The sequence below is a fragment of the Malaya genurostris genome, chromosome 2, assembly GCF_030247185.1.
Source record: "Malaya genurostris strain Urasoe2022 chromosome 2, Malgen_1.1, whole genome shotgun sequence".
Taxonomy (NCBI): Eukaryota; Metazoa; Arthropoda; class Insecta; order Diptera; family Culicidae; genus Malaya; species Malaya genurostris.
Genome location: NC_080571.1, coordinates 347,975,525 through 348,526,214, shown reverse-complemented (window position 1 = coordinate 348,526,214; position 550,690 = coordinate 347,975,525). Strand labels below are relative to the sequence as shown.

The 550,690-nt window shown below is 37.0% G+C and overlaps 7 protein-coding genes across 13 annotated transcripts; 4 read left to right on the top strand and 3 right to left on the bottom strand.

The window, feature by feature from the left end:
* Positions 1 to 10,195: 10,195 nt before the first annotated feature.
* LOC131428101 (DNA-binding protein D-ETS-6-like) lies at positions 10,196 to 35,411 on the bottom strand. Its single transcript, XM_058591762.1, has 4 exons — positions 34,949 to 35,411; positions 19,082 to 19,129; positions 18,615 to 18,801; positions 10,196 to 10,907 (listed from the first exon to the last, which is right to left on the bottom strand). The coding sequence occupies exons 1-4, from the start codon at positions 35,310 to 35,312 to the stop codon at positions 10,424 to 10,426; spliced, it is 1,083 nt and encodes a 360-aa protein (XP_058447745.1). The 5' UTR covers positions 35,313 to 35,411; the 3' UTR covers positions 10,196 to 10,423.
* A 6,933-nt stretch (positions 35,412 to 42,344) lies between these two features.
* LOC131432055 (kelch domain-containing protein 3) lies at positions 42,345 to 44,606 on the top strand. Its single transcript, XM_058598101.1, has 5 exons — positions 42,345 to 43,262; positions 43,330 to 43,629; positions 43,692 to 43,887; positions 44,013 to 44,153; positions 44,274 to 44,606. The coding sequence occupies exons 1-5, from the start codon at positions 42,830 to 42,832 to the stop codon at positions 44,332 to 44,334; spliced, it is 1,131 nt and encodes a 376-aa protein (XP_058454084.1). The 5' UTR covers positions 42,345 to 42,829; the 3' UTR covers positions 44,335 to 44,606.
* Positions 44,607 to 51,227: 6,621 nt separating this feature from the next.
* LOC131432053 (eukaryotic translation initiation factor 4E-binding protein Mextli) lies at positions 51,228 to 63,991 on the top strand. Of its 3 annotated transcripts, XM_058598100.1 has the most exons (10): positions 51,229 to 51,341; positions 52,106 to 52,598; positions 52,664 to 52,962; positions 53,021 to 53,213; positions 53,343 to 53,414; positions 54,126 to 54,186; positions 54,269 to 54,767; positions 54,826 to 55,258; positions 61,262 to 61,380; positions 62,504 to 63,991. In XM_058598100.1, the coding sequence occupies exons 2-10, from the start codon at positions 52,493 to 52,495 to the stop codon at positions 62,819 to 62,821; spliced, it is 2,100 nt and encodes a 699-aa protein (XP_058454083.1). In that variant the 5' UTR covers positions 51,229 to 51,341; positions 52,106 to 52,492; the 3' UTR covers positions 62,822 to 63,991. The 3 variants fall into 3 exon arrangements, with proteins under 3 accessions (XP_058454082.1, XP_058454083.1, XP_058454081.1); XM_058598098.1 differs by lacking the exon at positions 62,504 to 63,991 and having other exon boundaries at positions 61,262 to 62,230; XM_058598099.1 differs by lacking the exons at positions 53,343 to 53,414; positions 62,504 to 63,991 and having other exon boundaries at positions 51,228 to 51,341; positions 61,262 to 62,230.
* A 4,197-nt stretch (positions 63,992 to 68,188) lies between these two features.
* Positions 68,189 to 70,855, bottom strand: LOC131432052 (mitochondrial import receptor subunit TOM70). 2 transcript variants are annotated; one of them, XM_058598097.1, is made up of 4 exons: positions 70,761 to 70,855; positions 70,555 to 70,658; positions 70,048 to 70,372; positions 68,189 to 69,992 (listed from the first exon to the last, which is right to left on the bottom strand). In XM_058598097.1, the coding sequence occupies exons 3-4, from the start codon at positions 70,323 to 70,325 to the stop codon at positions 68,552 to 68,554; spliced, it is 1,719 nt and encodes a 572-aa protein (XP_058454080.1). In that variant the 5' UTR covers positions 70,326 to 70,372; positions 70,555 to 70,658; positions 70,761 to 70,855; the 3' UTR covers positions 68,189 to 68,551. The 2 variants fall into 2 exon arrangements, with proteins under 2 accessions (XP_058454080.1, XP_058454079.1); XM_058598096.1 differs by having other exon boundaries at positions 70,555 to 70,832.
* A 15,751-nt stretch (positions 70,856 to 86,606) lies between these two features.
* LOC131432050 (sialin) lies at positions 86,607 to 143,109 on the top strand. The gene is made up of 6 exons (XM_058598093.1): positions 86,607 to 87,077; positions 104,897 to 104,994; positions 136,645 to 137,537; positions 137,603 to 137,735; positions 141,563 to 141,804; positions 141,871 to 143,109. The coding sequence occupies exons 2-6, from the start codon at positions 104,976 to 104,978 to the stop codon at positions 142,063 to 142,065; spliced, it is 1,482 nt and encodes a 493-aa protein (XP_058454076.1). The 5' UTR covers positions 86,607 to 87,077; positions 104,897 to 104,975; the 3' UTR covers positions 142,066 to 143,109.
* Positions 143,110 to 147,556: 4,447 nt separating this feature from the next.
* On the top strand, positions 147,557 to 171,867 carry LOC131432049 (adapter molecule Crk). 2 transcript variants are annotated; one of them, XM_058598091.1, is made up of 3 exons: positions 147,557 to 147,894; positions 158,472 to 158,546; positions 158,612 to 171,867. In XM_058598091.1, exon 3 carries the CDS (start codon positions 158,673 to 158,675, stop codon positions 159,510 to 159,512), a length of 840 nt encoding a protein of 279 aa, XP_058454074.1. In that variant the 5' UTR covers positions 147,557 to 147,894; positions 158,472 to 158,546; positions 158,612 to 158,672; the 3' UTR covers positions 159,513 to 171,867. The 2 variants fall into 2 exon arrangements, with proteins under 2 accessions (XP_058454074.1, XP_058454075.1); XM_058598092.1 differs by lacking the exon at positions 147,557 to 147,894 and adding an exon at positions 158,273 to 158,375.
* A 12,126-nt stretch (positions 171,868 to 183,993) lies between these two features.
* LOC131432048 (protein nubbin-like) lies at positions 183,994 to 514,143 on the bottom strand. Of its 3 annotated transcripts, XM_058598087.1 has the most exons (11): positions 513,212 to 514,143; positions 512,714 to 513,150; positions 483,680 to 484,254; positions 455,063 to 455,098; positions 313,040 to 314,317; positions 223,113 to 223,157; positions 191,549 to 191,646; positions 191,147 to 191,485; positions 190,896 to 191,045; positions 190,223 to 190,797; positions 183,994 to 186,680 (listed from the first exon to the last, which is right to left on the bottom strand). In XM_058598087.1, exons 3-11 carry the CDS (start codon positions 484,089 to 484,091, stop codon positions 186,245 to 186,247), a joined length of 3,369 nt encoding a protein of 1,122 aa, XP_058454070.1. In that variant the 5' UTR covers positions 484,092 to 484,254; positions 512,714 to 513,150; positions 513,212 to 514,143; the 3' UTR covers positions 183,994 to 186,244. The 3 variants fall into 3 exon arrangements, with proteins under 3 accessions (XP_058454070.1, XP_058454071.1, XP_058454072.1); XM_058598088.1 differs by lacking the exon at positions 190,896 to 191,045 and having other exon boundaries at positions 512,714 to 514,143; XM_058598089.1 differs by lacking the exon at positions 483,680 to 484,254 and having other exon boundaries at positions 512,714 to 514,143.
* Between the last annotated feature and the right edge of the window lie 36,547 nt (positions 514,144 to 550,690).

Here is a 550,690-nt window from a genome sequence, read left to right as displayed (position 1 = left end):
TGGCAACGCTGGCCACAGGGTCGTGTCATAGGTTGTGACTAGAGTGACTATAATCAGAGTGGCGACAGCTGTTCATTTGGAATGACAGCTCCCAGTTCCAAACGAGCAAACGACCTGTCAATTCAATGTAAAGCTAATGGAATGTTTGGAATTGTTGCCAAAATTACGGATGAGATGTCGTCACTCTGGTTATAGGCACTCTAGTTGTGACTAGCCGTGACAGACAATTGAGACGTGCGAAGCACAGTAGAGTAGGCTGCGACTACGGTTGCGAACACGCTCTTCGAACATAACTCATGGTTTGAGTTGCGATTACTCAAATTCATAAACTGGAACAATATGTCAAAATTTGAGTATGGATTTGAGTAAAATAAACTCGTTGCCATGAGTTCTCTCGCATTTATTCATACATTATAGAGTAAGCGTTGAGTTTTTAAACATTTGAGTGAAAAAATTACTTCTTGCAGTTCAGTGCGTTTTCATTCTCGGAATTTTCTTATCGAAATAAAGAATGCAAGAATACGTCGTTTTCCATTGCCGTTTCTAGATCCGGTTTTAAAAACATGAATGAACGTCAATCATAGATGTTTTTTGGTTTCAATTATGCTTAGTGAAAAGCGCAACATAAGGATATCAAAACAATTCAATTTGTACTCCAAACCGTTCAAAAGGAAACGGTTTTGAATCACTACTTTGCGCATTCAAAAGCAAGAAGAATAACTTTGTATTTGAAAATTAACGAAGAACAGTTTCTTCATTTTGAGAGCAAGGAACTCAAATTTTGAACAAAATATTATTTTCTTATTTTGAGTAAAAATTACTCAAGTTTTGACAATTTCGTCCCTTAACGCAAAAATGAGTAGATATGTGGTAACTCAAGTTTAGAGTACGTGCACTTATTATGAATTTGAGTGATGCGGCCTCCTGTCACGACGCCATCTTGATGAGATAAAAATCGGAACTTCAAAATCAGCTGATTGCGACGCAAATAAACAAACAGTAATACATTTGTTTTACGCGTTTACCTTGTTTAGTGCATGAAAATTAGTGAATTTTGGGTCGACTCTCTCACAATAACTTGTCGGTTTACCTAAAATACAGCAGCCAGTGTTTTGGGACATCAAGTGGAGATAATTTTTACAATTTGAGAGTCGCGATGAGTATCAAAACATCGCAGTGTTTGGGGCTCGAAACGCGAGGGGCTCAACGTAATCGGTATACTTTCAAATGGCTGGTGCTCACATACCGGTGTCAGATGGGTGGCTTCTCCCGCCAGTTGATGGTGCCACCATCGAGGAGTAGTCGAAAAGTCCCTGCGCCAATGGAACGAAGAGCAAGCACACTCAGACAAAAAATATATGGAATTTCATGATGATCTCGTTTGGTTTGTAGCGACAAGAATTTCGTATACGAATCAAAAGACCGCCTTATGAAGTCGCGAAAATTGGAATTCCAACTAAACACCTTTGGTGTTCATACAGAATTTTCGAGAACATTGTGCGAAACTTCTATGACAAACATAACTTCTCTCATATACTGTGGAATTCATAAAATGTTCGTATGAAAACTATAATAGTGATAGATGAGATGTATATTGCAGAGGTATACTTTTCATATTAATCTTATGAAATGCTGATTTTGATGATTTTGTATGTATCATAAGATTTGCCTTATGGTTTTCACTACTCAATTTGCCTGATTGCAGGAACGACTGTCAAACTCTGTAAGTTGAACGCAGAGATTTGTCTGTAAATCTGCATATTTCTAAAATAAGCTAAAGACATGTTTTAGTTGCAGACGTTTGTCGAAATTTGCAGGCTTTTGAATTCACCTCAGTTTTGCCTTTCTCATATAGAAAGGTTATGCAATCACTGTGAAAACCGACTTTTGAACCTCGGCCCGGAGGGCCGAGTGTCATATACCATTCGACTCAGTTCGTCGAGTACGCAAAATGTTTGTGTGTGTATGTGTGTGTGTATGTGTGTGTATGTGTGTGTATGTGCGTATGTGTGTATGTAACGTTTTTTTGCACTAACTTTTCTCGGAGATGGCTGAACCGATTTTCACAAACTTAGACTCAAATGAAAGGTCTTGTGGTCCCATACAAAATTCCTGAATATTATTTGGATCCGACTTCCGGTTCCGGAATTATGGGGTAAAATGTGCAAAAAATTGTGAAAATAAGTGCACTAACTTTTCTCAGAGATGGCTGAATCGATTTTCACAAACTTAGATTCAAATGAAAGGTCTTGAGGTCCCATACAAAATTCCTGAATATTATTTGGATCCGACTTCCGGTTCGAGAGTTATGGGGTAAAATGTGCAAAAAAAAGAAAATTGTGTTTTAACTTTTCTCAAAGATGGCGCGACCGATTTTTACAAACTTAGGTTCAAATGAAAGGTCCTGTAGTCCCATACGTTATTCCTGAATTTCATGCGGATCCGACTTCCGGATCCGGAAATATAGGGTAAAGTGTGTTGAAAATTGTACACCATCACTGAAAATGGGGAAAAACTTTGAAAAATTTTCTAAATCGACCTCAAATCTTTTCCAATTTGATGGTTTTTATCAGTAGACGGTCAAACAAACCGATTTCGATTATTCTTTTAAGAATCGAAGAAAATTTTTTTTTTGCCTTTCTCATATAGAAAGGTTATGCAATCACTGTGAAAACCGACGTTTGAACCTCGGCCCGGAGGGCCGAGTGTCATATACCATTCGACTCAGTTCGTCGAGTACGCAAAATGTATGTGTGTGTATGTGTGTGTGTTTGTGTGTGTGCGTATGTGTATATGTAACGGTTTTTGCACTAACTTTAAAAAAAAATGGTAAAATGTGCAAAAAAATGAAAATATGTGTTCTAACTTTTCTCATAGATGGCGCGACCGATTTTCACAAACTTAGGTTCAAATGAAAGGTCCTATGGTCCCATACTTAATTCCTGGATTTCATCAGGATCCGACTTCCGGATCCGGAAATATAGGGTAAAGTGTGTTAAAAATTTTATACCATCACTGAAAAGAGCGACAAACCGTAAAAAGTTTTCTAAATCGACCTCAAATCTTTTCCAATTGACATATTTTATCAGTTGACGGTCAAACAAATCTATTTCGATTATTCTTTTAAGAATCGAAGAAAAATATTTTCAAGAATACCACAGTATTATATATGATAGTCTGATTGATATGAGAAAGGCATCATTACACCACTAGGTGGATTAAAACAGGTTTTTTTTTCTAATCGCTAGACCAATTGCGTGAAGTTTGCCTTTTTAAGCTTTTTAACGATTAAAGACCTTTTCAACCCTGCCTGAAGATATTTGACATTTTCACCTGGGATCTCTGATTAAAAGTCAGGGAGTGTAGTAATTATTAGTACAGTGCAGTGAAGTATTCAAGACGCTTTTCTTTATTACTAGTGATTATATTATATTAAAAGTGAGCTCTAGAACTAAGGTACGGAATTTGAATTCTTATTCTAACTTACAATCTGAATACCTGCAAACAAGGGTTGAATGAACCTGTGTAAGTGAGCTAAAACGTATCCAAAAATTCTGTTATAAACATATTTTTCTGATCATTGCAATTTTGCTGGAAATTAAAATCTAAATAACTGACAAAAAACATTTTTTTGGCATATTTCGGAAACAGTTGTGTTGTCAGTAGGAACAATAAAGTTTCTTTTAAAACATCCAAAATACTCGAAGAATTAGTCTCGAAAGTATATTTCGCATAGAAACAAAATAAAGATTGAAGATTGAAACAAGGCTCCTTAAATACAAAAAAAACATCGTCACATTTCTTTTCTGATTTTTTGTTTTGTGCTGATGTCTTTCCCATTTAACTCATTTTTCATAAATATTACTAAGGGATATCTCATGCAAGATTTAAATAAAAGTTTTCTGAAGAATCCCTCAGTGATATTTATGAAAACATGAGTTACATGAAAAAGACATCATTTCACCACTAGGTGGATTAAAAAAGGTTTTTTTAAATTAATTTTGTAATCCATGATTTGAGTATTTTCGTAAGAATTTCGGTTCGAGATAGTATATTTATGGCTGTTTATGAATGTGTTCTAACGTCACAACAATGCAAGACTTTACATAATTTTCAAATAGATTGGTCTCTTGAATTATAGATCATTCGGTAAGCATAAGAAATTTCATTCGGTTTGATTGGTCTGGATTTAAATGCTGAGGAAAACAAAAAAAATATATGAAACAAAACTCAAAAGAGGTAGGGTAATATGAGTAAAACTATCGTTCAAAGATCAACACTGTCGTTTCCTAAATACTATCAACTAGAAATATCACCAATTGTCAAGATGCGATCGATTCGAATGAAGAAAGCTAGCTGCGGGACAAAGGATGGGCTTACACACGGATGCCGGCATTAACCTAATTGATTTACGGCACTGATACTTTGTCCACTTAGCGGACCGACCATAATCTAATAGAGCCAGTATCGCTGTGTATCCCCTGCTCCACCCGAGATTTATATTGCATAATCATCCGCCGCTGCCGACTGACTGCGAGAACATTAAATTCATATGAGCAATTGACCACCGTCACCGCCGGGTGCGCAATATACTTGTCGATTACATTGTCACAACGGTTTTTTTTTCTCTAAACTGCACGCTTTAGCACCTACAGGTCTTTTGAATATAGGAACAGTTTGGTTTCATAATTTGTTTTGCTGGCACTCCAACGGGACACTGATGGGTCTATTTGTTTGCAGCATGAAAACAGCAACATGGTAATCCGTATTAACTCTTAATTGATGTGATCTTGATCTGAAATTGACGGCATGCTAGCGAAAAACTGTTGGAGGGTAACGGATTCCAGTGGCCTTGTACTTTCAGTCGCCACGTGTTGGCACATAGGAATCACGATATGCGGTATTAGACAACTACTTGACGAAACCCAGGATTGAATCGAGCTCGATCTATGATTATAAGATATCTGTTACACTAGCAGTTTCTCTTGAACCACTTGTAAATGTGAAGTTCAACTCTACCTGAACGACATCCTTGGTTAGCAGCGCTATGTCTTCCCTAATGAAGCCGAGGAACAACTATTTTTGCTTCAGAAGGCAGAAAAACAGTTACCTTGAATAAAAAAAAGTATCTAGAACAATAAGACTATTGTTCTAGAAGAAATGAAAGTTTCATTTGAACGGACGATCGAACCTCATTGTATGGAAAGTGAAAGTAATTCAATTAAACACAACTAGTAGTTTGTAATTTATGCAATGCAATTGTGAACACAATTTAGTAAGTTTCGTTGCAGACCAATTTCAAAAATGTGACGAACCATTTTTTTTTCACATATAGAGAGGCCAATCCTACACAAGATTAACTTATTGAATTGATAAATGAATTTTTGAATGCACTTTTTGTCATTCTCACAAAGAAAGCCTATGTAATCACTGTGAAAATTGTCCTTTGAACCGACGTCCGGAAGGCCAAGTTTCATATTCAAGTTTCATAACACTTGAATCAGATCGTCGGAATCGCAAAATGTCTGTGTGTGTATGGAGCTCTACCTGTATTGTAGTCATGAAACTCATTCATGATTAGTATCAAATTATTCAAAGAATCTGATCAGATCCCATACCCTAAGAACCCGTGCTTCTCAAGTGTCTCAGGTTCATCAAATTTTCATCCGTTTTGCGAAGTAATGGAATTTTTCGAATGTCCAAAATATGAAAGCGTATTGCTTTACATGTACGTTGATTAGCAATTGAGGTCGAATGATTTGGAAGAAAATCAGCAGTGGCGAATATACATATAAATTTGACGAATATTTAGAAAGTCATTATAAAAGAATAAATTTTAGTTCTGCTTATAAGTCTATTCGTACCTGCATAAGATGTGTGATTCTGGAATGGATTTAAAAATAAAGCTCAAATATTTAAGTATTTTTGATTGGCTGCAAACGAATTACTTGCATCTCGTAGAATAGTACTTGTGTGGGTACAAACGAATTCATAATAATCAATGCATAGCATGCCATGACCAATTGAGGTGGGTATGACTGCAACAGGTCAATCGAATTATAAAAGAACAGCTTCTCACATTTTATCACGAACAACCATACAGGTAAGAAGTGCACCGTTCTGGGTGATTCCGTTTTCGATTAATAGTTGTAAAATTCACAGTACTGGTATACCAGATCGACTCAGCTTTATCATTCGTATTACGATACTAAATTTCGATGGTCAGATTGATGAAAGAATTCGCACTAACGCGTTATAACGGTCCAATGACTTTTGCAGTTTTGAAACTCGTTTACATAGCAGACAGTCGTCATAGATTTGATCTGAAGTCTGATTATGATAAATTATTTAACAAACATCGACGAATGTTGGAACGCTATGTGATACCGACAAAAGTATCCAGTACACCGCTGCTTGACCTTTGTTTTGCCAGCCAGGAATTTTCCGATTCTCTTACTCTAATCAGCGCTCCAACTAAACTGGTCAAAGTTTGTAACCATCATCCTCCTCTTCTAATCAATATTCGTGACCAACCAACTGTTACTTTTAAAAACATCGTTGAATCAATCTACTATGATTTCAAAAAAGGAGATTACATTGCAATGGACACTTTTCTCTCATCATTGGACTGGATGTCTCTACTATCAAACAGCGACTGTAATTCTGCAGTATCGACTTGGACACACATTATTTTATACGCCATTGACCAGTACATACCGAAAAAGACACAACGTGAAGCACTACATCCACCTTGGTCGAATTCCACCCTGAAAGGCTTTAAATGTGCTAAGCGATCCGCTTTGAAAAAGTGGACCAAAAATCCTTCACTCCATCTCAGATTGCAATATTCGTACCTAAATCATCGCTATAAACGGTTGAATAAGACTCTCTACCAAGCATATCAACATCGGATACAGAGTAGTCTTAGGCAAGGATGGCTTTTATCGTATCAATGAACGTTCGCTGGCAACTCTTCAACGATTGAATCAGTGCCATCAAAAAGAGTTGAAAATCATCGCAACAACAAAAACCCGGCATGGCTCATTTAACATAGAATCGACACCAGTGCGAGAGCGAATTTCTCTCGATGATATTTCTGAGAATCAAAGGTTGGCACGCCGCTGTGGGGATCTTCTCTGAAGCAACAAACGGTCGCTTATTCTCGTTTCGCGATCCGATTCTATACAGGCAGTTGATAATTGCGATAGAATCATTTTACTATTGCCGCTTATTCTAACTATGTGCATATAATCTTTGTATTAGTTGTGTCTATGAAAATGTATGTGAATGCTCCACACAAGGGTTTTGAAATATTGCAACCTAGTATGAGAATCATCAAGTCGAATCATCGATTCGATTTTCTGCGATAATTGTCAACTTGCGATTCTCTCTTGGTAAGTTCCACACAGCGGCGATCATTATCAGACTGCAATTTTTTTTAAGGGCCGAGAAATACTCAGAGTATGAAGTGGAGCGAAGGAATGTAGAAAAATTCTCTCCCGGTTCATGCATTGAGAGACTCGAGTTCTTGTAGCATCTTCTACCGGATTGAAAATGTTGTATACAATATAGATAGCAATATAGCAGCTTCTGTGAAATTTTCGGCAATCACCAACACTGGTCTTAGGACAAACCCAAAAAACTTTTGGCACTACGTTAATGAACAGCGTAAAGAAACGGGATTCCCAACTCACATGTCACTCGATGGTGTTCAAGGAACATCATCACCTGCTATTTGTGATCTCTTCCGCAAGCACTTCAGCAGTGTTTTCTCTGTCTCGTAACGTTCCTCTTTCCTTCCTGTGTTTTTCTGTCCCGTAACGTTCATCTGCTTACTCCCATAGGTCCTCATCCCAACATTACGACGGCTGTAGTGCGCAAAACATGTTCTAAGCTGAAATCATCTTTCAGTGTGGGTCCAGACTGCATTTCATCTGTTTTACTGAAAAAATTTTCTAGCAGTCTGCTAGTTCCATTATCGATATTATTCAACAACTCCTTAAGAGAAGGAATTTTCTCCGACTTATGGAAAGAATCATACATCTTCCCAGTTTTTAAAAAAGGACGCAGAAACGAAATTTCCAATTACCGAGGAATAGCGGCGTTATGTGCAGTATCGAAATTATTCGAACGGATTGTCTTGGACTTTATTACGCATAACTGCTCAAATTATATATCCAAGAGCAGGCGCGTATACAGGGGGGTGTTTTAGGGGTTCAAACCCCCTCCGAAACTCAAAAAAGTATGATATTATGTAAACTCTTTTTTTCAAATAAGTAAAAAATAAAATGAATAATTTTCAACAAACGACTCCACAATAAAAAAATTTCGAATAATTATATAAAAAGTTCCATTTGTATGGAAATTGATCAACATGTTCTGAAACACCCCCCGAAATTTTTTTCTGGGTACGCGCCTACCAAGAGCCAACACGGTTTTATGCCGAGACGATCTACAAATCTTGTATCATATACTTCGTTTATCATTCAATCCTTACAAGCACGACTACAAGTAGATGCCATATACACCGATTTTTCTGCGGCTTTTGATGAGATTAATCATCAGATTACCATTTCCAAACTAAGTAGACTTGGTTTTAATGGTTCTTTTCTTCTTTGTCAGTGAAAATTGGTGACTGCTTTACATCACCGTTTGCAGTCAGCTCCGGAATTCCACAGGGTAGTCATCTAGGACCATTCATATTTTTGCTCTACTTAAATGACTTAAATACTTTGCTGAAATGCAGGAAATTATCCTTTGCTGACGATTTCAAACTCTTCCATCTAATCAAAACTACCAATGATGCTATATTTCTGCAGTCACAATTAGACATCTTTACAAATTGGTGCAGAGTAAATAGAATGACTATAAACGACTCGAAATGTTCAATTATGTCGTTCACACGAAAACACTCAGTGGTAAAATTCGACTACTCTATTTCACAAACCGTTCTTAAAAGAGAATCGTTCGTTAAAAACTTAGGAGTTATCCTGGATTCAAAAATGAACTTCAAGCAGCATGTGGATTACACAATCAACAAAGCTTCTAAGTTACTCGGATTTATTTTTCGTGTTAAGAGATGCTTCGAGAATATACATTGCCTAAAAGCGCTATATTGTGCTCTGGTTCGTTCTACACTCGAATACGCAGCTGTTGTTTGGTCACCTTATTATCAAAATGATATTCAGCGTATAGAAGCCATCCAACATAAGATCTGCTTCAATCTCGAATCGATTGTTCTGAACTCTTACGCTCACTAGACTTCAATATTCGCCGTCGTGTTCTTCGAACTCATACTTTTCTCCGTCTTCCTTCCGCTAGAACCAATTACGGTCACAACGAGCCTTTCGTTAGTATGTGCCGTCTATTTAATCGTTGCTCAAATGCTTTCGATTTTCACTTAACTCATAACAGCATAAAGAATTTGTTTCTAAGATTTTTGTCTCACTAGCTATTAGTATTGTATTAGTATTAGTATTAGTATTAGAGATAAGAATGGTGCTGTGTGTAGTAGTAACCAATGTAATTTAAGGGAATGTATCATTTGGATAATTATAATCTGTTGGTACAAAAGATGAGAGGTTTTATGCCTGCTGGAGAGAGAGCTAAAATTTGGTGATGCTCAGCTCCAGTGGGCTTTTCCCTGCTCCAAATAAACAAATAAAATAAACAAAATAAAATAAACAAATAAACAAAAGATTTTGGTCACCTACGACAACCTGATAGCGCCGGTCTTACAAGACATTTTTCGTATGTTCAAGTCCCAGCTGAACTAATCGATCCACTGCTCTTACGCGTGACGATGCTGCAGAACTTGTAATTTGCCGCGATATAAGATCTTCAACTTGAAGTAGTTTATTTTGTTTACATTCTTCAAGTCTTCAATATGCAGTAACCAAGGTTTTGGTAACTGTTATTTAAAATCAATAATTGGCCAACCTGTGTTGCCAGTTTCAATAAAATTTCGAGAGATTTCATTTTGACATTACCAGTTACTGAGAGGTAGTTAAATTTGCGATACAGTTTCAAAAAACGAGTGGCAGGTCGTGTCGTCGATGATGCTGTGCGTGAAAACATACTTTACATTATCACAGCACACGTAGATGTCATATTGTCGCATTGTCATCAACTAAGCATGACGCACTTTCGTTTAAGAACGACAATTGTGTTGAAAAATTTTACATTTATTTCCAGGAGTAGAATTGTCATGTTGATTTTTTTATCATTATTATTGTACGTCTTTATTTACTTGTTGCCTACAATCACTAAACACTTAACCGAATTAATGCGCATTAAAGGACCAACAAACGTTCAAATATTTTATACACCGCATTAGCATCTTAGGGGCCCCGTTTTTTTTTGTTTGTAAATTCTAGCATCATGAGCCTTTATTCAATAGTAGCGGAAGTCCAACAGACTAGTCCTATTGGTCAAGTGAGTCATATGATGCCGTAACATCATCCGGTGTTGTAGCAGTCGTCGTTGCTGATGATGCTGACGACGTAACAGGAACAATGTCTGCAATAGAATTTGCAGTAGTTGTTTGAGGTACCGACGGCATGGAGTAGGCAGCGTATGGTGGCCAATAGGGAACCATCGTTGTTTTTCCGCTACAGCCAGGAGTTACGGAGGTAGGCGATGAAGATGATGCGTTGGAGATCGATTCCGGGCTGGTTGCCGTTCCATAGCTTATCGGGCTGCTGTCGTTTGGGTTATTTGAAAAATTTGTGCTGTAGGGATCCACGTGCGATGAGTATTTATTGTAACTTGGTGAGATCATACAGCTGGCGCCAGGTTCGGTGAGCTGCGCTTGTGCCTGGCAAGCAGCCATCAGTCCGTGAAAGTCGAATTTGTACGCGTAACGTTTGCCGTGAACTTTGGTCATAATGTTTTTGTCGTAATAATATCTGAAAGGAGAAAGAAGATAATTCAGAACAGCATAAAACAAAAACACAAAACCGCAACAGATTTCCCATGGCATAGCAACGGAGAGTGAACGGGTTAGTAGCATAACATTCGGATGATTCACCTTTCGCATTCTTCACATATTTTTACAGCCTCCTCTTTGGGCGCGAGTAAATTTCTCGTGGTCAGTTACTACGGAAGCGCGTGGCTGTTATGAGTTTGTGCGTTTCGTAGGCACACAAGCCATAAAAGTCAGGTGGTCGACTTTTCAGTAACATAATGATTCCCAGGTAAGGAATGTTGGTCTAGTAACGGAAAAATGATGAATCAATTCGAATGCCGTTGGAATGCATGCTGTTCGGTGAGATGATTCGCGATTGTGTAAACACTGCATCATTTTTTCGCCAAGTTATTCTCAATAGTAAAGCAATTTCATACGAAAAAGATATACCATCTCTCAGAAATTCGTAATATTTGGTAGGGGAAGATGTTCGGTTGCCGGCATCTCACCGCAGAGATGCCAGATATTTTCATAGAAAATCTGTATTGATTCGTATAAAATATCTGTATTTATCTGTATTCGCTAATAAAATGAAATTTCTACAATACAATTATGTTAAAAGGTGTTATTCCAATAGATTATGGTTATAGAGTGGTAGATTAAATTTCATATCTTATATTATATTCATCGACGAAATTTTATAGTTTTTTCCTATCAACAACAATTGAATTATGGTGCCATATACTTGTCTAATTTGAAAATGTTCACTTCATAAGTTGAGATGGATTTCCAAAACCCAATATGCAACGTCGAGTCAGGTAATACAACTGTCAGTCTGGCAATAATGTTTCATGATGCCAAGACTTGTCTACCTTTTAAGTTCAATTTAGTTACAAATTTTAATATAAATGGATTTCAGTGTTCTTCATTAAATATCTGCACAAAAAATATATATTTTGAAAAGTGATTTGTACGTTGATTCCTAAACGTTTATCTCGTCATTGCAATCAAATACTAATAGATAGCTCAAATACTAATAGATAGTTTAATGTTTTCCTTAATACTTTTGGTGAAATCTGTATAAATCTGTATTAAATTTAAGAAATCTGTAAGAAATTTGTACTCTGTATTAAATCTGTATGCGCATGTAAAAATCTGTATAATACAGATAAATCTGTATAAATGGCATCTCTGTCTCACCGTAACTTTTGACAGAGAACAGATAGCGTCATTCCGACAAATGTCATGTGTGTGTAATAGCATCACGTTCTTTTTGTACCGAATACCAAAGCAAACAAACGCTTGTACTTTCTACTGCGCTTAAAACAAATTTTTTACTTGCGTGAAAATCAACACAAAAGTTTTTTATGACTTTTTGCCTTTCTCTAGAGAAAGGTATTAGAATTGCTGGAAAACCGACTTTCGAACGGAGCTTCGGAGACCATTCGACTCAGTTCGACGAGATTGGAAAATGTCTGTGTGTGTATGTGTGTGTGTATGTGAGTGCACTTTTCGAAGATAATTTTACCGCTCAATTTTCTCAGAGATGGCTGAACAGATTTTAACAAACTTAGGCTCGTTTGAAAGCTACTGTCGGGTCATTGATCAAGTTCGAAGATCAAATGGCTGTGACTTTTGGTTCCGGAGATATGATGGTATAAGTGACGTAACTGACAAAACGCGTTGTTTTTTTACCGCGCAATTTTCTCAGATATGGCTAAACCGATTTAAACAAGCTTAGGCTCGTTTAAAAACTATTGTTAGGCCATAGATCAAGTTCGAAGATCAAATGGCTGTGACTTTTGGTTCCGGTGATATGATGGTATATATGACGTAACCGACAAAACGTCACAGTCACAGGCCACAGTTTTAGATAAATTTAACTACTCGATAAAAAATAACTGCCCGACTGTCAAATTTTAACTAAAAGTTCAAATAATTCGCAGGATGATCCATACTCTTAGAATGGAGGAAGAAAATAAATTGTAATCGTAAAAATGCTAACAATCTCACGAGTAACCAGTTTGACGTATATTGAAAATACGAGTCACGAAGCTAACAACAAATAATCATTTTATTAAACGCTGAACTGAACTGTTTTTCTCGAAAATGACTTAGTCGATGTTGACCAACTTAGATTCAAATGAAAGGTCTCATGGTTCTACACGGAATTCTTATATTTCATCCGGATCCGACTTTCGGTTCCGGAATGATAGGGCAAAGTGTGTTAAAAATTGTGTACCGTCACTTGATGAGTCGAAACGAAAAAAGTAAATAGTTTTCTAAATTGGTCTCGAAAGTATTCCCGGTTTTCGAATAACGACGGCAGATAATAGTCATACACTCAAACAAGGGTCTCACTTACTTTTACACTTAGTCCGGTATTCCTAATCTTAGGTTCAAATGAATGATCTTATGCTCCTACCGAAAATTAAGCATATTGTTCGGTTGCAATTAAAATCATGTTAGTTGATGGCCATGGGTTCTAGTGCCCGAAATACCTACAATAGTGGAACTCACTTCGTTTTCTCATCGATGTCAGAGAACTGTTTCATTCTGTAGGTTATATCAGTTAATGCACAAACAATCTCTTTGGTTTATTTTAAGAATCGAAATATTTTTAATAGTATACCACAGTATTATATATGAGAATATGATTGATATGAGAAAAGGTTTTTGACTATTTTATTCAGCGTGAACATATGGTGACAGTGTAAAGCTATGGTAGAGTTTTTTCGCCAATTCGCCACTAATGGCGAATTTAGATTTTAGATTATAGTGGTTTTCAGCTGGACATAGAATGCGACGGAATCGTCTCAGAATAGCGAAATAATGAGCGTCAGAACCACAGATGCCAGGTTTACAGATTGGTATGTAAATTTGCTATTTCGTTTGTTAGCAGGCTTTGCAATTAAGAATACTTTTTTTCAGTTTTTATAAAAACTGTCCAGTTTAATAGCTTTTGCTACTACTGTAGGGTTTTTGTTTTGTTTTTCTCGGCATACTTTTAAATATTGAGCGCGCATAGGAGCATTTCTAGTACACAGACGCCCAAAATTTCATCTGGCATATCTGCCAGAATATTGGACAGTTGTTTTAACCGCTTTGCTGTCTGCTGTATTGAAATTAACTAGCATTAGAGCCACACATGATCGGCTGGTGGGTTGAGGTCAGTTTCAACTTATAAAATTCCTTATCGACAAGAGTTATTTCATTGTTCATTGAAAGCATCAACAAATGTATATCTGCCCCAAAGACGACCAACTTTTTATAGTGGATTTTTTGTAATAGTTAACCTTAAGGGCTGAGGACAGTACCGTAAAGTGGTAGTTTTTTTGCTATTGCTATTTATTTTATTGCTATTCCCGTTTCAAATTAAATTTTCTTGGAAACCGTGCAGGATATAGAAAAACCCACCTGACAATGTCTTCGAAATTTAATTGAGAATATTCTGTGAAATTTTCAGAATGATTCATTGAGTTTAGCGGTCGTGTTGTATTTTTTCTGACCGAAGAACTGCTGAAAATTGGAACGCTCGGAAATGCATTCCTCTACTTGTCCATCGAATATCTCGACTTTGAAGGCTTGTATTATAAATCTACCGTGACAAAGTCTAGATAATTTAGTTTAGATGCGAAGTCTTGTATTTTTCTGTGTAACAAAGTCAGTTTCAATGAATCCGCCATTTTTTTCGCTTTGGTTTCCTGATAGCATTCTAAAAAAGGAGAGAGAAATAAAATTGGCTCGACAAGGCTGCCAAACAAACAGACATTCAATCTTTGTGAAAGTTGAATATTTTTTCATTGTTCATTGGAATCCACGACGCCATAGGACGCTGGTCTTACAAGCCAGTTGTCGTATGTTCGAGCCCCGACCTGGAAGGATTCTTAGTGTCAGTAGGATCCATAGTACAAGCCATGCAATGATTCTGTACACTAAGAATCGGCTGCGAAGTCTGTTGAAACAGAAAGGCCAAATTTAACAAAAGGAATGTAATGCCAGGACTTTCCTTTTTTTCATTGGAATTCATGTAATGTCCAACCCATACGATAGATTAATGTGATAAAACTTCTCATCAAAATAATAAAATGTATGCTGGCAACTCGGTAGGAGCGCACAATTTTTTTTAAACTTTCGAGTCGAAGGCGAAACGCAAGGAAAACTAAATAAGTTATGTATGTTTTACATAGGCATGTTTTTACATTTCTCTTATAGAAAGGCTGTGCAATCACTGTGAAAACCGATTTTTGAACTGAGGCCCGGAGGACCGAGTGTTATATACCATTCGACTCAGTTCGTCGAGATCACAAAATGTCTGCGTGTATGTGATAAATAATGCTCAATTTTCTCAGAGATGGCTGAACCGATTTTCACAAACACAGATTCAAATGAAGGTTCTTATGGTCCCTTACACTGCTTCGAAAACGGAGCTCACTTCGATTTCTCAGTAGCGGTTAAACCGATTTTCACAAACCATGATTTAAATTAGAGCTATCATCCAGATTCGACTTGCGGTTCCTTAATTATATGACGATGAGTGTCAAAATTTTCTAACCGTCATACAAAATGACGGTGAAAACCTGTTTTATTCCACTTAGTGGTGTAATTATGCCTTTTTCATATATAATACTGTGGTATTCTATTCAAAATGTTTCTTTTCGATTTTTGAAAGAAACCAATGGGTTGTTTGTGCATTAACTAGTATAATATAGAGAACGAGGTGGGTTCACTATTATCTGTACTTCCAGCACCAACTACGGTCACTAACTAACATGACGTACAAACTCTACTAGTTTTTAATCAAATTTTGAAGTTTTTATACGATTTTGCTATCGTACTCTAAACGACGATTTAAATTTTTGTTATATCCGAAAATATGCAGTAATTTTTGGTAGGACCATAAGACCTTCCATTTGACCCTAAGATTGGGAATATCGGTTTTGAGTCCAGTTTAGAAAATTTTTTACGGTTTTTGTTTCGCAGGTTTAAGTGACGGTGTACAATATTTAACACACTTCACCATACAACTTCGGATCAGGAAATCGGATCCGGATGAAATTAAGAATGAGAGCGTAATACCTTTCATTTGAATCTAAATTTGTCAAAATAGGTTCAGCCATCTCCGAGAAAACCTAGTGAAATTATTTGGCACATACATGTACACACATACATACACACTCAGCCATTGCTCAGCTCGATGATCTGAGTCGAATGGTATATGACACTATGAATTTTTACTAGTCAGTTTTTCAAATGATTCCATAACCTTTTTATATGAGAAAGGAAAAACCGGTGCACATCGGTATGTGCTGGTAAGGAAGAAGAAAAGACCTTCCCCTTTGCTTCGTTCGCAGCGTGTTTTTTTCGATTTCGTATAGCGTGCAGGATCGGCACAGACGGGAGAGAAAAATTATGTATTGAAAATCTGTATATGAAAATGATAAGAAATTAAAGCGCAGCGAAAAGAAAAAGTCATTGAATCGATTGTGAAAATGACAGAGAGGTTTCATTTAGAGGTTTTCATTATGAGGTTTTCATTATGACCAAGGCCACCATCTTTCTGTCTTGTCAGAAGAAAGTTTAGAAAACATAAAGGATTACGCTGAAATAATTTCGTTAATATAGATAAATCGTCAGATGGGAGCATTTCAAGCGTTTACCATCCTTGATATTCTCTTTTATTTAATTTGTACCCACTTGTTAGTATTATTACAAAATCACGATAACAATTCTACTCCATAAAACTATACTTTTTGATTTTCTAGTAGTTATAGTTATAAAATCACTTGAAAAATTGAGTAGTAAAAAGGCCGGAGGCCAAAGTGTCCTATACCATTCGACACAGTTCATCGAGCTATCTGTGTGTGTGAATGTATGTGAGTATGTGTCAAATAATTCAAACTCATTTTTCTCAAAGATGGCTTGACCGAGTTTCACATATGTTGCTGTTGAATTTCATCATCCTTTCATAGGGTAAAGTGTGTTTAAAATTGCACATTGTCATTTAGAGCGACGATGCAAAAAAGGGTAAAATTCTGCTAGATTTGGCTCAAAACAGCTTTAATTTGTAGACTATATTAGTTACTTACTAAACGAATCAACTTCGGCTATATCGATTTCCAGTTCCCGGTTCAGGAAGTACGGTAAATAGTGGTTAAAAACTCTAAAACAAAACACTCAATTTTCGCAGAGATGATTTGATCGATTTTCACAAACTTAGGCTCAAAAGAAAGGGTCTATGGTATCATAGAAACAGAAACAACAACAAAAAACAGTGCGAACTGTGTCAAAAATAAATAAAATGGAAATTATATACGGGGCAAAATAAACGACAATAATAATAAGACACTTAATTGTTCTGGATGACTGGAAAGAAAATGTGTGCGAGCTTACCATAGCTGAGCAAATTAGAGAGATATCCTGCCGCTGGATCTCGCACATACTTGTTTAGGACTAAAAATACGAGCGCAAGTGCACTTCGAGTACATGTTTGGCTGGATCCATTATCATACGCCAGAGAAATAAATGATTACCCGACAATGGACTGAAGTCGTCGTGACACGAGTGCCTGGAAGTCATAGTATGCCTTTGGAGTACTAAATTGATTAAAGACCGACATCGCTGTGAAAGGACCTTACATGAAGCACAGGAGCATCGCTACCATAGCTAAAATCAACGGTTTAGTGCTCCCATCCACCTTGTTCGCCTGATTTGGCCTCCTCGAACTGTTATCTATTCCCAAACCTAAAGTCATCTCTGAGAAATCGATGAGAGTTTCGTTTTGGAATTTTAGACCGCTACTTCCGGAACCTGATACCGAAACCTGTATAGCTAAAGTAAGTTTGTATGGCCATCAACTAATATGACCTACAAAGATGCTTTTCGTTCTCCACGAATCGAATTAAGAGATATATCTCGGACCACTTCTCAAAATCCATCACAAGTCTTGTTGATTTTATGCTCTAGAAAGGACATTCAGAAGGTCTTAAACATGTGGGACTGAAATGGCATGACAGTAAACGTTAAGAAATGTAATACAACGACATTCTCTCGGTCATAGTCTCAAAATTTTATTTAAATATCTAATAATGATAGTTCTAGTGTAAAAGTTTAAGGTGTCTGTTAAAAACGCCGGTAAATGGGGCACCGGAAATTGTCTACTTGAGCAATGTTCAGTAAGATTATTTTTTCATTCTGGGCCCCTCCCGAAACCAAATCCTGGGTACGCGCCTGATCATAGCTGCTGTTGAGTTTCATCAGGATCCGATTTCTGGTTTCGAAACTATAGGGTAAAGAGTGTCTGACATTTCAAACCATCATTTAGTGCGACGATGCAAAATAAGGAAACATTCTTATTAACTTGTCACAACTGTTTACAAATTGAAATGGTTTATAGTTTTTATCCAAGCTTGAAAAAAAATTTCTTGACAGAATCTTGTAGGTGATATTTTTGAAAATATAAGTAATATGAGACAGGCATCATTACACAATTCAGTGGATTGAAAAAAGGGTTTTAATTAATTTAATACTGCAATCGAAGAATTCAATACAAAAATGTCTTTGTTCTGAATTCTGTATGTTAAACATAATAAATCTCTTTCAGTATCTGTATATTTTCTCTACTATTCGATGCTAGAAATAAATTATACAATCAAAATAAAATCAACGCACCATTTCCCACCAAAAATGATTCGAATGATTCTCTTACCTTAGCGCCCGACTCAGCTTGTCGTAGTTCATGTTTGGTTTCGCCTTCCGCTCTCCCCATCGGCGTGCCACCTCGTCTGGATCGATGAGCTTGAACTCCCCATTTGTTCCCTCCCAGTGAATGAAGCGTTCGTTCGACGAATCAGCGAGCAGTTCGAGAAGAAACTGCCACAGTTGGATCTGCCCACCTATAATAATAAGAGGAAGAAGAATGAGCAAGTATAAAGAGCAGTCATGGTCGGAAAAGGGAAGATAACACGCTGAGAGATTATATACTCGCTCTGTGTGTTCGTGGAAGTTGCTATGATGAGTAGGGTAAGTTAAGAAAAGGTTGCCATCAAATGACGAAGAAACACACTGAATATTTTGCCCTCGCACATCAGATCCGCTACCTTGACTTACGAGGACCAAAACATGCAGTGATGATGAGAGAGCGGATCACGGAAATTATCTAAATCCAATACAAACCTTGCGCCACCAGTCGATGTGATGCTGCATTCAACAGTTGGTATGGCTCTGCAAAGAATACAAAAACAAAGAAAATATTAAAGATGGCTATCCCCTGACGAAAAGATTATATTGTGATTCAAAAGAATTCATGTATTTATTGATAATTTGTCAAATTTTTGTTTTGTTCTGAAAATAAAAACCGAACGCTCTGCACATTCAAATATAGGTAGAAATCGATGAACGCATGAAGCTCATGGCTATTTTTGTTTTAAGCGCTGCATCTGTTTAATGTAGCACTCACTCCAATTTAATTGTAAAACAAGTCATCCTTTTCTGCCCTACACCGGCGTTGCCACTGTCGAAAACGAAAACGCTATTTGGGCTGTGAACCATTTCGCGGTTAATTTTAACTTTTGGTTAAAATCTGACACTCGAGGGGTTAATTTGATTTTGTCAAAAATAACCCTGATAGTTATTTTTGACACTGAAAAAAATCTTGCAATGAAAATTCTAATATTAATTTTTTAGATGAAATTATTTCCATTGGAAAATAAACCCAAATAACTTTCCGTTCGTCAAATTTTGAAATGGGCCGCTGTTTTAGTTAAATTTAGCTACTCCACACCAAATAACCACTCAAGTGTCAGATTTCAAACAAAAGTTAAAGTTACTCACGAAATGGTTCACAGCCTTAAGAGGTATATCAGGATTATTTATTTTCTCAGAGATATAACCATAACAATATACGTAGCGGTATTTTCAAATTTATTTTCACTTGTTGATAAGGGACCGTTCATAAACCAAGTAGACTTTCGTAGACTTTTGTAGACTTTTCAAATATCCCCCCCCCCCCCCCTCCAGTAAAAGTCTACGTAGACTTTTCGTTTTTACAAAACATTTTTTTAAATTTTTCAGTGAGAGTTAGTATTACTTTATCCGATCACTGATAGCTCATACTGATTTTTAGAGCTATACAATTCTATAACAAGGTTTAACAAAATTACAAAAAGGTTGAACAAAGTAAAGTTTTAACCGAGTATTGACAAAGACTCCGAGAACCCTACGAAATAGTGTCGATTTATATTAAATATAATCGGTCAATTGTGTTGATGTGATAGGTTCAAATTCAACAGGCGCCTTTGAACAAATATTACAAAATAGTATATTTCAAGGCGAAACATCAGAATGTGGTCTAAATATCTAGATGATAATTTTAAATCATTGTTACAAATTTTCAAATAGATTTCCATCAAACTGCTATTTAGAAGAGTTTAAAAATTTTGGAAAAAGATTGTTTTCGAACTTTCCAATGTGGCATTGAGATTAACAGTTTGTTGAATAAGAATGGTTTTGAAATAACGTTTTTTTTTTGGCCTGAAAGATAAACCCTTCCAGTATATATGGTATTTATTGTATAGAATTCACCTAGTGGTGTAATGCTTCCTTTCTCATATTAATTATATTTTCAAAAATATCACCAGAAGATTTTGTGAAGAAATCTTTTTTTCAATCTTGAATAAAATAAGCAACTTTCTCTGAGTATAAACTAACATAACCTTTCCACATTGTAAACACTCATGTCAAGTTGATGAGAATTTTTCTTTATTTTGCATCGTCGCACTATATGATTAAACACTTTTTACCCTATAGTTCTGGAACCGGAAATCGGATTCGGATGAAATTAAACAGTAACCTATGAGATTATAGGAATTTTTATTTGAGTCTGTTTGTGGAATTCGATCAAATCATCTCTGAGAAAATTGAGTGAGCCTCGTTTTAAACATTTTGAACACTACTTCCGTTACCTCTAGAACCGGGAACTTGGAACTAGTATTACGAAAGTCAGCTCGATGAACTGTGTCGAATTCTGTAGAACACTTAGCCTTTTGGGTCAATTTCCACTAGTCAATTTTTCAAGTGATTGTATGAACTTTCTATATGAGAAGAGCAATAAGTACACTTTCATTGAAAGGCATCGTTATCATGATCTTGTAATAACAATATCAAGTAGGTACAAATTGAATAAAAAGATTAGAAATTTACATGTTTCTCACCTCAAAAATATTAATTTAAATGTGGCAACCCTGCACGCTATACGAAATTGAACAAAGCACGCTGTGAATGGAGCAAAGTCGCACGTACCCTCGCGTACCAGTTTTGCATCGTCATTTTGAATTTGAGTGTTTTGGCACGCTTCGCCCTATAATTTCGGAACCGTAAGTTGAATCAAGATGAAATTGCACAGTATATTTAAAGGAATGGGAGCTTTAATTTGAATCATAACCGTTGCTGAGGATTCGACGGGAGTTCAGTTTTTGGAGATGTTCTTCACTATTACCGGTGCTTTCGGAAGCGAAAACCGGGGACTAGTAGTCCCAAAGTAGTTTTATATACTTACTAACTAACAAGATCTGCCAACTAGATCAATTTAGCAGTAAGTTTTTTAAAAATGTGCACCTCGTTTCGCCATCGCTTGTGAAAAAAAATTAATGAAATTGAAAATTTTTATTAATCGCACTGTAATACCGGAACCGGAAGTCGGATCTGGATCGTCTTCTCGGGGACTTTTTAAAGACCTTTTATTTGCTTCGTAGATTGTGGAAATCGGTTGATGAATTTCAGAGAAAATTGATTGCATACTTTTTCACAAATTTGCACATATTTCCTTGTAATTCCGGAACCGGAAGTCGGATCCAAATAAAACTCAGGAAAATTGTATAATGTCATAAGGCCTTTCATTTGAATCTAAGTTTGTGCAAATCGGTTCAGCCATTTCTGGAAAAATCGAGTGACATTATTTGTCACATACAAACATACATACATACATACATACACGCACACACATACACACAGACAGACATTTTGTGATCTCGACGAACTGAGTCGAATGGTATATGACACTCGGTTCTCTGGGCCTCGGTTGTAAAGTCGGTTTCCACAGCGATTGCATAGCCTTTCTATATGAGAAAGGCAAAAATACGTAAATTTACGTCTTCTGAGACTGACATTTATGAACTAAAAATGCCACTTTTTATCGTTAGGTTAGGTTAGGTACACAGTTAGAAAACATAGAGTAAATTTACGTCTTTATGGACGTTCATGAAATTAGCGTCGTAATTCTTTTAAATTTACAATTGAAAATATTAAATCATATCATTAACTTCACAGTTAGTTTACCTGAAGTTTACATCGATACAGACACAAAAATTCTTTTTATATGTTGATAGACGTAATATTGTGTCATCACCAAAGAAATTACGACACACTTGAATTTACGTTAAGCGTAAATTTCATTTTTACTATGAGTTTTTCGAGAATTGAGACATACCTAAAACAGGTTGTTATAATTTGCACAACTTATTATTACAGTTACTTCCTTTCAACCATATGACGTAAATATAATTGCAAAACTTCTGTAACTGCCAGTACAATACAGTAAAGTTGATAATTTGCTGCACAATTGTTACAGATGTTTCAAAAGTAGCTAAATAATGATTTTTTGCACTGCTGTGTATCTTAACAGTGATAAGTTGTACACAGAAAGAAATAATGAAATTTACACGACATGTAAATCAATAGGAACATGTAATAGAAATGAGTTGAATCGAGATTTTGATTGAAAACCATCATCGATGCAAAACTGAATTGGATTGCATTGAATTTTTAATGAATATAACTGTATCTTTCAATTAACGCTTAGTTTGCAATTAAATTCTATTGAAACCTACAGAATTGTAAAGTAACTTTATGATTAATTACCTGCTCTAAATATGTGCATGAAAATAGATGTAAATTCACAAAATATTTTTATCTGTGTACTATCGATTTTAATATATTTGAAAAATCTTTCTTCGCATATCCACGCAGCTTAAAATTATGAAATTTACGGGTGAGGCAAATCCCCATACGAAAAATTTGGGAGCGGATCATTTCGCCGAAAGCCGTTTCGCAGAAAGTCGTTTCGCCAAAAGTCGTTTCGCCGAAAGGGTCATTTCACCGTAAGTATAATTGTATAATTGATGGCTCGGCACAAAGCCGCCGAGGCGACGTCAGCTGAGATTAACTAGCATTAGAGCCAAAAGAAAAATTAATCGGCTGTTGGATTGAGGTCAATTGCATTTTCAACTGGTAAAATTCCTTAGCGACAATTGTTATTTCATTGTTCATCGAAAGCATCAACAAATGTATATCTGTCAAAGACGACCAACTTTTTAGAGTAGACAAATAGCACAATCGATTAAAGCACGATGTTTTGAAAACCAAGGCGTTGACGGAAGCTGACGTTCCGGTGACGGTGGCGGAAGGAGGCGGATCGTCTGAATCGTACATTATGTCAAATAAATAACACACGCTTTAAAAATCCGTGCAAGTTGTAGCCGTAATCTGCTACATACGCATTATCAATATGAATTCAATATGACTGAAGTTTTCTTAATAATAAATAAAAAAATAGTTATTGTAACGGTCAATTGAAAAAATATTTTTTTCTGGCTTGTGGTCTCAAAGGGGTTGAATCGATGCGAATGACAGTTTCGCTATCTTTGCGGCATTTTGTCGCTATCTTATCGCATCGCCATCTTTTCTAGTCGACAGTGAAAATCACTATATTAAGACAATTGCAGGATTCAGTGAAAAGATCCTTTCGGCGAAATGGCTTTCAGCGAAATGGCATTTGGCGAAGTGGCGATTCGGTGAAATGACACTTTCGGCGAAATGGCAATTGGCGAAATGACCCTGATCCACACAATTCACAACAACGTAATTCGTATTGTGACTTAATTTTACAGGAATGATTCAAATATGTGTCAAACATACCTCACCTTTCAAGCAGACGTGTGAATTTACATGTTTCAGCGCTTAAGAATATGCCAGAATACCTCAAATTTTTGTTCGGCCTCTTGCAGAACTGAATTATTCATGACGCTCGTATATGTCGCACTCAGAAGACGGAAATGTGATTTTTTTTCTAGGTGTGCAACAGGAATATCAATTATGCAAGAATTGAGTAATATGTTCAAATTTCAATAACTATATTTGCTATTTGGGATGAGAACCATCTTTTCAACTCGGTGCAAGCGATGGTATTTTAAGTGAGTTTGTTTGTAACGAATACCGACGAGTTTTATCTTCACAAGAATTTCATGGATTGCATCTTCAATCGATAGAAGAAAATAAGTCTCACGAGTTCGTTTTCACCACCCTTGGTTGAGTATAACACTTACAGATTTTTGACTGTTGAACTCCGACTTTTGATCCCTTGCCGGGAGAAATAATTGCTTCATACATTTATCTTTACAATAAATTTCAATTGTTGAAACTATCTCGAATAGGTATGTCGTAATATCGATCGATTAATCGAGTAATCGATTAATAACCCAGATAATCGGGTAATATTTCATCGATTTACTTAAAACTAATAATCGATTATTGAGCTAATCGAATAATTAAAAAAATCCCATAGTAATAATCGAATGAATAATCGAGTAATCGAATATAACCCAGATAATCGAATAAATTTCAATCGATTAGTTTCAAAATTATACTCAATTACTAAATAATCGAGTAATTCGAAATTTCCGACATCCCATTCTCGAATTGCTTCCCTGAGAAACTCCACAGCTCATAATAAATTTTAAAAAGTAACACTGCTACTATTTGGCGACCAGTCAGATATGGTTTAAGCCAATCAAGAAAAAACTACTGAAAGTCTATCGATCTAGGAAACTGTCGTGTTGTTGTAGTCTTGGTCATATGAGATCAACTTCTTTTTGAAAACGGTATTGCTACATCAACAAACCATTTTTGGCCATCCAAAAATTTTCTATCAGTTTCAGTTTATTTGTGTTTTGAAACAAATCAACATGCGTCTACACACGTAGTAACTATGGCAATGTTTCCAAACTTCAATTGTTGCCATGGTATTTTACCGTCGTTTTCAAATGTTTATCGGCGCTTTTTACGAAGGGTCAACAAAATTACACTATTGCTAAGTTCACTGGTTCACGATTACTTATCCGAAATTTTGCGATGGATCGTATGGGACATTGTATGACCTTGAAAAGAAATTCAACGTAAAACAATCCGTCGGAATGTCACAGATATAACTTCACTATGAGTACAATTCAAATTTTATAGTCCATAAACGATCAAATAAACTTGGGTATGAGTCAGTTTGAGTTCCTGAATTATGATGCGTTTTAAATGAACAGCAATGAGTATTAGTTGAATATCATTTTTTAAGAATTACTAAAATCACACCAATATGTCATATATTCCCACGATTCACTTCTATGTAGTAGAGTCCTGTACCATACAGTCGGTAATGATTCAATTTGAATTCACTCAAAGTAAACCACAAACGAAGGATGAGCGATTTCAGCCCGTCACCGTAAAAGGCCAATCCAGCTGCTGTTGGTTTTACATAACAACATGTCAATGTGAGACAGGCGAAGAGGCGGCAACGGAATTTCTTAGAAACCACATCATATAACACTTTAATTTATACACGATCCAATCCAAACGTTCTCGGAATATCTCGCATTGTGAGAAACGTTTGCCGCCGCTGTGAAGCTGTTCTGAAACTTGCGTAAAATTTGGCCATTACCACCCCGACGACGCCAAAATCTTAAACCGTCTGCTAGTCGGCTTAGATAATCGTAGACAATAATAATTTACAGACGACCACAAGAACCGTTTTTTATTCGGTTGGCATTCGTCATTACGGTGCGTGAGTCACTTAGGTTTGGGGGGGTACGTTTTCATTTAAATAAATTCCGTTCAATGTGTACCTCCATACAGTAATGGCAGTGCCGTACGATGCGGATGCGAATGCGGATGATGATTGTAGTGATTGCCAGGGTAAACCCGCACGGATGTGAAGCGACGTGACGCGACGTGTAGATCCTCGGAAAATCTCCACATGGCAGTCGTGCCGAACCCGAGACTCATCGAATCAACACTCGCACTCATTCTGTTGCACGGATGATTTCCAGTTCCACTACCGCCGCCGACAGGTGCCGGGACCTAGTTGCAACAGAAGGAAGTTGTTTCGTCAACTGCCGACGCGTGACTAGTTGACCACTTCGTGTTGGGGAATCTTGAACTGTTTGAGAGGATTTTCCACCCTCCACGCCATCCTTATCAGATCTGCAGGTGCCCTGTTTCTTTTCGGTTTGTTTGTTTGTTACGGAAGCGCATGAGCCACACTTAATTCCTGTGTCAACAGTTCCGGAAAGCACAATGAAATAGGGAAGATTTAGCGCAAGGAGAAAAGTTTTCCGGATTTTCGCATTCACGCTGAGGTTTGCCTTGTCGAGAGAGGGGGGTAAATTTCTTTGTTGCTTTTATAAATGATATCCCAGTGGGTTCCAAAGATTACTAGTTGAATTGACCGTTTAATTTTATTTCCCCTCTAGAGCACTGATAGTACCGTGGCTTCGTTTAGGGATGTTCCTTGGATACAAATTTATAAATTTTCAATAACTGTGCACTCCTGTGGTTTTCCATTCTGGGTAATTTATTCAAAGGGATTTGCAGCTAATACCGTACATCCAGGATCGCGTGTTCTCCTTGAACCCAAAGGCATCCTTGTATAGCTCGAGAGAGCGCAATATAAAAATGTCAACCATGGTTTATTCACTATATTAATGTCCAGAAGTATGATAGAGTGTTTAATTTTTTTCCAAACATGAAGATATTTTTAGAGTTAACAAATGAAAAATGTGCTTCGTAGCAGTAAACCACCACTAATCTCGAACATACCATAGACAACCATACAGACTACTACTAAATTTCTAGTTTTAGTTTTGTATGCAATACTGCTTTCAGTCTGAGCTTTGTTATACTATGTTCACGTCTGTTGGTTTGTGAACCTTTCCCCAACGAAGAAACAGCAGTAGGAAATCTCATCCTGGTTAGTTTTTAAACGCTTCCTTCCTGCTTCCGTTTCCGTCGGGACTGGCTGAGAAAGTTGGTGGGAGGGCTCGTGTCGAACAACGCCAAAGATGCTGGCATGCTGTATCTTTTCGATGATATCGGTTGGCTTTGTGCTGCCGCCGCCGCTGGTGACCCCATGCGGTGAAATGGCGGTTTCAGTTCCAAGTGATGCAGGGTCGGATAGAAATTGATATAAATGTCAACTGACGGGGCTTAGGTGTACTGACTTTATTGTTTAAATTAGCATAATTTCTTGTAAAAATCTGCTTGAAGGCTGTCAAGAGGGTTGCTGCTGTGAGTGATTCAGGAAATCGATGAGAACGAGTGAATGTTATTGTTTGCTTTCAAGAAGTAGACAGACAAAGGTTCATAGTTCAAGGATCATTTATACATTTATTATTACTGCGGTGATCCTTCAAACTGAAGAGTGTTAATAAGCATGGATAAAAAATAATTTGTTTTGACGCTTGAATGAAAACTTCATTATTTCAGTGAATCCCAATGAATAAAATTTTAGTTAAAATTTGAATTGATCAGATTTTGTTAGGGGTATAAATAAGTTTGTTCCTTTTTTTACCATATTGAAAGTGTTGTTAAACACTAGCCACTACTTTTATCCCATCTTTCTGACAATTAATTCTGCAAAATTCGACCGATTTGGTCACAAACTACGAATCGACTCATTTTTTGACTTCATCATAATTGAAGAAGTCCTGGTTAGCCAGGCCATTCTGCATCGACCGGAACAAATAGTAATGCCCGTACCCAGGATTTCGTATCGGGAGGGGCCCAGATCAAAAACAAAACATCAAACTTCTTCATGTATACAATTCTTGGTGCGCCTTTAGTACCTCTTGTTTCTAAGAAGCGAATTTCCGAATTCGCATAGAAAATAATTAGCCACTTGAGTAAATAATCCTATATTTTATGTGTTAAAAGGGAAAAAAACATTTGATTTCCTCATATCATAGGACGGATTCGTCTTCCGGTTTCGGAATTACAGAGTTTTGAGAACCTTCAAGAGGGTGTTTTCATAAGTTAACATAAGCTAATCTTCTTAGTAACGGTAAAAAACTCCAAAACAGAGCTCACGAAGATCTCTCAGAGATTACTAGAACGACTGTCACAAGAATGGTAGAATCATAGATTTCTATTAAATGTTCGCCATATCCGACTTTTAGTTCCGAAAAAGCAGGGCAATGAGTGGTTTCTTAGAGGTAAACAAATTTTTGTACAAAAGCGCACATAAGCGTTTATAGTTCGAAAAAATCTTGTCATTTTACATTTTATAAGATGCACATAAATGGAGCGTCATATTTCACACAAATTCATATTCAAGAACATGTAAAATTGTGTGATTTGAAAAGTACATGGCTTGAAATCGAATGAAAAGAAAACCAAAATATCGATAGCAACAGCGCGACTTGAACCGAGAAACATTAGATCACAAAACACTCCAATTAATCGACTGAGCCACAGAAGCACATATCTGTTTAATGAATAATTAATACATATAAATCCAAACAGTGGCACTTGGTAGCCGAGTGCAAATTACACTCGGGGCCTGTAAAATTCTGATCGAATGAAATGTTGCATCATTTGACAAGTTAAATAGTTATGAATTGTATAGTTTGTAGAATTGAGCAATTCCAGGAATGAGTAGACGAAAAAGTGACAAAATCAGAATCGACCTTCTCCGATTTGGATGAAACTTTGCACACGGCTTCAGTATGGCAAACCATAAGTTTTGAACCGATGGAGAGGTCAATCCGACTCACGACTGAAATTTAAAACCGAGGCTTTAAATTTTTTTGATAATTTTTATTTTAAAGCTGTTATTAAAATTAAAGGTTTAAGGCTATCCCATCCGTGCCTTTTGAAAAATGAAGAAGTTACAGGTAAAACAGTGTACGGGTGCATGCAAATGATCAAGTTCTTCTCGTTGTAATTCGGAAACCGTTAATCGTACAAAAATGAAGTCCAGGAAGAAGTTGTAGGGAATCAATAGGGCACTCCAAAACAAATATAAACTGAAAAAAAATTTTGATTTTTTCTCGATAATTTCAAAATGAACCAAAAAAATTAAATTAAAATAAATCAGGGTTTCGATTTTTTTTTTGATAATTTTTATTTTAAAGCTCTTATTAAAGGCAATAAATTTGTTCATGATATCCTTTCTTCTAATAGTAGCTGTTCTTGAGATATTTGGATATTTAATTATAACACAATTTTTTATATTTCCATGAATTGTTTATTTGCTTGCTATATCTACAATTATTACATGTACATGAATAATTCTAAAATTTGAAAATTGTATGAGTACTACGTGCATCGTCATTCGAATACAGTCTTGTGACGGTTTCTGGTTTCTGAAATCGGAACGAAAGAATGGTATTTCTGTGTGCCTGGAATCATTTTGGTATCCTTATAAACACTACTCCACTCGGTCACACCCCGTTCATATTCTTCTTGTGACACGTAACAAAAATACATGGTCGTGAATGCATCTCGACGTCTCTGCTCTGCCCATTCATACAGTTGCAGTTGTGATTGGGTGTTCATGTAGTTTAGCCAAGCTTTCGCGTCGTGCCATTCGTTTTAAATTACTCCCGGGTGCATCACATGGTCCTTTGCCATGAGAAGTAGAATATACGTACGTTGGTTGTAAACAGTAGGTAGTCAACTGGCACACCTCTTTGATTCTTCATGTGTTTATTCGTTTTGACGTAGTTACGTTAGTTCTACTGTTTAAATGATTATCTTTCAACGAGAACTTGAAATTTCGAATATATCTGTAAATTGATTAAGCTGTAACTTCTTCATTTTTCAAAACGCACGGATGGGATAGCCATCAATCTGTAGGTTTCAATAAGAGCTTTAAAATAAAAATTATCAAAAAAATTAAAACCCTGATTTTTTTTATTTAACTTTTTCGGATTATTTTGTAATTATTGAAAACAAAAAATCCACAATTTTTTCAGTGCTTGTTTTTTTAGAGTGCCCAATCGATTCCCTACAACTTCTTCCTGAACGCCATTTTTGTAAAATTAACGGTTTCCGAGTTACTACGATTTGAAAAAGGCAATTTTTGTGGAATGCAAAAATACATACGCCCTTCTTAAAAATCAGTCGTGAGTCAGATTGACCTCTCCATCGGTTCAAAACTTATAGTTTGCCATACTGAAGCCATGTGCAAAGTTTCATCCAAATCGGAGAAGGTCGAGTCTGATGATCTACTAAGCATTTCTGGAATTGCTCAATTATGTCACCTGTAAAATTCATATTTTTTTCTACTGTACTCTACACTAATACGATGCAATTCATAAAGACTTAATTTGCCAAACGACAGAAAATTTAATTTCTAATGACTTAATGTTGGATTAGCATGAATTTCACTGGCTTCAACTGTAATTTACATTCTGCTAACAAGCAGAGATGGCATTTCACCAGAGTTATACACGCTAGAGTCAGATTTTTGCCACACCGAGGATGCAAAAAACGAAGCACCGCACAAAGAGGAAAGCGCACTTCTTCTCAGTGTCGAATAGACAGCATTTGAGTGTGTGCTTGTGGTTAAAGCAGCTGGCGCGAGTGAAACACATTCTCTTCGCTTGAATCGCTCACACGCGCTCTCGTCTAAATACACCCAAGTGACCACTGGCGCGTGATGGTGAGCGAACACTTCTGTGAACTTCAATTAATAGAGAGTAGATCTGGCCTTGCCATGAAAAATTTGCAAGGAAAACCGAAAATTTTACGATAAATTGTTTTATTTTGCTGGTTTTGCGTTACCACGCTTCATCTACGAAAACCATACAGCAGAGTGCTCACCGGCGTGTACACCTCTGTGAAAGTATCTGCATCCACATCAGAGAATTTATTAGCTAATGCTCTAGCACTTTGGTGCGATTCAGTGGAAGAGGTAAAAGGAAATAAACAAACGCACTCATGATGCGTGCACACTTTACACAACAGTGGTGTATAAATGTGACAGAGAAGAGCTCTCGTTGAAGTTGTCAGTGCGAGGGGAGAAATTTTGCTTGCTCTTCGTCACACAGAGGAGATAGACATCTCTGCTAACAAGTGCAGCTTATATGCACCTTTTACCAGCCTAGCAGATGTGTGCTTCTGTAGCTCAGTCGATTATCGGACGTACTTCGGGATCCAATGATTCTCGGTTCAAGCCGCGGGAGCCGCTAGTATTTTGCTTATTTCAACGAATTTCATTTGAATTTTCCAATCACACGCAATATTACATGTTCTTGCACGTAAATTTGTGCGAACCACGACGCTCCAGTTATGTGCATCTTATAAGATGTAAAATCACAGGGTTTTTTCGAAGTGTAATGAATCGAAAACAAATAGCCGCTAAAGAATTATTCATCTACTTTACAGAGTGTGTTGGTTGATGAGAGTACAGCAATTCTCGTAACGTAGTTATTGAAGACGATTAAGCTAAGGTAGTCTTCGGAAAGAACGAAACACTTGATTTTCGTACCCTTTCGATCCGATCGATGTGAATATTGTCGTACAAGGCCTAAATTGTAATTCCGTATTCCATAATACTGCGTATTAATACAATGGAGACTTTCTAGAAAAATACACATAATTAAAGTCTTAAGTCTTGCGGTTGGTAAGTACCAAAACTGCATAAGCTTTCGCAGCAACAAAAACAAGCTAGATGCCCTTTCGGTTATACATGTATAAAACCCTCTCAATGTCCATTTGTAGACTACTGCAAAGACCATCCATGAATAGCATGAAAATGGTCCAAAATAAAAGGAACAGAAAAAGTTCACCTAAAAAAATCCTCACAACTACTTCAATTTGTAAGTCATATTAGTTGATTGACATACAAACTTACTTTGGCAGCTTCCGATTTCAGGTTACGAAGGTAGTGGTCGAAAGCTTCAAAATGAAACTCACACTGATTTCTTGATGTTTTGGAACGAAGTATACCAGAAATCCGACCCATTGAGCCCTCACTACATCGGTTCGGAACACTTGTTCCGGTTTCAGTACATTGTCGGATAATCATTTTGATCTATGGCGTGTAATAATGGGTCCAGGTTTCGTCTACAGTTATCAATTTACATCAAATCGTATCTCTATCTAATCGTATCTCTATCAATATAGTCAAACAGGCTTTCGAAGTGCGCTCGCGCTCGACTTTTTATTTCTGAGTATGCACCCGCGGCTTCCAGAGGATATGTATTTCTCCTGCAGAATCTATCTCAATGGTAAATGCGTTCAGTAAGGGAGAGTGTTCGGTTACCGGCACCCTTTTCTTTTTGACTCATAACTTCTAACTTAGTGCACATTATGCGGACATCTATACATCAATGGAAAGCTAAAGTCCCTGACTAACAACTGATTAAGAAACTAAGATGATTCAATTGTTATCAATTTAGTAAAGCGATAAATTGTGGCCATTTTAAAAAGGTGTTCGGTTACCGGTACCCGAAGAAATTTCACTAAAAATGGAAAAATATAAGTAAAGACTGCAGCTATTCAAAGAAACAACAGAATTTATTCTTTTTGGAAGCGTTTTTGTCAAAAGTCTGTGTCATTGTCTGATCGTGACTTCACCTTGGCTCTCTTGGTCGAATATTTGGATGGTGGCGCCTTTGGTATTAATTTGGCCGGTCTTCAACGTTTTTTCTTAGCCGGAGTATCTGCTGTATGAGCTAGATGTTTGTCTCGACAGCAGCCTGCATATCACTAACAATTATTCACGATTTGTCGAAAAAATGGGGTGGCGGTAACCGAAATCGGTAGACATTTTGAAAATGACAAAAAAAATCTTTGGTCGCGAAAATTTTGATAGCATCCGGTATTAAATCACGAAATAGATCATAAATATTCAATCCACTCACCTTTCCGATTGATGCTCTTCAATTCATGATACTCTAAAAAAAGTCAGAAAAAAACTTTTGTGTTGATTTTCACGCAATTAAAATTTGTTTTAAGCGCAGCAAAAAGTACAAGCGTATGTTTGATTTGGTATTCGGCACAAAAAGAACGTGCTGCTATTACACACACACATGACATTTGTCGGATTGACGCTATCTGCTTTCTGTCAAAAGTTACGGTGGGGTGCCGGCAACCGAACACTGCCGGTAACCGAACACCTTCCCCTACTAATTCTTGTGGCATCTGTTAGCTGCGCGTATCTTCTCTTCCTGGTCATCTAGTACCATTTGACATGTGACACTAGACTCATAATATATTATACCTTCTGTTTGGTTTTCTTTCTCCGTGTTTTTTTTTTCAACCAATTTCTTCTAAGTTTTATAATATGTATAAAAAATAAATGTGTAATTATTATCCAAAAGCAATCTATAAAGGTGTCCGATTTAAATTTTATTCATTATTCCAAATTACAAAAAAATATTCTTACTGTTATAAATAATACTAATATTACAACTGTTTTCGCTGGTTTTCGACTCGAAAAACCTTTGGAATTTTCGGGTGAGTAGTACCACCTCTTTCACCTGCCCTGCGCCGCACTAGTGGACGAGGACATGAATAGTGAACCACTTTTGCACTTTCTCATTCTGAATCGCTGAAGAGAGAGAGAGCCTCTCATCCAAGGATACGGATTACAAAGGGATACAGTATTTAAAACATTATAATTGTAGATGTAAAATCGGCTACGTTACCTGCAAATGAGTCGTAATAAAATTTAATCTGATAATTAAAAAAACCTGTTTTAATCCACCTAGTGGTGTAATGATGTCTGTCTCATTTATTACTGTGGTATTCTATTCTATTTGTGTATCAACTAGTATAACATATAGTGGGTTGTCCCGGGTTTGCGGTTCAATGCATAGGGTCTTACAAACCAGTTGTCGTATGTTCGAGCCCCGACCTGGAAGGATTCGTAGTGTCAGTAGAATCGTAGCACCAGCCATGTAATGCTTCTGTACACGCTGAATCGGCTGCGAAGTCTGTTGAAACAGAAGGTCAAATTCCACTACAGGAATGTAATACCAAGGCTTTGCTTTTGAGTCCACTGTCGCATGCTCGAACACTGACTTGGAAGGAATTTAAAAAAATAATCCATAAAATCGTAGCTCTGGCCGAACAATCGCCCTGTACAATTTTCTAATGAATTACGTTTCGTAAAAAAAGCGTCAAGTTTCGCATCGGAGTGTAACACCCTGATGTTGCTTTGCTTTACTTAGAAGCATACGCCTGGCAAAGACTTATTATCCATCAAATCCAGGTTGGTCATTCATGACACCAAATAAATCTAAAGTTGTGATCAAATCACATTACATTCAGTTCAATTACAAATTTTGCATTGAACATGATGATAAACTAGTGGAGTGTTGGAACTCAAATGAACATCTTAAATTAAATTTTTTATCACCTTTAGGTCCTATTTTTTTCTACAAAAAACATACCAAACTGAAGCACGAAAAATAAAAAATCGATAATATTTATCGTGTATTATTTTCCCCGTTCAATTCACGATTGGAAAACAAAAGTAGTGACAAGTAAACAATTGATGAGAATTCTTGAATAAAAATTAAGTTTCTCTCGTGCTATCACCCATCTTATGAAGTTGAAATGAACATACTCGAGTAAGGAATCACAGCGGAAGCCATTATTATCCTTAATTGAATCCATTTTCCGATTGCAATCAGAAAACGTTTATATTACTACATCCCCTCGATAGGTACTCTATAGGTTAGCCGTTGGTGTGTGGGTGACGGAGTTGAAAGGATTATCGCTAAAGATGCTGAAACTGTACCATAATCACTTCTCTTCCTATCCTAATTTCCGCTCTGCATCATGAACAACTTACTTGGTCCACTTCGTGCCCACCATACCGGTAGACCAATGTGTGAAAGGACACAAAGAGTGCCTACCAGGAAGACCATTTATCAAGATTTCTGCTGAAAGATTTGCTACACTTGCAAGAAGGGAAGGCAATCTGATTACCTGGATCAATATTGTTTCCTAGCAGCCTGTCTTCAATTCCGGTTCCGATCTGCAGGAAATGAGCAAAGTGTTTCGACAGCGTATCACCGCCGGCTTTGCTACCGGCGCAAACCCAGAAATCCGCCTTGGTAAATTTGGCCAAATCGACTCCATTGCACGGGAATCTCGCCGGCTCAAGGCTAGGAAATATGTTGAACTTTTTCGTAACCCACTGTACCCAGGAACTGATGTGTTCACCGGTCCACTCCAGGGGGTTCGTAGGTACAAAGATGAGGGGGTTATCATTTTCTTCTTGTGTGTCCGAGACTGACTCACTATTATCACTGGCTTCGATTGTTTCACGTGTAAACTGAGCATCGTGCATTTTTCCGTTTCACTCGGTGATATTTCCATTTGCTATGTTTTTCGTTTATTTGCCTAGCACTCCTAAAGCATTCTGCAAAATAACACTTCAACCGGAATGTTATCACTATACTCATCGAACACAATTGTTTCTCATTTTCACAGATAACCCGTTCGGTTAGACCGCTTACACCTTAGCGGTACGATCGATCTGAACGTGTCGACAGTTGGAACTAAACTGAGTCAGTAGTCGAATCCCGCGAATTTCATCGATGATTAATGCAGATGAGAGTGCAAAAGATGGTACGACTTAAGAAAAAATCGAAGAGTGCGCTTAATAAGCATCACTTAAAGCTGTGTTGTAAACGAATGGGAGAGAGAGAGAGCCAAGACAGGCCCACCGAAACGTTTTCCTCGCGATACCTGCCTCGATCAACCAGCCTATCAGCTCTGATCGCGTTGGAGCTCGTGGTTTCATTCATAAACCAGTGTCTGTGATTCATTCATAAAAGCTGCTCCATCAGCGGCCACACTACGTGAGTCGAAGCGCGCGAAACCACTGTACTATGAGAGCAATTATTAACATCGGGTGAAACAACATCCAAATCTCGCTGCGAGCGCAAATTCGTGGAAAATAGATGACTCCTCCACTTTGGCGATCAAGGTTCAAATTCGATTCATTATTCATCGCACCAGTTCTAATGAATCTCTTAGACTTTACTCGGAAGTGCGTGTTTGGGTTGAGTTATCAAGGTCGTTGGTATTTAATAGGTAAACTGAGTAACTTATTTATGGACCAGGACAACTAGCTAAGGCGATGGGAACCATAAACGTGCTACCGAAGTCCGTGTGGCATTATTACTCATTCGCTGGGAAATCCCAAACGGCCAGATCCGAGCCTCTCGCAGTTACTCCGCTCGAAAGAGTATGATCGAGGAAAGAGAATACAACTAAATTGCATATGAATCAGGAGTAAACTATATTGATATGCAGAGTCTGTAGTGTTATTCCGGCACTGGGGGATTTTCGGGACGATTTTATTTCGTTTCACATAGTAATAGCGTTATTACCTTAATGATCACAAAATAAATATTTAGATTATTATTCCGAACTTTTGTTTTCTGTTGAGCCAAATGGACATTTGTGTGCTCTACTGAAACTATGAGCTCTGGTCAAGAGTGGGTCGTATTAAGCTTTATAAGAAACACATTTCCAACACTTAAACATCCATCATCTTGTTTCTTTTTTATGTTTTTGAAAATTTAGGTATGATATCACCTAAGTTCCTTCAAAACATAGAAATTGTTAATTTTATTCCTTTTAATAGTTTCTCTCACAAAGCTTCTGGTAAGAGATTCAATTTCAAGATGCTATACGTTGAAGTCGATCCTATCCTCAAAATTTAATTTCAATAATTAATAGCGTAGCAGTATAATATGGCGTATATTTAAATAAATAATATTACACTAAAATAAAAATCTTATTTATACTCATTAGGTTTGTCATATGAATCATGTGCAGAATAGAATTTATAGAGATTGTATGGAAACTTTTAATCTTTATTTAAAGTGTACGTTAAATATAAATAGACGTTACCTTAATGAAAATTATAAGAATATAATAATAATTTATTTGAAAATCCGATGAAACCTAACTCGTTACATAATATATATTCATTGGATGTGTTTTATGAATCGTACGCAGATGGTATTCAACAAAAGACATATGGCAACTAATGACATTCAATGGAGCTCTACATAAAATCTAAATGATGTTCAATAAATTTTTTATCTTCATAATCTTTATGATATTGATTAGAATACCATATACAAGTTATGCGATGAGTCGATAAAACTTAAGCCAATATAATTTTAATATTCATGCATGCTGATTATATTTAATAAAAGTCATGTGAAAACTTATAATTTTTATTGGAAGCGTACATAAAATCTGCAACAAGGAAGAAAACGTGATACTGATTTCTTAAGTTGAAGAAAATAGCAAGAAATAATATTTTTAGACATATAATGAAATTCGTTTTTATGAAAGAATAGTCGTGAATCGTACTGCTTAAAACCGAAGAAAGAGTTTGGTCTTCTACATTCATTAACTGCTCTTGACAGTGTTTTAGGAAGCTCCGTTATTTTAAATCGCTAACAAGACAGCTCATTCAACTTTGTTCAAGAATATGCCGTAACGGACCATGAAATAAATATCCGGTACGTTTCATTACTCTGTCTGTCTAGTAAGAGGATTTAAATTTTTTATTTATAATTTCGGGATCCCACTTCTCCTCCGCAATTATCAGGAGGTGCTCCCTTATGGAACTGACGACTAGTATATATCAAAGCCTCGAAAAAAGGAGTAGGTTCCGATTATCAGCTATTCTTAGTGCATCTGATTGGCCTGGTAAAAGTAAATATACGATGGAATCAACCAGTCCCAAAGAAGTAGGTGTTATTGAAATATTAAAATAAATTTATATTATGAAACAATAGGTTTTTGATAAGACAATTATTTTTGTTGTAGTTTTTGATTCCCTTAAGCACGATAATCCAAGTATTTTCATTTAATTTGAATCATATACGTATCACTTGTTCAATCAAATAGCAATCATTTGATCTATATATAACTGCTATATAGAACTGGGATGACCTCTATCAAAAGTTATATATAAATTTTATAAAACTAGTCATATGGTATAGATGAACCTATCTATATATATTCGAAGTGAATATAATATGCGTTTCATAAATTGTCCCAACGTATGCTTTGTGGATATCTAGTAATGGTTATAGGGCGTGCCAATAAATTTGACTCAGACTGGAAATTTCTTTCGTTATATGAAAATCTTGTAAAAATAACGTCAAGAAGAGTTTCATATTTCATAAGATTATTTTATATATTTGACATGATGTTGAATACACTTTGTAGCAATCATTGGAAATGCCAATAGTGCAAAATCATTAGAATATCATATAATGTGAAAAAGAAAATTAAGCTCAGTGTAGGGGAAGATGTTCGGTTGCCGGCACCCCACCGTTACTATTGACAGAAAGCAGATAGCGTCATTTCGACAAATGTCATGTGTGTATAATAGCAGCATGTTCTTTTTGTGCCGAACACCAAAGCAAATATGCGCTTGTATTTTTTGCTGCGCTTAAAACAAATTTTAATTGCGTGAAAATCAACACAAAAGTTTTTTATGACTTTTCTATAGTATCATAAATTGAAAAGCATCAATCGAAAAGGTGAGTGGATTGAATATTTATAAGGTGAAATCGATCTATTTCGTGATTTAATACTATCAAAATACTATCATACTATCAAAATTTTCGCAATCAAAGTTTTTTTCGACATTTTCAAAATGTCTACCGATTTCGGTTACCGGCAACCCATTTTTTCTAAAAGTGGCGAAAGATGGTCAATGATATGCAGAGATTCTGCAGATTTGTCTGTAAATTATCAAATTTCTTAGTTAACTTGTAAATTTTTTTTTTTAAATAGTGACAAAAGAAAATCAGGTTTGATATAGCAAGTATTGCTTGAAACTACAAAACATAATAATAAATTTTTCTTATTGATTCAATCCATTTTTTGATAAAAATTACAAATATTTTACTTGTGCGTTCCTGTCAATTTCTGGACAAACAATTTCGTAGTGATTCCAATTTCAAAAATTAATTCGAAATGAACGAACTCTAGTTAAAGTTAATAATTGTAGCGCTTTGATTTTACTAACTTTTTAGTTGGAATTAGTGAACTTAAGTTTAGTTATTTCATCAAATACTTTTGTATGTTGTAATCATACTTTTTTTTGTTTTACGAATAAAATGATTTCTTTCAAACTAATTTATAAGGTAATTTATAATACCACTTTTATTTCGTTATCTATTCGCTTTCAAATTCATAAAAATCAAGTTTTTGATTGACCAAATTTCTAGACATGTAGCCCTTTTGTCGCAAGACGGTCGAATCATTCACATACCACGAGCCCTGGTATTTAAATTAGTATCCAAAATTATTTTGTGCTTCATCAATCCGGTCAAGATCTCTGCATCAAATATTTGTTGTTCGCGCGGGAAAAAATTGTCATGGTTTGTAAGGAATGAAACTAGTATGTTTCATTCAAACAGTACAGTTAGTTTTATCATTACACAAATTAGATAATAGATAAATTGATCCAAATTGTTTCTTGATATAAAGGTATAGCTGGATTGAATCAACGAAGACATGGTCGATAATATCAACTCAACTTTGGTTGACATGTAATAAATAGTTAGCTTATTTCATCAATAAAATCATCCGGAACAAATACTTTGTTCGTTTGACTAGACCAAAATTTTGGTTCAAATCAAACAGAGGAAATTGTGGATGTTGAAGGAAAAAATTAGTTCAAAACACTCATATTCTAGGTAAAAACCATCATAAATCAAATTTACAAATCTACTAACAGTTTTATAATTTTAAACAAACTCAATTTCTCTGTTTGTAGGGTAAGCTAAAAATAGAAGCATTAGCTTTGAGTTTTCACGATGCTATAACAATAGTATAAAGTGATGAAGCCTTGAAGGTTCATTGATTCAGGTTAAGAATTCAAGAGTTCAAGAAAAGGGTTCAGTTTTGTTAAGTTGCTGTTTATATGTGTAGTTTCGACATTGTTTATAGGAGCAATTAGAAAAAATAATCAGGAAAATAACCGTCGTTTCATATCCCGAAATGCTACCAAAGTCCGGAACGCACTCGACTAACAACACTGATCACCATGCGGATCGGATCATCCGTCGAAATTGGTAGCAACGAGATAATGGTAAGGGTTCAGATCGGACCAAAAACTAGAACTCTATCTAACGATAAAAGAAGTTAGAGTACCACATGGTGATACAACAGAGGGTGACCAAATTGTCCGTTATGGTCAGAATAACGTATAGTACTGGTCCCGGAAGCACCGATTCAATTCTGGAAGCGAAGCAATAAAAATAGAAAAATTCACACTATCGACTAATACTAACGATTATCTATATTCAGAAGTGTGAAAGCAGCATGTCAGTTTTTGCTTGGTATTTACGTTCTTCGGTTATGTCTGTGGCATTATCCACCCGCCTTTTTTCAATACCTGAATTTTGTTTGAAACCCATTATTCTGCATAAGGTATATAGAGCAAAGTGAAGAATCAGCATAGAACTGCGTTAAATCTTTTTCGAAATGATTCTAAATACAAGAAAATTTTAAAACGATCAACATAAAATTCATTCGGATGGAATTAATAAACTGTCATTTTGATAATATTTTTCTTGAACAAATATGTGCCATGTCGGCTTTTAATACAACCGGTATGAATATCTTAGTTTACGAGTTTGAGACCTTTTCTGAAAATACACAGACACAAAACTACTTTTATGAAAGAATTGAATTGACAATAATGTTTTAAAGAGAATATTTGAATGCAATATTAAGGGTGTATGACTGATTTTATTATATTACAAGTTGTTTTATTTTTAGTTCAGTAGTTAGTCCGGATAGAAGGTTTTATAGAAGCCTAAAAAACTATTATATTACTTGTCAAAAGAGGCTCTAATTATAATTGTCATAAAACTGGTAGTGATTGCAAAATCAATTACATACATCATATAAACTATAATCAGAACCATAAGGCATTTGAATTGTTACTTGGGTAACGTTCGTGTGTGGTTCTTCGGCACGGCTTAAGATTCCTTTGGATCAATTTTAAACTTATCGATAAAGGACTCTCAAACGTGAACGGTATTTGCACTAATATTATGTCGTTTTCACTTGAGAAACCTGACACCCCTATTCTGTATTTCGATCGAATCGGATTTTTTCGAACGAACATAAAAATTTGCATTCTGTAATTCGATCGAGTGATGCTTTTGTATGGAAAACTCGAACTCGATCGAGACACAGAATGCAAAATTTCGTATTCGATCGAAATAATCCGATCCGAACGCAATACAGAATCGGGATGTGAAACTAAACTCAGGGTATAGTTTATCAAGCAAATACTTTTCACAAACTGAGTTAGGTAAGCACTTAGCAACGGGGGTGTGAGCAAACCCGTTATACTGACTAAATATTCGAACTGACTCGATTTTAAGTTCAATGACGTTGAAACTAGGTTCGAAACTAGTTTCAAACAAACAATTCGACAGTAGTTAGGGTGGAAGCTGGGTTAGGTTTGACATCAAGCGAAAACGACATTAATGTGTGAGCAAAAAGTTCATGTCAATTTTTTTTTAGCGCTAGAGTGTTAAAATTCATAACATTCGCAAAACCTTTGCGTACAAGAGTTAGACGAATAGCAACTTGACGATCAAAACATCAGCTAAATTTCGTACACACACTGAAAAATTTACATTGATAATTGTTCTCTGTGAGAGCTCTGCGATCTAATCAATTTTGCTTCATTTGAACGAACATAGTCTGCTTTAAATCACATCGAAAGGTTCGGGCAACTATAAACTAATGGTATAAAACAACCAACTCTACCTTTTTCTGTCGAGCTCACATCAACAAAATAAATGGCCAATTAAAAATGACTATATCATTGCTGATATCGAAAAATGTTTCTGAAAAGCACTGAATCGCAATACGAAACCATAACTAAAAGATGCGTGAAATGTTCAGTGAAAGGCGAAAACAGCATAATCTAACAAATCATTTCACTTTGTTGATATATTAAGTTGCTGTAGTCAGGAAAACCCACCGGCGAGCTTGCAAAGTGTTGCACACGTTCATTCCTGAATTTATCAATGTCGATGCGATAACATCTCCGAGGAACTTTATATGTGAACAATTACTGTATTTAACGTTTTCACAGAGAAATTATGCCATTTTTCCAGTTCTCCAAAAATAAACAAGAAAAGCATTCATGTACAGAAAAAGTTTCTACCAGTAGTATTACACCGTTGACGAGTATATGTGCTGCGATGCTTTTATGCACGTTACGTTAGCGTTAGCAACTATGTTTTGTTTCCATTTCTTGTTACATGTGCAACATTAACCAACATTTCTAAGCTGTCAAATTTATTGACTTTTGCTTTTGTGTTGCTTCAGGTTCATATCGAGTCTTCTTTCATTCGTCTTAATTAGGTAGATTTCAAAACAAGTGTTGAAACTTAATCTGTTCGGAAGGCTAGTCCGTCGATGAAATGGCACTGTGCAATACCAAGGACGTATGAAACATTCAAATATCGTTCGATTGATCAAGGACATGATCAAAGTAGTTTTGTGGTCGCTGTGCAGTGATGTGAATCAACAAAAAAATTGTTTACAGTAGAAATCTACGTCTTGCATTTCCATACATAGCCTGATGTTGCCGTCAGTCAACAAAGATTCCAATAAGAGCATATTTATTATTCCCAGTTCTTGAACTGAAGGTGCTTCTTATCAGTGAGGTGGTGCGCAGTAGTGCAATTAATTGAGATATACTATGAAGTTCGGCAATCACTGACTGGTCGAGAGATATCAGTGCGAATAACAGGGATTCAGGATTTCATAACACGCAAAAAGGTGTTAACTATGCGTTGGATTGTAAACCTAGAGGGTGGTCCAAGGCGAGTTAATCATGCGTCCGTCGCTGTGGGAGACTATATATACTCGTTCGGAGGTTATTGCACAGGCGAGGATTACCGATCGACTAGTACCATTGATGTTCATATATTGAACTCGAACAACCTACGATGGACTCTAGCCCCGACGATGAAGGACGAACATGGAGTACCGTTGAAATATCCAGACGTTCCTTTTCAACGATACGGTCACATTGCTGTAGCCTACGAGCAGAAGGTGTACATATGGGGCGGAAGAAACGACGAAATCGTTTGTGATATTCTTTTCTGCTATGATACGAAAACGTTGAAGTGGAGTAAACCTACTGTGACAGGTACCGTTCCTGGTGCAAGGGATGGACACTCCGCCTGTATGTATGGCCATCGAATGTATATTTTTGGAGGTTTGTGTTAAGTCTCGATATTATGTCTAGATTATTTTTAAACATCAGCATTTTTATTTCGTGACAGGTTTTGAGGAAAACATAGATAAGTTTTCGTGTGACGTGCACTATTTGGACCTTGAGAAGATGCATTGGACTTATGTTGACACTCAAGGAGATCCTCCTTCGTACCGCGATTTTCATTCCGCCACAATAGTCAACCATAAGATGTTCGTGTTTGGCGGACGAGGGGATGCTTGGGGCCCATACCATTCGCAGGAGGAAATATACTGTCCCAAAATTGTTTGCTTAGATCTCAGAACGAACCGCTGGGAAATGCCCAACACTACTGGGGAGGAGCCGCTAGGGAGGAGAAGTCATTCTGCATGTAAGCGTCAATGATTTAAAACGATTGACTGACGTAATCATAAAGACACTTTTGTTTTGTAGTTGTGTTCAAAAATCGAATTTACATCTTCGGTGGTTACAATGGCAATTTGGATATACACTTCAACGATCTCTATTGTTTCGAACCGGACCGGTACGTGTGGCGACTAGTACGACCATGGGGACAATCGCCAAGGGCGAGGCGGAGACAATCTTGTTTGGTTATCGGACAGCGAATGTATTTGTTTGGAGGAACTTGGTAAGGATAAATTACTGGTACTATTACAAAACGCAAATAACTAGCTTGGATTGCGTTGCTTTCAATTTAGTTTGAAAATTGCCGATTATAAGTTATCTATGAAATGTTACGTTAATTTATTGCAGTCCATCGCACTTATCGGATCCTGCCTCATACGACTACAGTGACACGCACGTGCTTGATTTCAATCCAACATTACGCACACTCGCCATGCTCAAAGTACTAGAGTTCAAATTAGACCACTCTTGTCTGCCAAGAATTATCAAGTAAGTATTTGATAGAAGATTCATGCACTCAAATAAATTGTATAGATCAAATTTTATTTTATTTTAAACATTTTAAAATAGCCACATGTTATCTAATCTAATATATTTTCTACGTTTTAGGATCGAAATTCGAAACATGACTACGCCCAACAAAATCAGCCGATCGTTGGTTAGTGGATAGATTCCTGTTGCCTTCGGTAGCTGGCGTTTTGTCGTACTATGTAATTTTTGTAGAAGAGCTAAACAATGGGACGTGTTCGATTCAGTCGGTAGATTCATATTATCGAGCAATTTTGAGTTAAGTGTGATTATCTATAACGATAAGGAACCAAACCGACAAGCCCAATCAGCTGTTAAACGGAGTATTTGTATGGTTTTAAAATTTTTATTTAGTTTGTACATACGAGCTGTGTATTTTCATCAAGTAAATTAAATGGCTGTTCGAAATGGAAACATTCTTATTTATCGAATGAAAAATCCGAGCTCCGGGCTTTGCAACGCTCGCACTGTTCGTGCACTGGGTGTGAGTGTCTCTGCTTACGGATGCGTCTAACCGCTTTTTGTTCTCTTGTCAGTAACAGATAAATGGATTAATCATATCGATGCTACTGTAGGTGTAGGTATACCAATCCATATGGAAATTTTCGCTTTCTTGTCACATCACATCACTAACTACTCGCTTTGTCAATGATGTTGTCATCCTCTTGTCTTCGCGTTTTGCATGAAAAAATTCTCCACCGTTTTGCACAGTATGAACTTTCTTCCAAAAAAGAATCTATAAATATAGGCTCTGTCACCTTTTTTGCTCAGTTTACGCCTGCCTTCATGCAAAGTGGTTAGGTGAAATTTTCGTTTTGTTATCCGCTCGGCTCGGTTTGCGGTGTTCGGTATCGAGCCACAGTAAGTGGAAATTCTACGGTTTTATTTTATGTACCTTTTGTTTCGCACGAGCGGCATTGATTTTCAATGTGTAGGGTAACAGAGGTATTTTGGCCCACTTTAGGATTGATTTTATTTTGGCCCACTTTGTAAAAATATCCACCAAATATTGTAATATCTTTGAGAACCCCTTCCGCAATAGGTAATTTGATGTGATTAGCTTCAAATTGATGCAACATGGGTTACTTAACATCGATTAAATCCATAAAGTTTGTAAGATGGGCCAAAATACCTCTGTTACCCTATATGTTCGCGTATAAAAAAATTGCTCCTACAGAATGGGCGATCTAACGTCGTGTTTCACAACTAGAGGCGTACGTCTGCGAGGACGATGATTGCAAGTTTATCTGTTAAAATTCAAGGTTAAACGAATTCCCACTTGTAAAATCATTTATAATTTTCTCAAGCGAAAAGATTTTCGTGTGAGAAAAATCATATTCCACCTTAAGGGGAAGACGCTTGGAACAATGTGCCAATCACACATTAATACATTGCGTTGGTGCATTTATCAATATTGGGATATTGTTCCACTTCAGTTATTTTTTCAACACTCAAGATTTTGTTTCGAAAAAAGAAAATTTTCTGTTTCGATTTCAACATGTGAGAAAATGTTATTTATCGTCTTTTCATCTGTTTCTCTAGCGTTCAAAGTAACCTTAACCGAAACGAAACCAATTCCGATATTTGTTTTATAAAATCTAAAATTATTATACGGTAGAAAGAAAATAGAAAGAATGAATTTTCTAACATTTTCAAATGGTAGTTCTTGTAAAAATTCTACAAAATAATTAAAATATATGAGTTCCCCATTGAAATGAAATGCAGTAAGAGCTATCAAATCGGTTTTAAGTTAGTTCATGTTTTTAACGATTTACGGGAAAATTCATTTGAAAAATCAACTGAATTGGAAGAAAAAAAATGTACCATGAGGTAGTAATGTCGATCTTAATTCATTGGGCAAAAACTAAAGTTTATCTAGAATGGAGTGTTATGCCTAGTCCAACAACATTTTTAAAATGCTCAAGTAATACTTGACAAGTATCCAAAATAAATGGTACTCAATCGCTAAACATAGTAGTACTCAAGATGATAACATTACATTGGTTTCTGTTTAAAAAATGTTCGTCAGTAAAATAATAGCCTAACCTATATTAATACACATCTGAAGATTAATAAACTTTATCACCAGACGAAAGAAAACCTTTTCTTTGTCGTTTACTTAGTTTTGATCTCGGCGAAAAAAGATGTTGAAAACGAACGGCAGAGCGGTATTTTACTGAAATTTCGGCTAAGATAGCTTTTTCCAAAATTCTCGGTTTATTATTTCCTATTTCTCGGCAATTAAAAATGTTATACTGATATTCGGTTTTGTAAATTACCGTGTTTACCAGCAATTGGTCGTTTTGCCGAAATCAGAAAATAATTATATAAACTTACCGAAATCTCGGTAAACAAGTTTTAGACAACCGACATTCGGTGATTTATCAAAATAGCCATTTTTCTTCAGTGCAAAACTGAGTGATGTAAATAAGTGCATGTGTTCATATGTGCAAATAAAAATTGAATCCGAATATAGCGATATGTTTCGTGATATTAAGAACAATTTTTTTCAATGCTCGACGATTATTCGTGACAAGAAATCCCCCATAGCATTCTTACGGAATAAAGATCCTCGCAACGCTAATCTACTGCATGAAATTGGTTGGACTCCGGTATGATATATTTCTTTAAATATACAATGTATTATTGAGCCATTACATTTGTTCAGTGGCGTACCGAGGAAATTTGGCGCCCCCTCCCCCTAGATACGCCGCTGCCTTCGTTGTAGCCGGAATCTGATTTTCTATTAGTTCAACATCCAACATAATGTTGAAATAAATAAATCAATGATAATGAGTTTTAACTAGAATGTTTGTTTTATATCTCAAATCTCGGCATTAGCTTACATGCTTGAACACCGATAATTTCGGTAATTTGTTTCCAAAAGCGTCGAAGATCTCGGTAATTTATAGTTTTCTCGAAACCGAAAATCTCGGTAAAATCAAATTATCTGTGAAATAAAAATACCGAGAATTTCAGTTGTTTTAATAGCGGCCTTTACACGAGTCATTAAAAATGTCATTACTAAAAAATAATACCATTTTAATGAACGTGGTTGGTGTAGTAATGACGAGTTTTCTATCAAATTTGAAATACATCATTACTTAGTCATTGAAAAACTTATTTCTTTCAAGAAATAAAACTGATGAACCGTCCAATTTGATGTCTAAAATACTACTGATTCATTTACAAATTTTTAAGGTTAGTTTACACTTTTCTTATATCTATGTTAGTTCCACTACATTTTATATATACATTTTCCCCTTATTGGAGAATCTTCAGATAGAAAAAGGTATCGAGAATTTACCAAGGTGGACCAAGAGAGATGGAGATAAAGCGAGAGTAAAGAAGAAAGCAAAGGGGAGTGATGTGCAATTCTCTTCTCACCACTCGATTGAGAACCAAGGCTGGTTAATATAATTCGGCTTAGATCCTTTATTGCACCAAAGCGGACAGACATAACAAGCCTGTGCGGTAGAGATGGTCGGGTCTCGGGTATTTTACACGAAACCCGACCCGTACCCGTACCCGACGGGTTTTTGGTCGGGTACGGGGAAAAATTTTTATTTTCAATCGGGTACGGGTCGGGTAAAAAATTTACGGCTCACTCGGGTACGGGTCGGGTCGAGTAAAAAAAAATACTGCTCACTTACGGGTAAATTTTTTTTTTGATCGATTACCCGACATAAATATGTTACTTTACATAAATATGTTAACACGTTGACGAGAATTTTTTATTGCAAAACAGTTCTTCCGAAAAATAAACTTAGCCTAATACCGTTTTCGTTTACTTTAGCTCTACCGTTTTCGTTTTTAAACCTAGACGCGGGCGAGTCTGACTCCGAGTAAAACGAACACGTGGTATGCGCCCTAAACAACAACTCATGAAAAAAAGTAAAAATAAACAAACTTGCATGGATGCGTGGTGCGACCCGAGAAAATTTTCGAGCGAAACTACGCGATTGGAGTGCGATCTAGAGCGACCTCAGGTTGCTAAAATAAACATATCAAACGTTGTTTGGGCGACTCTGGGTCAGCTTTCGGGCTGCTCTGATCAATAAACGAAAACGGTATAAGATGTTACGGTCAGACCCTACTTTTCACGTAGGTTTTAATGGACTGCTATTTTAAAGCTGTTTAATGCACAATCCAGTAAAAATTATTTCATTCATATATAAAATGTAGTGTAGTACTCATATCACATTCAGATACCAGAAAACTGTTATTTTAAATATTGGTTGAAGATTTTCAAAATTTTCATATAAATCATTAGGATTCTAACCATAAAACCTGTTTTAATCCACCTAGTGGTGTAATGATGCCTTTCTCATATCAATCAAAATATCATATATAATACTGTGGTATTCTTCAAAATTATTTTTCTTTGATTCTTAAAAGAATAATCGAAATAGATTTGTTTGACCGTCTACTGATAAAAACTATCAAATTGGAAAAGATTTGAGGTCGATTTAGAAATTTTTTTAAGGTTTTTCCTCATTTTCAGTGATGGTGTACAATTTTTAACACACTTTACCCTATATTTCCGGATTCGGAAGTCGGATCCGCATGAAATTCAGGAATAACGCATGGGACCACAGGACCTTTCATTTGAACCTAAATTTGTGAAAATCGGTCGCGCCATCTATGAGAAAAGTTAAAACACATATTTTCTTTTTTTTGCACATTTTACCCCATAACTCTCGAACCGGAAGTCGGATCGAAATAATATTCAGGAATTTTTTATGGGACCTCAAGACCTTTCATTTGAATCTAAGTTTGTGAAAATCGGTTCAGCCATCTCTGAGAAAAGTTAGTGCACTTATTTTCACAATTTTTTGCACATTTTACCCCATAATTCCGGAACCGGAAGTCGGATCCAAATAATATTCAGGAATTTTGTATGGGACCACAAGACCTTTCATTTGAATCTTAGTTTGTGCAAATCGGTTTAGCCATCTCCGAGAAAAGTTAGTGCAAAAAAAAAACGTTACATACACACATACGCACATACACACACACACACAGACATTTTGCGTACTCGACGAACTGAGTCGAATGGTATATGACACTCGGCCCTCCGGGCCTCGGTTCAAAAGTCGGTTTTCACAGTGATTGCATAACCTTTCTATATTAGAAAGGCAAAACATGAACATTTATTTCAGAAAATCTGCCTAGAAGTTCTTCTTATTCTTCACTTCTGGATGGTGTCACCTCACTTGAAATAACACCGATTGATGGCACAGCAAGTTGGGCTATATTGCCAGTTAATTTTCGTTTTTTTTTCACTGGACTACAAGTGAAAATCTCAATGCGTGACAACGTGGAGTCGCAAAAGTACGGGTGAAAATCTTTTCTCACGAAATATTCAAATTTTCACCGGGTTCACTCGTTGAGGGTTCCACCGGAGGTGGCACAGAGGTTCAATGGCTGTAAAAACCACTGTTTCGTAAAAACCATACCTACCCAAAATTGAATACAACGGGTATTACGACACTATGGGTGAATATGTTTCTCGAAAAATTTGAGTAGATATTACTCGCTTTTGTTGATATTTGTAAATGAGTATAAAAAGTACCAAAGACATTGGAAATCTATTCATGCTTCACAGTGTAATTATATGTTTAAATATAAACAAGCATTTTCATGTATTTTACTCACTAACTAGAGCCTGATACGGCTCGCTATCTAAAACACTTTATTATTTCTAGAGTGACTATAATCCACCCATCTGACACCGGTATGTGAGCACCAGCCATTTGAAAGTATACCGATTACGTCGAGCCCCTTGCGTTTCGAGCCCCAAACATTGCGATGTTTTGATATTCATCGCGACTCTCAAATTGTGAAAATTATCTCCACTTGATGTCCCAAAACACTGTCTGCTGTATTTTAGGTAAACCGACCAGTTATTGTGAGAGAGTCGACCCAAAATGTACTAATTTTCGTGCACTAAACAAGGTAAACGCGTAAAACAAAAGTATTACTGTTTGTTTGTTTACGTTGCTATCAGCTGATTTTGAAGTTCCGATTTTGATCTCATCAAGATGGCGTCGTGACAAGGGGCCGCTATAATCAGAGTGGCGACAGCTGTTCGTTTGGAATGACAGCTCCCTGTTACAAACGAGCAAACGACCTGTCAATTCAATGTAAAGCTAATGGTATGTTTTGAATTGTTGCCAAAATTACGGATGAGATGTCGTCACTCTGGTCACTCTAATTTTTTCCATCCTGAATTTGGGTAAAATTTTCACTACTCATTCGGGTCGGGTACGGGTACAGGTAATTTTTAATCGGGTACGGGTAAATTTTTTTATTTTTTATCGGGTACGGGTCGGGTACGGGTAATTTTTTTTATTATTGATCGGGTACGGGTAATTTTTTTAATTTTTCATCGGGTGCGGGTAATTTTTTTTGCTGATCACTCGGGTACAGGTCGGGTTCGGGTATAAGAATTTCTATACCCGACCATCTCTACTGCGCGGTAAAGAGGATAAACACTGAAACATATATCTCGGTTGATTTTTCATTAAGTCGTATAAGATAGTGACACTTTCTCTTCAATCACTTTCTCTTTCGATTATTGTGATGTGATTAAAAAGATTTGCTTTGATATCACTATTCTGTTTGAAAGTCGAAATGACAAAAATAATTCTCGTGTAAGGAACGCTAATGTTTGAGAGTACACGGCTGTTCAAATCTCGGCAAATTTTTGCCGAGATTCGGGAAAAACTCTAATGTATTATGACTCTCAGTCTCAGCAAATTCAAACTGAATGATTATAGAAAAAAAATCATTAAAAAAGGAAAATGGTCCGTTTGCAATTTTAAACTTATTGTATTTAAAATCCACCCCTGAGGCCAACTGAATGAGAATGATATCACTGAACAATCACAGCGATCTCGCAGTCACTCATCTGCGCGCACCTAAGCGAATTCATTCGACTTGGCCAAGTAACGCAATCAAAACAAGCATACACATTCACTTGAGCGCATTTGCCATGCACATGGGCAAGAGAAAGATGACATCAACTATCTATAGTGGGCTCTTTTCTTATAGTGCCACACATTTTCCCGTCACTCACCACATTCATTTCATTCGACAAATTGTTCGCGTTGAGGAAAGTTGGAGCTGTTGAAGCAGCAGAAAAAGGTGAGCCATGCATCGAAGGGAAATGCGTATTTTCTCGTAATTTTCACAATCAGAATCCCGTTAGAATTGGCAAGTTGGTTTTCTAGAATCCGCAATATGTGCGGAAATGTGATTCTGTTATTCGATTAGTGCTGGAAAAAATGAAAGCGAACTATTTTCTTTTCTTCGGATAAAAGAAAAAGAAACTTGCGCACCGTCATTAGCGCGTTTGACAGCAGCTGTGCTGGTGCAAAAAAAAAATGCTAGAAGCAGCAACCTAGTGGGCGGCGTTTGGCAGTATTTATTTACTGTTGTGTGTGGCGTTGAAGTTGGATTCTGAACATTGATTATGAATGAAATCTAGTAAATGAAGGTTGATCGAAAAACTACGATTATTTTAAATCATTGTCATAATTGAATCGGAATAGGTGTTTGAAGTGTATCTGTTTTCGATTCTGTTTCGGGAGATGATGATTTAATCGCAAATTCCTTCACTTCCAAGTTTTCCACGCAATCGATGAAATGATCGTGTTCACTGTATGGGGGGTGATAGGAGGTGATCGCATATCGCTTCCGCTTTCTCTTAATTTTCTCGGACGCAGAGTTTATATTGCAGCAAATTTCTCTCGCTTAGGACAGCAAAACAAGCCTTTGAAAGTTGTACAACTTCGTTCGATGGAGAATTGTTTTTCAAGGGTTTCTACCTATGTTTATTCGATATATTGAAGCAAGAGAACTTTTTATTTACCATATAGTTAATGACGTTCTGTTCTTTGCATTCACAGGGGAGGTGCACAAACATCGGCAAATCCGTTTATTTTCTTTTCGTTCTGTTCCTGTATCGTTTTATATGTCTTTCATTGTTTGACTTGCCACCACGTGACGAAGTGCGTGTCTGTTTTACTTGTATTGAACAAGAAAGGATAGGAAACGGAAAAACTAACGGTAAAGGAAAAAGCCAACACACCACATTGACAAATCGCCATTCATTGGAAATTACTTTACCCGAGCAAAACACCGGATTTTTTTCTGTTCGTGTTGAGGTAGAAATCAATAACGTCTGCTACTGCAAAGTACATTGAATCAGTCACAAATCGATAGTTGCTGGGGCGAGGACGATCTGGATTTGATCCGCGTCAGCAAACGAACGACCAACGAATTCGCTGATAGTCATGTCGCAGATAAGTCGGACGGTGAAAAATCTGGAACCGCCTCGTCCGCTCAAGGCTACACTGAAACAATCTCACGGTCATGTACCCGTCTACGAAGTTCAATCAAGTAAGTTTAGCTGGACGATCAATTCTTAAAATCCGAATCATATTGAATGTCACTTTCATTTTCAGTTGAAGAACTTATCACATTGACGGAAAATGTTGCAGCCAGTTTGAACAGTGGATGTAACAGTGCGGACGGTATGAACGCGCTACTGGCAAATCTGCGATTGTACGGACCGCAACTGGAGAACGTTTCCAAAGATACCCTAGATCGAGCGTTCGTAATTTTTCGAAATGCTTCGCAGGACGAACGGTTAAACATAATGACGCGACTTAACTTGTTGGAACTGATTGAGTTGCGAGCCAAGTCGTGGCAAGTGTCGGACGGTATAAACACCTACTACAAGCACAAGGCTACGAATGTAGAGGTAGGCTTGACTCATTTGGCGGAACATATTTCATTCCAACGTTCGATTCGTTTTTCAGCCGGATGTCATCGGCGATTCTTCGTTGTTGAGCACCTCCCCTCCTGGATTGTCTCTAGGACAGCAGATGATCCCGTCGTTGTCTCCCGGTGAATTAATTCGTACCTCGGGCAAGTTTCCGAAGCCGACGAAAATTCCCGGCAAAACTTACTGCAAGGACGAGATTGTTATCCGCAACGCTGATTCTGGAAAAGGTACAATGTTTGATTTTTACTCCCTGACGGGAAAATATCTTCGAAACCAATACTCCACCCCGGATGTATACTTATATTTGTTATTATTTGATTTATTTTCACTACCGGACTGTGTACAACAATCCTAAGTAATGGGAATCAAGGGACGTAGAGTTCACATGATAGAGGAATTAAGCGAAACCGTTATATCGTTCCAAAGAGGTAACACCCAGTTCGGTTTGCTTGTGTGTGTGAATCTGACAAGAATAACAACCTATTGCACCGTTTGGCACTAACGTTTGAACAATGTTTTTAATAAGCACGTAAACCTCGCACAAATCATCTGTTCTATTCTGGCCGTACCATCAATCAATGTTAAATTAACAGCTTGATAACGCATTTTCTTTCGACCATTACAACATTTATGCACAACACTAATGCACGTTCTGTAGCTCGTGCAACGTCATGAGACAAAACTGCTCACCATCAAACCTCCTAATCGAGTTAGCAACGGCCCCGGAAATAAGCCTTACGTATGCACGTGCTTCAACGACACGATTTGCTGTCTGCTGTCCAGCATTCCAATGTGCATTATACGTACTTCTTCGCTATCGTTCGCTGCTTTCTCACATTTTACCTTTATCCATAGTATATTGATTAGAGATGAATCAACACTGAAAGGCTTACGACTGGATTAAATAATATCAACTCGAGTTAGAGCCAAGTTATTCCTGTTCAAATTTTTCATCTTCACATACTTTCTATTCATTAGGCGAAGTATGTAGAATTTTATTTCTAAATGCAATAACTAACCTTATTCACCAACCCGTTCGTTACATCTCAAATTACATTTGAGTGAAAGATTGCACTTTTTCTGTGTTTTGACTGTTATCTATTGGAGGAAAATTTTCTAATCCCGACTTATATTGTCAGTTAATCCAGGTGCGAAGGAACGTCTCGTTCAAATTACCGGTCCCAATGAGGAGAAAATCAAGTAAGACTCCTTGCAGCCGCTCTCCAAATGGCTGTTTAGCTTCCAGTGAGTGAGTGACATTGTTTTTTTCTTTCTCTATCAGCTACGCGAAACAGTTGATCGAAGACACAATCCGTCGTAATGCATCTCCGGTGCGTCTGGAAACTTCACAGGATGGCTCGTGCAGCTCGTTGGCATCGTCTGCGTCGGACGAAATGCTCCCACGACGACCACTCTCCGATGGGCCAAACTCTTTGCCAAATAATCCCACTGGGCAGCGAGGTTCCACATTGATGGGCAATCCAAACGGATTCCAGCAAGCGGGCTCGCAATCCGGAGCTGGTTTGAATTTGAATTTAGCTAATTCAAATAACGGTAACCTGTACCAGCAACAGCAGCAGCAGCAACAACAACAACATCAGTCGGCACAATATACTCATCCAAAATTGGCCCGAAACGGATCCCAGAATCTTGGACAGCAGTCGGGATTGTTACTGCACAGTTTATCCTCAAATGATGCTTCTCTGGGTGAATACAAGTATACGGTTAGTGTTGGCAGACACAACGTCAAAATCACCGGAGAATGCTTCGACTTAGTACGGGTGAGTGTTGATCGGATTATTATTATATTGTACGTTCTACATACAAAACATTTACCAGGTTGCAAAGCTGGTGCTTGACGACTACTTCAGCAGCAATGAATTTTTGGCTGCTGTGGAGATGGGATTTGACCTACCGAATTCACTGGCTTCTCCGGTAACACCGATGCCGGGTCAGCATCAGCTAATAACTGGATCACCGTTTGTCGACAGTGGCGTAGGGCTCGATGCTATGGCGATGGGAGCCAACTGCATCGAAGTGGATGACGATGTGTTCATCGTAGAACCACCGACTCTACCTGGCGCCAGCAGCGGGTGTAAATCGGGCGACAGTTCCAGCTCGTCCAGCTCGACGCTAGTAAACACGTCCACACCCATCAATAACGGGCTGAGTCGATCCCGAAGGAGTCATTTCTCGCGCAAGGACAGCGCACCGGACGGCATCAAGGATGGCAGCACAGCTGCACCAGCTTCGAATGACGATTCTACTTCAGGTAGGTAGATCATGTTAGCTTATATGCAGGCCAACCGTGATGACAAACGATACACGTTATTTCTATGATTGTTTGTAATATTACTTCCGAGGGCAAGAATTATAAATTGATTTTAGAAAGAGTTATCAGCAAAATAATGTGATAGCTCTCCTCCATGATTACCCTTATGACAACCTCTAAGTATTGTAGAAAGTATCCGTTCTCGTTAAAAAGCATCGATTCACAGCTTTGGTACATTCGCCAAATTTGGTGACGATTCGTTTAGTTGCAGGGTTGTTACGGTCGCGCGGATTTCGTGATTTTCGCGGATTTGGCGCGGTTTCTGCTAAGATTTTTTAATGCTATGGCGCGAATTTCAAAAAATATCATTCCACAAAATTCTTCGCAAATTTTTTAAGCTTGTGAGTTTTATGAAACCCTAAAAAATTAAAGATGGGCGAACGTTTCAGCAATTGGTCGAGATGGCCGATTTTTCACCTTGACAAAACTAAAACTTACTAGAAGGCGGTTCTAGCCAATGTTTTCTTCAGTGGACAAAATTTCGATTTTATGCTTTTCGGTCTCGAGTGATACAAGTTGCTATTTCAACATTTTACACTCAAGGATATTGATGTCAGATGGAAGATATCGTCTCTGTGAAAATACATTCAATAATGCAAAGAACATAATAAATGGAATGCGATTCTACAATAATATGGTAACAAAATTTGTGTATGATAAAAATCGCATTCTTAAAGCAAAATTTACACATGTTTACGAAGCGAAGTATGACAATAAAAGAAACGAAGTGTGCTAATAATTTGTTGGTTCCATTATCCAACATTTTCAATTGTTCTTTGCGTTCTGGAATTTTTCCTGAAATATGGAAGAAATCCTATGTGAACATCATCTGATCTGTCGAAGATAAGTGAGGAGATCGGCAAATTGAGGAACAACAAAGCCGCGGGCAATGACCAGTTACCAGGCGAGCTGCTCAAACATGGAGGAGAGGCACTGGTTAGAGCGCTGCACTGGATGATTTCTAGGATTTGGGAGGAGGAGATTCTACCGCAGGAATGGATGGATGGAGTGGTATGTCCCGTCTACAAAAAGGGCGATAAGCTAGACTGTTGCAATTACCACTCAATCACATTGCTGAACGCCGCCTACAAGGTACTCTCCCAAATCCTTTGCCGTCGTCTATCACCAATAGCTAAGGAATTCATAGGGCCGTACCAAGCGGGATTTACTGGAGCCTGCGCCACTACGGATCACATATTCGCGATAAGACAAGTACTCCAGAAGTGTCGTGAATACAACGTACCCACGCATCACCTATTCATTGACTTCAAAGCGGCATACGACACAATCGATCGAGAACAGCTTTGGCAGATTATGCACGAATACGGTTTCCCGGATAAACTGACGCGATTGGTCAAAGCAACGATGGATAGAGTGATGTGCTACGTCCGAGTATCTGGACGCTCTCGAGTCCCTTCGAGTCTCGGAGAGGGCTACGTCAAGGTGATGGACTTTCTTGTATCTTGTTCAATATTGCCCTGGAAGGTGTGATTCGAAGAGCGAGAATCGACACGAGTGGCACGATCTTCCGAAAGTCCGTACAACTTTTTGGCTTCGCTGACGATATTGATATTGTGACACGTAACCTTAAGAAGATGACGGAAACCTACATCGGACTGAAAGCTGAAGCTAGGAGTATCGGACTGGCCATAAATGCGTCGAAAACAAAATACATGAGAGGAAGAGGCTTTAGAGAAGAAACACTACGCATATCGAGGTGGTTGACGTTTTTGTGTATTTTAGCTCACTGGTGATCGCCGATAATGACACCAGCAGAGAAATTCATAGACGTATTTTGGCAGGGAATCGTGCGTACTTTGGACTCAGAAAAACCGTCCGATCGAGAAAAGTACGCAACTGCACGAAATTGACCATCTACAAAACGCTCATTAGACCGGTTGTTCTCTTTGTGGCCAAAGACTATGCTGGCAGAGCACCAACGCGCCCTCAGTGTTTTCGAAAGAAAGGTACTGAGGACCATCTATGACGAAGTGCAGATGGAAGACGAAACGTAGAGACGGCGTATGAATCACGAATTGTAACAGCTGCTAGGAGAACCACTTATCGTACGGACAGCTAAAATAGGACGTCTACGATGGGCTGGGCATGTCATAAGAATGTCGGACGACAGCCCAGTGAAATGGTTCTTGAATCTAATCCGAAGAACAAGAGGAGCGCAGCGAGAAAGGTGGATCGATCAAGTGGAGGGTGATCTCAGAAGCATCCGTGCCTTGAGTGGCTGGCGACGAGCAGCCATGGGCCGAGTTATGTGGAGACGTATGCTTGATACAGCAAAGGACACCCCAGGCCTATAGCTGTTAGGTAAGGTAAGGTAAGTCCCCTGCTGCGTTCGACGAAATCATTCATCACATAACGATCTCCAAGTTAAGTAGACTGGGATTAAACGTATCATTTTTTAATTGGCTTCGATCATATCTAACTGGTAATGAAATGATAGTGAAAATAGGAGCCTGTACAACCTCACCATGTGCTGTTACATCTGGAGTTCCTCAAGGAAGTCACCTTGGACCGATCATAATTTTATTGTATCTCAACGATCTAAATTTTTCGATCAAGTGTATGAAACTATCGTTCGTCGACTATAATATGCCACAAACTGTTCGCGAACGCGCATCGTCTGTTAAGGACCTGGGTGTTCCGGAAACCAAGTTAAATTTTAAAGAGCACATAGAACTTTCAATTGATACAATTCGACATTCGACGTCGTAGTTTTCCTATTTATTTCTTCGGATTCCCTATGTTAGAACTAATTATGGATATAACGAGCTCATTGCTAGCATGTGTCACATATTTAACAAATGGTTCAGTTCTTTCGACTTTCATTTATCACGTAATGTTATCAAGAAATCGTTTCTTATGCTACTGTCTCATTAGATTTAGTTTAGATTTAGCACTAGATTTAAGGAAATGTATCATTTGGATGATTTTGATCTATTGATGCGAAAAATGAGGAGGTTTTATGTCTGCTGGAGAACAAGTTTGACAGAAACTAATTCCAGTGGGCTCCAAATAAAAGAATAAAAAATGAGGAGGAAAAGAAAGACATTCAGAGTAAAATCTGACAACAGAAGAAGGCGCTATTATAATTGAAAAAGAAATTAAAAAGAGTGAATCAGATCATCCTGATGTGGTCTACCTTAAAATTCTTCTTACCAAGAAGGAAATGTTTGCCGAACAAAAAGAGTTCGAAGCAAAAAAATATCTTCGATGAAACCTGTTTCACTTCTTTCAAAATTACAATTGTAAGCATTTTTATTTTTACTGTAACATTTTCCGTACATCAGAGAGTATTAATCAGTGCGGTAAAATTTCATTTTCGATCGAATAATATAGGATGAAAATGAAATTTATGGCCGCCGACCGTCAGCATGTCCCTACTAATTCATTTGACTTTTGCTGCCATTTTTAAGTGAAGCTCCCAGGATGCATCCTCAGTTGAATAATTGTACCTAGTCATTTGAAGTTTTGTTTGCTCAGTTTCAAGTGCCAAGTAGTTTACCTGCTTCATTGCCTTCGCTCTTGGTAATAAGCAAGTTCGAACGAATAGAATTATGAATGGAGTAAAGTATTAAAAATGAAAACTGAAGGAGGAAACAATTAATTTATGTGTATTCTGTGATTTATATTTCAGCTATCTGGTTTGGCTTTCATCTATTTTCTTGAACCAATTAGAATCTCTCACACTATTGAAAGAGATATTTTGTTACTTCAAGAGATCAACTGACGGTAATTAAACTGAGCCTCGATTGAAGAGAAACGAGTGATAAACTGAATGCTGCCCATTCGGGCCGTCAGCAAACATTGTGTGTGTCAGAGAGTGAAGTTTACTGCAATAGAGAGATCGTCAATGTGTTCCACATTCAGTTTCAATTGAATTGAATGAAGTTTTACTGCACTGGTATTAATTAAGCATCAAGAGTAAACCAAGTTAACTTGTGTTGGTAATTTGTGTATTACGTACATTTTATTCAGTACGTATGTCATAGATTGGTATATGCAGTGCAATGAGTTTATTAAAGTGACTTGCAGGATTGAGTTTCAAACAATCTTTTTTAACAATAATTTATTCTCAAATAAATGTTAAGCCTGACATTTTGTATGAAATATCAGTTTTGAACAATTTTTCACCAACGTTTGATGGAAAATTGCTTACATTTTATGAATGTAGATTTTAATTTTTTTTCCGGCTCTGAAAGTATAATGACGAAAAACTCTAAAGTGGAACTTACTTCGACATTCAATGGTCACGTTAAGGTTGAAATTCGATACGATTTGCAGTTTCGACATTATAGGGTAATGAGTGATTAAAATCTCAACTTGCCGTTTAAAACGACGATAATTGAAATAATGTCATGAGAACTAAAACATCGAAGAATATCCATGCAAAAAACACATGCGAATTGATAAAAAAAAAAAGGTATCATCTCACTGCTAGGTGGATTAATCACGTTTTTATAATTGTAACGGCATAACTCTAGAACTGCTGAACGAATTGCCACAAAACTTGGCACAGGTACTTCAGGTCTTCAGAGATAATTATAGAGGTATGTTCAAAGGAAAGAGAGCGTAGCAAGTGTATTTAACAAGAGGGGGTCATTAAAAAAGTCATATAATTTGACAGGAATCGATACTTTTTGAAGACTATGGAAACATTTTGCACACCCTAAATGTGACTATATGGGACGTGGATGTAACAAGTATAGGACCAGGTATAAGTACGATCGCAGCAGGCGTGCGCGTCGGACGTGAAGAAATTTTGCTTCCGTCACAAATTTTAGAAAATTCATTTGTTCTCATATTAATAGATAATGTGCTAAATGTAATTTTTGTGATTGTGATGCAATGCTAAGTTAATTTTCGATAATTTTAGTTTATTTTTCGTGTGCGTGATGTGTGATGCGAAACAGGAAATTTATGTTGTATTCATATTGACTAGATCATGAAGTCTTTTCATCATTGCCGATCTTCTGTGTGTTGAATTGGTAATTACATGGAACTAGTGACATTGGAGATGGAACAGGGATGTGTTTAAAGTTTATATGGAATCTGGAAATCACCCTATCGACTCTAAAAATCAGTGCATGTTTTATTTTCGCAGGAGTTTTCTTTTGAAGACTGCAAAACGATCTGACGTTCGTGGAATAAGTTATGAAAGGAAAACCGATACAAAGCCCAAACAATGGGGCGCTAGAATATAATATCACCGATCGTGGTAAACTTTGCATTGTTTTTATGGGACTCAAAAGAAACACGAAAAGTTTGGTGGAGCAAGAAAATAAATCTTTTTATATTTTTCCATACCACTTCGTTCCAGTCTAATGAGCAAATTTTATTCGCTTATCTTCCAAGTACAGAATTGATTTGTCCCTGGTTGGCGGTTCAATGCATAGAGCACTGGTCTTACAAACCAGTTATCGTATGTTCGAGCCCCGACCTGGAAGGATTCGTAGTGTCAGCAGAATCGTAGCACCAGCCATGCAATGGTTCTGTACACTTTGAATCGACTGCGAAGTCTGTTGAAACAGAAGGTCTTTCTCCACTACTGGAATGTAATACCAAGGCTTTGCTTTCCAAGTACAGAGTACAATTCTTTTATATGTATGCTACTTTCCGAATCCAACGCTTTTTGGGGTGGTAGCATTGTTGTCAACGGGAAAGCTCAGCGGTTTATGTTGAACCGCAAGGTGGTATTGATAGTTCAACATTAAGTACTGATGCTCTGATGAGTGGAAGACGAAACGTAAAAATAGGAACTCTTATTATTATTCAATCAACTGTAAACATGATCACATCAACCTTTGACGTTCAGTAAATATTGCAAAAAGATGGGGAATATGTTATTTACAATATTTTAGTAAACAGAAAACATACTTACAATTATTGCCAACCTATCGTTCTAACCATCGTTTCCTTTACTTTCAGCGAGAATTGTGCATGAATACGAACGCTTGATCTACTACTCCAAGTCTCCCCACTCATGGGCTTTGCCACGTGACTGGTTGAAGATCTGCGATAAACTGCCGTACCTAGTACGGAACAAGGTAAACACCGATCGTGAAGTAAGAAAAGATGGTAGTCCAACGTCATCCGATGATCGAGACTACTCCCAATCGTGCACCACCGGGTCTGACTGTAACAGTTGCAATAATTCTACTCTCATCAACATTCCTACTAACATCAATACTAATAACAAGTACGGCTGGTCCCGTAGTGATACTAACAATAATAACACTAGCACTAGTGAGCATAACGACACTAACAATGATTACCACCACCACCACCAACAGAGAAGAGCTCAGTACATTGCGAGAGGTTTCCTCAGCCGGCATGCTACCGTAGGTTCCAATAGTTTTGACATGGCCACGGAAACAAAATACCCACCAAAACACGGCAGTTGCTACAATCTTAATAGTAATACCAACAACAGTTATCAATCGTCATATCATCAGCACCAGCAAATGTCGCTACAGAATGGTGGTGGCGTGTTTAAGCGATCAGAAACAGCTCCGTTTCGATTGGTTCGTTACAAATCAATCGACTAGCGTTTTGACATGACTCAGTTGTCAACAGCTTTCGAAGTTCGCAAAATTATTATCATTATAATTATATCGTTTTATTCAACCTGATGTTCTCGATAAATACTCAGATTTTATTTAATTTCCAATCGATGTCATGTGGTAGCGAAACTAACTATTGTGTGAATTCGATAATAGCAAAATGCTTTCGAATTGGGCATGCAATCTGCAATCTAGCTTGTAATAATCAAAACGAATGATCCATGCATAAAAAATGGAAATCGAAAATAAGAAACGATGCCTTCCACAATTGTATATGTGATGTTCGAAATATGAATCAATCAAATAAACTAAAGACTTCTTCAAAATGTACAAATATGTGCCTATACTAATGTGTGCTATTTAGATTAGATTAACGTTTTTCCTCATTAGAGTGGTGGGCTATTTCATAAATCGAAGCACCATACTGTCTAACCAATTCACCTGTGAATGTCGCACTCATAGTAAGTCATTAACTAATACGTAAGTACATAGAAACTGCTGTTTATTAATCGATTGTAAGATGATTTTGCCAAAATGATCCCAATTCAGAAAAGGCGATTGTTTCATAGTAGCAAAATAAAACTCATTCTAATTTTTTCACGTCAAGGACATCGATGATGACAAGAGCCGCTTTAATGGCGATTTGTTTTTGGAACAGAAAAAGCAAACAGCTCAGGAAAGTGGTGTCACTTCGATCGAACCAGGATCCAACGAAACCGAACGAAGAGGATTGGGTGATTCTGCGTTCAATCAAGTAGATGCAACCTCTGCTACCACAAGGACCATGGCGATTACGACGACGACGACGGCGGCGATGACGGCAACGACTGCGACAACAAATTCTACAACACAACCAGCGGAGGCCGAAACGGCTGCTGCAACAACGACGACAACCGAAGCTTCGAAGCAGCAAGATGTGAACTGATAAAACAGAATTTTTTCTCGCTTTGGCACTGTCCTGATTTTTCATAACCGATATTTGTGGTAGTTTTTTAGTAACATATAAAAACACAGGCAATTCTTAATTATTATCCTTATAGCCATAACCTGTCAGCCTTACAGGCTATAAAACAAAATCAATTCACAAAGAAATTAGGCAATAATACCGATGTTTCCTTACTTTCATCTAAAAAATCGTTCTATACATTTCACTCTGCAGCTTGAGATTACTTCAACTCAAACGTTATTCAAATAACAACAAAAAACAACCAGAAGCAACACACAGCTTCAACGAATGATGATCCATTTGATGAACAAAAAAATCTCTTAGATATAATTACCCTTTTATATAGTCGTGCATGTTCCCTGATAACCCATCCTAGCATCCGAAAATCATCTAGTAACTTGAAAAGTAAACCGAGACGTAAACATGCTGTGTATTAGTCATCTAGTCTTGCGCAAAACAAATCCATCGCTTTTTTTTAATTCTCCGAGGCAGCACACTACTCTTTTCTCGAAGAACAGATTTCAGATAACTTCACACTTCGACCCATGAAGCAAAGCTATCAAACCTCAAATAGAACTTGGTGTTACTCTGCCGATGGTTTTTTGTTTGTTTAATCACTGTTGAAACGTTTTTTTTTTTGTTCCTATTTATTTGTTTTTCCCGTTTTTTTTATTAATTAGTATATTGAAATCATATTTATGTTATTTAATTATTTTTTCTTAGTCACCAGCGTCGTAGCTGTGCTTTGATGTTTTTTTTTTCGTTATGCTGAAAACAGAAAGGAAACCTCAACAGTGAACATAAAAGTCTCTACACCTTAGCTCGACTGAATAATTTGACGATAAAAATATAATCCTGCTATTCTAAGAGCTTTTGTTTTGCAGGGTATGGCACAGTTCATAGAAATATGCATGTTAGTTATTTATTTGTTTAATATATTTAATATATATTAGATGTTGTCAGTAATGCTAACAGTAATCATTATCCAATCAGTCTTCATATTTATTCCCTTAACGAATCACGAATATTGCAAAAAAAAAAAAATAATAAAAATAAATCAAAACAACTGAGTCTAACATGGTGTGCCTCCGATCGCCGACTGCGTTTTTGATAAGAGGAAATAAAAAAAACTATTTTTTTTGTAGAAAATGTGTCTTTTATTGATGACCCATCTTATCTGAGTCCGATTATCGCTCATAAAATGAACCATTTTCCTGCAATACACAGGGACGGGTCTCACCCGGCAGTGTCGAGCCTGGAAGTAGTTGTCGGGCTGTCGGACTTACAACAATTCTGCCGGGCCGCATTATGAACTATCAATCTTGAAGATTCAAATGATTCAATTCGTAATCATTTGAATCTTCAAGATTGACGTAAAGTAATCCTTAACTTAGCTTAATCCAACGATAGACATATTGAGAATTGCTAGGTAAAAAGATAATAAATATTACAATCGATAACGCAAAATGAAATTCTTCCAATCACTGGAACTGTTATACCGTTTTAACTATCCTGAGATTTGATATCACTTCTAAGAAGAGAATTTTATTGAACAGAACGTCGTACATTTACACTTCTCATGGCCCATATAGATTTATTTTGAATCTTACTAGTATGTCCTTATATCGCGAGCAAGCCTTTTCATGCGAACACGCAATATTAGATATTTTTTCGCTCCTTTCGTTCACCCGATAAAGATATACGACGTAATGAAACCTTTAGTTATTTCTATGCGATTTCCTTCTCATATGAAATAATCATACGAATTTCAAGGTTTGATGAATCCAACAGAATTTCGTTTACTATAACCCGAGCGCCTGCTCGGCGAACGGCCATAGGCCGGGTAAAGCGGGGTATAAATAAACGATATACGATACACCGAGCACCTCCTACCTTTGCCTAGAACTGGCCAACTGGTGCTTTGCTACTACACAATTCATTCAGCAAGCAATTATATTTTGTTGGTCGTTGAGCATTTGTTGAACGACATACTGCACGAAGAAATCGTTCAGTTTGTAGGAACGATTTGTTGTTGTTTTTACTCCTACAAAAATAGTTGGACATTTGGTGTTATCTTTATATAGAAAGAAAGTTTGTTGTTATTCTACATAAAGTAGAAGTATGTTGAGTTAATTTAAAGAAAAAAGGGAATAAAAACTTCCAAAATTCTCCAGTAAAACTAGTCCAACGGGGCTCTAACTCTTTATATTGGCTCAACAATGAACCTCTGTCTGCTAGATTTGCTGAATGAAAAAAAAAATGGCGCTCGGTTCAATCGTCTGTTTCAAAATCGACAATCGAAGGTCGGGATGTTGTCCTCCCGTTGAACGATTAATTGGACCAACGAAAGGCCACTATTGAACTTTCTTTTTCTGAGAAGGAACTGACAATTCGAAAACTTCTTTGCCCTTAACTAGCTAGCAGATTACCCACAAAATTAAAAAAAAATCTACGACCCGAACTTAGACAAAACCATGTTCATTTCCTTCGCATAGTAGATCTTGCGGTAACTCGATTTCTGGATAAATAACCTTTAACAAAAGACGAATAATATTGTGCAACCAAGACCCAAGTATGTCTTCAACATAAGGTATTACATCGCAACGATTTTAGGATATTTACAATAGAATAAAAATGCAATCGCATCACGTAAGAACGGATGGACGGATTTACATGATTCTTTTTTTGTTTGATCGGGTTTCACCTCACCGGGTTCGTACATAAAAAAAATACGAAAACCTGCCGGAAAAGTGGGAAGAATCCATATTGTTGATTTGTATGGACAATGGAATTTTCTGTTGAAAAAGTCGTCAATGATTACAAGATCAACGATTGATGTTCGGCGCACAACGAGATGCTCAGTATTTTGCCGTTGTAGAAAAGAAAACTAGATCGTTGGAAAATCGTTTGGCGCGCAACTAGTAATTTTGGGTAGAGACTTTACATACCATTCGACTCAGTTCGTCGAGTACGAAAAATGTCTGTGTGTGTATGTACGTATGTGTGTATGTAACGATTTTGTTGTTGTTGTTTGGATCCGACTTCCGGTTCCGGAATTATGGGGTAAAATGTGCAAAAAATTGTGAAAATTAGTGCACTAACTTTTCTCAGAGATGGCAGAATAGATTTTTACAAACTAAGATTTAAATGAAAGGTCTTGAGGTCCCATACAAAATTCCTGAATATTATTTGGATCCGACTTCCGGTTCGGTAGTTATGGGGTAAAATGTGCAAAAATAAGAAAATATATGTTCTAACTTGTCTCATAGATGGCGCGACCGATTTTCACAAACTTAGGTTCAAATGAAAGGTCCTGTGGTACCTATATGTACATGCCGATCCTTCTTTTGCACTGGAATCGCGTTCGTACACATTCGAGTGAAAACAAGAATGGCTTGTTCGCATTCGTTCGAAAGCATGTGTTCGTCGTATGGTCGATACGGACGTAAGCAAGCATGATGATACAAAGTCAGCGAAAAAAACAAGTCAAATAGCAAATGATAGCAAAGATTTTTAATTACAACTAAAATCTGTACCAGAACTGATAGTTTAAAGTTGGATGGGCGTTGTTTTTATGCATGTGCGATGTTTAAAATAGTGATTGATTCGAACGTAAACCGGAATACGAATTTGATATACTTTCGAACGTATCGCATACGGCCGTAAACAAGAATGAGGGTGATAACATATATCAGTATATTGAATAAATAGTAAAAAAATACTTGTTTGTTTGATAAATTAATATTTTTTCTCGGTAGCCGGCTGCCCAGATCAATCAATATAACCAATTAATAATAATAATAAATAATTAAAATAATAAAGCAGAAATAATAAACAATCAAGTCGCGCGTGAAATCTGTTTGGCCTTTGTTTGGCGATTTAAAATCTATATATATAAAAATGCAGAGATCATTCTTTGTAATCGCATCACGTAAGAATGGATGTACGGTTTTACATGATTAATTTTTTGCGAATATATGAATCGGTGACGCTTGAGGGAAGATCATGCAGACGCACTTCTATAGCACTTTCTTCCATATCTACTGGAATGTTCTCCTGCTCCACATAGGGCACATTGTTATTATCTTTTGCGAATTGAATTGCATCCAACTCTTTATAAAATGGATGTAAACGGATCTTTACTTTAGGATGTAAACAACATTATTCGTCTTATTACATGGAAGTAAATGCACACGTTTAATGTCAAGGTTCATTTGCTCCTTAAGCAAACCTTCAAGTTCTCGTATCGAAGGTCGAATTTTGCACTGCCTGAAGTCAACAACAATTGTATTCTTTCGTGTCGGCGGTAGCTTTTGTTCGTTTGGTTCACTCATTTCGAGGTCGTTCTATTGTTCACTACACAATACTGTACTTGGTTTCTTCTGTCCCGAACGTAAGCGGTTTTGTTATATCGACTGACTTGGATGAGATGTGAAAGCGAACTGCTTTTTAGTTTTACTTACGGTCCTTTCCAGAGCGTCATAAATTCCTAAAGAATTCTTTTCTCAAATGTATTCTAAGTGGAACACAAAAGAAATACTGCTTGAATACAAAAAAAAAAACAAAATTTATTGTTTACGTCATCGTCAACAGCACGAACAACCCGGTACAGTTTTTGTATGTATGGAACACTCGAATTCGGTCAATAAACAAAATTGAGGTAACAACATCCGTCGTTTTTATATAAATTACCTCAATAGCGGACCTTACACGATCATTAAAAGTGTCATTACTAAAAAATATCATTTTAATGAACGTGTATGGTGCAGTAATGACGAAGTTTTCTATGCAAATTTAAATAAAATTACTTGGCCATCATTAAAAATGACAAAAATAATTCTCGTGTAAGGGCCGCTAGTGTGTTCGATCTGAAATATTTCAAGAGATGATCTCCTGAACATCGGTTCAGACATTTCCTAGATAAGTGAATGACATTATTTTCACATATTTGGTGCATATAACCCTGTAATTCTGGAACCGGAAGTCGGATCCAAATGAAATTCAGGAACTTTGCATGGCACCATAAGACCTTTCATTTGAATCTAAGTTTGTGGAAATCGGCTTTGCCATCTCCGAGAACACACAAAGACATTTGCTCAGTTCATCGAGCTGATTTGAATGGTATAGGACATTCAGCCCTCCGAGCCTCGGTTTTAAAGTCGGAACAATCGAAATACGAAATGAAAATTTTACATTTGGTCGAAATATTTCGATTCAAATGAAATGCAGAATTGTAGTGAGAATCGAGCACGTGGCACGTTTGTCGCATACTTAATAGAAAGGTCGAGTCCACAAAAAATAGTTAACATAATTATCTATATTTAAACACGCTTCAAAGATCAAAAATTTAATTTAATTGTACTGAATCCCGTCAGATTCGTTTGGAATTTTGTGTACGTTTTATTTTCTTGTTTTTCTTCGAATTATGTTACAATGCAATTTTCAAAATAAATGGTTTTATAAGCGAAGCTTATTTTACACTAAGGTGTCCGAGGTACGATAAATGCCGGATTTAGAGCACGTCAAATCGTTCACGGTCAATTTGTTGCATTTGTTTGGAACGAACTAGCGGTAGGCAAACTCAAACTAAACTACTGAACGAGGTAAAAGCTTGCACTGGTGAATTTAAGTTTTTCGATGGAATTCAGCTTCCACCGTAACGCGTAAGGACCATTGGCCTGGCTGATTATGTATTCTCCAAAGCTACATTTAAAATGATGCCTGTGACAGTTGCGCCAGCGAGGCGATGTCCAATCCTAGATTTTTAGTGACATTGACCTGTGCGATGGCGGCATCCTTGAGCGAGTACAAATGAACCAGCTCCATTTCCGTTTTGGCCAGCTTGATAGCACATTCAAACAATTTAATCGCTTCCGTTAGTTTTCCCAGCTGAACCTGAATTGTTCCGAGCGTTTCGTAGGCAAATTCGCATTTATCGTCGATTTCGATAGCCTTCTCAATCAACTGCACTGCCTTTTCCGGATTTGACATCCACTGGAGCTGCAGTAATGCTTTGTGAACCAAAATTTGTGCATTTTCTGGTTCGATTTTAGTAGCCTTTTCGAAAAAGTTGTCCGCTTCCTGAAATTCTTGCTGATCGGAAAGTACCTGTGCCATCAAGCTGTAACATTCCACACAGTCGGGAAAACGATCGATTGCATCGCGGAATCCTTCCATCACCTTTCGAAGTGCGAATTCATCTTTGTTTATCAGCGCTTGCCGGTAGCTGGCATAGCACTTGTGAATTGCAATGATTCCAGAGTTAGGACAAAGTGAACAAGCTTTCTCGAAATCTTGGATTGCTTCCGTGAGCCTTTCTATCAGAATAAACACTTGACCTCGATGATGGTAAACATCGCTATTCGTTGGATCCAACGCCTCAGCTCGGCCGAAATATTTGAAGCAATCTTCCGGTGAGTCAGGCTGTGTTTGCATAGCAAGTGAGGCTCTCTTGATAAGAGCATTAGCTCGTAATTTCTTATCTGCCAACTCCATACCGATTACCGTATCCAGGTCCGAGGCTGCCTCTTCGTATCGTGCTGTTAATAGATAAAACGTTGCCCGTAGCAGAATCGCTTCTACTTTGTATTCGGCATCCGCTTCACTGGATTCGATTTCCTCGGTACAAGCTGCCACAATACCGTCATACTCTCCCTGGTCCAGTAGCGCTTTAGCCTTTACAAATCCTTTTGGCTCGCTGCTAGCAATCACCATCTTTCTGACTGGATCGTCCGAAAAAGAGGCAAAATAATTTTTCACGAAAAATTTGGACGGTTGCACATCATGCTTCTCTTTAAGTGCTTCCTTGGCGTGCTGTTGTCCCAGTTCTTTTAGAACACGATCTGCCGAAATAAGTGTGGCTTTGTTTTGAAAACCTTCCAATATGCAGGCGGCTGTAATATCCTCCAAAGATTTGGCAAGTTCTTTAAGCTGTTCGTAGGCCTTAGCTCTTCGTTTTAGAGCTTTAAGATATTTTTGATTGCATTCAAGTGCTTTGGTGCAATCGTCTATTACAGAGTTCCATTTCTGTAGATGCTCATACGCTGCTGCTCTGTTCTGGTAGAAAGTAGATAGATCATTGTTTTGTGTCGCTGGACACTTCTCGATCGCCAAATCGTACTCCTGTATTGCTAGGTCGTATTTTGCTTCCCTAAAGATAAATTTATCAATTTGCTATCCAAAACCATTTACTTACTGCAGAGTACCTAAAATATACGTTTCCCTCATTTTTGTGTTTCTGGGCTTCCTCCAGTGGGGTCAAAACCTTCCGCTTGGCTGGTGCATCATGAGTACTTTCACCGTCTAGCGATATCGTCTTGTCCTTAATTTCACCGAGCTTTTTCTTCGTCAGATTGTCGTCCGATTCTTCCGCTTCGGTGGACTTTTTCCAATACAAATAACCGATTCCAAGCGCAACGGGAGCTCCTATCAGTATAGCCAGTTGCCATTTGGGAAATGTAGATCCCGTGCTTCCTGCACTCATCCTTCCTACGTCGTTATTGTACTATCTCTCTCACTGACAGGTTTTATCTAGCAAAAAAAAGCACCAGATTACCATCGACTAGAAATGTCACACACTGGTGATAAAAAAAAAACATTGATTACGAAACATTAGCGTGACATGTGTTTGCTTGGATGGATCGTTATGTTATCGGCCAATGTTTCAAATTAATTACTTTGAACCCGAAAAACACTATAGTTACTTGAATTACCTGATAATTATTAATACATTACTCGTTTTTCACGGTGTTTGCCTCGGTAGAATCTTCAATCCAAAAACCGCTTATCGGAAAAAGGGATCACGTTGCGGCAAGATCTTCACCAGAGACAGTTCAACAGATTTAGTTGTTGTTATGTAACAGATTTTACGGCAAGCTATGTTTTTTGATACTTCTAACGGTGAGATATCGTTCCTTACCACGAATTCTCCGGTTTTCTTGCAGTACTCGAAACGCGACAAAACACACGACCGCTGTTCTGAATTGGATGACAGTTCTATACGAGAGATTAGCTGGTGCAGCTCTTCTTGCACGTATTCAAACGTTATCTCTTTCGCACACATTTGAAGGAATGCACTAGGGCAGACAGAAAGTGAAGTTCGAAAATTTTCGAAATTGAAAAAGAGGATTATGAAAAAATGACGTACCCGCCCAGTAATTTCGCTCGCCGGTCGAATTGTGTGAGAAATTTATGATTGTGATTTGCTCGATGGTGATTTGATATTAGAATAAATCTTGAATGGACTTATCGAAATACTATTAGAATATTTGGGATCTGATTGGAATGGCTGTTATATGTTGAATGGTACAGAACAATGAAGAATAAGTGCGATTGAAAAGTTACAACTACTTGAAATTCACAATTTAAAAGATTTGCTGTCATAATTTCACACGCAGAAAAATCTCGATTGTTCAAAGTAACAAAACGATTAGTTGACAATTGAACCAAAAAAAGATATAGAATCAAACAAAATGTGCTCGCTTTAAACTAGAATATGTTGACTGTTAAAAAAAAACATTGGTTGAGTCAAACCAGAATTGTTGTCGATGTATCCACAAAAACAATCGTTAAATTTACTTGGAATTTATATATTTTTACTATACTTTTTTCTGTGGGTACGTGAGAGATCCAAGGAATTAAAAAATATTTGATATTGTTGCCAAATAAAATTAAAAAAAAAATGATATGTGATTAGTTGCTAGGCTGCTCGAAATAATTTTGATCTGATTGATTTTTCTGGATTATTCAAAAATTTTTACAAGCTTGCAAAAATCTACATTTTAATGTAAAAATAACTGCAATTCGGGAGTGTCATTTCCTTCGAATTGAACTAAGCTTGACGAATGAATTCATTAGCGTTAGAGCCAAATTGTGAAGGAGATAGTAAATCAAGGAGAATGATGATTACTCGATGGTCTAAAATGGTCATTACCAGAGATTCCAGGTATGCAAATTTGTCTGCAAATGTTGCAGGTTTAAAAAAATAATCTACAGATATGTTTTTGTTGCAAACTTTTTTGCAGACTTTTGAAAGTTATTGATTTTTTCATACATTCATCAAATTTTATAGACTTTGAAAATCACCGAGGTCATTTTTTTGGTTTTACTCGCTAAATCAATTTGTTGCTTACAAACTTGAGCCCGCAGACTGTTTTCCAGTTTGCAGACTTTTTCAACCCTACTTGAAGATATTTGAAATTTTTACTTGGCATCTCTGGTCATTATGTTTTTGTCAATATTCGAGATTTTGACAGTACTATGAATATTGTGATGGAAACTGACCGTGTGTTTTCTAATGTGTTTGACGCATTGATAAAGGATTGACAGTACTACATATTGTTGATGAGAATGGGGCCAAGTTGCTCGATTGAGGCCCGTTCACAGCGCTACCACAGAAAACAGATATAGGTGATCGCATATGAACTGTGTGTAAAATTTGCTCAAGCATCGTGACGAATACTTGCAGATGTCACCACGATCGACACTATTTCAGGTGCTGCATTCACATTCACGCTAAATTTTTGTTTTACTGTTGGGAATAATGACAAGTTTATTTTTATTTTACTCCGATCGAATTCGCATGTGATTTATACGACATGGACGATTTCAAATTTCACATAAATTACACGTGAGTTCAATCGGAATCAAACAAAAATAAAAAGCAAAACAAAAATTGTGCATTAAGCGAATGTAGCATCAAAATAATGATGCGATTAGAATGCTGCACCCAAAATAGTATCGATCGCGGTGACATCTGCAAGTGTTTGCCACGCTAAATTAGCAAATTTTACACACAGTTAATATGTTAGCCTGTATATCTGTTTTCTGTGGTGGACTGTTATGAAAGCTCGCGGCAAACAGTCGAGTAGGTGGCAGTAACGACTGTCCCAGAAAGTATGGACGCACTTTGATTTCGCTGTAAATATTTCACAAGTGTTAGATTTAGATATTCAAATTTTATTCGATATACTGATAATATTAGAATACAACAACAGAATATTATTCTCAACATTTGCTACTTAGCCATTGTAGACTAGCTGGCGCACCTTCTTGCGAACGTTCCTCATTAAATTCCGTACAGACTTCTTGGCGACAAGTTTTGACACTTTTTTCCAATCTTTTTCGAACTGTTGAATGGTTTCGGCTGTCGAGACATGTTTCCTAAGATGCGCCCTCGTTAATGCCCAAAATTCCTCAATTGGTCGAAGTTGTTGGCAATTTGGTGGATTCATGTCTTTTGGGACGAAAGTAACATTTTTGGTAGTATACCAAAGAAGCAAGATCTGGCCAGAAGACAACAGGATCCTTGTGGCTTCGAATCATTCGGTAGAAATCGTTTTTGTAAACATTACTTGATGTATATTTCGCTGTTTATTGAAGCAGTGGTGATGAAGGGTTTCGAAATCTTACCGCAGCTACAAATTGCTTGCCAGGCCATAGCGTTTTTACCTAATTTTTCGACTTCAATCGATGTCTCGGACTGGTTTAACACTTGCCCTTCTCGCACCGTATAATATTGTGGTCCCGGCAAGGATTTGTAATCGAGTTTCACGTAGGTTTTGTCGTCCATGATTATGCAGTTCAATTTTCCAGTAAGAATCGTATTGTACAGCTTTCGAACCTGATCGATGCTTCTTGTTTCGGACTACGTTTTGGTTGTTCCTGCTTCTTATAGGTTCGAAGATTCAAACGTTCTTTAGCACAAAGAACATTTGACTTCGAAGTGCCCACTGTTTTGGCAACATTCCGAACTGAAACCTCCTTCTTTTGCACGAACGCCTTCAGTATACGTTTATCCAACTCAGGGTTAACAGGACCTTTTTTTCGACCTGTTTTCCTCACCGAACTTCCTGATCGCTTTCCGGGAAAGTCTTTAGTGTTTCCAACGTTTAACAAATTTAAAACATACATAAGATTTAGAAAAAAATTGTTCGAGCCTGTTTACCAGTTATCTGCGGCGCTATCTACATTATCAGTTAGAAATGAATCCCGAATCAAATCCGAGTGGGAGAAAAAATTTCATTGAGAATGTGGAATTCAGTATGGAACCTGGATCAATGGGGAATCCAGTGCAAACACTGAACTGATTGTAAATTCGTCTTTTCTCCTTCGAATGTACATGTTTTCGTTCCAGTTTTTAGATAAATTTGAAATAAATATTTTATATTACTAAATATATAAATTATCAGTAAGTGACCAGTTCTTCATAAAATTCCCGCATAAACTGTGTGGGAAATTGTTGTGCCGCAAAATGACTCTATCATGTCTCGGTGAGCATTCGGGTTGACGCAATAGTTTCGACAGTGAAGTAAGGTCTATTTGAAAGTCAATTAAAAAACAATTTTTTGCAAGAGATGTCTCTTGAAAAAAAATCGCATTTATAACTGACGTACCTGATAGATTCAAATGAAAAATCTTACGGTCCCATATTTCGCAATTGATCAAAATTTGGCCTCCAATCGTGAACAATCTTTTTTATTCGCACTCAAACTGGTTCCTATTTGTAGGAAATGCTAGTGACTACAGCTACACAGGTCCCTGAATTTCGGCTCCGGGAGTACTGAAAATAGTGGCCAAATATTTCAAAATGGAATTCACTTTGCTTTCTCATAGATGACTGAACTGAATTTCACAAGCTTAGATTTCAAACACAAAACCCATTGATTCCTAAACATAAATTATCAACTTGAAATGCCTGCAGAAAGAGATATTTCTTTGTTACGAGATCCGATAGTGAAAGCAAGACAATTTATTCATTTCTAGAAAAAAAAAAAAAACACGTGGTTCATAATCAAGACAACAAAATATGTACGATGTTACATAGTTCTATCTGTTGATGAATTGAGGTTTCTATGCCCGGTGAAAAATGAACGGCGGCTCTACTGAAAAATGGGTGCCCTACACGTTTCCTGATGAAAACAAAACAATATGTAAAAGCGATTCACACGCAGCATCAAGCGACTATCGCCTGCATGGAACGATTACGGAACAACAACATTAATTGTAAGCAATTCATATGAAACGTTGTGGTAAGAAAGTTTCTGCAAGTGACAAGAAAACTTTTATTTGTAAATAACTTATTGACCTGGCAGCACTAACCTACAACTCACTGGACAGTCCAACAAAACGAAGATACCGAGCGACGCCAGTTGAACTGTCATTTCCTATTAGGCTCTCTGACAGCACACTTGCAACCACAAATGCAAATGAGATTGGTTTGTTTTCATCAGGAAACGCATGCATTAAACACATTTCAGACGATCAATCAACTTCCGTCGACGTCCAGATTATTTTTATTATTTTTTTTAGCCGAATATTGCTCACATATCCGACGTTAAAATTTTCTGTGAACTTGACGTAGTATCAAGTTCACAGAAAATTTTAACGTCGGATATGTGAGCAATATTCGGCTAAAAAAAATAATAAAAATAATCTGGACGTCGACGGAAGTTGATTGATCGTCTGAATTGTGTTTAATGCATGCGTTTCCTGATGAAAACAAACCAATCTCATTTGCATTTGTGGTTGCAAGTGTGCTGTCAGAGAGCCTAATAGGAAATGACAGTTCAACTGGCGTCGCTCGGTATCTTCGTTTTGTTGGACTGTCCAGTGAGTTGTAGGTTAGTGCAGCCAGGTCAATAAGTTATTTACAAATAAAAGTTTTCTTGTCACTTGCAGAAACTTTCTTACCACAACGATTGAAACACTTTTGTCACGATTTCCACAAGTGTAAAATACGTATTTTATTTTCCTTATGAAGTTTCCAAATCTTATGTGAATTAAATCGGAATAAAACAAATATAAACTTATTATTTTAACCTAAAGCTTGCTTCAGATAGAACTGGAACAAAGATAATTGCCTGTATTTCAGTTATTTATTATTGAATTCAAGATCATTTTTTATACAAATGTACCGTTTTTTTCATACTTTTAAGAAAAAATACAGATAAAATTATTCGGTTTCGAAGGAGTTCTCGAATTTTTCCTGTAACACGGCTCATTAGGCGGCGCACACCTTCGTCCATCGTTTTAGCTATCTTATTCCACCAGGTCGTCATCTGATTGATGTCTTTGACAACCTTTCCCTTTGCCTTGAGTCTCCTCTTCATGATGCCCAGTATTTCTCAATAGGGCGGAACTGGGGGCAATTGGGTGGGTTAAGGTTTTTCAGAACAAACTGGACCCCTTTCTCTGCAAACCATTCTTTAACGACTTTGCTGTAATGACAGCTTGCCAAATCTGGCCAAAACATTACAGGATGGTCTTGGGATCGAATGAACGACAAAATTCGTTTTTGGAGACACTCTTTTTGGTATAGTTCCGATGTTATTGTCTTATTTGTAACGAAAACTTTCGTTTTTTTTGTCACAGCCCTGCCAAATCATAAATTTTCTTGAAAATTTGTCGGCAAAAACTAATTTAAAATTGGCTGGAACACCCCCCCGGGCCGTTGCCAAGTAAAATTTTTGACCTGGGATTTGCCCGAAGTCAGCCTTAACATAGGTTTCATCGTCCATCAGAAGACACCCGTCGAACTTGGTCAGCACCTGGTCACAGATAACAGATATACAGGCTCACATATGAACTGTGTGTAAAATTTGCTCAATCAGCATGGCGAACACTTGCAGATGTCACCACGATCGACACGAGGTGCCACCACTATTTGGGTGCCACTTTCACTTGAGACACAACTTTGGGTGCAACATTCACTTCTCGCTAGATTTTTGTTTTGCTGTTGGTTAAAATGACAAGTTTATTTTTGTTTTATTCCGATCGAATTCTCGTGTGATTTATGCGACATGGAAATAAAATTGTCTTTAACACTTAGGGAAATCGTGTGATAAGTGTTAAAATTGTTATAGTTGGAATTTTTCTACAACATGCAGGAGGATTTTGTTTTCGTTCCGGAACGTAGTGGAACGTATTGAAAGATCGCGGCGAACAGTCGAGTAGGTAGTTTCCGAGCACGAATTTTGACCACACTATTCTGTTTTATGGTCCGATTTGACTGTTTGCTAGCTCGATACGACTTGATTCCTTCCCGGAGTCGAGTTCTCCTCACGGTACTATGGGCTGCACCGAATTTTCTGGCCAAATCACGGTCCGACAGATTAGGATTCCTCTAATCATCTTCGAAATCTTACCACGCAGTTTCCGGTCGACAGTTCCACTTCGACGATTGGCTTGAGGCTTCCGAATCGTCGTCAATGTATTTCTGGGCGATTTCAGCCGTTTAGCTAGCCTAGATGCAGACCACAATGGTTTTTCCAAATAACTGTGCACAATTTTTTCCCTTCTTTCGGCTTCCATGTTGATTGTTTACAAAGTACAGTCGATTTGAGGAATGTCAAAAATCGTACGTGACTCTGACAAAATTCCCGACACGTGGGCGCCAAGAACTTCCAAAACCGTCCACCAGGAGTGCCACAATATGAGCAAAAGTTTGATCCAATTCTAAATGAAGCAAGCTTTATAGCAAATTGAGAATCTGGCGAGATGGTGAACCAAAATAGTGTCGATCGCGGCGACATCTGTTCTCCAGGTTAATGACTCAAAACTGTACACAGAATTCATATACGGACCTGTACATCTGTTAGCTTTGATGACATTTTCTATACGCAAACAGAAGAAAGGTCAAACGAGCAACTTTCGATACTGAAAACATAAACCAAACTGTGCAGGTGCTAGAGAATTAATCGAAAATAGAATTCGTTGAAAAGGGGCTTGGCTCACAGGGTCATATAAAGCTTAGTTGATTGTCTGTCGAGTACCATTTGGTGTTATTATGATTTGAAAAATATCGTAAACTCTGACTGACTTACCTAATATTAAATATCATATTTTTCACTGAAAGGATTGTGTAAAAACGATTAAGTGTGCAGTTAGAATGAAGCCTGTAAAATTCCATTGAATCAGCTGTAACAAAAGGCATCCATCAGAAATAACAGAACTTCACATGCAATTTAGGAATTACATGGCTAGAAAATCAATGGAATAAAAATCTTAAAAGATTGATAACAACTGGGAACCAAGAAACATTTGATCACAAAGAAGCACATATCTGCTCGTCAGGTAAAAATTCATACAGTCGTACTAGTTAGCCGTGTGAAAGTGGTGTGAACTAAAATTACGTGCTAAACATGTAACTCTCAATCAGTCTTAACGAAAAATACAGTGGATAGACAGAAACATGAGGATATTTCAAAGTTTAGGCTGCATAGAAAAGTGATAGGAAACAAACACAATATTAATTGGTGATTCAGACAGATTCCCATCTTCACTGTTAGAGTCTGTAATAAGATTCCGTAACATTTAATTTTTATATATGTTTACTGTTACTTAAAGGTTAAGTTTCTTTTATCCAATAACCGGTGAATGTGGTTTACCTAAAACTACATTTTCTTGAAAAAAATTTCAGTTGAATTTTGAGATTTTTACTGTAGTTTTCTCTCAAATGATGAAATTTCGATCGAATTTCAACTCTTTAAACAAAAAAGCATAAGAAAAAGGGGTTCGGTTCGTTTTTCATCATGGACAAAATGGAATTCCGGAAAGGCCATCGAATCGAAACTACTAAGCTGTCAAATATCAAAAATCTAGTTAAATCTTCCTATTCTGGTGTAATGATGTTTGTCTCAAAAACGCGGGATTCACCGAAATCTGTATCTTAAGCAGTACCAAAATACTAAATAACCAACCATATAGGATATTAAATACCAAATCATCAAATTGTAAGAGTTTTGAGCACAATTTTGAATTATACCTTTCCTTGTAGATTTTCGATTGAACTTCGAAAAACCCCAATTTTATCTATCCGTTTCTCTTTCTCGAAGATGACTCAATCAGTTTTGACATAAAGAGTGTATCGATAAGTAGTTAGCAACATTCAAACAGCTATTACTCTGAAATGGCTTAATTTTTTGCAGCGTGTTTTGCGGTGACATGTTTGTTTACATGTCAATAACAGCTGCGCAATCGATTGGTTTCGGTACGGTTTATCGTTTCAATGATGAGTCGAATTGATCCGGAAACGCGAAAGAAAATTCTGCACACTTGGTGCTCAGAAAGTAGTGTCACGTACAACAAAATTGCACAACGGGTGAAAGTGCACCACTCCAGTGTCAAAAATATTATCGAGAAGTTCAGTAAGACCTTTTCCATAAATGATTAGCCCGATCCGGTAGGAAAACAGGTCCCAGCCAGCCCGGCCGGGACTTAAAAGTGGTTGAGTACATCAGGAAAAACCCCCATCGGCGTCGACGCGGGATTTGGCCAAGCAGTTCAACACCAGCATCGGGATGATTCAAAGGATCAAAGTTCGGAACTCCAACTCCGTTCTACAGTGGTTGTCAAAAAATGTTGTACAATTCGTGGAAAAGGACATCAACCCACCGAACTGCCCGGATCTTCGGCCAATTGAAATGTATCGGGCAATTGTCAAGCGGCACTTTCGGAAGGAAGGTACAGTGTCCCAAAACATGCAGGAGTTCGAAAAAACTGGACAGCTGCCACCAGGAAAGTCACAAAAGTAACTGTGCAGAATTTAATGAAGAATGTCATGTCCAAATTGCGAGCGTTTCACAGAAACTAGGATTTTCTTCAATATAATCAGTGAAATGCATAAAAATGTAATTTTTCTACAATATATCGAAAACTGATGTCAAAATATGTTTTTTTCGCTTTTTTATTCAATAATCAATGTTGCTAACTACTTTTCGATACACTCCTTACTTGAGCTCGTTCGAAAACTGCAAAGTGTCTATTCTCTGATATTTTTGGTTCCGGAATTGGCAGAGTAGTCTGTTGAAACAGAAGGTCAAATTCCACGAACAATACCAGGACTTCGCTTTCCACTTAAATTTGTGTCAAAAACTAGCTTGTGATTGTTGTAATGAGATTTTAAAGTTAAAATCATTCTTCATTATCGATTCCGGAAGGAGAAGTCAGATCCGGATAAAATTCGATAACAAATTGTGGGACGAAGCGAGTTTTATTCGAGTGTTTTCGACTTCCTTTTCTGATACTTCCGGAACCTCAAGCAGGGGACTGGTTTAACAAAAGATGGTTCAGACAAACGAAAAAAGGGTATATCCCGCTCGACTCTTCTTTTACAAATCGAAATTTCAAGTGATTGTGATTCTTTTTATATAAAATAGATAAAAACTTTCGAATTTTTCAGCACTTTTCTGGTTCAGTGTTTGATTGTATGCCACAGGAATAGAACCAAAAATTTACTGATGAGTAGTTATCTTCAGCTAGCCAACGACAAATTTTTCCTACTAATCATATATTTGGTAGGTGTGCCAAGAGCGATGGGTTTTGTTTATCACGTTTTCTGATATCCCATTCAAGAAAGTCGGCAATCACAAGTCCAAGAGTGTCAGGAAGTCATACGGCACACTGATAAGATAAAACACTTTTATTTTTTGTAAATTTTCGCTCGTGGACTTAATGCGTAGGTAGGTAGGTTAGTTATTGTAATTTCAGATATTATGAGACACGCAAACGGATCAAATGAAGCATCACGTGTATCAGACCATCGAGTCACTATGTAAATGGATTTGGCTGTTCGTTCATTAACATCAATTATCATGGTGTGCTACATTGCGTTTAGAGGTATTTTAATTGATAAAACAATCACATTCCCCAGCTTGCTGAGTTTGTGTATTTGACTGTGAGTGTCATTGTGGGTGTCGATCGAAAAACGTTATACATATTCATTTATACTCAATACAGGGTAATAATTCATGCCAGCTTAGTTCGTTACCGCACAGCATACCATTAAACACGTTCCAACGAATGAATGGGAAGATCAAACACTCGCACAAAGTTCGGTATAAACCAGTTAAATCTGCGGGATATCGTCATTTATTGCGCCAACCAACAGTGCTGCTAACCATACTGATTTGACTTTATTGTACAGTTGTTAACATCTACAACTTCTATCTCACCCTAAAAATACATATCGATGAAAGACACACATTAAGTTCTGAAATTTACAGTTGGACCAAAATGGTCGGAAATTTATGGCGTTTTCGTTTTTAATTTGCACTACACCGGTGCAGTGCTACACTGAGGCATGAATAAACGAACAAAAAAGACGAAAACATAAACAGTAACCATTGACTACAATTAACGATTCCATTGCACAGAGCTACACCAAACTTTTGATGAGTGCTACACCAGTGGTGTCGGTGCAGAAAAAGTGTAGCACTGGTGTTGTGCAATTGGTAAAAACGAACGGTTTAGGTGCAGCTTTCACTACACCGGTGTAGTGCAATTTAAAAACGAAAACGACATTAGTCAGCTTTCGTGGCAGTCATGCGTACTGTTTTCAAATAATGGGGCGCTTGCAGCCAGAGTGAACGAGAAACGTGGAGCAAAACCAGGCGATTCAATGCGTTGCGCTTTTAGCGCATCGCAATCACTCAGTCTGGTTTGCTTTGATTAAATTTGACTAACTTGTATGTGCGTCTTGACACTTTACGTGACGCATGTACTCTGGTAACAGCCGTACTTACCGCTACTCAGTGCAACAAAATAATGTTTTACCAATAACTCGGTTGGACTGTATCAAATTGATTGATACGATGTCCAGGCTCGTACCCAGAAGGGGGCCCAAGGAGCTCTGGTCCTCCCTGCAAATTACACCCTGTGATAATGGTTTGAAGAGTTTCGTGACGGTCGAAACTCCACTGACAATATCAATGCCACATAAAATGAAGGTTAAAACCGGATCCAAATAAACATAACAATTCAAACAAATTTAATAGATGACTGGAAAGAAAAAGTGCGCAAGCATTCTAAAGTTGGGCAAGATTCTACAGATGAGAAACATATCCTGCCGCTGTATCCCGCACATACTTATTTAGGACTAAAAAGACGAACGCAAGCGCACTTTGAATACATGTTTGGCTGAACCCATTATCATAAGCCAGAGAACAGAATGATTATTTGACAATGGACTGAAGTCGGCACGGGTGTTTCCAAGTTGCGCGAGTGCCTCAAAGGAGGTTCAATGGTTTGGAAGGATCATGATGACAATCCATGGTATATTTTACAGAAATGCAAGTATTAGCGTGCATTAATAGAGTGATCGAGGAACGAAATCGCTGTGAAATGGCGTTACCTGAACCATATAAGCATCGCTAACAAGGTTAAAATCAAAATTCGACGTTGACCGAATCGTCTTAAATTGCCACGTTACGAGAATCGCTGTACCCTCATCAACCTACCGACTCTGCAAAAAGGTGAGTTTTTCTTCAACTCTAAGAGGAGTTGATGAAGAAACATAACGCGTGTATAACTGTTCAAGATTTTGAGCACTCAAAATTCAGTATTTCCAGAACCAGAAGTCGGATTCGGATCGAACCTTTCATTTGAATTCATTCTATCATTTGTGGAAATCGGCCTAATCGTCTCAGATAAATCTATGTATGTTCTGTTTTGGAATTTTATGGTGGCTACTTTCGGAACGAACATTCGGAAACCGGTAAAGCCTAGTTTGTATAGAAAAATTGAAATTGTAACAGTTGTGAATTGAGGACAAGATTTTTTCTGTTTTTGTGAATCATTATTTCTAATGACGATTTGAAATTTTTAACACTTATCATGCTGTATTTCAAGAACCACACACCAAATCATATTTACGGATGTCGGTGACGTTTCTCTGAACATCCTCCTGTCAAAATTATACTGACTTGTTCGTCATTCATTACCGACGTTCGATGAAAATCCGTAAATAAACCAATTTTGTAGACTGTTACTGTTTCTTGGTAACTTTCACTGAGACTCGTTAAATTAAAGGACACATCAATTAAAATTAAATAACTCATGTAAAATTTTCGTCCAACATCGTGCATTAAATTTGCATCCAAAATATAATGAAGCATTATCTTACAGCAGCTTTTTGGCATGCTATACATTGGCATTTGATGCTATATTTAATGCAATCAAACATTATTGATAACAGTGAATAGAAATTGAAATTGCTACATTAAATCAATGCATTAGGGTTGAAAAAAAATTAGGAAATTCCTTCGATTGAAAAGCTAGTCCAAATTTAACCTCATTTACTATTATAATTTTTGTCGGTAATATAAGGAGTGTATCAAAAATAAGCTATCCACATACATTTGTGTTGTACGCATGTATTTGTGATGTTTTTTTATGCTCAGATCACAGCATGCTGTGCGTTTGGCTGTCAGCTTTCGTTTGTTTACTTGTTTGTGAGGTTGAAATTCTGCGCTTTCAAAATATCGCATATTGAAAGGGAAGTGAAAATTAAGGCTCTGGACACATGGATAAGTGAGAAGGGTATTACTATGCGAAAATTGGCGAAGCGGTTTGGAATTCATCATGCCAGTGATGACCATCATTCATAAGTTTGGGGAACACTATTCTTTGGATGAGCTACCAGGAAGAGGCAGAAAACCCGGTTCTTCCAACCCGAAACTGGACCAGAAAGTGGTATCTCTAATCACGAAGAACAAATCAGTGTCAATACGTGATTTGGCCAAAATAGTTGGAACGAGTGTTGGAATGATCCAGCGTATCAAGACGCGAAATCACCTGAAGACCTACAATAAGCAGAAAATCTCGAAACAAAGTGTAGAACAGAAAAAGCGAGCAGCAGCAAGGGTCCGAAATTCGTATTCGCGTCTTTTGCAGTGTCCGGATGTATGCGTTTTGATGGACGATGAGACTTATGTAAAGGAGGACTCAAAAACTCTTCCAGGTCCACAATACAATACTGTCGTCGTTGGGGAGGATGTGAGCGATGCGGACAGGTCGATTAAAGTGGAGAAATTCGGTCGAAAGGTACTGGTATGGCAAGCAATATGTTCCTGTGGTTTAAAGTGAACCATTTTTAACACTACCGGAACTATAAATGCAGAAATCTATCGATCTGAGTGTCTCCAGAAGAGATTGCTGCCTTCATATAAGAAGCATAGCACACATCCACTGTTTTGGTCGGATTTAGCGTCGGCTCACTATGCCAAAACCACTTTCAATTGGCATGCGGAAAAGGGTATAAATTTCGTTGAGAAAAATATCAATCCTCCAAATTGCCCTCAGCTTCGACCCATCGAATGTTACTGGGGAATCGTGAAAAGGGTCTTCAAGTAGACTTATAAGACAACTGGGAACATGCAGGAGTACAAAAAACATTGGGCTCAAACGTCCAAAAAAGCGCTGCAACACTTGTATGGAACTTGATTAAGAGCGTTCGATCAAAAGTTCGAAAATTCGTGAAGGAATAACTCAAATTTCATCCAGTTTCCATTATGCTCAAGTTTAACCTCGTACAATAAAGGATCAATTTTTAGTTTGAATAATACATCGTTTTTTATCATAATTTGAAAGAAAAATTTGTCGATAGCTTATTTTCGACTCACTCCTTAGCAGTAAAATGGGTTACCGGCATTCACTAACATAGCGCAAACAGCAGAATATGTTAAGATTTATTTACAGAGCAGAATGTATAGGCTACCGGACAACAAATGCATTTTACCGTCATCCAAGGATCAACTCCAGCAAATGAGTATGTACTGAGAAAAAAATGTACAAAGTTCAATGTTCGATCTGAAAAAATGCTTCACATTTATTTAAAATTTGTATCACACTTTTATTCACAAATTCCAAACTATTGATGTGGAACACATCTTTATTTTCTATATAGTGAAACTTAAAGAAAAATACGCGTAGAAATGTGGTCAAGTTTCAAACACTTACAGCTCAGTCAATTTTGTATCCATTATTAATATTATTTCATCATTTGATCGGAAATATTTCTAAGTTTCGATTTGATTGTATCAAGCCACGTATTTTCAATTGTATATCAATGAAATGTTGATTAATAGCTAGCAGTGTCTTATTTTGTCTGCAAAAAATCTCCGGCATACCGGATTTCCCTGCCATAGTCGACGGTTTTGAAGGAGTAAGCGATATATCAAAGGGAAAGCATTGCTCTGATTGGTCAATCGATGCAAAAGCGAAGCTGTTGGAAGCACGCGAATCTACAAATAGATCAAAATTATAGCTAACGTTTCAGTCGCAATGATGTCAGATCTACGAAAATCTCCGTCGATCTACGGATTCGTAGACAAAATTTACGGAAATTGGATTTTTTCAACGGAAATTAAAATTTATCAACGAACGGAAACTAGTTTTGTTTGGCGAGCAAATAAAAAAAATGTAGTTAGATGTAAGTCCATATTAAAACATATAATAACAATAATATATATGATTTAATCCACCTAGTGGTGTAATGATGCCTTTCTCATATCTCTCATATTCTCATACATACATGTGTGGTTTTTCACAGAATTCTTGAAAGAACTACAAAGTGAAACAGTTCTCAGATCGGTATGACCATCTTTGAGAAAACGAAGTTAGTTCCACTATTGTAGGTACTTTCGAAACCGGAATCTGGGAACCGGTACCATTTTTGAATCTATAGTGACAATCCTCGGTCGCTAATCGAAACCCGGGAATCAGAAATGCCGATATTAGTTTGTTTGCACGTCTACTGACAATGATTGGAATAGTTTTGAGGCAAACTTATAAATTACGTGTTTTACTCACCGCTCTAAGTGACGGTATACATAGTTCAACAATCTTCATCCTGTAATCCCGCAACCAGATGAAATTCATGAATTCAATATGAGACAAGACCTGAGTGTGGCAAAATCAGTCACACCATCTCTGAGAAAAGTGAGGAAATAATTTGAAACTGTAATTTTAGACGAGAAAAACTATTATAGAAGTTTAGATATGGTTACAAATTGAACGACTAAATTGACCGTCTTAAACAACATTGTACAAATGTGTTTCTGTCATATTAGTCAATTAAAAATACTCATGGTTTATAACCATACGTAGTTAGTGCCTGTTTTACTAGCGAACAAAACGTGTCAAAAACCCACTGCACTCAATCATCGAAAATATTCCGTTATTCTGTGTGTCTGTTCTGCATGTTATGCTTTGTGTGATGATTCTTTCAATTCTTGCATGCGATTGAAATTTTGGTCCGAATGCCTACGGAGATTTCCGTTGATCTGACATCACTGACCCCAGCCATTTTCGTTTCGTTATTTTTTTATCGTGAAAAAAAAACAGTTACTCTAACTTATCTTTCTTCATATTAATGAGATGTCGGATTGTGATCAATTATACTGTCATCCGTTTATCTGTTTGTTTACTTCCAAATCGCAGCAATATGTATATTTGTCCTTTTCGCATTGCAAATACGGATACTGTAAGAATAACACGTGCCTACTGGAGTATGTGAAGCGCATAACAGTTTCATTTTTACACTGGTACCACATTGGCATAGCAACGGCAATACATCCCTCTACTTCTCTCTCTCTCTCTCTTTCGTTTTTGCATTGTGACCCGTGTAAGAAGAGAAAACGTTGCTATATACACATTAACAATTCACCGTGCGTTTCCTTCCGTGCCGAACTACTGCACACTGTTATGGACCGCAATGCTCAGAAGAATCGAAGTAGGTTATTGCGATTCACTTTTGGTGTGGAAAAAATAACCGAAAATACAAGAGTTGCGCACGTGAAACGACGCAAAAGTAATACATGGTAAACCTAGAGTTCAGTTAAAATGGGTAAGCGGTCTATTTTTATATCGATGGAATCGATTATCAAAATTGTTAAAAAATGTTACATAAAATTACATTCACTGGGTAACGTTCGAATACGTACTGTTCGCGAGTGTTCATGTAAGAAAAACGCATTCATAAGAAGAAATGAATAATGTAGTGAGAGCCCCCGAGAGAACGAAACGGTATAGACATAAAGAATACAGACGAAGGCGGTAAAGAATGAAAAGAAAAAAAAATAACTAAACGTGTATAAATACCAGTTGTTCATTCGGTTTACATGTGCGATGCGAACGCGGGACGTATAGAGTAGAGACACGGTTTGCCAGGGTTGCTTTGCTTCAGAATTCTGGTTTGAGTAGGGTGGTTCGGCGCGTACTGCTTGCGTATTGCGATTGATCGCCGACAACCACGGAGACGGTAGTTTAGTTTGTTGTTCGCTGCCAAACCGTGTGGACGTGAATTTGTGGAAGTCAAAGCGGTGCCTGGACGGAATACAAAAGTGTACCGATTGTGAAAAGTGTTGTTCTTCTGCTGAGGCCGTGTGCTAATACTGCTCCGTGTGTACTACGTCCAAGTACCCGGAACGCTGGGACCGGATTACTAATCGACAAAAAAGTGGGTTTCGCTTATTTCACAACCTTAAATTTTTTTCAGTTTTTTTTATTCAAACTCATGTGAGCTGTTGAAATTTTTTTACGTAGTTAAAGAGAGCAGTAACTATTAACCGCACAAGTATAGTGTTTGAATATTTATAGAAAAGTTGATATATATATATATAGGTTTCATAGCATTTACTTACGCAGTAAACAATCGCGGCGATTTCGTGGGCAGAGGATTTTAAGTGGGAAGTTAATAGTTTATTGTGTATGTGTGTATTTAGTGTCAATGGTTATCAGTAGGAAAGCGTGAAACATTTTATCGCAACATTTGTGTCACACCTTCTAACTGATAGTATGTTAACGGAAGAAAACCAAGGAAACGAATTCAGTGATAGTTGAGAACCTTTAACCACTAAAGTGTGAATTCGTTTTTCAATGTCACGAGACAAAAAGCCGGTATTTATTTTAAAAGAAAGCACGTGTAGATCGTCTACAAAGCTGTACGGCTATACTGGCAGCTGCCCTAAAAGAAAAAGGAGAGTGAAAACGCGCCGAATACCTTATGCAATAGAATACGAAGGATGTAGATTGAGTAATTACAAGTTCGCTATCCAGTTACTTGTTCTCTATGTGGTGGTAGAGATGGATGAACAGCTTGCCAGTGCTCCATTCATATTGCACCGGTTTCTCGACCTTTCCCTACTTTAGAATTACGCGTCTCGGTTCCTACTGCTGTTTTAGTACTGCACCAGTTCAATGGCAGCATTACTGAGATGCCGACTGCCGAGCCTCCATTCTGTTCCGTTGTGCCGTTGTATTTATTTTACATAAAAATACTGAAACGTGTGCAACACTGACCTTACTCACGGTCCAACATTGGCCGCCTCGCACGCATGGCGCATACGATGTCAATGACTGCAAACGTGTTACCGAGTAGTGCCGATGGCTCCGTGATTGCAATATTCGTATATTTGTGATTCAGGTTACAGAGAAATGCATTGTGGTGTCTGAAAAATTTTATGAAATAATGAATTTCTTACAAAGACTGATTCAACTGATGTCCATAATTTTTTATTCTAGTCAAACTAAAGATATTAATAACGATTAATGAGCTATAGGGAATCTTATAGTATGTGCAGGTAAAGGAGAAAAATGCTAAATTAACGTTTTATAAGTACAGCACAGTAGACACAGCCTGACGTGATTGTTTGACAATATGTACAAAACATACTGTCTTTATCAGTTCAATTACAAACAGTAGATTTTTACACTACTTCCTAACACAACGTGATTTGCTTCTCAACGGGACGTTTGTTTTGGAGACATTTTAACGTTGACCTAAATTCGACGAAATGTGGCAAATTGTCGCGGGATAACCAGTCTCTCTGCTTCTTCAAAACTTTTTGAAATTATCATCAGCGAGGCTATCAAGGATCGTGCAAAGAACTACATCTCATTCGACCAACATGGGTTTATGCCAGGACGATCAGTAACAACTAATTTAATGGCGTTTACGTCAAAGTACATCGCTTGCATGGAGACTAAGGCACAGATGGATGTTATCTATACGGATCTAAAAGCTGCTTTTGACAAAATTGACCATAAAATACTGTTGTGCGAATTGTCTCATCTCGGGTTTTCTGCTCAGCTTGTGTCGTGGTTAAACTCGTATCTTTCTGGTAGGATTTTACGAGTAAAATTGGATAATTGTACGTCATCGCAAATTTCGAATAGTTCTGGAGTTCCACAAGGCAGTAATTTATGACCATTGCTATTCACACTGTTCTTCAATGATGTTTCATTGGCTCTGGGAGATGGTTTCAAACTGATATATGCAGACGACTTAAAATTGTATGTCGTAGTAAGAACTGTGGAGGATTGTCGGCGACTACAGCATCAACTACAACTCTTCGTCAATTGGTGCTGCGTGAATAAACTTTTTCTCAACGTTTCAAAGTGTCAGGTGATGACGTTTCATCGTAATATGCATCCTGTTAAATTCGACTACTGTATTGGTGGTTCAGTCCTGACTAGAGTGAACCTGGTGAATGATTTGGGAATACAAATGGATGAAAAATTGACATTCGATTCACATCAATCATTAATAATCACGAAAGCGTTACGTCAATTGGGATTCATTTCTAAAATCGCTAAGGAATTCAAAGATCCACATTGTTTGAAGGCTTTGTACTGTTCACTGGTTCGGCCAATCCTTGAGACCGCGTCAGTTGTATGGTTTCCTCATCAAATTTCGTGGTCCATGCGAATTGAACGTGTTCAAAAACGCTTCGTTCGTTTGGCACTGCGACACCTGCCGTGGCGAGATCCAGCAAATCTGACACCCTATCCTGATAGATGTAAACTAATTGGTATCCATACTTTGCAACGTCGCCGAAAAATTCAGCAAGCATTTTTCGTCGCAAAATTGATTAACGGAGAGATTGATGCACCTGAGTTACGTAGTGAAATGAATTTTCGGACACCGAGTAGAACACTGCGAAATGCAACTCTGCTTCAGCACAGATTCCACAGGACTCTTTTCGGATATAATGAACCGATAGCCGCTTGTATTCGAACGTTCACTGCAGTCGAAGATCACTTCGAGTTTGGTGAATCATCTAGTCGCTTTGCTAGTAAAATTAAACGATGTGCCATTATGTTTTGACAATGTTTTACAGTATTTATTTTTTATGTTATTTATTTAGTATGTAGTTAGCCGTTTTAAGATTATTGTAGTTGTTTTGTTCTTGTTTTTGTTCCTGTAACTGTTTTAAAAGATGGTGGTTTTTACGCCCGTATGAGAATGACAAACAAGACTCAACTCAAATGGGCTTTTTCCCACCCAATCTGTCCATTTAGATTCGTTTATCCGATGGACATAAACAGAAATAAATAAATAAATAAATGTTGTTGTTGTAAAATGGTCTGCAATTTCACGTTTTAAGACGAAACTATTGGAACTCTATAATTTAAGATTTTCTACTCAACATAAATTAATTTTGGTCAGCCACAATTAGCCACTTTTCGGGGGGGCGCCTAAAAGTTTAACTAAAGATACGAATAAAAAAAGGAATTGGGGTGAAACAGTATAGCACGGTTGCATCCGTCATTGAAACTATCTGTAATTTATTATCCGAAAACCTATCAGTAGAATTTTTGTCTGCAGAATTTTGGGGTAAAACAGGATAGAATTATTTGCGGTTATTTTCATTGACAGCACTCCATTTATTGGAGTTATTTGCATGTCTGGTATACCTTTAACTTTTTTCCGAGTTTTACAATTAGTCTTCAAGCTAACGCTAGAAAAAGAGCGAAGTTAAGGCACACGAAACCACCCGCGATCGCAACACAACTAGAATATTAGTTATTTTTCGATTGGTTAAAATTTAGTACAACTAAATGATGTCCCGGGTTGGCGGTTCAGGGCATAGGGGGCTGGTCTTACAAGCCAGTTGTCGTACGTTCGAGTCCCAACCTGCGAAGTCTGTTGAAACAGAAAGGCCAAATTTCACAAAAGGAATGCAATGCCAAGACTTTGCTAACTAATCGATTGTTGTTTTATTCTAAACTGTCATTATTGTTTTCAAAGAAACATAACTGATGGTTAAAACAACAAAACATCTTAGTCAAATTTTCTATGCTTGTAGATAGATATTAAACGTTTTTGTTCTTTCATCTAGTCATTTTTTTTACTAAACTCAAACGCTAAGATGGACTTTAGTGGAATTTAGAATAAATTATTATTTACTGGATTTACCTTGTGTGTGAAATTGCATTTTTAAAAACAAAATATTATTATTTCAGTTCAACAGAAATCGAATACCGTGTTGTTTCAGTCATAAATAGTTTTGAAACATAGTACATTTTAAACTGTATAAAACAAAATAATTAGTCAGTATAATTGATAATAATTTCATGTACCTACCAAAAGGTAGCTGTTAACAGTTTTTTAATAATTTAGACTTGGTACAGTGTTTATTCGACTAAAGAGATTTGTATTTTACTATCTTCAATCTGAGATAATTCAAGACAAACATTTCAAAAGGTGTAATCTGGTATTAGAAGTGCAACGAGAAATTTTGAATCGGGCTACGATAAAAAAATTAAAAAAACAATGACTTAATTAACTCAAGTGCAACATTCGAAATTCACTTCACTGTTCCGCGTTAAAACATTATTACGCACAATCGCTTCAAATGTGCACAAATTCTGAATAAATACACTTTACACTAAAAGTTTACATCATTTTTACATATCGGTTTAGAAATTTATATATGTATATATCGTAAGACATGCGAAAAACATCAAAACAATTTGCAAGCAGTTTCAACCAGACTGTCCTTTTTAGATTTTTAGTGGATTGTTAATAAAACCAATTTCATATTTGTTTTCTTTGTGCTGTCATTCAACAATGATGGTGATAGATAAATAGTAACAAATTTTCTAATTTTAATAGTTGTCAATGAGAATTTCGTGTTGAATTGAAATATTGATGGTTTGTGTCCAGGATATTCGCCAACTAAACACATTCTCTAAAAATAAGAGTTTGTCTCAGCAAAGTAAATTCTCAATTTTAACTAACTTCATAGTTATTTTGGAAATTTTGCTGTTAAAATCCATTACAGTAATACGAATTAGGCGCAGAGCTAAATTCGATCGTTCCGTGCAATATTCTTAAAACTTGCGACTGAGAATATTAAGCGACAGTTGATAAAAAATTTGAATGCAAGAACCGGATAGGAACATTTTTTTTTTGAAGAGCCGGTTAAGTTTTTGTCCGGATTTTGCATTCGAAGTTTTTTTTCCGGTGCTTCAAAAAATATGTAAAATTCGAGTCCGGTTTTTGATCTAAATGTTTTGATCCGGTTTCAATACTTGAACGGGTTTTCCAAACTAAGTTGCATTTATCTAACTTTTGCATTCAGCAGTTCATGTCAAACTGAAGAAATTTTTTAGCAACAACAAGGAATCACTCTCTGCAAAAATTAAATTCAGCAAAGGTGTTCCACGTTCTTCCACGACTCGCCCCAAGTAGCAAACATTGTTCTTGTATTGTATTTCCTAACTCTTCTCGCAACGATTGTTGGATAGTTAAGAGAAATTTGGGTATGAAATTATCCAAAAGCCGTAGTAGATAATAATAAAGATCAGGATTTTTGAGTTGAGTTTTTGCCCTCCCCCGAAAGATTTATTGAAGGGTCCATGCCCACCCCAATATTTCAGCAACTGGAATAAATATTAGACAATTTTCTAGAAATATCTTATGATATAACACTTTTTTCTGATATCCCCATAGTTCGTATCCGTAATCGTTCGTTTTTCTTAACTAAGTTACAAAAATTTTTAATCTAATTTACTACAATGTGAAATGTGCTATACTTTACCACTTTCTAATATATAGTAATAAGTATAAGGTAAGGAATAGTAGGAAAAATGTTTGTGATTTTTTCTTAGTTGCTTTTTATTTGCTATAACCTCTCCGTTTCCTCTATAAAAATGCTTTATATATTGCTAAGTTCAATGATCTGTAGTAACATTTTTTGTTATTTATGGTTATCTCACGCTGTTGAAAATTTATTCACAAATTCCTGATCATATTTCCTATAGCTTATAGTAAAAATTATGTTGTTGAGTTAAGTACATCATAAACTATTCGCGATAAAGTTCTGCCCATTCCTGTTCAGGGTGAATTTTGAAAAGGTGCCCCACAGTAAAGTAACTCGTAGTCGTATTCGTACAAAACCTTACTGCAGCAATTGTGAATCATACCAATTCTAGCAAGTTTCAATTGCTACTTGGCAAAGCAAGCAAAATATTAGTTACTTTCACTTGTCATTCTCTGCTTTAAAAGATTTATATTTCTCGCACATTTTTGGGGTAAGGCCAATGAGCCACCTGTCAACTTCCATTGTGAAGAATAATTCTAAATGATTGAGTGCTCACTGACAGTCGGTCGTAACAGTAAACGAAAAAAGCAAAGCTTACTCTTTTGTCTATTGTTGAAAGACTAAAATATACTCTATTAGTCATAAGAAACCGACAACTTTTTTTCAAAGTAGGTGCTGACAGGTGGCTTAGTGAATGCTGTTCCAAGATAAAAAGCGTAGTTCGACTATTAGTCATCAAACTAAAGCATTACTGATATATTGTTTTCGATTGGTAATGGTACATGAGTACCAACGGTTGATATTGAAACCAGAATCAACACGCATCAAGATATATGGCATGATGACAAGATTATTATTATTATTATTATAAAGTTTATTCAACCCAGGTTCGTTCGCAAGAGATGGTAAGTTCAATTTTTCATTATCACAATTCTATGAAGCACTCTTACTTTGTGAGTCTTACGTTAACTTTACTACGTACTTGGAAATGAAAAAAAGATTTGTGACAAGTTGAAAACAGTTTATTCAGTGTATTTTCCCTCTGGGTCGTTTCCCGATTTTTTTTTATCTAGTTCAGAAAGTAATTTTCCGAAAGATTTGAAAAATACTCCTCTACGGCTTCGTTGATTTCCTCGCGTGAGCAGATTTTTTTATTGATGTTTGGGAACACACAATAGTCTGAGGGTGATAAATTGGACGAATAAGGTGGATGGGGAAGCAATTGGAGTTCTAAATTGACTTGTGGTATTGTTTTGTTAAAATCTCATTCAATAATCTATCGATTTAAATTTTAGGTTCGATTCGATGTTAAATTGAGCTAAATTAGTTTTGATAGGTCCCGGGTTGACGGTTCAAGTCCCGGGTTGGCGGTTCAATGCATAGGACGCTGGTCTTACAAACCAGCTGTCGTATGTTCGAGCCCCGACCTGGAAGGATTCTTAGTGTCAGTAGGATCCATAGTACTAGCCACTACAATGATTCTATACGCTAAGAATTGGCTGCGAAGTCTGTTGAAACAGAAAGGCCAAATTCCACGGAAGGAATGTAATGCCAAGACTTTGATTAAATACAAATTATAATACGGAATACTACTAAAAATTTTCGGGGACAAGTTTTACGAGTAGCAGTACACTATCAAAGGTGACACTGTAAGGTGACAATGTACTTTGATTAAATGTTGATAAAACTGGTACCACTGAAAATCGTTATCCTACTTAACCATAGAAACAGGTTTTGCTGTTAGGGATTTTGTTTATTTTTTTGTCAAAGTAATATGAAATATTATAAAATAGAATCTACAAAACGAAACATTAACTACTAATTGTGGAAGCAAATACAAGTAATTATTTTGAATTTGGTGGAAGCTAGATTTGTCTATCCATACTTAATCTGCGTCTATGAAAGTGAGCTGGATGTGTAATTTTTTTTTCAGAGCGGCCCACCCCAGCCATGTTCAAATTCAAGCTACAATATTTACAACTACAAACGTGTAATATCGAATATTTATTGGAAAATAATGGTTTATTAACTTTCGATCAACGAGTGTTGTAAAGCGCATTATGCATAAAAGCAATATCAAACTAGAATTCGTTTTTGAAAGGAAATATGACTTCGGTTTAAAATTTTCGGAGTTGAAATGCGTTTTGGTCAGCATTCGTGAAGAATTTAGTTAAGACTAGCAATTATAATAATCATGAAGAGGCTAATCATTCATTATCAAATAAGAATGGTAAGAGGGTATAATTTTTCTTCTTATAAGCATAGTTTCTATGCTATTCCTTCTCCCCGGTAACGACCAAAATGGTTAAAGCCAGGGTAAAATAAATGCTATATAAAAAAATTCCGTGCTATTCTAACTGAACTATAAAGATACAGGCCCTTATTACCGTTCTCACTTCCACTTTCACATTCACTTCACTTACATGTCACTTCACTTGATTTTACCGATTACCAGTATCACGCATAGTGAAGTGGTCACTGTGGCGGAAAAAACTTATTTTTTCAACAAAATGTTGGTGGCGTGATGTTCATAATGACATCAAGTTCATCCAAGTTCATCTCTAAACATTGGATTTTTGATTCAACAGTAGAAATTATGATTCATTTATAAACTTTGATAATAATAAATGTTTAAACAGCGTTTGCGTTAGCTAGAGGACAAAGAAGAATTAGGTACTTTGCAAAACTGGATTCCAGATACAAATGCATTTACTATGAAACGCATTTGAGATTGCCAAATTATCAAACGATAGCAGGATTCTTATCCAATTCTCAGAGTCATTTTGTTTGAACAGCATTCATGTTATGCATCCACGTATCAGAGTTTCATTTATGTCATTTTTGATTCCATATTGTCCTTCTACACAAATGTAAATACCTTGACTTGATGAATCATAGAATGCATCAATTTATGATTCTTCTAGAACTGTCAATTGGTGTCTGTTAGTGTCTGAAAAAAGGGACGGATTTATAAAATATTAATACTGCTGACAGAGAGCTCGGTGGAAGCCGGTGGATATTATATTCGGTTGTACTTATCGAAAGTGTAGATATTCATATTTGCAATGTTGCATTATCACCAATAAATTTCCACACGAACAGACAATCCAGGTGACAAGATTTCGTCCAAACTGCGTATTATCGACCTAGCAATGTTTTCGGGCATTAAAAATGAAGAAAAGGTTAACAATTTCTTAATATTTTAAAAATAAAAATACTCATTTTACTGAGGGCCCTCAAAACGAAACATCTTTTGTTGGCTTGAATCTGGACTACTGTTTATATGAAAATAACAAAGCTAGCATAGCCATAGTAACAATAATGTTGCCAGTTGAGAACATTTTTGGGAATTTTCACTTGTCAAGGATTAATGTAGGAATAGGCTAGGCTAGAGTGACTATAATCAGAGTGGCGACAGCTGTTCGTTTGGAATGACAGCTCCCAGTTCCAAACGAGCAAACGACCTGTCAATTCAATGTAAAGCTAATGGAATGTTTTGAATTGTTGCCAACATTACGGATGAGATGTCGTCACTCTGGTTATAGGCACTCTAGGCTCGGCTAACTTGTTCATTTCGCGAACCAAACACTGGCGATCTGTTTGGATGGGACCTAGGGGTATTATTATTTGTATTTACTTTGACTTTGCTTAGTTTTGATACAGCATACCTTTTCACATGATTTGGTTTGAAAAATTTAATTGACAAACGATGCTCCTTTTGTGTTAATCTATCGAGAAACGAGTTCACATAAATTTTTATACTGCGTGTAAAGCCGGTCGCATTCGGCTTTTAAAACTTCGATAAAATATTTGTCATTCTCAGTAGCACTTTTCGGAATCGATTCATATTTTGGAATTTGTGGTTTTGTTCAAAAACTTTCAATTCGCATTATCGTAAGATCCATTTCGATCATTGCTTCTGTGGCTTTTGGATTCGGAACCGTCAGTTTGTCCAGAGTTCAGCCAACCAGTATCTACAAATTGGAATAGTTTTGAGACCGATTTTTATATTATTTCATAACTTTTTTGAGTTGTGGCTTACGAGGTCTGTTCAAAAAGTACCCGGAATTCTCATTTTTCTAAAAAAATATTTATTTATTCGTCTACATCTATATGGTCCCCTTCAAAGTAATCCCCCTAGATATAATATACTTATGCCAGCGTTTTTTCCAGTCTTCGAAACACCCCTGATAGTCACTTTTTGTAATGCTCTGTAGCACTCTCAGCGATTCTGCCTTTATCTCTTCAATCGATGAAAAACGCTGTCCTTTCATGGGTCTCTTCAACTTTGGGAACAGGAAAAAATCACACGGAGCGATATCTGGTGAATAAGGAGGTTGGGGCATGATTAAAGTCTTGTTTTTAGCCAAAAAATCACGATCAAAATTCAGCAGTTTTGGAACGAATTTTGCTGCCACTCGTTTCATGCCCAAAACATTTGAAAAAATATGATGGCATGAGCCAACTGATATGCCAACTTCATCAGCAACTTCTCTAATAGTGATTCGGCGATCATCCATAATCATTTTTTCCACTTTTCCCACATTTTCATCGATTATTGACGTGCTGGGTCGACCGGAGCGTTCGTCGTCTTCAACGTCTTCGCGGCCATCTTGGAAACGCTTATACCACTCGTAAACACTTGTTTTTTTTTTCATAACAGACTCACCGTAGGCTCTCTGTAACATTTCGCTCACTTGGTTACACTTTACTTCATTTTCACGCAAAATTTAATACAAATTCTTTGACTCTTCAATTCTTCCATTGTTTAAACTAACAAAAATCGCCGAGCTAAAAAAAAACACGTCTACACCAGCCGCTACAAGACAGAATGTAAACAATGAATACAGCTGAAAATTTCACCATACATTAGGGACATATGTACCAACACAATAAAAAAAATTGACCACCGGACTCTCCAGACGCGCACAATTCAAAAATTCCGGGAACTTTTTGAACAGACCTCGTACGTAGGATAGTTTCGTTTAGAACAGATTTTCAATAGTGATTTGGTATTTCCCAACATCTTCAACACCAAATAAGATGGAATTGATGATATCTGCTAATTTGACTCAAATTACAGAACCCCTGGGTTATAATGGGTTAACGTATGTATGAGAAAACAATGTAAGATCCATTTCGACCATTGCTTCTGTGGCTTTTGGGTTCAGCCAACCAGTATCTACAAATTGGAATAGTTTTGAGACCGATTTTTTTTTATTATTTCATAACTTTTTTGAATCGTGACTTATATAACGGTGTGAAGATTTCAACGCTCTTCATCCTTCGTCCTCGGGAACCGGAAGTCGGATTTGGACTAGACCTTCCATTTGAGAAATTGATGCGAGTTTTCTAACGGAGTTCATTATTTCCAGAGATTCTGGAAGCGGATCTGCTTGGTCATCAACTAACATGAAAAGGCTATTGTACCCATAGTCATCTCATTAGTAGAGTCGCCATGTTATTTTACCGATTAGTCGATCAATCAATGTATTGTGATAAAATCGAATACAACGTCTATGCTTCGGCTCTAAGAAGCAATACCGCAGAAAAAGTAGTTCGAAAAATGTGCTTCTAATTTCATCTTACTCTTGAAGTCATTCTATCGAAAAGAGACAACAGATCTGACTCTTACTCATGGTAATCGTTTATGAGATGACTAATAGAGCTGAGATGAATGAGGGCACTGTTACTGTATATGTTGTGGAAGAGATTTTTGATCCAATTTAAATATTTTTTATCTCTCTGTGTTTTCGGAATCGGAAGTCGGAACCGAATAGAATACATCAGCAGTCTATGGGTTCAAATAATTTTTTTTTCTTTTCTGAATCTAAGTTTGTGAATAACGGTCCGATCTTGTGAAGGAAGTTGCTGTAATGTTTGTTTTGGAGTCTATTGACCGCTACTTATTTCTGGAACTGGAAACCGAAGACTGGTATAATAGCAGAGATTTTTTGAGCCGTCATCTGTGAAGACTTCTAACTACAAGAATTCGATCATTTTTACATCTTCGCTGAAAAAAACAAGAACAAAAACACTGATATTGACGAATAAGAGTTGCTAGTAAAATAATAACAGAAATTTATACCATTCCTTTTCAGATTGAACATTTCGACAGCATGACTGCCACTATTGCTGGTACCATTATTGAAACCACAACGGTGCAAATGTAATCTTTCAAACGCTTAATCTAATTTATTAGAAAACATGCAAAAATTTCTCTTTTCTAAAACCTTCACAAGAACGAGGGAAAAATCGACGACACGACCTGCCACTTGCTTTTAAAACTGTATCGTAAATCGAGCTACCCCTCAGTAACTGGTAATGTCAAAATGGAATCGCTTGAAAAAATGTTGGAACTGGCAACACAAGTTGGAAAATTATTGATTTTGAAAAACAGTTACCAGTAGCCTTGGTAACCACAAAAAATGTAAACAAAAACAAGAGATTCTAACTTAAAACGAAACCACTGAGTGTAGTTGGCCGCTGGCAGGTATTAAATTTATTCTTTCAGAGATCTGCCATAGCTGCATAATCTGCAGCTTGGCAGCTGCATAATCTTCAGCTTTGCAGCTGGCGCGTTGTATTCTCGACACTTTTGGAGTACTTGTCTCATAACGAATATGTAATTCGTAGTGGCGTACCGTACCGGCAACGCAAATTATTCACTACTAAAATTTGATTTTGGTTGTTTAAGGCAATAAAAAACTTCTCGTGTGTTATCTTCAGGGGGAATATATTCATTTAACTAAGTAAAAAAACTAAAACTAGTCCACCAAGCTGGAGCATTGCTGCCCCGTTTCAATGCTTTACAAAATTATCGCTTTCAGGACGCTTTCTTTCATAAAATAACGCTCTAAAAGTAAATATGTCCCAAGAATTTCCTGCATTTGCGTACTCAATCGAGACTTTTCAATCAACTCATTTAAAGTTTCTAGCTTTGCTTCCTAAGTATTTGGTTCGAGAGAACTTTTTTCGAGATCGAACTAAAAACACAAAGCGATTAGAAATTCATTTATACGAATTAGAATATCATTTACACTCACCAAGCATCGGCGTTTGATAAACTTTATATACAATTCAGCCCTCGAATGAATTATTGTTGTTTTTTTGCAGTTTTTGTAAGATTTTTAATAACCATGAAATGTGGAATTATTCCACAACTGTTTCAAACTGTTTGTTTATTTATTCTGGTGCTCCTTGGTAACTAGTTCATAGCAGAGATGCCAGGTAAAAATTTCAAATATCTGCAGACAGGGTCTGTAAATCTGAAAAAAAAAATCTGCAGTCAGCAAGTATGTCTTGCTGGCAGCAATTTCTCTATAAAGTATGACACGCAAAACTGACTGAAAAAAAGGTCGCGGAAATTTCAAAAGTCTGTAAATATAGACGAAAGTCTGCGATAATTTCAAAAGTCTGCGAGAATTTCAAAAGTCTGCGAAAGTCTGCACACTATACCCCAAATCTGCAGATTTACAGACAAATCTGCAGACCTGGCATCTCTGGTTCATAGCAACTTAAACAGTGTTGCTCGAATAGTTAGTTTTTGTCATTTTCAAGGGGTCGCTATATTTATGGTAACAGGTGGTAAATCGCTCACGAACACTTTTTATTCCGATTTTTCTTCGGAGTATCTGGTCGTGTCGTCGGAAAAATTGCGTCCGACGCACACGCCTACTGCTATTTTTGATTGTTTCGCATGTATCTGAGCTAAAGTCAGCAAAAAAATACTTCCTAATATCAACAAATGATTGTAAACTTTAATGTTTAAGTTGAAACATTTAAATAATTATGTTAAATAATTATTCAATATCAACATCAATACGTTTTTCAATGGCATAAACACAGAATAAGTTTCATTATCATAACAATCTCACTTTTCGTTCGGACACTCCGCACCTGTTTCATGTTCGAATGACCAACCGATCAAAGTTCAGTTTATTTCCATTTCATGAGCAATTCTGTTTACGAAGTTTCTGGCCACCACCGAAGCGGAAAACCCACAACTGAAGCATTCCAAAACTCTATCCTGTCGATAAAAGAGTGATGCACCTGTTTTGAAACTAGTCTTCGATGGTCCTTCGGGAATTAATTGATTATCATACAGAATTTGCGTATTTCAGCGCATAAGATCCAAATTTTACTGGTAGATTGCAAATGCAGATGACGAAATAAGGAACAATCCCCTAACACGCACGGTAGATACAATTAGAAACTCATTCGCATCCGAAAGGGGTAGCCTCTACCGGTTACGGTTCATTCGACGAGCGATGATTCACGCCACACCTAACGCCCCTGCTTCGAGCACGTCATCACCATCACTACCACCACCACCACCGTCATCGTCATCAACAGTCAACGTATGAATTATTCATGATAGTTGGACACGTTTTTTGGCTGGCCTGCTTTGGTCTGCATGCGTTTTATTGTCGTGCCGTGAAGTTCAGCTCACGTGATTTTTAAATTACACCAGCATATTGTCGGTTGTGGGAATTTCGATGTCATATTTTTTTACGATCCTCAGTCGTATCTTAATCGCTTCAATAACAGTCATGTGACATGTGTTGAGACCTTGTGGGTTGCAAGCGCACCGTCGCTCATCCGGTTCCATAACTTGTTTGTCTGCGCGAATTCCGCACGGCAGTGCTCGGCGCCGGTAAGCTTACCCGAACGGAGCAAAACTTCCAAAGTGTTGCATGATTGGGCAAATTTTTTACTCAAGCAATTTTAAAGGTGAAGGTGAGTGCGCAAAAAGACCGGTACCTTCCGAGAATACAATCATCGAGATCGATCGCACCGTCAGCCGACTCATGAACTCACGTTTCTGTTCGATCTATCTCCTAAGGCACCACACGATACCACAACAATGATCACAGGTCGGGTTGAACCACCCGAAGGCAATCCGGGAGCTGTGGGCTCGTGTCCGTATCCGTGCGTACAATCTCTCGAACAAGGGTGTAATTAACGGACAGAAATATCTTCTTATTGTTCATCGGACCAGAGGGTGATGCGCATAACATTTGAAAATCAGACCTTCTTGGATGGATCGGCACAGGAACTGGTATGAAATAAGCTTCTTACCTTACTCTCCCACCCTGCTCACGGAGTTAAAAATAGCCCGATCCCTAAGATAAATCAGGTTTACGATCAGACCAGACCAGCATAGGAAAGGAGAGGTGATCGCATTACCCGGTTATGTTAATAAACGGCGTGTTTCCAGCAGTTGGTGGAGGAATTCCACAGCCGCGAAGAATTCGAAGCTCAATTATGTGTAGAAAGGAAACGGACTGTCGAGGCCGGTTTATCGACGGTCTTTGACACGGCCCGTACAAATGGTCAAGTGCAGTAGACGAAGAATTGCAGGATGTAGCCACTTGTATGCAGGAATCCAGTTTACGTGGGCATGCAACTGTGGGCTGATGGTCAGGAATGCGTTGAATTATATTTGTTTTGTTATACTTAAGTTACAAATTCTGACAATGCGTGTTTACCTGATTTTATTTTGAAATTTAGTCTACAGAAAATGATTCATTAAGTACTGGGTTAGATTCGTTGTTTCATTGATTGAACAATCCATGCATTTTCATGTAGTATTTTATTGTTCACTGTGTTGTTTACATACCTTATGATAAAAAAGAACCGGAATTTTCATTTTAAAATTCCCGCGCTTTGGCAACGTTGGCAACACTTTTATACACATTCTATCAAATTTTGACGCATATCGTACGATTAGTTTTTGTTTGGCGTCTATACAAAGAAGTTGAAAAATTTTCGTGTGGCGATTTTTATAATGGATGAAAATTTAGAACAACGGCTCGCCTTCGATTCGGTCGATTGTTGTGCGGTTTCGACGTCATATTCATAGACCCACACCTCATCACCAAGCCTTCAAAGCCGAGATATTCGATGAACAAGTAGAGCTATGCATTTCCGAGCGTTCCAATTTTCAGCATTTCTTCAGTCATAAAAAAATACAACACGACCGCTTAACTCAATGAATCATTCTAAAAATTTCACAGAATATTCTCAACTTCGAAGACATTGTCAGGTGGGTTTTTTTATATTCTGCACCGTTTCCAAGAAAATTTAATTTGAAACGGGAAAATAGCAAAAAACCTACCATTTTACGGTACTGTCCTCAGCCCTTAAACATCGAATTTTACCTTCTTTCAATATTAAAGTTATTGAAAGCTTGGGAACCGAAGTTGAAACCATTCATGGAATTTATTTATTAACTGACTATTCATCCTAATTTATAAGCATTCCGATGGAAACGTAGCATGCGTAGCATCGATTTAGCTAATGTAAAGGTATAATATATACTAATAGGTACTTGCATGTCGAATTTGTAATTTGATCACTTTTTTGTATAGGGGAGAGGTGGCATGAAAGGGACACGTATTGAAAGGGACAATTCGAGTAACCCGTAAAATGAAAACAGTTTCAAGACAACACTATTTCTATCCTATGGCAACCTTGACACAGGTTCGTTCGCGGTAAACTTTATATTTCTGTCATTTCAAACATGGCGAATTCCTGCGAGTGTTGATAAAGAATATTAAAAGTAATTATACTGTAATTATTGATAAACGTTTTATCGAGTGCTGCAAGTTCATTATTCACCTGTGAATTACTGTTTAAGATAGGCTGAACATCTACAGATACGAAAACGTAAGGTATATAAACTTTGATTTAATATTGTAGATTTTGTGGATGAGTTTTCAAATTTAGTATGATATTTATGAAAGGGACACAACAAACGGCTATGAGTGGGACGTCCCCTTCATAACTGCTATTTTACACATGGTTTCTAATAAAGTTTTTGTATCCTTTGAGATTGAAAATGCAACCTACAAAGAGAACTCGGGATAATGCTCACAAAATTGAAGAGGCAGTTAATGAAGTGTTACAAAAAGGCCTTTACGCGATTAAATCTTTAACTTCGAATGAGCCGCAACCTGAAACATCTACCGTGAAAGGGACAGGACTTGGATCTTCCGCTTTCAATGAACCACGACCCTAAACTCTGAATGAGTCACAAGCTGGATATTACGATACTGAAGTTCTTATATCTCCGGAAGCCTGTCAACCGTTTCCTAAAACTTCACCTCGAAAAACCACCAAAAAGCAACGTAAAGATAAAACCACAATTATAACTGAAACCCCTGAAAAAGATAGATTGCTTTTAGAAAACATGATGGATATCTTAGAGAAAAAACATTCAAGTCTGAGAAACATAACATAACATAACCTTAAAACATGTGATACAAATTTTTCAAAGCTATATAACCGATCAGGAATCAAACAAACCCAGAAGTAACAAAAAGGACTAAAAGTGCATTCCAAGTCTAAAAAGAAAAGTATGAAACTGTTGATTAGTCTTTTATTTTGAATATTTTGAATATCCAGTAAGGAGAACTTTTTTTCATTATTTCTGAGAAAAATAGTTTAATAAAGTTGATTTCTGTTTAAGTTTATAAAAAAAGTGTTTAATTATATCAATCTTTAAGATAAAAATGCCAAAACAATTAGCTCCAGCCACTTTCAAGTTTGATTTTTTGTAATTATTGCAACATATTCCATCGAATTACGTACTGTCCCTTTCATAAATTATTGCGTCCCTTTCAATATGGTCAATGTATGAAAGGGACAAAATGCGAAATTAAATAACTAAGGTTTGACTATTGGCAGTTATTGCATTTCACTTCAAAAGTTTATTGATAAATGCTTTCTATTCGACTCTAACCTAATCCAAATATATTATCAACTTCCTACTAGGATCTTAAAATCGAAAATGGCCCTTTCATGCCACCTCTCCCCTACTATCTATAGTGAAGTAAACAATAGCATGGGCTCTGTGCAGGTCTTATAGAAATAACTAGCGAAAGTTTTGGAACGTATATTTGGTCACGTTAATGACATATTTGAGCGGTGCTGTGTTCTACAATAGCAAATTGGATTAGCGTGTCGGCATGATAGCACACAATATCCAGCAACCGCAATGGTGTATACATTTCAAGTGCTCTTAACGGCTCACTTCAACGTGGCGTCTGCATCAGATCTGTGTACAATATTTAACGTCAAACGTATAATCATTTGGCGCTGGATTGAGTCATCACTTTGCTGGCCTCCATGGCCTACTGTTTCGTTCTGATTCAGATTGGATCCAAATAAACAATTGTTACCACACTTCTAATTGAAACAAATTCACTCCATTCAATCGAATGCTTTACTTCTCATCATTTTGCTATCAATGGTTTGCTGAATGATAACAAAAAGAATGTGATGGTAAATTGAATGACAACTTTATTAGCATATGAAATTGCTTCTAGAAAAAAAAATTAACACATACTGAACGTCTCTTCTGTCTTCTTTGGTATTTTGTCCGTGAACGCAATTTGACTAAAGCATGGCACATGATTCATGATTTTAAAAAATTTCTTTCCAGACGGTGAAACGTTTACGCACACTAGAACAACAACTGAGGTCGACTGGATAATTGCTGAGGAGCACTTGTCTTCTTGAGAATGACTACAGGCGGAAAAGGTAAACAGCTTTCGAGTATTTTTTTTACAATTTATCAATACAATAGCACTTATCAAACCTATACAGGACCGATAACGCTTTTTAGAGTACGTCATACGATATCAGATTTGCAATGTTTCAACTAATAAAAAGTCCATGAGCAGCTCGAATACTGAACGAAGTGAAACTGTGTTTTCTATAAACGAACATAGAATGTTAATATAGAATTAAAATTACATAATTTGAACTGAATAATTACAACAGAATACAAGCCATGGAAACCGTCAGTGGGGCTTTATCACATTGTCGATTTCCCCTGGCGGTTTGATGGATTGCTCTGCACGTGGTGACATTGACTGACTGATGCCAACTGATTGTCAGTCGGTTTGTATTTATCGATCGGATTAAAACGTCTCGTCTTACTGATAGCTGTCGTTTCGTAAACACCGAGAATGACAGAGCGTACATCATGAAGACATTATACCGCAATTAGTTGCGGATGCCGCATTACCCGCTCAGATCGCAATTAGATTTGTACATGTTTGTTTGTACCAACAATATGGCGATACTTTATGGCACCATTGTTAACCTTAATATTGCCCTATCGCAGTGTCATCAGTTTGAAACTGCTCATGAAGCGAGCGAGTAACATTTCAGTAGGCTATGATTTGCCGGTGAGAGCATCTCCAGAGACATTCCGAATCGGAACATTTGTCTGTGGATGGATGGATGGATGGAAATAGCGATCGCAGCAGCAGTCGACTGAAACAGCAATCAAACAATGGCTTGCTTAGATTAGTTAAGATAATTTGTTGAGCGTCAGCGATGGCTTTCATTAATAACATAATTTGCTTTGGAATGTGGATAGAATGAAAGAAAATTGGTTTTTGAATACTTTTCACTGTGTTATTCGGTTGGTAATGTACTGAATATTGTGTCCGTTTCGATGAACTGTCAAAGTTGATGTGAAAATTCTGGAAAGTAATCATGCGAGGAAGATGCGCATTATTTTGACCTAGTAAGTCCATCTTTGAAAAAAGACAATTTTCAGTTGAAGGGAGCTACTTCTTTTTCGACTTATCAGTGTATTACATGATAGTAACAAACTTAGGTAACTTAGGGCAGTCATTAATGTTGTAAAAAAATAGATCTACTAGATCTCCGCACTTTGTCTGTGTAGTCGTTATCTTCACCAATTTCTCAAATATTTTGAAAATAATTAATTATCATACGAATATAAAAGAAACATTCACCCACGTACTGAGCAAAGAACGACCACAGAAAGTGCACAATCTTTCAGGCACTAACTAGAAATCACTGAAGGAAACATATTAATAGACACGGTAGCAAATGTGCGTCACTGAGACCGGCCCACTCTGCACTAAATAAAATTCTCGTGCATCACCGTTCATGGCGCACATTCGCAACAGGTGACAGGAACGTTATCCTAAGTGCTAAGTTGGGAAGATAAGAGCAGAAAAAAACAGACGTATCCACGTTTGAATTAACAAAATGAGAAAAAAAAGCCATTTTGCAGCGGTGTTGGTTAGTAAATAAAAAAATAAATGAGCGAAAATCAACAACATGTCAATCACTTCGAGTACTGTTAGGCCTTGTTGCGAAGTCTGTAGAAACATGCGCAGAATGTGACCCTGAAGTTCAACGGTCCACGAGATAGTCTACGGAATTTTCGAAGCTCATTACGCGTACGTCAAGCGTCAAATTTTATAGTTTGCTTTAAATAATATTTTTTTCTACGACAAGAGCTACCAAAATAGATTAGCCTGGCTGTGATTACAGTAATAATCGAAAGGCTATAACTCTGGTCCAAAAGTTATTTGGTATTAACAGAGCTTCACGGGATTGGTAATTTATATGACTGTAATTCATTGAATCTAATCAGCCGAAATTGGGTTCAACGTTTGCGGCACTGCGTTAAAACAACAGTTAAGTCGCCTTGTATTTTCAAATGATTGTATTTTTTATGAGGCAACTTCTCAACGACTTTTGGCGATAATCTATTATCAGTGGAGTATGTGGACCACTCTTAGTAACAAACAATAAATAACAAGTCATATATGCATTGGAATCAGGTGGAGAGAGGGCAAACAAAGCTTGACTGGGTGTGATAGGTTCATGATAAGTATGTACATAAATTAACGCCTGTAACTCGGCAGGATCGCAGTAGGCTGCAGGAAACCGGGGGCGACCACTCCGAAGTGGAAATTACCCAAACACTGTCTGCAATGTTCTCGTCTGCCGGTTGAAATGTTATCTCCGTGTGAAATTTAGGAAGCAAATGTTTGTGTTTAGACAAACCGGTGCAAACTTGACTAGGAGTTAAAAACAAAGCAAACTATTGGTATTACATTCCGATGCGGAACTGTGGACATTTAGTATTTGACAGATCATATTGTTGATTTGTATTGTGTCCCGAAGATTTTCTATGAACAGAAAATATGTTACCTGTGACATATTTTCTGTTCATAGAAAAAGCTGAGAATATTCATGCCAGAAAAACCGAGGAAATTTTCCAAAATTTCGTTAAAGGTGAAACTACTGTGTAGTGCGTGATGAGTAGAATTCTGAGTAACATTAACTTAGTGCTAGAAAAGAGGGAATTAACTCGAATAAACAAACATTTTCAAAATTTTCGTCGAACTAGTTCTAACTAACACATGGATCAATAAGTTCCGAGACTAAAGCAGAGATGTCGCTAACCACGTCTTTCTAGAGTACTAACCTTTGCTTGAAACGGGTCAAAATTTTAAGTCGATCCGACCAGAAACGGCTGAGTTATCGAGGTTGGAGTAAAGTCGTTTTGTAGTTTGTTTAAAAAATGAAAAAAAAACGAGTTTCTGATTTGATAAAACATTGTTTTTTAATGGGTAAAAACACCGTGCAAGCGATACAATTGATTGAAAAATGTTATCCGGACTCTTGTCCATCAAAAGCAACGATTTGTCGGTGGTTCGCCGAGTTTAAACGTGTGTCGTACCGACACAAATGACGCGGAACGCTCGGGTAGACCTGTGGAAGCCGTTACACCGGAAAATGTGTGTGAAGTGACAAAAATTATAATGAAAGATCGTAAAGTGAAGCTCCGTGAGATTGCAGAGATGACACAGATATCATATGGAAGTGTATTTACTATTCTTCATGAAAAATTGAGCATGAAAACAGGTTTTTTCCAAGTGGGTCGATGGAACAAAAACAGCCTGCCACAAGTCGATGAAAATGTGCATTTTATAACTATTAATCGGAAACGGAATCACCCAGAGCGGTACACTTCTTACCTGTAAGGTTGTTCGTGGTGAAATGTCCAAAGCAATTCTGTTACAGCTCGCTTGACCTGGTGCAATGATGTCTACCGCAATTTGTCATGGCATACTATACATTAGTTATTATAAACTCGTTTGCACCCACACATCCACCCTCTTCTCAAAAAAAAAAATGAAATACTAGTTCTCTTAGCTTTACTTCTAATAAATCAAAATAAAAACAAATAAAATAATCTTATAGGTCGATATACGAGAACTTATGTCAGAGAAGGAATAACGTTTCAGTGTAATCATACAGTTTCACTCAAGTTTTCAGATTTTTCGCAATGCACAGATTTTTTTTAACCTTTGGCATCCCTGGGTGTATCGAGTGGTATATCGCTCGGATCCACGATGTAGAATTAACACTGCACACTTCGAAAAAATCCTGTGATTTTATATTTTATCAAATGCACATTAATGGAGCAATTTTACGTGCAAGAACATTCAATATTATAGCTAAAATTCCATGACATGAAATTCATTGAAATAAAAAGAAGGTTATGATTGCGACCGCTGTGACTTGAACTGAGAATAATCGGATTACAAAGTACGTCCATTGATCGACTGAGCAACATAAGAACACATCTGTATTCATACAGTCTAACCCGCTAGCCGAATGCACACTACAATCAAACTAGTAAAATTCATGCACTACAATCAAACTAGTAAAATATTAAGCCATTATTTGGAGGCCGCAGAACAAGCCCAAACCAAACGATTTCTTGGTCCATCGTCTAACAGAAGGCCTCCAAGCCCTTGGTGGGACAAAGAGTGCTCAGGTGCTAAACACGCGAAAAAAAATGCTTTCAAAACGTTTTTAAAACGAGGATGAGGAACTCTTCAGAACTTTGAAAAATTCTTGTTTTAGAAACCAAGTACAAGAACATACTTCGAGCCAAGAAATGCAGCTATTGGAGACATTTTGTCGAAGGTTTGTCAATACGACCAGTCGAATGAGGAATCGTTACGTAGGACATGAGAGTGAGGAATACTCGAACAGATGGATATTTGATTTTGCTTCTGTCCGCTCCTCTATAATTGTTACGTAAATGACATTGACAGCTAACCCCATGTACACTAAGACAACTGCAAAAACCATTGCAAGATACCTTAGATCACTTGTCCGTTTGGGCTGTTCATCTGGGTATCGAATTCTCTGCGGAAAAAACGGAGCTGGTCGTATTTTCAAGAAAGCATGATCCCGCGCAGCTTCAGCTTCATATGATGGGAAGAATTATCCAACAGGTTTTGACTTTCAAATACCTCGGAGTGTGGTTTGATTCCAAATGCACGTGGGGAGGACACATTAGGTATCTGATAACAAAATGCCAACAAAAAGTAAATTTTCTTCGAAAAAAAAAACAGGATTTTGGTGGGGTGCTCATCCGCAAGATCTAATAAAATTGTATCAAACAACGATACTTTCAGTGATGGAATATGGATGCGTTTGTTTTCGTTCCCCTGCAAACTCTCATATTATCAAACTTGAGCGAATTCAGTACCGTTGTTTGCGAATTGCCTTAGGCTGGATGCATTCGACACATACAATGAGTCTTGAAGTTCTGGCAGAAGTTCTTCCTTTGAAAGATCGTTTTTAGGAGCTTTCATCGCGACTGCTAATAGCATGTGAGGTACTGAATCCCTTAGTTATTAATAACTTCGAAAGGCTAGTCGAGTTTCAATCTCAAACAAGATTCATGACAGTATATTTTATCCATATGTTACAGGAAATCGACTCTTCAAGATATATTCCTATCCGTCACAGCCTCCTAAATGTCCCTGACTCAACTTAATTTTTCGACACATCCATGCAGCGTGGAATTCCGGAACACCTACGCTCGATGGAAATCCCAAAAATATGTTCAAGTAAGTTCAGTCCTATTGACTCTGAGAAAATGTTTTACACGGACGGATCGCGAATTGAAAAAGCGACAGGGTTTGGTATGTTCAACAATAATGTTTCGGCCTCATTTAGGCTTCAAGAACCTGCATCTGTTTATATAGCAGAGTTAGCAGCAGTTCATTATAGTTTGAGTGTAATCGTCACATTATCTCCAAACCATTATTTTCTTTTCACAGATAGTCTGAGTGCAATTGAAGCCATTCGCTCAAACGCTGCTGGCAAAAATAAATCATTTTTCTTGGGCAAAATAAAACAGTGTCTGAACGACATATTGAATAATAATTATCAAATTACTTTAGTTTTGGCTCCCGGTTCATTGTTTCATTCTAGGCAATGAAAGAGTTTGTCCAAACGTGGTGCTTTTGAGGGTGAAACTCATGAGAGACCAATTGCTTTCAACGAATTATATAGCGCGTCCCGCCAAAGAACACTTGCCAGCGAGCTTCTTGGGATATAGATTATCTGGGTCGGTGGATGCACTCAATTATTCCTAAAATATCGACAAAGGCATGGTTCAGGGGACTGAATGTGAGTAGGGACTTCATTCGTGTGATATCCAGACTCATGTCCAATCACTACACATCTCCTTCGAATTGGACTTTCCTAGACTAATCATTGTGCTTATGGCGAAGGTTATCGCGATATTGATCATGTCGTTTGGACATGCGTGGAGTATCGTGATGTCAGATCTCAACTAATAAATTTCTTGCGTACCCAAGGTAGACTATCCAATGTCCCAGTAATAGTAAATCGCTTGATAAAAACATACTAATATGATATTCGAAATGTATTACGTTTAAAGTACTATATATTGTGGATGCCACGGCGAAGAAAAACTTAAGCATATTGCCTATTAAATAAACGTACTTATGGAAAAAAAAATTAAGCCATTACAAATGAAATTTTCCAGGTCTTTATGAGTACACCTGTAAAATACATTTTTTTTTTGTGTGTGGTGTATCATGATGGCGAAGCGAAACTCCTACATTATTTGTTTGTACATTTTCTAAATCATTGTCAACATGTTTTCGAGTTCGATTTCACTACCTGAAGCATAACATGCTCAAATTGCACGGCGTTACTGAAATCGTTGACTCCTCGTCAGTCTGATCAACAGATGCGTCAAATGTCGTCTGATTCTCTGCATTGCTCGTACCGCTGACCCATCGGACATATTTTCCGTTATTCTCCATATATCTTGCTTTTAACACTTTTTTTTGTGGTCTGGAATTGCACGCAAAAATATGCGCGTAAGATTACTTACGAAGCAAATGTGCGCGATCTCAAAATCCGCTTTGCAATGCACGATTATTCAAATCCGCTTTTTTTTATTTGCACGGCCACGTTGCCTGCTTCCTTTTGTGCGCGACGTTTCCGGTCCGCTTATTTAAATTTAAATATTTGCGCGACCTTCCTGGTCCGCTCTGTGATGCGCGATTTCGAGAATCCGCCATTTTTATTAAAATTGCGCGACCTTCCTGGTCCGCTTATAATGCGCGACCATAGTGATCCGCTTTTTCATTCATTTCATTTTCTCTTCGGCCATTTTCGTTTCACAATTGAACGAGGAAATCTGCGTACCAGATAGTACGATTGTAGCCGAATATTGGTATATATTTTGAGTTGCCCAATCGGACATATTTTCCGTCGTTTGCCATATTACTTTAGTTTAACGCCTTTTTGTGGTCTGGAATTATACACAAAAATATATGCGTGAGATAACTTATAACTGAAATGTACGCGATCTAACGATCCGCTTTACGATGCGCGATTATTGAAAATCCGCTCATTAATTTTCTTTTTTTTTCATTTGCACGGCCACGTTGCTTGCTCCGTTTATGCGCGACGTTTTCGGTTCGCTCGTTTATATTTAAATATTTGCGCGACCTTCCAGATCCGCTATGTGATGCGCGATTTTATGAATCCACCTTTTTCAATTAAAAAAAATCGTCAACATTTTTTTAAATGTATTTTAATGCGCGACCTTCTTGGTCCGCTTTGATGCGCGACCTTCCTGGTCCGCTTATGATGCGCGACCTTCCTGGTCCGCTTTGATGCGCGACCTTCCTGGTCCGCTTATGATGCGCGACCATAATGATCCGCTTGTTCCAGTTATTTTCAACGTTACGTAATCTCCACCGACGCTTCTTTTTTTTTCATTTGAAAATGAAAACCTTTGTGCCAAATATTTGAATAATTTTCTGTTGCTTTAGGTGATTCCGTTTCCGTTTTGAATAACTCCTGGCAGGATCGCCATTGTGCATTTTATAACTATTAATCGGAAACGGAATCACCCAGAGCGGTACACTTCTTACCTGTAAGGTTGTTCGTGGTCGTGTCCAAAGCAATTCTGTTACAGCTCGCTTGACCTGGTGCAATGATGTCTACCGCAATTTGTCATGGCATACTATACATTAGTTATTATAAACTCGTTTGCACCCACACAGAAAACAATGTCGAAATTGATCGAATTGGGCTATGATCTGTTTCCCCACCCGCCATACTCGCCAGATTCAGCCCCCAGTGACTACTGGCTCTTTGCTGATCTTAAAAAAATGCTCCAGGGAAAAAGATTTGGCTCAAATGAGGAGGTCATCGCTAAAACTGAAGCTTATTTTGAAGCGAAAGATAAATTTTTTTATGAACATGGTATTGAAAAATTGGAAAAACGTTGGAACCATTTTTACGGTGTGAAAATCGGGACCCAGCCCGGTCCTGGTAAGTAATCCAATTGATACATACTGCCTACTTCGAAAGATCGACCTGTAATTGTTTCTACGATCAAGTTTTCCAAAGTTTTCAAAGCACGTGAATGAAATTTGTTGTCAATTTAGAAAGAGCGTAGTTACTAAGTTTTCTCAATCAATATTTCCCACTTTTTGAGGAAAGCAAAAGTGAGTATAAATTGATCACTTGAGAGTAAAATTGAACGAGCGTGTACTGGAAAGACTGTTTAATCATGGGAATTAGAATACTACTTTTTGAATCGTCGCTTTCCTAAAGTGATATTTATCCAAAAATACATAACTAGGAAAAATTCATGTAAATTTACGTTATTTGAGACTGACATGTTCAGGTATCAAAAATTACCCAGTTTTATGATTGATCCTACACATGTTCAATGCTTTCTGATATATATCTTTAATGGCTGACGATTTTTGATATTTTCCCGTTTCAAATTAAATTTTCTTGGAAACGGTGCAGAATATAGAAAAACCCACCTGACAATGTCTTCGAAATTTAGTTGTGAATATTCTGTGAAATTTTCAGAATGATTCATTGAGTTTAGCGGTCGTGTTGTATTTTTTTCTGACTGAAGAACTGCTGAAAATTGGAACGCTCGGAAATGCATACCTCTACTTGTTCATCGAATATCTCGGCTTTGAAGGCTTGTATCATAAATCTACCGTGACAGAGTCTAGATAATTTAGTTTAGATGCGATTAGTACATAAAAACATATATGTTATAGCGAAAAAAATAAAGTCTTATATTTTTCTGTGAAACAAAGTCAGTTTCAATGCATCCGTCATTTTTTTCGCTTTGGTTTCCTGATAGCATTCTGAAAAAGGAGAGAGAAATAAAATTGGCTCGACAAGGCTGCCAAACACACAAAGTTGAATATTTTTTCATTGTTCATTGGAATCCATGTAATTTCCAACCCATACGATAAATTAATGTGATAAAACTTCTCATCAAAATAATAAAATGTATGCTGGCAACCCGGTACAGTTTGCTCATATACGAGAGAGTACAAGAGAAATACGATGCGCAAAGGGAATTGAGCGAGCCACGTGGTCGATTTAAAACTCAACACGTGGCCCTGTGTCCTCAGACCTTAAGTACTGAAACATGTAAATTTACACGTCTGCTCGAAAATTCAGTCATTCTACGAATTACATTCTAATTAATTGTGTCATACACTCCAAAAAAATTTGAATTTTACAGGTGACTTAATTCGTCATACGATGTATTTCATATAGACCTAATGTGTCAAATGACGGAAAATCTCATTTGTAACGACTTAATGTTAGATGAGCTTGAATTTTACTAGTTTCGACTGTAACTTGCGTTCTGCTAGCAGGTGCGACTGTATGAATTTAAATGCACCTTTTACCAGCCAAGCAGATGTATGCTTCTGTGGTTCAGTTGATTAACAGACGAACTTGCAATCCAATGATTCTCGGTTCAAGTCGCGGCGGTTGCTATCAGTATTCTATTTTTTTTATTTCAATGAATTTCATGTCATGGAGTTTTAGACACAATATTAAATGTTCTTCCACGTAAATTTGCGTGAGCTGCGACGCTCCATTTATGTGCATCTAGTAAGATGTAAAATCACAGGGTTTTTTTAAGTGTGTATGTGAATTTGCATCATGATCGTTTTCCAGTGTCGACATTTCCAAGAGTAAGTTTGAAGTATGTGTGTGATCTACTTCTCCTTACGGACGTTCGGTTCAATTTCAGAGTATTTTAGTGAGTTTAAGAAGAAAATCACACACCAAAAAATCTGAATAATACAGGCGACTTAATTCCTCATACGATGTTATTCATAAAGACCTAACTCGTCAAATGACGGAAAATTTCATTTGTTTTGACTTAATGTTAGATTAGCTTGAGTTTTACTGGTTTCGACTGTAACTTGCATTATGCTAGCAGGTGCGACTGTATGAATTCAAATGCACCTTTTACCAACCAAGCAGATGCATGCTTCTGTGACTCAGTCGATTAACAGACGTACATGCGATCCAATGATTCTCGGTTCAAGTCGCGGCGGTTGCTATCAGTATTCTTTTTTCATTTCAACGAATTTCATGTTATGGAGTTTTAGACACAATATTAAATGTTCTTCCACGTGAATTTGCGTGAACTGTGACGCTCCATTTATGTTCATCTAATAAGATGTAAAATCACAGGGATTTTTTTAAGTGTGCATAAACGATATTAAAAAATGGTTGCTAATATTTTAGATGAATTTAAACAGTTGTACATCATTTCTGGATGGATTGAAGGTAGCATGAATTTAAAATTTGAAGATATTGAAAACTGTAATTTTTTTCAAGATATTTTCGATCATTTCTGTCGATTTATTTAACAGCAGAAGGTCTGCAAAAATCTGGTGGAATCATTTCAAAGTTATGTAACATTAATTATCAGGAAATGTTATTGAGAATTCCAGGAGTAATTACGAGTGATTCTGTTTTGCAGACAGATATCTGGTAGATAAAAATATAACTGTTAGTTGATAATTTCTATGAAATTGGTATTAACGGGCGTGCTATGGACCTTTATCTATGGCTATCTCATTCTACGAAGAAGCAAGAGCTCGGCGCACAGGCTAAACCAGTCCGAGACATCAATTGAAGTCGAAAAATTTGGTAAGAAAGCTATGGTCTGGCAAGCAATTTGTAGCTGCGGTAAGATTTCAAAACCTTGCATCACCACTGCTTCAATGAACAGCGAAATATACATCAAGGAATGTTTACAAAAACGACTTCTACCCATGATTCGAAGCCACAAGGATCCTGCTGTCTTCTGGCTAGATCTTGCTTCTTGCCACTACTCGAAATCAACGGTAGAATGGTATACTACCAAAAATGTCACTTTCGTCCAAAAAGACATGAATCCACCGAATTGCCCACAACTTTGACCAATTGAGGAATTTTTGGCATTAACGAAGGCACATCTTAGGAAACATGTCGCGGCATCCGAAACCTTTCAACAGTTCGAAAAAGATTGGAAAAAAGTGTCTAAACTTGTCGCCAAGAAGTCTGTACGAAATTTAAAGAGGAACGTTCGCAAGAAGGTGCGCCAGCTAGTCTACAATGGCTAAGTTGCAAAAGTTGAGAATAATATTATGTTGTTGTAGTCTAATATTACCAGTATATCGAATAAAATTTGAATATCTAACACTTGTGAATTATTTACAGCGAAATCAAAGTGCGTCCATACTTTCTGGGACAGTCTTTAGTTCATGAGACTCATTTTCAATATTTTGTACCCTTTCGCGTCACCACTTCTGAACGGCGGTTTGAAATTTTTACACATCTGGAAGGATAAAATCCTTTCATTTGAACCAAATTGTTGGAGAGGGAATTTTCGGTTTCTTTTGAGCGAATACACGCGTATAGTGCGTTGACAAATGCTAAAAGCTAATAACATTTTTTATTAGAATTCAATGGCTTTAATAACATGTGCTTAACTTACATCTGTTAACCTTCAATAGTTCAACCACCTCCAACAATACTACTAACGATAATGATAACGCGAAATTGCTACCAATCGCGATAACTTATAAATATATCAATAAATTCACTTCTGAAACCTTAACTAAACCTCCATGCGTTCTTACGGTCTTGTACCACACTCGCATGATTTGCAATCGGTCGTTTTGCAGCAGCCAGCCATCTTACACGTCGCTGTCATTTGGCAGGGTTGCCTGTTATTGTGAAGTCAGTGAACCAGTGAGGTCAGATTTATTCACCGAAACATTCCCCGGGCCGTAACACTGGTCCAGGTCCTCAGGATCAGTTTTACCAGAGTTCACCTCCAGCACCGCCAATTTCGCCACCGGTCTTCGAAGAACGCCAGACGAAGTCTGCACCCACGCTTGACGCACGCGTCCATCGTGTCCTCGTTGGACCTCCAGAATCTTTCCACGTGTCCACCCGTTGCGGCGTCCGTCGTCAACGATGATTACTAAGTCACCTTTCTTAACCGGCTTTACCTCTCCGAACCATTTCGTCCTTTTGGCAATAACGGGCAGATACTCGCGTATCCAGCGACCCCAAAACAGGTCCACCAAGCGGCGACTTCGATCCCAATCACTCCGACATACGCTATCCGACTCAACCAGTCTCCTCGGCGGCTGTGCCACCCCGCTGGAACTACTAAGAAGGAAGTGGTTGGGAGTTAGGGCTTCCTGATTAGCCATGTCCAACGGAAGAAACGTTAGAGGCCTAGAGTTAACGATACTTTCCGCCTCTACCAGTACTGTACCGAATATCTCTTCCGTAGGGAGCTGCGTAGTTGACATTGCGTAGAAAGCTGATTTGACGGAGCGCACCATCCTTTCCCAGGCGCCGCCCATGTGCGGAGCAGACGGTGGAACAAACATCCATTTCGTAGTAGCATTCGTGAAAGTCTCGGCTAAGGATGCGTTCATGACTTTGATTTCGTCCCGGAGTTCGTTGCTTGCACCCACGAAGTTCGTCGCATTATCGCTATAGATCTCGGAAGGAGAGCCTCGTCTGGCCACGAACCGGCGAATCGCCATCTTGCAGGATTCCGTTGACAATGAATGCACGACTTCTAAGTGCACTGCGCGGATAGATAGGCACGTGAATAACGCTACCCAACGTTTCACATTGCATCGTCCCACTCGAATGGTTATGGGGCCAAAATAGTCCAGACCCGTGAACGAAAATGGTCGGAAGAAGGCTCCAAGTCTGGCTCTCGGCAGCGGGCTCATCCGGGGTACCCAGGGGACAGCATTACGGATTTTACATTCAGCACACTTTCCGGTTACACTCCGAACTACGGTGCGAAGGTAAGAGACATGGAAGCGTTGCCTCACTTCGTTGATGACCGTTTCCCTGCTTCCATGCAGGAATTTACGATGATACCACATGACGATGAGGGTTGTAACATGGTGATTCCGAGGAAGTATGATAGGGTTCCTAGTATCGTACGACGCGAACGCCGCCAAGCTTATTCGGCTTTCCATGCGCATAATTCCCTTTTCGTCCAGGAACGGAGAGAGTCTGTAGAGTTTACTGCCACCGCCTAATTTAATACCTTTTTTCACAGTGTCAAGCTTCGAAAGTAAGACCACCTCCTTCAAGTAAACCTCTTTCTGGATGGCACGAAATATCCACGTTTCCGCCATTTCCAATTCTTCTCTCGACAGTGGTCCGTGTGCAGCAGGAACCCGCCGTATCTTCGCTTTCAGATTCCCAAGGAATCGACCGACATATCCGATAGCTCGGGTGAGACGTTGCCATTTCGAAAATCTTTCCCAGTTGAAACACCGTTCGTTCCCCATCGTCAATATTGGCCCATGGATCGCCCATCCCAATCTCGTTTTGGTAGCTATGGGTTCATCCACCTGTCGTTCACGCCTCTTCAAGGTGACACTCAAATGCGCATTGTCGTTACCAATCAAAATCTTTGGAACGGCATCCCGGTAATCCGGAATAGGCAGACCTGCCAAGTATGGGTAGAGCTTCACCAATTCGTCATAGCGGAGAGTCTGTGTCGGCAATCCTAGATCCTTAACCGTGCGAACATCAGAGAGTACAAACTTCTTCTCTTGGGAGATACCGGAAATATCTAACCTCACTCGCTTAGAATGTTCTTCCGACCGAGTCACGTTTCCCGTCCAGGACAGACACAAGCTTTCAGATTTGCCATTCACACCGAGAGAATCAGCAATAGATTCATCAATCAGCGTTATCGACGAGCCATCGTCTAGGAAAGCGAAAGTAGTAATCGAACGTTTCTCCCCATGGAGTGTGACTGGCACAACGCGGAAAAGAGACCCCCTCCCAGTAGCGTGATGGTTTTGCACCGCCGTGTCTCTGGCTGATGACGGATTACTTCTTTTCGGATCAGTATGCAGCAACGGATGGTGCCTGTACGAGCAACCTCCTATTTCACATCGACTCTTCGACTTACACGATCGCCTTCCATGCGAGAATAAACAGGTACGACAGAGTGATAACTTCTGGACCAATTTCCATCGGTTATCAACGTCCAGTTTCCGGAAAGCAATACAATCTCGCACTTTATGCCATGCTTCTTGACAAACGAGACATCGTTTATCCAAAGAACTACTCTCAGCTGGCTGGGATAGCTTCGATATGTCCGTCGAATGTGGATTACAGAAGTTTTTCCCTTTCGATTTGTCGTGCTTCGGATGATTTGCCCTCATATCTACCGTCAGCGTGACCTCGCTGGCCGCAGATACCAAAGTTGACATATAAGTCGCAAACGTTCGAAGATCAGCTCCGGGTTGTTGACGTTTAACCATTGCCCATTCAAGCTTGAGATTCGCCGGCAGTTTGTCCACCAGCTCATAAAGTAGCGTAGGATTGTTCAAATGCGCTTCCTGATGACTCGCGAGCAGATGATCGCAAAGATTTTGTACAGCTATTCCGTACCCTATAAGTGTCTCGAGTTTCTCTGGTCGCGGAGTTGGAACTTCTCTCACTTTCTTAAGCAAAGCATACACTAGAATTTCAGGTCTGCCATAAAGAGTCTGTAAAACCGATATGACCTGTGGCACGGAATCCGGAATCAACAATTTGCTTCGTACCGCTTCCAACGCGGCACCACGCAGACACCGTTGGAGTCGCATTAAATTTTCCGTGTGAGTAAATCCACATGCATTTGTGGAATTGTTAAACGAACTTATAAATAACGGCCATTCTTCCGGATCACCTGAGAACAGTGGAAGTTCCTTTGACATCACCTGGCGTGCTGCCAGTTGTAGCGAAGTGGGCTCGACTTGAGTAACTGGCGATAAATTAAGAGAGGGATATTGTATTCCCGGCTGTGATGGGTTATGCACTGGTAACGCAGAAGATAATAAATGAGTTCGATCGAGTGGGTGTACATTATTTGAAAACTGTTGATCGAATCTTTCATACGAATTACTATTGCTACACTGATTACCTCCCTGCAGAGGTACTGCACTACCTGGCAAAACATTGCCTCCTGCCGATGTTTTACCATCACAGTTGCCTTGAGACCTATCGTTCGAACTGTTAATTACACTTCCTACTTGCGAAATCCCGAAGGGATACGGTTGGGATATTTGATTATTAAATCCATAGAATTTCCGATCAAATGGATACACATGAGTGGGAAACTGGCGGTAGAACGCATCATACGAATTACGATTGCTACATTGATTACCTCTTTGTAGGGGTACAGCACTACTAGGCACGAAATTGCCTCCTACCGGTGCTTTATTTTCAGCACTGCCTTGGGGCCTAACGTTTATACTATTAATTACACCTCCTACCTGAGATGTCCCGTATGGATACTGTCGCGGCATTTGATTTTTCATACCGCTGATACCATTATTGCGAACCCACGGCTGGCTCCATTGAAATACCGGATCCACCGGAACGATAGAAGTGGACACCGTACACGGAACTAGTAACGGGATCTCTGGGACGACCGTCGCATTCGCACGGCTGGTAGTTACAAATGTTGTTACTTGCGCAGACGGGAATGCTGTACACGACGGGGTTTCCTGCACGGTAGCTGTCGCAGTTGTCGTCGAAGGGAAAGCTGTCTCCTGAGTGGCTAAGGTAGAATTGACCAAACCCTCTAGATGTCGCTTGCGCCATTGATTGACCTTGCTGTCGCTGCTCTGAACGGATTTCCGACTTTTCTGATCATCGCCTTCTTCTTCGCAATCGTCTTCCATCGCTTGAAATTTCTCCCGCAGGTATACTGAATCGATTTCCAGCTGTTTTTTCTCGAGATCGATTTCCTTCAACAGCTTTTCCGCCTCGTGACGTTTCCGCTGCTCAACCAGCTCGAGATTCAATTGTCGCTTTTTGAGTTCTGCTTCTTCCTGAAGTTTCTGCAGACGAAATTTAGTTCTCGCTCGGACGCTGCTAGCAGATGCGCCTGCCTCTGAACCGGCAGCGCTCGTCGATTTTCGCGGATCTTTTGTGGGTTCCTTCTCGGTAAAGATGCACTTCCGACAGAGAAAGTCTTTCTCACTAACGCTTTCCCCTACGCCGACGCACTCAAAGTGCCACCAACTTCCGCACTTATCACAAGCGACCATCCTACTGTTGTCGGATTCCCCACACGCCGGGCAGCTACTTTGATTTTCATCTGACATCTTCCAATTGTGCAGATCTTTTAGTTTGTTGGAGAGGGAATTTTCGGTTTCTTTTGAGCGAATACACGCGTATAGTGCGTTGACAAATGCTAAAAGCTAATAACATTTTTTATTAGAATTCAATGGCTTTAATAACATGTGCTTAACTTACATCTGTTAACCTTCAATAGTTCAACCACCTCCAACAATACTACTAACGATAATGATAACGCGAAATTGCTACCAATCGCGATAACTTATAAATATATCAATAAATTCACTTCTGAAACCTTAACTAAACCTCCATGCGTTCTTACGGTCTTGTACCACACTCGCATGATTTGCAATCGGTCGTTTTGCAGCAGCCAGCCATCTTACACGTCGCTGTCATTTGGCAGGGTTGCCTGTTATTGTGAAGTCAGTGAACCAGTGAGGTCAGATTTATTCACCGAAACACAAATCAATATAAAATCGGTCGAGCCGACTCCGAAGAATGGATATGAAATCCATTCGGAAGTCTCGACGATCACTTCCGATGCTTCCGGAAACGAAAACTAGGGAACGATATAGTCGAAGTGAGGTTGTTTGAAAAACTATTGACAAGATCTTCAAACAGGAAGCAAATTCTGGCTAATTTCAATGAATTCGCCCTTTTTCATATCACTTTTACATTCACATCTCTGAAGTTGAAAATTTTCTCATCTGGAACTAATTATTGATTCATAAATTACAAAACTGATCTATAGGATTTCAAGTTATGAATCGAACATGACTTAAGGAAAAACAAATTTCAATTGTATTTCCGTAATAAATTCAATTTCAATTAAATTTCCGTAGATAAAATTTATCGAAATCCGTAGATCTACGTACACTGACAAAAATCGACATGTTAGACTTAACTGTTTTACCCTTAATTTTACCACCTTTGATTCGGTATTTTCATTGCAAGTGTAAATGACTTCAAACCTTATTCCAATGAACAGAACAATTCACGAACTATTTTGTCTGCAATTCTGCTTCTCAGAGCCGGAGCAAAGATATTGTGTCCGATTTTATCACAATTCGTTGATTGAAAGTCGAGTAATCGGCAAAATACTATGGTGACTCTATGAAATGAGTTTTAGTAAAATGCCTCTATTGATTATTGTATTAATTTGAAGCACAGAACACAGATATACAGGCTCGAATAAAATTGTAAATTTTAAATTTGCTGTACGTTGGAAATAAACAGCTCACTACTGTCCCTACTCGCCTATTCGCCTCGATCTTTCAAATCGTTTCTCCACAAACGAATTTCCAGACATGACAGTCACGATCTTTTTTGGCGCACATCTACGGTCCTCCGTGAAACTGGCACCAATGGTGATAAATTGGTTGCACTGCTGAGTTCCCATCATCACATTCATAATGCAAATGTCAAATCGTGAGAACCCTTTCGATTCGTTAGCTCATTTGTATATATTGAGATTTTATGGCACACTTTGGTCGAAATGATAACAATGCAATTAATCTCGCGCTCCACCAAGCGGTGAGTGCGGTCATTTTAGAAAGTACCGGGAACGAACCAGATTTTTTAAATATATTTGTAAGCACCTACATGGCTTTATTATTTGTCTTTGTTTTCACTACGTTTCGGAACGATAACATACTTCTCCTACCCATTGTAGAAAAATTCCACCTAAAACAATTTTAACACTCTTACACGACTTACACAAGTGTAAAAGTCCATTTTATTTCCAAGTCGTTTAAATCACACGTGAATTCAATCGGAATAAAACAAAAATTAACTTGCATTTTAACCAATAGCAAAACAGAGTGAATGTGGGACCCAAAATAGTGTTTCACATGAAAGCAGTATCGAAATCGTGGTGACATCTCGCCACGCTGAATGAGCAAATTTCACACCCAGCCTGTATATATGTTTTCTGTGTTTAAAGCTTTGGATCTGAATTTGATTCTCGTTGATCTATTCTAATAATTAAAAAAATAGAACTGAAATATGAAAATTGTCTATCAGGAAACCAGGCGCAATCTACTCACGAATGAAATTGATTAAATTCGCTTGAGTGGTAATTGAAATGTGAATCGTAACCAATCAATGAATAATAAACAAAGTTTAATCTGTGATCAGTGCAATGTGCGCTATTGCGCATCGTAAAAAACACAGAACGGAACAGAAGTAGATATATATTACCACAATAACCTCGCCATCTTTGAATACATTTCCTACGCGAAAACCCCAATCGACACTTCCGAGTGGCTTCGATAATTATTCATCGTCTGTTGTGTCGTGTTTTCGGGGGCTGGTCGTCAAACGACTTTGACGGTATGTCGTCACGACGACATTATGAACCGATAGAAACTATTAAATTAGCTCATTGATTGATTATTTATTGTACACAACACCATCCGTCAACTGTAAACATCATGCCAAACCAAAGTTCAATTTTGCTTGTGACGCTTCCAAGCAACGCCCGTTACACTAGTTTACTGAGATGGTGGCGTCACATGATATTGTCATTTCCAGTGACTGACTACGGTGGAAATGTTGTTTTTTTTTATTGAATGTCGGTGCCATACGGAATCACGTTGTTATAGCGAGACTGCTGCAATGAATCTTAGAAGGAAAGAATTATTGTGTAATTATTGTTTGTGTTGTTTGCAATACAGTCGGGCGGTATCAGTCGGCAATCAGTTTATTTGCTATTATTCCTAGTAGAATACAATCATATACATGAATCTTACTAATATCATCCAGACAATTTGTGCTTTGTCTATAACCAGAATGATCGTGTCGATTCCTGACAAAATTGATGACAAACGGAATTGTTAATTTAGGAAAATTTTCTTGAATATTTCTTTATATTTGTGACGGTGAAGTGATTAATTTTTCAATTACGAATTTCGCCTAAAATTAACCAATAACGATTTGCCAAAATACTTTACATAGTGTCAAATTACTAGTTACGGCTTTCGAAACGTTGAAATCTCTGAAATTTTGTGCATTTGGTTGGAATCGTGTCCGAGAACTGATTCCAGCTCGGATGAAATATACTCCAAAACGAAACTCATTCACTTCTTTCCGAGATGGCTCAACTGATTCACTCAAACTTAGACTCAAAAGAAAGGTTTTTTGTTCCTCTACAGATGATTTTTCCGAGATGATTAACCTGATTTTCTCAATCTAAGATTTAATCGTAATGTCTTATGATTCGATCTGCACTCCGGAATTTCGTCCGGATTTGGCTTCCGGCTCCGGAATAACAAGGTGATGTGGGTTGGAAATTTCAAGCCGTCGTTAAGAGCGGCGATGCAAAAGAGATTTTTTTCTTCTGATTATATCGGTTTTAACCTTAGGGTCATTCACCCCTTCGGGCCAGAAAAACTTTTTGACGAGAAAGACATCGACTAACCCATCAGGCTATACCCGTCCCCAGAGAAAAATTCTTCTCAAGTGTGCTCAAAACTGTTCCAGTGAATATGTCATGTTAGTTGCTGGCCATACAAATCGAGTCTATACTGTTCCCGTTGATTTGGTTCTGAAAGTACCGGAAATAGTCAGAAACTCCAGAAAAGAACCGATTTTCATAGGCAAAATAAAGCCCAAATTAAAGGTATTTCCGGAAGTACAGGAAGTACAACCCGATAGTGTGCTAAAAAGCATAACGTATTTTTTGTTTCGAATGTAGAGGTTGTTGTCAAGTATCGACAATAATACATCAAAGTTTACCAACCCCAATCGTTTCGTGCAAATACCGGCAAAAATTTTCATATAAGAGCAGATTCAACTGTCCCATTTTTTAAAAGATTGAGTAATTTTTTTCTATTTCATGGTTCAATGTTATTGTCCGGGAAAATGTACGGAAACTTTCAATTGCTACGGTTTTTTCAATCAAGTCTGCTCTGAACCACTACGAACACGACAACTGATATGAAATCATTACCCATACTAACCTATCATGTCAATGTTTAATTGTCACATTTTGTTGCGGTGGAGAGTTTACAACTTAAAACCAGTCAATTCAAAGCCTTGGTATTACATTCCTGTAGTGGAATTTGACCTTCTGTTTCAACAGACTTCGCAGCCGATTCAGAGTGTACAGAACCATTGCATGGCTAGTGGTACGATTCTACTGACACCAGTCAATTCAAACATGTCATATACATTGAGTTACCGAAAGTTACGTTGGAAATTATTGTGATTTAGTAAATTCGTAACATTATTTTAACTTCATTGTCATCTTTTTTTATTGAATAAGCTGCAGGTGTAGCTTCAGTAGATAGATTAAAACTGGTTATGAAATTTCGTTTTAAGAAATTTGTATTATAATGCAGAATTTGTAGCCACAGACTAACAGACAGGACACTCAAATTAGATTCTTCAATCATTTTAACGGTCATTTCGAATATTCCTTTATTTGGGACAGTGCTCACCTGTGTCATGATGGCGCCACGTTACCCTATCAAAAATATCCTTTCTGTCATCTAGACTGTGTTTATTTTTTTCATTTACCAACAGAGTTGCCATTCATACAGAATTACCTGTAATGTATTGATTTGTATACGTCCATGCGAATTTCATGTAGGACACAGATTTAACACATATTGCCAAAACTATATACATAATTGGGCCTACTTCTCATCCTCCAACGCAATGCAAAATCGAACCCGTTTTGTTACAATATTTACTTGCTTCTGGTCTGCCGCCACTTAATTTCGGGTGATAACTACTAACACAATAAAAAATAGTCTAGATGAACAACATTGAGTCAAATAAATGGTTACCTTCCAACATCGCTAAAAAAAATATATTATCAACGTAATCCAATAATTTATTGTGACGATTCATTATCAAAAATTCTGATGAAATCAGGCATCCCTGCAAGCAGCTGATCGGTGTTGACAAACGAGGCGAAACCAACTAGTAAAAAAAGGCGGGTGGGTAATGTCAGAGACATAACTGGATGTCGTGAATACGAAACCAACTGACATGTTCCTTAACACTTCCGAATATCAATTAGTTGATCAATTGTATGAATTATGCAAGCATTCCCCTTTTCCACGTTTTTCGCAAAAACAAAGAAAGCTTTACTTGATCTCGATTACTGTGAATCTAAAGAAACTGTTCTAGATTTGCACTAAACTGAGGATATTTCCTTACGATTTGCGAACAACAAATCCTAATAGTTCTTTAGAAAACTTTTAGAGCCATTAGGACGGCTGATTTTGTGTAATGCTCTCCACCGTTGCTTTTTCACCAATGCAAATGACTGGCAGCTGTGACGTAATCGCTCTTGTCGGAAGCGAAACTAGCTTTGCAAACGACACAAAATACATCTGCTCGCAGTGGCGATAGAATCCAAACTGATCCAATTTTTCTTGAGAGGTTTGTTTTTACCTGATTTCGTTTGTAGCTTTTTCACTAATGGGCGGTCCTAACGGCTATAAAAATAGCAGCATATAGAATTTTAATTTCGATATTTCATTTCGGATTTGCATTTCATTGAAAGAAACTATCAGGATGCTGTATGGGATTCATTTCTGCCTTTCAGAAGGACCAAATTGTGGAACGATATTACACACTGTAACACTGTTCGGAACATTTTCCTCGAACGAGTTGTTGTACAGCAGCAGATATTTTGTTCTCTTCCTCAAATGAATAAGACAGGTTTTTCAATGGTGTATTATTGAAATACTTCAATGCTTTTTCTTTACACGCTTAAGCTGAAAAATTTCGATTCTTTTGGTAGTTAGATTATATAAATCCTTTCACAGATCACTGAGCTATGAGCTTTAAAAATACGAGAAAAGCAAACGCGCCTTATGAATTATCCTCTTTGATACTCGTTCATACCAAACATTTCAGAAAAGTTTAATTTTGAATTATTTGAGATTGTGTCACACAACTGTATATTTTATCGTAAAATTGTGATCATATTTCCGATGGCATGTAGCAAAAATTATTTCGATTCGTTAGATACAACAAGAGATATTCACGATCAAAAACTTATCACTCTCTCAGAGGGTAAATTTTGAAAAGGCACCCCATAGTAAAGTAAGTCGTATTCACGACAAAAACTTTCACGTAACACAAGTACCGATAGTAAATAGTTCGCGCAGTACAATATAGGTGGAACTAGTGCATCACGAAAAATTATTTTTGTAAGAATTTACTCATACTGTCATGTCTGTTAGTCTGTGTTGTAGCTTTCAACAGACTAACATAGGCTTAAATAGCACGTTCGTCTTTGGATTTTATAAGTTTGAAAGGCTTATTTGTCCCGGATCAATGCATTGGACTTACAAGTCAGTTGTCTAATGTTCGAGCTCCAACCTCGAAAAATTCTTAGTATCAATAGGATTGTAGTACTAGCCATGCAATGATCTATTGTCGAAATCTGTTGAACCAGAGTGGTCAAAATGAGTTACTCTTAGTTTTTTTTCTGCGTAATCTAAGTACGACTCCTCTTATTCTCAGAAGAGAATGCACCTTATAGCAGTTTATAGCCTTTGGAGTTGGGAATCAACGATGTGATAGATAAAAGAAAATTGTCTAGACCACTTAGTCCAATGTGAACATACCGTCGACTTTTGCGAGAGTTGTAAGCAATGTAACAAATTATGAAATTATGAACTAATGTTCTCAAAAATAAGAAACTGAGCCAAAGCCGAAAGTATGCATGCACAAGGAATTTCACGTGTATCATACATACCAGTCCTTGTAGATTCAAGGTGTCATAGTTTCTATTATCAAAAATATGGTACATGAACCAGAGCTATCAAAGCTTCATTTTCCTGCAGTAAGCGTGGTAGATTCGTATTTGCTTCACGTGTAACTCTAAACATTAATGATCAGAGTTGTGCACTTTTTGTATCCAAAACTTAATTAACAACTATTACAAGGCGTTAAAAGCCTCCCCAATAGGTGACCGAAGTGTTGTTATTCTCGAGTTGAGAACAGCTACCTACCTACAGCTACAAAAACTCTAATCTGCTTGAAAAAGGAAGCTGACATTTGCATTATTCACTCATTGGAGCATTTTGTCGTTGAAATAATAATCGTGGAGCATGTGGAAAATCGTCATGATCAAATCTATGAACTCTTTATGAAATAATAAACATTTGAATTTCAAAACGATTCAAAAATTCATTTCACAATTACTTTCTTTTCACATCGAACTGTACATCGCTGTTGTCATGTTGCGTGACGAGATAAACGCGCGACTGTCAGGGCGAGCCCCTGAGAAACTAAATTTTTGAAATCCAATAAATTTCGAGTGTGAAACAAAAAGAATATAATAGGGGTGACACACAGGAACGTAATCAAATTTCAATGTCAACATACGATGAACCCGCACCGACCGCCAGATGGCAACAAATTTATGAGTCGCAACAGCAGCAGCAGCAAGCCATGAAGTGAAATTGATTGACCCACATCGGTATAGAACAGTGCCGTCGCGTGACAATCAATGGTGTCAGTGATCATAATAGTAAAGCTTGACAATAACGACAACAGAGATGGAATATAAAAATTGTTTATATCAACTAGGACCACTGGATGATGATGATGATGATGGTGGTGGCTGGCGACTGGGTCACAACATGGCGGCACAATCAAAACGAATATCAATTCAAACTCTTGTTAATTGACTCGTGACGGCCGTAGAGAAATTTGTTTTTATTTCATCGAATTGAATGCATTCATATATCTGTTAGGGTCGTCAAAAGAAACAATGCGAACAAGTGGGAGCCATGAGTGAGTGACTTGATTTCATGTCAGCTTAGACGCTGTTGAACGCAGTAAAATCCCTCTTGTTTAAATCAACAAAATCATTGGTCAGCCTATTAAAGCCATTATTTTTTTCTCAAGCCAGTATGTGATATATTCAAATTAGAAAGTAGCTGTTTAAATCCAGAGTATTTTTGTTTTTTTTTGTTTGCGTGTGTGGTTTGAATAAAAGCAATTTTCTTATTGTTGTCCTAAACAAAAACTCGTTGAAATAAACCGGAATTGATTCTTTGTTACTTTTTTGTCATGTTCGGATATTTTTCTAGAGTCGTGTACCACGTGAGAAATGTCGTTTTTTTATAAACTTGAAATATGATCGATTCCCTACAACTTCTTCCTGAACGCCATTTTGTACAATTAACGTCTTTTCCGAGTTACAACGACTTGAAAAAGGCAATTTTTGTGAAATGCAAAAATACTTACACCCTTTTTAAAAATCAGTCGTGAGTCGGATTGACCTCTCCATCGGTTCAAAAACTTATGGTTTGCCATACTGAAGCCATATGCAAAGTTTCATCCAAATCGGAGAAGGTAGATTCTGATTTTGTCACTTTTTCGTCTACTCATTTATGGAATTGCTCCATTTTAGCTCACGGCTTTGGATAAGCCTAATGGAAAGTTTTAGCAGTCGTCTTGTGATGGCATTTCATACCTTGACCATGTAGAAACAGGTGTCAATATTTGCATCTGATAATATTTGCTAACTCATTTATCGAGCCTGGACTGCGCTATGATAAAATGATTTTCAGTTTTATTAGAAAAGCCACTGCCGATTATTTACCTTTTTCGTAGCGTGAAATGTTTTTCTCATTGGTGATTCTTTGAGTTCTGGACATATACGAATTGTGAACGTTCTAATTGAAAAATAATTAGTTGGTTGATAACTGAAGCACAAAATTAGCGGCCTTCCGAAAAACAACAATTTTATATCAATTTTACATCTAGCCAGTAACTAAAATTCTGCGGACCGCAGCCTTCTTTGGTTAGCGAATATTTATACGCTTAGAAACAGTTGTGCAAATTGACGTTTCCTGAACCTGACCATACTAATGGACATATTATTCTGATCGATTGATTTCAATGAAGTATATTTCCTGAAATTGTGTAACATTCATGTTCAAATTACTCATATAAAAGAATATGTTTGGTTCAATTGAATCGTGTTCATTCACGTCACCAGTAATGCCTTCGGCAATTCATAAGTGGGAGACTTTGAAGTACTTGTTGATGTCTCTCAGCTAAATATACATTTCCAAATATACTTTTTACACATTGAAAACTCCATCTGAATATCAGTTCATCGTGCGAACGATTCATCTTTATCATCCTGTCCTATAACAAGACTAGTAGAAGGGCTGTACCAACTTTCTCTCAATTACTCCACATCTAGGCGCTCATGTATCGCCTGAATGCATATAATTTAATGCTTCTGCACGTGCCACTAGCATATAATAAACCATGATTGCCTTTGCAATCAGAGGAACATAATTTCACTCACCATTTGTAACAAGGATGGCCAGCGCATTTCTGTTCGAGTGTGTGTGTGTTAACTATACAAGCGCATTTTTCACTTCTACTGAACCTCTAATGATAAGGTCGTCGTCTGGCTTTGACGTATGTGTCACGCGCGTATTGCAGGTTGCTTGGATGGTCGTTATAATGCACCAGCGTGGTCATTACAACTGTTTTTTTTCAGAACCCATTTTGCAAGAGAAAATCAAAAATAATCTCGAACCCTGCGTAAGGTTATTTGCTGTCACTTCATGTTTAGTATGACTTATCCGTTCATATTGTTCATCGTTGTGGAAATGTTACTTTGTTGGAAAACTTTGCGGTTGTTTTACCATCACACCGGTTCATGCATTGTCGGTAAAAACAGAGAAGTAAGGAGGATGTTTTCAATGAAACGATAATTAAACAACGGCGCCGTTCCTGTTATAGAAGTGTCAGTCTATTATGAAACGTCACTGCTGAGATGCGAGAACGTAATTGGTGTTAATTAATGTGGAATAACGATCGTCTGCTAGAGCAATGTAATGGTGTCTGCTTCCGTTCCGTCCAGTCATGCAATGTGAAATTCAAACGATAATTTCTTTTCCATCGTAGTGTGACCCGAATTTTCCGAACTATTTGTAGAGAATAATAACTAAAGCTATCATCTTTTAATCGGCACTAAACGAATTATCGAAAAATACAAGACTGATCCATAACAATTTGAAGAGAAAGTAAACAAAGAGTTATTTGCACTTAGGTCATAATGAAAAATTAAAACAGATATTTAATTAGAGTATCTTCTCGTATCCAACATGAGTAATGAAGCGATTTGCACGATGTTCTTCTTACGAGCACTGATTTGATTACATATTTCACTGATCCTAGCATTGGAGGAAAACGTCATCAACCGTGTTAATAATCAAGGGAACTCAATTGAATCGGCCTTTTCAAGCCCTATGACTAGATTTCAGTGAACCTACAGTGAAAAAGAAGCGACACAATTTTATTCGCATTCACGTCACTTCGGTTGAGTATTTGACGTTAGCCATCCGGCATCTAAATTTATATCTAGTTTCAGAATCCAGTTCCAGCTCAAACCTGGAAGGATTCTTAGTTCCAATAGGATAGTAGCACTAGCTTTCCAATGGTTCTGTACGCTATTAAGCCCGTTGAAATAGATTGAACAAATTCCATGAAAGGAATATGTACTACCCAGAATTGTTTTGGGTAGATTTAGCATTTAGTCCTGATGTAAATTGTTTTCTTCCCAAATCTTCAATTCCATATACACTATTTTGACCAATATTTGAGGGAATGGAATGTCATCATTGAATGAATTTGGCAGTAGAAATTGTTGTCTCGATAACAATCCTTTCTGTACTTGTTCCTGATCTTTTTGTTACCGTTCCAGTACTCTTTGTATTTGTTATTGTATATATGCACTAACTCTCTGTTCTGATTTTTCTGTACTTGTTCCTGTGACTACTATAATTTTGCACAGAAAATGAAGCTTGTTCACCTCAAAATCTGTTTTTTAGGAGGTTTATTTTTCAATAGAGATTACTCTATTGCCTGAAAGTTGTTTGATAGTGTAACGTGATATCTTTACTCAGTATTGTTTGGTAAATCATCATGAATACACACCAAGGAAAAATCGAATAAATTTACGTCTTCTGAGACGACGTTCTTCTATATGAGCGTCAAAAATGACACAATTTTACTGTTAAACAAGCTTATATTTCTTGCATTCTGGCATATTTTCAAGTGCTACAACAAGTAAATTTACACGTTCGCTAGAAAGACGGGCTATGTTTGACGTATATTTAGGGTAACGTCTCCCTATTTCATCTGAGCTTCTATTTCCATCTCATCCCGTCACCTCAAACTGTGAAATATTTTAAAATGATTATAAAAGCTATTGTCATTCTTCGGTGATCGTTTTCTTTTTTCATTTAAAATAAACTCACTTTTCAATTTAGGACACATTTTCGTCTCAAGATTTACAGTTCGTCATGTTTCTGAATATCTATTAATCGATTCTTCTCAAAACATGATCACTATTTCGCACAATTACACTACCATTGAATGCTGGATGACTTCTTAATTAGTAATGTTCACTTGCCACTTGTTTAGTTAACGATTAAAAACTTCAAAAATTACCCTACGAGCAATAAAAGTCTTCAAAAATATGAGATGAAAGTTTTTCACTTAGTTCACTTGATTGCGCTTTGTTTTCATCTCATTTGGTTTCACAAAGTTTTCAAGTTATCTCATAATGTTACAAAACAAAAATTGTTTTTCTTCTTCAAATTATCATCAAAAAATATGTTTTTGGTATCCGTGACATTAGTTTAATTATATTATTGATATTAATATTTCAATAAAACTGTTTCGGCTTCGAATATTACCAGAAAGAGCGTGTTAAATACTATTGAAATAACCATTGTGGCAAATCTAGTAGCACTGGTTTCATTCCGCTATACGTCAACATAACGCTGTGAAGTGTGTGTGTTTCATCGGCTGTGCACAGAGATGCCAGATATTTTCATAGAAAATATGTATTATTTTCGATAGAAAGTCTATATCTGCTCTATCTGTTTTCACTAATAAAATGGTGTTAATCAATCATCTGCATAAAAGATTTCCACTTTAAGGCCATCGTCCAAGTACTATGCGCGCGGGTGGTTTTAGGAATTTTTCGATGGAAATTTTGAAAAATTTGACAAAACCAAAAACATACAGACCTTTGAAACACTTTTATCTATCTACAGGGTGAAAACAGTTGGAAAATTCGGAGGATTTTCCGAGTCTTATCAAAAATAGCTCTGAAAAAATGAGCTTTTTTTGGAATTTTTCACAATTATTTGAAAAAATAATTCGATGGAATGAAAAATTTTTTTTCAAAAAAACCTTATGCTGGCAACAAGGATCACATTCGGAAACATTTTTGGAAAACCTTTTCACGCTTTTCATGGAAAATCAACGAATTTCATATAACCGATTTCGTGAAAATTTTTGAAATTCGTGGATTTTCTATGAAAAGCGTGAAAATGTTTTCCAAAAATGTGTTCGAATGTAATCTTTGTATCCATCATAAGGTTTATTTGAAAAAAAAAATTATGTCATCGCATTATTTTTCCAGATAATGGTGAAAGATCACAAAAACACTCATTTTTCAGAGCTATATTTGTTAAGACTAGGAAAATCCTCCGAATTTTCCAGCCATTTTCACCCTGTAGATAGATAAAAGTGTTTCAAAGGTCTGTATGTTTTTGGTTTTGTCAAATTTTTCAAAATTTCCATCGAAAATTTCTTAAAACCACCCGCGCGCATAGTACTTGGACGATGGCCTTAACATGTGATTTGTCCGTTGATTAATAAACTTTTAAAGAATCATTGCAATTAAATTCTATTAGATGCTCAGAGAGAATAGTCTAATTTTTTACTTCTTACTTTTTATGAACCTGTACAAATCTGTATTAAATTTAGGAAATCTGTATAAAATCTGTAAATTGATTTAAATCAGTATGCGAACGTAAAAATCTATACAATACAGATAAATCTGTATAAATGGCGTCTCTGGCTCTGCATTTTGTTTTAAGAAAGGCTAATAGTAACAGTTCCGTTTCTTGGTTTTATTTAAAGTTCACCAAATTAACTTTGCAATAAACTTTTAAACCGAACGATTTTTTTTAACGTTGAAATGATTTCAAGCTGGTTCTAAAAATATCGTGAGTTATCTCATAGTTGGCATTAGGCCGTTTTTAAGAAGAATCCTGACATTTTAAATCTGAGAGTGTAATAGTGAAATATTTTGTTTTGATTGCTGTCGCCATTACAAATTTATAGGATGAATAAAGGACCAACGGATGGATAAAAATCCATTGAGATGAAATTAGGAGCAGAGTAGTGAACACATCATAAGTGTTTTTAGCTGTTTCATGAATATTAGTTAAATTTTCAAGAAATGTGAATCAATTCTCAACGTGAAGCAAGGCGAATGAAGCAGTAATATGAAAAAGTTATAGTGATTTTAGTGGCTAAATCGGGGTTTTGAGGCGACGTTCTTGCAAATGAGATGAAATAGGGAGCCCTTACCCTATATAATTCTCGTAAAATTCAGTCGTTTCACGGATTACGCTATTACGAATTGTTTCATATGTGGATTTGCGTCACTTGTAAATTTCATATTTTTTGCTGTGTAGGTTAACTCCAAAACAACGCTTCCGAGTCGTGGAAATTTATTTTCAAAACCAGTGTTCAATTACAACTGTTCATAGTTTTAAATGTTAAATGCCAAGAAATTAACTTCCGAATAAAGAAAAATTTGGCCATTTTATAATTTGGCACGTGTTTTATTTAAATTTCAAATCAGCAAGCTCTCAAAAATCACCCTTTACAAGCTTTCAATTCGAAGATGGCATCGAAACAAGAGCAAGTACAAAAAAAATTGTTTGCTTTCGCAATGAAAATCTGGATTTCTCATTAAGAAAACTTGCAAATAAGCTTGATTTTCATGCAATAACTGTCCATAACATTCTTAAATCTTTCGACAACCGTTTGACAACAGCCAGGAAGCCTGGGAGCGGAACAAAAACAGATCTCAGAAAACCAGCATAAGCACGCGAAGGAGAAGCAGATATTGCAGAGTAGACCAGATCTACGTACTGTGGCTAGAAAAATGAAAATGTCTCCAACTTCCGTGCGTACTTCAAAGAGCCGGCATCGTATGAAATCTTTCAAGGTAAAAACTGTACCGAACCGTAATGATAAATGTGACGGATAAAACCGGATATTTTGCGAGTATTTGACAAAAAATTTTCTACATGATAATGGACGATGAAATTTTTGTTCTGAAAGACTTTAAGCAGCTCCCCGGAATGTCTTTATATACTGCCATGTCACGGAACGGCGTAGAGGAGTATTTCAGAATGAAGAAAAAGGCCAAGTTTTCCAAAAAAATATTTGCTTTGGTAGGCATTATGCAGTTGTGATCGAGCAAACCAAAGCTTCGTCACTACCGGAACAACAAACAAGGAAATGTACCATGAATAATGCCTATAGAAGCGATTGTTACCATTCCTACGCAGCCAGCCACGCTACTCTGGTCAGATTTGGACAGATTTGGAAGTTCTTGGCGCCCACGTGTTGGGAATTTTGTCAGCTTCACGTATGATTTTTGACATTCCAGAAATCGACTGTACATAAAACAGAATAGTGTGGTCAAAATTCGTGCTCGGAAACTAAATGAGCAGGTGCTGACCAAGTTCGACGGGTGTCTTCTGATGGACGATGAAACCCATGTCAAGGCTGACTTCGGGCAAATCTCAGGTCAAAAATTTTACTTGGCAACGGCTCGGGGGATGTTCCAGCTAGATTTAAATTTGTTTTTGCCGACAAATTTGCAAGAAAATTTCTGATTTGGCAGGGCATTTGCAGCTGTGGCAAAAAACGAAAGTTTTCGTTACAAATAAGACAATGACATCGGAACTATACCAAAAAGAGTGTCTCCAAAAACGAATATTGCCGTTCATTCGATCCCACGACTATCCCGTAATGTTTTGGCCAGATTTGGCAAGCTGTCATTACAGCAAAGTCGTTCAAGAATGGTATGCAGAGAAAGGGGTCCAGTTTGTTCCGAAAAACCTTAACCCACCCAACTGCCCCCAGTTTAGCCCTATTAAGAAATACTGGGTAATCATAAAGAGGAGATTCAAGGCAAAGGGATAGGGTTGTCAAAGACAATAATCAGATGACGACCTGGTGGAATAAGATAGCTAAAACGATGTACAAAGAAGGAGTGCGCCGCCTAATGAGCCGTGTTATAGGAAAAATTCAAGAATTCCTTCGAAACCGTGACGAATAATTTTATCCGTATTTTTTCTTAAAAGTATGAAGAAAACACTACATTTGTATAAAAAAAGATCTTGAATTCAATAATAAATAACTGAAATACAGGCAATTGTCTTTGTTCCAATTCTATCTGAAGCAAGCTTTAAATAAATCAAAAATGCTAACTAAATAGAACTAACAGCAAATTTGTTTTATTGTAAATTTAACCTGTTCAGATTTTGTCGCAAACAAGCCTTTATGCTTATTTCTATCTGTTTTTTTCATGAAATAACTATTTGTTGAATAATTTTTTTAAACTACATTACGGCTATTCTAAAATAAAGTTTACTCGCATGAGTTGTCAATTTGAAATATTCTTAAGCAATTTAATTTAGACTTTCCGAGCCACTGATGATTAGTTTAATGTTTTGAAAAGCGAGTAGCAGGTCGCCTTAACTTTATTCCTTTTTTGTTTTGGTATCTTTCCAGATTGGTTATCATGTCGACAAGTACTGAACATTATGGTCATCTTCGGCTTTATGCTGAACTATGCCTTGCGGGTAAACTTTACGATAGCTATTGTAGTGATGTGCAAGACCTTGAAGAGTGTAACCAACGGTGACCTTGGTAATGCAACGGCGGAGGCTTTTTCCGGTGGTTCTAACATAACCGACCAGGGTGGGATCCCAGAAGAGGACAAATTCGAGTGGGATGCCTACCAACAGAACCTGATGCTCGGTAGTTTCTTCTGGGGTTACGTACTAACGGAACTGCCCGGTGGACGCTTGGCGGAAGTCGTCGGTGGACGACGCGTATTCGGATACAGCATGCTATTCGCCAGTGTATTGACATTGATAATTCCTCTGGCCGCGTATACGCATTACATTGCCGTTGTTATACTGCGAGCTGTTCTAGGCTTTTTCTTGGGAGCTTCCTGGCCGGCCATTCATCCGTTGACTGCAGTCTGGATTCCACCGATGGATCGGTCCAAATTCATCTCCAATATGATGGCTTCTTCGTTGGGAGCTGCCATTACGATGCCAATCTGCGGTTTCCTAATAGCAACTGTCGGTTGGCAATCGGTGTTCTACTTCACCGGCGGAATCAGCTTGCTATGGTCGATCATCTGGTTCCTGGTTGTATTCGAAACGCCAGCAACTCATCCACGAATCTCGGCAGAAGAGCGAAATGAAATTGAAAGTGCAATCGGTGCTGTAGGCAAGACAAAGAAACCTACCTATGTGCCGTGGAAATCGCTCTTTACCTCGGCTCCAGTGTGGGCCATCATCCTGACCCATGGTGCTTCAGTTTTTGGCTTTTTCACCGTTGTCAACCAGTTACCGACTTACATGAAGTACATCTTGGGCTTTAACATTAAAGAGGTAACATTTATAATTGCTTAGTTTCGATTCTAGTAGAGTAACTATTTTTCTTTATTTCTTTCTAGAACGGGCTGCTGTCCTCGTTACCGTACTTTGGCAAATATGCCATGGCTGTTATGTCTTCCCACCTGGCCGATTATCTGCGTAAGAGCGGAACTTTGTCGACCACTGCAACTCGCAAGATCTTTACAGCTTTCGGTGAGTTATTAAACGCTTACGGTTTGTGCAAAACTAGTGTGTGGTTGATGGAGTTCTGATAAAGTCATGATTCAGCACTTCAACCTGACCGAATTGTGTAACGACCCGGCGCTTGTTCCTTACCTGGTAGAGAAAAGTTCCAAAACTTAACGACAAATGTAACATTTCCGGTCCTCGTTTCCGTCGCAATCTCTTCAGCTTCTTCAACTGAGGCAGTTTGGAAATAGTGAATATATCACAACAACAATTTGTCTCGAAAGTTTCGGTGGAACATATAAAATACTAATTTTATTCCAATCACTAGCACAAACGTATCATTTTACGAAGTATTACTAATGTCGTTTACGCTTGAGAAAACTGAAACTGACCCAGGGTAGTTTCATCGAACAGACACTTTTCATGGAACTGTGTTGGGTTCGCACTTAGCAACGATATAAAAACCAGGTTCGTAACTGCCTCGATTTTCAGTTCCATAACGTTGAAACTAGGTTCGAAACTGACTTCAAACAAACGGTTTGACAGCGGTTAGAGTGAAAACTGGGTTAGGTTTGGCATCAAGCAAAAACGACTTAAGAATTATTTCACTTATTTCTGTTCGCCTCCTGTGATTTGTTTATTTCACGCGTTTCTAGAACGTTTTAGAACGGCCAATAAGCAACCTGTCAACTTCCACTTACGAAAGAAATTGCAAGCGAGCTATGAAAGATAGAGTATTAAATTTAAGACCAGACGAAAGAAAAAACTTTTTCCTACCGTTTACTATTATGACTTACTCTCAGCGAGTGCCGAGTCATTCAAAATTAGGTTTTGCACGAACATGACATAACCTCACAAAAATGAACAGAATGAACTTTTTTTGACAGTCGAGGTGTACTTGTTTACAGTTTAAAAGTTCATCAGAAGTTCATCGTTGGAATGTAAAAATTGCAAGTCGCCTCACACTCAACAGATTCATACATAAATCGCTCCTTGATGCTGGAAACACATACAGCGCTATGTCATCGGCGCAATCTTTTTAGTTATTTTCACTGTGGAATACGTTTCTAACAGGCACTTTTTCGTCATTTTTTCAAATTTTAACTTGCAGTCGCAAAACAAAACAAGTACACGGCAACTGTCAAAGATGAACTTGATTCATCGGCAGTTCATTTGTGTCGTTATCGTGCAAAACCTAATTACTCTTCAAAGTGAATGTTGACGGATGGCTTATTGGCCGTTATAAAAAGAACGCGTGATTTATTAGGTTTTGCACGATAACGACACAAATGAACTGCCGATGAATCAAGTTCATCTTTGACAGTTGCCGTGTACTTGTTTTGTTTTGCGACTGCAAGTTAAAATTTGAAAAAATGGCGAAAAAGTGCCTGTTAAAAACGTATTCCACAGTGAAAATAACTAAAAAGATTGCGCCGACGACATTGCGCTGTATGTGTTTCCAGCATCAAGGAGCGATTTATGTATGAATCTGTTGAGTGTGAGGCGACTTGCAATTTTTACATTCCAACGATGAACTTCTGATGAACTTTTAAACTGTAAACAAGTACACCTCGACTGTCAAAAAAAAGTTCATTCTGTTCATTTTTGTGAGGTTATGTCATGTTCGTGCAAAACCTAATTGCTACGAGTTCGCATGACAACCAGGCCCGTACACGCTTAAAAATAGTTACTCAAAAATGAGTAAGATCTCACTCATCTACAGAAAAAGTGGAACAACTCTAATTTAGAGTAACTCCGAAGTTACTCAAATTTGAGTTCTTCCACTGGAAACGATATTTGGGTAAAATCTACTCATTTACTGAGTAATACTTTATTTGTACATATACCAAAAACAGAGTAACTATCACTCAAATTTTGAGTGAAATTTTATTTCACATATATCAAATTTGCAAAAAATTGCTCCTTTTCTGAGTGTATTGTATTAAAATATTAAGTAATTGAACTCAATACTATATCAAATGGTGGTTGCTTGGAGTTGTGTGTCAATCGTAAATTAACATACATGTCAGTTATGCTCAGGCACCAATCATACACTTATTCCTCATAAATGACATTTGAGCATATTCGGTTTCATTCTAAAGCACAGCACGAAGTTTATCATTCCGGTTTTTGCAGACACAACACCGTTTGTGTTGAGCGACTCACCCTCGAAATACGCGATCTCACTAACAAAATATACAACCTGTTGCTACAAATAGTTATTACAACTTTTAGACTGATCTTACGAATAGTAACAAAAAAATGAGTTATTGCGTTAAACTCAAATTTAGAGTAGGAATTACTCAATATCATTGATGATAACTACTCAATTTTTGACGTTTCCATGTATCATTTGAAAATGTGTAACTAGTACTCAAACTTTGGGTAACTTTTTCTAAGCGTGTACCCAAGATTTGATTTCGGGAGGGGCCCAGAATGAAAACATAATCTTACTGAAGATTGCTTAAGTAGATAATTTCCGGTGCCCCATCTACCGGCATTTTTAACAGACACCTTAAACTTCTACACTAGAACTATCATTATTAGGTATTTAAATAAAATTTTGAGACTATGACCGAGAGAATGTTATTGTATTACATTTCTTAACGTTCACTGTCATGACATTTCAGTCCCACATGTTTTAAGACCTTCTATATGTCCATTTCTAGAGCACAAAAATCCACAAAACTTGAGATGGATTTTGAGAAGTGGTCCGAGATATATCTCTTATTTCGATTCGTGGAGAACGGAAAACATTTTCTTAATAGGTCATATTAGTTGATGGCCATACAAACTTACTTTAGCTGTACAGGTTTCGGTATCAAGTTCCGGAAGTAGCGGTCTAGAATTCCAAAACGAAACTCTCATCGATTTCTCAGAGATGGCCAAATCAGGTGAACAAAGTTGATGGTCAAGAAATTGGAGCACTAAACCATTGTTTTTAACTATGGTAGCGATGCTCATGTGCTTCATGTAGGGTCCTTTCACAGCAATTTCGGTCTTTAATCAATTTAGTATTCCAAAAGTATACTATGAAAATCCCAGAAATCCGGCGTCATGATCTTTCCAACCCATTGAGCCACATGCCACGACGACATCAATCCATTGTCGGGTAATCATTTATTTCTCTGGCGTATAATAATGGATCCAGTCAAACATGTACTCGAAGTGCACTTGCGCTCGTCTTTTTAGTCCTAAATAAGTATGTGCGAGATCCAGTGGCAGGATATCTTTCTAATTTTCAGAGTCTTGCTCAACTATAGTAAGCTCGCACACATTCTCTTTCCAGTCATCCAGAACAATTAAGTGTCTTATTTTTATTGTCGTTTATTTTGCCTCGTATTTATATTTTTGACACTGTTCGCTTCGTATCAAACATTTTTTTTCTGTTTATGAGTTCGAGAGGGGCCACTTTCTACTTAACCGCGCGTATTGAGCGTTGGATTGTTCGCTCGAAAGCGCTGTTTCCTTCAATATACTTCATGATCGTACAGCGCATCGGGGATTTTTCATGAATTGAATATTGCCTTGCTTCGAGACCTCAGAACTGCTACTGGCGATCGTGACAACTCTTTTAATTTCTATAATTACCACAAGTCAGGTCCAACAGATTTTGGATAGTCCGTTCTCTACCAGCAACCCAACTTTTCCATTAAGCTTACAGTCAATCCTATTCTCGTAACGTCCCTCTTAAAAGGTACGCTAGCCTCTTCCACAGCTCTATGATCAACACTAATAACATCAACATTTTTAACCGTTGTCAGTAGGATGTTATTGTTTTCCCAAGAAATGTTTCAAACGATGAAAAGTTCAACTTATTGTACTAACTGATTTGATTTGATTTACAACAGCGGTGATGACCCCCGGATTCTTGATGATCATTCAGGTTTACAAGGGTATGAATGCCCAGTGGGCTGTGTCAATCTTTACGCTAGCTCTGTTCCTGAACGGTGCCGTTACGGCTGGCTACCTTGGCAACGGTCTCGACATTGCACCGAATTTCTCCGGTACCATTTTCGGGATGGCAAACACTCTATCGTCGTTCGGAGGATTCGTGTCTGCTTACATGGTTGGCGTCTTGACTAATGAAAATGTAAGTTTTTATGCAGTACTTTTCCAAATGATCACAGCAATGACTTTGACTATCTGTCTATTTTAGCAAACATATGGTCAGTGGCAGATTGTGTTCTGGATTTTAGCCGTTGTATACATCGTCGGTTCGTCGGCTTACGTTCTCATGGGTAGCGGTGAGTTGCAGCCCTGGAATAACCCACCGGAACGGGGTGTCACCAACCTAGAGGCAGAGGAAGGTGTACCACTGAATCAACAGGCGCAGAATAACAAAATCTCCTAGAAAGGATGTAACGCACATCAAACAGACCCTGTTACGTATAGTCTGTTTTCAGAGTTATTGAAAACATAACTGATTTTACTCTTAGTCGTGGCTTTCGTAAACGAAATTAACGATTAACTTACAATTTACACTTACTCGAGAATCACAACTGTACCACACCGGTTTGTTTGGTGGTGGACCAAACTTTTATTATGTTTTCAGGTGGAGCTTTCAAGGATCGTGTAGATATAATTGTTTGAAGAACGAGCTTTAGGTGTGAGCTAGATAAAAGAAGTTTCTGATAGATGGGATTTACTTGAGCATTTATTTTTATCATAGAGTCCCAGTGAGAAGTAAATCTGAAGTGTATCATCAAAAGTTACACTTGTTGTTATAGGCGTAATTATAGGAAATGAAGTTAGAATACTACTCATATTAGGGGAAATGGAATTGTAGAACAAAAAGTAATACTGTTTTTGGAAACAACAATGATCGAGTTGTGCTTGTTGATGCTTTGATTTTCATGTTTTAATGAATATTAACATGCTTTTGTCTCTGATGAGAGCACTTCAGTCTCTAACTGTACTTTGTACGTTTGAACTGATCCGGTGAAATAAAACCTATTCACTATTTCAGCATCAATGCAACTAGTGTTCCAAAAACGATTGAAACATGATCCAATCTAACATTTCAAAACAAAGAATTCTAACATGTGCCTTTTATTGATTACATGCCAAACCACGCTTGATAAAACTTTTCAATGTATAATTGTTGCCAGATACTTACAGAAATATATTGATATACGTATGATCTGAACTGTAGGCGGTAATAAACGTTATTCACATTGATACGAAAGTCAGAGGTTACAATAAAGATATACAAATTCTTAATCAATAAAATAGGAAGACTACATTGTGTATACTCTGAAACAAAACTAGTGTATTGTTGTATGTAAAGTAGTTTTTTTTAAATTTACAATGCGTTCTTGCGATGTATGGAAACATTTAGAATGTACCCAAGTAATATTTTCAAATAAATGTTTGAAAATCTGTATTAATCCACTTATTTGTGCCATGTGTTGTTTTAGACATATTTAGACATATTTTTCCACAGGTTTCAATACATGTGTTCACATTTGCCCGGCGCAGTACCTACACAAACCGGACAAGTGTGAATACACGCATTGAAACGTGTGGAAAAATATTGGCATCCGTGCACGAAACTGTGCCGACAATGTACCGGATCGGAAAGGTGTAAAACGTTTTGGCCAGCCATCTGACACCGGTATGTGAGCACCAGTCATTTGAAAGTACACTGATTACGTTGAGCCCTTCGCGTTTCGAGCCCCAAACAGTGCGATGTTTTGATACTCATCGCGATTCTCAAATTGTGAAAATTACCTATACTTGCTGTCCCAAAACACTGTCTGCTGTATTTTAGCTGAACCGACAAGTTATTGTGAGAGAGTCGACCCAAAATTCACTAATTTTCGTGCACTAAACGAGGTAAACCGTAACGCAATTGCATTACTGATTGTTTGTTTACGTTTCAATCAGCTGGTTTTGAAGTTCCGATTTTGATCTCATCAAGATGGCGTCGTGACAGGAGGCCGGTTTTGGCAAAATTGATTAACAACTTCTCGAACGATTTCCACAAGTGTAAAACACGTACGAGAAGTCACCAGCCTCCTGCTATGACGTCATGAAACTGTGGCCAGCATCATTCTGCAAAAACCAAAACAATGAAGAAGAATGGCTAACAAAAAATTGGATATTACAAACTATTTGTTTATTCAGTACCCTTTACCGCACTTCCCCGCAAATTATCGATCAGAATATCATCACTACGATAAGGAAATTAAGATTTTACTATATTTTAAATGGTCGAATGTTTGTTTACCAGACTCTGAGCGCTCTGATTGCCCACTAAATGCCCCAGATGTTGGCTACGATAGCACTTGCTGGAGCGCCCTATCCTTGCCACCGGGTTGGAAGTCACAGATAACAAATATACAGGCACAGCGAACAGACATCCAAGCTAGTACAGACTTTTTCAAAAAAGCTGTGAAAAGCATACAAGTAAAAGTCCTTTAAAAATCACCGTTGAGTATAACTTTTCACGCATTAAGTACCATTGTATGAAAGCTCTAATGCAAGAGCCCGTAAGGAATTACTGGCATGCTCGAAGCGCCTCTACAGGAGAATTACTACTTGGTGATTGCTTTTTAAACCAACCGTTAAATTTCTTACATACATTGAAATCTCTACTTGGATGTCTTGGATGTGATAGAAGCTCGAACAGAATTTTTCAAAATTTGCTGTAGAGTTTTCTATATCCTTGTGGCTAATCATTAACATCAAGCGTCTCTGCCTAGAAATTAAAATTCGCTGGGATATTTCGTGATGAAAACAAACATAAGTCATTCGGCTAAAGTACGATTCACACGTTATATCAGGTGATTGTTATAGGCAAGAAACGCTATGTCAACCTCAAAGAACGTTTTTACGTCGGGAACGAGTATACGGTTCAATAATGAAAACTTTAAACTTATCCAAACTGCAGGCGAAATCCCGTTAACGTTGACGGAAGTTGACTGATCGTCTGAATCGTATTTAAATTTTTTTAATGCTATTTGTTTCGTGATGAAAACAACTCTCGATGAACATTAGAAAAGGTCCCAAGTGCAAGTGACAGTTTCTCTTGGTTTACTTTCTCTTTCAATTATTACGGCAAATTCCAGTAATTTCCAACAAATTCTACAGTGCATATCGAAAGTTTATGGTTTTTGATATAATCCTAAGTGAAGTGTTAGATGGAAAGATTGCTGATTGGACCGTATTACTCGAAAGAGAAAATAAACAAAGAGAAACTGTCATTTGCACTTAGGACCTTTTCTCGTGTTTGTCTTCAACTAGATTCAAACTGGCGAATGTGCATTTGTGGTTGTAAGCAGCGATGCTAACCCTACGGATTCCTGTCTTCGCTACGGATCTACGGATAAACCAATTGAAATCTACGGATTTTGCGCTATTTTCAGAAATATCCAGTATTATTTCTCCAGATATTAAAAAAAAAATAATGAAATCACCCGTTTAATTTTGAAAAAAGATTGTACTAGTAATCGGAAAGAAAATGTTTTATCTTTCAATATTCTTCAAAGTGGATGTTTACGGGAAGCTTATAGGGATTTATCTGGAAAAATGCTTGAAGCATTGATAAATCAGCTCCTTAATTATTTTTAGTATGTCCAGTTATACAAGTAATTATACATTATTTACAACCGATCACTCATTTTTTGAAGTCTGTCTTTATGGACAATTTTATGTAAATGTACAAGCACAGATAACAGATATACAGGCTCGAACAAAATTTTTCAAATTCCTGTGTAAATTTTAAATTTGCTATACGTTGGAAACACTACTGCCACCTACTCGACTGTTCGCCGCGATCTTTCAAAACGTTCCACTACGTTCCGGAACGATAACAAAATTCTCCTGCCAGTTGTAGAAATATTCCAACTACAACAATTTTAACACTTATCACACGATTTCCCTAAGTGTTAAAGACAATTTTATTACCATGTCGCATAAATCACTCGAGAATCCGATCGGAATAAAACAAAAATAAACTTGTCATTTTAACCAACAGCAAAACAAAAATCTAGCGAGAAGTGAATGTTGCACCCAGACCCTGTCAGCTTGGAGAGAAATCAATCTTCAGTTCAGCAACGCCATCGCACGGCATCACATTCAACATATCATGTCAATTGTATGGGTGCGCAGTGCTGCTATTTTGGTGCGTACGAGTTTGACAGTTCTCTCCTCTACTTATATGCAAGAGATTCAATGCGGACTCACCTGAGGGCACCATGCTCGCAAAAAAGGATGTTGCCAATGATTTGTTCGGGAAATGTGAGAGCTGGATATCTTGTTAATATGATGTCTTTGGTTGCACCCAAAGTTGTGTCTTAAGTAAGAGTGGCACCGAAATAGCGGTGACACCTCGTGTCGATCTTGGTGACATTTACAAGTGTTCGCCATGCTGATTGAGCAAATTTTACACACAGTTCATATGTGAGCCTGTATATCTGTTATCTGTGATAAAACGGCCTACCTTAGTCAGCATCATCCATTCCTCTAGCTGGAGTGTAGTGAAATAGCTTAAGTCGCCTAAATTTTACACTAACACATTCATAAAATAAGCGAATATTCAATGACATTTATAATGTCACTGTCAATCGGGTTGATCGAGCAGCCAATTCAGGCGAAAATTCTAGCACTGAACAAATTGAGCACTGATCATGCAGTCGAATAAGAATTCATTGCGCATTCTGTCATTTCGATAATGTGGGTTGGTTTTATTTTTTCATTAAAAAGTACATATGAAAGGCAATAAGTTATTACCATTCATATATACTTATTATAGAAAATTATATTGCCAATAACATTGCTTTCTCCTGCCAAACATACCCATATTTCAATTTCATTTACCTCGTCTCAAGATTCGTTTTTTGTATATACATGCGGGATTGGCGAATATCGAATAATAAAAAAAGAAAAGAGAATGACGAGAGAAATAAACAAGACACGTACGGCGAGATAGAGACGCAATTTCGCATGGACAATTTTGACAGCAGCCGGAATGCAGCCAGCCTTCTGACGGTTGCCAGAATTCCTCACAAGCGGGTACACTTGAAACACAATCTACGGATTTGACCTGAGGGAAAAATGGCATCACTGGTTGTAAGTGAGCTGTTCGAAAAGCCAATACGCTGAAAACACTATTGCCACCTACTCGACAATTCGCCACGAACTTCCAAAATGTTCCAGTACGCTCCTGCATTAAATAACTTAACATAACGATAACAAAATTATCCATCCTGTTATAGAAATATTCGAACTGCAACAAAAAAGTGTTCATATTGTTCACACGATTTCCCTAGGTGCAGAAGATAACTTGATCCCCATGCCGTATAATTCATCACACGCGAATTTGACGGGAATAAAACAAAAATAATCTTTTCTGGGTTGACATCTGCAAGTGTTCGCCAGGCTGAATGAGCAAATTTTAAACACAGTTGATATGTGAGTATGTATATATCAAGCGTTTTTTTTTTGAGAACGGCTAATAAGCCACCTGTCAACATCCACTTTCGAAAGAAATTGCAAGCGAGCTATGACAGAGTATTAAATTTAACACCAGACGAAAGAGAAAACTTTTCTCTGCCGTTTACTCTTATGACTTACTCTCAGGTAGTGCCGAGTCATTCGAAATTACCCTTCAAAGTGAATGTTGATGGATTGCTTATTGGACGTTATAAAAAACGCTAGATATCTGTTTTCTGAGCTATATTTGTTATCTCAGGAATAATCGAATTTCTTGCAATTCGAGCATGATTTTTTTTCAGTGTACCTTCTATTTCACTGCGCTTGGTAAGAGCTTTTTTGCTCTCCATAACGCAAAACATTGCTCTTGGAGAAAATGACAGGGAGTTTAAACTGTCAAACTGTCAAAAGCATAAAAATACGCCAAGTTCAGTGCTTTCGTCTTATTACTGTGTAGTGTTGTTCGACCGCTTAAATTGATTAATATTTCGGCCTTCGGAACGGTGTTTGTGGTCAACTAATCGGGGTGAGTTTGTCCAGCGGCAGGTTGTGGTACGCGATTCCTGTTGCATGAGTTGCGTTGCCCCCGAGCGGATCAGGAAGCAACGGCAAGTGTCGCACCGGTAGCTTTCGAGGCATTTCCGATGGCGTAACAGGGAGTGCTTAGTATTAACTTTTGTCGTCGCTCGTCGTCTTTCATTGAACTGCCCTGAGATTATAGGACGACGCATAGAAATCGAATCCGGTAAGTTGTTGCCCTCGAATGGAGATTCTCTTTCCTATAAAACTTGCGGTGTGATTTGGTGCTACGTTGAGATTTTTCCATTCCTTGAAATGACGACACCCATCCCTGTAGGAAGGGTGACAAGTTGAAAAGAAAACAAACAATTCATCTTGGTTTCAATCGGTTCATAAAAGCTGGAAGCGAGCTCTCAGAGCTTCTGAATGACCTTTTACTAGTGCAGATTAAGCATATGTTTGAGTATGGATAAGGACTTTTTAAATATATGGTAAATATGCTTGTAGCATATCAGTTGAAGAAGAAGATTACTTACCGTATACTGGAGCCGCTTTGGTATTATCTATTCAATAGGTGGTTTTTGGAATCTGCTACCAAAAGTTGCAATGAAATTGGCTTAAAAGGTAATATTCAAGTATTCTCATCGAAAACAAGCTCCCGAAATCAGAAAAAGAAACGAAAATAAAGTTGGAGGAATGTTGTGGGGCTGTTGATCCTGTAGATTACATCGTGAGATAGAAGTTTTGAGAGCTACGTGATGATCAAAACTCCACTGCCGATAAAGCACGCAGCGGCAGGCCCTACGAAGCAGAACAAAATCAAAATCACATCAACTGGTGTATGAAACCAGGGTAAAATAAATGACAATAATAAAAATAGTAGTTTAGTTTTTGAGGCAATATTCGTAACAACGTTTTTGAGGCCTATCTGAGTCAACGCATGAGTACAGGTACCATGGATTTTTTTTGTTCCGATTATAGAGGTTTTAATTTTAAGGTCTGTTTTTCTGACGTTATGAGCGAGGTTGGGAATCGAACCCAGCCGTGAAAGGCATCGACTTACTCATCACGCTATACCCGTCCCCAATATGGGGAAAATGTTCCATTTGACGGAGCGTTTCACTCGATATTATGAGATTGGAAACGTTACGTTAAGCTAAAGAAACTAGAAACTGTTGCATACGATAATTATCTTAAATTGAGGGTTACAAATCTTGAGTTATTTGGAGGAAATCATGAATGTTAAAAACCGTTATACGGGATAGATTCTTGCGGTAAAAGAGTTACGAGGCGTTACTTTTAAGGATTATTATATACGTCGCTCTTTTGTAAGTTTTAGGTGTTACTTTTTTGTTAGTTATAGGCGTTACGAAGCGTTACATGTGTTACGGTTTAATAAATTATAGGCATTATGAAGCGTTACATGTGTTATTTTCTTGTGAGTGATAGGCGTTACGAAGCGTTACATGCGTTACTTTTTTGTTAGTTATAGGCGTTACTTTTTTGTATGATATAGTCATTACGAAGCGTTACAAGCGTTACTTTTTTGTGAGACAGGCGTTACGAGGTGTTACATGCGTTACTATTTAGTAAGTTATAGGTGTTACGAAGTGTTACATGTGTTACATGTGAATCGCGTTACGAAGTGTTAACATAGTGAGGGTTCCATATCACCGAGCAGTATTCGAGTGTTGAGCGAACAAGTGAGCAGTGTTGAGCGAACAAGTGTGAAGCGCTTAGCAGTTCTAATAACAAATCCCAAGCAACGAGAAACCTTCGTAACTATGTAACCAATATGCTGCTTGTAATTCATTTGTTCGTCTAGATCAGGGGTTCCCAAAGTGGTCGATATAGACCCCTTGGGGTCGATATCCTTTTTGCGGGGGTCGACGTAAACGAAAACTGACTATGGGGGTCGACGAGGTCTAGAAATCGACCCCCTATTGTTTGAAATAAGTTACTATTTGAAATATTTATGCTTATGTTTATTTATTTAAGTTGTGTTTATTTGAACATCCGCAGAAATTCGTAAGTGTTGTACATTAATATAAAAAAGCAAGAAATTGAATTCCTAAAGGAATTTGTTGATGGGGGTCTGAGGCCTAAGTTAATATTAGTAAAGGGGTCCATGATCCAAAATAGTTTGAGAACCCCTGGTCTAGATAAACTCCAAGATCCTCGACACAAGTGACTCTTTCAATCGCTGCATCATGGAGGCAAAAATCAAACCGCAAAGGGTCTTTTTTACGAGTGAACGTGATAATAGAGCATTTGCTAATGTTTCAAGTAGTACGGTTGATCTCGCACCATCTTTTAAAAATGATCAGTTGTCATCCCTGAAGGTATGAAGCATCCTCTGCACTCTTGATTATTTGGTATAACTTTAAGTCATCAGCAAAAGATAGTCGTGGGCCTTCCAGTGAGTAATTTACATCGTTGAAATAAAGGAGGAAAAACAGTGGACCGATATGGCTTCCTTGAGGTATTCCGGAAAAGGCAAAGAACTCCTGTGATAGACTGTCATTGATTTTAACCGCCAGCCGTCGATTGTAGAGATAGGATTGCATCCATCGAAGAATACTAGAACCGAAACCCAGTCTGACCAGTTTGGCGATCGTGATAGCGTGATTTATTTTAACAAAAGCTGCGGAGAGATCCGTGTAAATAGCATCCGTTTGGAAGCCATTAGACATAGCATCCATTATGTACGTCGTGAAAGATAAGAGATTAGTAGCAGTGGAGCGTTTCGGCATGAATCCGTGCTGAGTTTCCGCGATGTATTGTTCACAGTGGTCGAAAATTTGCTTAAGAACTACTAATTCGAACAATTGCTGCTTAGGGCAGTAATTTCACGATAATTGTCAATGTTCTTTTTGTCTCCTTTTTTGTGAACTGGAAGCATGTAGGAAGATTTCCACATAACGGGAAAGACTCCGGTCGTGAGTGATAGTTGAAACAGTTGGCATAAGGGAGTTACTATTGCACTTGAACATCTTTTCAAGACAACTGCCGGGATACCGTCGGGTCCAGCCGAGTGTGAAGGTTTAAGTTTTACGATTGCCGTTAGTACAGCGTCGATGTCGATATTGATTAAATTCAAAGACTGGCTCGATATGGGAACATTAAGAGCTGCCCGAACGAATTTCACTAGAGGAAAGGTGCGATAATTCTGGGTGCACAATCGGATTGGCTCGAGAAGCAGAGGCCGAGTGTTCTGCCATTCTCATTTTGAACGTGATTCACTTGATTTTTGCTACACTTAGTCTGGATCCCTTCTATAAGATTCTTGGAAGCAAGACTAGATCAAAATATTATGCTTTATACGATTCAATCAATTTCTAACTATTAAATTAGGTTACACGATTATTGTTTGGTTTAATAATAGGGTCTGAGGGATTATGCTGAGAGATAGTTCTTTGCAAGGATGGCTTTTATCGTATCAAAGAACGTTCAATCTTCACTCTTCACACGATTCAATTAGTGCCATCAAAGAGAAATGGAAAACATCGCAACAACAAACACCCGGCATGGCTCATTTAACATAGAAGAGACACCAGTGCGAGAGTGAATTTCTCTCGATGACATTTCTGAGAATCAAAGGTTAGCACGCTGCTGTGGGGATTCTCTCGGAAGCAACAAACGGTCACTTATTCTCGTCTCGCGATCCGATTCTGTATGGGCAGTGGATAATTGCGGTAGAATCATTTTACTATTGCCGCTTATTCTAACTATGTGCATATAACCTTTGTATAAGTTGTGTCTATGAAAATATATGTGAATGCTCCACATAAGGGTTTTGAAATATTACAACCTAGTATGAGAAACATCAAGATGAACCATCGATTCGATTTTCTGCGATAATTGTTAACTTGCGATCCTCTCTTGGGAAATTCCACACAGCAACGATCATTATCAGACTGTATATTTTTTCATGGGCTGTGAAATACTCAGAGTATGAAGTGGAGCGAAGAAATGTAGAAAAATTCTCTCGCGGTTCATGTATTGAGAGACTCGAGTTCTTGTAGCATCTTCTGTCGGATTGAAAATGTTGTATACAATATAGATAGCAATATAGCAGCTTCTGTCAAATTTTCGGCAATCACCAACACTGGTTCTTTGTATTTAGATACATTTAAAGGAAAAGAATTATCTATTTTTTTGTCGTGAATACGACTTACTTTACTATGGGGAGCCTTTTCAAAATTAGCCATATGGAAGAATGGGCAGAACTTAATCGTGAATATCTCGACTTGTATTAATGGCAACAACATAATTCTTTCACTATTTCATCAAAAATATGATCAGGAATTTAGGATAATATTTTGAACAGTGTGAGATAACCACAAACAATTCGAAAATTAAGTTTTCTCATAATTTGAAAACAACCCGGAAAACTTTTTACTTTTGCTTGAGTTTTTCGCTCAAGGACGATGGTTTTGAGTTAGTCAGGCACATATCTTCAACTGAACGTTATAAAAGGGGAACCGTGGTCGAAAATCGATCATTTCTTCTTCGGCGTTGGATGAAAGCAGACATCGGGGCGAAAAGACGCATTCAAACAGCGGCATCAGAGAGCGCCCCTTCTGCGCGGTTGAAAACCTCAAACGCTATTAGGATTACTTCTTTGCAAATCGAAGGTAGAAATCATCAGTTTAGTGAAAATCCAAAATAATTTGATTTGCTTCGTGCACTTTTCGCTGTGCGAAAATCGTTCGAGAAAAATGTTTCGAACTGTGCTAAATATCGTAGAGAATTTCACCATTTGGTCCTTCTAAAAGGCAGAAATGAATCCTATACAGCATCTTGATAGTTTCTTTCAATGAAATATGCAAATCCGAAATGAGATAATCGACGTCAAAAATCGTTGAAAATTTTAGTAGTGAAAAGGGGGGAAAGTTTCGCAATTTACACAAACGATCAACTATCAATTCGAATTCGAAAGTGTAAAGAAATCGTGTCAGTTTTATTCGTATTCACGACGTCCAGTTATGTCTCTGACATTACACACCCATACTTTTTTTTTATTTAAAAGGTATTTTTATTCAGGCCTATTTGCGTACAAGCTTTACGTGGCCGAATTAGCCGATTTTTTAAATAATGCATTTTTTGAAGTGGATCTCGTTGTCACTCTTTTTCTAGGAGGAGAAGAGCTTCCACTTCCCTCCTGCGAGGGTTGAGGGGCACTTTGTTCGTGGCTCGTCTCGTCATCCATTGCCTCATCGGTTGTATTGTTGTTGGTGTCCGTCTTCGTTTCGTTTTCCTTGTTGTTCGTAGAAGAATTATCTATGATTATCGTCATAACACAACTTTATACTGAATTTACTTGCGCGCCACCGTGTTTTTTGTTTGTAAATGGAGATTTCAGTATGCTAACTACCCGTTGACAAATTAAAACATTTTTAAACTTTTTCGAATCAAGTTAAATGAGGGAAATTTATCAATAAATCACAGAGATACAAGTGCAGAATGATGCGGTGTTTTTATGGATGACGCAAAGCCTCCTATGCCGAACAAGAGAATGACGTCAATTTGGTCTGCTGGGATTGGTGAATGGAAACATAGGTCAATTCTAACCATTTTTTTCAATAGTATGCTATTGAAATACTGAAACGACGTTGCCATACATGTTGGAGTAGGAGGATGGGAAAAATTGACGACACAAAAACACATAAAAGCAGAAGTAAATTCTGCACCCCTAAGGGATGCTGAACAATCTGCTGAGGATCACATTTAGTGGAAGCAGAAGTAAATTCTGAACCTCTACGAGGTCCCGAACAGTCTGCTGTTAATAAAACCTCCAACCCCCGAAAGGATTTAGAGATCTTACAAAAGCGACACCATTCTGCACTCCCGGAAGAATGCAGAACGACTCGCAGTATGTACGAGCAGAAGTAAATTCGGTACCCCCTAAAGGATGCCAAACAATCTGCTAAACCCTATTTAAGGTGAATACAGAAAGGATTCATTCACTCCAGGAAGAACGATGAACCCTTCTGACTATAGCTCCTTACCACATTGGGTGAGAAACGAGAGAATATCCTTTAATTTTAGCTCCGCATACACAGAATCAACCATGTATGGAGAACCAAAAACCCGGATACGTAGCTGCGTCAATGCGGGGCAGTTACATATCAGATGATATGAAGTACCATAATCGCATTCACACAAATCACACGAATAATACTCAGCACGTTGAATAGTAGCCATGTGATAATTGAGTTGGCAATGTCCAGTCAGAGTTCTGACCAGAATACTGCAATGATGCTTGGAGAAATGCAGTAGACACTTTGACATTTTCAGATTTAAGCTATCTCACACAAGATCGCGTAAGTTTCTGCTTGGAATAAGTACAGTATCTACCAAGTGAATGAGACTGATAGACAGTAAACACCAGCACCAGCACGACCATTCAACAGAGAACCGTCCGTATGACAAACTATGTGTTCATCAAGTTGTCGTTCCAGACAACCAGAGAACCGTTCCTCACGAAAAGGATAGCTCACATTGAATGTTTTGAAAGGAAAACTGCATGTGAGAGTTAGGTCACTAGGAGCGAGTAAATACTCATCCCACGTAACCATTTGAGACCACAAGCGAGTGTGGCTGGTAGCATAATCTAATGGGTTACTGTTCCAAAGCCCTGTAACCTTAAGACGATATGCACAAGATAATGCTTCTTGTTTTAGGAACACATGTAGTGGTTTAATGCACAGTAGCGCCTCTAGAGCAGCAGTAGGAGTTGTCGTGAATGCTCCTGTCATCGCCATTAGGACCATCCTTTGGAGATGATTTAGCTTTGACTGAACTGTCGCGACTTCTCCTTTCTGCCACCATACAAGACATCCATATGCTAAAATTGGTCTAACAATAGTTGTGTAGATCCAATGAATATATCTGGGTTTGAGTCCCCATGATTTTCCAAAAGCTCGTCTGCATTGGCCGAAAGCCATTCAAGCTCTCTTAATCCTGAAGTCAATGTGAGCAGACCAATTCAGGAATCAGGAATCAGAACAAATTGGCTCAAATGGCACGTTCCCCTTGATATTTGGAGATTTGTGCCTTGCCATCAATTTGTTTTTAGCATCATTTTCCCGATATATAAGAGGGAAGGATTGAAAGGAAATGGTAAGGGTTGGACTAGGAGGATGGGAAAAATTGACGACACAAAAACACATAAAAGCAGAAGTAAATTCTGCACCCCTAAGGGATGCCGAACAATCTGCTGAGGATCACATTTAGTGGAAGCAGAAGTAAATTCTGAACCTCTACGAGGTCCCGAACAGTCCGCTGTTAATAAAACCTCCAACCCCCGAGAGGATTTGAAGATCTTACAAAAGCGACACCATTCTGCACTCCCGGAAGAATGCAGAACGATTCGCAGTATGTACGAGCAGAAGTAAATTCGGCACCCCCTAAAAGATGCCAAACAATCTGCTAAACCCTATTTAAGGTAAATACAGAAGGGATTCATTCACTCCAGGAAGAACGATGAATCCTTCTGACTATAGCTCCTTACCACATTGGGTAAGAAACGAGAGAATATCCTTCAATTTTAGCTCCGCATACACAGACTCAACCATGTATGGAGAACCAAAAACCCGGATACGTAGCTGCGTCAATGCGGGACAGTTACATATCAGATGATATGAAGTACCATAATCGCATTCACACAAATCACACGAATAATACTCAGCACGTTGAATAGTAGCCATGTGATAATTGAGTTTACAATGTCCAGTCAGAGCTCTGACCAGAATACTGCAATGATGCTTGGAGAAACGCAGTAGACACTTTGACATTTTCAGATTTAAATCTGGTAGAAATGCTTTTGTCTGAGCGCAAGTTTGCAAGCTGCGCCAGTAGCTGGCATGTTTGGATGCAGCCCAAGAACGAATCTTGTGCTTTATCCAACTAGTTGAAAGTGGTAAAGCTGGTTCAGGACCAACGAAATCATTCGTTGCACCAGCTCTAGCCAACTCATCAGCCCATTCATTTCCAGTAATACCAGAATGGCCGGGTACCCATAAGAAGTAAACAGCATTTGAAATGCTGAGGTCTTCAATTTGAGTTCGACATGCGATCACTAGATTCGACCGTGAGTCATTCGAACTGAGTGCTTTTAAGGCTGCCTGACTGTCGGAACAAAAATAAATACGTTTACCACAGATCCTCTGCTGAAGTGCCGATTGTACTCCACACAGAATTGCGTAGATTTCTGCTTGGAACACAGTACAGTATCTACCAAGTGAATGAGACTGTTCCAGCCTCATTTCACGACAGTAGACACCAGCACCAGCATGACCATTCAACAGAGAACCGTCCGTATAACAAACTGTGTGTTCATCAAGTTGTCGTTCCAGACAACCAGACAACCATTCCTCACGAAGAGGATAGCTCACATTGAATGTTTTGAAAGGAAAACTGCATGTGAGAGTTAGGTCACTAGGAGCGAGTAAATACTCATCCCACGTAACCATTTGAGACCACAAGCGAGTGTGGCTGGTAGCATAATCTAATGGGTTACTGTTCCAAAGCCCTGTAACCCTAAGACGGTATGCACAAGACAATGCTTCTTGTTTTAGGAACACATGTAGTGGTTTAATGCACAGTAGCGCCTCTAGAGCAGCAGTAGGAGTTGTCGTGAATGCTCCTGTCATCGCCATTAGGACCATCCTTTGGAGATGATTTAGCTTTGACTGAACTGTCGCGACTTCTCCTTTCTGCCACCATACAAGACATCCATATGCTAAAATTGGTCTAACAATAGTTGTGTAGATCCAATGAATATATCTGGGTTTGAGTCCCCATGATTTTCCAAAAGCTCGTCTGCATTGGCCGAAAGCCATACAAGCTCTCTTAATCCTGAAGTCAATGTGAGCAGACCAATTCAGTTTTGAGTCAAGAATAACCCCGACGTATTTAACTTGATCGACCACAGTGACCTCTGAACCGAAGAACTGTAACGGACGAGCTCCTGTGATTAGTGAAAAGCACCATTGATGTTTGCCCGGATTTACAGACAATCCAACCTGACAACACCATTGTTCAACAGATCGCAGGGCTTGTTGCATTAAATCAAAGAGAGTGTTAATGCTTATACCGGTCATCAATATATGATAATCGTCGGCAAAACCATAAGTCGGAAATCCAAGGTTATTAAGTTTCCTTAACAAACCATCAGCGACTAGGTTCCATAAAAGTGGGGATAGTACACCACCTTGAGGACACCCACAGACACTCAGCTTCCTAATCTCTGCTTGCCGAAGCGATGAACAAAGAAGTCGATTGCTAAGCATTGCGTGTATCCCATTTGTGATACTTGAAGGTATGCCATGACCACGGGCTGCTTCCAGAATTGAATTGAAAGACACGTTATGAAAGGCACCTTCAATATCTAGAAAAACTCCCAAGCAAGATTGCTTTTGTGAGAAAGCTTTTTCAATGTTGTACACAACATCATGTAACAGGGTTGTAGTGGACCTTCCACGCTGGTAAGCATGTTGCATTCCATGTGGTTGTTAAATTATATCAATAAATGACTAAGTTATTAACGTTCAAAATTATGACGAAAAAATGTTACGCGGTTATTTTTGAAACTTTTAATTGACCCCCGGCCCCGTATAGTGAAGAGTAAGGCATTTTTAATGCCAAAAATGTATCATCTCACTGATAGGTGGATTAAGTACTTTTTGCCTTTCTCATATAGAAAGGTTATGCAATCACTGTGAAAACCGACTTTTGAACCGAGGCCGATTTCCACAAACTTAGATGCAAATGAAAGGTTCTGTGGTTTCATACAAAATTCCTGAATATTATTTGAATCCGACTTCCGGTTCCGGAGTTATGGGATAAAATGTGCAAAAAAATGAAAATATGTGTTCTAACTTTTCTCATAGATGGTGCGGCCGATTTTCACAAACTTAGGTTCCGGATCCGGAAATATAAGGTGAAGTGTGTTAAAAATTGTATACCATCACTGAAAAGGGCGAAAAATCGTCAAAAGTTTTCAAAATCGACCTCAAATCTTCTCCAATTGATAGTTTTTATCAGTAGACGGTCAAACAAACCGATTTCGCTTATTCTTTCAAGAATCGAATAAAATTATTTTAAAGAATACCACCGTATTATATATGATAGTATGATTGATATGAGAAAGGCATCAAAACACCACTAGATGGATTAAAACAGGTTTTTAAACAATCTTCCGATGTATTCGATATTTGGTTTGAATTACCTACACGGCACGGTCGAGATGAGGTAGGCAAACAGACTGATTGGAGGTAGTCTCTGTACTTATGTATCGAACATGCTGCAGCCCAAGCACGTATCTACTTCGTATGAATGGTTCTGGGGCTGCTGGCGAGTGAGGCGACGACACTATGGTTAAGCACGACTAGTGCGGGGCTTTCCGGAAGAAGGGTCAGAGCCTATAGTGAAAATGTGTGACGATTGCATTTTACGCTTTTATCATCATACAAGAGGATAGCTTTTTGCTCTCCTTTTGCTGCTGATGCTGCTGCTGCTGCTGACACACACACGAGATATGTTTAGGTACAGTGAAAAGCGTGACTTTTGTAGATCACACTTTAGTGGCACTAATCTAGCAGCGGTTGCTGCAACGACGTCGCCGTTTGCATTGACGTTTGAAATGTGGGTAATGCCTTAATTGAAATGCTTCCTCCATTGAGAGAAAACGTCCCAAAAGTGGTAGGCTAAATTATGACGCACAAAGAAGGGAATTTGTTGGCTCACTTTCATTGTTTTGTGATAAACGTGTCTAACAATTTTTTCCACTTTTTTCAGGTTACTTGAACTCGAAGATTATTGATCCGTAATCCGTAATTGCAGTGAGATTGTTCTCTAGTTCTGGTTTATTCTGTAAGTATGAATGATGATGCCGTTAGTCTTGACCCTCCGATTAACATTGAGCTGTTTGTTTTCAGTGTCTGTCATCGTTTTTTGTAAGATTAAAAAAAACCATTCCGGAAACAAAGGTGGCTAGAAATGTCAACCTTTGATGTGTACAACCGGGCTGCCTGGTACTTCGGTCCGATGTCCCGCCAAGACGCCACGGACCTGTTGATGAGTGAACGCGAAAGCGGAGTATTTCTGGTTCGTGACAGCACCACCATAGCGGGAGATTACGTGCTTTGCGTTCGGGAAGATTCCAAAGTTAGTCACTACATCATCAACAAGATTCCAGCCGCCGATGATTGTTTTATGTTTCGGATCGGTGATCAAACGTTTTCCGATCTGCCGGATTTGCTGACCTTCTACAAACTGCACTATCTGGACACGACTCCTCTGAGACGACCGGCCAACCGACGGTACGAAAAAGTGATAGGAAAGTTTGATTTCGAAGGAAGCGATCCAGACGATTTACCCTTCAAGAAAGGTGAGATATTGGATATCGTCAGCAAGGACGAGGAGCAGTGGTGGACAGCGCGTAACAGCCGGGGACAGACGGGACAGATACCGGTTCCGTACGTTACCCGCTATGAGGACAACATTATCGATCGACCACCGAATGCGGGTGGTGCAGGAGGACCCAATTCGCTGCACCATGGGCCACCGGTTGTGGGATTGCATCATTCGGAAAACTCCAACATCTTCAAATCAAATCTGAACCGACAGCTGCCAGCGTTGGCCCGGGTGAAACAGGAACGGGTACCGAATGCGTACGACGAGACGGCCCTCAAGCTGAGCGTCGGCGATGTGATTAAAGTCATCAAAACCAACATCAACGGCCAGTGGGAGGGTGAACTGCGCGGCAAGGTAGGTCACTTTCCCTTTACCCACGTAGAGTTTATCGACGATGACGTCCAGCATTGGAGCGGACACTAGAAGGGACGCGCGACCAGTCGCAGTAGAGTTGTTTTATTTTATGTTCAACGAGGAATTTATTTAATTGTACAGATTAGTTTATGTTTAGGGTGTATGAATCATGAGTCATTTATGTTTTTATGTTTGTTATGACGTGGGCAGCCGATTCCGGAGCAAATTCAGTCTAGGATGTAAGTGTATAGAGTAGAAGACAGGTAAAACAAAAAAAGTAAATCATTCTAAACTGACAGGATTGTGAGCAGAACAATTTACATCCAATAGCATTCATCGAGTAGGAAAACAGGACGTTTTGTAAACTGAAAATAGATCAGCAAATATATTTAGTTGCTAACAGAAAAAACTCCAACCAACTATTGTAAAAATCGAAATCAAAAACTACCATAGTAAGTGAAACGAAAGGTTCAACAAGCACGGTCTTTCTTCGCATCCGCCGTTTCGGGAAAGCCACAAGTGAATTTTGCAAGATGCCAAGAACGGTAATGAGAACACGGTAGAGTTCGGTATTTCTAAATACTACGGAGGTTGATTTGCTGCTTTGTGCTAGAGACATTGAAAATAATCAGCAAACGAAGAGAGGTCAGACTATAATCAATACATTCTATTAACTCCTCACCTTTCAAATATTAGTTCGTCTTACATTCGCGTGGATTAATTTTTACAGATTTAGAGTACTCATATGACGTGAATAAACTATTGAGCAATCTCAAAAATTAACAGTAGAAAAAACGTGTCAAAATCAGGATCGACTTGATCAGAATTGAATGAAACTTTGCACACATTTTCAGTATGACAAACCGTTTGTTTGTTTTGCACGGATGGAGAGACCAATTTGACTCAGTACTGATTTTATAAAAGGGGGTAAGCAGTTTGCTATGGAAACTCTTCAAATTGTTGTAATTCGGAGACTGCTATTGGTAGAGAATAGTGTCAAACTAAGTAGTTCTAAGAAATCGAATGAACACTCTAGAAAAAATTACAGTAAGCTTCAAAACATGGCTTGCCACTTAAACAACGAGTGGGTTGTGTCAGAGACATAACTGGATGACATGAATACGAAAAAAATGAATGATTCAACATTTATTTACGTTTCGTCTTAGGCTCGTCAGTGCTGAGCAGTTCAAATTGAACCGCTAATCAGACGTAGATTTGCGAAACACTTTTCCTAATTGCACCGAAGCGCAATGTCTAATCTGACGTCTTGACGGAAAACGCAATGATTCAGCTTCTTTGATGTAATTGAATCTGAATTTTGTACCTAGAATTCTAGCACCGAATTTTCTAGCCAAATGCTAGCACTGAATTCTGAAACTAAATTCTCAATTTAGATGCTAGATTCTGGAACTGAGTTCTGAACCTGAACTCGAGAACTGAATTTTGCATTTGAGTTCTAGAACTGAATTGGGAATCTGGATTGAGGAACTGATCACTGAACCTGTGTTTTGAAACTGAATTTTGAAACAGAACTCGAGACCAGGATACTGTTTCGGAGCTGAATTTTGAATTATAGTTACAGAAGACCGGTCCAGAATTCAGTTTTCAAAATCGGATCCAAAATTCAGCTTCAAGACTGAGTTCTTTAATCCAGATGCGGAATTTAGTTCAAAAATCTTCAGAATCTAGTCCCTGAATTCAGTCACACTTTTAGAATTGTGGAAATGAATTTATTATCTCAAATCTAGACCTGCATTCTAAAGCTGAATTCTGAAACTGGTTTCTGGAACATTCATTTTAGAACAAAATTTTGGAAATACAACTGCGATTTGGATCTCAATTCTGGTCCTGAATTTCGGTGTGCAGTTCCAGAGCTTCAGGTTCAGAACGCAGTTTCCGAATTTCAAGTCTAAAAATCTGGACAGGAATTTTGGAACTAAATTTTTGTCTGAATCTCAATTCCAGTTATAAAAATCTGTTTCAAAATTCAGATCCCAGATTTTTAGACTAGAGATTTAGATCCCAATCCTGAATTTTTACTCAAATTAAGTTCCAGAGTCCAGGTTTTGAATCAAGATTCTGATCTCAGTTTTAGATTTCGGTTCCAAAATACTGACTTAGAATCAAATTCTTCCCCGACGAATGACCAATTATGGGTAACTGACTTAGAATCAAGTTCTCAAATTTGGTTTAACTTCCAGCAATTTGGAACTCGGTTCTGAACCAGGACGAGGTACTGAATTTAAGATCTGGATTTCCAAATTGAACTCTAGAATTCGATTCTGGATCTGGATTCTGGTCTGAACTGGAAGAGGCAAAGCTACGTTGGTTAGATTGAATGAAGCATCAAATTTTCACCTTTTCTCAATTCAAATGTTCTAGAAAACTTGAATTTTTAGCTATTTGTGGTTATCTCATACTTAGATTTGCACTATACTGATGGTTTTCATCTCCGATTTGCAAAGAAGCAATCTTTATAGTTCTTTAGATAACATTTGAAGCCATTGAAATGGCTGTTTTTACATAATGTTCCCTATCGTTGACCAACCTTTCGTTGTATTTTGCTTCAATGCAAACGACCAGCAGCAGGATGACGCCATCGGTCTTCTTTGAAGAGAAACTGGCTCTGCAAATATCCCGTAATTGATTCAAGACTGAACTGAATTCTTAATTCTGGAACTGGAACTGCACCTGAACCTACCGAAATTATGCACTTGCTTTACTTCCTGCTTTTATAACATTTATACCTATCCAGGTACGAGAAAGGCGCCATGAGTTTTCTTGTTTGATACTAGTTAATAGCAAACATTTTAGAAAACTTTAATTTTGAACTATTTGTGATAAATGTCATTCAACTGAAAATGGTATCATAAATTGAGGATCATATTTTCGAAGGCATGTAGCAAAAATTATGTTGATACGTTAGATGCAATTAGAGATATTCAGGTAAATTTTGAACAGGCGCCCCATAGTAAAGTAAGACGTATTCACGACAAAACAGTCTTCATACTAAGCTGAGTAACTTTCGTGAAGACATCAAATAACTCAGATCAACCGTTATATCACTAGCAGCAGTGGTGCTTGATATATTAAGGAATGAGCCACTGTTCGGATCTTGTGTCGGTTTATCTTTAATAATTTTATGTACAAATGTCGGATTGTTTTGTGGTATTCGAAAGTATTCTTCCTCATTAAATTTCCTACGAAAATGACATATGCACTGAATTTTAGAGTCTATAAGGTATACCAATTACATTCTGCCAAAGCCTAATATCAACTTTACTGATACCGTCGAAATCATCAGGAAGGTTGTCGGATCGCAAACGTCTGTCTTCAATAAGCGCTACCAGTGAAATCAAAAGCAAGAAGACATTATCAGCTACGGAGGGAAGGAAAACCGTGCACTTCTATTTCAAAGAACATGACACGGTTTTGTCGTCTGTGGCCTTAGAGCGCACTGCTTCACAGACATATGAGCCAAGGTTACTTTCGGCTGAAACAGCAGAAGCTCCTGTTACACTTCATAATCTGATCGACGACTATCAACGGCTCGACAATCTCAAGGCGGACACATCCATGATCGAGCGCCAATTAAGCTCGAAACCAACTGCGCACGCAGTCCGGGAGAAGGGAAATTCTTATCAGCAGCAGTCTTCAAAATCGGAAGATAAAACACCTCGCAAACTTTGTTGACAATGCGACCAAATGCACTTCGTTCGGGATTGTCCTTTTTCGAACCACCAATGCTATGCAAAGTGCAACCACAGTGGTCAAAATCAATTTCATGTCAAAATCAATTTCCATGTCAAAATCAGTTTCTTCTGGCGAAGAGAAGAAGTTATCGAACAGACGAAGAAAATTTGGGGAAGCCAAATCCCAAAGAATCTTTATCGGGAACCACATTGCTCAACATTCAAGCAAGGCTATCGAAAGCGAAAGTACGTAACTACAATCGTTAACGGCGTAGAACCAACGATTCAAGTCATGAACGCATCGGGAAAGCCGTTTTGCCTTTCTCATATAGAAAGGTTATGAATCACTGTGAAAACCGTCTTTTGAACCGAGGCCCGGAGGGCCGAGTGTCATATACCATTCGACTCAGTTCGTCGAGTACGCAAAATGTCTGTGTGTGTGTGTGTGTGTGTGTGTGTGTGTGTGTGTGTGTGTGTGTGTGTGTGTGTGTGTGTGTGTGTGTGTGTGTGTGTGTGTGTGTGTGTGTGTGTGTGTGTGTGTGTGTGTGTGTGTGTGTGTGTGTGTGTGTGTGTGTGTGTGTGTGTGTATGTGTGTATGTGTGTGTGTATGTGCGTATGTGTGTATGTAACGTTTTTTTGCACTAACTTTTCTCGGAGATGGCTGAACCGATTTTCACAAACTTAGGTTCAAATGAAATGTCTTGAGGTGCCATAAAAAACTCCTGAATATTATTTGGATCCGACTTCCGGTTCGGGAGTTATGGGGTAAAATGTGCAAAAAAAAAGAAAATATGTGTTCTAATTTTTCTCATAGATGGCGCGACCGATTTTCACAAACTTAGATTCAAATGAAAGGTCCTGTGGTCCCATGCGTAATTCCTGAATTTCATGCGGATCCTACTTCCGGATCCGGAAATATAGGGTGAAGTGTGTTAAAAATTGTATACCATCACTGAAAATGGGGAAAAATTTTTAAAAAATTCTAAATCGACCTCAAATCTTTTCCAATTGATTGTTTTTATCAGTAGACGGCCAAACAAACCGATTTCGGTTATTCTTTCAAGAATCGCAGAGAATTATTTTGAAGAATACCACAGTATTATATATGATAGTATGATTGATATGAGAAAGGCATCATTACACCACTAGGTGGATTAAAACAGGTTTTTTTCTTAAGTTTCATTGCGACGTCACCATCAACGGTAACACTGAAACAAGAAATATATCCTCGATATCGACTGGATCGAACTTTTCAAGTTGTCCTCAGTTCCCATCAATTCGGTCTACCAAGTAAAAACATAATCGGTCGAACAGCGAATTCGTAAATTTGAAACGATTCCTTGGGACATTGCAGAAAAGACCAACCAAGCGACCAATTCAATTCCTTCAATACCATTCCATTGGTGGATGCCGAACAAACACGGTTGGAAACGTCTGGTATAATCCAGTCTGTCGACTTCTCCGGATGGGGCTGCTCATATTGTGGCGGTACGTAAGCCAAACGGACGGGTTCGCATTTGTGCGGACTACTCGATGGGATCCGCTTCCAACTCCTGAAGAAATTTTCGTTCAACTCAATGGCGGCAGTACAGTGTTCAGCATCATTGATTTGTCCCCGATGCGTATATACATTGATTCGAAGTTGATGATAGTACCAAGAAGCTACTTATCATCAACACGCATCGTTGTCTGTATTAGTTTAATCGCAGGAGTAAAGTCCGCTCCAGGCGCTTTCCAACGTTTGGTGGATGGAATGTTTCAGATGTTTGAGATATTTTTGGTGTCCGCTCTGTTATGATTCTCAAAAAACTTGAAGTCGCATCTAGCACCATTCAATTTATTGTTCTAACGGTTGAAGGAGTATGGATTTCACGTCAAAACAGAAGTACCATAATCAAAGAAGGCATTCGTCCTAATCCCGAGAAGTTGAAGAGCATTACTCTTCCTCTTCCTGCCCCGACCAACGTTTCTGAATTACGGCCGTACCTAGGAGCGATCAAATTCTATGACAGATTCGTTCTCACCATGTACGAGTTACGTCATGCGATGGTAACCAGCTGCTGAAGAAGGAAGCAAAATGGCGATGGACTCCAGAATACCAACGCGCCTTTAATGAATTCAAGACAGCGCTTCCGTCGAATTTGCTACTACCTCACTACGATTTTAAGCTATCATCCATCGTAGCAGCAGACGCGTATTAAATAGTGGGATAGGTGCAGTCATTTTCCACCATTCCCGATGGAAAGATTAAGGCTGTTCAACGTGCTTCAAGAACGCTCGCATCCGCAGAGCGGAACTACGGACAACCTAAGAAAGGAGCTCTCGCGTTAGTCTATGCAGTAACAAATTTTTGGTAGGACGTCATTTCACTCTGCTAAGCTACCACAAGCCACTACTGTCTATTTTTGGTTCCAAAGAAGGCAAACAAACTGCAACGCTGGGCACTTGAGATGCAGCCTAGCACCGAATCCAACCAATCGAAAGATGAATAGGTTATCGCAGCGCTCACTTCAGAGCAAGACTTATTAAGTATTCTTTCTGACGCGACGCCACATAAAATTTGTAACATTGCAGGAAGCAACATCAACAAATGTCAACTTTTAACTATTATCAAGCACATTCGTAACGGATGGCTCTCCTGCTCCAAGAATCTCCACTGCAGCTCAACTATATTACAACAGACGAGAATCTCTCAGCCTAATCGACGGTTGTGTAATGTTTGGCCACAGAGTCATTGTTCCTGAGATGTTCTCACGAAGGATTCCGAAATGGTACGCATTAAAGTAACAACGACATTGAAGGTTACGTCAACCGCTGCACGAAATGTTTATTGGCGGCCAAGGCCTACAAAGAAGACATTGGAATCTTTACCGATTCCTGCCAAACCCTGGTCCAGCATACATATCGATTAGACAGGTTGAGTCTATCTCTATAGTAATAGTTCATCCCTTCTCTAAGTAGCTTGAAGTACATCCAACAAAATCGACGACAACTAAAATCACCACCACTGATTCAAACCTTCGCAGCATTCGGCAATCCAGAAATAATAATCTCCGACAATGGAATTCAATTTTCAAACAACCAATTTAAAGCATTCTGTACAGATCAAGAAATACGTCATATTCGTATTGTTTCGTACTATCCGCAGTCCAACGGTTTAGCCGAAAGACTCGTGGATGCTATGAAGAGAAGCCTACGGAAAATCACTCGAAGAAGTACTGCGCGTCTTCCTGAATGTTTACCGCTCTATTCCTACTACGCTGATTTGAAAGCTCCCGCTAAATTTATGTTCGCAGACCAATACATACCGTATCGTAAAAAAGAACTTTAGCACGGATGACAATCTCTTAAGGATCAACATCGTCTGATACGGTCACATGCAAACCAACTCAACACTCGATTTCCTGAACCCAGTACAGTAGATAACCCAACATTATTTTCGGGTTTTTTCTATGGTTTCGGATTAACGGCTTCAAAAATTCCCAATGTTCCTGTAGGATGAATCTAATGAAACTATCCTGACAAATTATTCTTTAGAATATGAAGGTATCAGAAGATAAGGAATCAGAACCTTTACAATCGACAACACCAATTCTAGAGGAAGGTCATCTTCCAGTTCGGTTCAAGCCCTACTGTATGATGAAACCTTGAAGGTAGTTGGATCATAGCAACCTACGATCATATAACAACTGACACGAATCCTACTTTAATTCATTTTTTGACTGACTTCCAATAAAGCAACAGCTAGAATCGCTCAATCCGAGAGTTTCCGGATACAACAATAACAGATATACTGGCTTGAACAATTTTTTTCTAAATCCCTTGTAAATTACTACCACCTCGACTGTTCGTAACTAGCTTTCAAAACATTCCACTACGTTCCGTTTCTCCAGATGTTTGGGGTTTGTGCGGTTAGTGGAATGAAATTAAACCGATTTCGAAAAAAAATTGTTTTAAAAGATGAGGAGAAAATTGCTGGAATATCTAAGGATATTGCTTTATAGATAAAATGTAGATTTCGATTGAATTCTGTTTTTGAAAACATTCGTAGCAACATTCTAAATGATATTTTAAAAGAAGAAATTAAGAAACTATATAGCATTCTGAACGTGAAAACTTTAGAATGAAATTATCCAAAAAATACTCCCTTGGTTTTTCAACTTTCCTGAGTAAAGTCAAATTTGCAGAAGAGTGCGAATCCGAACGAAAATGGCTTCTTTATACAAAATTCGAAAATTTACGTTCCAAACCATTCTGAAGACAGACCTCTAAAACCTTCCATTCGGATTTTGGTAATAAAGTGGTTATTTTGGACAAAGAAGATTACGATGTTCAAATAATCCATAAAATTAAGAACGGCCCTAATAGAAAATAAAGAACCAGACATTCTTAAACGAGTTGAAAAAACTCTGAAAGATTGCAATTTTGGTTTACCAAAAGTTTACAAACCTGGCAATGAAATGAGAGAAATTATTTCTTCAGTTACAGCTCTCACACTAAAAACCTCCAAATGGCTACTAAAAGAAACGTTAAAATTCTTCATAGTGGAATTTAAGGGGATTTTCATTTTTGTTCAAAACCGGTTCAAATTCTCCTGCATCCTCCTATGGAACATGTAGATTTTTTTTATTCCAACTGCAACTATAGGAACACTTCTGACTTGATTTCCCTAAGAACAGAAGATAACTTTATCTCCAAGCCGCATAAATCACACACGAATTCGATCGGAATAAATTAAAGATAAACTTTTAAACAGCAAAACAAAAATTCAGCGTTAAGTGAAAGTAGCACCTAAATAATGTCGCGATGTGAATGCTGCACCCAAAATAGTGTCGATCGTGGTGACATCTGCAAGTGTTCGCCACGCTGTTTGAGTAAAATTTAACACACAGTTGATATGTGAGCCTGTATATCTGTTATCTGTTTTCTGTGGTGAAGCTGAAAACAAAATTTTGTCCCAGTCTGTTGTTCAATCGATTTCCTACACGCTTACTTGTTGCACAACCTAAAATTGGTTGGTTTACCTAAAATTGAGTAGAATCTTATTAAAACGATTGATACGATGTTTGCTGAAAGCGTCATTGACTTTGAGTGACATTCGTCGCACATCGATCAACTTTTTTTTTGTGCAGATAATCAATATTTGAGGAGGTATGGTTTTCGTAAACGTGGGTAGCATCTACTCAATTATACGAAAACCATATCTACTCAATAATTGAGTAGTTGTATAAAGAAGAAGTTGACATATGTGCGACGAATGTTTCCAATGTATATCCAATTTTCGTTAGAACATATTTTGATGCAACTCAGTAGTCACCGGTAAGCGTGTAGAACTTTTTTGAATCAATTTTTTTACAGTTAACACTTTCCGAGATACCGTGATAGAAGAAAAATGCATACAAAAAAATCATTCGCCCTTTTTCAAAGTCACTCTCAAGTGCATCTCTACATTCGTAAAAAAAGACGTTTGCGTATTTTCCTTTTTTTCTGAGTATGTGAAGTCTGATGATCTTCTAGGAATTTTGTCTAAAACGGATGAAGCGTAGAAAAACTTTGAAGCTCTAGCATAAAGCACAAACGAACCTCCCGTGAGAAAAAGAAAACGAAAGGAATAACTTTGAAGTCCAAAGTAAAACATGCGCGAAAAACGAATCTAGTAATCAATTAAGACGTAAACTTATTAACAACGATCCCGTCGTCAACTACCAGAAACTGTATGTAGTGTATCTGTAGAAAGCATGTATGTAAAAACCATTCAAAAAAGTATCGGATTACGAAAAAAAACTACGAAAGATTTCGATTTTGCTAAATTTAGAATTGTATGATTTGTGAGATGTTTTGAGAACAGAATCAAAAAAAAATCAATTCAATAGGTTTCTACCGAACAGCACACTAACACACTAATGCCAAATAACAACAAATAAGATACAAACAGAAACGAACAAAATGGGTCCAGATTATATGAAATTCCGTCGAAGGCATAGCCTCTTCCTGCAAGAGACACTAGAGAGAAGATAGTCAGCTCGAGTTCTCATCATTTCATAGTTAAGTAGCATGTTGCGAATTGTGTGACAGTTCTCTTCCAACGTTCAAACCTGGTTGATGATTTGTAGAAGTTTTATATTATAGGATTCTCAACAAAAATTTTTTATAATTGTGCAGCTTAGGCAAATCTGTCATTAGTTGATGAATAGTTTTCACTGTACAATAGAATTTGAAATACGTCGAACGCGGGGTGGTAGATGACCGGGGAAATCAGGAAATCCGGGAAAGAGTAGGGAACTTGGTTTCACCTGGAAAAAGTAAGGAATTTTAGTGCAAAACCGGAAAAAATATTAGCAGCCCAAATGTAAGTAACAAGTTTTTTTATTCCACAAGTGAAAAGTAGGAGGCAATACCTTAAGTTGCGTTTGAGCGAGAAGTTTAGTAAAAGTGTTACTGGTTCTATTGGAAATGAACTAACTTTCTATAGAAGTGTATAAGTTGATGTCCAAAGCGGCGTCAAATTGGAGTCTTCAGACGAAATTCTTCGCTAATTTGAATAATAGAAAACACTCCACTTACCATGCCATGCTTTTTCTTGTACGATCTTCGCCACAGTTACCTTTCTTACGTCCGATTTGCTTGCAGTCGTTGGAAATGTGCTGTGAAAATGAAAAATTCATGAATGAAATGCATCAAGCACCATACTTTTCCTTTTGACAAATATTAATGTCGTTTTCGCTTGATGCCAAACCTAACCCAGTTTTCACCCAAACTGCTGTCAAACCGTTTGTTTGAAGCTAGTTTCGAACCTAGTTTTAACGTTGTTGAACTGAAAATCGAGTCAGTTCCGAAGCTGGTTTTTATTTTAGATTTGCTCAAACCCCCGTTGCTAAGTGCGAAACCAGCACAGTTTTCGTGAAAATTGTTTGTTTGATGCCCTGGGTTGGTTTCAGTTTTCTCCAGCGAAAACGACATAAAAGTCATCATTTCGATGCGGAACTTCAATTTCTATTTCTATGGTTTCCCGACCTCTATTTCTATGCGAACAGGACAACTTATTGGCTAGTTTTATAATCCAATTGTTATACTGTGTCTATACATGGTTGACATAAACTCGTGAATTGTGGTATAACTCACTGATCATACTTTTCATGAAATAAAAAACATTCAAGAAATGTGCTGAGATTGGACCGACAAGAGATTGAAAATTGAACTTGATTTAAAACGTCAAAGCAACTCATGGCCTGCTTGTGATTACACTTTAGTTCTGCCAATAAAGCTCGCTTCCGTCAATGGCTATAATTGACACTATTTCCAGTAAGAAAGTTTAGTATTTTTCTTGTTCGTGAAACTAGTTCAAAACTTGACTACAATGCTATAAAACTACAAAATCACCGAGAAGAGAGTAGAACTGTGCACACAATTGCGACATGATCCCAAACAACCCCATCGACAGTAGCAGCAGATTAGCAAAGCACAAGGCCTTACTAGCTAAACCAACTGGAACTGTGTAGAATCATGACGTTGACAACTAGTTAGGCATCCTTACTTCAAACGGAATAGGCTTGTAGGTTTGCGGTTTCGCGATAGCAATTGTGTTAATGCTTTTGCATTTTGAGTAGCTTGCATTCTGCGTCCCGTTTTCGTTTTTTGGTTCGCTTAGTCAGCACAATTTTGTAGATATGGTACGAGATGAAGAGAAAGTGTATTTTATATTCTAACAAATCGATACAGTGGAAGTATAAATAGGCATATTTATATATTTTATACATAATTATTTGTGAAGTTCTCAAAAAAAAACCATTTTGAACAAATCCATTTTTAGGAAGAATAGAAATTTCGTCTTCGCTGAACTCATCCTCTAATCAGGTTTTGTATCGAACAATCTAAAAAAAAACTATTTCAATTCCAATCTCGTTGAAAAGTTGTGAAAAATGTTAATGACATTTCCATTCGATAAACCCCACGAATTGCCAATGAAAATTTGGTTGATGCAATCAATCGATCATACAATTACTAATCTTAATGTGCAATACGAAAACAAAAAAAAAAGAAGAAACAGAATCACCGCCACAAATAAAGCAGAAAATGACCGAGTCAACAACACAATCTAATTAGCACGTAAGTTTTCTGAGAAGGCTGAGTTGATCTTTGATCGAGAAGGAATAGGGTCAGGGTCGTTTCGATTCACTCGTGTAAACCAGTTCGAAATTTAATAAAGTTAGCGTTATTCTCAAGTTAAGACAAACAAGCTTTCTCCTTTACTCCTTCAGAGAATGAACATAAGAAGTATACAACCCTTACAATAGGCGCAAGTAAAACTCTTTCAGGACAAATACAAAATAGACAGATGTATGCGTAGCTTGTAGAATTTAGTTAACGCTCCATGTACGAAATAATTACACTATATATAAATAAAATTTATTTAAGAGAGAAGATAAAATATATTGAGCGAGAATGGACTCGAAGTAGAATGCGGTCACAAAACAACCGAAGAAGCGAAGCAGAATATAATTTTCAAAGTGAGTCGTACGGTTGATGCGAAATGAACGATTATTCCAATCTATCTATCACATTGAAGTATTCGTAAAAATTACATAGACGAAATGACTGCAGTATCCGAAAATGGAATCGTGTGAGCTTTTGGGTCAGTGGAAACAAATGCTCGATCCGATACAATCCAGTACGGAACCCATTGAAGGTACTAGCCGGAAATAAAGATACAGTCAAATTGCTTGAGTTTGAAATAGGGCCGTTTTCGGAAGTGTCGTTTTATGATTCATCTCTGGAATGTTGTTCGGAAAAGATTGGAATGACGTTTCCGAAAATGGTCTGTATGTTACGTATGATGAAAGAAAATACTGTCCAGTTTAGGTTTATCTTTTACCGTAGAACTAAGCCATTTTGACACGGATGAATATTCGATTCGTTATGGATATAAGGGATGGAATGATAACAAATTTCAAGCCGGAAGTCAAGTGGTATGGACGAAGAAAACACAACACCGCATTTACGAATGAAGCACACAGCATGCGGTGTTCGATTTCATACTCAATACTGCCTACAAGGTACATTCTAGAGTCCTGTTCAGTAGACAGACGTCCGTTGGCGGAATCTTTCGTTGGTGAATACCAATGCGGTTTTCGAGAAGGACGTTCAACGACGGACCAGATGTTCGGGAGTGCAATTTGCGTATTCATCAACTGTTTGTAGATTACAAAACAACGTACGACTCAGTGAAACGAATTGACGAATTGTGGCAGATCATGTCAGAACATGGCTTCCCGGCAAAGCTAATTAGACTGATTCGTGCGACGCTCGATGGATCGTAATCAAGCGACACGATAGAGGGCGACGTGCTCTCAAATTTGTTGTTCATTATAGCGCTCGAAGGTGCGATACAAAGATCCGGCGTGAAGAGAAACGGAACCATTATCAATAAGTCTCACATGCTTACCTTACCTAACAGCTATAGGCCTGGGGTGTCCTTTGCTGTATCAAGCATACGTCTCCACATAACTCGGTCCATGGCTGCTCGTCGCCAGCCACTCAAGGCACGGATGCTTCTGAGATCATCCTCCACTTGATCGATCCACCTTGCTCGCTGCGCTCCTCTTCTTCTTGTACCAGTCGGATTAGATTCAAGAACCATTTTCACTGGGCTGTCGTCCGACATCCTTATGACATGCCCAGCTCATCGTAGACGTCCGATTTTAGCTGTCCGTACGATGGGTGGTTCTAGAGCCTTTTCCTCTCATGTATTTTGTTTTTGAAGCATTTATGGCCAGTCCGATAAGCCTAGCTTCAGCTTTCCCAAAGCCAAAGAGTTGTACGGACTTTCGGAAGATCGTGCCACTCGTGTCGATCTTCGCTCTTCGAATCACACCTTCCAAGGCAATATTGAACAAGATACAAGAAAGTTCTTCACTTTGACGTAGCCCTCTCCGAGATTCGAAGGGACTCGAGAGCGTCCCAGATACTCGGACGTAGCACATCACTCTATCCATCGTTGCTTTGACCAATCGCGTCAGTTTATCCGGGAAAAAGAGGTAAGACAAACAACTGGAAAGACTGTCCTTATAATCAGAGATGTCTATCTCCTCTGTGTGACGAAGAGCAAGCAAAATTTCTCCCCTCGCACTGACAACTTCAACGACAGCTCTTCTCTTTCACATTTATACACCACTGTTGTGTAAAGTGTACACACATCATGAGTGCGTTTGTTTATTTCCTTTTACCTCTTCCACTGAATCGCACCCAAGTGCTAGAGCATTTGCTAATAAATTTTCTGATGTGGATGCAGATACTTTCAAAGAGGTGTACACGCCGGTGAGCACTCTGCTGTATGGTTTTCGTAGATGAAGCGTGGTAACGCAAAACCAGCAAAATAAAACAATTTATCGTAAAATTTTCGGTTTTCCTTGCAAATTTTTCATAGCAAGGCCAGATCTACTCTCTATTAATTGAAGTTCACAGAAGTGTTCGCTCACCATCACGCGCCAGTGGTCACTTGGGTGTATTTAGACGAGAGCGCGTGTGAGCGATTCAAGCGAAGAGAATGTGTTTCACTCGCGCCAGCTGCTTTAACCACAAGCACACACTCAAATGCTGTCTATTCGACACTGAGAAGAAGTGCGCTTTCCTCTTTGTGCGGTGCTTCGTTTTTTGCATCCTCGGTGTGGCAAAAATCTGACTCTAGCGTGTATAACTCTGGTGAAATGCCATCTCTGCTTATAATCAATATTCAGAATGGAATATATTTTTTCATTGAATGTATTGCTAGTGGGTATTGAAAATTGAACAAATTCTTTCATACTAGCCAGTAAATTCCTCTAGCGTGCAGGTCTTATGAGCTTATAACTAAACATTCTAACCGTAACTGATCTTCTCCGATGCGACATTTTGAATCCGCTGGTCATTAAAAACTTCGAAAGGTTTGTCGAGTTCAATTCGCAAACCCGTTTTTCGTCCTTGTATTTTGATTACATGGCTCAGAATATTAATCTTTCTTCGTTTTTTTATCAACCGTGCTAATTTTTGGGATATTTCTGAGGTTCTTGGAGTTCTGAACCACATACGCCCTCAGTTGACCCTTAATATTTTCGCCTTTCTCATATAGAAAGGTTATGCAATCACTGTGAAAACCGATTTTTTAACCGAGGCCCGGAGGGTCGAATGTCATATACCATTCGACTCAGCTCGATGAACTGAGCAAATGAATGTGCGTGTCTGTATGTAACAAAAATGTGCACTCGATTTTCTCGGAGATGGTTCGATCGATTTTCACAAACTTAAATTCAAATGAAAGGTCTCTTGGTCTCATAGGGTGCTATTGAATTTTACCCGGATCGGACCTCCGGTTCGGAAGTAAAAGGGTAAAATGTGCAAAAAAATGAAGAAAAAGTGCACTCGATTTTCTCAGAGACCACGCAACCGATTTTTATAAACTTAAATTCAAATGAAAGGTCTCATAATGCCATACGGAATTCCTGAATTTCATCCGAATCTGACTTCCGGTTCCGGAGTTATAGGGTACATGTTAAGTATTATACACCTTCACTTAAACCTGGTGAAACAAAATAAATGTCTAAACTGGTCTCAAAACTACACAAATCGATAGCCATTATCAGTAGACAGCTAAACAAACCGGTTCTGGCTATCCTGGTTCCCGGTTTTCGATTAACAACGGGAGAAGATAGTCGTATGCTCAGAATTGGATCTCACTCACTTTTCTCAGAGTTTGCAGAACCGATATTTCCAATCTTAGGGTCCAGTGGTCCTATCAAAAATTACTGCATATTTTCGGATTCAACAAAAATTTAAACCGTCGTTTAGAGTACGATGGCAAAATTGTATAAAATCTTCAAAATTTGGATCAAAACTAGTAGAGTTTGTACGTCATGTTAGATAGTTCAGTTCTGTGCATAGCACTTTTATATCAATCGTACCAGAGCAGTAAAGATGTAGATAATTTATCATCACATTAATATTCTGACAACTAGTATTATGATAAACATTAATGTACTATCATTCAAAAGTTACTCTTCACGAGTTTTACAAACGTATAATAAGCGAATTTCGTTTGCATGAAATTGTTTAAGAAACGCGTTTGAATTTCAACTAAAGTAATGGTTGATTTTCCATTGCGATTTTTGTTTTGCTTTGTGCTGTTTTTGACATTAGACAGCATTAAAAACAACATATTTTTCAACTACTTCAATATGTGCAAATCAAATAGTATATTGGTTGAATCAACTAATTAAATTAGTTAAAACAAGAACTGCAAAAATCAAAAACTGCGAGATCGTAATTTTTTTATTGGAGCGTTTTCCGTGTGATTTCTTTAGAACACAGTACCCAACATAGAACTAATAGTTGTAATAGCAATGATATTCACAGTACAGAATTCAACACTCATTTATAAAATATGATTATTCATTCTCAAATGTCAAGCACCAAAAAAAATCAACAATCGGTTTTGGAATTACAAGATAAAATGCAAAATTTCGATTCTAAGCAAAGTAAGCAAAACGAGTCATGATTTGGGGAAAAGAGTGTGTTTTCATGTTATGATAATACCCCATGATTAAAAGTTCTCGAATCATGAATCATTTGGATCGGTTTCGTTGAAATTTAAGTGTAACGCACCTTACACTGATGGGTATAACTTCAGACGTACCTCTGCTACAATATTGATTTGTAACAATTCAGGCGTTACGTTTTGAAATATAAAGATTTCAAATATGAAGATATATATAAATAAATAAACGGGGGGACGGGTATAGTGTGATGGGTAAGTCGATGCCTTTCACGCAGCCCGCCTGGGTTCGATTCCCAACCCCGCACATAGGGTCAGAAAGTTTTTCTGGCCCGAAAAGGTGAATGACCTTTAAGGTTAAAACCTCTATAATCGAAACAAAAAAAATAAATAAATACGGAGTGACATAATGAAAAGCACATAGCGCAAGTCTTTTGAAGATTAATGCAATTCAATTCATCCGAATCATTTTAATTTTAATTAGAATATTGTGTTTTTGAAGAACGACAACGCTTAAAATAACGTATTTTCTAAGCAGTTTTGCGGTAATTGCTCCAAGTTTGAGAATTCATTTAATCGAACTGCGTTGAAAAGACACGTGTTTACAGAAACCAAACTTCTTATCGAAATCTTGCACATTCTTTTGTTATAAATTGAGGTATGATTTATCATTTTTATATATCGTATTAAACCACGTCTTATTTAAAATATTTTGGTGGATCAATACAGCCTATATTATTATAATTTTTCTAACTTTCATTGCATGGTGTTCGAAATTTCTAGTCGGGTTTATTTTTTGGTTTACGCGGTCATTATCTTTTCCTAATGTAACAAAATTTTCATTGACCTCTGGGTGTTTTATTATAAAAATAAACCTTGTAAATGACATTTAAAATGGATTCTATTTAGAAAGGCAAAATAAAATCCATTGAATTCACTTCCCAATATTTTTTTTCAGTTTTCCTCTTGCTACTAGCCCTACCGATATCGACTTCAAAACATTGGAGTCATTTTTCAAAGTGATTGCAAAGTCTTTCAGTATGTAAAAATGCTAAAATATATCAAATTTTGTAACAGGAGCGCAGATTTAGAGAACAGCGATAGAAAAAAAAACATAATAATTTTGAATAAGGTCAGGTTTTCTACCTATAAAAAAAAACACTTGAATCCTCTCCCATACACCATTTAAATGTTTACACTGAGGTCTCTTTTTACGCACCGCGTGAAAAAACCGCGTTACTTCAGAAATCTGCGTTTTTTTTATGGCAAATATCTTAGAAATGCATGAAACGTCCAGATCTGGTGAAATCTAAAAAATATTTGTTTTTGTAAAAGTCGACTTAGGAACTTAGAAAAATTTTGAGGCTTCCAAAATCTGAACATTTTTTGAAAATAATCGAAAAGTGTCAAAGAGTTGACTTAAACAAAATTTCGGGATAACACAAGATCTCGAAGTTTCATGCATTTCTAAGACAAAACAAGAGAATCGCGTAACTTCGTAAAAAAAACCGCGTAACTTCGGAAATCCGCGTGAAAAAGGCCACATAAAAAGAAACTGCATAAAAAAAACGCGTAAAAAGAGACCCCAGTGTAGTCATTTGTTGTCTATTTTGAAGCAGATAAGACAAGTGTGGGACACATGTAGCACAATTAGAAAAAATCGTGATGCACAAAAAAGGAGCGTCGTATTTCACTTTAATTTTCATTTCAAAGCATGCAAAGATAAGTCATATCTTGAAGTTCACAGTTAATTCAGCTGAAGTTTAATTTGATACAGACACTAACATTATGTTTACATGTTAATAGATGTAAGATTGTGTCATCACAAAGGAAATTATGACATTCTTGAATTTACGTCAAGTGCAAATTTCATTCTTTTCTAAGCGTGTACCTTATTCATTAATAGTTTATTTGTTGTTATCGTATGTATATGAATACATTCCTTAACTTATCTAGACAATCTTAGGAACGGCCAGTAGAACCGATATAGCACTGGGAATAACATAAAGTTGTATCCATGGTAATATGTTGTTTGTATCCATGGAACTACAATCTCAGGTTCAATCAAAGTAAGCGATACACAAGCTGACTCGCCCTCTTTCAAATTTGGATTTTCGAACAGGACAGCAGTGTAAGTACTTGGTTCTGATAACCAAACGACAATTTGCACATTAAATGTGAGTCACAAAAGACAGATTCTCACAAGTACTCCAGAATACAACGTACGAGTGCATCACCTATTCATTGACTACAAAGCGGCATACGACACAATCGTTCGAGAAGAGCTATGGCAGATTATGTACGAATATGATTCTCCGGATAAATTGAATTCTCGGTGATTAATTCTCTTATCTTTTGTATAATATTGATTTGGAAAGTGTCCGTACAGCTTTTTGGTTTCGCTGACGACGTTGTTATTGTGACACGGAGGCGGAGTGCAGATGAAATGTGGAGACAACGTATGAAACGCAACAGCTGCTTGGAAATCGGACGGACAGCTAAAATCGAACGGCTACGATTGGCTGGACATGTCATTAGAATGCCGGACAGCCCGCTGTAAAAAAAGTTCTTGAATCTGACCCGTTAGACACAACAAAAAGAAGAGCACTACGAGCACGGTAGATCGATCAAGTGGAGGGGGATTTACGAAGTATCCGGGCCTTGAGTGACTGGCGATGACCCAAGTAGCACCTGTAATTTATTCATAAAAAAGAAAATAAATCCTATGCTGCATAATGGTCACATGATAGACCCAACGAAACAAGTTTTAAACAGAAGATTTATTGGCTTTTATAATATTCGTTACTCTGACAAGTTGATGAGTAGTTGAATGTTCATGACGAAATCCAAACTGCTCTGATAAAAAAATTGAATTCTCATTTATATGAGTCATCATTCTCAACAAGATATTTTTTTTAAAAGTTCACTGATAGAAGAAAGTAAGTTAATTGGTCGATAACTTGATGTTTCTGCTGGATTTTTATCAGGTTTCAGGATAGGAATTACTTTAGCGTTTTTCCATCTTTTTGGGAAGTAAGCTAATGAAAAACACTTGTTGAAAATTTTAACCAGGAGTCTCAAGGCAACATCGGGAAGATTTTTAATGAGAATATTGAACATTCCATCATTACCAGGAGCCTTCATGTTTTTAAGTTTCCTAATAATTGATTTAATTTCATCAAAATTCGTCTCAATAATGTCATCGTGTGATAACACTTGGATTGAAATATGTTCATATTTCAGTGAGACTTCATTTTCAATAGAACTCACAACGTTCAAATTAAAATTGTGGACACTCTCGAACTGCTGAGCAAGTTTTTGAGCTTTTTCGCCATTTGTAAGAAGTATTTGATTTCCTTCCTTGAGAGCTGGAATTGGTTTCTAAGGTTAATTCAGAAACCTTAGAAAGTTTCCAGAAAGGTTTAGAATATGGTTTAATTTGTTCAACTTCATTCGCGAAACTTTCATTTCGCAGAAGAGTAAATCTATGTTTAATTTCTTTTTGTAAATCCTTAACTATGTTTTTCATAGCAGGATCACGAGAACGTTGATATTGTCGTCGACGAACATTCTTCAACCGAGTGAGCAGTTGAAGATTGTCATCGATGATAGGAGAATTTAATTTAGTTGGAGCTTTGGGAACTGAAAGATTTCTAGCTTCGATAATGTAATGATTCAAATTATCAATTGCTGTGTCGATGTCCGCAGAATTTTCTAAAATAGTTTCCTGATCCACATGATTTTCAATGTGAGATCTGCAAACCAACCAATTAGCTCTATGATAGTTGAATATAGAACTAATTGGATTAATTATAGCTTCGTTGGAAAGTCTGAATGTTACTGGAAGATGATCTGAGTCAAAGTCAGCATGTGTAATCGGTTCACTACAAATGTGACTTTGATCTGTTAGAACCAGATCAATTGTAGACGGGTTTTTCACGGAAGAGAAACAAGTAGGATTACTGGGATTAAGAACTGTGAAGTAACCAGCTGAGAGTTGATGATGAAGTATTTTACCATTACTGTTATTTGCCTACAATTCCACTGGACATAAATGCTAAGCATGTCCCCTATTACGAAAAATTTCGGTCGATATCTTGTGAGTTTTTTCAAATCGCCTTTAAAGAAATTTAATTGTTCGCCGATGCATTGGAATGGCAAATATGCTCCAGCGATGAAATAAATTCCATGAATGGTTTCAACTTCGATTCCCACACGGAACGACCGAAATTAGCTCTGCGCCTAATTCGTATTACTGTTTTTGAATTAGTTGATTTTAACAACAAAATTTCCAAAATAACTATAAAATTAGTTAAAATTGAGAATTTACTTTGCTGAAAAAACTCTTAGTTTTAGAGAATGTGTTTAGTTGGTGAATATCCTGGACTCAAACCAGCAATATTTCAATCCAACACGAAATTCTCATTGACAACTAATTTTGTTATTAAAATCAGAAAATTTGTTTCTATTTATCTATCACCATCATTACTGAAGGACAGCACAAAAAAACCAAAACTGAAATGGGTATTAATAACAAGTTTATTAGCCAAAAACTCATGAGAAGTGTCAAAGCAAAACAATTCATTAAAAAGCTAAAAAGGACAGTCTTATTGAAACTACTTGAACATTGTTTTGATGTTTTTCGCATGTGTTCGATATATCTTTATTTAAATTTCTAAACCGATATGTAAAAATGTCGTAAACTGTTAGTGGAAATCGTATTTATTCAGAATTTGTGCGCACTTGAAGCGATTGTGCGTAATAATGTTTTTACGCGGAACAGTGAAGTGAATTTCGAATGTTTCACTCTAATTGTGATGAAGTTTTTTTGTATCTTCAAAACTTCCGAGCTGCGCCGTCCGGTGTACTATTTGTATTCGGTTTTTGTTTTCCGAGTGCTCAAAGTTTTCAGTGATAATGAAGAAACAGTGATTTAGAAGAAAAAAAATTCAAAAAGATGTTTACGTTTCGTTTATGTCTTTTTCTCCAACACAACATCGTATTTATACCTGCCAATATAGAAAAGACAACCGCGTCTGAATTTTTTTCGGCAGTAGTGTGCCATCTAGTGGATAGTAGTCATTAAGGTGTTACCGTTTCGGTGACAGGGCGCCATATAGCTGCAGATTGCAGAAGCCAATTCAACCATTCATATTGGTTGAAAACAACATTATATTTCTTTAATTCAACTAAAAAATTAGTTGACTGGATATGAAGTGTGCCTTAGCTAAGAAATGACAGTACGTTTAATTTGTGAATTCAACTAAAAAAAATAGTCATTTCAACAAATATTTTATTATTATTAAGGGAATGAGAATAAAAAATCTAAATCAGCAAAAGTAAGATTTTTTCAGTTGTCTCAAAAAATAACTAACTAAAATCAGCAAATCAACTAAATTTTTCGCGAAAATGCTGATTTCGGTCGTTCCGTGCAAGCTTTCAATAACTTTAGTATTGAAAGAAGGTAAAATTCGATGTTTAATTTGCCGTTGGACAAAAATGGCAACTCCACCACCCATTCCAGTAAACCTGTCAAATCGATGAACCACATAATGTGGATTACTTTTCAATTTGACATTTGGTTTAAGAAAAGTTTCTGTCACAATGGCAATATGGATTTTGTAAACTTCGAGAAAATTATAAAATTCATCTTCACTCGATTTCAAAGATCGAGCATTCCAATTTAAAATATTCAAATAATTATTTACCATCACTGTTAAATTTTAAATTCATTATAATATTATTTGCAAATTGCCATCCGATTTGAAATGCTTCAAAAAGTGATGAAGTCGAATTCATTTGGATGATCATTTGAAAAAGTTGACCTTGTAGGTAGATCATTTTATTTTCAGTTATATCGCCTAAATCAACTTCATTTAAAGAAGCGAATGGCATTGAAGGAATATTTGTAGGTAGACTGCCATTAGAAGAAGATGATTTGGCCAATCTACCTATTAATAAATTGTTTTCGTTAGAAGATGAACTGCAAGGCGGTCCTGTGTTTTGATTATTTACATTAGAAGAAATAGGTGATAGATTTCTACCTAATATACCAGCATAACTGACATTAGAAGAAGATGATGACGAGGTCGATCTACCTGTCAATAAATTGTTTTCGTTAGAAGACGAATTGGCAGGCGTACCTGTTTTTTGTTTTAAATTCGAAGAAATTAGTGCCTTAGAAGAATTAACAGATCGGCTGTAAAGTTCGTATCGTTTCTATGAGAGGGCGCCACTAGAATTAAATCCATACCATTTTCAGTTAGTACCAACCTTCAAAAGATACGTGTATAAAGACGTGTATAAGACAGCTGTCAAATGTCTTTTGTTTTAAAACTTGCCAAATGACTCAATGACGGAATGCATATGACTGTTCTAGAAAACCGCTGTAGGCAGGAAAAAAAGTTCTGATATCATTTACCAGTTGATGAATTGTGATTATTGAATAATATCCATCCCGGCCTAATAAATCAGAAAATTTTTGAATAAATCAATGCAAAGATTGTGCTGTAGAAGCGTTTAGGTCAAACTAAGGGATTTTCCTTTCAGTTTGTTTTCTAATGATTTAGATTATACTAAGCGCACATAATAAGTGGCAATTAGACATCAATGTTCAAGATGATTACCATAATGTATTGAGACAGCTATTTCATATTGCATATTCTTCGAAGAATGTTCAAATTGGTAAGATCAATATCAAATTACAATTTAAGCGTCTTCTCTCTAAGCAACCAAAGGTCCACAGTACCTGAAAAATATTCACTTTATTAGAGCTCTAAAGTTCGAGTGGCACTTTTTGGCAACTTGAACATACAGAACAAGTTCTGAGAAAACTTTCTCGCTGCATAAAAGCTGTGCAAGGAACTGCTTCAAAGTTTGTTCTGTTGCGACGGGTGAACATTCAAATATGAGTAATTTCTAAAAAACGGACTATTCAGAAAGATGTTTAAGTCAGATCTAAGTCAGTTGGACTAAATACAAATTGTAAATATATCCTTCTATACCGAATGAAGAACTTTAGAAGAGAAACTCTTCAACATTGTGTTAGGTTTATCAATACAATTTTCTGGTTAGTGAGCTCTTTTTTATCGATTACCGAAAGCAAGAATCACACCCGGAAGAGAAAACGTGGCATCTTATATCCTTTATGTCGAAGCCATTAGAGAGGGATATCTGTTCAGTGCATTGACTCAAAGGATGAAATGACAATCTATGCATTTGATCAATCTTTGCTTAACAGAAGTGTTTCACATTTTCACATTAATTTTTGGTGATATTTCTTTTTTGGGCTAAATCGAATGTGTATCGAATTCTATTAATTGTAAGTTAAGTGGTCAGAAAAATAATGGAGAGAAACGGTAAACAATTAGTCGTTTGACAATTCTGCTGTCCGAAAGCAAATTCGAACAAATAATTTTTGGGCGAGACGAAGTTCGACGGGTCAGCTAGTGTTTTTCTAAAACTGAAGAAAACTGCACACACTGATCTAAAAATTCATAAGGCAGCAAAAATAATGCGGACTCTGCGGAAATATCTTTTTACAGCAACGTTATCAATTCGGTTTAGCCTTTTTTGCCTTGCGGAGAGCATCAATTATTTCCCTAATTTTTCTTCCACAAGAGATTTATAGCAATTTCGACGTATATTGTGTCCGGTACAATTATGACAGCCGTTTGGAAAGTTTTTGATAAGTTGCACAATTGTTATAGTTACTCCCGTTTTACATGACAATGTAAAATTTTTTGTAGAACTTCTAGTGGAACATTAACAAGTTGGTGATTGACTGCACAATTGTTTTAGATGTACTTAAAGTTGTTCTGCAGTGATTTTTTCGGTAGTATTGTGAAACTTAACAGTGATAAGTTGCACAACCAATTTTAAAATATTTAAAAATCTTTCTGAACATATCTAACATAAATAACATTTCTAAATCAATTGTAAAACATCTTGAAAGTTCAATAAGTTACATTTGCTACTTGGGAACCCTCAATAGGTCGCACAAGCTCCGCCTCTTACGCTTTTCAGGTTACATAGCAGTTATAATGCACGTTGGAATGTCTTCAACTTGCTCCGTGAATTTGTTTCATATAAGTTACTGTCATTGAAGTGTAATAACGTGTGCTGCTTGGGGAGCGACCATGGTTCGAGCTACATGGAGACGTTTGCTGGATACAGAAAAGAACGCCCCAGGACTAGGCTGATAGGTAAGCGGCATCATCTCAGCTGATGTAACGCCAACCGGAAGAAAGATGGAAAGTAGTGCAACATTCTTCAAAACGCAAATAAAAATAAAATAATACAACCATTTCAATCTTTCCAATATTTATTACTCATATTCATCTAGATTTTTATTTATAGCTGATTTTTGCTCTCTTTCCATTTCGTCACTTATGTACATCATTGAATTGATTTATTTATAGTATCGCGAACCGTACAATAGAAAAATATATATGTAGACAAAAACTAGCTTATCTCACATTCAACCTGTTCGTCGTGTGTATGCTGTTGTTTTTTTCTCATAATTTCCATAATTTTTGTTCGATCGTTTTGCCTCACACAAGGAAATAACTGAAAGTGACTTTTTTCCTCCTCACTCCACGATCAGCGTATTGCAGAAATCTCGGGAAGAAGCAAACAAACAAAACAAATCGAAAAGTTCGTTCTAACAATTCGTTTCTCTCCATTTCGTCTCTTTGAACGCTCGGCGAGAAAAGCTCGAAGCTGAGAACCCGCGCTGTCACCACCAGCATACAATGAATAGGAACTTCAATCCGTTCTGAACTATAGTATAACCTACTAGTACTCTATTACTGCTACTTCCTACTACTACTACTACTACTACCACTATTACTATTACTACTGATAATAATGATAATAAACAATATCTATGTTTGCTGCCTTGTATTTACTCTTGCGGTGTTTTTTTTTATCCTATTCTGCTTGTCTCGCTATTGGCTGGAAGACTGGGAGAGCACTTGACTGCCAGAAAGCTCTCGCTCTCCTCTCTCACGTGTACTAGTTTTTTCTTTTAGTTTTGTTCTACTATTGTTTCCTACTGCAGATTGCTGGGTAGTAGCAAAGAGTGAAAAATGAAGCCTCTCGTGTTGTTTGTTTTTTATTTGTATTTCGGTTTAGTTTAGGTATTTCAGTTGCGTGGGGAAATTAAATACATTCGGTTAGTCGCTCCTTAAAGGTTATTATTTGTAGTTGATTTTTTTTCTGTTTCTTTGGATATATTTTTTTACGCCTTACCTTAAATTTCGTTTTTTAGAGATGTTTTCCAAGATTTTAACTACATATTTTTTTTACAGTATGTGAATTTTGCGTTACCGTAAATTCCTATTTCTTTTTTTTTGTTTCTAGTTGGAAAACGTTCGAAAAGATGGAAATTTTACACTTTACTACACATTGGTTTTGTTTGCCTAAATGTATTTTTTTTGTTTTGTTTACTTCTCGATTATAATTTTAGGTAGTACAATGGTTTTGTTTTAGTATACTCTTGTTCAATCAGGGTGTGTGTGTATGTGAAAATTCCGAACACAAAAAACAAAAACAAATTCGTGGTACTTTTATGCTTGGTGCAGGATAATAAGACTAAGAAGAGATTTTACTAAAACTACGCTTCTTAATGGCAAGAAACAAAGACGAAAAAAATAAACGATTCGGTCTAAGCTTAACAGAGAACACCGGTATGCAAATTGCACAAAATCGATCAGGTCGTGGTTAGTTTAGGATTGTTGGGAATTTTCCGAACGTAACACATTCTTAAGTAAAGGACAGAGACAGGGGACAGGGCCAAGGGAATGGAAAGTACAACTAATGTTTTACATTAACTTCAAGTTCACAGTTCGGGAATTATGTACAGATTTTGTTTCATAAGGCGAAGAATCGTTAATGGTCTTGTGGAAGTTTTCCTTTCTGTGTGGCGAAGCAAAACTTCCAAAAGAGTATTTGTGGTTCTTCGCGTTATGCAACAACTTCTCCTCTTGAAGGGGGGAAGGCGTCGAATGTGGAATGTTTGGGGAAATAATAATGCTTAAAGCTTCTTTTTGGGAATGATATTGTGTCTCTCGTGTTTTGTTTTTCCTAACTCCTATAAAGGTTTTTCTGTTCGCATTCTTCTCTAGGGATGAACATCTTCTTTTTTCTTTTACACACGACGTCGATGACCTACAATGCACGACACATAATATTGATTTAATTAAAGTTAATCGCTCTTATCGGCTTGGTTTGCTTGCTTTACAGAACACATCGATGTAAATATTCTTGCTCAGTTGAATCAATAAATTAAAAAGACTTGTGTGTGATTTTTTTTTGTTCACGGAAAGGGAGAGGTGTTGACTACTTCTCAGAAGCGGTATCAGTTGACTGTTTTGCAGAACTCTCCAGGAATCGATGATGGTTGATATGTGCTTGTGAACATACGTGTAGGGTTTAGGTAGGATTGGAGGGATCTTCTAGGATAGGGACGGACACTAACGTTGGCTTCATATCTGGAACGTATGCTGGTGTACCGGCGAGGATCCACCGAACGTAGGATCATCACTCGCGAAAGACAACGTGGAAGCGTTGCCTCCGTTTATTAGTCATTCCTGTTTGATTCCCGGCACACCCTGACTGTTGCTGGCGCCTGATAGGGGATGGTGCGGTTGATAAAGTGAATTCGACAGGCTACCGATGGTGCCGGCAATCGAGGAGGAGGAAGATGATGACATCGTTGGCAGTTGGAACATTTCACTGCTGCCGGACGAATGGGTGGGACTTTCCATGCCATTCGGAGGGTTTATCCGTTTCTCCTTTTGGCGCCGGTTGCAGAACCATACCCGCACTACTTCCTTCTCCATGCACAGGTTGTCGGCTAGGTTTGTGATTTCCTCGCTCGTAGGTTTGCTGTTCACGAGGAAGGCCTTCTCCAGCGCAACACGAACGGAGGTTTCGATCGAGGTACGCTTTTTCCGTCGACGACCGACGATCTCCGGTGTGGTGGTCGTGTTGGTCAGCGTACTCGGGCTGAACATGCGACTGAAAGAAAGAAATAAAAATATTGAAAAAAAATGTTGACAACTAACGAAGATACGGAGGTCAAGAAAATATCGTTCACATTTCGAAAGCTCATTTCAGCAAAGTTCGAAGAGGAAATGAGACACAATGACAGTTGAAAAGCTGCACGTTTTTGCGGGCAAACGATCGCAGTATGCTGCGACGGGAAAGTGAAAAATCGTGCGTAAGAAAAAAAAGTTCGGGACTCGGTTTTCTGCGTAAGTGTTCTTTAAATTGTGTGTGAAGTTGTATCGGAAAAGTTTTTGAACTGTGTAAATTTTTCAAAATAATTTCAGGATAAGCTATGGAAAGCTCAACACAGCCGTTTGAAATGACAGCACTGTCGTGATTAGTTCATAGGGAACAAAAATCCATGCTGACAACTTTTTTCGAAAGCTCAGAAGAGACCTGCGGAACAAGAATGCGGAACAATAATGCGTAAGGAAATGATGATGGATTTTCTGCGTTGGTGTCTCTTCGAAATTATGTCGTTTTCGCTTGATACCAAATCTAACACAGTTTCCAAACTAACTGCTGTCAAACCGTTTCTTTGAAGCCAGTTTCTAGCCTGGTTTCAATGTTGTTGAACTGAAAATCGAGTCAGTTTCGAACCTGGTTTTTATTTCAGGTTTGCTCAAATCCCCGTTGCTAAGAGTGAAATCAACACAGTTTCGTGAAAAGTGTTTGCTTGATGAAACTACCCTGGGTCAGTTTTCTCAAACGAAAACGACATTAGTATATTTTTATCGTGACTATTTGCTATTGTACCAAACGTAATAACATCAATCTTGTTCCATGCCATCAGAAATACGGTCAGAAATTAATGGTAAAATTTTCAGTAATGTTTCAAAATATGAAGATTTCAAATATGATGTTCATCGCTCACATTTTTTAAGCGATTTTAACTAATATCTCAAATGTTATGCACAGCAAAATAATGAAAAGCACGGCGAACTTCCTTTAAAGAATAGTTTCAATTCAATTAATCTGAATCACACAAATTTATAATTAAAATCTCGCCTTTTTTGAAGAACGACGACTCTTACAATAACGTGTTTACTTGCGTTAATTGCTCTGATTTTGATTTCTTGTTTTAGAACTGCGTGAATAAAGACGTGTGAATCGCGCTAGCTCGGAATAGTATTTCAACTACAGTAATATATAAGAGCAGTCTTAGTCTTTTATGATGTCAATTCTCAGTCCGCCACAAACTCTAATTATGAAATGAATATGTCTTCGAAAAACTACAAGGATCCGCCCCTTGAGGTTGTTCGAGCCATTGATGTGGAACAAGGCAACCAAAATTTCTAATGATCCACAATTAAACAGTTCAATCAATCGTCACACTTTTGAATCCGCAATTGCACGAGAATCAGTTTAGATTGATCTTGATAAGGAACCAACACCGAACATTGTTTGTTTTATAGCCGATGAAATTACACCAATATCCCAAATGTTTGCAATTATATCTTTGTACATACTTGCGATACGGATTTAAATATTTAAGCTTCTCTTCGCCAAGCTTGTGTTCAAGTTTTGTATGCAAGTAGTAATTTTTATAGCGTTAAGTTTCTCTACCAAACTGCGATTTCGGTTGAAGCGATAAACTTTTTCTCATTATCAATCGCGTTCATCTTATATAAATTAGAAATTAATCTCAAGCACTCAAAATTTACTCTGGGTAGTTGTCAATTTCTCAGGCGAAACGATGGCACTTATTACCGGTATCACTACACGGTGAAAATCGAGTGAAGTGAATTTAGGTCCTTAGTACGGAAGTCGCTTCAAAGACAAAAGTAATTCTTTGGATGATCTTGATGTCATTATGAACATCACGCCATCAAAATTTCGTTGAAAAAATGAGTTTTTTCCACTACAGTGATCACTTCACTATGCGTGATACTGGTAATAGGGAAAATCAAGTGAAGTGACATGTAAGTGAAGTGAATGTGAAAGTGGAAGTGAGAACGGTAATAAGGGCCGATATAACATGGAATTTCATCCGAGCTTGCATGACACAAGATCAAAGAATACCAATTAAAGCTTCAAATCGTTTTATGGCACTGTTTGTCTTGCTGTCTAGCAACAACCTACCTCTAGCATGCTACGCGTAGGACTGAAACGTTAGCTATAATTTTGCTTCTATTTATAGATTCGTGTGCTTCCAACAGATCCGCTTTTGCATCGATTGACCAATCAGAGCGATGCTTTCCCTTTGATATATATATATATATATATATATATATATATATATATATATATATATATATATATATATATATATATATATATATATATATATATATATATATATATATATATATATATATATATATATATATATATATATATATCGCTTACTCCTTCAAAACCGTCGTCTATGGCAGGGAAATCCGATATGTCGGAAATTTTGTCGTGAATACGACTTACTTTACTATGGGGTGCCTTTTCAAAATTAACCCACTGAGAGAGTGATAAGTTTTTGATCGTGAATATCTCTTGTTGTATCTAACGAATCAACATAATTTTTGCTACATGCCATCGGATAAATGATCACAATTTTATGATGAAATTATTAGTTGTGTGACATAATCTCAAATAATTCGAAATAAACTTTTCTGAAATTGATATTCGTCACCCTAAAATACCCCAAAACACACTGGCCTCAGCCCTTAAAGAAAAGTTCGCGGTCACCATTTTGATGTTCTGTAGTAGCATTTTTTTTATATAAAATACATTTCAAATCACAAAAAGTAGGAAATATGGATGACTTTTTAGCTTTTTTTACAGAATTGCGTTGGCAAATTTTAACACGATGACATACCAAAATGACGATGAATTACAAAAATCCTTCAGAGAAAGCCTCAGAGTCGCAAATAGAATCTAGTATGTTCTTAGTAAAGAATCAACCTTAAAAAACGACAAGACACACACATTTTCAAACGAGCTTTAAAACTTATTTGAATTTTGATGCATTTAGATATAGGTTTAATGCCGGTTTATGCTGATTCTTCATTTTGCTTTATAAACCTTGACTTGATATAAATATAATCTTTCAGTATCCTGGAGCTAAAAATGTTAATGCTAGAGTAAACTGAAGACTGCTACAAGTATTTATTAAAATTAAAAATGTTACTAGGTTACTAGGTTTGAAAGCGAAACTTCTACGGCGGAATATTGAATATCGTAGATTCGTAGGAACGTACGGCAACCAAATTTCCCCACCACAGAAAAGCACACGATGCGAATTCAATCAAACTACCGACACTAGAAGGCCATTGGAAAACAAATGCCAATTTTTTTTTCGGAATCGATTTTAGGTTCTTAAAAGAATTTTTTTCATGAATGCAAAATCATTCGGTCAATATGCCTCAATTGCTCGTTCTTTTTTTCTTCTGTTAGTGACTTGAAAGAACACAAGTGACGAACGGTCAGTTCTTAAGTTTGTTACGGAATAACTTTTCATTGAACGACATTTTTTGATTCTCGTATTAAAAACATTAAACACATCGAAAAATACTCACCCGCCCGGATTGGAGATGCTGCTGTCGGCATCCTCGAGCCACTTTTGCAGTAGCGGTTTCAGCTTGCACATGTTTTTGAAGCTCAAATTCAGTGCCTCGAATCGAGAAATCGTCGTCTGGGAGAAATCGTTTCCGTACAGTTTACCCATCGCCAGGCCCACGTCGCCCTGGGTGAAGCCCAGTTTTATCCGCCGCTGTTTGAACGTTTTGGCAAACTGTTCCAGCTCTTCCAAATCGGTCGTTTCCTCCGGCGACGGTTCCAGGGCTCGTGGGGCGGCTGCATGATGTTTCTGCATCTGAGGGGTGTGCGTTCCGGAACTGGGAGTGGAAGGAGTCAGAATTCCGCCAACATTCATCTGACTGATGTTCGGTGGAGTCGTTTGGCTTGATCCGAGCAAGTTGGTGTGGGTGCTGGAGGGATGATGATGATGATGGTGAGGATGCAAACCAGGACTACCGGATGGACTGTGCAGAGGAGATGTTCCGGCTAGGTTCGCTGGTGTCGGAGTGGAACTGGTTTTCAGCTGTTGTTGCTTTTGTTGGAGGGCCTGCAGCTGAGCCACCGCCTGTTGGACCTGTTGATGAAATGAAACAATCCGAACATGAGTGGGGTTTTTTGACAGGAAAAAAAATATACGTTTCAATGATTAGAGCGACTGAAAGGGGGTCGAACCTGCAACGATCGTGCTCCATCGTGGGGTAGTTTAAGATTAGTATTAACACTAGTCGTGATAACGGGAGGATGCGAGTTGTTAGCATTAGCAGTAGTGACACATGAACTGTTAATAATGGACTGAGGCGGAGTGGGAAAGCTTGGATTTAGCTACAATCGAAACAAGACAGAGAGAGAGAGAGAGAGAGAGAAAAAGAGAATTTGATTGATAGAGCTTCCAGTGCTGGTTGATGATCCAATGGCTTATTTACCTGATTTTGCATGAGAAACTGGGCTGCGGCTTGGGCCGTAGCCTGTGCGGTTGCATTGTTGTTTCCACCAGGAGTTCCCTGAGCCTGCAGAAGCATGTAATTTTGAAGTTGCTGCTGGAAGGAGGCTTGCTGAGCTTGCAATGCCTGCTGAAGCACATTCAGTTCCTGACTGGACAAACCACCGAGCGTTCCCAGTCCCAGTTGATTCTGTAGAAACAGCGAACCCAGCGGAAGTTGATTCTGAAGTGCTGCCAAAGCGACGCCGATGTTGCTGTTGTTCGGACCACTACTGGGTGTTTGTGGGGGCGGGGAAGGAGTCCGTCGAGAGGCATCCGTTATCTGTTGGGCGCAGTAAAGAATTGCATTAGTTTTGTTTACTATATTCACAGAAAAGAACCTTACCAGATTGAGAGGAGTGACTCGTTCAGATCGTTCCAACGGAATTGGGCTACTGGCATGCTCACGGTCACTTCCATCGTCACGGTCACTGTAAACATCACCTGGAAATAGGAGAAGCAGAAGAAGAAAAAAAAACATGTCTTATTAATAATGACAGAGCTCCGGAGGGTGCCAACGGCCACGTGCTGTGAGTAGTATGTTGTCAATGACCTAGTTAAGAAAATATCCATTGAGAATCATATGCCGACTGTAAAGAACCTTCGGAATGACTTTCTTCCACAATCGAGAAGTCAACACATTCAAAAGTGAGAAAATCTTCCTTTCTTCGGCATCATTCGGAAGGGGCCACTCCGTTCCAACCCCTTTCGTTTACGTTATGAGGTAGAAATGATTTAAAAGTAACGACTGTTAGAAAAAAAAATAACAATCGAAAAAAAATGGGGTAAGCTGCCGGTTTTAAAATCAAAACATACATTTAACCAATCAAACGCGGATTTTTCTCCCAGTCACGAAGGGAACCAATTTGCCGACATATCGCAGCAGGCGTACCGAATTCAAACGAGCTGCACAACACACTCGCACACAAGGAATGCGTTTTTCCGCGCTGGTCGTTGCGCCAATGCTGAAGGGTTGGTTGCTGCGATCGAAAGCAGGCACCCTTTTCCGAAGGCGTTTGAATTCAAAGGGGGAAACTTAACAAATGAATCAATGCTTCTGCTGCTACTGCCGCTGATGATGATGATGAAGATGATGATGATGACGTTTTTGATAGAACGCGATACACACGCTCCAGCTTCCAGCTGGTTGAGTTGTTGTTGTTGTTAGATTGCATGTGTTACAGAGGAGAAACGAAAGTGTAAAATTTTTGGCAACAGTTTGTGTTCTTTGAATGGAATTTCGACCTAGGGTAAGGTTAGGGTTTTTTTTTCTCTCTTTTTTTTCTGGGACACAAGTTCAAGGAATTGAACAATATGAAACAGTAACGCATCGTGTTGAGCAATTTGAATTTAAACAGTTATAACTACGTCTTATTTTCAAATAAGCTGGTTGTCGTGAGTTGGAACATTGTATATGAAATAAGATGATTCTCTGTACTGCGAAATGTCTCGGTAATACCCATAATCGTACGAGAATCAAGTTTAGTTTTGATTTTACCGTCGCAGGCACTCAACTGCAATGTGTTGATCACATCAAATTTCATTCAATTCAGTTTATCATTCACTCCGAATGATAAAAAAAACTAATCTCGGCATCTTTCAGCTGCGATTAATAAAGCAAATCGTTTATTTGGAGGTATAACTAAAATCTCGAGAGAATTTCGTGGTAAACTTTGTTTGCATCAAAAGCCACTTTTGCTCCAAAGGCTAGACTACGTAGTTAACTTGTGGGAACCCTTAGAAAGATATGTGCAAAAAGCGGTATTTATTGACTAATTAGTCAAAATAACTTTACTAATAATTTTTGTTCCCGTAAAAATACGTCTCAACAGTTTTATTCCATTTCGTAAATTATTAGCTGTTTTATGTTTGATTGGAAGTATACTGAAATCCCTTAGACTTTCTTGACTCGTACTATTTCTCAAATACTTATTTATCACTTTCCAACTTTGAGAATGATCGTTCCGCAGTGTCAACCGTGATTCAAATCTACGGAAATATTCCTGGATCTACGGATTTCTTGAACTTTTACGGATTAACGGATCCGTTAATGAAATCTACGGAAAACCGAAATTTTCTGCGAAACCCTTCCGGTTTGACTTTAAATGAATTTGTTCGTTATTTCGAATAGGTATAGGAGTTCTGGGTTAACAAAACGGATTGGAACATAAACGTCTTTAATTTTTCTTTATTTGAAATTTGAAAACTTAATTATGCAAAAAAACTGAGCTCGGTAAAATGATCTTCGGTGAAATGGTTTTCAGACAAATCGGTAAAAAGAAGTCTGATAAAAATTCTATCGATTTATGATCTTATTATTTCTGGTTATTTCATAAATAACATCAAATAACTAGGCTTCTCAAGTTTTCCAAAGATTGATAGAAATCAGAAAGATAACCGCATATTACTGAAAATCGTTTGAAGTGCTGAACTTCTTGAATTTTTAATTCTATTTTTTATCGTTTGATTCCATCTGACTGTAGTCTACATGAAATATTATCTTATACTAGCTGACCCGTCGAACTTCGTCTCGCCTGAAATTATGTTTTTGAATTTATCTTTTCGAACAGCAGAACTGTCCAACGATATTATTTTACTGATTACTTGGCCTACAATAAACGAGTTACGACAAATTCACATTTAACACATTAACCTTGGCCCGAAGGTCATCAAAAAAAAATTGTGAACATGTTAAAAGCTTTTGTTACGCAAAAATGAACCAATCGTCACCTCATCCTTTGAGTCAGTGCATTGATCAGAGATGGTAGATCTTTCTCGAACTAATGGATTCGACATGAAGCGTGGAGCACAGCTAACCAAGATGAATACATTAAATTTATTCTGCAAATTTCCAGAAGCTGCCTTTGAGACTTGTTTGTCATTGCAAGTTAAGGCTTAATTGTAGATTGAAGACCACTAAATTTCTGTTTGAGCTGTTAGTAGAATGTTCTCACTAATAGTACTGTTGTTGTACCGTTGAATTCCACTATATCACGTCATTACACTCTCACAAAGTCACTATTTTCACAGTCACTATTTTTCCGAAAGTGTATCAAACGTTATAATACAGATACGTATTTCGGAATGCTATTTGCATCCTTCTTCAGTGTATCGGTTTTATAAGTTTATAAACTTGAAGACGAGATTGAGATTGAAGACGTTTAAAAATTTAATAGCAAATCCTTGGGATAGTCGGAAGGGACTGCTTCACCGCTAGTCTGGTGATATTACTTAGTCGTGTTTGATGAATGTTCGTAGCATGACAAATATAGGATCAATTTTCACTTAACAATTTAGCAATAAAATTTAATATTCTTCTGTTCATTCTTGTGTCCATTAACTTTACCATGAACACTGAATTCGTTTAATGATTGTATCAATAGTCGTCTCATTAGTCGAGTCATCACATCATTTTGCTTAGTACTCGATCTACAATTAACGAATGGTTGAGTTCGGTCCTGTGAAATAATATTAGAAAAAAATATATGAAAAAATATGCAATCTTTCTGTTCTACCGGAGTGAACATGAAGAATGATTATCGTTCAAGCCAATGAATAATCTCTTCGATATATGATAATCACGATTTACATTTGATAATTGGTCAAGTAATCCAATGTTATGAAAATGTAATGATTTGGCTTAAGCAGCTTACAAATATAATGAGTAGCATCCTAAGCAGTCCGTTTTTAAGTAAAAATGTACCCGAAGCAGCTGGACGAACTGTAGCATGCTAAATGCAAAGAAAAACTCTTTATTCGACCTCATTATTTCAACAGCAGAATCCTATAATTGATTCGTATAATAAATCGTTCTATAATTTGATTTGTTCAACTCAAGCCCACGATGGTCAACATTATTCATGTAACTGATTACATTGCATCGGAATTCGAACTCAACTCGTCACTCTTCATCACGAACGCCTTTAACTTTCTTTCCAGAACCAACATTACTTCATCATAAAGAATTATACTAGTTATTTCGTAATATTTAGGTGTGTGTTAGAATGTTTAATGTAACTAATCTGTACTTTTGTTCAGGTGTATCGTTTCAAATGTTAGTAGTGATCAACTAATTGATATTCGGAACTATAAAAAAGAGTCAATTTTATTCGTATTCACGAAATCCAGTTATGTCTCTGACATTACACATCCGTATTTTTTTTTGTGCGGTTTTATTACGCGGTACGTATCCCCCGCGTAAGAAACTATAACATTAAAGAATGATTTTGCTACCGTTTAGCGAAATTCTCGTAGTCGTAGTAATCTTTTCCACCCTGAATTTTAAAGGATTTCAACTCAATTCGAATAAGCTGGAACAGTACGAAAGTAGAACTGCTCAAGTCGAAACAAGGAATTTAATGCAGTAAATGTATTCCACAAATTAGACATTTTTAATCAAAGCGTAGTTATCGATGTAATATTGAAGCTCTTGCCGAGCCATTGTGTAGAATTTATAACCACACGGAGAACCCTTCGATCATAAAATCGCGATATCGCAGTTTTTGATTTTTGCGATAATTGATTTAACTAATTTATTTTTGATTCAACCAATATGGTTTTTGATTTGCATATATTCAAGTAGTTGAAAAATATGTTGTTTTCAATGCTGTCAAATTCCGGAGACAGTTGAAAGCAAAACAATAATTGCAATGCAAAATCAACAACTTTTTTAGTTGAAATCTGTTCGCGTCGCTTCAAAATGTCAATGAAAACAACATCGATGGTTAAAGCGTTTTGTGAAATTGTGTTCATTCGATTTGAGAAATTTATGATAACAAGTGTTTATATAATAGCGGTGTTGTGATAAAGTTAACCTTGTTTAAGATGAAAAAGATTTGGTGACAAATTAGAAAATGTTAATGAATGATCATCTCGTAATCTTTCAGGTAAACGCAAAAATTTCATGCTTCAAATTCGATCATTGATTTACTTCCAGCTGAATGTTTTACTTCCAGCTGTTTGATACCGATGATGATGTTCATGCATTAGCAATAAAACGCTTTTTGGCATGAATTTAATTTATGAAAGTAACAGGAGCGAAGAGTTTCAAACACACAGAACGCAACTATTTGCAATGTCTAAAACAAATAAAACCGATTTATTTTTCAATTAACAGAATTTTGTTCCAATAACAACACCAGTTATTTCAACTAAAATATTTGTTGAAATTGGAAGGTATGTGTCCTCACTAATTGACAGCATTTTCTTTTCAAATAGTTAAATTAGTTGTTTCAAACATCGTTTCTGCTAATCGAAAAACAAAAATGACAGTTTAGTTAAAACAACAATCGATTAGTTGTACCAAATTTTAACCAATCGATTTCAGAAAATCAACTAATATTCTGGTTGAAATGGGATCGCGGGTGGTTCCGTGCAGTCACTTGTTGAATCTCGATTCCCGGCGATTTGGAAACAATCGTTTAAAAAATGAGATAAACAGAATGTTGCAAATTATCGTGGCACTACAAGTCTCTCAGCCGCATCCAAAATTTTTGAAATTATTGTTAGCAATGCTCTCCTTGCTGAAGCTAAATGCTATATCTCAAACGATCAACATGGATTTATGTCCGGACGATCAGTTATCACAAATCTTCTCACATTCGCAACAACTTGTTTTGGACACTTAGAATACGGAGCGCAACTGGATGTAATTTATACGGATTTTAAAGCTGCTTTCGATATAATTGACCATGATATTCTGCTAGCAAAGTTATCTAAGCTAGGGATTTCAGTGCGTAAAACTAATTGGCTTGACTTGCAGAACCCTACGTGTTAAGCTTGGCTCAACTAAATCCTTCAGTTTCTCTAACTCGTCCGGAGTACCCCAAGGAAGCAACCTAGGTCCGTTGCTGTTCATTCTGTATTTCAACGACATATAACAAATTCCCTGGCCTGGATATAAATTAGCGTATGCCGATGATTCAAAGATTCAATAAGATTCGACTATGTCATCGATAGTGTTATTCTGCAAAGAACTCACTAATTGAGCGATTTGGGTGTGCCACTTGACCAAAAGCTTATGTTCAATTTGCATTGATCGGAAGTAATCGCAAAAGCTAATCAACAATAACTGTTTATCACTAGGATATCAAAAAAATTCTAATCCGTACTGTTTAAAAGCTCTCTACTGCTCTCTCGTTCGGCCAATATTGGATAATGCTTCAATTGTTTGGCATCCTAATCAATTGACTTGGAGCCTGAGGATCGAAAACGTGCAGCGCAAATATGGAAACTCGTAAACGACGTCACTGTATCCAACAGGCTCGATTTGTTGCAAAGCTTTAGAATGGAGAAGTCGTCAGCCCTAATCCATTGTCATCGTTATGCATCCGAGTGCCATCCAGATCTCTGCGCCATGGATCCTTACTCGTACCTCGCTTCCATCGTACTACTTTTACAATAACTAACCGTTTACAATAAAGATTCGCACTTTTACATCGGTCGAAGAGTTTTTTGAATTCGGAGAACCATCTCGACGATTCATAACGCGGATTAATCGATATAATCTATATCTATATATATATATATATATATATATATATATATATATATATATATATATATATATATATATATATATATATATATATATATATATATATATATATATATATATATATATATATATATATATATATATATATATATATATATATATATATATATATATATATATATATATATATATATATAAATGCAGAGGTCATTCTTTGTAATCGCATCACTTAAGAACGAATATACGGATTTACATGATTCTTTTTTTGTTTGATCAGTTTCTATCTCCACCGGCTTCGTACATAAAAAAACTAGAAAAATTTGACGAAAAAGTGGGAAAAATCCATAAAGTTATTTAGTATTGAAAATGGAATTTTCCGTTCAAAAAGTCGTCTATGGTTGATAGATTGATTGATTGGTGCGCAACAAAATTCTCAGTATTTCGCTGTTGAAGAAAAGAATACTAGATCGTTGGGAGATCGTTTGGCGCGCAGCGAGCAGTTTTCGGCGAAGACTTTACATGCATGTTTGATCCATACGATTCGTCATTTTGAAACACGTGCTTAATAGAGTATGACAATGATTGCTTATATTGCATATCACTGTTTTTGCTATACCGTAAGCAGGATAAAAAGTTCTGATATCGTTTACCTGTAGATTCATTGTGGTTTTGTACCACGCTAAAGGTCTACTCTTATTACTGGCGACTGCTGCTCCCGACGTTCGAAGTCCGAATTAGAGCACGACCCGAGCGTTTTACGCTTTATACTTAGTTTGTTCTTACTGATGTTGGTGGGAGAACTTCACTTCGACACCCGGTTTCGTACTAGAAGAAATGGAGTACTAGAAGATATGAACGATTTTCAATCAAAGTATACTCGTCCAGTAGATAATCGGAACTGATATGTGCCTGACTACCTCAAAACCGTCATCTGGGTGCGAAAAAGGCAAGCCAGCGTGATCAATTTTCCTCATTGTTTCCAAAAGGTTGTCTCACGCTGTTGAAAATTTAATCACAAATTCCTGATCATATTTCCGATAGCTTGTAGAAATTATGTTGTTGAATTAAGTACATCAGGAGATATTCGCGATAAAGTTCTGACGCGAAACTTAGGAATGTCGAGATCTGGTGTTACCTCGAAATTTTTACCTTTTTTATAAATATAAAAGGTATAGAATTCCCTCAAATTTTAGAAAAATTCTCCGAGGCTCAAAAGGCCGAGTTTCAAATACCAATCGATTCAGCTCGACGGATTGAGCAAATGTCCATGTGTGTGTTATGAGTGTTATCAACAAAGAGGTCGAGATCTCAGAGATGACTGATGACCGATTTTGATCAAACTAGTCGCAAATGAAAGGTTTCCCTGTCACCCTGAACGCTATTGAATGCTTTTGAGATCGAATGTTTACTTTTTGAGTTATACGAAGTTTAATGTCAAAGTTTTCATTTTTTGACAATATCTGTCACAACTGACTTTGAAAACAGAATATGTTTTTAGACTTAGATTTCGCACTGTAATAGCTGTCCAACAAGCTATAGATTGTTAAAATCCGTTTATTTTAACGGAGATATCGTTATTTTTGTTTAACCAATTTTTTGCCTTATTCCAGAAATAAAAACACAACTAAGCCTCGATGTCCGCGTTCAAACGGGGCAACGTAGTCTAATTCCTCTGTTATGAAATGCAAATTCTCTGTAAGCCACTTGCTTTGAAGATTCACAGAAGTGGAAGCGTTAGACGCTTTTTACCTCTTTCATCCAGTGAGAATCCACGGAATTGCAATTGTGAAAATTTGGCAGCGCTGGCGGCGCGGATTAAACAGCGTAAGGTTATGTGAGGGCATATTCAGTAGTGTTCTAGTTCTAGATGCATAATTTATGTCAGTTACAAAATTTAAATCTGAATTTTATAACTAGAAAAACTGGCAGCCCCAGCAGTGTTTTACTCGTGTTTCAAATATACAAAAAAGAACTGATCGAATAAATAAAACTAGAACGGCTTGCTAGGGATACGTTTGTTCCAGTTTCTGCTCTATTATAGATCTTCCATATAGAACTTCTAGCTGCTGAATTTGCTCTGAGAAACCAAAAATCACTCGTTTGACAGAATGAGTTTTACTCGATTTTAGAGGAACAAAATCGCAAATGATGAAAACGAGACAATTGTCAACAATTTCAGTAGCCTATTCAAAATGAACCGGAGCATACAAAGAAAAAAAAACAGGGAAAATCGAAAACAGAAATCAACCACACGGAAAAGGGAAAAGATGGCCGTTAGATTTGTGTGTTTGATTTAAAATTAGCTATATTTTGAATTGGAAATTCATTTCGAAACGACGACGAGGGAAAAAAAAGCTTACTTGCGGTACAAAAGATGATGATGTATGGCGATGGAGATAAAAGCAGTAGGCAACATGCAACAAATATGGTAAACCCTTCCTTTGACTTGCACTCTTTCTCTCTTTCTCTCTCTCTCTCCCACCCTCGCTTGCCTTTTGCCATGTTTTCCGTTCGGTTCATGCATATTGAACCGTTACAACATATTGCCGCACACATGATATGCGTGCGTGTTCGGATCGGATTGGTTGCAAAACTAGTAGAGGAAAAAAAATCAATCATCTCCGGATAGCAAATTTCATATAATTTGTGCTATTCGCATAAATGCAAACCCGAAAAAAAAGACCATCTGCATCGAACAACCCCTTTCCCGTCCGCTCGAGCAAAACCCTTTCATTCCCTTCCTATTGTACGAGAACAAATTTTTAAAAGAAAACCTAACGACACACAATGTCGAAAATTGCTCCTATCACTGATCAATAAATGTCATAAATATCAGTTTTTAAAACACGTCATAACCTTTATTAATTTGGCTTGTGCAACGAGAGAAAGTGGGCGCTGATCATCATGGCCTGCTGCCACCGAGTGCTCATACGGGCCCATATCAATCATCGTGTGTGTGTTTAATGGGTTGCACTTTTCGAATTTTAAAACCATCCTTTCTCGTCGCCTACTTGATAATACAAATTGATGCAATGTGAAAAGACTCGGGGCCAAAACGGTAATCCGAACGCGATCAATTACGAAACCGTCGAAACTCGACCGAGAGGAGCCAGCAAAGCGTGAGCCCATAATTCATCAACACGCTTTTTAATGTCAACCCTTCCCTCCCTCCTCCTTGGCTTTTGATTTGCCGTTTTGAAACTGTGACTTGTAATTTCAATTTCAATTGTAGACCAGCAGCTGCCATGTTTTAAACATTTTAAACTTCGTTAAAAATTGTTTTATTTATTCTCAGTTTAATGGCGCCCATTCACCAAAAACCAACCGCAGCCTACTGCGCAATCGACTCGAGAGAGTCTCGTTTGGGTTCCTGTGTTTATAATTGACAACACAATGGCGCTGATTTGGCTGATGCGATATTGGTTCGGGATTTGTTTTTTTTTTTCCTTGATTCCACACATTCTTCCGCGCCTGCTAGATGATATTCTACGTACGGATGTGGTGCCTTTGGTAACGGATACCCATCATTTCAGCCGGTGCCGTATGGTGCCTGACTGCCTGTCTGGTCTAGAGAGCGCGATTCTAGTGCGCAATCGACGATGATGGTGGCGTTAGCGAGCGCGAATGTCATCGATGTTTTGCGTTTTTTATTTAGAAGAAATATTTATGACCGTTTGGCGCGTATCGTAAATCAGCTACTCGTTCTAGTAAACAGTGTTGTTGCCGGAAAGGGTTAAAGTTCGAACGAACAAAGCAGCGTCCTTGCGGCGGGCCGAGAAACGAGATTGACAGTTATCAGGAGTTCGATTATTTTCGTATCATTCCAATAAATCTTTTCTTCAAATTGGGCTAGATGTAATATGCAAACAAAGATCAAAAGATAATAACAAATTTTACCATCATATCTTGACTTTACGTTTCTGTGCTGTCATAGCGATATATTTCTTAATATTTCATCGAAATAATCTAGAAATTGTACGTACACTGAGGTCTTTTTTACGCGGATTTCCAAAGCTACGCGGTTTTCTTGTTTTGTCTTAGAAATGCATGAAACGTTGAAATCTGATGCTATTCAGAAATTGTTTTAAAGTCAACTCTCTGACGCTTAGAAAATTTTTGATTTTTTCTCAACAAATTTTTTTTGTCTACGTTACACTAGATTTCGACGATTCATGAATTTCTAAGACATTTGGAATCAAAATAAAAATTTCTTCAATTTTGCGAGCTTTTTCTATGCGGATTTTCGAAGTTACGCGGTCTCAAAAATCCCTAATCCCGTTCATTTTTCAATTTTTTTAAGATTAAACCATATCTCAATGTTTCATGCTTTTCTTAGACATTTGGGATGAAATTTTGTTTGCAATTTCTCCCAAAGCAGATAATTTGTTTTTTAGATCTCACTAAATTAGGAAGTTTGATGCATTTCTAAGATATTCAGCATAAAAAAATTCGTTTTTTACACGGATTTCCAAAGTTACGCGGTTTTTTTACACGGTACTTATCCCCGTATAAAAAAAGGCTTTTACCCGGGTAGTCATCTCATTAGTAGTATCGTCATGCTATTTTGCCGACTACTCAACTCTCTATCAACGGATTTTGACAAAATCGGATAAAACATCTTTGTTTCGGCTCTAAGAAGCATTTTGGTTGCTCTATATCACAATAGATTTTCTTTTATGCGAATACGATTTCGATCCATATTAAATAGATAAGAATGTTTAGTACTCAAAATAGAGGTTATTTACTGCTCTTTCCAATGAAAAGCAAAACAAAAACACACACACACAGCTTTCCATATAAGGTCAAAAGTGAGCTTCAATATCCGAAAGAATACGCTTTTACTGCCACTTCTACTGGTACATCCAAATAAAATCCTGTTCGTCACGAAAAGCTGGGTATTTGTCCGCAGCTGCAAATGCCTAGCTGGATAATAAGGGTTTTTTGAAAATGAAACACAGAAACGAATTCGAATGCTGCAAACGATCGATTTTGCTAATTACAGGGTGGCAAGTGAATTGCCGTTTCCAATTTCCAATTTCGAGAAAACGACGATCAAAATTTTATTTCCGAGTTGTTTTATTTTGTGTGCTACCTAACGCTAAATCATTGTATTTTTACATGAAATGTCGGTAATACACCTTTGCTATTCCAATATTGCAACAAATAAAATTATTGAAATTTGCACTGAATGTGACTGATATGCGGGTGCTTTGCATATAGGACAGACATGAGTTGATATTTTTTTCACATTTTACTGAACTAACCCTCAACTCTTATTGCAATTTCTGAGAGTGTATTAAGAATAGATTTCATTCCTCAAGCTAACTCAATATTGATGAAAATCGATATGGGACTGATATGCGAGTATGGGCAGTGTGTGTATGTAACGTTTTTGAGCGATCAATTTTCTCCGAGATGGCTAAACCGATTTTCTTGTGGTCCATTTCATCCGGATCCGACTTTCGACTGTAAAAATGGTAAACAGGTGGAGATCTGCAGAGTGAAAATATAAGCTCTAATTTAGATTATAAACTGTTTGTTCGGTTCGACAGCCTCCTTGTATCGTTTATATGATTTTAAGTGCTGTTTTGTTAATTACGCTCCCATCATTCAACATAGTATTATCAACGAAACACTGAGCCACAAGACATTCAAAACATTTTTGTTTAAATATGAGGATTTACTTAATAGAAGATCTAAGATTTAAAAAATAATAAATTTAAATAACCTCATCCACAATTTGTCCAAATATTCATCTTAAGAACCAACTATACCACCCAGCTCAATGTATTCCATCTTTATTTTGCCTGTTACTTTGCTACTAATGTTATTCGTATGTACTAGCTCTTCAAGATGAAAACTCAATCTTTTTGATTATTTCAAATTAATTCGAGGTAACAGTAGGATTAAAACAAGAAACATAGCTGGCCAGCGGATATGATAAAAGTGATAAATCTTGTATTTCACGAAGGAATACAGCATTAACATTCTCGCAATTTTGTCTAAAAATCAACAAATTTTATTCAGACTTCATGCTCTCTCTTAAGTGCAGCTTTTACCCCAAATTCGATTATTCTTAGTGTTTTCTAGGTAGCCAGAAATACCATCAGTCATTTGAAATCCAAATAATTAAGAATTAAATTTAAAGCCTTATACCGAAAATTGAAATTGTTATTATCCGAACTATTTAGTCTTTTGTAAGACTACCACTGAATAAGTCTTGTTAAGGCTTTCTGTAAAATCAGTAGTTCTTAAGACTCTTAGGATTTAAACTAGGGGCGTATTCTAGAGATGGGCAAAACCGTTCATTACAAAGAATCGTTCAAAACTTAATAGTTTTACCGAAAGAATTAATTCTATTGAACCGTTCTTTCGTTCTTATTTTTTTATACATAATTTATTTTATGCGGTTTTATCCTTTTTGGTTTCGTTCTTCTGAAACTGTTTCTTCGGAAATAATATGAGAGCTACAGATTACAGATTCACATCTCTAGTGTATTGCAATACTATATTAGCCTAGTATAGTCTAAAAAAGTATACCTAAGGTTAAAAACGAACAAGAAAATATTCTACTCCCGATTCCATCTAACAACATATAAGATATTCTTTCAAAATTGAATTTTGGTGAAACAGAACTAAATCCTTCTAAAATTCTTAAAATGGACTCTTGTCGCTCTGGAAAAAACAACTAAAATCTATGCCTCTAGGTACTGAGATGATCTAAATTTGATTCTTCGTCGACATCAACACCCGCATTTTTGTGATCCACTAAGAAATCCATAGGTAATGATTTTTAATGTAAGTTAAACATTAAACATTCACTGAACAAATCAAACCATCTTCTAAACCTTTCTAAGGTTTTCCACAAATTCACAGAAACCAATTTCAACTCTCAAAGAAGGAAATCAAATACTCATTGCAAACGGTGGACAAGGTCAAAGTCGACAGCTTTTTAAATTTTGTGAATCCTATTGAAATCAATACAAAAATTACAACACAAGTATTGTCTCAAGATGATATTACTGAGACAAATTATGATGAAATTAGGACAATCATTATAGCCCACTCAAAAACATGAAGGCTCCTAAGAATTTATCATAATTTTATTAAACATGTTACCTGATATTTCTTTTGCAATCATATTATGCTAACTTATTCTGAAATTTAATAGAAATCCAGCAAAAGCATCTTGGACTCATCTCCAATGGATTGTGTACCATAAAACCTGTGTGGGACAATACGATGTTTCAAAACATTGTTTGTAGATGCAGATGTACTAAAAATTCATAAAATATCTAATAATTTTTTTTTATAAATTACAATCAAATCTAAAAGTTTTGTTTCATCAAGACAATGCACCGTGTCACAAGTCGATGAAAATCATGCTGAAATTGATCGAATTGGGCTTCCAATTGCTCCCTCATTCACCGTATTCTCCAGATTTGGCCCCCAGTGACTTTTTCCTGTTCTCAGACCTCAATAGAATGCTCGCTGGTAAAAAATTTAGAAGCAATGAAGAGGTAATCGCTGAAACTGAGGCCTATTTTGAGGCAAAGGACAAATCGTACTACAAAAATGGTATCGAAAAGTTGGAAGATCGCTTTAATCGCTGTATCGCCTCTGATGGCAATTATGTTGAATAATAAAAACGAATTTTGGCAAAAAAATGTGTGTTTCTATTAAACGATACGAACTTTTCAGCCGAACTGTTAATCACATTAAATTACCTATTGCGGAAGGGGTTTTCAAAGATATTACAACACTTGGTGGATATTTTTACAAAGTGGGCCAAAATATAATTAATCCTAAAGGGGGTCAAAATATCTCTGTTACCCTATGTCAATACCATTCGACCGATTGATGTAGTCAAATTTGTAACCGAAAATGTCGAAACTTTTCTGGCCAGCCTCAGGCTCATCGAGAGTCATTTTGCACATATGCGAGAGAGCATGGAGAGAAATGTAATACGCAGAGTGAGACACGTGGTTATACGCGACCTACTGGCCTCAGCTCTTAATAACCTCTTCCATTAACTTCTAACGCATTTTCTCATAGATTCAATGACGATCTATGCGACCATAAGACCTTTCCTTTGAATCAGTGTTTGAGAAAATCGGTTCAGCCATCTCTGAGAAAATCGAGAACAAATCTACCAACTTTTCGCGACTACACTGAGGTTTCTTTTGTCGTGAATACGACTTACTTTACTATGGGGCGCCTTTTCAAAATTCACCATCTGAGAGAGTGATAAGTTTTTGATCGTGAGTATCTCTTGTTGTATCTAACGAATCAATATAATTTTTGCTACATGCCATCGGAAATATGAACACAATTTTATGATAAAATTTTCTCTCGTGTGACACAATCTCAAATAATTCAAAATTAAGCTTTTCTAAAATGTTTGGTATAAACGAGTATCAAAGAGGATTATTCATAAGGCGCGTTTGCGTTTCTCCCATATTTTGGAAGCTCATAGCATCGATTTTTTTAAACTTAAACGTGTATCTCATTTAACCCATGTCAACACCAACCAATCAGAACGCGTTCTGAGAAAGAGAACAAAATATCTGCTGCTGTACAACAAATCGTTCGAGAAAATGTTCCGAACAGTGCTAAATATTGTAGTGAGTTCCGAAATTTGGTCCTTCTTAAAGGCAGGAATGAATCCCGTACAGCATCCTGATAGTTTCTTTCAATGAATTATGCAAATCCGAAATGAAATAATCGACATTAAAATTCTGTATGTGGCTATTTTTATAGCCGTTAGGACCGCCCATTAGTGAAAAAGCTACAAACGAAATCACGTAAAAAGAAACCTCTTAACAAAAATTGGATCAGTGTGGATTCTATCGCCACTGCGAGCAGATGTATTTTGTGTCGTTTGCAAAGCTAGTTTCGCTTCCGACAAGATTACGTTACAGCTGCCAGTTGTTTGCATTCGTGAAAAAACAAGGAAAAAAGGATAACGGTGGAGAGCATCACACAAAATCAGCCGTTCTAATGCCTCTCAAAGTTTTCTAAAGAACTATTAGGATTTCTTGCTCGCAAATCGAAGAGAAATATTCTCAGTTTAGTGTAAATCTATAACAGTTTGGTTAGATTTGTGCACTTTTCGCTGTGTGAAAATCACAGTAGTCGAGATCAAGTGAAGCCTTCTTTGTTTTTGTGAAAAATGTGAAAAGGGGGAATGCTTGCATAATTCATACAATTAATCAACTAATTGATATTCGGAAGTGTTAAGGAACATGTGAGTTATTTTCGTATTCACGACATCCAGTTATGTCTCTGACATTACCCACCCGTCTTTTTACACGGGGCAAAACTTTAGAATTTTCTTTAATGCCAAATATCTTAGAAGTGCATGAAACGTCCAGATTCGGAGTGAACTAAAAAAAAATTCTTGAAAAAAAAACCGACTTAGGGACTCACAAAAAAATTGAGATTTCCGAAATCAAAATTTTTTTTTTAATGCCAAATGCCTTAGAAATGCATAAAACGTCCAAATCTGGTGTAATCTCAAAAAACTATTTTTTTTTCTGGAAAATCGACTTTGGGACTTCAACAAAATTTGAAATTTCCGAAATCAAAATGTCTTAGAAATGCATGAAATGTCTGAATCAAAAACTTTCATCAGAGTTGACTTGAACAAAATTTCGGGATAACACCAGATCTCGACGTTTCATGCATTTCTACGACCTAACTTCGGAAAACCGCGTAAAAAGGCCGTTTAATAAAACCGCATAAAATAACCGCTCGAGAAAGAACCTCAGTGTAATTCTATATCATTTCTGAGAGTATTTTCAAGCAATTTACGAAACAAAAAAAAAATTTTTAAATTCCTTGGAAGAACCGGGCCCTAAACCCCAAATTTGGTATTGCTTTCTACTCTTCTTTAGTGGAATAAACAAATCTAGATGTTGAAAATCTTTACTCACTTTTGAGCTAGTAATATTTTTCCCGGCTTTTCAAGAAAATATCCAGTTGTTGTCCCGGTGAAATAATTCTCAACTTTTTACCGGTTTTCAACAATTAAAATGTCACAGAACCAATGTACTACTGAACAATAGAATTCCGATATATCACTTCGCATCTGTAAAGGGCAATTTAAGCGTTAAAATTTGTTATTTGTGATTGGTCAATTTTAAAATTCGGACTGACCGTCTAACGGAAGGCCATTATAATTTATTTGCTTCTGTCCAATTTAAGTATCATTTTGCGGTGAGAATCCTTTTCAAATCGCGTATCGAAACAGTTCTCATCCAATAAGCAAATCGTTCGTTTTTTTTTATCGTTTCCAGCAAAACCTATTTGCACTAGTAGTGTTTATTCCAAGCTTAGCCGAAACAACAGAACCCCAATCACGGTTGTGGAAGACTTGGCGAACATAAAAATCTGGCTCTCATTATAATTCTTCCTCTTCTGTGGACTTTAGCAAACATTTTCCCTGCAGCGAGGAACAACAACAAAATAAAAAAAACCCGCCACGACTTTGCTAATTTGTTCCACGGGACCGCCGGGTAAAATATTTTATTTTATTCACAAATCGTGATTTCCATTTCAATTAAACGCTTTTATTGCGATTAAATTACGTACTGTGCATTCGCAGCCACCCCGCAGCGACGGCGACTGACAGAACGCCACCGAATCCAAAATGGTAGCGCTCAGCATCCAATCGAAATTCACCAACGCCTGCTGATGATGTTGATGTTGAACGATTTCCCACTGTGGCATGGAAGTATATCATTGCAGCGAAGCCACGCCACGTTTTAAATTTATAACATGGAAAACATAAATCTCGTTCGCACAATACACACTCGCGCGCTGTTGACGTCGCCGTCGTCGTCGTCGTCGTCGTCGTTGTAGTCGTCGGCAATCGGTGATTGGTTGCTGCCGCGGTTTGACCAGAACAAAGCAGACGAAGAAGCATCAAATTCAAATCGCGCATCGACGAAGCCTGCTGGTCGGCTGATGAGAATCGTCGGGGAACAGACAAAAAAAAACTCCCTTAATTTATGCAGTCGCGGTTGTTTCTCTTATTCTCTCGTGTCGCCGTGGTTTGTCTCACCCCGCTGATCGGTTGCAAAGTAGGCTTCGATTTTTGTTTCCAAAGAGACTCGAGAGCGATGGAAACATGTTAACAAAAAAAAAACTCCACTCCACTCAGGAGAGCCAAAGACGGAGATTACACTAATAATGAGCTTGCTCACCGGCAGCCGCCATCGGCAATCAAGTAGGCCCTGCCACTTTACATCTCTTTTGACTAGGGCTCGGGCTGAACAAAAAAGGGGTTGATTTAAATATTTAAACAGGGTTGCCGTTGAAAACGAGGGTTCCGCAAGTGTTGCGTCTATTCAAATAATGTACGCAGGAAAAAAAAGCTGAACCCCTTTCACCCGGAATAAATGCATATTTAATCAAAGCGGGATCGCATCAGTATGCTCTCTACCTCTTTGATGATGTCGTTTTTCGGGAGTGGATAGTGTACGGAATAAAAAATTACCTTGCGGTTTCACACGGGGACTCATAACAAACAAAAAAAAGGTGTGACATGCAGTAAATTAACTCTTAAACGGTGATTATGCTATCTCGTTCAGATCAGCGAGCGATAATGTTGTTTATCGTTTGAATCGCAATAAATTGACATACTTTACACACAGTACAGGGTGACAGGGAAAGCAGGTGAATATTTAAAATGGGTTGAACCGAAACGAACCGGACAGGTGAAGGAAAGGACGTCGATAAGGCGGATTGGGAAAGCTGGTTTCGGAATGAGTAAACCAGTAATGCGCGCGTGAAAAAGCGATGATCTCATTGCCTTGAGCTGCTTAACCAGTGCTGTACGGGACGGGGAGTCGATGTGAGCTGGTTCGTGGAAAAAAAAAAACGATTGAACTTGTTTGATTTGATAATATTGGCGGAGAAATATTTCAAAAAAGTTGACATCAAAGCAACATTTGAACTTTTTGCAAGTGTTTTTAAAGCCAGTTTGTTTTGATTTCTACTCTGAATTTTTTTAAATTGTCAACTGCCAAAATAAAAAATGATTCAAAAAATTGTCTTTTTTATGATAGTGATAAAAAAAGCTAAGACAGATAATTGCTTTTGATACATTTTCCATGGAAGGTAATTATTAAAACTTACTTGCCAAAAAAAATCTACCTGCCTTCCGGCAGTTAACCGAGACATTCACCATGATGGACGAAAATATGTTCGTTTCATTGATCAATTCCATCTCAGTTTTAGCGTAAAAATTGTTAGAGTAGAGCTTACGCTGCTGGGAGACGTTGGGCGCTTCAAGTAGTGGGCCGATGCCAAATCCCGCCAGAACAACGCGTCTTCTACCTTATGGTATTTTTTGACGAACGACGCATTCCGGCAGACATTTCGTGCTACAAACGAACGGGAAGTTCACGGTCGGCTTTGATATCCCCCTCTCGTCGGTTGTCAGTCACAACAGCACCAACTTCTGAACGGAGTTGCTTCACTGTTTTTGCCATCACAGTTAGAGTTCTACTGAAACCCATGAGAAATCGGCTATTTTTGTTCATTTTTTTAATGCAATCGTTAGGGAGGAAATCGATAGCCGGGGATCGTAAAATCACGGAAAAGAGTTTATAGCTGCAGGGTTGTTACGGTTTCTGCTTAGATTTTGATGCAATGGCGCGGATTTTGCGCAAATTTCAAGAAACATTATGTCACATTTGTCAATCATTTGTTAATAAAAAGTTAAAAAAAAAATTTGAAGCTTGTGAGTTTTATGAAAAAATTAGAGATGGACGAACATTTCAGCAATTGGTCGAGCTGGTCGAATTGATGAATTATCACCTTGATTAAACCAAAATTTACGAGAAGGCGGCTCTAGCAAATATTTTCTTTAGTGGACGAAACTTCGATATTATGCTCTCCGATCTCGAGTTGGGCAAGAAGAGGAACGAAAAAGAAAAAATTAAAACGTTCATCTATTGCTGGACCCGACGGGATTTCGTCCGTGGTGATAAGAAATTGTTCTAATAGTTTGTTGGTTCCAGCATTGTGATCACAATATCGAAGTTGTTTGAAATTATAGTTCGGGATTTTATAACACGAAATCGTTCCTCATGCTATTGTTTCATTAGTTTTACGTACTGTAGAATCACTAGATTTAAAGAAATGTATCGTTTGGATGATTATAATCTGTTGATGCAAAAAAATGAGGAGGTTTTATGCCTGCTGGAGAGCAAGTTTAACAGAAACTAACTCCATTGGACTTTTCACTGCTCTAAAGAAAAGTATAAAAGATTAGAAGGAAAAGAAGGAAATTAAGAGTAAAATTCGACAACAAGAGAAGGCGCTATCTCAGAAAACAAAAGCTAAACAAGAGGAAGTTGGCTTCGCTGAAATCTGTTTATTGGGATCAGGGTCATTTCGCCGAAAGCCACTTCGCCGAAAGCCGTTTCGCCGAAAGCCATTTCGCCGAAAGGGTCATTTCGCTGAATCCGGAAATCGTCCTAAAATCGTAATTAGAATTGATTTAAAATAAACACAAATGGAAGATGATAGCGTTAACGCCCGTTTTGTTGACCTACAATCGTACTTCTTGAATAAAGATTGATTCTTGTACTCTTGAATAAATATGGATTCATGAACCTCAGAACGTAGTTCCCAAGAAAACTTGTTGACTATTAGCTACTAAGCATCAAAGCAATTGCATAGTTGTATCTACCAGGTAAATGTATGTGGTATTTTCCGTTCATTAAGTGAAAATGAAAAAAGATCTACGCCACATCGTTTTGGTTCATGTTCATTATGTTCACTGTTTTGGGTGGATTTGGCATCTTGCCGCTACGGAAAACGAACCTCGGAGTGGAATCTCAAGAAGACAAAAAAGACAGTAATCAGCAAGATGCAATTCAAAGCAAACTGGTGTGCTCTGTGGATTACCTTTTGTACGGTAATTGTTTTCATTAGAAGACGAAGTGGTTAGGCGTGACAGTAGAATGTATTCGCTGAATCTAAGGTATATTCTGCAAACTTCAAGTCGTTCAGTAGACTCGTGTTTGTCCGAGTGAACGAGCTTTTGAATTTTTTCCCGGACAGAACATTTCAAATAATTGGACTTGTGATTTTCATCACAATTAGAACATGAACATTTATCAGTGGTTTCTTTCATTGGACAGACGTCTTTCGAATGCGAAGTACCACAAATCAAACACAGTTTATTTGTACCATGAGCCTTGGCAACTACGACATTGCGTTAAGTTGCAATACCATGATGTGTTTTGGAATGTTCTCAATGAATTTTAATGTGGAATATGAAACGTACCATTTCCTAATTTTTCATATGGTTTATATTATTTCGATTGAAGTGTGTTAGTTAAAGTTCAAGGGAGATCCCGGGAGCGTGACATAGTAATGTCACTCGTTCTTTTCTGTTTTATAAGTATTGCTTGGGAAGGGACAAAACCAATTTCGTCAGTAATTTTGACATTTAATAAAAGCTTTGAAAGGTCTATCGGATTTTATGTCATATGAAACAAACTTATGAAGTTTCTCCGACAAACACCGAAGAAGGCGTTCGTGATCTTCAAATGGAAAAAAAATTGTTGTCGTTTGTTGCCCTGAAGATGAAGGATTATTTCTTCGAAACGTCGGCTTTTATCGCAAAATAAATATTTTGTAAAGCAACACTTGACCAAAAAGACATCTTTCATTAAATTACAATAGTAGATAACTCAGTACGAAATGCTTTGAAGTCGGAGATCATCACCGTCACCGGAGGCATAGATCAGAGATTTTCTGAAGAATTTTCTTCTATGTCGCTACAATCAGGACTGTAGGACTAACGGCTGGGGAGTCCACCCGTTGTCTTTTGTTTTTACAAACAGGTTCTGAAAGATCGTCAATGTTGTTAGAAGCCTTTGAAATAAAGGGAAAGATGTTTTGGATAGTTAGCCTTAAAAAGGCTGAATAATTTATTAATCTTGAAAAAGACTGAATTCTTAAATCGGTTCAAGGTAGAATTTTCCAGGAGTCAAGGGCGTTTGCGGTGCGAACGACAAACTAGCGAAATTCAATATTTACACATATTTCTTCCCAACTTTGCTTCGCCATCTATACTGTTTTTTTTTTGTTTTGAAACTGATAAAAAATTTAGCTGTCCTAACTACTAACGAGACAAAACTTATATCAGAATTTGTTACGAAAATTTTTTTCTGTTATAAACTAGATTCTGTTTGTTGATCGGGATCCCATTGAACCTTTCTAAGCAACTTCGGAACACTCGTGTCCACTTCAGCCGCCACTCATTCTATGCCCTGGCGTGTAATAGTAGAACTAGGCTCCACCACATCATAGCCAAACACGCTTCCGAAGTGCACTAGCGTTCGTTACGCGGCATCCAGCGGAAGAATATTTTATTTTCAATTGTAACTATCGATCAAACATAAATACAATAACGCACCGTGTTTTTAGTGTAAATAAAAAAAACTGCTGAATATTTACTCATTATTCAACTGAAAAACAGATTAGGACTATCAACATTTGTTATCTAGCACTTGTTGGCAATTTCTTGCAAACGTTTTTCGTTAGATTCAACACAGACATATAAGCGACCAATTTTGACACTTCCCTGATGCTTATTTCGCTGTTCATCCAAGCAGTTGTGAGCAGGAGGGCTACGAAATCCTACTCCAACCACAAATTGCTGGCCAGGTCATAGATTTGTTATCGAAATTTTTCAACTTAAAGCGATACTTGCCCCAATTGCACCGTATAATATTGTGACGCCGGCAAGCCCGGTTTGAAATCAAATTCCACGTAATTTTAAGCAAGCATAGTACCGTACAACTTACGAATTCTGCCTATAAATCAGTATTCAATTGATTGCATGAAGAACATTCAACATTCCTCTGGTCGCACTGAAATCTCGTTCGTCTACTCGAACGCCTACAGTATACGTTCATCCTAACGAGGGTAAGCAGGACCTTTTTTTTTCGACCCATTTACGAGTTGTTCTCGAAGATGTTGGCTTTCTCACTGACTACTTTCGTGTTCTGCTATCTTTCTCAGTGCCAATGCGTTTTGAAACAAACAAAACAAAGCTGCGGACAATTTGGCGCTTTGAGCGAATTCGGAAGAAAACTAAACTCCTTTTTAGTTTTTTCCCGTCACTGGATTTTTAGCAGACTTGACTTGAATAGAGAACAGGATTCGCTTTCGGGGCAATTCGAGTTTGTAAAACTTCTCAATCGTTTTGTAAACTTTCTGACCACAACTACAGATTACTTGCTAGATCATATGTATCATAAGATCCAGCCAACACGCCACTGCATCCTTATGAGCAAAATTCGTAAGCCAATGAAACTGAGTTTCACTGGAGCTTGGCTTAGGATAATATTTTTCGGTATATAAACTTCAAATAAGCATTCAACAGATGATGTCAAACAGTTGAAATTGTGCGAAAGTAGAGCATAGCCTTTCTTCACATCTCTCAACAATGTTCAATATGCAACAGATCACATTTTATGCCACATCGTTTTCACTTCTTATAACTAGAATCAATATGGCACTGATTGTTCTGTAATACGTCATTCGAATTTTGGTCAATTGTAAGGTTATCAATTTTTTATTCGATTTTTTGTAGTGAAATTCTGCCTCACAATTAGTTTCTTGAAAATCATTCCTTTTGAAGACACGCTAGCGTAACTGCCACTTCATCTGGCGTCAGTTACGCTAGCGTGACAGGCAAACAACTATCTGCCACTAGTACTTCAGTGCCATTCGCTTCCTTTGACGAAGTGGATTTGATTAGCTTTTAAAAATGACCATCCAAATGAATTCGACTTCGTTTTGTGTCGAATCATTTCAAAATTAGCAACGATGTAGAAAAATTATTTGAATATTTTAAATTGAATTGTTCGACATTTAAAATCGAAAGTAAATTCTATAACTTTCTCAAAATTCACTAAATTCTTATTGTTATTGATAAAATTTTCAGTAGTAGTAAATAATCTCTAATAACTCAAGTATTAAGAAATATGTTAGTTTTATTCGTGTTCAAGTAATCCAGTTATGTCTTTGACATTAACCATCCACTTATTGTAGATCAATATAAAACTTTGTAAATCGTTTATTTTCAGTTTAGGACACGATTTAAAATTTTTTCCGTATTATTATTCGGAAGTTAGACTCAAGATAAACGGAATATTTCGTTTGTGTGTCGTTGACAGATTACTGCGGTGTGTGTGCTTAACCTATCCCAAGCCCCACTGTCCGGTAGCGATTTACAGAGAAAAGATGTTTCCATGTGTTTTTGTTATACATCCAAATAACTTTAGTCCATGACTTAGCGAGATTTCAATTCAATCGAATTCCGATGATCCATTTCGTATACAGCGCAAATCGTGTTCAGAGTTCACCGTTCCATCGACCAGCCCCGCCTAAATTAAATGTTCACATCAAATGGATTCAAACATTAAAGAAAGATATTCGACCCCTTGCAATTATCTGAAGTTTATGTTCTTCAGTTTTGTATGAATAATTAACAATTTCTAATCTTACCAATACTCGAGTTTCTTCTGTTAACGTTGCACTAGTTAGAAAATACACCCAACTGTGACTGCAAGAAATATGAGTCTTTCAGATCTTTGATGCGATAAAACAGCTTGAAATCGTCGGTAAATGATAGCTTCATGCGTTGCAATGAGAAATTCAGATCATTTAGTTATGGTAGAAATATGAACGGGTCTAGATGGCTTCCCGGAGGAACGTCGGAGCTCACGATGGATGATGAATGAAGTCGTCCAGTAGTCTATGGTAAACAGTGTTATTCAAGGAGTCGGCATTTTGATACAAATAATTGTATTCAGAGCGAATCTATTTAACTCCAGATCAGTGCAGTAAAACTTCATTCACTTCAATTGAAACCGAATGTGAAACACACTGACGATCTTTCTACTGCAGTTAACTTCACACTCTGACACACACAACGTTCGCTGACGTACCGAACGGGCAGCATTCAGTTCTTAAATCGATTCTCTTCAAATCAAAGCTCAGTTCAACCACCGTCAGTTGATCTCTTGAAGTAACAAACTATCTCTTTCGATAGTATGAGAGCGGCCTTCAACAAGAGGTTCATATAAACGTTCGAATTAATTCAAGATAATAAATAAAAGACAAACCAGATAGCTGAAATATCAATTACAGTTCAGTTTTCATTTAATTTTTAATACTTTACTCCATTTGAAATTCTATTCATTCGAACTTGCTCACTACCAACAGCGAAGACAATGACTATTTGGCATTTGACACTGAGCAAAGAAAATTTCAAACGACTGACAATGAATTCTGAGAGCTTCAGTTGAAAATGGCAGCAAAAGTCATATGACTTCGTATCGATTTGCTGACGGTATGCCCACTACATTTCATTTTCATCTGATATTATTCGATTGAAAATAAATTTGTTTAGTGTTCTACATTTAAAACAAACTACCAAAATTCAATATTTACACATATTTCTTCCCAACTTTGCTTCGCCAATCATTTTATTAACTGTCTAACGCACGCGCCAAAGCCAAAACCCGAAGAACCTTTAATGTTGTTTCCTAACGAGCCGGGAACAACTCTTCACCTTTACCGCGTTTAAAACAGTTCCATTCTATTGATTTATTTACCGATCCCGAAGAAGGCAGAAAGCTCGGGTCCCTGCGGCCCGTGCGACAAAAAAAAAGGGTGTAGCGAGACCTTGACTTGTTTTGTTCGTGTCCTCTTCCTGTTTTCGTGTTTTTCTCCTGATGCACCCTAAGAATCTTTTAGCAAATGATCCGTGTAAATTCGCGCGGCCGAAGACAGTCGGGTTCCTGGTTTGGGATCACAATTTATTGATGTGTCTTTAAACGACTAAATTTCCTCTTTGTATTCCGTTCAACCTAATAGTTTTCCGTGTTTTGTCATGGCACCGACAAACGCACTTAAAAAAATCCTAGGTTGAGTAATACAAACAAGGATCCCAAAGCAAAGGTAATCCTTTCGAGTTCAATAGGAGTCACATATTTAAGGTTCAAGGGTTTCCTCCGAAAGCTCTGCCACGTGTCGAACAATCGAACGAGGTAGATTCGTTTCACCTGTCTGCTGGAAGCCGTTAATCTTCAACGCGTGTGTGTGTGCGTCGCCTTAAGCAGCTGCCAATCGAAGGTCTCGAACTAAATTTACATTTTTGATTTAGCTTCAACCCTAAAGTTTGGACGTACGGACGGACGGACGGATGGATTCAAATTTTGCACACGTACGGACAGTCTTCTGCATGAACTGAGCGCGGCAGAACCAGATGTCAGATGGAAAATTCGCTCGAAAACCCGAAGATTACCATGTTCATTTCTGATTCAACGGATGAACCGGAATGGAAAAAACCCATATGGTGGTCAATTTTAAATAAAAATTAATGGGATTTCTCGATTCCAACCCCTCGCTCGATTCCAACTGCTCGCTTGACTGCAATCGCCATTTGATATTCTAAAACAGAACCCTTGCTGAAGTTTGCTCCTATTTATCCTCCTGCACCGAAGAAGAAGAAGAAGCAGAGAAATCAAATGCCTGCATCTTATCTTCTGGCGAGGGTGGACCAAATAGCAGGCGGTGAGCATCTGGCCTGCTTGGACCTGGCTTTCTGTTTGCATATCGTTTTCGGTCGATGTGAAAATCCTTTTACGAGCTGCCATCGCTGCCAAGCAGGGCGGAGAGTTCGATCCGAATTTTAAACCTACTCGAACCTAGCTGATGGTCTGATCTGGTCTGATCTGGTCTGGTCTGGTCAGTGTGTTGTACGCCAATATTCACATAATACAATTTAATGCTCGACTGAACTTTCGGCTTCGGGAGTTTATCCTTCTTCATCCAGGCGGCGAGCGCGGGGGAGAACTCGAACCGAACTGTTTCGGATGAGGATAACAAGCAGAACTCGTCTGTTTTGACCGGTGGAAAGTATTATTCAAAATTTATATGCAAAAGACCAGTGATGTTTGGTGCAAAATCACTGCCCGAACCAAAGATGAATACCAATGAGGCTCTAGTTTTCTGCTGACTACGGACTTTACCCGAGTGAATCAACGTGGCAATAAAAATTTATATCTTGAGAATGAAATATTCATCATCACCCCAATATGCATATGTGACCACTCAGACTGACGACGTTGGCTGACCACCGAGCTGGCCACCAACCGTAGTCTGATAAGCGAGCACTCTATCTCTCTATAGAACCCCGTCACACACACAATACAAGTGCAGTACGGGGTGGAAAGCATGGACCGCTGGTGATAAGCGAAAATGTGAAATCGAACAGAAGATTCAATAATATGTGACGAATCCAGTGATGCCAGGGGAAATTTGACGGATCCGTGAACAGTTCGAAAAAATCTGGTGATTTAACATTGTATAAGATACACTATATTAAATTGTGTGATTGGTTTCAAAATTGACTGAAACAAAAACACAAAAGGTCGATAGCAACAGCGCGACTTGAACCGAACAACATTGGATCACAAAGCACGCCAGTTAATCGACTGAGCCACACAAGCACATATCTGCTCAATGAATAATTGATACATATAAATATACATACAGCGGCACTTGGTAGAAAATTAGTGCAAATTACACTCGGAGCCTGTAAAATTCTGTACGAATTGAATTTTATGTCATTTGACAAGTTATCGTTTGTAGACCGGTAAAATTCAAATTATTTTCTGTGTAAATGGAATCAATAAAAATCGAAATCTACATAGTAAATGAATGTTAATCGTGAGAAGATTCTGGGTCAACAAAATGAGCTCGAACAGAAATGTTTTAAATTTCTATTCTATTTGGAGTCAATTAGACAAAATGTCGTTCGACGAAATGGGTTTCCTTCGGAATGGTCCTTCAGAAAAATGACACTGACTATTCTAAAATTTTCTTCTTTCTGTTTTGATCGACTTTTGATTTGTTACTTCCTTTTCATACTCAAGTCTTGTTTTATGAAGTTTTTTAATAAAATTTTTTTATGTAATATTTCTAAGTTATGCGGCTTTTTTTTATTAATGCGAATTTTCAAAGTGTAAGGTTTTCAGGTTTCGTCTCAGAAATGCACGGAACGTCGAAATCTAGTGTTAAATTTTAAAAACAAAATTAAGTCGACTCTCTGGGACAAAAAAAACCTTTCTTTTGTGATAACACCAGATCTAGACTTTTAATGTGTTTCTAAAATATTAGGCTTCCAAAAAAAGTTTCCGATTTTGGTAATCTCAGCGTTCTAAAAATGCTATCTTTCAAAAAATTTTTTTTTCGTTTTTGGATAACACTCGATGTTTTATGAATTTTTAGTACATCTGCATCTGCAGCTGCATTTTTAGTACACAAAAATTTGCGCTTTTTTGACGATTTTTCGAAATTCTGGGAGTTTTTATGCTAAAAATAAGATTTGATTGTAATTTATAAAAAAAAAATTATTAGATGTTTTATAAATTTTTAGTACATCTGCATCTGCATTTTGAGTACATCAAAATTTGACGATTTTTCGAAATTCTGGGAGTTTTTATGCGAAAAAGAAGATTTGATTGTAATTATAAAAAAATATTTTATAAGATGTTTTATGAATTTTTAGTACATCTGCATCTGCATTTTGAGTACATCAAAATTTGCGCTTTTAAGACGAATTTTCGAAATTCTGGGATTTTTTATGCAAAAAAGAACATTTGATTGTATTTTATTAAATAATATTTTATAAGATGATTTATGAATTTTTAGTACATCGGCATCTGCATTTTGAGTACATCAAAATTAGCGAATTTTAGACGAACTTTCGAAATTCTGGGAGTTTTTATGCGAAATAGATTTGATTGTAATTTAAAAAAAATTTTAGATGTTTTATGAATTTGTACTAATTTAGTACACAAAAATTTTGCGTTTTTTAACGAATTTTCGAAATTCTGGGAGTTTTCATGCGAAAAAGAAGATTTGATTGTGATTTATAAAAAAAATAGATGTTTTATGATTTTTTAGTACATCTGCATTTGCATTTTGAGTGCATCAAAATTTGCGATTTTCAGAGGAATTTTCGAAATTCTGGGAGTTTTATGCGAAAAAGAGGATTTGATTGTAATTTTAAAAAAATATTTTATAAGATGTTTTATGAATTTTTAGTACATCTGCATCTGCCTTTTTAGTACACAAAAATTTGCGATTTTGAAACGAATTTTCGAAATTCTGGGAGTTTTTATGCGAAAAAGTAGTTTTGATTGTATTTAAAAAAATATATCTTATGAGAGACCGTTCATAAACCCAACAAAATCGAGTACTTTAACAAATACCCTCCCTCAATTGAAAGTTTGCGTAGACTTTTCGTTTCCACAAAACATGTTTTTAATAGTTAAGGTTTGGCAATGACTGAGTAGGAACATATATTGGATAATCCAAATGAATGAAAAACTTAACAGAAAAGATGAATTTTCGAAAAAAAAAAAAAAAAGATTTCCAACCAGTGACTGGCACCAGTAAAGAAGGTGAAAACATCATCTTTTCTGTTAAACATAATCTTTTCTGTTAAAGAAGCTACGGGTTCGAGTCCCGTCTATGCGGTAACATTTTCGCGGTTTTCATTACATCATTGTGTTCATATGTCAGTTTTCCAATCTGTTTCGACGTTAGATACTGATCATAATAAAACTAGCTCAAGACGGCTCTACGTCTTAACAAAGACTAAAACAAATCGTTAAAAAATTCACTTGAGAAAAAAAAACGCACAACTTTGAAAATTCGCTTGAAAAACACAGTAAAACTATGGAAAACATTTTTGTTTTTCGATAGAAGCCTTGAAAATTTCTGACTTTTGTGTAAATTAATAATCATCGCGGGAAAGTATTAGGCAGACCTGTGATGAGAAGGTTTTATGTCTGCTGGAGAAGGAGAATAAAAATCTCAACTCCAGCGGGCTTTTCCCTTGCTCCTAAATAAATAAATAAATTAATTAATTAATAAATAGATAAATAAATAAATAATTAAATAAATAAATGAATAAATAAATAAATAAATAAATAAATAAATAAATAAATAAATCAATAAATAAATAAATAAGTAAATAAATAAATAAATAAATAAATAAATAAATAAAAAAAAAATAAATAAATATATGAATAAATAAATAAATAAATAAATGAATAAATAAATAAAGATCTATTGATCTTGAAGGTGTTATCGGTCTACTTCTAAAATCATTTGTTTCCACCCCAGCTAAAATCATTTAGATTGGTGATAGGGCCACTTGCCAAATGTATTTTTATCTTTTGCATTTTTTATACTATGAAGAACAAAACGGGTGGGTAATGTCAGAGACATGACTGGATGACGTGAATACGAATAAAATGGATTTGACGTTGAAGAAAAAAAAATCTGGAACTGGAATTCAGGAAACCGAATGCTATAACTGAATTCTGAAACTCAATTTGGGTGCTAGATTCGAGATTTAAATTCTGAACCTGAACTCGGAAACTGAATTCTGACCTGTCAAATTAAACTGATCACTGAACCTGTGTTGTAGAACTGAATTCGATTCTGAACCTGAATCCAAGCTCTGTGCTCTGGACCTGGATTTTAATCCACAGCTGAATTTTAGCTACAGAATTCCGGTTCAGGATTCCTGTTTTTTGAATTCGGATCTAGAATTCAGCTCTGGAATTTAGTTCAAAAATTTTTCGAATTTAGTTTCTAGATTCGATTTCACTGTAGAAAATTGTAGAACTAAACTTTGAAGACAAATTCTTGCATTCTGGTCTAGAACTTCGAACCTAGACTCTGGAATTCAGTTTAGAACTACTGAACTAATGAAATGCAAATAAATTTTCCCTGGACTTCGGTCTGAAGTTTAAGAACTTCGGGTTCAGAATTTCGAAACTGTTTTTTAAATCTAAGCTCAGGACAGGAATTTCGGAACTTAACTCCGGTCTGAGCTTCTATTTTAGTTCCAGAATTCAGTTTCAAAATTCAGGTTCAGGTCTCGAATCAATATCCGGATCTCAGACCCAGTATTCGGTTTCAAAGTCCCGGCTTAGATTCGAGTTCTGAAATTCGGTTTCATTTCCTGAGCTATGGTACTCGATTCTGACCTTGGATTCTGGACGAAGTTCTGCATTTTAGATCGAAATTTCTGAAAATGAAAAAAATAATCAGATCTTGGATTCGGAAACTGAACCCCTAAATTGGATTCTGGTTAGAACTGAGCGAGTTAACTATGCAGGCTAGAATGAATGAAGCATTTAATTTTTGTAACTTAACAAGCTTTTAGGAAAACGTTAATTTTGAACTGCTCTGCACTGACGAGTCTAAGGCGAAACGTAAAGAAAAGTTAATTGATGTTGTCATACTACTGAAATTCTATCACAAATTGCCGATCATAAAGGGTGATGATTGACGCATTTGGAGTGAAGACCAAGCATTGCAAAAGCTACTAATGTGCGATGATTCGATCAATTCATGCGGTTGAAAATTTTGCACGGCTTATCTTGATACTGAATTTCACCTTAATGCTTGTTCATATCAAACATAGTAGAAAATTTCAATTTTGAGTTTTTTTGGTTGTCTCCTAATCATGTTTCCGATGATATGAACCAAAAATTATGTTACTGCATTGAATACAACAGGAGATATTCACGATTAAGTTCTACCCATTCTTGTACAGGGTAAATTTTTAAAAGGCGCTCCATGGTAAAGTAAGTCGTACTCACGAGAAAAAAACGATTTTAAATTTTCGAAGTTTTGGGCCCTTTCGTAGGTACTCTAGGTCACTAGCACACTAGCAAATAATCTTTTCTATTAGTTTTCATTCATTAAACTTCTGAATCTGATTTTCCACTCAGTCATTGCAAAAAAAATTGAACTTAGTTATGGCGACTTTACGTCAAACCAATCAAAAATAATCCATTTCAAATGGTTCTTCTCGATGCATCTGCTCAGGTTCAATAATTACGCTGTAATGGAAAGAACTAGAATTCCCGAATATTCCTTTTCCAAGAGACATCCGTCACCGAACCGGAAATAATCAATTCATAATCCCTCAACGCGTAACAATTCAATCGTAGCAACCCGCGCGATAACGATCACTGTTGGCAACGGAGCCGCTAATCATCGGCACTGCCGATCGAACCGGTTCATCGGGCAGCCGTTCGTTCGTTCGGTTGGTCGTGTGTCGTCGTTTGCTATTCGGAGGGAAACCGATGCTGACAGCCAATCAGAAGATTTCGAAGGGGTTAAACATTGCCTAAAAAAAAATGAGCGGAACAACGGCTAACCAATTGATTGTTGATTGGCAAAAAAAAACCTTAATTTTTGCCACGTGACCATAGAAAAGTGTTAAATATCAATTTGATGGATAATTTTCTGTAGTTTTTTGTAATGTGGAAATCGGTTCACTTACCATTCGACGGAGGCGGGGACGGCGACTTCGAGAGGCGGCTAATGTCTGCAATGATAAGATTGAGTAAGAAGTGCTGCTGTTAGTCGATCGGAAATGCGAAAGAATGCTGTTCTGAACCGAAGAAATGGGAACACGGTGCAGTTAGACGAAGACAAATTATGGGGGCTGACATATTGGAAAATCAGCTTTGCATATATAGAGAGAGAAAAAAAAATCAAAGGGAAACAGGGAACGGTAATCGATGCATCTGCGAATGCACCTTGTTTCCGTTTTTTTTTCTTTTTCTTCTTCTTTTGTGCATTCCTTTGCCCCTGGATTGTGTTTCATGAACGAGCAGGAAAAGGCTGCTGCTTTTGGTAAATGCTCATTTTACGCTTGATCCCTTGGACTAGAAAACCTGTCCGGCGTCGTCGTCGTCGTCGTCGTCGTCGTCAAACAACGAACGGAACTGAGAAGAATCTAGTACAGAAAAAAAATGCAAACTGTTCAACATAAAATCACAGGCTTATTTGCATAGACAAAAGGAAATTTGATTGCCTTGTGAGGTTTGTAGTCAGGCTACCTTTTTTGGGTCATAGGACTGCAGATGGCTGAGGTGAAATTTTCTTTTTCTTGAATTTGCATACAAGGAAAAGTAAATAAATTATACGCCGTTAGAACAACAATGACGAAAGCTGAAAATTGCATTTTTTTGGTCCTTTCAAATCTCACCTCTCAGCTGGGTATTTCCATTCGAGCAAAAAAAAAAAACTTTTCTTAATGGTCAACTGAACAAATTTGACTTACTCATTTCAGACATGCACACTCATGCCAGTTAGGGAGATTTGATTCCATTTTTTTCGGAAAGAAAAAAAATGCCAAACTGCCTATAATTTATACATGACTTTGCATAAAAACCGTCCTTTTATCGCATGCTGGTTTTTTTTTTGTTGTTGACCAGAAATAAAAAAAGTGTCTCCCAAACTAATGAACGGAAATATTTTCATTCATTATCTCATTGATTTATTAGCAGCTATTTTGGTATAAAATTACTTCCAATTGAAAGCAATTAATTAATCTGATGTGTGTTGGCACCACCGTTGATCGATGCAAATGACTTTTGCCACAAATTTCACGGAACGCCAATGGCAAAAGCAGAAGGTCAAATGTTTGTCGCCCTTCGTCGGATCTCGTCACACATGGTTTTTCTCCGAATTGTTTGTCGCCCCTGTTTCTGCTACCAAATGTATTCCTATAAAATGTGATCGATTTGCATAAAAATATTTGGACTTGTGTCCCCTCTCTCTCTGTCTCTCGGTCGGAATTTGGCACGACAACAACCCGCACCAGGGACTGACCCCTTGGATAATTTACGAACTGTCGGTCGTGCTCGGTCTGACAAGGGGACCGGGCTGCGTACGGGCATAAATTTTAAAACCCTCTGGGAACAATAATCATGAAGCGATGGAGATCCATAAGTAACTCGTAAAATATGGATGTGAAATGTGAGCCTTCGCCAAGAAACACCGAAAAAAAAGGATACTGTCACAGACTCTCACACTCGGAATACTGTAAATAATAGGTATAATGTCCTCTTAATAATGTCCTGTCCAGCCACATTCATCTGCTTGCCTGCGTTGGCTCGTGACCTCTCTCTCTCGAACGAGAGCGGGGGCAAATGGTCAGATCCTTTGGTGTTATTTTGGTGCAGAATCCTTTCCACTGTTGAGCGGATCATGTTCATACACACATTTTCGAACATCTCTTCTTCATTTGGATATAAAAGGTTCCCTTTTTTTATTACACCTCCCCCACCCCGTAAATACACCCTGTCACTGCATTAACGGACGGTCAGTCGTTTGCTGGTGGTCGGTAAAGGGCGAAATGAAAATATATCGACATGTGCATAAGAACCAGTCCTGTGCTCTAGATATGGACCATACTAAATCCACCCCATATCTCTGCCCTGCCCGAAGAACAGTCATTTAATTTTCTTTTACACCCAAACTGTCAGGTCGGAAAAGAAGACACAATTCACTTCGCCTGCTTGGATCGGAGCGAGAGAGCGAGCGAGAGACGTTCTTTCTGTTCGTTCGATGCAGATTTAGCCGAGGGGTCATCTAGTAGGCGCGTGCTCACCACCGACAGCCGGCGTCGAAAAGATTGAAAATCTTTCTAATCAGTTCTGTTCCAGCTGCAGCGCGGTGAAAAATGCTCAAATACGGTGTGACAAAACGGGCTGATTGAGCTCGTTGACCCTGACGAATCGCCATTCTGATTGATGGTCAGCCCAGGATCCGGCTTGACCCGGGGTTGACTGTGGTGTGTCTTTTTTATGTTCTTGTTGGTACATTTATTGTTCCAATCGGTTCATTTGGTAAAACTAATGCGAAATTGATTTTTTCCTAGCTAGAATAGTCAAATTTAAATGTTATAGGTTTGAATAATTATCTACTTGAAACTTGAACATGCAATTGATCTGCACGAAGACTGACGTTAAAAATTCTTCGAACTATTACGGAATGATTCATACACTGGAAAAAGGATCGGGATTTACTTTGGTTTCGATCTTAACAAAAATTATTTGACAACAATGATTTTTGTTCAATTTGACCAAATCATGCGAAAAAAAACAACAGTTTTAACCCATTTATCGGTGTGATGATGTCATTATCATTATCGCTAATACGAGAAATTAATGCAAGTTCATTTTCAGATCTGTTGACTCTATTTCCAGCAGTGCGGTAAAATTTCATTTTCGAATGAATTTATTTTGATGAAAATGAAATATTTCTGGCCTTTCCCTGTCAGTGTATTCCAAATCATTCAATTGTTTTTTTTTGTGGACATAATCAAATGAGATCTACTGGATTCATCGTCAATTGAATAACCATACCTAGTCATTTGAAATTTGGCTTGCTCCGTTTCAAGAGTGAATGCTGTCTCAACCGCCGACAGTGAACAAGTTCGAATGAATAGGCATGAACATCAGCTCGATGGCAGAAAATTACAATAACAGATCGGCTGAAAAGTTCGTATCGTTTCTATGAGAGGACGCCATTAGAATTAAATCCATTCCATTTTCAGTTAGTACCAACCTTCAAAAGATACGTGTATAAATTTGACAGCTGTCTGATTATTAGTTTGTGAGATATTGCATTTTGAGTGAAGCTACTTTTGTTATTGTGAAAAAAATGGAAAAAAAGGAATTTCGTGTGTAGATGAAACACTACTTTTTGATGAAAAAAAGTGCCGCCGATACCAAAAAATGGCTTGATGAGTGTTATCCAGACTCTGCACCGGGCAAAGCAACAATTCGTAAGTGGTTTGCAAAATTTCGTACTGGTCATATGAGCACCGAAGACGATGAACGCAGTGGACGTCCAAAAGAGGCTGTTACCGATGAAAACGTGAAAAAAATCCACAAAATGATTTTCAATGACCGTAAAGTGAAGTTGATCGAGATAGCTGACACCCTAAAGATATCAAAGAAACGTGTTGGACATATTATTCACGAATATTTGAATATGAGAAAGCTTTGTGCAAAATGGGTGCCGCGTGAGCTCACAATCGATCAAAAACAACAACGAATTGATGATTCTGAGCAGTGTTTGGAGCTGTTATATCGAAATAAAACCGATTTTTTTCGTCGATATATAACAATGGACGAAACATGGCTCCATCACTTCACTCCGGAGTCCAATCGACAGTCAGCTGAGTGGACTGCACGCGATGAACCGAACCCAAAGCGTGGAAAGACTCAACAATCGGCCGGTAAGGTTATGGCGTCTGTATTTTGGGATTCGCATGGTATAATTTTCATCGACTACCTTGAAAAGGGAAAAACCATCAACAGTGACTATTATATAGCGTTATTAGAGCGTTTGAAGAACGAAATTTCAAAAAAATGGCCTCATTTGAAGAAGAAAAAAGTTTTGTTTCATCAAGACAATGCACCGTGTCACAAGTCGATGAAAACCATGCTGAAATTGAACGAATTGGGCTTCGAATTGCTCCCTCATCCACCGTATTCTCCAGATTTGGCCCCCAGTGACTTTTTCCTGTTCTCAGACCTCAAGAGAATGCTCGCTGGTAAAAAATTTAGAAGCAATGAAGAGGTAATCGCTGAAACTGAGGCCTATTTTGAGGCAAAGGTCAAATCGTACTACAAAAATGGTATCGAAAAGTTGGAAGATCGCTATAATCGCTGTATCGCCTCTGATGGCAATTATGTTGAATAATAAAAACGAATTTTGGCAAAAAAAATGTGTGTTTCTATTAAACGATACGAACTTTTCAGCCGAGGTTAAACAAAAGGTGACGGTTTCCATTTCAGTTCACAGTTATCGCTAGCAAGTGTGAATGTTAAATTTTCGAATTTTTGGTATGCATTGAGATGTATTCCAAAGTATTAAAAATGAAGATTGGAAGAGAAAGCAATAAAATTAAGTACATTCTGTGCTTGACCGTGTTTACCGTTCATTTATTATCTTGAACCAACTGAATATTCACCAGGAACTCATTTGATAGGCGCTCTCTCAGTGAATTGAAAGAGATGTTTGTTATTTCTAGGGAGAAACTGTCGTCGGTTTAGCTGAGTTTCAATTGACGTTGCAACGGATGCAGAACTGAGTATAGTCGGCTGTGTATAGTCGATTTCAATTGAATGAAAATAAATGAAATTTTACGGCACTGATTTCCAGTAGCGGTCAAAAAGAAAAAAAAATCATGGCCACCAACTAACAAAACCAAATTCGGAACGACTTTTCACGAATTTTGAATCGTTATTTTAAATAAAGGGCATATTCTTCACCAGTGCGGTAAAATTTCATTTTCAATTGAATAATATCAGATGAAAATGAAATTTGTGACCATTGACCGTCAGCATTCGAAATAAATTCATTTGACATTTGCTACCATTATCAAGTGAAGCTCCCATCGTCAGTTGAATAATCGTACCAAGTCATTCGAAGTTTTGCTTGCTCAGTTTCAAGTGCCAAGTCGTCTAGTTGCTTCATTGTTTTCGCTCTTGGTAGTGAGCAAGTTCGAATGAATATAAGAATAAATGGAGTAAAGTATTAACATTGCAATGAAAACTGAACTGTAATTGATAAAATTTAGCTATCTGGTTTGTCTTTCATCTATTATCTCGAATCAATTCGAATGGTTAGATGAACCTCATTTGAAGGCCGCTCTCACACTATTGAAAGAGATATTTTTTACTTCAAGAGATCAACTGACGGTGGCTTCGATTTGAAGAGAATCGATTGAAGAACCGAAAGCTGCCCGTTCGGTACGTCAGCGAACGTTGTGTGTGTGTTCAGAGTGTGAAGTTTACTGCAGTAGAGAGATCGTCAGTGTGTTTCACATTCGGTTCCAATTTAATTGAATGAAGTTTTACTGCACTGTTCTTCACTCTATACTATGAATAATTTCGGACGGGAAGTCCGAGATCTGGATGAAATTCAATCGAGGCTTTATTTATTTGAATCTTAGTCTTGATTTTATGGGGTTTTTAGTCGCACAAAAAAAAATCGCTTATAAATCCGCATAACTACGAAAATTCACATGAAACAAAAAAATCACATAACAGCAGGGTTGTTCATAAAAAAATCAAAACAAAAACGCACGAGTCTCTGAACAAAAAAACTAGCGATATTCGAGCGAAACTCATTACTGAATTGCGCAAACGGGACATGAAACTGTTTGGAAATAAATCATACAATAAAATACTAACGTTTCACGTTTGTTAGGCATATCTAATCCGTACTAAAGCTGGTATCTATTCGTATGAAATCCTGATCCTCTTACTCGGCAAGCATTTCCGGTTTTGTTAGATGAATTATGCAATTGATTTAGTAATTATTTTGGGGATCGGCTGTAAAACGAGAAGCCGTTTTTAATTCGTTTTATTCATCTCGTCTGTTACTCTTCAGCAGGGATATTTTGTATAAGGATTTATCAACTTTATCGTTTTGGGAGACAGAAATAGAATAAATCACAGTTTAGCTAATCGAGCCCACAAATGTTCGAACTAAAGTAGTTTTGATACTTTGTTTAGTGTTTATATAAGGAACTAGGGACTGGTCTAAGAGGATGTGAATTATGCGGGAAATCCGCGTTATTTAGTCTGAGTATATCTGAACATGAGGTTATTTTTACTGGTGGTTAGTAAAATTATGATGTGGGTGTGTGCAGTTGATTGTATACTAGTATTACAGAATACATGATCATCTAGTGACAAAACTGGAATTTTAGAGTGACTAAAACAAGATTCAGAGTGGCAAAATGATAGCGCGTATGCACGGAATGAATAAGAACGCATTTTCGAATCCTGTCTCTGAGCGTATCTTTTTCCAATAAATCATCCCTTCTGTTAGTTTTTCATTCATCTGGCTTCTCTAATATATGTTTCCGCTCAGTCGTTGCAAAAACTGGACAGGAATGAAGTTTTATCTACTATCGGTTCGAAAATAAATCTCGTTCAGGCTGCATTGAATAGCCATTCGGTATTTGACCATTTTTATAGTGATTTTCGATAGAGTTTTGCATAAATCCGTAGGTATAGTTTGAAAATAACGCGCATCCTATGTGTCGTAAAAACAAAAAAGTGGGTGGGTAATACCAGAGACATGACTGGATGACGTGAATACGAAGAACACTTTTGGATATCTGAAATCTTTTTCATAAGTTCATAAGTAGCTCATATTGAATTGTGCAGGATTCCATTTCTTTACTTCCAGAATTGTAACGAAACACTTATTCTTACATTTTTCGGTTTTCAACGATAACAAACTAACTAGAGATTGTGAGTGGAGAAAGAATATGAAATTATAGTACTGGAAAATTCAATGTAGCTTACTGCATCAAAACCGTCGCTTGGATGACGAGAAAGAGAAACAAGCGTGATGAGTTGTTCTACTTTCTACTTGTTGAAGCCAAACATTTTAGAAAACTATAATTTTGAGTTATTTGTGGATACTTCATATTACTTAAAATTGTATCAAAAATCTTCTGTTCATATTTCCGATAGAACGGAGAAAAAAAAAAGATCTTGTAGGGTTAAATACAGCAAGGTAGGTAAATTATTATGTAAGTCGTATTCACGACAAAAGCAAAAAAAAAATATATGAGTGAGTGGTAGTACTCCCGACAGCCGGCTGCCTAAAGTTTTACGAATTTCGGTAATTAATTATTTTATACATGAAATCGTGTTGTTTACCAAAGCAAATCCGGATCTCCTGACTTTCTCGTGAAACTCTTAAAGATGCATTCCTTCCATGCATCAGTATTACAGCCTTTGGTCATGATCGATGTTATTTTCAACATATAATGAATGATATGTTCCTCCCAAGCACCGTTTGTTGATTCACAGTGCATTTTCAATCTTTTGGTCGATCACGAAGTGCAACTACGGACAGTCTGTTTTAGCTCTGCTCAATAAGAACCGGAATTTTTAAGAGAGAGGTATCATGACACTTAAAATGACAACAAATTATATAACCAAATTGTGCATACTTAACCTATATCAGACTGTTGATGCACAATTGCATATGTCAGAAGACAAGTTTAAGTGAGCTTCACTGTACATGAAGTAGAAATCGATCAACGTTATTATTCGATCAGTTTTATTAGTAGTTGAGAGAGTTTGCGATTACATTCGTCTGCGTTATAGACTTTCCGGCATATTCCACGTAATATGCTTTCCGGTAGAGACAAACTTTGTTCATATAATAATGTACGCAAACTATATAAGGGCAGTGCAGATCAGATCAGGCACGATACCTATTACGGTATTACGGTATTACAGTACTACGGTACTTCGATAGCATATCAAGTTTTTATATTCGTCGTGATTGTCGTAGTCATAGTAATTGTTTGTCATAGTCATTTTAATATACTAGTCAGTTAATCAGGAATAAACGCGTACCAGTTTATTACATCACATCCGAAGTGTTCCGCGGTGTCCCCACCCGTGCGAAAGCCGTACCATGGCTTAATGTATTCGAAGTGTCCGCAGTGTCCCAATCTGCACGAAAGCCGTCCCAGGCTTAAGTTGGAAGCCGTCCCAGACTTCATATTTCCGTACAATTTAAACACAACAACCCGTTAGTTGCATTGCTGTTCGCTATCGGTTTACTGCAGTGCGAATGCAAGTAAGATCGACCGACAAAATACTGCCGTCGCTTCGCGGAAATATCCTGGTGAGGATTTAATTAAACACAACGTAGGGTCCCGGCTAGCGCCAACACAGACATATCCGAAACATGGTATTTTTTATGTTTTTGTAAAAACATTGGATTTGATTTTCCCTAACCTAATAAAAAACAGTCCGCGCCACTCCATCAAAACTGTATCAGAAAACTTGCTAAATCGCCGCGAGAATCGCAAAATCCGCGCGACCGTAACAACCCTGTAACTGTGAAAATTGGTTTGAAAAATAAAGCAGAACTTTGGAAGTCGTATAAAAAAATCCGTCAAAAAAAGAACGATTTTCGTTGTTGTCAGATATCCTATAAACTCATGGATCGTCGAGATCTTTTGTTATCTAAAACCAAAAAAAAAATATGGACTTTTTGATCAAAATTGATTTTTTAATACCAAATGTTTCAGAAATTCATAAATCGTCGAGTTCTTGTGTTAACTCGAAAACAATTTTGAAAAAAATCGTACCAAAGAGATAAGGAGGGGGATGATAAGGGATAAACAGCTTCGGGAAAATCGGGTTTTTTTTACATTTTGTTGTGGTTTACCGTTTAAACAAAATCTACTGAACCGATTCTTTCCAAACTTGGAACATACTTTTTTGGTATAAAATCCCTCCCCCCCACGTTTTTGAAATTTTTCCATTTTCATATTATTTTTCACCTCAAAATTGGCGGACAATTTAGCGTAAGATCGCGTTTTTTGCTTTGAATATGGCACAAACTGTTAAAAAAAATTAAAATAATAACTCGAAAACGACGGGGGGGTGGGGGGCGGGGGGAGCTATAATTCGTACTTTAAGTAAATTAAGGAACATTTTTGATTTTAGATAATTCTACGCCGAGTTATCGCAACGTGATTCTCAAAAGAGGTTCTGTTGCCGCCTTATTTTTCAATATTAATATACGGAAATTTAAAACAATTATGTAAAATAAGTTTGATTAAATTTTTTTAAGCTGTTTCTCCGAAAAAAAAATCACAAAAAAATGTTTTTTGATTCAAACTATCCCTTACTCCCCCCCTTCGGATAACTCCAGATTTCGAACATTTGGCGTATTTTTAGAATAATACAAGAAAACCGCATAACTTTGAATATTCGCATAAAAATATGAAAATTCTAATAAAAAATTATATAAAAGAATTGCATAAAAAAACGACTTAAGTGTATCCGAATATTGCCCCAGCGGTTTCTGAGAAAATCAATTGCACTTTTCTCTATTTTGACGTGAATACGTTTTACTGTTGTATGGAGCGTCTTTTCAAAATTCGCCCCGATTTTGAAAATGAATGTATTTGAATAGATTATATTCAAATACATTCATTTTATAAGGAAAACAATCTGCCGCAAGTTTGTTAATATGTTTTAAACGTTTCTCATACTGTTAAAAAATTTTCAATGATGTGAAACGCCATTCTTTGAAATGTTTTTTCCATTATTTTGTTGTTTTGATTGAACATTCGTCCCATCTGTCTGGCTGCACAAATCGTAGGTGAATTCAAATTCACTCTCGAATTACATGCGAGGTCGAAACAGTTTCAGCATCTCACCCATCCTCCCGCACCGTACCCGGAATAATGATTGACTCATGCAGTGTAAAACCATCTGACATAATAAATTACTTCTCCCTTTCTGCGGTGTTTGTGTGTGTGTGAGTCGCATCCTTTGCAGAATATAAGGAAATCAGGACATTAGAAATAATCGATTTCGATTTCTTTTTTTTTACCCCCGGTTTCGAAACCCCGGGAAAAAATCTGAATAATGATTTTTCAGAAGAAAAGGAAGACGATCTTCGCTACCTTTCCTTCTGGCTTTCATTCTGTTTTGCGTCGAAAACGGAATAATGCATTTATTCAAACCAAAAAAAAAAAAAAAACTAGAACTGGAGAAGAAAAATTGTGACATATGCGTAACTTTTTCCCATAAATTTCGGGTCCCTTTCGGAAACACCTTCGGCATCCAGCGACGAACGATCGTTAATGATTATACCGATCGAAGTAGGCACTGGTTGAAGGTTGAAAAATAAAAACTACCAGCAAAAAAAAAACAACCTTCTTCCTGTGTGTGAGTGATGATTGGTGCATCTCACTGTTATTCTATTTTATTTTTTTGCGCCCACAATTTTGTGCAACGCAGGTAGTTAGTTTCTTCCCTTCGAACTGCCGCTCGAAGCGAAGCGATTTTTGGGCTGGAGGAAGTTCGAAAAGCGAAATTTTTCTTCCTTTTGTTTCGTGATAAAATCCACCGCCTGCTATCTAGGATCTTGTTCTCTTTCGTAGGACTTTCGTTACGACCAAGAAAAAAATGCCTAGATTAATATTTCAATTCGCCTTCCCACGGAAAACTTGGCGATGCTAGTTCTGACGGTGCGCGGGTTCGGGGCTCTCACTAATCCTTTTTGAGTGATAATTATGCATTTCCTGTTTTTGAATCGTTTCAAACAAGGGTCCCTTTTGCGGACCAATCCACCAGCTCAGGTGTAAATTGATATTCTGTCTGTCTGTCTCTCTCTCTCTCTTTGCTTACTGCAAAACTACTACGACTCAAATTGTTAATTGTTTTGCATTTAGAGCATAAATTTCGCTTCGAGCTCGCGCGAAAAGCAAATTAGCTTCGCCTCATGGACTCTCCTCTCCTCTTCTTCGGCCCGTCCACCCACCCACACACAACTCAGATTGCTGCTAGACGGAGAAGCGCATTTCTGCCGTGAGTCTGCACGCGGGTTCGGCAAGCGTGAGTGACGAAGGTGGGTCCGGCAGCGTGCGAAACGAAATCTCATTAATTAATTATTATTCACTTTATTTTAATTATAATAATTACTTCCAGAGTTGTGCCCCCCCCCCCTCCCCTGCCGGTGCTGGTGCTGCGGTAATTCACAAGTGACTGCAACGAGAGCCGCATCAACGCATTCGGCGCGGTACGATTAAAATGAGCTTCGTTAGCTGTCCCATCACAGGTCCCGACAATTTCGGGCCCTTTTTAACCCTGTTTAGTCAGGCGCATAATTGCGGTCCAAAAATATCCGCTAAATGAGTGTTTTAAAAAAAATAAATATAAATAGATAAATAAACGGCGCTCCACCACTGGGAAAAATTTGCTTACAGTTAAACAAAAACCCCTTCAGCAATAGTGCGGCGAAACCGCAGCAAGCCTTGCCAACTTGCGAAAACGCTGTCTGAAAAAAACATGGCAAGCTGTGTTAACTTCGCCGAGGCAGACGCGCTGCTACAATTGTGCATGCATAAAAAATATGCAGTAATGAGAAGCCTTTTTCGAAAAAATATAATTTTTTTTCTCTTTACGCCTCACAACTTACTGCCTTACTACTGCTGCTGCTGACTTGGGTCTGGTGAGCAGACGCAATGAGTTTTGAGAATGTTATGTAAATGGTCTCCCATCGATACCGGGAAGCATCATCACGCACGGATCTAAAACAAAAAAAAAACACTGCACCGGCAGTTTTAATTGCTTTTGCGTTGTTTGACTGGAAAAATAGTTTCGGTTTGGTTGAACATTTCCTAATTTTGTTAACGAAATTTCTGTTGGTTGAAACTTCAAGTATTTATTTGAAAAATACCGAAAACGTTATGACACTCAACTAAAGCTTTTTGTTTCTGTTTTTTTTTTCTATCAGCGACATCATACACTGTTACCTGAATTAAGCACAAACCGAGAGTAAAATGATTTGCACTTTGAATAGTCCGTGAAATGCAATTTCATTTCCTCTGTCAGCAGTCTAGAGAGCAATTCAGTCAAGTGGTACGAGACATTAGAAAAAAAAACTAGTTGAAAGACAAATGCAGTTTTGTTTATTCAGGAAATTTACTAGTAAAAATAGTGACCAGATAAAAAGGCTTAAGGAAACTAAAACTTTGACCGTTCCGTTCGACAGCAAAAGCGGCTACCCGGAGCTGGTTTATGAGCAGACGACTCCAACCTAATTAACGAACGAAGCTAATGAGTTTTACGAGCTTCCGCGGATTTTCGGATGCCCTTCATGAGCTGTGACCGCTTCTGTCTGTCTGTCTGTTGCCGGTGCGAACATGCATGCAGTTTTGGTTCGTTAAGGGAAATTTTGTTTACCCCGAAGAAAATTTGAATAAAGTAGCAGCACTGGAGCGTCTACAGTCTTTTTTTTTCTTAATTTAACACCTCAAGTCAATTAGGTAACCATCGCATGGTTTTATGCTTCGATGATGTGATGTTTCGGAGATAGATAGAGCTTCAGTTTCGTTGCCTAGCCTCATTTCGGGTGCATATTAATGATAACTGTTGGTTTGAGTAAGTTCGGTCTTGACGACTTTTCGTTGTTTGTCGAAACTGAAATTTGATTATGATTAATGCATGATTTATAACTCAACAATTTTAGTTATTCATCAACGATTTTAACTTACTTTACCATGAGGCGCTTTTTCAAAATTTACCCTCTGAGAGAGTGAAGAGTTTTTAATCGTGAATATCTCTTGTTGTATCTAACGTATTAGAATAATTTTTGCTACATGCCATCGGAAATATGGTCATCAATTTATGATAACACTTTCAGTTGTGTGACATAATCTAAAATAATTCAAAATTAAACTTTTCTGAAATGTTTAGTATCAACGAGTATCAAAGAGGAAAACACAACCTGTCTGATTTGACCCATTTCAGCACCTCATTAATTTGCTGAGGCAAACGACCACAAGGTTGAAACCTCTACAGTCCTTTAACGTAAAAAATGTGTAGATTTTCCGGAATATAGTTGGTTAAATTTACAAACGACGTTTTCATTTTCAATGAAAGTATATAACTTTGAACGTTACTAAATGAAATCATGATCGATTAAATATTTCAGTATAATGGACAGATTATTGAATACTTGTTTTCCATCCCACCAACTCTTTTATGTTTTTTGTTTATTTGCATTATCTGACAATAAAAATCTTTTCACTAGAGAGACTGAAACTTAGTCAAAATGACTGGAATCATTGACAAAAAGAAAGGAACAAAAGAGGACATATTGACTGATTTGTTCGTAAGTGGGGATGGAAATAAAGAGTCCAACTCGTCTACTCGTAGCACTGTACCATACCGGAACTAGGAACTGGCATCTCTGAAGTCAAGACCATCGACCGGTAGATCCATACTAAACTTACGTTTTCCAGTAATGAACGTACTAAAGAACAGTAGAAAACTAGCAAACAATGAGGAGCCTTGAAGTCTTCACCGATTTTTGCTATGGATCCGAGGTTTTTACGTTGCTGTAGATAACATAGATAGGTTTTGCATCCTACAAAATACTGAGATTGCAAAAAAACCTCAACTCGATTAAGCGTTTGTCCACCAATTTAGAAGTTGAACTCGTGACAATTTGGCAATACCGATCACAGGTTTCGTTGATACCATGAGACATTTTTTTCAGAATCTTGAAGGTGGATGCAATCTTTATAATTACTGATTATTCAATCCAGCTTCAAATCACAGCATCGTTGAGAGCGAATGCGAAGAGAACGGAACCCATACTACTGCCTTGTGGTACTCCTGAGACGATTTTTTTTCGAAACGCTTAGAAATAATCATCGCGATAGTTTTTCTTGTCTTCAGGATCACTTCTTTTGAAGGCCGGAAACATCAACCACTGCCATCCAAATCCCAATCAGAACCAAGACCAAGTTCACAAAATTTATTCATGATCTCATGGTTCAACGCATAGATCGAGCCGGTATAAAATACAAAATACAGATACCGTTGTCGTACAATCGGACCATAATAATGAAATCGATAATTTAAAAAGAAAAACATGAGTTGTTTTTAATCTACATTTTTTCCCCTTCGAAGTTACCATAAACTTAAGATTTTGAAATTAAATAAGTTAACCATTCTAATCATTCTATAAAAAATCCAATTCTTTCCTTTACACTTATGTCACAATATTTAGTCTAAAAGGTAGAAGGTTGAATAGACACTCTAGATTTCATACGAAATGCAGAAAGTAACGACATAACTTTTTTTTCTAACAGAATCATCGCAAGTTTTGTGCCGGATTTGAATCATTTGAACTGGTCTCGTTATTATGAAGCAAAATTCGACTGAGGCAAACCGTCTGCTTCTGAAAATGCATTGCGAATCAACGTATTGGGAGTGGTGCAAAAATTTCATAAGTAGTGATAAGCGTTTCCTAAATCTACTGGTGACACCACCTTTTTTGTGAAACACTGGAACAAATTTAGATTCAATATTTACGAGGAAAGAGTGCAGGAATATCTAAAGTCTACATTCATAAATTTGATCACAAAAAAGGAGACATTAAACAATTTTATAACTTAATATTCACGGCAACAGAAACTAGCCGAAATTCAAGTTATAAGATCATGCAGGTGAAAATTATTTAAGAATCTAATAGTTGAAGCAATAAACCGAAATTCGAAAAAGGATGCCCTGGTCTAGAAAAAATTGGACTTGAGAAATAACCAAGAATATTCATGGTGTTTCATTTGAGCCCAGAATTTTAAATTGAGGAACAAAATTCGCTGAGGCTTATCATGCACTTTTGAAAATTCGTAGGATGAAATATATTGGCAAGTTGGCGTGTCGTGAGCTCAAAAATAGTTCAACAATTCAACTAGGGACGCTTCGGAAGGCCGTGTTGCCAGACGCAACACCGCGTTGCATCCAGAACAGATCCCCTGAAGAAGACACCAATCAAAAGCGTCGAAACGTTGGGTATTAGAAAAAACATCTTCGTTCTAATCCACTGGTGACTGAAAAGCCCATGATTATGAAAAAAATTCTAGACCTAAATATAAGATAAACTGTTTTCGCGATTGGGGTTATTAACAGTGAGTTTAGGGTGAAAAAACGAATTAATAAATTAATGAAAAACTTGTCTAGAAGCAGGACTCGAACCTGCATTGTTCCGCAATCCGTCCTAAAGTACTGCATCTGAACGATTTTGGTTTGCTCCGAAGCATCTCTTCTGTGAGTTTTCGTTCATTCGTTCTAATGTTCCGCTGAAGCACCGCAAATAACTGAAATTCACTTAAGACGCAATGCATAGAAACGTAATTCGTCAATGCGCAGTCTTTTGCGTTGGCTTCTAAAATTACTTGAAAATGTAGCAGAACATGTGTTAAATCAACTGTAAAACTATGTAAATTTCGGTATCTGAAGACGTAAATTTTGTTTCAATCTTTATAAGCTTACACTTTATGACGACATCACGGCAAAATGCCAAAAATATATAAATCATATTGGGATTGATTGCATGTAAAGCTTTGGTTTGATTCCAACTTTCCAGGAAACCAAAGGATACGAACTAATGCCACATTATGACAACGCATAATCGCTAATTAGCATTTTAGTCGCTCTTAAGACTACTTAAATGCTGAAATTAGCAAAATATACGGCTATTCTCTGATAATCAGTGCGAATTTAGAATTCGAGCCTGAGTATGTTCGAGTCCTGACTCCGAAGGATACTTGCTGTCCGCAGGATCGTTGCATTGACTATGCAATAGTCCTGTACACTCAAGAATCGACTGCGAAGTTTGTTGAAACAGAAGTTCAAATTCCGCATCGGTATGTAGTCGCCCGACTACAGCTGCATTTATAATGCTTTTTGGTGATCGATTTGTGACAGATAAGCAGTGAGATAGTTGTTTTAGAACTAGAAGAATAGCCAGTGTTCATAAGAAACTGTTTAACTGCTAGTATTAATGCTTAATAAGCCAGGTCCAGACTCAGGAAAGTTGGATTAGTTTTACAGTTTTTAAGATGTTGATATTTTGATGTACCATTAATGTGCCGCGATTTCTTAAAAAAGGCCAAGAATTGAAAATTTAATTAGAGTTGTTTTGTCATTCGAGAAGATATGTTAAGAACAATTAGCCAAGTTTTGATGGCGCTTTCGAAACTAAATATTTTTATACTATGCGAAATTTTGACGAATCGGAATAATTGGTTTTGTGTTTTTGATAAATGGCTTCAACTTAGTTTTTTTTGTCTATTTCATGATATTTATACAAAGGATTTTGATAATTCTAAAAGTGATTGTACTCCCTCTAACTGCAAAATAAAACCAATTATGGAATCATTAGATGTAATGTCAAATAAAGTATTAGCATATATCGACAAAAAACGATGCAATCTTCAGTTGAATCGATTCACTCCCTGTATTAGTTAGCACGTTAGCAAATAAGTTCCTTTTTTCCCCAAAACACATTACAAATAGGTTTTCAATTTTCCCTACAAAAAAATCACAGAATTGCGAAAGCAAGTGATGTTCTATTGGTAATAATTTTGGGTTGAATAGTCACCACTTGTGACTGAACATCAAACTTAAATCTGGATAATTTATTTCATTTTTTGTATATATCCTATATAGCAGGAAAATTTTCCTTCGTGTTCATAAAACCAGAGTTAAGTTCCAGAGTTAATATATTCGAAATTCTATTGAATCGAACTCGAAACAATTGAGAATAAAAAGTGTAGAGGGGGAAAATTTGCTTCGGAATTGTAGTAATTTTTCTCAGGTAATCTGCAGTCCATATTGACAGATGATAAATTAGTAATGCAGAAACCAGAAAATTATTATTATTTTTAATGCTACATTTTGCACAAAAAAAGTGATAATAAACTGACATTGAGTTCAAATACATATCGCAGTATTTGCATGGCATACTACCACTTCGCATGGCGGTTCATGTTGAACTGCTATGGTGCCCTAGCAGTCCTATAGAAACTGTTTTGTGTGTCAGAAAGTCGTGGACGAAACCTAAAAAACACGAATCTTCTTTTCATTTAGGGGTTTTGGTACCTCATGAGTACCGTGGTTTGTGCTAAAGTGCACATACGAAATTTAATTTGGTTTGCGTTTCGTCATCGACTCATTATTAAATGACTGGATGTTTTTATTTTTTTATTTAGAGGTCATACTATAGTAAATCGTTACGTTAAATTGATTTTATTCTATAATACATGTGATACTTCCTAAAATGAACATAAAATCTAGGACCTAGATCGTATTACTATTATCCCGCAATACTTATTACAAACTGGCACCATTTAACTTAATGGGACAATTTTTGCATAGTTAGTATGATGATGATTTGTAAAGAATAGGTTCTCGGTTTCGTAATTGCCAGGAAGGAGTAGAAAAACTGAATCAAACCCGTTGTGTGACGATGTCATGTATCAATGAGACCATTAATTGCTCTCGGCGCTCTTCTAGTGTCCATGAGTATGCAGAAAGCTTTGTATGATGGTAGAGAAAATCTTACTTAGCCTAACTTACAGGGTCCAAATAATAGGAATTGCTTTTGAACTGATTCTATACATTCCATTGTAAATTGCTACTTGCGAAGCGGCATTAGCAGTTTAACATATACTGCTAATGCGTTGATAAGTCGAAGACGAAACGGAAAAGGCGGGTGGGTAGCGGCGTAACCGAATGTCGTGAATACGAATAAAATGATTGGAACAATATTGCTTTAGGTTTAGTTTTAGATTCGTCAGTGCAGAGAAGTTAAAATTGAACTGCTCAAAGTCAAGCTCGTTAGTTCAATTTTAACAGCTAAACAGACGTAAAGTTAACGATATTAGCGAAATACTTTTTTTACATTGCACTGAAGCGCAATGTCTAATCTAAACAATAATCTGATGTCCTGGCGGAATTCCTCGTTATGAATTCTGGGTCTAGGTTTCTGGAACCGAGTTTTGGAACCGGAAGCTAGAAATGGAACCTGAATTCGGAAACTCAATTTCGATTCTACATTCTGGAACTGAATTCCGAAACTGAACTCTGGACTTGCATTATGGCCTGCACCTAAATTTAAGTTAAAGAAAAAAAAATCAATCTTCAAATTTGGAAATCAGCTCAAAAATTCAGTGCTAGAATCCAGATCCGGAATTTTGTTCAAAAATCATTCCAATCTAGTCCCTGATTTCAGTTACACTTCTAGAATTGTGGAACTAAGTTTTGGAATCAAATTCTAGGGCTGCAACTGAATTCCGAACCTGGATTTTGGAGTGCATTTTCGCACTGACTTCTGGAAATACTGGAAACTAGGTATGAAGTTCCATAATTCCATGTTATAAATTTAGTTTCTGAAACTGAATTCTAAATTAGAACTCCGGACCTGAATTTTGGAACTGAATTCTGAACGTCAATTTCAGTTCCAGAATTCAGTTCAAAATTCAATTCCGAAATTTTGTTCCAAAGTCCAGACCTAGGCTTAAAATCAAGTTCTGAAATTTGATTTCAGTTCCAGAGTTCTGGGACTCGATTCTGACCTTGGATTCTGGACAGGGAACTCAACTTTAGATCTGGATTCTGTACCTTTTTCTATCCTTCTATCAAGTATCAATTCTCCAGTGACTTCTTAACCATTGAAGGCTACTTCTACCGGAAAATTGGTAGCATTATTTTTTGCCTTTTAAGGAAAATACATTCCATTCAATTCTACTATAATAAAAATTTCTTCACTTTTTCACCACTTAGCTTTTTCGGTATGCTTTTTGCAACCTTCATCAGTGTATCAATTCTAAGACTATTAAATTGTTTTTCTTCAAATGCGAATCCACATTCCACTGATTGCCCTAGAAAAGTAATTTTTTAGCAATATTTTAGTTACTCGAATAGAGTCTAGTTGAAGAATCAACGTAAGTTCAACGACATTTCCATTGGAAAATGTTGACGAACCGAATATTCGTTTTTGTTTTCTTTGTTACAATTGTTTCCTAACCGATCGTATAAATTTTTGATTTCTAGTCAGACGAGTTCATTCTCAAAATTTGTTTCAACATTATAGTATCGAAGTTCTCAGACAAGAAATTCTAAAAAGCCTCTGGCCAAGCGCACAAAAATTTCCTAAATATGAACCTTGAGTAATTCTGGGGTGCTAAGATAAAAATTTGCTTTTGCAAAACTCTTTCATTTGTCCAAAATATAAGGTTTTTTATGTTATTTGATTTTTTTTAATATTCGTAGATTTATTTTGGCACGCAATGCTCAACTAAATATTTTGTTCACGTTTTCTTAGTTCGATACCGTTTAGATTAACTACTGCAGTAATTTCAAATGATTTTCTAGGTTTTACGTATTGTCAAGACGTCTCAAATGGTGGGTAGGGACATTCTTCTAACCAATCCGAATGTTTCTTCTTGAATCGGTCACGCTTCCGTTGAGATTGTTTGAAGGAAACCTAATTTCTAATGTTGCTTTCATTTTTTTCCAACGATTTTCATTGTTCTATCATTTCGTTCTTTCTTCTTTTCAGGACATGGGTCCTTGAAGTGAAAATCAGGTAACGGTAGTATAATAAAATTAATTTAAATCCATTTCATTTTAAATCTCAATACGATAAAAAACACAACGAAATTCATGACACAATACAAACTGCTATTGTGATGATGATCATTCCCAGAAGATTTTGCATTCCTGATATCAACTTACTTACTCTCAACTGCATATTCAGAGCTATTTCATATTTCATATATACATTTTCGAAAATAACCTCTATCAATAAATGTAATCTATTTGGAACGTTTTAAAAAAATAATAGTTATTAGTTATTACGCTTGGAAGATGTCGTGAATACGACTTACTTTACATAGGGGGGGCCTTCTCAAAATTTACCCTCTGAGAGAGTGATAAGTTTTTGATCGCGAATATCTCTTGTTGTATCTAACGTATCAGCATAATTTTTGCGACATGCCATCGGAAATATGATCGACAATTTATGATAACATTTTCAGTTGTGTGACATAATCACAAATAATTCAAAATTAAACTTTTCTGAAATGTTTGGTATCAAAAAAGAAAACTAATGACGCCTTTTTCGTTCCTGGGTAGGTAAAAAAGGTTAACACTTGATATGTTTGCAGTTGCAGCTTGCACTTGACTGAGCAGGAAGCGAAGCAAGTGAATCATTCCGATTGGTTCAGGTCCAGAGCTCATTTCCAGTTCCAGTATCAAGAATTTAGTTTAGTATTGAATCAATTGCGGGACGTTCGCAGAGCCAGTTTTCCTTCGAAGAAGATTGATTGCTTCATCCTGCTGCTGGTCGTTTGCATTGGAGCCAAATACAATGAAAAGTGGGCAATGATGGGGAGCCTTATGCAAAATCAGCCCTGCTAATTAATCCAAATGTTATCTGAAGAACTATAAAGATAGCTTCTTTGCAAATCGGAGATAAAACCCATGAGTTTAGTGTAAATCTAGAATAATTTGATAAGGTTCGTGCATTTTTCGCAGTGCGAAATTCGCACCAAACGAGTGCGAATAAAGCCAGCATTTGACTGCTCCGTATTTGAGAAAAATGCTCCGAGCGGTGTTTTATATGCTAGAGAATTCCACAATTTGAGCTTTCTGAATGCAAGAATCATCATCCTGTACATCATGTTGGTAGTTTCCTTCACTGAAATATGCAAACCCGCAATGAAATAATCGACATCAAAACTCTGTAAGTTGCTATTTGTTTTACACTCATTTGTTCCACGTTATTTAATTGTGCGGTAGAAAATATTTGTCATCAATAAGTCAATCTTTAGTATAAATGCATCGTTACAATTCTGGCAGAAGCGAAGCAGTGAAAGTTGCAAATTTCACACAATCAACTAATACGAACGGCTATCATTTTTATTCGTATTTGCGTCCTCCAGTTATGTCTGTGACATTACTCACCCGCCTTTTTTTTCTTAGCTCCGTTTCCCAACAAACGAGGATTAAATTCGGACTGATAACGACCAAATCAATCGTTTGGTGTGTTTCAAATGAAATTATTTTCATATTTCGAAAGTATGGTTGAGGTCGTAAGATGGAATGATTATAACCTTATGATAGGAAATTTAATATATGTTCGAACAAGAACAAATATACACTTTCCGGTTGGTAAACATTTGAAGTCAATAATTTTGTCAGGGTAAAAACTGATTTTTTACAATCCAAATTTCAACATCTAGCACAAGTCAACCCTATGCTCATTCGAAAGCACCTACTTTAACTTAACTTTTGCACTAATTCGAAATCGTGGCGTACCCCGGCTTCATAGTTTTGAAATTTCATTTCTACGGGAAAGTCAAATTTATTTCAATTAAACATATTTTGTCTACACTGTATTTCAAACAACTTTTTCTCGGGTGCCATTAAAGATCGAGCGACTGTTGAGGCTCCAGAAAAAGACGAGTATCGTTGCTGTATTTGGTATAAAATTTGGCTAACCCCTGAATGACCAAACCTGCATTGGCCAGACACGGTTGAAACCACGTTTTCGTTCGTCTGCCTAGCGGTTCAAAGTTGCTGCATTTGGTTTTGAAAAAATGCAAAAAAAAGTGTGAAGTTTCCAAAATCATATAAAATTTGAATTTAGTCGTATTTGGTTCAAATTTCAAATTCGAACGCGTGAATATTATAGAATGCTATTAAAAATAAAAAGGGTGTATTTAAACAAACTTCCAATTTTGCCATCTGCTCAACGACTTGACTTCTGTGCAGCACCAACAATGACACTAACATACTCTTTTATGAATTTTTTTCAAACAAGCAACCACAAAATTAGAGTCAATATGAATCATATGCATTACAAATAATAAACCAGCAGTGCGATCCCCAAAAAAAGGTTGCCAATGCCATAAATAATATTCACAATGCTAGAACAGAAACTTATTGCACGTACTACTGCTATGATGTACTAAATTGTGACTGGGTTTGACAACAAAAAACTGCTTCGCACCGAAAAATCGAAGACGAAACGTGAAGAAAATTCGAAAACGGTTATTCTCAATCAAACCCCTTCAAATAAGCATGCTATGATGCGTTTAGATCAAAGCAGGCCAGTTACAGGTTTGTGCAATCGCTTTCATTTCGAATGACAAATAAAAACATTCTAACTTCAACTGTGACAGGTCGCATCCAGTCACAATGCAGTCACCCGCACCTTTTCGATGCTTCGGACAAATTCGGTCAGCTCAGATTCCACCAGCCACGAAAAATTTGAACAGAAGGTCATCGCGGTCCGTTTCATCAATTATTCAATAAAAATCATAATTCGAAAGCAATATAAAAGAAGCCCCCTGTCAATGCATTTCATGCGAAAAATAAGCACCACCCCTCTTCTTCGGCGAATGTCCGAATATGAACCGAAGTTGTGAGTGCAGGAAAAGTGAAAAACTAAGCAAGCCACTGCGCTGTCACTGTCACTGTCAGTGGTGCAAACTAGCGACCGACGGCACCGCAATTCAGATTCGAGATTTTCACACCCACAAAACTACCCCTTCGAGAAAATCACGGAAATCACCACCAGTCTTGCAGTTCTTAAAATCATCAAAACGGAAAAAAAGAAAGGTAAACTAATACGGCTTACATCGTTGTCCTGGTGGCGGAGTTCGCAGCAGTTCCCGCTTGACGGACATGGCCGTGTTGTTGTTGTCCTCCCGATCCCGATGGTGATGATGATGGTGATGATGGTGATGGTGATGTTCGCCTCGACTGGAGGCCCACGAGCGCACTTTCGATAGCACCATATTGGAAGGTTCACTGAGCGGAGTCGTGTTCGTTGGTAACAATAACATATCACAAATGAAGAACTACAGCAAAAAAAAGCTAAGGATAAACTCGTTCAGGAACTGAATTTTCACTGGATCTGCTCGAAACAGCAAAACCACTAGAATCTAAGTAGGCGTTGATGATGATTTTCTGTTTTCAGTTGTTTACACACTTTAGTTTTTGATTGTTTTGCCTATCATCACATTGCATCGTTTTTTTTTGGTTCGAAACGCACGGTTCACACTAACAGGTACGCAAGGTTTTCGGCCGATGTTTGCTGCACGGAGCTATCGGTCATTTTTTTTCCAACGCAAAACGGAAAACACACACTTCTGCAAACCAAACGGAGCAGCGAAACAACAAAAACCATATGATTCACCTTCGAGGTTCGTCACGCAATTAATCGGTCTCGATGATAAACATTCACGAAATCTTTGATCCAATTTTTGTTCAGCCGTCAGCCGTGCGATAGTAAAAATAATAATGAACAAAAAAAAAAAAACAACGGATTACACAAGAGCGGAGCGGACCCGCGGTTACTACTGAGTCAGTGTGTGCCACCACCACCTTGCGTCACCTCGCACTCACCGAAGGTTTGACCGATCGTCCTGAGGCGTAGCAGGCTTTGCTCGGGCGCGTATAATATGAGACGTTTCTTTGAGGGTTTTTTTTTACTTCTCTGCCTTGTGTTTGGTTGCGTGTATTACACGTCTTTAATCGTTCAGCAGTATAAACGAACTGACGAGAGTTGATTTCCATTGAACAAGTATAACTCAAAAGTGTATGTTTTGCCTTTACTTTGGTCGAGCTTATTATTTGCACAAGTTTACGAACGCACACAAACGGAGAAAAACTTGACGAAAATGTATGCTTCTTTTGACGGGCTGAGAACGAGAGAGAGAGAGAGCCTACTTGAGGTCAACGTTGCACAGTAGGTTCGTGTGATAAAATGAGAGAGAGAAACGACTTCCCAACCCACTGCGCGATACGAGAGAGTAAAGAAATCTCTAAAGTCACGTGCATTAGCTCTGTGCCATGCATCATTCGAAAGCTCTCTCTCACTCTCTGTCGTGGTTGAAACGTTGGTAACCGCTACCAAAAAAAAAACCCCACTGCACAACTGTGTTGGTCACAGTGTTTTGGAAATGTGTTGTGCAATTCGGTACCTCTCTCCCACTCTCTCTCTCTCTCTCTCTCTTCTGATACTCTGACACAAACCGAACGACGTAAAAAACGAACGGATTCACACAGCACACAGAGCTTACTGCGATGCGGAGTGGGGATATAAAAAAGCAAACGAAGAGACTGTATAATGTATTCACAGAAATGGAGGGGTACAATCTAAAATAGGCGGAGACTATTTTAAATGATTTTTTATTTCATTTTTTTTTACAATTTTATGATATGAAAATGATTTTTATACGGGAGCGTTTGTGCGCATACGTGTTTATGTGAGTGTGGTGTAGATCCGAGAGGATGTGTGTTTTTTTTTTATTTCGTCAAGTTTTAGTTCTTCCTTTGCTTCTTATGCCTTTGGAGCGGCGGTGTGGGTACCGGGAAATTGGCCACAAAATGAAATGATGGAAATTGAATCAGCTTCCCTTGCTTTCGCTTGCTGGCCGATATCGAGGAAAGGCACCCGTTGGAACCGTTTTTCGTGACGTCACCGTTCCGATCGTTACGGACGGTGGTTTTGATCAAAATTGTGTGTTTTTTTTTGTCCGTTCAAATCAATGGATTGTTTAAGGGTGTTTGGTTTGGTACATTCGAGCGGTTTAATCCTTTATTTTTGCAATCTGTGCAATGATGGATTGGTGGCGGTTAAAAATTCCAACAGTAACGGATTTTTCTTCGCGCCAATCTGACAATGAGTTCCGATATGCAACTGAACAGTACATAATAGTAGATTCCTATGCTATGGAGTTTCCATTATTTTGTACTGCAAGTAGCTTTCTCAATGAATGGCTCGGATCGCTCCTTAATATTATAAGCTACTGTTCAATTGTTTGGTTCATGGATCAGTTTTTGATTTCTTGATTTGGGCATTGATTCATTCATTGGAATCCATAAAATATATTGTACAATCGTAATGTGTCATTTCACCGAAAACCAGGTCGCCGAAAGGATAATTTCGCTGAATGACATTTCGTCGAACGCCATTTCACCGAAAGGGTCATTTCGCCGAAAGGGTCATTTCGCCGAAAGAGCCATTCCATTTGTCGTAATATCGTAATTGGAATTGATTTTTAAAAAAGCCAAATGACGAATTTCGCGCTAACACAAACAATTTCAATGAAACTTGCACCCTCTCAGATTTAAATGAAACTTTGCTGTACATGAAGACTTTGTCACAAAAATCACTTTGAATATTTTGTGTTTTCAAAAATGATCTAGACTGTCTTTTGAAAAGGGCCAAACTTTGTTCACAATTTTTTTCCCAAATGGCTGTAGTCAAAAACTGTCAAATCCTACAAAAATGTGTCAAGTTTTCAAATGAAAACATGAAAATAAAACCTAATCGACTCCTACATTGAAAAAAAATCGATCTTAGGAATTTAAAGTCAATTTGCAAAAAAGAAACCACATTTTTGATTTGGATGAAATTTGTTTCCTACCTACAGCCAGAAATTCAAGTTGGGCACTTTTAAGAAAAAAAAGGTAATTTGATAAAAACTTTTCCTTGAGGGGGACGACAGATCTGGTTTTTTTCAAATACAACACGAAAAAGCAATGGAAAGCGAAAAAAACTACATCTATTCAAACATCTAGATCGATCCGTTTGGACGCGTTTCTAACCGTGTAAAAGAAAGTCAAAGAACATATGATCTCTGAAAAAGTTTCTGCTACTAGTCTTGACATTCACTGAGTGTCAACATGGATTGTGGATTCATCAGCAGATTGGAAAAATGAAATTAGGGTTAAACAACGTTGATAATTTGTTTTCTTAGTAGCTGGGAGCATGAAGATGAAATATATTGCAGTTTACTGTAACCCTTTGAAGGTTTACCGAAAGATATCTGTGTCTGTGATATTGAACTGGTTTTATACTTTGTTAGATGCAAAAACTTGACATTTTCATGTATAAAAACGTATTTCATTAATACTGAAGCAAAACCCGAATAAAGCTGTTTTTAATATTCAGTTGGTGTTTGCCGAAAATTTGACAGAAGCTGCTGTATTGCTATTTATATTGTATACAACATTTTCAATTCGGTAGAAGATGCTACAAGAAATCGTGTCTCTCAATGCATGAACCGTGAGAGAATTTTGCTACATTTCTACGCTCTACTTCATACTCTGAGTATTTCACGGCCCTTAAAATAATTACAGTCTGGTAATTAACGGTGCTGTGTGGATTTTACCAAGAGCGAATCGCAAATTGACAATTATCGCAGACAATCGAATCGATGATTCGACTTGATGATTCTCAGACTAGGTTGCAATATTTCAAAACCCTTGTGTGGAGCATTCACAGACATTTTCATAGAAACAACTTATACAAAGATTATAGGCACATAGTTAGAATAAGTGGCAACAGTATAATGATTCTATCGCAATTATCAACTGCCTGAATCTGATCGCGAAACGAGAATAAGTGATCGTTTGTTGCTTCAGAGAGAATCCCCACAGCAGCGTGCTAACCTTCGATTCTCAGAAATGTCATCGAGAGAAATTCGCTATCGCACTGGTGTCTATTCTATGTTATTCTAGCCATGCCGGGTTTTTTGTTGCTGCGATGATATCCGTCTCTCTTTGATGACACTGATTGAATCGTGTGAAGAGTTGCTAGCGAGCGTTCTTTGAGCTGAGCTAAGCTGAGCAGAAGTAGATCGCCTGTAGTTGCACTTCGTGATTGACCGAATGAGTGGAAATGTACAATGAACCAAGAAAATGAAGCTTGGGAGAAGCAAATCATTTTTACTGTGCATACCCACTCACTACTAACTTTTTATTAAATGATGAATAACGACGCTGGCTACGACCAAAGGCTATGCTACTGAGGGAAAGGAAAGAATGTTAGTCCGATACTCGTTGTTTCTAGAGACCGCGGGTACCACTGTATCTCCACGAGCATCACCGGATAGGAGATTTGTTAGTAGGGAGGGAAAGAGATCCGGATATGTTTTGGCAAACAATATGATCTCAACAAAACCTGATTTTCGATACTCAGGAGAAATATAATAAGTAAGTAAAATATAAAACATCTCCAAGGAACGATCTCACCAGTATGCCTTCTTTCCTACTCACTCTGCTGTCAGCAACGCGAGATGAAACACGACAACTGAAAGAATAAAATAAAATCACTCGCGAATGGGTCCGCTGCAGACCAACCCTAAACCTTCGTTCTGAATGACACGACCGACTTGTAAACTTTCGTACATTCCATAGAAATTCGACAACACCGACAATGACATGCAGACCGCGCTTCGATCGGTTAACAGGTTAACATCGTTGAATTTTGGGACGGCAAATTCACATTATCCGCCACTTGAGTATCTTTAGTTTCGCGGATCAATATTATTCAATAAATAGCACTCTCACTACTAAACACACACTTGCTACATCTGCACTATCACTCAAAATAACTATTCCAACCTAATTTTTAACTAAACGTATCAAACAACACATTTAAATAATACTTTTTTTAGAGCAGCACCAGGACACCGCATCGCACTCCCAGTGATGCCGAGTTGCTAGCAGAGCTGCAAATTGTCAGTCATGTCAAATGACCTTGACAGACTGACTAAAATCATCATCAACTGTAATCGGTACGGTCAATGTGTCTAGTACTAGTTAATGTGTCTAGTACTCGATAGTTCAATGACTAAGTAGAAGTATTCACAGTCAAAGACAGGTGACGCATTTTGTTCTCTCTCTCATTCTCCTATTCCCTGTTGAAGTAAAAAAATTCCATGAGAGTACTAACATAAACATAAATTGATAAAGTTAATTGTTCTTTGTAAAAAGTCATCGGATTTCGGAGTTTATTGGTGTACATGAATTTAATTCAATGTTTATGCTGCTTGATTAATATTTAGTCACGTCGTAATCAAGCAGTGACAGGAGAAATGAAGATAATATCAATCGCATCGGCAATCAATGAGCGTCCTGGTGAGTATAATGTCAAGAGAATTTAAGTTATGACAGATCGGCTCTCAGACACTCAATATATGATGATTGGTAGAGCCTGGTCGGCAGCAGTCCAGTGACATAAACTTTCCAATCTTCGTCGTGCAAAGTTGCTCGTTGATAGTGACATTTTGCAGCTCTGGTTGCTAGCGAGCGTTCTTTGATACGATAAAAGCCATCCTTGGTTTCGTCCATGAATGAGGAAATGACGTATGATACAAATTTTAGAAACTCGACGGTTCCTTCGGCATCAGCAACATAACCTTTGAGGGTTTCTAGAACAGATATCGATGTCATTTTCTGTACTGGTTTGAATTTCATTTTATAATTTTCGTTAATATCTGATAGCGACAAACATCGGCAATTCATTTTCCTAGTTGTAATTTAGATACTCGAAAGTTTCATACAAAGACAAGTTCATCAATCAATATTTATATCGGCTTATTCTGTATTTTCACAGCACGATGAAAAATCTCCTGTTAGAAGAGTTTAACAAAAATGAATTTTGGAAAGGTAGTATAGTATAGTATAGTTGGAAAAATATATGAAATCGAAGAACAGTCTTTCTTATGATCACTTTTTACGTGAAAAGTAAGTTTAATATTGTTGTTTTATATGCAAATAAGGAAATATTCAAATATTATGTTCGTAGTTTTGCAACGGCTCTAGACTTCGAAATCCACCTTATGATCGCCCGTTCTCCCAAGAAAAACCAGAATTCGGATGGAGATTGAAATCTTTCTGTGCACTTTCATGCGTCTGGACTCGCAACTTGAACTGAAAGTTGACGTATGTCAAGTTTTATAGCGTCCAAATCGCTTTCAGTTATGTTGGCTAGAGCGCCGTTCACAAATCCAACATATTCCAGTATAGTTTTTATGTTGCACGAAATCTCTCCTACTTCTTTCTCCAATCTCTACAAAAATGTTCCGGAAAACTAATGGTTTAAAAAATATCATCATTTTATTTTAAATTTAATACCATCAGTCTTTGAATTTATAATTTCTTTCAAGGATTACAAGGATTCTTTCAGGATACATCATATCCCCATGGTTATGTTTTTTACCCAGCAAAAACCCAAGAAAAGACGATCGATCCATATTCAACCGTTACTATGTGTAGCAAAGAGAAGGAAAGTGTGCATGATCGTATGCAGCGTAATCGAAGCGAAGTGCAAATTTTTAGTGTCGTCCCCCTCGGTCCAAATTTAATTTTTTTTCAGTGTAATTTTATCGAAAACTAAACCAATGAAAGTCATAATCAAGTCTGCATCGAATTTATTATTATATCAGTTCAGTTATGCGTTTCAAAAATGATAGATTTGATGAAACAATTGACAATCTTTCCTATAATTTATTTTATTTTATTTATACATCCCATGGAAAAGGTTCCTGTAATGCTTCTAGTCTTGCTCGCGATTATGAAAAAACCATTACAACCCCCGAGAGTTATATAACTGGGCAGTTGAACAGTACAACAAAATGTCCGAAGAACCGTATAACAATGTCAAAACAAAATCTGGTTTTAAGATATTCCACAGTACTGTGCCTATTTATGGTGGCAAAGTAATTCAAAAGATAAAGCAAAAACAATGTATAGAAACAATAAAAAGAAGCACGCATGAAGATAGCTTGAAGCTAGGGCTTCTCTTCTTATTCCGGTTGCTCCCTGTTGAAAATAATACATGCCTCGCGATCACTGTTGACAGTAGTGATGATTATCCATTCTAAAAAGCTTCTTATCTTATAACATGAGATTATTTATCCTTTGAAAACACTTAGACAAATGTTATATCAGTCGAAAATATAGCTCTGAATTCATTTTGATCAGATGTTTTTTTGAAGAAAACGTTTAGTTGAAACAGTTTAATAAAAATTTTTCCTAAAAACTTAATTTTGGGTAATTAAGTTTTGCAGATTTAATTAAGTATTTAAGTAGGTAATTAAGTTTTGCAGTTTCACCGAGTTCTGAGATAATTATGACTTTTATTGGTTTAGTGTTCGATAGAATTACACTGGAAAACGAAATCAGTTTGAACAAGGAAATATTTTTTAGGGTATTTTTGCAAATCGATTTCAAATTTTTGAAATCGATTTTTTTCAGTGTAGACGTTGATTAGGATTTTTGTCAATATACTTATTCAAAAACTTGACTTGACACGTACAGCAAGTTTCATTGAAATCTGAGTGGGTACTGCTTTTAGATTTCATAATATTTATATCATACAAAAATAACTCGGCAATGCATGATTCAGTCCTGATCACTTTTGCCGAACTAACAGATAAAGTGCTGCTGACAAGTTCGGTAATAATTGAAAGTTAAAAAAATTAGGATTGTGATAAATTTTTTCGGTTTTTTTGCCGAAATTCAGCAATAAAATTTAAGCGTGTGTGTAGATGGATTTGTAGGATTGTTACATTTGCCATGGAAAAATTCTGTACGCTTAAAATCGGTTGCCAAATCGGTTCGAACAGAATTGCATGTAAATAATGTAATACAAAGGCTGTGTTTTAAACTAACTTTTTGGCATTTCGAAGGATACCACAATTTTGATGTTGGTGATTCATTGGAATGAGACCTATCCGTATTTTCTGTTTGGAGTGCATATATTGGTTGGTCATCGATGCGTGCGAGATGCACATTGCTTCGTTAAAGTGCACAGTGGACTGTGACAGAGACAGGCGTTTACTTAAAATACCCCCCCCCCCCTTTTTTTTAATCAGTAGGAAGGAATCTTTTTACTGAAATGTAAATTTTACAACCCAAAGAAAACAAAATTAAAAAGGAATTCTTCGAAAATATTTTATGTTACTCGTATATAAACGTAATGTAAAACACCGAAATCTGTTTATGATAAAACAGGATACTACTAGGAAGCTACAGTATTGATTGACAGTACAGATTTCACTCAGAATACAGTTTTAATGCAAATTTCATAAATTCAATACAGATTTCACAACAAAAATAGAAAAAAAAACATATTAAACTTTTTCGTATAACCTCTCTTCGCATTATTTTGAGGGGGACGAAATAGATTAGGAAGAATAAATAAATTTTTTACCCACAGTAGTACTGCCTGATTCTGGTCATTTAGGGTCATGCAATTAATTCCAAAATCGCGGGCGATAGATAATTTAATTCTCTTAGTAGAAAGCTCCGACCATTGAGATAAAGTAGAAGTATAAATGATCACAGAAGATATCCTTGAGGCACACAAGAAGTTACTAAGAAAGGCGCGGTAATGTAGTTCCGAAGCTCAGTAGACTGGGATAAGACTGTTGATTTTAAAATTGGTATCAATCAGCTCTGACAGGCTGCAAAAGATAAAGAAAATTGAAACAAAATGATTGTTACTACCGGAGTTCAACAAGGAAGTAATCTTGGACGGTTCATATTTTCCCTCGATCTCGATGATTCAAACTTTACGATTAAGTGTATGAAGCTATCATTCACCGATGTCTTTAAGGGGTTTCACGTCATAAAATCTTCAACGGACGAGGAGTTCCAATAGGAACAATTTGATAATTTAACAAATTCATGGGAAATATCTGCAAAATGGTATTGAGTGTCGAAGGGTCCCTGATAAAACAAAGAAAAAAACAACAAATAAATCTTGATGAGATATTAGAATAAGTCGCAATATTAGTTTTGAATTAATATTCGTTCGAAAATGAATCATAAACCTGAAAATCATCCCTAACACCATCCGTGAAGTGTCGTTTCATTGAAAATTGTGTAACGAACTTTTCCCGATACAGGTAGATTTATTTCCATGTTCAATTTTTAATCCAACACCGAGGGAAGGTTTAGATGTGGAAATAAATTGCGTTTCTTTCGGTATCGTAAATTCGCACAACGGAAAAACTATTATTCTCTAGCGCACCCTTTTTCAAAACTGTGTATGACAGCACAAGAAGAATAAAAACAGTATAAGTTCATCAGTTTTATTTGTCCATCAGTTCAAGGCTAGAAAAAATGCGAAAATTTTCAAAAAATAGCGACCCTTCTTCTCTATGGCCATCCATCCCATAACGTGTCGGTAAAGGATCGTTATAAATCCAAATCAGTCTCAGCAAGCGTGAAAAGTGCTCTGTTCTGTCATTCTCATCGTCAGGCGTCGACGTCGGTTGCTGCGATCGCTGGCAAACTGAAATTGCGTAAAATAATGCGTTTTTTCGTTCTTCTGTGGCAGCAATTGAAGAATTTTTGGTACGCAACATTACCAAAAAAAAAACTCTTCTTTTTTCTTTGTCGCTGAGTCGGTCTACCTCTGCATAAAAGATCGTTTAATTCCAATGAGCAGGATGCTGAATCGGGTTTTTTTTCTTCCATTTGATTTTGGATTTTGTATGTATTTTTTTTTTCATTTCGCTCTCAGAGGGTTCTCGTCCTGGCGCGCATTTTCGTCCCTTTTGCCGGTGCGGTGCACCTTCCTTCTCGCACTCGCTGTGTGCATAAGGAAGATTTTGAAAAAAAAGCGTAGAGGTAAACGAAAGAAAACTCCTGCCAGAGAAGGAAGGTAAAACTCTTTTGCATCTTGTTCTTGTTCGGTTCTCCGAGCGGAAAAAAAAGTGCGTTTTGGGAAATGATTTTTTCGAAATTTGCTAAAAAATCTATTCTTCGATGCTAGTTTCTCACGGTGTGGTGTATGAAAAGAAGTTTCATTAGTTTTTTTTCTTTATTTCTGCATTCGCTTCGATCGTTTCAACTGCAATTTCAGTTGTGCAATCCAAGCAATCCAACCAAGAGGAGAATTGTCAAATTATTTATTTAGATGACATGGATTTGGCGGTGGACTGCATTTTTTTATTTGCTTCTTCTCCCGACAAGGGGGATGTTTAGTTATGGATTGAGGTAATTTGATTTATTGTTTGAGTTGGATTTTTTTTTCTCAAAAGAGAAATAGAAACCTTAAGAAGTAATCACAATCAATTGTCAAAAATCTTCGACAGGGTATTTAAATTTTCTGTTTGCAACTCGATCGGAAGGGGATCGGAAGTAGATAGCAAAAGGATTGGGAAGAAGATTGAAATATAACGAACTTTTTTTTTTTGGAAATAGCGCGAACTTTTTTCGTAACGACTTTTTTGCGACCGTTGCAGTTTTTTTTCTGTAGATGTGTTTGATTGTAAGGATTCAGTCGTTAGAAGCCGTTAAATTTTGTCCTGTACAGTGAAAATGACGCAGTAATTCAAAACTTCAACGGATTGGTTTTGGAAAAACGTGGAAACAAGAACAAAACGAACCTGTCGGAATTTAGCACAGGACTTCTAATCAGCTTCGTCAGATCTTCCAGGAAGTTGACCTAAGAAAAGGCACTTTTTCGGTAGCCGTAAAAAAGTCAAAAGGCAATTTTTACCGTTTCGTTTTTTACTTCGTTCTTTTGAAGCAGACTGTACAAAATAGATAGCCTCAAAAAGTTAACCACCTTATCTGAAAGCGGGTAGTAGAGGGTTGAAATATTTTGTTTTTTTTTACGATGGGGCAATTAGCAAAATGAGCTTCTCGGAATTGCGTTCCAAAAGCGAACTACGGTGTAAATCAGACTCCGGCAAGGTTAGATGCAAATTACCGCATGTGGCGACGAACGATTGATCAATATTTTTTTTACGACTGGTTACGGTCATTTAACCTACATGTTATTGATGCAATCGGAATTCAAAAGGTTGGGAAAAAATTGTGGCTGCCCGGGGTGTTGAGAATGTACGGGAGGGGGAGGTTCAGCTGTAATCTCGACTGCATTTAAATCCAATAAAATTCCACTTGTTGAGAGAATTTCACAACGCACTTGATCTGTGTGGGGATTGGATTTTGGACGACGGCAGTGAGCCGGGAAATGTGGACTGCGAAATATTCTTGGCTGAGTATGTTTAAAATCCCTTTCTGAGTGTTTCGGTCGAGGGTGAATCCGGTCAAGAATGTGTAGCCCGGCACCCTCGTTTCGAATGTTTCGAACTGTTAAGTGTAGAGCTTAGCAAATGTTTTTTTCTTCTGTAATTGAGTGGTTTCCAAACGAATTTCCAATATATGTGCAAATCGCGGTGAACGTGAGGTACGTCATTACGCCCAAATATTCTATATTCAAATGTTTTACAAACAACGGTAACATTGAAAGGAATCATTTTCACCACTTGTCACTCATTGAGTTCACTGGACCGCAGTGAAAGGCGTGTGCGTCCATGCATACGTAAATATTTGGCCTCAAAAGAAAACCGTTCTTTTTTTTCTCTTTTTTCCCACAATAACCATTTCTACGGTCCTTCCGTTTTGGGTAGAGCAAGGCTGAATGTTTAGCATAAATACACAAATTCTGCATTAAATTGGATCCCTCTTATTTCCAATTCCTTTGGTCACTATTACCTATTCAGAGGGAAACGGTCGGCCGGAATTGGCCGGCGAAATCAATTTATTATTTTATTCCTGAATCCAATCAGAAGTAGAAGGAAATGAAATGAATTTCATCGTCTACACTTTCGGAAACTCTCCCCAAACAAGCGCCATCCAATGTGTCTCAATTTACATAAAATTGGCATGTGTTTGCGTCTGTTTAGATAAAATTTTCCCTCCATTTACGGTGTCCTATTTTGTTTGATCGGAAACTTTTCCCCATTTATGCCGCCTTCGGTTAGCCTACTTCGATGATTTCAATTCGATTTCGTCGCGTCCACTGTTTCTCTGTTTTCTGTTCTTTTATCTCAGCTCCAACGTCAACGTCAACAAAGTAGTCCGGCGATCCGATTTCGAAGCAACCAACGAACGATGTGACAACCGTTGCGTTGGGAACGAGGCGTTTTTCACTTCCACACACACTAGAAATAGGCAGTATTTATTTGTTTTTAGAAATGGGCATGCACACCAGAATGCTTGTCAATCGTTCAACCTGCCGTATTACACAAACATAGGTTTGTGTTTCTTTTACATTTGAATTCAGAGTGAAAATGGAAATAAGTGTGATTTTTTTTCGAGAATTGCTGTTGATAAATAAACTGCAAAATAACATAGAAAAGTATTGGTATTTCTATAAAAATTTCCTATCAAATGCACAGTGGCCGCCGGAAACTGGTAAAAGACAGTCAAGTTTGTAGGAAAAATCAATTTTTCGAGACATGTCGTTATTACTGAAAAACAGTGTATTGATTTTTTTCTCGAAGAATTAATTCTAATAAACAAATAATCGCAGAAATGTTTTATCTGTTTTCATAAATTTGCTCTAGAGGCCGAGTATCATATACCATTCGACTCAGCTCGACGAACTGAGCAAATGCCTGTGTGTGTCCGTCCATCCGTGTTTGTGTATGTAACAAAAATATGCACTCACTTTTGCGTTTCATTCCGATCCGACTTCCGGTTCCGGAGATATAGGATGATATGTACCAAAAAAGTGAAAAAAATATGCACTCACTTTTTTCAGAGATGGCTTAACCGATTTTCACAAACTAAGTTCAGAACCGAGGTCTTATAATATCCTAAAAATTTGTGGAACATTTTATCGGGATCCGACTTTCGGTTCCGGAACTAAAGCGTGATAAGTGGAAAATTACCAATTTTATTAGTATTTTTCCACGAACGATGGTTAAAAACAGGTACGAATCCCATAAAACTGTCTGATAAATTCTTCTAGTTTGCAGAGCTTGTTAGTTTGTGGGCATGAAAACTTAATTCGGCACTACTGGTCCCCTCTTTTCCTGTTCCGAGAGCATCGAAAGTGGAGAAGAAACAGTCCTAAAACTAAATTCACTTCGATTTCTCTGCGATGCTTGAACCGATTTTCACAAAAGAAAGGCACCATTACACCACTAGGTGGATTAAAATAGGTTTTTGTCGTTAGATTTGATGATTATCTTCCGATTTATACAAACTTTTTTGTTAAAAATTACAGTTTTTGTCTTTCTTATATAGAAAGGTTATGGAATCACTGTGAAAACCAGAGATGTCAGGTAAAAATTTCAATGTCAAAAAATAAAAAGAAAGGTTGCGGTAATTTCAAAAGCCTGTAAATTTGGACGAAAGTTTGCCACTGCACAACTGTTTGCCTTTTTGAACCGAGGCCCGAAGGAGGCCGAGTGTCATATACCATTGGACTCAATTCGTCGAGTCACTCAATTTTCTCGGAGATGGCTGAACCGATTCTTACAAAGATAGATTCAAATGAAAGGTAAAATTGTCCTATACAAAGTTCCTGAGTTTTATTTCGTTCCGACTTCCGGTTCCGGACCTTGTGAACAAAATATGTTCAGGGACTTGATTTCTAGACGGTAATAGCAATCCAACAAGCCATAAAATATTAAAATACGTGTCTTTTGAACGGAGATATCAATATTTTTGTGTAAGTGACTTTAACAGTGGTTTGTTTACGCTTTAGAGGTTGATTGTGAAGCCTTAATGCTTCCAGGAGAGTTTTCAATTGGAATTGTCCCCTTCTCTTGATATAATTGAAACTGTCAGTAACCTATCTAGAAGTGAGGTTAAAGTTATAATTTGCCTACATTGCATGATGTAGAATTCATTTCTTCTGAGAAGTTCTAGTTTACATTATTACAAGAAAACATGAACTCTTTAAAATAGATTGGTGTCGAGATATTAAGCATTTCTCTTTTATTATAAACTAGCTGAATGACCCGGCGTTGCTCGAAAATGTTCCGGGAAAAAAATGCCGAACAAAATTCCCGAAGCTGTGCTGCTTAGTGTAATACTCTGAGCAGTTTTATGTTGCTATTCAATCAATTTTACCTTACACTTCCAATGTTTGGCGCACTTGCTACACTATCATTCCCTTAGAAGTAACCCTATAATCTCCTTTGATGTAAAAGTAGTATCTGTATTTGTCAAAATGCATCGTTTCTCGTAAAATAAATTTTATATTGAACTCCCCTTTTATTACTGAACTTACTACAGCTCTCCTCCATGATAACCCTTATGACCACCTCTTAGTAGTGTACGAAGTATCTGTGCTCTTCAAAAAATATCGATTAATTCATTAAAATTAACAATAGTAGTACTACTTAATTAAAATTAACGATAGTAATACTATGTAGCATAATCTTGACTTCTTGCCCCTCTCTTATTTTATAAAAAATTCAAGATGAAAATTGATTTCAAGATCCCCTTCTCCTAGTCTGAATCCGCCCCCCTATCTTGTTTGACGACGAATAAGAAAATGTTACAATAAACCTTTGTCATGAATATCTAAGCTTGTCGTGTCCACCTCTAAATAGTAAAAAGTACCTGTGCCAAGTTTGACGATAATTTACTGAGTTGTTATGGAACTTTGCTCCGCCCCCACACACTCTTCCCACCTTAAAATATCCAGCCTAGTTAGGTTTGGTGAGTTTGAGTTGTTTTGGAGTTACGTTCGATTATATTAACAATTTGAACTTCGCTCCTCCCTTGGATAAAACCCTTACTTTATCCACCCCTCCAACTCCCTTTTTAAAAATGCTCTTAGGATTATCTGAAGCGCTATACTCAGCTAGAAGTATCATTTTATTGCAAGTTCTATAAACTTCACATTAAACTTCCTTTTTTAGAGGCACTTATTATATCCACCCCCCACAAATATCCTTAAAACCATATTTGAGTTTTTTTAAATGTATGTATGGTTTAAAAAGTATCAATTCTCTTTAAATAAGATAAATTTCGACATGGCCTCCTGAAATTAAGAACGCTTGCTACACACTCTATCCCTTAAGAATGTCCTAATGATCATCTCTGAAGAGCAAGAAGTACATATGCCAAGTTTGATTGCAATACGTTCAGTAGTTTTGGAGTTATGCCGTTAAAAACATTACACTCCCCTTTTTAAAGGTCCAACCCCCACATAATCATACCTACGGAATGCAAAATGTTTCTATGGTTTTCAAAAAGTATCTATTCTCATCAAATTAGATACATTTTTTCGTGACCCCCTCCCTGTTAAGAGCACTTGCTACGCTCCCTCCCCCACAAAAATACCCTTATGACCATCTCTTAAGAGCAATAAGTATCTGTACCAAGTTTGATAGCAATCCGTTAATTAGTTCCGGAGTTATTACATTACAAACATTACACCCCCCCCACCCTTTTTAAAGGCACTTGTCATATCTAATGTATGCAAAATGTTTCTATGGTCTTCAAAACGTATCGATTGTCATCAAGTTATATGAATTTTTTCATGACCCCCTCCTGTTAATTATACTTGCTACACTCCCTTCCCTTTAGAAATGCTCCCTAAACCATCTTTGAAATGCGAGTAGTACCTGTGCCAAGTTTGGTGGCAATCTGTTCAGTAGTTCCGAAGTTATGGCGTTACAAACATACAAACTTACATCCATTTATATATATATATATATATATATATATATATATATATATATATATATATATATATATATATATATATATATATATATATATATATATATATATATATATATATATATAGATATAAAACCTGTTTTAATCCACCTATTTTCATAAATATCATTAAAAGATTCTTCCAAAAAATTTACTAGAAACTTAAATAGAAACTAGAAGTTTATTCGGGTATAAAATAACATAACCTTTCCAATTTGTGATCAAATATGCCGATTTAAGAAGAAATTTTCCGTTTTGTACAACTCTGAAAAACCGCATGAAAAACCGCATACAAAGAGACTTGAGTATTAATAGGGAAAATGGGAAATTTTCCACCACAATTTGATTCTGACTAACAACTCATCCGAAATACGTATTTTTTCCTAATTTTTTAAATAAAGATTAAACTAGAAGCAAAATGTCACTTTTGAGGATTTTCCGAGGTCGAATATTCGAGTTCATTTCAAAGTTGTAAGGATTCTAAAATAACATTAGGAATCCTTCCAGGTCGGGGCTCGAACTTACGACAAATGGCTTGTAAGACCAACCCGATTTTTACCAAACTGGTTGCAAATTAAAGGTCTTCCTGGAAGTGCTCACGCTATTGTTTTTGTTTTCAGATCTGATAATTACTTTCCGACCTAAACCAACTTTTATGTGAAAATTTCAGTTTTTTGACAAGATCTGTCACAATTGGCCTTGTGAAAAAATATGTTTTGGGACTTAAATTCTACACGGTAATGTCTAATCAGTCATTGATTGTGAAGATCCGTCCATTTAGAACGGAGATATCGATATTTTTGTGTAAATGACTTTCCTCTCCTATTCCAGTGCAGCCAATGATCCCAATTACACCGAAACGAGTTTTTGTTTGCGCTTCAGAGGTTGTTTTATGAGCCTAAATACCTTCAGAAGAATTTTTGATTGGAATCGCCTCCTTGAAGAAATGGAGATTAAAGTTATAAATTGTAGGCAATGATAGAGTATCCATTTCTTCGGAAGAGTTCTAGACCATATTATTACAAGAAAACAAAATATTATTTTTTCCTTTTTATCTTCTTTATAAATATTAAACCTGTTTTAATCCACCTAGCGGTGTAATGATGCCTTTCTCATATTATTTATACTTTTCCATAAATATTATTAGAAGGTTCTTTAAAAAAAAATTGAAAACTCGAATAAAAATTAGAAAGTTTATTTGGGTATAAACAGAAAAACCTTTTGAATTTGTTAAAAAAATCCCGTTTTGTCAGCTTCACTCTGAGTAATGGTTTGAAATTTTCAGCACACCTAACTTTCTACACTGAGGTCTTTTTTGTACGCAGTTTTTTCATTCGCTTTTTTACGTAGTTTTTTCACGAATTTCCGAGATAAAACGGTTTTCTTGTTTTGCCTTAGAAATGCGTGTAACGTAGAGATCTGGTGTTATTCCGACATTTTTTAAGTCAACTCTCTGAAACTTTCGAATTTTCTTAAAAAATATTTTTTTTTTTCATTAAACAAGATCCACGAGATTATGCATTTCTAAGATATTTGGCATCAAAACAGAATTTTCGATTTCGGAAATCTCAAAGTTCCTTGGCCGACTTTTTTCAGAAAAAGATTTTTGAGATTACACCAGATCTGGACATTTAATGCATTTCTAAGACATTTGGCAATAAAAAGAAAAAAATCGATTGAAGTTGAAGTTATTTGACTACTATTTCCGGTACTTTAGGATCCGGGAACTGGGAACAGGTAAAGCCGATTTCGGTGCGTTTTGTGAAAAAAAACTATCATGATCTACAAATTGAAACAATTATGAACCGAGTTAAGAAGAATCTTTTTTTTGCATCGTCGCTCTTATTGACGGTTTGCAATTTTAAACACACTTTAACCTATAGGTCCGGAACCGAATCGCCTCCGGTTAAAATTTTATTTTAATCCCTTTCATTTGAGCCCAAGATTCCGAAAATCGGGTCAGTCATCTCTCAGAAAATCAAGTGAGACCCGTTTTGAAGTTTTTGATCAATATTATCGGTACTTCGGGAACTAGGAACCGATATAGCCGAAGTTGGTTTGGTTACCCGATCAGATGACAGTAACAGAATAATAACAACTGGAGTAATTTATTTCAGAAATATTTTGTAACAAATTTTGAAATATTTTGGGCTGGTAAGCTGTTAAAATAACAAAAAAGACTCTAGGGGGAACAAAATCGTAACAGATTTTGAAACGTTTGTATCACAATTATTATTAAATTTGATATAACTACAGAAGTCCGAAAGCAGAAATTTATAACAACAGTTGTAATAAATTAGATAGCAAATTTAACACAGAAAAATTATATCACAGCTAACTTTTAGCATCGCTTCAATCCAAAATTGTTGAATGATTTTTTTTTATAAAATGAATAATACATTTAGTGATCTGGTTTCTTATTTTTGTTTTTTGAAATTCTGATCATTACATTTCGATATAATGTAACGGAAAAACTCATTTTCCAATTAATGAACGTTAACATGAGTCTTGCAAACGAAAATAAATCACCATAACTGATTTTGTTGTTATATTGTTATCATAAGTTTTAACTTTCAATTGTTTTCATTAGTTAAATATCTCACAAAAACCCAAACTGTTATACATATCAACTGTTGATATACTTGTGTTATGATTTTGTTATGTGCATCTGATCGGGTAGTGAGCAACTATCATATCTTATAAGCTGAAATAGTTTTGAGCCGATTTTAGAACTAAAATTCCCTCTTTTGTACCGTTGCTCTTTGTGAAGATTCGCAATTTTAAACACACTTCACCCTATAATTCCGAAACCGGAAGTCGAATCCGAATAAAATTCAAATGCGCACTCTATGGGACTATAAATCTTTCCATTTGATTCTAAGTTTCAGAACATCGTTGGAGCGGTCGCGAAGACCACTATTTCCGATACTTCCGGAACCGGATTCCGGTATGTCCGATGTAAGTTTTTGTGGTCTTCAACTTACAAATCTGTTGACTAGAGGAATTAATTTACTATTTTGGAAAAAATAGATCAATTTTACATCTACTTCTATGAAGACAAACTTTTTTTTTGTTTCAATTATAGAGGTTTTAAACTTAATGTCATTTGCCTCTCCGGACAAGAAAAGCTTTCTAACTCTATCTGTGGGGTTAGGAATCGAACCCAGGTGGGTTGCGCAAAAAGGCAACGACTAACACTTCACGGCTACACCCGTCCCCAAGGCAAACTTTTGAATTGGCAGTTTTATCACTAATCACCCTGTAATTCCGGAACCAGAAAAATTTCTTTGGGACCATAGTACCTTGAATATGAGTCTAAGTTTGTAAAAAACCTTTCAGTAATCTCAAAGAAAAGTGATTGCATATTTTCTCTCTCTCTCTCTCTCTCTCTCTCTCTCTCTTTTTTTTTCTTAATGAGTCGAATGGTAAATGAAACTCGGTCTTCCGGGTCTCGGTTCAGAAGTCGGTTTTCACAGTGATTGCCTTTCCGTATGAGAATAGCAAAAATAGGTTTAGAGCCATCTCTGAGAAGCTTGCGTAAGAAACAACACGTTTTGTCGCTTACGTCACTTATACCATTATATCTCCGGAACCAGCAGTGTGACAGCCATTTGATATTCGAACTTGATCCACAATACAATTGTAGCTTTCAAACGAACCCAAGCTTGTTGAGCTCGATTCAGCCATCTTCAAAATAGCGGTAAAATATCTTTCAAAAGTTCACACACAGACATTTTATAATCTTGTCGAGCTGAGTCGAATGGGTCTGTCATTCGAAAGTCGTTTTTTAATGATTTATGATTTTTAGTTGGTTTGACGTTAAGCCGCCATAACTAAGTTCAGTTTTGCAATAACTGAGCGAAAAAATATATTGGAGAAGCCAAATGAATGAAAAACTAACAGAAAAGGTGATTTATTGGAAAAAGATACGCTCAGAGACAGGACTCGAACCTGCGTTCTTATGCATTCCGTGCATACGCGCTACCGTTTCGACACTCTGAATCTTCGCCACCCGTTTTTTTTAAATATTACCTCCTTATATAGAAATGTCGACCAAAAAATTCGTACCATCCCCTAAGCTTCCTTAAAATAATAATCAAAGGAACTCATAAATAAAGTATCAAAGTACCAAAGTACCAAAGTACCAAAGTACCAAAGTACCAAAGTACCAAAGTACCAAAGTACCAAAGTACCAAAGTACCAAAGTACCAAAGTACCAAAGTACCAAAGTACCGAAAGTACCGAAAGTACCGAAAGTACCGAAAGTACCGAAAGTACCGAAAGTACCGAAAGTACCGAAAGTACCGAAATTACCGAAATTACCGAAATTACCGAAAGTACCGAAAGTACCGAAAGTACCGAAAGTACCGAAAGTACCGAAAGTACCGAAAGTACCGAAAGTACCGAAAGTACCAAAGTACCAAAGTACAGAAAGTATCAAAGTACCAAAGTACCAAAGTACCAAAGTACCAAAGTACCAAAGTACAGAAAGTATCAAAGTACCAAAGTACAAAAGTACCAAAGTACCAAAGTACCGAAAGTACCGAAAGTACCAAAGTACAGAAAATATCAAAGTACAAAAGTACCAAAGTACCAAAGTACCAAAGTACCAAAGTACAGAAAGTATCAAAGTACCAAAGTACAAAAGTACCAAAGTACCAAAGTACCGAAAGTACCGAAAGTACCAAAGTACAGAAAATATCAAAGTACAAAAGTACCAAAGTACCAAAGTACCAAAGTACCAAAGTACCAAAGTACCGAAAGTACCGAAAGTACCGAAAGTACCGAAAGTACCGAAAGTACCGAAAGTACCGAAAGTACCGAAAGTACCGAAAGTACCGAAAGTACCGAAAGTACCGAAAGTACCGAAAGTACCGAAAGTACCGAAAGTACCGAAAGTACCGAAAGTACCGAAAGTACCGAAAGTACCGAAAGTACCGAAAGTACCGAATGTACCGAAAGTACCGAAAGTACCGAAAGTACCGAATGTACCGAAAGTACCGAAAGTACCGAAAGTACCGAAAGTACCGAAAGTACCGAATGTACCGAAAGTACCGAAAGTACCGAAAGTACCGAAAGTACCGAAAGTACCGAAAGTACCGAAAGTACCGAAAGTACCGAAAGTACCGAAAGTACCGAAAGTACCGAAAGTACCGAAAGTACCGAAAGTACCGAAAGTACCGAAAGTACCGAAAGTACCGAAAGTACCGAAAGTACCGAAAGTACCGAAAGTACCGAAAGTACCGAAAGTACCGAAAGTACCGAAAGTACCGAAAGTACCGAAAGTACCAAAGTACCAAAGTACAGAAAGTATCAAAGTACCAAAGTACCAAAGTACCAAAGTACCAAAGTACCAAAGTACCAAAGTACCAAAGTACAGAAAGTATCAAAGTACCAAAGTACAAAAGTACCAAAGTACCAAAGTACCGAAAGTACCGAAAGTACCAAAGTACAGAAAATATCAAAGTACAAAAGTACCAAAGTACCAAAGTACCAAAGTACCAAAGTACCAAAGTACCAAAGTACCAAAGTACCAAAGTACCAAAGTACCAAAGTACCAAAGTACCAAAGTACCAAAGTACCAAAGTACCAAAGTACCGAAAGTACCGAAAGTACCGAAAGTACCGAAAGTACCGAAAGTACCGAAAGTACCGAAAGTACCGAAAGTACCGAAAGTACCGAAAGTACCGAAAGTACCGAAAGTACCGAAAGTACCGAAAGTACCGAAAGTACCGAATGTACCGAAAGTACCGAAAGTACCGAAAGTACCTAATGTACCGAAAGTACCGAAAGTACCGAAAGTACCGAAAGTACCGAAAGTACCGAAAGTACCGAAAGTACCGAAAGTACCGAAAGTACCAAAGTACCGAAAGTACCGAAAGTACCGAAAGTACCGAAAGTACCGAAAGTACCAAAGTACCAAAGTACAGAAAGTATCAAAGTACCAAAGTACCATAGTACCAAAGTACCAAAGTACCAAAGTACCAAAGTACCAAAGTACCAAAGTACCAAAGTACCAAAGTACCAAAGTACCGAAAGTACCGAAAGTACCGAAAGTACCGAAAGTACCGAAAGTACCGAAAGTACCGAAAGTACCGAAAGTACCGAAAGTACCGAAAGTACCGAAAGTACCGAAAGTACCGAAAGTACCGAAAGTACCGAAAGTACCGAAAGTACCGAAAGTACCGAAAGTACCGAAAGTACCGAAAGTACCGAAAGTACCGAAAGTACCAAAGTACCAAAGTACAGAAAGTATCAAAGTACCAAAGTACCAAAGTACCAAAGTACCAAAGTACCAAAGTACCAAAGTACCAAAGTACAGAAAGTATCAAAGTACCAAAGTACAAAAGTACCAAAGTACCAAAGTACCGAAAGTACCGAAAGTACCAAAGTACAGAAAATATCAAAGTACAAAAGTACCAAAGTACCGAAAGTACCGAAAGTACCGAAAGTACCGAAAGTACCGAAAGTACCGAAAGTACCGAAAGTACCGAAAGTACCAAAGTACAGAAAGTATCAAAGTACCAAAGTACCAAAGTACCAAAGTACCAAAGTACCAAAGTACCAAAGTACCAAAGTACAGAAAGTATCAAAGTACCAAAGTACCAAAGTACCAAAGTACCAAAGTACCAAAGTACCAAAGTACCAAAGTACCAAAGTACCAAAGTACCAAAGTACCGAAAGTACCGAAAGTACCGAAAGTACCGAAAGTACCGAAAGTACCGAAAGTACCGAAAGTACCGAAAGTACCGAAAGTACCAAAGTACCGAAAGTACCGAAAGTACCAAAGTACCGAAAGTACCAAAAGTACCGAAAGTACCGAAAGTACCGAAAGTACCAAAGTACCAAAGTACAGAAAGTATCAAAGTACCAAAGTACCAAAGTACCAAAGTACCAAAGTACCAAAGTACCAAAGTACCAAAGTACCAAAGTACTGAAAGTACCGAAAGTACCGAAAGTACCGAAAGTACCGAAAGTACCGAAAGTACCGAAAGTACCGAAAGTACCGAAAGTACCGAAAGTACCAAAGTACCGAAAGTACCGAAAGTACCGAAAGTACCGAAAGTACCGAAAGTACCAAAGTACCAAAGTACAGAAAGTATCAAAGTACCAAAGTACCAAAGTACCAAAGTACCAAAGTACCAAAGTACCAAAGTACCAAATACCAAAGTACCAAAGTACCAAAGTACCAAAGTACCAAAGTACCAAAGTACGAAAGTACCAAAGTACCAAAGTACCGAAAGTACCGAAAGTACCGAAAGTACCGAAAGTACCGAAAGTACCGAAAGTACCGAAAGTACCGAAAGTACCGAAAGTACCGAAAGTACCGAAAGTACCGAAAGTACCGAAAGTACCGAAAGTACCGAAAGTACCGAAAGTACCGAAAGTACCGAAAGTACCAAAGTACCAAAGTACAGAAAGTATCAAAGTACCAAAGTACCAAAGTACCAAAGTACCAAAGTACCAAAGTACAGAAAGTATCAAAGTACCAAAGTACAAAAGTACCAAAGTACCAAAGTACCGAAAGTACCGAAAGTACCAAAGTACAGAAAATATCAAAGTACAAAAGTACCAAAGTACCAAAGTACCAAAGTACCAAAGTACCAAAGTACCAAAGTACCAAAGTACCAAAGTACCAAAGTACCAAAGTACCAAAGTACCAAAGTACCGAAAGTACCGAAAGTACCGAAAGTACCGAAAGTACCGAAAGTACCGAAAGTACCGAAAGTACCGAAAGTACCGAAAGTACCGAAAGTACCGAAAGTACCGAAAGTACCGAAAGTACCGAAAGTACCGAAAGTACCGAAAGTACCGAAAGTACCGAATGTACCGAAAGTACCGAAAGTACCGAAAGTACCGAATGTACCGAAAGTACCGAAAGTACCGAAAGTACCGAAAGTACCGAAAGTACCGAAAGTACCGAATGTACCGAAAGTACCGAAAGTACCGAAAGTACCGAAAGTACCGAAAGTACCGAAAGTACCGAAAGTACCGAAAGTACCGAAAGTACCGAAAGTACCGAAAGTACCGAAAGTACCGAAAGTACCGAAAGTACCGAAAGTACCGAAAGTACCGAAAGTACCGAAAGTACCGAAAGTACCGAAAGTACCGAAAGTACCGAAAGTACCGAAAGTACCGAAAGTACCGAAAGTACCGAAAGTACCGAAAAAACCGAAAGTACCGAAAACCCAAAGTACCGAAAGTACCAAAGTACCGAAAGTACCAAAGTATCAAAAATACCAATTTGGTAATTATTGTTAAGTCTCGCAATTCAGAGTTTAATAAATGCAGAAGCACGGAAAATACTGAACAACCGAACACAAAAGAACAGAAGAAAATTTATTGTTTCATTCGAACTATGCTATGCAGTTTGTGGTTTGCACCGCCGGACTTGTTCCGCAATCGCGTGTGCCGAAACGTTCACAGCTGCCGGGGCCGGTGTTTTCAAATCCAAACGGGTGGAGGTGATCGATTTTTCCAACCCCCACCTTTCCAGAAAACCACCGATACGGGACGCGTAAAGAGAATAGGAAAGGAAGTGGTCATCCATGGATGGGTTCCACAACCGCATACAGAAACTTACTTTTGTTTCGCCGAAATCGATTAATGCCTTTCGGGATCATTAGTGTGAGGGTGGACATGGACCATTCAGTCGATATTTCGAGGGTCCGCTCACCTTCTGGACCGTTGTTCCGTTTATTTTTATTATCACTTTTCAGTTTCATTATCGGTGCTATTGAGACACTGCTGCTGAGTTATTGAATGAAGAAGTCATGGTGTCCTTTGTTTCGGGCTGAATGTAATTTTAGCCATTGAGCTCTCGTTTATATCTTTATGACGAAAATCGATTGTCGCTATGCCATTGTTCTTGGTGCAACCACCGCCTGCTTCGCTTCGTGTGTCCCGATAACAGACACAGGCTGCTCGTTTCTATCCCATATTGCACTTCGTTTGCAGTCCATTGCAGTGAGTGTGTGGGAGTCAGCCACTATCACTGTAACGACGAAAAAGTAACAAAAAGGATAGAGATCTGAATAGACGTGGAAAAGTTTCTCGTTGGCAATCCCCTATTTGGAAGCAGTGGCAGCAGAATAGGAGAGACGATGCATATTAAAATGGATGTGCAGCTGTTGTTTTTCTCGATGTTCAATAAATAAATACGCTTGACCCTTGTCCATCTTGGTGGTGGTGGAGTATGGGTAAATGAAGGATGTATCGAGTCGACCTCACACTAGAATTGCACTTTGACACGGGACGGTCACCGGGACACTCCTATCTGCGCTGCGAATCGATCCAGCAGTCATCAGTAAACCAGAAAACGGAATTCACACTCATTGTAGTGATTTTTAAAACGCGTAACGAAATGACACACAAACACACACTGTTCCAGACTGAAGATAGAGCATTGTTCTACTTCTACATACTTCGAAAGGAGTCATCTTTTCGCCTGATTCGCTAACAAAGAACCATCCTCATGTGATCATATTCATGGTCCTTCTTCAGGATATTGCTTAAAATATCGCCCCATTGTGCTAAGAAGCTTGAGAAATCGTAGCAACTCATGCACTGAATGGTAAAAGATACGTAAAAGCAAGAAAAATCGATATAATTTATCACCTCCTTGGAACGTGCCCGGTGCCACACGAACAAGAGAAATGCGTTTGATTAAAGGGACATCCTGAATTGGAAGGATGATAATAAAAAGTCGCACAGCACACACGAAAAGAAGGACTCATGTGGCGGTCGAACATGAAATTTTCGAGAAATAATCAACACCTCGTCGGATTTCGTCGTTCTGTCGGCATTCGGGCATTAGGGACACGAGCCAAACGGTAGGCGGCACGAGCCGCGCGAGTTTTGAGGACAATGCAGCTGTTCACGGCGATTGAGGAGGTTCGGGTGGATATTTAGTTTCTTCTGACAGTTTTACTTTTGTCCGACAAAGGCTGAACTTTCTGAAGATGTCTTAACTATGCACATGACAAACGGTAAGTAGTTGGGTTGGATTTACTCAGATCTAGCACCCTTTCAATCTTCCTTTTATTAATTAATATATGTGGTTAAGTCTGGTTCATATGTTTGTTTTTATTTATCTGTAAAATCTAGTGAAACACATAAACTTTTATTCAATTTTACAAGCGGATGCCATTGCTTTATATGACACTTCTTAATTGAATGTGAATAAACCGGAAGTCATCATCTAGGATTTTGGAACAACCTCAAACATCGCTTTCCAGTACATACACATCGAAACTGTTCCGAAAAACCCATATTGTAAGGATTTTCGAAGAGTACCGATCACGATGACATTAAAAATGCAATTTTAAAACTCAATTATCTATAGCATTGAATTAGAGAAAAGTAATAGGATTCTAAAGCTAATGCATGGATGGAATTAGTTTTAAATCTTGTTTGTCAAACTCGTCCTGAAAATATTTGAAATAATATGATTTAGGAGGAAATCAGGATCTCAGAACCATCAATTACTGCTTCTTATCGGCACGCGCTTTCAAGAAGTACCTATAATAATAAAACAAAAACTTTTCTGCGCACTTCCACTTCGTTTATAAATGGAAATTTCATTTGAATAACAGATCGGCTGAAAAGTTCGTATCGTTTCTATGAGAGGGCGCCACTAGAATTAAATCCATACCATTTTCAGTTAGTACCAACCTTCAAAAGATACGTGTATAAATTTGACAGCTGTCTGATTATTAGTTTGTGAGATATTGCATTTTGAGTGAAGCTACTTTTGTTATTGTGAAAAAAATGGAAAAAAAGGAATTTCGTGTGTTGATGAAACACTACTTTTTGATGAAAAAAAGTGCCGCCGATACCAAAAAATGGCTTGATGAGTGTTATCCAGACTCTGCACCGGGCGAAGCAACAATTCGTAAGTGGTTTGCAAAATTTCGTACTGGTCATATGAGCACCGAAGACGATGAACGCAGTGGACGTCCAAAAGAGGCTGTTACCGATGAAAACGTGAAAAAAATCCACAAAATGATTTTCAATGACCGTAAAGTGAAGTTGATCGAGATAGCTGACACCCTAAAGATATCAAAGGAACGTGTTGGACATATTATTCACGAATATTTGGATATGAGAAAGCTTTGTGCAAAATGGGTGCAGCGTGAGCTCACGATCGATCAAAAACAACAACGAATTGATGATTCTGAGCAGTGTTTGGAGCTGTTATATCGAAATAAAACCGATTTTTTTCGTCGATATATAACAATGGACGAAACATGGCTCCATCACTTCACTCCGGTGTCCAATCGACAGTCAGCTGAGTGGACTGCACGCGATGAACCGAACCCAAAGCGTGGAAAGACTCAACAATCGGCCGGTAAGGTGATGGCGTCTGTATTTTGGGATTCGCATGGTATAATTTTCATCGACTACCTTGAAAAGGGAAAAACTATCAACAGTGACTATTATATAGCGTTATTAGAGCGTTTGAAGGACGAAATTTAAAAAATGGCCTCATTTGAAGAAGAAAAAAGTTTTGTTTCATCAAGACAATGCACCGTGTCACAAGTCGATTAAAACCATGCTGAAATTGAACGAATTGGGCTTCGAATTGCTCCCTCATCCACCGTATTCTCCAGATTTGGCCCCCAGTGACTTTTTCCTGTTCTCAGACCTCAAGAGAATGCTCGCTGGTAAAAAAATTAGAAGCAATGAAGAGGTTATCGCTGAAACTGAGGCCTATTTTGAGGCAAAGGACAAATCGTACTACAAAAATGGTATCGAAAAGTTGGAAGATCGCTATAATCGCTGTATCGCCTCTGATGGCAATTATGTTGAATAATAAAAACGAATTTTGGCAAAAAAATGTGTGTTTCTATTAAACGATACGAACTTTTCAGCCGAACTGTTATTTCCAACATTGACGGATTTCTGCTTTTTCTTAGAGCCTATGGATTTGGGTTTACTTCTTACGTTGTATTTTCTGTCTTTATGTCGATTCAATGCAGAATGGCCTCAGAGCTCAGAGCACCGGAAAAATTGATTCTGTGCGATATTCGAAGAACAACGCGATTCCCAACAAACTCTGATTTGCTTGAATGAACGATATAAATACGAGTTGTTTCATTCTAACAAATTTTGAAACTAAGGGAATGTTCAACACTGTTCCAGTTCTAGATGCTTATTTGAAAGGACTTTTAAAAAAACTCTGGGAAAACTGTCAATCCCAACAGCGTTTTTGTCGTGTTTTAAGCATTGTACAAAATAGAACGACAGCTTATACTAGTTATAAATTTGATTTAAATTCATGAACATTTAACCAGGGGAAAGCGTTTACCAACAGTCGATGAAAAAATACAACGTGTTGATAATTCAAAGCAGTTTTTGGGCTAGTTTACGAGTAATAAATCAGATTTTTCGTGACGATATGTGACAATGAATGAAACATGGATCCATCACTTCAATCCGGAACCAAATCTTTTCTCAGGTGACTGTTTTGCCCACTCGGAAAGTCAACTGAGAAGGCTATTTTTTCAGTATTTCACGATGCACATGGTATAATCTTCATCGACTATAATGAACCTGAATTCTGGATACTTTGGAATTAAATTCAAACATCACATTTTGAACTTGGGACTACGAAATTCAATATCAGAATCCAGATCAAAAATTCAGTTCATAAATTTAGTTCTAGAATATTGAAGCAGAGCTCTTTACCAGTTTCAAACATAATTCTAGAACTGAGTTTTGAACCTCAATTCCGAACCTGTATCAAGGAACTTGTCCCTCAGTTCTAAAACCTAGTTCCAGAACCCAAGTTCCGAGTTCAATTCCAATATGCAGCATGTTATGAATTCTGAACCTTAATTCTAGAAATTAATTCCGTAGTTAAATCAAGACACTTCCGAATCTACATTCTATTAAATTAAGTTCCGAATTCAGGTTCTGCATTCAGTTTCAAATTTTTATTTTAGAACCCAATCCACTAAAAAAAATGTAACCCACATGAAGCTTTATCAGGCAGAAGGTCTGTTGTTGTTACTTTTAGTAGAAGAATTCAGCATGACATCCAATTCCGTCTTTTATACCCGTCCAGTTGAACATCGGGACCGATATGAGCCTGATTACGTCAAAACCGTCGTCGCGGGTACGAGAAAAGCGAGCAGTGATGAATTTTCTTCATTGAATCCAAAAGTTTGAGAAAACTTAGCTTTTGAGTTATTTGTGGTTATCTTACACTGTAGAAAAAATTAATCGCAAATTGCTGATCATACGTCAGCTGGCAAGGAGAAAGCATTATGATGTAGCGTTTAGTATAACTCGAGATATTCACGATTAAATTCTACCCATTATTCTTCGTCAAAATCGCTAGTGCTCGCCAATTTCAATAAAGAAACAATTGCTGATTGTGAAGGCATTATGGTTCCATAGAACGCATTTGAATTTTATCCGGATCCAACTTCCGGTTCCGGAATTATAGTGTCAAGTGTGTTCAGAATTGCAAATCGTCACAAAGAGCGACGTTGCCAAAGAGGGAAAATTCTTCTAAAATCAGCTCCAAACTATTTCAGCTTATAAGATATGATAGTTGCTTCCTAACCGAACCAACTTCGGCTATATTGCTTCCCAGTTCCCGAAATACCGATAATAGTGGTCACTTCAGAACGGAACTCGCTTGATTTTCTGAGAGATGACTGAACCGATTTTCGAAGTGTGTTTAAAATTGCACACCGCCAATAAGAGCGACGATGCAAAAAAAGATTCTTCTTAACTCGGTTCAAAATTGTTTCAATTTGTAGATCATGATAGTTTTTTTTACAAAATGCATCGGCGACATCGGCTTTACCGATTCCCAGTTCCCGAATCCTAAAGTACCGGAAGTAGTTGGTTATCCTTTCAATCTTCCTCTTCAGAATTTATATAAGTGGTTTAAATCTGATTCATACTTATGTTTTTATTATTATTAACTTTGATTCGACTTTACAAGCGGATGCCATTGTTTTATATGATACTTCTTATTGCAAAAGTCGTAAATCGTGCCGAAAAATACTAAAAATAAATTTCAGCATTTCTAATAAATCCCTTTCCCCTTTTACCATTTTATACATAAAAAATAGGTGTAGGTATTCGCTCAAAAAAAAAGAGTTCGACGAATCAAGAAAATATCAGACTAGTAGTAAACGAAAGTTCTTCTCTTCATGTCAAAATTTTCCTTTTTCAAAAGCGTCTGTCATAAATGAGCTTGTAAACAAGACATGTTAACAAACATAAATGTCTCATGGTAACATCTATCCAACAAACCATAGATTGTAAAAATCCACTCACTTTCAACGGAACTATCGATTCGACTTTTCCGCCATATCTCAATTGTAAAGCCTAGTTTGCAAACAAAGAAGAAGAATGCTGCCACTGTACAGAAAGCTTAAGGCTCCTCCTCTCTTCTGACCGGATTTGGCTTCAGCCCACTACGCCAACTCTGTTCTGCAGTGGTTGCAAAAAAAAAAGTACAATTCGTGGAAAAGGACATCAACCCACCGAACTGCCCGGTTCTTCGGCCAATTGAAAGGTATTGGGCAATTGTCAAGCGGCACTTTCGGAAGGAAGGTACAGTGTCCCAAAACATGCAGGAGTTCAAAAAAAAAAACTGGACAGCTGCCACCAGGAAAGTCACAACAGTAACTGTGCAGAATTTAATGAAGAATGTCAAGTTCAAAGTGCGAGCGTTTCACAGAAACTAGGATTTTCTTCAATATAATCAGTGAAATGCATAAAAACGTAATTTTTCTACAATATATCGGAAACTGATGTCAAAATATGTTTTTTTTAACTTTTTTATTTAATAATCAATGTTGCTAACTACTTTTCGATACACTCCTTATTACCTTTGAATTACATTTTTATTACTAAATCGATCATAAATGTCTTCAACTACGATTTCGGGATGTTTGGTATAAGTCAAACATATTCAGGTAGATACGCATAATTACTAAAACTTCTATTTTTTGACAATAATTCACAAAGCCCATTTGCTCCATTCACGAACTAAACGCATGTTCGTAAATCAAGGTAGCTAGCTTAGAAAAAAATGTACGTTATTTGGGATTTGGCTTGCAAAAAAAAAGTTTTGTGCAATGAATGTGGAAACCCCCAATCATATGGCTATTTTCGGAAAGGATGTAAAGAGTAGATGAATGAAAACGATGTTTGGGGTCGTTTCTAATTTCAGGATGACGATTTCCGGTTTATTGATATTCCAGAAAAACCCTTACAATGCGGTTCCATAAATTGTTGTTTGTTGTTTTTTTTTCGATTATAGAGGTTTTAACCTTAAGGTCATCCACCTCTTAGGACCAGAACAATTTTCTGACCCTATGTTGGGTTGGGAATCGAACTTAGGTGTGCTGCGTGAAAGGCATCGACTTACTCATCACGCTATACCCGTCCTCGGTTCCATAAACTGCTATTTAATTTCATTCGGATCCGACTCGCGGTTCCGAAACTAGAGAGTTGGGTTTTACAAACTGAAAAGGTTATGATATTTTCTATTTTGGTAGAACTTTTTAGTTTTTAATAAAGTTTCAAATATTTTTTTTCCAAGTGCTCTGCACTGACGAGTCTAAGACGAAACGTAAAGAACAATAATCTTTCCAATTTGTAAACAGTTATGCCAATAAGATAATATGTTAAGTTTATTAGGATTTTTTCTTTATTTTGCATTCTCGCACTGAATGATTAAACACACTTTCCTCTACAGTTTTGGAACTTTCTTTTGAGCCTAAGTTTGTGGAGATAGATCAAATCATCTCTGAGAAAATTGAGTGAGTCTCGTTTTAGAGTTTTTGACCACTATTTCCGATACATCTGCGACCGGAAACTGGAAACCAGTATAGTATAGGAAAATGGTGGTCTTGGTCATAATGTAAGAAAATATAACAGAAATGATTGCAAATTACAACACAATAAACGCTACCTTCAAACAAAAAGTAGCTGTCATTTTCAGATTTGATTTCATGACTTTTTTCTTCCGTTGCGCTTCAATTTATTATCATTTTCATATACGGATTTTCAATACAGAATTTTAATCTCCCGATACAGGTTTACAGATTTTTCTCCTGAAAAATATAGATTTCAATATGGCAACCCTGTCCGTTATGCGAAATTGAACGAAGTACGCTGCGAACGGATCAAAGCCGCACGCTCCGACGCGTACCAGTTTTGCATCGTCATTTTGAATGACGATTTAAATGTTTTGACACTCATCACGCTATAATTTCAGAACCGGAAGTCGGATCTGGTTGAAATTGCACAGTATATTTTAAGACCATGAGAGTTTCAAGTTGAATCATGATTTGTGTAAATCGGTTTAGCCATTACGGTGAAGTGAGTTTCGATTTTGATGCCATTCACTTAACTATTTTCGGTATTTTCGGAAGCGGATACCGCGGACTAGTAGTCCCAAAGTAGGTTTATATATCTACTAACTAACAAGATCTGACAACAAGATCGTTTCGCCATCGCTTGTAAAAAAATACTCATGAAATTGAAAATTTTCCACTTATCGCACTGTAATACCAGAACAGGAAATCGGATCTGGATCAAATTTTTGGGACCTTTTAAAGAATTTTAAGAGCTTGAATTTGCATTATAGTTTGTGAAAATCGTCTAAAAAATTTCCGAAAAAATTGCGTGCGCATTTTCTCATAGATTTGCACATATTACCTTGTAATTCCGTATTTGAAAGTCGGAAGAAGATAAAATTTAATCGTAAGCTCTGGGAACATAAAACCTTTGATTTGAATCTAAGTTTGTGAAAATCGGTTCAGCCATCTTTGAGATAATCAATTGACATTACTTGTCACATACTCACAGACACGAACGAAAGTCGAATGGTACATGACACTCGGCTCTTCGGGCCTCCATTCAAAAGTCGGTTTTCACAATGATTGCATAGCCTTTCTATATGAGAAAAGCAAAAAAAAACAGTTTTGAAAAAATTTATTTTGAAGTTTTATTTTCAAAATAATCAAGACTAACAAGATTTTTATTCAAAGTATGCACTTTTTCACGTATCTTTCCTAACATTTGTTTCTACCAAAACATCGTTTTTCATTAACCGTTAAAAAGATTTTCCTCCGGAAACATTTGACTAGTTTCCTTGTAAAATGACGTTGTTTGTGGTATAAAATTAGAAAAATTATGCGATGAAACAACCAAGAATTCAGATTTTGATCCCAAAATATTGGCACCCTTATGTGTATAAGAGCGTTGTATAAGTTCAAAAATCAAATGGCTGTGACTTTTGGTTCCAGAGATAGGATGGTATAAGTAACGTAACCGACAAAACACGTTGATTTTTACCGCTCTTATACATATAAGGGTGCCAATATTTTGGGATCACTTCTAATTTCGTAAAGCGCTAGCGCTCAAAAGTTTAAGCACCTCGAAAAATGTCCTCATGCTAAATTTGAGCTAAATCGGACATGCGTAAGAGGTGCTGCCCGGCGGTTAAGGTTTGAAAATTTTCAATCTTGAAAAAGCACCATAGGGGGGAGTACATGAAATTTCCAAAATCGAAAATTTTTTTGATGCCAAAAGTCTCAAAACTGCATGAAACGTCGAGATTTAGCGTCATCTCAAAAAAAAAAAAATTTTGAAAAAATCAACTCTGGGAAAAAGTCCCAAAAAGTCAATTATTTCAAAAAATTTTTTTTTCGAATTTACACTAAATCTCGACGTTTTATGCAATTCTAAGCCTTTTGGCATCAAAATTATTTTTTCGATTTCAAAATTTTATCGAAAAAATTATTTTTTCGATTTCAAAATTAACCGACAACCTCTCGGGAATCAGAAATCAGAACTAATTGGCTCAAGTGGCACGTTCTCCTTAGTTCTTTGGAGATTTTTACCTTTTTCCTGGTTTCTCATAAATTTCCTGATGGGAAGGGAAGGATAAAAGGAACATGGAAGGGAATTGTGTAATGGGTGAGATGGGAAAACAGCACAAAACATAAAGAAACAAATCGTTCTGCATTCCCGAAAGGATGCTGAACGATCTGCTGGTGCTAAAATGCACAGTTAATAAATCCTCCAACCCTCGTGAGGATTTAGAGAGAAACAGACGGAAATTCGGCAGCCTATAAGGGATGCCAAACAATCTGCTAAATTCTTTTTAAGGTCAATATAGAAAGGATTCGTTCACTCCAGGAAGAACGATGAACCTCTTACTACATTGGGTGAAAAACGATAGAATATCTTTTAATTTAAGCTCCGCATACACAGACTCAACCACGTATGGAGAACCAAAAACCCGGATACGTAGTTGCGTTTATGTGGGGTTTGGAAATAAAATTAATCACGAAAAATTGATTAATACTGGCTCGGGTAAAAGTTTTATTACAATCGATAGGATACGGGTCGGGTTCGGGCTTCGGAAAGTGGTTACCTGACCATCTGTACTGCTGACGACAAGAAAGTTTAGGAAATTTTCACTGCTCGCTATGGTTCTATCAATCAGTTATCTCAAATTTTATACGTCGGATTCCAAACAAACGACAGCTGGCTTCTGAGATTTAAAGAGTTTTAGACATTCAACTGTAAGTGAGAGTAACAAACTTTCAGTTCAAAACCTGGCGAAACTGTTGATCAAAATCCCACAATTTACTCACGTGAGAAAGAAGAAAGTCATTCCGTATAACATATAGTCATGGTATGCTCGCCTCCAACCTGTAACCTGTTGATTTCATATACAAAACCCATTTCCATGAATTCTGGATAATTCATTCATACAAAAAAAAAAAAATATCCGAGTCATCCTGTGAGCAAATTCCGTTTCACAAGCTCCCCCTTTTTTTCCTTTGCCGAGTAAAGTGGTTTCCCCATGCCTCCGGAACATTCTGTTTGAAAAATGAGTTTAAATCTGAATTGAATCCGATCCTAGATTGATCCATTTTCCGGTGAAACTTTTCTTTTATCGCACAACATTAAACCGGACGACTTCGGAATGGACATTGGAATAAGAGGTATGAAAGGAAAACTTAATCCTTGGCACACACACACACACACACATTGTTTGCACTGTTTTTGGACGACGTCCGTCCAATCTTGGTTTTCTATTCTCGCTCTCCGGTTTGCCAGAGTTGATGGACACGTGATGGAATATTTATTAGTTTCTCAAATGTGCCTATTAAAATACTAGCGGAAATTGAGAAGGAAGGACGGGTTGTGGACGGTCACACTTTCTCCCCTGAAGGTATATGAAAAGGTTCGAATTCAATTTTGATTGTAATATTGCAATATTTACATTTCGGGTCCGGCGGGTTTACCAGCATATTTAGCTCATTCGTTCGGTTTCATACATTCGGACCAGATAATGATAATAATAATAATGACGAGGATGATGATGATGATATTGTGGAACACTCTGCTGGACCACTGGACGAACTGAATTGAAGACAAAAAAAAACAGACTCACCAACGCAGAAGGACAAACGACTCGAAACGAGAGTCAGCAAGAATATCATTAAAATTAATTGATAGGCTCATAAAATGTACGCTTTGTGGCTCGAACGTATCCTTTTTGCATATAAATAATATATAATCAAATGTTAATCCCTGCTTTCATGGGGAAACGTGTCCTCCGGTTTTTTTTCCTTTCTACCCGGCACTGGGAAATTTGTATCGCAAACAAGCAACATTTGGTTCGCTAGGACGACGGGGCCAAGGCGAATACCGAGAAGGAGGAGGAAAACACAGTCTCTCCGTATATGCTAATCAATGCTTCCCAGAAGTGACAATCAGCCAAAACCATCGTTCGACGAGGGGAGGGGAGGTTGGGAAGCGTATCCGATTGGATCGGAATGTCCTGGAGGCATTCTTCCGTTGATTATTCTAATCCATGCGCCCCGGCGCTATTTAGCATTAATGCTCAGTTCGAACGCACCAACGGAACGACCATGGACCGACTCCGATCATCTGCTGACTTGGCCGGACCGAACCGGAGATAAGACCCAGTCAGCAGAGATAGAACCGGTGCTGCACAAAATACACTCTGTTAATGGTGGGGGCTCCCATTCCAATTGCTTTCCGGAGGCGATTCCGAACGGAATTGCAAACAGACGCAATTCTTCGTTCGATCTGAAACGCGATACGAAAACTTTGGTATTGGGATCGAAAAAAGTTATCATTTTCTTTGTTGTTCAATTCTTGAAAATCGATCAGATTTCGTTGTTAGTTAATTTTTCCAGTTTTTTCCTCATTTTGTGACACCGTGCCAGCTTTAACCGTTTAACCGTATAGAATTAAACACAATCATCACAACGAACTCGAGTTCGGGTTTGTATGCAAAGCAAAAGCAAAAGAAAACAAAATCTTCAAGTTCGCTTTGCAGTGCCAGATATCGCCGTACTGCTTAATGAATTCCACCCCCTTGGATAACTATGTGAGTATTTAACGATTTATGGGGGGGACCTACTTCCATGCATCTTGTGTATGACGACGTTATGCACGGCGGTACGGGAAAATCCCGATAACCATCGCAATGACTCAGTCTCAGCGAATATTGCGATTATTGAAATGATTTATTGTTTTTTTTTTCGTCAAGAGCGACACTTTGGGATGGCACAGCACAGCGAAAATGTTTTTATTCACTATGGAAACCAGTTTGAATTAGCGATTCTTTGATATTTAGTACTTCTTTTATAATGAGATTGCAGTTATCATTTGGCCGTAAAATTCTATTCTGTGTTTGGTGAAATAAAACAATTGAGTAGTCAGAATTAAAATTTTGGCAACTTAACAACTTTTATAGAACTATCTTGTGCGATCTTTTCGACACTTTTTTAATCAAATGGAGTTACCAAGCAGAAATTTTTGCTACTGCAACTTATTTGTGATCAGTTTGCAACAATATCTAACCACTTGCGTGACACAAATAGCGCATTTATTGGAGATCAGTTGAAAATAAGTTAAAAAATCTGTTCTAAAGTGTTTCAGTTTTGTTTTAACCTAGCTAAAGAAATGATTTGGATGCTGCATGATTTCGCTCTCATCTTTAAGATAATAATCTTGACATGCCGAGTTGATTGCTATTTTCAGATCATTGCAAATGTCGATTTAATTTTGCAGATTAAGTAATGACACTTTCATTTTTTTCTATAAATCTTATGTGCTTTTTGTTTCGTTTTTGTTCAGGTTTTTCAATTGCGGGTTGACTTCTTCTTCTTTTTTTTACTAGCACAATTTCCGAAATTGGGTTGTTAATAATTAAATAAAAAAAATTCCACTTCATTGACGTTTCCTTCTATACTCAATAGATTTTGCCAGTTTAATGTACTTAGTCTACGTTTTGCTTCTTCGAAATTTGTTTCGTGGTATTCCGGCACTTCTTCGTACTCCGAAATCTCCATTTACGAACTATGCGAGGATTCATAAATTAAGGTAGTTTGTTAGTAAGTTTACGTTATTTTGAATTTGGTTCGTAAAAAAGTTTTGAGTAAAGAATGTGGAAACTCCCAATCATATGACTATTTTCGGAAGATTTGATAAACAGGTTCCGAAAAACAACGTTATTGATATTCCTTGAAAACCCTTACAATATGAATAAGTCACCATATTGAATGTCGAAACGAGCTCAATATCAATAATCGATATCCAATCTGTTCCAAAAAAAACCCTTATTTTAGGAGGTTTCAAAGAATATCAATAAACCAGTAGTCACCACCTTGGATTTTGGAGCAACCCGAAACATTATTTTCCATCAAATCCGTTCCGAAAAAAATTTATATTGTAATGGTTTTCAAGTCATTACAATAAATTTTGAAACGAATGATTTTTAATAACATAAATTTTGGTTTTACATAGAGTTTAAAAATGTCTTCATCGTTATCAGTATCACTGTCTGATTCGTAATCAACACTTTAACAAAGTTAGGCTCGTTTCAATGCAGCTTTGTGTTCATTGAACAGGTTTGAAGTTCAAATGGTACTTACGGTTCCGGTGATATAATAGTATAAGTCGTAAACGTCAAAACCGATTACCGCTCAATTTTCCCGGATATGGATTTTCCGATATCAATAATTTTAGGCTCGTTAGCTCGTTTATTTCGTCGGTCGCATCGAAATTCCATGCTTCGTGATGTATTTGAAATTTATTTAGTCGTGGTGGAATAATATCGTCAATGAATGCAGCTAATAATATTAGCATACATGTTGCGATGAAAAATAATCATAATGATAAGAAAAACATGTCCAATCACAATGCGTGCTACGCAGCTGAATAATATTACCCTATTTAGCTTGAAAATCATACACAGAAGTAACAGGAGTGCAGGATTTTGCTGCGCCAATTCAAACGCATCATTCAAATGCTGCGCTCCTGTTACTGCTATAAATCAAATTCATGTCAAATTGGGTTTTCTTTGGTTTAATCTAAATAGTGCGTGAACATTATCATCAGCATCAACCAGCTGGAAGTGAAACAAAGTCTTTTGTCGCTATACTCGCTATTTGATGGGGTATATTTCTTTTTACTAATTTTGCATTGCGTTGCACTCATATCTCATCTTGCTCATACGTGATTTTCTCCCACAATGCTCTAAGTTGAACGAATCGTCCAGTGATTTGATCTTGCAGGAATCAGTGATAATAGTAGCTTAAAATTACTACCGACAGAAGATCGGTATTGATTTTGTTCGATGTGATTCAAAGATCACTGAACAACTGATCTTAAAAAGATTGGATCAGTAGTGATCTTTGTTGGGAAGGATCACAAGCAATCATCTTCGCTAGTGATTTTAATTTGATGATTTTTTATCTTAATTTTTCCAGCCTTGATTCAAGAAAATCTTCGAAGTTAACAGTTTCACTGCATGTAAAGTTGTACTGCAGGATTTTTAACGTATGGGTATCGGTTTCTAAATAAATGCATAAATTTGAAAACAATGATACCTAAACTATTAGAAGATTCTCAGCAAAACGTTATATCTATGAGCATAAAAATCAAACTCACCACATTTTTCGAGTATATTCCTGATATTTTTTATATATTCGACATAGAAGGTAACTTGAAATGTATGCGTTAGATCAGCTTGGAAGATTTATAAACTTTTTGTGTTCATATATATCCCAGATTTATTTTTTTTTTTTAATTTTTCTGATCCAGAGAGTTTAATTTTGTGTACCGAAACCAGACTTGAACTTTCCAGAGCAGAAATTGTTTAAAAGACATTTTTAGTGCACGAACCGGGCACAAAACTTTGAATGGGATAACTTTAGAGCAAATGTGTTGATTTTTGCATGGAAACTTTTTACGAATTTCCCTTGTCTGCGGGATTCATTCAACATATTGAATGTTATGTATTCTATCTAACAGATTCTAAGACGTTTGCTGTATTAATTACTCGTATGCGCTTGAAACCCACTATTTAACCTACAAGTTGTTTTAGATTTAAAAAATTTTCGATTACAGGATATTGATTACGAACCTTTCAGTTTAATCTAATTGTATTGAAATCAGATATTTTTATCTTGACGAATCAAGTTCGATACCACATGTCTATAAAAGTATTTTTTGGAATCAAAACTTATTAAAGTGTATAAAATTACTCCAATTAGCGATATTATTAGGTTTGAAAAGTAGTTCATAATAATTAAAATTACTAACGTAATTACTCTATTTAATTTAATTCGTTTTTTGATTCACAATAGGAAATCTTGATTCACGTTTTCGTGCGCAAAATAGGCTTATTTCCACCTCTGCCTCCAACATCATTTTCCGGAATCTACTCTGTAAAGTCGGTCCAAAAATATCCATATTGTTGTAGTTTCCATGGAACTTAAATAAGCCGGAAAACGTTTTTGTCGTGTCCAAATTTTGGAGGAGCTAATATCACGTCGTGTCTTCGTGAAAGTAGTCCAAAGAATGACACAACTCTCCGATTCCCGCTCAGACAATCGAAATCTAACTTTCTTATTTTCTCTCTCTCTCTCTCTCTCTCAAGAATAACTGAGAAAGAATAGGATATAATGTTTTGTTGAATTTTCTTCATTTTGGTTGGGCTTTTCATACGATTGCAATTATTCTGACAATGGACAAGAATTTTTCCCGTTTATTGCTGTTTCACTTTAATTTCAGCACACCGGAACCGGGAACAACAGCTTATGAGATCAGAAAACTTTTCATTCGGGCCTAAGTGTGTGAAAATCGATAAGGACGTCTCTGAGAGAAAGAAATGAGTTTCGTTTTGAAGGTTTTGACCACTATTTCCGCTGCTTTCGGAACCGGAAACTGGGACCCGGTATAGACGAAGTAGGTTCGTACAATAAGCAACTACAAGTTGAAACACGTTTGAATCGGATTCAGAAGAATATTTCCTAATTTTGCATCGTCGCTCTGCATGACGGTTTGTAGCTTCAAACACACTTTACTCTGTAGTTCTGAAGTCGGAAGTCGGATGTCCAGAGAAAATTCAATAGTTTCAGAGTTTGCAGCTTGGATTCTGGAATTAGATTTTGGAACAGAATTCAGGCTCGGAGTTCAAGCTCAGAATTCAGTTCTAGAATTGAAATAAATTCATGAACTAACTACTGTTTCAGGTTCCGAGTTCAGTTTTTGAATCCAGTTCCAGTTCCGAAATAAAAATATTCAACAGTTGTGAAAAGTACTCAACAGTTGTAAACATCTGATGAATTCCACAAGTCTGTTTTTTTTAACCATTTAAATATACCCAAATAATTATGCGAAGTTTTCCTTCACTGAGTAAGTAAATCTGCAAAAAAAAAGTCAGTTTTATCCGTATTCACGTTCTCCAGTTATGTCTGTTACATTACTCACCCGCTTTTTTTTTCAAATACGGAATATAAAACCATAAAAATAGTGGTCAGATTTTGTACATCTACTGCCCAGCCAATTTAAAACCGATTTTTGCTATCATTACACCTACTGCTTGGAAATATTTCTACGTATCGATTCGAGTAGACAAATCCATATATTTTAGATAAATGGTGGTCGAAGTTTCGATTCATAATGAGCAATGTCTAAATTTCTTCATTTTACAAACCATTATCGTGGTTTCATCTAACAGAGACGACAGTATCGCAAACAAAAGCTTAAGGTTTTCATAGTAATTCTGCTCTTGAATGGGAATATTTGCATTTAAGAAAAGACCCTCAAAACAAGAATCAGTGTCGAGTCGATTTGCATTCTGCGCGGTTCATCTATTCCGTTAAGAAGTTTGCAACCAACGTTAGCAAGTAAACTATTAGTGAATTTGTTTTGTGCGCACGAAAGACATTTTCTTCGAAATTCAGCTGTTTCTTCGCATTCGAGGGAAACGCAAAATGAGTTCGACGCTGGATGATCCGGATCTGCAGTTTTCATCATCAACACCAACAAACTAAACGGTCATTCTCAGGGCATGCAAAATTATCAAATAATTATTTTTTTTAGAAACAACATAGATACAAATAAGTTTTTATGCAACACAAAATTTCTGTTGCTAGCCTAAAAACTCAAAATAAATTTTCGTAGCGATTTTAACTATGGTTGTGTAGTCCTACGTCAATATTTCGAGCTTCCCCTAAAGTTTTTAACACAAATCTACCAGGTGATAAAATGCAGCCTGTTTTCAAGAGATATCTCGGCAAACAGCAGTTAGTTCAACATTTTTGGGCTGTACAATTTTATTACTTTGTTTTGAAAAAAAATAAGTGCTACTGAATCCCATCGAGTTCTTGTAGAAGCTGACGGGGAACATGCTTTCATGTTTGCGAAAGTTGGTTTGAACGATTTAAAAGTGAGAATTACAGTGTCAAAGACAAATAACGCACAGTCCAGTCAAAAATAAAAATGAACACATCAATTCGCAAGGATGGTTGAGCGAAGGCAATGCCCTCACTTTAAAACCAGGTTAACATTTCGGCGCCAAATAATTTCTGATCGTCTGCACGTTATGGGAAAGATTGAAAAGGTGGGTAAATGGGTTCCTCATATGCAGTAAAATAAACAACGGCGAGCAAAATTTTACTTTATCGACATGAAGCAAAGTGATTTCTGCATCGGCTCGTGACGGGAGATAAGTAATGGATCCATCGACATTAATTGCAAAATCCAATCGCCTCGGAAAGCAATCGATGCTGCTTATTCCCGGGTTGACGATTCAATGCATAGGGCGCCTGTCTTACAAAGTCAGTTTTCGTATGTTCGAGCCCCAACCGGGAAGGATTCTTAGTGTCAGTAGGATCGTAGCACCATGCCATGCAATGATTCTGTACGCTAAGAATTCACAGCGAAGTCTGTTGAAACAGGAACGCAAATTCCACAAAAAGAATGTAATGCAAAATCTTTGCTTTGCGTTTGATGAGCTCAAAACATCATTTCAGAACTCAGACGGGATCTTTTACCCCACCCAGTATACACTCCAGACTACTATTTGTTTTCATCGATGCTTTACATTCTTGCTAAGCAGTTTTTCACTGGTTATAAAGATGTGGATAAATGGCTTTACACTTTGTCACAAAACGCCACTTTGCATACTTTGTTTTTCCTAAATTTATCTGGACTGTTTTTTGAAAAGGGCTACACTTTTTATCATTTTTTTAAGTCTTACTATGTAGCGCTTTATCAAAATTCACTATGTACAAGAATGGGAAGAACTTAACCGTGAATATTCCTTCTTATTTTTTTCTCCATTACATCGAAAATATGATTCATGAAAAAAATTTCAGTAGCAGAAGATAACCACAAATGACTCAAAATTGCAGTTTTCTAAAATGTTTGGTATGAACAAGCATTGAGGTGAGATTTAGTACTAAAGTAAGGCGCGTGAAACTACAACCGACCGTATGAATTGAAATTTCTGGATGGTCACAAACGATGTGTTGTGGATACTTTTCATTTAAATGAATTCAGGAATGAATTTAAACATTGCATTTTTAATGTAATTGTAATCGGTCTTGTTCCCTACACAACCCTGTAGTTATTTCCACTCGTGTGTTTCGCCTTCTTATATCGTTAGAATTCTGCAAGTGAAGCATTGCAAGTTTGCAAAATTCACATAATCAATGAACAAGTACGTACGATTAACGATTTTCGGAAGTGTGAAAGAAGTATGTCAGTTTTATTCGTATTAACGTCATCTGGTTATGCCTCTGACATTTTCCACTTATCTTTTGCAATAGTTATAATCGAAAACTGACAAATCCTACAAAAAACAATGAACTTGATAATCATTTTATACTGCCTTTGTAAAGCAATCAATATCTGCATTGTTACAGCTCAAATATTTAGCTTTACCGTAGCATGTATGTCTGCCTCGGGTTGGTGGTTCGATGCGTAGGGTGCTGGTCTTATAAACCAATTGTCGTGCGCTCGAGTCCCGATGCGGAAGGATTCTTAGGGTCAGTGGGGTTCTGTACGCTGAGAATCGGTAGCGAAGTCTGTTAAAACAGAACGGTCGAATTCCATTCCAGAAGGAATGACAATAAATTTCCAAAATTAACAGAGTTTCATATTATAAATAGAAACAATAATGAAAAAAAAACTGTCGAGGTATAAAACTGAAATAGCTTTGTGCGTTGCCCTGGTTACGTAACGTCCTCAGAGTGTCCGATCAAACCAGTCCAAATTTTTTCCCCTGAGCACGGCTCCACACAACTCAACATTAATTATAATTATGAGAATCATTAGATCAAATTTAAACCCTCAAATGATAAAAATTTACTCTAATATTTTTTATAAAACAAGCAAATTTTTTCTTTACTAAAACTTTGACAGGAATAAACAAAATATTCACCCGACGAACACGCCTGCTGCGATCTGCTTTTGGACGTGACTCAGGGTTGTTTCATCAAACAAACATTTTGCACGAAACTGTGTTGGGCGCGCGCTTAGCAATGGGAGCCAGTTTCAAACCTAGTTCAATGTCAGTTCCTTGTGACATTGAAACTAGGTTCAAAACTAGCTTCAAACAAACGGTTTGACAGCATTTTGGTGAAAACTGGGTTAGGTTTGACATCAAGCGAAAACGACGAAATGATGTTGCTTCAAAAGATAATGTAGTAACCTAAAATGTATTTTTTTCTAAATAGGGTTGCTACCTGCACGTACGTCGCCCGACAGTGTCGGGCCTAGACGTAGCTGCCAAAAAATCTGCCGGACAGCAGTACGACCTAAAAATTCATATTTAATCATCTGTTATGGCATAAAAGTTCTCGTTACTTAGCTTAACGATCAATCAATGCCCAAACAAAGAAGGATTGGAAAAAGATATAAGACTTGATTAGCGAAAAGATTAGAAAGTTTTTATCGGCTCACCTCTGGAATTGTTCATTCAATTTTACTATACTGGGATGTGATTGAGCATATCCCAAAAAGCACTCGATTGAGCAAAGCATAATACATTTTGACACTTTTCGTCTCCCTTTCTACCAAAAGAAGCACTGAAAAGTCCGTCGTGATTTCATGTCATGGCGGAGCTCTTTTGACACTAATATAAGTCAGTAATGAATAATGCCTAGAGTCTTGTATAATGGATTCTTTTAATGTAAATACGTTTTACTTTACTATAAGGCGCCTTTTCAAAATTCACTCTGTTCAAGAATGGGGCAGAACTAAATCGTGGATATTTCTTGTTGCATTCAACGCAGCAACATAATTTTTCTCCATATCATCAGTAATATGTTCAGTAATTTATGATAAAATTTTCAGTGGTATGAGATAACCACAAATAGCTCCAAATTGAAGTTTCCCAAAATATTTGATAGAAGCATTAAGGTGAATTTCAGTGCCAAACTAAGGCGCGCAAAATTTCAGTGGCATAAATTGAACGAATCATCGCACAAAGCGTATCGTGCAAAACCGACACATAGATGAATTCTGCGTGGTAACGGCCTAAAACGCTCAGGTCACATTTTCATGCACCTTGTCAATCAGCAGAAGCAACAACAGATTGTCGGTAATCGCATTTAGCTTCTGAAAACTGTACTTTAAACTACATTCTAAAGTAATTAACTAATTATAGATATTTATTTAGCGCCAAGTTTAAACCTAATTGTGGTAGTTAATCGGAGAAGGCATTCAGAACCTGGATTCTGGTTCACCATTTTGAACTGAATCTCAGCTTTAGAATTTAGTTTCAAAATTCAATGCTGAGGCTCTTGAACTGTATCCTAATTCCGGATTCTGGAACTAAATTTTTGGAACTGATTTCTTGACTTTTTGAACTGAATTAAGTTGTGCAATTTATGTTCGGAATTCGGAACGAGAACTCTGATTCAGGATTTCAACATTAGATTTTTTTATATCTTATTAGTTTAGAATTCCGAGCTGCTGCATGCAGGAACTGAATTCGGAACTTGGATTCTGGAACTAGAACTTGGAACTGAATTCAGTTTATTTATTTAAGTTTGAAATTCCATTTCAGAATTCATTTAAAGAACTAAGTTCGGATCCTGTAAATTGGATTCTGAAAATGAGTTCGGTCCGGAATTCTAGAACTAAACTCATGAATTGAATTTTTCATTTTGATTGCGAATCCGAATTTAGCAACTGAATTCTGAACCTGGTCTGAATTCTGGTGCAGAATTCAGGCTCTGGCGTAGATAAATAAACAATGACACTTGACAAGCACTACACGATTTTAATTATCGGATAAATTCCGCAAATCAGTCTTTTTAGAATCAATAAAATATTCTTAAAGGAATATGGGAAGTTTTTCTCCACTGAGTATGCAAATCGAGATAAAAACTACTATAACATTTGTTGTAGTTGTTTACTCATTTATTTCGTGTTATTATATTGTATGGTAGAATATGTTTGTCGACATTAAGTCGTGCTTAGGTATAGATAAACCGTTTCATTTCTGAAAGCGGAGTAGTAAAAGTTGTCACAATCAAATAATGCGGACGATTATCGATATTCGGAAGTGTGATTGAAACATATCAGTTTTGCTCGTATTCACGCCCTCCAGGTATGTCTGTGACATTACTCACCCATTTTTTTGCCTATAACTTGAACAACTGGCGGAATTTTAGGACATAAATAAGAAAGAGTTTCCGTTCGCGAGCTTTCATATTTTGGCAAGCATAAAATTGAAAAAGCTAGAGTCAAGAGCGTTACCGAGTGACATAAAATAAATTTGATTTTTATTACTGTCGTAGTTAAGTCTCAAATGGTTTTGAAATATAAGCAACCACCGCGAGAATTAATATTGAAATTTCATCTTTAGAATCAATCAAAAATAAATTATCAATTTGATTTAATTTGATTGAAAATATCATCTCAATCTTGTAAAGATTTCATACCGATTCATGCTGAAAAACTTGAAAGCAGGATGGTTTAAAAATAATTTATGTTTTGATCAGCCTTTGCTCCAATGGAAAATTTGATTCCACTATTCGATTCGCTGAAACATTGTTGTTAACCAACGAATCAGTTCACTTGGACAAAACAATGCGCATATCCCTCGCTTAGTCGAGTTACCGATAATGAAGAAATAAGATGAAAAAAGTAAGGTAAAACTGGAAGGACGAGTATTGTGCGATGGGTAAGTCGATGCCTAGCAAAAAAGTAAGTAAAACTAATACTAGTAGAATCTTTATCCCAAAAAAAAAAAATTGCTGTCGAGCAAAGGATGCATCCGAGTTGGTGAGGCTAAAAATGATTAAATTATGAAAAGTAGATCTATACTTTAAAAAGTGAAAGCTTTCGCTTGAAACAAAATTTAAAATTTTTCAAATACACTGCAAATTTCTGCTTTGTATACAAAAAGCACACAAAGTAAGAAAAGAAGAATTGGCTCTATAATAAGCCAACCTAGCAAATTGGGAACATTTCCCGAGTCAACCAATATAAATCTAAGCGAAAGCAATCGCAATCATCGTGCATCGGTAATTGTTCGGATCGGTGGCAGCCCCGTTCGTATAATCCTTGGTGCGATCTGGTCTATTCCAAGTGCCTCTGGAAGTAGGAAATCAAATCGAATCACACCCACACCCGCTCTCCAAGTGACAGGATCAAACGAGCATAATAATAGAAAATGGAAGCAGAAAAAGAAAAGTGTGATTTGAGCGATAAAAACCAAACAGCTCCCTTTCATCTTTATGACCACTGTGGGCACCAACACTGGCAAAGAAACGGCACTCTTTGTCTTCACCCCGGGCGAAAAAAAGGGACCGGATCTGCATCCATCAGCTAGTTCCTAAACACAGGAAGTGGATCGCCCTTTTGTAACTGAAGGTGCATGCGTAAATTTTACGATTCTTTATGTTGGTTGTCGAAGGGCAAAAACGGGAGCCCAGTCCTTAAAATCCATCCATTCTTCTATTTTGGGTAGTTGATGTACTGTTTGGAGATTTTCCACAGCATGCTAGATTGTTTGTCGTGTGGAGTCTGAATTTCTCGAACAAGCCACCAGAGAGAGCTCAGGAGCTTATAGACTCTAGCAAGAAGAAAAGCAAAGTGCGAGTGTCCGAATGGGAGCGCGGCAAACAATGGGTAGTTCTGGCCGAAAGAAAAATGGAGTGGCATTATCAAGCTGAAATGATCATAAATCTCCCAATTGATGGTGAGTTAATTTATTAGAAAATTATTTGATTAAACTGAATGTTTTGCTGCTTCTGCTCTTTAGGAGGGCGATTCCGCCACTCTTGTTCGTTGTTCGTTGTTAGCATTTGTATGAGAAGATTCGTACCCAAGACCACAGTTGGATATGTAATGTTTTGAGTGATGTGGATGCATTTGATGGAAGCAGTCTACTCTTTACTGGTACCACTCTATATTGGTAAGCTTCTTTAAGAAAAAAAAATGCCATCGCATTTCCTTACTGCATTACAAAATGATTATCACCTTTTTTAAAAGGGTGAGAAAACAGTAGTGTGTAAAAACTCTTCCAAGGATCCTTTTCTCGAGGTATAGTCCCAAAGGGGGTAGAATTACTGACGTAATAAATAGTCCAACCCCTTTGAAGTGCGTTGTCTAGACAAGGGAGAGAACTAGGAGCTGCAGTCTTTTTGGGGGAACCCTTCTGCCTGCCTGGCAATCGGCAACAGCAGCAGCAGCAGGTTATTTTTTATTACTACACAAAGGAATACATAAAAAGCTGGTACAAGTCAGCCAACCAGTCGGTGTTGGGTGATGTTTACACTCCCGGAAACTAGGCTCTTAAAGGGTTATTTAACACAAGACTGGGCACGAGCCAAAGTTTTTTTGTCGGATCAAACAAAAAATGAAGGAAGGGTCATCGAGAGTGGCTTTGAGAACGTGTTTATAGTTTATCAATTTATCCGTTCATTAGACGCTATAATGGAATTATAATTCGTGGCTAGCGAAAGAAAAGGGGTGCTGCTGCTGAGATCATCACTTTGAGGGGGTGTAGGAGGCTAGTTCACCGGTCAAGATTTATGCAACATTGAGTTGTTGTTCTGTAGTATTCATGTTCTAATATACTTCTCTTGTGCTAACAAATTTTAATCATTCCTAGAATTCAATTTTACCTAACATGGTAAGTTTTATTAGAGTTACTGGACCCGCATCAATTTCAAACGATTGAAATCGCAGTAGGCGCGTGCGTCGGATGCAAAAATATTTCGCTCTTGTCAAAGTTGTTGAAAAGAGAAATTTTTGCTTATTTTGTAATAAATTGGAGTGAATTCCTCACATTTGAATGTTGTGTGGTGTCGTGTTCGAGGAAAAAACACTTTTAAGTTGGTTCGGACTGACACTCTGGCGACGTCGTGATCCGGACTCCGGTATAATATTCCAGTCATGATTTTTTGTTCCTTTGAATAATAACAATAACAGGTGTTTTTAGGAGGTTTGTTTTTTTCAATAGGGACTACTCTATTTTCTGAAAGCTATTTTGAAAGTGTAAGGTGACGCCTCTACTCAGTATTGTTTGACAAATCATCATGAATAAGGTTAACTCCAGAACAACGCTTCCTAATCGTGGAAATTTATTTTCAAAATCAGTGTTCCATTGAAACTGTTTATAGCGATAAATTCTCTTCAGTTATGAGGTTAGAATTGGACACATCAACAAGCAAAATTACCAAATTCGGAGCAAAGATAATCCACACGCCGTTCAAGAATTACCGGTGAAAAAGTCTTCGAAAATTGGACCTCCAGAATGACCTTCGACAAAAATAGTTGTGGCGACCATATGCCGGAAATAGTGTTTAAATGTCAAATAACAAGAAATTATCTACCAAATAAAAATGGCCATGTGTTTTATATAAAATCGAAAAAAATTTAAAAAAAATTTTCTGTCTTTTAACAAAAAAAAAATTTGAATTGTTTTTGGATAAAATATTTGAGATTTCATACTATTTTTAGAATACAGGGTGAATTGTTATCTTGTAATCCAGAAGTCTGAAGTAGGATTCGAATAAAATTTAGCGGTCATTGATCTGACCATAAAACCTTTCATTTGAATTGCTGTTTGTAAAAAAAACCGTTTCAGTCATCTCAGGAAAAGCGGTATTTTTTCCATTTCCTAGCCATTAATTTTTGTGTTTCCAGGACCGAAAATTAGAAACAAGTACAGCAAATTTGGCTGGCCATCAATTAACAATATTCATAAATTGAAATAGCCGTAGAACCAATTATGTAGATTTAATTTGTTTTTCTGCGTCCAACTTTCCAAACTCAAATCGGCTCTGACCCCACCCGAAATCAGAAACAGAATGCCTATTACTGTGACCTATATGGCACAGTCACAAATTTGAATTGATAACTCCATAATGACAGTATCAGTGGGAAAGTTCAAAGTCTCTGTTAAAAAGGCACGAAAAAGGCACAACGAGAATTATGTACATAAGTAATCATCAGTGACAATTTTATCTGAGGTCCCCTCCTGATCTCCTCATCTAGCGATCTCCTTAATAAGATCTCCTCATCTAGCGTCGTCGACAGAAATCGTAGCATATTGTCAAAATTTTAACCGTATGAAGAGCGCACTTAAGATTAATGAAATCCATAAAATTATTTTAGGGTGTTCGTATGGAATTATTCTAGCAACCGAAACTAGTTGGGATGATAGCGTCAACAGCACGGAAGTCTTCGGAAACATTTACAACGTTTTTAGAAACGATCGTGAGCTCCATACAACTGATAAAAAATCGGGGGGAGGTGTTCTTATTGCTGTTTTAGCAGAATTTGACGCCGAAATGATAACCACTACAAAATTTAAAGAATTTGAACACGTATGGGTAAGAATTCATTTAGCAGGTGAAACACATATTTTTGTTTCAGTACATTTTACTCCTAACAATGCTCAAAAAGACACATATGAAAAGTTTCTGCATGTTGCTGATGAAATCATGACTAAGCTTCCATCAGAAGTTAAAGTTCATATATATGGAGACTATAATCAGCGCAATATCGACTTTATTCCAGACGCTAAAAATGATAGCATTTTACTTCTTCTCGTTGGGGAGAATGAAACACTTCATTACTTGTTCGACAAAATATCCGGTTTAGGTCTTAATCAAATTAATCATGTAAAAAATCAGCAAAACTGTTATTTAGATTTTATGTTTACTAATATTCACGATGATTTTTGTGTAATAGAATCACCAATTCCATTGTGGAAAAATGAAGCTTTTCATACAGCAATCGAATTCTCAATATTTATACATCAGATTAATAGACCCGACGACTACGAGTATGAGGAGATTTTCGATTGTCACTCAGCAAATTATGATGGTATTAGTCGTAAGCTACGAGAAATAGATTGGCAAGAACTCCTTAGAAACGAAGGAAATGTCGAAATTTCAGTCGATATTTTCTACGCACGGCTGTACGACATAATATATGAACATGTCCCATTAAAGAAAATTAGACGACAAAATAATTCAAAGTATCCTGTTTGGTATAACGAGCATATTAGAAACCTAAGAAATCGAAAACAAAAAGCTCATAAAAAGTACAAAAGAGAAAATAATAGTGACAATTTATCGAATTACATACACATCTGTGACCAACTTAGTTTAGCAATTGATACTGCATTCAAAGAGTATAACTCAAGAACTGAACAGGAAATAAAGTCTTGCCCTAAAAAATTCTTTAGTTATGTTAGAAACAAATTGAAATCAGAAAACTTTCCGTCAAGAATGTATCTACAGGAAAACATTGGCAATAACTCACAAGAAATTTGTAATCTTTTCGCTAAATTTTTTCAACAAATCTACACGAAGTTTTCTGAAGATGACCGCAATCGTGAATATTTTAATTTCTTTCCAGAGTTTACTGAAGATATTAATGTAAATCAAATCGAAGTGCTAGACATAATAGATGCCCTAAACAAATTGGATGTCTCCAAAGTGCCGGACCTGATGGGATTCCACCCATATTTATGAAAAAATTAGCATTTGACCTTGCAACCCCTTTGTGCTGGCTTTTTAATAATTCGCTTCAGTCAGGAGTTTTTCCAGATACGTGGAAAAACTCTTTCCTTATACCAATTTTCAAAAATGGGAAAAAACAGACATATGCAACTATCGCGGGATTGCTATTCTTTCTTGCATTCCGAAGCTCTTTGAAGCGATCGTTAATGACAAACTGTTTGGTCAAATAAAAAACAGAATTACTCACATGCAACATGGATTTTTCAAAGGACGTTCCACTACTACTAATTTGCTTGAATTCGTGCACTATACCCTGACCGCTAAGGACAAGGGAAATTACATTGAAGCTCTTTATACAGATTTCAGCAAAGCATTCTATCGTGTTGACATACCCATGCTTATGTTCAAATTACAAAAATTGGGAATCTTACCAGGTCTTCTTAAATGGTTGGAATCTTATCTAACAAATCGTCAACAAATTGTAAAATGTAAGGGTAAAAAGTCGAGCCCCATTCACGTCAGTTCCGGGGTCCCCCAGGGATCTCATTTAGGTCCTCTTTTATTTATCTTGTTTGTTAACGACATTTCCTTTCTTTCAAAAAAATATAAATTCAAATATACGCTGACGATATAAAACTATTTTTAGAAACAGAGAAAAGTCAGGATGCCAAGGTTTATCAAGAAGAAATTCTTTTTTTTTATACATGGTGTCTTCTTCAACGAAATGTGAAAAAATGCAGTAGAATAACATTCAGTAAAAAACGAAATACACCTGACTTGATACTTACTCTTGGAAGTCAAACAGTTCAAAAATGCGAAAAAATTAGGGACTTAGGAATAATACTAGATTCTAAAATGACTTTTGTTGACCATTATAATACAATCATAAACAGAGCCAATAACATGCTAGGATTCATAAAACGATTTTGTTGCTGTTTTCACAGTCCGTATACAATTAAAACATTATACATTGCCTATGTTCGGTCAGAACTAGAATACTGTAGCTTAGTTTGGTCACCTTACTTAATCACATGGGAAGATCGAATTGAATCAGTTCAAAAACAATTTTTGTTATTTGCACTTCGTAAATTAGGATGGACAAGACTTCCTCCTCCGTCCTATAAAGCCCGCTGTATGCTAATAAGTATTCAAACATTAAAAGAACGCAAAGAATTTTCAATGGTCTCATTTGTAAATGACATTGTCTCGAATCGCGTAGATTCCAGTCAACTCCTGTCCGAACTAAATTTTTACATACCATCTCGGCCTTTAAGAAATCGAAATATGTTTATTACAAACCACCAGCGAGCAAACTATGCAAAAAATGGGCCAATAAATCAATTGATGGCTGTATACAACAAGCATTCAGAAGCAGTCGATTTCACTATGTCAAAAAAACAAACTAAAGCAATATTTCAGTTCTATTCGGTAAGCCTATTATTATTATTTAACTCATAATAAATTATACATTATTTAGTGATCTATTTAGAATAGTTTACTAATTTAAGACGATTATTGTAATTATCCTTATGGTCTACTTTTGATTGACGACAAATAAATAAATAGAAACGAAATCCTGGGTACAGACCTGCAGCAACCTGTAACTTTTGAAGCGACAGTCGGATCACAATAAAATTCAACGGAAAAGAAGTGAGATTATGACATCTTTTTTCGAATCTAGATTCAAGAAATGCTGTCTAGCCATCTCGGTGAAATCAGAATTTATTTTATTTCAAAGGTTTTTGATCGAATGAGAAGTCCCGGGCCTAACAAAGAAAAAGTCGAACAAACAATTCTTCAGCATAATCTCCATCTAGAGTGAAACACTTGACTCATCGGTCCCAAACATTTTTAAGCCCTTTAAAAAAACAAGATTTATCTTTATGCAGTAACGTCAGCATTCGTCGTAAATTTCTTTCCCTGGAGAAACCTTTTCAGGTTTGGAAATAGATAATAGTCGCTGGGGGTCTGGTCTAGAGAATCTGGGGGATGGTCCCCGTACCAATCCGTACCGCTAATCATTCAATTTCCATTCCATGTAGTAGATCTAGTGCTTGCGGAACCTGGAACCCGAGACTGGTGTCAGAAAATGAGTTTTTTATACCCGGCTTCAACCTATTTGCGACCGTTCGCCGGGTAAAGTGAGTTTATTTGGTCTAATTAGATCTGAAAAACGTTAACAGTCACTCATGGAGTACGGATGCAGAAGTTAGATACGGATTAAATTCAAGGTGGCCTTACAGTCCACCTTTCATTTGGATCTAAATTTGTCTTAATCGATTCATTCCTTTTTCTGAAAAGCTTGAATGGCAGTGTTTTCATGTTTACACATATTCTCCTATAACTCTGGAACGGGAAGTCGGATGGAGATAAAATTCAAGAATATCCAGCAGAATTGTATCATTTTTCCTTCGATTGTAAATGAAGGATAAAAAATATCAAAATTTTTCACGTTGCGTATTCTGAAAGTACATGCTTTTGAATATATGTGTGAAATTTCGTACAGATCAGCAATCAGGGTAGAAGTGATTTGCAAACCAATAACAAATTTTATTATCATAACCAAACATCTCAATGGTAGAAATAACCATTATTTAGTTTGAAATAAGAGTGCATAAGAAATTAGCAACAAATATAAAATTCTTTCATTGTAATATCAAAGCAAGAACAAAATATTTATAGAAAACGATTTTTTTTAGTTATTTTATATTCTAGCACTTAGAATAGAAAAATATCATAAGCGTTTATCTAAATCGATCTAATCATGATGGGGTTTATTGGATAGTATTTTATTTGAAAATAGAACTATTGGTTCATAACATAACTAGAGAGACTTCAAGCCCGTACCAAATCTCTCAGGCGGCTAAGAATGTTCCCATTTTGATCCAGTCTTTGAATTTAATCAATATCGACGTCAATGTACTAACGACAATCGTGCAATTAAACCTTCACACTCTGCTGGACCCGACGGTATTCCGGCAGTTGTCTTGAAAAGATGTTCAAGTACAATAGCAACTCCCTTATTCCAACTGTTTCAACTATCACTCACGACCGGAGTCTTTCCCGTTATGTGGAAATCTTCCTACATGTTTCCAGTTTACAGAAAAAAGGTGACAAAAAGAATATTGACAATTATCGTCGAATTACTGTCCTAAGCGCCATATCTAAATTGTTCGAATTAGTAGTTCTGAAGCCAGTTTTCGACCACTGTGAACAATACATCGCGAAAACTCAATACGGATTCATGCCGAAACGCTCCACTGCTACTAATCTTCTATCTCTTACGACGTACATAACGGATGCTATGTCTAATGGCTTCTATTCCGGATGCTATTTACATGGATCTCTCTGCGGCTTTTGATAAAAAATCAATCACGCTATCAGGATCGTCAAACTGGATAGGCTGGGTTTCGGTTCCAGTATTCTTCGATGGATGCAATCCTATCTCTACAATCGACGGCTGGCGGTTGAAATCAATGACAGTCTATCGCAGGAGTTCTTTGCTTTTTCCGGAATACCTCAAGGAGGCTATCTCGGTCCACTGATTTTCCTTCTATATTTCAACGATGTAAATTACTCACTGGATGGCCCACGACTATCTTTTGCTGATGACTTAAAGTTATACCAAATAATCAAGAGTGCAGAGGATGCTTCATACCTTCAGGGATGACAACTGATAATTTTTACAAGATGGTGCGAGACCAACCGTACGACTTTAAACAATAGCAAATGCTCTACTATCACGTTCACTCGTAAGAAAGACCCTTTGCGGTTTGATTATTGTCTCCATGATGCAGCGATTGAAAGAGTCACTTGTGTCAAGGATCTTGGACTTTATCTAGACGAACAAATGAATTACAAGCAGCATATTGTTTACACAGTTATGAAGGCTTCTCGTTGTTTGGGATTTGAGAACTGCTAAGCGCTTCACAGATATACGAGGTCTGTTCAAAAAGTTCCCGGAATTTTTTAATTGCGCGCGTCTGGAGAGTCTTGTGGTCAAAAATTTTTTTTTATTGTGTTGGTACATATGTCCCTAATGTATGGTGAAATTTTCAGCTGTATTCATTGTTTACATTCTGTCTTGTAGCGGCTGGTGTAGACGTGTTTTTTGAGCTCGGCGATTTTTGTTAGTTTAAACAATGGAAGAATTGAAGAATTTGTATTAAATTTGGCGTGAAAAATGAAATAAAGTGTAACCAAGTGTGCGAAATGTTACAGAGAGCCTACGGTGAGTCTGCTATGAGAAAAAACAAGTGTTTACGAGTGGTATAAGCGTTTCCAAGATGGCCGCGAAGACGTTGAAGACGACGAACGCTCCGGTCGACCCAGCACGTCAATAATCGATGAAAATGTGGGAAAAGTGGAAAAAATGATTATGGATGATCGCCGAATCACTATTAGAGAAGTTGCTGATGAAGTTGGCATATCACTTGGCTCATGCCATCATATTTTTTCAAATGTTTTGGGCATGAAACGAGTGGCAGCAAAATTCGTTGCAAAACTGCTGAATTTTGATCAAAAAAACAAACGCATTACCATCGCTCAGGAGCTGTTAAACGACGTCAACGACGATCCAAATTTACTTGAAAGGGTCATAACTGGTGATGAAACATGGGTGTACGGTTATGATGTCGAAACAAAAGCACAATCGTCCACGTGGAAGCACCCAACGTCACCAAGACAAAAATCGCCGAGCTCAAATAACACGTCTACACCAGCCGCTACAAGACAGAATGTAAATAATGAATACAGCTGAAAATTTCACCATACATTAGGGACATATGTACCAACACAATAAAAAAAAAATTTTTGACCACCGGACTCTCCAGACGCGCGCAATTAAAAAATTCCGGGAACTTTTTGAACAGACCTCGTATACTGTTTGAAATCGCTCTACTGCTCACTTGTTCGCTCAACACTCGAATACTGCTCGGTGATATGGAACCCTCAATATGTTAACGGTGTTCTCAGAATCGAGTCAATCCAACGACGTTTCGTTCGTTTCGCTCTTCGCAAATTGCCCTGGAACAACCCTCATCAGCTGCCGAGCTACGACAGCCGTGGAATGCTTATCGGGCTCTAAACTTTGCAAGTGCGCCGTGACCTGTTGTTTTAAATATTCTTAGGACTTCTTCAATCATTAGGACTTAAGTTTGTCTGTTGATTAAATAAATAAATAGATAAATAAACTAATCAGGTATCGCTATGACAGTACAGAAACAGCAAGACCATTTGCAGAGTAGAGTAGTACACCAGAGTTGTAATGATGTGATAGATTTTTTCAAATCATCTGCGTAGATGATTTTAAAAGACTTAAGACTGTCACATGTGAGATCATTTACGAAGAGTAGAAATAGTAGTGGTCCAAGATTACTTCCCTGGGGAGCCGCCAGATGTGATGTTGTAGCTGTCCGAAAACGAAGTACCAAGTCTTACAGATGCATTTCGGTTTGTAAGGTATGAGTCAATCCAAGAAGTCAACCGGTTGAGGAATCCATTTCATTTCCCTTTTCTACAGCTTGCTGATGTGGAAAACAATCGAATGCCTTTTTAATAGTCAACATTTATCGCATCGATCAGTTGTAGTTTTTTTTTTCAAATAGCTTATCAGCGTCGACAGGTAGCTAATTGTCAAGTAAAATTTGCAAGATTAGCCTTCCGAATTTGTGAATTGGTAAAATTAAAGACTGCTTCCACGGCACCGGGAAAAAAAATCTCAGCGAGCGATCGTTTGAAGAGTACTGAAAGCCACTGACGATGAACATTATTTTACGACGTCTTGCTTCCTTTGTAACAGAGATTTTGTGCACTTCACATTTGGTACAAAAAATTGGCGATACGTTCGTGTATATTCTTCTGGAATGATGACACAGGAGTGAGACTAAAACTTGAATCACCCATCGGTTGTTCAAAGTCTGAACATGTGGGTAGCTATGCCCAATTAATTTGCTTACTGAGAGAAGTGTTTTATCGAACTTCCGTTGAGTTTTATTGGCATAATCTTTGCTCCGGGTGCAAAAAAGTTGTGAGTTGCGAAATTTTCAATTCATTCATCAGTATTTTATAGCTCGTTTTTCTTTGGATACAGTTTAAAACAATAAATGGAAGGTGAAGTTTTCCCGCCAATATTCAATAAAACGCAGGATTTTATTTCCAGAGTTATGAGTGTATAAATACGGTTAAATACATTATTCGTTAAATATGTACCAACGCCATGCACAATGTACATAAAAAATACTAAAATTTATACGACATGTGAATCAATAGTTGTATGAATTAAACTTCAGTTGAGTAGAAAATTCGCTTGAAAATTGTCCGCAATGTAAAACTGAATTAGAATGCGAATGATTATCCAATAAAAGAGTCTGTAGATTTAAATTAACGTTTAGTTTTGCATCTAAAGTATATGAAAACGGATGTAAATTCACAAAATATTATTATCTGCGTAGTGAAAATCTCAAAGGACATACTGGGTTTAACGTTTTACGTTTCCAAACGCACCAGGAAACCAATTGACCTCTGTTACTAAAGGAAATTGGTTTAATGCGAAGTGATGGTACAATCATTTCTAAAAAAAACAGTTTTCATAAAATCGGGCGAAATTCGACTTCTATTCGATTTGTGGTTCCTAGAAAGGAAAAGCCAAATAATACATAGCGACTGCTTATAAACTAAGGCCGTTAAGATCGTAAAATGTCTGTACACGGAACCCCTCGCGATCGTGAAACAACCAAAATATTAGTTGTTTTTCTGAATTTGATTGGTTAAAATTTGGTACAACTAATCGATTGTTGTTTTTCCTAAACTGTCATTTTTGTTTTTCAATCAACAGAAACGATGGTTGAAATAACAAAATTTTTGGTTGAAAAAAGGATGCTGTCAGTTAGTCAAGACACACACCTTTCAATTTCAATAAAGATTTTATTTACCACAACCGACCTTGTTTTTGATTTAACAGTTATGTGGGTTGAAAAACAAATCGGTTTTAGTTGTTTTAGATATACGATTAGTTATTTCAACTTAAGCAAAATTATTGATTTTGAATGACAATAAAATATTCCTTATTCTGATTTTTCAAATGAAAATTAGGTATGTTAAGATATATAAAAAAATATGTAATATTTAATATAAATAATATACTTTCCTTTTAACGATTTATTAATTTTTAGTTTGACGTAAAGCCGCCATGACTAAGTTCAGTTTTTGCAATGACTGAGCGGAAATATATATTGGAGAAGCCAAGTGAAAGAAAAACTAACAGAAAAGATGAATTTTTGGAAAAAGATACGCTCAGAGACAGGACACGAACCTGCGTTCTTATGCATTCCGTGCATACGCGCTACCATTTCGCCACTCTGATCTTGCTTTAGCCACACTAAAACTCACAGACATGGTTAGCAACGTACATCGAACATGGTCTACATCCTGGCCGTCACCCGACCGACACCCTATATCCAAACATCTTCTCTATCCATCAAACACTAGTCCTCTCGCTTTATACCTATTTCTCCGATCAAGCATTGAGTAGGAGAGTGTATTTATAATCGCTTGTCACCTTCTTTAATGGTGCCAGTCGCTGGCTGGACATCGTTTAGTTTTAGTTTTAGTTAAACACGTTTTGTTAATTGCAACATCTCTAACGGCTATCAATTCTGTGCATAGCACTACTTTATATCAATCGTTTCTTGTTGTAACACCAGAGCAGTAAAGATGTAGATAATTTATCATCAATCACATAAATATTCCGACAACTAGTGTTATGATAAACATTAATTTATTATCATTCAAAAGCTACTCTTCACGAGTTTTACAAACGTATAATAAGCGAATTTCATTTGCATGAAAATGTTTAAGAAAGGCGTTTCAATTTCAACTAAAGTAATGGTTGATTTTCCATTGCGATTCTTGTTTTGCTTTGTGCTGTTTTTGACATTAGACAGCATTAAAAACAACATATTTTTCAACTACTTCAATATGTGCAAATCAAATAGCAAATTGTTTGAATCAACTAATTATTAGTTAAAACAACAACTGCAAAAATCAAAAATTGCGAGATTGTAATTTTTTGATTGGAGGGTTTTCCGTGTAGGTATGTTAAAAAATCATTCACTGTGATTTTTTTTCAGTGGCGTTTGAACTGATTTTCACAAAACTACATTCGTATGAAAGGTCCTATAAATTCATGGCATGCTATTGAATTTTATTTGAATCCAACGCGTTGTTGAAGATCTGTTAGAAAAGTTTTTTTGTGAGTCGTAACGTGAAAAGGGTAATATCCAAAATACTACACATCAAATTCCTTCCATTTTTAACTCTTTACTGTGCATGTCTAATCGAGATCCCAGGAAGTAGTTAGGAACATTGGATGCTTTGGTACTAATAAACTAACATAGTAAGTCAAGCGTATCTTGACTCGTATCGTAAACGGAACTGATTTCGACTTTATGACCCAATTTACACAAGACGACAAATTTGACATGTTCCACAATACATTCTCAAATTACTCGGCTCTCATACGGACACAAAACTTCAGAAACTACCAAAACCATTTCAACTTGTACTCACATGATTAGGACAAATTTTATTCGCTTTCAGTACATTTAAACCTTATGCTACCAACATGCGGCAAAGAAAAACAAAAACACAGGTAGTTACATTTATAAAGATGTCCAAACAATCCGTCCAAGACCTTCCAGCCAACCACCATCAACCGTCATCACAGTAGGCCAGTCTGCAATGGAACAGAATTTTCCCTACCGTTTGCTGTCACTGCAATATGTCGTCACAATTTATTCCACTTTAAATCATCCCTCTCGAAAAGGATTCCCTAGAATGTCACCGGACCAGGGATCTAGAGCTGCTGTGCTTTCTGCAGTGATGTGGCCACCAGGTCATCCAGATCCCGACCAGAAGGATAATTTCCCTTTAAAAAATTGAGACATTTCCCCTTTTTTGTCCAGAATAAGGACTAAAGGACTAGATTCAAGCAGCTTTTCGCTTTCATCATGTTTATTACATGTGATTTATATTCTTGGCAACCCGTTCGGTATGTTTATTTTTTTCTGTGAATGTCCTTGTTCGCTTGTTGTAAGTAAACTTTTAGAGATCTAAAACAGCCGGGGAGCGGGTTGCCAAATTCCGAATCAATCACAGCACAAATCAACCCTTCAGATTCGATTAGGGAACGTGCCACAGAGAACAAACGGTGCACGAACATGGCAAACAATGGCCCTCGGTTGGACAAAATGGGAAGACGCGTGGATTTGAATTTAAATCACTATCACGGCTTGCTTTGATCGAGCTGGCTTCCGCGTTCTTTCACTGGTTACCGTTGGACGAAGCAGGCGTCTACCGGCTGTCGTCTGGGTTTGAGGGCATAGGAAAGAGAAATGTAAAATGGCATTTTAAAATTGTACACATTCGAATAGGAACAGGGGGAGGAATTGGAAGCAATGTTCGGGTGGTTGCCAGGGTTCGTCATTCGCAATTAACATATCGTCGATTTATCTTAATGGAATAATAAGTGATTGCAAGAGGTTTGACCACCTGTAAGACGTTAGGGAACTCAGAGTTTTGTGAGGCCTTAAGTGTACTACCAATATTTTGCTTATTGACTTTTAATAACACTTGGTTCGACTGCATCAATTAATGTTTGTTCAGTTTCACATAATTTTCTAAATTAATTCTCGCTATTTTGATCTCATAAGAGATAGGTAAGCCACACTTAGAAACTTTTCAGTTGATGTATGAAAATCCATCCATAATCAATCATACCTCGATTACATTAAGACTTGCAAACTGAATTTGATGCGAGTCCACTAGGTTTGATGTAGTTTAAAAATGATTCTTAATCAAATCTACACAATCTTCATTTACAAAGATTATCACCGGTTATGCCATAATTGTAGTTCAGATCCTTCTACTAAAAAAAGCACCCAGGTATTCGATGGTCAAAATTTATCCAGTACCCGACAATTCCAGTATCAAGTAATTAAATAACTTATGATTTGCTAGCATTTTTAGATTTGCAGTTAAAATCATTGGAAGATTTAAGAATATTTTGAAAGATTTAAAAAGATTTTGAAAGATTTTCAAAAATTTCAGAAAACTTTATTTAAGAAGATTTTTATTTTTGGCATCTTCTAAAGTGTTCCGAAATTATCTGATATTTTTTTAGGTCATCTGAATTTTTCAGAGATTTATTGATAAGATAAGTGTTCTGATGAACTCAGAAAATTTTCATAACATCTTAGAAGATATAAATCAGAAGAAATAATAGTTTCTAAAACTTCAGAAGAATCCTTCTGCATATTTTTAATTTTGGATTTATTAACATCCTTCTGAATACCTCGGAGTTCTATTGAGTTCTTTTGAGTTCCTATGAATTTAGGGGTTATAGACACCAAAAAAAAAAATGTTCAAGATTAAAAGTCACGACAGTACTCTGAGTTCTATAGAGCAGAATTATTCTGGTTTCTCCTTAGGTTCTTGGAAATATTCAGGGAAATCTTCAGGAATTTTCAGGAATCTTCAGAAATCTTCAGAAATCTTCAGAAATCTTCAGAAATCTTCAGAAAACTTCAGAAAACTTCAGAAATCTTCAGAAATCTTCAGAAATCTTCAGGAATCTTTAGAAATCTTCAGAAATCTTCAGAAATCTTCAGAAATCTTCAGAAATCTTCAGAAATCTTCAGAAATCTTCAGAAATCTTCAGAAATCTTCAGAAATCTTCAGAAATCTTCAGAAATCTTCAGAAATCCTCAGAAATCTTCAGAAATCTTCAGAAATCTTCAGAAATCTTCAGAAATCTTCAGAAATCTTCAGAAATCTTCAGAAATCTTCAGAAATCTTCAGAAATCTTCAGAAATCTTCAGAAATCTTCAGAAATCTTCAGAAATCTTCAGAAATCTTCAGAAATCTTCAGAAATCTTCAGAAATCTTCAGAAATCTTCAGAAATCTTCAGAAATCTTCAGAAATCTTCGGAAATCTTCAGAGAAATCTTCAGAAATCTTCAGAAAACTTTAGAAATCTTCAGTAGTCTTCTAAATTCTTCTGAATTCTTCTAATTTCTTCTGAATTCTTCTGAATTCTTCTGAATTCTTCTGAATTCTTCTGAATTCTTCTGAATTCTTCTGAATTCTTCTGAATTCTTCTAAATTCTTCTGAATTCTTCTGAATTCTTCTGAATTCTTCTGAATTCTTCTGAATTCTTCTGAATTCTTCTGAATTCTTCTGAATTCTTCTGAATTCTTCTGAATTCTTCTGAATTCTTCTGAATTCTTCTGAATTCTTCTGAATTCTTTTGAAATCTTTTGAAATCTTTTGAAATCTTTTGAAATCTTTTGAAATCTTTTGAAATCTTTTGAAATCTTTTGAAATCTTTTGAAATCTTTTGAAATCTTTTGAAATCTTTTGAAATCTTTTGAAATCTTTTGAAATCTTTTGAAATCTTTTGAAATCTTTTGAAATCTTTTGAAATCTTTTGAAATCTTTTGAAATCTTTTGAAATCTTTTGAAATCTTTTGAAATCTTTTGAAATCTTTTGAAATCTTTGGAAATCTTTTGAAATCTTTTGAAATCTTTTGAAATCTTTTGAAATCTTTTGAAATCTTTTGAAATCTTTTGAAATCTTTTGAAATCTTTTGAAATCTTTTGAAATCATTTGAAATTTTTTGAAATCTTCTGTACTATTTGCAATTCTTCTTGTAATCTTGATAAGCATTCCGAAATCTTCGGAAGTCTTTTTGGTCTTCTGAAATTTCCAGAAACTGTCAGGAATCTGTAGAAATTTTTAAAAATCCTTTTAGAAAACATTCAAATTTTTCTGCTCTGTTTTGTATTTTTCCACAATTGCAATATTCTCAATTATTTTGTTGGAATCTCGTAAAGATTTTCAAAATCATCTGAAGTCCGTTTAGTTCTCCAACAAGTCTTTAAGAATCCGTTTCTCCAAAAACCTTTTGAAATTATTCGACATCTTTTGAATTAGATTTCAGACGATTTCCGGAGACTTCTGCTCATTTAGGGAGATATCAGATGAACTAAGAAAATTCCCAGCATATTTTAGAATACATCAGTAGAAACAGAAATCGTAAAGATTAGAAATCAGGAGAAATAGAAGTTTGAAAAAATTCAGATGAAATATTCCGCATTCTTTTGATTTATTCTGAGCTCTTTTAGATATTTCAAAATTCTTTTTAATTCCTCTAAACTCTTCAGAATTCTTCTGACGGATTGTTTCGATTTCTTTTCAAGTTCTTGAAAATATTGTTAGCATTTTTGATATCAAAAACCAATTGGAATCTTGAGAATATTTGAAAACTCTAAAATAACTTTTCAATATTTTGCATAATCATCTGACACTTTGGACATTTTATAAAAACACTCGAGATCTGCACTTTTCTTAAGATTTCTGATATTTTCCAAATATTAGGCAAATTTTAATTTATTTTGGAATTTTTCAGAAATCCCAAGAATCCGTTAGAGTGTTATAATACCGTCGAACATCTTCTGAAATCAATTGAAATGTTCTTATTCTTATATTGACATATTCTTTGACATATTTTGAACTGTTTTGATATCTCTGAAATCTTCTGAAATTATATGTATTCTAAAATCTTCTGATTTCCTTAGAATTATTTTAGACTCTCCTGAGTTTTTTTGAATTGTTCTGAATTCTTGTGAAATCTTAGTGCGATCCATGGATTGACTTTTTAAATGCGCTTTCATGTGATAGACAGACGTCGTATAGCTGGATGACACTGAGTCAATTTAGTTTGGCGTCGATCGTGTTCGTGTCGAAATTTTTTTTGCGATGTTATTTTTCGGTTATATTTGATTTCTGTACAATGTAATGTTCATTGTTCATTTGTTGCTAAATCCAGTTATTGATTAATGTTTTCGATTACGCGGAAATTGAAATTATTATTGCGTTTCGAAAATAAATTATTGTCTGTGCGGGGCAAAACCGGACAAAAAAGTGTGTGGAGCTCAATCGTACGCACAATTTACGACTTGAAATTTTTAACGGATTCTTGAAACATACCTAAATGTTGATATCTATATTTCAATTTTACTTCTGCTCACTTATTAAAACTACATTTATTATAAATTTAATCAAAACTTAAATCGTATGTAGCGAAATAGTCTGCAATTAGGACAATGTCTTTCGCAAGGTTGAAACCAACGGACAATTCAAATCCTTCCAACACGATCTCATTTTTTCGCTCATTAAGCTCCTTTACGTTTTGGCATCCTACTATATTCGTTCTTTCTTCTTGTGTGAAACTTTAAAGTCTGTTTTATCCCCGCGGTTCCTAAATATTGGATTTTGGGTCGGTCACTTCATGGTTACTTGGTACAAAAACTAATGCTTGTTTTTCCAAGTAACAAATTGAAAATTTTAGCTTGAAGATGAAGCTACACAACTGTACAGATAAAATGGGTAAAAATCTAGCTGTAATGTGTGTATTTTCAATTTCCAAAAAGTGTCTAGTTTAGCCCCATAGTATCAAAAAATTTTGATTTTGGCTTGATCACGTCATTGCGACTTTTTACGGAAACTAATGCGTATTTTTCCACACCAAAAGTTTGGAATTGTAATTGAAGGTTGAAGCGACACAACGGTGTATAACTTAGGTAAAAACCTAGTTTTATTCGATGCTTTTTTCAATATCCAAAAAACGTACGGCTTAGCCCCGGCCTCTCCTACGTAAACGGAGGATTGGTTGTACATATTTCATTTTTTATTTATAAACTAGGTTGTACATACACTTTTGAATTTGATTATTAGGTCAACTAAATAAATTGTTTGATTCAATTTGTTTCAATGATTTTGTAAATTTTAAATATTGTAATTCTTTGTGATGATTGAAAATTTAGTTTCAGAAATGAAGAAAAGAGACTGTTAATCGCAATTTGTATAAAACTTGCTGTAGAAATGGGTATCAATAAAAGGCGAGTGGGTGGTGTCAGAGACATAACCGAATGATGTGAATATGATTAAAATGAAAGGTTCAATATTTCTTTACGTTTGAACTTCTTCAAGTAAAACTCGGCAGTTCAAGCAGACGAAAAGTTAACGCTATTTGCTAAAAAAATTTTTTATATTGCTCCGAAGCGTCTGACTGTCTAATCTGACGTCCTGATGGAATTCCTCATTCTGAATTCTGAGACTGAAATTCTGGAACCGAATTTTGAAGCCGGATGCTAGAACTGAAACCTAAACTCTGAAACTCAATTTCAATGCTAGATTCTGGAACTGAATTCTGAGCCTAAACTCGGGAACTGAATCCTAGCACTGAGCTGTGGATTTGGATTGTGGTCTGCAGCTAAATTTTAGTTAAAGAATTCCGATCCAAAATTCAGTTTTCAAATTTGGATCCAGAATTCAGCTCAGAAATTCAGTCCTAGAAACCAGATCCGGAAATCTACAGAGTTTAGTTCCTGATTCCAGTTACACTTCTATAGTTTTGGAACTGAGTTTTGGAACCAATTTCTAAGGCTGCAATTGAATTCCGAACCTGGATTTTTTATTGCATTTTCGAACCGAATTCTGGAAATACAACTAAATTTTGAATCTGAATTATCATCCTGGATTTAGGTCCAAAGTACCATAACTTCATGTTAAAAACTGAGTTTGGGAACTGAGTTCTGGTCTGAACGTAAAGTTTCCGAAATTTATTTCTCAGTCCAAATCTAAGCTTAAAATCAAATTCTGCAATTCGGTTTCAGCCCCAGAGTCCTGGTACTCGATTCTGACCTTGGACTATGGATAAGGAACTGAGTTTTAGATCTGGATTCTAGAAATGAAAAAAAAAACTGGTCTTGGATCGTAAAACTTATTTTCAGAACTGATTTTTAGAATTTGATTCTGGACCTGGATGCTGGTCTGAACTGAACAAGTCAACTACTGTGAACCTTCACTAAACTGATTATATTCACTTCCGATTGGCATATTCTAACAGATAAGTAATTGAAATAGTTCTTCAGATAACATTTGGAGCCATTTAATGGGCTGATTTTGCATAACGTTGTTTAAAATTGTTCAGTTTTCGTTGTACAGGGTGTTCCACGTCGTGAAATCCACGAAAAATGCAATAATAAACGAACGGTTTGATAGATTTCACCGATTATACATTTATTTGTAAGGTTGTTTCATTGCATTTTGCTCCAATTCAAACGACCAGCAGCAGGATGGCGTAATCGCTCTTGCTTGAAGCGAAGCTGGCTTTGCGAACGTTCCGCAACTAAGCTTTTTCACAAATTGGAAGTCCTAAAGGCCTTAAAAATGAACATGAAATTAAGATCCGATGCTTTTGGTAAGAAATAGAGAAAATTTAATTAATTCTTAATGACGATCTGTGGGACTGAAAAGTGCCTTGAAATTGTCACGACCAACCGGATCTACATTTAGATTTGAGATAGCTCTTGGCGTGTAAACTCGGTAAACTCGTTCGAAATTTGACTCGGAACTAATTGTGATTTCCAATTGGATTCCAGAGAAAATGAATTCCAACTCAAAACTAAACAACGCTCCCATGACGACTGACGACTTCCATTGGCAAGCTTTTGGTATGTGCCCGCCTGCGACTATTCTTCGGCACTCGCTTCATTACAAAATTGTTAGGTCTCCCGTATGTTTTGCTTCGAAAACCGTTTGCTCAGAAAATGATGGGAAAAAGTGGAGTGTTCATCTTTTATATCAATACAGTTGTACAACAACAGATATTTTGTTCTCTTCCTCAGAACGCGTTCTGATTGGCTGGTGTTGACATGGGTCAAATCAGACAGGTTTTTCATTAGTATACTATTGAAACACTTCAATGTTGTTGCAAAACACGTTTAAGTTAAAATTTTTCGAATCTATTCATCGTTAGATTATATAAATCCTTCTACAGATCTCTGAGCTATGAGCTTTCAAAATACGAGAAAGGCAAAGTTTCCATAAATGTTGATACCAAACATTTCAGAAAAGTTTAGTTTTGAATTATTTGAGATTAAGTCGTACAACTGAAAATTTTATCATAAAATTGCTGATCATATTTCCAAAGGAATGTAGCAAAAAGTATGTTGATACGTTAGATACAACAGGAGATATTCACGATTAAAAACTTATCACTCTCTCAGAGGGTAAATTCTGAAAAGGCGCCCCATAGTAAAGTAAGTCGTATTCACGACAAAAGTGATTTCTCTTTTCGGTTAGCCACTGAATATCAAATCATTGTATTCCTACATTGAAAGTTGTCAGCTTCATTCAGACTAACTGAGCAACTAAACTATCGAAGCGAAATGTAATTCAATTTAGTAACTCACAGCACGGCACGAAGTGAAACGATCCCCGCAAGTTCATAATTCACCTAATAGAGTAAGAAATTATCTACCGATGCCAATATCGGTACACTTCATAAGTAAACGCTAAAATGAGGTTAAAATTTTTTTTCAAACTTACCCGGTGAAGTAGACTTGAGCCGGCTCAAATTTAGCAGTTCCTTTCGCTGATCGGGTGACTGTCGGCTTACTGCGATTGTCGTCGGTCTTGCAGTTGTAGCAGCGGCGGTGGCAACCGGAGTAGCATTTTCATCCAAGTCGTCTAAGTGATCCATGTCGTTACCTTGCTGACCACCTCCAGCACCTCCCTCGTGGTCATCATCTTCTATACTGTCATCGTCGCCGTCGCCGTCGTCGTCCTCGTCCTCGTCATCGTCACCGTCGTTGTCGTCGTCATTGCCGCCGGAATGGCCGCGTCCAGATGACGGATCAGGTGATGACGGTCGATGACGATAATGATGGCTGAAATGATGGCTCGCATGTGTCTCAAGTTCATTGGATTGTTCGAGCTTCAGCTGGGAACTGATGTTGGCATTCGTCGTCGCTGATGACGACGGCTGAGAATGCAACGCTTGCTGCGATGGCGGCAACGGCGGCAATGCATTGAAATTCAATTCACGTTCTTCGGAGTCCCTTTGATGTCTTTGATGTTGATGTTGCTGGTGGGATGACACTGTTGCTGCTGCTGCTGCTGCTGCTGCTGCCACCGAAGACGGGCTGCTTGTGGTCGGGATTGACAGCATCATGGATGATGCTACCGAAGATGACGAGGAGGAAGTCGGTGATGAACGGTGATGGTGATGCAGGGACAGAGGAACATGACCGGTTAGTCTCTGATGGTGATGTTGATGATGATGATGAGGATGATGAGGATGAAGTTGATGATGCTGCTGCTGCTGATGATGATGATGATGGTGATGGGTTGGATGATGTGTGAAATGAGGTGGTGGCGATCGCGTAGTTTGATTTTGTCTTGAGTTTCGTTCGTGAAGCTGCATTTCGCAGTCAAGTTCGTCCTTCTCCGTTTTGATCGAATGCATCAGCGGACTGAAGGCTGCCATGGTGGACGACGGGGAAGTGGCAATCTGGGGACTAGTGGTCGACGGTATTCCCGGACCGAGCGTGTATGCCGGCATGCTTTCGAGCATGCTTCTCTTCAGTAGTAAATTACTTTCGTTCAGCAGTCCAAGGCTAGGATTTTGGAGCATCATCTCTCGGATTGTCAGCAAACTGTTGGGAATCGAGTGCTGCGAGATGGAAGTGGCCGGTAACGGATTCACCGGTGGCATATTGATGCCTCCTGGCATTATATTGGGCGGAAAGAGAGACTGCGCTGGCTGACCGGTGGCCAACGTTACCGGATGGTGCCACTGGGCTTCGTTGCTTAGCCATATTTTACCTGTGGAAGATAAATGGGATATAAATAAATATATGAAAATATAAACAAATAAATACATAGTCAATTAATCATTGACGAACGTTTCTACGTTCCTACAATTAATGATAAAGCGCCGCTCATTTTCGCCCAGATTTTACTACGTCACACTTGTCGACTCCCACACGTTGTCTCATCTGGCTGTGCTGTCTGCGGCAAATAAGGAGAGATTCCCTTTCCCACTTTCCCCCACCCACCCCAAACCCGTGCCACCGAGAGCTAAGACGTAGTTTTGTTAATTTCTGATTTTCTACTTCTCCCCCCGATGCCGACCGGACCGGAATATGGCAGTTCCATTCATTCCTTCGTCGTTCATTCATTTAGCAAACTCTCGCATCCAATAGAGTGTGTAGTAGTACTACTACACTACCATGTACGAGAGTTCACGAGAGCCATCGTCTAGCAATACGCCTTATTTGTACACACTTACCCTACCTTCGGCGGTCCTGCAGTCAGAAGGACACGATGCGGTGAACTGTCAGATCCGGATCGATATCCTTCAAGTAGCGAAAGGAAAGGTTGTTGCGGTAGTATGTTATGTTTTCCCTAAGAATTGAAGATAGAGAGATGGAGTCGAACGGAAACATTAAAGTTGGACCAACTTTTTTTTTCCAAACCTTGAAGCATGTGAGCATTGGTGTGGAACCTTAATTAATGGACTGTATTTCTCATACTGTTTAGAATTCATAATTAGAATCCAGGTCCACATTTATGATTCAGATGTATGCCTCGGATCTTTATTGAATTTTCAGAATTCGAGTCCAAAATCTTCAAAATTCGAATCCAGAATCCTGCTTCCCGGATCAAAATTGAGACTCAGATCCAAAATTTCTCCATCAGGAATTCAGATCCAGAATCTAGGTCTGGGATAAGAATTCGTTGTCCAAAACTGAAGTCCAGATCCATGTTCAGAATTCAGGTTACGGAAATCTATGAATCCCTGCTGTCAGAAGTTCAAGTCTCGAACCCAGGCGAAAAATTCAGACCCAGAATTCGGATCCCGATTTCCTCTCAGGAATCCATGTTCTGAAACTAGGTCCAGAATTCAGGTGAAGAGTCAAGGTTCAGGATCTACACGGAAAAGCCAGCGATTGCAAAAAAACTAAAATATTAGTTGTTTTTTCTGATTTTGATTGGTTAAAATTTGGTACAACTAATCGACTGTTGTTTTAACTAATCTGTCATTTTTTAATTATCGTGCTGGCAGCTTAGCAACAAAGACACGCACCACAAACAAGTAATGAAACGTTTCAGTTGAGCAATGCCAAACACACTGATTGAACAATGAAACTTTTCAATGAGATGTCACTCGTGCAATTGAGCAAAGACACAATCCCAGAAAAGTTACTACAAGTATACAAGTATGCATGAAAGCAAAAAAATGTCTCAGTTGTTTCAAACAATTATTCAGTTATTTGAACTTAAGACGCCAATTGCAATAAATATTTTTTACTGTTAGCCTCTTCGGGGGGCAGCTAAATTTTACCTAATTAACTGCTTATATGTTTATCACTAAACTCACAAAGGATATAGAAATCAACCAAAAGATTACAATTCTCACAAGGGAATTCACCAGAAAAATGGTCACAGGGAATTAGGAATTTTTTCCTTCACTTGCAGAATGGCTCGCTGGTAAACCTAATGCTACAGATACACTTTCAAGAAAATACAACTATTACCACTTCACTTTAGCAGCAAATTTATAAGCGTTAAGCGGCTTTAATAACATTGACATGAACTGTCCTAGAATACATAACTCTCAGATGAAATTAAAACATTTATACTGTAGGAATATCTATTTAACACATGGAAAACTTGTTTTACAATTTACTGTTATATTCTTCTGTATACTTTCACTTACATAAAACGACCACTACGTAATTAATATAAATGACGTTCATTTACCATTGCAAATTTTCAAATTTTCAATATATAACGCTTCTGGTGAAATGAAGAGGTTTTTTGTTCTGCGTTTTGCTGTCTTCGTTCTCCGCGTTTCTACCTCGTTGGAATTAAGTGACAGCATTTGAATACAACAATTTCGGTTACCTGAATGGTTATGACATTTTAGTTGAAACAACCAGGACGTGAAACAACAATTGCAATATTGTAATTTTGTGATCTGCGGGTTCTCCGTGTAGTTTCAGGTTCCAAAACTCTGTCATTCTCGCTGGATTCTGGCCCCGAAATCAAAGTCCAAGTCCAAGTTGAGAATTATTTTCCAGAATCCTGGTTCAGGTAAAAACTCTGTCAATCCTCCAAATCCTTGTCCAAGTTCAGAAATCATACACATAGGTCAAGAGCTGAGGTCCAGCATTTCGTTCCAGAATCCAGGTCCAGACTGAGAATCGTAGTCCCGAATATAAGGTTCAAACTTCAAATTCTGCACTCAGATCTCAAGTTCATATTCAAAGGCTAAGTTAAGTTGCTCCAACCAGGTCCGGGTTTTGAATCCAAGCGAAGAATACTGGTTCAGGGTCAGAATACAGATCCAAGGTCAGAATCATGCTACAAAATTTGGATCTAGAATCCAAGTCCAGAGTTCTGTTCTTGAATCCAGGTTCAGACTAAGAATCCAAAATCAGGATCAAGTTCCAGGCTTACGATTCCGGTGCATGTCCCGGATCTCTATCAAATTATCAGAGTAAAAAATCTCGTTTAGAATCGTGAATCCCGGCCCAGAATTTAGACTCAAAATCTACATCAGCAGTTCAAGCCAGGAAACTAGGTTCAGGTTTAGGATCCGAATCCATGCTCAGAATCCAAGTGCAGATTTTTGCTTTAGGTTCAGAATTTTTCTGTCCGAGTTCTGGTTCAAAGTCCATGTCCAGATTTAGTATTAAGGGCTGAGGACAGTACCGTAAAGTGGTAGGTTTTTTGTTATTTTCCCGTTTCAAATTATATTTCCTTGGAAACGGTGCCCACCTGACAATGTCTTCGAAATTTAGTTGAGAATATTCTGTGTATTTTTTTCTGACTGAAGAACTGCTGAAAAATGGAACACTCGGAAATGCATACCTCTACTTGTTCATCGAATATTTCGGCTTTGAAGACTTGTATCATAAATATACCGTGACAAAGTCTAGATAATTTAGTTTAGATGAGATAGAGATGTCTTGTATTTTTCTGTGAAACAAAGTCAGTTTCAATGCATCCGCCGTTTTTTTCGCTTTGGTTTCCTGATAGCATTCTGAAAAAGGAGAGAGAAATAAAATCGGCTCGACAAGGCTGCCAAACACACAGACATTCAATCTTTGTGAAAGTTGAATATTTTTTCATTGTTCATTGGAATCCATGAAATGTCCAACCCATACGATAGATTAATGTGATAAAACTTCTCATCAAAATAATAAAATGTATGCTGGCAACTCGGTACAGTTTGCTCATATACGAGAGAGTACAAGAGAAATACGACGCGCAAAGGGAATTGAGCGAGCCACGTGGTCGATTCAAAACTCAACACGCGACCCTCTGTCCTCAGACCTTAAGATACAGAAAACTCGTTAGAATCTCTGTCAATAAGTCTGATTCAAGTTTAGAATCCTAGAGAGCTCAGGTCCAGAATCCAGTTCAATTTGACTTCTATTTTGCTTACCCAATGTTTGATCGATAGGATCTTGAATTAACAATTAATTTCTACCTCGTTGGAATTAAGAATTTAATTATATTTTGTACCATTACAATCTATTTTATATTTGAACCTTGAGTTCACTGAAAAATGATGATTTTAATAATTTTTTACTCTACTTGGTGGGTAGTAGAACGAATATTTTATTCAAAATGGGCATTCGAACCGTAAAGTTTGGGAACCACTGGTCTAAAGTAACACTTTTAATTTTAGTAAATACTTCAAGTAATCAAGCTCTCTTGAGTGTTAAATAATAATTCTCGCATTGAAACTGCAAATTCCACGAAAGCCTTTTGAAAAACAATTTTAAGATCGTGTTTGCAGCCAAGTGCACGGTTCGTCAAAAGGTTTATAAATCAAAATGAAGAACCAGTATACCTCAGCGTTAAACCTAGTTCGAAATGGTTCAAAATTTATAAAAATTTTAAAACTCGTTTTACGATCAACATTAAAATTACTCGAATGAATTCCATAGTAAGAATATATTAGATTTTATTTTCGAATTTGAAGATTTTTTCAGAAGTAAAATATGCGCTTTCATTTTTATCGTGAATGCATAGAAATAAATAAGAATTATAGCTAATAAATTTTTTTTTGTGATTTATCGTCGTTTTGATATAAATCAGCTACTTTTCGACAAAACTAGGGCAGGCGTTCTGAAAGCGAAACATTAAAGTCAATCGTATTTCCTACTTTTTTTTGTATTCTGAAATTTGTTTGATGTCAATAAATATAACAGTAGAACATTAAAATGGCGGACATGAAATTTCCCTTAATGCAAATTACACTGAACCGAACAAGTAATAAATCCTATAGCCCATAACAAATTGTGTCATAGATGTAGTTTAAACCAAACATTGTCACGAAAGTAGTTTTGTGAGAGAATTCAAATAACAATGTATAATTGTTTAATTCTCGCTTTAGCTATTTTATTTTCGGTGAATTGTTCTTGTCAAGTTGGTAGACCATGCAAAAGGTTTTATGAAAGCTTCAAAACGACCTAATACCTATTATATTACTAGTAAAAATAGGAATTGAATCTAGCTGTCATAAAACCATAGGGGAGGTCCATGAAAATTACGAAATCGATAATATTTTGTGGTGCTAAATGTCTTACATAAATTGCCTAACGCATCGAGATCTAAAACTTCAAAAAATTATTTTGTTTTTCAATCGATTCTGGAACTTAGGAAAACATTAGGATTTCCGAAATGAACATTTTACTCTTTTTGATACCAATGTCTTAGAATTTTAAACTACGGGATCTAAAATTTGAAAAAAAAAAATGAATCGAGATCGAAAATCTTGAAAAAAAGAAACTCGACATAAGAATGCCAAATTTAATAGAATTGCGTGAAACATGAGATCTAGTGTCATCTAAAGAATAATTACTAAAAATCGACAATAAAACTTGAAATTTCCGAAATTGAAATATTTTTTTATGGTTAATGTCTTAGAATTGCCTAAAACTTCGAGATCTATTGTAATCTTAACAAAAATTTTTTTTTAATAAAATCGACTCCGTAATTCAAAATTTTTTTTATTCTAAATGCCTTACAATTTCATAAAATGTCGAGAACTGGTGTTATCTCGACGTTTAAGGAAATTTTAAGATATTTGACATCAAAAATGAATTTACGGTCTCGGAATTTTGAAAATTTCCAGAGTCGATTTTTTTCAAAGGTGGCAATTCTGAGACATTTGCCACCAAAATGAATTTCCCGCCCCTTATGGTTATTTTTAAGGATCAAAAATTTTAAAATTTTTATCCGATTTAGCTCATATTTTGCATAGGTGCATTTTCTTATGTGCTTTTATTCCCTTTGTGTTGTTCGAACTGTTGACATAGGACTGCACAACTATTGCCAAAATCACTGTTACTACATGGAATGAAAAGTCCCGGGCCTCTCACGGAAAAGAGGTGAATAGATTCGAACCGTGCATATTTTTCTTGAGAACAAGCCTCCAGTTGGCCCAATACCAAATTTCATGACAATCTATCCATTAGTGTTTGAATAACAGCTGATCGTGTCAGGCGAGCTTCAGTTTTCATCAAGCTATGGAGAAAGACGTACCAGCGCAACCATGCATAAAAGCAACGGTGAAATTGAATGACTTGCGGTACGGATTGGTGCGGACCATCTCCCATATTCTCTAGACCTGGCCCCTAACGACTACTATTTATTTCCAAACCTGAGACGGGAAAGAAATTTTCGTTGAATGCTGAGGTCACCATTTTCTATTAAAACAACTGAACGGATTTCGTCAAGGATGTACTGATATGTAGTTTTCAAGTTCAATAGTTATTAAACTTTGCATATCTGCTGGTTGAATCACGGATAGTTTTATGAAAACCAACAATTTCAGTTTGTTGGACTAGTTATTGAAACAAAAATGTCAAATATCTTGAAGTGATCAGAAAGAACGGGTTCAAATAAATTGAATTTGAATAAAAAAATTACCTAATAGTATTTTTCATTATTAGGAAATGCAGCAATTCAATTTGTATAAAACAAATCCAAACTTTTCCACTTTAAATTTGGTGCTGTGAAAATATTAGTAGTTAACACATAAAAATAACTATATCAACATAAAAAAAACTTTGCCAGAACTGAGTTATTTTTAGTTATTCTCTTTTGTTAAGCCTTGAATGAAGAATAGTTTAGGCTAAATTGATCATTCGGTGAACCAAATATAGGCGAAAACTTAGTATGGGTCTTAGGCGTATTATTATTTGTATTTGATTCACCATTGTTCAATGCCAAAGAAATTTTACATGAAGCGAACTGCATTTATTCGTATTCACGTCAATCCGACTGAATCTGTGACACTCCCACCTTTTTTTTCAATGAAAATAACACCAGATGCTCTAAAAAACTCACATCCCGAAGTTCTTGAATATTTTTTTGGATTTTTTTTTCTTTTTCTGATAGTACATCACCATCACCAGTACACCAATTCTCGTCTGAAAATATTACGAGGGGATAATAAAGATGTTATGAATAAAATAGCAATATTCGTTAGAGCCGATTGATGATTTTTTTTAACGGAATCTTAATTTAAATATATGCAATTATGATAAACGACCGTTATGCCTCTTAACCATTACGTTCGTGTGAATTTGGAAAGATTGGTAGAAGTTTCTTTAAAGAGGTTCTTCGCGTTATCCGAATTCAAATTACAATAAATTGCCAACATTTTACACTGATTCAAGGGATTTAAAATAATTTCAGAAAAATTTTATTGCGAAAATAACACATTGTGCTACAGTAAATGAATTTGAGAATACTATATGGAGATGGTTTCGCAGTTCCCTTTATCAACGCTGACGTTTTTGCGAAAGAGTAAATTATTCATTATTTTCATTTTAAAATGTTAACATTTAAAAATTTAATTGATGTATGCTCCAGCAAAACTCCGGAAGAACTTCACGGATTCCCGTCAAACTATGCTCATTTATTTAATTTTAGGTGTGGCATCTTAAGGAAGAAGAAAGTATTGCTTGTAAGCAATGTCGGCTGCGAAGTCTGTCGAAACAGAAAGTTTAAATTCCACAAAAAAAATGTAATTCCAAAACTTTGCTATGCTAAGTATTGCTTCCATCTGAAATAGTATCTTAAGGATATGTACCAATGTTTTAAGAAAAGCGTCGCTTGGATGTGGTATCTGAGGTAAAATTTACCGTATTTGACAGAGCATATATAGTGGACTGCGAATACTTTAAAACATATGTGCATAAAATAGTAAACCTTCCAATTGAGATGAGATTTAGGAGAAGAAAAGTAAAGCTGACACTATACAATTCACTATCTTCCAATTTCACCAGTTGACTCCAAGTTCATTTTGAATAGAAAGTTTTTAGATAACCAAACCCTGTGGAAACAAACAACAAACTAATCATAATACATTCCTAGCGTAATTTGGAGATTTGGGGTTTGCCGTGTCTAGAAACGATATGTAAGAATATAAGAGATTACAGCACAAAAAACAATTGGATGGCAGAGATAATTCTAGATTTTCCAGTCCATTTATCAACAGCAATATAAGAATGAACGGAAACCCGTAGAAGTTTAACAGAAGTTGATTAGTTGAGCTGATTTGAGTAGCGTTCCGGCTTTCGCAACAACAATTAGTTTAATCATCACCGAATAGCTTTTTGAAAAGCAGCCTGTAGTCCACAGAGATTGAAATACGGTGCAGAAATCACCCAGTGAAGGAGAATACTCGAATCTCATTTCAAGGGAATAGACACCAGCACCGTCGACAAAGAATTGTCAGTGCAAAAAACTTAATATTCTTCAAATTGACATTTTCCAGCGTTCAGCTATGAACAGTAGAACATTTATTTAAACATTTATTGGTTCAATTGTCTCTACGCATGGAAGTTCATTGGCTTCCAAAGTGTAATTATTTAAATCGTTTCAACGAACTATTCGACCCTATCTTGGTAGTTTTTGAAGTGCAAGATGCGACATAGCGTCAACTTCCAATTGGAACGTGACCTGTTAAATATCTTTATGAATAGTGTATAATTTTTTTTGTTTCAATTATAGAGGCTTTAACATTAATGTCATTCGCCTGTTCGGGCCAGAAAAACTTTCTGACCCTATGTGCGGGGTTGGGAATCGAACCCAGGCGGGCGGCGTGAAAGTCATCGACTTACCCATCACGCTATACCCGTCCCCGAATAGTGTATAGCTGCTTTAGTCATGACAATGTTTTAAAATAAACGCAACATGGCCCCAGCAAGCAGCTTGTACAATTTTTCGAATCTCGCCCAACCACAGGTAAAAAATTATAATATGCAGGAATATTATGTTTTTTGGTATCTCTGTAGATAGACATTTTTTCGACATTTGACGATGTCCTAAATTTTGGAATTTCTATCTGATTTCTTGAACTGTTTGTCCATTTGTAAAAGCCAGATATAATCCTACTAGATGAGTTGAAATGAAGACTTATGTATGGTTCAGGAGTTTTATACTAGCTTACAAAAAACATGGATCCAGATGTTAATGAAATTAAATAAGCTGTGTAATTTCGGACAGAATTTCGAATATCTTAGATGTGTTTATTGTGTTCATTTTTGAATATTTTTCAATTATTGTTTGTGACATACTTTTACCAATAAAGCGAGATAAAAGTTAGATATAAAGACAACTCAAATACAACATGAATCTTAACTTACAAATCGCTACAATCACGATGTCAAAGTTATTCATCGTTCGCGACAAGTGTGGTAAACTATAGTCATAAATTTTTATCGTTCAGATCTAAATAATTTAAAGACTCTCCCAGAAAGTATTGACGCACTTTGATTTCGCTGTAAATAATTCACAAGTGTTAGATATTCAAATTTTATTCGATATACTGATAATATTAGACTACAACACCAGAATATTATTCTCAACATTTGCTATATAGCCATTGTAGACTAGCTGGCGCACCTTCTTGCGAACGTTCTTCATTGAATTCCGTACAGACTTCTTGGCGACAAATTTTGACACTTTTTTCCAATCTTTTTCGAACTGTTGAATGGTTTCGGCTGCCGAGACATGTTTCCTAAGATGTGCCTTCGTTAATGCCCAAAATTCCTCAATTGGTCGAAGTTGTGGGCAAATTGGTGGATTCATGTCTTTTGGGACGAAAGTGACATTTTTGGTAGTATACCATTCTACCGTTGATTTCGAGTAGTGGCAAGAAGCAAGATCTGGCCAGAAGACAACAGGATCCTTGCGGCTTCGAATCATGAATAGAAGTCGTTTTTGTAAACATTCCTTGATGTATATTTCGCTGTTCATTGAAGCAGTGGTGATGAAGGGTTTCGAAATCTTACCGCAGCTACAAATTGCTTGCCAGACCATAGCTTTCTTACCAAATTTTTCGACTTCAGTCGATGTCTTGGACTGGTTTAACACTTGCCCTTCTCGCACCGAATAATATTGTGGTCCCGGCAAGGATTTGTTATCGAGTTTCACGTAGGTTTCGTCGTCCATGATTATGCAGTTCAATTTTCCAGCAATTGTGCAGTTCAAAGTTCAAATTTCTAGCGTATTGTACAGCTTTCGAACCCTCGGCCTGATCGATGCTTCTTGTTTCGGACTACGTTTTGGTTGTTTCTGCTTCATATGGGCTTAAAGATTCAAACGTTCTTCAGCACGAAGAACATTTAACTTCGAAGTGCCCACTTTTTTGGCCACATCCCGAACTGAAACCTCCTTCTTTTGCTCGAACGCTTTCAGTATACGTTTATCTAACTGAGGGTTTTTTTCGACCCGTTTTCGGTTTATCCTCAAAGGTGTTATCCTCACTGAACTTCCTGATTGCATTTCGCATGGCTTTTTCACTTACTCCTTCCATTTTTGCTATCTTTCTCAGTGACAGTCCGCGTTCTGTGCACCATTTGTACACAATTTTTCGACGTTGTTCTGCTGAAAGTGCACGCATTTCGAAACAAACTAATGAAAACGAATAAACAACTGCACAAGTGGTTAGAGAAGAGTGTAAACAACAGGCCACAGCCATAAAAATGGACAGATTCTGAATCATTGCGAAATGGCAGCGGTTTTTGGTTGCGTCCATACTTTCTGGGACAGTCTTTAGTAAAATCTTTGCATGAATCAACAAATCTCAGCTTTTTTATGTTAGTTTTATATGAAAACTTTTAGGATATCAATCGTGCATCTAGGAAAACTATACATTTTTGGCTAATCTTTTTAGTGTAAATCCTCAAAAAATATACACGAAAATTTTTAATGAAATGAAAATTGCGAAACATAAAAGCTTCAGAAGAACAAATAGTTTTGTCAATTCAACTAATCAATCCTATCCCCCTCCATCATGTATACATTCCATTTTCCTTATTGGATAATTATATGTAAGATTTTGCTGTTTCTTTATAGTTGTCTATAGCTCAATGTTATGAAAATAACAAGGTGCTTTGCTTCTAATCTGGTAGGATTCGTGAGAAAACTAGTTGTTGTAATCAACCTTGATCGAGGATCAACTTGTAGGAAGACGATGACCAATGATTTAAACACTTGCGTTAATTTGAAAGACCAAATATATTTGCAGCGGTTAAGAACGAACTGTATTTTCTCGCAACCCAACATCAAGTGAAGGCAGCAATGATCAGAGGCCCCTATCACGCTGTTCTTTAAAATAGTATGTGTGAGTTATCAGAACTGCACGAAAATTCTAATGTGGGTTCGATCTTCTTTCCCTACTGTTGGTTACATCATATCAAACACTAGCCGATTTTACATTGGAAAAAACAAGTAATATCACTGTAAAAATTTCGCAGAATTTTAAAGTTTATTCCTTTCGTCGATAGTGCAAATAATGTATCGAAAAATGGCATTCGACCAAAAAAGTTTGAGAATCATTAAAATATCAATATCTACATGAGGAGAAGCAGATTAGGATTTCTTGATAAACGATTTCCGCAGGTCTATAGATCAGCAAAAAAATCTAAAAAATGGTTTCAATTATTGGCACTGCTTAGTTTGAAAAGAATGAATGCATGCAATAGAAATTGCTTTTGTTCCGAAATCAATCCGACCAAATCGTTGAAATTGTCTGATAATATTGAAATGTTACAACTCACAGGAGAAACTCTATCCCGAACGTTACTCCAGTGATAAACCAACGAACCGAGCGTAAACCGAAGGTAAATGACAGAGTCGATTGGTTATTACACGCCTCAAGGCCACCAGAATGGTGACAGGAAAAGGCACTATTCTTATGTTTACACCTTTTCGGTCGGTTTGAAAGGTGATGCAATTTGGCCAATTTTCAAACCCTTCCCGCAGAGCAAATTCCACAAGTGATCCAATTTTCACTCGTAAAATCGTTTCAGTGCATGGAAAAAAATCAGCACGCGTCCAGCAGGCAATCGATTTACCCATCAATCGTAGCAAGCGACGGCAGTAGCGGCAGTAGTGAATTAAAGCTGATGAGACCAGCTCCAGTCAAAGAAAATTAAAGTTGCGCTGGACCGAAAAGCTGAAACAGGGAAGCTAGCAAACCGCCATCCGTTGTCGACGTCGTCGTCGTCGTCGTCGTGGTCGTCGTCATCGTGGTCGTCGTCACCGACAGGAGGAAAATCGAAGCCAACCAGAGGGTGGAAAACTTGTTTATGTACAATAGTTTCTAGGGAAAGGCTACCGGTGGAGGTCACGTGACGGTGTGCATGTTGGGTTGTGTATGTGTGTCCATGTCCATGTGAAGAAGCAGAAATCAGCGAGAGAAATAGCAAATTGTAATAAAAGAAAAGAATCGCATAAAGTGCAACCAGAATCACGGATTTGATGTGACAGTACTGTTCGGTTCGGCATCATTAACCTGTCTTTATTCTCTGGCACCACTTGTAGCCCTAGCCCAGGAGGAGGAAATTAGTCTACGTGTGGACAAAAAAAAACCTCTGATGAGGTCGATGACTGAAGCTGCCGCTGCTGCTGGTGGTGTGCCGTGTGTCGTCTTCGGGAAGGCAAATCCTTCGGTGCGTTACAATACACTAAACAAAGCAGGGAGTTTTGGCGGTGCGCCTGTAATTCTCGTGTCTGGCCGGCCATGAGAAGGGTCTTTGTCTTCCAGCTGCTTCATCCACACACTGGCTACTGCCAGACGCCCATATTTCTTGAGCTGATGATTATGCTCGCATATTCGCACGCAGCAGACTCATTAATACCGCAAGGTAAGTGTCGATTTCTGTTCTCCCGCAGAACCGATCCACCAAACCTTTCTTTTATCGGACTCGTCGGTTTCGGAATCGCTACGCCGCCGTAGATGCGACTGCGCTGCATCCAACCTCGCATCGAAGGAAGCAAAACATTGAACAGCGACGTCATTTGGTTCGGAAAAACCATATCTCACCGTCGTTCCGTCCGGCATCCGCGAACCATTCTTCTGTATGCATTCGATTTGGTCGTGGTCGGAACCCAGATCGGGAATGGTGTGGTGGGTGGTTGTTCGAGTGGCTTGAGCTTTACTCTTGTGCCTGCTACCGAATTGCTGTAATGAATATTTTTGCTTTCTTTCTCGCTCGTTCTCATTCTCGGCCCTCGGCGTTGACGATGGCCAGAAAGCGCTTGACAGAGTCTCGGGGAACATTAACTATCTCGGCTGGCGGATGGCGATTGTTTGGCTACGATAGCATTTAATTTAACGAGACGCAAACATGCAAAGAGATTTACTGTAATTGATTTTCAATGAATGCAATTGCGTCTACTTTGTTGTTTGCGGGAGAGAAACGTACGGCGGGTTTGGTCAACAATGAAATTGGGAAACGGACCGAGAGCTCGATTTACTATCCGGACGGGGAAGTATATTAAACTAACGTTATGGTAAATGTATATATTCGTTGGTTTGCTTCGCATTTCAATTGAAATTACCTGCTTTATTTGTTTAACTTTAACAGATCGGCTGAAAAGTTCGTATCGTTTCTATGAAAGGGCGCCACTAGAATTAAATCCATACCATTTTCAGTTAGTACCAACCTTCAAAAGATACGTGTATAAATTTGACAGCTGTCTGATTATTAGTTTGTGAGATATTGCATTTTGAGTGAAGCTACTTTTGTTGTTGTGAAAAAAATGGAAAAAAGGGAATTTCGTGTGTTGATGAAACACTACTTTTTGATGAAAAAAAGTGCCGCCGATACCAAAAAATGGCTTGATGAGTGTTATCCAGACTCTGCACCGGGCGAAGTAACAATTCGTAAGTGGTTTGCAAAATTTCGTACTGGTCATATGAGCACCGAAGACGATGAACGCAGTGGACGTCCAAAAGAGGCTGTTACCGATGAAAACGTGAAAAAAAATCCACAAAATGATTTTCAATGACCGTAAAGTGAAGTTGATCGAGATAGCTGACACCCTAAAGATATCAAAGGAACGTGTTGGACATATTATTCACGAATATTTGGATATCAGAAAGCTTTGTGCAAAATAGGTGCCGCGTGAGCTCACAATCGATCAAAAACAACAACAAAAAGGGGAAGGGTGTAGCGTAATGGGTAAGTCGATGCCTTTCACGCAGCCCACCTGGGATCGATTCCCAACCCCGCACATAGGGTCAGAAAGTTTTTCTGGCCCGAAGAGGCGAATGACCTTAAGGTTAAAACCTCTATAATCGAAACAAAAAAAAAAAAAACAACGAATTGATGATTCTGAGCAGTGTTTGGAGCTGTTATATCGAAATAAAACCGATTTTTTCGTCGATATATAACAATGGACGAAAAATGGCTCCATCACTTCACTCCGGAGTCCAATCGACAGTCAGCTGAGTGGACTACACGCGATGAACCGAGCCCAAAGCGTGGAAAGACTCAACAATCGGCCGGTAAGGTTATGGCGTCTATATTTTGTAATTCGCATGGTATAATTGTCTTCGACTACCTTGAAAAGGGAAAAACCAGTGACTATTATATAGCGTTATAAGAGCGTTTGAAGGACGAAATTTAAAAAAAAAAACGGCCTCAAAAGAAGAAAAAAGTTTTGTTTCATCAAGACAATGCACCGTGTCACAAGTCGATGAAAACCATGCTGAAATTGAACGAATTGGGCTTCGAATTGCTCCCTCATCCACCGTATTCTCCAGATTTGGCCCCAGTGACTTTTTCCTGTTCTCAGACCTCAAGAGAATGCTCGCTGGTAAAAAATTTAGAAGCAATGAAGAGGTAATCGCTGAAACTGAGGCCTATTTTGAGGCAAAGGACAAATCATACTACAAAAATGGTATCGAAAAGTTGGAAGATCGCTATAATCGCTGTATCGCCTCTGATGGCAATTCGCCCTTATTCTGAATAACGACGTATTGATTTTTCGATCGAATGTGGTTCGATCGAATCATAGCTACCTTTGATTTTGCTAGCGTTATGGGGAATACAAATGAAATACGAGGGAAAAAACGATACGACGTTATTCAGAATAAGGTCGATTATGTTAAATAATAAAAACGAATTTTGGCATAAAAAATGTGTGTTTCTATTAAACGATACAAACTTTTCAGCCGAACTGTTAAATGAAAAAAAAATTGTTAATGTTAATTGTTCAAATCCATATTGTTATTGTCATATTTTCTCAGAACGTGTGCTGTGTTCTTATATATAAAAAGAGCTCTCTCACACAACCTGCATTATGTAGGGAAATTTTGAATAGTAATAATATTAATAATAAGAGTAGCAAATTGAGAAAAATGTAATGAAAAATATAGAATTGTATTCATTTTTGCAAAGAAAAAAAACTTTTTTCGATCAAATTCGGACAAACTTCTCGGGCAATCTGTCGCTCTGTTCGATAAAATCTGCTAATCGTCGGAATCGTCAATAATACATAGCAAACATGGCATATTCCATAGTTACCAAGGCAACCTGAATTGAACAGTTATAAAAGTTGGTGTGCGGGAAATCCTAATTCATTCTACATTTGGACGGAGAAACGATAGGAGCTCTGATATGAAAAAAAAAAATCTGCAATCAGCTTTTCACCAACAGATCAAGTTTTTACCAAGTCATCAGTGGCATCGATCTTCGTTGCTAAGAGCAACCAATTACTGGTGCGCTATCTCAGGAGGCTACGGTATAACGGACGGACGGACGAGCGCGTATCATGGTTGATCTATTTAAAAAAAATACAAATAGGTATTTTGAAAAGAAGCTTTTAAGTTACACTTCAATATTTGGCACTTCATTGAACTATTTTGAAAGTTCACCGCGACGCGAGAGTTGCGTTATTTACAGGGTGTCCCACTGAAAATTTCTAATTTAAAAATACAATATTAAAAAAGTGGTTTGATAGATTTCAATAATTATTGAAATTTTTATGAAAAAGACTGGCTTGGCAGTATTCAATCTGATCCACCAAATTTTTTTAGTACATTTTAATTATTACTGGCCTTATGTCATAAATAGCAACTAGAATTTCGTGCTTGAGGTCTTCAATTGTTTCTGGATGGTTGGCGTAACATTTATCTTTAACCGCTTCCCAAAGAAAATCATCCAGCGGCGGATCAAATTGCAGCTTCTCGAATCACCAGTTTTGCTGATTATTCGATTATTTCGTTGGCTGTGTGGCACGTAACGCCATCCTGTCGAAACCAAACATTTTCCATAAAAAAATTTCATGAATCAATATTTCAAATAAATGTCTAATCATTGGAATCAGACCGTTTTTTTTTTATTATTGCATTTTTAAACTCGAAATTTAACCCAGTATATTCCCATCGATTTTTTTTTGATATTCAGCATTTCACTAAAAGGAAATCGATATTGGTAAACATCAAAGAGATTTGACCAATTTGCCCTGTTTTGAACGAGAGAAGTACGTACAAGTATTTCAATTAGTATAATATCTGATCCATTACAAGCTACTGCACCTAAAAGCACAAACATTTGTGTCGTGTTTTCTTTACAAAAGAGGGGGAAGAGGGGTAATCTATGGATGTATTTCGTAGATTATAATCGGTTGTGAACTCAATGGGTCTGCCTAAAAACAAATAACGGAACTCAACGGCATTCATCGAAAATTTAATCCAGCATCGCTGGCAACAAAAAAGGTTCTTTTCAGAACGCCCATTATCAACAAAAATCATTTCTATACCTTCGTTATATGTTATTATATTTAATATAGTGCCTTTAAAAAGCGCCGTTCAAAATTGTAACAAGTGTTAAGGTGAAAGCTAATATATTTTACACACTCTGTAAACTAATATGATTTTTAATATAGTTAGAGGAAGTGACCCAACTATCTTCGTAATCACATTAATCCGGTTATAAGTCTGACATTAGCCACCCGCCATTTCAACTATTGTCGGTACCCAACCTTAAAAAAATGAACTGAAAAATCCTGACGAACGAAATCGTTGACATAAGAATTTGCGAAAATAATACTAATCGTTTCGCTGAATAAATGCAGTTTAATCTAACACAACACATCGTACGTATTCATCTCTGCACGAGTACCAAAGAATGATTCAATGCAAAAAAGTGCATCCTGAATTTATCACTATCGGGATTATTCAAATCAACGAAACGTGTTCTGTTTGAATGCAAAAACTAAATTTCCGAAAGATCTGTAAAAATCGGAAAACTCCCGAAAAATCACGAAAACTAGTTTTAGAATGATCATCGTAAGGATTAATTGAGTTAAATGAAAATGTAAGAGAACTCCATTGGCTAGAATTGCACGCATACGTTCAATTTTAAAAATTTCCTGATCAAAATGTCGTAGTTTTTACCGATGCGAAATAAAATCCCAAGCTCGTTGAATCATAATAAGGTTATTTTCTGATAACAAAGAATTTGTGCTTGTGGTAATCTGTCGTTTGAGTAAAATAAAGCAGATCATTTGGAAAATTTAACTGAATCGAATTGTTTACTTCTCGTTAAAAACGAAAACACTTTTATGGCATATAATTAAATGTCTTGTCTGTGAAATTCAATGAAATCAGTTACAAAACAAGTGACATGGTACAGTTGTGTAGGTTTTAGTTAGAAAATTTAGATTTGCAAATTTACATGTCTTCTTTTTTTTGGTACTGTGCGAAGTTCCTTAAGGGGGGGGGGGGGGGGGGGGGGGGGTGGGGGGGGTGGTAGGGTCTAAACAATGAAAAAAATCATCATTTTTTGCGAATTTTTTCCAGAATTATCGTTCAACAAAATTAATTCAAATGTTTTGCATGATAAAAAGCATCATTCGAACAACATTTTGTAATTTTTTCGTGGGAAAATATTGAGAAATAAGTCGGTGAAGAGGTATTTTTGAGAACGCTTCTTAAAAATCATGATTTGCGGTGTCCACTGTATCTCAGCGCAGACTAATCAGAAGTGAACAAACGAACGCAGCATAGTTAGAGTGGAAGTTTTTCTAGACCCCAACGTTTCTGTTTGATTTTTTTTTAAATTTTTTGAATTTTTGGTGGTTGTTCAAAGTGAAAACTACGATTTTTCACGAAAAAATCCGCCATTTTGTAGCTGTTAAACCTCCCCAAAGTAACAAACAACGAAAAGGAAAACGTTGGGGTCTGGTTTTTTATATGTAGAAAGTGTGTGCAAAATTTGAAAAAAAAAATGGTGCAGTAGTTTTTGAATGACGATGGACACGGACTTTCCAAATCTGCTTTCGAGGAAAACGCGTTTAAAGGTTTTACCTTTTTTTATATATATAAAAAATAGGTATAGAATTCGCTCAAACTTTCGAAAAATTTTCCGAGGCCCGGAGGGCCGAATGTCATATACCAATCGATTCAGCTCGACGAACTGAGCAAATGTCTGTGTGTGTGTGTGTGTGTGTGTGTGTGTGTATGTGTATGTGTGTGTGTCTGTATGTGTGTTGTCAACTAAGAGGTCGAGATCTCAGAGATGGCTGGACCGATTTTGATCAAATTAGTCGCAAATGAAAGGTCTCTCCGTCACCCAGAACGCTATTGAATGGTTTTGAGATCGGATGTTTACTTTTTGAGTTATACGAAGTTTTATGTCAAAATTTTCAGTTTTTTGACAGTATCTGTCACAATTGACCTTGAAAACAGAATATGTTTTCAGACTTAGATTTCGCACGGTAATACCTATCCAACAAGCCATAGATTGTTGAAATCCGTCCATTTTTAACGGAGATATCGATATTTTTGTGTAAGCCTTATTCCAGTAGAAGGAATTTTGAGCGCTGTATGAAAAAGCAATGCTTGGGAGCAACATGAAACACGATTTTTTATACTGTTACATATAATTGTTTCTAAGTACCAAAAAGACTGTGTATTGACAATTTGCCTCGGACTGTGTATTGACAATTTGCCTCGGACCAATTTTAGCACGGTTAATTTTTGGCAACATAATCTTTCGAATATGGCATATGTAAAAGATGATACCAGCATTATCGAGTTGGAAGTAATTCCATAATTATATTGATTTAAACTATTTACAGCAATAAATGCTGGAAGAATATGACTTCCATATACCATACGACTCAGTTCGTCGAGATCAGCAAATGCGTGTGTGACAAATAATTTCACTCAATTTTCTCGGAGATGGTTGAACCGTTTTCTACAAACTCAGATTCATATGAAAAGTCGTATACTCCCAAACAAGGTTCCTGAATTACGTTTGGATCCGACTTCTGATTGCGGAACCACAGGATGATATGTGAAACGAAATTAAAATAATGCAATTAATTTTTCTCGTAGATGGCTGAACCGATCTAAGATTTAAATGAAATCTAAGAATCATCTATGATTCAAATGAGAGGTCTTAAAATCCTATAAAACCTCTTACTTTTTAGTAAGATCCGACTTCTGGTTTAGAAAATGCAGGGTGATTAGTATAAAAATGTTCATTTCACATAAATTAATCAGGTTTATCGGGTTTGCAGATTTGGATAGTCGATTACCAAATAAATTTATTTCAGTTTGAGTGGCATTCGTTTTTGGATTCGGAATGTACCCCCAAATTTTAATTCGCACTACAATTTCTCAAAGATGTCTACACACTCCTCAGGTGAATTTAACTGATTTCGGCTACACCGATTTTAGAATTCCGGTTCCAGTATCGAATCGATTCTCAAAGCTCAATCATTTTCCCAAAAAAGACCAAATCGAACTTCAAAAACAAAAATTCAAATTACAAGACTTAAGGTCCCATACAAAATTGGTGAATTTTATTCGATTCTGGAATTACAGATGATGAGTGTATAAATTTCATGTAAATTGTTTGGCGTAATAATTTATGGCCATTCGAATCATTTTGGGCTATGCTAATTCCTGAATACAGGCTCTGGAAGTACCATAAATAATGACGAAAAACTCTAAAGTGGAACTTACTTCGACATCTCATGGAATGTTCAATCGATTGTCGCACGCTAAGATTGAAATTCGATATGTTTTGCAGTTTCGACATTACAGGGTAATGAGTGATTAAAATCTCAATTTGCCGTTTAAAACGACGATAATTAAAATAATGTCATGAGAACTAAAACACATAAGAATATCCATGCAAAAACACATGCGTATTGATAAAAAAAGGTATCATCTCACTGCTAGGTGGATTAATCACGTTTTTGTTTATAAAATCAATGGAAACAATTAATTACTCCAGGGAGCCCGTAGGGTTTAATATTTTCACAAAATCATTTTTTTTTCTTTTGTATTCTTTTATAATGAAACATTTCAAAAATGTTTTGCCAAGTTTTTAAGTCGATCAAAGCAGAAATCTTGGACCTGTGTGCCGAGCACTTGCTTCTTCGTAGAATGAGATAGCCATAGATAAAGGTCCATAACTTCCAGAGTTTCGTTCCAAAGGGCTTGAAAATTTCACGGAAAATTTTTCAAATGTTTTACTATAAGGAAATATAAAGAAAATAATAAATGATTTTTCAAAAGTGTTAGACCCTACCCGCCCCTTAATGCAATAGGTTTGTGTTTCACAAAATAAATTTTTCTAATTACACAAATTCATAATGTTACTGATTGTTACTGTAAACAATTTCCAATATATGTTAGCAGCAAGTTTACCTTAAAATATATATTGTCTAAAATGCAATTACTTTAAGATAACAAAAAAAAACACCGAGAACGAACCGAAAATAAATATAAATTGGAAGTAGAACTTCCTCAACTTCACTCGCAGCATTCCCCCCTTCCCCCGTTGTACTCCCTCGGATCCACAATAGGGCAGCTAAAGCTTTCCGCATGCCACTCATACACCGAACCGAAGATAGAATGTATAATTTAACCTATTTCTCTCCCCCCCACCCCCGGTCACGAAACGTCAGACCCTTCTCAAACGACCCCATATATATTATAACGAGATGCCCACCGGTTTTTGAATTTCCATTACGAGGAAGGAGGGGGGGGAGAGCAGTATTGTGACATGCGCGCGCCCCATCGTTTGCTGTTTCATTCTGACAAAATATTTCTGTTTCCTTCTGCTGCCAGCATAGCTCTCCCGAAGAAACGCAGCTTTTCGATCGATAAAATATACATGCCAAGCCCTGCTGAGAACAGAACGCGCGCGATTCAAAAGCGTCGCTCGTTTCGGTCGTCGTCGTCGTCGTCGTCATCATCGTCTTGTGTACCATATTATGTTGGCTCTCTTTCCCGCATCGGTGCGATATCCCGAGCCCAGATAGCATTTGAATGTTAAAGCATAATAGTAAAAAGGAATCATTGCTGCCTAGCGCGATTGTGTTGGTATTCGAGCAGGCGAGCATTAGCTGTTATATACCATGCATTTGAATATAAAGAGCGCACCGCACCGAAAACCCTTTCAACACCACAAAAAGAATAAAAAAAATAAGAAACACCCATCAATGCTAGCGCTCGTACCGAAAAACGGTGTGCGTGATTTGAATTTCACCTTTCACAACCCTTAGCAGGCGGCGCGCATCCTTCATTTTTTAGAATTTAAATTAGAGCTCTCGGTCGAGGCACGAGAATTTATCCAATCCAATCATAGCAGGCTGTCGTTTTCGCTATCGAGGTGTTGGTGCCGAACGAATCAGAATTCCTCGTTCGGGAAAAAAGGGTGCGAGGAAACGCTTTTTATGTAAATCAGCGCCTGCTGCTGCTTTATGATTCGGATAGCAGCAATGTGCTAAAGGGGGATGCCTACATACATACAAGTAAACGAACCGAGTTTGGGATTGCACCCAAAAGAAAGAAAAAAAAAGGGTGCACGGAGTTTTTTTTTATATGCGCTATTCAAATTGTATGAGCCTTTCTCAGATCGGGGGTTGACATATAAAAAAAAGCATGTCCTTGTAGTATACTATTGTGTTGGTTGGTTGGTGCACGAGGGAAATACCGGATTGGTTGGAAAATGCTTCGACCAATCAGAACAGGCTCCCCCGTTTTGCAGTGCTCTCCGAGGAACCGAGTCCGGGCGAAAAACCCCGGCAACGACAAAGCGGAAAACGGTATATTTATGATAAAATATGAAATTTTATATTCTATGCTTGCTTGCTCCGCTTCCCCTCCCGCGCAGATGCCCCCGACGTTACAGGCGACATCCACGTCCTTCTTCGGCCCGTTCTACAAACCGTTCCGCACATATAAGAAGGTGGATTTTTATAAGCGAAAACACATGCACATAGCTTCGTTTGACTGTCGTTTTCCTGCTGCTCGCCGAAGGATACAGCGGTGCGAAAGCGGAAAGTCTGGGGGATCTTCGAGTGGAAGAAGATTATTTTTTATTATTATTTTATACATTATGTATACCCGCATACATAAAAGAGTGGAAAATGGAAAATTTTTCCATTTTCTTTCCGGGGGTATCTGTTGAAAGTTTTTTTTTTGCTACTTCTTCTTCTTCTTTTCTTCGGTGATTTTTCTTTACTTTTGCTAAAAGTGGCAGCCGTTTCCTTAACGAGCTCTATTTGTGTTTTCCATTTTATTTTCCGACGAAGCCAAAGTCGGTGGCTTTCGTGAGGGCTTTTCGGGCTCGATATTGGAAATTGGTTTTGCCCGTAATATGAGCGTTAGTTTTTCTTCTTCTTCTTCTTCAAGCACTGTCCAAACTTTTATCAAGTGAAATTCTACTTCATCCGCTCATCCACTGAGAGAGAGAGATGGGTGGTAGTCTAATTTTGGGGTAGATGATTAATTCAAAACTGAAAAGGTGCATTGATGGAACTAAACGGGAAATGAGCTTTATAAATATTTTATTCACTTTTTATCCACTTATCTCAATATCAATTAGCTAGTGAAACTAAGCAGTTCCAGTATAAGCCAATAAGTAGACGTAAATTTTTCCTCTTAATCGTTTGATTAAGGAGAAAATGTCAGAAGGGAATCATGCTTAAAATTCTCCTGAGTCAATGAAACTTTGAAGTAATTTGGTCGAAAGTCATTTCATCGAATTATTATACAAAATATGAGAAATATTGACGTTCAAGCTTAGAAAGACAATTAGAAACCTTTCTTGAAGATGTTCAGAGATGATGTTTGACATGGCGACGTCCATCAATTTGAAAATGCTTTTCGATTTCATTGATGTTGTTTATGATTTATTGATGTTAATTCAAAGAATCAAGAGCTGCCTTGAGTCAAAATCAAGTCATAACATGTTCCACAGGAAGGAAGGAGCTTCAAGGTACTTCTGACCTTATGCAACTCCGGGCAGTGTTTCGGTACGATATGGACTCCATTAGCTTTACACCATTCCAATACATCTGTAGCGTAGTGACAAGATGCCAAAATCAGACCAGAATAGCGAGGGAGCGACTTGACACTATTCTCTATTTGAAGTCGCCCCAGCAGTGGAAAAAGTAGCAAGGAATGCGGCACTGGTTTCACCAGAAAGGCTTTTTGACACGAATACGTCTTACTTTACTATGGGGTGCCTATTCAAAATTTATCATGTGAGAGAGTGAAAAGTTTTTGATCGCGAATGTCTCTTGTTTGCTCCATGCAGGCGAAGAAATGTTTAGTTCGATTTATTATAAAATATTCAGTAGTATGAGATAGACTTAAATAACATTAAAAACTCAGAAAACTGTCACAGAATTCTGGTCTAGATTCAGAATCCAGAATATAGGCTCCGAACACAGACCGAAAATTCAGATCAAGAATCCAGGTCCAACGTTTAATTCTAGGTTCACAACTCAGGTCTCGAATTCATGTCTAGAATACAGGTCTAGATTCTAGGTCATGAATCCATATTCAGATCCAGCTCCAGAATTCTGGTACATAATTTGGTTCCCGATCTAAAACTCAGGCTCAGAATCAGAAGGTTTAGAATTCAGGTCCAGAATCCAAGTTAAAGTCCAGAATTCAGGTTCAGTATTCAGACTCGGAATTAATGTCCTGAACCCAGGTACGGAAAATCCGATCCAAGTGTAGAATCCTGGTTCAACCAGAATTCCGCTCCAGAATTCAGTTGAATAATACAAGATCCAAACACAGGCTTACCATTTCAAGTACATAATCCAGGTGCCGAATCTAGATCCTAGATCTAGAATCTAGATCCTTCAGATTCCATTAATTCAGAATTCAGATTCAGACTTCATGTCTATAGCTCAAACTTAGAATCCTGGTTTAGAATTCAGATCCAGAATCCAAGTTCATGTGCAGAATTTAGGTTCGGAATTCTGGTCCAGAAGTCAGGTCTAGAATCCAGTTTTGAATTCAGGTTCAGTATTCAGATTCGGAATTAATGTCCTGAATCCAGGTACGGAATCCAAAATCCGATCCAAGTGCAAAATCCTGGTTCAGCCTGAATTCCGCTCCAAAATTCAGTCCCAGCATTCCAAGTTCATAATCCAGGTTCCGAATCTAGGTTCACAATACAGTTCAATAACTTTTATCCATGTCCAAATTATAGAATCAGAATTCAGGTCTCGGTTTAGAACTTAGAAGTGGAAGTAGAAGTTCAGAATCCAGTTTCAGAACCTCAGGAGTCCAGATTTCATGTTCAGAATCCAGGTTCTGATCTAAGGTCCAGTTCAGAGTCCTGAATTACAGATCAAGGTCCAGAATCTAGATATAATTCCCATATCAAAGTCCGGAATTCCGGTCTGAGTCAGGAATCCCGGTCCAGAATTCAAGCTCATGGTCCGGAGTCTCACGTTCAGAGCAAGATTCTTATCCTGAAATTGTATCTGGATCTGGACTTGAACTTCCCATTGGCAGAGACCAGCAATAATGCCAAGTAAATCCAGGTACAACTGCTTTTTAAATGATCCTTTCTAGTGATATTCATGCCATCAGGTTATGCCTCCGACATTACCCACTCTTCTTTTTAAATTTAATTTTCGTGCTACTTTTTCATTTGACTCAAATTTCGCTTAAGCGATCTTCATGACCAACAAGGAAAATTTTCTTTTTATCAGTTCATAAATTTTACTTTAAATAATTTCTGAAATTCACAGCAGCAAAGTTTGCAAAATCGGGATCAACTTGTTCCAATTAGGATGAAACTTTGCACATCTTCAGTTTTGAGTATGCATTTTTGCTTGAAAGTTTCTTCTGATAGTTCTAACTGTTATTCGTGCAAAAAACAAATGGTGAAGGAGAAGGTTTGAGAAATTGACTGAATTCTCTGCAAAAAATATGCACCAAAAAGAAGCCAAACACTTCATCAAGATTTAAAAAAATAGTCGAAAAAATCCAATTAAAAAGAAGTACTTTTTAATCTGCTATTTTCAAGAATTTAAGTTCTTCATTATTATTATTGTTATAAATGTTATTTTATTTCACACTGGTTTTAACCAGTTGGTCATTCGACACGGATCTTAGATCTTCATGAAAAAAAAATACCAAAAAAAATTGTACAGGTCGAAAAAAATTAATTTACTCATACTAACCATTCTCCTGTAACATATGGGATGAAAGTCCTGGATCTAACATTAGTATTAACCGGAAAAAAGTTGACCTCAATAAAACTAGCGCCGTCTAGCTAGATTAATTGGAGTCAACTTTTTTTTCAGTTAATACTAACCTTTAAAAGACAGCTGTTAAAATTTCATGATCATGACATTCATTAGTTTGTGAGTTATTGTGCTAAGAGTGACGCTACTTTTGTTATTTTCAGGACAATGGATCGAAAACAAAATCGTTTTGAACGATCGATAAGTGAAGTCGCGTGAGTTAGCTGACATCGTAAAGATATCAAAAGAACGTGTTGGCTTTATATTGCATGAGATATTTGACTATTAGCAATAAACAGTTTACTAGCTTGGCTATTTTGAAAAGTCTCGTTTGAGTCGGATTGGTCTCTCCTTTCGAGAAAAAATAAATGGTTTATCATACTAAAGCCTAGTGCTAGTTTCATTTTAATCCGAGTAGGTGACTGATGATTCAGAATTTAATTCTGAACTTTATTTCCAAACCTGAATTAAGGAATCGAATTCAGACTCAAAATTTTTTCAACTCCAGCATGCAGATTCTGAATTATGAAATTCAATTCTGAATCTAGATTTATGAATTAAATTCTGAAACTGAATTCAGGAAGTAAATACTGAAACTGAGCTCAAAAAATAATTTATTGTTCAAAAGCTTGCTCCAAAATTGTGGTTCGAAGATCTAAAATTTTGTTCCAGAATCCAGATCCAGAATTCTTATCATGAGTTTTGTTCCTGAGAATCAATACTCTGGGTACGACTTCCGAACTTGTATTAAGACACTAAACTCAGTTCCTAGATTTAGTAAAGAAACCAATTCCAAACATTTAGTTCCAGAACTTAGAAAAAAGTTATTTCAATACCTTCGTTCGAGTGCGAAAAACGTAAGCAAGTGACAATGACTTTTCCAAAAGTTTGAGTTTTTTGTTTCCAAAAGTTTGAGAAAACTGAATTTTTGAGATATTTATAGTTATCTCACAATGTTGAAATTTTTATCATAAATTGCTGATTATATTTCTGATAACATGGAGAAAGAATTATGTTGTTGCGTTTCGTAAAACTCGATATATTCACATTTAAGTTCTACCCATGCGTTCACAGGGCGAATTTTGAAAATCCTCCCCATAGTAAAGTAAGTCGTATTCACGACACAATTCATTTTCTTTTCCCATTGCATACCCACTTTCTTATAGTCTAAATAATTACCTAAAACATTGCTAAAGACTTGAAATAAATCGGGCTAAACGCTTTGGAGATATATATATTTCTAAAAATTTCCATGAAATATTTGCTAAGGACCTTGATTGGATCGAGTCGAAATTGTGGATTGGCGGGGCAAATTGTTTCTGATTTTTTTTGTTACAAAGAATGGTAATGCATAATTTGAGCCTAGTCAAAATACGCCAAAAATCGACTTTGAAATTTAAATGGAATTACTAAATGATGATCTTAGAAAAACTGAAAAATTTTGTAATTTATGCGTCTTAAATACATATAAAAATGAGAAACCACCAATAGGTTATTGCTTTTCTAACCACAATATTATTCGATAACTACAAGAACATACTGAACGCAGCAACCTTTGCCCATTCAATTTCTGTCCATGGCCAAAAAGTTGCACGTGGCCTCAGACTCACCGTGCCTACTTCGATTGAACTTCTGTTCGAACTGTAAAATATGAATTACCTATTTTTACGGTATTTTTTTCTTTTTTTTTGGTTTTCGTAGCAATAGAATATAGAATTGCACCATATCACACTCCACCGGGGTGTGACGGTTTCAAAATAGCCTTAATAGTGATAATGAACAACACTTGAACAAAAAACGAAAGACAACCGACTTCCCCAATCAATTATGCACCCGCCAAAGTCAGGGGTTTGATCGTTATTACGAACAAACGGACACTTCTCATCTAGTCCGTGGGAGGGTCATTACCTCGGAACAGCATTGGGCGGTCGCTCGTGAGCTTCTCTCGTGAGTCGAGCCGTTTAATTCGATTGAAATCAGTCGTAATCGGACGAAACCAAAAAAAACCGAGCGATAATTAGTAGCATCGCCGAAATTTGCGGTTGTTTTATTCTCTCTGATCATATATTATTTCAATAATTCATTTCGGGGTTTTTTTAATTGCTGCACATATATGTTTTATTCTCCTATCCATCCTAATGACGTCTTATTAACTTTATTATGACTTACGCCATAGAATAATAAATACACTCGGAAAACGTGGCTAGTGCAAAAGTATTTACATGAGATAAATTCATATTGCGATTTTAAACCTGGAAGACGAAAACAGGTTCCATAAACTCTATTGCCTAAGATAACATAAACGGAAACTTGCACTGTACCCTGTACATAATTTGTAACAGGTGATATTTACCAACGAGTATATCAATACTGCTTAGCAATTTCACGCTGAGCCGAATTTGAACTATCGCTTGCAAGATTCTCCAGTTAAACGCGAGCTGTTACATCTAACGGATCATCCTGCGTTGCACGGTTCGGTGATGTTTGCTTCTCTCTCTCTATAAATTTAATTGATTTATGAGTTGTTGTCCAACGACCCAACGACCGAAGGTGAAAACATCGCCAGCACTCGTCGAGAACGGGTTGAGATATGTCATTTACTGTTCAAACCGAACACATCAGTAGGCCCTGCGAAAAGCGGAACCCATGTGACGCGAACATCTTGACATCGGAAAATTGCGCGCCGATTGCTTGGATTGGAATTAACACGTGCTTGGCACGATTCTTACAACCGTTATAAATGTCAGGAGTTCAGTATTTAGCCGCGTTGGGTCATGCTTTCAAGCTGCCGTATTTCTACGTACGGAAGAAGAGTTGATGTCATAAACAATGTGATGAATGCCACCCGACAGAACCAACCGATTTGGCTGGTGAAAATCCTTTCCATTGAAGACCGATAAAAAATAAACACAACCATACAGACAGTGGGTTCCCGGGTTCTCTACTGCTCTAAGGCGGATCGCAAAAGTTAGGGGACGTAAAGATGCCTCGGGACTGCAGCCCGTGCCATTCTGCGGGTTGTGCGTGAGGTTGACGGTTTCACCTTTTTTTTTCTTTCTTTCTTCAGAGTCCTAGAAGGTGTCACGCTCGAGCTAAGAAGGGTTGGCAATCTTCCCTATGGGCTCCGATCATCAAAGGAAAGGGGGTGGACCAAGGAACCGGTAAAAAAAAAAGTGAAATCGATTTCTTATTGTGCGGAGTTTGTTTCGCTTTTCAAAATTTAAGCTTTGAACAGAAATCTAGTTGCAGGCTGCCTGCAACAGCTCGATCGAAAGAGATATTATGTTAAAGATTTAAATTAAACCCGTGACAGCTTGGCGGGGATCAAACAGAAAAAAAGGATTTTCCTTGTTAAAGACGCAGACTGCTTTGTTTGAATTCCTTTGGTTGTAAGAAAGGCTGCCAATATCAACAATTACGATCCAAATGAAAACGAATTCAACTGATTTAGCCCCGGTGCATTGTTGTAGTTATATCAAAGGGAAAGAAAAAGGGAATCGAAGAAAAAATTATGGAAAGGAAGTGCAAGATGTTTCACTCAAATTTTTACCAGAAATTGAATCTGATTTTTTGTTGTTGTTGTTCGAACGTTGGCGAGGTAGAAATTAATTATAAAATTTCAGCTATGCGTTCAAGATGCAAACAAAACCGTTCAACTGAAGATAATGATTGCGCAAGTCTGGAAATATCCTTCGGAATCCCTCGAAATGAGCCTCTCTCTGTCTGGTCTGTCTCTCTCCGTATCAAACAAAAGCAAACGAAAATCTCTGTCGGAAAATATGGATAGTTCAAATATTGAAATTGAAAAATCAAATATTGATATTGTTCGCTTCGGAAAATTATCGAAATGAACATTTTCTCCGGAAAACCTTATTGACTTTTTCCCTAGTCTTTCAGCCGTTGGTTGCGTGGGTGGGAAGCTTCCTCTATTTCAGAGGACGCCATTCGCTTTCCCTCGTCAGATACTCTGCAAACGTGACGATAACGGTGATGATTGGAAGGGGATTTTAAATTTTTTATTTAGGGAAAGGTTATGCCATTGTCGAAATTTTCAAATTCGGTTCATTATTATAGCGAAACACTAAGCTGAGGCAGACATATAAAGTAAATTTTCGTACCATGATCTTGTCTGAAATGTTTTAACTACTCCAAAAAAACTGAGCTTTGCGTAGAACAATTGAATAATGTAATAAAGAGTGATTTATTTGTTGGTATCTTTTTGGCAACACTGTTTCTGACAGATCACGCATGAATCGTGTCTTGTGTCATTGTCAAATTTGTTCAGTTTGGTCTATAATTTTAACATGAATTGTCATTTGGACTAGTATTTAATCATGAATGGGCACTGGCAAAGTTGGAGGAAGATACACTTTTTTATCGAAACGTTTTATTCAGCGACGAGGCTCATTTCTAGTTGAATGAATACGTCAACAAGCAAAACTACCGCATTTGGAGTGAAAACCAGCCAGAAGCATTGCAAGAGCCTACCAATGCATCCCAAAAAAATCACTGTTTGGAGTGGATTATGGGCCGGTGTCAACAAGACCGTGCCACATCTCACACGGCACGCGAAACAATGACCAAATTGAGAGTCGGTTTCGGTGAACACTTTATCTCACGTTTTGGGCCCGTCAATTGGTCGCCTTTGAACTATTTCTAGTAGGACCATGTTAAGGCTCATGTCCACAAGCATAAACCAGCAACGATCGACGCACTGGAAGACAATATTGAAGCATTTATTCGTAAAAAACCGACCGATATTTGGGAGAAAGTGTGCCAAAATTGGACTTTACGCATGGGCCATTTAAAGCGAATCGGCGACCAACATTCGCATGAAATCATCTTCAAGCATTAAATTATATTCGCTCTCCAATTACAATGAAAATTTCATAATTTTTCTCAAATTTAAAAACAACACCTCTTAAAAAATCACCCTTAATTTGAAAACTATCAATTGAACGATGTAGAGTCAAATTCATTTAAACTTTGTTGATGTCCTCAATTTGTTACATTGTTTCATTCATCATCAGTCATAAATTTTTATAAATTCGATAAACACTCCTCTATTCTTCAATTTTTTATTCTCGTTTACTCTTTTACTCTTTTACTCTTTTACTCTTTTACTCTTTTACTCTTTTACTCTTTTACTCTTTTACTCTTTTACTCTTTTACTCTTTTACTCTTTTACTCTTTTACTCTTTTACTCTTTTACTCTTTTACTCTTTTACTCTTTTACTCTTTTACTCTTTTACTCTTTTACTCTTTTACTCTTTTACTCTTTTACTCTTTTACTCTTTTACTCTTTTACTCTTTTACTCTTTTACTCTTTTACTCTTTTACTCTTTTACTCTTTTACTCTTTTACTCTTTTACTCTTTTACTCTTTTACTCTTTTACTCTTTTACTCTTTTACTCTTTTACTCTTTTACTCTTTTACTCTTTTACTCTTTTACTCTTTTACTCTTTTACTCTTTTACTCTTTTACTCTTTTACTCTTTTACTCTTTTACTCTTTTACTCTTTTACTCTTTTACTCTTTTACTCTTTTACTCTTTTACTCTTTTACTCTTTTACTCTTTTACTCTTTTACTCTTTTACTCTTTTACTCTTTTACTCTTTTACTCTTTTACTCTTTTACTCTTTTACTCTTTTACTCTTTTACTCTTTTACTCTTTTACTCTTTTACTCTTTTACTCTTTTACTCTTTTACTCTTTTACTCTTTTACTCTTTTACTCTTTTACTCTTTTACTCTTTTACTCTTTTACTCTCTTACTCTTTTACTCTTTTACTCTTTTACTCTTTTACTCTTTTACTCTTTTACTCTTTTACTCTTTTACTCTTTTACTCTTTTACTCTTTTACTCTTTTACTCTTTTACTCTTTTACTCTTTTACTCTTTTACTCTTTTACTCTTTTACTCTTTTACTCTTTTACTCTTTTACTCTTTTACTCTTTTACTCTTTTACTCTTTTACTCTTTTACTCTTTTACTCTTTTACTCTTTTACTCTTTTACTCTTTTACTCTTTTACTCTTTTACTCTTTTACTCTTTTACTCTTTTACTCTTTTACTCTTTTACTCTTTTACTCTTTTACTCTTTTACTCTTTTACTCTTTTACTCTTTTACTCTTTTACTCTTTTACTCTTTTACTCTTTTACTCTTTTACTCTTTTACTCTTTTACTCTTTTACTCTTTTACTCTTTTACTCTTTTACTCTTTTACTCTTTTACTCTTTTACTCTTTTACTCTTTTACTCTTTTACTCTTTTACTCTTTTACTCTTTTACTCTTTTACTCTTTTACTCTTTTACTCTTTTACTCTTTTACTCTTTTACTCTTTTACTCTTTTACTCTTTTACTCTTTTACTCTTTTACTCTTTTACTCTTTTACTCTTTTACTCTTTTACTCTTTTACTCTTTTACTCTTTTACTCTTTTACTCTTTTACTCTTTTACTCTTTTACTCTTTTACTCTTTTACTCTTTTACTCTTTTACTCTTTTACTCTTTTACTCTTTTACTCTTTTACTCTTTTACTCTTTTACTCTTTTACTCTTTTACTCTTTTACTCTTTTACTCTTTTACTCTTTTACTCTTTTACTCTTTTACTCTTTTACTCTTTTACTCTTTTACTCTTTTACTCTTTTACTCTTTTACTCTTTTACTCTTTTACTCTTTTACTCTTTTACTCTTTTACTCTTTTACTCTTTTACTCTTTTACTCTTTTACTCTTTTACTCTTTTACTCTTTTACTCTTTTACTCTTTTACTCTTTTACTCTTTTACTCTTTTACTCTTTTACTCTTTTACTCTTTTACTCTTTTACTCTTTTACTCTTTTACTCTTTTACTCTTTTACTCTTTTACTCTTTTACTCTTTTACTCTTTTACTCTTTTACTCTTTTACTCTTTTACTCTTTTACTCTTTTACTCTTTTACTCTTTTACTCTTTTACTCTTTTACTCTTTTACTCTTTTACTCTTTTACTCTTTTACTCTTTTACTCTTTTACTCTTTTACTCTTTTACTCTTTTACTCTTTTACTCTTTTACTCTTTTACTCTTTTACTCTTTTACTCTTTTACTCTTTTACTCTTTTACTCTTTTACTCTTTTACTCTTTTACTCTTTTACTCTTTTACTCTTTTACTCTTTTACTCTTTTACTCTTTTACTCTTTTACTCTTTTACTCTTTTACTCTTTTACTCTTTTACTCTTTTACTCTTTTACTCTTTTACTCTTTTACTCTTTTACTCTTTTACTCTTTTACTCTTTTACTCTTTTACTCTTTTACTCTTTTACTCTTTTACTCTTTTACTCTTTTACTCTTTTACTCTTTTACTCTTTTACTCTTTTACTCTTTTACTCTTTTACTCTTTTACTCTTTTACTCTTTTACTCTTTTACTCTTTTACTCTTTTACTCTTTTACTCTTTTACTCTTTTACTCTTTTACTCTTTTACTCTTTTACTCTTTTACTCTTTTACTCTTTTACTCTTTTACTCTTTTACTCTTTTACTCTTTTACTCTTTTACTCTTTTACTCTTTTACTCTTTTACTCTTTTACTCTTTTACTCTTTTACTCTTTTACTCTTTTACTCTTTTACTCTTTTACTCTTTTACTCTTTTACTCTTTTACTCTTTTACTCTTTTACTCTTTTACTCTTTTACTCTTTTACTCTTTTACTCTTTTACTCTTTTACTCTTTTACTCTTTTACTCTTTTACTCTTTTACTCTTTTACTCTTTTACTCTTTTACTCTTTTACTCTTTTACTCTTTTACTCTTTTACTCTTTTACTCTTTTACTCTTCTACTCTTCTAGTCTTCTACTCTTCTACTCTTCTACTCTTCTACTCTTCTACTCTTCTACTCTTCTACTCTTCTACTCTTCTACTCTTCTACTCTTCTTCTCTTCTACTCTTCTACTCTTCTACTCTGCTACTCTTCTACTCTTCTACTCTTCTACTCTTCTACTCTTCTACTCTTCTACTCTTCTACTCTTCTACTCTTCTACTCTTCTACTCTTCTACTCTTCTACTCTTCTACTCTTCTACTCTTCTACTCTTCTACTCTTCTACTCTTCTACTCTTCTACTCTTCTACTCTTCTACTCTTCTACTCTTCTACTCTTCTACTCTTCTACTCTTCTACTCTTCTACTCTTCTACTCTTCTACTCTTCTACTATTCTACTCTTCTACTCTTCTACTCTTCTACTCTTCTACTCTTCTACTCTTCTACTCTTCTACTCTTCTACTCTTCTACTCTTCTACTCTTCTACTCTTCTACTCTTCCACTCTTCTACTCTTCTACTCTTCTACTCTTCTACTCTTCTACTCTTCTACTCTTCTACTCTTCTACTATTCTACTCTTCTACTCTTCTACTCTTCTACTCTTCTACTCTTCTACTCTTCTACTCTTCTACTCTTCTACTCTTCTACTCTTCTACTCTTCTACTCTTCTACTCTTCTACTCTTCTACTCTTCTACTCTTCTACTCTTCTACTCTTCTACTCTTCTACTCTTCTACTCTTCTACTCTTCTACTCTTCTACTCTTCTACTCTTCTACTCTTCTACTCTTCTACTCTTCTACTCTTCTACTCTTCTACTCTTCTACTCTTCTACTCTTCTACTCTTCACGAGTAACATGAAAAGATACGGTCCGAGAAGGCTCCTTCGCGATACACTTCCCGAGCTCGATAAAGTAGCAAACTGGATTCAGTAAAAATACCTTATTTTGTTACATGAAACAGAATGTGAATTCGTTTTGATTCCATTAACTAAAAAAATCGAAGACAACAAATTTTTAAATTTGTCTGTTATCAATAATCAGCGCATATATTAGTGTTAGTATATAATTTTTTTTGTTTCGAAATATAATAATATACTAATATACGAAAATACGAAGATATAGAGACGGTAATCGGATGGGGCCAGGACTGGTGAGTATGCGCACCAAGGTTAAGCACTTCTCACTGGAGACTTTCCAGCGTGTCGCGAACGCCTTCTGACTTGTGCGATCGAGCAAAATCACGGACTTCTATCATTATTTATATTCTGGTTGGTTTTTCGCAGTTGCAGTGGCTCTCAGACACGTTTTTTTACCTTGATTCTAAAAAATTTGCTTTATATACCGACATCTTCGACGTGCCATGAAAATGGATTAAAAAACTTTTTGAGAAAACTTCAATGAAATTTCGATAACCAAACCAACGAAATTATATAACACTACAATAGCAATACAAAACATAGAATGCCATCTATCGAAAAAAAAAACCGGATATTAATTAGAAAAATTCCGGATCGATTAAGATTCAAAGCGACACGATCGTTGAACTACTCAGAAAAAATTATTAATTTTGGAAGTGACATTATTCTACAATTTATAAATACTTTTGAATACATTTTTCCAATGACGCAGTATTCCACTCGTATCAATTATTCATCAAGCAGAAGCAACTTCTGTGGTACAATCGATTACCTGACGTGTTTTGTGATCTGATGGTTCTCGGTTCAAGTCGCGCTTTTGCTATCGGTTGTTTGTTTTTCATTTCATTCGATTTCAAATCATGTAGTTTTCAAATCCCACAATTTTACATGTTCTTGAAAATAAATTTGTGTGAAATACGACGCTCCATTTATGCGTGTCTTATAAGATGTAAAATCACAAGATTTTTATCGAACTGTGTAGGTTCATTTGGTTTTACCTAGTCACTCAAAAATGGTTACCTTGGTGTCTGTGAACAGTCACCTTTCTGAAGATCGCATTAATAATGGTCATACACCGATAACGAACGAGTTCTGGAAAAGATTGGCAATGTCCCCAAACAGTACTGAGACTTTTCATAGAGATTTAGTGCAGGACCAAACCTGGATTCCTAAATATTTTGATGTTTTCGATTTTTCAGTCGTTATTTTGAGAGAAACCTGCTCACTTTTCTTATTTTGAAGCAAAATTAATATCCTGTTGAAGTTAAGTAAACTGCATCCAATATAAAATTGAATAAATTAATCAATAAAAGTGTTGATTGAAAATAAATCAGAGATTTTCTAGAGATATGTACCAATTTTTTCGATTGTTATTAATTTTACTGAGAAAGGAAATGATCCTTAGGCCTGTGTTTGATTCCAAAGATCTGCCACAGACTAAATTGCTTTAAAATAAAACCTTTTCTAATAGAGGAATCTATACTTCTTGGCAACTTAAAAGTAATAAAAAAATTGATTGTTTAAAAAGCTCAAATCTAAATCCTACTTTGAATTTTGGTAATTTTTGAAAGATTGAGGAGCCTTACCAATTTTTGCATCCGTTGAAACTAACCGAGAGAAAAAAATGTGCGTCAATCAAAGCAATCCGCACACAACTGTCGTCGTCGTTTAAACTGGCTTGCTGAGTTTATTTTCGAAAGGGAAAACGTTGGCATTGCCGCCAAATTTGCCAAGCAGTCTAACGGAAATTCTCATATATCTCCACGAGATAAAAAAAAATGTTATACCCCTATTTTCTATCCTTTCGGGCCCGATGCGAACACAAACACAAACGGAATTGCAGTTCAAAATTGCATATCTATTAAGCTATTTTTTTGAAAAAAAAAATCCCATGAGCGTCAAATTCGGCGTTTCTTTTCCGAAACAGCAGGGAGAGGGTAAACGAAAATCTTCTTTTTTTCTATGCTGACAGCATCCCCCTTTGCCGTTGTGTTCCGATTCACATGCGAAACACAAATTAGAAAGGGAACATTATGCATCTGCACACGAATTGGTTAATGCCAGGTTTTTGCGCAGTCATTTTTTATTTTCGAAAAATAAAAGTGCGGGAAATCGTCTAACGGAAAGTGCCACGAGTATATCTTTTTTGTTTTTCGCTCCTTTACCTATTCCAGAGGTTTAGAATACGTTTTCCATAAATTAAAACCGACTAGGCGAAGAAGATATCAATGTACCGACACCTCAATTTAGTCAGAGATATGATAACTAACTTTTATTAAAAGGAAGTTAACGATCAGACACATTTTGTCCGATAAGGATTGACCATTCCAAGCGGTGGAAGCCATTGTTTCAGATATGGGTGAAGCTACCTTAATATGGCACTCGTTTCTAACTTCCTCCTCATAAAAGCTTTCGACAATTAACATAGCAACAAATTATTTGAATAAAAAAATTATTAAAATGATATAAAATGAAAACGAGCCCAAAGTGTGCAAGGGACTTTGACGGGATCACTGTTGCTTTTCGGGTGAAAAAAAATGTAATGACTTTTTATGTCTTAATCGTAAAAACTTCGCCTCCTGTGAGCGGATCGTAGGCGGCCATGCCATCACAGACTGTTTGATGCAACGACCCAAAACGAGTGTGAGATAACAGCGCTGCCATCGCCACTGCCGCAGTTGTTGAAGGTGCGCGCGAAAAACATGTCCGGAAAACATGATATTTTTGAATAAAAACGTCCCACGTCCTCACCGTCCTGTTGTACCGAGTGGCCTCCTTTGATCACCAACATTCACCGACTGTCGGTCAGTCCAGTCCAGTCCAGTCGGTGGAAAGCCGTTTTACGATTATAGGTATTTAAATTTTCCATCGTTTTTCGGTTTTATTTCCGCTCTCTTGAAGTGAAGGAATTACTACGCAAAGGCCCAGGTCCCAAGACAACGGGGATTGCTCGGAACGACGAGGTCTTGGGGTCCAAGGCGAAGGTATTAAGCGAAATTAAAAAGCCGTAAAAGGTAACCAAAACAGTGGTAACGGATGTGAACGGGAATACGAAATCAGACTGAACAGTTTGCATTTCCTTCGTCTTAACTTTAATTTTGTGTGTGGCATGTTTTTCGTTTATGGCAGTTTTTGAATATTAATATTTTAACTGAACGCATTCAATTTGGTGGTCGTTTTACTTCTACGTGAGCAATCGGCATGCTAAACTATTGAGAATAATGCCGTTTCGTTTAACACATTTTTTAAATTACATCAAATTTTTACCGACGACTGAGAAGCTTTTCAACTATCAATAGCTTTGATGGTTTCAGTTCGGGAAAACCGGAAACGAGCAGGACGTCATTAATTTATTTATTTTTTTTATTTATTTGTAATTTTTAACGAATGTAACTCTTCGTAGCGCCGATAACTTAACGTCTGTAATTGATGAAAGAGTAGCGCTAAAGCATGTAACGTTTCGTAACGCCAAAAACTTCTACAAAGTGACTGACAAAAAAGTAACGCATGTAACGATTCGTAAGGCTTAAAACTTACTAGAAAGTAACGCATGTAACGCATCGTAAAGCTTCTAACTTACAAACGAATAACGCTTGTAACACTTCGTAACGCCATAAATCACAAAAGACTAGCGTATGTAACGCTTCGTAGCGTCTACAACATACAAAAAATGACGCTTCGTAACGCCTATACCTAACAAAAGAGTAACGATTCGTAACGCCTATAACTTACAAAAGAGTAACATTTCGTAACGCCTATAACTTAACGCATGTAACGCATCGTAACGCTTGTAACTTACAAACGAATAACGCTTGTAACGCTTCGTAACGTCTATAACTCATGAAAAGTAACGCATGTAACGCTTCGTAACGTCTATAACTCATGAAAAGTAACGCATGTAACGATTCGTAACGCTTAAAACTTACTAGAAAGTAACGCATCGTAAAGCTTCTAACTTACAAACGAGTAACGATTGTAACACTTAGTAACGCCATAAATCACCAATAACCTAGCGTATGTAACACTTCGTAGCGTCTACAACATACAAAAAATAACGCTTCGTAACGCCTATAACTTACAAAAGATTAACGCTTCGTAACGCCCGCCTATAACTAACAAAAGAGTAACATTTCGTAACGCCTATAACTTAACGCATGTAACGCTTCATAACGCTTAAAACTTACTAAAAAATAACACATGTAACGCATCGTAATGCTTACAAACATGTAGCACTCCATGACGCTTAAAACTTAATGAAAATATCGCATGTAACGCATCGTAACGCTCAAAACTTGTAAAAAGTAACGCATATAACGCTTGTAACTTTCAAACGAGTAACGCTTGTAACACTTTGTAACGCTATAAATCACAAAAGAACTAGCGTATGTAACACTTCGTGGCGTCTACAACATACAAAAAATAACGCTTCGTAACGCCTATAGCTTACAAAAGAGTAACGCTTGTAACTTACAAAAAAGTAACACACGTCTACAACTTACTAAAAGTAACGCATGTGACTTCGTAATGCCTATGACTTACAAAAAAGTAACGCATGTAACGCTTCCTAACGCTTATAAATTACAAGAAAGTAGCGCATCTAACGCTTCGTTACGCCTAAAACTTATTTAAAATAACGAAAAAACGCTTCGTAACACCTCTAACTTAACGTCTGTAATTCACAAAAGAGTAACGCACGTAACACCTGCAACTCCCAAAAAAACTAAAGAATGTAACGTTTCGTAATACCAAAAACTTTTACAAAGTAACATATGTCACGTTTCGTAACGCCTAAAACTTACTAAAAAGTAACGCATGTAACGCATCGTAAATCTTGTAACTTTCAAACGAATAACGCTTGTAATGCATCGTAAATCTTGTAACTTTCCAACGAATAACGCTTGTAACGCTTCGAAACGTCTATAACTCATGGAAAGCAACGCATGTAACGCTTCGTAACGCTCAAAACTTATAAAATGAAGCGCATATAACACTTGAAACTTACAAACGAATAACGCTTGTAATACTTCGTAACGCCATAAATTACAAAAAAAAACTAGCGTATGTAACACTTCGTAACGTCTACAACATACAAATTGTAACGCTTCGTAACGCCTATAACTTACAAAAGAGTAACGCATATAACTTACAAAAAACTAACGCGTGTAGCTTCCAAAAAAGTAACGCACGTTTATAACTTACTAAAAGTAACGCATGTGGCTTCGTAATGCCTATGACTTACAAAAAAGTAACGCATGAAACGCTTCGTAACGTCTATAATTCAGAACAAACGGCTTCGTAACGACTAAAACTTACTAAAAAGCAACGCATCGTAACGCTTGTAACTCTCAAACGAGTAACGCTTGTAACGCTTCGCAACGTCTATAACCTACAAACAAAGTAACTCATGTGACGCTTCGTAACAAATTTAACTTCCTTAAAAGTAACGCATCGTAACTCGTCAGCCGCAAGAATCTAACACTTATAACGGCTTTTACCATTCATAATTTCCACAAAATAACTCTTATGGTTTGTAACCCTCAATTCAAGAAAATATCGTAAGCAACGCTTTCTAGCTTCTTTAACTTAACGTAACGCTTCCCATCTCACGATACTATCGAGTAAACCACTTTGTCAAATTGAACATTTTTCCAAATCGGGGACGGGTATAGCGCGATGGGTAAGTCGATGCCTTTCACGCAACCCGTCTGGGTTCGATTCCCAGCCCCGCACTGTATTATTGTCATTAATTTTACCCCGGTTTTATCCTCTATTTTATGTGATTTTGACTCTGTTCTGCTTCGTAGGGCCTGCCGCTGCGTGCTTTATTAGTAGCGTAGTTTTGACCATCACGTAACTCTCAAAACCTCTTGCTCACGGTGTAATCTAGCCCCATAATATTTCTCAAACTTTTCTTTCGTTTCTGTTTCTGATTTCGGGAAGGGCCGGGCTCTGTCGTTACGGGAATGGTATGTTCAGCAAATTGTTATTTCATACAAATTTGCTGAACATACCATTCCCGTAACTTGAGTGTAATTCATGATATAATGAATTTTCTGAAAAAAGGTGCCCTAAATCCAGTTTTTTTTTAAGAAAACTTGTATATTTTCAATTTATATGAGTTTTTCATGTTTTACAAAGTTTTTTATCATTAAAAACTACACAACTTTCTTAAACATACTATGCCGCTATCATTTCAGTTTAATGAAATAGAGCCATTTTTCATGTTTATTTCAACTTGCCTATCATCAGAAGGCGCAGAAAGGTGCAGGTTCTTGCTCGATGACTCAATTATAGCTACCAAACGAGTATGCGATTGTTAAAATCGGTTCCTTCTCCTTTCTAACATTTCGTTCCCGATTTCACTCAAAAGGACTCAAAGGAATAGAATCCAGTCCTCTTATAAACTCATTAGTTTTAGTTGAATTTCATTATATTTAATAGTTTTCTGACTGCCAGTCGCTACTACCTCTACAACGTAACCATATTAATTGAGAAATTAAATGGTTTCTACAAAACACTCCACACTTGTCAGACTGTCTACCTTCACCCCCAAACGTGAATAATTTCTCTATTATAGAACTGCTAATCTGCCTGTAGTCTAATGGCCAGGATCAAGTGAAAATGAAAGGGCACCGAATGATGTTCAAAAAACCCAAAAAACGAAGCGTCACACCTGTTGCTAACCAAATTTATATGATAGCTTCGGAACTTTCGTTCTACCATGGAGCCGCGAAAGGGCAAGGAAAATAAACATAATTAAATTCGGAAATATAAGGAAGCGCTCAATTTACTGGAAAGACCGGCCGAAGCAAAAATAGACTTGATATCATATCATTTACATGTTTCCAACGTTACCGAACGCCAAAGAAGCACGAAAGAGTAGGCGATGCGCAGCAGTTTTGTTCTCTCTTTGCTCAGTTTATCAGTGCGACTACGATAAAAGTTTGATCTAGCAGCCCTGCCGGTTCGTACTGTCTGTCATTTCGGATGATAGGAAAAAAAAGAAGTAGGCACTGATGATAAATTTCCACGTTTCACGTAGCCATTTAGTTTGTGTCGAATCACTGCGGTGACCGAAACAACCGTGAAAAACAGTTTGAGCAATAAAGTTTAAGCTAAACGAGCTGATAAGTGATGAAGCAGCAGCAAAAGATTGTAGGAGTCAACGGTGTGCGACCACGCCGGGTTGCATCTGAAACATGTGATCACATAACATTACTAAATAGACACTGACCAGTCGGACACGGTTGACGTGATGTCCGCATCTAGGAGATTGTAAATGTAATCACATTAAATATTCCACGGTTTATGGTATGAATCGTCCGATCTTTGAGCAGTTACAATAAAACTTTGTGCGCAAATTTTGTGCCTTGAATGAAAAATGCATAAACTTTCGATTCACCCCAAACAGGTAGCCATCAGTATAGTATTATCGCTGCATGCCTCCGACTTGGTTTTTAGCTGAATGTTAACAACATACATTCCGCTAGTAGTAGCAAACTGCTATCATTTGCAACGATTGCTATTTTTATTATTGGTATTTCTTCACTGTAGCTGTGGTTACACAATCGTGTTGAAAACAATAGAATAACAAATGCAATGTTTCGTTATGCATTTGCACCGTCATAACATGACACGGATCGCGGTTGTCGTGCAAATCGTTTAAATCCTATGGTTCATATTTAGAAGATGTTGGTAGTTTTGCATTAGCGTTCAATCATCAAAGTGTGCCTTGCGCTAAATCAGTAACGTTACTGATTCCGACAGATAGGGTTATGAGGTAAAACGTATCCCTGATTTCGAAACATTTTCAATGAAATTTAAAGTCAGTTAGAAAAAAAATGTTCAAATTGGTGCTCACTTTACAAGAATCGATCAGATTTATTTCCCGCTGTCCTTCCGGACGGGGGTGCGCACTGTGCTGGAGAAAAGTGCGTACAGAGAAGCAAACAATTAAAACAACACGCGTTGGAGGTGTGATTAATAACAGCAAACGCAAAACATGGCACATCACACACTTCAGACAGTACAATCACAGTGCGAGAGAGACAGGGAGAGGAGAGGTTCTGAGTAGATGCCAAGATAGCTCCATTACGGTGGAGTTCACGGAGCCACGTTTCGTCTCGATGTTGTAGGTGTCAGTCTTTGCAGTCGTAGGACTACTGCTAAACGGTTGGGAGGTGTGAAAAATTTAATCGTACGTTGTCAGTACAGCAATAATTATCTTTTTCAAAGGGTAGTTAAGAACTTGGAAACCGTTACATATTTTCTTTCATGGTTAAGTTCATATATTTAATAGGACAGAAGAAATCTTGAATAATATTTCTTTAAACTCGATAGTTTATACAAATTTACATCACAATAAATTACTTTTTAGAGGAATGCAAATATGTAAATAAGCTATTTTATATTTATTGTTTCTACTCGTAAGAACTGTCAAGAAATACTCACTCCAGTTAGCCTACTGAGAAATCGACATACTGACAACGACAACCATGACAACGACAAAACGTGTGCATCGAGTAGGCACAGGCGAGTGACAGCACGTGGTCAGAACAAGAGTCGGCCAATCCGTTCGCGAGAGTGAACGATGGATTGCTACGTTAAATACATGCAACAAAAATTACTGCATTTCTATCTGAAGAGATTCTTATCAACGAAATACGATTATTTGATCTCGTACGGTTTTTGCCGAAACTTTCAAAATTTCTAAAGAACGAATGAACGGAAGTTCAGGAGAACTACACACCTAGAAAATGTCAAAAATGATTTACTTGCATCCAGAAATCATTTTTCAGATGAGGTTTCAGAACATGATGATTAATTCCCATACACATGGAAATATGTGTATGTTTACTTGACATTTTTTTTTTGATAAAGTCATTTGTTGAAAATTTTTCATTTTAGAATTTACGTAAATATGACGAATTTCGCGCTAAATCATATTCGCAGTTGGCAAAATTTTCTCAGATTTGAATGAAACTTTCTGAACATGTAGATTTTGTCTTAAAATGTCACATTGCATACTTTGTTTTTCCAAAACTGATCTAGACTGTCTTTTAAAAAGGGTTAAAATTTTGCTATTATTCTATTGATTTTCTCAAAATCAGTCAAATTTTCCACTAAAAATATTGAAAGACTTCCATACCGAGTTCTACACTGAAAATATGATTGACTTTGAAATTTTAAAATCAATTTACAACAAAAAAAATTTTTCCTTCATAATAACAATTTTACAGTGTCTTGTCATCGAAAATTAACTAAACTGAAAGTCATTATCATCCAAGAATTTAATGACTCTTAATTTGAGAGGAGATTTCCAAAAAGTATCAGTAATGGATAAGTAAAAGTTTTAGTTAGAAACATTTTTTTCCTAAAACTGTCCGCCTCCTTACAATACATGGGCGATTGGAGGGAATTTCGCGCAAAATCGTAAGTTGGCAGCATATAGACTTTATCACAAAAAGCCACTTTGCTGACTTTATTTTCCCAAAATTGATCTAGACTATCTTTTGAAGAGGACTGGACATTTTACCAACATTTTGCAATTATCAAGAGTATAAAAATGACAAATCCTAAAAAAAATTGATGTGTTGGTGATGTCTTCAAAATAAGTCTAATTTCCGAATGAAAAAACTGGAAAAATTACTAATCGAATTTTACACTGCAAAAAATCGATCCTTAAAATTTAAAGTCAATTTACAATTGGCATTGGAATTTCGTCCCAACATTGATAATTATGTTCCCTACCAACCAATTTCGAAGTAATTTCGAATCAAGTTAAATGTGACAAATTCATCTACAAAACTACCGAGATACAAGTACTAAGATTTGGACCCGAAAAATCTATCGTCGAATGTGGTTTGATTAATATTTATATAGAAAACGTAAAATGAATGTTTCATATTCGAAGAATTAGGTTGGGCGCTTTTTTTTTGGTTTTTGAGGTTGTAGTTAGATATTAATTGATAAATTAAAAACGAAATTGATTTTATAAATCTATTTGCCAATGTTTTACCACCAAAATCAAATCTGTATGTGTACTAAAAATTTTCATCCGAGTATATAGGACAGTTTACAAACATACGTTTGATTGCAACACATGAACAATCATTTTGGGATCCATATTTGTAATGTTTTACTACCTGATTTCGTTCAAACTCAAGTGAATAGAACAAAATCGATCAAAAATTTGCTAAATCAATCGGATATTTCAAAAGAACCGGTCTTCACCTCACTGGACGAGCTACTAGTTTCATTCACAGGCAACCATCAACTAGGCAAAGAAATGTTATGCAGCATATATATCTTCTTCTTCATACTACCCAGAACGACACAGAAGCATAAAAACACTTATGCATGACGCAAAACTTCCTATGCCGAGCGAAGCAGATCTTCTACTATACAAAAGAATGACATCATTTTGGTCAGCTGAGATTGGTGGATGAAAACATAGTTCGATTCTAATCAATTTTTCAACAGTATGCTATTGAAAATACTGAGACGACGTTGCCATATATGTTTCAATTAAAAGTTTCCGAATCGATTGGTAGTTAAATTCAAAGGTTAACGTAAAAAAAACGTTAATAATTATGACAGAAAAAGGTTACGCCGCTATTTATAAAATTTTTAATTGATACCCGGCCCCGCATAGTGAAGAGTAAGGCATTTTTAATTCCCAAAAATGATTGCATTTCCATTTGAAAAGTTTGTCATCAACAAAATTTATAATATAATTATACGAGCTCACGCACGATTTTTTCCGAAGCTTTTGAAATTTCAAATGTAAATTTATGTCTTCTGAGAGCGACATATTCGAGTGTCAAAAACGACTCACCTTTACAATTACTCTAACGTACGTACAACGTAACATTCTGACATATTTTGAAGTGATGAAACAATGTCAAAATGCAAGCAAAATAACGTGCAAGAACATGTAATATTGTGTGATTTGAAAACTTCATGACGTGAAATTCATTGAAATAAAAAAATGCGGGAGGGTAATGTCAGAGACATAACTGGATGTCGTGAATGCGAATAAAATGGGCACGCTTCCATCACACTTCCGAATATCAGTTAGTTGATCGATTGTGTGGATTGAGCAAGCATTTCCCTTCTTCACTACTAGAATTTGAAACGATTTATAGTTCTTTATAATGAAATAATGGTGGTCGAAACTTGATTTAGTATATTTAGAAAAGCACTTTTTAAACAAATGTGGATTTTTGGCGGTGTTAATAAATTCTCTCATTTTTTTTTAAATACACTACAGAATCCATGTTCAGAATTCAGTTCGGTGCAGGATTAGAGTTTGATTCAAAAATTCAGTTCTACAATCCAGAAGAATAACTGAAATCAGATAATTGAATCTGAAGATTTTGAACTGAGATAATTCGAATTTTGAAAATGAATCCTGAACTGGAATTCGGTAGCTAACACTCAGCTGTAGAATCTAGGTCCAGAGTACGATACTAGGATTCGGGTTAAGTGCCAGTGCCGAGCCAGAATCCTGGTCTCGAAATTGGTTTCACAACACAGATTCAGTAATCAGTTCAGCAATCCAGAATGAAGTTCTCGAATTCAGCTTCAGAATTCAGTTCCAGAATCTAGCATCAAAAGTGAGAATTTAGATTCAAAATTCAGTTCTAGCAGTCGGCTTCAAAATTTGGTTCCAGAAATCCAGGTCCAAAATTCAGATTCTTCAATATCCAAGAAACTGAACCATTCATCTTAGTCGTATTCACGTCATCCGGTTATGTCTGTGACATTACCCACCCTTTATTTTTTGCATTGATTAGAGTAGAAAAATGACAAATCCGAAAAAAAATTGTACTGGTGATGTTCTCAAAGTAAGTCTAGTTTTCGAATGGAAATACTGAAAAATTTACTAATCGAATTTTACACTGAAAAAAATCGATCTCGAAAGATATAGTAAGATGGGAGTTTTGCCGGGAAATAACTATTTCTTATCCTGCACTGATAATTTCTGCAAATATCGGACATCTAGCAAACAGCAACTAGCAACAAATTTAGACTCAATGGAATCTTGAATGATTATGACTTTCAGTTTAGTTTAGTTTTTAATAAAAAAAACACTTTATAGAAAACTCAGTTTTGACAAGAAATAGTTTTTGTTTGAAAAACTTTTTTTTTTCTTGAATGTGCTCACCTTGCAATGTATAATTATGGTTGGTAGCAGAGCTGCCAGGTTGATTTTTCAAAAATCTGTCAAAATTCAACAATTTTATCTGGATTTGTCTGGGTATATTATGATATATACAAGGAAATTTTTGCCGGGCTTCATTTTCAGTGAGCAAATCGTATAGAGACCAAAACCGTAAAGATCTAGAAAGATCTGACCAAATCTAAGAAAATTTTAAAAATCTGGCAAAAGATCTGGTTAGTTTGAGTGTCTGGCGAAGCGAGAAAATTCTGGCATTAGCCAGAGAAATCTGGCAACCTGGCAACGCTGGTTGGTAGGTAACTTAATCACCTTTCTTGGGACCAAATTTTCATCAAAATCAATGATGGTTTTGTTTTGTAAATCGATTTAAACTTTCTTGAAAAATATGCACTGAATAAAAAACATTTTCCGATTTTTCGTGAAATAGAAAAGAAAATTTATTTTTCAAGACTTTCAGTTATTTTGCCGCATGATTTTTAAAATTTTATTTTTTAAACCTCTAAAAGGACGTGCTTTCATTTCTACGAGCATTTTCATTGAACGTAGCTTGGAGTATAATATTTCATTACTCCTATAAAAACATCGTACATTTATTCCTGTAAAAACATCGTTTTTTAGAAAATTTTGAAATAGTTTCTCCAACTTTCTAAAACATTCATTAGTTTTTTTGAAACTTGACGTTTTTTGTGATATAAAATTAAAAAAAAATCGGTTGGGAAAATAATTTGAAAAATAGTTTTTATTTTCGATTTCACGAAAAATCGGAAGATTATTCTTTCAGTGTATGTTTCGTTAGAAAGTTCAATTGATTACCTACAACTTATTCTTAGTCATACTCTCTGTAGAAGCTTAAGATTCCTAGTTACAATTGTTTGAAAATAATGCGCCCTTTTCAAAAATTAGTCTTGAGTGAAAAATACTTCATTTGCTATACCGATCACACATGTAAAGTCTACTGCATATCCAAGGGAGTCGTGTCTAAATTTTACCATTTATGGACGATTTGGCGTGGAATTGCTCTATAACATAACTATTTTCCGCGAAAAATCACTAAGTGAATCACAACTGTGATTCATGCAATGATTTTGAAAATTTGGTCAGCAAAAATCCAAGTGATAGTTCACTTTCCATGTCAAAAATGTCGCTTAGGGTGAACCAACTTCAGCACAGTTAGAAAGAAACCAGTAAAATTTACATGACAGGAAAATCAATTATATAAAAATTCAAAAATATTTCATTATTTAATATATATTATTTATTTATTCAGGAGCAAGGGAAAAGCCCAGTGAAGCTGAGAATCTATTTCTCCTTCTCCAACAGGCATAAAACCTTCTCATCTTTTGTACCAACAGATTGCATTTATCCAAATCATACAAATTATACATTATCGTAAACTATCATACTATCTTCTATATATATCAACAATTTACAAACACTCAATTCATAATGAATGCTGGTTGGTGAAAAATCCTTAGAATAAGTTTTTTAGAGTGTTGCGGGACAAATGGAAATCGAATACATTTGAACCGATGATGTGACGCGTGACGCGTATCAAACCCAAAATATTAACCACAACGTGCTGAGTTGATCCATACGAGATGCCAAAATCATCTGCTATCTGTCTAATGCTAATATGACGATTTTCAAGCACACGAAGCTAAACGGGCAAGCAGCATGAGACAAATTTTTCTATGATCTCACAAAATTTCATGGTAAAAATAGCCAGACAAATTTTTTCGTGTCGTAATCAAGCAGCTGCCAAACATTTACGTCTTTTGAGACCGACATATTCAAGTGTAAAAAATGACTCACTTCTACAGTTAATCTATAGTATATTTATTACATTCTGACATATTTTGAAGTGCTGAAAAATGTCACAGTTCAAGCAAATTCACTCAAACTTGGTAGCACCCTTTTTAGATTTTAATGAAACTTGCTGCACATGAAGAATTTGTCACAAAAAAAAACACTTTTCATACTTTGTTTTTCCACTATCGTTTGAAAAGAGTTTTTTTACCATTTTTTTTCAAATGGCTGTAGTCGAAAAATGACAAATTCTACAAAAAAGCGTTTGTTGAATGGTAGTCAGGTTTTCGAATAAAAATAATAATAAATAACCTAATCGACTTCTACACAAAAAAAAACTTTTGTATTTGAATTTGAATATTTAAAGTCGATTTGTACAAAAACATCATTTTTGATTTGGATGAAATTTTGTTACAAGATAGGTTGGGCACTTTTAAAGAAAAAAAAAATATTCGAATTCAAATTTTCCTTGACCAAACTGATATTTTTAAATGGTTTAATTTTAACGGAAACTAAACCAATGAATGTCCGGTTTTTTTTTGCAAATTGACTTCAAATTTTAAAAATCGATTTTTTTCAGTATAGAAGTCGATTAGGATTTTTTCCATGTTTTCATTCGAAAACATGACTAATTTAGTAAAAACCGCTCATACAACACTCTTTTGTAGGATATTTCATTTTTCGACTACAGCCATTTGAAAAAATATGGTAAAAAAGGTTTGGTCCTTTGGCATCATTCTGGCGAGCTGTGATTGGCTGGTGATGGCATAGGTAAGTTCAGACAAGTTTTTTAATATTATACTACTTACACACTTTAATATTGTTGCTACGGGTATTCCGTTTGAGATACAAATGTTAATATATAAACAGTTAGATTATATAAATCTATCCACAGATCTCTGAACAATAATAAGCTTTCAAAACGATGACACGAAATCAAACGCGACTTGTTTCTAATTTTAAATTGACACCCAGTCCCGTGTAGTAGAGAGTAAGGCAATTCAAAGATTAATAATTGTGGAAGATTTGAATGAAATGCTTTGTTTGAGCGGGATGTAAGGGATAAACAGTTTCGGAAAATCTTTTTTTATTTACATTTTCTTGTAGTTTAACATTTCAAAAATATTGTGCCACTGGATCGATGATTCAGTGTAAGTTAATCAATTAATCACTTTTCTAGAAAAAAAAATTAAATCGCGTTTTTCTGAAAATCTATTTTTCGAAGTCCGTGAACACGATCCTGCCAAATCTACTGAACCGATTCTTCTCAAACTTGTAACATACTTTCTTGGTATAAAATGTCTCCCCCCGTTTAGCGTAAGATCGCGTTTTTTGCTTAAGTTTGCCACGGAATTTGTTTAAAAAATCAAAAAAATAACATTTTTGATTTTAGATAATTCTACAACGACTTCTCGTGTTCACCGCGCCACGTTATTCTCAAAAGAGGTTTTGGGGAATGCTCTGTTACCGCCTTATTTTTCAATAGTAATATTCGGAAATTCAACTAAATATTCTCCGAATGATGCTTTATGGTGTAAAAAAAAATTTGAACAATTTTGCTTAAGCTGTTTCTCCGTAAAAAAAATGCAAAAAAGTGTTTTTTGTTTCAAATCCCTTACTTCCCCCTTAAGGTTTCAGCTGATTGTTTTCGCATCGGAGGAAGATGGTTTTGAAAAGCGAGCTATTTGAATTGATTTCAATTGAATACTGAAAAATAAAAAAAAACTCTCTCATGACCGACTCAAAATTTTATCTAATTACCTTACATCTGTGCAAGCAAATATTCCAATTCGGAAATAGATAAAATATATCAAATGCTTTAAACAAAATGGAAGTACATTTACGAAGGTATGTAACCAATCAAGTTGATAAAATTGTGAGTATTTTCATCTTCATTAAGTTTTGTCACATCAAGGGAGTAGCATATAATTCAAGGTTTTCTAAAAATCAACTAGTTCATTGAGTAATCCCTCAATAACATTGACTCTGACCTCGAGTTTACTATATCTATAAACGTCTAAAACTCACAGGAAAGCATGATAGTAAGATTCGAAGATATCCGTAGAAAAGTTTACATTCCCGCGAATCGCTTTTAGAGATCCGTAGAATTTCTTGCAAACTGTAGATCTACAGATATTTGCATAGATCTGACTTCACACTTGATATACGTTCAAAAAGCTTTGCTGATCCGAGAGGTACATGACCATAAGGTTGAAACATCTATGATCGAAATAGAAACTAACCGTTCCATGGTTTTCAATTAATTCTTTTGCATTTCTGGCTCGATCTCTAATCGAATCCAATGTCCCGAACTCGCTTAACTTCAGTTTATTTCGATACTTTTCACGGTGCGATTTAAACAACAGAATTTCATCCTCCTACCAGGTAAGTAACGGTATCGAAGCAAGGATCCCAGATGGTGCGGGGCTGTGGCGCGTGCAATCAATAACCAGAATAAATGATTCATAGATAAAATCATTCGAAAACAGAAACGGGACAGAAAACTGTAAAGCCAATCAAGCCCATTCTGGAACCGAGACGAGGAAGAACAGATTGTTGACGTTTTTTTTCTAGCTTTCAATTTTTTTTTATAGCGGACCGGTGATCGAAATCGAAAGGCGTGTAAATAACTCTCGCTAATGGCGGTTTTAGTCCTTTTTTGACCCTCTACTCTTTCACAATTTTAGAGGCTGGAAATAGAAACGTTTTTTTTTTAGTTTTGTTCCCGGGTGTGTGTACAGGAGACAAGGACGCGTGGCAGATGCCTTCACGAGACGCATATGGCTGAGTCATTGTACCCGACCGCCCGTTAGATCCAAATATTTATGAATGAATTGTTAGGGGTTGTATATCATTTCGGTCGGGTTAGTAACCGTCGTTAATGCTTCTATGCAATGCCTCCTTTGATTTAGGCCACGTCAGATAGAAGATCACCGGCCGTCTGCTTGTTCGGCAAAACGCTAAAAAAAACTGCCTAAATTATCCCGAATCAGTAACACGGTTTCACCTTTAGTATGTTTGCATAAATTATGCTAAATGCTGTTTCTAAACACTTACGAACAAGAGCCATTAATAACTCTGAGCGCAAGGTGCTACGGTTTCGGAATGAAAATTATGAATCCAAAAGCCGTCTTGTATGAGCAAGCAATTTATGAATTTTTTGGAATAAATTAAGCAATTAGCTAAATACGTATGTCAAACTAAATTAGGTGCGCAGGCATTATAAATCAATTTAATTTAACGATTTAAGTAAAGGGAAAGCAAGATCAATGTTAATAATGTTGGATAAGAATTTGGACAGTTAGCTAAATCGTAACGGAAAATGCGATTTTTTGTTTTGTTTTGTTTAATCATCAAACTCTCATTGAGCAATTCAAATTTTGAAAACTCGCCAACTTTCTCACGGCGTTCAAAACCGATAATTATCGTATTGAACAATTCTACCTGCCTTTCGCACAATTATGATCACTATTCACTGGTTTTCCTTGTTTGCATGCACCATTAAAAGGCAAAAGAAAACGATTTACTGCTAAGAAATTACTATTCAAAAAAAAAGAAAAGAAAGAATTTTATCCAGGCTGAGAAGGAAACGGAATCTAGGTTCGTTTTTTCTTTACCTACGAAGAACAATGCTGCTGTTGCTGTTGCACCGATAGATGAAGTAAGACGAATGCATTTTTTACCTGGCAATAATTTAGGGACGAAATTTTTTTTCGCCTGTCAGCCACAAAAATCGTTGCTATTAGAACCTTTTCTTTTCCGAACGTCAATCTTGGTCAACCTGTTTTAAATTAATTAGGATTCGTGGAAAAAAAATACCCCGGAGAAGAAATATTTAGGTTTCATCCAAATATGATCACTATTCGGTTGACTCTTTTTAGTGTGAATCCTAATTGTTAAAACTAGAAACAGTTACGGAAACCCTACTCGAACAGAAAGAAAACCAAGACTTGCGAACTATCAGTAGTGAATAAGAATCGGCAAAATCGTAAAAACAGAGTAGGCGACGAGAAATGATTGCGCACACTGAAGCGTTACTATTTTTGAAGGTAAAGCTAGAATGCCTGTACCAATGAATATCGTCAATGCTTCCTGTCATAGCTACCATGATCATTCTGACTCAGGAATAAGATAAATTTTACATTATTACAGTACCATGATAGTAAATTTTACCATGTCTATATTTCTAGCTTATGGCGTTCGTCAATTGTCTGTACCGTGAAAGTGACTGTCAAATGAGATACTCGATAGTTCTATGACCAAGTAGAAGTAGACTCCTCCAAAGACAGGCGACTTTTTTGTTTTCTCTCGCATTCTACTATTCCCTGTTGTAGTAGGAAAATTACAGAGAATACTAAAATAAACATAAATTGATAAAGTTTGTTATTCTTTGCAAAAAGTCATCGGACTTGAAGTGATTAAATTTCAATTTTTATGATTTCCGATTATTATTCAGTCATATCGAAATCAAACAGTGACCGAAGAAATGAAGATCATGTCAAGAGTTGCCATTTATACAGATTTATCTGTATTATACAGATTTTGACATGTAAACATAGATTTAATACAGAATACAGATTTTACACAGGTTTCCTTAACACTCAAACGCTCGGGTTGGGATTTTCATCGATTTTTTTTTTCAAAAATTTGTAACTACTGAATAAATTGACCGATCTTGATGCATTTGGTGTCAGAAAAACCGGGTATTCTTTAATTTCATTCAGCCTGAATCGGTGTTGATATGGTCCAAAAACACCGGTGTTATTCCAGATCGCCTTGGGGTAAGTCGGTTTTGCCATTTGGGGTATTCTATCTAAAAAACTAAAAATGTATATGGGAACAGTTCTGGAACAATCTGAAATGTGCAAGATTTACTAAAACGCATCAATTTGAATGAACTAATCATTTGGCCAACCATCCCAGAGGGTACTGGAACCGGTTACAAAACTTCTGAAAGACTTTTTTGAAAAGACGCAAAAATGTTATCAGCAAAAACAAATTCTATGTTAGAATGAACGAAATACAATGTAAAACTTCACTGATACCGCAAAACCACCTGAAATTGTTCACCGGTAAATCCGGATTATGGTCCCGGAAAACTGCTCTGGGATTTGGGCAAGGCATGCGACATGTCAAAAAACATCTACTGCTCTTCACAAGCTGTTTGAAGACATCCAAAACTGATTCGGAGACGATTTTGGAATGCAAACTAATCTACGCAGATGATCTTAAACTGTTGATTCAATCTGAATTAGATTGCAGACAGTTACAACGATAATACCTTGATATTTTCTCTGGATGGTGCGAACGAAACCAATTGACACTCAGTTTTATCAAAATGTTCTGTAATCTCAATTTGATACTGACCCTCTTTCAAAAAGGCGAAACATATCTAGAGCTGTCTGCTAAAATACTTTTCTAAAGACTTGACTATAGGCGTAATGGACAAACAGTCCCGTACCCAGGATTACATTTCGGGAGGGGCCCTCAGATGAAGATACTGAAGATTACTTCTGTACTTAATTCTCGGTGTGCCTTTTACCGACGTTTCTAATAGATACTTCGAACTTTTCCACTGGAACTGTCATTCTGGAGTATTCAAATAAAATGTGTGATTGTGCCAGAGAGAAGGTTATTGTATTATATTTCTTTACGTTTACTGTCATATTATTTCTGTAACACATGTCTAAGATCTCCTAAATATTCATATAGCACAACAATCTGCAAGACTTTTGATGATGCCATATATTCTGAGATCATTTACATTCCAACTTTAAATGACGACAATTCACTGCATAGAGTAGGACAGTAGTTCTAGTAGTAGTTCTAGTCGATATTAGTAGATGGTCATACAAATTTACTTTGGTTATACTGGTTTCGGGCACGGGTTCCGGATGTAGTGGTTTGAAATTCCAAAACTAAGCTCACATAAATTTCTCAGAGATAAATGAACGTTTGAGCACAGATAATAGTACGAGGAAGCCAAATCAGGTGAACGAGGGCGATGGCCCCAAGTAATTGAAACCTAAACAGTTGATTTTAACCATGGTAGCGATGCTCATGTGCTTCATGTAAAGACATTTCACAGTTTCGAAACACTCGTGATGATTTCAATCTATTTTCGGGTAATCATTCTGTTCTCTGGCCTATAATAATGGATTCAACCAAATATGTACTCGAAGTGGGCTTGCGTTCGTCTTTCTAACCCTAAATAAGTATGTGAGAGATCCAGAATTTTGCTTAACTAAAGCATGCTTGCGCACTTCCTCTTTCCGGTCGTACAGTACAATCGTATGTATTATTATTATTGTCATTTATTGCACCATGGTTTCATCCTCTATTTTATGTGGTTTTGACGCTGTTCTGCTTCGTAGGACCTGCCGCTGCGTGCTTTATCGACTGTGTAGTTCTGACCATCACGTAACTCTCAAAAACTCTATCTCACGGAGTAATCTACAGGATCAACAACCCCATATTATTTCTTAAACTTTATTTCGTTACTGTTTCTGATTTCGGGAGGTGCCAAGGTCTATAATTCACAGAAGAGTAACGCACGTAACTCCTCCAACTACTTCAAAAGACGACAATTCAATGTATAGATCATTCGCTGTTCGAAGCATTTTTCTCCGATGTGAAACAGCTAAATGCTGGTGTCATTTGCGCTCATTTGGTGCGAATTTGGCACTGTGGAAAGTGCACAAAACTAATCAAATTATTTTAGATTTGCACGAAATTGATGATTTTTACCTCCGATTTGCAAAGAAGTAATCCTTATAGTTCTTTAGATAACACTTAGAGCCATTAGAACGGCTGTTTTTTATAGTGTTTCCCATCGTTGTCCACTTTTCGGTTTTCTTTTTCTCAAATGCAAGCGACCAGCAGCTGTATAACGATTTGTATGGCCATGAATCATTGACCCCAACTTTGATTTTAGTTTAGTATGAAAAAATTCAATCATGTTTAAAATTTTAGAGTGACCCTTTAGTAGCTCAAAGTAAAAAACAACAGCAAAAAAATGTGTTGCATGAAATTACGTAAAATACATGGAATAAGTGTTATAACTGGAATTGGAATCTGTATCTGAATTATAAATTTGTATTCTGGTTCTGGGAATGGATTCTTGACCTTAGTTCTGAGCTCTTATTCAGGACCTGGATTCTGCATCTGAATTCTGCGCATGAATTATAGTTCTGTATTCTGGAGTAGCATTCTGTGAATGTATTTTGGGTTAGAACTGAATTTTAGACTTGGATTCTGGTTCTAGCGACTGGGAATGAATTCTGTACCTGGGTTCAGAACTTCAATTCAAGGCCTTGGTTCTGCAACTGATTTCTGGACCTGTAATGGAGACCTGGATTTAGCAAAGGTATTATAGAACTGAATTTGGGAATTTTAAATTCTGCACTAGTACTTGGATTCTGGAAATGTATTTTGAATCTGAATTCTGGAATTGGATTTCGGACATGAATTATGAAGTTGTACTCTGCTCTTGAAGTCTGGTAATGAATTCTGGTTCTCAATTCTGAACATTAACTCCGGATCTGAGTTTTGGGTCTGAATTCTTCACGTACACTTTGGACCTGCCTTCTGGGTCTAAATTCTTAACTAAACTTCGGAGTAGAACTCTGATTCTGGATCCTGAATCTTGATTCTGAACCTGGATTCTGAAAATGGATTTTGGACTTGAGTTCTAGATCTTAAAAATAAATCTTGATCTGGTCTCGTTTCCTGAATTCTACAACTGGATTCTGTATCTGAACTCTGAACATGAATTCTAAATCTGTTTTGGAATTGGATTTTGTAAATAAGTTTTAGACCTAGATTCTGAATTAGGAACTGGAATTTGAGTTTTTATTCAGAACCTGGATTCTGTATCTGATTTCTGGAATTGGATTTTGAATCTGGACCAGGGACCTTGGTTCTGGACCTGAATAATAGAATTCGATTTTAGACATGAATTCTAGATTTCCAACCAGCACTAGGGTTCTGGATATGAATTTTGGACGTGGATTATGAACCTGAATTCTGCATCTAGAATCTGAAAGTCTGAAGTCTGGAACCTAGATTCTAAACCAAAATTCTGGAGCTGAATTCTTAACCTGAGTTCCAAAGCTGAAATCTGAACCATGACCAAAAGTTTTGGAAAATTTAATACTACTAAAAATTTGATCGAAAATAGCTAAACATATTTCCGATGGTATAGAGTTGAAATGAAAAAAGGCGAACCAGAGTAAAATAACACGTTTCCAAAAAAAAAAATCGCTCCCGCTGTCGAAATATGAAAGTCGTGCGATGTTTATAAGGACTAAAACATTTAATTGCTTCCCCGACTGGCCACCAAAATTTTTACGAATTCTATCTCAGAACGGTATGGTATTTTTCATGCCAAATGTCTTAGAACTTGAAACTTCGGGAACTAAAATTCAAATAAAAATTTTCCTAAATCGACATCTAAAATTTCAAAAATTATTTAAAAAAAACTCGACTCTAAAACTTTTGAAGTTGAAGAAATTTTTATGCCAAATATAATAGAATTGCATGGAAACATCGAGATCTAGTGTCATCTCGCAAATAATTTGAAGAAATTGAACAATGGAAATTTTAATATCTCCGAAATCGAAATATTTTTTCATGGCAAATGTTTTAGAATTGCATGAAACGAGATGTAGTGTCATATAAAATAAGATTATTTTTAAAATCGATTCTCTAGAACTAGTTCTAGTGTTATCTCAAAAAAATTTGTTTTGGGAAAAAATCGACTCTGGAATTCCGAAATCATTCTAGCCTGCCTAGTTAACTCGCTCAATTCTGACCAGAATCCAGGTTCAGATCGGATTTTTCTTTTCATCTCCAGAAGTTTCGATCTAAAATTCTCTAAGTACCATAATTCTGAAACTGAAACCGAATTTCAGAACTTGATTCTAAGCCAGGGTTTTGGAACCGAATGCAGGATATTGATTCGAGACCAGAACCTGAATTTCGAAACAGAATTCTGGAACTAAAATAGAAGCTCAAACCAGACTTCCATTCCAAAATTCCTGTCCGGAGTTCAGATTTAGAATACAGTTTCAAAACTCTGAACCAGAAGTTCTTGAAATCCAGGAACAGAACTCAGATCCAAAATTAATTTGTATTTATTAATTCAGTTCTGAGCTGCATTCCAGAGTCTAGGTTCAGAGTTCTATAATTTGGTTGCAAGAATTTGGTTCCAAAGTTCAGATCTACAATTCCCTAAAGTGTAAATGAATCTAGGAACTAAATTCGGAAGATTTTTGAACTAAATTCCAGATCTTCTGAGCTGAATTCTAGATCCGAATTCAAAAAACGGAATCCTGAACTGGAATTCTGTAACTAAAATTCAGCTGTGGATTAAAATCCAGGTCCAGAGCACAGAGTTTGGATTCAGGTTCAGAATCGAATTCAGTTCCACAACACAGTTTCAGTGATCAGTTTAATTGACCAGGTCAGAATTCAGGTTCAGAATTTAGTTCTCGAATCTATCACCCAAATTGAGTTTCAGAATTCAGTTATAGCATTCGGTTTCCTAAATTCCAATTCCAGAACTCAGATTCTCAGAACGTCAAATCCATTTCATTCGTATTGACGTCATCCAGTTATGTCTCTGACATTACCCACCCGTCTTTTTCTTCATAATGTAAAAAATGCAAAAGGTAAAAACACATTTTGTAAGCGGCCCGATCGCCAGTCTCAATAATTTCAGATGAGGTGAAAGCAAATGATTTCAAATTTTGGCCGATGAACCTTACAAGATCAATAGGTCTTTATTCTTTTATTTATTTATTTATTTAGGAACAAGGTAAAAACCCGCTGGAGTTGAGATTTTAGTTCTCCTTCTTCAGCAGGCATAAAACCTTCTCATCACAGGTCTGCTAAATATTTCCCCGCGCCTTCGATGATTATTAATTTACACAAAAGTAAGAAATTTTCAAGACTTCCATCGAAAAACAAAATTGTTTTCCATGGTTTTACTGTGTTTTTCAATCGAATTTTCAAAGTTTTGCGTTATTTTTTCTCAAAATAACAAAAAACTTTGAAAATTCGATTTCGAAACACAGTAAAACTATGGAAAACATTTTTGTTTTTCGATGGATGTCTATTGATAGGCTATTGATTAATTGAAGTTCTTTTAAGGTTTACGTTTTGATAATAGTCCGAGGGAGCCAAATCGGGCAACTAAGTTGGAGCCTTGAATTGGCAAGGTTGTGCCATTTTGCCAAGGTTGTGAAGTTTTTGTGTGCAGCGGGATTGGTTTATAAAAAATCTGTCGTTCCAATAAAGCGACGTTTTTTTTGAGGTTAATCACGAAAAGTATACCTTGAGAATATCAGAAAACCGGCAGTCATAACCTTTCTCGATTATCACACAATAACTAATTTACACCTATACTGTTTTTTTTTGTTTTAAAACTGATCAAAAATTTAGTTGTTCTAACTACTAACGAGACCAGACCTATATCAGAATTTGTTACGAAAAATTATTTCTGTTATAAACTAGATTCTGCTTGTTGATCGGGATCCCATTGAACCTTTCTAAGCAACTTCGGAACACGTGTGTCGACTTCAGCCGCCACTCATTCTATGCTCTGGCGTGTAATAGTAGAACTAGGCTCCACCACATCATGACCAAACACGCTTCCAAAGTGCACTATCGTTCGTGTCTTTGACCCGGGTCAATATGCGCGACATCCAGCGGCAGAATATTTTATTTTCAATTGTAACTATCGGTCAAACATAAATACAATAACGCACCGTGTTTTCAGTGGAAATAAAAAAACTGCTGAATATTTTCTTTTTAATGGATATATACTCATTATTCAACTGAAGAACAGATTAGGACTATCAACATTTGTTATCTAGAGCTTGTAGGATTTACATATTCAGCAGAGGAAAAATAATTTGGGAATGTTTTAAATGGTTCTGAAAAGAACCGATTTCAGAATTTTATACGATGTTTACAATAGTCGAGTACTTTTTGCCAACAATTTTTTATCTATGACTAAACCAAAACAAAGTGGAAAAATTCTGACTCGGAATACAGGAATGAAATTCAGTCCATGAATACAGTTCTAGAATTATGAGCATATTTTCAGAAACCAGAAGTTTCAGAACTGAGTTCTAACGTTGAATTCTTAACCTGATTAAAGGAACTGAAACATTTTGAATTCTGGAAGTGAATTCTAAAATGGAATCAAAATATGAAACTGAATTCAGGAATGAAATTCACGTTGAGAAACTAGTTTCAAAATTCCGTACTACTGACCAAATGTCATAATAGACACACGGGGAGACATGAGATAAGAACTTGTGAGCACTTAGTTATCTCACCTTTTGACGACCGTGAACAGACTGACTGCTGCGGACTAGTAATCAAATTGGCTAAGTCTCGCTGTTTGACTCAGTACTGTCACGATTTTTTCGGCGATAATCACGATGGGTTAACACAACTGACCGATTAAGTGTTTAATACAAATCGATACTATTTCGGTGCCTTTTTCGGAATGTAGGTCGATACTTGGTTCAAACCGTACTGTAGACTGTAAAAATCATGTCGGTCTATAAGTGACTGAAGATTTAGTAATACTTTCTCCCACCGAAAAATTATTAAAAACATGATTTATTAATTTTAGTTGGTTTGACTTAAAGTCAAGTCGGTTTTTTCAATGACTGAGTGGAAACATATATTGGAGAAGCCAAATGAATGAAAAACTTTGCAGAAAATATAATTTTTTGGAAAAACATACGCTCAGAGATAGGACTCGAACCTTCGTTCTTATGCATTCCGTGCATACGCGCTACCATTTCGCCACCCTGAACCTAGTGATAGACACATCTCTAAAACACGGTTAGACATGGTAGAACGTTCATCGAATATGGTTTACATCCTGGCCGTCACCCGACCGGTACCATACATCCAAACATCTTCTCTGTTCATCAAACACTAGTCTTCTCGCTCTATACCTATTTTCCGCTCAAGCACTGAGTAGGAGAGTATATTTATACTCGCTTGTCACCTTCTCTACTGGTGCCAGTCACTGGTTTATCCAATATATGTTTCCACTCAGTCATTGCAAACACTGAACTATTAAAACTTTCAAATTGAGGGAGGGTATTTGTAAAGCGTACGAAATTCCATTAGAGAAGTATTCGATTTGGTTGAGTTTATTAACTTCCAGAATTTCGAAAATTCGTCTAAAAATCGCAAATTTTTGTGTACATAAAATGCAGTTGCAGATGTACTGAAACATCGAGTGTTATCCAAAAACGAAATTTTGTTTAAAAAAATAGCATTTTTAGAACGCTGAAATACTTTTTTTTAGATGCCAAAAAACGACGTTTCTGACATTACCCACCTGCCGTTTTCCTCATAATATCAAAATACAAAAGATAAAAACACATTTGGCAAGTGGCCCGATCACCAGTCTAAATAATTTTAGATGCAGTGGAACCAAATGATTTTAAAACTAGGCCTTCAAGATCAATTAGATTATTTATTTATTTATTTAGTTAGGAACAAGGGACAAACCCGCTGGAGTAGAGATTTTTGTTTTACTTCTCCAGCAGGCATAAAACCGTCTCATCTCAGGTCTGCTTAATACTTCCCCGCCCCTTCGATGATTATAAATTTACACAAAAGTCAGAAATTTTCAAGACATCCATCGAAAAACAAAAATGTTTGTTTCATAGTTTTACTGTGTTTTTCAATCGAATTTTCAAAGTTTTGCGTTTTTTTAGGTGATTTTTTAAAGATATTTTGAAGATTTTCTGTTAGATGGCGGACCCTGTGTATAGTTTTATCTCTTCGAATCGATGCGACCTGACCACTGTTAACACTTTTTTTTGTATTGTAAATTCGCATTCCTTTATAGAACTTAAAGAATAGTCCTACGTCAAAACGTGCGATATCAGTTCAGTGAATGGTAGTACAGATATCTACGCACTTGCACATTTAATTAATAGTCATTTTTCCGGAATGGTAATCCCTTTCAGGAAACCTTGTAGAAAAACTAATTTTTGCTCTTTGAGAGGTTCGCAGGTTTGCTCTCTGAGAATTAGATCGTTGGTAGGTCCAAGTTCACAACCACAATCGAGAAGAGAGCGTCTCTTGCTCATGAAAAATAATTTTTACGGTCGTCGCTGAATTGCGGCTCAGTATTCTAAATGACTGTGAAATTGCATTTTCATGTTTATCAATGATAATGATTATGGCGGCATCTCATCGGATTTTTGTAGCAGTATAGTACTAATCTGAAACTTAATCTAGTTGAAATAGTTTTCCAGAAAAAAATTTCATGCAATTAATTTTTCATAAAATAATGGTACATTTTTTTCTCAATTTTATCATGTTTTGGCGCCCCCCGCGGCTGTTGGCGCCCCCCGCGGCTGTTGGCGCCCGAGGCGGTCGCCTCACCATCACTACGGTACTGTTTAGGAACTAGCATAACCCAAAACGGTATTACAATAGTTTTCAGCTCAACTTTGAACCATTTCAAAGTTGGTCTGAGACTTTGATTTTGGTCAAAAACGAAAAAAGTCGCATCAATTTTAGAGTGGCTCTTTAGTAGTTCATAAAGGATAGCAACGAAAAAAAAACGTGTTGCATGAAATCTTAAATAAGTGTTATAAAATCTGTTCAATTTTCATACAGTGGAGCTTAACTAATATCTGGTTGAACTGTTATTCGTGATCTAAAAAAAAGTTGCTCATTTTACTGAACAACTAACTCACGCAGCATTAAATCAACAGCCAACATATTTCATTCACGCTTGCGGATTTCTGTCTCTCGTACTAGAGTCTATCTATAGCCCCTGAAAGACGAAGGAGAAGGGAAAAATGCAAAACTTACAAAACTGTTCCGAAAATTAAGTATCTCCGTCCGATCCATCTAATCTAATTTGTGCAAAGTTTGCGCGTCAATGCTTACATTAGATACTCCCCGTTCTCTCCTATTTCACACTGGACTGGTAATTCACGGCGAGGCAGATTTTGTTTTTTGCAAGCGGAAACAAAAAAACACCACAAACACTTAACACCCGAGAGGCTCGCATGAAACTACGCTAGTCGCGACTAACGCAGGCAAACGCAGACCCCGAGATCATTATCGGACAGTGTTTTATATTTCGCACTCGACTGCATTGCTACAAACCGAAGAAGAATGCCGGCTGGGGTTGCTAGGATGCAAATGATATTCGGGTTGCTTGGATCATTTTTTTTTTTTTGCGAAATTGGAACCCAACTGTGTTGGTACGAAAATGTTCTAATTTTCGCAAAACCTGTACTAACGAGCAATTAAAACGAACGGCATACTAAATTAGTCGGGCAAATTTTGCAGTTCAACTTTGAACTGTCACGCAATTTAGAAAGTGGTCCAACACATAGCCGAAAGAAGATGACAGCTTAAATGCGAAGTTTCATAATCGGTTTTAAACCATCGGTCTTACGTAAATTTATGCAAAACTGCATGAATATGAAACCATGAGCGTCAGGAGGGGAATGAAAAAGATGAATAATTAGTGCGTATCATATTTTGAACTAACACGTCATATTTGTCAGACAGCGCACTGCCCAGGGTAAGCCTGTCATGTAGAATTAAGCTCATCGCTAAGCTCCGCCATGGCGCAGGGCAGGGCAGTGCCGAGCCGTGATGCGCCAAGTGGTTGCTGTAGCACTTTTCTTTCGGCTCAGCGTCCGTAATTAGGGCTGTCGCTTTTATCGCCTCTCGCACGGTTGGTGGTTTTCAGTTCACCGAAGTTTACAGCGAAAACTCAGAAAAAAAATACGGTCTCATGCACGGACACAATCGGAGGATCACAGTTCACCTTGCTTTCTTTTTATTTTCGTTTCCTTTGGCCACTCATGTTTGGCCTTTTTTTTCACGCCCTGCCTGCGGCGACGGCGGCGCATCCGAGCGTGGCTTATGTAAATACGCAAATGTTTATGTAATTATTATTTTCACTCTGCTTTAAACACAGACCCGTTGCTCGACGTTGGAATCGACCCGATAATGTACCTATCATCCATCAGGAAAATTATTTTTCCTGCGTTTCCACGGCAAATCCGGCACCACGGCCTACTGCGATGCAACGAGTGTTTGGTGCGTATGCAAATCCCAAATTCCCCAAGTGAGAGCATTCCGCGGGCGCGCGCGCGCCAAACAGCCTCGATCAAAACCCGATGTCCGACTTATTATTGCAGCATTGACGGACAGACAGACAGCCGGGCCCGCGCACCATTCAAGCCATATGAGCCTGGGCAGCATATTTTTGTTTATTTCGTCGTTCAACCATGCGTGGCAAATCAACCGCATGCAAGTGCTAATATACGGCTGTCCGGGCATACCTCGGCAGTACAGTACACAGAAAAATTGAACACAAAACAACCGATACCATAAAGTTTCCAGACTAGACGCAACGGCCGATGTATGCTAATAAATAGAACATGTTTTACACATCTTTTCATTTAAATATACGCTGATCGGGTGAATCTATTGAACGCAGTAGTAGTTCACGCGAGCCATGTAGCGCTGCACGCAACTCGGTACGAAAATTGGGGCAGGGTGTTTGCGAAAAAAAATATAGCACTTCAACCGATCCGACTCAACACCGTGAATGAGAAAAACAGAACCCATTTTAATGTAGAATTAAGTGAAAAAAAATACTGTTCAATTTTATGTCGATCGAATTTAGTGTGTCGACACGCTCGATTGCATACAAGTTTGAACAAGGCCTACTGTGTTTTTTTTCTGTTCTCGTTCAATCTCAAAACATCTAAATAATTTGAATCGAACAGGTCAAATCAGGCCGATTTGCCGATCTGTTTGGAGGCGGTTTCTTCCCTTGGCATCAGGACCAGGCCGAACCGCAGGGTGAAAGGTTCGTACCATCACCGTACCAAAAATGAGGAAACGCGACTAACAAAGGGAACAAAAATGCATACATTATTCAAAAAAGTAGCAATATTTACGAGTCTAATTGAATCGGCAGATTCCGGCCAACAAGAACCGGTATTGCTGCTGCGGCTGCTGCAGCGGAACAAAAGAAAGGTCTCTGCGGCTGCCGCTGATGCTGATGAATATGCGCCGCCGCCGCCGCCGCCGTCGACTTCCTTTCGAGTGGGTCTCTTCTACTACTAATACAAATACGACGGTGTGTGGCTCGCGAAAGGGTCTTGCCGAACCGCGCCGCCACTCGGTTTGGTTATTAATGAATGAATGAGCCATGAAAGATTTCGCTTCCCGGTTCTGTCGGCAAATAACAAACAACCGAACAAAAGAGGGGGCTCTCCCAGGAAAGGGCACTGAAGAATGAGCACAATCATCTTAATATTAAAATGAAAACAAATTAATTAATCATAGTGCTTTTTTCAGCAAAGTCACGATTCAATTTAGTATGAAAAAGGAGATTATCGAAGCTATGCACAAAAAAAAAACAAAAACACGTACAGATTAAAGAGCTAGGCCTGGCAATCGTTCCCCGGGATGCGGTCCGGAAGGTTTCTGATCGGTCAGTTGAATTTGCATCTGGATCGATTTGAATTCTAAAATCGTCTACTGCGATCCGAAGTCGCCAGCTATTTGAAATATCATTCAAAATTTCATTCGATTTCAACGACCTACAGCCTAAATCTAGTAGGCCGAGAAAGGTTATTTTTCTATCCGATCGAAGCTGGAATGTCACAGGTGAGAGGTGCCAAAGCAGGTAGAAATTAGAATATTGGCGCCTGAAGCGGTCCTGTCTGGTCAGCAGCAGCAGCAGCAGCCGGGCGGTTTCATGCAATGTGCATTTTTCCGCTCTCTTTTCTGTTGTCCTTCGAACTGATTGACTTTTTGTGTGTTTTCTTTTGTTTCCTTTGGAATAAATTTATGATCATTTCTTTCTTTTTTTTGTTGGGAAATTGGTAGGTAAACTGGACTGCTTGACCATCTGACTGGTACATTTTGCGACTAGCATTTTCGTAAGAAGTCGGCAATAATCACCTGTGAGGGAACTTTATGCTAGGATCTGGAAACGGAGCTCAAGAGAAAAATAGATAAGAGCATCTTGAAACGGTTCTTATATTCTTTCTTGTTTTATTCTAAAAAAAGAATACCTAAACTGAAAACTGATGATTTAATGGAAACACACTGACTTGGGTCGTATAAAACACGATTCACTTAAATTATGAATATATACTTTTGTTTTCAATGCTCCGACAGCAGATCTATTTCAGTGATAAAAATTCAGAAAAGTTATGACAGAATGAAGCCAATGGAAGATTTTGAATTTCCTTATTGCCAATCCAACGTGGTCAGGTTCAAATATGGCGAAATCGATGAATTTAGGCAAACTCAACATGTAGAATTGAAAAAGCTGTTTTAAGCTACGATCAGACTAGCCAGTTTATTTGTCACAGTTTATCTGCCACAGACAAGTAATTTTTCGGTAGTTTATATTCGGTCTGGCAATCGCCCTTATTCTGAATAACGTCGTATCGTTTTTTCCCTCGTATTTCATTTGTATTCCCCATAACGCTAGCAAAATCAAAGGTAGCTATGATTCGATCGAACCACATTCGATCGAAAAATCAATACGTCGTTATTCAGAGTAATGGCGAATGTGATCACACTATTCACAGTTAAATCAAATACAAATTATAATACGGAATACTCCTAAAAATTTTCGGGGGCACGTTTTACGAGTAGCAGTACACTATCAAAGGTACACTGTAAGGTGACAATGTACTTTGATTAAATGTTGATGAAACTGGTACCACTGAAAATCGTTATCCTACTTAACCATAGAAACAGGTTTTGCTGTTAGTTATTTTGTTTATATTTTGATCAAAGTAATATGAAATATTATCAAATAGAATCTACAAAACGAAACATTAACTACTAATTGTGGACGCAAATACAAATAATTATTTTGAATTTGTTGGAAGCTAGCTTTGTCTATTCATACCTCAACTTAATCTGCGTCTAGGAAAGTGAGCTGGATATGTAAATTTTTTTTTTCAGAGCGGCCCACCCCAGCCATGTTCAAAATCATGCTACAATATCCACAACTACGGACGTGTAATATCGAATATTTATTGGAAAATAATGTTTTATTAGCTTCCAATCAATGAGTGTTGTAAAGCGCATTATGCACAAACGCCATATCAAACTGGAATTCGTTTTTGCAAGGAAATATGGCTTCGGTTAGCAAGTTTCGATATCCGGAGTTGCTTTTTTGTCAGCATTCGTGCAGAATTTAGTTAAGACTAGTAATTAAGTAATTTTAACGCATGAAGAAGATAAGCATTCATTATAAAATAATTAAATGTTGTAAGAGGGTATAATTTTTCTTCTTATAAGCAAAGTTTCTATGCTATTCTAACATTGTGTGGCCTGAACTATAAAGATACAGACAAACATTTATCATTTATAAAGTCTAGTTGTATGAAGTTATTTAAATTAAATATGATTCGAACTAGTTTTTGGAATATGATCACATAGAGACTTTTAAGGTTGAGGTAAAATTTATAACAAATGTATCAGTATTTAATATAGAAATGTATTGGCTGTACACTGGTTCATCTCCAAACATTGGATTTTTGATTCAACAGTAGAAATTATGATTCAATTATAAACTTTGATTATAATAAATGTTTAAACAGCGTTTGCGTTAGCTAGAGGACAAAGATGTATTAGGTACTTTGCAAAACTGGATTCCAGATACAAATGCATTTACTATGAAACGCATTTGAGATTGCCAAATTATCAAACGATAGCAGGATTCTTATCCAATTCTCAGAGTCATTTTGTTTCCACGTATCAGAGTTTCGTTAGAAAGGATTTAAGTCATTTTGGCTTGACTTGATGAATCATAGAATGCATCAATTTATTATTCTTCTAGAACTGGTAATTGGTGTCTGAAAAAAACGGAAGGATTTATACATTATTAATACTGCGGACTGAGAGCTCGGTGGAAGCCGGAGATATTATATTCTGTTGTACCTATCGAAAGTGTAGATATTCATATATGCAATGTTGCATTATCACCAATAAATTTCCACACGAACAAACAATCCAGGTGACAAGATTTCGTCCAAACTGCGTCGATAGACCTAGCAATGTTTTCGGGCTTTAAAAATGAAAAAAAGGTTCACAATTTCTTAACATTTCAGTAATAAAAATACTTATTTTACTGGAGGCCCTCAAAACGAAACATCTTTCGTTGGCTTGAATCTGGACGATTGTTTATATGAAGATAACAAAGCTAGCAAAGCCATAGTAACAATAATGTTGCCAGTTGAGAACATTTTCGGGAATTTTCATTTTTTTTTTCATAAATACGTTTATTTCTTAAGGCAATTTACATAAGTTTTTCTTCGCCGTATCATCACTTTTACATAGAATTCTTAACCTAATATAATACTAATATAGTCACAGCGATTTGAGTTTAATAAAACATATTCCTCTTATATTTTAAATATCATATTAGCTATTTCGTTATTTATTATTAAATCTACTTAAGAACTTTATTTGAACCAAACGATTAACTGCTATAAATTATAAGATAAGCTTAAATTTTTATACATTTTGTTGTTGATTTCGTAACCTATTTTGAGTTTGTTTGTATCAGCACATCATTTTTATTAAAATTTTGCTATTGGATGAACTAATGGACGCAGTAGGAGTCAGAACTAACCCTCAAAAGGGTCAATTATTAAATTGAAACTTCAATTGTCTTTATGAAATGATAAAGAAGTTTCATGTAAGAAAGGTCACGACAAGCAAGAATGTCTCGAACTGGGACATTGGATAGTCTACCTTGGGTACGCAGGGAATTTATTAGTTGAGATCTGACATCACGATACTCCACGCATGTCCAGACGACATGATCAATATCCCGATAACCTTCTCCGCAAGCACAATGATTAGTCTCGGAGAGCCCAATTCGCAGGAGATGTGCATCTAACGTGTAGTGATTGGACATGAGTCTGGACATCACACGAATGAAATCCCTACTCACATCCAGCCCCTTGAACCATTCCTTTGTCGATATTTTAGGAATAATTGAGTGCATCCACCGACCCAGCTCATCTCTATCCCAAGAAGCTTGCCAGCTGGCAAGTGTTCTTTGGCGAGTCGTGCTATAAAATTCGTTGAAAGCAATCGGTCGCTCATAAATTTCACCTTCAATAGCACCACGTTTGGCAAAACTATCGGCTCTTTCATTGCCTGGAATGGAGCAATGAGCCGGGACCCAGACTATTGTGATTTGATAATTATTATTCAATATGTCGTTCAGACACTGTTTTATTTTGCCCAAGAAAAACGGTTCATTTTTGCCAGCAGCGTTTGAGCGAATGGCTTCAATTGCACTCAGACTATCTGTGAAGAGAAAATAATGGTTTGGAGATAATTTGACGATTACATTCAAGCTATAATGAACTGCTGCTAACTCTGCTATGTAAACAGATGCAGGTTCTTGAAGCATAAATGAGGCCGAAACATTATTGTTGAACATACCGAACCCTGTCGCTTCTTCAATTCGCGATCCGTCCGTATAAAACATTTTCTCAGAGTCAATATGCCTGAACTTACTTGAAAATATTGTTGGGATTTCCGTCGGGCGTAGATGATCCGGGATTCCACGCACTTCGCGCTGCATGGATGTATCGAAAAATAAAGTTGAGTCAGGGGCACTTAGGATGCTGACACGGATAGGAATGTATCTTGAAGGGTTGATTTCCTGTGGCATGTGATTAAAATATACTGTCCTAAATCTTGTTTCAAACTAAAGCTCAACTAGCCTTTCGAAGTTATTAATAACCTGGGGATTCAGTACTTCACATCTTATTAGCAGTCGCGATGGAAGCTCCCAAAAACGATCTTTCAATGGAAGAACTCCCGCCAGAACTTCAAGACACATTGTATGTGTCGAATGCATGCAGCCTAAAGCAATTCGCAAACAACGATATTGAATTCGCTCTAATTTGATAATATGAGAGTTTGCAGCGGAACGAAAGCAAACGCATCCATGTTCCATCACTGAGAGTATCGTCTGAAACAATTTTATTAGATTTTCCGGATGAGCACCCCACCAAGATCCGGTTATTGTTCGAAGAAAATTTACTCTTTGTTGGTATTTTGTTATCAGAAACCTAATGTGTCCTCCCCACGTGCATTTGGAATCAAATCACACCCCGAGGTATTTGAAAGTCAAAACCTGTTGGATCATTCTTCCCATCATATGAAGCTGAAGCTGCGCGGGATCATGCTTTCTTGAAAAGACGACCAACTCTGTTTTCTCCGCAGAGAATTCGATACCAAGATGAACAGCCCAAACGTTATCTAAGTTATCTAAGGTATCTTGCAATGGTTTTTGCAAATCAATAGCTTTGGATCCAGAAAAAAAAAACCACGTCATCATCTGCCAATTCTCTTAGTGTACATGGGGTTACGAGACAGCTGTCAATGTCGTTTACATAGAAATTATACAGGAGCGGACTGAGGCATGAGCCTTGCGGGAGACCCATGTAACTAATTCTGAGTGTTGCCAAATCGCCATATGAAAAGTGCATATGCATTTCTGACAATAGGTTGTGCAAATAATTATTTATAATCGCTGGGAGTTCATGTTGGTGGCTTGTCTGAAAGAAAACCAATGGAAACTGAATCAAATGCTTCTTTAATGTCTAAAAATACAGAGGCCATTTGTTGCTTTTGAGCGAAGGCAATTTGGATGTTAGACGAAAGTAATGCAAGGCAGTCATTCGTCCCTTTATTTCTACGGAAGCCAAACTGAGTATCAGACAACAACCCGTTCGTCTCGACCCAAGTGTCGAGACGTCGAAGAATAATTTTTTCGAACAATTTTCTGATGCAGGACAACATTGCAATGGGTCTATATGAGTTGTGATTGGAAGCTGGTTTCCCCGGCTTTTGAATGGTGATAACTTTCACTCGCCTCCAGTCAGGTGGAACAATATTTTGCTCAAAAAACTTGTTGAACTATTCCAACAAACGTCTTTTTGCAAGGTCGGGCAGATTTTTCACCAAGTTGAATTTGATTCTGTCCAACCCAGGAGCGTTATTGTTACAAGACATAAGTGCTATGGAAAATTCCATCATTGAAAAGGGGCTATCAATGGAACCATTATTTGGAGAAGACTCCCCTGCTATGCGTAGGAATAGAATTAGCATTAGCATTAGCATTAGAGACCGCCCGTGTGTTGCTACTTCGTTATTGATCTGGACCAATTGAGATTGCAAAATGATTTTTTGAAGTAACATGTTTGGGAATAACACATTGTTTCACACTGTGCAAACTGTATTGAACCATGCATGCTGATCAATACCGACGCCGGCCACGTCCGAATGCAGATCTACTTGGGAGGGAAAGGATTGTTAGTTCGATGCATGTTGCTACTAAGAACCGAGGAATCCTCTACATGCATCACAGGAGAGGATACTTTGTTAGTAAATGTTTTAATAATGTTATCATGTGTTTATTGCTCTGGGTAGCCGGCTACCAAGAATGTTTTAAAGTATTATCGTTTTATGTGTTACTTTGTGCTGGCAATATAATGCACGAAACAGTCAATCTCCGAAATTGACAAAACTCCGGACAGCCGGCTGTCGAGTATGCAGTCACTCGTTTATGCATCTACCTTTCGCGTTTTTTTTAGTCATGCAAAAAAAACATATTCGGATTCATAAAAAAAGGTATCATCTCACTGCTAGGTGGATTAAGCACGTTTTTATAAATGAAACCACGTGATACAAAATAAACGAGCGAATAGGATTTAGACAAAAAAGTTGATTCATTGCATTGAAATATTAACAGTTATTATAAAATCATTTTAAATCACCAAACAAAGGTCCACAGATTTCACACGCGTCTTGATTCTTTATTATTTCCGCTTTGTTATTTTAATTATTTATCGAAACCATTAATTGGTTATACTAGTTGATCTGGGCAGCCGGCTACCGAGAAAAATATTAATTTACTGTTTGAAATATTAATATCAAGTGTTTTTTACTATGTATTCAACATACCGATATATGTCATCTCTGTTATTAACTTTGTAATATAAACGGATTTGCGCAATGGTTGATTTTCATCATTCATTTTATAATCCTGAAAGACAATCAATAACATGGAAGAAGAAATCATTCCTAATAAAACTTTTCTCCGAAGCTAGACGGAAATTGATAGGTTGAATAAAGAGATGATTTAGTAAAATAGAGTAATCAGAAGTAAAACATTGAAAATATCTGATAACTGAAAGGAAAAAGAAACTCCTGCAATTGTCGCCTTTTACGACATGGAAGCAGGAACCCAGTGGATCTATTCTTGGTTCATTTTTTTCCGCCGGATTCCACACGGCATCTAGGCTAGTACTGTCCGGAGAGAGATAATAGGTACTATCAATCTCCTAGTGGACCCCAGCCCCTCCTGCTATGCGTAGGAATAGAATCTGGACAAACTTTCCTCGCAAAATCAAATATCCATCGGTTCGAGTATTCCTCACTCTCATTTCCTACGTTACGATTCCTCATTCGTCTGGCCGTCTGGTCTGGTCAGTGCTCATTTAGGTTTCACTTGACAAACCTTCGACAAAATGTCTCCGATAGTTACATTTCTTGGCCCGAAGTATGCTCCTGTATTTGGTTTCTAAATTTTGAAACTTCTTAAATTTCTTAAATTGAATTCTTCAGCAAGATTGTGGAACTAAGTTTTAGATTTGGATCTGAATTCTTAAACTAAAATCTAGTTTTTGATTGGAATCCAGAACCAGAGTTTAGTTTCGAATTTAAGTTTCTGGAATTCTGGAATCCATTTCTAGACTAGAATACTAGAATTTTTATATAAGATTACACTCGAATCCAGTTCCAAAATCCTATGCCTGAACTAAGTTCTAGATTGATAACTCTAGAGCTAAAACTCAGGTTCAGGTCAGAATCCGGATGCCGAATTGAAAAACCTGGATTCTTGATCTGAACTCTCAACTTGGATTCAGTAAATGAAACTGAACTCTCGATACTAATTTTTTTAGTTTAACTCTGCAACATCGTTCAACCTGAGTTTCAGTTCCTGAATTGAATTTATTCCCGAATTCAGGTTCAGAATACAGAATTAAAATCCAGATTCTGAATTCTGCTTCAGTTCCGAAATTCTGGAACTGGATTCTGAACCAGGAAGTACTGCCTAATTGCCGACCTGGATTCTGCAACCTAATTTCAAGACTGAACTCTGCAACTGCGAATTAAATCTGATTTCGGAGCATAAATTCTGGGACTGGAATTTAATACTTGAACTGAATACTGGAACTGAACTCCGGATCGAAATTTTTTAACCTGAATTTTCAAGTTTTCGGAATTCAAATAGGTAATGAAATTCTAGAGCTTCAACTCAAGATCACAGCAAAATGCAGTTCGGAAAACTAAATTCTTAAATCCAGCTCCAGAATGTTAGCTCAGAAATCTAGTCCAGATCCAGAATTCTGAAACTAATATTAGGATTCTAGTCAGAATCAAAATTTTTAACTTGGAATCAGAAACTGTATTGTGGAACTGAATAAGAATCCTGAATTCCGGGCCTGGATTCTCGAAGTGGAACTGAATTCTGAAACTGGATTCGGGAACTGAAGCTTATACTGAAAGTCTGGAAGAAACATAATTCTAGAACTGGAATTCGAACTTTATCCTGGAACTGATTTCAGTTCTGAAGCTGAGTTTTTACTTTCTGAATTCAATCCTTCTTCGAATTTGGATTTAAAACAGGAGCTAAATTGTGCACCTGAAATCTGCAACTGAATCTTGAAACTGAATTCTTCACAAGGATTGTGGAACTAAATCTGAGATCTCAAACTAGAATCTCGTTTTAGATCGGAATTTAAAACCATAGTTTAGTTTCGAATTTCAGTTTCAGATTTAGAATCCATTTCCAGTGCTTAGATCGAGAATCCGAAGTCAGAATTCACGTCCTCAATTCTAAAACAGAAACTGAATTCTGATTCTGGATTTGAATTCTGGAATCCATCTCTAGACAAGAATTCTAGAATTTTAATTCAAGAATCCAGTTCCAAAACCCTTTGCTTAAACTCAGTTCTAGATTGAGAACTCTAGAACTAAAATTCAGGTTCAGATCAGAATCCGGATTCTGAACTTGGATTCTGAAAATAAAACTAAACTCTGGACACGGATTTGGGAACTGAATTTTCGAATTTAACTCTGGAACTTCATTCAAACCGATTTCAAACTTCAATTCCTGAATTGAATCGAATTCAAATAAATTTGTTCCCGAATTCAAATTCAGAATACAGATTTAAAATCCAGATTTTGAATCCTGTTTCATCTAGCTCCAGAATGTCAATTCATAAATCTTGTCCAGATTCAGAATTTTGATCAAAATCAAAATTTTTACTTGGAATCAGAAACTGTGCTGGAAACTGAATTCTGGAACTGGATTCGGGAACTGAATCTTAGACTGGGATTCTGGATGTCTTTGGAATCAGAATTTGAATTCGGAATCCCGCTTCAGAATCCTGTCTTTGCTCCAAAATTGAGCGAATTTTCGAACTAAATTGTGGATCGGATTTCTGTTCCTAAACTCAGGTTATGAAATCAGTTTTAGAATCCGGACCCATGATCCTGTTTTATGCACCAGAATTCTAGAACAATTTTTTTAAACTGAAGTTTTTCTAAGTTATGAAGCTTTTATCATAAATTGCTGAGCACATTTCCGATAGCAGGAAGCCAAAATGATGATGTTATGTTGATTTCAACTAGATATATGACCCATCAAAATCTCATCCCATTGTAAAGTAAGACGCATTCACGGTAAAACGGAACAACTTCCATTTTACTTCATACGATATGAACCATAAATCTACATGATGCTGACGACCGACAATATCGTTCCAGGAATCAATTTAGTAAAGTGTAATAAGGGTCATCGTCTTTCGGGTAATCACCGCATCTGAGATGAAAGGAAATTTTAAACCATAACCAAACTCGATTACTTATGACTTGGTCAAGGAGGCTACAAAGAAAAAAGCATTTTCGGATGCTTTTTGCTATCAGTTTATCCGCTCCCTACACCTCATGGTCAAACTATGAAATTTGTGATTTCGGTCTAGCATAAAAAAAGTAAAGAGATATACGGAGAGGCAGGTATCAGAACCAGAAGACAAACACGCATAAATATGAAGTGCAGGTAGCAACTGGAAAAATTTCGGTGTTTTTACTTCGGTGTGGATTCGAAAAATATGGAGAATACTGTAACTTTTAATTGATATTATTTCCTCAGTTACAGTGACGTACCAGAAAGCACTCATACGATATTTTCAAGCAAACATGTCGTGAGAACACTAAAGCAGCCAATAAAGAAACTAATTAAATTTTTCGTTCCATACTCAATGCGAATGCCAACATCCATAAATATATATAGGAATATCGTGTGTGTTTGGCTGCAGTTGCAAGCATGCTACAGGGCGATTTTTCATTATTTTCGCCAACCCCCCGTTTCTTTCCGGTCGATCAAACGGACAATACAGGCCTGCTATGATGCTCCGGAATGATATATGCCCTCGCTGGGCGTGAAACGATAAGAAGGGAGAAAACGAAACAAAAAAAAAAATACGAGTCTAATTATTGGGTATGCAAAGTGAATATTTCATTTGAATATTTTGAAAATTAACCGAACACACGTTCAGTCGTAGGCCTCACAAATTCGCTGAGTTATGACTGCTCTTACCTCACCTCTACCCCGGCGAAGAAACCTATCTATCATGTAAATGAAATATTCCTAGCGAAGTTGCCATCATCAACCTGACCACTTCCGTATGGAGAGGAGAGCTATTTTAAGTTCACGTAACGAACCCATCCATCAGTTCCCATGACTGATGCGATCATCGCGATGGATGCAAAACAGTCACGAATGATAATCCTCTATTCACCTTGGCCCTTGGCTTCTGCCGGGATTCCCTCATGGTAGCTTCAATTTGAATAATTTCAACGAAACGGGCCAATTTACACGCGGACAGATAAAATCGCAGCACCCCAGTTGTTAACTGTTTTCCTGACCATCACCGAGGAAACCACGGCGAGTCCGAGCGACAGTCGTCTCAGCACCGGGGCAGTGCGCGGAAATGTAAAATCGTAACGCAGCAACCGACGCATACGTTGCCATGAACGACCCGTGATGTGATTTTGCTCCACTTGGCGTACGTACGTACGTGTACGTAGTTCGATATGCGTAGAAGCAAATGGAAATTTTTTTTAATGTCTTGTAGTGGCAAAGTGGTGGCGGTTTGCTTATCTGCATAACCGATGGTTAACCATCCGTCGCTTTTCCAGCCAACCCCAATGTGGTGAAAAGGGGGCCGTGAGGGGGAGAACTCGAGCGCACCTCATAAGCATACGGCGTGCAGCGGAGCGAAGGACAAGCTATCAAACATAGTTTTCTGGACGCGCCACCGCCGACTGCGATGTTGATGAAGTTATGAGAGCAACACGCGGGCACATCTCCCGCTACACACACAGAGCCTACTTTGAATAAATCGTTGGTGGGTTTTGAATGAAACTTCTACGCTACCCCCCGTCCGGCGGAAAGTTGTTTTCGCATTTGCTCCGACGTTTTTTTTGTTGTTGTTGTTGTTGTTCTGTGTCTCTCTCTATATATTTTCTTGTGTTTGAATAAAACAGTAATTGAATTATTTTCGAGCCATGAATTCGGAGCGTTTAATTAGTGGGTGCTGGTGTGAGCAAAAATCTAAATAAATAAACAACGACCGGTTCTACGGTCGCATTTTATGACCGTTTTTTTTTATTGGGTTGTACGAAGCGTAGATAAAGCCATTACATTTATTAACATGTTTTACGTGCTTGTCGTAGAAAATTCATGAGCTTTCATGACAATCTTGATCTGAAGTAGACGGATACAATTATACGGGTTTCACAATGGAAATTTTGAAGCTAATAACAATCTCTTGGGTCACAATTTTCCAATCTTTGTGTGTTACCGCTGCACCCGAAATATCCGCAAGGACACATATAAAGTACGTGCGATGTCTGCCCTAGCATCGACAGAAACAAATACTGTGCGATCAGCTAACAAAAAAAGACAAGTTAGGACATGACCAAAACCCGAGACCCAAGACCCAAGACTCAAGACTCAAGACTCAAGACTCAAGACTCAAGACTCAAGACTCAAGACTCAAGACTCAAGACTCAAGACTCAAGACTCAAGACTCAAGACTCAAGACTCAAGACTCAAGACTCAAGACTCAAGACTCAAGACTCAAGACTCAAGACTCAAGACTCAAGACTCAAGACTCAAGACTCAAGACTCAAGACTCAAGACTCAAGACTCAAGACTCAAGACTCAAGACTCAAGACTCAAGACTCAAGACTCAAGACTCAAGACTCAAGACTCAAGACTCAAGACTCAAGACTCAAGACTCAAGACTCAAGACTCAAGACTCAAGACTCAAGACTCAAGACTCAAGACTCAAGACTCAAGACTCAAAATTCAAGACTCAAAACTTAAGACTCAAGACTCAAGACTCAAGACTCAAGACCCAAGACCCAACCAAACAGGATTTGCAGACGACTTCAAACATTGTCTTCCTGCAATTAATCATGAAATCCGTCCCGAAAATAGTCAATTTGTAATGGTTTTTGAAGAAGGTCGAGAGAACAGAAGTCACCATCTTGGAATTCATTATTATTTTCTGAAAATATCCAATTTGTTATTGTTTTCCAGAAAAATCGGCATATCAAACATCTCCAAACCCGGGTTGGCGGTTCAATGCATTGGAAGCTGGTCTTACAAGCCAGTTGTCGTATGTTCGAGCCCCGATCTTAGTGTCAGTAGGATCGTAATACTAGCCATGCAATGATTCTGTATGCTAAGAATCGGCTGCGAAGTCTGTTGAAACAGAAAGGCCAAACTCCACACAAGAAATGTAATGCCGAGACTTTGTTTTTTCGTCTCTATCTCGGCTCTCAAAAAAAAAAATATGAAAAAGAAAATAATTTTCTTTACAACTTTCAAATACCTGAACACTTAGACCGAAAAGTTCATTAAAAGATTAACCCCTTAAGGGCTGAGGCCAGTCGATCGCGTATAACCATGTGTCTCGATCTGCGCATTACATTTCTCTCCATGCTCTCTCGCATATATTTACAAAATGACTCTCGACTCTCGGCCGGGTGACCAGAAAAGTTTCGATATTTTCGGTTACAAGTTTGCATAAAATGTGTCTGCATCCAATAAAGCTACCGCTTGTTTGGCAGTCTTACTGAGCCGATTTTATTTCTCTCTCATTTTTCGTTACGTTACCAGGAAACTGAAGCAGAAAAAATGGCGCGTGCATAGAAATCGACTTACCTTCACAAAAAAAAACTTTCACTTCATTTTTATCGCGACAACACTTATGTTTTGATGCACAAATCGCATCTAAATTAAATTATCTAGACATTGTCAGGAGAGATTTTTTATGCATGCCTTTAGGCGAGATATTCAATGAACAAGTTGAAAGTTGCCGTTTTCAGCTATACAATTTTTCCTTCAGAAAAAAAAGACTTTCCCGAACGCTAAAGTCAATGAATCATTCTGAAATTTTCACAGAATAATCTAAACTAATTTTCTAAGGGATTGTCAGTTGAGTTTTTTTATTTAATATTCGTCACCGTTGCTGAGAAAATCAGATTTGAAGCGTGAAAATAGCCCTCTAAAACTCACTGGTCTCAGACCTTAAGTACTTTGAACAATCACTTTTATCCATCTTCGTGGAATTCGATTATGCCTCTACCATTACTCTTCCGCCGTTTTTTTTGCTATCAGTGTAATTTACTTTTAAGCATTTATTGCACGTCATATGATATCAAAACCTGAAAAAAAAAATCGAAACTTGAAATGGCTTTCGATAAAGATTTTTTTTCACAGGAAGTGCATGCAGTCCGATATACAGGGTGATTTTTTAAAAGCTTGAGAACTTTTTTAAACAATAAAACGCATAAAATTTGCAAAATCTCATCGGTTCTTTATTTTAAACGTTAGATTGGTACATGACATTTACTTTTTGAAGATAATTTCATTTAAATGTTGACCGCGGCTGCGTCTTAGGTGGTCCATTCGGAAAATCCGCTTTTTTATCGACAAATTTTGTTCAGCGATGAGGCTCATTTCTGGTTGAATGGCTACGTAAATAAGCAAAATTGCCGCATTTGGAGTGAAGAGCAACCAGAAGCCGTTCAAGAACTGCCCATGCATCCCGAAAAATGCACTGTTTGGTGTGGTTTGTACGCTGGTGGAATCATTGGACCGTATTTTTTCAAAGATGCTGTTGGACGCAACGTTACAGTGAATGGCGATCGCTATCGTTCGATGCTAACAAACTTTTTGTTGCCAAAAATGGAAGAACTGAACTTGGTTGACATGTGGTTTCAACAAGATGGCGCTACATGCCACACAGCTCGCGATTCTATGGCCATTTTGAGGGAAAACTTCGGAGAACAATTCATCTCAAGAAATGGACCGGTAAGTAAGTATTTTTTGTGGGGCTACGTCAAGTCTAAAGTCTACAGAAATAAGCCAGTAACTATTCCAGCTTTGGAAGACAACATTTCCGAAGAAATTCGGGCTATTCCGGCCGAAATGCTCGAAAAAGTTGCCCAAAATTGGACTTTCCGAATGGACCACCTAAGACGCAGCCGCGGTCAACATTTAAATGAAATTATCTTCAAAAAGTAAATGTCATGTACCAATCTAACGTTTAAAATAAAGAACCGATGAGATTTTGCAAATTTTATGCGTTTTATTGTTTAAAAAAGTTCTCAAGCTCTTAAAAAATCACCCTTTACTTCAATGAAACATCAGATTTTTTTTCAACATGACTGTCTGTATCACACTAATTGAATAATCGCTTATTCAAATCATTTAATTAAACGATTACAAACAGACTCAAAACTTACTCGTTTCTAATTACTCCGTCCGTCTCGTCTCGACATTTCTTCTCTGGTTCTCTGGCAACTACTACCTTGTGCTAAGAAGATGCGCTGCTTGATTTCTAATTACCTCCAATCACAGAGATGAAGTTGTAAATATGATCTATTACGTGATGGGGAAGGGGGCAATTGGCAAATTAATATCCCTCCAGGCCAGTTATTAGACAGGCACTCTAATTAAAATGTCATTCTTATGCGTCGTGCCAGCAACAGACCGCATATCATCATAAACCAGAACTCAGTCTATCCAATCAATGTGGGCGGTGTCGATGTTAGGTACAAAAGTATAATTTACCGTCGATTAGCACGTGGAATTGATTACCCCGTTTTTTTCTCTTAGCAACCAGCAGCAGCGATTGCTTTGATCGTGGGGAAACCGAAATGTATTCGCACTAACTTCGGAGACATTACGTGATCCGCTAATAAAACGGATTGCTGCGAGTTTTCTCACTGCCCGACGTCCGACGGTTTTTCCTTTGATTTACTACTTGAAAACGCTATCCGGTAATTAATTCAGTCTTGTTATCTGCCTGCTCTCTAGGGATGATCATTTCCAAACAAAACAAAACGCATGTGATGTAGTAAATTTTCCGAGTCTGCACTTGTTCCCACCTCCGCTGCACATAGCGGAAACTATCAGTGCTGGGTAATCTGCTGCTCGCCATCACCCGTCACCCGTTTATGGCTAGTTCCCCTTCTAGTGGTAGCGATTGAGGTCACTGATATACAAATTTTTAGTTTTGTCCATAAGGCGGTAAAATTATTCATATTTTTATTGCTGGTTATTTCGGTTTGCTGGACAAACCTCGTAACACTTCGTTTCTACCGACCCGGCAGAGCGATGCGCCGAAGAAGGCAACACGCATTTAAATTTAGGTCTAATTTGCCTCCGGTTCGTCATTCGTGTTCGCTCGGCTCTGCCCTGCTCCGGTCGGTAAGTGTCGTTGTGAAAGGTTCGCGCGCCACCACGTTATGCACCAAAACCTACGCCGTTAACTGCGGCATGATTTATGCATACCATTGCGGCCACCGTCGTCCGGCTGCCGTGAGGATTCAAGGGGTCTAAAAATGACTTCATTCACGATATGCTGCGGACTGCTATTTGTTTTTACTTTCCGCGTAGCCGAAGCGCGTCATAGTAGGCGCAGGTGCAATGGACTTGCGAGCGGTGGATCCAAGCGATCCTTCGGTCGGTTCGAGGGGGCGCCTGGCCTAGAGTCGGGAAAGTTTCATAAGTCCGTATCTTGATCTCACTATCTTGGCGTGTTAATATTTGCATTTTTTTTTGTCTACTTGGGGAAAGAAATGGATTGTAAGTTCTTTTTTTTTAGACGAAATAAAATTAAGTAAACGTTACCCGTTTTAAATGGAAAACATTAAAACTGATTTAATTTAATATTATTTGACTATGCGACGCCGTAAGATGTTACATTCCGATTACTATTGTCGAAAATTGCTGTGTTTCAGAATGAATTCATCAACCTGTCCAAAACTCAAGTCGTCTTCCGTTATGTTGATTAGTAGTTCTCCACAAAATATTCGAGTTATTTTAAATTTTAATCCACGATTTCTCCTTATCCTTCGAAAAACGCTTCCTCAATGTAAATTTCTTTCCAGCAAGCTGCTTTTCTAAATCTAAGCACAGAAAATAGTCATTGGAGGCTAAATCTGGCAAATATGATGGATGCGGTAGCAATTTGATTTTCAATTCAATTGAGCTATAGGTGTTTTCGATCAGCTGTTTTATTTTATTTTTATTTCTTATTCCTTCATCTGACCTGTTATAGTCTCCATGAAGCATTGGAAGGGGAAAAGCCCAATCGAGGATAATTCAATCGTCAAATTGGGCGTAAAAAACCCCTTCATCTTTTCTGACGGTTGACAATTATACATTCATTTTCATATTACATTGTGGGCTTACACTTATACATTACAATAATCTTCTTAGTCTATCTTTAAAAACATCACATGAAATGGAAAAATCAAAACATTCATAGGTGTCGTAACCAAAGTAAGACACACGTGTTTCAAGTTTTGAACTTGAGAGAAATTTAAAATTTTTTCAGACTAGACCAAATACGTCTACTCGCTGTAAGTTTAGTTCACAGAATGGTCTTAATTCTTAGGTATTAATTTCAGTTTCCCCTTTTCCCAACGAATTCATAATAAATCAGTTTCCATATCAACGAAGTATAGTTGTTTATTGGAAAATTAACGGTCACCATGGTAAGGCTAAATTTCCATTTACAGTGATATCAGTTTTATCAGTATTTTTTATTAAAGTACATGTTTAATCTGGCGTGGCGCTAACTGTGCAATTAATTATGTATTTTATTTTAATTATCGTAATGATATCAATTCATTAATCATGCATCATCCAATCTGGTATCGTTGAATATAATATCTTTACCACATGAACGTCACAGTTGTATACAAGTTTGCATCAAATTAGTTCTGCGTTTTGAGATAGTTTTATTTGAGAAATAGGTCTGATATAATAATCTCTCCTGTGTACTCTACATCTTTCTTCACCTCTATTCATCAGAGATGCCAGTTCTGCAGATTAGACTACGTATGTTCAGATGGCTGTTTTTTTTTTTTTTAATTCAGCATGCATTTTTTTTTCGATTTATGAAATGGCGTTCTGCCAGTTTTGTGTATCATACTCTATAGTAATTTTTTTTTTTTTTTTTTTTTTTTTTTTTTTTTTTTTTTTTTTACTTTTGCAACCCGGTCTAAAGATAAAAAAATTATTTCTGGCATCTCTGCTATTCATTCAGTTTACATTTTAAAACAATATTTGGAAGAAAACAAAAATTGGATTGGAAATAAACAATAAATTCCGTTAAGTATTCAACATGTATTTATAATAATAATAAGTTTTTTTTTTTTTTTTTTAGGTTTTCTGTTAACAAAACACGAAGTAAAGATATTTGTCATCAAATCTCTTGGGACGATTTAATACATTTTTATTTCTTAGTGTTCGCTGTTCATTTTCTGGATAAGAGGAGTTTGATTCATTTGCAAGAGGATCAGTATTGGTTGGACGGTGCGCGATACCCAAATTGATTTCATCATCCTGATTGTCAAGTTTAGAGCAATCCTGCTCGGGATACGGAACTTTTTTTATTTCCTTTATATTGCGTGTATACTGGACTCCTGATCGACTCATTATAACTACTTTTGGGCCGTCTAGAGTCACTACAGTATATCTTTCTGATGAAAAGGTTGGATCTGTTTTACATTTTTTTTGTCGAGCCAGTAAAACGACATCTCCGGCAGTGATATTAGAATCCTTTGCTCCTCTCGCAGCATCCGCGTATTTTTTACTTAGAAGCTTGGATTCGCAATCTCGCTCTCGTACTTCTGTGCGATCAAGTTCTCTGTTGCATTCGTTGTTCCAGAGACTCGGAAAAGTTCCTCTATATTTCCAGCCGACCATCAATTCGAATGGAGTGACAGCAAGACGTGAGTGGGGAATAAGTGTGTTGTGCTTGTGCACGAAATCCTGAAGCGCCCATCGCCAATTATTTCCATCCATGCGTGATGCAGCTAGTGCTTTTATCAGTCCCTGATTTTGCCTCTCAACCGCTCCATTGGATTGTGGACTGAGAGGTATTGATTTTCTAACACTTACGCCTTTATTTTCCCAAAACTGGATAAATGCCGAGCTTTGAAATGGTGGGCCGTTGTCTGTTTGTAAAGCTAAAGGATAACCCCACGTTTGAAATATTTGACTAAGAGCGGAATTTGTGTTTCCTGCGTCAGTAGTTTTCATCTCCACTACACTCAAATATCTGGAGTAAGTATCAACGACAATGAGAAGTTCTCCCGTACCAAATCCTGGCACTGACAAAAAATCGGCCTGTAGGATTTCCCATGGCCCCAAAGGTAAATCTCGGCTAATTAGTGGAACAGGTGGATTACGCTTAGAAAGGAGTGTGCATGTTTGGCATTTTTTCACAAATTTTGTGACTTCAGATGACATGTGTGGCCACCAGAAAAATTCGCGCAGGATCCGTTTCATGGCCATTTCACCAATGTGACCACCATGTGCAGATTTTAGTGCTTTCACTCGAAGCAACTGTGGAAGAACAATTCTCTCATCTTTGAATAGAAGGGGACCATACCAGTGTAAATATTTCCTCTGTGCTTCATATGCTTTCAAATCTTTTGGCCAATTTTTAGCTTTAAGAGCATCGCGAACAAGTTGAATTTCCTTATCGTTTTCTGAATTCAATTCGATTTCGGTCCATGTAAGTTCCATCCGACCGGGCTCCAATACGTAAAGGCAATGGAATTCTTCATCTTCATCGAAGGGTTCCGATTGTTCTGATGCTGATATTAATCGGGAAAGTACATCAGCCACATTTTGTTTACCTGGGACTTTTTCTATTGAGAAATCGTAACCCTGTAATCTAAGTGCCCAATTCTCAGCTCTTGTGAGTGCTCTCTTACCGAGTCTATGATCACAATTAAATATGAATTGGTTAGCCTCGGCATCTGTGCGAACTTCGAATTTCTTTGTCAAGAGATAGCTTGAAAACCGTTCAACACCCCACACAACTGCTAGTGCTTCCTTTTGAGTGTGAGGATAACGTTGTTCTGATGGAGTCAAAGCTTTTGAACTGCAAGCTATTACTCTAGGTACATTTTTTGAATCAAACTGCGTGAGAACAGCACCAAGGCCTATAGGCGAAGCATCAACGTATAATACCGTTCGGTCATCGGGATTATAATAACCAAGTTTTTTGATCAAGGTTAGCGCCTCATTTTTCAAAAATTCAAATTCTTTTTCCTCTTTTTCAGTCCAGTAAAAATTTTCTGCTGTAGCAAGTCTACGTATGTTTTCCGTTTTTGTTGCTCTATGAAAAATGAATTTATCCATAAATGTTACTAAGCCTAGGAAGCTTTTTACTTCGGAACAATTGGAAGGCCGGGAAAAATTTTTGATAGCTGCATATTTTCCATCTTCTATTTGCCAACCTTCCGGAGTCAAAACAAATCCAAGAAAATTAACCACTTGACTACTATAAACACATTTCGATTCGTTGAGCATTACGTTGTGATTAGTTAAGCGAGCTTTCACGCAAGCAAGATTAGCGTCGTGTTCCTCTTTTGTTTTTCCGTAAACCAGGATATCATCAAGATAATTTTTACAACCATTGCAGTCACCCAAAACATTTCGTTGAAGGATTTCCTGGAATATGTCAGGTGCGTTGCACAAACCGAACGGTAACCGAACGAAACGAAACATTCCATATTCAGTATAGAAGTTTGTCAAATGGCGGGACTGAGTATCTAAGACGATATGGAAAAAAGCGTTCGTTAAATCAATCGTAGAAAACCACTTAGCACCATTAAGTTCATCTAGGATTTTCTCGAGAGTTGGCATTGCAAACGGTGTACGTTGTATATAACGGTTTGGTCCTCTAAGGTCTATGACCAGCCTGATATCATCCTTTCCTTTAGGAACAACTAACATAGAGGAGCAAAACGAAGTATCCATTCCTTCATTGACTTTCTCTATTATGTTAGCGGAAACTAATCCTTCGAGTCGTTGTTTCACAATCGATCTTACTGCAACAGGGATATTCCAAAATACATTACGGCATGGAGGTTTTGATGTGTCATATAGTATTCTTACTGGTGGAACGTTAAACTTGGGGAATTCTACAGTTTTACTAATCGAGTGGATTTCACCTGCTAATGACATTGGGTCGATTGTGAAATTTGAAGAATGTACCGGTACCGCAAGGCCCAACAGTAACACACTATATCTAGAAGCTGTAGGTCTACCAAGGAGAGCACGTGTTTCGTTTACAACATAAAATCTTTCCAAAAATGTTGGTCTATTCTTGGAAATAAAGAGAAACGCGTCAAATGTGGCTATCACTGAAATGGTTCCCACAGTCGCGTATGCCTTAAGTACACGATCAGTTTGGTATTGTACGTTGTAAACCTCCTTAAACTGCTCACTCGCTATTAGTCTCTCGAACATCTCTTTTGTGAATGTGTTCACTTGCGCTCCTGAATCAATTAAAAATTTACATAGCATTCCTGCTACTGTTCCTTCAATTGTACCTTCATCGATTGGATTTACATATGATACGGAAAATTGATCGCTGTTCAGAATTAAAATATCACTGAGATTATGTACTACGCTAGCTGATTCCTCATTTAGAACCGTTTTATGTTGTTTTACAGTGGATAACACCTGTATAAAGGATTTTTTTTTTTAGTATATATTATTAAAATGGACACATTGCTTTTGATGTACAACTAAATATAGAAGATGATATATATTTTTTTTAAAAAAACCATTTGATTTTATTTAATGAAGTTCATTTTTTTTTTTTTTTTTTTTTTTTTTTTAAGAAATTTACATCAAAAGTTAGTGTGTCGTGTAGATATATAATATAAGTTATTCGTTAGATATTTCACTCACGTTTTCCTCTTTTCTAGGTTCTATTTCAACTTCGACTGCTGCTATTTTCTTCGGTGGAGCTTCCGGATTATCGTACACAAAACGCTTTTCAAGTTTTCTTCGAATTGGTGCACGACACGCCCTTTCAATATGGCCAAGTTTGCCACATCTATTACAGTTTTTATCCTTTACAACACACTGGTTGGCATGATGGAACATACTGTAACAACGCCAACATCTATCGTTTCTGGTCCCGGAAAAAAAATCCTTTCGAGAATCCTGACGCCAATTTCTATTGTTTTGTCGGTATTTATTGAAGCCTGGTTGATTCCAGTTCCTGGTATTAGATTCACTGATCTGTGCAATCATTGCTGAGTCATTCTTTCCGTGCTTCTGATTGACAAACTGCTCGTTCAGGCGTATAGTTTCTAACTCGCGAACTCGGTCTACTAAGTCGGTGAAGCATCCTCTTCGATTCAGCATTTTTAAAGCTGTTGTTCTAACCTCTCGATTTCTTGCGTGCTCAGCGACCGTTGATACTATCTCTTCAAACTCTTTTTCTGTGTCGAACTCGCAAAGCCGTGCTGTTGAACCTACACGAGTAATGAAGGCGAGGTCCGATTCCTCTACCTTCTGTGTCATCAGTGCCAGTCTTCGTCTCATTAGCATAATATCCGAGCTTGACCCAAAGTACGATTTCAAACGATACAAAGCGTTTGAAAATGGTTCTATATCAGCATCTGGTGAATCTGCTGTAGTTTTTGTATTTCTGAAAATTTCCAAGAGTCTTACTCCTGCCTTCACTCTAAATATTGTGAATTTCGTAGCTTCATCTGCAATGCAAGCTAGTTTCATTGAGTCTACTAGCAAATCTTTCCATTGTTCAAAGTCTTGACGATGAATCTCGCCGTCTTCGGATGGCTTGCATTCAGGAATGTTAACCGAGGCTATTGAAAGTTGATTCATTGAGCTATAAAACTTCGATTCCTCTAGGTTTGCGTTCCGTGTCTCGTTTTGAGCCATGTTACGTGTACTGCATAATACATTTTCCTCGTCAAACGCAACATCAGTTGCATTAACTGCGGCATTTTCATTGTTATGTTTCATATTAGCTAGCAACTCCTCATTTTTTTTCAAACATTCTTCCAATTTTTCTCGTAGCTCAGCATTGTAAGCTTTCTCATTTTCAAGTTGCTTACGTAGATCTTTCATTTCAACTTTTGACGATTTCTTGCGGAGTGAAGCTAGTGATAAAAATAAGTCGCTGTTATCAATAATGTAGATTCATTCTCTTAGGTTCATATTTTTAGTCTAATACATAGTCTTTTTTTTTTTTTTTTTTAAGCCATTGTAAGCTTAGGATGCTATGAGTACAATTGCAAGAGACCTTCACGCCCTTGCACTATGGCCTTTGAAGCCTTTTTTTTTTTTAAAGCGTATCAGCTGACATAATTAAATCATGAGTTAATAAATTGTAAAAGTCCTACTCGCTTTTACAATAACGTGATTAAAGTTTTCTTAATACGAAGGGTCTGCTCGCCCTTGCATTTTCTTTAATTACCTTTTTTTCTTTTTTTTTTTTTTTTTTTTTTTTTTTTTTTTTTTTTTTTTTTTTACAACTAATATCGTTATTCAGCGTGGCGCAAAGAAACCATGCCATCTTGGTAACGTGGTTACCTCATCAATGCTCTCGAAAAAAAAAAAAAACTTCTTTATACATGAACATTCCGTCGATTGACTAAAATCTACGCTTACTTCAAGTGTTTAATGATTTATTTACCATTTTAGTACTCACCTACTGACTGCGCCATGTCGTAACCAAAGTAAGACACACGTGTTTCAAGTTTTGAACTTGAGAGAAATTTAAAATTTTTTCAGACTAGACCAAATACGTCTACTCGCTGTAAGTTTAGTTCACAGAATGGTCTTAATTCTTAGGTATTAATTTCAGTTTCCCCTTTTCCCAACGAATTCATAATAAATCAGTTTCCATATCAACGAAGTATAGTTGTTTATTGGAAAATTAACGGTCACCATGGTAAGGCTAAATTTCCATTTACAGTGATATCAGTTTTATCAGTATTTTTTATTAAAGTACATGTTTAATCTGGCGTGGCGCTAACTGTGCAATTAATTATGTATTTTATTTTAATTATCGTAATGATATCAATTCATTAATCATGCATCATCCAATCTGGTATCGTTGAATATAATATCTTTACCACATGAACGTCACAGTTGTATACAAGTTTGCATCAAATTAGTTCTGCGTTTTGAGATAGTTTTATTTGAGAAATAGGTCTGATATAATAATCTCTCCTGTGTACTCTACAATAGGCACTTTTAAAACTATTACACATTCTCCTAATGAGTTCGTTTTGTCCATAGTCAGTACGTTGATAGTCAAGTCTTAAAAAGTTCCGCGATCTTAAAGTTCTAGGTGGTACATTGATATTTACTTGAGAAAGGATATTAGAAGCGTCAATTTGTCCCATCAATAGTTTCCCTATAAATACAGCTCTGGAAATATTTCTCCTTTTTGAAAGTGTGTCCATACCCAGTCATCAACAACGATCAGTATAAGGTGGTAATTCTGTCGGGTTGCGGGTAAAGATCTGAGGGCGTAGCGAAGGTATTTAGCTTGTATTGATTCAATTCGGTTAATCCAAGCGTCCGCGTAAGGACACCATATTACCGATGAAGCTTCAAGAACAGATCGGACAAGGGTGAAATACAATGATCTGAGACAGTAAGGGTCACTGAATTTTTTTGCTATTTTAAAGATAAATCCAAGATTCCGGTTAGCTTGTGCAATGATATGGGAGTAGTGGTCTCTGAACGACAGCTGGGAATCAAGTACTACACCTAAGTCCCTTACAATTGATACTCTCTCAAGGAATTCTCCAAAAATAGTGTATCTAGAATAGAGAATAGGTTTTTTTTTGCGTGTGAATAAAGTAACGGAGCATTTCGATATACTAAGCGTCAATCGGTTACGCGTACACCAGTCGCTGATGACATCAACTTGTCGTTGTAAGGCCCTGCAGTCTTCTTCAGATCTACCAGGCCTACACCCTGGTGGCAAGACAAAACAGATGTCGTTGTAGAACAAGGAAAATAGCATAGGTCCGAGATTGCTGCCTTGAGGCACAACCGACGGATTCGAGAAGCTATTTGATTCACAATTTCCAAGCTTAACAGAATGTGAACGGCCAACAAGATACGATTTGAGCCAATCGGTGAATGTTTCCGATGCACCTAGAATTTCGAATAACTTAGAACCAGCACAAAGAGAAGTGATACCACGGTAAATTGCTACGTCTTGCTTATTTCCTTTCTTGAACACAGGGAACATGTACGATTTTTTCCAGCATTGTGGAAATATCCCTTGCGACAGAGGTTTATTGAAGATTATCTTTAGAGGAACACACAGTGCTTTCGAGCATCGTTTAAGTATGATGACAGGAATACCATTTGGGCCAGTTGATGTTGATGACTTCAGTTTTTTCAAAGCAAAAATGATTTCTTCCCATGTGAATTGAATGTTACCAAGACTTATTTTTTCGCAAGGAACATCTCTGAGCCCGAATTCCATCTGAGCTGAGGATCAAATGAAATTGTTTCGAAGACACTTAAGAAATGTTTAGCGAACAAGTCGCAAATTCCAGTAGATGAATTCGAACATTCATTTCCAAGAGTCATAGTAGAAGGGAGGCCTACCTCCTTGCGTTTACTATTCACGAAAGACCAGAAATGTTTTATGTTGTTTAAGATCGGTTTGTGTTTGTAAAACATGTCTAGAATAAAAAATGCGGTTATAGACCTTGTAGTTGTTACTAGCGAGAGTGGATTCGTGCTTAGTTATAGGGTTGCATCGAATTGTGTAATGCCGAAGTGCAGTTGCTCTTACGCGTTTCAGCTGTGAGAAAATGCGGTGTTCACTTTGCAAAAAAAGTAGTTCGACATAAACTGCTAACGAACTGATGAGCCGAAGGCGAAACGTAAAAATTGAAAATACAGTGCAGGCCAGAATTTTTAATACACCAAACAACAACATTTTTCAAGTCACTTCATTCACATGAGTTATTTGTATTGATTTTTGTACAGACATTTTATGTGCATTTTATAGGAATTGAGTAAATTCATAACATACAATATATAAAAATCTTTGATGACTGCAGCTTAGATTTTTCGGTGTGAATAGTCTTGATTTTTTAAAATGATGATTTGAGCTCGTTTTTCTGCTGGATGTTCTTTTCGTTTCGCCATTTAACGCAGTAAGGAACTAATATTTCGACTGAAGCACTCGCAAATGTAACCAACCGTTCGACAACTGTCAAGTATACTAATTTTAGGTTATGTTGTCTTAATCGAAGATCGAAAATCGATTTCATTAAGATGTGAAAAATTCACAAATAATACGAGAATTCTACACAGAAATAGACAAAGCTAAAGGTATTCACTTTCAAGAAAATTTTTATATTTTCTACGTTCTGAATTTACTCAATTTCTATAAAATGCACAAAAAATGTCTATACATGGTTGAATACAAATAATTCATGCGAATGAAATGACTTGATCAAGAAAAATAAACAAATAAACTTGAAAAATGTTGTTTTTCGTGTATTCAAACTTTTGGCCTGCACTGTAGTTATGTGCACTTAGCACTAAAACCCAATCAAATCGGGAGACCAATCTACATGATCACTAGTTCCATGTGATCGAAAAATTCAAAACACAGAAGGTTGGTGATGATGAAAAGACTTCATGGGCCAGTACATATGAATACGACACAGGTTTCGCAATTCGAATCGCATGTTTCCACACGAAAAATAAACCAAAATTCACTTCCACTTAGCACAGTATTACAGTTCGTAAGACTTCATTTATTAAATTTAACACTAACATGATAAAATGCAAAATTCTGACAGGAGCGAAAATTTTTCACTCACCGACACGCACGCCTACTGCGATCGTTTTTCCATGAATAAATCCATAAGATTTGTATTGAAAAAACTAAACTCGATTGAGTTCTTATGATTTCCTAATCCAAAGTCATTATTTTAGAGTCTTCGGCAAATCCATGTTGTTTCTGATTAGGTATTATACCGTAGGTATTCTACGTAGACTATTTGTAGAGAACTCGACAGGGTAACATAATTTGTGCATGATCAGCTAAACATAGATTTTGTTTTTTTATGAAGCCAACTCTACTGTTAAGTGAATTAACAGACTCAAAATGGCGATGAGTCCGAGTACAAGTAGAGTAAAGTGTTATAAAATGTCTTCCTTGAGAAAATATTGAGATATTTCTATATGTATTATTTTATTTTCTTTGAGAATGCAGGTATTTCATGGCATTACGACTGAGAAACACAATTTTTCAAGATGATGGCGGAAGTGATGAAAATTGATTGATCAAAGCACCACGTTCTCCATTTTTTACATTTGCTTTAGGAATAATGCCAGAGCAGCCGTGCAAAATGCCCCACAACAGCCAATGATGCATTATGCCCCTTGAAATGTCAAAATAGAAAAAAAGCAGAAAACGAAACATAACTTGCATCAGAAATTATTTGCGTAATCACCTAATTGCAATTGGGAACTCAAACTTTCGATCCTCGCAATGGTAAATGTTGTTTTTATAATCGTTAGAACACAATGAGGTTTTTTTACACGGTTTTTTAATGCGTTTTTTTACTCTGGTTTCCGAAGCTACGCGGTTTTTACGCGAATCTTCAAAGTTATCCGATTTTTTTGTTTCGTCTTAGAAATGCATAAAACGTCGAGATGTGGTGTTATCCAGAAATTTCTTATTACTGCCATTGAAAAATTTTTCGATGTTAAAAAAATTTTTTTTTTAGATTATTCTCTGGACGTTTCATGCATTTCTAGAACATTTGGCATCAAAAAAAAATTCTTCAGTTTTAGGGTTTTTTTCTACGCGGATTTCCGAAATTTCGCGGTCTCAAATTCTCTCGAAGTCACGAAGTCGATTTCCTTCAAAAAAAATATTTTTTAAAATTACACAAGATCTGGACATTTCATGCATAGATAATTGGAATAAAAATAAAATTCTCTAGTTTTACAGGTTTTTCAAGCGGATTTCCGAAGTTGCGTGATTTTTTGAAGCGAATTTTCAAAGTTATCCGGTTTTCTTATTTTGTCTTAGAAATGCATGAACTGTCGAGATCTGATGTTACTTCGACAGTTTTTAAGTCAACTCTCTAAGACTCACGATTTTAAGGAAATATATTTTTTTTACATTACACCAGATCTCGACCTTTCATGCATTTCTAAGAAATTTGGAATTAAAAAAGAAAGTTTTCGATGTCGGAGACCTGAAAATCTAGTCTATCAGGAATCAGAACAAATTGGCTCAAATGGCACGTTCCCCTTGATATTTGGAGATTTGTGCCTTGCCATCAATTTGTTTTTAGCATCATATTCCCGATATATAAGAGGGAAGGATTGAAAGGAAATGGTAAGGGTTGGACTAGGAGGATGGGAAAAATTGACGACACAAAAACACATAAAAGCAAAAGTAAATTCTGCACCCCTAAGGGATGCTGAACAATCTGCTGAGGATCACATTTAGTGGAAGCAGAAGGAAATTCTGAACCTCTACGAGGTCCCGAACAGTCCGCTGTTAATAAAACCTCCAACCCCCGAGAGGATTTAGAGATCTTACAAAAGCGACACCATTCTGCACTCCCGGAAGAATGCAGAACGACTCGCAGTATGTACGAGCAGAAGTAAATTCGGTACCCCCCAGAGGATGCCAAACAATCTGCCAAACCCTATTTAAGGTTAATACAGAAGGGATTTATTCACTCCAGGAAGAACGATGAACCCTTCTGACTATAGCTCCTTACCACATTGGGTGAGAAACGAGAGAATATCCTTCAATTTTAGCTCCGCATACACAGACTCAACCATGTATGGAGAACCAAAAACCCGGATACGTAGCTGCCTCAATGCGGGACAGTTACATATCAGATGATATGAAGTACCATAATCGCATTCACACAAATCACACGAATAATACTCAGCACGTTGAATAGTAGCCATGTGATAATTGAGTTTGCAATGTCCAGTCAGAGCTCTGACCAGAACACTTCAATGATACTTGGAGAAATGCAGTAGACACTTTGACATTTTCAGATCTAAATCTGGTAGAAATGCTTTGTCTGAGCGCAAGTTTGCAAGCTGCGCCAGTAGACTCACGATTTTAAGGAAATATATTGTTTTTACATTACACCAGATCTCGACCTTTCATGCATTTCTAAGAAATTTGGAATTAAAAAAGAAAGTTTTCGATGTCGGAAACCTGAAAATCTAGTCTAAGTCCCAAAGTCGCTTTTTCCAGAAATTTTTTTTATGAGATTGCATCAATTATTTTATAATTGACTTAAATATGACGAATTTCGCGCTAAATCATATTCGCAGTTTGTTGGCAATTTTGTTCGCAGATTTCAATGAATTTTATGGACATGTAGATTTTGTTGAAAAGTGCCGCATTGCATACTTTGTTTTCTCAAAACTGATTTAGACTGCTAAATTTTTTTACCCTTTTTTATTCAAACAGTTGACGAAAAATCAAATTTTCCAATAAACATACTGAAAAACTTCCATATCGAATCCTACACTGGGAAAATTTAAAATCAATTTACAAAAAACCCCTTCTTAATCCACCTAGTGGTGTGATAATGCCTTTCTCTTCTTTCATAACAGTCTCATGAAAATATGTTTCATACTTTTATTAAATAATTTTGGACACTAATTTTGACAACAATTGATGCAGATTGATTCGAATAGTTCACAAAAGCATGCTTCAGTGTTTATGTCACACAGTCAGCATCATTTTTCCAAATTAGTGCTTGACATTTGCGTTGCCTATATGTAATCAGTGATGCTAATCTAAAAACCCTTCTTAGTCCACTTAGTGGAATTTTCATATATCTTTAAAAATCACCATAGGGGGGAGTACATGAAATTTTCGAAATCGAAAAAAAATTGTTGATGCCAAAAGGCTTAGAATTGCATGAAACGTCGAGATTTAGTGTCATCTCGAAAAAAAATTTTTTTGAAAAAGTCGACTTTTTGGGACTTAGGAAAAATATGAAAATTTTTCTAAGTCCCAGAAAGTTGATTTTTTCATAAAAATTTTTTTTCGAGATAACACTAAATTTCGATGTTTCATGCAGTTTTAAGAGTTTCGGCATCAAAAAAAATTTCGATTTTGGAAATTTCATGTACTCCCCCCTATGGTGCTTTTTCAAGGTCGAAAATTGTCAAACCTTTACCACCGGGCAGCACCCCTTACGCATGTCCGATTTAGGTCAAATTTTGCATGAAGGCTTTTTTCGAGGTGCTTAAACTTTTGAGCACTAGAACTCAACGAAAATAGAGGTGATCCTAAAATTTTGGCACCCATATATATATAAGAGCGGTAAAAATCAATGTGTTTTGTCGGTTACGTCACTTATACCATCATATATCTGGAACCAAAAGTCACAACCATTTGATCTTCGAACTTGATCAATGGCCCGACAGTAGCTTTCAAACGAGCCCAAGTTTGTTAAAATCGGTTCAGCCATCTCTGAGAAAATTGAGCGCGTTCAAATATGTTCTAAAAGTGCACACACACACACACACACACACACACACATACACACAGACATTTCCCGATCTCGTCGAACTAAGTCGAATGGTATATAACACTATGGGTCTCCGAGGCTCCGTTCGAAAGTCGGTTTTTCCAGCAATTCTAATACCTTTCTATAGAGAAAGGCAAAAAGATGTATTCGAAAATAACCTTTCGGCGTAATGTTCTTTTCGGCGAAATGACTCTTTCGGCGAAACGACTTTCGGCGAAACGACTTTCGGTGAAATGACCCGCTCCCCAATAAAGTCAACAAGTTTTTTTTTGGGAATTCTGTTCTGAGGATCTTGAATAAACCTACAAGAATTCATTCAAGTCACTGGATCATTTCAAAGGTACGATTGTACGTCAACAAAACGGGAATAATCATTTTCTATTTGTCTTCTTTTATCAATTCCAATCACTAAATTAAGACTAATGAAGAATTCGATGAAAATACCCTATCGGCGAAATGACCCTGCTGATACTTTCTGCAAATATCGGGTAACTAGCAACAGGGTTTTCGGTGAAATTTTCTCACAAATTGAGATTCATTGAAATCTGGGATGATTGTGATTCTCAGTTTAGTTTAGTTTTTACTAAAAATACACTGGGGAAAAAACTCAGTTTGGATAAGAAGTTTGATTAGTAGTGAACTTAATCACTTATCTTTGGACAAAATGTCATCAAAATCAATAATAGTTTTGTTTTGTAAATCGATTATAAATTGTTATAATCCTTTTTTTCAGTGTAGGACACAATAGGGTTTTTTTAGTTTTTTTTATTGGAAAATTAGAGTAATTTTATTAAAATTACTAGTATAACACTTTTCTGTAGGGTTGATCATTTTCGACAAAAACTCTTTAAGAAAAATTGATTGAAAATGTTAGGCTTTTTCCAAAAAGACAGTCTGGATCAATTTTGGAAAAATAAAGTATGCAAAGTAACTTTTTAAAACATACTCTACATGTCCAAAAAGTATCATTCAAATCAGATAGGGTTTTCCCAACATGTGATCGAATTGACACAAAATTTGTCGAGAAGAGTTTACATAATATAACCCCCTACTGTATACGTGCCTGTAGGCTTTAGAAAGAGAGAAACCGAATTTTTCGATTAGAACAAAATTGTTCTGATATCACAATAATTATGATAAATGAAAAAAATAGAATGAGTTCTTTCGATAACATTTCGGGTTCTGAAATGAACCAAACTTGTTCGAAATAAATCAATATTGAGTGCAGTTTCCCGGAATGCGACGGATCAGCTGAGGGTCGCCGTGTATAATTGCCATTTATTTGGTGCAAAACACGAAAAAAACGACTTGTCATAAAGTCTCCCCGCTGGCCAAATAATCCATAGCAAATTATCGAAATCACCGCATTAAAAGGTTATACTTAAATGATCGTGTCACTATATGTTAGCATGCGAAAAGGCGGAGCTAAAGAAATTAAAAATTATGCATTATTCTACTGTAGGCTTGCTTATTGCTAGCTATGCGAGAAAGGATTTTCGAAAACAAAACAACTGTACTAATTCTCTGTGTTCTCGCTGATTTGATTTATCGTGAATCCTTAGACAATTTACATCCAAGCCGGTTCACACAGTTTGGTTTAGTCAAGTGTATCATTAAACGTTGATCAACCATTTCCCAAACATGAACCGCGATGATCGTGCCAATTTCATCAGCGATCATTCCGATGAAACCGAAAAACCAGTCACGGTCAATCTGAGAACAACAACAACGACGGCTTGGGCATCAGCATAACTCCACGCACTCACCACAAATCGTCCTCCCATGGGTTTGCCATGGACAATCGCGTATCGTTCAGATTAATCTTGTATTCTTATTTAATTTTATGATTATAATTTTGCATAAAACACGTCTCGGTTTTTCATTATTATAATAAAAAGTACTGTAGCTACTCCCGACCGCACGGAAACCCCCCTTCATCATCATCATCATCATCATCGTCGTCGTAGTCGACGGGTTCAATGGATAGTTAGCTGATACCAAACGCCACCATGGTAACCAACAAACGGCAATGGTGAATGGGTCGATTTTCGCGCATAGCCTCCTCTGTTGTTGTAGTGCGAAGAGTCGAGATAAAATTGATGATGATGGAATTACGAATCCACACGGCAATCATCCTCCTTGTAGCATGTTTTTTTTTCCTACTCTGAGAAAGCTCGCCGGTCGTCGTCCCTGATCTCAGCCCGAATGGAACCCGTCCAGCCAATATGCATTTCGTATTAATCTTTCGCACTGTAAATGCACCCGCTCGGTTTGAGGAGGGCAGGGGGGGGGGGACCGCGCAGGACCACAAACCATCTATTGTGGGTAAAAATATGATTGCAAATTACACCGATACACACAACAGAGCCTTTTGCAAGGCTTTACTGATCCAGAAGTCCAGTTCGGTTGAGAAAAGCTCCATTCGGTGTGGGGTGGGTGGGGCGGCGGGGTAGTATGCAAAGTATGAAATGAATCGTGGTTCAACCCCCTCATCGAGTGCAAAATCCGTGAGAATCGCCCGGAGGTGGATGGGCAGAGAGAGAGAGAAAGAGAGAGAGGATACACGGCTCATGGCTGATGGCTGGAAGCAATTTATTTGTGGCCTGCGGAACGGGAGTTAAGCCTTCGGCCAATGTTTCCAATAGAGGCCCGGAAAACGCCGCTCGTCGTGTTCGGTTCCTCGGACAACAAACAACACCGGTGGAGCGAAAGAGACGAAATTAAATTACGAAAAATTATATCTTGAGCTATATCTGCATATTAGTGGCGGGCACTGAGCGAACCCGTTGAACATGGACTAGACGCGAACGGGAACGGGACGGGATGGGACGGAACGTGAAGGTGGACCAGTTGTTAAGGCTTCATTGCCCGAGATAGGATTAATGGGAAGAGGGCAGGAAAAATCTTTATTTCATAAGTGCAGCGTGGAAAGAAGATGACTGCAAGGGAAGTGCGCATGAATAATAACAAAATTGACTGCAGGCAGGGATTCCTACGGAGGCACTGCCGTCGTCAATTCGCGAAGTTTTTTTTTTTTTGTGATTCAGAATAGGAAACACGAGATTTTAAAATATTACTTTTTTCTATTTTCCAAACTTTTAGTTTCAGTTCCTCAAAAATAGATTATTAGAAGTTTGTCCAGTGAAATCGGTTCAATGAAATCTTCGACCATCCTTATCCTCTTCTAATATTTTATAAACTTTAAGCTTTTTGTCTAGCTTGGAACTTTTGCTTGATGTATAGTTCAAAAATCTTCTCAATTTTTTTATGCTTATTCAGTTAAAACAAGCATTACAAAGTATTGATTACAGTACTATTGGAGATTCTTCACTGTAACTCTTTGCGTGCCGTGATTAATTGGCTCGTTTCGAATGTTATTTGGAAATTTTTGTTTTTCAAAATCTTCTCAAAGGTTGAAATTTTCTGTACAAGGATTCAGTAACCGCTCTCAATTGTATAATTTTTTGCCAATGACACATTAAATGAAGTTCGGCAAATGAACTCACCAATATCATATAAGACATACACCTTCACTCGATTTTAAAGATCGAGCATTCCAATTTATAATATTCAAATAATTATTTAACATCACTGTTAAATTTTAAATTCATTATAATATTCCTTGCAAATTGTCATCCGATTTGAAATGCTTCAAAAAGTGATGAATTCGAATTCATTCGGATGATCATTTGAGAAGGTTGATCCTGTAGGTAGATCATTTTATTTTCAGTTATATCGCTTAAATCGGCTTCGTGTAAAAAAGCGAATGGCATTGAAGCAATATTTGTAGATAGAATGCCATCAGAACTGCCATTAGAAGAAGATGATTTGGCCGATCTACCTATTAATAAATTATTTTCGTTAGAAGATGAACTGCAAGGCGTTCCTGTGTTTTGATTATTTACATTAGAAGAATTAAGTTGTAGTTTTCTACCTGTTACCAAAGCGTAACTGTCATTAGAAGAAAATGATGACGACGTCGATCAGCCTGTCAATAAATTGTTTTCGTTAGAGGACGAATTCGCAGGCGTACCTGTTTTTTGTTTTAAATTCGAACAAATAAGTGCCTTAAAAGAATTAGGTGTGGCATTTGTAACGGTTTTTTATTTTCAGGTATGTTATGTAAATTTAAGGTCGTTGATTTGACTTGTTGTCTAAGCGAACGAGCGTTTAAATTTTTTTCCCTGACAGGATATTTCAAATAATTGGATTTATGATTTCCATCGCAATTTGAGCATGAAAATTTATCAGTGGTTTCATTCATTGGACAAACGTCTTTCGAATAAGATTTACCACAATTCAAACACCATATATCCATATGACAAGTTTTGGTTCCATGGCCGAAGCCTTGGCAACGACGACATTGCGTTAAGTTTGCAATACGATTATGCCGTTTATAATGTTCCCAATGAATTTTAATGTGGGAAATGAAACGTACTTTTTCTAAAGTTTTCAAATTGTTTACGTCACTTCGATTGAAGTGTATTAGGTAAAGTTCATGGGAAATTCCAGAGCGTGGTTTAGAAGTAACGTTCGCTATTTTTTCATGAGTATTACTTGGGAAGGGGCAAAACCAAGCAATTCTTTTAGTTCATTTTCAATTTCTTCAGTACTTCGATCATTTGATAAGCCTTTTAAGACAGACTTGAAGGGTCAAAATTATACGGTGCGAGAAGGGCAACTGTTAAACCAGTCCGAGACATCGATTGAAGTCGAAAAATTTGGTAAGAAAGCTATGGTCTGGCAAGCAATTTGTAGCTGCGGTAAGATTTTGAAGCCCTTCATCACCACTGCTTCAATGAACAGCGAAATATACATCAAGGAATGTTTACAAAAACGACTTCTACCCATGATTCGAAGCCACAAGGATCCTGTTGTCTTCTGGTTAGATCTTGCTTCTTGCCACTACTCGAAATCAACGGTAGAATGGTATACTACCAAAAATGTCACTTTCGTCCCAAAAGACATGAATCCACCAAATTGCCCACAACTTCGACCAATTGAAGAATTTTGGGCATTAACGAAGGCACATCTTAGGAAACATGTCTCGGCAGCAGAAACCATTCAACAGTTCGAAAAATATTGGAAAAAAGTGTCAAAATTTGTCGCCAAGAATTCTGCACGGAATTAAATGAGGAACGTTCGCAAGAAGGTGCGCCAGCTAGTCTACAATGGCTAAGTAGCAAATGTTGAGAATAATATTCTGTTATTGTAGTCTAATATTATCAGTATATCGAATAAAATTTGAATATCTTACACTTGTGAATTATTTACAGCGAAATCAAAGTGCGTCCATACTTTCCGGGACAATCTTTATGAAACAGCTGTGCGTTTTTTTTTTTTCAAATAAGCTATAAGAATCATCTTCAAGGGCACGATTTATCCTCCCATTCAAATTGCTTGCCAAACACTACAAAAAATGATTATCCGTTCAAAGCTGCTCTAGAAAGGAATATTCGTTCTGGTATGCTTTTCTACTCGGGCTTGGCAACATGATTATGGATTTCGCACAGAACAAAACTTATATTCTGTTTAAACTCTAGACTGGTAAATTCTAAAAAACAGACGATTTAAAATAACATAACCCAAAATTTAGATTAGAAACTTTTGCAAGTTTGGTGACCCTCTTAAATTTCATAAAAATAAATCAGTTTTTGTTCACATGCATAAGGATTCCTTCTAAATCAAGCAACTTTTTTTTAAATAAGCCGCGGAATAAATTTCGTTAACTTTCGTCCGTTAACTGAGAATCGCATAGAATTAAAGCATGATGATACATTGACAGTGACTTAATCAAAAACAAAACTTGCATTTGTCTACATATTTTGGAAAAAAAAAGTTTTTTACGGAGATTGTGCAATTTTTTTTCTGTATTTAGTGAAGATGTTGACACATTTCGAGCGACATTTTAATGAAAAATGAAATCACAAAAAAAACCCTGTATATTTTGTTTTCCCAAAATTGATTTTAGCTGTACTTTCCAAATGATCAAAATATTTTACCAATTTTTTATAAAAAAAATCCTACAAAAATGACTTCTACTATTGATTTTTACAAAACTAGTCGGATTTTTTTAATAAAAAAAGAAACAATTCTCAATAGCATCCTACACTGGATTGAAAAAAAAAACGGTTTCAGAAATGTAAAGTCGATTGACATAGAAACATCATTTTTGAATTTAGAGAAACTTTGCGCAAAAGAGTTAATTATTTTTCCTACCAATCATAGCAATATTCAAGAAAAAACAGTTTCTTAAAAGAATACTTTAACGAAAACTAAACTAACTGGAATATTCTAGCCCTCCAGCAGCCCAATGAAGCTCAATTTGTGAGGAGATTTCGCAAAATATTCTACCTTGCTAGTGGTCCGTCAGGTTGCAAATAGTATCAGTACTGGACAAGTAAGCGTTGCAAAAATATCCAACTAACTAGGGGAACGTAACACTTGAGCCGCTTATTATTTTAAATCGATTGGTGTAGGATTCGATTAGGAACTCTTTCATTATGTTTTTTTTTCGACAAATGGATTGATTTTGTAAAAATCATCCATCCAACACTTGCTCAGGAAGGTCTCATTGTAATCTGAGAAGGTGTTGACAAGATTTGTTCGACTTGTGATTTCGTCGAATGCTGCAGCCTTTGCTTTCACTGTGTGAAATTCTTCAAATTCATTTTGTGGTGGATGGTCGAATAATTGTTTTCTGATACCTTCAACGATTTTGCAATACTGTTCTTGACGATTGTGGTCAGATCTGAGTTCTCTAACTGCTATAGGAGATACATTAACTCCAGCAATACCTTATTTTTAAATATCTCGACATTTTGATTCCCCAAATCATCCGCTAGATTCCGCTGAATTTAGAGAATGCTGAGACGAGTGAAGCTGCTGATGGTATTTCTTCTAAATCATATCTAGATGTAGCTATCGTATAATCTGGCATTCCGTTATCGCTGGAAACTAGTTACTGTGTTTTTTCAACAGACACAGGTCGATATGAATATAATCGAAATGAGTCGTAAATACGCCTTGTAGTATTCACAGTAATTGCGCACTGCTTGAAAGCAAAGTGTTTAATCATACTATCTGTTACTTTACGACGTTTAGACAAACAAGGTTTTCTATAATCACGAAAAGGTCTACAACAATCATATTTTCCATCATTAAATCACAATCACTGAATACTGTAATTCGTTGTTGCTAGTTTTCACCCTGACGCTTTGTATTTCAAAAATGTGCTTTTATAGTTGGGTGTAGGTAATGTTTTATAACATTGGTGAATTTTTATACCTAAAAGTAGGTATTTTTTTCAATATGACGGTTACTTCCCTTCTTGAACCTGAATTTTTATAAACCAGTAATTTTTTCTCTATTGTGTTTTCAAAATATATCGAAAACAGCTACTCGCATCGTCTTGATGTCAAAGAATAATTTTTTCAAAATTTCATGAGAATTTAATAAATTTGGTGTTGCAGAATTCAGAACAATTTTAAAAAGGGCGTATTCTCATGAAATATCCATTTTCTCGATTCAGTTCCTCATATATCTCGAAAATAACTGCTTTTAGGAAGCAGCTTCCTATGGGCTTTTTCATTGAAGAATAATATTTCATTGCTCAGATTCATTTATTCCTACACGGAAAGACCGAAATCAGCATTTTAGCGAAAAAAATAGTTGATTTTCTGATTTTAGTTAGTTATTTTTTGAGACAACTAAAAAAATCTTACTTTTGCTAATTCAGACTTTTTAATTCTAATTCCCTTAATAATAATAAATTATTTGTTAAAATGGCTATTTTTTAGTTGAATTAACCAATTAAACGTGCTGTCATTTCTTAGCTAAGGCACACTTCAACTAATTTTTTAGTTGAATTAGAGAAATGAAACGTTGGTTTCAACCAACATAAATGGTTGAATTGGTTTCTGCAATTTACAGATATATGGCGCTCTGTCACCGAGAAAATGTTAACACCGTAATAACTACTAGCCACTAGATGACACATTACTACCGAAAAAAATTTCAGTCGCGATTGTCTTTTCTTTATTGTCAGATATAAATACGTTGTTGTATTGGAGAAAAAGACATAGACGAAACATGAACTTCTTTTTGAATTTTTTTTCCTAAATCGCTGTTTTCTTCATTCGACTTCGCGAAATCGACTCTCTCACTGAAAACTTTGAGAACTCGGAAAACTAAAACCGAATACAAGCAGTACACCGGACAGCGCAGCCCGGAAGGTTGGTAGATACAAAAAACATCATTTGACATATACAATTAGAGTGCAACATTGGAAACTCACTTCACTGTTCCGTGCAAAAACATTATTACGCACAATCGTTTCAAATGCGCACAAATTCTGTATAAATACACTTTCCACTAACAGTTTACATCATTTTTACATATGGGTTTAGAAATTTATATGTGGATATATCGTAACACATGCGAAAAATATCTAAACAATTTGCAACAATTTGGTTTCAACAAGACAATCCTTTTTAGCTTTTTAATGGATTGTTTTGCTTTGACACTTCTCATGAGTTTTTGACTCATAAACTTGTTAATAAAATCAATTTAATTTTTGTTTTCTTTGTTCTGTACTTTAGCAATGATTGTGATAGATAAATAAAACCAAATTTTCTGATTTTAATAACAAAATTAGTTGTCAATGAAAATTTCGTACTGGATTGAAATATTGCTGGTTTGTGTACAGGATATTCGCCAACTAAACAAATTCTCTAAAAATAAAAGTTTTATTCAGCACAGTAAATTCTCAATTTTAACTAATTTTATAGTTATTTTGGAAACTTTGTTGTTAAAATCAACTAATTCAAAAACAGTAATACGAATTAGGCGCAGAGCTAATTTCGGTCGTTCCGTGATAAAAACATTGTTTTTAAGAAAATTGTTTGAAAGTTTTTCGGGAAACTTTTTGCCTTTCTATTTAGAAAGGTATTAGAATTGCTGGAAAACCCGACTTACGAACGGAACCTCGGAGACCCATAGTGTTATATACCATTCAACTTAGTTCGACGAGATCGGAAAATGCCTGTGTGTTTGCATTTTTCAAAAATTTCAACAAGCTTAGGTTCGTTTGAAAGCTACTATTAGGAAATTGATCATGTTTAAGGGGGGGGGGGGGTGAAACACTTTTGAAAAAACATTTATTATTTTCTTCATATTTTCGTAGAGTAAGTCATTTGAAGAACTTTCTGTGAAATTTTCAAGCCTATTGGAACGAAACTCTGCAAGTTATGGACCTTTATCTATGGCTATCTCATTCTACTTCGATTGACTTCAAAACTTGACAAAACATTCTTGAAATGTTTCATTATAATAAATTATAAAAGAAAAAATATGATTTTTGAAAATATTAGACCCTACGGGCTCCCTGGAGTAATTAATTGTTTCCATTGATTTTATAGACAAAAACCTTTAAACGCGTTTTCCTCGAAAGCAGGTTTTGAAAGTCCGTGTCCATCGTCATTCAAAAACTACTTTCAAATTTTTCACACACTTTCTACATATAAAAAACCAGACCCCAACGTTTTCCTTTTCGTTGTTTGTTACTTTGGGGAGATTTAACAGCTACAAAATGGCGAGTTTTTCCGTTAAAAATCATAGTTTTCACTTTGAGCAACCACCAAAACTTTAAAAAATTTAAAAAAAAAATCAAACAGAAAATTTGGGGTCTAGAAAACCTTCTTCTCTAAATATGCTGCGTTCATTTGTTCAATTCTGATTAGTCTGTTTCTCAATATTTTTTCACGAAAAAATTACAAAATGTTGTTCGAATGATGCTTGTTATCATGCAAAATATTTGAATTTATTTTGTTAATTTTGGAAAAAAAATCGCAAAAGTGATGATTTTTTTTTATCGCTCAGGTAACAGATCCTAAAATATATTATATATTTTTGTTTATAATAAAGTATTATCTGAGTCAAACTATATCAACGTCGTAAGAACTTATAAATGAATTGTTGCAGTTCTTTCATCTTTTAGAAGAATCGCGGTAAAAGATTGATATAACAAGTTAATAAACTCCTAAACAAACATTAAGACATTCGAAACAGTTTCTCAAAGTTGCCTCCCGGTATTTCAAAAGCATTGCTGATATTCCTCAAATTCTCCTTCTTTCGTGAAATTTCTTCTTGAACGTGACGGGGATATCCTATTACGGATGCAGATGATCGGAACAAACAGTACTAGCATTTTAAAAAGACAAATAATTGCTTGAACTGTACGTCACTTACTCCGTATGACTTAGAACAAATCAGCAATCGCAACAAAACGCAACCATTCATGTCTTCATAAAATTTATTGAAGTTTGTTTTTAACTAACTTAAAAGTTTTCACATCTCATTTGAACATTGCGAATCCTAATGAATGCACCATCAAATGGTAGTTCGTTCAATATCTTGCAAAAAAAAAATCCAACAGAAAAGTGAAAATTTTCATTGCAATTTGTTTCATTCACGACGTTATTCAAATTCAAATATCCATTGCTAACTATGAATGTAGCCGAACGTGAATATTTGGATGTGTGGGGATAACTTCATTCTTTGACTTTTTCAAATCAAAGCAGGCATACCATTTTCGTAAGCTGAATTGTTTGAGCAGCGTGTGAATGGATATTGAAAATTATTGATACTGATTGCTATGCTTATGCATTTATTTCAACGCCTACTTATGCTGTCAATAATTTTCCTGCTGATGTGATTCAACATCTCGGAAGGATAATTCATGTATGTAATATCTCGCATATCGAAAGATTTCGAATGCCTTGATTAGGTGGCAGTCAGATTCCAAAACTTTACCAAGCTAACCCGCAGGATGAATGACGGTTTGTTTCGCATAAGCAAAAACAAATGTCTCAAACCGCTAGAGAGAAGAATGATGCACGAGGCTGCGGGACCACCACTACTACCACTACCACCCGATCACCGATCGTCCTGTGCCGGAGACTGCCTCCTTTGCAAGCATAAAGTCCGATGATTCGATGGAAATGCACTGTTTTTGAATGAACCAACCAACCTGGCCTTCCGACTCTCCGACTCTCGCCGACTGATGCACTGATGTGTTGCACGGTGTACGGAATAAAAAGTAACAGCAAAAATTCTTCGGATGCAACTGGTAAGGTGCATGCAAAACGATCGCTGCCCCAGCCATCACCAGAGATCGGATGGAGTGAGCGCAACAACAACAAAAACAAAACAAAAACACAGAAAAGAAGCATATACAATAAGCATAATATGATTATAGTTTTTAGTGTTCCCGCAGGGCGGAGCTCCCGAATTGTGGATCGCATTAAAAGATATGAACTTTATGCTCAGACAAGGCGATTGCGTTGTCTTCGTCGTCGTCTTCGGCGCTGCTCAGGGCTCAAACCGGAGAGGGAAACAATACCGGGTAAGACCCACGAAATGTACATGCATCATTTTGCATCATCATCATCGTCCTCGTCGTCGTCGTCGTTTGCCCCTTTGGAAGATGCCTGAGCAGTGCGCTCCAAATGAGGAGCGAAAGTGGTCTTGCGCTTGGCAAAAAAAAGGATACCCCTTCACTTTTGCGCCGACTGCTGAATGGCGAAGCGGAGGTAGAATGCGAGATATATAGATTACAGGTCAGTTACTGCGGCAGTTGAGGCCAGCAAAAGGATGCATCCGTATAGATGAATATTCATCATTTTTAATGGTGCTCTGAAGCTAGGCAAAAAGAACGGCTCATTTCGGGCTGCCGGCGTACGAGTTGCTTTATAGAGGCTTAATCAAGTACTTGCGACGACCCCGACTCGAGGTACGTGTGGTGTGGAGTCCATTTCACGTCGCGGTAAGTCGAGAACACTAATTAAGCACTTTGTTATGTTTTACTTTCGATAAATTAAATTTTCACGATCGTAATTTTTTTTTTATTTAGTTTCGTGTTCACTCGGATGGTACCGAGCTAGTAGTGAGTTCAAGCCACATCAAACTTGTTTTTTTTTCCGCCAAGCTACAGACATTTGAATCTACTAGAATATTGCAGCAAATAAACTGGCTGATTAGGTTCAATCAATGGAAAATAGAGTCATTAATTGTGTGTTGTGAATGGAGCTTGCAGAGCTTGAACTCGGATGCGAAGATCTTTATTCCGCCGTTCCTTCATCTCTGATGCCTCCCGGAGTCACGTTTCCGTTCTTCTCGATTTTTTCTCTTGGAAATTCAAGTTTGTAGGCATTTTGTAAAGAATTGTAAAGTTTTTTTGTTCGCTACTGCAAATCGCTTGCCAATTTGAACATTTATTTCTTCCGTGGCACGGGTATTCACAAAACGTATTCTCTAGAAATGGTTTGTCGTCCATCGGTATGAATTCTGGGTACAACATGGGTATAGCATTTTTAAAATCTCACAACACGAGAGTGTCAAATTTTCTCTGTTTGAATATTTTCTTTAACTCTTTCACGAAACGAATGGAAGAAGGTGTAAGATTATTGTCAATATCACGTTTACTACGTAAACGTTGTTTAAATAACGAAACAAATAGTACAAACACAAAAATCAATCGGTTCTATAAATAGAACCTGTTGCACGTTTGCTAGCTTTAGTCTATGATAATCTATGAACGGAGTTTCATCGAGTGCGCAGACCGCCATCTACGTCAAGACAATGGAACTATACCCAGCACTCCGGTGCTCCGTTTCTCAAACCAAAACGCAAAAAAAACAACAACAACGGGTCCTTCTGTTGAGCAGTTTTGCTGCGGGACGATCGCAGTGTGAGTTTTGCTACGGGACGATCGCAGTGTGAGTTCCCCCCGAAAGCCATTTCGCCGAAAGGGTCGTTTCGCCGATTCCTACAAATGTCTTAACCCTTATGCACTCGAATGGGTACCCGGGTACCTTTTCGAATTTCAAAATAAGAAATTTCTGAGTTAGGTTTAAACTAAGATTCTGCAATTCGGTCAATTCCAAGAACTAGTTGGACCATAACTTCTCATGCTTTGACTTTTCATTTTACAGTAAGGGGGGTCGAATGGGGGGGCTCAAATTTTTTTATTACGTAAACACCCGAATGGGTACCCGGGTACCCACAAATAAAAATGCTTGTAACTAAGGCAAATTCCATCCGATTTGAATTTTTTCAGTACGGGTAAATTCAGAAATTTATCCACTTTTCGATGGCCGTGTATATTGCTGTAGTAGGTTCTTCTGGTTCCCGTTAATCCGGATTTCCGTAGAATGTTCCGACACTTGTGTTTTCCACCATAAATGTCATTTACTAATTTGAAACTTTTCCAAACCAGCTATTTGAGAAAGGCCGTACCAAAATGAACCTTTTGTAGAAAAATGACGTCATCTAAAGGGTAGTTGGCCTATTCTGGACTTACTCTCATAGAACGAAAAAAAGGAAATATAAATGAGAACGAAACTGTTTGGGAAGTAACTTCGTGATGTTTCGAAATGTTTGTTGCCAGAATTAAAAATTGTATTGCGTGCTCCTCGCAATAGGCCTGAAGTACATAATAATTTTCAAACTGAAGATAAGAAAGTGAAGTATATAAGGGAACATACATAAAGTACGTCACGCGTTTAGGGGGGAGAGGTTTCAAAAATACGTGACAATACATGGTGAAAAGATTGAGAAATGCTCGACAAAGGGGGAAAGGAGTGGTAGAAAAATTAAAAATTTTATGTTACGTACATAACGGATGCCCCCTGAAATATATAAACATAACAACTCAGCATAGCACTTGATTTCATATAGCAATTCTTAGATAAGATTACAAAAATACGTGAAATCCGTGTATAAATGCCTCGATGTCGGAACTCATTTAGGATATCCGGGTTCCTGGGAACCAGGAGCACCATGTCCATCTTTATGGGTACCAATCCCAAAGAGCTTAAGTTCCTGAATCCAACAGTGCTAAAATTACTTCAATCGGTTGAAAAATGCTCAACTTACAGCGATTTAAAAAAATGGGTACCCGGGTACCCATTCGGGTGGTTAAAGGTGTTTTTTTTTTCGAGTGCACAACGGTTAAAATCGTAATATGAATCGATTTAAAATAAAGACAAATTAAAGATAATAACGTTAAAGCCCGTTTTGTTGACCTACAATTGTACTTCTTGAATAAAGATTGATTCATGAACCTCAATGAACCTCAATGAACCCAAAGAAACTTGTTGACTACTAATCATCAAAGCAATTTCATGGGTATCTACCAAGCATATGTATGTGGTATTTTCCGTTTACTAAATAAAAACCCTTCTTAATCCACCTAGTGGTGTGATAATGCCTTTCTCTTCTTCCATAACAGTCTCATGAAAATGTATTTCATAATTTTATTAAATAATTTCGGATACTAATTTCGAAACTAATTGATTCAGATTGATTCGAGTAGTTCACAAAAGCATGCTTCAGTGTTTATGTCACACAGTCAGCATCATTTTTCCAAATTAGTGCTTGACATTTGCGTTGCCTATATGTAATCAGTGATGCTAATCTAAAAACCCTTCTTAGTCCACTTAGTGGAATTTTCATATATCTTTAAAAATCACCATAGGGGGGAGTACATGAAATTTTCGAAATCGAAAAAAAATTTTTGATGCCAAAAGGCTTAGAATTGCATGAAACGTCGAGATTTTGTGTCATCTCGAAAAAAATGTTTTTTGATAAAATCGACTTTTTGGGACTTATGAAATTTTTTCCAAGTCCCAGAAAGTTGATTTTTTCAAAAAAATTTTTTTTTGAGATGACACTAAATTTCGATGTTTTATGCAGTTTTAAGAGTTTTGGCATCAAAAAAAATTTTCGATTTTGGAAATTTCATGTACTCCCCCCTATGGTGCTTTTTCAAGATCGATAATTGTCAAACCTTTACCACCGGGCAGCACCCCTTAAGCATGTCCAATTTAGGTCAAATTTTGCATGAAGGCTTTTTTCGAGGTGCTTAAACATTTGAGCACTAGAACTTTACGAAAATAGAGTTGATCCCAAAATTTTGGCACCCTTATATATACAAGAGCGGTAAAAATCAACGTGTTTTGTCGGTTACGTCACTTATACCATCATATATCTGGAACCAAAAGTCACAACCATTTGATCTTCGAACCTGATCAACGGCTCGATATTAGCTTTCAAACGAGCCCAAGTTTGTTAAAATCGGATCAGCCATCTCTGAGAAAATTGAGCGCGTTCAAATACAACGCTTTTTGTCGGTTACGTCACTTATACAATCATATCTCCGGAACCAAAAGTCACAGCCATTTGATCTTCGAACTTGATCAATGGCCCGACAGTAGCTTTCAAACGAGCCCAAGTTTGTTCAAATCGGTTGAGCCATCTCTGAGAAAATTGAGCGCGTTCAAATATCTTCGAAAAGTGCACATACATACACACACACATACATACACACACACACACACACACAGACATTTTCCGATCTCGACGAACTGAGTCGAATGGTATATAACACTATGGGTCTCCGAGGCTCCGTTCGAAAGTCGGTTTTTCCAGCAATTCTAATACCTTTCTATAGAGAAAGGCAAAAAAATTTAATGCGGCTTCGCCACATCGATTTGATTCGTGTGCTGTCCGACCTCGCTACCGCTCGTTCGGACCTAACTAAAGCAAAGAAACCTAGCTTTGAGTAGACCGGGCAAACGAGGAGGTTACAGGTTTGTATGCAAGAGGCCGCCGCTTCCGACGGCGGGTCGGCGGCCAACTCAGCCGGCGTCGCCTCGGCGGCTTTATGCCGCCGAGCCATCTTGTCTTCGGTTATGTGGCTGCGCCACATCAGTTATACAGGAGGCATAAAAAATAATTTGATGTATTCGAAATGACCCTTTCGGCGAAACGACTTTCGGCGAAATGACCTATTCGGCGAAACGACTTTCGGCGAAATAGCATTCGGCGAAACGACCTTCGGCGAAATGGCTTTCGGCGCAATGACCCGCTCCCGTTGTAGTCTAATATTATCAGTATATCGAATAAAATTTGAATATCTAACACTTGTGAATTATTTACAGCGAAATCAAAGTGCGTCCATACTTTCTGGGACAGTCTTTATTGAAGAAAATTTCACAACTTTTCCCATCGGAACAACAGAAATAAGTTCCGCGTAGCATTACGATAGTTTCATTCGTTGAAATATGCAAATCTGAAATTAAATAATCAGCATCACAATTCTGTATTTAGCTATTTCTATTAGCCCTGCTCTTCTGTCATGTAACAATAAAGCTCCGGTGTGGGTAAAAACTAGATAAATCGTTCTACAAAAGTGGTATTGAAATGTTACTGCAGCGCTGGAACAATTTCGTTGCTCTTAATGGAGATTACGTTGATAAATTAAGGTCATTGTGAACCAAAAAAAAACGAGTTCTCTAGGCCGGGGACTTCTCTGCCCTTGTGCTACTTCATTGTATGTAGGGTCGTTTTTTTTCGAGCGATATTTATGCTCTATACAAAACTTTCAATTCAAAAATCCTTTTGACTAAATGACCTTTTCGGTGAAACGACTTTTGATGAAATGGCTTTCGGTGAAATGACCGGTTTTCCAGAATTTGGTCAGATGCCATCTGTGAAACTTTCATGATATCGGTTCATTAGTGTATTAGTGTACTTTTATAATTAGAAACATTGGAGAAAAAAGAATTACGTGTGATGATAAAACACAGTTTTTATGGCAAAGGATACCGCACTAGCAAAGAAATGGCTTGATAACCCTAACGCAGACTGTGCTCCTAGCTCCTCATCTGTCATTAACACTGTAACTACGATATTATACTCAATTTAAACGTTGCCGTCCAAATGAGACTATTATTCCGGAAATCGTCTCAAAAGTTTGTTTCATCTCTATGGAAAAGTGGAATTTCAGTAGATAGCTAACATCGTAAAGATATCAAATGAAAGTATAAACACATTTTTGCATGAGCTTTTGAATTTGAAAAAAAATTGTGTCGCGTTTTCTCACTGTTGATCGAAAATAATATATCGTTTACGATGGTTAATTTCCATGATAGGAAATTAGATTACTACCGCATCCACCATATTCACCAGATTTAGCCTCCAACGACTATTTTCCAATGTGAAATTTAAAAAAAGAAACTTGCTGGAAACGCAGTGCTGTAGTTGCGGTTAGTCACAGTTAGTCAGTGACTAACCAGCTCTTGAAACTGCAACGGAGAAAATTTGTTTTTGGAAATTTTGATAATGACTGATTCAAGTAACCTGAAGGGTGCAAAAGAAATAATGATACAATTAAAAAAGGTGCCCATATAATTGCTCCCAGGGTGCAGGGTGAAAGTAATCTTGATTATAGTGAAATATCCTTCTGAGGGCGTCAATAATTACTTATTTTCAAGCTAAATAAATAACATCTTGTAAGGATAATTTGGAAGGGCGCAATAGGAATGATTCTAGGGCGCAGAATCACGGAAAGAGAATTGAGAAGGACGCCCATATAATTAATTCCAGGGCGCAGGATGAAAGTATTTTAAATACATTGAATAATCGTAGTGAGGGCGCAAATTATAACTTATTTTCAAGCTAAAAAAATCTTGTAAGGATTATTTGGAAGGGCGACTTAGGAATAGCTCCAGGCCAGGGCTCCTATCAACATTGGTGTGAAACGATATAACTTGATTCATGCGGCCACTGAAGTTATTTGTAATTTAATTTTTAGTTCTTTCTACGTAATTTTAGTCAATAGAAGGGTGAGTAATGTCAGAGACATAACTGGATGACTTGAATAGGAATTAAACTGGTACACTTCCGAATATCAGTTAGTGAATAGATTATGTGAATTATGCAAGCTTTCCCCTTCTCTAGAGTTTGAAAAATACAAACAGTAAGCAGCAGGATGACGCAATCGATCTTCTTTGAAGGTATTAAATACCGAACGCAAGTGATGAAATATCGAACTGAATTCTTGATACTTGAAACTGAGCTGAACGAAATATATCAAGTGTTAACGTTTTATAACTACCCAGATACGAGAAAGACGTCATGACTTTTCTTCTTTGATACCCGTTTATACCAAAAATTTTAGAACACTTTAATTTTGAATTATTTGTGATTATGTCATACAACTGAAAATGTTATCATAAATTGATGAAGATGTTTCTGATGGCATGTAGCAAAAATTATGTTGATACGTTAGATACAGTAAGAGATATTCACGATCAAAAACTTATTACTCTCTCAGAAGGGAAATTTGTAAAAGGCGCCTCATAGTAAAGTAAATCGTATTCACGACAAAAGGGACCTTGAGGTAAAATGAACATGATAGCATTTTACACCAAAAAATGCTTTGTGGTCAGCAGTAACATGCCTCCAAAAAGTCGTAGCGTTTTTGATCCATTTTTCGCTACCGTGCATGGGTTCAAAAAATAAGAAGAAAATATATGCATTCTGCTACGATTTTCACGTTTTCATAACAGGAGTATAGTTCATTTTCACACTAATTTTGATTGTTAGGACTGCATTGGCGAAGATAATGGCTCCGTATGTATGCTGAAGACCGAGTAATCGGATAAATACTGTGATGTCCTGACTAATGAGACGACTATTGGTTTAACTGCCCTACATCATTTGAATTAGTCTAGATGGCAAAATGTTCGTGCAGGTGTGTGTCAAAATATTTGACAAATTTTTCACAATAATTGCTTGGCTAATTTGCATAAATTTCAATTCAAACGAAAAGTATTATAACGGTTTAACTGAATTTTCAATTGAATTTTATCTGAATCTAACAACGGATTCCGGGATAATAGGGTGATAAGTGTTAAATATTTCAATTTCCACGAATATTTTATTTGAAAGTGACAGTGCAAAAATACGCAAAATCAATTTGCAGGTCTTTTTAGTTCATGGCTAAATACAATTCGTTGAAACAGCTGTTGCGTTCTTTATTCTTTGGTTTCTGATAAATCTGATAAATCTCCTTACCAAGAAGACTTCCGGATCCGGAAATATAGAATAAAGTGGGTTAAAAATTTTATACCATCATTGAAAAAAGGGCGAAAACCCGTGAAAAATTTTCTAAATCGACCTCAAATTTTCTCCAATTGATAGTTTTTATCAGTAGACGGTCAAACAAACCGTTTTTAGTTGTTCTTTCAAGAATAGAAGAAAATTATTTTGTAGAATACTACAATACTATATATGATAGTATGATTGGTATGAGAAAGGCATAATTACACCAGTAGGTGGATTAAAACAGGTTTTTGGTATCGCCATCACCGCAATCATTTTTTTAGAGGTGGCCGAACCAATTTGCACCAACTTAGATTCAAATGAAAGGTCTTATGGTCCCATAGCTTGTTATTGAATTTCATCAGGAACCGAATTTCGGAGTTACAGGGTAATATGTGAAAATTAAAGAAAAACCTAGTGGTGTAATGATGCCTTTTTCATATTACTTATATTTTCAAAAACATAACTAGAAGATTCTGTCAAGTTTCTTTTTTTCAAACTTGAATAAAATCAAAAACTTTCTTCGGTATAAACTACCATCACCTTTTCAATTTGTAAACAGTTATGTCAGGTTAACCAAGATCTTCTTTAAATTAGAATTTAATCTTAAGCACGTAAGATTTATCTGCACAGTTCTAAAAAATGATTTTACATCTTATAAGATGCACATAAATGAGGCGTCGTATAATTTTTATTCAAAAACATGTAAAATTGTGTGATTTGAAATTTACGTGACTTGAAACGAACGAAATAAAAAACAAAAGATCGATAGCAGCAGCGCGACTTGAACAGAGAAACATAAGATCACAACCACATCGGTTACTTAACTGAAACACAGAGCTCATATCTGTTCACTGAATAATTGATACATATAAATCCATACAGCGGCACTTTTTTTTTTTTTTTATTCAATATTATAATATAATTTTAAGGCACACTGTTTAAGCTCTAAGATGCCAAGGATATTTACTAATCTTAATTACGACTATATTAAAACTAGAATAGTATCATTATGTAATGCCGGTGAATTGGATATTGCATATGGGTCTTCCATATGGCGATTGCAAATATCCATGTTGGCCGCATCCTTCGGTCCGTGTGGGTCCGCGGAAAACACCCCCAGGCTACGAAGGCCTGGCGGGTGGCCCGCATGCTGGTTTTCGACTGGAGCGGTCTTCCCTGGACGATGATGGTGATGTTACGGAAGAGATGAAGAAAAAAAAAATAAATATTGTGGAAACGGGGTAAAACAGGGGATGTGGGGACAAAATGTCTGAAAACGATAGAGATCTAATTAGTTGCCATCGAGATGGTGAAGAGACAGGGAAGGGGGAACGAAAAAGTTAGTGACAAAAAAAAAGATCTTGTTAGTTCCAATGAAGATGGTGGACAGGGACGGGGATCGAGAGAATCGGGCGGATGTTAGTGTCGAACCTGTAGGTGGAGTTTATACTTTCTGAACGAGGATAAACACATTACACTTGTATATCAATGTGTTTAAGGTACTGGTATATGAGAAGCATATATAAACTATCCCGACTCGCCAACACATCCCGAACCGGAACCTCAGGCGGTCTACCTCGGGCCCTAAGGGATTCCAGTAGCTTCGACCTGGCGTCACGATACTCTACGCACGACCACACGACATGCTCGATGTCCTGATAACCGTCGCCACAGGTGCAGAGACCGCTCTCCGCAAGCCCAACACGCCGGAGATGTGCGTTGAAGGTGTAGTGATTTGACATGAGCCGCGACAGAACACGAATGAAATCGCGACTCACGTTCATCCCCCTGAACCAAGGTTTCGTCGATACCCTAGGGATAATGGAATGCAGCCATCGTCCCAGTTCGCCATTGCTCCATGAAGTTTGCCAACTTTCGAGAGTTTTCTGACGAGAGATACTGAAAAATTCATTGAAGCAGATTGGTCTTTCATAAATATCACCTTCCAATGCGCCCACTTTAGCCAATGAGTCTGCCTTTTCATTGCCCGGAATGGAACAATGCGAAGGGACCCAGACTAACGATATTAAATAAGACCGTTCAGATAAAGTTCTCAAATGTTCCCGTATTTTCCCCAGGAAATATGGGGGATACTTTCCTGGCTTCATTGCCCGGAGAGCTTCTATTGAACTTAGACTGTCCGTGACAATGAAGTAATGGTCTTTGGGCATGGTTTCAATGATCTCGAGGGTGTACTGAATAGCAGCTAATTCTGCGACGTAAACTGAAGCCGGATCACTGAGTTTGTAAGAAGCGGTGATGTTTTGATTGAAGATGCCGAAGCCTGTGGACCTGTCGATGTTTGATCCGTCAGTGTAAAACACCTTTTCACAGTTGACAGTTTATTATAGAAAATATTTGGGGCCACTTGAGGGCGCACGTGATCCGGAATTCCATGAATTTCTTCTCTCATGGATGTGTCGAAAAACACAGTAGAATCAGAAGTATCCAAGAAATGAGCACGGTTGGAAACAAACGAAGAAGGATTAATATTCTGAGCCATGTAATCAAAATACAAGGACATAAAACGGGTCTGAGAATTGAGCTCGACAAGCCTTTCGAAGTTTTCAATCACCATCGGATTCAAGATATCGCATCGGATAAGCAATCGATATGAGAGATCCCATAATCGATTTTTCAACGGTAAGACGCCCGCAAGCACTTCGAGACTCATCGTATGAGTCGACTGCATGCAACCTAAGGCAATACGCAAACAACGATACTGAATTCTTTCCAGTTTAATGAAATGGGTGTTCGCGGCGGATCGGAAGCAGAAGCATCCATATTCCATTACGGACAATATCGTTGTTTGGTACAGCCTGATCAGGTCTCCTGGGTTTGCACCCCACCAAGTTCCGGTTATTGTGCGAAGAAAATTGATTCTCTGCTGGCATTTTTGTTTCAGATACCTAATGTGACATCCCCAGTTGCCTTTGGAATCGAACCAGACCCCGAGATATTTAAATGTGAAGACCTGAGCTATGGTTTCACCCCCTAGTTGAAGCTGTAGTTGTGCTGGTTCTCGCTTCCTTGAAAATACAACCAGCTCAGTTTTCTCCGTAGAGAACTCGATACCCATTTGAAGAGCCCATGTCGACAAGTTGTCGAGGGTATCTTGCAATGGTCCTTGGAGATCGGCAGCTTTGGGTCCTATAATAGACACAACGCTGTCGTCGGCAAGTTGTCTTAGCGTGCAAGATGTGTTGATACATTCATCAATGTTGTTTACGTAAAAGTTGTATAAAAGGGGGCTTAAGCATGAGCCCTGAGGAAGACCCATGTAACTGAATCGTAATGTCGACAAATCACCATGCGCGAAATACATGTATTTCTCGGACAACAGATTATACAAAAAGTTATTCAAAATTGGTGAAAGACCTTGCTGATGCAGCTTCTCAGATAGGATGTTTATGGAAACTGAATCAAAAGCCCCCTTGATGTCTAGGAAAACTGACGCCATTTGTTCTTTACGAGCAAATGCCATTTGAATTTCGGTTGAGAGCAACGCAAGACAATCGTTCGTTCCTTTGCCCCTGCGGAAGCCGAATTGTGTATCTGAAAGTAAACCATTAGTCTCGACCCAATTGTCTAGACGGAAGAGAATCATTTTTTCGAACAACTTCCGGATACAGGAAAGCATAGCAATCGGCCGATACGAATTGTGATCGGAGGCTGGTTTCCCTGGTTTTTGAATGGCGATAACTCTTACTTGTCTCCAGTCATGTGGGACAATATTATCCTCAAGAAGCCTATTGAATAAATTCAATAAGCGCCTTTTGGCAGAGTCAGGCAAATTTTTCAACAAGTTGAATTTGATTTTGTCTAACCCCGGAGCTTTATTGTTACACGATAAAAGCGCAAGTGAGAACTCGACCATCGAAAAAGGTGTTTCGTTTCTGTTAGATGAGGCGACGCGCATGATCGTCTGTTCCGGAGCAGAGTCAGGACATACTATTTTAGCGAAATCGAATATCCAGCGGTTAGAATATTCCTCGCTTTCGTTCGTGGTGTTTTTGTTGCGCATTCGTCGGGCTGTGTTCCAAAGAGTACTCATTGATGTTTCTCTCGATAATCCGTCTACGAATCGACGCCAATAACCGCTTTTCTTCGCTTTAATCAACACAGCGGCACTTGGTAGCCATTCGGAGCGTGTAAAATTCTATGTGAGTGGAACATTGCGTCATTTGAAAGAAGTAATCATGAATTGTATCGTTTGTAGAATTATGTCACCTGTAAAATTCATAATCTCTTTCTGTGCAGTTTAGAAGAAGTACACACTTAAAAATTTTTACATCTTATTAGATGCACATAAATGGAGCGTCTCAATTCACGCAAATTTACGTGGAAGAACATGCAAATATTGTGTCTAAAACTCCATGACACAAAATTCATTGAAATAAAAAAAAAGAATTTTGTAGCAATCTACCGGACTTGAACCGAGAATCATTGGATCGCAAGTTCGTCTGATAACCGACTGAGCCACAGAAGCATGCATCTGCTTGGCCGGTAAAAGGTGCATTTAAATTCATACAGTCGCACCTGCTAGTGGAACGCAAGTTACAGTCAAAACCAGTAAAATTCAAGCTCATCTAACAGTAAGTCATTACAAATAAAATTTTCTGTCATTTGACAAATTAGGTCTTTATGAATTACACCGTATTAGGGATTAAGTCACCTGTAAAATTCAAATTTTCTTAGAGTGTAGATTTTGAACTCTATCTCAAAATCACACAATCGGAACTATTATTTGAAAGAATAATATATAATAATATAGTGGAAATCTCAACACATGGGTACTTAGAAACATAACCATTCAGATTATGATAACTCTTGTGTCTGTTGCAAATGAGTCTTCATGGTTGATTTGTGTGGCAATACGGCGCCCGCTCGCAACAAATAAGTCTGATACTAGAACTATATAACTGTTGTATACATAAATACGAAGATGAACAAACAACAACAAACCCCGTCAAAAAAATCTAACTTGAGTCAATTGCAATGCGCCCCTGTACCACGAAAATTAAGGCGCCCCATCAACAAAGTCAACGACTAACCAATGAAATTTGAACAACTACGGCACTGCTGGAAAGAGGTTTGCGTCAAGTGATGATGGAGTCGCTGAGATTGAAGTGTTTTTCTTGGCATATGTGAAATCACAGTTTTGAAGGAGAGTAGAAATTTTGGAGCGCCGTTGAAACAATTGTATCACTCTTCAAGGACATTAATTCAATGAATAAAGTTGAAATTTGAAACAAAGGCGTTGTTTTCGATTGCATGCCAATCAAATCAAATTTCAAAAATAATCCAGATCTTTGCTATACTAAAATCTTTGTGTGGCAACTTTCAAACAAGGCACACTGTTAAAATTTTTTTTTAAATTTACATCTATTTTCAGGCACATATTTTGAGCAGGAAAACTAATATAGTGTTACTACGCAGCTCTATGTTACTCGATACAGTGAATCCGGGAACATTCGAAGCAAGAACGAAGCCTCATGAACATGTACGATGTGTCAAACCTGAGTATGAGCGTATTACAGATTGGCCTGCAATTAAAGCACCTATTTTGGAGGGAGTACATTGCAAAGAAACTTCGATTGGACAATTTTGACTGTAAGTACACAAGAGATGATCGAGTAAGTATATTTTTTTTAAACCCGAACCCGACCCGTACCCGATTGAAATTCAAAAACATTTACCCGCAATCGAGTATTCGGGTTCAAAAACCCGAAACCCGATGGAATTTTCTAACCCGTACCCGTTAAAAATGAAAAAAATCGTCACTCGTATTCGACCCGAACCTGACAACATCTTTTTTTGTCGTGAACACGACTTACTTTACTATGGGGCGCTTTTTCAAAATTTACTCTCTGAGAGAAGGATAAGTTTTTGATCGTGAATATCTCTTGTTGTATCTAACGTATCAACATCATTTTTGCCACATACCATCTGAAATATGATCATCAATTTATGATAACATTTTCAGTTGTATGACACAATCACAAATTATTCAAAACTAAAATTTTCTGAAATGTTTGGTATCAAAGAAGAACACTTATGACGTGTGTTTGCTTTTCTCGTACCTGAGCCGAAGAGTTTTGATGTAGTAAACAACATTTCATTTCTGCGTTACCTACTGGATAGGTAAAAAAGGTCAACACTTGATATATGTTATTTCGTTCTTGTCTGCGCAGTTGACTGAACAGTAAGTGAAGCAAGTGCATCATTTCGGTTTGTTGTCCACAGCTCAGTTCCAGTACCAGTATCGAGAATTCAGTTTCTGAATAAAATTTCAGAATTTAGTTCCAGATACAGAATCAAGTACTCAGTTCAGATGCGTGACGGTTTTTTGTACATCGTTTGCAGTGTAAGTTTCACTTCAAACAAGAGCGATTGTGTCATCCAGCTACTGGTCGTTTGCATTGGAAAAAATACAACGAAAAGGGAACAAAGATTGGGAACATCCACAAAATCAGACTTTCAAAGGGCTCTAATTTGTCATTTAAAGAACTTTTAGAATAACTTATCTGTTGAAATATACAAATCGGAAGTGAACATAATTAGTTTAGTGAAGGTTTACAGTCTGATAGATTTTAATTAGATAATTTTCTCTCCATATCATTGAAGACATGATCAGCAATGTATGATAAAACTTTCAGTAGCATGAGGTAACTACAAATAATTCTAATTTGAATTGCATTTTTCCTAACTATTTCATAAGTGAACAAGTTCTGAAATTCTGAATATGTAGCTGAAACCGAATTTTAGAACTTGATTCTGCGCCTGTATTCTGGAACTGAGATCATGGTCTCGATTTCAGGCCTGGGCTCTAGAACTAAATTTCAGAAATGAATTCTGGACTTAGATCTGAATTCTGAAACTGAATTCTGGAGCTGAAGATGCGTATCAGGCCATAATTCAGTTTCGAAATTTATGTCCGGAATTCAGAATTCAGTATCAGAATCCTGAAACTGGATTCAGAACCTTCAGACATAAATCTAGGATTATAATTCAGATTCAAAATTTGATTGTATTTCCAGAACTCAGTTCAAAAATACACTACAAAATCCATTTTCGAAATTCAGTCCAGTGCAGGATTATAATTTGGTTCAATAATTCAGTTCTACAATCTAGAAGAATAACCGAAATCAGGAAAAAGAATCTGAACATTTTTGAACTAAATTAATTTGAATTTCGGAGCTGAGTTCGGGATCCGAATTTTAAGACTGAATCCTGAACCGGAATTCTGTTGCTAACACTCAGCTGTAGAATATAGGTTCAGAGTACATTACTAGGATTCAGATTAAGAATTCTGTGCCAAGCCAATCCTGGTCTTGAATTTAGTTCCACAACACAGATTCAGTAATCAGTTCAGCAATCCAGAATTATGTTTTACAATTCAGCTTCGGAGCTCAGTTCCAGAACCTAGCATCAAATTTGAGAGTTCAGATTCAAAATTCAGTTCTAGCAGTCGGCTTCAAAATTTGGTTCAGGAAAACCAAGTCCAAAATTCACATTCTTCAATATCGAAGAAACTGAATCATTCATTTTATTCGCATTCACGTCATCCAGTCTTTTTCGAGTTCGGGTCGGATACTAATATCCGAGACGTACACTGTGTACAATCGATGTGTATCTAGGTTAAGTTCAGTTTCGATTCGATTCAATTACTGAGTAAAATGTAGGGAAAAAGTAGCAGCCGGAGTTCTACCCACCTGATTCTGTATCTGAATTTATCCCTTTCGCGACGAATCTTTCCTAGGCCAGAAGGCAAATGGTCGCGAACCTGAAAGCTTTTATATTTGAAACGAAAAACGCAAATGACCGTACCTCGTCGTGGACGCGCCTCGTGGGGAACAAATCTGGCACTTGCCAGAATTATCTCTGGATTTGAATGTGAATTTCTGCTGCCGATGTTATTATTATTATTATTATTGTTATTATGGTCTCATAAGGGGTAATTATGATTGCGCGTTCACAGTTCTCCGCATTTTTTTCTGTACGCCCCGGAGTACGAGTCCTCACACACACACACACTCACACCGTAATGATGATCGTTTATAATCTGCGTCGATTTCGTTGGCTTTTGTTTTGACTTCGTGAGATCAAGTTACATTTCTGGGTACTTCTTCCTGTCGTCCCAAACGCCCAGCACTTATAATTGGAATAATTCAACGAAATTAAGAAAATGAAGCCACTGATGAAAGAAACCTCCGGTATTGTAATGCAAACGCTGAGAGCTTGATGGTCACCAGTCTACTCTTATTATAAGCAAACGACGAATTTTCGGGGGTATCATGCGATTCGACATCCGCCACTTAATTCGAAGATAGACAAGGTACCGGTTGATTCATGACCGCCGTATCAGACTAAAATCTAATTATCTCGCGACAGGCGAAGAGTGTCTCATTTTCATAATAAGCCCCAAGGTTTCCCAGACAACCAATGAGTGAGTGGCCTACTGCGGTGATGATACAATTATAATCAGATGCAAAAGATGTCATTTTCTAAACACTACGTAATAAAACTAGGCGTGAAATGACAATTCCCACCGAGGTAATGCGAAACTGTGTTAAACACTATTGCGCTGGGTCACGCGGCATTTGATCAACATATTTTTTTTTGTTTGGTATCTAATTGTTGGGCTGAATAACAAACTTTCGAGCACAATGGCCGTCGACACTTGTCACTTTGGGTCACTTGTATCAAGTACTATTAAGTGCCCCCTGAGGGGATGATGAGCCGCAACGTCCAGGAACCAGTTGCTCGGCAGTCCAGTTGGCCAGTTGGTCCGGAAGTTAATTACTCAATGAACATGGGTTTTCCCTTCATTCATAACACCTCCGCCCGAATAATGCAGTTGTAGGGCCGAACAGGTTTTGAACTAATTTATGAATGAATACAATAAGACCTTCTCGTTGAAAATGTATCAAACCTAATACCGAAAAACTCGTCAGCGGGGCCGTTATCTTCGTTGTAGCTTCGGGTAGCTTCCCGGGCCTGCTTTCGAGATTTCGAGATTTTGTTTTGGATTTACGACGCGGTCCGCAGCCGTAGCCACAGCCGTATGGGAATAATTACAGGGCTAGAACATCGGTTGTGCTTTTGCTGGGAACACAAAGAGATTAATTAAACTTTGGACACGCCGCTACGAAGGAAAAAAGAACAGGAAGTGCATCTGAAATTGAAATATTTGAATGCATTTCTGGAGGATTTAATTGAGATTGATTAGAACAAGCCGATTTCATTTGTCTTCTGCTCTGTGATGAATAGTTTTGGTTATTATCTAGCTAAATCGTACATGGCTGGTAATTAATCTTACATGTTTTTAAATCTTAATGCAGGACATACTGATGACAGAGCAACCTATCCGTAATTTTCATTCTTTAACTGATAAATGGCCTCGAAAAACGATCGCAGTAGGCATGCGCATCGGACGTGAAAACTTTTGCTCTCGTCAAAATCTCTCGTAAATTCGCTCTGGAAGATCAAAAAGTCTTGATGATTGCAATTATAGAAATAAGTTTTCAAAGGTTTAGGCCGTGAAATATCTCGCGAATTGTTTAAACTTGTAGTTAAAATTTGACAGCCCAGCTGTGATTTTTTATCGAGTAGTTAAATTCAATTAAAACTGCGGTCCATTTCAAAGTTTGACGGATGAAAAGATATTTGGATTTTTCTTGCACTCGTATCCGTACGTATTTTACAGTATTGCAATGTCGTAGTGAGGATGAGGCAACCGCCTCGGGCACCAACATCCAGGGGGCGCCAAAACATGATTAGTTTATGAAAACTTTAATTTCTGGTGTTTTTTTCGGGAAAATTATTTAAATTTGGTTAAGTTTTCAGATCAAATATTATTCTGCTTTCAAAAACCGATGAGATGCCGCCGTAATCATTATCATTGATATACAAGAAAATGCAATTCGACAGCTATTTAGAATACAGAACCACCATTCAGCGCAACCGTAACAATTAGTTTTCATAGGCAACGAACGTTCTCTTCTCGATTGTGGATGAAAGGGTTTTCCATTGCCGAGAATTGGCTATTGGTAGATCCAAATTTAATCAAATGTGCGTAAATATCTATACTACTATTCATTGCACTGATATCGCAAGTTTTGACGTAGGACTGCTCTTTGAATTCTATATAAGAATGCGAATTCAAAATACGAAAAGAAAACGTACAAACAGTGGTCAATTCGAATAGATAGAAATATATTTGAGATAATTGGTGGTCGAAACTTTAATAAATTACGAACAATACATAATTTTCCATGTTTACTCATAGCCTTCCCTAACAGAGGTGACAATTTCGTTTACATTAAATTTCTTTGCATTTCGCATAGAATTGACGCAACTTTTTAAACTAAGCCTAATCACACAGTCGAAATTAGTATTGAATCGGCTTGAACTCTGTGCGGTTCGTTTGTGCTCGTTAGCTTTCTATGCATTTTTATACGCCGTTCGCCTTGCATGAGAGACAATGATTTTTCCCATTCGAGATACTGAACGACCCTAATCATCGAGTGCTGGATAATTACATTATTCATCCAGGTAGAAGCAAGGCAAAATCATGAAATCACATTCCTTTTGTGGAATTTGGCCTTCCTGATTCAACAGGCTTCGCCGCCGATTCCTAGGGTTCAGAACCATTGCACGACTAAGAATCCTTACCGGTCGAGATTTAAGCGTACGACAACTGGCTTGTAAGACCAGCGCCATATGCATTGACTCGCCAACCCTTGTCAGTAGAAGGACTCGAACAAAAAATGTTTCGTTTTCAATTGAGTTATGTTTATACAGCACCTGCTATCACCAATATAAACTAACGGAACTTTTAGGAAATTAAAAATTCTGAAAAATATCGAAAGTAAATTTCACTGTGATACTAAAAAGGATATGAGGTTCAAAACAGATACTAACAGTGATTTTGACAGTAGTTGTATCAAATACAAATAATAATACCCCTAAGTCCCATATAAACGAATCGTCAATGTTTGGTTCACAGCATGAACAAGTAAGCCTAGCAAATATCTCCCTTTCGTTGCGATAGTGTGAAAATGTGGAAAGAGATCGTTTCTGGCAACGCTTTATGCTAGTTGCTACGGTGCAAAACAAACTTGTTTGTTTATCGTTGCTGTATTAAACTGCAACGATCAGTCTAAATATCGCCGGCTAATAAACCGAGAAGCTTTCGAAATGGTGAAAAGTTGCTTAGTAGAGGGATGTGACACACGAACAAGGTCGTCCGAAATTTCGCTCCATAGTTTTCCTAAGGATCAAAATATGTAAGTAATATGTTTACATATTTTTCACTATAATAAACAGTAACTATAGTGAACTTGTTCTTACCCTTCAGTGTTGCTAGTTTTATAGGAAATTCATTAAAGTACATTGTCACTCTGACAGTGTATCATGACAATGTACCGCACGATGCAAAATGTGTCCTTGAAAATTTGTCTGAGTACTCCGTATTATAATTTGTATTTGGTTGTATAGTCCTACGTCAACAGTTCGAACAAACCAAAGGACTATTCATTGTAGTCTGTCATACTATGTACATTAGGGTGCAAATGTTTTTATTTTGAGATTTCCTAGGTCTTAAATTTACATTTGATGGCAAATATCTTAAAATTGTCTTAATTAAACACCAGATCTCGACATTTTATGCAATTCTAAGACATTTGAAACAAAAAAAAACTCGATTTCGGAGTTCCATTTATATGACAATAGATCTTGAAGTTCAAGGCAGTTCTATTTGCTTAAAATATATTTCGATTTCGGAAATCACAAGTTTCATGGTCTATATATAACAAAAATGGTATAGAATTCACTTAAAAATTGAATAGTGTCATACACCAATCGATTCAGCTCAACGAACTGAGCAAATGCCTGAGTCTGTATTTGTGTATAGAACAAAAAGGCGTAGTGTTTTACAGTTCGTCATGTTTCTGAATAATTACTAATTGATTCGTCTCAAATCATGATCACTATTTCACATAATTACACCACTAAAGCTTGCTTCATTAAGAATTGGAACAAACTTTTGCTCATATTGTGGCGCTCCTGGTGGACGGATTTGGATGTTCTTGGCGCCCACGTGTCGGGAATTTTGTCAGCTTCACGTATGATTTTTGACGTTCCGCAAATCGACTGTACTTTGTAAACAATCAACATGGAAGCCGGAAGAAGGGAAAAAATTATGCACAGTTATTTGGAAAATCCATTGTGGTCTGCATCTGCTAAACAGCTGAAATTGCCCAGAAAAGCGTATGGTGCCTTATCAAACGATATAAGGAAACATTGACGACGATTCGAAAGCCTCAAGCCAATCGTCGGAGTGGAACTGTCGACCGGAAACTGCGTGGTAAGATTTTGAAGACGATTAAGAGGAATCCTAATCTGTCGGACCGTGATTTTTCCAGAAAATTCGGTGCTGCCCATAGTGAGGAGAACTCGACTCCGGGAAGGAATCAAGTCGTATCGAGCTAGCAAACAGCCAAATCGGACCATAAAACAGAATAGTGTGGTCAAAATTCGTGCTCGGAAACTATATGACCAGGTGCTGACCAAGTTCGACGGTTGTCTTCTGATGGACGATGAAATCTATGTCAAGGCTGACTTCGGGCAAATCCCAGGTCAAAAATTTTACTTGGCAACAGCTCGGGGGATGTTCCAGCCAAATTTAAATTTGTTTTTGCCGACAAATTTGCAAGAAAATTTATAATTTGGCAGGGCATTTGCAGCTGTGGCAAAAAACGAAAGACAATAACATCGGAACTATGCCAAAAAGAGAGTCTCCAAAAACGAATTTTGCCATTCATTCGATCCCACGACCATCCCGTAATGTTTTGGCCAGATTTGGCAAGCTGTCAAGACAGCAAAGTCGTTCAAGACTGGTATGCAGAGAAAGGGGTCCAGTTTGTTCCGAAAAACCTTAACCCACCCAACTGCCCCCAGTTCCGCCCTATTGAGAAATACTGGGCAATCATGAAGAGAAGACTCAAGGCAAAGGGAAAGGTTGTCAAAGACATCAACCAGATGACGACCTGGTGGAATAAGATAGCTAAAACGATGGACGAAGAAGGTGTGCGCCGCCTAATGAGCCGTGTTACAGGCAAAATTCGAGAATTCCTTCGAAACCGCGACGAATAATTTTATCCGTATTTTTTCTTAAAAGTATGAAGAAAACGCTACATTTGTTTAAAAAAAGATCTTGAATTCAATAATAAATAACTGAAATACAGGCAATTGTCTTTGTTCCAATTCTATCTGAAGCCAAATTCAAAATTGGATGACTTTATAATTAGTGCTGTTCACTTTTCACTTGTTTAATCAACGATTGAAAACTTCTCAAATTACCCGTAAAGCAATAAAAATATTCAAAAATTTAAGATGAATATTTGCACTTAATTCTTTTGATTGCGCCTTCTTTTCATCTCATTTCGTATCGCAAGGTTACCAAGTTGTTTCATAATTTTATAATAAAAAAAATCGTTTTGGCATTAATTTAATTATATTATTGGTATTTATATTTCTATAAAACTGTTTCGGCTTCGAACATTATCAGAAAGCAGAGAAGAGATGTTCATCTCCTCTGTGCGACGAAGAGCTTCCCCTCGAACTGACAACATCAACGAGAGCTCTCCTCTTTCACACATATATACCACTGTTATATAAAGTGTGCACGTGTGACAACGACTGTTTATTTTCTTTCAGCTCTAGCACTGGATCACACCAAATTGTTAGAGCTCTGAAATTCTCTGAGATGAATGAAGATATTTTCTCTGAAGTGAGGACTCTGCTGTACGGATGGCATAAGAGAAACGTGGGGCACGCATACTCAGCAAAAGCGCAATTTATCGTTAAAATTTAGTTGTTCCTTGCTGCGAAAAAGATTGTCACTTATACTTATACTTATACTTATACTTATACTTATACTTATACTTATACTTATACTTATACTTATACTTATACTTATACTTATACTTATACTTATACTTATACTTATATTTATACTTATACTTATACTTATACTTATACTTATACTTATACTTATACTTATACTTATACTTATACTTATACTTATACTTATACTTATACTTATACTTATACTTATACTTATACTTATACTTATACTTATACTTATACTTATACTTATACTTATACTTATACTTATACTTATACTTATACTTATACTTATACTTATACTTATACTTATACTTATACTTATACTTATACTTATACTTATACTTATACTTATACTTATGTTACGATCCTACTGACATTAGGAACCCTTCCAGGTCGGGGCTCAAACACTTGTGACAGCTGGCTTGTAAGACCGAACCGCCAACTTTTCAATAAATCATTGCTAAATCTAATCTAGGATCGAGCAGTGATTCAGCATATAAACACCTAATGAGTGCACACTTGTGCTGCTTGAGACTTCAGTCTCATTTTGAATGTCGCTCTTCAAGTCATTGTAGGAGATAGCTCGTCATTCGAGATATTCCTTTGCAAACTTCGACAGCTCAAATTCCTCGTAGAATATTTCTGTTTAGGAAGCTATAAAGGGCTATATCCGTATTCTATAGATGGTGTTGTTTGAACGCCATTGCTTATCTCCATCAGATTTTTTTGTAGATAATTATAAAGAGAAATAGAATGTTGAATATTTTCATCGTCTAATATTATTGTATTTTCTATTATTGTATTTCCCTTAGTTTTTATCGTCACTATACAAGAATCATAGTCATTGTACATAATTCTTTCCCAAAATTGCATCAATGGGAATAGAATTCGCAAAATGAAAATTTTCAGGAAAAGTCGAATGAAACAATATGCCAATTTTGAGGTAAAATGTATTTATTGAAAGATGGCTTTTTGGTCAAATGTTGCTTTACAAAATATTTTTTATGAATTAAAAACCGACGTTAAAACCGGGTATAAATAAACTTTAAATTAATTAATTAAAAACCGACGTTTCGAAGGAATTGCCCTGAAGATGAAGAGATATTCCTTCGAAACGTCGGCTTTTAACGCAACATAAATATTTTGTAAAGAAACACTTGACCAAAAAGCCATCTTTTACAATGTGCTCATTTTATTAATTCATGTTATTTTGTATATTACTCAGCCAACAATCCACAGATTGCGTTGTAATCAGTCGATGTATATTTTCTTTGGTAATATAACTGGAAATATAACGAGAAAAATGTGAATTATTTCTGTAATGGTGATGCAAAGCTCGATACGATTGCACTTATATTCATTTTATTCTATGTGACAATCAATGTATTAAACAGAGAATGCATATCTCACTCTAACTGAAGGTTTTCCTATATGAGATGAATGGTATCAAAAAATTTCATAAATAAATATAACTTCTCCAATTGAGCTGATATATTCAATAATTTCACAAAAACACAATCGTACTCAAAGCAAATAATAATTGATCACTTATTTTTTCACTCAATCGAATAATCACAATGCTTCTTTTCGTTTCACCTGACCACCGAAGTAGCCCAACACAAAACCTACCGACATGAATCAACCAACGCACAAAAAAAAACACACAAAACAAATCCGTCAGCGCCAACTTAGATTATGTGCTGAAAACCCCTTTTCTGATTTGATCAAGATGAGTTTGACCGAGTCACCAACAAACACCGCCGTCGCTTCAGTGGCTCGTCGAGTTTTATCGTTCAACTGATTTATTGCGAAACGGGTAAAATCTACAAATTAACTACTGATCACTGTTATCATCGGCCCCCATCATCGTAAGAAAGTCCCCAAATCGAGAGTTATTCTATGTGGGGCATAGACAGCTGGTTCCCGAATGCGCCGGGCCATAAAATTCAACGTAAAGAACTGTCAAAATATTTATTACTTCTTCCCTTTCTCTCTCTGTCTATTTTTTTGTTGAGACATATTCTCATTATGTTTCTTCACCCTTTAATTTTCCTGAGCCAATCGTCGCCTACTAGGACGGAATTCATTGGTGAACGACGGAACTGCATCCGTTGCGCTGGGGGGCACTTACTCGGCTCGGGTAAAGAATATAAATCATAATTTAAATTAAGCGTGTTTTTATTACGTTCGGTTGGTACGATGTTGCAGAAGAACGCCAGTTTCTGCATCCATAGGAGTCAAGTTGTAATGATCTATCCAGAATTATCAGTCAGTCAGACACATCACCGGTACCGGTCGGTGCGGCAAAGGGTTCCGAACAGATTATACAAATTGCTCGAATCAAATTAAATAATAAATGACTTCATTAAAACGCGATAGTTTCCGTCACTTTTTCCCGCAAATTCCTTTATTTACCTTATTACCGTTTTAATGCCATTGCCGGCATTGCGTTAAGCTGTTGCGATGAAAACAAAATCAGCGCTTGCTTGTTTTTTTTTTGTTTTGTTGCCATTATTTTAGTTGCAGTAATGTTGCACCGTACGAAAAGTAAATAATGATGTTGCACGGAATAATCAGCGAAATTTTTGGTACTCGTTTGTTACGTTTTGTCTTACGTCGTACGTTGCGGGTTCGAATTGTGTCATTAGAAGAAGTAAGAGGTTCAAAGTTTAACTTTAATGAGAAATTAAAGGAATGTTAGTCCCCGATATTCGTTGTTTCTAGATTCAACCGTTTGACAAATTCAGAAGATTGCAGAAGCTTTCGTTTATTGTCTAACTTCAGTTACAACAAGCAATAATTTTATAGGAAAATGAAGTTTATCGTCGATTTCTTTCCCAACCCAACACCTGCTCAAAACACTTCACTGATTCGTTTTATATACATGCGGCCTCTAATGGGCTTATAATTGCAGGTCCATTCTCACACTCACACACTCACGCTCCAGCAGATCAAGGTCTACCGGAAATCAAGGTCAGAACGGTTCCTTTGCAATGTCCAAACCACGTCGCCTGATCGAACTCGTTTCTTTCACGAGGGACACCCTCGTGGTCTGGCTATCGAAACAGATGAAACAAAAAGTTTGCCTAGAGGTTTCCTCCTCCTTGCTCCTTGCCTCACGATGATCATCTTTTCCTTCAGTTTTGATGGATGTTTTCTGCTTTGAGCAATCACACTCCGAAATGTGATTTGAATACTATAATTACAGCTTGTCGCTGACTACAGTCGGCTTTTGGAACACCCGGAATAATATTGTTTCATCGGATTCAGATAGAAACAGTCGTGAAAAAAAAATGAAACAAAAAAACTTCTGATCATAGCTAAAATACAGGCGGTCTTCCTATTTAATCGATTCGAGGAAGGTGGAAACAATTAGAACCGTTACAAAGCACAACAAACGGGTGGGGGCAAAAACTAATTTCCATACCGTGGCAATCGTTGAAAACACACCATTCTCGAAAGACCATCCCCCCTCGGACGACCCACATAATTTATGCATGATTTTGTCCTTTGTATTTTGACCGCCACAGCCTCGCGATATTCGCACAGGTTGATCATCCATCGAAGGCGGCGGCGGCGGTGATTTAATGTATTTAGCCTACTTTGTTCACTTTTCTAGTGCGGCGACTGATGCATTGACGAGACTTTGATTTGTTTTTAATTTTGTTTTCGCTTTTTTTTTTTTGTTGTTGTTGTTTGTTTGTGTGAAGTCGGTCGGCATCGGTCCGGCGGTACGTTTTTTCCTTCCTTTTCCTTTCTTCATTTAGTGGTCATGCCGATTCGCGAACCTTTTGTGATTCCTATTTGGTCCGGTTGCTCTGAAATATGCTTGCTGACAGTCGGAAGCAGTTTAAAAGACTACCGTTAGCGAAGGTGAGAGTCCAACCATATGAACGGATCGGTGTATGGTGTGGGTCAATAATTGTCCATCGAATACACTATGCAGTTTTGAAAGAAATATTTTCACAAGTTAGCATATGGATTCTCTTTCGCCATCACATTTTGAAGTGAATTCTAACTCTATAAAAGTCAGGAGGTTGTTTCTGTTTAGGTTACAGAGGTTTCGACCTAAAGATTATTTACCTCTTCGGGTTAGAAAATTTTCTGACTCTATGAACGGGGTTGGGAATCGATCCCAGGTGGGCTTCGTAAAAGGCATCGACTTACCCATCGCGCTATACTCGTCTCCAGTCAAAGGATTTATTTGAAACATCTAAATGATATGTTCTTCTTTTTGACATTGAAAAACACCGTTTGTCTCATGGATAATTTGACAAGTGCTCAGCAGTCAAGTGAACGAAATAAAAGCATTTCGGAAATCGGGAATGGGAACTTCCCAGAACATAATAATAATTGTATATCAAAAATCACAAAAAAAAAATTAATAACTTGTAGCGGTCCTTTCCTTACTTTTTTACTTTCAACCGATCTTTCGAGCAAGTAGAATTCTTTTGCATATGGAAACAGTCATATGAACGGTTGAATGCAAATTATCTGAAAAATGCAACTTAGTTTGGCAAACCCGTTTAAGTACGAGGGTGGGTAATGTTACAGACATAACTAGAAAACGTGAAAACGAATAAAACGGCCATGATTCTTCCACACTTCCGAATATCGATAATCACTTGTATTAGTTGATTGATTCTATGAATTTTATCAATTTTTCTAACGGTTCAAGATGATTTTTTGGAAAAAGATACGAGACAGGACTCGAACCTGCGGTCTTACGCATTCCGTGCATACGTGCTACCATTTCGCCACCCTGAACCTTGTGATAGACACAGCTCTAGAACACGGTTAGGCATGATAGAACGTACATCGAACATGGTCTACATCCTGGCCGTGTTTGAGCAAAACTCCTACTCAACCGAGTTTCCCAAACTAGGTGACACTTATTCATTGAGTATTGAGTTGCTGAAATTCGAGACTCATTTTTAGAAAAGGTGATCGACGTTATGTTGTAAATCATCACAGAATAATCAGCCTCGTCAAAATTATTTGCTCTTTTGTTACGTGCAAAAGAACATTCCATTGGTTGACCTTCGCCTCTAAGCGTGATTATCAAAATTGTATCAAATAATTATACATGTTTTTTTCTCACTAAGATAAAGATAATCATTCGCATTAGATTGTGTAAATTTTGAAACTTTCATTGCTTTCCAGAATTTTAACGATGCATTTATACTACTAATTCATGACAAGCATGGCAATTTATGTTCGGAGTTCAGATCTTATGTTTAGTTTCAGAAGTCAGATCTAAAATTCATATCCTGAATTTTGTGCATGAGTGTTGAGAATGAAATCCTAAATCAGATTTCTGGATTCGAATCCCGAAGAAACCAGTTCTAAAAACCAGAATTAGGATTCAGTTCCAGAGTCATAGTTTTAAATTCTAAACCTGTAATCTGGAACAAAATTTTAAAATTAACAAGCAATCGTGATGAGTTTTCCTCGTTGTTTTAAAAAAAATTCAGAAGACATAGTTTTTGAGTTATTTATGGTTATTCCAAAATTGTTGAAAATTTAATCAAAAAATACCTGATTATATTTCCGATAGCATGGAGAAACAATTATGTTGTTGGGTTAAGTATAACAAGATATATTCACGATCAAAAACTCATCACTCTCCCAGAGGGTAAATTTAGAAAAGACGTCTCATAGTAAAGTAAGACGTATGCACGACAAAAAAAAACAAAAAAAAAACCTATCCGAATTTGATATACGTTTACCATGGTTAAAATATCATGATTCTTATATCAAACAGTTGTTATATCTGATTATATCCACAAAAAGTGTTATTTATTGAATAATGTTGATTCACGAAACTAAAAAATGTTCAAGCGACGGATACTGCTAATATACCACCCAAATTAAACTATGTCAACCGATTCAAGCGCCATCTACATATCATTGTCGTTTTTATTAGATTTATTTTATCAAATTTAAATCGAATGTGTAAAAATTCACAAACCAATCGTGTGATTCAAGCTGAAAATTGATAAAATCGGTTTGCAGCAAACCCACTCGCGAGTGTTTAGTTTTTTTCAGTAGTGGTGTGTGCACTCGCGTTGTTTGCTGTAATGGAGAAGCATAGACATATTTCACATTTTTCTTATTTACAATGTCTTATTATATTGCTCCTTACTAAAAATTGGGCTAGAGTAAACTCCGTCGATTATTTGGGGAACGTTTGATCAATGGATCTTTTTCCTTCTGGTTAAGCGCTAAGTTTAAGTTATACCTTATGATCAAAAAAGAACCGGAATTTTCATTTTAAAATTCCCGCGCTTTTCCAATCGGTAAACTTTTATTCTCTCAACGTTGGCAACACTTTTATACACATTCTGTCAAATTTTGATGCATATCGTACGATTAGTTGTTGTTTGGCGTCTATACAAAGAAGTTGAAAAATTTTCTTGTGGCGATTTTTATAATGGATAAAAATTTAGAACAACGGCTCGCCTTCGAAGCGCCATTCGGTCGATTGTTGTGCGGTTTCGACGTCATATTCATAGATCCACACCTCATCACCAGTTATGATGCATTCGATGAATGTGGGGTCACTATCTGCGTTGGAAATCATCTCTTTGGCCACATCAACATGACACTGTTTTTGAATGAAATTCAGCTTTTTTGGCACCAGCCGAGAAGCGACGCGTTTCAAACCCAAAGCATCAGTTAAAATGTGTTCGGCTGATCCATAAGAGATGCCCAACAACACAGCAATCTCTCTAATCGGTACAGAACGATTTTGCAACACGATTTGCTTCGCCGATTCAATGTTTTCTTCAGTTGTTGGGCGGTCAGGGATCTCATCATGATCCAAGCTTGTACGACCACCTTTGAAGCGTTTATACCACTCGTATGCCTGTGTTTTTCCTAGACACGATTCACCAAAGGCCTTTTATAATATTTTCAACGTTTCGGAACACTTAAATCCATTTGCAACACAAAATTTGATGCACGCACGTTGTTCTAAATTTTCATCCATTATACAAATCGCCACACGAAATTTTTTCAACTTCTTTGTATAGACGCCAAACAAAAACTAATCGTACGATATGCGTCAAAATTTGACAGAATGTGTATAAAAGTGTTGCCAACGTTGCGAGAATAAAAGTTTACCGATTGGACAAGCGCGGGAATTTTAAAATGAAAATTCCGGTTCTTTTTTGATCATAACGTATAGTTAAGACTGCGAGGGGGATTTATTTGGTATTTTATTATTTTGGTTAGAGAGTAGATATCGACATAACTTCGTATCGCGTAAGGCGTTGTTGTTCGTTTGATGATGATCGACTGATATCTTGCCAGTATTATGGCTGTCTATTGAAAAAAAAAATTAGAGGGTTGTATTCAAGACACGACCGAGCACAATAACATTAAAAATGGAACGTTTCTAAGGTTTTGTTCGTATGGGAATGGAGATTTAAGTATGCAAACCGACCCGTTGACAAATTAAAACATTTTTAAGCTTACAATATTGAAGCTTTGGAATCATTTAAATGAGGAAAATCCATTAACAAATCATCGAGGAACAAGCTCTGCAAATTAGATCCGAAAAATCTATCGCCGATAATTCTAAATTGGCCTGATAGTTACCAGAGAACCAAAATAAAATACTCAATTCAAACCAATTTTTCAAAGGAATGCAATTGAATTATTCAAATGATGTTATCTCATAAGTTTAAGTTAAATGTTTCCGAATCGATTAGTTGTTGAATTAAATAAATCCATCAACAAATGACTGAGTTATAAGCGTTTAAAATTATTTCCAACCATTTTTTCAATAGTATGCTATTGAAATACTGAAACGACGTCGTCATACATGTTTAAGTTAAAAGTTTCCGAATCGATTGGTTGTGAAATTATAACAATCCATCAACAAATGACCGAGTTATTAACGTTCAAAATTATGACACAAAAAGGTTACGCGACTATTTTTGAAACTTTTAATTGACACCCGGCCCCGTATAGCGAAGAGTAAGGCATTTTTAATGCCAAAAAACAGAACACAATGAATTAAATGTATGAATTGATAGCGCACCTCCGACGAGTTTCGGAACAAATTTCGTATTTTAGTAGGAAGCATATATTAACACAATAAAATAATTGATAAAATTTCGCGATAAAATTGCAACTTATTTTAGGGGTAGCCGACTACAGAAAATTACATACCCTTCCTTTGAATCCACACCACCAGTGTTCTTCAATGATAAACGGCATTAGTTTCACTTAATTTAATACAAACAGCAATGCGTACCGTGTATTAAAAAGTACGGGTGTGTAATGTCAGAGACATAACTGAATGTCGTGAATACGAATAAAACTGACACGATTTCTTTACACTTTCGAATTCGAATTGATAGTTGATATGTGTGAATTGCGGAACTTCCTCCCTTTTCACTACAAAAATTTTCAACGATTTTTAACGTCGATCATCTCATTTCGGATTTGCATATTTCATTGAAAGAAACTATCAAGATGCTGTACAGAATTCATTTCTGCCTTTTAGAAGGACCAAATTGTGGAATTCTCTACGATATTTAGCACAGTTCGGAACATTTATCTAGAACGATTTTTGCACAGCGAAAAGTGCACGAATCAAATCAAATTATTCTGGATTTTCACTAAACTGATGATTTATACCTTCGATTTGCAAAGAAGTAATCTTAATAGTTATTTAGATAACATTAGAACGGCTGATTTTATATAATGTTGTCCACTTTTCGTTTCTTGTTTTCTTTCTCTCCAATGCAAACCATCAGCAGCTGATGCAATCGTTCTTGCTTGAACAGAAACAAACCGAAACATCCGCTCGCAGTGCCAAATGATGCGAAACGACCGGAAGGCAAATGAGAACTACGACCTGAGCGTTTGAGGTTTTTAACCACGCAGAAGGTGCGCTCTCCGGTGAATACGTCTTCTCGCCCCGACGTCTGCTTCCATCCAACGCACAAGAATAAATGATCGATTGTCGACCACGGTTCCCCCTTTATAAAGTTCAGTTGAAGATATGTACCTGACTACCTCAAAACCGTCGTTCTTGCGCGAAAAACCCAAGCAAAAGTAAAGGGTTTTCGTTGTTTTAAAATTTTCAGAAAACTTAATTTTTTATTTATTTGTGGTTATCTCACACTATTCAAAATATTATCCTAAATTCCTGATCATATTTTTGATGAAATAGTGAAAGATTTATGTTGCTGCCATTAATACAAGTCGAGATATTCACGATTAAGTTCTGCCCATTCTTCCATTTTTTGAAAGGGCGCCCCATAATAAAGTTTCCAATCTAGGCAGGCGGTGAGCAGTGAAAATTGTTGAACAGCATGTGGTGAGCCAATTTCTAGGTTAAAATCGATTCTCACAGGTGTCAACAAAATTGAACAAGAACTTGGATATGACGAGCCAATTTCTACGGACATACGAACATTTTCATTTGTAGAAGAGCATTCCCACTATGGACCTAAATTTAAGAACAAGCTACATTTGAACATATGTTTTTACTAAATTTAAGAGGTATTGTAATCTTTAAAAGTATTGTGGTAGTTGTTTGAAAGATGGTCAATTCCAGAAATTAACAAGAAGATGTCAAATTCAGTTCAGTAATTTCTCTGATTCGGATGAAACTTCACACACGTTTTTTTTTATGGAAAACCATTTCCCGGATGAAGAGACCGATTCGACTTAGAACTTTACAGTTCGAAGAAAACTGCGATTTTACATCTTATTAGAAGCACATAAATGAAGCGTCGCAGTTCACATAAATTTACGCAGATGAACATTCAATATTTTGTCTTAAATTCCATGACATAGCCATGACATTCATTGAAATTAATAAAAAATGAATACTGATTGCGACCGCCGCGCGACTTGATCCGAGAATCATTTGATCACAAAGCACACCTGTTAATCTACTGAGCCACAGAAGCACACATTCCGTCGTTTGACAGGTCTAAGTCTTTATGAATTACATCGTATGAGGGAATAAGTCACCTGTGAAATTCAAATTATACAAAAATTGTGCCCAAGATGAAACTGTGTGGCATCAGTTCTGACACTTTGAAACAACTTTTACTCATTTTACACTAAACACGGAAGGCAATCTATGCTTTATGAAAAAAAAAACGAATAAGTTCTGGCTAAAATTTGCGAAAAAAGGTTTATTGAACACTAGAATATGAGCATATGAAAGTGAAAATATACAAAAAGAAGCTGATAGTTTCAGATTGAATTTTCAATGTTTTTTGTTCATCAAATTATCATTCCGAACTGCTCCAAAGCACAATCGCACTTCCACCGTGTTTCACAACTACAACATAATAAAAGTCATACGAAGAATAGTTCTGCCTTATTCAAATTTGGCTTCTGATGACTTTTTTTCTTACGTTGTGTTTCAACTTCTTATCGTTTTGATATACAGAATTTCAATACAGATATTTGATCCTACAGATCTACAGAACTTTACAAAATTCGCGGGTATACAATTAATCGAAATTGGTCAAGTAACAGTTGAGCTATGACAGCTCGAAATTACCTTTCCAACTTTTTTTGGGATTTGTGCCCCGCGTAGCTTTTTTTGGCTTGGCAGTTCAAATATATTTTCAAAACGTCCAATACAGCTAAAAGTTATTTGCAAAACTCTATGTGTGAAGAAGAATAGTCGTACAAACAGTTTGTTCTTTGACACAATTGATGAACAAGTAATGGGATTTTAAGATTTAATGGCTTGAAGAAAGTCCATGAAAAAGTACATCCGCTCTTTTTGCTGTGAATACGTCTTACTTTAATTAAAAAAAAATGCCGAGTGATATGTTTTTGATCGCGAATATCTCTTGCTTTTTTGAACGTATCAATCTATATTTATTACCTCAAATAACTCGAAATTAACGTTTTCTAAAATGTTTGATAAGTATTAAAGGGAAAATTTGATACTTCATTCATTCTAACCTGCGTAGTTGACTCATTCAGCTCAGGCCAGAATCCAATTTCAGGATACAGTTCTGAAATTTAGTTACAGAATTCAAGAACTGTTTTTTTTCATTCCCAGAAGCCAGGACTAAAATTCAGTTCCTTGTCCAGAATCCAAGGCCAGAATCGAGTACCAGAATTCTGGAACCGAATTTCAGAACTTGTTTCTGAGCCGGGATTTAGAACCGAGTACTGGATCTGAGATCGGGATCTAAACTTTAGATTTGAATTTTGAAACTGAGTTCTGAAACTGAAATCGAGGTTCAGACCAGCATTCAGTTTCAAAAGTCCTGTTTGGAATTCAGATTTAGAGTACTGTTTCAGACCGAAATCCAGAAACTACACTCAAATTCAAAAAATAAACTGAATCTCCATGATTCAGTTCTAAACTGCATCTAGAGTCCAGGTTATAAGTTCTATACCAGAAATGTATGTCCGAGAGTGCTGGATCCGAATTTTAAAACAGAATCCTGGTCCGGAATTGTGTAACTCAAAATTCAGTTGCGAATCAGAATCAAGGTTCAGAATTCAGTGCCGAGCCAGAACCCTGGTCTCGAATACAGTCTCAAAACACAGGTTCAATGATAGGATTAGAAAATCAGAATTCAGTTCTAGAATTAAGTTTCGGAACTATGGTACTGAGTTCAAGGTTAGAATTCAATTCCCTAATCAAGCATGAAAATTGAATTTCAAAATTCAGTTCCACCATTCGGTTCCTGAATTTCAGTTTCAGCATCCAGATTATTTAACATCAATTGAACGGAACGATTCCTTTTATTCATATTCCATCATCCGATTATGTCTCTGACATTACCCACCCGCTGTTTTTGCTTCACTGAAGACGTGTGTCAAATTTCATCAAACTCGTAGTATGTGAAATCTGATAACTGTGTTATTGGGAGTACAAAATAATTCGGTCCGTTTTCAAAAGATGTTGATAGTTTCAAGAGGCTAGACATCTGTCATTAATATTCAGTTCATATTGATTGAATTTTGTCGTGAATACGACTTACTTCACTATGGAGTGCCTTTTCAAAATTTACCCTCTGAGAGAGTGATAAGTTTTTGATCGTGAATATCTATTGTTGTATCTAACGAATCAACATAATTTTTGCTACATGCCATCGGAAATATGATCACAATTTTATGATAAAATTATCAGTTGTGTGACATAATCTCAAATAATTCAAAATTAAACTTTTCTGAAATGTTTGGTATAAACGAGTATCAATACAACCAGGCGATACTACAACGGGCGATCGGTATAGGCTGTAATTGATGCGTTTGAGCCGTGCATTACGACAATAACGGCCGGAATACAAGCAAAAATATGGAAAAGTTATTCTCCCGCATCACAACGCTCGGCCTCATGTCGCAAATGTCGTGAAAAACATATTTCCCTCAGGTCCCACACATGTGGACATTTTGCCGCATCCGCCGTATTCTCCTGCTATTGCTCCTTCTGATTACTGGTTGTCGAAGATTGGCTTTAAACTTGGATAACCTCAAAAGACAAAACATTTTTTTCGAGATGGGATCCGAAAATTGCCTGAGAGGTGAGAGTTAATAGTAACTAGCAAAAACAAAACAAAACGATTCGAAATATAATTGATGTTTTGTGAGATTCGATGAACTGTCGGTGTCGTTCAAGAAAAGGCAGAATACGAACTGTGAAATCTACTCAGCACCGTGCTGTATTTCGTCTTAGAAGACTCCGTACAGTTAATGCGAAAATTATTACGCCATAATAAGAACAAAACATTCTTCGAGACGATCTACGTTCTTTGTTCTTGCAAAAAAATAAAAAATAAATAGAATGCAAATATCACAAGCTGTAATGAATTTGAGTTATTTTCGATTCACAAACAACAAAATCTAATACTAAATCATTAAACTCGATTTCCATAGATGTCTTTTTCGGATATTTTTTACGTTTTACAATGGTTTCTGTTCTAGGACCCACAGCAGTCAATTTTCTAAAAAAAAACTCAGCGTGATACCAGGAACAATTTGTCCATTTAGACTACATAAGAAATTCGACTGATCATCTTTGCAACAAGGATCTACTTTTTAGAGATATTTTTTCAGTTTGCTATTTTCAGATTTTTCTAAAATATTCTTATTAAGCCAGACAATGAAAAATTTTGGTGATGTAAAGTTGAAGAACGTTACTGCCAATAAACTGCCTTGTGGAATGACCTTCCATCCAAGATCACCACCGCTTGGAATCAACACACAAAAAACGCATTCACTCCCAGCACTGAGTTTGTTTCTCATCCCAAAACACAACAAGCCGTATATGCATAACAAAGAGCTTAGCTACCCGGTCGATACGAGCAGCAGGTCAAACTTTCTGCAGAACATTTTCCCATATTTCCCGGGCCCCCAATCGATCGCGACATCGCGATTAAAAATAATATACACTCATTCTCTTTTTATCTGCTCAAACCATTCTCGATTACAGCCACAGATTCCTTTGTTTCCTTGAGCATATGCTGCTCTCATATCCGGATAATGTTCATCGATCGGTTTATTATATTATTAAATATCCACCTCGCGATCATGAAAAGCAAACTCCCTTCGTCGTCGTCGCTACGGCTCATGCATGTCGCCGTGATCGTTTCCAGTTTTTTTTATCGCGCTCCTTGCCAAAGCTGGAGTAGATATGCAGATTATTATTTTTTGATCATTATTCTGAGGATCCAGAGGACTGAAGCACATACAAGCACGATCATTGCTGGCTCCAAAAGTCATGCTTTAAATTAACTCTCTTTTTTTGTCAGCAATTTAACTCATTCTTCTTCCATTCTTCCAACAGCTGGAAGAAGCACCGCAAGAATCGAGATTATCATGATTTACCCTCTCAACTTCATCCTGATCGCAAAGTATACCATAGCACCGATTAACACCGATCCTTGCTTATGTACGGGCATTGTTCTCTCTTCCACGCTCACGCTCGCCTGCTTCGATTCATTCAAACACGCGGTACTCTACTCTATTGTCAAAATTTAAATTTCCACCGTATCGATGGTTGCTACGATCTTACCCAGAAGGTCCCAGTTGTACGGCGAATGAAGTGCGTCAATCCCGGAATAAAATGAACTATAAACTTACCGTATGTTTTATCTCGAATTTCACTATCGTTGTTATCTGAAATTGAAGTGAGAAGCAAAATGGAACGTGAATTGAGATAATTGCAACGATCAACTATAGGAGCAAACTGTGCTAACGAGGGTAATTTCAATATTTGTTTGACTGTTCATCTTTTCAACTGCTCCACGTAAAAAAAATTTCGATCTCTTTCCAACAGATTTTCATCTCAGATATGGATTATTAAAGTGAAGTTAGCTAATTTACACCAAACACACTGAAATGTGTAGCACAAATCGACGGAATCTGATCTGAAAACTGCCCGCAAGTTTACTTGAACGGAAAGAAACATCAAGGCGGAAGTTGATTTGAATTTTATCTCACATTCTTCATATCATCACGGTAGGAAATGGCGCTGTTCGATAACTGCCGAACAGCGATTTGACCTAAGGCTTGGATAGTGGGAAAAAACGACGATACTTTCACTTAAAACATGTTCGCATGATTTTTGTTTTCTAATGTTTAGGTGCTTCATATCAATGTGCGGACTCTTTCTGAGAACTGCTACGTAAGCAAATCAATTTAAATAGGGATACAATTTTTATGACACCTCGCTAATACAGAGACAAGTAAAAGACTGTGCCGAAAATCTTTTACGCTGGTTTACGGAATACAGCAAAATTGCATCTATTTAAATAAATCAGTCGAGACTAAGTCGAGTTTGGTGAGATCCTCAAAACCAACATAAATAACGAAAGCAGTCGTAATATAAAAGATCACAACCGATAAAGTAATATAGCTTCATCGTACTGCAGCACCCCTTGGTTCAAAAATGGTAAAAACTTATTAAGTAAATTTGGCCCTTCCCGACATTTTCGCTGGATATTGCTCCACCCGATTACCGATTCGATTGGAACGATCCATTCATCGAATTTGAGGAAAAAAAATTGTTCAACGCAATATCTAGGCTTTACCAGAAAGATGACGAAATGGGCAATGGGCAATACTTTGCATAACGGTACTGTACGAATACTCTCATTATAATTCATGTAACTTTTCGAAAAATCCTTCCAGCACCTAATTTATCATTTCAATATTTTTGAATTGTTGGAATAAAGATTTAACATAGTAGAAAATATGGGCGAAGTAACCATAAAAAGTGAAATTTAGCCTTAACAGCATTCAAAAAAACTCAAAGACGTCTACACGAGTAGACTTAAAATAGATATGAGATATATTGTGTGCAAAAGAGTTCAATTTAACGGTCGTCAAACACCTAAACCTAAATGAAAAACGAAAAACCAGGAAGAACCTCGCTGTCGAAAACGTTTTTATGCATATGCGACTATCTTTCTTCTTCCTTCTTCTTCTTTCTTCTTTCTTCTTTCTTCTTTCTTCTTTCTTCTTTCTCTTTCTTTTCTTCTTTCTTCTTTCTTCTTTCTTCTTTCTTCTTTCTTCTTTCTTCTTCCTTCTTCCTTCTTCCTTCTTCCTTCTTCCTTCTCCTTCTCCTTCTTCCTTCTTCCTTCTTCCTTCTTCCTTCTTCCTTCTTCCTTCTTCCTTCTTCCTTCTTCCTTCTTCCTTCTTCCTTCTTCCTTCTTCCTTCTTTCCTTCTTCCTTCTTCCTTCTTCCTTCTTCCTTCTTCCTTCTTCCTTCTTCCTTCTTCCTTCTTCCTTCTTCCTTCTTCCTTCTTCCTTCTTCCCTTCTTCCTTCTTCCTTCTTCCTTCTTCCTTCTTCCTTCTTCCTTCTTCTCTTCCTTCTTCCTTCTTCCTTCTTCCTTCTTCCTTCTTCCTTCTTCCTTCTTCCTTCTTCCTTCTTCCTTCTTCCTTCTTCCTTCTTCCTTCTTCCTTCTTCCTTCTTCCTTCTTCTTCCTTCTTCCTTCTTCCTTCTTCCTTCTTCCTTCTTCCTTCTTCCTTCTTCCTTCTTCCTTCTTCCTTCTTCCTTCTTCCTTCTTCCTTCTTCCTTCTTCCTTCTTCCTTCTTCCTTCTTCCTTCTTCCTTCTTCCTTCTTCCTTCTTCCTTCTTCCTTCTTCCTTCTTCCTTCTTCCTTCTTCCTTCTTCCTTCTTCCTTCTTCCTTCTTCCTTCTTCCTTCTTCCTTCTTCCTTCTTCCTTCTTCCTTCTTCCTTCTTCCTTCTTCCTTCTTCCTTCTCTTCTCTTCTTCCTTCTTCCTTCTTCCTTCTTCCTTCTTCCTTCTTCCTTCTTCCTTCTTCCCTTCTTCCTTCTTCCTTCTTCCTTCTTCCTTCTTCCTTCTTCCTTCTTCCTTCTTCCTTCTTCCTTCTTCCTTCTTCCTTCTTCCCTTCTTCTTCTTTCCTTCTTCCTCCTTACCTTTTTTCCTTTCCTCAATTTTTTCACCTTTTTCCACGAGCTTATGGTTCAATGCACAGGGCTTTGGTCTTACAAACCAGTTGTCGTACGATTCCTAGTATCAGTAGGATCATAGCACTAGCCATGCAATGGTTCTGTTGGTTAAGGATTGATTGCGTAGTTGGTTCAAATTCCACAAGTATGATAGGCCAAGAAATATGATAGGCCAAGACAGGGGTTTTCTCTTGATTGCCTTCTTTTATTTCCTTGATTTCTTTCCACCTTTTGCTGACATTTTTATTTCTGTTTTCCTTCTTCTTATACTCTTTCTCGAGTTTCTATCCTCGTGTTTTACTTGCTTTGCACTTCTTCTTCTTCTTATTTGTTTTCAGCTATATTTCTTCTTGTTTCCCTCAGTCTTATATTGCTTGCACTTGCTTCCTTTTATTTCTTTTTGTTTCAATGTTTAACGATTCTCCTTTTTCTATATCTCTTATATCTGTAAACATTTTCCAATCTCTCCTTCTCGCTTCTTCGTTTTTTATTCCCCTTTCCTATTTTTCTTTCTTCTAGTTCTCTATTTTGCTTTTTACCCTACTTTTTTCGTGTTTGTACTCATTTTATTATGTTTGAAGAACAATGCTTGAAGCTTTAGTTGAAACGATTGTGTCATTTATTTGTCCTTTGTCCTGTTTTTCTTTTTTCTGTTTTTGCTTTTTTTTTTCATTTATATTTTCATTATCAAAGCGTTTTTTTTTTTCAAAAAATCATTAACTTTTAACGCTTTGTTAATCTAATTTTCATTTTCTTTTTCTTGATTTTTATTCGTGCTTTTTATTTGTCGTTTTTTATACATTATTTTCCATATTTTTTATTCGTTGTTTACCCAATTTAATTTCATAATATTATTATTATACTTTCTTTTTTTCTTAATTTTCCCTCTTGCAATTTTTTTTATGTGCCCATTTCAGACATCTTAACTAAAGTTTTTCTATATTGGTTTACTTTTCGTTTCATATTATTTACACTTTATCTCTTTTTCCATTTCTTTCATTATTTCAGTTACTATTTTTATGTAAGTTAAAATAGTTTTTCAGTTCAAGTTTTAGTTCTATCCTTGCTTTGGAACCGTGCTACTTTTTTCAATTCATCGTTCATCGTGTTTTGTTAGAATCCCTTCTCCATTCTCAAATAATCTTTCTATATTTATATTTGATCACTACCTAACAAGGAGAACAGATTGAAAAAGTGACCGCGAAAACGTTACCCAAGAGACAGGACTCGAACCCGTATCTAGCTCCTATTCGAAGGAATTGTTTGCCAATTAAACGACCCAGCATATGAAATCACACGAAGAGCCATCCTAATTGACTAGAAAAACAGAGAACGCTTCGCTTTACTAGGCCGCCACAGAATTCAATTATTGTCCTATCTTTCTGGAAACTCATACGACAGAAAAGACACGCACACCGCATATCAAGTCTATCCTCACTTTCTGCTTTGCCGTTTTTTTTTGTTTCATTATTGCATTCATTATTTATGTTTATCTTTCAATTTCTTCTGTACCTATTTTGCTTTCATCATCTTATAATAAACTGAACGTGAGATGATGAATGTTTTTACATTCTTATACTTTCTATTTTATTTGCTCGTTCTTGTAGTCACTTTTTTTCGTATTCTTTTAACAATTCTCATCTAAGTTTACAAGACTTGTTCACTTTTCGTTTGTTTTGTCTTTTCTTTCATTTCCTACATTATTCTTGTTTTAGTTTTTTATGAGCGTTTCAAGGGTTTTTCTGCTCATGGTTTAGTTTTTTCCTTGTTTTCAAATCAATTTTTTTTAATTTATCGTGCAATTTTTGCAAGCGTTTTATGAATTAACTTCTCATTCTCAAATACCTTTTTTTTTCCTTTCTATCTTGATCATACCCACTTAACTATTTTCTTTTGTATTTCTTTCTACGTTTTCGTTTTTCGTAGTTTCTGTTTTTCTATTCTCTTTTCATATTTTCCTTTCGATTTTTTACCCGTTTTACTGTCTATTTCGATTTTTTTCGTGTATACTTTTTCTTATGTTCTTTCTCTTTGTTTTTTTTCGATTTGGTTTCAATTTAGTATGATACTATTCTATCGGTTTTTTCAAAAATACGTTTATTTCATAAGACAATATGCGCTAGTTTTTCTTCGCCGTGGCATCCAATCGTAGTAATCAGAAAGCGTAGACTGTTGATTTTTATTGTTTCCAATTCAAACTATAATCTATATCTTAGTTTTGTTTATTATTTCCCAACTGTTTCTTTACACAAAATCGTTGGCTTCCTATGATCGTTTTTGGAATTTTTCTTTATTTTCCCCAAACAAATTTTTCTGATTCTATGTATTTTGTTTTCAAAACTGTTCACCATTTTCTTATTTGTTTACTTTTTCTTTTTTCATCTGTCTTGGTCACTTGTCATCTGTTTTTTTTTTTTTTTGAATATGGGCAGGCAGTATGGAAGCATTATTTTTTTTATTTTTTACGAAAGTTGTATATATTTGTTTGACTTTCTTTTGTATTGTGATTTAATGTTTCCAGTTCTGCAATGGTTTTATGACAAGACTCCTTTTTTGCTGCTGATTACTTTCATTTTGCAGATTTGCTCCTTCCCATTTCCCGATTTCTTTCTACCATTTTCCTGTCTTCTTCATTCCTGGAAGTTACATTTCTTCTTGTTTTCCTTAGTCTTGCCTTACTTGCACTTGTTTCCTTTTTCTGATTTTTGCTTTAATGTTTGATAGTTCTCCTTTTTCTAAGTCGCTTTTATCTGTTAACTTTTTTCTATATCTCTTTCTCCCTCTTACGGTTTTTATGTGCTTCCCTTTCCTTTGTTTTTCATTCGTTTTGGCTTTGACTTTGTTTTCTTCTTAGTTTTGTTTTGTTTTTCTATTTTTTTTATTTTTGAAGAGCGATGCTTGTGGCTTCAGTTAATATAATTGTTTTATTCATTTTATCTTCTTCCTGTTTTTTCCTTTTCCAGTATTTCTTCTTCACTGTTTTTCTTTTTGTGCATACTCAATTTTTGGTTTTCTTTCCTCGTGTTTTTTTTCTTTTGTGCTACTCTTTTTTCTGTTTGCTTAGTCTTATATTGCTTGCACTTATTTTCGTTTTTTTATTATTATTCATGTCTTTTATATATGTAAACTTTTTTCAATTTCTCTTTCTCCCTTCCTCGGTTTTGTGTATTACCGTCTACTGTATTTTCTTTACGTTCTTTTTTTCCTTTGCTTTTTGCTAGGTGTTTTCTTTTCCTTATTATTATTTTTTACAATCGATGCTTGGACCATAAGTAATAATAATTGTTTTTTTTCAGCTTCCTGTTTTCTTCTTTCTGTTTTCCTTCTCCTTGTTTTCCTTCTTCATATCTTCCTTCTTTTTTTACTCTCATTCTAGTTTTTCTTCCTGCAGTTTTACATCTTTTGTGCTTTTTCTTTTTTTCAATTATATTTCTTCTTGTTTTCCTTAGTCTTGCATTGCTTGCACTTGTTTCCTTTTTTCTTTTCTGCTTTAATGTTTGATAGTTTGATTTTTTCTAAGCCGCTTGTATCTGTTATCGTTTTCTTATATCTCTTTCTCCTTTTTACTATTTTGTGTGCTTCCCTTTCCATTGTTTTCATTCGTTTTGCCTTTGACTTTGTTTTTCTATTTTTTTTATTTTTGAAGAGCGATGCTTGTGGCTTCAGTTAATATAATTGTTTTATTCATTTTATATTCTTCCTGTTTTTCCTTCTACTTTGCTTTTTACTTGGTGTTTTCTTTTCCCTTTCATTATTTTTGGCAAGCGACGCTTGGACCTTTAGTAAGAATAATTGTTTTATTTTTTCCTGCTTCCTGTTTTCTTCTTTCCGTTTTCCTCCTTTTTATACCCTTCCTTTCTCTTTACGTCTTATTTTCCATACATCTCATTCTCCCTCCTTCGGATTTGTTTGTTTTTTCCTTTCCTAGTTTTCGTTTTGTTTTGCTTATTTTGCTATATTTCTTCTTGTTTTCCTTAGTCTTTATTCCTTGCACTTGTTTTATTTTTCTCTTTTTTCATTTAATGTTTAAAGATTTTCCTTTCTATATCACTTATACTGTAAACTTTTTCCTATCTATCTTCCTCCCTTATTACGATTTAGTGTGTTTTCCTTTGTTTTCGTCATTTTATTTGCTACTTACTTACTTTTCCATTTTCTTTACAATAATTTTTATTTTTGAAAGACGATGCTTGGGGCTTTCGTTAGTATAATTATTTTATTTATTTTTTCTTCTCTCTGTTTTCTTCATCCTGTTTTCCTTCTTCCTGTTTTCCTTTTTTCCTCCTTCTCATAATCTTTTCTAGATTTATTCCCTCGTGTTTTCCTTCTATTGCGTTTATCTTTTTTATTTTTTAGCTTCATTTCTTTTTGTTTTGCTTAGTTTCGTATTGCTTGCACTTGATTTATTTTCTCTTTTTTAATTCAATATTCAACGATGCATCCTTTTCCTATGTCTCTTATATCTGTAAACTTTTTCCGATCTCTCTTGCTATTTTCTTTGTTGTTGTATGTTTCCCTTTCCTATGTTTGCTCATTCTGTTCGCTTTTTTCTGTGTTTTTTACTTAGCTATTTGGTTTTCTTAATTACTTTACTCATTACATATTTTGTATTCCATTTTGTGTTCAGTTTTTTTTATTCTTTTTTTTTCATTTTTTATGCTTTCATTTTATTTTCTGTTTATTTCCTTGCTTTCTTACATTTTCTTACTTTATTATGTTTCTACTTTTCAATCATTTTTCTGTACCCTTTTAAAATTTCCTCTTAATCTAACTTGCCCTTTTTCATTTTCTAATTTCACCTTTTTTACCGTTTTTCTCTTCTTCAATTTCGTACATTGTTCCTATCATTGTTTTTGTGTACGGTATAAAAGATTTTTGTTCATATTAGTTGTTTTTTATAATTTTCAAATCGTGCTATATTTTCTAATCTATCGCGAATTTTTGCATTTGCATCACTTCTGCTTTCTAAATTAATGTTTCTTGTTTTTATTTTCCTTATACCTGCTTTACTTTTCGCCTTTTCGATTTTCGTGTTTTTCTGTTTTTCTAGATTCTTTTCAACATTTTCTTTTTCAATTTTTTCACCACTTTCTTGTAATCCTGTTTTCTTCGATCTCATTTTTCTTTCTGAATAGCGATGATGGGGGCTTTAGTTAAAATAATTGTTTTATTTATTTTTCCATTTTCGAATTATTCCTTTCTCAAGTAGTCATTAACTGTGGGTAATCGCATCGTCATTAATATAGTTCTTTTCTTATTTCCCATTTTTCCATGTCATGTTTTCATTTTTCTATTCCTTTTTACCTATTTTGCTATCATTCATTTGATCTAATTGTAATATTTCTTCCTCTTTTTTTCTCTCTCTTCGTTGCTATCCAGTGAGAATTGAGGAGCAGATGTACTTTGTTGTTTACTAAGTTTATTTTTTCCGTTAACTTCAATCACATTTCCATTTCTGAATAGCGATGCTTGGGGCTTTTGGTTGATGTAATTGTTTATTTATTTTTCCAATTTCAAAGTATTTTTTCTCAAATTGTGAATAACTTTATGTAGTCGCTTTGTTATTCTTATTTTTCTTTTGATTTTCATTATTTTTTATTCTATTATACGTTTCTATACGTTATTTGTTTGTTTTTTTTTGCACATATTTTCATTATTTTTGTTTATTTTTCGACTCGTTCTTTTGTTTACTTATTTTTCCAATTTCAGAGTGTTTTTTCTTCAATTGTGAATAACTTTATGTAGTCGCTTTGTTATTCTTATTTTTCCTTTGCTTTTCATTATTTTTTATTCCATTATACGTTTCTTTGTTTTTTTGCACATATTTTCATTATTTATGTTTATTTTTCGATTCGTTCTTTTGTTTTATTTATTCTTCCAATTTCAAAGTGTTTTTTTCTCAAATTGTGAATAACTTAACACTTTTTATTTAAGTTTTTATGATTGAAGCACTTTTCTTTCTTTTGTGTTTTCTTCCATTTCTCACATTGTTTCTGTAATAAAAGTTTTTCTGCTAATATCTTATTTTATTTCCTATTTCCAAATCATGTTATGTATTTTCAATTTATCGTGAGATTTTTGCATTTTGTTTTTTTAAATTCCTCCTTCATTCTCAAATAAATTTTCCATCTTATCTCTTTTGCTCATACCCACTTTACTTTTTTTCTTTTTATTCCTTTTTGCGTTTTCGTTTTTCGTAATATTCGTTTTTTTTTTTCAAATTGTCAATAACTTTATGTAGTCGATTTGTTATTCTTATTTTTCTTTTATTTTTCATTATTTTTTATTCCATTATATGTTTTTTTTTTTTGTACATATTTTCATTATTTATGTTCATTTTTCGATTCCTTCTTTACTTATTTTGCCTTTATCCTCTTATAATAAACTGAAAATGAGCTGCTGAATGTCTTACTTTCTTATACTCTTTATCTTATTTGTTCTTTCTTGTAATTATTTTTTTGTATCCATTTAACACTTCTTATCTAAGTTTTCAAGACTGTTTCACTTTTTGTTTCTATTGTCTTTAATTCCATTTCATAAATTGTTCTCGTTATTATTTTTATAGGGGTTATAACAGTTTTTCTGCTCATGTTTTAGTTTTTCGCTCATTTTTAAATCATGCTATGTTAAATTTAGCGTGAAATTTTTGCAGGCGTTGCTTAAATTCCTTTCTTATTTTTAAATAACATATCTATCTGTCCTATTTTTCTGATAAACACTTAAATTTTTTCTTTTATATTTCTTTCTGCGCCTTCGTTTTTCGTGGTATCTGTTTTCCTATTTTTTCATCATATTTTCCTTTCAACTTTTTATCTGTTCCTTGTTATCTATTTTCTTTTTCTTTTTCCGTGTATACTTGTTTTTATTCATCTCTTTCTCGGGATTATTTTGTTTCATATCTTTTTCGTAGGTCATTCCTTCTATAACTTTTCAAGGTGGATTCAATTTAGCATGTTTTTATTGTGCATATTTTTAACGATTGATTCTCTATAAAAATTGATTTTTATTGTGAACATTTTGGGGGTTGTTGGTTACAAAGTAACCGGTTTTACGTCTGCTAGCAGTTCAAATTGAACTACTAGACGGACATGGCAGTTCAATTTGAACTGCTTTAAGCAATGATGGGCCGAAGGCGAAACGCGTTTTCTTTGTTTTCTTTTGTTTACAATTAAAATTACAATTTTTATATTAGTTTTGTTCTTTATTTCTAACTGTTTCTTTACAACTTTTTGTGAACGTATTTTTTATTTTTCTTCATTTTACCCAATCAAAATTTTCTGATTCTATTCAAAAGTTAAAATAATTATTTTGAAGAATCTCACAGTGATATTTATGAGAATATGAGTTATTTGAAACATCACTACACCATTAAAAAAATTTAAACAAGGGGTTGTTTGTCATTTCATTGCGTATTTTCCATTCTCCTTGTTCCCGTTTTTCATTTTCTTTTCTCGAGCTTCCTTTATTTTTTTTTCTACTTTTCCATAATTTTTTATCTCTTTTCTTATCCATTTCATTTTCATTTAGAGGTCAACCTATTTTACGCTTAGGACGCATAACCAATTTAGTTATTCGTTACGCTTCGTTTTAGACTCGTCAGTACATAACAAATATTGTGCACAACTGGTTTATTTTCAACTGCTATTTCTAAGAATCTCACAGTAATATTTTTGAGAATATGAGTAATTGTAGAGGACATCACTTGATAAGATTAAAACCGGGAATTATCTTTCAGCATTTGTGTTTTTATTTTCATTCTCACTGTTTCCGTTTATCTTTTTCTTTTCTGGAGTTTGCTTCGTTTTTCTTTCTTCTTTTCCATCATCTTTTATCTCTTATCTTATTCATTTTGTTTCCATTTAGAGGGTAACCTTTTTTGCGCTTACTTTGTTTATTTTGTTTTCAAAACTGTTCACAATTTTCATATTTGTTTATTTTTTCAATCTTTCATCTGTCTTGGTCACTTGTCATCTGCATTTTTCCGAAAATGGGCATTTCATATTGCCTTACTCTTTTTTATTTTTTACTAGCGTAAACAATCTTAGTTTGTCTTTGTTTTATTTTGGGTTTTAATGTTTCCAATTTAGGCTTTAGTTTATATTTTTGTTGATTTTAAAATTTTTGTTCTTTTTTTGATAAGTTTCCTATACTATTTTGATAAGTTTCCTATATGTAGCTACCTAAAATGAGTTCATGCATTCCGACTATCCCATTATTTCGATTCCGCTCTCGAATTGCATGTTCCCTGCCTTCTCGTGTCCGATCGATCGGCTGCCAGTGCGCTAACATAAAACGATTCCGTCTTGGTATCGTTTTAACCATGCCAACCAGGAAGTTGAAAATTATCCGTAATTACCATCAACAATGAATGTTAACGCCGTTTCCCCCCCCCCTCCTTTTTCTTCCTCAACCAAGATCATCATCATGATCTCTCTGTCAATCTATGACCGAAAGCTAGAATTTCGGTGGCTACCGTGGCTCTACGAACAGCGACGATCTCCGGTTTTGCCGTGGATCTTTTCCATATATTTAAATTATCAGGCCAGTAGTGAAGCCAAAGAAATAAATGATTATTCTCGTCTCCCCCGTCAGTGAGTCGCCCAAGAAGCCGAAAGAATTGGAAGCAATTTTCTTCAAATCTCCGTCGAGATGATGATGATTACGACGGTGTTGTTGGGGTAATGTCCGAAATTTGAATTTTCGAACGAATTACCTCGAAGCGAATATGTTTTGATTGGCCTGATGGCAATCATTAACCGAGCGGAAATTATGGCCGAGTCCGTCAAAAAACAAAACCTGACACAAGTAACGGGAGTCTGATGGATGTGTGTCTCTAGGTAGCTTAGTAGTTGGGCATTCCTAATGAATCAAGTTCATTTTTTTTAGCGCTTTTAACCACATAATAAAGCGATATCAATGTGAATATCCATACAAACTAATTAGGGTAATATCAGACCGGTGAAATCCTATGTTCCATAGCACTTTCTTCGGGATGGCTGATTTTGACATGACAGAAGCTTTTACACTGATACGCATCCAAGTAGCCTTACTAGTCAAATTAATAATCTAAACGTTTCAAGTGTATCAACAGCCATTCATTTCTGGCTGGCCTACTTAGACCAGTGCATTTTATCTCCTATAGTGTGCAAAATAACTGTCACTCGATGTCAATCGAACAAACAAACTTCCGATTTCTATCAAGTGATGAGTTATATTTGCACACGACTGTCGGACGACGGTGCATCAACACTCGGGGCTCGGTGCTATGCAATAGTGATTTGCATGCTCGCTCAGCTGCGCGCAGGTTTTCCGTTTTGCTTTCAAACATAATTAAAATATCGTTAGACCCCTGGCCCAAGACAGGCATCTTTCGTTTCTCAATGCTCAATGCTCGGCGTCGGCATATTTTTTAAATGTTTGCCGTTTTCCTATCCCCGTCAATATCTTTCTGCCGAGGTAAACAACAACAACAACAACAAAAAAACACGAAAGCGTCATGCAAAATCATGTTAATTAGCTCTCATTACATTTTGAAAATATTTTCGCAGAGCGAAAAAAAGAACGAAGGCGTAACCAACGAGCAGCAGCCTAGTTTAGCTTTCATAATGCGGCGATTCTCGTCCATCAGACAAGTGCAGTTAGTACAGTGTCAGTAAAACAATTTAAATAAAATGAATGAAAAATTGTAGAATTTGTTTTTTTTTTGTTTGTTTCCCCTGCTTGGTTGGTGCCTTCTGTAAGTACCGGCAGTTTTTTTTTTCGCTTTTCATTCCTGGCAATCAGCGAGTCGTCATTGCCAGCAGGTAGAGAGCCGGTAGCTAAACAAATAATTAGCAGAAATTCAACCGAATCGTTTGTGATCGGTGAGAAAGGCAGTTGCAACGCTGCGATCCGAATAGTGATAATTTGCATAGAATTAAAGCTCATTTCCAGAAATGTTTTGCTTCAATTTGTTTGTTTTTTTTTGCCGCGAATCTACAGCTCGAATTAACGCGCCTCACTTTGCATGTCATTATACTGAGCCAAACTGAATGAAAAACAAGGGCAGAGGGAGGGGGGAATTGGAAATGACCCGGTGATAATTACAGTCCTGCAAACGTCGCAGTCTGTACTCCTCCATCACTGGGAACTGATAGCGATCTCGTGATGTCCCATAATTATGACCAAATGCGACTCAAAGGGACCCATTTTTTGTTTGTCATGAGGAAAAATAAACCAAAGAAAGAAAGTGGTTCGTTTGAGATCGTGTGTTTCGATCGTGTTTCAAAAATTTAAATAAAACAGTTTGAGGTTGCTCGTTAACATATATCTACCCCTCGGTGCCATCATCATTGGGGAAGAGAAATTACAATTAACACCATATACTCATTTATGAACCCCGGTCTTTACCCTATAATTAACGAGTTTGTCATCAGAGTGGCACAGATCCGTTCACGTAGCAAGCCATGACCTGCGCCATCTCTACTGGTATTAGCGAAATTAGGAAATTTTTGCTCAGTCGAACGAAATTTCCCACCGATTTTCGACCTTCGACGCTATTCGACCTCGACCGTGGATGGAACAATGGCCAATGTCTCGGGACGCTGAAAACGAAATGTGCCAGGAAACAAAAAAAAACCAACGCAACGACCAGTGGACAGCCGGACAAGATAAAGAATTGTGTGACACATAAAAAAAATAATTGCTTGTACTATTTGACAATTTTCATTCCTATTTTCTCACTTCCCGCGCCGTTTATCATTGTCGTTTTTAAAAACACATAAAATTTGTCACAGTCGCGTTAGTTGGTTCCTCTTGGCTGACACGGGCCAGTCAACAGGAATAAGAGTTTCGAGGAACATTCATCGCGATTGACATCGTTTTGGCTATAAGCATGGTTGTTATAAACCTTTTTTTCTTTATGGATTATTACTACGATGCAGACTTCTTGCGTCAGAACATCTTTAGTCTATTATTAGTAGTGTTTTTGAGTGCTTTAGAACACCTATGCGTTATGTCATGCCTTTGCGGACCTCGTTCCTTCAGTGTTCGGCCGAAACGCATCAGTTGAGTTTTATATCGAGTCTCAGTTATGGTTTAATATCTCTGGATTATTAGTTTAGAATGTAGTTTTTTATCAAAACTAGTATAGTATTCAATGGCGATGGCGAAATATTTTGTATTTAAAGGATTGGTTGAGGAAGGAAATGATATCTCAAAAGATATCCTGATTGACATCCATGTATCGAGTCATTTTCATACATCCTCGAAAGGTTGCAAGTTTTGCTCAGCCAGTGCGCGCCGCATCGATGAAAGGAGACGATAATTAAAGCATGCATGAACTGGTGAACAAAGCGGGTGGTGTAAAAGTTACCAATCATGAGCAAAAATTGATTCTTACACTCACTCAAAAAAATCCACACGTTAATCTTATGAGAAAAAACACGTAGATTCCAAAAAATTGCTTTGTCATCGAAGTTTACGTGATGTTCTTAACAACCATCGGATCATGATTGAATATAAAATGAACCATATGTCAGAATTATTGCTGTTGTCACATATTTCTTATGTTCATTTTGTGCTCGCAATATGGCGTCTGTTGAACAACCTCGATTAAACAACATAGGCCACATCCTTTTTGACATTTCTACGGTATTTATCACAGTGATTTTAGGGTAAATAATTGCTCGTTAGTTTTATCGACAGTTATGAAGTCTAGCTAATTTCCATTATACTTTCAGATCTAATATTAGTACCTAGCAGAAGTAAAATTAATAAGCAAATGTACCATTTATTGAGTTTACGAGACCCTCAACAACTTATATGCATGACCAATTGGTATTGAGCGTATTCTGTGCACAAAAAATACGAAACTGAAACCCAATTCAATATTTTTTTTCTACAGTGGAGTTCCAAAGGCAAAACCTCTCAGGGCCGGTGAAAGAGGTGGGTACGGTGGGTAGTGCTACCCACCCGAAAATTACAAAGGTGGGTAATTACCCACCTGGAGTTTCCAGCGAAAAGCAATGGTAATAAGAGTATTATTTAGACCAGTAAGAATATTTTTCTGTAACACGGAATAATAAATAAAATCAAAATTATAAAATACGAGTAGTCAAGGTAGAGTAAGGATGTGAAGATATATAACAGTAAGGTAAGAGAACATAAGCAAGCAGAAGTCTTTTAGTAACTCAACATTCGCCTTCTAGTAGAGAAGTTGAGCTTAAGTATTTCATCAATGCAAATAAAACAGTACTCAACCGTCGACTTACGCTCGTTCGATGTTACCGTAGAGTAGGAAAACAACTTTTCTTACTTATTGAATGAATTATCTAAGGCCTCAAAATATGCTTCAGTTGCGACGATGACTCTCTCATTCGAGCCAATTATTTTTCTTTGGAGTATCTGTTTGAGATCAGCAAAGGACAAGTAGTCGCTGGGACAAGGTTATTGAGAATATGGTGGATGAAGAAACAGATCGGAAGCCAACTCGTTCAATTTGGCCATTGTTTTCATTGACTTGTGGCACGGTGCATTGTCTTGGTTAAAGGTAATGGTTTCATCCTCGTATGAGACTGTTTATTCGATTTCGCTCTTTAAACGCATCAATAATTCAATAATCCTCGACCATCTAAAAACTGACGCTATGATTGCTCCGGCTACCTGTTGCGTTTTTGGATGGCTTTCTCCGTCTGAATGCGGATATAACCTCGAAGAAAAATTTTGGTTCCATGTTTCGTCCATTGTTTCATACCAACGCAACACAACGCAAGAAATCCTTTTTATTGCGACTAAACAGCGCCAAACGGCGCTCTGGATCGTTGATGCATTGTTGCTTTTGTTCTACTGTGAGCGAACATGGCACCCATTTGGAAAATACCATTTTCATGCTCAGATTTTCGCGTAAGATCGTAAAATCAACACCTCTAATCTCAGCACATCTAATCTCGCGAGCTTTGATTTTGCGTTCATCCAACACGGTTGTCAAAAAACTTGCCTAATTTTTTTCCGTCTGGATGATGAAAAACCAGAAATCTTAGTTTTTAATGGATCCGACTGCGAGTAACATTTCTAGACCAATTGCTGAGTGCTGGGCTAGCGCGGCTTTCCTTTTAAGAAGCAAAGTTTTATCAATACAAGGAATTTATTATTTCTTTTTTTTTTCGTAAATTAATAAGTAACGTCACTTATATGTCGGTAGTTTTAGTATGTACCACAAACACGATGAAAATTCAACACATGTCATCTGAAGGTTGGTACTTTCGAAAAATGAGGTTTGTTTAACATCACAAACGTCATCTTTGGGTCATTCCCGGAACTTTTTGAACAATGTGTTACGCACCTCAGCGGCTGAATTGTTTATGGATTTGTTTCGTGCGCCGTGCGATACCCGTGCGATACACATTTGGATCGAAAATCAACTGTTTCTTCGTATTCGAGAACATTCTTGATGACCTCGATCATGAGTTGGCGGTTCAATGCATAGGGCGCTGGTCTTATGAGCCAGTTGTCGTATGTTCAAGTCCCGATCTGGAAGGATTCTTAGTGTCAGTAGGATCGTAGCACCAGCCATGCAATGGTTCTGTACGCTTATGAGTCGGGTGCGAAGTCTGTTGAAAAAGAACCTCAAATAGTTCTCCAAAAGGAATGTAATACCAAGGCATTGGTTTCCGATTATGGAGAACTGGATGAACGAGTCCAGCTCCTTCTATCAGTGATTTTAAAACTAGTCAATAGTTTTATGTTGTATTCATTGTTTAAATGCGCAATTTTGTTTCAGAACAACATACCGAACATACTTTAGATTTCGAGTTCACGCGTCTCATGCAAAGTTATACCGAAACAAAATTTTGTTAAAAAATTGACTTTCTCATTTCTACTTATACATTAATTCTTCGAAATAATGGGTCGTACCCCCCGTACGAAAAATTACCCACCTGAGCTTAACATGTTTCACCGGCCCTGAAACCTCTAGATTGTGTTTCAGCACATCAAGCTTCTAAAAGTGGTTTAACGAAATCATATCTTGAACTACTAGTTCCAGCTGAATGCATTCCTTAGAGGGAACAATGTTTTACAGTAGAATTTAAATGAATTTCGTATAAATTTCACAAAATTATTCAATAGAATCTACGGAAAAAGTCTCATAGATATTACGTAATGCAAATGTGGACTAAGAGTTTATAAGTTCATTCTTTCACGTAAGTATCACAAGAAAAGTTCTATGGATAAAAATCACATACGTTTTCACGTAGCATTGAAGTGAGGATTTTTCTGAGTGCTACTTTGGCTGAATGTGAAGAAGTGCCGCCATGCTGCAGAATTTGTTTATTCAACTATTTATTTAACTAATATACATAATGAACTGACAGAATATGGTCCTAATGATGATTTCTAAGTATATTTAAAAAGTACGGGTGTGTAATGTCAGAGACATAACTGGATGTCGTGAATACGAATAAAACTGACACGATTTCTTTTTACTTTCGAATTCGAGTTGATTGTGGGAATTGTGAAACTTTTCCCCTTTTCACTAAGGAGTGTATCAAAAACAAGCTATTCACAAATTTTTCTTTCAAATTATGATAAAAATCGGTGTTTTATTCAAACTAAAAATTGATCCTTTATCGTACGAGGTTAAACTTGAGCATAATGAAAACCGGATGAAATTACAGTTATTCCTTCACGAATTTTCGATCGTTTGATCGAACGCTCTTCATCAAGTTCCGGACAAGTGTTGCATCGCATTTTTTGGGCCAAATTTTGTTTGAACTCCTGCATGTTCCCAGCTGCCTTACCAGTCTTCTTGAAGACCCTCTTCACGATTGCCCAGTAACGTTTGATGGGTCGAAGCTGAGGGCAATTTGGTGGATTGATATTTTTTCCAACGAAATTTATACCCTTTTCCGCAAGCCAATTGAGAGTGATTTTGGCATAGTGAGCTGATGCTAAATCCAGTCAAACCAGTGAAGGTGTACTATGCTTCTTATATAAATATTATATCTATATCTTATATTTATAGTTCCGGTAGTGTAAAAAATAGTTGACTTCAAATTACAGGAACATATTGCTTGCCATACCAGTACCTTTAGACCGAATTTCTCCACTTGAATCGACCTGTCCGTATAAAAAAAAAAAAAAACAAGCGAGCAGTAGAGAGACTTCAAACAGTAGATATCTGTGAAGTGCTTAGCAGTTCTCATTACAAATCCCAGGCAACGTGAAGCTTTTGCAAGAATGTACAAAATATGTTGCTTGTAGTTCAGTTGTACGAAAAGAAAAACCCCAAGATCCTTGGCACATGTGACTCTATCTATCGTGGATCCTCGGAGACAATAGTCGAAACGCATAGGTGTTCTTTTCCGTGTGAACGTGATAATCGAGAATTTACTGATATTTAATGTCATTCGGTTAATCTCGCACCACTCCGAAAAAATTTCGTATTGACTCTGGAGGGAAATGGCATCCTCTGTTGTCTTAATAATTTCAAATAACTTAAGATCGTCGACAAAAGATAATCGTGGAACTCTCAGTAAAAAGTTCACGTCATTGAAATACAGGAGGAAAATTAGTGGTCCGAGATGACTGCCTTGTGGAATACCAGAAAAAGCAAAAAATTCATTTGATACATTATCATCGATCTTAACCGCCAACCGTCGATTGCAGAGATACAATTCAGTCCACTGAAGAATAAAGGAACCGAAGCCCAGTCGGTCCAGCTTGGCGACAGTAATTGTTCGGATTTTCGGACAAAACAATCCTTATAGCAGCCCTATTTCATTAGCGGCAGCTTAAAGCTGTAAAAATTGTTTATTTGAAATATATTCTTCATTTTATGCCAATATGCTTACATATTTTGTTTCTCCTATCTTCTCACGTGTTTCCTGAGGAAAGCAGCGAGTCGATGTCACTATTATCTGTGACAAAGTACTATTCCAACTAAGATTTTATATGTAAATAACAATCAGAATAATTCATTTAATACATTTCAATAGTTTAAACTAACCTTCAAGGATTTCAACGAATAGTAACACAAATCTTGTGCCACGTAAAAAAGGTGTGCTCCGAAAGCTCTCCTGTATCCAATATAACTTGCCAATGTACGAATTGAAATAAAATCTAACTAATTTTCTTGACTGACAGTTCTCTTCGCATCTGTCGACTGACAGTTCTCTCCCGACTTAGCCGAGGGGATCTCCGCAGCTAACGTCTACCCAGTGTTATTTGTCGCGGGCGTCGTTTTCGCAACAGTAATAATGTGATTTATTTTATCAAAAGCAGCGGAAAGGTCCATAACTTAGACGACAAAGTAATTCAAAGTACACTAAACAGGGTACGAACATAATAGAACATGGGGAATCGAAAGCAAAAAACGTTCTTCTTTTTACGTAACTCTTTTTACGAACCAAATTCCAAATAACGTAAACTTTTTGTACGAACCTACTTCGTAAAAAGAGGTTTTGGCATACATTAAAGGCGAATTCCGACTCACTACAATATGGGTATTTTTGGAGCGGGTATAAAGAGAAGATTTCGGAAAATGATGTTCGGCTGCTCGGCCATCCATGGAAGTTGTCCATCAATGTCAACTTCCCTCTCTGAGCAGCCTAGATAGCCGTGTAGTGTCGGTAGCGGTTTCCCAACTGGCTAAGAATAACGCTACGGTCCACCTGTACCGGTGGTATAAGTCCACCAAACAGGTAAGCCGTGTGGCATCCGGCGGAATTATTTTTTACCAAGAATTGATCCACTGGTTTCCTGTTCCATGTCGTAAAATGCCACAAAAATAGGAACTCCTAAGTCAAGGTGTATTTCCGTGCCGATGGCTGAATGGCTGCAGGAGGTTAAACATTGCAGTCGTGAACGGAATATCTTGGGTTTTTCCTCAAGGTGGTGTACTATCCCCACTTTCATGGAACCTAGTCACTGATAGTTTGTTAAGGAAACTTAATAACCTCGGATTTCCGACTTATGGTTTTGCCGACGATTATCATATATTGATGACCGGTATAAGCATTAACACTCTCTTTGATTTAATGCAACAAGCCCTGCGATCTGTTGAACAATGGTGTTGTCAGGTTGGATTATCTGTAAATCCGGGTAAAACATCAATGGTGCTTTTCACTCATCGTAGGATAATTACAGGAGCTCGTCCGTTGCAGTTCTTTGGTTCAGGGGTCACTGTGGTCGATCAAGTTAAATACGTCGGGGTTATTCTTGACTCAAAACTGAATTGGTCTGCTCACATTGACTTCAGGATTGAAAGAGCTTGCATGGCTTTCGGCCAATGCAGACGAGCTTTTGTAAAATCGTGGGGACTCAAACCCAGATATATTCATTGGATCTACACAACTATTGTTAGACCAATTTTAGCATATGGATGTCTTGTATGGTGGCAGAAAAGAGAAGTCGCGACAGTTCAGTCAAAGCTAAATCATCTCCAAAGGATGGTCCTAATGGCGATGACAGGAGCATTCACGACAACTCCTACTGCTGCTCTAGAGGCGCTACTGTGCATTAAACCACTACATGTGTTCCTAAAACAAGAAGCATTATCTTGTGCATATCGTCTTAAGGTTACAGGGCTTTGGAACAGTAACCCATTAGATTATGCTACCAGCCACACTCGCTTGTGGTCTCAAATGGTTACGTGGGATGAGTATTTACTCGCTCCTAGTGACCTAACTCTCACATGCAGTTTTCCTTTCAAAACATTCAATGTGAGCTATCCTTTTCGTGAGGAATGGTTGTCTGGTTGTCTGGAACGACAACTTGATGAACACATAGTTTGTTATACGGACGGTTCTCTGTTGAATGGTCGTGCTGGTGCTTGTGTCTACTGTCGTGAAATGAGGCTGGAACAGTCTCATTCACTTGGTAGATACTGTACTGTGTTCCAAGCAGAAATCTACGCAATTCTGTGTGGAGTACAATCGGCACTTCAGCAGAGGATCTGTGGTAAACGAATTTATTTTTGTTCCGACAGTCAGGCAGCCTTTATGGCACTCAGTTCGAATGACTCACGGTCGAATCTAGTGATCGCATGTCAAACTCAAATTGAAGAACTCAGCATTTCAAATGCTGTTTACTTCTTATGGGTACCCGGCCATTCTGGTATTACTGGAAATGAATGGGCTGATGAGTTGGCTAGAGCTGGTGCAACGAATGATTTCGTTGGTCCTGAACCAGCTTTACCACTTTCAACTAGTTGGATAAAGCACAAGATTCGTTCTTGGGCTGCATCCAAACATGCCAGCTACTGGCGCAGCTTGCAAACTTGCGCTCAGACAAAAGCATTTCTACCAGATTTAAATCTGAAAATGTCAAAGTGTCTACTGCGTTTCTCCAAGCATCATTGCAGTATTCTGGTCAGAGCTCTGACTGGACATTGCAAACTCAATTATCACATGGCTACTATTCAACGTGCTGAGTATTATTCGTGTGATTTGTGTGAATGCGATTATGGTACTTCATATCATCTGATATGTAACTGTCCCGCATTGACGCAGCTACGTATCCGGGTTTTTGGTTCTCCATACATGGTTGAGTCTGTGTATGCGGAGCTACAATTAAAGGATATTCTCTCGTTTCTCACCCAATGTGGTAAGGAGCTATAGTCAGAAGGGTTCATCGTTCTTCCTGGAGAGAATGAATCCCTTCTGTATTCACCTTAAATAGGGTTTGGCAGATTGTTTGGCATCCTTTATGGGGTACCGAATTTACTTCTGCTCGTACATACTGCGAATCGTTTTGCATTCTTCCGGGAGCGCAGAATGGTGTCGCTTTTGTAAGATCTCTAAATCCTCTCGGGGGTTGGAGGTTAAATTAAAAACAGACTGTTCGGGACCTCGGGACTGCTTCCATTAAATGTGATCCCCAGAAGATTGTTCAGCACCCCTTAGGGGTGCAGAATTTACTTCTGCTTTTATGTGTTTTTGAGTCGTCAATTTTTCCCATTCTCCTAATCCAACCCTTACCATTTCCTTTCAATCCTTCCCTCGGGAAAATGATGCTAAACACAAACTGAGGGCAAGGCACAAATCTCGAAATATCAAGGGAACGTGCCATTTGAGCCAATTTGTTCTGATTCCTGATACCTCATTTTACGTAACTCTTTTTACGAACCAAATCCCAAATAACGTAAACTTTTTGTACACACCTACTTCGTAAAAAGAGGTTTTGGCATACATTGAAGGCGAATTCCGACTCACAACAATATGGATATTTTAGGAACGGGTTTAAAGAGAAGATTTCGTATAATGATGTTTGAGATATTTTGGAAATCCAAGATGGCGACTTCCGGTTTGTTGATACTCCTCGAAAACCTTTGCAATATGGGTATTTTCGGAACGGAATTTATGAGTAGATGTCGGAAAATGATGTTTGAGGTGGTTCTGAAATTCAAGATGGCGACTTCCGGTTTATCGATATTCCTTAAAACCCCTTAAAATAAAGAAATTTCCAAAACATATTGGACATTAATAAACGATGTCTGTCAAAATTCAATGAGGTGACTTCCGGTATAGTGTTTTCAAGGAATAACAAATTAAAGGAATACGGCAAAAACTTTCAAGAAGATACTAATAAACCGATAGTCACTGTTTTGCTTTTCAAAACCACCTGAAATATCGTTTTCCGACGTCTACTTTTCAATCTCGTTCCGAAAGTACCCATATTGTAAGGGTTTTCAAAGAATATCAAGACATAACATAATTTGGAAATCTCTAAAAGTGCCGGACCTGATGAGATTCATATTTATGAAGAATTTAGCATTAGATCATACAACACTTTTGTTCTGGCTTTTTGATAGTTCGCTTCAGTCTGGAGTTGAGTTTACAATGTCCAGTCTGGACCCTAACCGCTACGGACAAGGCAAATCACCTTTAAGGGCTGAGGCCAGTAGGTCGCGTAAAACCACATGGGTCGCTGTGCAAAATGGCTCCCGATGTGGCCGGGTTGCCAAGAAAGTTTTGATATTTTCGGTTACAAGTTTGACTGCATCACATAAAGTCCAAGAAAGCTACCGCTTGTTTGGCGCTTTCTCATATTTCGTTACGTTATCAAGGAACTAAAATGGCGCCGCCATAGAAATCGACTTACCTTCACTAAAATCACTTTCACTTCATTGTTTATCGCGACAACATATACGTTTATATGCACTAATCGCATCTAAATTAAATTTTCTAGACATTGTCAGGGTAGATTGCATGCTTTTGAAGGCGAGATATTAAATGAACAAGTTGAAAGTTGTCGTTTTCAGCTATGTAATTCTTCCTTCAGAAAAAATACTTTCCCGACCGCTAAATTCAATGAATCATTCTGATTTTCACAGAATAATCTAAACTAATTTTCCAAGAGATTGTCAGTTGCGTTTTTTGATATTCGTAGCCGTTTCTAAGAAAATCAGATTTGAAGCGTGAAAATAGCCTTCTAAAACGCTCTAAAACACACTGGCCTCAGCCCTTAAGCTCCTTATACAGATTTCAGCAAAGCATTCGATCGTACTGACTTACCCAAGCTTACACTTGGTATAACAAAAGTCTTCTCCAGCTAGATGTGTAAAAATGTAGTTGGATAACATTCAGTAAGAAACGAAACACACCCGACTTGAGTCTCAATCTAGGAAATCAAACTGCTCCAAGGTGCGAAAGAATAATGGTTTTAGGAAAATTAATAGATTCTAAAGTGACTTTTGTTGAACATAATACAATACAATCATGAATAGAGCCAATAACATTCTTGGATCCATAGAAGGATTAATCATGGGAAGATCGAAAAGAATCAGTACAAAAACAATTTTTATTAAAGGTATTCAAACATTCAAAGAACGCTGAGCCTTTTCAATGCTCACTTTAGTCTAAACTCAAGTTTTACATTCCATCTAGGCATTTAAGAAATCGAAATATCCTTATTAAGGAGCTTTCGTTTGTTTACTTGTTTGTGCGGTTTTAATTCTGCGTTTTCAAAATGTCGCGTATTGAAAAGGATATGAATATTAAGGTTCTGGACACATGGCTAAGTGAGAAGGGTATTACTATGCGAAAATTGGCGAAGCGGTTTGGAATTCATCATGCCAGTGTTAAAACCATTATTAATAAGTTTGGGGAACACTATTCTTTGGATGAGCTACCAGGAAGAGGCAGAAAACCCGGTTCTTCCAACCCGAAAATCTCGAAATAAAGTGTCGAACAGAAGAAGCGAGCAGCAACAAGGGCCCGGAAATTGTATTCGCGTCTTTTGCAGTGTCCGGATGCGTGCAATTTGATGGACGATGAGACTTATGTAAAGGAGGACTCAAAAACCCTTCCAGGTCCACAATACTTTACTGTGGTCGTTGGGGACGATGTGAGCAATGCAGGGTCGATTCAAGTGGAGAAATTCGGTCGAAAGGTACTGGTATGGCAAGCAATATGTTCCTGTGGTTTAAAGTCAACCATTTTTTACACTACCGGAACTAATAAAACAGAAATCTATCGATCTGAGTGTCTCCAGAAGAGATTGCTGCCTTTATATAAAAAGCATAGTACACCTCCACTGTTTTGGTCGGATTTGGCGTCGGCTCACTATGCCAAAACCACTCTCAACTGGCTTGCGGAAAAGGGTATAAGTTTCGTTGAGAAAAATATCAATCCACCAAATTGACTTGATGAAGAGCGTTCGATCAAAAGTTCGAAAATTTGTGAAGGAATAACTCTAATTAGTAACAATTTAGTTTGAATAAAATATCGTTTTTCATCACAATTTGAAAGAAAAATTTGTGGATAGCTTATTTTCGATACACTCCTTACAAACCTTCAGCGAACCAAGTATGCAAAAAACCGGTTTAGTCCACCTAGTGGTGTAATGATGCCTTTCTCATATCAATCAAAATATCATATAAAGGGTGATTTTTTAAGAGCTTGAGAACTTTTTTAAACAATAAAACGCATAAAATTTGCAAAATCTCATCGGTTCTTTATTTTAAACGTTAGATTGGTACATGACATTTACTTTTTGAAGATAATTTCATTTAAATGTTGACCGCGGCTGCGTCTTAGGTGGTCCATTCGGAAAGTCCAATTTTGGGCAACTTTTTCGAGCATTTCGGCCGGAATAGCCCGAATTTCTTCGGAAATGTTGTCTTCCAAAGCTGGAATAGTTACTGGCTTATTTCTGTAGACTTTAGACTTGACGTAGCCCCACAAAAAATAGTCTAAAGGCGTCAAATCGCATGATCTTGGTGGCCAACTTACCGGTCCATTTCTTGAGATGAATTGTTCTCCGAAGTTTTCCCTCAAAATGGCCATAGAATCGCGAGCTGTGTGGCATGTAGCGCCATCTTGTTGAAACCACATGTCAACCAAGTTCAGTTCTTCCATTTTGGCAACAAAAAGTTTGTTAGCATCGAACGATAGCGATCGCCATTCACTGTAACGTTGCGTCCAACAGCATCTTTGAAAAAATACGGTCCAATGATTCCACCAGCGTACAAACCACACCAAACAGTGCATTTTTCGGGATGCATGGGCAGTTCTTGAACGGCTTCTGGTTGCTCTTCACTCCAAATGCGGCAATTTTGCTTATTTACGTAGCCATTCAACCAGAAATGAGCCTCATCGCTGAACAAAATTTGTCGATAAAAAAGCGGATTTTCCGAATGGACCACCTAAGACGCAGCCGCGGTCAACATTTAAATGAAATTATCTTCAAAAAGTAAATGTCATGTACCAATCTAACGTTTAAAATAAAGAACCGATGAGATTTTGCAAATTTTATGCGTTTTATTGTTTAAAAAAGTTCTCAAGCTCTTAAAAAATCACCCTGTATAATACTGTGGTATTCTTCAAAATTATTTTTCTTCGATTCTTAAAAGAATAATCGAAATAGATTTGTTTGACCGTCTACTGATAAAAACTATCAATTGGAAAAGATTTGAGGTCCATTTAGAAAACTTTTTACGGTTTTTCGCTCTTTTCAGTGATGGTATAAAATTTTTAACACACTTTACTTTATATTACCGGATCCGGAAATCGGATCCGCATGAAATTCAGGAATTACGTATGGGACCACAGGACCTTTCATTTGAACCTAAGTTTGTGAAAATCGGTCGCGCCATCTATGAGGGAAGTTAGAACACATATTTTCATTTTTTTGCACATTTTACCCCATGAAGTTAGGGCAAAAAACGTTACATACACACATACACACACACACAAACACACACACAGACATTTTGCGTACTCGACGAACTGAGTCGAATGGTATATGACACTCGGCCCTCCGGGCCTCGGTTCAAACGTCGGTTTTCACAGTGATTGCATAACCTTTCTATATGAGAAAGGCAAAAAAAAAATTTTCTTCGATTCTTAAAAGAATAACCGAAATCGGTTTGTTTGACCGTCTACTGATAAAAACCATCAAATTGGAGAAGATTTGAGGTCGATTTAGAAAATTTTTTAAGGTTTTTCCTCATTTTCAGCGATGGTGTACAATTTTTAACACATTTTACCCTATATTTCCGGACTCGGAAGTCGGATCCGGATGAAATTCAGGAATTACATATGGGACCACAGGACCTTTCATTTGAACTTGAGTTTGTGAAAATCTGTCGCGCCAACTATGAGAAAAGTTGAAAGTTCAAATTGAACTGCCGAGTTTAGCACTAAGCAGTTCAATTTGAACTGCTCTGCACTGATGAGTCAAAGACGAAACGTAAAAATAATGAAAACGGTTATGTGCCCTAGCACAAAATTTGGCTAACCCCTAAATGACCATACCTGCATCGGCCAGAAATAGTCGAAAACACGTTTTCGTTCGGCACGTCAGAAAAGACATTGCACTTCGTTGCAAAACAAAAAGTGTTCTGTAAATAGCAGAAACTTTACGTCTGCTTAGCGGTTCAAATTGAACTGCCGAGTTTAGCACTAAGCAGTTCAATTTGAACTGCTCTGCACTGATGAGTCAAAGACGAAACGTAAAAATAATGTTTAGTGAAATCAAAACTATATTTACTCACATGTAACATTATGACATTTACTTAAATTCATACATTATACCCTAACCGCTATGGACACGGCAAATCGCCTTTAAGGGCTGAGGCCAGTAGGTCGCGTAAAACCACATGGGTCGCTGTGCAAAATGCCTCCCGATGTGGCCGGGTTGCCAAGGAAGTTTTGATATTTTCGGTTACAAGTTTGACTGCATCACATAAAGTCCAAGAAAGCTACCGCTTGTTTGGCGCTTTCTCATATTTCGTTACGTTACCGGGGAACTAAAATGGCGCCGCCATAGAAATCGACTTACCTTCACAAAAATAACTTTCAATTCATTTTTATCGCGACAACACTTATGTTTTTATGCACTAGTCGCATCTAAATCAAATTATCTAGACATTGTCAAGATAGAATTTTCAGGCATGCCTTTGAAGGCGAGATGTTGAACAAGTTGAAAGTTGTCGTTTTCAGCTATGCAATTCTTCCTTCAGAAGAAAGACTTTCCCGACCGCTAAAGTCAATGAATCATTCTGTAATTTTCACTAATTTTCTAAGAGATTGTCAGTTGTGTTTTTTGACATTCGTCACCGTTTCTGAGAAAATCAGATTTGAAGTGTGAAAATAGCCCTCTAAAACGCCTTAAAACACACTGGCCTCAGCCCTTAAGCTCCTTATACAGATTTCAGCAAAGCATTCGATCGTACTGACTTACCCAAGCTTATGTTCCATTTACAAAAGATGGGATTCTTGACAGGTCTTTTAAAAGGGTTGAAATCTTATCAAACAAATCGTCAACAAATTGTACAATTCTGGGGTAAAAAAACCGAGCCCCCCATTCACGTCAGTTTCGGGTTCCTCCCTAAGATCTCATTTAGGCCCACATTTATTCATCTTATTCGTTAACGACATTTTCTATATTCTTGAAAAACATTTTTTCCAGAAATAGAGAAAAATGAGGATGCCAGGAAATTTTACCGAGAAGAATTTTTTTTCCATTTACCCCTGGTGTAACAAAAGTCTGCTCCAGTTAAATGTGAAAAAATGTAGTTGAATAACATTGCTCTTCCATCCTATGATGCCATGGATATTCAAATTTTCAAAGAATGCAGAAAATTTGTTTGTAATTTGTTCATTTGTAAATGACATTGTCTTGAATCGCACAGACATTTTTTTTAAATCTATTCGTTGAGGTAATAAAATATAATCCAACTTCTTCTGAATCATATATTATTTAGTGATCTACACTAAAAAGAATCATTGTAATAAATACTTCCATTGAATATAATTTCAAGGACCTAAGACACAATTTTCATTTCCGACAATTCCAGAAGTCTCAATTAAAATATACAAGTAAAAAATCCACACCAAAAGCCTTACATTAACAATAAAAAACCGTATAATATATGCACCCCTTTGATCAGTTCCCCACCGACATCCAAAATCCCCGAGTCGCTTCCCGCTAGCCCAACCAGTTTTGGAGTAGTTTAGTTTTACTGTCCCCTTCAAGTAGTGATTGTTGGATCATGTCAACAACAGTGTGGTCACCGCCTAACTACGCGGGTCACAGCTTACTACGATTAGAGCTACGTCTACTGTCAAACACGGTGAAAAAAAAATATGATTACCCCCGATACAATTTAATAAAATAAACGATTTCCCTTTTTCCCTTGCCGAAGAGCTAAAGTCAGTTCGTCGCAAAGATTGTCGTCTTTGCCACACTTGAGCTGTGGAGTTGATTGAATGCGTCGTCCGGAGCCCAACCGGGACCGGAATTTGTTAAATAAATCATAGACTTCACCCCTTTCTTGAGAGTTTTTTACCCTTCTTGATCGCAAAAAAAAAAAACACTTATGCTCCTGGCAACCCTCGTCGTTTTTTTTTTGTTTTGTATGTCACATGCCTAACCGTCTATGCTGTGATGACAACCACCGCACGCGACAAAAAAGGCAAGGCATCCTGTGGGATGCGGTGGGAAAATAAGCTCGAGTGACGGAATCCGAAAGGGTTACCCTCTACAAGCGAAACAAATCGTTTGGGCCTCTTCTCTACTAGTCTAACAGTAGGGAACGAGTTTAGAACGATTATTTGATTGACTTAATGATGATTTATAAGATGTTTATGGTTCTTTGGAATCTTCTTTCACCTTGACGGTTGCCCCTTTCTTTCGATCGGACGGCGGCACTCGTTTAGAGAGAAATAAATAGGATTTCGATTAGGATCAGCAGCACTCGTCACGTGTCATCTAACAGAGCCCAGAGAGAGAGAGAAAGGAAAAGATCTTGTTCTGACAGCATCTTGGCCAAAGATAACGAATCAAAAAGTTGTTGACAATTACCTTGCTCCTCCGGTTTCTCGTAGGGCGGGGATTCATCTGCCGCCGTGCTTCCACCACCTCCTCCTCCTCCGACTCCACCAGTGCCACTCGCGTAAAACTGTCGATACAGCGGATGTCGGGTTGCTGAGTTTGCTTTGAATTTAGACATGGTGAAATCCAGCGCCTGCTGATCCACGATTACGGTGGGTGGCGAACCAGATTCTCCCGGAAACGTTGTCGTCGGTGGTTCTATTTTGGTAAATTGGACACGACCTGCCGATGGCGGCTTTCGAGCTTTTAGCGGCGACAGTGACGGCGGCGGCTGCAACTGCTGCTTCTGCTGCTGCTGGAATGATGACTGATAAAAGTACTGATTGAGCTGGTGGTCTAGTACCACTCCGTGCGCATTTCCCTGGGCGACCAAAAGCGGCATAATCAACCGGAATTGCAGATGCTAGGGTTGATTTGGGTCGCCTGTTTTGAACGCTGCTGTCGAGTCGATTCGTCTCGTCTAAATCAGCATGTTTTTAGATCGATGGCAAGCTGATTTTCATAACAAAAACAACGACTGATTTAGTTTACTGGGCGACGATTCCCTGAAATTTATATAGGAACTACATCAACGAATTTGATTACGAGAGCATTTAAATCAAATATTTCAATATACTATGAAAAACATAATATGGTGATCTATCTCGAGACTACTATTTTTTGTGTGTCCACTGAGTCGGTCAGCTGTTCCGTTCCCCACCAAAAAGGACTAATCAATCGAAACTTTTACTCTTTTCCACCCTCTTTTCCGTGCTTCCCAACGAGTTTGTCCAACTTTCTTCCGTTCACCTTAACGAAATCTGTCGTGAGCACAATGCGTAAATTCGAACCATCGAAATCTACACGTCACGAGTTACGAACGGACGGTCGGACGAAGGATGGTATCGTCACCGGAGCACCCGGTCTGGCTAACTATGTATGGTCCTGTCGAATGTTGCACGTGTAGACGAGACAACGAAACCAAAAATAAAAAAAAAGAAAAAGAAAAAGTAAAACGAGAAACTCCACTCACTATCCGAAAATCCGAGCGCCACACTACCAACCGTAAGCCGACGGTAGTTCGAACCAAAAAAGGGGAAGGAAACATCATCATTATGCGTCGTGTGGTCGCGCGCTTTGTCGTTGGCGGATACAAACAACCGGCGGCACCCGACAGCATCCCCAAAGTTCACACCGAGAGTCAGTCCATACTTGGGCGCTTGCCGATATTCACTCAACCGCGGCTTTTCCGAACCGCAGTCGAGACACACACAGCATGCGGTGATAATCGAAGCAAAGAAGGGCTGACGTTGCCGACTGTAAATAGCCGCCGGAGTTTGGCCCGTTTTCGTCGCTTGCTGTGATGCTTTCCCACACATCAGAACGGTATTCGTTTTTCTAAACAGGTATCGTAGTTTATTCGATTTTTCTGTTGTTGTTGTAGCAAGCTTCGAAAAATTCACCGAAAGTCAATTGCGACACTTGCGTCTGCGCAAAGTACTTTCTTATCGCTAATCAGATTTACATATCGTTTGCCAGTTCATGTTTACAAAACGGTCGTTTGTCAAATACGAACCAGTTCGTATCGATAAAATATTGACGCATTTCTTATCAAACGGGGAACCGAAAAAAAAACACACACACATCAAGTTCTTCGGAAGCACTTTGCCCCGAGCGTTTACCCGACTCACTTGCTCACTCGTTCGTCATTGGCATAATTTGCACCTGGCATGGCACTAGAGTCATGCTCTCAGAATTGTACGTTTGTGGTTTGGTAATAATCATATACCTTTCGGTTACGGTTTCCTTCGTTTTGTGTGTGTTTGACCGCGGTCGGCTTGTTAGCTGTCACGGTTTGTTTGGTTTGCACTCCTTCTGATCGACGGTTTTTTTGTTGTTGTTGTGTGATGGTATTTGAATGCCGTGTTCCAATGATTATTGATGGTTGTTTTCCCATTTATCAACAGCAACATTATTTTGTCGTTTAATTATGAGAACTTGTTGGTCCGCTTTCTATCGGGCCATTGATCAAGCCCGTCCAGTTAGTATCAGTTTAGTATCGTTCAAATCCTGGTTGTTGGTAAACTCACAACGATACAGTCGATGCACCCAAAATTTACGTTTACATACACGTTTTCTAAGTTACCTTCTTTCAGGTAATCTTTTTTTACGAACCAAATCCCAAATGACGTAAGAAGAGGTTTTTGCATAAAATGAGAACGATTTCCTGGTATTTGATATCCACTACTATACAGATATTTTTGAAACGGAGTTGAAGAGTGGATTCCGAAAATCAGAATAAACCTAAAGTCGCCATCTTGGATTTCGAAATGACCCCAAAATTTTTTTCAGAAATCAGTTTTTCAAATCCATTTCGAAAGTATCCATATGATTCAATTTTTATTCATTCACTGCATTTTTAACGAACCAACTCGACTTACGAACCTCCGTTTAGTTCGTAAATGGAGGTTTCGGTGCAGACTACAATCCGTTCCTGTTCTTGGAATATTATGTTCTATAAAGAGTTGGATGCAATTCAATTCGGTAAAGACAATAATAATGTGCACTATGTGGAGCATGAAAACATCAAGTACAACATTCCAGTATATATGGAAGATAGTGCTATAGAAGTGCGTGTGCATGATCTTCACTCAAGCGTCACCGATTCCTATATTCGCAAAACTATGTCCCAATACGAAGAGATTCTCTCTATCGAAAAAGAAAAGAATTTTTTCCCCGGTATTCTAAATGGCGTACGTTTGTTACGCATGCGCTTGAGGAGGCCTATACCTTCTTATGTGACATTCGGTCAGGATACAAGAATACCGTGCAAATCACTTGTTACCTATGACAATCAGATGGCCACATGTCAATTTTGCCAAAAAGCTGTTCACTACGGTAAGACATGTGATAAACCGGACAAGGAGACAACTATACCAAAGGACAACGGTGCTTCCTTCACATCAACCCCAAGCAACCCCAGTACACCTGTGACAGCCACCAACAACAGTGAAGTAGAACAAAGTACACCAGCGGCAGTTAACAGCTTACCATCCAACCAGCAATTGCAACCAATGTACAACAAGCTGCATCTACAGCAACTAGCAACGAAAAGAAGACGGAAATCAACAACAATATCACCGATGCGGCAATGGATAACGAGACGAAACACGAACGAAGTGCCCCTCAATTCTCGCAGGAGGAAAATGGAAGCTCCTCTCCCCCTAGAAAAAGGGTGACAACGAGATCCAATACCAAAAAAAATCTTTTATTTAAAAACTCAGCTAAATCGGCCACGTAAAGCTTGTACGCAAATAGGCCTGAATAAAATATCTTTTGAATAAAAAAAAAAATCTTAATGTCAGGATTGTTATGGTGAAAAAACAGTTTTACTGTCTAAATAAAAATTTTGTGTTGTATTTGCATGAAACTTTGACTGAGCCATTACCATTTATTTACATATCATCTGCAGGACAGTCTCGCCGGCAACCTTAACGGCCCTTTTGTTCAACCATATATCTTTATCTCTGCATTGCTGAAGCATCCCAAGTCCCATTTTCAACCTTTCTCAGCTTCCTTTTAACGATGGCACAATATTTATCGATTGTGTTCGCCGTGTGTTCTGTCTGCAGCTACGGAGTATTTCGTCCACTGTGACAAAAAGCTTACCAAATCAGAAGTATTCTGGATTATTCGCTTTTTCCCGTAGCATAAGTTCATACACTCGTCTTTTGTTGAGTTTTATTTTTTTTTTGCTTTGAATATAATCATAGTTGGGTTAACGTAAATTAAATAAAAGGTCGCGTTTTTTTTTCAATTTTTTTGCAAAAAATGATTCTTCAAGTTCCATTCGATTTTAGTATAAATAACATAAAAAATCTAACTACATTTATACGCAAAATCATCTAGGACCATCTGAGTTTATTTTGCGACTATGGAAATCCGTAAGAGATATTCCAAGGTTCAAGAGATATTTGGAATATTGTCCTTAGAGACTGCACTGTGCCACAGCAATGACTACAACGGCTAATATCTATTTTTTGTTTACTGTTCATATTTTTAGAGCTACACGTTGCTTATTTGTCTATTTATAGCTGTTTCAGGTATGTTCTCAGAAATTCAAGAACTTAAATGAAAACCGGTCTTAAGATCTACGCGTAAATTAAGTTCGCGTAAATTGAGGTTTTAGTGTACAAACTAAAATTTAACTGCAGTTTTGAACCCAGTTTCAACGTTTTGGAACTGAACATCGAATCAGTTTTTAACCTGATTTTTCTAACAGACTTGCTCAAACTCCTGTTTCTAAGTGCGTAACCAAAACAGTCTCGGAAAAGGTGTTTGATAGATGAAAATACCCTGTGTCAATTTCAGTTTTCTCAAGCGAAAATGACTTTAGTATTCAGAAAAGAAGAGTAAACAAACGCTTCAAAAATTTCTGTACCTTTGAGAAATAGGACATTACGTTCATTGGAAAAATAGTATTTATTACCATTGTTTCCAAGTTATACAGGGTTTTCCGAAAAAAGGTGCAATTTTGAATAACCAGTTATTTAGACGGGTGCCGCTTTTTAGTTGTAATTCTTTGACATTTGACAAGTCCAAACTACGTAATTAATAAAAATGGAACGACAAACGCTTCAATTAACGCATTGACACTATTAAAGTTCACTATAAAAATGGTGAAAATTTTACAGCGACGGATCCGGAATTCCATCGAGAAATCTTATCTTCATTTCCATCTCGATGGCTATGTCAACAGGCAAAATTGTTGTAACTGGGGCTCGGAAAACCCAAGATTCATTGTTGAGAAGCATTTCCATACTCAACGTGTAACAGTTGGGTCTTACTCTCCGAAAATGAGACTGGAGCAACAGCTACTGTCAATGATGATTAACGATTTTTTTACGAAACTTCCGATCATTTACGGGAATAGTTTCCGGACCTCGAAGAAGAATTTTACTTTTGGGCACCGAGATCTTGCGACTTCTTTCTTTTGGGGCCACAAGTAAGATAACGCCTACAACCCAAGCGTCGTTTCAGGACCTCAAAGATGGAATTTGTGAAGCTATTGAGAACAAACCGCGATTTGGTGATGGATAATCTCATGAAAAGGTTATGGTCCTGTAATCTGGAGCTAATATGGTATGCACTTTATCACTAGCAAATTTATTTATTTATTTCAGAGTTTAAAGATGGAATGTACATCTATAGATATCATCATCATCCACGTCTTTATTTTTATACGCACAATAGATTTTCTACATCCATTTTCATAAAATTAGATTTAAATTTAAGGCCTTGTGATTAGCATGAAAATTTTCAAACCATCGGTAGATGTTCTAGCGGAGTGAATATGAGGAGCAGGAACTTCAGCATGCAAAATGCTAGAAATATCTTTTTATTTGATCACATTATTTCAGCAGCAGAATCCTGTCATTAATTCGTTAAAAACTACAAGAATCAGCCCCATGGGGTTGTTCGAGCCATGGATGTGGAACAAGGCAACCAAAATTTCTAATGATCTACAATCAAAAAGTTCAATCACTCCGAACCAACACCGAACATCATTAAATTTTGTCTTGATTTGCATTTGTTTTATAACCGACGGATTTGCACCATTATCCCAAATGTATGCAATTATATCTTTGTACATACTTGCGATTTCGATAATTAAACTTCTCTTCGCCAAGCTTGTGTTCAAGTTTTTTATGCAAGCAGTTTTTTTAACGTTAGGGTGAAGCCAGAGTGGGCGCGACACGCGACGCGAAGCGATGTGATGCGACCAATTATGTTCTGTATTTCGTTCATTTGTTTACAGCAAAAAATCAACATGTATTTCAGAGTAAACACGAGGCGTTGCATAGTGACAAGCGATTTTCGGTGCGACAACCAACGAAGCAGTACGTGCACAGTTTTTCATGCGATTAACGAGCGACCAAAGGTTATTAAATTATTTTTCGTTATGGCGGAAGAAGATACTTTTATTGATATCAAAGCTCTAATCGAAGCAGTTTTAACGGAATGCGCAAGTGTTGGAAAGAGATTTATTATTATATTAAAAGTTCCTGGCATGTGCAATCAATGAAACTGCAATGAGTTTTGAAAATATTTCGAGTTATCTCGATGGAAAAAGTTTATACAAGTTACTATAAATGTTTAGTTGAAAATGTTAAGAAGGTGACTTTATTTCAACAGGCATTTTACGCCATCAAACATATCCATAAAAATCTTCGAGGAATATAAAGTCTCCTGTATATTACAACGATAAAGACATGATTGATACCGTCGAAGAAAGGTCATTTGAAATGGCATTTAGCCAGATTAAAATATTCAAACTAGTCAAGTTGCTCTTCTATTCCGCCTCTCAGCAAGAAAGTGGAAGAGAACTCCGATTAGAATATCGGCACAACTTCTGGAAATAGAACTTTGCATTGTCATTGTCGCATGAGAAATATTTGCATTCTGCAAAAAAAAGCTACAACTTCGGATAGAGCTGCAGTGATAGATCAGAATGTTCCTTACAATTTATAGGAATATAATTTTAAATCATATTTTTTTGTTACTACTGTCCCTTTGACACTCGCTACTATTTCTCATCGGAAAACTTTCGCGTTACGCATCGCGTCGCGTGTCGCGCCCACTCTGGCTTCACCCTTAAGTTTCTCTACCATTCTGCGATTTCGGTTGAAGCGATAAACTATTTCTCATTATCAATCGAGTTCATCTAATATAAATTAGAAATTAATCTTAAGCACTCAAAATTTATCCAGGGGTAGTTGTCAATTTCTCATGAGGAAACGACTTAACATGGAATTCCGAGCTTGCATGACACAAGATCAGAGCACACCAATTAAAGGACTATTCACACATTTCAGTTCCGTGGCGGCTCAGTGAAAGTGCCTTCAGTGCGCCGTCAGTGTTCTTTTTTCATCGGAACCCTTCCGTTCCGTTTCCGTCCTGTTTCCGTTCCGGCACAGCCAATGCAATGACGTACCGACTTCAGTGAAAATAAAAAATATCGGTGACGACGAATTTGAGTTTGCCGGACGGACGCTACACTGACGGCGAGCTGCACTGAAACGGCACGGTGCCGGATAGGTGTGAATGCGCGCATAGAAAACGAATGAAATAATATCAGTATCCGTGCACGGTGTCGTGCCGGCACTGAACCGGACCGGATATGTGTGAATAGTCCTTAAGGTCTGAGGCCAGTGTGTTTTAGGACGTTTTAAAGGACTATTTTCACGCTTCAAATCTGTTTTTTCTCAGAAACGGTGACGAATATCAAAAAACCCAACTGACAATCTCTTACAAAATTAGTTTAGATTATTCTGTGAAAATTTCAGAATTATTGTTTGACTTTAGCGGTCGGGAAAGTCTTTTTTCTGAAGGAAGAATTGCATAGCTGAACACGGCAACTTTCTACTTGTTCATTGAATATCTCGCCTTCAAAAGCATGGATCAAAAATTTATCTCGACAATGTCTAGATAATTTAGTTTAGATGCGACTAATGCATAAAAACATATATGTTGTCGCGATAAACATTAGGTGAATGTTATTTTTGTAAAGGTAAGTCCATTGCTATGGCGGTAACATTTTTTTCTGCTCTTGTAACGTAACGAAACATGAGAGAGAAATAAAATCGGCTCAGCAGGGCTGCCAAACAAGCAGTAGCTTTATTGGATTTTATGTGATCTAGTCAAACTTGTAACTGAAAATATCAATACTTTCTTGGCCACTCGGCCACATCGAGAGTCATTTTACACATTTACGAGAGGGCATGGAGAGAAATGTAATACGCACAGTGAGCAAGACGGTTTTACACTAACAACTGGCCTCAGCCCTTAAAGCTTCAAATCGTTTTATGACACGTTTTTGTCTTGCTGTCTAGCAACAACCTACCTCTAGCATGATACGAGTACGACTGAAACGTTAGCTTTAATTTCGTTTCTATTTATAGATTCACGTGCTTCCAACAGCTTCGCTTTTGCATCGATTGACCAATCAGAGCGATGCTCTCTCTTTGATGCATCGCTTACTCCTTCAAAACCGTCGTCTATGGCAGGGAAATCCGGTATGCCAAAGATTTTTAGCAGCCAAGTTGGACACTGCTCGCTACTAATCAAAATTTCAATCACATATAATTGAAAATACGTGGCTTGATACATTCAAATCGAAACGTAGAAATATTTCCTATCAAATGATGAAATAATATTAATAATTGATACAAAATAAACTGAGCTGTAAGTGTTTAAAACCTGACCACATTTCTACGTGTAGTTTTTCTTGAGTTTCTGATTTGCACCCCTGTATAGAAAATAAAGATGTGTTCCACATCGAAAATCGTTCTATATTTTGATATGTTCAACTCACAATAGTCAACATTATTTATCCAACTGATCACATTGTACACAATGCATCCACTGGTAAACGATGTCAGAACTTTTGATCCTGCTTACGATATAGCAAGAACAGTCAAATGCGTTCCACCAAACAAGCAACGATTGTGATGCCCTATTCAGTACGTGTTTCAAAATAACGAATCACGTGCATGTAAAATCTCCACCCAAAACTACTCGTTGCGCGCCAAACAATTTTCCAACGATCTAGTATTCTTTTCTTCAACGGCGAAGTACTGAGCATCTTCTTGCGCGCCAAACATCAATCGTAGATCTAGCAATCATTGGCGACTTTTTCAGTGGAAAATTCCATTGTCCATACAAAATAACTTTATTGGTTTTTCCCACTTTTCCGGTAAGTTTTCCTAATTTTTTTGATGTACGAACCCGGTGGGGGTAAAAACTGATCAAACAAAAAAAAAAGCATCTCAATCCGTCCATCCGTTCTTACGTGATGCGATTACAAAGAATGATCTCTGCATTTTTATATATACGAGGTCTGTTCAAAAAGTTCCCGGATTTTTTTAATTGCGCGCGTCTGGAGAGTCCGGTGGTCAAAATTTTTTTTTGTTGTGTTGGTACATATGTCTCTAATGTATGGTGAAATTTTCAGCTGTATTCATTGTTTACATTCTGTCTTGTAGTAACTGGTGTAGACGTGTTTTTTTGAGCTCGGCGATTTTTGTTAGTTTAAACAATGGAAGAATTGAAGAGTCAAAGAATTTGTATTAAATTTTGCGTGAAAAATGAAATAAAGTGTATCCAAGTGTGCGAAATGTTACAGAGAGCCTACGGTGAGTCTGCTATGAAAGAAACAAGTGTTTACGAGTGGTATAAGCGTTTCCAAGATGGCCGCGAAGACGTTGTAGACGACGAACGCTCCGGTCGACCCAGCACGTCAATAATCGATGAAAATGTGGGAAATGTGGAAAAAATCATAATGGATGATCGCCGAATCATTATTAGAGAAGTTGCTGATGAAGTTGGCATATCAGTTGGCTCATGCCATCATATTTTTTCAAATGTTTTGGGCATGAAACGAGTGGCAGCAAAATTCGTTCTAAAACTGCTGAATTTTGATCAAAAAAACAAACGCATTACCATCGCTCAGGAGGACTTTAATCATGCCCCAACCTCCTTATTCACCAGATATCGCTCCGTGTGATTTTTTCAAGTTCCCAAAGTTGAAGAGACCCATGAAAGGACAGCGTTTTTCATCGATTGAAGAGATAAAGGCAGAATCGCTGAGAGTGCTACAGAGCATTACAAAAAGTGACTATCAGGGGTGTTTCGAAGACTGGAAAAAACGCTGGCATAAGTGTATTATATCTAGGGGGGATTACTTTGAAGGGGACCATATAGATGTAGACGAATAAATAAATATTTTTTTAGAAAAATGAGAATTCCGGGTACTTTTTGAACAGACCTCGTATATAGATAAAATAGCTAGCTATTGATTGAACTCATAGAAGAGAAAACAGTCTAACATAAAATAAAATTTAAATTGGAACCCCAATGGACTTAATGAAATGATAAAGAATTTTCATGAAAGCAAGGTCACGACAAGCAAGAATGTCTCGAACTGGAACATTGGATAATCTACCTTGAGTACGCAAGGAATTTATTAGTTGAGATCTGACATCACGATACTCCACGCATGTCCAAACGACATGATCAATATCTCGATAACCTTCGCCACAAGCACAATGATTAGTCTCGGAAAGTCCAATTCGAAGGAGATGTGCATCTAACGTGTAGTGATTGGACATGAGTCTAGACATCACACGAATGAAATCTCTACTCACATCCAGTCCCCTGAACCATGCCTTTGTCGATATTTTCGGAATAATTGAGTGCATCCACCGACCCAGATCATCTTTATCCCAAGAAGCTTGCCAGCTGGTAAGTGTTCTTTGGCGAGACGAGCTATAGAATCCGTCGAAAGCAATCGGTCTCTCATAAATTTCACCTCCCCTTTTCACCGTTTGGTTAAAATATCGGCTCTTTCATTGCCTGGAATGGAGCAATGAGCCGGGACCCAAACTATTGTGATTTGATAATTATTATTCAATATGACGTTCAGACACTGTTTTATTTTACTAAAGAAAAACGGTTCAGACTATCTGTGAAAAGAAAATAATGGTTGGGAGATAATATGATGATTACACTCAAACTGTAATGAACTGCTGCTAACTCTGCTATATAAACAGATGCAGGTTCTTGAAGCCTAAATGAAACCGAAACATTATCTGTTTATCTTCACCAGAACCTGAATTCAGGAAGTGAAGCTAGATTGAAGTACTAAATTCGGATCCTGGCACAAGCTACCAAATTAGTTGAAAACATTCAGGTTCGGAATGCAGTTCTCAAGCTCAGTTCATGAAATGGTGGTAAAAGATAGTCAACAGCATCGGATAAACTTTATAAATACTAAAAGAACTATCCGCTGTTTTCCTCAACTGATTATTGAATCTACTAAAAAACAACTATACCATTGTTTGTTTTATTGTTTGATTCTCATTTGTTCAGCGTTATTTGTGTGATAGAATATATTTGTCATCAATAAGTCATGCTTCAGTATAGATTAGATCCTTTCGCGAACGGTTTTATAGAGCTTGTTCTTCTGGAAAAATTAGTAAACAGGAGTTCTTTTTAAAAAAAAACATTGTTCTCTAACCTTCTAAAACAGTAATAAATGAAAGTGATTGACTTCTATACGAAATTGTATTTTTTTCTGATGAATATATATTACAGTCTCTGTGTGTTTACTTTTGACGAATTTGTTACAAATGAAATGTAATCATTTGCTCTTATATGTTGTTTGTAAAAACATATAAAATTACTTAAGAACGAAAAAACGGTTCAGGTGAACTAATTCTTTCGGAAGAACTATCATTTTTTTCGGTTTTCAACGAAATCAAACTAACTAGAGATTGCGAGGCCGGTTCGGATAGTAAACGGTAAACGACCTTTGCCTTTACTTTCTGACATATCAGAGACTCGGATGATTCGTATCGCTAAGATGGCCTAAGTTCGACCTTTCTGGTAGAAGGTAAAATTTAGCCTTTTGCTTACTTTGATGATCCTTGTTACGTCTCATTTTTGCGCACTTTATCTTCACATCCATGCTCTTCCTTGAGTACTATGGCTCTATAATTTCATACTCTTTCTCCACTCACAATCTCTAGCTAGTTTGATATCGTTACAAATCGAAGATGTTAATATTACTCACTGACCAAAGCAAAGCCCTGGCATTACATTCCTTTTGTGGAATTTGGCCTTTCTGTTTCAACAGACTTCGCAGCCGATTCTTAGTGTACAGAATCATTGCATGGCTAGTACTAAGGATCCTACTGACACTAAGAATCCTTTCAGGTCGGGGCTCAAACATACGACAACTAGCTTGTAAGACCAGCGCCCTATGCATTGAACCACCAACCCGGGCCAAACACTGACCACAAATCATAAATAAAATAGCACAAATAATTATCAAATTCTGAACGATTTTTTAAAATCAACATTATTGTGGTGGTAGAGGTCGGAACATTGACCACAACTGCATTAAAGGAATAATTTGTAAAAAGTCAATATAAGATTCCATTAGAAGACACTAGTATAGTTCCAACCGTCATGATCATTGTGTATTTGAATGAAACCATATTATTTTTCAAAGAAAATTTAAAACAGTAAATTCATACCAGATATTCACCATCAATATCAGTTCCAATCGAATCAGGACAATGTTTCGTACGAATCGAAAAGGTTGACTACGATAACCAAGATACGGGAATCTTAATAACCGGGCCGAGGCGCACATGTTTTCTTGAGTGTCATTACCGTACCGTGTGGCAAGAAATCTTGATAAACGCAAGTGGCCCGATAACGGATATCAATGAATAATAAATTAGAACGACAGCAGACGTTTACATACCGAACTACAAGCGGCATAATTTTGTTTCGTGATGTCTTCACAGTATTTACCTTTCCAACATTCCCGATGTTATCAGTTGGAAGCTTGAAAAGCTTCAACCTTCCATCGACAGAAAGCTAACCGTCATGTGTCACAATTGTCATCTCGAGCTCGATGATTTATAAAATTGATTTCAACGTCCGTAAAAGAACATTCCAATACGGACACTGACTGTATCGGTTTGTTTTGTTCCGATTGATTTTGACTAATCAATTTTTGTACTTCAGTCAAATTGTACGTCAATCGTGAGACGTTTATATTCTCCGCATTGTCCTACCTGATTTTTTGATAACAAAACGGCAGCGACTCAACCGCGACATTCGAACAAGTGAGTAACGCAAACAGGAAATTGATTGACATAGTAGGCTGATGAGAGTGCGAGGTTTTTTTCTACTTCTTCTTTCTAATCAGTACCGAATGGCAAATATTACTTAGCTTGAATAAGAGACCATATTTGTTCAGGCTAGGCTAAGCTGCTAAAGTGTGAACTCATTTGTATAGTGATTAAATTTTAAACAGACGGTTTTGATATCGGCAACACTTCAGCGACGGCGGCGTTCATGCATAGGTACATGTGCTATTGCTTTTATCAACGAGTAAACCGATCGAACCGATAATAATGGGAGTGGAGCAGTTTCCGACGAAACGGTGTTTGGCATTGAGAAATCAAGTACAAGTTGAATTGGGTTTCTTCGGTTAATATTTTCATTGATTGAACCCGAATCGAACATGCGCCAAATGAATCGCAAGCCTTCCGGTAAGTGTGCGTGGCAAACGAATTCGTTATGCACTTGCTTTATTTCCGGACAGTAAAAATTTTTCTACCGATCATCGCCTATTCAGTTTTAGTTCGAAATCGTGGAATCTATACTGTCATCATCATCATCATCATCGTTTATCGTAGTAACCCGGGGCTTTCGTTTTAGGGAACACAATTTCATTCACAAAATCAAGACCCGGGTTTACGTTTTTCGATAAGGCAATTCCCCGTGCGTAGCGTAGTCCAACCAATTTCTGCTATTATTATAACAAAATTAAATATTTCTCGCATCTCTTATTACAGTGTTTAGCCCAATTTAACCTGTTCCATTCAGTGGCCGCCGCTGTTGGTTAGGAGCAAAAATTCTGGAAGGCTGTCGCTGTGTGCGCTGCTGATTCACTTTACCTTTTCTCAGCTTTTCGGGGGCATCTCTCGCTCATCTTGCACACCTTTCTTCCTCCGCGTCCGCCAAATGTATTCTTTTACTCTTCAGTTGTTGTTGTTGGGTTTTTTTTTTCGTTCCCATCATAGTCGTTCTTTTGTGCGGTAATTGATGGTAATTTTATAATTTATAACGCTTACAGCAAACTGCTGTGAATGTTATGTTGAGTTTGGTCGGTGGCCTGACCTGTTGATGCCCGACGATAGCTCTCTCTCTCTCTCTTCTATGGCGTCTAATCAGATACGTATGACTTCGCCAAAGCATTCTCAAACGAAAAACAAAAAAAAAAATAGCTCATTAAAATATGAATTTATTATAATTGAAATTGAAAACAATATTCATGAGATTGCGCTTTTCATCTTAATGTTGAAATGTATCGCCTCCTCCTCCGCAACTTTGGCAGGTGAAGAAAGACTTACGACGCAGGGAAATTATAATTTATATGCGTTTATTGCCTATTTATTTATCCTTTTGTTTTTTCTCCGACCCGTTCCGGGATGGCTTTCTCCCTTCTCCCCCGAGGGGGTTTGACTACTAATCCGGTCTCAATTCGAGTGCAGCGGTGTTAATTGAATTAATTACCCGAGAGGCCGCAGGCGCAGCCTACTGTTTTGTATCGAATGGTTTCGCTCATTTCGGCCGGTACGGTTTTGTTTTGTTTTGTTCCTTGGCCTCCGATCGTTCTTCCACCAAAGTAGGCATTAATTTTCGTATCGATGGTGATAATTGAGGAAAGACGGCTGAAATTCGAGGTAATTAAAGTGGTTCTCCGATGCGGTTAGACAAGGTGCAGGCTGAGATGAAAATGAAAAGGTAGTTTGCTGTTGCGAAGGACTTTTTTCTAGGGAATTTTACTTCCTTTGAAACAAGGAAAATGTTTCAAACTTCTCTCAATCGATTGATTATTTATTACTAGCTCGGGTCGTCAACGTCACCTGTAAGCAATACACGAATTTCGCGCCAAATCGTATTCGGAATTGACAGCACCCGCTCAGATTTGAATAAAACTTTCTCGACATATATAAAGACTGTCCCAGAAAGTATGGATGCAACCAAAAACCGCTGCCATTTCGCAATGGTTCAGAATCTGTTAATTTTTGTGGCTGCGTCCTGTTGTCTCGAACCACTTGTGCAGTTGTTTATTCGTTTTCATTAGTTTGTTTCGAAATGAGTGGACTTTCAGCAGAACAACGTCGAAAAATTGTGTACAAATGGTGCTCAGAACGCGGACTGTCACTGAGAAAGATAGCAAAAATGGAAGGAGTAAGTGAAAAAGCCGTGCGAAATGCAATCAGGAAGTTTGGTGAGGATAACACCTTTGAGGATGAACCGAAAACGGGTCGAAAAAAAGGTTCTGCTAACCCTCAGTTGGATAAACGTATACTGAAGGCGTTCGAGCAAAAGAATGAGGTTTCAGTTCGGGATGTGGCCAAAAAAGTGGGCACTTCAAAGTCAAATGTTCTTCGTGCTAAAGAACGTTTGAATCTTCGAACCTATAAGAAGCAGAAACAACCAAAACGTAGTCCGAAACAAGAAACATCGATCAGGCCGAGGGTTCGAAAGCTGTACAATACGATTCTTGCTGGGAATTTGAACTGCATAATCATGGACGACGAAACCTACGTGAAACTCGATTACAAATCCTTGTCGGGACCACAATATTATACGGTGCGAGAAGGGCAAGTGTTAAACCAGTCCGAGACATCGATTGAAGTCGAAAAATTTGGTAAGAAAGCTATGGTCTGGCAGAAGATTTCGAAACCCTTCATCACCACTGCTTCAACGAACAGCGAAATATACATCAAGGAATGTTTACAAAAACGACTTCTACCCATGATTCGAAGCCACAAGGATCCTGTTGTCTTCTGGCCAGATCTTGCTTCTTGCCACTACTCGAAATCAACGGTAGAATGGTATACTACCAAAAATGTCACTTTCGTCCCAAAAGACATGAATCCACCACATTTCCCACAACTTCGACCAATTGAGGAATTTTGGGCATTAACGAAGGCACATCTTAGGGAACATGTCTCGGCAGCCGAAACCATTCAACAGTTCGAAAAAGATTGATAAAAAGTGTCAAAACTTGTCGCCATTCTGTCTATTTTGTTTTTCCAAATTCCATTTAAAAAAAAACAATTGAAGCATGACAAATCCTAAACAAAATTGGTTTGCTAACAACGTTCACAAAATTAATCTAATTTTCGATTACTAATACTGAAAAAATTACTTATCGAACCCTACACTGAAATTCGAACGCAGGGTGTGGGGGGGTGGTGGGTTGGTCATGCGAGTATGAGTACTTATTATATGAAAGAGCAAATAACTTGATTTTTCAAATTTTACGCCTTCCCCACCTTCAGAAACCCCCCTCCCTCCCTTGAATCCCCACCCCCCTTGTACCCCCTCTCCTTTTGAACCCTCCCTTGAAACCTTCCTTGAACCCTCCCTTGAATGATTCCTACAATAGCCTGGCGCATTTGCATTCCATAACCAGTACTGATACTTTTTTCTCATATCGAGCAGCTAGCAATAGAGTAACCAATGCAATTTTCTTACAAATTTAGCTTCATCAAAGATTCCAATCTTTGATGAAAATGACTTTCAGTATAGTTTTGTTTTTTTCGTTAGAAAAAACAGTGCATAAAAAATTCCGTTTGGACAAGAAATATGAGGATGTAGACCATGTTCGATGTACGTTCTACCGTGTCTGACTGGCATTTCAGAGTGACTAAAACAAGATTCAGAGTGGCGAAATGGTAGCGCGTATGCACGGAATGCATGAGAACGCAGGTTCGAGTCCGGTCTCTGAGCGTATCTTTTTCCAATAAATCATCTTTTCTGTTAGTTTTTCATTCATTTGACTTGTTCAATATATGTTTCCGCTCAGTCATTGCAAAACCAAGAAATATTATTTTCTTTAATAGTGCCCATCTTGCAATGTACTCTGAAGTCTCTTTTTACGCGGGGAATACGAACCGCGTAAAAAAAACGTACAAAAAAAACCGCGTCACTAAAGAAAAAAATTTGTTTGATGCCAAATATCTTAGAAATGCATGAAACATCCAGATCTGGCGTAACCTCAAAAAAATTTTTTTGTTAAAACCGACTTTGGGACTTGGAGAATTTGAGAACTTCGGAAATCCACGTAGAAAAAAACTGCAAAATGGAAGAAATTTTTTTATGAAACGTCTTAGAAATTCAGGAAACATCGAGATCTGGTGTAATTTAATTTTTTTTAAATCGAAAATTTTCTAAGTGTCAGAGTTGAAAAATTTCGGGATCCCACCAGATCTCGACGTTTCATGCATTTTTAAGACAAAACAAGAAAACCGCGTGAAAAAAACCGCGTAATTTCGGAAATTCGCGTAAAAAGAAACCGCGTAAAAAAAGACCCCAGTGTATGAACAGTTGGTAGGAAACATAATCACCTATCTATGGACTAAATTTTATCAAAAACAAAAATAGTTTATTTCGTAAATCGATTTAAATTTTTATAAGTCAATTTGTTTCAGTGTAGGACTTTTTTTAATATGTTTATTCGAATATTTGACTGATTTAATGAAAATCACTAGTGCAAATTTACTTTGTAGGATGTGGCATTTTTCGACAATTTTTGAGAATGGTTAAAAAAGTTTGGCTCTTATCAACGGAGCCTAGATCAATGAATACTTTCAAAATGTAACAAAGTCCACACGTTCAAAAAGATTTATTCAAATTTGAAAGGGTGCTGTATACATTTGTTCAAGATTGCGTAAAATTTTTCAATTCTTACTGAAAATTTCATAAAAGTAATTGTCATCTATCAAAACTATCAACTTAGGTAGTATTAAGAATCAGAACAAATTGGCACAGTACGAGTTTCTATCGGTCAGCAGCTAGAATGAACTTCAATTTGAAATCCGTTTAGAGCCAAATTAAGAATAATTTTTCCGTATTTTGCATAGTCGCTGTAAATGACGGTATGAGATTTTTAACACACTTCAACCTGTAATTCCAGAACCGAAAGTCAGATCCGGAAAAAAATCAACAGAAAACCGATATGAAAGTAAGGTTATACTAAAACCGATATACTGTTTTGTAAAGTTTTGAATGCCTTTTCCAATGGTAATTGGAAATCGGTTGTAAATTCATCCGCGTTACACGTATTACTTTACAAAAACTGAAATTTACTCACTAGCGCCGAAAAAATAACGAACGTTCTCCTGCACAAACGATAACAAAAAACTACCTGAAATTACGTCTGTACATTGGTGATCTAATACTCCATCATAAACACTATAGATATCACCATTGCGCATAATAGCCCTTTCACAAAAGCCTCTCGGCCAACCAGCCCAGGTCTCCCCTGTCGTAAAGTGAGCAACAGAGGAGAAATTTGCACAAATCTGCCCTTCTAAGGGCTATAAATGTTTATAAAGAATCATTCAACCGTTGAAATTTCGGTGCACAGCATTAAGACAGTTTCTTTCATTGAAATATGCAAATTCAAAAATTATTTCATCAAAATCCAGTATGTTACTATTTTTTGCAACCGTTTGAGTCACCCATTTGTCGAAAAAGCTGCAAACGAAATCACATGAAAAAAAAACTCTTCACAAAATTCCTTCAGTATTGAAATAATCCACCTTGTGAGCAGTTCTGCTGCAGAACAGACGGAAAAAGTGAAACCTTCCGCGCCAGAGAAAAACGAACGATTTTTATCTACTTAGTTAGATTTGTTCAGTGCACCGTTCGCAGAGCGGCTTCCGCTTCAAACAAATGCAAGGGACCGAACCATTCAGCTCCTCGCCATTTTCAGTGCTTCCCGCATCATCTAATCAAGCAAAAAGTCAATTCAATTTACACATATTCCTTAATTTGACATATTGAAATCGAAATTCAATCAGAATAAGTGTCGTTATTAGTACATACAACTTTCAGCTTCAATATGGGTGTCATCTAAGCGTTGTAGGAAACGGCACACAAGCAAGTGGTAGTTTTACTTTGTGCGCCGTCCGCCACACGAGGACGCATCCGATTTGTTCGGTTTTTTTCTTTGCTCGTGGAAACAATTATCAACTGTGCTGAAAATCGAAGAAATGGTAACCTTCGGTAATCGATGTAAATTTTTTACAAATTTAGTTTCATTGGTATTCCGATACTATTTCCGATCCTTCCGGAACCGTGAATTTGGAACCGATGTAGCAGAAATCGGTTCGTATGGGCTGCAACTGAAACAGTCGCGATCCAAATTCAGAAGAAATTTTCCGTATTTGTCATCGTCGCTTTAAATGACGTTTTGAGATTTTAAACACACTTCACCCTTTATTCCAGAACCAGAAGTCCGTTCCGGATGAAGTTCAACAGTAAACTCTGAGACTGTAAGAATTTTTATTCGAGCTTAGAATGCATCCCTCGTCCAGCAGTAATTTGATATGGGTAAAAAAGATCTTAAATTTAGAGCGGATCATTTATTTTACTTTCCAGCTTTTCAAATCATGCTTGGGAGATGCGCATTGTTTATCTGAGCTGATCTTTTGATTAATTACAATGTTGCAGCCGATAAATAATGTACTCATACTAATGTGATGACTTATGGCTCCCGTATTGTGTGATCGGATTTGCCATTGGGCCTTGAACTCATAATATAGTAAAAGAACAAAATGTCAGAAATGTATGTCATACTTTATTTTTGAAGAAATACTCGAAAGTAAAAACTTTTTATTTCAATTTGTCGTTGAAATCAAAATGTCTTGATCAAAAATAAGTTATGATCAAACCAAACTGATAATATTCAGAATAAGTTTTGTTTGTTAATGTCTTTCAGTATAATTCATAACAAAAATTTTTGCACAATCTCAGTAATTTTGATTTTTAATAAACTACTCTCGAAGTCTATTTGCCATTTTATCGCTGTTTTTTGCCAAATGAAATTTAAAGACCATGTGGTTGTCACCATAGAACTTTGCTATAACAGCAATAGAAAATGGAGTTGACTTTATGCCACTTTTTTCAATTTTCAATTTTTATTTTTATGCTCAAAACTTCCAGCTGTTAAAGATACGTATGGGTAACAAGCAGCCATTCGGCAGAACCCTGGGCATAATTTATCACCGACTTATAACAGCGTAAAGAAGCTCCGACATGACATGACGTAAAATCACGACATTGCTTTTTCTGTGTAGAAATATAGAGCAAACAACATGTAAACAGGAAGCATTTGATCTTTTGAGGCTATTTATCAAAAAAAAACTTCAACTATCATACTGGCCCTTATTATCAGTATCACTTTACGGTGAAAATCGAGTGAAATGAGTTGCGGAAGTCGCTTCAGAGTCAAACGTAATTACTTAGATGAACTTGGTTTTTAATTTTGAACATCACGTCATCAACATTTTTTTAAAACAATGAGTTTTCTCCAGTACAGTGATCATTTCACTATGCGTGATACTGGTAATAAGGGCCACTGTGAACCAATTTCTAGATAAATGATTGGAGTGGAGTAAAAAAAAACTTGTTGAACCAGAAGCAAAGTATTGCCAATATTCATAACTATCAATGCCAGGAAAAGATACGCGTATCTAATAAGAACAAGCGTGGTTGTCATATGATATATAGAGAAAGACAATAACATAGATGAGGGGAGTAAAATTGAAAGAACCGTTCCTAAAAAAATCAGAAAAAGGTTAGAAAATTCGAGTCCTATCTCTGAGAAAAAACTTTTTCATATATATTTTTTGCCTTTCTCATATTGAAAGGTTATGCAATCACTTGAAAAACCGACTAGTGAAAATTGGCCCGGAGGGCCAAGTGTCATATACCATTCGACTCAGTTCATCGAGCTGAGCAATGTCTGTGTGTGTATGTGTCAAATAATCTCACTAGGTTTTCTCGGAGATGGCTGAACCGATTTTGACAAACTTAGATTCAAATGAAAGGTCTCGTGGTCCCATACGGAATTCCTGAATTTCATTCGGATCCGACTTCCGGTTCCGGAATTATAGGGTAAAGTGTGTTCAATATTGTATACCGTCACTTAAAATATTTTCGGATGCAACAAACATGTTATGCATAAACAATCTCTTGGTTTCTTTAAAAAATCGAAGAGAAAAATTTAGAATAGAATACCACAATATTATATGTACATGAGAATGGCATCATTACACCACTAGGTGGATTAAAATAGGTTTTTATCCCATCTAACGCTTTCCGTTGAGAACTGATTGATAGTTTAACGCCTCTCGTTGAAACGATATGAATTTTTAAAAGTCGTCGGTAGTCGGCAGATATTTACTAAATCTGGCACCTCGGCAAACTAGCTTCCTCTAGGACCGTGAAGCAGGTAACCCTATTTAAGCCTAAGTTTTGGCCCTTAACTAATATAATTAACAATATTAGAATTTCGGCTCAGCTGAAAAAGTAATGCATACTATCAATAACTGGATGCACATATAACCCTGCAACTCAGGATAATATTTTCTGAAGATCCTGAATAAAACAATGGTTTAAGAAGTGTTACCCGCACTCAGATTAAAAACAAAGATTTGTGGTATTCTGATTTTAACGTGACCAAATTAAGCAGTCATCCCGAAAAAATGCGATCAAGTTTTGATAATCGCTATGGATGAACACAAAATCATAGTCCGACTGAACTGGAAGTGCTTTTATGATCGTATGCGAAAATTTGGGCATGAAAAACATATTTTCCAAATAGGTGCCTCGTTCGCTCACGATCTATCAAAAGCAATAACGCGTCAACAATCCAGAGAGCACTGGTCGGCACTGTTTAGTCGCAACAAAAAGGATTTCTTGCGTTGGTATGAAACAGTGGACGAAACATGGATCTATCTTTTTTCTCCGGAGTTGTTTCAACATTTAGACGAGGAAAACACAACAGGTAGCTGCAACAAGTATGGCGTCAGTTTTGAGATGCTCGAGGTATAATTAACCTCAACTATCTTGAGAAGGAAGTACCAACAAAAGTTTTTAGTTATTACTAGCTGAATTACCCGGCGTTGCTCGGAAATGTTTCGTGAAGGAAAGGCCGAAAAAAATTCTCGAAGTTGTCCTGCTTAATGAAATACTCTGATTGTAGTGAAACATAACTTAGACGGAAATCCGATTGACCAGTACCTCGTTCATGTTTAGATTGCGAATGATCAGTGTCCCATCTCAGATCTCACAATAATCATAATTTTCATGGTATTCTCGACAAATTGGGTTAGTTTTATATTTGAACCCTTTTGTTAGAAACATTTAAAACACCTTTCTCTCTATTAATACCTTCTTAGTAACCTCCGAGTTGCATATCTATATGTGCTTGTAACGTACTTCCGTACTTCCTCGCCTCAATCGATCTACAATACCTTTGGCTTCCATGGATATAATCACTTGCTACTCCCTCCTCTTTATAAAAATTTTATGACATCATGAATTGTTCAAAATTTTCCATCTGATAATGATTATTTTATAACGAAAGGTTGTTTAACATCATAAATATATTCTTACTATAGAATAACGTTTTTATATAATTTACTCTATTTATAATTTATTTTTCCATCACCTTGAGTCGACAGTTTTCTCAAATTACATAAAAAATGCACATTGATTGTATGATTTCTTCAATTCTTGTGAATATTTTTGTAAACCTCACTTAGTTGCTAGTAATATACTGTACTCGTAAAGAAGTACCAATTTTTCGTAAAACCCGATCAATTTTCCCTTACACTTTCCATGTTCGGGGCACTTACTCCACTCTCTCACCTTAAAAATAACTTAATAATCTATTTTGATTTAACTTCCTTTTTGTCAGTGAACTTACTACCGATCTCCTTCAGCTTTTTAAAATTATCGATTCCAACCTTTGGTACATGTGCCAAACTTGGTGGCGATTCGTTAAGTTGTTTCGTAGTTATGCTGAGACTTAAATACACTCGCGTTCATAGACAGATAAAGATCATTTTCCCTTAGTTCTTTGATTTTCCCGGGAAAATGAAACCAGATCCTTTGAAATTATTTAAATAAAATTGCGTTGCACTCGAATTAACAACAGCAATACTATCTACTACGACCACTCTCTTGCCACTCTCTTGTTTTACAATAAATTGGAGGTGAAAATGTATTTTCAAAAACCCCTCCTTCTAGTCTAAATGTCGACTCTCTTCAAATTATATAAATTTCGTCATTGACCCCCTCCTCCCATGTAAAGGACACTTGCTACATACTATCCCCCTGAAAATGTCCTAATAATCATCTCTGAAGAGCAAGAAGTATCTGGCCAAATTTGATAGCAATCCGTTCAGTAGCTCCAGAGTTATGCCGTTACAAACATTTCATCCCCTTTTTAAGGCACGTACTATATCCACCTCATACGAATACCCTTATAATCATATCTAAGTTGCGCAAAAAGGTTCTATGGTCTTCAAAAAGTATCGATTCTCGTCAAATTAAATAAATTTTTTCATGACCCCTGTTAAGGACACTTGCTACGCTCCCTCCCCATAAAAATTCCCTTACAATTATCTTTGAACAGCAAAAATCTTCTATGCGAAGTGTGATAGCAGTTCGTTCAGTAGTTTCGGAGTTATGCCGTTATATCCCCCTTTTTAAAGGCACTTGCTACATCCACCCCCATATATATCATTTCTAAGGTATGGAAAATGTTTGCATGATCTTCAAAAATTATCGATTCTTGTCAAATTTTATGAATTTTTTCATAACCTGTTAATGATACTTGCTACGCATCCTCCCCTATAAAAATGCCTTTATGACTATTTCTGAAGAAATAACTGTGCCAAATGTTATAGCAATTCGTGCAATAGTTCCGAAGTTATGCCGTTACAAACATAACACTCCTTTTTTAGAGGCACTTACTACACTCTCTCCCCACAGAATATCCTTATAATTATATCTAAGTTGTGCAAAAAGTGTCTACGGTCTTCAAAAAGTACCGATTTTCGTCAAATTAGATAAATTTTTTATGACTACCTTTGTTAAGGACACTTGCTTAACTCCCCTAGGAAATATTGTTATAACCATCTCTGAAGAGCAAGAAGCACATGTGTCAGGTTTGATAGGAATCCGTTAAGTAGTTCCGAAGTTATGCCATTACAAACATTACACCCCCCTTTTTAAAGGCACTTGCTACATCCACCCCCCGTATAGTCATATCTAAGGTATGCAAAATGTTTCTATGGTCTTTAGAACGTATCGATTTTTGTCAAGTTATATGAATTTTTCCATGACCCCCCCTTGTTTATGACACTTGCTACGCTCCCTCCCCTATAATAATACTCCTTAAACCATCTCTGAAACGCAAGAAGTACCTGCGCCAAGTTTGGTGGCAATCCGTTCAGTAGTTCCGAAGTTATGGCGTTACAAACATACAAACTTACATCAATTTATCTATATATATAAAAATGCAGAGATCATTCTTTGTAATCGCATCACGTAAGAACGGATGGACGGATTGAGATGCTTTTTTTTTTGTTTGATCAGTTTTTACCCCCACCGGGTTCGTACATCAAAAAAATTAGGAAAACTTACCGGAAAAGTGGGAAAAACCAATAAAGTTATTTTGTATGGACAATGGAATTTTCCACTGAAAAAGTCGTCAATGATTGCTAGATCATCGATAGGTGTTTGGCGCATAACGAGAGTGTTTGACCGTCGAAGAAAGGAATACTAGATCGTTGAAAGAATCATTTGGCGCGCAACGAGTTGTTTTGTGTGAATTCATGTGGTTCGTCATTTCGAGCCACGTGCTTAGTTGGGTATCAACATTATTGATTGCCAAATGATTCAATGATGGAACGCATATGAGTGTTCTAGCTATACCGTAAACATGATCAAAAGTTCTGTACTGTTTACCAGAAGATGCATTGTGTGCAATGTAATCAGTTAGTTGTTTATTGTTGGCCATCGTAGGCGTGAGTTGAACAAATCACGATTTTTGTACGAATTAATGATAAGATGCTGCTGTTTAAATAATGAAATCAATCATAGAGGTTTGCTTTGAATTTAGCATGCTGAAGTTCGTTCGCTTCGGGTAAATTCTGGTGGATTGAAAACCATTAGTTGTGAGATTTATGCATTGACTCGAACGATAAACTGTATACTGGTACAATCACACCTCATCTTCACTCCTCTATAACAGAAGAACTGCACATTATTTTCATATAAAACTTTCTGATACAGATTCTCAGTGCCGAACTTCACCATTCATTTATTGTAGGTGGGGTACTAAACAAAATTATGTGGTGTTGACTAATGAGATGACTATTGATAAAACTATTAAACGAATGCAGTGTTCATGTAAAAGTTAATGGATACAATATTTAAAAGAATGGTAACTTGAACTTTTGAATGTCCAAGAATTACTCATTTTATCATTCGATTTTTTAACAATATCAAACTAACCATAGTACTCAAGGAGGAGTAAGGATTTGGAGATAAAGTGCGGAAAATTCGACGTAACAAGGTTCATTTAAGTAAGAAGAAGATTTCTCGCATCTAAACTTTTACCGTCTACCAGAGGAGTCGAACTTAGCGATGCGAAACATCCGAGTCTCTGATATGTTAAATTTTTTTTTATGCCCACCACACTCCCCCACACCAAAAAATTTACTAAATAGTTACTGACTGACCAGAAGTCATACATTAAAAGTAAAAATAAAGTTTTATCGCTAAATTGTTAATGGATTTTTTTTTCCTGTGATTGTCACGCTACGAACATTCATCAAACACGATTAAATAATATCACCAGACTAGCGAGAAGTGACGAACTACAAGTCGCGAGGGCAGCTTTTAAAAATTTGTTCTAATCAATTTAAAAGTAGTCATCTCAGTTATTTTTGCTTCACTTTTTATTCCATATGTCGAAACCATAATCTGAGAGAGATCAACCATCGCTATTCGATGCACTAACTCAAAAGATGATTCGCGGTGCATTCGCTTTATTTTTGCGTAACAAAAGCTTTTAACATATTCACAATTTTTTTATGAATTCATCGCAGCCAAGTAATCAGTAAAATAATGGAAAGATACATTAACAGCACAACGTTTGACAATTCTACTGTCCGAAAACATAAAATAAAAAAAACGGGCGAGACGAAGTTCGACGGGTCAGCTAGTATATATATATATATATATATATATATATATATATATATATATATATATATATATATATATATATATATATATATATATATATATATATATATATATATATATATATATATATATATATATATATATATATATATATATATATATATATATATATATATATATATATATATATATATATATATATATATATATATATAGATTGCGTAAGGAGTTATTAATGCATTTGAAGTATGAAATCGTAATTTCGTATTTTGTATGGACAATGGAATTTTCCGTTGAAAAAGTCGTCTATGCTTGCTAGATCATCGATAGGTGTTTGGTGCCTTAACGAATTGTATAAGTATTTGACCGTCGAAGGAAAGAATACTAGATTGTTGAAAAAATTGTTTGGTGCGCAACGAGTTGTTTTGTGTGAAGATTCCACTTGCATACTTGATCGATGTGATTCGTCATTTCGAACCACGTCCTTAATTGGGTATCAAAATTAGTGCTTACTAATGTCGTTTTTGCTTAAGAAAACTGAAACTGACCCAGGGTAGTTTCATCAAACAAACACTTTTCACGAAACTGTGTTGTTTTCGCACTTTGCAACGGAGGTTTGAGCAAACCTGATATAAAACCAGGTTCGAAACTGACATGATTTCTAGTTCAACAACGTTGAAAATAGGTTCACAACTAGCTTCAAACAAACGGTTTGACAGCAGTTAGGGTGAAACTGGGTTAGGTTTGATATCAAGCGAAAACGACATAAATGACTCAATGACTGTTGTAGAAAACCATTGTAGGCAGGAGAAGAAGTTTTAATATCATTTATCAGTTGATTTTTTTTTTTTCGTTTCAATTATAGAGGCTTTAACATCTTAGGTCATTCGCCTCTTCGGACCAGAAAATCTTTCTGACCCTATGTGCGGGGTTGGGAATCGAACCCAGGTGGGCTGCGTGAAAGGCATCGACTGTCCCATCACGCTACACCCGTCCCCTTATTTATCAGTTGATGAATTGTGTTCAATGGAGTCAGATGAATAGTATTGGTCATTGTGAGGACAAGATTAACAAATCAGAATTTTTTTAAATGAATCAATAAAAAGATTGTGCTGTAGAAGCGCTAAGGTCAAACTAAGAGATTTTTCTTTCTAATGATTTAGATTAGACTATGCGCACACAGTAAGTGACTATTAGATATCAATGTTCAAGATGACCATAACCATAATGAATTGGGACTGTCATTTAATATTGCACATTCTGTGAAGAATGTTCGAACTGGTAAGATCAATATCAAATGAAAATTTAAGCGTCGTCTCCAAGCAATCAAAAGTTCCGCAGTACCTGAAAAAATATCCACTTTATTAGGCTTTCTAACAGCTCACTTACAACCACAAGTGCAAATGGGCTTGGTTTGTTTCCAACAGGAAACGTATAAGTATTAAACACGATTTAGATTTCGGTCGACGTCAAGATTAACTTATTATTTTTTTTAACCGAATATTGCTCACGTAACCGACCCTAAAAATGTGCCGTGAACTTGACGTAATGGCTCTTCATATGAATTGCTTACAATTAATGTTGTTGTTCCGTAACCGTTCCATGCCGGTGATAGTCGCCTGATGCTACGTGTGAATCGCTTTTACATATTGTTTTGTTTTCATCAAGAAACATATTGGCCACCCATTTTTCACTAGGGCCGCCGCTCAATTATCATCGGGCATAGAAACCTCAATTAGAGCTCTAAAGTACCCATTGTACGCTTTTTGATAACTTGAAGGAACAGAACAGAACAGATCCTGAGAAAACTTTCTCTCTGCTTAAAAACTGTACACACCGAATTATTTTTACGGATGTCGGTACAGTTTCACTGACTTTCAAACAGCTGAACACATTCGGTAATCCGTTCAGTAAAAGTTTTATTTACTGAATGAAAGATTAGAGTTCCACTGAACTTCGATCTGTCATAATTCTACTGACTTCTTCATCATTCAATACCGACGTTCGGCGAAATTTACAAAACAATCCTAAATCCTATGTAAACGTCTTGACCCGTAAAGTATTACTGTTTTTTGATAAATTTGGTTTTGTAGATCTGTGAAAGGAAGGAGCAGTTTTGTTTTCAAAACATATTTCCATCCGATCCGTGTGATGAATTAATTGAATTACATTTGCTCTCCAGAAATAATTTATACAAATAAAATGATCAAATTTCTTTCGGATACTCAATGCATGTAGAAGTAGGATCATCCATCATATTTTTAGAGTGCGGAAATGAAAAGTTGTAGAAGGCTTTTTGAATATATTCACTCAATGAAAATTTATAGACAGAAATCAGTATTATCTATTTTGTGCACAGCAATCAATTTGCACCACTATTTCTTCTCTACAAATTTAGAAATTTTCACATATTTACGTCCCAAAAAAGATGTTATTTGACAGATGTGTATTTCTGCTGAACGTATAGTGATGATAACAGAAAGTCTTCATTATTTTTCATTAATTTTCCGAATATTGGTAAAACTTCGTCAACTGAATTCGTCAAGAGAAATGACATTTCAGAGTTCACAGACCGTGTCAATGAATGTATCGTAACTTTTACATAGAATTTTCCGATATTCAGTACATTTTCTTTGACAGATGACCGTAAGTTGGATAAATTTTACATATCTTTCAGCAAAAATAATATTTTACAGATCGTTGCCGCATTCACGTATGAGTATCTGTTCCTTGAAACGGGCTGTTCAGAATAGAAATCTGTGAATTTGTTCAATTTTTGCTTAACAGAAGAATTTCACACTAATTTTTTGTGATATTTCTTTTCTGGGCTAAAGCGGATGTGTGCCGAATTTCGTTGATAGTAGGTTAAATAATTAGAAAAATAATGGAGAAAAACGTTAACTACATAGTCATAGGTTGACATAAAAAAAACCATAAATTCGAACAGTTTTTGGACGAGACGAAGGTCGACGGGTCAGCTAGTACTAGTATAAAAAAATATGTCTTTCACACTAATTTTATTGTTACTATGAGTCTAAGCGTTGCCCGATGCGAAATATAGAAACGTTCTTGAAGGAATGGTATTTAGATGGCCGTTTTTCACCGATCACTTAACATTTGACTGCAAACTCTCAGACATGCAGTCAGCCGGTTTTCCAACCAATCAAAAAAAAAATTCCAGTTAGGTCCAAACGACACTCGGTTAACAGAAATTTATCTGTTATTTCCAGCGTAAAAGAGTAGGTAAAGAAGTTACTTTGCACGCAAAAAAAAACCTCCAACAACCGATTGCTAATTGTATAACTCGCTAAATTGACATGAAAGGAAAAGAAAAACAATTAGATGATTTGCACTCACCGAACAAAACATGATCCATGATTGCTATCCAGGTTTCTCCGAGCACGTAAAATAAGTTTAAAACCACCAGACAACGCACTCATCCAAGCAGGCGTAATCAAATTTGCCGTCGGCAAGGTACCACTTGAAGTTTTGTTTTCTCTTTTCTTTTGCGGACACTTGTTTTTTTTTTTTCAAATGAAAACTAAAAGCAATGCCTTCGTTTCCATTATCTATCAACCGATGCTATTGCATCTTTATCATAATCATCATCAGCGCTTCATCACTTCACATTATAGAAAAACACCATCTTTTACCGTTCGCACTGTCACAACTTGTCAACTGGAAATCAAATTTTGTTTCCTCCGTCCGAGGCTGCCCACAACGGAATCTTTAACACGTCAACAAAACACTTCCACACTTGACACACACAGACTGGCTAATTGATTGTTGGTCACCTGTGAATAATAATATTGCCTATTCATTCTGATTCGGCCTCGGTATCGGGACGCAACGCACAAAACGATACCCGCCGGATTGATTCACTCTGACGCGTCCTGGATTTCTGTGGCCGCCGGATAGTTACGTCGCTGGGGGGAGGAGACGTTTCTCATTAACGCGCGCAACCACCCTCCCAAAAAAAAACACAAGCAACAGGAGCCGCGACACAGACCAGAGGGAGCAAGAGTTCATCGGCTACGGAACACGACGACGACCGTACCGGGGTGCGGATTTATTCCGTGTTCACAGGAGGACACTCTGATTAGGACTCACGCTACCACGAAACCGGATGCCGGTATCAAACGACCACTGCGCTGTGCAGAACTGTACTGTTGTTGACGACGCGATCGCTGCTGTGGCGCTGCGGTTGGCAAGCTTCTTGGGGAGCCGAGAGCCGGTCTGTGCTGTGCTTGTCAATCTATCATCGTTCGACTCGAACAACACTAATTAATAAAGTTATAAAAATCAAAAGATAGCAGCAACCACTGCGCCGTGCTGCGACGAGGTGAGCAACGTTGATTTTTGCACTTATTTTTTTGTTGTTGTCCTCGTTAGGTTCCTCCAAAAAAAAACCCGGCAGAGTCAACCGGAGTCAGATTTCGGAGCTGGTTCGGTGATCCTGGTGTTATCGCGCGCGTGGTGTGTGTGTGTGCGCGCCGGGGGTGGAAGGATTGTCCTAGCTCTTTCACTCCCTCAAAAGTCAAACGGGCGACATTTGCGTGTGTGTCGTTTGCTCTAATAACGTTCCACACGAACAACGAAAAAAAAAAGCACACATCAAACGATGATGCTGTCTGATATCTATCCCAGTAGCCGTTGCCGTCGCCGTCAAATACTATCACGAAGAGCCCAGCCACGGCGCGCGAACGAAGGAGCGAGCGAGCGAGCGCAACAACAAACAACGAAACAAAAAAAAAAGAAACAGCAGAATCGACGATAAAAAGCACATGCGTTTTCATCGAAACGTCAAATGGGACTAAGAAAATGTGCCGATTCGTATTGGAATCGCTTTCGATATACTACGGATAATCGGGCTGTTGAGTAACGTGGGGACCAGAGGGCGGCCCGTACGGTGTACGGAGGAAAACAATAAGATCAGTGGCCACCCGCGATTTGCCTGTGTTTTTCCTTTTGCTGCTGCTTCTGCTGCTCTGTCTGTGCTACTTTGGGGCTGTCTTCATCTCTCGCGAAAGCAGCACACACTCACACTGATGCCTAAGTGATATGTGAGAGAGAGAGGATCCTCAGGTCTGTTATCTTGTCACCACATGCACAACAAAACGATGGGGTTTTCGTTAAGTTTTTCATTGCGAGCTTTTTTCAGTCTCAACAGCAGCAGCAGCAGAGAGTGAGCTTTTGCTACCCATGGCTTGCTGAGTTGATTGCAGTAGGCGCGAGAGTGCTTGTATGTGTGCGGTGCCATGCTCCCCCTTTTGTGATAAAAAAGCAGGCTCGGAGCAGTTTTTAGATTTTAAACTGTGTGTGCGAGGGTGTCTTATGTCGACGGTTTCTTTTTTCTTTTCATCTTCGTATCTCTTGCTAGGGGTGTGTTGGTCCGGTGTTCGGTCGACATGCGGATAAAAGGGGGAGCCGAGATTTTTTTTTAAATGTATTGTAAAATGCCGAAGTGGAGCGAATGAGAGATATGGTAATGCGGCGGGTAAAGCGAGTGTAAAGCCAACAACCAGTAGCTTACAATACACGCGTGGTTGGTCGGTGCCATACACAATATACAAAGCGAATCGAAGGAAAAAAAGGGTGGGAGAAATCATATTCATATTATTATTCTCCAATCAGAGGTGCGCTCGCGCTTAATGCGCGATATTGTATGCGCATTTTTATGCTAAATAGATGATAATGAAGCGTACAGAGTAGTCGTGACAGCAGCAGTAGCAGCAGCAGTAGTAGAGATGGTAAGAGGGGGTTTTCGTCGTCTTGCCCCTCGTTGCCTCTGTGCAAACTATCGGGACTACTCGTTCGGTTGGTTGGTATATACGGATTTCAATGTACTGTCGCCGGTCGTCATTTGTTTTTACATAGAAATGGGCGAAGCAATGGAATGGAGACTTTTTAACGAGATTTTGTTATATACCGTCAGTTTAATAATACGCTGACTAACGAATATGAATCATTCAAATGCAGGTTGCAGCTATTCGTTTACCTATTTGCTGTTGCTATATACTGTAAGTGTTTCAAAAAGCGATTTTAAATTGCAATAGTACAATAGTTAAAGTATGGTCTTGCAAATTTTGTCCTAACAATATAAAAATCATAGACTTAACAAAACGTTTTCCAATAACATCAGCTTTCACGGAAGTTTCTAAGGACCCTGGTGTCTTTTAAATAAATTGTACTTAAATCAGTGCCGTAGTGAGGGTGGGGCGAGTAAGGCGACCGCCTCGGGTGCCAACATCCAGGGGGGGCGCCAAAACATGATGGAATTGGTAAAACTGACGTAGGACTACTTTTTGAATTCTATATAAGAATGCGAATTCATAATACGAAAAAAAACTGTGCAAACAGTAGTCAGGTCGCATCGATTCGAATAGATAATAGAATACTAGATCGTAGAAAAAATCGTTTGGCGCGCAACGAATAGTTTTGTGTGGAGATTTCACATGCATACTTGCCTGATGTGATTCGTCGTTTCGAGCCACGTGCTAAAATAGGTATCAAAATTACAGTTTCCACTCTAACTGCTGTCAAACCGTTTGTTTGAAGCCAGTTTCGAACCTAGTTTCAACGTTGTTGAACTGAAAATCGAGTCAGTTTCGAATCTGATTTTTATATCAGGTTTGCTCAACCCCCCGTTGCTAAGTGCGAAATCAAAACAGTTTCGTGAAAAGTGTTTGTTTGATGAAACTACCCTGGGTCAGTTTCAGTTTTCTCAAGCGAAAACGACATAAATGACTTAATGACTGTTCTAGAAAACCGTTGTAGGCAGGAGAAGAAGTTTTGATATAATTTACCAGTTGATGAATTGTGTTCAATGGAGTCAGATGAATAGTATTGGTCATCGCGGGGGCAAGATTACCAAATCAGAAATTTTCCTTGCATTTTTCCTTCTAATGATTTAGATTTGACTAAGCGCACACAGTAAGTGACTATTAGATATCAATGTTCAAGATGATTACCATAATGAATTGAGACTGTTATTTCATGTTGCATATTCTGTGAAGAATGTTCAAACTGGTAAGATCAATATCAAATTAAAATTTAAGCGTCGTCTCCAAAAGTTATCAAAAGTTTCACAGTACCTGAAAATATCCACTTTATTAGAGCTCTAAAGTACGCATGGTACTTTTTGATAACTTGAACGTACAGAACAGATTCTGAGAAAAATTTCTCGCTGCTTAAAAGCTGTACACACCGAATTATTTTTACGGATGTCGGTACAGTTTTACTGACTTTCAAACAGATGAACATTCGGTAATCCGTTCAGTGAAAGTTTTATTTGCTGAATGATCGGTACAGTTCCACTGAACTTCGATCTGTCATAATTCTACTGACTTCTTCATCATTCAATACCGACGAAATTTACAAAACAATCCTAAATCCTATGTAAACGTCTTGACCCGTAAAGTATTACTGTTTTTTGATAAATTTGGTTTTGTAGATCTGTGAAAGGAAGGAGCAGTTTTGTTTTCAAAACATATTTCCATCCGATTAATTAATTTATTTGCGTGTGATGAATTAATTGAATTACATTGGCTCTCCAGAAATAATTTTTACAAATAAAATGATCAGATATCTTTCGGATGCAATTCAGTAGAATATGGGATCACCCTTCATATTTTTAGAGTGCTGAAATAAAAAGTTGTAGAAGGCTTTTTGAATATATTCACTAAATGAAAATTTACCGCCAGGAATCAGTATTATTTATTTTGTGCACAGCAATCAATTTGCACCACTATTTTTTCTCTACAAATTTTTATAAATTTTCACATATTTACGTCCCAAAAAAGATGTTATTTGACAGATCTCTATTTTTGCTTCGTAAACTGAATTCGTCAAGAGAAATGACATTTCAGAGTTCACAGACCGTGTCAGTAAATAATAAATAATCTTAACTTTTACATAGGATTTTCCGATATTCAGTAGTTCTATGACAGATGACCGTAAGTTGGATAAATTTTACGTATCTTTCAGTAAAAATAATATGTTACAGATCGTTGCCGGAAAGTTTATTACCGAACACAAAAATAGAAATTTTTTGTGTATAAGAAACTGCTTTGAAGTTTGTTCTGTCGGGTGAACATTCACTTATGAGTAATTCCTTAAAACGTTCAGAATAGAAATCTGTGCATTTGTTCAATTTTCGCTTAACAGAGGTATTACATATTTTCACATTGATCTTTGGTGATATTTCTTCTTTTTGAGCTAAAGCGAGTGTGTGTCGAATTCCGTTGATTGTAGGTTAAGTAATTAGAAAAATAATGGAGAGAAATGTTGACCACTTAAAGCCTGTTCGCACTATACCAAGACGACCGGGACGACCGGGACGGGACCACTCGGCGAGGAATATCGGTGGCAATCAAATGAATTTTATCCTGGATCCGGGATTCCAATACACGTCGGCAGCTCAGTCATTGCCGATGAGGAAAAAAACGTCCCGGTATAGTGCGAACAGGCTTTTATAGTCTTTTGACAATTCTTCTGACGAGACGAAGTTCGACGGGTCACCTAGTATTTGATATAGTTGGTGGTTGAAACTTTATTAAATAACGAACAATGTATCATTTTCCATGTTTCATAGATTCCGCAAACAGAGACAACAATTTCTTACACATTGAATCTCTTTGTATTTCGCATAGAATGGACGTGACTATATAAACTGAGCCTCTTTACACAATCGAAATTAGTATTGAATCGACTTGTGCAGATCGTTTGTTCTGTGGATTCTATGCTCATCAGCCTTCTGTGGATTTTTATGCGCCGTTCGCCTTTCATGAGAAATATTGATTTTTGCCGGAGTTCTGCTGATTTTCAGACAATTCTAAAGATATTTGGCACAGAAAAAAAACCCCGATTTCGATTTTTTCAAGCTCCGGAGAATCGATTTTAAAAATATTTTTGAGGGGGTGCATTTCCAAAATTCACCCTGTAGAAGAATGGGTAGAACTTGATCGTGAATATCTCATGTTGTACCAAACACTGCAGCATAATACTTTCTCCATATCATCAGAAATATGATCAGCAATTTTTGATTGAATTTTCAACAGTTTGGTATGACCACAAAACTCATGACACTTGCTTACCTTTTTCGCACTTGGACGACGGTTTTGAGATAGTCTCAATCGCCTTCAACCAGCAGCAGCAGCAGCAGCAAAAAAGACCGGCATGGTTGAAATCCTCATTTGGATTGGATTTTGGAACTGAACTCTATCTGCCTACAGCAGCCAACTTCCAGAAAACTGGTTAAAATTTTTAAACTAAGACTCTTGAATTGAATCCTAATTCAGCTAAATTCAGTTCATGTCAGTTTTATTCAAGTTCACGTTCTCCAGTTATGTCTTTGTCATTACCCAACCGTCTTTTTTATATAATACTAGATCTCTATGTTTCATGCAATTCTATTACATTTTGAATAAAAATATTTTTTTCGATGTCGGAAATCTCAAAAATAGAGTTGATTTAAAAAAATAATGCAGGTAAGACAATTGCACCGAAAAAAACACTCAAGAGAGCTACAAGTGTTTACTAAAATTGGAAATGTTACTTGAGATAACCTTTCAGAAAAATGAAATAAAGTGTCTTCAAAGTGTTCGTTAAAAAATTTCTTCCAAGTGTTCATTAAAAAATTGACGGGGCGACTATTTTTGAGTTTACCTCGTTGAGAGTCAGTAAAACGTAATTTTTTTACTAATAGGAAAATGAACAGAGAAACTTTTTCGATCGGAAAAAAATAAAGACTACCATTTAAAACAGAACATACAACGTATCTGCTTTCTGCACATAAAGAAATCCGTCATCGTTGTCATGATTCAAATATCACGAAACAAATTATTTTATCATCTCCAGAAATCATTCATGATCAAAATGATCCCAACTATGAGTAGTACGCGTAACTTGTATAATGTATTTTATTCGAAGCTCGTAACTTCACTTTTCTTACCAAATATCACTTTGATCCTGCTGAATCAAGAGACGATGAGATAGATTGTGTGATAGAATAATTGATTGGCGAAATGCGGACATTGGAATAACATCACTACTGAAATTGTTATTTGTGTTTATCGATAAACCGACTGATAGACAATTGACATCATATAAGATCACGAACGGACTAAAAACGGTTACATGTTTTATTTGGAAAAGTAATGTTTTTTTTGTATTTTTGATATGTTTGTTGTTTTTTTTCCAAAAATTCGTTTATCTCTTAAGGCAATTAACATAAGTTTTTTTTCGCCGTAGCATCACCTTTACATAGCATTCTTATCCTAATATAATACTAATATAGTCACAACGATTTGAGTTTAATAAATCATATTCCTCTTATTTTTTAAATATCATATTAGGTATTTCGTTATTTATTATTAAATCTACTTAAGAACATTATTTGAACCAAACGATTAACTGCTATAGATTATAAAATAAGCTGAAATTTTTATACATTTTGTTGTTGATTTCGTAACCTATTTTGAGTTTGTTTTTATCAGCACATCATTTTCATTAAAATTTTGCTATTTGAACTAACGGACGCAGTAAGAGTCAGAACTAACCCTCAAAAGGGTCAATTATTAAATTGAAACTTTAATTGTCTTTGTGAAATGATAAAGAAGTTTCATGTAAGGAAGGTCACGACAAGCAAGAATGTCTCGAACTGGGACATTGGATAGTCTACCTTGGGTACGCAGGGAATTTATTAGTTGAGATCTGACATCACGATACTCCACGCATGTCCAAACGACATGATCAATATCGCGATAGCCTTTGTCACAAGCACAATGATTAGTTTCGGAAAGTCCAATTCGAAGGAGATGTGCATCTAACGTGTAGTGATTGGACATGAGTCTGGACACATCACACGAATGAAATCCCTACTCACATCCAGTCCCCTGAACCATGCCTTTGTCGATATTTTAGGAATAATTGAGTGCATCCACCGACCCAGATCATCTTTATCCCAAGAAGCTTGCCAGCTGGCAAGTGTTCTTTGGCGAGACGAGCTATAGAATTCGTTGAAAGCAATTGGTCTCTCATAAATTTCACCCTCAATAGCACCACGTTTGGCTAAAATATCGGCTCTTTCATTGCCAGGAATGGAGCAATGAGCCGGGACCCAGACTATAGTGATTAGATAATTATTGTTCAATATGTCGTTCAGGCACTGTTTTATTTTGCCCAATAAAAACGGTTCACTATTGCCAGCAGCGTTTGAGCGAATGGCTTCAATTGCACTCAGGCTATCTGTGAAGAGAAAATAATGGTTTGTAGAAATGTGACGATTACACTCAAACTATATTGAACTGCTGCTAACTCTGCTATATAAACAGATGCTGGTTCTTGAAGCCTAAATGAAACCGAAACATTATTGTTGAATATACCAAACCCTGTCGCTTCATCAATTCGTGATCCGTCCGTGTAAAATATTTTCTCAGAGTCAATATGCCTGAGCTTACTTGAAATTATTTTTGGGATTTCTGTAACATATGGTTAAAATATACTGTCATGAATTTTGTTTGGATCGAAGCTCGACTAGTCGTTCGAAATTATTAATTACCATGGGGTTCAGCTCCTCACATCTTATTAGCAGGCGTGATGAAAGCTCCCAAAATCGATCTTTCAATGGGAGAACTCCCGCCAGAACTTCAAGACTCATTGTATGTGTCGAATGCATGCAGCCTAAGGCAATTCGCAAACAACGGTACTTCGCTCCAGTTTGATAATATGAGAGTTTGCAGCGGAACTAAAGCAAACGCATCCATATTCCATCACTGAAAGTATCGTTGTCTGATACAATTTTATTATATTATCTTCCAGATGAGCACCCCACCAAGATCCTGTTATTGTTCGAAGAAGATTTACTCTTTGTTGCCATTTTGTTATCAGAAACCTAATGTGTCCTCCCCACGTGAATTTGGAATCAAATCACACCCCGAGGTATTTGAAAGTCAAAACCTGTTGGATCATTCTTCCCATCATATGAAGCTGAAGCTGCGCGGGATCATGCTTTCGTGAAAAGACGACCAGCTCTGTTTTCTCCGCAGAGAATTCGATACCCAGATGAACAGCCCAAACGGACAAGTTATCTAAGGTATCTTGCAATGGTTTTTGCAGATCAATTGCTTTGGATCCAGTAACTGAAACCACGCCATCATCTGCCAATTGTCTTAGTGTACATGGGATTACTAGACAGCTGTCAATGTCGTTTACATAGAAATTATACAGGAGCGGACTGAGGCATGAGCCTTGCGGGAGACCCATGTAACTAATTCTGAATGTTGCCAAATCTCCATGTGAAAAATCGTTTCTCTGACAAAAGGTTTTGCAAATAATTATTTATAACCGCTGGGAGTTCATGTTGGTGGCTTGTCTGAAAGAAAACCAATGGAAACTGAATCAAATGCTTCTTTAATCTCTAAAAATACAGAGGCCATTTGTTGTTTTTGAGCGAAGGCAATTTGGATGTCAGACTGAGTATCTGACAACAAACCGTTCGTCTCGACCCAAGTGTTCAGACGTCGAAGAATAATTTTTTCGAACAATTTTCTGATGCAGGACAACATTGCAATGGGTCCGTATGAGTTGTTATTGGAAGCTGGTTTCCCCGGCTTTTGAATCACGATAACTTTCACTTGCCTTGTCAGGTGGGACAATATTTTGCACAAGAAACTTGTTGAACAATTCCAACAAACGTCTTTTTGCGAGGTCGAGCAGATTCTTCACCAAGTTGAATTTAATTCTGTCCAACCCAGGAGCGTTATTATTACAAGACATGAGTGCTGTGCTCTTGTTACTTCTCTTGTTACAATCAAATTCATGTGAAATAGCGTTTTATTAAGTTTAATCTAATTAGTGCATGAGCATACCATGGAACCGGTATTTTTCCCAACTCTGGTGATAAGGACAGCTGAAGGAACATTCCGGAAAGTTACAAATTTAAAATTTTCCCCGATTTGAGCATCCTCAAGCATATGAATTGACGTAAAACATTGATGTACATGCTCCTTTAATATTCCTTATCACCCGTCACTAAACTTCCCAAAGGTACAAAATTGGCAATTTTTCTATGATTTTCAAAGTCTCATTGATACGCGTCATCCATAGTTAAAAATTCCTGTAGGACCCCTCATCGGGATCAACGATTTTAGACGTATATCAATCGGCTCTCATGTCTGATCGTGCTCATATGTGATTTTCTTCTACAATGCTCAAAGCTGATCGAAAATCAAAGTCCTGGCATTACATTCCTTTTGTGGAATTTGGCCTTTCTGTTTCAACAGACTTCGCAGCCGATTCATAGCGTACAGAATCATGGCATGTCTAGTGCTACGATCCTTCTGATACTAAGAATCCTTCCAAATCGAGGCTCGAACATACAATCCGGGCTATCGTCCAGTGATTTGATCTTACAGAAATCAGTGAAATAGTAGCTCAAAATCACTACCGATTATCTGTGACGGAAGATCGATGTGATTCAAAGATCACTGATCAACTGATCGTAAGAGGATTAGATCAGTGGTGATCTTTATTGGTAAAGATCACAAGCGATCATCTTCACTAGTTATTATTATTTGATGATTTTTTTATCTTGATTTTTCCCAACCTGATTCAAGAGTATCTTCGAAGTTTCACTGTCTGTTAAGTTCAAGAATTCAACTGCAGCATCTTTTACATTTGTGTGTGGCTTTCTAATTAGATGAAAAAATGATGCCTAATCTATTCGTAGATTATCAGCAAAACGTTCTGCCAAATCAGCACAAAAATCAAACTCGTAATATTTTTTGAATAAATTCCTGATTCTGTTTATTCATTCGACATAAAAGGTAATTTGAAATGTATGTGTAAGACCAGTTTTGAAGATTTATATCCTTTTTGTGTGGAATTATACGCCAGTTTTATTTATTTATTTTTTGTGCGGAGTTTTTCTGATCCGAAGAGTTGAATAACCATGAGGTTAAAAGCCTCATAATTCAGAAATTGCAGAACCGGAAGTTGAATCTGAATTAAATTCAATTCATAATAGCTTTGTTTTAAATCTAAAAAAAATCTGCGTTGAAACCCCCTTTAATTAATTAATTAAGTTTACGTTTCGTCTTCGACTCATCAGTGCGTCAGCAGATTATGCTGACGCAAACCCCCGGATCAACATAATCCGCTGAGCAGACGTAAAGTTAATGCTATTTGCAAGACACTTTTTTTTGTACACAAGAAGTGTAACGTCTAAACTGACGTCTCGAACGAAACAAGTTTCGGCCATAAAAATATAAAAACCATAAAAATGGTTATGTGCACCTAGCATAAATTTGGGGGTAAAAGCAAGCTTTTTCCCCTTCAAATTATCACAATCTGTACGGCCAGTAAGCCGAAACTTGTTTCGTTCGAGACGTCAGTTTAGACGTTACACTTCTTGTGTACAAAAAAAAGTGTCTTGCAAATAGCATTAACTTTACGTCTGCTCAGCGGATTATGTTGATCCGGGGGTTTGCGTCAGCATAATCTGCTGACGCACTGATGAGTCGAAGACGAAACGTAAACTTAATTAAAAATGGTTATGTGCACCTAGCATAAATTTGGGGGTAAAAGCAAGCTTTTTCCCCTTCAAATTAACCCCTTTAATTAGTTTTGAATTCGAAAACAGAATTAATACTTTGTATGCCAAAATCGGACTTGAACTTTCCAGAGCAGAAAACGTTTAGAGCCTTTTTTAGTGTAAGAACCGGGCAAAAAGCTTTGAATAGGATAACCGGGTAAAATCTTAGCCGGTACTTTCAGAGCAAATGTGTTGATTTTTACATGGAAACTTTCTACGATTTTTGAATACGGGATATTGATGACGAACCTTTCATTTTAATCTAATTGTATAGAAATCAGATGTTTTTATTTGGATCTTATTCAATAGTATATGTCTATTAAATATTATTATATGTGTTATTATTTTTATTACATTGTTATTTTAATTCACCCCGCATTTAACCATTAATGGTCATTCACCGGGTGGTTAAAGTGTAAAAAATTACTCCAACTATCGATATTATCAGGTTTGAAAAGTAGTTTAATGTAACTAAATTACTAACGTGTTTACTCTCCCTTTATTCTAGATCATAAATTGAATGGATTTTTTATGTATGACCACGCAAACAATTTTAAATAAATTTTAAGGTGGTGTTGAGCAAGATCGCATCAAGATTTTCAAGAAAAAAGATAAAAGAAAACTTTCGAATGATTGAATAGTTACAGATACTTTTTCCCGCTTCTGAAAACCTAATTATTAGCAATATTGTGCCGTACGCCAAGGAAAGTAAATAAACAAATCTCAGAAAACACATCTGCCGAACAATGTAGGGTTTAATGTTCTTATAAAATTGTATAAATGTTATTAAACTGAAACACTCGAACCTCGTTCTTGGCTAAATGCGCTGAGAACGTACGGAGCGCTGTACATTCATTTCTGCCGCGGTACAAAAATGCGCGAACGAGTTTTTGTGAGAGCAACTAAAGCTCTTCGCCTGCGCATGGTTGTCTTCTGAGAATGAGAACAAATTTGTCTCAGTGCAATAAAAAGAACGCGTATGCACAAGGTTTGTTGCTACTCTGTGTGTCAGACGAATAGTACTCAGGATATTCTCATTCGGAAAATAAATTGGATTAGGAATATATTTTCCTATAAGTATTGTAAAAGTTTGCTGCAATAAGTTGCATAAAGACTGTCCCAGAAAGTATGGACGCACTTTGATTTCGCTGTAAATAATTCACAAGTGTTAGATACTCAAATTTTATTCGATTTACTGATAATATTAGACTACAACAACAGAATATTATTCTCAACATTTGCTACTTAGCCATTGTAGACTAGCTGGCGCACCTTCTTGCGAACGTTCCTCATTAAATTCCGTGCAGACTTCTTGGCGACAAGTTTTGACACTTTTTTTCCAATCTTTTTCGAACTGTTGAATGGTTTCGGCTGCCGAGACATGTTTCCTAAGATGTGCCTACGTTAATGCCCAAAATTCCTCGATTGGTCGAAGTTGTGGACAATTTGGTGGATTCATGTCTTTTGGGACGAAAGTGACATTTTTGGTAGTATACCATTCTACCGTTGATTTCGAGTAGTGGCAAGAAGCAAGATCTAGCCAGAAGACAACAGGATCCTTGTGGCTTCGAATCATGGGTAGAAGTCGTTTTTGTAAACATTCCTTGATGTATATTTCGCTGTTCATTGAAGCAGTGGTGATGAAGGGTTTCGAAATCTTACCGCAGCTACAAATTGCTTGCCAGATCATAGCTTTCATACCAAATTTTTCGACTTCCATCGATGTCTCGGACTGGTTTAACACTTGCCCTTCTCGCACCGTATAATATTGTGGTCCCGGCAAGGATTTGTAATCGAGTTTCACGTAGGTTTCGTCGTCCATGATTATGCAGTTCAAATTTCCAGCAAGAATCGTATTGTACAGCTTTTGAACCCTCGGTCTGATCGATGATTCTTTTTTCGGACTAAGTTTTGGTTGTTTCTGCTTCTTAAAGGTTCGAAGATTCAAACGTTCTTTAGCACGAAGAACATTTGACTTCGAAGTGCCCACTTTTTTGGCCACATTCCGAACTGAAACCTTCTTCTTTTGTTCGAACGGCTTCAGAATACGTTTATCCTACTGAAGGTTAGCAGAACCGTTTTTTTCGGTTTATCCTCAAAGGTGTTATCCTCACCGAACTTCCTGATTGCATTTCGCACGGCTTTTTCACTTACTCCTTCCATTTTGGCTATCTTTCCCAGTGACAGTCCGCGTTCTGTGCACCATTCGTACACATTTTTTCGACGTTGTTCTTCTGAAAGTCCACGCATTTCGAAACAAACTAATGAAAACGAATAAACAAATGCACAAGTGGTTGGAGAAGAGTGTAAACAGCCGGACGAAGCCATAAAAATTTACAGATTCTGAACCATTGCGAAATGGCAGCGGTTTTTGGTTGCGTCCATACTTTCTGGGACAGTCTTTATTTCGCTTCGGTACAAGATTTCCTTGGTAAAAATAGGTAAAATGATGTATAACTTTTTCAGAAAAGAATAAACCTATGCATTACCTTCTACAAAATTAGGGGATTTTATATTTTCTACAACTATTCAAAAGAAAGTAAGGATCAAAAATTAACTTGAAACAAGTTATGATTAGAAAACTAGTTTTAAAGGGGTTGTCATAATTCAATAACTAAAACTAACTTTGAAATGGCCTAAAAAAGAAGTTCCATCGAGTTCCACTTAGAATTTTTTTTATAGTATTGGGCATATCTTTTCCTATAAATTTTGTAAAAATCAGCTGCATAAAGTTGCATATTTCGCTTCGGTGTAAGGTTTTATCTTAGGTAAAAAAAGGTAAAATGTTGTATAACTTTGCCAGGAAACAACAAACCTATGCACTATCTTCAACAAAGATATGGGATTTTTTATTTTCTTCAATTATTCCAAAGAAAGTATGCGAAAAAAAAACTCGAAACAAGTTATGAAAAAAAAACTGATTTTAAAGGGGTTACCATTAAAACGCTTTGTATATCCTAAACGGTGCGACCTAGACTTTTGAAATTTTTGACAAAGTAAATTATTTTCAATAGTTCTAAAACTTTGTAGAAGAAAAAAAATCTATCTCTTCAGAAAAAAAAGTTATGGTCAAATTATGTTTTGTCAAAGTAGGCCATGAACAATTAGGGATAGAATCAAATTGCGCGGTATATATTTGTAAATAATTTCTTAAAAGCAACTATATGCACTAAAAGAACGGTTTGGCTGCTACTGATTTATGTCCACGTTTTTATTGATTTCAAACACTGTGCAACGGATCAAAAATAATAGTAACTTTAGTGAGCGCTGTTTTAAAACAAACCTGCGAAAATAAGACGAATTCACCCGCTCAGAAAAAAAACATATCAAAACACCATTCCTCAGTACTATCAGAAGATTTAAAATTGCTCAAAATGCTTCAGATGAGCTGGACGTGTAGTGCGAATGCTAGAAGCGAAACCGACAAATCAGCAATCAAAAACTGAGGAATCCGGAGAGACGTGACGGGAATGACTCGTAGTGCAAGCAACTAAAGTAAACCACTGTTCGATGAAGGAAGGTACAATTTTAAACAACATTTACGACACAAATCAACACTGCAAACAAATGCCACTTCAATCAGCCAGTCATGGCATGTCATCCAGAAATTAAAAAACGATAAATATAGGAAACATGAACGATGACGGAAGTTTGTCCTGCCCCGTGCCGATTCGTTCATCACGCTCACCCCCCACCCCCCCGGTATAAAGTGGGGTGGTTAGTTAATAAATTATGACCCCCTTGTTGGAGGGTGGGTGGATTTTCCTTTGGTCGAACTGTGAAACCTGCCATTCTGCTATTCCTGCTGGCTGCTGCTGCGTGTATTTGTGTACTTTAGCACCTATCCATCGCGCATGGGGAACCACCCTAAAACGGTGCAATATTATGGGACGAGAAAACTTCCGATGGAAAATAAAACAGTATACCGTGCGGAATAACAAGCATCCGGTTCCGCTGTGCTGCTGTCCAGCCGTTTCCAGCAGCAGCAGCAGGCTCAAGCGGGTTGGGTAAAGTGAAATGAAAGTAATTTTTCATAAAAATTTTAGCTCGAAATGGGAAATTTAATATTTATTAAATTTATTATTCCTCGTTTGCTTGTGTACTACGGCGTCGTCCGAGTGAGGGAACCGAGTGTGCTTTGCTGGAATCTTGCCCCCCTCGCTTCACACACCAACTGACCACTCCGGATAGTCCTGTTCCGGGGTTTGTTCTGTAGCCGCTTCGGCAGTGTGTTATGTTTTTTTTTTTTTTCGTTTTCCAGCTACCGTCACATGGAAAGTGGCGCTTGGATGTTCATGTGCCACCCACCTCCCACTCCCCGAAGAGTATGTATTTACTTGGAGAATTAATATTTCACATCCTTCATATGTTGTAAGTTTAAATAAATTGAATTTTAAAAGCGATTCTTCTTCGACGTTGACAGCTTTGCCTGTTTGGGAAACGAACTATTATCACGGCACAATGAAGTACAATTTGGTAATTTGAACTGTCATGCACTGATGAGCCGAAGACGAGTCGTAAACCAAATTTAATTTGAAATGATTTTCAGGAATCAGGAATCAGAACAAATTGGCTCAAATGGCACGTTCCCCTTGATATTTGGAGATTTGTGCCTTGCCATCAATTTGTTTTTAGCATCATTTTCCCGATATATAAGAGGGAAGGATTGAAAGGAAATGGTAAGGGTTGGACTAGGAGGATGGGAAAAATTGACGACACAAAAACACATAAAAGCAGAAGTAAATTCTGAACCTCTACGAGGTCCCGAACAGTCTGCTCTTAATAAAACCTCCAACCCCCGAGAGGATTTGAAGATCTTACAAAAGCGACACCATTCTGCACTCCCGGAAGAATGCAGAACGATTCGCAGTATGTACGAGCAGAAGTAAATTCGGCACCCCCTAAAGGATGCCAAACAATCTGCTAAACCCTATTTAAGGTGAATACAGAAGGGATTCATTCACTCCAGGAAGAACGATGAACCCTTCTGACTATAGCTCCTTACCACATTGGGTAAGAAACGAGAGAATATCCTTCAATTTTAGCTCCGCATACACAGACTCAACCATGTATGGAGAACCAAAAACCCGGATACGTAGCTGCGTCAATGCGGGACAGTTACATATCAGATGATATGAAGTACCATAATCGCATTCACACAAATCACACGAATAATACTCAGCACGTTGAATAGTAGCCATGTGATAATTGAGTTTGCAGTGTCCAGTCAGAGCTCTGACCAGAATACTGCAATGATGCTTGGAGAAATGCAGTAGACACTTTGACATTTTCAGATTTAAATCTGGTAGAAATGCTTTTGTCTGAGCGCAAGTTTGCAAGCTGCGCCAGTAGCTGGCATGTTTGGATACAGCCCAAGAACGAATCTTGTGCTTTATCCAACTAGTTGAAAGTGGTAAAGCTGGTTCAGGACCAACGAAATCATTCGTTGCACCAGCTCTAGCCAACTCATCAGCCCATTCATTTCCAGTAATACCAGAATGGCCGGGTACCCATAAGAAGTAAACAGCATTTGAAATGCTGAGGTCTTCAATTTGAGTTCGACATGCGATCACTAGATTCGACCGTGAGTCATTCGAACTGAGTGCTTTTAAGGCTGCCTGACTGTCGGAACAAAAATAAATTCGCTTACCACAGATCCTCTGCTGAAGTGCCGATTGTACTCCACACAGAATCGCGTAGATTTCTGCTTGAAACACAGTACAGTATCTACCAAGTGAATGAGACTGCTCCAGCCTCATTTCACGACAGTAGACACCAGCACCAGCACGACCATTCAACAGAGAACCGTCCGTATAACAAACTATGTGTTCATCAAGTTGTCGTTCCAGACAACCAGACAACCATTCCTCACGAAAAGGATAGCTCACATTGAATGTTTTGAAAGGAAAACTGCATGTGAGAGTTAGGTCACTAGGAGCGAGTAAATACTCATCCCACGTAACCATTTGAGACCACAAGCGAGTGTGGCTGGTAGCATAATCTAATGGGTTACTGTTCCAAAGCCCTGTAACCTTAAGACGGTATGCACAAGATAATGCTTCTTGTTTTAGGAACACATGTAGTGGTTTAATGCACAGTAGCGCCTCTAGAGCAGCAGTAGGAGTTGTCGTGAATGCTCCTGTCATCGCCATTAGGACCATCCTTTGGAGATGATTTAGCTTTGACTGAACTGTCGCGACTTCTCCTTTCTGCCACCATACAAGACATCCATATGCTAAAATTGGTCTAACAATAGTTGTGTAGATCCAATGAATATATCTGGGATTGAGTCCCCAAGATTTTCCAAAAGCTCGTCTGCATTGGCCGAAAGCCATGCAAGCTCTTTTAATCCTGAAGTCAATGTGAGCAGACAAATTCAGTTTTGAGTCAAAAATAACCCCGACGTATTTAACTTGATCGACCACAGTGACCTCTGAACCAAAGAACTGCAACGGACGAGCTCCTGTGATTATCCTACGATGAGTGAAGAGCACCATTGATGTTTTGCCCGGATTTACAGATAATCCAACCTGACAACACCATTGTTCAACAGATCGCAGGGCTTGCTGCATTAAATCAAAGAGAGTGTTAATGCTTATACCGGTCATCAATATATGATAATCGTCGGCAAAACCATAAGTCGGAAATCCAAGGTTATTAAGTTTCCTTAACAAACCATCAGCGACTAGGTTCCATAAAAGTGGGGATAGTACACCACCTTGAGGACACCCACAGACACTCAGTTTTCTAATCTCTGCTTGCCGAAGCGATGAACAAAGAAGTCGATTGCTAAGCATTGCGTGTATCCAATTTGTGATACTTGAAGGTATGCCATGACCACGGGCTGCTTCCAGAATTGAATTGAAAGACACGTTATCAAAGGCACCTTCAATATCTAGGAAAACTCCCAAGCAAGATTGCTTTTGTGAGAAAGCTTTTTCAATGTTGTACACAACATCATGTAACAGGGTAGTAGTGGACTTTCCACGCTGGTAAGCATGTTGCATTCCATGTAGCGGATGCACGCCCAAACTAACATTCCTGATATAGTGATCGACTATGCGTTCCACTGTTTTAAGAAGAAATGAGCTTAGACTGATAGGCCTGAAACTCTTCGCTTCCTCGCTTCCTTCACACACCAACTGACCACTCCGGATAGTCCTGTTCCGGGGTTTGTTCTGTAGCCGCTTCGGCAGTGTGTTATGTTTTTTTTTTTTTTCGTTTTCCAGCTACCGTCACATGGAAAGTGGCGCTTGGATGTTCATGTGCCACCCACCTCCCACTCCCCGAAGAGTATGTATTTACTTGGAGAATTAATATTTCACATCCTTCATATGTTGTAAGTTTAAATAAATTGAATTTTAAAAGCGATTCTTCTTCGACGTTGACAGCTTTGCCTGTTTGGGAAACGAACTATTATCACGGCACAATGAAGTACAATTTGGTAATTTGAACTGTCATGCACTGATGAGCCGAAGACGAGTCGTAAACCAAATTTAATTTGAAATGATTTTACGATTGCTGTCTTCAATGCTTGCAATTATAGTTAGTCAGAAATTTAGTAAAAGACAAGATTGAATTCATACAAAAGAAACTTCAAATTAAAGCTGAAGAACCGACTGAAGTTCATAACTGGGGGAAACTGGTGCCCGATTCTCGATACCATCCCGTTACAGGATCGATTCCTAGCGCCATTGACCTAATAATTCCCTCGTGACGGAAGAACAGCAGTAGCAGGCAGCAGCCAAAAAAGAAAAGGATTTTATTGCTTTTATTAGGTTCGAAAAGCTTGGCTGCTGGAGCGATGCTGATACCATTATGGGATGTGTGCTTGCTGGTATGGTTCTTCTTCGGCTAGAGCATCCACGGCATCCCAGTGTTTTTTTTTTCCTACCCCGATGGACGCGCGCCCTGGTGGTGCAACGATACACTTCCTTTCACTTTCCGTCTACTTGTTTTTTTTTTGTTTTACCCCGTACTTTTGGTTCTGCAACTCGCCTTTATCCGCCTTTCATCGCCTTAATGGCATTTATCGCTGGGCGAAAAATCCTACACACCCGGAATACTCGGAAAAACGCGACGAGGAGGGAAAAAAATTACCAAGGTGACTGGACAGTGCGGGAAGTTAGAAATTGTGCCAGTCATAAGACGTCACAACACACGAAAGTTTGTTTTTTTTCAGTGGATCAATTGTAACATTTCTACATCATTTGCAAATATCCATAGAACGGGTTGATATTCAACTATCTGTGGTCGGTTCACTGTTTTCGAAAGTACAGGGTGATTTTTTAAGAGCTTGAGAACTTTTTTAAACAATAAAACGCATAAAATTTGCAAAATCTCATCGGTTCTTTATTTTAAACGTTAGATTGATACATGACATTTACTTTTTGAAGATAATTTCATTTAAATGTTGACCGCGGCTGCGTCTTAGGTGGTCCATTCGGAAAGTCCAATTTTGGGCAACTTTTTCGAGCATTTCGGCCGGAATAGCCCGAATTTCTTCGGAAATGTTGTCTTCCAAAGCTGGAATAGTTACTGGCTTATTTCTGTAGACTTTAGACTTGACGTAGCCCCACAAAAAATAGTCTAAAGGCGTCAAATCGCATGATCTTGGTGGCCAACTTACCGGTCCATTTCTTGAGATGAATTGTTCTCCGAAGTTTCCCCTCAAAATGGCCATAGAATCGCGAGCTGTGTGGCATGTAGCGCCATCTTGTTGAAACCACATGTCAACCAAGTTCAGTTCTTCCATTTTTGGCAACAAAAAGTTTGTTAGCATCGAACGATAGCGATCGCCATTCACTGTAACGTTGCGTCCAACAGCATCTTTGAAAAAATACGGTCCAATGATTCCACCAGCGTACAAATCACACCAAACAGTGCATTTTTCGGGATGCATGGGCAGTTCTTGAACGGCTTCTGGTTGCTCTTCACTCCAAATGCGGCAATTTTGCTTATTTACGTAGCCATTCAACCAGAAATGAGCCTCATCGCTGAACAAAATTTGTCGACAAAAAAGCGGATTTTCTGCCAACTTTTCTAGGGCCCATTCACTGATTTGCAAGCGTTGCTCGTTAGTAAGTCTATTCATGATGAAATGTCAGAGCATACTGAGCAAATAATAATGCATGAAAATCATAACCTCAAAAAATCTGAGCAAATACTAATGCATGAAAATCCTAACCTCAAAAAAATCACCTTTTATTATACTAGTGATTTTCACAAAATCAGTCAATTTTTTCATTAAAAAACTTCCATATCAAATCGACTTCAAAAATTAAAAATCAATCCACAAAAAAAAATTTGTTTTAATTTCAAATAAATTACAATAAATTACTGAAAGTCATTATCATCCAATAATACAATGAATCTCAATTTGATAGGCGATTGCACAGAATACTGGTTGCCCGATATTTTCAAAAAGTAACATGCAATGTACAAGGAAATGTTAAAAACACTAATTGTTCCTAAAACTTCCCACCTTATAATACATGGACGGTTGGAATAACCTACCTTAGGACAAAGTTTCGTTGAATTCGAAAGTGGTGTTAATTTTTATAAATTGACTTTGAATTCTGAAAACCGATTTTTTTCAGTGTAGGATTCGAATAGAGGAATTTCGCGCAAAACCGTCACTTTGCTCATTTTATTTACCTTTTTGTCAAAAAAATTACAAGGATCAGCCCCATGAGGTTGTTCGAGCCATTGATGTGGAACAAGCAACCAAAATTTCGAATGATCGACATTTTTAATTAACCGTCACACTTTTGAATCTGCAAATGCACGAGAGTCTTCTTAGATTGATCTTTTTTAGAAACCAACACCGAACACACGAACCCAGGATATAGACTCTATTTGTCGTGATTTGTATTTGTTTTATAACCGACGAAATTACATCAATAGCCCAAATGTATGCAATTATATGCTAGTACATGCTTCCGATTCGGATATCGATATTTAAGCTTCTCTTCGCCAAGCTTGAGTTTTGTATGCAAGTAGTTATTTTTATAGCGTTTCTGCGATATCGGTTGAAACAATAAACTTTTTATTATCAATCGAGTTCATCTTATATAAATTAGAAACTAATCTTATGCACTCAAAATTTACCCTGGGGTAGTTGTCAATCTTTCAGGCGAAACGACATAACATGGAATTTCATCCGAGCTTGCATGACACAAGACCAGAGCATACCAATTAAAGCTTCAAATCGTTTTATGGTACTTTTTGTCTTGCTGTCTAGCAACATCCTACCTCTAGCATGCTACGCGTAGAACTGAATAGGGATGTCGTTATATCGATCGATTAATCGAGTAATCGATTAATAACTCAAATAATCGAGTAATATATAATCGATTAGCTTTAAACTAATATTCGATTATTAGGCTAATCGAATAATTAAAAAATCCCATAGTGATAATCGAATAAATAATCGAGTAATCGATTAATAATCCAGATAATCGAATAAATTACAATCGATTAGTTTCGAGAATTCCGACATCCCTGGGACTAAAGCGTTAGCTATAATTTCGCTTCTATTAATAGATTCGCGTGCCTCCAACAGCTTTGCTTTTGCATCGATTGACCAATTAGAGCGATGCTTTCCCTTTGATATATCGCTTACTCCTTCAAAACCGTCGACTATGGCAGGGAAATACGATATGCCGGGGATTTTTTGCAGACAAAATAGGACACTGCTAGCTATTAATCAATATTTCAATGATATAAAATTAAAAATACATGGCTATGTACATTCAAATCAATACGTAGAAATATTTCCAATCAAATGGTGACATAATATTAATAATTGATACAAAATTGACTGAGCTGTAATTGTTCAAAACCTGACCACATTTCTACGTGTATTTTTCATGAATTTATAATTTGCACCACTATATAGAAAACAAAAATGTGTTCCACATTAAAATAGAGTATAAATATGAGAAATCCTGAGTGACTATGACTAAGTGGAAGCATATATTGGTGATTTGTGTTGTACGCATGTATTTGTGATGGTTTTTCATGCTCAGATCACAGCATGCTGTGCGTTTGGCTGTCAGCTTTCGTTTGTTTACTTGTTTGTGCGGTTGAAATTCTGCGTTTTCAGAATATCGCGTATTGAAAAGGAAGTGAAAAGGGTTCTGGACACATGGTTAAGTTAGAAGGGTATTACTATGCGAAAATTTTCGATGCGGTTTGAAATTCATCATACCAGTGTTAAAACCATCATTCATCATTCATTGGGGAACACTATTCTTTGGATGAGCTACCAGGAAGAGGCAGTAAACCCGGTTCTTTCAACCCGAAACTGGACCAGAAAGTGGTATCTCTAATCATGAAGAACAAATCAATGTCACTACGTGATTGGACTAAAAAAGCAGAAACGATTGTCGGAATGATCGAGCGTAACAAGACGCGAAATTACCTGAAGACCTACAAGAAGCAGAAAATCTCGAAACAAAGTGTAGAACAGAAGAAGCGAGCAGCAACAAGGGCCCGGAAATTGTATTCGCGTCTTTTGCAGTGTCCGGATGCATGCGTTTTGATGGACGCTGAGACTTATGTAAAGGAGGACTCAAAAACCTTTCCCGGTTCACAATAATTTATTGTCGTCGCTGGGGAGGATGTGAGCGATGCGGACAGGTCGATTCAAGTAGAGAAACTCGGTCGAAAGATACTGGTATGGCAAGCAATATGTTCCTGTGGTTTGAAGTCAACCATTTTTTACACAACCGGAACTATAAATGCAGAAATATATCGATCTAAGTGTTTCCAGAATAGATTGCTGCCTTTATATAAGAAGCATAGTACACCTCCACTGTTTTGGCTGGATTTAGCGTCGGCTCACTATGCTAAAACCACTCTCAATTTGCCTGCGGAAAGGGGTATAAATTTTGTTGAGAAAAATATCAATCCACCAAATTACCCTCAGCTTCGACTCATTGAACGTTACTGGCAATCGTGAAGAGGATTTTCAAGAAGACTGATAAGGCTTCGGGGAACATGCAGAAGTTCAAAAAAATTTGGGCTCAAGCGTCCAAAAAATGCGATGCAACACTTGTCCGGAACAAGTGAATTCGTGAAGGAATAACTTAAATTTCATCCGGTTTTCATTATGCTCAAATTTAACCTGGTACTATAAAGGATCAATTTTTAGTTTGAATAAAATATCGCTTTTTATCATAATTTAAGAGAAAAATTTGTGGATAGCTTATTTTCGATACACTGCTTAATCAACAGCTCAGGGATTAAAATCAGTCAACGAAAACGAAATCAACAGTTTTAACAGCAGTTCAAAACTCGAATCTGTTCAAATAAATCATAAATACTATAATACTAAAAATTAAATATTAAAAGTTCTTTCACCAAAGAATGAACCTTAAAATATTTACATCGAAGCATTTTCATCAATTTATGTATTTATTTGACAATTCGATTGTAAGTGTCAAGCTAATATTATGTTGAATTTGGAATAAAGTTCCTGAAGTTTATTTGAAACAACTTTCTTCCTAATATTGACTCGTAAAATCCATTCCGAAAGTAACAATATTATAAAGTATTCGACAGTAAGTCATAATCACTCAAACAACGTTTACTAAGAATTGTTCATCAAACCCGTTCCGAAAACATTCGTTTTGCTACGGGTTTCGAGAAACACCATCTTGGATTTTGAAATGATTTTAAACATCATTTTCCGACATCTACTCATCAAATCCGTATTATAGGGGTTTTCAAGGAATATCAATAAACCGGAAGTCGCCATCTTGGAAATTGATGTTGCTTAGAACATCCTTTTCCTGTAAATACTCATAATTTTCGTTCCATAACTATTCAATATATCATACATATCTAATAATAAATTTACATAAGGAAAACTTTTTTTACGTTGAAAATTCCAAATAACGTAAACTTTTTTTACATCATAATTCGATTTACGTAGTCCCGATTATTACGTAAATGGAGGTTTGGGTGTATAGGACGGACTGGGGCTAAATCGGATATATTTTAGAAATTTTAGAAATTGATAAATGGGGGTATGTGTAGCAATTATCCACTGCCCATACAGAATCGGATTGCGAAACGAGAATAAGCGACTGTTTGTTGCTTCAGAGAGAATCCCCACAGCAGCGAGCTAACCTTTGATTCTCAGAAATGTCATCGGGAGAAATTCGCTCTCGCACTGGTGACGATTGATGGCACTGATTCAATCGTGTGAAGAGTTGCCAGTGAGCGTTCTTTGATACGATAAAAGCCATCATTGGTAGCAAGTGTCCCAAACATAGGAAGTGTAAGGTAAAGTTGATCATATTTTACGAAAAAATGGTACTTCTTGACGAGTACAGCTTATTGGTAGTCACAAACATATTCACAAGAGAGAAAAATGTGCGTTTTTCATGTATATTGAAAAGACATTCGACCCAAAGTGATGGTAGTAAATTTAAAACATGTTTAAAAAGAATATTTGGGGTATTGTATAATGGATGTGGTATCGTATTGTAAGGATTGTTGATCGGATGTGACATATACTTTTTGGTTACTAAGAAAGTATTTATAGAGCGAAAGGTGTTTTAAATGTTCCTATCAAAGGGACTCAAACATAAAACTGACACGATTTTACGGGAATACCGTGAAAATGATGATGGGACATTGGACGTGCTGAACATAAACGCAATATTGTTCAATCGAGTTGTCGTCTAAGTTGTGTTTCATTACAATCAGAGGATCAATGGGGAGAACAATTTCTAGTGTCTTAATCCCAGTCACTAAAAAACTTTGAACTATACAGATGATCTAATTCATAATAGGATGCAATTCATGAAGAGCTAATTTGCCAAATAACGAAAAATTTCATTTGTAATGACTTAATGTTAGATAAGTACTGGTTTTACCTATAATTTGCATTCGGCTAGTAAGAACGACAGTATGAATTTATATGCATCATTTACCAGCCAAGCTGATGTGTGCTTCTGTGGCTCAGTCGATTCACGGACGTATTTCATGATCAATGATCCTCGGTTCAAGTCGCAATCAGTATTTTCTTTTCAATGAATTTCATGTTATGGAATTTTACAATCACACAACTGCGGATTTTACCGATGATCTAATTCCTCATACGATGCAAGTTATTAAATCCAAATTTGTTATACGATGAAAATTTCATTTGTTATGACTTAATGTTCACTCATAGAAAAAATGAAATTTACGCTTGCCGTAAAATCAAAACATGTCGTAATTTCTTCGGTGATGGTACAATATTAGCATATAAAAATAATTTTTGAGTCTGTATCGATGTAAAGTTCAGCTAAATTATTTGTAAAGTTAAAGTTTTGACACGTAAATTTGCGTGACTTGAGATGCTCCATTTATGTGCACTTTATAAGATGCATAATCACAGGGATTTTTCGAATTTTTACATTTTTATCGGAGTGGTATTCAAGAATATATGCTTAAAGTGATTCAGATAACCAGAACGACGGCTTTCGGTTTGTCGATTACCACGGGCAGTTTCATAAATTGAACGTTTCAAAGACTTTTTAAATCTTCTGATACCGTCATTTTCGTGCGTCAAAAATGTCACATTTGTACAGGAGATCTAATACATATTCAATGCATTATGACAAATGTATCAGTACTGAAACATGTGAACTTACACATGGCATGGTATGTTTGAAAAATATTTAAATATTTCTTCCAGTCAGTTTATGAATTTCGTTTTTGTGAACTGGGTCATAAGTGGATTTGCGTTTCCTGTACATTTCAGGAGTTTTTACTGTGTATGTTTCTGTAAAAAATAATACTGAAATGCTACAATCCTTGAAAGAAATCACTGTAATCTTAAAAACAAAAAAAATGTAATATTTTTTTAGTAACAAAAGCGTAAGTAGAAATACTAATCGCTTTAGGTTTATATCTTATCATTTATTTCTACTGCCAAATTTATAAATTCAAAACACTATAATTAATACCTTTATCTAAAGTTTTAAACTGATTTAGCAAGTAACATTTACTATGAAATTGTTTGCCATGAAATTGACAGGACTGCACAAGCAAAATATTTGATATTTCATTAAAATACTTATTGAAACAAACTTATCCAGTAAGATAAATCAAAACATCTAGTTTTGTAGTTTCAAGCAACAATATTTGCTATATTGAACTAAATTTTCTTTCGTCACTATTCTAATGAAATAAATCGTTGTATGAAACAAAAATTTAGTTACTTTCATTTTTTTTCTTGTGCGTGTAAATTTCATAATGCATTCCTGTTTATGTTTCTGAAATGGGGTTGATTCGTGTAAAAATAATTGTTGAAAATACTGTTTACTTTATCCCGGACTTGAACAATTGGGACATTGTGATTGTCGTTATGTTATAATACCTGAGCCTAGTATTTTTTTAGGTTTTAGTGTTTTTTGCACTAAAACATAAGCGGCTTTAAATCCTAAGAATACTTCTTGAGATCAGGATTATTCATTTTTCGAAAGGAGTCGGAAAGGATCTGTTTTAGATTTTTTTTTATGAGATTGATACATTCTGAGAACATCTTCTGCCGTCATTCGAAGCGAACCCCTTCTCTCATAAACCACCTTTTTGTGCGGATATCACATATTTCCCGTTTGCATCTTCTGCTCGCTTCAGATCCCCTAATTGATTCCATTGTCTCGACTCACGTCGCATCGGTTTTTTTCTCGAGACCATTTGTTCATAAATTATTTGTCGCGTTTTAAACATAGTATAATTTTTCCCAATGAGCCAATGAGATATTATTCCTCTATCGCGAGGTAAACTCGATCTGCACCGGTCAGTGAGATGCCAAACCAGGAGAGCAAGGAAGTGAAAAAACGCATACGTATGCATCGCTCCCCCCTCCCCTCAGACCTTTCGGTCGTCGGAAAAGAGAACTAAACCGGCCACGAAGGATAAATACTGGAACGCACAACCGGACCGTCGTCGCTCGTCGTCGCCGCACTGCCATGATTGCGATTGTGTTGAGTGTTTCTCATAATGTCTGACAGTTTGTCGCTTGGTTTGTTGCTTGGTTCGTTGGTTGGACGGTTGGTGGCATGACAAGCCTACTGCGATCACTGCAAGCGAGAAAAACTCGTTGAATTGTTAATTATTTTCAAAGTATTGTCAATGCAGAGCGAGAATGTGGTATCCGATCCCCTCCTTGCTTTTCTCCTTCAGCAGCAGCTTCCATCCCTTCCCTTCCCTTCCCTTTGGCACGGATTGCTTTGACGGCTGAACTGGCGCGAGAAGAATCAAGATCACGTCTGATGTCTTTGATAGCGATTTGCGATGGATATAAAAAGGGCTAGCGGCGGTGCGGTGACACCGCAGCGAAGAAATATGTTTAAATGTAATTATTTATATTTTATTTTAATGAGGACCTCGGGAAAGTATCACAGGGAATGTTATCATAATGAATTTATGTGAGGAAATTATTCGGATTTAATTACATCTTGGCTAATTAAGGGGAGTGTTGAGAACTAGTTTACCGCGATTTTGTCACACGATCGACTATGAATCGTGGTGTATCCATAGCAACAGCCTACTGCTGAAGTAGGTGCGTTTCATCGGCAATAACAGGTGATAAATGTAGTAAAAATGTCATAACTGTACGCCCCGATCTCGTTCCATTTGATCTTACATCAATTTTATCTTACATTACGTTACAAAGTTCTGATAAAAAGACTTTAGCGAGCCACACAAAAAAAAACGATCCGCACGAAAGCGGAATTGCTAAAAGTAAAACTTTATGATATTCGTAACGACCTGGATGATGGTTATGATGTAAAATGAGCACTAGTATGCATAGCATTTACATAATTGCTTCTGTGTAGGAAAAATTTATTATACAGAAAAAAAGGAGAAATATGATATCAACTGCAAGATTAAACAAATGTGTGGAAAAAGTGCTTCTCTGCATGCAAATCTTCCCGCCTTCCGCTTGCAGATTTCAGTCTCAACCGCATGGCCATGGTAAATTGAACATTGTAAGGTATAGGTGCACCTTTGGACTTAGTTTCCTGTTGCCTAGAGATAGGCTTCAAATACTGTGCCTTCACCTTAGAGAATAGAGTGCAAAAGTGCATCCGCTAGTGAGCTAGTGGCATGCAGAAAGTAAATAAATATTAGCCAAACTCATCTGAATAATTAGTTTCGAGAAGGTCGGGAAACTGAAAACGATGAAAGTAAATGAGCTGTTGGAAATGTGAGCCTCCCCGAGCGATTAGACGCTATCGGTTTCTTCCATTATAGGTTTTGTGGTGGTAGCACAGTTTGGTTTGCCTTTCGGAATTGACATTCTGGCCAGGTTTCATCCATAATGAACTCAATTAGTGCTGGATATTCGTTTCGTCAGACAATGGCCACGGAATGCAACATTTTTCTGCAAATGATCTAATTATACCACCTCGGAGCTAACTGTCATAATGGGGGGCAATAAAAAGTTTTCCCTTTGGCTAGTGTGCGGGCAAAATTGATTCCACCATATCGTGCACTTTTTTTCAGACGTGAAAAATTAATTAGATTTATGTTGTCATTAAAGACGTCCTTAGCACAAAAGTTTCACATTTCCCCCACCAGAGAACGCGAGACTCGGTGAAGCAATCGCAGAAGGCGTCGCTTGTTCGGATACACTCGCATGGCACTCTTCGCCACAGAAATAGTGGGTTATAATCACCCTCACTGGCACTGGGACTTTGTAACACGATTTGTCCTTCCGTAATCTGATGTGATCTCTCCTATCTGCTGTTCCATATGTATGTGGCCACTTTGTTCAATGGCGTCGTGCTGTGATGTTTGTATTGGTTCTAAAAAATACCGATTCCCTTTCTGGTGCAATGATCTGCGTAATTTTCCGACAAAGCCTTAAAATAATAGCACACTATGGTTTAAATTTGCGACAAGATAACTGGTTCCGATAGGTTTATTGCTAGTTTTTTTTTTTGGAGAACAATTACCACACTATCAGCCGAAATATACGGTAACTGGTAAGCTATGACGTTCTTGTCGAGAAGAGGATAACCAAGCGGAGATGAGTTTAGTTTACTTTTACTTTCGAAAAGGGAGATAAAATTGTGATACTCGCAATCTAGGTCTATAACTATAAAAAAAAGTGTTGAGGGAAAAAGATTCAGAAAGAAAGTTGAATGGTTTACAATGTTCACTTACATACTACGCATTATTTCTACGACAAAACTGAGATTTTATTTGATTTTTTGACATAGTAAGGTCAAGATGTTCGCGGTATTGATTGTAATGGCGCATTATTGACTGGACTGTATTTTGCATAATTTGTTCTAGCATGTTTTTCTAAAAATGATTTCCTGGAACGTAGTTGACGGCTAGGTATATAAAAATTTTATTGCGATAATAATGGAGCTGATTGCATGCGTTGAGAAATAATGTCGCTGATAAACTAAAGCATTGCAAAGTCGCGGCGTTTTTTAAGGCGTTTGTATATTGATGAGCATGCAGCGTGCTTCATATGATGATAGAGGAAATGCTGTCCAGTTTAATTTGCGAAGTGCATGGAAAAGATGTTTTTGTATCGATTCAATGCGAGGACTTGTCGTCTCACTGTTTCCCGTTCTGCGTACAGGAAAGGAATTTTTGCAAAGGGGCTGTCCGTACACCGCTGCCAGTAGCAGGTATAAAATGAAATGTGATGTGAGAAATAGCGTCATTTAAGATAAAGCAGTTACTCTGAACGTACGAGACACCGTCAGCACAATGACACCGAAAACCGGTAGAAAGGCAGCCAAAAAGTCCAGCAAGGCCCACTGCCGAAACAAGACACACACGAGAACCATCTCAGATCTCAATATTTCCTACCAAAAGATTCTTCAAAATGGAAGTTAAATTAATTTGCACCGTCACTAACATATTCAATTACGAACGGCAATGCGAAAGCGAAAGTGATGATGTTGAACACATCTTTATACTAGTATACAAATATGCCGTGCGAAACAGAGTTGCACGTATACAGATCAATATGTATTTTTGTCGTGAATTCTTTAATATGCGGACGAAAACAAAAATTAACAAATTGTTAGAACAAAGGTTTCCACGTAATTTGCGCATTCTACTTTCCAGGCGTATCAGAACTGGCTAAACTTAAATCAATCCTAAATATTTCTTTATCACAGTGATGTGGTCGTCCTGAAAAGGACGGGGTTTTCAACTCCTCGTCGTTACGGATGGCCAGCTGCAGATGGCGAGGGATGATTTTCGTTTTCTTGTTGTCACGGGCAGCATTACCGGCCAATTCCAACACTTCGGCAGCCAAGTACTCCATCACTGCGGCCAGATAGACCGGTGCATCGGCACCGACACGCTCTGCGTAGTTTCCCTTCCGGAACAGACGATGGATTTTGCCAACTGGGAACTGCAGACCAGCACGGTTCGAGCGGGACTTTGCCTTTCCCCTTAACTCTTCCTCCTGTGTGCGTGTTTCTGCGTAAAAATTCCACAAGATGCTGTTAACAGCTCGACAGCCAATTCAGTATTACTGGCTGCCGCTCTACTAACTCTCTCTTTTATATCGTCTCACTGTTTCCCGTTCTGCGATATTTTAACAAAGGGGACGTCCGTCCACCGCTGCCACTAGCAGGTATAAAATGAAATGTGTCGTGAGAAATAGCGTCATTTAAGTTAAAGCAGCTACTCTGAACGTACGAGACACCGTCAGCACGATGGCACCGAAACCCGATAGAAAGGCAGATTTGTACCGTCACTAACACATTCAATTACGAACGGCAATGCGAAAGCGAATGTGATGATGTTGAACACATCTTTATACTAGTATGGGGTCGAGGGTTGCCATATATACAGGTTAATCTGTATTTTTTTAGACATACATATATGTACAGATTAATCTGTATTATTATTATTATTATTATTATTATTATTATTATTATTATTATTATTATTATTATTACTATCATTATTATTATTAAAATGACTCTTGCATACCGAAGATCGTCGATACATTTCAGACCAGGCCATTGCAATTGTCTCGTACTGAAATTTCGAGAAGAATCAGATATCTTCGAACTTCATAGCTTCAATAAAAATAAACTTCAAATTTGTCGTACCTAGCCTCCTATATTAGCAAATTAAAAAGGAATTGTTTCAAGTTTGGAATATATAGTTGTAGAATAGTAGCTGTTTAATGTAACTAATCTGTACTTTAATGTAGGTGCATCGCTTCAAACTCTATTAGTGAAAAAGAGGAAAGCTTGCACAATTCGTACAATCAATCAACTAACTGATATTCGGAAAAGTGATGGGAGCGTGTCAGTTTGTTCGTATTCACGACATCCAGTTATGTCTCTGACATTACCCACGCGCCTTTTTTTTACATTGAGTTGAAGTAGACTTTTGCAGCACCAAATGTGGAATAAATTGATTTCGTTCTGGAATATTACAGCGTCGTTGATATTTTTAATTTCCATGAAGAGTTTCATGTCGTCTGCATATATAAGCACTTTTAGATTTTTGAGTATGAAGGACATGTCGTTTATATTTAAAATGAAAAGAATATGCCCTAGGTGAGAGTCCTGAGGTACGCCAGATGTTACATTCATTGGCTCAGAGTTAATGTTTTGGAAGCGGACTACCTGTACACGATTCGTTAAGTATGATTTAAGTCACTCCAGAAGGCTATGTTCTATGCCATATTTTTGTAGTTTGTATAGAAGTAATGCTGTGTCAGTACGGTCGAAAGCTTTATTGAAGTCAGTGTAAAGAGTTTCTACGTGGTTGCCAGCGTCCATTGCGTTCAGAGCAAATGTCATAAATTCTAAGAGATTTGTTGTAGTTGAGCGGCCTTTAAAAAGCCATGTTGTGTGTTTGTTATTACATTTTTAAGTTGAGGAAGTAGTTTTTCGTTTACAATTTTTTCAAATAATTTTGGAATGCATGAGATAATGGCTATTCCACGGTAGTTCCGAATATTAATTTTTGCACCAGATTTAAATATTGGTACAAGAAAGAAAGATTTCCATGCTTTAGGAAAAGTACATTTATTAAGTGATTAGTTAAAAAGTAGTTGTAGTGGTAGTGTAAGTTCTTCAGCAAGATTTTTTAAAAATATTGGTGGTATACTGTCAGGTCCAGGCCCTTTTGAGGCGTGTAAGTTTTTCAGTGCTGTCGAAATGTCATGTTCGAATAGATAGTTTACAGAGATGGAGTTGAAAAATGCAGGTATGAAAGAAAAGTATTCACGGTCACGGTCAGTTTCTGAATAAGATGTATATACTTCTTGGAAAAAATTTGCAAAGTGATTGCAGATTTCTGTACTATTTTTCCCTACATGTTCGTCGAGGTGCATTTGAGATGGGAAATTGTTGCTTTTTAGTTTAGTTTTCGTGTAGTTAAAAAAATTCTTAGGACAAGTCTTTATTTCGTTTTCAATTTTGCGTTTATATTCTTCATGTGCTGCATTTATGGCTGTTTTAAGTTGATTGTTTAGGTTTAAGTAGTTTTGAAGATGAGCGTTACTTTTTTCTCATTTGTAAGTTTTGTGTGCTTTTTGTTTTCTATTTTTCAAATGTTTCAGTTGTGAATTGAATCATACATGTAATTTGCTATTATAATTTTTTCTTCTTCTTTTCCTCGGTAAAGTTTCGGCAAATATATTGTTTACAATTTGATAAAAAAAAATTTCTACTTCGTCGTCGACATTTCCTACTATACTCAATACATTTCGCCAATTAATCATATTTAGTCTACGCTTGACTTCTTCAAAGTCAATTTTATTGTATTCCGGCACTTCCTCATACTCCAAGTCGAAGGGAAGTGATGGATTGTGTGAAAATAATGAATATTCAAATGCGGTGTGAAATGCTTCATTGTTTCATAATGGCATAATTTGTGAAAAGAAGATCTAAATATGCGTTTTGTCGATTTTTTACGGAGTTTACTTGATGTGATGTGATGTGATGTGAAGTGAAGCCACCATCAGTTCAAGGACTTGCCAGTGGATGCGGGTAGACTTACAGTAGCCCCGATATGACTCATCCATTCACCTTCTTACTATAGCTGTTACCGAAAAGCAAACAAAAAGGGTTGGGCGGATACGTAAGTAGAGTCACTTACTCGTATTCCGCGGGAATAAAAGATGCTCTTCCAACCATAATATCCAGTGCATGGATGAAGCATATCGCTATACATGCTTGAACCCGCCTGATGGTTTGTTTGAGAAGGGCGCGTCAGACTCATTTCAAACCTTCAGAAGGAAACAAGTTTCCTTCAAGTGACTTGGGCTGGCTATCCACAATCCCTCGTCCAGTCATCAATTCGTCCGATGCCCTGATGCTCCCTCCCCTTTACGCCCCCGTGCAAAATGTTTTATATTGATAAATACAATGAAACATAGTGTAATGAAATTAATATAACATAAAATGATATAATAGATTACAAAATAATATAATACAATGTCATACAATATAATATAATATATTATAAAACATGATATAAAATAACAGTCAATGTAGAGAGTCAGTTATGCTCTTCTATCTTCGCAATACTGCAGGAAGTAGAATATTTCTCTTCTAATAACAATAATAATATCCACATCTATAAAAATAATATATGTTATTATTATTGATGACAAATTAATAATAATAACAATCAATATAATAATGAAGATAACAACAAAAAACAATATAATATAGTACAATGAATTATATAATAAATAATAGAATAAATAAAATGATATGTTGCGATATGCTATGATATTATATTACTCATTCTGCCATCAACGCATTCCATCGACCTTTTGTCACCACAGACACACGGGTAGGCATGAAACAGGAACCAGTGAGGACCAAGCTCACCTTGTGACGACCTTGATATTTAGTTGAAAGTTACTTTAAAAATGATAACTTATAAGGAAAACAAATTTATATTTTGCGCAGAGGTACGTAGTACTACTCATAATAAACCCTACAATATAATATAATATAATACAACATAATGCGATACAATATAACATAACATAATAGAAATATAATATAACATAATATAATAAAATATAATATAATATAATACAATATAATATGATATAATGCAATGCAGTATAATACCATACAACATAGTATTTAATAACATAAAATAGGGTAAGACGATAATATATGAAATAATATGCTATGATACAATATAACAGTTAATGTCGCAGTGTAAGTTACGCTCTTCTAATAATAATAATAATAATAATAATAATAATAATAATAATAATAATAATAATAATAATAATAATAATAATAATAATAATAATAATAATAATAATAATAATAATAATAATAATAATAATAATAATAATAATAATAATAATAATAATAATAATAATAATAATAATAATAAAAATAATAATAATACATGATGTAATAAACAACACAATTATATGTAGTAATATACTATGATAAACACTGCACTTTAGGATGGGCTTCAACCTACAAGCCATTTCGCACCCTCTCATTCTGCTACTAACGCAGAAGGCGATAGCACCCAGTCGACGCCGTTCTATTGACCAAATGTCATCATAGACGCTCGGGGAGGCATGAGATAGGGACTTGTGAGGACTTAGTTATCTCACCATTTGACGACCTTTTTTACGGAGTTTACTTGATGTAGGCCAAAATTAGAAATTTTGTCGAAAAAGTAATGCAATGTTGCGTTTTCTCCTAGGACTGGAAGTAAGATGGATTAATTTTCAATGTCAGAAATAAAGTCCGCATGACGTTGGTTGAAGTCGCCAAAAATATGAAGCTTCACTTCAGGTTCCATATTCGAAATGACTGTGTCTAATAATTGGAAGAATAATTCAAAAGATGATTTGTTTGAATTAGACTACAACAACAGAATATTATTTTCAACATTTGCTACTTAGCCATTGTAGACTAGCTGGCGACAAGTTTTGACAGCTTCTTGGCGACAAGTTTTGACACTTTTTTCCAATCTTTTCCGAACTTTTGAATGGTTTCGGCTGCCGAGACATGTTTCCTAAGATGTGCCTTCGTTAATGCCCAACATTCCTCAATTGGTCGAAGTTGTGGGCAATTTGGTGGATTCATGTCTTTTGGGACGAAAGTGACATTTTTGGTAGTATACCATTCTACCGTTGATTTCGAGTAGTGGCAAGAAGCAAGATCTAGCCAGAAAACAACAGGATCCTTGTGGCTTCGAATCATGGGTAGAAGTCGTTTTTGTAAACGTTCCTTGATGTATATTTCGCTGTTCATTGAAGAAGTGGTGATGAAGGGTTTCCAAATCTTACCGCAGCTACAAATTGCTTGCCAGACCATAGCTTTTTTACCAAATTTTTCGACTTCAATCGATGTCTCGGAATAGTTTAACACTTGCCCTTCTCGCACCGAATAATATTGTGGTCCCGGCAAGGATTTGTAATCGAGTTTCACGTAGGTTTCGTCGTCCATGATTATGCAGTTCAAATTTCCAGCAAGAATCGTATTGTATTGTGGTTGTTTCTGCTTCTTATAGGTTCGAAGATTCAAACGTTCTTTAGCACGAAGAACATTTGACTTCAAAGTGCCCACTTTTTTGGTAACATCCCGAACTGAAACCTTCTTCTTTTGCTCGAACGCCTTCAGTATACGTTTATCCAACTGAGGGTTAGCAGGACCTTTTTTTCGACCCGTTTTCGGTTTATCCTCAAAGGTGTTATCCTAACCGAACTTCCTGATTGCATTTCGAACGGCTTTTTCACTCACACCTTCCATTTTTGCAATCTTTCTCAGTGACAGTCCGCATTCTGTGCACCATTTGTACACAATTTTTCAACGTCGTTCTGCTGAAAGTCCACACATTTCGAAACAAACCAATGAAAACGAATAAACTACTGCACAAGTGGTTAGAGAAGAGTGTAAACAACAGGACGCAGTCATAAAAATTGACAGATTCTGAACCATTGCGAAATGGCAGCGGTTATTGGTTGCGTCCATACTTTCTGGGACAGTCTTTACTGTCCCAAAAAGTATGTGTGTTTCTGTCGAACGAAATTGCGCCAGTGCAGTTGACTCCAATTGATGATGGTTCGGCGATGTTATTTTCTGGATGTTGGACTAGAGATTTATTGTTGCTGCCCTTTTTAAAGTTTACAAATGTTGAGGTAATACTGACATTTGTACTTCGTTGTCCAGAAAATTGAATACGCGCTGCTGCCAGTAATTCCTTGTCCGAAGGTAAGGCATTTTGGATAACCGACGATGAAGGTTTATTGTTGTTGCAGGTGAAGTTATTAATATTATTTTTGGTTTTGTTACTGTTGCTCTTATAGTTTGTGTTGAAGTTGACGTTGTCATTTGTTTTACTCTGCTTCTCCTGAAGCCGGCGATTGCGCTGTTTACGGTCGTATTTACTCCAATCACTTTTCCAGATTTTTTATTGCCGATGAAGCGCCAGCCGTTTGAGCTCCCACCGGTTCACGATCGCTGTCGACTGATCGGACTCAAATCATTGGAACGACGCAGAAAAATTCAGCAAGCTGTTTTCGTGGCAAAACTGATTAACGGTGTCTCTACTTGATTTCCGTGCTTCACAACGATCGCTACGCTCCACCAGTTCAATGCAGCCGAGATTTCATCGAACGACGTTCTGGTATTACGAACCGATAACATCTTGCTTGAGGACGTTTGGCACTGTTGAAAATCTTTTCAATTTTGGTTAACAAACTCACAAACTTACTAGACTAGGTTGCAATATTTCAAAACCCTTGTGTGGAGCATTCACAGACATTTTCATAGACACAACATATACAAAGGTTATATGCACATAGTTAGAATAAGCGGCAATAGTAAAATGATTCTATTGCAATTATCAACTGCCTGTATAGAATCTGATCGCGAAACGAGAATAAGTGATCGTATGTTGCTTCAGAGAGAATCCCCACAGCAGCGTGCTAACCTTTGATTCTCAGAAATGTCATCGAGAGAAATTCGCTCTCGCACTGGTGTCGATTCTATGTTGAATAAGCAATGCCGGGTTTTTGTTGTTGCGATGATTTCCGTTTCTCTTTGATGGCACTGATTCATTCGTGTGAAGAGTTGCTAATGATACGATAAAAGCCATCCTTGGTTTCATTAATTTCGACTTTCACTTATCGCGTAATGATATCAAGAAATCGTTCCACCTAATCAGCATTAATTTCTATAGAAGAACAGAGTGTTAGGAAAATGTATCATTTGGATGATTGCAACGTTGATGCAAAAGATGAGAAGGTTTTATGCCTTTTGGAGTGAGTGAGAGTGAACAATCTTATAACTGAACAGTATTTCTTCCATGAAAAGACTTAATATTTCAATTTAAACTGAAGAAGTAGCTTTTCGAGGGTGCATTTTACCCCGTTGTTGGCGTGCGTATTGCCTTGTTGTCTTAATGAAATTTCATTTTCTCTAGTTGAGATGCACCAACACTCCCCTAGGGGATGGGTACATTTTACCCCATCTCCCTATATTTGAACCCGACCCGATCCCGAACCCGACGGGTATTGGTCGGGTTTGGGTACCGAAAAAGATATGTTTGTCTGGTTCGGGTACGGGTGCCGATTTTGTCATTTTCAACGGGTACGGGTCGGGTTCGGGTTGAAAAATTTGATCGTGTTTCGGTTTTTTTTTCGGGTTAGGGACTTTTTCCGAGTTCGGGTCGGGTACGGTTAAAGATTTTTATTTTTTCAATCGGTTACGGGTCGGGTTCGATTTTGGAAGAAAAATTAA

Bases quoted from the DNA above. Each gene is read 5' to 3' on its own strand.
- LOC131432048 (XM_058598087.1), bottom strand. From the start codon at position 484,091: ATGCCGCTTTTGGTCGCCCAGGGAAATGCGCACGGAGTGGTACTAGAC. The intron at 191,647-223,112 runs GTAAGTGAACCG...TCCTATTTCCAG, and splicing joins GTCCCCGCCTCCGTCGAATG to GTGATGTTTACAGTGACCGT. The intron at 190,798-190,895 runs GTTCGACCCCCT...TTTCATCAACAG, and splicing joins ATGGAGCACGATCGTTGCAG to GTCCAACAGGCGGTGGCTCA.
- LOC131432053 (XM_058598098.1), top strand. From the start codon at position 52,493: ATGTCGCAGATAAGTCGGACGGTGAAAAATCTGGAACCGCCTCGTCCG. The intron at 52,599-52,663 runs GTAAGTTTAGCT...TTTCATTTTCAG, and splicing joins CGTCTACGAAGTTCAATCAA to TTGAAGAACTTATCACATTG. The intron at 52,963-53,020 runs GTAGGCTTGACT...TTCGTTTTTCAG, and splicing joins ACAAGGCTACGAATGTAGAG to CCGGATGTCATCGGCGATTC.
- LOC131432050 (XM_058598093.1), top strand. The intron at 137,538-137,602 runs GTAACATTTATA...ATTTCTTTCTAG, and splicing joins TGGGCTTTAACATTAAAGAG to AACGGGCTGCTGTCCTCGTT. The intron at 137,736-141,562 runs GTGAGTTATTAA...GATTTACAACAG, and splicing joins CAAGATCTTTACAGCTTTCG to CGGTGATGACCCCCGGATTC.
- LOC131432049 (XM_058598091.1), top strand. From the start codon at position 158,673: ATGTCAACCTTTGATGTGTACAACCGGGCTGCCTGGTACTTCGGTCCG.
- LOC131432052 (XM_058598097.1), bottom strand. From the start codon at position 70,325: ATGAGTGCAGGAAGCACGGGATCTACATTTCCCAAATGGCAACTGGCT. The intron at 69,993-70,047 runs GTACTCTGCAGT...ATTTATCTTTAG, and splicing joins GAGGGAAACGTATATTTTAG to GGAAGCAAAATACGACCTAG.
- LOC131428101 (XM_058591762.1), bottom strand. From the start codon at position 35,312: ATGCACGATGCTCAGTTTACACGTGAAACAATCGAAGCCAGTGATAAT. The intron at 19,130-34,948 runs GTAATCAGATTG...TATTCTTTGCAG, and splicing joins AGGAAACAATATTGATCCAG to AGCCATACCAACTGTTGAAT. The intron at 18,802-19,081 runs GTTTGTATTGGA...TTATTATTATAG, and splicing joins ACATCGACTGGTGGCGCAAG to GTGGGCAGATCCAACTGTGG.
- LOC131432055 (XM_058598101.1), top strand. From the start codon at position 42,830: ATGCGTTGGATTGTAAACCTAGAGGGTGGTCCAAGGCGAGTTAATCAT. The intron at 43,263-43,329 runs GTTTGTGTTAAG...ATTTCGTGACAG, and splicing joins TCGAATGTATATTTTTGGAG to GTTTTGAGGAAAACATAGAT. The intron at 43,630-43,691 runs GTAAGCGTCAAT...TTTGTTTTGTAG, and splicing joins GAGGAGAAGTCATTCTGCAT to TTGTGTTCAAAAATCGAATT.